The sequence below is a fragment of the Ictidomys tridecemlineatus genome, chromosome 4, assembly GCF_052094955.1.
Source record: "Ictidomys tridecemlineatus isolate mIctTri1 chromosome 4, mIctTri1.hap1, whole genome shotgun sequence".
Lineage (NCBI taxonomy): Eukaryota > Metazoa > Chordata > Mammalia > Rodentia > Sciuridae > Ictidomys > Ictidomys tridecemlineatus.
Window position 1 is genome coordinate 130425532 of NC_135480.1, and position 576716 is coordinate 131002247.

Here is a 576716-nt window from a genome sequence, read left to right on the forward strand (position 1 = left end):
GAAGCTTCCTCACAGGGATCCATACCCTCCTTCCTTTTTACATAAAAAAAAAAAAAACAACCAAAAACTTTCAGTCAAGAGATTGACCAAAGCAAACAGGCAAATGCTCTGGCACCTAGCCCCACCGCTCCATTTTTACCAATTCTCTTCTGCAAGGCATGGTGGTAACCTCAGTGTGCTGCTCTGTGTCGGGCTTTTGCTTTAATGTTAGTGTCTCCCTTCTTTCTGCCAATCTTCTCTCCCTGGTGGAACTGCTGCAAAGGGTTCTGTGGCACAGATGCCTATCCCTGCCCCTCTTTGGTGTGCATGTCACAGCCCTTGTATCGCCAGCAGGGAGCACTTCACAACCCTCCCCAGCATCTGATCTCTCTCTAAGAGAAGATTCCCTCCAGCGGGGTCACCAGGTCAAAGGGTGGAAATGTGTTTCTGGCTCTAGAAATAGGGTCAAACTGGTTTCCCAAGGCCTCACATCAAGTTCTGCGTCTCCAGGAGCATGGGTGGGTGGCATTCTTTCCTGCGTGTCCCCAAGCCTCAGCTCCACTTGGGATGGCACACCTGTTCCTCTTCTGTTGGGGCTGGGCCAGTAGACATGCTCATGGGACCTGCTTCACTCACTCATCTCCGAAGATGCCTTGGTTGGAGAGGATAGGCTGCAGCAAGGAGGCAGAGGTGGGAGCCATGGTGGGAGGAGAGCCACTGGGTCCAACACAGGGGGTAGCCAAGAATCCTCACTAACCTTCTTCTCTGGGTTGCTTAATTTGGACTTGACATCCTTGGCTTTCTGAATTCCTTTTAGTATTTCCACAGTGTCTAGCTCCTTCCCTGTGGTTGCCGTGTCATCCAGACAGATCTCAGAAGCCTACTCTCCAAACTGATGGAGCAACTTGGTCTGGTAGTTAGAGATGATGCTCAGAGGACTTTTCAGCAGGGCCACATGCTCCAGATATGGGAGGCTGCCTATGTTCCTGACCTCTTCCATCTGCTCAATCCTGTTGTCACTGATGTCCAGGTTGACCAGGGAGTACAGCTTGTACAGGCCACTCAGACTCTCCAGGAGGTTGCCTGCCAGGTTCAGGGTCTTGATATTCCCCCAGCTTGGTATGAACGCCTTCCAAGGAGGACAACTTGTTGTAGGACAGGTCAAGGTGCACAAGGTTGTACAGGTGCTGCAGGTTGTCCACGACCAGCAATCCATTGTGACTCAGGTCCAAGAACTTAGTCTTTGGGGTCAGTTTCACAGACTCCTGATCTCAGAGATGCTGTTGGGGTTCAGGTCGAGAGTGGTCAATGCCTGCCTTGTGGAGATGACGGCAGTCACAGGGCCTTCAAGTGTTGTGCCTTCTGGCTCCCACTCATCAAATTCTGAGGCTTCAGGAACGAGGACTTCCTTCACTGAGGTTGCTGAGAAGCGGACACTCATTGTGGCTAAGGTGGGCTTTGAGGCAACCAGTTCTTGGATGTGCTTTGTATCACAGTGACTTATCTCCACCTGGTGAAGAGACTTGAATATGGACAGGTCAAATGGCAGGAGTTGTTCCCAAATGTTGCTGTTCCCAAAAGGTCCTTCTCTGCCAGAAACCTTAAGATATTGAAGGTGACAGGTGAAGTCCAGAATGTGCCAAGGTTAGTCTTGGCATCTCACTGGCACACGTGGGCTTTCCTTGCTGCAGCTGCTCGGTGACTGCATAGAGCTGCAGGGGCCTGATGACAAAGACCTCACCAGACCCCAGGATCCGTTGTCCTTTTTCAAACAGATCTTCAGCAGTGCTGCGGTAATTCCATTTATTTCATAGAAGTTAAAATGTAAGAAGTGGGCCAGCACTCTAGGGGCTATGCCAGGGAAGGTAGCCAGCAGTCTGGAGGTACACCTCCATATCCTTCTCCCTTTTTTTGCACCAAGCTTCTGGAATTTTTCCCAATTATCTTTTTGGGAGGAAGTAGATTTTTATCATTCTTTCTCTCTGCAACAAGCTTTTCATGCAGGTCATGGAAGTCACTGTAGCGGTGCTTGCATGTCCACTCATGGTTGACATCGGTGACTGGTATGATATAAACCAATCTCTGCTCTGACCTTTGTTAAGCAGCACAAGTCCCTCTAGGCCTCCTCCACAGCCCTAGCCTTAGGTCTGGGAAGCATATGGGACAAGCCTGTGGCGTGTAAGTGTCCACTAGCCCAGAACCCACAACAGCGCACCTCTTTGGCCCGCTAGGCGGCCTCTTGCTAGTGCCCAAAGCTACTGCCGCCAGGTTCCGGGCTCCGCCACCACAGCAGCCAATCCGTGCAGACTGGCAGCAGCATGGGGCGGGGTCATCAGGCCACGCCCCCGTCCCGCCCCCCCCACATTACACAGTGGGCCATGCCGCCATCTTGGCTCTATGATTTTCTCTTTTAATGTGGTTTTTAATTTTTAAAGAGAACTCCTGCATGTACGTTCACCAGGGATATTGATCAATAGTTTTATTTCTTTTTCTATTGTATTTTTATCAGATTTGATGTTGGAATAATACTGGTTTCATAGAATGATTTTGGAAGGATTCTTTCTTTTTCTGTTTTGTGAAATAGTTTGAGGAGCACTGTTAGTTCTTCATTAAAAATCTTATAAAATTGAGTAGTGAATCCATCCAGACCTGGGCTCTTCTTTATTGGAAGGCATTTCATTACTGCTTCAATTTTATTACTTGTTTTTGGTCTATTTAGTGTTTTATTTTTAAGATTCTCTTGATTCAATTTTGGAAGGTTGTATGTGTCCAGAAATTTGTCCATTTATTCTAGATTTTCCAAATTATTGTCAAGTAGTTTTTCAAAATATTCTCTAATAATCATTTGAACTTAAAAGGTGTCTGTTGTAATGTCTAATATTTTTAACCTTTAATTCTATTTATTTGGATCTTCTCTCTCTCTTTTTTTGGTTTATCTAAAGGTTTGGCAATTTCATTATCTTTTTCTTTGACATAACACTCTTTGTTATAAAATTCCTTCTTACTACAGCCTTCGCTGTATCTCACAACTTTTGGTATATTTTCATTTGACTTAAAAAAATCTTTTAATTTCCCATCTGTTTTCTTCAATGACTATGTACTCAATAGTGTGTTATTCAATCTCCATGTGTTTATATAATTTAATGTAGTTTCTCTTGTGGTTGATTTCCGGTTTCATTGCATTACAATCAGAGAAAGTAAAGCAATTATTTTATTTAAAAATTTGAAACTAATAAGTGGTTTATTTTGGAAAATGTTCCATTTGCTGATAAAAATAATGCATATTCTATAGCTGTTGAATGGAATATTCTGTAAATGCCTGTTCAGTCTATTGTTTATGTAATTTAACTCTGATTTTTTATTGTTGTTGTTGCTGGGTGATCTATTGGTGAGAGTAGGGTGCCAAAGTCACCTACTATTATTGGTGTTTATAACTTTATATCTAATAGTGTTTCTTTTTTAAAATTGAGTGCTCTGACATTTGGTGTATGTATATTTATGATAATTATATTTTGATGCATTCCCATCTTAAAATATAGAAATATTTCTAGTTTCCTCTAACTGATCTTATTTATCCTAAAGTCTATTTTGATGAATATAAATAGTCTTGCTTGCATTTAGATTTCATTTGCTGGAATATATGGTAAGTTTCTTGTATGTAACATATTGTCAGAACTTGCTTTCTATATCATTCAGCCAGTCTATATCTTTTAATCAGAAAATTAAGAATATTTACATTCAGAGTTATTATGGAAAAGTAGATCAATATTTCCATTATTTTATTGTTTTTCTTTTGGATGTTTTAAATATTCTATGTTCATTTCTTCCTCTCTTATTCATCTTAAAAGTTTGGTTGTTTTCTGTATTGACAATGCTTGATTCAGATTTCTCATTTGCATGTCTACCCTTCACATGAGTTTAATCTTTCACATGATCTTATGATTGTATTTATAGTATTTTCTATTCTGGGTGTAAGTTCCTCTTAAGCATCAATGGTAAGGATCTAGTGGTCATAAATTCCCCTAGTTTACGCTTATCTTGGAAGGTCTTTAATTTTTGTTAGATTCTGAATGATAACCTTGCTATGTGTAGTAATCATGGTAGTTATTTTTTCTTTAAGATGTGAAATGCATCATTCCATACACTCCTGACCTTTAGAGTTTCTTTTGAGAAGTCTTTTGTCACTCTAATGTAGTTTCTTTTTAAAGTGACTTAGTGCTTCTTTCTTGAATATTTTAATATTCTTTCTTTGTCCTGTATTGAACAGTTTACTGTGTTGTGGAAAGGCCCTTTTCTGGATGTCCATGTCTTTCCCCAGATTTGGGAAAAATCTCTGCTATCATTTAATTGACTAGGTTTTCAATACATTCAGCCTGCAGCTCTTCTCCCTTGGGTTTGCCCATTATGTCTGCATTTGATCTTTTAAGGGTGTCACAGATACTTTACAAGTACTTTTCATGTTTTCTTATTTTTTCATAGCTATCTGGATGTATTGTTCCATTATCCTTGTTTCTAAGTTCTGCTATTTTTTTCTTCCACTTTATCTAGTCTGTTGATGGGAATTTCAACAGAGGTTTTTTTTTTTAATTTTTGTCTTACTGAGATTTTTATTTCAAGATTTATGGCTCTTTTCATATTATCTTTTTACTAAATTTGTGACTCATATCCTGCATTGACCTCTTTAATTCATTGAACTGTTTATCTGTTCTTTTGGAATTCATTGAGCATTTTAAAAACCATTCTTTTGAATTCTTTATCCAGCATTTCACACACTTCAATATGTTTGGAATCTATTATCATAGAATTAGGAACTTTAAGAAGTGTCATATTGCTTTGTGTTTTTACATTTCCTGTGTTTCTATGTTGAGATTTGTGCATCTGTTGGAATGGATATCTCTCCAACTTTTATAAGTGAGGGCCTTCTTAGTGGGTGGCCTTTTCCTGATGCTGAGCCTTGGGGTGTTTGTTGTGTGGTACTGATTTTTATTCCAATTGAACTTCTCAGTGTAAGCTATCTGTGGCTTCTTTGGCTATGATTATGTGCGTTTTGACACAATGTATACTGTATCAGCTTGAGGGACTCACTTTCTCTATAGGTTTTGCAAGAGTGAAATCCCTCTGGTAATTCAGGCAGATGCAGCATAGAGAGCAGAGTATGTGGGGTATGCCCTCCTACATTGAGAGTGGAAATCCCTATGAAGTGGTATGGGTTTCTATGGGAACTGTTGATATTGACTCTGTTACTTGAAAACAGTAACAGAGCCGGTATGATGCTGGCTCATAGTGAGGGGCCTGGAACTTTTTCTCTCTGTTTAAGCACTATTGAAATTCCTAGTATTTCATGTGGAGAGATGGAGACTAGGATTAGAGATTCTTCTCTGCGGCACTTACATGCAGTCTTGTCAGCAATCTAACAGGATATACGATCGACCACAGCTGAGGACCCTCATAGGAGCAATGTTTACAGCAGTTGTGTTATTTTCCTCTGTTATTAGTGTGGGGTGACTATTTATGAGCAGGATGTCAGATGCTCCCAGCTGTGCATACTTGGAGACAGGTCATTGGCAGGGGCTTTTATTCTCCCTATTGTCTCCCTATTGATATATCCATCAAGGTTTGAGAGCAGGATTAGGTCATGGCTGGAGCTAGGAACAATTCCTCTCAGCTGGGCTGGGAGTGTATCTCAGTGGCAGAGCACCCATCGATGTGTACAAAGTCCTGGACTTAATCCTGGAGAGAGAAAAGGGTGAGAGTGGATGAAACAATAGCAGCAACAATAACAGAAAAGGGTGGGTATAGAATAAAATGAAAAGATAAAAAATTAATATTGAAACTTGAGAAAGAAAAAAAGCTAGAGATGAATTTTAAAAATAAAGGGAAAAGAAAGCAAAAAACGAAAAGAAAGAGGAAAAAAAAGCCATAAAACTTCCTTCTGTCAGGGTTAGGGAGGAGATGAGTGTAGATGACTGCACTCTATGCCAATCAAAATCTTCTCTTGTGTCTTTTTATGTGTCCAGTGGACAAATTGGAGTTATTCATCCCCCACTTTTCCCCCACTTCTTTCCATTGTTATTTCCATTGTTGTTCTCACCATGTGACTAGCAGGAATGATGTGTGTCTGATACCAATTCCTCTGGACTGCTTTGCATGCTGAAAGGAGGGAGTGAATATTGCAGAACTTACAAGGTAAAGATTTTCTCCATAGCTTTTTGGGCTACACACTTCAAGGGCAGGGCAAATGCTGGTGTTTTAGCATGTTAATGGGCTAACAAGGAATGTGGAGCTCACTAAGCAAAGATTCTCTCTAGAGCTTTCTGTGCTGCACACCTTGATTTCAGGGCAAATATTTGTGTGGTTCCATGTCCCCAGTTACCCCAGTGGGTGTCAAGATCTGATGGAGATGCAAAGATCTGTGTTGGGAAGAATGGTGGTGGGTCCCATGTAATCTACCACCCAAAATTCACATGTGAATTTTCACTCCCCTTCAGACGTCACTCTGTTAAGAAATTTCTTAAACCACCAATATTAAAGGGAAGAGTCTTCTCTCTCCACAGTATTAGATTCCAGCTTCCCACTGCATGGCAGCACACAAGGGGATGAATAATTCTACTTATCAGGGAATAGGTGAAAGAGGGGGAGTTCCAATGAGGTCCCCTAAAGCAGAATTTGCACACTGGAAAGAAGGAGTGCAGGTTTGTGTCAGTTTGTGAGTTTGTGCCAGAGTTGCTTCTTCAGGCTGAACTGTCTCATAAGGGTGATACCCAATGAGCTGGTGAAATGTAATTGCCACTGGATCCAGGGTCCCAGAGATAGAGGAATTCAGGGACCTCTGATCCACAGACCAGTAAGCTCAGACAATAAGACCCTTCTCAAAATGGCTTATGGTTATAGCTCCATGAGAATATGCTGGGAAATACAAATAATTTCTCTAGAATCAACTCCCTATGCTGTTTTGAGATCTTTGATCTGTTTAGATGTTATGTCTGGAAGGTACTGATTTCTGCACTAATGGAGCTCACTGGAACTCTCCTTCTTTCATCTGTTCCCTGACAAGGGGAATTACCAATCCCCTTGTGTGCTGCCATACAATCAGTGCTGGAGTGCTCTGTTGCTCCCACTACTCTATTTACCAAAATCTGTGCATTTCTCCAGGTCTCTTTCTCCTGTGGAATCCCAGCACTCCTCTGTTGCCACCCACCTGAAAAGTATCTACACATATATTTTTTGGTTCTGTCTATTGGAGAAACATACAAATAATGGGTACTTTTAGTTTACCATCTTGAATTCTTATCTTAATTGCCCAATCATTTTAATTTTGACTTTTCAGTATAATACAGTGGACTATTTTATGGATAATTATTGAGCTATATGCAAAAGTTCTATGATGTTATTATTATTGTTATTATTATTTCTGTTGGCATTGGATTATAGGTTCCTTGGCTGTATTCTTAGAATTGTTATCATGTCTTTGGCTGGGAACACCAACATACTTAAGCTGTTCCCACATATATTAAGTCCTGTATCTTCATAATATGTTCTTATGATATTCACTTAATTAGAAAATTGATATGGAAATACCCAAAGCTCTGAAGATGTTTATAATAATGGACTCTATAGGGAATGTGAAAGATAAATGAAAATTAAATTAGAAATTTGATACATTTGATGTAAAGTCATAATCTTCAATCTGTCAACAGATATTGATATATAGGACAGTTTGCAATGTACCTTATGAGGATTATAAAAGATATGTATGACATGGATATGGTATCAAGAACCTTGTAATTTATTTTGGAAAATATATTTAGTATTATAAAAGATTACATTATTATAAAGCAGACAATGATAAATGGGAAAGGAGAGACTGACTACTGGAACTGATTCATTAACAACAGATAAGAAAAGAGTTGTTTTTTGGTCAAGGAAATGCAAACATGATTTAGAAATAATAATACGGAAGAACTTACAAATGAACCAAAAGACATTTAAATCAACCTAAGATCCACTCACCACAGTCAATTGATTTTAATCAATTTGTTTCATTTTTATGTTAATAGTATATCATAAGCATATACACATATACTCAGATGACTTCTTGCTATATAGATTGTGATTGAGCTCATTTACAATAACATATCTCAGCAGTTGGTTAAAGAATAGACTTTTGACATTGAAGCACTTTATATTGAAAAGTAAATGAGATACCTTTCTCATTGATTTTTATCATTCCTTATAGATGCACTTGTGGTCTATTTCCCAAAATGTCCTTTCTTCTAGTAAAGCATTAGTGATGAGCATGACATGTAACCTCCTTATTCTTGCATTTATTTGTTAATTTGCTCAATAAATCTTTATTTAGTACCTACTATATTCCAGGAACTGTGCTAGGCATTGGGAATAAAGTTCAGACTAGTATTTTCCCACAAGAGCTTATTTTGGTTCTAAGCTGAGCCACTGAGACAGGTAGCAAACAAATAACTGTAATTGTGTTAGGTCTATGAAGAGGTTTGCAGAGTAACTTGCAAGTGTAGTAAAGAGGTGCCTTCAGGCTACTTTGGAGTTCAGAATATTTATAGATGATTCAACCTTTGTCACTTTCTCCTAGCTTCTTACTGCTTTACTAGTTTTAAGAAAAGAGTATTCAAATCATTATTTTAATTTTGACTTTATACTACACTGTACTCTGCCTCCTTAGTCCAGTTAAATCGAGACTGGAAAGATAAAGAGGAGCTTGGTGAGCATTTGTAGGCATGGGGTGAGAAGACAATTCCAAACAGAATGAACCATCATGGAAGGAGATCCAACATGGTGCACTGGGTGAACAGAAAGTCACTCCTCGGCTTGGTTGAACTTTAAAATCAGAACTACATTTAGTTTATTCATTAAGTGCTCATCACAATTGTGCAATCATTTAGTTTCTTAAAAATAAAACTTGCAGGTTAAAGAAAGCTGTGCCATCTTTCTATTCACTTTGGAAAGGAGAGTAATAGATATTAAAGTTAAATAGATGTCTCTATTTTTCAGATATCACTCTCCATCCCTGTAAATACTGTGGGGGGGGCATATCATAGCATATCATCATCAAACTTCTGTGCCTATTAAAAATAGTTTTTCTGTTTTGTTGTATATTAGTCTACATTTTACTGAAAATTGCCCAATTTGGAGGATCAAATAAAGCTGGCCTAAGAATGTGTGCTGAAACCAAACAAATTCAGGCAAAGCTTCTTCATGTCCTTCTGCACATATGTGCAGGATTCAAGAACAGAGTGAGTAAAAATAAGAACACTTTTAAGGACTCTATTCTCCTTCTTCCTCCACCAACCTCCATCCTATTGTAGAAGCACAGAGAGAGGAGAAATTGTGGATTGAGAGTGAGTACCAATATAGCATATTTAAGTGCTTTTCCCCCTTAAGAATCAGGGGATCTAAGAGCTGAGGAAGAGAGAGTGTATAGGTGTGTAACCTTCCACTTATTCTTTCTCTAAAACCCCTTTGTGGTGTCTCCTCCTCCCACCTGCATTCTGATTTCATATTTAATGTATGACAATGTAGAAAGAAGAGGAAAACTGTCAGTTCAGGATAAAAATAAACTAGTTCATAGCTGCCTACTTTCATTTCTTGGGGAAAATCTAGCATCTGTTATTAGATCAAGGGCCTAAAAGGAAGAAGATATATATCAAAGAGCTGAGGACACTATAAAGGGTGGTATTCATGGGTAAAACGGGGTCGTGTGATTATAAGGCCCATGGATATCAGTAAAAACAGAAACTCATGGTGAATCTTTAATGATTGAAATGTTAAAATTTCCTATATCACCTCACTGGAGACACAAAACAACCTAGGGTGATTTAATCTTAGTCAACAATAAATTGTATTTATTCAGGCAAACTTCTTAAATTTTAATCTACTATTAATATAATCAAAAAGAATGTAAGGCAGTTCACTCATAATGTCTGGGAAATGCTTGATCTCTGAATTAACGATACTTCTGGAATTCAGTTAACACTGTCTAATAAGATAAACCCTGTACATAATTAAAAATTTTGTAACTACATTAAAAATAAAATACACAAATAAAATCAATTTTAAGGGAACATTTTATTTTATTCAATATGCCTCAGATAGTTACCATTTTGATACATAATCAATATGAAAAATTATTGAAACTTTCAAATTTTTATATTATCTTCAAAATATGATTTATATTTTATACTTATAACACATCCCAAAATAAATGCTAAATTTTCATTAAGAATACTTCATCTATATTAGCTCTATAGAGAATTTGTGTTAAAAAATAGATTCACGGGCTGAGGATGTGGCTCAAGCGGTAACATGCCTACCTGGCATGCGTGCAGCCCGGGTTCAATCCTCAACACCACATACAAAGATGTTGTGTCCGATGAAAACTAAGAAATAAATATTTTAAAATTCTCTCTCTCTCTCTCTCTCTCTCTCTCTCTCTCTCTCTCTCTCTCTCTCTCTCTCTTCAAAAAAAAAATAGATTCATAAAAAGAAAGTGAAAAGATCAGAAACTAAAGGAAAAGGAAGAATGAATAGGCAGAGCTGAGAATTTGGAAGGCAATGAAACTACTCCATATATAGAAATATGATATTATTGTTGAATTTGCTTAAATTTGGCCTAAGTCTGGCTCTGTGATTGGATGATAAAGATTGGTCCAATGTGACATCCATTTGTAGTGAAATGCACCTTGGCTTGATGTGTAAATGACTTATAACCTAACTCATGAGTATATGCTAGAACAAAGAAATAGAGTCTCAGACAATCATAGTAGCTAAACCTTCAGTCACCAACTACCAAAACATGACTACATAAGACAGTTGTAAACTGTGGTCAATTACATTGTTTCTGTGTGACCTCCTTTTCTCTGACTTTAAATATAACCTGCACATTTGGTAGAGTGAGGCATTCTGAACCAACTCCTTAGGCAGATTGCTGCCTAGTTTGTGAATATTTTACTTGCTTAAATAAACTTTCTTCAGTTAATCCATCTCAATCATTTTTTTTTCATTTAAATAAGGAATGTGTCCTTATACATTTGTCAAAACCCAGGGAATGCACATAGCCTAGCTGGACCCTATAAAACACTGTGAACTTTGGGTAATAATGAGGAGTCAATGTTAGTTAATTGATTATAACAAAAGTATCATTCTACTGGAGGGGGTGTTGATAGTTGGGGGAGACTGGGCAAATATTGGGGCAGGGAATGAACTCTGTACTTAATTCAACTTTGCTTTGAAACTAAATCTGCTCTAAAAAACTAAATCAATTAAAAAAATAAACTATGAATTGTCCAATGAATTTTCTCCTCAAACTTCCATTCTAACTTCTAAATAGAAACTTCTTATATGGTTTATGTAATGCAGTTTATGGTTTAAAATTTGTGTAATATCTTATGAATTTTGAAAGATCTTTATTTCCTTTTAGTGTCTTTGATTCCTCAACATCAGAGCCATGTTTCATAGCCTGTGTTCATAAATCGTGCTTAATTTGTATTTAATTGTTTATCAGTCTCTCTACCTAGAATCTGGGGAGAGATTAAGTCTTCCATGAATTTGTTTGTTAACTAGGTAAAAACAAATTCACAAAAGCAAGTTATTTCAAACATACCTATGTTTTATAATAATAAAACCAAACCTGAGTTTTTAGATTCAAATGAATTAAAATTAAATATAATTAAAATTCAGCTTCTACATCACATTAGCCAAAATCAAATGCTTAACAGCCATATATAACTAGTGGCTACCATATTGTACAGTATAATTTGAAATATTATAATAATTGAAAAGCAGTAAAATGTATCCCAATTCCAAGATCTTTTTAAATTTTTCCCAATTCCAACATATTATAAGGCATTCTCCTTTTCTTCTCTCAGTCTATGAGTTTAGAAATTATATGTATAATGAGGATTTACAGATTTTTTTAACCTGTCAATTCATATGAACACTAAATTACCGTCACCTCTCATGCTTCTGAATTTGCATTGACTCATTTCCTGGGACTCCCACCTTCCTGTCAAATTGGGCCATGGTGAAATCAGCAAAGACTCATTAGTATTTGAGATTACACCATCACTTCATGCAGCATTGTAGAACAAATTTGCTTTTGTGATTATAAAGGCATGCACTTTGAAATGAATCATTAAATTATTCCTTAACAAAAAGGCTCTAAGGAACATATGGTATTCATATTCCTGAGTAAAATTCTATGCCTGTAACAAAAAATGATATTTCTCCCCTATCTGATTTCATCTCTTCTAGGAAACGGGCAGAATAAAAGTAGGAATGGATTTTCCTTAGTAATCCTTAGAGAATTAACATTGGTGATTACAAGTTATACTTGCAGAAGTAGGTAAGAAAATATACATTTAAACAAAGAAATTGCACTATAAAGTAAGTGAATTATTATACATTTGCTTCAGGGAACAACAGACCTCACTACAGAAAAAAAATTGGATGCCGGGATCAATAGCACATACATTCTGAAACCAAGTGCTAGGTGATGGTTACTTTCTGCCTCCTCTTCTGTTGCAAATTCTAATGCCATGACATCTCCTATCAGGATTCTGCAGAATTGGGCTGGACAGAACAGTAGATGTCAGGCCATCCAGTTCATTTCAGAAAGCACTGATTAGAAAAGGAAGACATTGATTTGTGTGCAGTACAAAAAGCACATAGTCATAGCTCTTGACTTCAAAGAGCATTGCTGTTCCAAAAGTTGAGTGCCCTAATGAAGATAGGACATTACCAGTGTACTTTTACATTAATATCTTCAAATTCTAGACTCTAGGGGAAACATGTTTTTTCGCCTTTCTTTCTTATAATGAGAAATGGAAACTAAAATGCTACCTGATGTTCTAGCACATTAGCTTCCCCTCTCATGTCCTAAAATTCTGAGCAGAATTGGATTAGAAAAGCCCAGTCAGCATCCTTTATCTCTTGAGTTTAAATTAAAATCTTTTCCAGGGACTCCAAGGGAACTACATTGTCTTGACCCTATCTCTCCAACTACATTTCTTTCTTGCTATCCATCTCTCCAGATACACTATTCTCTTGCTCTTTTCCAAATACATGGAAGGCCTCATGACCTTTGAATTTTCTGTTCTCTCTGCCTGAGATGTTCTTTTCATGTAACTAACTCTTTTTCATCAGTTATTTTTGTTCAGATCTGACATCTCTTCAAGAACAATTTAATCTAACCATCTTGTCTAAACCAGGCTTCTGCATCCCTAGTTTCTCTCTAGCCTCTTTCCTTTATTTTCTTATTAATGTCTATTTGTCTCTTTCTGTATTAATTGATTAATAATTAATTGTTTCTCTTACTGGTGTCTAATATCCATAATAAAATCCTTTGTCTTATTTAGACTATTGTCCCTGAAAAATTAGTAAACATCTCATTTGAGGGGTTTGTCTTAGTCTATTCATGCTGCTATAACAAAATACCTTAGACTGTATGAATTAGAAACAAAAAGAATGTATTTCTCACAGTTCTGGAGAATGGGAAGTCCAAGGTCAAGACACTAGTAGATACATCAAGTGAGATTCTTTATTTCAGAGATGATGCCTTCTTGATTTATTTTCTCATGGTTGAAGGGACTTGCTCATTCTATGTGCCTCTTTTGTGAGCATGAATCTTTCCTCTACCTTCATGACCTAATCATCTTCCAAGTATCATCTCCACCTTCTAATACCATCATCTTGGTGATTAGGTTTTAACTTATGAATTGGAGAAGAATACAAGCTTTCATACCATAGACGTGCTCAATAAATATTTGTTGAGTTAATTGATGTTTTCCTTGTCCATAAATTCACTGCATTGGTGTAAGATGATATATTTTATCATAGTTTTTACACTCATGAGATTTTTACCAATAATTTACAAGATGGTATTTCTAAAAATTAATGACATTTGTTAAGTGTCACACAATATAAGTATTGTTATTTTTCTTACTACATTTAGCAGGACCTCCAGAGGGCTATTGGACTCTCCTCGTTTCAGAAAAACCTAGCATGTGCTTTATGTACCAAAAAGTCAGCTGCTCACTCTCTACTTTTCAGCCAGAAAATGGAGATTTTGGAGAAAGCATGCTGTGAAGGTATCCCACCTCCATAGAAGCCCAGCAATGGCTCCACTGAAGAGAGAATAGGAAATTAGGATGCTTTATCATAGTGACTCATCCTCAAGGATGCTATCCATGGTCTTTTGTGTGTCTTTTATAAGATGAAAATACTATGAAATTCCCATACTTCTGTTTCAATAACTTCCTGCCTGAAAGATTTCTTTATATTTAGCCACTAGATTTTGTCAGCTTGGGCATTATTCAGCTTCTGAAAGGTATAAGTAAGAAAATTGAAAATGAAGGGCAGCCAGATACTACTTTTTAGATAATGACAGTAATGATGTGGTAAATTGGTATATTCTTCAAGGAAATATTCAGGGAGATTCATTTCCAACAAGCCACCTTGTATTAAATGGGTTATACTTAAAATAATCATGCAGCTCAGGTGGATGTGATTATCTGAAAACTAATAGCTATACGAAAACACAAAAATACAATGCCTACCTCTGAATCCCTCTGAATCTACCTCTGAATCCCAACAATTTTCACATGATGTACAGGGAAGAAAATAAGGGAGTAAGTTATTAGCTTACAGTGCACATTAATTGCAAAGTCACTAAAACCTTTCCATTCACTTAAACTGATGGTGGTACATAACCACGTGCTAATAAACAGAGGAGAAACAGCTTGCTGTGTACAGTCGCTCCTTAGTAAGGTTAACAAACTACATTAACCATTCACTCATCTGTAACTCGTAATTAATCACTCCTTGAAAATTACATTGTATAATAAATGAGGACAGACATGATTCATTAAAACTTCTAATTAATTCTATTTAATACTATTTCATAGTTCATTGATAAGTGCTGAGAGAAGGATTACACTGTAGGATATTTGATGCATTGCTGCTGAAGAAGTAAATAGGGGGAACATTATCTAAAATGAAACATGAATACTTGCAAATGAAAATGTCAGATGTTTATCACTGTAGCGCCTGCTTCTGTTCTCAAGGGTTTTTCTGCATTACCAGTGGAAAACTCCATTTTCAGGACTGTATCAATTGGTTGTAAAAGCTCTTCTGGGTTCAAACTTGATGCTCAGTATCTGAGCCTGAAAAATAGCTAAGTCTATTTGGTTTTCCTAATAAATGTTGATGACTGTTTTGCTAGCTAATGGCAAGACTATTGTTAGACAGGTTTGGAGAAAAATCCATTTGTATAGAAAGACAAATATTTAACAAGAATTATGGTTTTGGAGTAACTTAGTTGCATTGTGTGTGTTTATGTGTGCATGTACACAAGTGTGTGTGTGTGTGTTAAATTAGACATTAAAATGGTAAGTATATTAGTGTCAAGAAAAGTCCTGTTATTTTTCAGACATGAAGAGTCAAACCATTAAGTGCACAGTTTATAATCTGGCCTGAGAAGGCAGTCATAATTTATACTAAGTGAAAAATGTATGATTTAAACTTAATTATGGAAAGTTCATTATTAACTTTTCCTTCTTATTTTGCCAACCACAAAGTATACAAAACATGTTTTAGCAACCACTGGTGGTTCCATAATATAGATGGTGAGAACTTTGAATGGAAGAAGGTGGTCACACACAAAAAAATTTGTATCCTAAATTTATAAAGAATTCTTACAATTTAATAATAAGAAGGCAACCAATCCAATCATAGATTTGAAGAGACACTTCAAAAAAGGAAAGGTAGAAATGGCTAGCAAATGCATGAAAAGATGCTCCAGATCATTAATCATTGAGGAAATGATAATTATAAAACCATAATAAATTACCAATCCTTATCTTTTTAATTTGTTAAAGTTAAAAAGACTACCAATGCTAAGTGGTGACAAGGATGTGGCATGCTTATATGTCACTCACAGGAGAGTAAAAGGGTAAACCACCTTGGAAAGTACTTAATAGTGTTTTAAAATGATAAGAATGCATCTGCCATTCATTCCAGCCATTCTACTCCTGCATATTTACAGAAGAGTAATAAAACACTTGTCAGGACAACTAATGACATATCAGCATTCGGATAACCTTATTAACCAGGGCTCAAATCTATAAAGAAGTTAAATGCCCATTAACAATCTAACGGATATACCAAGTATGATAGTTACACTACCTAACCAAAACTAACAGCTCAATGTGGTGGAAAAAGAGCCAGACACAGAAGACTTAAGAGTATATTAAAAAAATAGAAAAAGCAAACTCATGCAAAGTGATGAAGAGCAGACCAAGCATTACCAGGGTGTGAACAAAGGGAAGTGTAGATTACAAAGGAGCCTAGGGTATCTTCTGGAGGCAACAGAAATGCTCTGTATGGTAAATGCTGAAACTCATCAAAGTTTGTACTTTAAGTGGATGCAACTTATTGTCAGCAGTTTAGTCTTTAATAAAGTTTATTTTTGAAAGGAGTTATAAATCTGATTGGTCTATCTCCCAATCAAAATAATAAAATTCATAGTAAATGATTACTTTGAACTTTGAATTACAGCTACATAAATAGCAGGTGAGATGACGAAAGGTCAGGGAGGAAGCAAGTTCTGAGGAGCACCAAACTATTTTCTGGTCCTGAACAAATGGACATCTAGTCACCATGTTTCATTCTTCAGGGAAGGTGATTCTGAAATTACTTCTCAAAGTTAATTACTTTTGAAATGGCTACAGTAAATTGTGCTCCTAAACATTACCCTCCCCTGGTATTTACAGAGGAACTCAACAATAGAGTCTTACCTTGTAGTTTAGGCTTGTATTGCCTTCTGCCTGATAAAAACAAAACAAAACAAAGACTGCAATTTTCAGACTTTGACATCCCTGTACATGTTTTGATGTGGGAAGAAGAGGGGGTTGGACTAGCTACTGATTTTTAAACTGTTTCTGGAAGCATGAGGATTCTTGGGAATGTGTAAAATCTCACCAAGGACTGTTAGAAGGGATGAGGGGAGGGCATGGAGTGGCCATTCAAGGTACTTACTGGGTCTCCAGTTTTTATTTGAAAGGTATCTATTGCTAGAAAAACATTTCTTTAAATGTCGTAATTCAGACTTTGGTATTCTTTCTAACCCATAATTATACAATTCTGTAAAAGTGGAAGTTCCCCCAAACACCAATTCTCATTAGCACCTTTGTCCATATGTTGGTATCATGCTGGAAAGTGTACTGTTTAACTAATTTTATTCTTAATAATATCATTAAATTTAATTAACATTTTCCTAGAAGAGAAGCAGATAGTTCTTCAGTAGAACATTTTTAAAGCATGATTTTTGCCATTCTCAAAGTCAAAACTGGTGCTCATGAAAGCCTGGTATAAATGTGTAGCAAATAAGAAAGACAGTAAATCTTATATAATGCTAAATTATTAACTTGACCTATTTTTCTCTTCTTATAGAACTGACCTTTAGTGGACTGGATTATCCATTCGTTTTCAATTAAGTTTCCATATGGTAAATTGAAGCTGACCCTGCTACAATTAGAAAACTACACGGAATGAAAGAAGTCATAAATATTGTGACAGAGATTGTATTTTTATACATTACATACTTAAATTTTTTCCAATCTTAAATTCTTTTCCAATCTTAAATTTTTTCCAATGGGCTAAAAAAGAAGAAAAATGTGGTAATTATAATACACTGAATAAAATAGGCAATCAATTAATTACCTAAATAATAATAAACTTTCCTACCATCAGAGGTTCTATTTGTTCCAGTGACTTGGATAATTGATGAAATTTCTCTGTGTAGGCTTCAAAGATACTTTATTTAATGTTAAATATTTTAACAAAATTTGTTATTGAGAGGTAACACTGTAGAAAAAGATATTAGCCTCAAAGGAAGTAAATCTGGTTTTTCAACTGGATTCTACATTTAATAACTTGGGAAACTCATTTAACCTTACTGGACCTCATTTTTCTCATTTTAACATGGGAATGATAATACTTCTATTCCTGGGAAGTGGTCAGGAGAAAAGAACATGATGTATGTGGTAGCCTTTATAACTGATGTGTTGATATTAAGTCTCACACATGTGATAAAATAATTCTCACATATGGCTTCTTAGATTTCTAGTCACTTGGAGTGTTTGGAAAGTATGTCATCAAAATCAAGTGTGGACACTGAGGTATTCTTTAAGAATTATGCCTTGAACACACAATAGAAGTATGATGTTATCTATTCAGCCTCAGCCTCTTCCCCATCCCTGGACCTCAGCAGGACCAGCCCCAATCTATGCAACTCTCAACACATCATCTCTTCCATTAGTAAAATAGGGAAACACTTCAAAAGGAAAAAGCCTTCCCCAAAATATCACTTTCTTTTTTTAAAAAAAAAATCATTCTTTTTAGTTATGCATGACAGTAGAATGTATTTTGACATATTTATGCAAACATGAAGTATGCCTTATTCTAATTAGGATCCCAGTCTTGTGGAGGTACCTGATGTGGAGATTCACTGTGGTGTATTCATATATGTACATAGGAAACTTGTGTTAGATTCATTCCACTGTCTTTTTTATTTTTATCCCCCAAAATATCACTTTTAACAGCTAGTCATATAATTCTTTCCCATGGCTTTGTGCAAATGCAATGTATGTTATTACAAACACAAACTCAACAGGCAGTGAGATGCATTGGTTCAGGTGTCCTGAGGTGATAGAGGTCAGCTAAGTAGGCCTTGCTAGTACAAGCCAGTAACCAAAGGACTCCTTGTCTGTAACAAACTCTTGCTTCTCTGTGAGAAATGTGTGTATTTACACAGTCATACAAAAGCAAAACAAACAAACAAAGAAACTCTTCAGGTTTCACAAAACCACAACAGAAGAATTAGGAGACCATTAAATGCATTTTGAGCAGTGGACAGCTTTCTCTAAAAAAAATAAAGAAAAATATTTGTCTGAGTATTTCACTTCCTGAATTTTCACAAGCAGAGTTTTTCAAATAGCTCAGTTTGAAAGTTTGGGAGGATTCTGAGTCTAACTTTTCTGGGCTTTCAAGCATTTCCTTGAACTAAACAACTGTGATTATTTTTTTTTCTTTTCAGAACAACAGAATATAGCTGGACCACTCAATAGTTTATTGCTTCTCAATTCCAAATTCCTGCTTTGTTGCCTGCTTTGTAATAATGGAGATTTACCCTTTAAGCATTTCTCCTCTGCATTGGGCATGATGTCAGTAGACAGCAGTGGAGGGAAGTGAAAGAGAAAGGAACTCTTCCTCTTCTGGGCTTCATTTGTGTTTTTTCTTATTCTTGCTCTAAGAATGACAATAGCATGTTTGATGAGGACAATCAGTAGTGCTCTTCTCAACTGTGTGCGTAAGGCATGCAGGCCCTAGGTGAGCTGGAAACTCTGGTTTAGTAATCTCCTTACTGAGACCTTCCAAGGTAGACTCTATTCTCCAGACTTTGGGCCACCCAGCCAACAAGTAGGCTCCTTATGCTGCAACATCAGCCATTCCTCAGCCATGCCAGTGTACTACATTTCATGGCTCTCAAGGCACAGATACTGTGTACCCAGGTCTTGTACCATCAGGGAAAAGAGAGCTCTGACACCCTAATTCCATTTATATACTACCTACCAGTTTTTTTTTTTATCTGCACCCTGGAGGAGCAATTCTTACTTGAGTCAGCTGGGGCCAAAAACTCGACTTAATTTTTTCATCATCCAGTTCACTGCAATGTAAGTGCTCTCTAATAAGATCTGAATCCAAGACTTAGAGAAGCACCCTCACCTTCCAAGTTTATTCTTCCTTTGGGTAGTCTCTTTCAGCCTAGGATATTATTTAGTTTTCTTTAGACCTTTATAGTTATTCCCCTGTTATATATGATAATTCTTTTTATTAATTAACTAATTTATTTATTTGTTCTAATTTGTTGTACATGACAGCAGAATGCGTTTCAATTCATAGTACACACATGGAGCACAATTTTTTTATTTCTCTGGTTGAAACACAATGTAGAATCACACCATTTGTGTCTTCATACATGTCCCTAGATAATTCTTTATACTAAACTTTCCCAATTCAAATTGCTGTGTGATTTCTGTTTGGCCACCCTGATTGATATAGAATTGGCATGGAGATGGAAAATATACTAAGGATAAAGACTTGTGAAGATGTGATTCTGGGATTGTTTTGTTTGGTATAAGCACAGAGCTGAGCTCTTTATAATAGAAAATGGGATGCCAGGAGTCCATGGCATGTAGGGACATCTTCATTAATCAAGATTATCACCAGTGGTAGATAGTGATGACATGTGCACTGTAGCAAGTGCCTTGGGAGCCCATTTGACAATTAATGACAACTGCAAGGATAGGACACGGGTTGGATATTTTTGAGAGTCCTTGAATATATGCATAAAAGAGAAATCTTGGGTCTGTTAACAGTCAGCTCAAATCAGTGTAAGAACCAAACAACTTCCATGCTAGCCCTAAAAATTCTCTAGTTTCTTATTGCTTCAGAGCTAAATCAAACATGAAATTTAGTTATTCATATTGCTGAATTATAACAAAAGTTGATACTTTTTATGTTTCTCATCTAAATATTAGAATATTTATTGGGAAATAATAATATTCTGAATCTTGGAATGTGGATATGTGGTGGGGATCAGGAAAAAAAAAACTTGTTAATTTTGGCTGCCCAAGTCATTCTGAGCTTCACTTACCAATGAAAATAACCTGCTTTCCAGTCTCCTAAGAAACTCACCTTCCTCTGCATGAAAAGCTTGTGATAAGGCAGCTGTGGTGGTGCCCACCTATAAAAACAGCTACTTTGGAGGCTGACGCAGGGGAATGGCAAGTTCCAATCTTGCCTCAGCAACTTTGTGAGGCCCTATCCTCAAAATCAAAAATAAATAAGTAAATAAATAAAGTGTCACGGATGTAGTACAGTGGTAAAGCACCCCTGGGTGCAGTCCCCAGTACCAGGGTAAATAAAATCTGTGATAACCTCACTGGGGAAAAATGAGTTTTCTTCCTCAAGACATTCCAGAAGCACCTTTTATTGCTAGGATTAAATATCACTGGATTATGGGAGACAAGCATACACCACATTCCAGGAGGAGATATGTATATACTAATGGACACCAGCAGCATTAGAAAAGGTGTGGGAACATATTCCAAGGATTTCAGATCAAAGAGGATAGATTACAACACTAGATTGAGCTGAATTCATTAATGGGGTGCATTTGCCAGGGACAGTGGGTTTGATGTGTTAGCTTGTGCAGCTGTGGGCTCTATCAACTTCACAGAAACTTGGATTCAGTGGTGATCTATAGTTAATGATAATGAGTTTCCACAGCATTGCTGATATGATGTGAAAAAGAGATTCCAGATTTTGGAGAGAATCCAGTGTCCTGGATTGATCTCATGCAACTTGTACACCTACTGGCTTTAGATTGTTCCATGAGTTTATAAATCATGCCCTTCACCTAAACATTAAAAAAAATATGTTAGTGGGAGAAGACCTCTATCCTTTAATTGTTTTTTTTTTAATTTTTTAAATTTATTTTTATTTCTTACATACATGACAATAGTGTAATGCTTTTGTGGCTGCTCTTTTATAAGTGAGGCATTACTGTGGATGTGGGCTCCTCAATCTTAGTGATGCTGAGAGGAACCTTCAGGGATAGAGAGCAAGTAGCAGAATGTAACACCACAGACAAGGTAGCATATCTACCCTAGGAATAGCACAACTATACCAGTCATAAGCATTTCCTGGCTTGCAAAGATATTTGGCTATAATTGATAACAGTGTTTCTAGAAACAAAACTATAGAACCATCTTATTAGAGTATTGCTAGATCCATAAAACAGAAAAACTCTTGCTTTGGTAGGTCAGGGCTACTAGAGTTGCCCAAATGGATAATCAAAATGGGTACAGATCATGCTCCAAATTTGTGCTCCATAATAATTTCCACTAATAGCATTGTCTTTATTTCAGAAGAGGCTTTATCAACCAGGGGAATACAATAACTTCCCTGAATAAAGCGGCAATGGTGGTGGGAATGGAAGCATTGTACATGGATCATAAACATGGACTTACTTCCCCAAGGTTGGCCTACTACAAATTAGGCTAAGTATCTGATGTGCCAAAAACAGTGGCCAACATCAATCCATAGAAATTGCACCATCCCCTAGAGACACAAGTCAGCCAGCTCTTGGCATGTTGATGATTATAGCAGACCTCTTCCATCATAGAAGAAACAAAGACTGGTCCTCAGTGGAGTGCCTTCTCTTTCTATAATGATGTTGTGCAGACTATTTTCCACTGACTCAAAAAAATACTTTCCCTACAGTCATGACATTCTGCATAACAGAATGTTATGCATAACATAGCTCATGAAATAATTTGTGTGCAAAGGAAGGGTAAATTCATTTATCACACACCCCATCACTTGAAAGTGTCTCTCTTAATTAAAAAGATGAAATGCTTGTCAAATTATCAAATTTAATGGAGACTCAGTGTGGTACCCATTGGGAGAAACATCCTGAAAGAATATGAATTACTAAATCCAGTGCATACTTTGTATGAGGTACCATTATATGATGCTGTTTTCCCCACAGCCAAAATCAATACATTCAGGAATTAAAGTATGGAAGGAGATGATCAAATCTCACTATTAATCCTAATAATCTACTAACAGAATCTTTGCTTCTTGTCCTGGCAACTTTGAACTCCGATGGTTCAGAGGTCTTAGTTCCTAAGGGGAAAGGCTTATCTCAAAAAATACAAAATGATTCCACTAAATAGGTAGAAGGAAGCTGATGTCACTCAACCAACAGGTTAAAAATATTTTTTTAAAAGGATTACACTAGTGGTTGGAAAGATTAGTCTTGATTTGATCATGATTAATAAGGGGAAATTGGTTTGCTACTGGGCTGTGTCAAACCCAGTGAATTCTTTGATATGTATCAGTTTTCTATGCTCAATAGTGAATGATAGTGCAAAAAATATAAAAGCCAAAAAAAGATGGCTTGGATATCTTAGGAATGAAATTCTGTATCAATGAGAAACTTTAACCAACTAAGGCTCTGACTCAGGGTGAAAGAATTGGAAGCTAGTTGGTGGAAGGAGGAAGCAATAGATATCAATCATGGTTTGTGGCCAATTACAGGAATAAAGACTGTAGTAGCCTTGAGTAGTTTATCTTTGATTTGTTATTGAATGTATTTATTTGAATATGATGAACCATTTTTTCTCTTCTCATTTTGTTTTATATAAAAGCTACTGGATATTAATTTTGAAACTCCATCTTTAGATAAAGAATATTCCGTGAGACTAAAACTGAAGTTGAATAATAGTGATTACCTGTTATGATCTGATGGATCAAAGAGAATACAATTTTTAATTTTTACTGAGTTGGGTTTGAAAGGTAGAGACACATCTAAAATTTGCTGTGAAAGAACAGGTTCAAATACTAATTTTTAGCAGTATGGTTCTTCATAAGAATGTCATATCAAATTGGCAAACAAAGAATACCTTCCAAACTACATTTCCAAATTTTTATTAATTTATAAAGTTTAATGTTGCTGCTCACAATGATCCAGTTACATATTTTATCAGTTGTCTCTGATTTATATGTGTGAGTTAATTTTATGTCATATTGGAAGGGAAGGTAGGAGTTGAACTCTGTGCAGGACACTATCCTAGAACTATGTGATTAAGCATGTCAAATATCTCTATAAAAATATACACCAGAAGATGTATGTGTCAGTTTATAGGAAATCTCCATAATAGATTTTGTTATACAATTATACAAGAAGCTCATTGTTCCAACCCTCAGTATCCCTCTAGGTTTAGAGCTATATTTGATCATGGATCTACTTGTGGAAATTCTTTCACTTGTCATTACCAACAGAATGTTGATCTGATCCTGAGTTTGTGTTGCCAGGAAACTTTCTTTAAGGAATCTGCAGACTTTCTTGAGCTTACAAACTCAAATTGTATAACCATATTTTTGGCTTTGTAATACATATTAGTATATTTGGTAGAATTTGGAGAGAGACTTCCTGGTAACAAGGTTTGGAAAAAGGTGGTTAGTCCCTATTCTCCATCTACCTCAAATGAACAAATATAATCATTTTTTCCATAAGTACTTGAAAATTGTGAATAATCATATTGGCCAAATTCAGTTCATGTCACATTGAGTCTAGGACACGAATGGAGACCCCTGTTAGCTATATGTTAATCTCAGTTGCTAATTAGAAAATTTTTAAGCTCCTCCAGAGGTGAGAACCAGTATGTTAATGGGCACAGAGATAAGTATATGAGCCTTTTTTCCTCTGAGAAAAATAATTAACAATCTTTAATTGTTGACCTAAGAACAATTGACATAGGGTGATATTCAAGTTAGTAAAATATTTAAATAGATGTGGAATATAATTTACTGCTAAATGATGCTGTATTGTTTGCTGCTTTTCTTAACTTTGGCTTCTGACTCTTAATCAAGTTTTATACCTAGAATCTTTTCAGCTTTGGAAAATTTATAAAACCAACTAACAAACCTTAGAACCCCTGCCTGTATCTGCTTCCTGCTAAATAGGTATAGCAGTTTCAAAGTCCATACTGGTATGTATTCTGCTGGTGCTGTGAATTTCTGATTGCTTCCTCAAGACAAAACTTTGTGATTAAGCTGCAGAGTCTGGTTGAATCATAGCTCTGGCTCGCCAAAATAGGTTGATGCCCTAGTTTGTATTCTGTTGGTACAAAGAATACTTGAGACTGGATAATTTATAAAGAAAAGAGGATTATTTAGCTTACAGTTCTGGAGGCTGGGGATTTCAAGATTGAGTGACCACATCTGGCAAAGGCCTCATGCTGCACCATAAGATGGTGGAAAAAGCAGAAAGGCAAGTGGGCATACACAAAAGAGAAGCATATGTGCAAAAGAAAGAGAGAGACAGAGACAGAAAGAGAGGGATGGTGCCTGGCTTGCTTTTTAACAACCAACTCTAGCAGTAAAGAATCCACCCCCGGGGGAATGATAACCCACTCTTATAAGAAAAGCATTAGTTCCTTTTAATAACTTCATCACCTCTTAAAGGCCCTAACACCTCTCACCTCTGCCTCAATGAGGACTTAAGCCTCAACATGTGTTTTGGTGGGGATGAACTACATTCAAGCTATAGCAGCTGATTAGGTGCCTCGTGACCCTAGAGAAAGTTACTTAACCTCTCAACCTTTCGATTTCATCATCAGTAAAATGGGGATAATAACAGAAGTTACTTCATAGAGCTGTTGGGCATAATAAATGAAATACCTTAAGTATAAATTAAAGAGATTAACTGTTCAGCAACATTCTTTATGCTATCTTATTAGTTTCTAGCAGATGTGTTAACACTGGTCACTCGTTATATCCCACCTCCATTATTCCCAGTGCAGTTCTAAACTCTGGAGGTAAACTGAAGAAAAAGGAAAATCTTTGTGAAGTTCCATAAAACTGTGAAAGTAATAGGATGTATTACACGTATTTGCTCCACCCAACTCATCCCGCCCCTTCCTCATTGCAGAGCACCCGGTGGCACAGTTAGGATGGTTCAGACCCAAATATTGCTATTCTTCAGTCAACCTATGCCCAAGCCAACCAGCAACTGGCTCTGGTCAGGTAGGTTGGTCTAGGGATGGTCCAATGAACAGGAAGCTCATTGAGTGTGGGAAGCAATGCTTCCCCTCCCACCTCTAAATTAGAAATAGGAGCAGTGATTCCACTGATGGAGGCCTCCATCTTGCAATTGAGAAGGAAGCCAGCTTTCGTGCTCAGCTGGCAGAAGAAGGAAAAGCAGCAAGAATTACAGAAAAGTGGAGTCATGTCCTGATCTTACCTGAAACTCACTCCCTCCGCGTTTTGCATTTTCTAACAGTATGCTGGGATCAAATTCCTCTCTCTAAGGGTCCCAGTGCTACTCTAGCCCCCACAGACACCACTCAGTGAAGACTGTTCCTTATGTGAAGATCAAATGGGTTTTCTTCCTTTTTTAAAAACTGCACATATTGTTAAAATCATGCTGGATTTCAGATTCATATTCATCAGATTCATAGTTTTCTTCTACAGCATTTTTCTCCCCTGTAGTTTCTGATTGCTTTGCTTTTTTCTAAGAAGATGAAGTATATACAAAATGAACAAGAAATGTTATGTATATACCTTTCTCATCCTATCCCTACTAACATTTCTTGTTCATTTTCTAGTTTCCTAAAATCCTTTTCTTCTTAAAGATATTTTAGTTAGTGCTAACTGACTTACTGGTCAACTTTGCCAAATATTTAAAATATTGAATAACCAATTCAGGGAACTTTGTTCCTTTTATGAAAACTTAATGTTTGTTCTTTTCTTGCCTGCATGCTGCCCTTGACTTCACTATTATCATTTTATGAAGGAATGAATAAGTGGGCTTTACTATTAACACTGTTTAGTGGCTTTCTTTTTGTGTGAACCTTTGTCCTACTCTTGCCCTTGCTTTGGCAAAGTTGCCCTGACAGAGTACTTCAGACCAAGGCAGTAGAGGAGAAGAACCCAAGTCAGGAAAACACCCCCAGTGGATTGCGTTTAGGAGAAATCTTAGACAGTCATGAATAGGCTTAGTAACGGAGCACAATAAAATCTTCATAAAACATCCCAATTTTTCAGCAAATTCACACTTTGATGACTCTTTTATCCTGTTGCTGCTTTCATTTGGACTGATTGTTCTCAGCCCACCTTCTTGGGTTCCCCCCTCCCCAGCTTGTGAGTTATCTCATTTGTTTCTTTTAGTGTTCAGATTCATTTTTGTGGAGTTCAACAATTCTAATTATCCTCTTAAAAAGGGGTTCCAGAGAAGTAATATTTTAAGATGCTGTGTTCCTGAAAAGAACTTTATTTTGCCCTCATGAAAAATTTTAAAAACTGAGGAGGCTTAGAATTACACATTCTTAATCGTCTTTCCCACCAGAGTTGGAAGTCCACAATTACTACCTTTTAGTTTATGTCGGTTCTTCTCAAAATGATACCAATCTGACTCACATGTCTTCTATCTGTTATTCAACAGATATCTCTGTTTTGGCCCCATTCGTGCTCAGGGGTGGCTGTTATGGGTTTACAGAAAAGAAAGGAGACCTACACACATGTCAACTGACATTTTGAAACATTAGCTTCTCCTGACTTTCCTTAATTAAGTCAGATCCTTTGGTTTACATAGTGCAAATAGTATATAAATGTCTACATTAAACAATAGATTATGTGACATTGAGAGAAAATTAGGAGGCTTTGGATCAATCCAGTTGGATCAATTTTAAATTAGATCATCTTGAGAGAAAAACTGAAGTAGAAAGAAACTGAGAAATGGAAGAAGAGTCAAGTTTTCATCAGGAAAGGCACTGAGGAGAAACGAGTTGAAGTCAAGCCAAGCCATGCAGTAATCTTGTGGTGTTTCTTTTTTGATCAATATTTATATAAGTCCTGGCTGAATGATAATTGCATCGGCCCATGAGGAAAAGATAAATAGAAATTGGGAGGAAGTGGATTTTGACTATAAGTTATTTCTTATTTCATAAATTGCTCCATCCAGATAATTTGCTTGATCTGAGCTCCTACCAGATTGAATGCAAATAAGTTGTTAACAGAAAAGAACAAGGAAACAAAAGTCCTGAGTTTACAAAAAAGCACCTGTTCTGTCTGCAATAATTTGTGAATGAACTCTTCTTCTCAGTCACTCCAGACCTAGTGTCTCTGCAGTTTTTTAAAAATTCTCTACTTTAAAATAAAAAGAGGGCATGGTATTCCCTGATGTAACATTATATCCTGAGTTCTAGAAATACTTCCCTTCTGTTTTCCAGTAAAAGCCCATTTACATTGATTAATTAAAAGGGAGACATTTTCTTTTGGCAATGGAAACACTGGATTGCCCCTTATTTAGTGCCTTATTAATAAGAAATACTGGGCATGAGATGCACATTAACAGAACAACATTTCAGCACTGGAGCAAGGCTTCTGCCCTCATGTCTTGAGTTGCCAACCTTCTAAGTGTCTGTATCCTCTTCTGTGATGCAGGGAGACTTCTGAGATTCTGGTTGGTGGGGGCAGTAGCAATGAAAAGACTTTTTGTTATAGTTAATTTATTAAAATACTGATAAAATTATTTGAAATAAAGAAAATAAAACAGTGAGACTCTATTTCTGGCTGTGGTAGGAAAAAAACCTCAACCAGAAAGTTTCATAAAAAACAAAATAAAGCAAGATGATGTGTTGGTCAGCTTTCTGTCACTAGGAAAATGCCTGAGATAAATCAACCTATGGAAATGGAAAGGTTTATTTTTGCCCACACATTTGTAGCACATTATGGCATCAGGACATGTAGAATAAAACTGCTCACCTCATGACCAGATGGAGAGACAGAGAGAGAGAGAGAGAGAGAGAGAGAGAGAGAGAGAGAGAGAGAGAGAGAGGGGCTGGGGTCCTACTATTTCCTTCAAGAACACCCACCCAAAGACCTGAAGACCTCTTACTGGGCCCTACTGCTTACAGTTTCCACCACCTCTCAATACCATCAAGCTGGGGGTGAAGTTTTAACATGAGTCTTTGGGAGACATTTAAGTTCCAAAGTAAAGGAGAAAAAAAATGTAACATGAAAAAGATTTTTTACTATATAAGAAGAACAAACTCAACAACCAACCCGTAGTTCCCCAAGTAGGAAGATGGCTGAAGACTCTTCTCAAAGAAATCAAAGAATTTGCAATTATCTTTCATAAAGAACAAGGCACGCCAAAGAAACCACCATATAGGGGCCATAGCCATAATAACTGTACTAGAATCTAGTTGGAAACAGTAAAGCAGAGTGTGGACACAACACTAAAAGAGAATATTTATGAACTCAGATGCCAATAATAGCAGCTTGTTTTTGGAGTTGGCTCTTCTTCTGAACTCTGGGGCACCTCAATTGTTTATGGCATAAGGAACACATTTTTTGTTTTGTTTTGTTTTGTTTTTGCTTGTTCTGACCAGAGTCATGTGCAAAGTACAGACATAAATATTCATCACATACATAGCTGTGCCTCCAAAGTGTCAATTTTATCTGCTTTCTTCCCAATATTTCTGTGAAAAGAGCAACATAATTATATTAGATAATTTTTCTCATCATGCTAAGAAGAAACATTGATTTAATACTTGATACTATTAAATATCATCCATGTTACCACAGTTTTACCTTTAAAACTAATTAAATAGTTCAAATATTCTATGTAAACAATCCATATGAACCATAGTTTACTTACACAAGAAATAATTATTTTGTTGTCAAAAATTATTTTTAGGAAGAACTAACAACAATTATTTTAACAATATATTCTTTCAAGCTCTATTGAGGTATACTTGACAAAGAAAAATATGTTTTTTGCTGTACACTGTGATATTTTGATAGATGTATATAATCTAAAATGATTATCACAATCAAGCCAATTCATATATCCATAAATTCAGATAGCTTTAATTTTTTTTTATGTTGAGACATTTAAGGTCTACTCCCTTAAAACACTTCAAATATCTGATATAGCATTATTAACTGTAGTCTCCTTGCTATACATTATCTGAAATTTATTTCTCCTCCATAACTGCAACATGTACTCATTGACCAACATCTCCTCACCACTCCCACTTCCAACCCTTAGAAACAACTGCAACATGATGATTCTTTCAAATGACATGTTAAAAAACAGTGCGTTCAACTGTATATAAATCATGATCTCAAATAGATGAAAAAAATCAAAATGGATGGAAAACAGTGGGCTTTAAATTTTTAAAAATGTTTCAAATTTCCTCTGGTGAGGACAATACTTTTCTAGTTTGAAAAAAAAGATCAATCTATCATTCTTGGACTCTAACATAAATAAAACTCATTTCATTTTCTCATATTTCCATAAGAATATTTAGGTTTTATTCATTAACTCCACTTTATCATGTGTTCTTAGGTCTTGAAAAGCAGACAACTCAGTAGATAAAGATCACTAATGCTAAGTGGCAGTTTTGAGTTCATAATTGTTAGTCAGTTTTATTCCATCCCAAGGACACAGAATGCATCCTGAATTCTGAAATATATTCCAAACTAAAGGGGAAAGCATAAATGTGTGAGGGTCCACATAAATCTTGTCAGCACTCTCATCCCTATACATGGTGAAGAGTTTTATAAGTGCAAGCACAGATATTTCCATTGTTAGAACTGACACTATGTAGAACCACTGTGAGAAATAACTTGAAGTTTCACTTTGATCCTCCACATGAAATATAATAAATTTAACAGCACAAAGATGACATTTAGTACTGATACTGTGAAAAAAAATTATCTGATGGGGTCATGGAACTGCTGAAAGGAGAAATCAGATTTTTTATTTTGATTCTTTTTATAAAAACAGAGTAAGTAAAAATAAATCTTCAAGAAATTTAGGGGCAAGTCTTTTGTGAGTATTTTTGTGTTTTATAATCAACCAAAAAAATGCCATCTCCACATGTTTGTGGGAAACTTGGCATGATCAAAAGATGCCTCAGTGATACTCTATGTCCCAGGCCCATAGATAGAATTGTATGATTCGGGCCAGAAAGTCATGGTAGCAAGGAATAATATGATCATGGTAATCTGGAATTTCATTGCCTCATTCCCACCTAGATGAATACAGATCATATTATTTCTATTAATGTCTCTCAATTCGAGAAATCAGTGATGGGTGCCACCATCATGTCACTTGTTTTTATAAATAACAATCCTAGAACATTTTAAATCAAGATTGTGGCTTTTTAGTTGATGACATGAAGTAGAATTGAAGGCTCCAAACATTCTTGACTTTTCTGCCTAAACCATGATGCTAGTCTCCTACTTTAACCATTGTCAATAGAAAGATATAAAATGGAAATGGCAATATGAACTTTATAGGACTGCTATTAGATTTGGGAATAAGGTATCTCAAAGTTGTTAGAGGTCGTACTTTCAGAATTAAAAAAAAAAAAAAAACAAGTCCTATGTTTCAATTCCTTGTTATCAGGGAAAGTCAAAGCCTGACTCATGACTCCTATGAATTCCATGGGGTTCTACAATCCAATGACAGTTTTAAGTCAGGGGTTCAGTTTCTTTTGAATCTTACTAATTTCTCATGTCCAGTGTCTGTCCTCTACAATTGCTCAATCATTGTGATTTGAAGAATCTGAGGTATTCTGCACATGTATATGTGGGAAAATTTCCTACAAGAGTGGCAAGATGAGGGGCTTTATATATCTATATGGCTTGGTAAATTGTCCAGTTTTATGTGATCCAGCCTCCCACCATACTGTTCTGAGTCCCTCAAGCTGGAATTCTCTGGCAATACACTTAACCTTAGTTTGTTGTCTTTCCTTCCATTGAATTGAAGTCCTATTAGAAACTTAACTGAGGATTCATTAATGCCTCTAAACTAGTCTTACTTTTTCAGCCCTAAGGAAAGACTGACATGTCAATCTTCCCATGTCCCTTTTCTACTAGTCTCTGAGAGATGAAAGAAAAAAGCGCATGATTCACCTTCCCACAATTTGAATTAAGCCACCCATTTGAGAAGGCGGAAATGGTAAAAGTAAATACAGGTCATAAATAGTAATTTGTTGTTATGTAACACCAATAAACTCCATGGAGGCCCATGTTGGACTCTATGACCTGTGGGAAGTACTCAGTAATGTTGTTTTTAATGATTAGTTTTCTTTATCACATTCCATAACCACCCTTCTTCTGTGGTTGGCATTTAATATTGCCACCAACTTTCTCTTTTCAAATTTTATTCAAACAAAATCACCTCCTGCTACAGGGGACTTTCTAATATATGACAAGTTACAATCAATAACAAGTAAGTATTATAGCAAAAGTGAACTCCTCTGGAGTCCAGTCCCCATATTTCAGAGATTAGAAAACATGAAGTTCAGGAAACTCAAACATACAAAAAGTTACTGGTGGATTGAAAAGACTGAGCTCAGCCCATTACCTTTAAGTCTGCTGACAAACTACTAATGAAACATAGAAGGGATTTTGAATGAAGATCCATGAATTGTGTGATTTATTTTTTATTAATAATATTCTCCTTCGTCAAAAGCCTGTCTCCTGTTATCTAATCTATCTTCTATTTAAAAATTAATCAGGTTATTCGGACTTAGTAAAATCCACAAAAATTTCCCATTTTGCTAGGATTGTGTTACTTTTACATATAAATTAATTATTTAGGATGGCTTTGAAATTTGGTGCATACGAGATTCTAGTCAACTTCATTTATTTATGAGAAGAAAAAATGATGAGGAAAATACTGAGACTAAAAAAAATAATTGTGTATAGCTCATGTAAGACAGTTAAATGAGAGGAGAGGGCAGTGGATTTGTGATTCAGCAGGGCACAGACTTCAAGAAGGTGTCTGTGTAAGGCATCTGTCTTCACTGTAAGCAAGTGTTAGCATGCTGAAAAAACTCTGCTTGAGATTTCTCCATCCTGGATGTATGTGTGCAAACATTCTCAGCCATTTCTGCACATTAGAAGCCCCTGGGGCTGACTCTGCTTCTTGTTTCTCTGGTTGTTTTCTGCCAAATGGTGTTCCCACGCCTAGTTGCCTGACCACACAGCTCAATCAGTTTATCTTCCATTCCTTGACTATTTCAAGGAGAAGCTCATGGGAGCCAATTATTGCTACTTCTTCCTCCCTGATAGAGTTGTTAGACCTATGAGCTGTGGGCAGCCACTACAGGATTCTTGAGGAATATTTGAATTCAAAGAATAGAATTCAGCTTCCTATCCAGGGATAAGGTAAGAGGACATTACCTGCTGCCCCAAAAGGCTTGAACTTCCTATTAAAGTGTCAAAGCCTCTAGTATTAGTAGAGTGAGATATTGCATTCCAGAGTTTTGCTTTAGTAGTTTTCATCTAAATCATCATTTGTCTTACTCATTTACTCTATGGCTAATTACTTTTTAAATAATTTGAATGAGTCTTTCTTTTATCTTTGAAATTATGTTGTTACTTCTTACCTTTTTCCTTTTTGTATAATATTTTAAAAATGAACATATCACTGCTCACTAGTTTCTGTCTGAAAGATCAGATTGTGTTTATAAAATCCAACTGTCACTTGCAATCAACAAAGCCCCCACCTTTACCTAAAGATTACTTGGAGCTTACTATTTAGGAGTTCTTACATTTTTAGTCCATATTTGGTCCAAGATTTATGGATATGAGGAATTGACCATATTTAAAGCATCATAGCACAGCATGAGATCCTCCTATGTACTGCAGTATCTTAGATATTGACTCACTCTATCATTTTTAGTTTGGTTAGCCTCAGTTTAAGTTAAATAATTGGTTAAGTGAGCTTTGTAAAATGTCCTGGAACTTAGAATTAACTCCCAGGGGTTATAAGTGATAACTAACTGTGATCCAGGAGAACAAAGAAGAAATAGTCCATTCGAGGATGTGAAACTTTTGCTGCTGATTTTAATGCTTTTTCAGTAAGGCCCCGCCAGTTAACCACCTAATTAAGCAAAATGACTTGTCTGATAAATTCAACTCTTAATGACAACCAGATGCCCACCAAAGTCACTTGGGACTTTATGAGTAATGGTTATTAAAAATTGTTTTTAAATATTTTATATTAGGAGTTTTTGCTCATTGAGAAAACTGAGATTACATTTTAAGATAAAAGGAGCAAATACAAAAATGATTTTTGATCATTTTAATCATATGGGCATGCAAAAATAGCAAAGTCAAAAAATTTCCAAGCACCACATGGGATATGACTGCTTAGATATGACATTTCAGTCTATTCATGCTGAACCCATATCTCCATGCAATAAGGTATTAAAACAACGTGGTATGGCTACTCTAATGAACCTGTAACTTATCTGATGTGAAGTTTCCAAGTAGATGCAATGGGGTAATAATTTCTACTTTGTAAGTAGATGTTTTTAATAAAGGGAAATACTATAAGTTCTGTATTTACAATTCCACGGTAAATAATGTGGGATTATAAAGAGATTTTGCATGTGGCAAGAATAACATGTGGTTATATAGATTGTTTTGCATTATATTTATCCTGAATGCCCATCCATAAGCTGTTACGATTTTGAGCAAACTTAGAAAAAAATATCCTTGTATTCAAATGTACTGGCTATGTACAGTTTGTTCTTACTTGATATGGGAAAGAGTAGGTAAAGACTACTATTAGCTGAACAAGACATCTTCTGACATGACAAGCTCCATGTGCATAGGCTCACTGGGTTGGGGGAATATATGCTTTTCCTTAGAAATGATTCCTCTCTTTCTTTCAAGCTAGTGCAGTACAGGCTATTGTACCCACCACTCCTTTTTTTTCTCTCTGTATTTCTTTCAAACCAGGCAGGGTCTATCAAAGGAATCTATTTTTTTTTCTTTCCAGATTTCCAGAGTGCTGAAGTTTCCTAATATGTTATTATGCCAGAAAGTAAACAGACAATTCTTGTTGGTTTTTCTGGAAAAAAAAAACTTTGGCTAACCTAGATGAAGCAAATTCCTTAGTAAAATATAATTTATGGAAGTAAAAAGGACAGTGCTGATGCATCCTTTTCCCCAGCTCTGGGCATTCAACTCCCCTCTTCCTCAGGCTTTACTGAAAGACTGACTTCTATGACTTTTACAGTGGGCACTGGAGCCAACCTCTATATTCAGAGACCAAGGGGGTCTAGGAGTTTCTTAACTCCCCTTTCCCAGAGCAATGGATGTGTTTTGGGGGGATAAAAGCTCCAGCTTCCTTGATTTGAGTCCTGAGCTCTTAGGCATTTTGTTTTCTGAAATCATACCCTTGCTTAGCTTCTCTCTGATCCCTATCCAGTTTCCCATGGAGTCTCAGGAAGCCATCCATCAAAAATTTACATGAGGAGATCCAAGATGGTGGGCTAGAGGGAGGCTGCATTCTGTGTCACTCTGTGACCCGGGATTCAAGTAGTGTGAATAGTGTTTCTCTGCCAGTTGTTAGAGGTCCCCCACAGCTGCTCCTGTGCAGGAATCCCTGACACAGTGTCTGCGCAGGTCCCCAGGCCTCAGAACTCACATAGGACCTCTGGCCACCCACCCACACAAGACTTTCAGACGCCACTCCCAAGAGATCCCCCATCTATCAATGTGGGTCTTCCCCTGGCCACCTCCATCTTGGGACATTGCAACTACTGCCATAGTCCCCTACATGTGGTAGCTTGGACCTGCAAACACAGGATAGGGTCTGGAGAAAGCCACCAGCCACAACACTGCACACCACAGAGCTGCATCTCTGAACACACACACACCACCACCACCTGGCCGCACCCCATCTTTGAAAGCAGCTGCCTCCATCTTGAGACACGTTTGTCCTCATCTTTAGTTGGGATAACTCCCAGCTTGGGACACTGGCTGGGGTCTAGAAGCAATATCAGGGTACCTATAGTTCCAAACTCCCCTCTCTCCCTCACAGCAACTAAACTGTCACAGTGCTTGAAGCTATGCAGCTGGTCTGTAGCTCACAAAGCCTGATGCTGAACTGCCCAATACAAAATATTATTAATATTATTCTCCCCCATAAAGAAGAGGTATTGGAACCCTTCAGAGGCACTATAAGCCTATAGAGTAAAAACTATAACACCTTAGATATGCAGTGCTAGAAGGGAAGACACACAAACAACATTAAAAATAAAACAAGGAAAGAAAGTGCCCCAAACAAACCCAGATGCTATATTATTAGACTCGATAGCCAAAACGGCAGAAGAAATGACAGAGAAGGAGTTCAGGATGTACATAATTAAAATGTTCTGTGAATTAAAGGATGATATAAGAGAGCAAATACAGGCATCAAAAGATTATTTTGACAAAGAGCTACATAAACAAATAAAGGAAGCAAAGATTACTTCAATAAGGAGATAGAGTTTCTGGTTAAAAAACAAACAGAAATTCTTAAAATGAAGGGAACAATAAATCAAATTAAAAACTCAATTCTAGATAGGGCAGAGGCATGGGAAGGAAAGGGAGGGGGCAGAGGATTAGCAAGATGGTGGAATGTGATAACATCATTATCCAAAGTACATGTATGAAGACACGAATTGCTGCCAACATACTTTATATACAAACAGAGGTATGAAAATTGTTCTATGTGTATAATAAGAATTGTGATGCATTCCACTGTCATGTATTTAAAAAATAAAACCAATAAAAAAGTATTATTAAAAAGAAGCTCAATAGAAATCTCCACCAACAGATTAGATCACTTGGAAGACAGAACCTCAGAGAATGAAGACAAAATATATAATAAAGTTGACCACTCAGCGAAGATGGTAAGAAATCATGAGCAGATCATTCAAGAATTGTGGGATAATATAAAAAGACAAAATTTAAGAATTATTGGAATAAGGGAAGGCAGAGAATTATAGACCAAAAGGAATTAACAATCAATTATTTCAATAAAACAATATCTGAAAAAATTTCAACCATGAAGAATGAATTGGCTAATAAAATACCAGAGACTTAGAGGACACCAAATGTACAAAATTACAACAGATTTGCACCAAGTCACATTTTAATGGGAAAATGCCCAGCATACAGAATAAGAAAAGAATTTTAAAAGCCACAAGAGAAAGGAATCAGATTATATATAGGGGGAGACCAAGTAGGATCTCTACAAATTTTTCAACCCAGACCCTGAAAGCTAGGAGATCCTGGAACAACATATACAGACTGAAGATGTAAAAACTTACCACTTGGGAAAAAAACATACCATTCACATGGACTGTGGAAATAAGCAGGGGTTTCCATCTTCATATCAAATAGAGTAGACTTCAAGACAAAGTTAATCAAAAGGGATAAAGAAGGATATTACATATTGCTTAAGGGAACCATTCATCAACAAGACATAACAGTTATAGATATATATGCCCCAAAGAATGGGGCGTCAAACTCTTTTCAAGTTCAAGAGTCAAATAGACCACAACACAATAATTTTGGGTGTCTTTAACATGCCTCTTTTACCACTGGATAGATCTTCAAAACAAAAACTGAACAAAGAAACTATGGAACTGAATAATACAATCAATAACTTAGATTTAACAAACATATATAGAATATTTCATCCATGGATGAGTGAATACACTTTATTCTCAGTAGCACATGGATGCTTCTCTAAAACAGACCATATATTATGCCACAAAGCAACTTTTAGCAAATACAAAAAGGTAGAGATACTACATTGCATTCTATCATAATGGAATGAAATTAGAAATCAATGATAAAATAAAAAATAGAAGCTACTCCAACACCTGGAGATTAAATAATATGCTATTGATTGAATAATGGGTTGCAAAAGACATCAAAGAGGAGATTAAAAAATTCTTAGATGTAAATGAGAACACTGATACGACATATCAAAATCTGTGGGACACTATGAAGGCAGCCTTAAGAGGAAAGTTCATTACATGCAGTTCATCCTTTAAAAAAGAAAAATTCAACAAATAAATGTCCTAACATTATATCTCAAAGCCCTATAAAAAAGAAGAACAAATCAACACCAAAAGCAATAGAAGGCAGGAAATAATTAAAATCAGAGCTGAAATCAATGAAATTGAAACAAAAGAAACAATTGAAAAAAATTGACAAAACAAAAATTCTCTATAAAATTCTGGTAAATTGAATGATCAAGTGGGGTTCAAAATACCAATGACAATCCTCACAGAAATAGAAAAATCAATCATGAAATTCATCCTGAAAACTACGAGACCCAGAATAGACAAAGCAATCTTTAGCAAGAAGAGTGAAGCAGGTGGCATCACTATACCAGAATTTGAACTATACTACAGAGAAATAGTGACCAAAAATGGCATAGTATTGTCACCCAAATAGACTGGTAGACCAATGGTACAGAATAGAGGACACAGAGACTAACCCACATAAATACAGTTATCTCATACTAGACAAAGGCACCAAAAACATATATTGGAGAAAAGATAGCCTCTTCAACAAATGGTGCTGGGAAAACTGGAAATCCATATGCAGCAAAATGAAATTATGCCCCTGTTTCTCATCATGCACAAAACTCAACTTGAAGTGGATCAAAGACCCAGGAATTGGGCCAGAGACCCTGTCCTAATAGAAGAATAAGTAGGACCAAATCTTCATCATGTGCATTATTCCCCAGCTTCCTTAATAAGACTCCTTTAGCGCAACAATCAAAACCAAGAATCAATAAATGGGATGAATTCAAACTACAAAGCTTATTCTCAGCAAAAGCAGCAATCAGTGAGGTGAAAAGAAAGCCTACCAAATCAGAGCAAATTTTTACCATATGCACATCAGACAGAGCTCTAATCTCTAGGATATATTGAGAACTTAAAAGCTTAACACCAAAAAAACAAACAAACAAATAGCCCTATCAATAAATGGGCCAAAGAAACGGACAGACAATTCTCAGAAGAGGATATACAATCAATCAACAAATATATGAAAAAATGTTCTACATTTCTAGCAATTAGAGAAATGCAAATCAAAACTACTCTAAGATTTCATCTCACTCCAGTCAGAATGGCAGCTATTATGAAGACAAAAAATAATAAGTGTTAGCAAGGATGTGGGGAAAAAGGTACACTCATACATTGCTGATGGGACTGCAAATTGGTGTAGCCAATATGGAAAGCAGTATGGAGATTCCTTGGAAATCTGGGAATGGAACCACCATTTGATGTAGCTATCCCTCTCCTCAGGTCTATACCCAAAGGACTTAAAAATAGTATACTACTGTGACACAGCCACATCAATGTTTATAGCAGCACAATTCGAAATAGCTAAATTGTGGAACCAACTTAGATTTCTTTCCATAGATGAATGGATAAAGAAACTCTGTTGTACATTAAAGTCATGGCATTTGCAGGTAAATGAATGGAGTTGGAGAATATCATGTTTAGTGAAGTAAGCCAATCCCATAAAACCAAAGGCTGAATGTTTTCTCTGATATGTGGATGCTGATCCATAATTGGGGTGGGGCAGAACATGGTACAAAAAATTTCAGATAAAGCAAAGTGGAAGAAGGGGAAGGGCGAGGGCATGGGGATAGGAAAGAGCATGGATATCATTCCCCTGAGTACATGTAGACAACACAAATGGTGTGACTCTATTTTGTATACAGATACATAAAAATTGTGCTTCATATGTGTACTATTAACTGACATGCATTCTGCTGTCATGTATAACAAATTAGAATAAATAAATAATTTTTTAAAAACTTACATGCATCCTAATCCTTATCTCAGTCTGTTTCTGGGAGAGTGTTCCCAAACGGGCTAGGGCAAGGAGGTTTAGAGAAGGAAAGATGGGGAAGCAGAATGCTTTCTCTTCAGTTCTACTAAGTGACCAAGGTGGAAGAAAGGGTCATAATCCTCAAAGTTCAGAAACTTGCTCTTACTAGATAAGAATATATTGATTGTGCATCTTTAAATAAAATAATGCTTTGCGCTTTTATACACTATTTAGAGATTCAAGGGCTGCAAACTACAGATGATGATAAGACTCCAGGGTTAAGTTAGAACTAGAACAAAAGTCTCATGACTCTTTGGCCAGTAGTTTCCACCAGCTTGGAGTCAAACAAAATACTTTAAATCTCAACTCAGCTACTTAGTTTGGTAACAGTGATGCACTGGTAAATGTCTAACAACTGGTCTTTGCAGGAAGGGGAACACACTGACTGTAGCACCTGCCTTTGTCGGTGTTATCAATTCTTTTATGGTGATCTATTTGAAGCTGCCAGGATGACATCATCGAATACACAGTTGAAAGTGATGTACAGAGTTAACTGGCTGGTGATAATCAGCTCTAGCTCATCCTTGTCTGTAATCTCTTTCTAAACGTCTTCCCGCCCCCTTTCCTTATCTATTTTTTACATTGACATAGTTATACTTAGTAGTGTTTCATGGGAAATGCTAATGTTATGATATATAATTGAATAAAACTTGTTTTGATTGTCATCATCAATGCCAAGAAAAGTTAAAAATGGAAAAGGGTATAAAGTAGGTGTTTATAGTTTACCATTGATAACCATATTTTCTATATTGTGAAGTATAATTTTAGCTACAGTTACCTGAAAAAAAATCTTTGAGGAAAATACCTATAAAATGAGAGAGTGACCATCAACAATAGCAACACTTTCCCTTATTTCCACTCAATTGATAGAACTAAGGTATTTCCTAAACTGACCATTTGTTTGAGGAATCCAACCTATCTTAATCCTACATGTCTCTAAAATACCTAACCTAACAACTATCAATGCCACTTTGTATAGCTGGCATTAACCTAGATACATGAAGCAGCATTATTATTTCTGAGATCAATGGGAGCAAGTATCAGGCTGTCACTATTAATGGGGTCTCCATTGAAGCCAACTCAAATTGTATTATAGCAACTGAGAATACCTTCTTTAACCCATTAAGTAATGCGTGGGACCTTGTTTCATTATTGTCATGTGATAGAAATACCAAAAGTCATCCAACAAATTTTAGGGCACTGTTGCAAAACTTGTTGTGTTAATAGAAGCCATTACATGAACATCATAGCAGTGATTAGAAAGCTATTAGCATTCATAATGTGCATCTGAGTGTACCTTGGAACTTTGCTTGCATTTTGTAAGTATATATTCTAGAGAATAGAATAAAACACTAGGCCTTTAACAACTGGGCACACCTGGATAGGAATTCTACTCATTTTCTCTTCCTCAGAAGCTGAATCTGAGTCCTTGAACATGAGTTGTGTGTGCGATGTTACCTCTTTCTCTAGTGCTTTCAAGACTGGCTTTATCCATATCCTATGAACTTCTGTTCATCTCAATTGGCTGCGTATAAACTTTGGTTAAACTTTACCCTGAAGGTAGGAAGTAAGAAGGGAGCCTTAGCAGAGTTGAGACGCTGACACAAGGAATCTTGGAGTGATGTTTGCCCACAGAGAGATCTTATTCATCAAAATATTTGCCAGAAGGAAAGAAACTGACATCCAATTGCCCAAATTGTGTTCACTGACATTTATCTTTGGGTGCAATCATTGTTTCCTGCTAGCAACACTTTATCTGCGCTTGGACACAATTGCAACAGGAGTTCAAATAAAAAAAAAAAAAAGGTAGCCCAGGTAAAAAGGAGATGTGTAGCCATGCAGTGATTTGATAGGAGCCAACAGGATTTAGGGGAAGTAACATCAATCAATCTCTCTCTTTAGGGGGAAAAACCTGTAGAAATCCTAGATGGCAACAGGCATCTGTTATTGTGAAACAGGCCTTTTGATTGGTTGCTCCAAAATACTTCTCAAAGGAAAACAGTTATTTTATCAACCTTTACTAAGGGTTGGAGGGAAGTGTTATACGAGGAAAAGAAAAAAAAGAGCTAGGTGTTACTCTCTCAGCCTGCATTCTCCTTCAGTGAGTTCCACATTCTTACACAGGGATAGCTGCTGTCAGTTTCCTTGGGGGTAGATGTTAAAAACAAAACTAAGCTAAAAAGCCTCCCCCCGCTTGCTCTCTCTCCTCTCCCCTTGCCCTCTCCCTTTGGGGACTGAAACCCTCTCCTTCTGTTTCCCACAGCGTGCAGTGGGGCAGCCAAGCCGCCCCCGGCATCCTCCAGTGAGCAGAGCAGCAGGCCTGGCTCTGTCATGCCCCATCTCTCTCAGCCTCTAAGAGGCCTGCGGAGAAACGGCCCAGCTGGCAGGAGCACGCGGGCTGCTGGCTGCCCCTCAGCAGAGAGGCTTCTCACAAATTGGCCAGAGGCTGCCTTCTGAGCAGAGAGGGAAGAGGGCCAACACCTTCAGCTCATATTTGACTCTCCCTGCCCAGGCAAGGTCAAGAAAGCAAGAAGTGCTTTTCCCTGAGCAGCTCTAATTTTTAGTGAAGCCATGTGCCTTGGATTTGCAGGTCAAGAAACTGTGAGTTTAACACTCTAATCTACTACATGTGGCTCTCTAATCCTGTAACCAACATATACCCAGCACTGAGCATCTCCCGGCACAGTGCTGGGTGTGGAGATGAACATGGAAAATCTGGCCTTGTACCTAGAAGACCTCATGGACCAGAGTGGAAGAAAATTTTCTTGCAGACAGTGTGGTAATGAGAGTGCAGCAGAAAGAGTGTGGGGTGGGGAGCACTGAGGAAAGCCTGTGAGTGACATGGGTAAAGGATGACAAGGGGTTAGACTGGCCATGTGTGTGGAGTTCCCGGCCTGCACGCTCCCTGCAGAGAAAGCTCTCTTCTTCCTTTCCAGCCTGCTGTGGTGAACACGCATCCCTTGACAGGGTCCTGTAGTTCAGCAATGTTGCTGTGACTCTCTCCATGCCTGGCTCCATTCCTGGCCAGCACTTCAACCTGTTCTCTGTGTTTCTGTCATTCCCAGGTGGGGCATCTCCAGGCCAGAGTCCCTAGAAACTCTAGCCTACTCTAATATCCTCCAGCTAGCAACCTCAGCTGTATATAGAAGAGCCAGTGTTTCCCAAAGTCCTGGCAAAACCCCCAAGCTCTACTCAGACCTGGGGAGCTAAGTGTCATTTCTAAAATAACCCTAAGACAAAGGAATATGCTCGTTGGCTGTGTCTGGATCATTCTCACCTCAGTATAGGCATTGGGATAGTTTCCTGCTGCTATTGACAAAATTTTAAGGCCTAGATTGTTGGCAAACAAAAGCAAAGCTGTACACTATTTGTGTAAAGCTCTGGTCTTCTGTTTCTCTGTCCATTACACTAGGTAAACACTCTCCAAGGGAGTCTGAACAGCAAAACAGAACAGGGCTGAAAGCAGATGGAAAGAAGGAAGAGCAGGGTGGTCAACTTACTGATAAAGAACACTGCGTGGAACTTAGCCAGCAGCACAAACTTTTTAATGGGTCACCCAGTAGGCAGTTATCCAACATCTTCAATATTTGAGATGCCTCCAACTTCTTCAAAATCTTCTTTTTAATTGAATCCAGGGGTTAAGACTCACTTATTTGGAGCACTTCATATATGCTGTGCATAGTTCTGGATGTTTGAAGGAGGGAAGCTGCAGACTCCCATGGAGTTTATATTCTAAGGGAAGATACAGCTAGAGACGTGAATACTGATATAGACATAGATACAGATAGACAGATATTACACTAGATGTGGGAGAAGGGGAAGGAAGAGGGACCAAAGAAAAGTACTAACTTTAGCCTTAATTTACCTTTTTGGAAAAAAACTAAACATACATAGTGAAACAGATGGAGATAATGATGCCCTAGTACTGAACAGAAGCATATTAAAGTACTCTAGATGTGCATACCCAGAAGAAAAAATCATTTATTAGAAGACGGGAAATTGAGTTGAGAATATTAAAAAAGGTTTCATGTATTGTTCTCCAGCTATGTAGCTGAAAGACATCCAAGTATTACAAGGAGAAAGGAAGGAACTCTAGCCAGTTTTCCCAAAATTATATGACATAAGAGTCAACTTGAGTATTTTTGTTTGTTTGTTTTACAGTGCTGGGGATCAAACCCAGGGCCTCATACACATCAGGCAAAACATTCTACCACTGAGCCATATCTCCAGTCCATTTTAAGTGTTTCTAGCATGAGATTCATAGGCCTAAAGCAGACCTGCTGGTTCATATTTTTCACAGGATAAACTAGGTCATCTTTATTTTAACCAACAGGCTGACTACTCCTTACCACCTGAAAAGTGTGGGACCCTTGTCTAGAGCTCAGCAATGCAGGATGTCCTCAGCCCTTACTGGTCCTTAGTGCTGCTTCTTTCAGACTATTGTGGGAGACCTTCCTTTTTTTTTTTTGGTTTACAGAATGTGAGAATTGAAGGGCATAAGAGATGACTACTGGATTTAGTGGAAAGTACAGAGAATAAAGTCCCCCAAGCTAATAGATCATGTGAACGTTGATAGTGTCTCTCTGGCAAAGAGAGAGATAGGGCTGCAGAGATTGCAGACCAAAACATCCAGAGTGTGTGCTTCTAATTCAATTAAGCCTCTGTTTTCCATCCAGCCTGCTTCCCAAGTGCTCCACTAGCATATGCTGCTGCACTAACAATGCCTTGTGGATGCACAAACCTCCCCAAGGTGGGAGAGGACAGCTGCTTAACAGTCACTGTGCACAGCAGGGCAGAAGGTGAAGAACAAGCCCTGGGTATGGTTTGGGAGGCACTAGGTAGACCGCTGGGAAGATTCCTGACAAGACAGAAACCAGAACGGAAATTCTACTAAGGCCATTAGTGTACTGCACATCCATAATCTGTCAGGAAATGTCTTGGGTGTCTGCAACTATGAATAGCTAAGATCTTGGGGCTTCCTAACTAAGCTTATGGGAATTAAGAGCATCATTGCTTGCTTCTGTGGGTGAGTTCCTGCTTTAAACTCTTTCTCCTGATCTCTGCATAGTTCATGAGATTCAAGGCAGCCAGAAAACACTGCTAGTGATAAAGCCGTACAATGGAAATAGAATTTAATAATTGGTTTAATAATTGGTTCCCAGAAATATTTCTGGTTTCAGCTAGACATGCTGCAGTATTGCACTTCTCTCTTCCTTTGAAGGTGGGTGTTTCCATGATTTTCTTTGGTCAACAGATGTTTTAAAAGCTGGTACATGACGGGTCACTTTCTCTTTCCATCCAACACACTGAAAGACAAATGGAGGCAGAGGACGGGTGCTCTTTCAAACTGATTCTGGAGCAAGGCTGCTGGAGAACAGTGCCTCTCTCTGACTCATAACAGAAATGCAAGGTGAATGAGAAATTAACCTTATGTTTTACACCATTGAGATTTTGAGGTTGCTTGTTACTGTAGCACAACCCAGTCTATGATGACTAATGCATTCAACAAAATCAATGCATTTTCCCCATCCAGATATAGCAATCATATTAGCACGTATCATTAGGCTGCTTTTTCAGGCAGATAGGGGAAAAAACTGTTATTATGATGACAAAAAGCAAGGCAAACCTTTATTTGCTTTCACCATGAAATTGTAGCCTTTCTTTAAACAAACACATCTCTTTTTTTTAATATTTTGTTTATTTTTTTTAAAGAGAGAGAGAGAGAGAATTTTTTTAGTATTTATTTTTTAGTTTTCAGTGGACACAACATCTTTGTTTGTATGCGGTGCTGAAGATCGAACCAGGGCCGCACGCATGCCAGGCAAGCGCAGTACCCTTTAGCCACATCCCCAGCCTCCCAAAAAACACATTTCTAACAATGATAATATGATGCTTTCATTAGTTTCTCCAACATAATTCTTATTCCTTTTTGCTGGTTTCTTGCGTCAATTTACCAATATTCCCTGCCTAAATTGTTACAATGGCTTCCTAGTTGAACTTTCTGCCTCTGGTGTTTTCTTTTTACACACAGTTACCAGGGTGTTTTATTATTAATTCTTATCTCAAACTTGAACAGACAACTTTCCCACTTCAAACCCAATCATAGCTCCCCATTGCCTATAACATTAAATACATAGGATACACGGAAGTGTTAAGGTACATTTTAATTTTTTTCTTATAAATTATTTAATTTACCTTCTTAGCAAACACGTGTGCATGCCTCTTCACGCACACCACAGAAATGCAGGAGGAAAAAAACCTGAATTTCCTATTAGCACATTATTTGAGTCTTTACTCAAATGACTCATGACTGTCTATCAAGTTCGCAAAAAATACTTCAGGGCTAGAATCACCCGCAAGCCAGGGCCAGTCTCTAAGGAACCCCACTGTGTTCTGTTCCTCCATTCAATTTAGAGCAATTTAAAATTCCATCAATTTTAATGTTATGCATGTCCTTACAATAAACCACTATACCTTGAGCTTTAGAAAGCCTGTCTTGCACCTGATGGAGTCTCACTAGCACACCTATTTACTCTTACTTACTGTTTAAGATACTGAAAGCTAGGGCATTTTATAAAACTCAAAATCTTGTTATGGATGCAGACTGATTAATCCAACTCTATTAAGCAAATAGATTTTGTGTTATGCTCTAGGATGTGTATATAAATTTCCAAGTGGTTTGTACTTTAAAAATTCCCTGATTTTTTTCCAAAATAAAGTTATTATGTTTTTTTCTTTTTTTATTTGTTCTAATTAGTTATACATGACAGTAGAATGCACTTTGATGCATCATACATAGATAGAGTGTAATTTCTCATTCTTCTGGTTGTACACGATGTGGAATCCCACTGGTCATATATATGCACACAGGGTAATAATGTCTGATTCATTCTACTATCCTTCCTACCCTCAGACCCCCTCCCCTCCCTTCACTCCCTTCTACCTAATCTAAAAAATGTAACACATATTATGAAAAGTTTGGAAATTATATAACAGTGGGAGAAAGAAAAATAATAAATAATCCAATCTTAATATCAAAAAGAAAGTCTTTGTTACCATCCTGGATGTGGGGTATTTCCTTCTAGTCTTTTTGTGTCTTTGCTTGCACAGGAATGCCATTCCATAATGTTCCTCACTTCCCAGACCATAGACAAACTCCTCACATAAGCTATATCCTGAAAAGCTAGCAACCTAACTAGGATGAAATGTGTGTAGCAGACACTCCCATCCTTGATTCCCTTTGATCAGCCAGGGTTAAGGCAGGGAATCAAAGCCTCCATCAGGGGGAAAGGGGATTTATTATAGGAATTAGACATTATAAAATTGTGGGGGCTCTGTTGGGGATGTGAAGGTCTGAAATGGAAGCAGAAGAAAAAAGAGGAAGGGTTACTAATATATCCAATGCACACTGACAAGCTCCAGAAGCCAGGGCTTGCATAGATATTCAAGGAGCCCAGCACATCCCAGCAGCATAGTGAAACAGGAAAAGTGGGAGGTCTGGAAACGTGCAGGGAAAGCTGTCTCTCTGCCTGGCTACTACTGCCTCTGCAGGTGCGCAGCCTACAACAGGAGGTGAGCCTGGAGCAGGCCTGGAGACTTGTCAGTGGAAGTTCGTGATGCTGAGTCCATGTTTAACTTCTGTTTCTGCTGATGTGATCACTCTGATTATTAGGCCAGTGGGCAAGGGCAGGGTGGCTCAGAAAAGAGGTCGACCAGTATCTACCATTACTGAGGTCATCATGACCACCTGATCATCAAGTTCCTCTTCTTTGAGATTTCTCTTTTGTGGGATACAAACATCTTTTTGTATTTTGCCTATTGTGAAAGGTCTATCTGCAAGCTTCTCTCCAGACTTTCCTGTCACCAACTTATATGTGATATTCCTCTGAATCCCTGGCCACCCAATGAATCATCACTCACTGTCCATGAATCAGTACAGTTCTACACCTTCGTATCTGTCCTTCCAGGCAATGTGAATAACCAAGTGCACTGCTTGAAAGTTCTGCCTGTGGTCAGCCCTTCCCTCACCACTGTCCTTCAGGCATCCCTGACTGAAGGTAGAGTGTAACAGGCATCTACTTTTAGATGCTACCAGCTCCTCATGCAGAACCATCACCACTTTATTGTTCTCATTGTCCAGGGGAGGCTGTCTCCCATTCCCATGCCATCACATAACATAAAAGATTCTTGAGAATCCATCTGTAGAGTGAAACTCAGCAGTCGCACTTTGCTGGGATACACAAGGAAGAAGTAACAGGGAAAGAGCTTTGCTTAAAATAGTCTCCCCAAGTCCCAAAGTCCTCCCTCTTAAGGAGCTATGACGGCTCTGATGGATCCCCAGAAGAGAAGCTGGAGTGGGAGGGATGGTATCTGTTAAACTTTCCTTTAGGTTGGCAGGAAAAGACTAAAAAGAAAACACAGCTCAGAAGCCAAGGTTAGAAGGACTGTTAAAGGTCATTGAACGTTCAATAAAATGAAAAGAACGTTAGCCCAAGGAGAAGCAGCCCACATTTGCCCCAGGTCTCTCATTTACCAGGTCACAGAGGTACTTGTGCCCAACCTGACTTAATCTTTTGTCCAAAAATGCCAATGAGGGAGGCCAACTCCTTGAATATCCTTTTTGGGGAGATACAGTAACAGAGTCAGAGAAGCTGGGCTCAAAGTATGTGTGGCAATCACATGCAATTTCTTTCCTCTCTTTCAACCTCCACTGAGTCCAGTCAAAAGGACTGGGGAACATCTTGGTTTGAAGGAAATTCAATAAAAAGTACACCTTTCTAATGATGTGATTCAGTCTCTGCCAAAACCTCAGGTTTAGGTCAGATGTCAACTCTTCTTGGAAGCCTCCCCGTGTGCCCAAGTCAGAATGTGTTGTTCCTCTTTCTGAGTCTCCCCAAAGTCTGTAGCTAAACTTTCTTTCAAGCTATTTTGGACTGCAGTTAATACCTTCAATGTCTGCATTCTCCTTCCACTAGGTCCTTTGTTCTCATCTGGGATATCAAAACGCCAGGATGTAGCAATGAGCAGTGAAGTGTGTTGTAATTTGTAACTAATAGTAGGTAAAATAACAACATACAGATGATTCAGGGTGACATCTATGATGTGTTTCCAACTCTTTAATGCCACTTTCACTCAGTGGTATTCAATAGCGATTTCTTAAGCACAGGAGACACAGGCTTAGAAAGAGCAAATGCACCAGAAATTGTTATATAACTCCGACTTTGCTCTTGAGATTGTGTTGCACATATTAATGCCATCCATTAAGTGTCAAGGTAACAAATATTGAGAACTTCTGTGTTAGAATGAGAGCTCCTTGAGAGGAAGTTCTCTGATTCACCAGTCTGTTAACAGTGTTGTCTGAAACGGTAATATGCACTTAGTAATGGAATACATTGAAACTGAAGAAAAATTTAAGAAAAACAAAGTTAACAAAACATGTCCACATATGGGAAGGTCAAATAAAGAAAATGTGATCTCTTGGTAGGACGAAAATCAGTTGTTTACATAGCACTTTATAACAAGTAATCACAAAATCTTGTAATAATAAGTACAAGATAGGTTTAGCTGGGGTCAGCTAGGCAGCTGGGATGGGGACACAACTGGTGATCAGCTGCTCTGTTGGACTTGGTTGGGACAGCTAGGGAGGCTTTGAGTTGTTCCGTGTTTCTCATCTCCTAGTGAGCTCTTGTGGGCACATTCTCATGGTCAGAGCAAGGGTATAAGGCAGGTCAGGTGATAACATATATGGACTTTGCTCAAAATCAGCCTGCCATCTCTTCTGCACTTTCTATTGGGCAAGCAAGCCATCCAGCCAGCTAACATTCAAGAGATGGCGAAGATTTTCAACAAGGAACTGCATACTGCTGTGGGAAAGGGTTGCTGTCGGAACTAGGAGGAGCAGGAGCCACCACTGTAACTCATCATAGAGTATAAGAAGCTCTGACCACACAGGAGAATTGGAGCACAGGATGGAGGATTCTTTGTTTAGCACAGCTACGTTGGCTTTAAAAATTCTTCCAGCACAATATCTAGGGTCAGAATATTTTTCCATTGGGATGTCCACAGGGATACAAGCACTCTGCACAGATTAGATCACATAGCAGCACGAGGGCAGCCATTCTTCTTCATTGGACTTTATATCTGCAAGGTCTTAACAAGTAAACATTATGATAAGAAAAGGACATGGTTCCTGGAGCCTGTCCCTTTTCCAAGCATGGGCCAGTGCACATGAATACCCCTGCCTCTGGCAAAGGACTGCAACCAGAGCTTTGTCGCCATTTCTGGTTCATTGTTCCTCTTAAGGGCTCCTGGGGAGAGTCAGAGAAATAAATCAGGACATATAGGATAGTCCCTCCAGCAGCTCTTGGGTAGCAAATATGTATAACGGTGGAAATGCTCCTGATTGCTTTCCATTTATTTCTGCAGCTACCAGTTTTCCCTATTGCTTGTTGTAAAGTTTAAAACAACATCAATTTTTAAGGACTTGAAAGTGCTTTTCTATTTAAAATCAAACAAGACAAGCATCATTTTCATTCTGGGACTGTGCTTTGCTTCTTGAAGTGTGCTGAATATATAGACACCCACTGAAAAATAATAATAATAAAAAAGCTAAGTGATGGAAATGAGTAATTGCTTGGCAGCGAGTCTGCAGGGAGAGGGCTGATGTCGTGCGGCACATATTTCATGAATAATGAGAGGAGTCTCAGAGCTGTGCAATCACTGCCTATTGGGTCAGAAATTTCACATTAGTGGATTCATCGGAGCAGATCAGTGTCATAAAGACACTCTCTCCTGGGGCAAACACACCTTTCCCTTCACTGAACTGTCGTCTCTTAGTTGTATGGTAGATACAGCAAAGACCTTCTGAGAGACAAGGGACAGACCTGGATTAAGAGTACTTATACTTATATCACATCATTCTATCTGCTCATGGCAACAGAAAGAAACAGTTTTTAGCAGAGATAAGCTAGTAAGTCTATGGCTAACAAAGAGCCCAATGAAGCATTAGATAAATATAATCAGTGAACATGTAATTCTATGAAATTTCACTGCAAAATAATTAGAACTCAGAGAATTTAAAAATGGTGACAGGAACTTCAGGTTTTTTGTCTTAGAAATTATATATTTTTTAACCAAATGTTCCTGTTCTCTTTCTGGGTCTTATTGTAGGATTTTACATCCTGTCATATTGTGAAGGTACTAACTATCATATCATGACTTGAGTTGGCCTATGAACTATGAGCAGAAGTGAAGTGGTCTTTTGGGAGTGATAAGAGCCAGTGTGCAATCTGACATCGTTTCCAGCAATGCACTGGAGTGCCAGTCCACATGGGGGCCATTCCATCAGCCTGGGTTCTGGAAAGTACCCAGCACTGACCCCTAGGTAACCCTAACAGGCATGCAACTGGACCAGGAAATAAATGTTCAAGCTCATAAGACTGTCAGTTGTTTGCTGCTGCAAAATATCCTGCCTAATTAACTAAGTACCTTCTTGCTTATTTATTTATTTTATTTATTTATTTTTGCTTAGACCACCCTAGGTATCATATGGTAGTTTAGAGAATGGTATTTTATGATTAGTTAGAATTAAGTTTGAAGGATTCTTTGAAATGACTATAGGTTCATATAAAATAGAAACCAGAACAATTTGGTGAAAATTAAGATCATGCATTCAAGATCTTTAGTGTAGTACTTGCATAAGTTTTCTAATCATCATTAACTAACATTATTAGCTAAGCCAGATGCAGCTGTACTAAACAAGGAGGTAAAAACGCCCCTCAGAAATAATTGATAGCCCTTAACTTAAAGCATATTTTTCCATAAAACCTCCCAAACTCTTGATTTTTTCTCTCTTTCTCTTGGTTTTCATGGAGCCATAGAATACTAGGCTAAGACGCAAATATTTACAGTATCATCCAAATGCTTGAGAAACTGGTCCAGGAGTGGAGGGATTTGTCCAGAGACACCTGCTTAGGAAGAGGAAGCAGGAGAGCAAAGGAAACCACATAATTTTATCATCCAAAAGAACACTTTTGAAAATGAATGAAGAACGTTGTTCATTCCAGAACAACAGGTGGAAAGTAAGATTTTTCTCTGGCAGAACAGAACATATGGTCACTCTAATTAGGACCTACTTTCCCTGTGGCTGTGCCCCATGTCACTTTCCTTTGCATCAAACATCTTCACATTCTTGATGTAAGAAACTCTTTGCCATTTACGCTTATGACATAGCTTTGTCACTAGGGAAGAAAAGAACCAAGAGCATTGCTTTCTTTTTTGAAATTCTTTATAAATCATCTTCACTTTTATTCTTTTCCCTCCCTGCTTTCTTTGACTTAGGTTCTTTGCTTATCACTTTCAAGTTTAACTATTTACCTTGAGCAACTGCCTTGCTCAACATAGTTATGGTTACTCACTATACCGATGAAAAAAGAATGTTGCAACAGCACGGGTAAACTCAGAGGCAAGATTTACCAAAAAGAGAACACAGCTACTTTCAGATAACAGGACACATAAAGAAGATTGCATAGCACTAGAAGGGACAGAAATGATAGTGGATACTCTCAAGAGATAGAGTCATCCATACTCAGATAGGTTCTTAAGGGGACCTGGCTCTCCTCTTATCTATATTCAGAAAAGAAATTATAATTTTTTTGAACATAGCAGAAATTAACTCATGAGAAATAGAAAAGACCCAGAAAACATATTCCGGTATTCTCTCCAAGTTGCAACCCAAGTATGAAAATAGAACACAGAGGACACAAAGGCCAGGTGAGCAGAAATTACATGCTAGAGATCCTTCTTCATTGCTGAACAAGGTATCCCTCCAGGTCCCTCATGCACAAATGGGCTGGGTGCTGTGACTATTTAATTGCTTTTGAAATTAGAAATGCCCATGTATTGTGGAGCCTAAAAAGAATAGGCTAGCTTAAAAAAAAGGTCATATTTCCTATCAAAACTATAAGAAATTATATTAAGTGACAAAAAATATGATGTCTTTTGAGTCCTGGAAAGTGACACTATGGTCTAACTGCATCCCTGAGGCACCTGGCTTTGATTGAATGTGCCTGTCTCATTCTTTCCATCTGTTGAATGATGATGCAAAATTAACACGAGAAGGCTGAACTTAAGGAGACTTTGAACTTTTCATTTCAATGTTGCTTTCTTTTTGTGGAGTCTGGAGATATGATAATTAGTACTTTCACAAATCCCTATAGTCTGCCCTCCTCTTCCCTCCACAGTCTCAGGCTCACCACCCTCCAGCCACATGGCCCTTCCTCATATTCCTCATATAGATCAAATCTGATCATGTTTCCAGGGCATTTGTAATTGTTTCTTGCTCTGCCTGGGATGTTCTTTCTGTGAACCTTGTCAGGATTGGCTTTTCTTTACCATTTATGACCAGAGACTTCCCTGAACATGGTATCTATGTAGGTCATGAATATATTTCCAGAAGACTTCCTGAAAGGCAACAGGTTCTCAGTAAATATTTATTGAAAATATGAATGAATGAATGAATGAATGAGTTTCATGTTGATTCTGGAATCAAATGACTGAAGAGATTGTGCTTTAAGGCTTTCTGAGAGCTGTTGGGAATCTTCTTTCTCCAGCAAGCTATATTCCTTGTAACTAAGGGTGCAATACTAAATAGAGTAGCACCAAAAGTATTCAAAATACTTAGGAAAAAGAATAATCTGGATGGTGGAATTTGGACTATCCAGACTTTCTATTGCATCCTACTTGGGTCTACTGTACTTGGTCTGTCTCCAACACGGGTGTCTCCTTCCTTCCATTGCTCACTTCTCTACCTGTTCTCAGCCCTACAATTATCAAATGTCTCCTTTCCCTTTCTGCCTTAAACCTACTGCTTTTGAAAAGGCACTTGATCTCCAATTCACTTAACAGAATTCTTTAAAACAGTGTTTTATAAAACTTGATTGACTCTCAAAAAAATTATAGTCATTGCAGCTTTTTAGCCAGACGTTTTTCCAAAATTATCCCTTAGAAGTGTGACATCATATTTTCCTGCTACCTATTGACCAAAGTAGTAAAGTTTAACTGGGGTTGAACACATGGAATGGTTAGGTTTTCAGGATGTGCACATTTCACGTCATTTATGCTGAGCTCTAAATTGATTTTGAACTTAGGGAGAGATGTTGTGTGTCTCTGAGTTTCAAGAATGACAATCTTTGTCTTCCATACCATTACCTACTGCAGGTGCCTAGGAGGGGAAAGCCTCGGCTCAATGGGGTTGCCCTATTACCATGCTTAAAGTCATGGAGCCCAGGCGAGGATAGGTCCATGACATCAGGTAGTCTGGAGTTTTTATTTTATAGGTGATGGAACTAGAGAGGTGTAGAAGTAACTTAGTAAAGAATGTGCAATGATTTAATGGATAACATATATTTTTATTCCTACAATCAGTTATTTTCCTATTGTAATATTCAAATTCTTTCTCTTTTGTAGCTTTCTCTCTTGTTTTCTCTCCTTCCTCCTCTTCCCTCTCCTACTGACCTCAGCTACTCTATATGCTCCTAAAGTGAATGCACCATGTCTTTCATTCTTTGTTTTCAATTTATTCCACACACACATGGAAAGGCACCAGAGATGGAGAAGTGCTGATAGTCAGATGGTGCGTCAGATCTCCCCATCTTGTCCCTCCAGATTTAATTCCCTCCTTTCTCTCCCTTGCTCTGTTCCAGAAGGAGCTTATCTACATAGGGCCATCAGTAGACCTCTTGCCATTTAGTTCAACCAAAGAGAAGTCTTGGCAGGAGATTGGAGGGCAAGAGGAGAATGCAGTGGGGATGCTTGCTCTGTGTTCCCTCCCTACCAGGTTACCATGGTTGGGCATCACTTCCGTGAAAGACTTCTGTTCGGCAGCACATCTTCCCTTGAGGCCTAGAGGGGATAAGAGAGGCATGCTGTTATCTATCCTGGAGGCATGTCACCATCCCTTATTGGCTTTCTAAGCCATAGCAGCACCTATGGAAATATCCCTTTATTTACCTCTTTTTGAATTGCCACATTTGGAGATGCTGTCTGTTACTTGCCTTGTCCCTGGTCAAAATGCAGACAGGAAGGTGCAAGCAGCCATTTATCTCCAGCATAAAGGGAGCATTGTGTGGTGCAGGCTATCTGCCTGGACCTTTCTATGTATATTCTTTTAGATCCTTACAATAACCATCTGAATTGGGTATGATTGAGCCCATTTTCCAGGTTGGGAAACTGTCTCAGACAGGTCATATAGCATTGTTAGGATCACACAGTGGTGCTTAGCCATTGTCCTGATTTCCCCATAGGACCCCACCTGACCCCAAACTGTTACATGATGATTGCATCTGCAGTGCAAATCTCATCACAGATGGAGAGAAAATAGAAATAGGAGCAAGAATAAGTACTCAAGGAGTGAGAGAATTGTAGGGAGACTGGCCTATCTGTTCCTCTGGAACCCATCAGCATTGCAAAGAAACAAGACCTCTCTCACCAAGATGATGGTGGACGAATAACTGCTGGGGGCCACACTGGGTGCCAAACTAGTTGGCAGTCTTTAAAGAGGAGCTTCCAGCTGCTTCTTGGCTCCTCAACCTGCTGGTAACTGCTGAAAGAAGCAAATCTTCCTTCATGCTCGCTCTTCCCACCCCCTCCCGATGCCCCCACAGTCTGGAACAGAAGCATTATCTCCCTGGCTCCCATTTAATCCTGGCAATCAGCACCTTCATGCTTCCTCCTCCCTGCCAGTGTAGAGCGCAGTGCAGCCTGAAATTCCCGGCTCTGATGGAGAGCTCTGAATTATTCATCAGCCCGATAATGGCAGGTGATGAGATCTTTCCCCGATATGTCCCTGTCAGTAGGTGTTTATTAATCTGTTTCACCAGCCACCCTGCTCTGACTGTGGGGCCAGAAGAACCCCACCCGCCCGCCTGACATGTATCGGCAGAGACAGCACTTTAAAGACTCCCTTTTGCCTGGGAGGTCATCTGAAGGTTATTAGGAACAAATTATTTCTTCATTTCCGCTGACTGAGTAGATAGCCTTAATGATCTGTCACCTAGCAATAGCCTGCCTGTTCAAACATAAAGAATGGCAGGCTGATGGGCTTATAACTAGAATCAGTTCATTTTAGCTATTCTCTTGTCAAGCATGTTTCCAAGATACATATAATATTTACATATTCATGAGCCTCTGCCGACACTGATGCCGTGAGGGGGCCTGTCTGATAACGTGATACAAGTTTGTACCGTGTCCTCAGGCACTTAAAGTCTATTAAGTGAATAAAGTCTACCCAGGGCCTCTTTTCTGGAGGTGTTCTCTATTTTAAACACAGCGAGTGCTCTCCCAATTTTATGCACTCAACTCCCTCTCCTTCCTTTTCCATTCCCCCTATATCCACTAGAATCCCTTCACCTCACCTCTTAAGGAGAGAAAGCTCTGGTTTGGAGAAAACTAAGGGGCCAGCATGGGTTTCCCACCCCCTAGCAGAGTAAACCCATCCAGGAGATGTTTGCTTTACATTCCTTTAGGCTTCATGTAGGTAACTCAAATTACATTGTGTAAAGCAAAGTGAAGTTACAGCTGGATTTGCAAATTTTGGACTTTGACAGCATTTTAGAGTCTCCTTGGGCTACTTGTAGCTAATTACTATTTCATGCCTTTGATTTTGCCATGGCCTATGGTCTTGTCTCAATCTATCTAGTTGAGGATGGTGCCCCGGGCATAAATCTTGCTATAAAACTAAATCACCTGGGGAAGACCTGAAATTTGTCATTTGGAGAGAGATTCTTATTACCCTATCTCCAATCTCCTGTTTCTTACTCCACCCCAAAATATTCTTCCTACTCCTACTGTGATTTGGAGAAAAAGAAATGTAATTAGTTCAGACATCTCTCCATGCTAATTTATTTTTGTAGCCCATGGGCTGTGCCATGAAACCTCAGAGGCCTAGGAATACAGCCTATAAGAGGTCTGAGTCTAGTTTGGGTTTGCCCCATTTCTTCCAGGGCCCAGTTGCCATCCTTCTGGGTAGTTAGGTGCTACAGAGAGCAAATTGCTTTTTTTTTTTAAATTTTTTTGAGTTGTAGATAAACATAATGCCTTTATTTTATTTTTCATTTTTATGTGGTACTGAGGATCAAACCCAGTGCCTCACACATGCTAGGCAAGCACTCTATCACTGAGCAACAATCCCAGCCTGCAAATTGCTTTTTAAAATAGCATCAAGGTATCCTCAAGTATAAGAACCTTAAGTACTTATTCATGGAGAATGACAAGTATGCGAAAAATAACATTCCATTGGGGAGTTACTTGGGGAGGGTTTGGCAAGCACCTACTTCCTTCAAGTCAGTATTCCTGCAAGTGAAATTTTTTCTGTTTATGAAGTCATTATGACAATTAATGAGGTAGTAACTTGGTGAGTATGTTGGGAATCCATTGAGAAGATGACATTAAGGTACACTCAAACTATGATTGCTTGGCAGACAAATAATAACTTCGTCAAAGCTAAGTATGTGCCATTTATTTGAAAACGTGTCAGAGCACTTGATTCTTTCAGGGATTTATGGCTATTCAGAATGGACATGGACTTCAATTATCAGGACTGAAAACCCAAAAATTATAACAACTGAAAGCCCAAAAAAAATCAGAAAGGGGTTTCTTTGACTGGGGAGTGGGATACTAAGAACACCATACTCTTGGTCTCCCCTTCTGCTACCATTGAAGAAAACTCTACTTTCAAAAAGAAAAGTTTGAAAATCTAAGCCTTTTTCTAACATTTGCACCAAGTGGTAATTTAAATGAAAGTTTCTATGTTTAAGTTACATAAAATAAAAGTAAAATTAAAATTCAGTTCCCCAGTCACAACAGTCACTTCATTTCATGTCTTCATAGTCACTGTGGCTAATTGCTTCCATGGTAGACCATGCAATTATGGACCACGTCCATTACTGCAGAGTTCTATTGGACAGCAACTAATCCAGGTATTCTCGAACTTTATTGTGTGTACCTAAAAATAACTCAAGGAATTTCTTAAAATTTACATTTCTGAGATTCCCCTTCAGAAATTGTGATGCAGGTGTAAGAGGAGTTAGTTACGGAAATCTTAATATTTTAAAAGTTTCCCAATAATTTTAATGGAATGGTTTGTGAGAATATCTGGCTTTATTAATACAATTTAAACTTTGTTCCTCAGATCAACAGCATTAAGGACAAACTGGGAGCTTGTTTGAAAAGGAAATTCAAGAATTGGGGATGGCATTCAGCAATCCATCAAGGAAACTTCCAGGCAATTCTATGTATGCTGCATTTGAAAACCACTAGTCTAGACAGAAAAGAAATAGAACTGTAGCCCCCCTGCAAATTACCAAAATTTAGATATAAATATTTGTAGTCTAAAATGACAATATTGAAATTAACTTATACATACATCGAATTTGCTTACATAAAATTCATTCATTTATCTCATCCATCCTCCTATCCATCATCCTTCCACATTTTCAGGGTACCAAGGATTGTAATAAGAATTGGGAATATAATATATTTTATAAATAACTAGAAGAGCTTGAAGTCTCCAAACACAAAGAAATGATAAAGAGATGAGAATGTTAATTACCCTGATTTTATCAGTACATATTGTATCCATGTATTGAAATATCACACTGTATCATACAAATATGTACAATTATTACCCGTTAAAAATTGCTTAAATGTTTAAGGAAAGGGAAATGTTAATACCCTGATTTGATTTTTACAAGTTGTATACATGAATAAAATTATGACACCATATCCCTTAAGTTTGCATAATTAATTATAAAAAATGAACTAATGTTACGACCCCCTTGCCCGCAAGGAAGACGCGACTCAGGAATCTTCTTTCAGCAGTTTATTCAGGCCCTTGATATTCTTCTAATAATTCTTCTAATCCCCGGAATAATCATTGGATGCTCCTCCCAGCCTTAATAAAGCACCACGAACCCCAATGCGAAGCTGCCACGTGGACCCTTCTCACAGGGTGCTAGAGAAGGACACGCCAACTTTCTCTGATAAGGAGTTGACAATACGCCAACTCTCTCTGATATGGAGTTGTCCTTCACAGACCACAGCGGAGCCAGCGCCATCATGTAATGGCGACCACAGTCCACAGGAACGGCTCACCACAAACTAAGAACAAAGTACTGAATAAATTTGTTATAATTTCTGCTTTTAAGAAGTGTGCAACTAACTGGTTGCTAACTCAATTTTTCTTAGTTTTCCTTCAGGTTTTTTTTTTAAGTGGGATGGAATAAAAATAAGACTATTTGCTCTAAACCAGAGGTCTGATGGTTTTCTAGCCCCCCCCTCCTCCCAGTCATATTAATACCACACAGCAGTTGGTAGTTCACCCAGGTTTGTATAGATATTCAGGGGAGATAAAACAATAGAATCCAGTTTTCCATACTCCAAGCAAACACCAGCAATATTTGTGTAAAACAATGGATAAACGAACTTTCACTTATTCATAAAGGAGTGTTCCAACTACTCATTTTAGTGAATTTATATATTGCATATCTTTAGCAGCAATTTACATAAAGCAAAGTCTTATTACAGCACTCAGAAACAAGATATTTATTAATTTCTCTTTCATATTCCATTTTTTCCTTAAAGTATTTTAGTATATTTTATATTATTTTAAACTTTTACATCGTGGAAAACTTCAAACACAAACCCAGAAGGCTGTAGCTGCCGTGAGCTACAGCGCCCAGTCAGCTACATGGTCTCCAGGATCAACAAAGGATGCTCTGCAGTAGGTTTAGGGGATAGGGGTGCAAGAGGGCACTTTGCCACTTAGTTTTGCTTTGGATGTAGTCAGTGTTGTTGTTGGATTTTGTTTGCGTGCTTTTATTTGCTTTTCTATCCTAATTCCTTGATTTCACAATGAGAATATTTGTTGAGTTTCACAAATACTGTCATCTTCCTTGTTCTGTGTATTTTAAGTTCAATGCCATGTTATGAAAGAAAAAATATTATTGTAATAGAATTCCTACTTGTGGCTCCACCCTCCAAAGGCGTTACTCTAAAGGATAAGGAGAACTAAGTTTTTCCTGGTGACAGTAGGGGTGCTTAACACAGAGTCACAGCCAAAGGCCCTTTGTCTTTTGTAAGTGACTGGAGATTTCATGCGGCTTTGAAATATAGCAGAAATGAGTGTGCTCAACATTGTGTAGCAAAAAAATCCATTTTTAAAAATTTAATATTCCAAAGAGAAGAGAAAATTAAGGGAGATAGCACAAAATCCTTTTCTTTTCAAATAAGCAATTCGCAATGGTTGAAAGGCAGGATAAGAGAAAAAGTTTAGGATAAGGAGGACTGGCTAATATCTATCTTTGAGAAAAAAAAAACAGTTATAATAAGGTTTTGTGCGAACTTTTCCTTTCAGTATCCATTTTTGAAGACCAGATATAATTTAAAAATCCAAACTTGAAAATAGATTATAATATTATAGCAAATAATACAGAGCCTGCTGAAATGTAACTACTAAAGTTGTTGCTAGAGAGCATTTTCATTTTTAGTATTAACTCAGATATTTTCATTTTTACAGTACAAAACTATAAAATGTTTATAATAACAGTAACCATTTAGATTATTTATTTACAACTTACTACCTTCTACATCAATAGTTATTTATTTATTTTTGTTTTTAGTGCATTGTAGCTATGCATAATATTGGAGTATATTGTGTCATTCATAAATGCATATAACATAGTTTTCTCCATTTTTACACATATTTATTGGTGCATTATAGCTGTACATAATGATGGAATTTGTTGTTACATATTCATACATCCACACAATATAACAATATAATCTGGCCAGTATCACTCCCCAGCATTCTGCCCCCCTCCGATTTCCTAAATCAATACCTTTTTATTTTATATTGAGATATAATTCACAAGCCATAAAATTCATCATTATAACTGTACAATTCTGTGGTATTTATATTTATATTGACAAAGTTATGCAATTATCATGACAAATTCCAGAATATTTTTATTACCCCAACCCTGGGGGGAAAAAATATATGAAAAGCTAATCCCTGTTAGCAATCAGTTCCCAGTCCTCCTCCTTCCCCTCCTCTGACAACCACTAACTTAATTTTTTATCTCTATGAATTTGTCTGTTCTTGAAATTTCCTATAAATGCCCACACTTACGTCCTACACATGCAGAACCAGTTTTTGTCAAGGACTTGTTTCAATATACTCTGGGATCTCTACATGCATATGTGTTTTATTGCTTTGACTTTGAACCTTTGAATCAATACTACTTACTAGCTAATATCTGGCTCTCTTTTCTCATTCTGCCTGCCTCCTCCCTTACCTCCTTCATTATAGACACATGAACCCCCTTGACTCACCTCACCGAGTCAAAAGCCTTGAATATTTCAGAAGCCTTGCCAAATAGGTCATCAATTAGTCAGATATGGGGTGCCTCAGTGTCCTCATATTTAAGATAGAAAACTTTTGAGCTTTCTGAAGGACTATGAGCCTATATCTACAGATATTAAATAAGAAAAGGAAGTAAGGCAATTACTTAATGCAAGAAATAAACTCAATATTTTTGCCATAATTAACTAGATGTTTTCAAGAAATAACTATTTTTCCTGAAATAATCAGATGATCGCTGAAGTCCTCCGCTTACATTGAGTCTATAGAATTAGCCTTAATTAAAAAAAATCACACAGTAAGACAAATCAGTTGATATAAATCCATATGGCAATAATGAGTTTTTGGAAGATTCATTTAATGAATTTATATTAGATTTGAATTTTTTCCCATTGGATTCTGTTATTTCCAAGGTCTTTGTGATAGAAATAATATTTTTAAATATCCTTATATGTGACTCAAAATATATTCTCTGTCTCCATTTTGTTGGCATATCTTTCACAGAAATGGTAAAGGTTATTTTTAGGAAGAGAAGAGAGTGGGCAAAAAAGTAATGGAAGATTTCTTGGAGAAAGAGCTGTATATTTAAAGTTCTGGAGTCGAGAAAAAGAGTATATAGTTTTTATGAGTGTCAACCATTGCAAGGTAGTAAGGTGACATGTTCTGGAGAGGGAAACTGTGGCACAATGTCAATTACCTTCTGGATTTTGTCAAGAAATTTGTATTCTATCATTTTGTCTGAGGCAATGAAGAACCACTGAGAGTCGTAAGCATGAGAGAGCCAAGTCATACTAGTGATTTAGATGTACCACAGCATGAAGAGAATGCATTGCAGAGCAGCAAGACCAGGGCTGGGGATATGAGGGACAGAGATGGAGACAGAAGGCCAGAGGAGACTGGAAGATTATAAATTTATGATTGATTTCTAGACATCTTACGAATGTCTATAAAAGATTTTCTCTCAGTCCTTCTAATCCAGGATAAGGAACACCATGTGGGGCAGAGGTAGGGGTGGCATGGTGACAAATTCCATATTAATGTCTTATTTCTATGCATGACCTTACCTGGATATTTAAAACACATATTTTCTTACTGAAAACCTCAGAAACTGCAAAGTAAAAACAAAGCAAAAAAGTATGCAAACTTTCTGTAAATCAGCATTCCCCAAACTTATTTGTCCTCAGAAATAGGTACTATATTAGCCTACTGAGCAACTAGCACAAAATAGACTGCAGTTTGAGAAATTTGTGCTCTGAACCTTTAAAGAGTAAAAGAAAACCACTACCGAGATACTGATACAAGGTGCCTCTCGCTGGTGGCATTGATGAAGTTCTACCACTCTCCAGAGCCCTTTCATTACTAAACCCCTCACCATGGTTTCCTCTGTCTGTCCCAAACAACATAAGAATATGGCTCACTTTTGCCTTCTTAAATATGGTGTCCTTTCTGCTACTTAATCATTTTGCAGTTCTGTACCAACTTCATTCTGGTTCTTGAAATAAGTAAATGACCCTTGAAGCACAATTCTAGTGTTATTCCCCATAGTAAGAGAGATAGAGCTCTGGAATTCTTCCAGAATTACTTCCCCTGAGTGGAGCAGAGATCACACTTTTGAACCCAGTAATCAAAAGGTAGGATTCTGTCCTCTGGGTGCTGCAAAGCCTCTTCTGCTATGGGAAAATGGAAGCCCTCTGCCTTACCTGGATTATGGTCCTGAGGGATGATTTCTGGTAGACTGACAAATTCTATGACTACAGCTAATATAATTTACATGGTCCCAAATCAAGGCAGGTGTATTATGTATTCTTTTTTTTCCACTCTGGATTTATGAAAGGGAAGGGTTATTTTGCCTTGTCCAACTATCTTAAATCATTCAAAGGCAGCATTAGACTTTTAACAGAAAAATGCAAATGTAACTGGGACACTTACGATGACCTAAATGCATGCTGATTACCATTTTCTGTTATTTATTGCCCTTAAATAAAGAAAATAAAATAAATGTCAGCAGTAAGAAAAATGAAAGTAGGTCAGGCTACGGAACCATTAGATCAAAAGCATTTAGAACCAAACATACCTTTCCCAAGTGGGAAGTGAGAAATCAATATGTAAATGAAAACCATTTGAAGAGTAGTGGTAGTTTCTCTATTAGCCCTGCCAATTATCAGGGTGGCATTAAATTATTTTGGTGACCACATCTGTAGCTAGAACAAAATAGAAAGGCTGGTGGTGTTCCTGAAAGAGATGAGTAACTCCAAAACAGAATAATTCCCGTTGGGCGGAACTCACATTCTTTATAAAAATAAGGGAAAATGGACCACAAAGAGTTTCCCCTGATGGGATGATGAGGGAAGATCTGATTTTCCACTCTGTGCTTGCGTGTGTGTGTGTGTGTGTGTGTGTGTGTGTGTGTGTGTGTGTGCATGTGTGTGTGCACGTGCTCATGCAAGTGTGCTTGGGTGTAAAGTTCTGATGATTCTGTTGATTATCATCAAAGGTCCAATGCTAAGAATATCATACAATGTAAAACACTAATTACATAACCGAATATGATGGGCTCCATTGAAAACATGCTGGTAGAGCTCACCTCTATTAAATATTATTACACTGTTCATTGTTTAAATATTGCATTGTATGGAGTTAGTCAATACATCCACCCTTACATTACGAAGTTTAACAATCAACATTATTTATACAGTTGTGAAGGAGAGAAGCACCGAAAGAGCAGACAAAGAAATTCGTAACATGCATATATATATATATAATTTCTCATTTTTCTGAGTATACATATTGCAAAATCATATTGGTCATGTAGTCACATATATACAGACAGTAACAATGTCTATTTCATTCTACTATCTTTCCTATTCCCATATCCCCACCTATCCCATCATTTCCCTCTAAGGTAACTCTGTTCTTACCTAGTGCCTCTTCCTTATTGTGAATTAGCATCCATATATTAGAGAAAACATTCGGGCTTTGGTTTTGTGGGATTGCCTTATTTTGCTTAGCATGATATTCTCCAACTTCAACCATTTACTGTCAAATACCATAATTTCACTTTTCTTTAAAGCTGAGTAATATTCCATTGAGTATATATACCACATTTTCTTTATTTATTCATCTATTGAGGGACACCTAGATTGGTTCCACAGTATAGCTATTGTGAATTGAGCTGCTATAAATATTGATGTGGCTGCATCACTATAATATGGTGATTTTAAGTCTTTTGGCTATAAAACCAAGGAGTGGGATAGCTGGGTCAAATGGTGGTTCCATTTTCAGTTTTCTAAGGCACCTCCATGTTTCTTTCCATAGTGTTTCCACCAATTTGCAGTCCCACCAGTGATGTATGAGTGTACCTTTTTCACCATATCCTCACCAATATTTATTGTTGCCTGTATGTTTGATGATTGCCATTTTGAAAAGAGTGAAATAAAATCTTTGAGTAGTTTTGCTTTACATTTCTCAAATTGCTGGAGATTTTGGATACATTTTCATATACAATTGATCAATGGTATTTCTATGTGAAGTGTCTGTTCCATTCATTCTAATTCTAATAAAAAAAAGATCACTGGTTGACAACAGTCTTTCATTAACAGCAACTTTACCAATAGAGATTCATCAATTGTAACAATTTATCCCACACTCTTAAGAGGGAAAACTAGGAGGAGGAAGAGGATATTTGGGAACTTTCTGCTCTAAAACTAGTATCTATATTAATTATTTATTTTTTTTTTGAAAACACCAATGGGATATAATGTCTCATTTTTCTGAGTGTACATATTGCAGAATCATATTGGTCATGTCTTATTCATATTTGTCTTGAAGTGGTGGCCCAAGATTGGGACCATGTCTCAAATCTACCACCTTCATATCAAGAGAGAGGATAATGAGAAATGGCTTTATTTAAGGCTGAATCATATTGGTCACTTTTCTAGCAGAGAAATCTGGTGTGCAGTCTTCTCCGTGAAATTTAGTGATCTTCAGCAAACTGGTTTCCTTCAATTCTCTACCCTCTCCCACCTCATGCCAGATGGACAGTTATTAATTTCTGATGCAGATAAGTGACAAAATGCATCTAAGATGAAGATACTAATGACCCTATGAATAGAAATGAAAAGTTAAAATGTTAGTCAAACAATGTTCTTTGTCAACTAGTCTGTGCCTGTAAAACCTATGATCAAGGACAGACAGTTGAGGTGTATGGGGAAGCCTTCTGCCAAGGGCTGCTATTTTACACTTGGAGGAACCTCCATTTCCTCTCTGTCTAGGAGGGAAGAAAGCTTTCTTCCTTGGCTTCCTTCTGCCCTGAGTCATGAAATAATGTCCTGGTGATTCTGGAAACTTTTCCTTTGTCTTTGAAGTGACCAGAATTCTAATATTCTGTCCATAACAAAACCAAAAGAAATTTTTCCTTACCAAAATATTTGCCATTTATAACCTATGGTATGATTAAGGAATGCACAGTTGGAAAACTGAGTCAGAGTTCACTGACCATCCCATTCCGATCATCAAACCTTTTCCTAAGAAAGAACTTACGTATAGCATAACCATAGTCCAAAGGATCTGTGCTCTCCCTAACTTCCACAATCTCCAAGAAATTCCCTCCTTCAGCCTTAAATAAAGCCATTTCTCATTTTCCCTTCCTCTTGATATTAAGGTGGTAGGGCTAAAACACGGAGGTAGAAGTCAAATGGTCTCAATCTTGGGACACCACTTCAAGACAAAACATTAAGTCAATTTTATTTGATTTTAACCTGTCTTGCATAAAAATAAATTGAATTTAGCAGCTCAAGTTACACAAGAGTCAGAAATTCATATATTGATAGACTAGCTTTTAAGTTTGTTTTTTCCTAAGGAATGTTTACAGTCTTTTGTATGGGCATCCTCTGACATGAATAGAAAAGAGAAGCTGGGCTACAGATTTTCAAGAGATGTACTATGTCATAAGTGTGGGCATACATGAACCCTGATTAATATTTACTGGCCTTTAAAGAGCTTGTGTTGTAGTCAATATGATCAAAACACCTATATAGAGCAGCATTGCCCTTGTGCCCTGATCCTCAGGTTTTCTATACGATTAAACACAAAACTAGGTGAGGAGTTTTGAGATTTCCATTTGGGGTTTCCTGATAGGAATTAAGAATTATGTTTAAGTTCCTTCTTGCCATGTAAATGCAAACACTCCATGTCCCAACATCATATAATGGCAAACACGTATATGGGAATACTGGGTCAATCTCTTGGAGAAAGATTGACAGCAGTTCCAAAACCAATAAAACAAGAAATGCAATGAAGCCAGTCCCCTTTCTGCTCCATGGTGACCAGTGAAACTAAGAACTCTTGAAATCAATGACCCTTGGGCCATGGAATATTGATTTGCATTTATAAATTTGAGATGTGATAAATTTGAGTATTTACATTTCATGGGGTTTGTTTGTTTGTTTGTTTTACCAAACTTCCAGTAGGCCCTCCGTACTGCTGCTGTTTACACTACATCTTTTTTCTTCATTAGTTCATTTGGTTACATTTCCCTTGCAACCAGTCAAGGAACTTTCTTTCTCAGCCCATTTTGCAGCCAGAATCACTTCCTGAAGTGTTTGTGTGAATTCCAACTAAACAAAAGTACAAAGCTAGACTTGCTTTTGGAGTTGCAGAATATTAAAGAAATGGAAACTGGGCTCAGTTTACATTGTTGCCAACTCTATATAAGAAATCCGAGTGCTCCCCAGTTGAAGTCTTGGTTGACTTAATTTGATGTATTATTTAAAAATCAAAAAAGAAGCAAAAGAAGGAAAATATTCTATGTAAGCTGTATTGTGAAAGAAGATAGGAAAAAAGTCATTCTGAAATTCTCATTGCAGTAATGATGCTTTGAAAGCATTTTTCAGAATGTCAGCTATGTGAGCATCACTTTTATTCCTGTCAATATGAAATAAAGTTGAAATAATGATACTTGGTCAAACTTTACAATTACTTCCCAGTAAATAGGACTATGGCATTGTTGCTTGGCAAAATTCCTAATGGAAATCAATTTTTTGTCTTTTGTTATATTCCCGTTAAGTCTTCCAAAAGAAGAGTGATGATGGTTTACATCTTGCTTACGGTTCAAGCTTTCCTTCATTCTAAGCTTGGCGTTATTTTGTTCAATCTGAGGCTCCCTAAGCCAATAGGAAAGTGGCATTCGATATCATAGTGAGAGTTTTCTGAACTTCCTCCCTTATAGTAATAAATTTAGAAACACTGAGCTGTCTTTTTCCTCACTGCTTAAAATTATTTTGGTTATTCTAGCATCCTTTTTCCCTGGGCATATATCCACTGCACAGTGTTTCTTATACAGCATTGAGGAAATTGACTTGTCCATCTAAGGTGCTACTTTAATAAGATCATGCTTTGTTTATGAAAAATTAATTTTGATTCCAAATTTGACAGAATCTGTTCTCTTTTTTCCTGGTGTTTGCAAATCTGCATGAAACTTTACTGATGCCTTTGAAATTTGATGAACTAAGAACCAAGTAGCTCTTTTGAGGCCTAGAAAACTGTGAGAAAGTGGTATTGCAAGACCTCCCAGGGGGGAAAAGATGAAGGAAGGAAGAGGAAAGAAAACAGAAATCCTGCTGGCCCAGGACTCCCAGCTCTGTGCCAGAATTTTTTCTTAGGCAACAAAGATCCTCTGTGAGCCTGTGAGCTCGTATCTCAAGTCGCTTAGCCCTACACGTTTTCTGATTATCTTTGTCTGATTAAACAAGCCTCAAAGACACAATGAATAATTTATGATAAATCAATGTCCACATGGCATAAAAGCACATTTTAAAAGGATTGTTTTATGTCGAATTCCCAAATGAATGTTAAACTTGACCCTTTTTGTGAATGATTTTATTATCGTTGTTTTAGATTTTATAAATTTCAATTTTAAAAATAGTTAAGAATAAGAAGTAAATATTGTATAGCTCTTTTACAGGCTGTAAAGCTATCTTTATATATTCTCCCACTGAATCTTCACAACAGGGTTGGTCATCAGTATTATAAGTGATACTATCCCTGCAGATGAGTAAATGGAGATGTATAATCTTATGTGATTCTACCAAATTGATACATCTGCCTTAAGCACCACTATCAGGTCCTAACTAAATATTTGATAATTTGATGATGAGCTCTTTTGTTATATAGATTTTTACTTTAAAGAGAACTTTCCCAGGCTGTGGGACAGACCCACAGAAGTAACAGGAAATATTCACATAGGTGTCAAAAGCCAAAACTGGAGTCACAGAAACCTGCTGGTATGTGGTAGTTTTAAGACTCACTTATTACACACCATAATGGATCATGGCGGGGATCCATTATATAACATGCATTGAAACTGTGACTCCCAAATCCTGAAAACTGAAAATACATTCTCTATTTTGCTTCCAGTACTTTGATAGGATCTGTCTGAGTCTTCCTCACTACCTGCCTCTCTCCCTGCTGGGTAGACTATACCCAGATACAGAAATCCCTAAGTCCTAAACACCAGGAGAGTTCCATTAAGACAAAACAAAACAGAAACATAACACCTGCATTATATCATCCCTCTTCCTATATCCCAACAATTTCAAACGATGATGAGTGAAGTTAGTGTCGTACCTCTTCTTTCTTCCCACATTCTTAGAAAGACACTGTAGGAAGTACAGACAACAGAGATGCTCAGGTGTCCACAGCCTCCTCTGAGAGTGTGGAAATATAAGGCCAGTGAATGTGCAACATGAACTTCTGAATACATCATCTTTCATGTCTTGTTTTACTTTTCTCAAAACCTGAAGCCTTTTTTTTTTGCAGTTAAAAGCACGTTCTCCTTGTTTTTTTATTTTGCAAATTACCAAAAGTTCACATACATATTAAGCAACAGAAGTAACCCTAACATTTCATGGGCGCCTACTTTGAACAAAGTACTTGTGAGGTGTGAAGTGATACATGTTGGGCCACTTCAGCCACTTTAGGAATGTTCTTCCCCACAGGGACCTCTATCCCTACAGCTACCCCATATGCTGTAGACTGGCTAGAGGAAGAGAGATGGTTGGTCTTATAACCAATAGGATCATTTAAAATATATCTAATCATTTTGGCCTAATCATAATTTATTTGGTCATTATTAAACGGTAATAGCAATACCTAACTTATAGGAATTTTTTTAAGGAAAAGCAACGAAATATATAAAAGAAACAAATAATGCCATTGACAAAGTACACTTATTGGGAAGTTTGCTGCCATGGTTAAATATGTTATTGCACTGATAATCTTGAAGAAGTTGGAGTAAAGAAGTGGTAGGAGTAAGATCAATACATATATTCCCATTGAGAGCCTGGAACTGGGGAAGTATAGGCATTTCTTCCTGAGCACACTGGCTTCTACTAAGGACTTTGTGATGAAAGGAAATTTTGGAACTTGCTTTTATATGGCCCTGGTGTTTTCTAATGAACTACTTGATCTAATACATTGGGACTTAACTCAGTGTCTGCTTCCAGAATCCTTAACAAGTTCTTTGAAGTACATCATTTCAGAGAAACTGAGGATTGTCAGAAGGTCTTGGCAGCATGCATTAGCTCTTCAATGCCTAATTCTTGCATATTTTACATCTTTCAAATCAAGATACCTGGGAGAGGCCCTGGAAGGGATTAAAGCAATCTGAATCTAAAGAAAGGACTTCAATGCAATACTCAAATTCAGCAACTACTTAAATCCTTCTGTATTAGTTAGCTTTTTGCCACCACGACCAAAATACCTGACCAGAACAACTTAGAGTTGAAAAAGTCTATTTTGGCTCATGGTTTCAGAGATTCTGTCTATAGCTGGCAGGTTTCGTCACTCTGGGCCTGAGTGAGGCAGAACAGCAGGGTGGATTTTAGCTGTTCAACTCATTACCTCTGGGAAACAGAGAGAAAGAGGAAGGGGCCACAGGGAAGATGGAACTTTGCAGGGCCTGCCTCTAGTTACTTACCTCCTCCAACTATGCCCCACACGCTCACAGTTACCACTAGTAAGTCCATTCAAACTAGAATGGACTGATTATATTATGGCTCTCATCATCCAATTGTTTTACTTCTGAACATTCCTGCATCAACACAGAAGCTTTTGGGGAACATCTCATATCCAAACCGAAACATTCTGCTTCCGGCCCCTTCTCCTCTTTGTCTCTCTCTGCCTCCTGGCATTAATGAGCTGAGCAGATATACTCCACCATGATGTTCTGCTTCACCTCAGGCCCACAGTGATGGAACCCACCATCCATGGATTAAACCTTTGAAACCATGAGCCAAAATAAACTTTTCCAACTCTGAGTTGTTCTGGTCAGTTATTTTGGTAACAGCAATGAAAAGCTGACTGACACATCTCCCAAGCAGAAAGGAAAGCTATATCATAATGGATGACAATACCTTTTGTAGTAGAGACAGAGATAAGTCTATTTTCCATGGAAGGAACAGAAATATTGATTCCAAGAAAGAGAATCTGGAAAGTAGCCGTAGAATAGGTGCTTTTGATGATTAGGTTCTGAAAGTTGACCAGGAGACTAATAAATAAATGGAAGAGGAAACAGAGTACCTGAGGGAAAATGAACACATGAATAAAGGCACATAATGGGCAAGAGACAAAAGAACCTAACCCTAAACCTAACCCTAACCCTAACCCTAACTTCCTGTCCCAACTAATCAGGAAATGTTACCAGGAATTGCCCTTTTTTCAGATATTGTATGGATTTATTTAATTTTCATCTGTTTTTGTTCTTTTTTCTCTTAAACTATGATCATGTGATAATGATGATATTTAGGTATGGGTGAAAGGAACCAGTTTGGGTTATTCTACTGAAAAGGAAGTGTGAAGACCCATAAGTTGAAATGTATTTGTCTATCAATGTGGAAACTGTATTCATCCTTTCCCTGAAGAAAGTCTGAAGTCAGAAGTGTCATCATTGTCATGATGCTGCTATATGCCTATCCTCTAAGAAATTTAAAGAACTTTCTCAACTCCTAGTGACTGCTTCGCAGACAGAGCATCTGTTAGGCACAGTTAGGCACATCACTGAGAGCCCTTAATACATGTGGAAGACCACAAAAGTTTTATTTTTTATTAACCTTTACTTTTTTTAGGAACAGAAATGCATTTATTAATGTTTCATTCATGACAAGTTAAATATATTTTATTTCAACAGCTACTTTTGCAAGACTGTCTTCCTTTTCCTTGTTTTTAGCTAAATAGCCTGTCAAATATAATCCTTGTAACAGTGAGATACTAAATACTAAACAACCTATTTAGCAGGCTTCCTCATGTCCTCACAGAAACTCTGTAACACCATCCGCCAGTGGTGAAGCATAGACTCCTTTATCAAAATAGTCAAGGAAGGAGAAAGGGAAGAGGCCGTGATGTTTAGACTAAGTCCTTGGGAAAGTGCTGAAAGCCCTCGTTTCTGCTGGCACCGTCTTCTAGATCACAGGATTATGGATCACAGCCATTGTTCTTCCTCTCATGAGTAAAGGGTAAGGTGTGTAGATGACTGTCCTCACTGGCCACAGGTTTGTGTCTGACTATTCTCTGGCAGATGGTATGGGAGGGAACAGAAAAACCTGTAAGGAAATGAAGCTTATCTTTGAAGCCAGGCATTGTCCTTGTCTATGATTAAGCTTTACTCTTTAGAACACTTTTAGGTTCACAGAAAAACTGAGACAGTAAGTATTTTCTATAATACTCCCCTCTCCCGTGCATGCCCAGCCTCCCTGATTGTGAGTATTCCCCAGCTGAGTGATGTATTTGTTACAATTAAGGAACCTAACTTGACACATCCTTATCCTCCAAGGTCCGTAGATTATACTTGGTTCACTCTCGATGTTGTACATTCCAAGGTTTTGTACAAATGTATAACACGTGTCCACCAGTATACCATATAGAGTAGTTTCTTATAAAATCAGCACAAAAATAAACTTTTATAGGTTAAAGAGTAAACACATAGACTGATCCTTCAGATCTTCAAAGTATGAAACAAGACAATGACATTCCAGTGGCAACTAGCATGGACCACCAGGAGTGGATCAGAGAACCTTGCAGAGCTTGCATGGGAGACGAGAAGCAATGCTGAGTGAGGAAGGAGACATTCCCTAATGCTTTGCTTCTCTTAGGGTCATGTAAGTAGAAAATTACAGGAAATGAACCACAAGGAAAGAAAGAAAGAAAAGAAAGAAAGAAAGAAAGAAAGAAAGAAAGAAAGAAAGAAAGAAAGAAAGAAAGAAGAAAGAAAGAAAGAAAGAAAGAAAGAAAGAAAGAAAGAAAGAAAGAAAGAAAGAAAGAAAGAAAATTAGAGCCCTGTAAATCCATTAATTTTTTCCTGAAATAGGAAAAAGAAGTTAATGTAATCAAAGTTATATTGAGGGCTGGAGATGTAGCTCAGTGGTAGAATACTTGCCTGGTATTTGCAAGGTCCCAGGCTCCATCTCCAACAAACATACACATTCATGTGCACATGCATACACACAGTTATACTGTCAAAAAAAAAGTTTAAGATTGATATTATATATGGGAAAAGGGGCCCCAAAGGCAAAGATACCTAGAGCTCACAAGTCATAATGTGGTCTTCTTGCTTTGCTCACCCCAGCAAAAGTTCTCTGCTTTCCTGGTAATTCTTATCATTTCATTAAGATATTAATCTTATGACTCACTTGGGAATGCACTTTGACCTCCAATTCTCTATGTGAACTTGGGCAAGTTGTTAAGCTATCCAGATGTCTGTTTGCTCATCAGGAAATAAGTATTAACAGGGTTATCTCCTCCTGCTGGTAGTCCCCTCTTAAAATTAACCTGACCACCCATGTTCACTGTCCTAGGGAAGGAAACACACAGCAGGAAATAAAAGAAAAATATAGACAATTTATTGTTTTGTATTCCAAAACTCTAGGCTCTCAGAAGAATAGAAATATTCATGAATACTGAAAACGAATTAACAGAACAAGTGACAAGAATAAAGAAATCACATCCAAGTCCTATCTTTCCCCACCACTAACTGCTGGGAAACACTGATCTGTTCTCCGCTGTGGTATTGGCCTTCCCTTAATGTCATATAATCAGAATCATATAATTTGTACCTGAAGACATTGGCTGTTGTCACTCAGCTTAAGGCCTTTGTGTATATCATAGACTGTTCACTTGTTAAACTTTACACTTAAGTCATTTCATCTTTTGACTCTTAAGAGTGAAGTTGTTACAAGAGAGAGCCAGGGGAAAAAAGAGGGGAGAGAAAGTTACATCCAATTAGAGGAAAAATCAGTAGAGTAGACAAAGGGGATTAGCAGGAGGAAGGAGGACCTAGAAAAGGGAAGAACAGTGGGATCAATGCTGCTAGGGTGGGTCCCAGCATGGGGTGTGTCTACTGGACTCTAATTAAAAAAAAAAGTAAACTGTAAATGAATTGAAGAGGGATCTGTGGAGCAGGGGTCTAGGGGCAGAGGGATATGAGAATGAAGTGCTTGAGACTGAATCAGAACCAGTTGGATTTATGTGCTTTTGTGATAATGTCAAGGTGTATCCTGGTGTCCTATCATAACTAAAAAGAATAATAAATGAAAAAATAATGATAATGAATGAAGCTGTTATAAATATTCATTTATAAGTTTTTGTGTGAATATATATTTTCATATCTATAAATACTCAGGAGTGAGATCTCTGGGTCATATAATAGGTATTATTAAATTTTATGAGAACACGCCATGCTGTTTTCTTTTTTTATTGTTTGTTCACAACATTACAAAGCTCTTGACATATCATATTTCATACATTAGATTGTAGTGGGTTATGAACTCCCAATTTTACCCCAAATGCAGATTGCAGAATCACGTCGGTTACACATCCACAATTTGCCATGCTGTTTTACACAGTGGTTGTATCACTTTGTGAGGCCAAGAGTAATGCTTGTGTGTTCCAATTGTCCACATTCTCACTTGCACTTGGCTTTATTGGTGTTCTTCATTTTGATCATTCTGATAGATTTGTGGGAGTACATCATTATGTTTTAAGTAAGGTTCAATTTCCCAAATAGCTAATGATGCTGAACATTTTTTTCATGTGCTTATTTGCCATCAATATAATCTTAGTGGTGTCTGTTCAAGTTTTATGCATATTTTTTCAATTGGATGCCTTTTAATATTGTTGAGTTTTGAGAACTTTTTATATATTAGAGATATAAGTCCTTTGTCAAAAAATACATTGAAAATAATTCAGCACATCTGAAGTTTGTCTCTATTCCTATAATAGTGCTTTTCACAGAGCAGAATTATTAAAGATTTCTACAGGTCCAAATTATTAAATTTTTGTTTTATAGTTCATACTTTGGGTACAGTCTAGGTACTCTTTGCTTATCACCAGATCATGAACATTTTTTCCTATGGTTTCTCATAGAAATGTTTTAATTGACTCTTTAAATTTTCATCTATTATTATTATTCAGGTGTTGTAAGTTGCAAGGTTTAGATCAAGGATTTTTTTTCCATATGGATGTCTAATTGTTGCAATACTCTTGAAAAATCTATAATTGCTCTACTGAAATATTTTTCTACCTGTCAAAATTCAAATGCCCATATTTTAGTGAGTGTATTTTGGGTTCCTTCATTCTGTTTTGATGATTGTGTTTATATCTTGAATAATAATACAGTGATTACTGTAGTTTCATAGAAATTTATAAATTGGGAAAATGTGATTATTGTAACTTTAAAAAATTGTTTAACTATTCAACTTCCTTTGCCTTTATATATAAATTTGAAAACAGGTTTGTCTGTATTTTTAAAAATTTCTGTTGAGATTTTTGACTAGAATCATGTTCCTCAACTTTATAGGTTATTATGGATAGAATGAAGATATTTACTATATTGAACTTTCCAATGAATGAATAAATGAAGATTTTTTTACTTATTTATATCTTGATTTCTTTCATTAACAGTTTATGATTTTCAGCAGGTGGATCCTTCAAATTTTTTGACTTTTTTATACCTTTATATTTTATTTTTTGGAGCTATTCTAAATGTCTATTTATATTTTTTTTGATTTATAATTAGATATTGTTAGTATAGAGAAATGTGAAGCCTTTTTGTGTTTTAATTGACTATGTATCCTATGACTTTACTAAACTCACATTTTAGTCTACATTTTTTTTTTGCAGATTCTTTGAGATTTTCTACATAATTACATCTTCTACAAATAGGGTCATTTTTAATTTTTACTCTTTTACATATACACCTTTATATATTTGTATTAATTTTTGCAATGGCAAGGCCTTCCAATATGTGTTAAATGCTGGTAGTATAACTGAAAATCTTTACCTTATTCCTGATCTTGGGGGAAACAAATCTTTCACCATTAAGTGTGACTTGGTGCTGAGATTTTTATAGATGAATTTTATCAGGTTGTAGAAATCCCCTTCTTTTCCAAGTTCACTGAACATTTTTATATGGAAATGAATGCTGAATTTTGTTGAATATTTTTCTTCATCTATGGATAGAATCATGTAGATTTTCTCCTTTAGAATATTAATTTGATTGGTGTAATCACTCTGGAAAGCAGTATGGAGAGCCATTAGAAAACTTAGAATGGAACCACCATTTGACGCAGTTATTCCACTCCTTGGTCTATACCCAAGGGACTTAAAACCAGCATACTATAGTCACATCAATGTTTTAGCAGCTCAATTCACAAAACCTAACCTATGAAACCAAACTGGGTGCCTTTCAATAGATGAATGGATAAAGAAATGTGGTGTATATACACAATGAAATATTACTCAGGAATAAAGAAGAATAAAATTATGGATTTGCCAGTAAATGGATGGAACTAGAGACTATCATGCTAATGAAATAAGCCAATCCCCCCAAAACAAAGGTTGAATGTTCTCTCTGATGTGTGGCTCTAACACAAAATAAGAGGGGCAAGGATAGAAGTTCATTGGATTAGATAAAGGGAAGGGAGGGGAGATGGGAATAGGAAACACAGTAGAATGAATCTGACATAACTTTTCTATGTTCATATATGAATATATGACCATTGTAGCCCCACATTATGTTCGACCATAAGAATGATATCCTAATTAGAATAAGTTATACTCCATGTATGTATAATATATCAAAATACACTCTACTTCTTGTATATCTAAAAAGAACAAATTTTTTTAAAAGAATACTAATTTGATGAATTACCTTCAGTAATTTTCAAATATTAACCAACCTTGCATTCCTGAGATAAACCCTACTTGGTCCATGATAATTATATTATTTCCATGTATTCTTACATTCAGTTTTAAAATATTTTGTTGAAGATTTTTTTCCATCTGTGTTCATGAGGGATATTGGTCTATAGAATCATTTTCTTGCAGTACTTTTTCTAATTTCAGTATAAGGATAATCCTGACCAAGAAAGATATTTGGCATTTTCTATTCTCTTTTTTTCTGAAAGGTATATTTAGAATTAATATTTATTCCTCTTAAATTTTAAGTGGGATTCTCTATTAAAATAATCTTTGCAAATAGATGTTTTAAAGATCTTTATGAATTCAAATTCTTTACTAAAGACTCTTCAGTTTCTCATTTTCATCATCATAAAATTCTACATCTATTTGTCAATTTAGACATTTTTGTCAAATTAGTTCATTTCATCTAAGTCATAAAATTGTATGTGCAGTGTTGTTTTTAGTATTCCATTCTTATAAAGTCAACATGGTCTACTTGATATCTCCTTTACTGGTAGTTACTGGTAGTTTGTGTCTTTTCTCTCTTTTTTTTTCTTTGACTATACATATTTATGATTTCAATTCTTTGAGATGTGTTAATGTTGGCTTAGTCATTGGTCTATTTTTGTGAATATTCCACATGCACTTTGGAAAGAATGTGTATTCTGTTCTTGTTTGATGGCACTATGTAAGTGTCACTTTACAATTATAAAACAATCACAATAGCAAATTACAATATCAATAACAATTGCATCTAGTTAGTTGATAATATTATTATATCATTACTGATTTTTGGAAACTAGTTCTATCTGCTACTAAAACAGGGATGTTGACAGCTACAACTATAATTATGGATCTGTCTGTTCCTCTTTTTAGTTCTGTCAGTTTTGCTTCCTGTATTTGGGTTTGTATTTGTTTTTGCTAGAACTGACACAGCAAAGTAACACAGATTGGGTGGCCTAAATAACAGAAATTTATTTTCTCATAGCTATGGAGGCTTAAAGTCTGAGATAAAGGTATCCACAGGGGTGTGTCTTTCAAGGCCTCTCTTCTTGTTACAGATGGGGGTCTTCTATCTCCACAGGGTCTTCCATCTGGATGTGACTGTATCTTAAACTCTTCTTCTAAGAACTCTAATCATATTGAGTTAGATCTCATTCCAATGACTCATTTGATCTTATTTCTTTAAAGACCTATTAGGACATTAGGTCTTCAACAAACAAATTTATTGCAATTTAACCAATAACACTCCTCCTTCCTCTGCATGTGAGAAGGGGGACATGTGAGAAGGGGGAAGGACAATGTGAGAATTGTCTTCAAGTCTTAACCCACTCTAGTATAAACTCCAAATTCAAAATCTCATTTAAATACCATCTGATTCTGATATGAGTGAGCTTCAAAATATTATTCATTCTAAGCCAAAATTTCTCTCTAGTTGTGAATCTATGAAACCATAAGACAACAATTTGTCTATTTCTAAACTATAGTGGTAGGTCGGTTCTGTGATATATACTGCTATTCCAAAAGCAAGAGAGAGAAAAGGCTGAAAGAGTCTTGGGTCCCAGGCAAGGCTGAAACCTAGCAGGACAAAGCTGATTCAGTTTTAATGCTCTAGAAGAATCCTTTTTTCCTCAATATTCTATCCTTTGGGGTCAAGTGGGTGGTGACCCTCTGTGGTAAGTCTATGGGGGCAGTTCCCCCTGCTTTCTGACTGATTATTATTATAAAAGTCCATTTACCACTTTGAGTTCTCTAATTCTTGAGTAATGTTTACTGAGTACTCTTACCTGATGGGTCCTATTATTATTTATTAATTCTATGGAAGGAGATTCAAACTATTCTAAACTAGTTTTTCTGAAAGAACTTGGGGGAAAATCACTTTGAAAACCAAAATCTGTCATTGTAGAGTCATGTAGCCAGACAAAAGTATTTTTAACAGCTATATGATTCTAATTGCAATATAATAAGGAACACTAATTTAGAGAGCTCAATTTGATAAGTCTGATCTATTTATACCTGTGGAATTAACACTACAGTCAAGATAGTGAATATATCCAACACCTTGCAAAGTTTCCTCATTCCTCCTGATAATCCTTTGTCCCCACCTCACCACTCCCAGGCAATTGCTAATCTGCTTTCTTTACTGCCAAAAAATTTGCATTTTCTAGATTTTTATATCAATGAAGTCTTGTAGTGTATATTCTTTTTGATCTGGTTCTGAGATTCAGCATAGCTGTTTGGGGACTCAGCCATGTGGTGGTATGTATCAATAAATAGTTCATTATTTTTTTATTACCAAAGGCCATTCCTATATATGGTTATACAATTTATCCATTTACCTCTTGATGAACACATGAGTTTGTATTAGTTATCATTATGTAGCCAAATACTCCAAAATATGGAAGCCATAAAACATTTACTATCTCACAGTCCCTGTGGGTCAGGAGAGCTTCTCACTCAGGGTTTCTCAGTGGGCTGCAATGAAGGTGTCATCCAGGGGTACCATTATCTTAGTGCTCAAATTGGGCAGGATCTGCTTCCAAGGTCATTTATGTGGCAAGCCATATCACCATTCCTCAGGTTCTCTAGTAAGATAGGCAGGACCAGGCTGTGGTAGCAGATAAATTCTGAGAACTCAGTGATACAACATAATGGTTAAATTTTAGTGTCCACTGAGGTCAGATGCAGGTTGCAAAGCTCTTATAAATCTTTAGTTACACCACCTGAAACACAAGGCCTCCATGATCCCTACCACAGAGGGGGAGAGAAGCCTGGATGGTCAGACAAGGTGTTTTCTCAGGCCAAATTCAGTGGTGCTCCATACCACTTCTACCTCCATTCCATAGCTGGACTCCAGTCCTCTCACACCAGATGCCCACCTGCATCCCAGAGCTGCACCCCAGGCCCCTCACATCTTGTCTACTTCCATTGCATTTTCTGAACCTGGTCTGATAGCTCCAACCTGATTGTGAGGGGAAGCAGGCCTTGTCACATTATTAGGCTCCTGGACTCCACAGGGGCCAAAGCTTTGCATTCCTTATTTAGTGTTGAATCTTAAGTTCATATTCAGTTCCAGCACATACTAGGTGCTCAATAAATATTTGTATTATGTTTTATATACATCATTTCAACACCTTTATGAGGCAATTCTTATTAGTCCCATTTTCACATCAGAATGTGAAAATGAGGCTCATAGCACTTGTATAATTGTCCTAAACCCACACAATGAAATGAAATTCTGATTTTGTACTCCCATGTTCATTAAACTTTATGTAATACCAGAGTTCATTTCTCAGTGGCTTTGAAACTCTTTATTATGGTCTGGATCTATAATGTTCAAAGTCTCATATCCAGAGGCTTATGTGTTGAAGGTTTGGTTCCCAATTTAGCAATGTTTGGAAGTGGGTTTTGGGGAAGTGATTCAATTATGAGGACTCTGATCTCATCAATAAATTAATCCATTGATGGATTAATAAATGGACTGTTGGGAGGTGCTGGAACCTAGTTAAAGAGTGTGGGTCATTGGGGGTATACCCTGAGGACTCTATCTTCTCCCTGACCCCTTCTTCTTTCTGTCTGCTTCCTGGCTAACATGAGCTGAGCAGCTTTCTTCCACCAAACTCTTCTTCCCGCCTCTCCTCAGACTCAAAGCAATAGAGTTGACAGATTGTGGACAGAAACCTCTGAAAACAAAAGCCAAAATTAATCTTTCCACCTTGAATTTTTCAGGTATTTTATCACTGCAATGAAAAAGTAGTTAACACACTCTTAAAAATCCCTGTGTTGAATGCATCCTAACGTGGTATCGCCTGGCTGCACGCAGGTGGCAGACTGCACTCTCATGTCACTAAACCTCTGCTCATTTCTGGGAGCTCTTCAAACCCTCCTTTTAGCTCTTGCCATAGAAGACAGAGAGTGATTATGAATCTGCCAATATCTCCCATGATCTTTTATTCTCCCAGGTTGCTGGGAGATGTTGTCAGCTGAAATCCTAATTCTGCTGCCTCTGTGCCACCCCACTTAGGCTTGTGAGCTCCTTCATACCATTTTCCTGAAGGAATCTCCCAACTCTTCACTGAGCAAACAGCCCCCCCACTCCACAGGCTGCACCATTGAACTCATCCCAGGGTCACAATCTTTCTTCTCCCAATGATTAAAGGACTCCTTTATTCTCTGGACTGTCACTGGTCTTTGTTCTTTTTCTTTGTGTTGCAGTGGCCCCTTCCAGGAAGCAGTGAGTGCTGGATCTGCTTCATTATCCCTCATAAGCTGACATGAAGCCCCTCCTTTCAGTTCCACTCCTGCGGAGACTGATCCTGTTTCTTCCCAAAGTCAACCTTCCTCTGTCCCACATTTAAACACACTTGCACTCCTAATCCCATCCACCCACCCACACAGCTCATCCTGCCTTGGAGCTAAGTCTGGTATTTCACTTTATGCTCTCTCTTCAGGAATATTTTTTATGCTGAGTCACATGGGTATCAAGGTGACAGATTCCTGAAGATCTAGAACAGTGTTGCCTATATCAGTCATTAAATTCTCCTTTTCTCTTCCCTTTCCTCTTCCTTGTGCTCTTTTTCCTCTTCTCTGCATCTCCACCCCATGACCTCTTTCATCTGGACCATTAAGCAATTTTTTTTTGTTGATATACTCTGTTGATGATGGCTATCATTATTTAATATTTATAAAGCCTTCTATTTTATATCACTTGCAGTCTTCTTCTTCTTCTTCTTTTTTTTTTTCAGTCCCAAAACCTGGGTCAGTGAACCTCCCTTGCTATAATGTAATATGCAAAAGGGGGATAATGTCTCCATCCAGAGTCATTCCTGGGGTCAGGTTCACCTCTGAGACAGGGAATCCTGACAGCCTCCTTTTTCCTTACTGGAGGCTAGTTGAACATTGCACAGGAATTGCCTCTCTTTCTTCATTGGGAAATTTGTAATCATTCAGTGAGATGTTATCACTGTAATAACAGCAATGACACAGGACAGAGATTATCAGGAGCAAACGGAAATGCATAGGATGGGTGGTGAATGTAGTAAGACTTCATCATTTGGAGCCAACCTCCTTGGAGTCCTCAGAGAAAAGGGTTAATGGGAAAACCTTGACAGTCAAGGACAAGTTAGGATGGCAGCCAGAGAAATAAATACCGACTTACAGTCCCTCACTGCACAACTGAGCACTACTTTATCAAAAGCTGGATGTGTGGTTCATGTTTCATTACCTGGGTCAGGAAGAGTATAAATTTGGAAGCCATATATTACAATTTTTTCCTGTCTTGCACGTTAACTGTACACCTCTGGCTTGAGTTGCAGCCTTGAAAATCTATGCACTCTTTTCTACTTCGATGGAGCATCAAAAGCATGCTGGCCCAAGAGCTGGATCAACACAATTACCAGAGGAGCCAGGCTTTGTTATACTACTCTGCTCAGACTTTCCTGAGTTTGTAAGGGAGAGAAATTTTGCATATACTTCTTCCTTCTCTCTAACTCAGTCTGTGTCCTAAGATCCTTCCTGTCCTGATTTATACTTGATGAATCGCTCTATAGCTGAAATCACCTTGGGTTTTCACTTTGTTAACTATAAATCATGTAATTCAGGCATTTTCAAATTTGCTGACAGATTCACCATCAAACAGAATGGTCCACCTTTTAAAAGCATTCTAGGACAAGGAATTTTTAAATGATTATTTGAAAAGTAATTATTCCCAAGACTTATTAATGTTTTCATCTTAATATATCACCTTCTATGTTTGCCCCAAAGCTCCCTATAATGGACTGAATTGTGTCCCTCAAATTCATATGTTAAAACCCTCACCCCTCACCAGCAACTCAGAGTGTGGCTGTGTTTGGAGAAAGAGTCTTGAAGAGGTGCTTAAATTAAAAGGAGGCCATTAGGGCAGATCCTCTCATCTGATCTGACTGGTGTCCTTGTAAGAAGAGACACCAGAGATGCATAAGTGCAGAATAAAGGACTTGTGAGGACACAAGAAGAAAGGCCACAGAGAGAGGGTGCAGGAGAAACCAAACTTGCAGACCCCTTGAATGCAGAGTTTTGCTACCAGAATGGTGAGAAAATGAATTTCTGCTGTTTGAACCATCTGCTCTGTGGTACTTTGTTATGGCAAAGTGTATTAGCAAATTAACACACAACCCAGTGACCAGGGTTTAATTAAAACTATTTAAGTAAAATTCATCAGATCTAAAATTTTGATATAGGAATGATTTATCAGCTAAAAATACTCTAAATTAGCTTTCAGAATAGTGTTAGTTATTCCCAATGAATCAATATTTTGTATTTTATGAATACTTTTTATACATTTAATGGATAAATAATTTAGAACCTACCATGAACTTTTTGTGGTGGTAGGTACCAAGAGTGATTTAAATATATGATAAAATCTATGACACATTTAGATGAATAAATTGAAAGACAAACATAATAAAGTAAAGCGAAATTAAGAGGGGTGATTAGGAACCCCTGGCTGAGTCAATTTACAATGTGATATTTGTAGTAGCAAAAGTGAAAGTGACAAGCGGGGGATGGAAGCAGACTAAATAGCAAGAGGAGCATTTGGGCAGGCAGTTAAAGATTCAGAATATCAGTTACCAAATGTAAGAGCAGTTGGGTGAGGAGTTCATCGGGAACAATTAGGAAAGGTCTTGAATTCTAGGTTTGGAAATATGAGTTAAACTGTGTGATTACATCCACACTCTAAGTGAAGTGGAAGCAAAAAGATTTATGCTAAAATCTGGTGAGGTAAATGAGAGCTCTTCCTTGAGAGTAGACTGCTGCTTTTATTCTTGGTCCTACCATAACTTAGAACTTTGTGGCCATGATTAGTGTTGCTGAACCTCTCTGGGTCTTAATTTCCTGCTTTGAAAACACAAAAAATAAAAATTAAAAAAAAAACAACAAAGAAATAATAATCTTTTCCTACCTCATAGGTTAGTGTTTATAAAACCCTTGTAAAAACCAAGAACCAAGTATTATGTTTGTGTAATACATCTTATAAATGTTTGGCTTTACTTGATGCCTGCCCAAAGTAAGCACTCGACAAATGTAACTTTAATGATAGTAAAAATGACTTAAAATTACATTTCAGTAAGACTCATATTGCAAACATTATTTTAAATATAAGGACCTTCTATTTAGTAAATAATAAACTCTCTGAATTATTCTAGATATGCTGCTCTTTTAATTTTTATTTTTCTTGATCTTAAATACATTTTTTAAATTAATTTGAAAACCTACAGCTGTGTTTCACTAAATAAAGAGGCTAGACAAATGCAAAAGTGAAAAATAGTGATTGTGTCTATACAATGCTAAATATTCAAATGAAAACGCATTTCAGGGCATGAGAGATCCCAAATTGGGCATAATCTCACTATCGAATAAGGAGATATTTGAAAAGCAGTCAGTATAAACCAATTTTCAAAAATTGTTTTTGTTGATTTTCTTTTAATTTGGATGTTCTGTTCCATAAATACAGAGCTAAGGAGTTGAATGAGGAGAATCTGGAATGGTCAGCAAGTGGATTGAGTCTTTCATAATCTCATAAAAGCCATTGTTCTCAGATTCAAATAAAATTTCAGCTCAGGGTGTATGTCACTTATCAAAAGAACATTTTATCACTTCCTGAGCTTGGCTTTGCTGCTTATTTTTTCCCTAGCCCATTCATTTGGCAGTCTGGTGAGGGGGCCATCCTTTTCCCTCATCTGAAGTCCAATGGCAACCCAGAGCCTGAGAGGTCACAGTGTCCAGGCTCAGTGCTTTATCTCCTGGGAGAAATTTTGGAATGAGCACATCTTCTCATGACTGAAGTTATTATTTATTAAGGAAGAGATGCATTGATGGATTCAGCAGCAGTGGACCAAGTTGAGCTCTGCCGCAGGATGCTGAAGACCTTGTCAGATGTGGGCAGCCAGCAGACAGCTGTTAGGCAACCCTTGACCTGAGAGCTCTGCCATGGTAATTAGTGTTGTAAATGAGTCGAGCTCATGGTGGCATATGCTCAAGTCTAACATAACACCCTCATCACTACCTTTGCATTCTGATGTTTAGGGACTGCTGTTAGTGTGCTAACTGCATTCTTAAAGGGTTAACAAAGCAATAACAAAGAAGCTAGCAACTGCCCACTGCCCCCTCTCTCCTTTCCCACCCTAGATGATTTCCCAAACCCATTTAAAATAGAGATGAATTCAGGTGGGTCTTCTATACCACAGCCTGATCTTTGGCTGTATAAGATTACTTTTCAACAATATAAGATGCATAAGTGCCTTTTCATCGTATGAAGAAAGCATGCCCACTGGCAAATGAATCATATTATAAAAATTGATTGTATCCCAAAAGGGAAAAATGTTATTGAAGATCCAATGGCCTGGGATGATACACCATTGATCATTGTAAGAAATACTTCCAGAAACTGTTTTTAATCTTTCCGCCAGAGCATTAGCAATTATTCTTTAGCCCATGGTGAGTAATGACTTGAGTTTCCCAGCTTCTCAATCGATAAAACATTTACCCTACCGCTACAAATGTGCTCTTCGCTTAGACAAGCAGAATTTTTCTTCCAATTACTCTTTTTTTTAGTGTGACCTCATAAAATATTTTTAAACATATTTCAAGGCTTAAAAAAAAAGAAAGGAGCAATACTCTTCCACGTGCTTATTTTTCTTTTCTTTTTTTGTTTTTTTTTTCTTTTTTAAGAAAATAAGTCTTGAAGGTTTCATTGTTATTTGGATAGCTGAGATTGCTTTTTATCCTCTTTTTCAATCTTAAGACATGGTGTGAGTTCCACCAACTGCTGCATTTTGGGTTTGGGCAACAATAAAATACCCTTCTTCCCCCTTCTCTTGAAAGAAGGTTGTATCCAAATTCCTTTGAAAATCAACAACAACAAACAATACTTCTGAGGAGGCTGGACTCCTCCTCTACTTTCTTTGCATGGCTCATAAAACTAAAGCACTGGCTAATGGAGAACAACCATAAAACACACTGTTATCAGGCTAACAAATAGCTGTGCAGAAAATTATTAGAGATAAGGACAAATGTCCAGAAGTACACTTTGATGACCGAAAAGTTAATGTTCTAGCAAGTTCTCCTTTCTAAAAGATTTGTGCTGTGTTTCCATTTTAAATTACTACCTCAACTCAAGCGAAAGTGCCCACTACTATTTCTCATCGCAGTTGCTTTCTGTCTAGAACAAAGTCTATTTGGGCACCTTATTCTCACACCAAGGAATTTGCAACTCTAAGATTACTTTGTGCTAGAGTTCTGCATGAAGGTTTGGTTTGTAAACACAAGTCTTTTCTGTATTATTAGATTTGAAAAATTGAATCCAGCATCAACAACATGCATTCTTAGTTCTTTCTCAACCAATGGTGACTTCTTAACGTGAACTGAGTGAACATGGTGGAAAGAGTGTGGATTTTCACCTGTTGGCACAAGTTCATGATGCTGCTGGTGTGGGTGAGAATTCAGAGTGCTGTAGGTTTAACAAGTCCAGCAGAGAAGGAAGACCCAAGATGTTCTCCACCTTTACAGTGGAGAAGGAAGTACTGGGATCTGCGTACAATAATTGTGGAATATAAAGCAGGGAAGGAATTCAAGACTTTTAAGCTGCTATTCCAGTCATCCAGTTTTAATCATAACAAAGAAGTTGAATTTTATACACACGGCATAACCAGCGAGGATAAACAATTATCAAAATATGCATTACCTAAGTTATCCACATTAAGTCTACGGTAGAATTATCACATCAAGCTAATGATGACAGTTTCTTGAGCTAAAGAGTCAGGAATAATTGTATTTGAAAAATGCCCAGTGCAAATATATATTTCACAAGTTTCCTCACATGTATTTGATCAAACCTGGCAGTGGAGTCACTGAGTTTGAATTATTTTATGGTGACTCTTTTGTCTTTGTGCCATTCATTCATTTGTTCAGCAAACATTATTTGAGTGCCTACAAAGTGCTAAGTGCTTTCCTCCACCTCTGCCCGCATGGAACTCACTGTCAGAATGACAGCATGTAAAGACTTTTTTTCTTATTGTACCAGGAGCCCCAGAAATAGAAGTGACCTTGTGCTTTCTTTGCCCCATGAGTATTCCTGTCAGAGAGAAATGGTTCCAGGAGATGTTTTTCCAAACTGTATGGTTTCCCTAACTCCTAACTGCCACTACAGCCCTGTTTCTCACCCTATTATGTTCCTTTCTCTTCATTGTTTATACCAAAAGAAATTGTTTCCACAAAGGGCAGGTAAAGAATGAAAGTACATTGTCAGCTAATCAGGTTTTTTTTTTCCAATAGGAAAAAGCATCCCTTGATCTTAACCCTTAGACACAAGAATAGCACTGAAGATCAAACAGATTGTCACCCTTGCAGCATTATGCGCTCCATAAAGCACCACACAGACATAAGAGATTATCATATCATTATAAACATTTTGGAGAAAATGAATGCCAAGGTTGGTGATGTTCTTCCCCCAAAGGCTTGCTTACTATTGTATAGACCCAACCTTCATTCGTTACACCAAGTCAGCACCTCGTGCTATGATTTTTCTTGCATCCCCCTAGGAATGCCATATTTTTAAACTACTATTATACCTTGTCATGTCGCTGCAAACCCCTGCCTGCTTCCCTTTCTCTACCTGGAAGGTTAATCAAACGTAAGCATTTCTTCATTCTGCAGCAGGCATCCTGGGGCACACAATTTGGGATTAGTGACTGACCCTGCTGTTCATTCTGACAGCACATACTCCAGATTGCATTTTCTTTCTAATAAGCAGAGCTGGTAGGAGAAAAGGCAAGAGTCATTAGCTAAAAGTTAGCTGAGGATTGAAACAGCACACTTTCCTTCCCAGAAGCTCTTCTGAAGGAAGACCTTTTGTCCTCAGCAACCATGTAACAGTATCTCTAAGGATTTTGTGATAATTTGTCTTAACCTTTAGCAAAATGAAATCTTATATAATGCTTTGGTCACATTTATTTTCTTGGTCACTTACCTGTTATCTTATTTCTGTCATTGTTTAAAAAGAATGAGCTTATGACAGTAAAAAGGCTTATATAACAATAAGCTTTTTATAAGGAGTACCATGACGTGCCCAAGACAGGAAGGATTAAACACAGCCAGGCATATGGTTGTCAGGGATGTGAATTTGACTCTTTCACACCTTGTTGGGCTACAGGTGCACCTAAGAAGTATTCCCAAGAGAGCTCCTTTCTCTTTTATTTATTCTACCCCATCCTTCTTATCCCTGTGCCAGATCAGCATTTGTATTCCCTCTTTTCATCTTGGATTCCAGGTTGCTTGATCTTTTTGTGGTAATTACACTGTGTGTGGGCCCAGCATTGAGTGGCTGGAGTGGTTTCTTGCTACTGAAGTGGTTTCACACCATGGCCATTAGGATGTGTGTGTGTGTGTGTGTGTGTGTGTGTGTGTGTGTGTGTACACATGCCTATATATATATATATATATATTATATAAGATGTTTCATCCCTCGATGATTAATTTTACTACAATATATTGGGGTAGGCAAATTTTTCTATGCAAGTATGAGCTAAAGAAAATATTTCTATAAAACAAAAGAAAGAAAAGAAAAAAAAACCAATGTAATCATGATTCCTACACCTAGAGGTGTAGACAAATTCTGATCTCAGGAGCAGACAGCTGGGACAGGGCAGGGAAGGCTGCCATGCATGGTTGTGAAGTCTGTGCCCTGAGCAACTTCAGGGCATTCTCTGGAGTTGTACAGTTCACTACCTGCACAGATATGTATGGTATCCTTGGGGAATAGGCCTATATCCTTGTCAGGTGGGAAAAGAAGCTGACAAATGTAAACTTTTGACTACCTTCTCTCTATGTTTCATGGTCTTTCCCTCAGATAGCTTCATCTAACATCTTTTCATTGTAGTGTAAAGATGAGCTTATTATCTTATTACAGTAGAGAAATAATTGGAAAATTGTTATTTAAAAAGTGTGCTTTGAGGTACTGTAGTAGACAGAATACCCAAAGAGATCCACATCCTAATCCTTGCGAGTATGTTACCTTACATGGAAAATATGTTACGGATCTTGAAATGGGGAGATTTGCCTGGATGGTCATAATTTAATCACATGAGTCCTTAAAACTAGAGAGCTTTTTCCGGCTGTGGTCAGAGAGAGAGGTGACCACAGAAGTGTCAGGAAGTTGCTATACTGCTGGCTTGGAAGACAGGAGATGACCCTGAGCCAAGAAGTGCAGGCACTTTCTAGGAGCTGAAGAGGACAAGGAAAATTCCCCCCTATAATTTCCTGAAAAGAATACAGCCCTCTGAGGCCTTGGATGCATCCCAGTGAGACTTGTGGCAGACCTTTAGCAGTAGCAATAGGAGCTAGTGTAGATAGCTAGCTGCCCCTTCCCACTCATTCCGTCCTTCCCAGGCATCTCCTGATCTTCTATGTGTTTCTGCCAAGGATTAAATTAGTTTATGTCTGGAACAATCCAGAGAATAGGTTAGAGCAAGGGTCAGTAACTGTAAGACTCAGATAGTAAACCCTGCCTGTGGTAACAGAAAAGCAGCCACAGACAGTACATAAATGAATGAGTGTGGCTGTGTCCCACTAAAACTTTATTTACCAACACAGGAGATTTATTCATGCACAGTGGTTTGCTGACTCTCTATTTAATAGCCTTTCTCCTCAAAATGTCATCCCCAAACCAGTAGCAGCCTTTGAGAGTTGGTTAGAGAGGCAAAATCATGCAAAGCGAAATAAGTCGGGCTCAGAAAGTCAAGGATTGAATGTTTTCTTTCACCTGTGGAAGCTAAAGAGAAAAAAAAGAAGAACAAAAAAGGGAATGTCTCAAAAATAGAAGGCGGATCAGTAGAGTAGAAGTAGGGGACAGGGAAGGGAAGGAGAAAGGGGAAAAACTGGGGGATAAAGTTGGCCAAATTATAGTAAGTGCATGTATGAATATACCACAAAGCGTTCCAATTTTATATACAACTATAATGCATTAATTAAAAATAAATAAATGGAAAGATGATCAATAGAGTAGAGAAAGAGGATCAGGGGTGAGGAGGGAGAAAGAAGGGGGTAGTACTTGGAATTGAAATGGTAAAAAAATTGTTGTATGCATTTATGAATATGTCAAAATGAACCCCACTGCTAAGCATAACTACAATGCACTAAGATTATTTAAAGATTAAAAAATAATGTAAAATTTTCAGACCCTAGTTCAGACTTGCTAGGTCTACATATTAACATGATCCTAGGTGGTTATCATGCATATTCAAGCTTGAGAAGCTTTGCTTTAGAAGGTTTAGCATTCTAGGGATGAGGCAGAATTATTAGAACAAATATGATAGACATCCCATTTCTCACTGAAGAGTATCACTAGAGTAGAAAGAAAGGAGGATACAATACCTTCCAGAAAAAAAAGGATATAAACTTTTGTTCAGCACATACTACCTGTAAGCATTTTCAAATATATTATTCTGTTGAATCCTCATAGAGACTCTTGTCATTTTTCTTATTTTTAATAGGTGTAAAAACTGAAGCTTTTTCAGGCTCTCTGAAAAGTGAGAGAGCAAAGATCCATAACTCAGTTGTTCAGACTCTAAAATACAATGTATTTTTTATCCTATCTCAACAAACTTAAGTGTCTGTTCTCTAAACACAATTTGATACCTTCAATAAAAGTAAATTTGGGTTTTAATGTTTCCTGAAACATGTGAGTTCTAGCCAAAAAATGATCACTGGCACTTAGAATCCAGTGGTGTACTTCATCTGTATTTATAAAAATATTTTGAGGGTCACTCTTACCATTAGTGGAAAGATTCCTGGATGACATTCTGGTGAATAGACTTGACCATTTAATTAGTACCAGCAATGGAGGAACTCTTCTAGGCTACGATTTTAAGGTTAACAATAATAGTCATCACTTTTGATTTATAAAACATTTCTGTAGCTGAAGTTCTGGGCACAGTTATCACATAGATATGCAGTTAATTAACCTCAGCCATCTCATTTTCAGCTCTATATCTTCTTTTGATGAGGCATGTGGACTTAGCACAGGGCCCTGAAGGATAATTTTCCAGGAAGGTTTTATTTTTTGGGGGGGGATTATGCACCTCCTATGGAAATGCTAGAAACAATATGAACTTCAGATCTCAAATCTATAAACCTAGGGGTTACTGGTCCCTTTAAGGTATAGGCAGGCACAATAAGTAGAAGGTGCTCTCAGATGTGCTCAGTATAGAAAAACTAATTCATGCTCACACAGAGAATGAAAGGTAGGCTTGAGGTGTATGAAGAGAAACCGGATTCTCACATAAAAAGACTCTTCTTTCTATGCAATGTTGAAAGTTGAGAAATCCTCAAAAGCAATTTCTACTTCCAGCAAATAGGACTCAGTTTCTAATTCTCAGTTAAATAACTCATTCCTGAGCCATGAGGCAGGGATTTATCTACTTACTGTCATTGATGGGTCATTGAACCTTTAGCAACTCGAGAACTTTCAGAACCTAGCCGCCACCTCAAGCTCTCTCCTCTTGACCATGTCCTTTCTGGGAACCTCCTACTTTGTCCAGGAAAGCTCAACTTTTCTCTTTGGGCAGAGTGTTGCTTTTGTTAAAGAGCAAGCTCACTGAGGACCAAGATGTTGGAACTAAAACTCTGGGCTCTAGATGGCAGTCTAGCCCTGCTAAATTTGACTATTTCCAGTCCTGGGTGAATTGAGAAAGGCACAGCCAAAAATCAGACCTGACTCAGGAAAATCAAAGGATGAGGCATAATGAGATTCAGATATTAATAATTGGTGGATGGCAAGTAAAAGGTTGGGTTTCAGTGCCAGCTTGAAAACAATATGTGTCTAAGAACATGCTAAAAATGCTGCTTGGCAGTCCTTTTAGTTTGTGTAAAATTCATGAGTGATGAATGTGGACAGCTCTACCGTAGAAGGAACAGTTTGTCGGAAGTGCTGGTTTGTACCAGCAAGGCAAGAATATGGCTAACACGGAATATTTAAACCCTCTCTATATATCATCTATTTATATATAAATCATTTAGTCAAAAAAATCCAAACAGGACAGTGAGTTTGATAAAGCACAACTCTTGAAATTCACAATTTCTTGAAAAGTTTCAGCAGTGTAGAAAGGCCACTGGCTTATATCAATGGACAAACCTTTTGATTGGCCCATCCTTCGAGTAGTTGTAGTGACACCTGATTTCGGTGTTGAGTCTGAGCTGGGCTTAGCTGAGGATCATGGAATTTTGATCTGGAAGAGACCTGAGAGATCATTCTTACTGTACAGGTAACAAAGCCAACATCCAGATGCAACCCAAAGCCTAGGACCTCAAACTGACTTCCAAGTGACTCCAAGTAGGGATATGAAGTAGAGACAGAGCCTGGTCTGTGTGATGTTAACTGTTAGGTGAAAAAAAAAAAAAAAGAAACAAAAAACAAAAAACAACCCTTATTAAGTGCAAATAGCAATGAGATAACCAAACCTGTTTTCATTCATTCTGTTCATTAAAAATGGGCTTTTAAGGTTTTAAAACTACAGATGTTAGGCTATTTTAAGATATGTTCTGAGCATTTGAAGGCTTTGCTAGATGTGTTAGTAAGAACTCTGACAGGACCTGTGTGGGGATGTGAAAATAATGAGACCAGAGGGCTCAGATAACTTTATTTTCGGTGCTGAAACAACTCTCTCCATAAGATGGCAATAATAAGGTCATCCCTACCTACTTTTTAATTTTTTTAAGATAGTGGGGATTGAAACTGGTAGAAATTGTTGTGAAGCTTGAATTATAGGAGAGGAACAAATATACTTTATAGAGAGCCCCACAGAGTATAGTTATTGACATTCAAAATAAGGAACTCTGAATAACAAAGCAAAGTTTAGTAGAAAAATGTATTTAATCATTAAATATTTGACTAAGTAAAAGAAGGTCAGCTATTATATTACTCCATTTAATGGAATCCAGAAGAGGTAAATCCACTGAGACAGTAATCCCCTGGGGGAAGCAGAGTGATGGAGAGTGGCTACTTTAATGGTATGGAGTTTCCTTTGGGGGTGAAAAAATATTGGGGAGGTAAATTGAACATAGTGGTTGTTCAACACTGTGAATGTTCATCATTCACTTTAAGGTGATTAATTTTATGTTATGAGAATTTCTTTTAGTTGCTTCTCTTGTTCGATTATCTCCATAAAACTAAGCCCAGCAGATCCTGTCCACACCATGCCATTGGGTTGTGTCCAAGGATAACATGTTCAGAGAACCCTGCAGATTCTTAGACAAATGCCCTCTGGCCTCTGGGGTCCTCTGAGCCTCCTAATTAGCTGCTATGAGAGCCATTCAAGACCCAAGATTTGGGGGAGGAAAGCCCATTAGTTCTCTTCAGTCAAGTCTTGACAATTTAGCACTGCCAGAAATTGGGCTTTTGCTTGGACTGGTTACAGACGCTGAGTTTTTTTCCCCCATAGTTGGCAAATGTTGACTTTTGTGTGTTTAACTTTCCTCAGTGGACCTCTTCTCTCAGCTTCAAAGAGAATTGCTGTTTCATGGTATCAATTTTCTCACTGTAGGACATTGCCTTCTGATCTTTGCAAGGGCCCTACTTCATTCCAAACATATAGGGTATTTTCAAAGACTGTCAAGTCATCTGTTAAAGAATTTCTTGCCTTCATTTACAGATGTTAAGAAGTGAGTATTAGTTAAGTCATCAACATATTTCTATTTGTACATGTATAATGAGATGTTCCATACACAATTTGAAGTGCAAAAATGTAAAATAATTGACTACTTGATATTTTTCAAGAATTTTTTTGTCAGCTGGGAAAAATGTGGCTAAATACAAACAAAGTGAAATTTTTAAAATACCCCAAATTTAGATTATGTTGGATATATCATAGGATCACGGAATTTCAGTGCTGCAACAGATTTTCTGTTATCTGATCAAAAAACTGTGACACATGTGTAAATCCTAAGATCCTATTGGATTGTTTGATGGGTAGTATGTAAACATTAGAAATATTTTTCCATAACTGAGTTAAATTTCATCATCCTGCAACTTTTATCTCTCAGCCTTAGGTGTATCACTGGGAAGTGTTCAGGATGTCAAATTTGTCTTCCACACAACAGATTTTAAATCATAAGCAGTTAAACATGTTACCTTTCCTTTAAAGCTAAAGGCATGCAGTTTTTTCTACTGATTTTTGTGTATAAAACTAAAAATTCTATTGTTATCTTATAATTATTCTATGTTTACTGGTGTCCCTGTGGAATTTGGTACCCAGAACTGAACATAATAGGCCAGGTATATCTAGGCATACAAAGAAAAGATGAAGATCACCACTGTATTTCTAGACCATACATATACATTTATGAATGCAACAAGTTAGCATTCAGTGTTTAATGTTATTGTATATTAGGTTTTGTATCTGTTAGGGGAAAATTTCAATTATAGAATGTGACTGGCAAAGTTGAAGCATGGGATATTTAGACATATTTTAACATAACCATCCACAACTTAGCAAAAGGAAGAAGAGAATTTACATCACTTATGCCCCTACACTGCACCTGCCAATATAGTTGACATTTTATACATTTTCCTCTGTATAAGATTTACTTACACTTCAAACTTGAGCTCAAAGAACACCACCTCTGTGAAGCGTTCCCTGATTGTCTCTTTCTATGTTCTCATAAGACCTCACGAAGACCTCTTTTATGGAACTGATCACTGTAGGTGTAATTATTGTTTGCATTTCTACTTTCCCCACTAGGCTGCAAGCTCCTTTATACCACCTGGTATATAACTATGCTCTCAGGTGTGTTGAATGAATAGGTGAAATTTTCCTTTCATGATTACATCTCAAGTGGCTATAAGTTATATATTATCATGTAGCCTTCCCTTAGCAACAATTGCAACTTGAAAATGTGTGGTTTAACTCATATTTACTGCTTTCATTAAAGCTATGCATTATGGTTTGAATATGGGATGTCCCCCAAAGTCTCCAATGTAGCAATGCACAGAGGTGGATCTTTTATGAACTGTTTGCATCATGAAGGCTCTAACCATATCAGTGGATTAATCCATTTTGTGGATTCATAACTTGAACATGATATGTTCAACTGGGAAGTGGTGGAAACTGAAGGTAGGTGAGGCCTGCTTTGAGAAAGTAGGTGACTGAGGGGTGTGGCCCTGGGGACTATATCTTGACCCTGGCCCTTTCCTCTCTCTCTGCTTCCTGGCTGCCATGAGGTGAACAGCTTTCTCCCACCATGCCCTCTGTCATGAAGCCCTGCCTCATGACATAGCCCGCAGCATAGGCCTGCAGCAGTGAAATTGGCCAACCATGGACTAAAACCTTTGAAACCATGAACCCAAATAAACCTTTCCTCTTTCATGTGGTTTATGTGAGGTATTTCAGTCATGGCAATGAAAACCTAACACACTTTGTAACATTTTGTGTAAGAATTCAAAAATAATTTGTCCAGAAAAAGGTATTTGTTTCTTTAAAAGGTAACAATAATTTATGTTTTCAGTTACTTCAAATGTAGACTTAGAATTTATGATATATATATATATATATATATTTCCCTTTAGCATATACTTATTCATAGAAAAGAAAAGGATTTTTCAAGTTCCTGTTTTAGCATAGAATCTGTTACACAGAAATAAAAACAGTTATCAAATCAGCACATTTAATTTTGCAAAATGATCGATTCCCATCTGGTATTCACCATTACAATACTTACTGGTGGAAAATATCTAGGTGATTGTAATCACAAATCTCAAAAAATGTTCAAAACAAAAATATCAATCAATAAACATTAATTCACAGTGTTCTATTAAGTGAACTTTCTCATAATCGATAAGCAGGCTGGGTTTTTAGACACAAAACAGACTTGGCTATTTGGGACACACAGATTGTACCTAAGGTGGTTTGTAAATATGTACAGACCTCTGTTGTAAAATCTGAGTTCCAAGGTTATACGATTTAGTCATAACATAGATAATTAATATCTGAGAAGAAATGGTATTCAGGAAAATAATGTGTATAAAATGATCACTCTTGCTGTCCTTGTAGCTAGACTACTTTAGTTCAGGGGGAAGTCAGAGGCGTACAGGACTCATAAGACTGCACTGTTCTGAGCTTCCTGTTTTAATGTCTGATTTTGGAATCACCAGATTCAAGTCTTTAGAATCGAGTCTATCAATTGGGTCCATCAATCTTTCCTCACAGATGTTTCTATGCCAGGAGCCAGTTGCCCTCTGCCTGATGAAATGTATCAGTTACAGTTTTGTGTTCCTTTTATAATTCTTTCTCTCCAAGGAAAAAGATTCTAAGATAGCATTATCTGGGCAAACTTATAGACACCATTGAATCAGGGTTTTTATCATATCACTAATTTAATCTGTTTATATGTTATACCCTATTCACTTCCAAAATTGATCTGAGATCACTAATGCCTGTTTAAAAAAACCTTATTTTACATAAGGAAAAAAGGTTTAAAAAAATCTGCAAACTATAATATCTTCAATTCAGTTTTTATTGCATTTCATTCTGAAAGCAGACCTGCACATCTAAATTTAAATCTTTTTAGAAAACGTGAGGATTTTCTAATGTGGGTGGCAGATTTGTTCACTGTGATGCCTAGCTATCAGAAAGCTCAAGGAATTCAAACCTGCTCAAGCGAACTTCCAACTTTAAAAATGTATAAATAATTAAAGATTAATACATCATCTGCTTTTTCCCTACCTTCCCCCAAGTCTTTCTTTGGCTTCACCACCTTTCTCAGCAAAATTATGGTTTGAGAAAATAAATACATACAGACTAGATATTATTTTCTGGGAAAAAAAGGTAGCTGATCTTGAAATGGTTTATGTCATAGTCCGTTGAGAAGGGGACCTCTTGGCTTGTGAAAAGAGCCACGGAAAGGTACACTTTCCACTGGGAAACCTGGGACACTAAATCCAATGAAAATATTGAACCCATAGACAAAAATAACAAACAAGTCATGTTGGCCCCACAGCTACTACATTCCTGTTGCTGCTTCATCTTGAACTAGTCCTGCGTGGCCATTGTAGCCCAGTGCATCTGCTTAGTATCAACAGAAAACAAATAGAAGACCATTCTCTTCTGGTTCCAAAAGATAAAGTCAGCTAATCCAGAAATGGAAAGCTCAGGAGTGCTTCTTTTGTGGGGAGAAACCTTGAAGGAGGTTCTTGTTCCAAGAGCAGTTGGGACCAAGCTTTGAAGCTGGAACATCACTCAACTCCCACCCATTTTCCCCTTGCATTTATTTTGGTAAAGCTTCCCTGAAGTGTGTGATGCTCGGGTTTCACTGTGAAGCAAAAATTGCTTCCGTTTGTTTGGTGAGATTCTTCCTGACCCATGGGTTTTCACTGCCCTTCAAAAGAAAGGGGCTGTGTGGCATGTTTTGTTTGTTTACTAGCATGGACAATACTTATGTCTGATCAGAACCCCACTCTGTTTGAATAGTGAGACTACTGTTGAATAAACCTGACCATAGGTGGCAAAATGCACAGGTGTACCTTTGCAGGACCCCTAAAGGCACTAGAGGGGCCTCCCAGTCCAGTTGAGGCAGCAGGCCTTTCAGAACAGTCCTGGGAAACTTCAGTTACATATATAACAGTGGTAAAACTAGTGCAGCCTGCTGTTTTCTCCCAATTCCCACTGCAGAGAAATTGCATAGACATCTGAGTATATGGGGAGTAGGATTCCCAGTTCTTCATGTTTGTACCGTCAACAGAGCATCTTCATCTTCTGGCGGGTTGCAGTGAGTCACTGGTCTTCCAGAATAAGCTTCCCTTCCTGCCTGCAGGGAAAGCCCATTTGCTGGCTATGTGGATATGCCTAAGCATGGCATAATCCCTTCCACTCCCTTTTCCCTGGATCACCTTAAACTCAAGCCTTATTTTAAAATAGGAAACCAAAGGAAATAACAATCATAACAATAATGATCATTAATATAGGAATGGACTGTCTTACACCTATGGCTTGCAGGCTGGAGAGGAAGCAGAATGATTATACTAAGCAAAACAGCAGGGTAGAGGGAAAACCCGAAGTAGCTCTTGTTTTACAATGAATTTTAGAACTGGGAAATTTCTCATGGAAATATTGGGTAAAATGTAATTCTGTTCTCTAGGGTGGTAAGCAGAAGCCCAAGGTCTGAAAAGTGCAAGGCGAATCTACCTTTTAGGTTCTTATTCTGTCCAGGTAAGTCCTTCTTATGTGGATGGTATGTTAATACCATACCCACACATCAGGATTGGGGAAGAAAAATAGGATGAATTAAGCACCTCAGTATGATGGTATGTTAGTATAATACCCTGAAATCAGGTATGGTAAGCTAAGAGTGAGAGAAAAATAGCCTGAATCAAGACACATCAGTACGGAGACCCTCTTCATTGCTATCTCTATTTTTATGCATTGTAAGTCTAAAAACACAGTAGGAAATACCATACATTTTTCATGTACTCTAGAGATTGTTGATGCCAAGATCCTACCTGAAGCTAAATAGACAAACATTCTAATTTCCCCCTCCTTTTTTTTTAGTTTAAATATACTAGTTATTTCAGAAGGCATCAAGAAGGAGACAGGTATATTTGCATTGTGCCTGGGAATCCTTTGCCAAGTGCACCATCTTTCTGTTGACATAAGAGCCAGCTTTGTCTCACAGGTCCTCATGGAAAAACAGTGCCAAACTTGGAGGAGGCATTTTATAATTCCTAACCATTTCATTATGGCATTAAGGTGCATTAATTGCTTCATAGTCGTGTGGATATAGAATTGTATTCATTGACTTAAGTTAACAACTTCCTTTCTGCTAAAGCTAGTTAGGAAAAAGCACTTCAAATGGGTTTCTAATGATCTCATAAACACTGTGTTTCTTCTGATTGCTAAGTAGCTTCCTTTCCTTTCTTCTCTTTTTAATTCTCAGCTTCCAGTTCCTCTTCATTATGGTTATGAACAGCTGAACTTAAGATCTGAAGTGTTGTTTTCCCAGTCTTCTCAGAAGCACAATGACTTTATCAGTGATTATGGACAGAAGGATGAATTGTCACTGAAGTAGAAGGAGCCAGATATGAAATCCAACTCAAGTTGAAGCATTTCTTTTTGAACCAATGACAGAACTTACCCTCTGTGTCTGTCTGTCTGTCTGTCTGTCTCTCTCTCTCTCTCTCTCTCTCTCTCTCTCTCTCTCTCTCCTTCCTTCCTGCCTCTCTTTCTCTTCTTCCTTCCTTTCTTTCCTGGGGATCAAACTCAGGGCCAGGTAAGTCTTTCTCACTGAGCTATACCCTCAACCCAACGGGAAACTTTCTTAATCAACTTGTGGATGATCACATGTTCCATAAGAAATGGGGAAAACAAAATGACTTGAAAATTCAAGTTCCACACTTAATATATATTGTATACCAGAAGAAAACTAATCTGGAAGAAAGAAGACATTTATTTCAAAGCCAATAAGTCTGTTTTTTTAAATCCCTGAATGCCAAATATGATCGACTACATCCATGGTCAGTTGGGTTGAAATCTTCTGTGGAAGACCCTTCCTGTAGCTTGGGGTGGATGCACAACTGAAATGGCAGGTGAACCCGCAGCCATGCACTCACATGCCCCCACATATGGCTATTTCTAAGCTACCACTAAACCCTGAAAGAAATAAATGCCATCAACAACCAAGTGCTGCAGATGCCTCTCCGATTCTCTGTTCTGAATCAGTTCAGACAGAGAAGAGGCCCTGTGTTGAAAAACTGCTCACCAAATTTAACAGAATATTCAAAGTGGAAAAACCATGGCCAATCACTTTAGGACTCTTAGTTCTTGCCCTTTTTTACTGATAAAACTAAAATTGCTATAGGTGATTAAAGTATGGTATCCATTTTATTAAAGGCTTTTTCCATGAATCTTGGTAAGAGATTATTTTTCTAAAAACACACATCTTCCGCCAACTTTCTATGATATTTACACAAAATCTACTGAGGATTAAATGTTTTCTAAGAACATTTCCTGTCAGAGTTTTAGACAATCCCTTCCAACAGCTGTGGACAGAACCCCAGCTTCTCCTGTCATGAATGTCCTCCAATGTTTGGAGCCTAAGGAGCAAATAAACATTTACTCCAAGAAACACAGTCCCAGACAGAATACGGACTTTGCTGTACTTTACCTTGTCATAACAATTTAATGGAAATTAATTTGGTAGTCTCTTAACCACTAGCTGTTCTGGAAAATATAAGCATATTTGTAATATAACTGGCACTTCCTAAGACATCTCACACACACACACACATACACACAGACACACACGTAAAATACCATTGAATGCTAATAGAACAGGGGGAAGATAAGTTTAAATTTAAAATTATGTACTTCATGTTTTTTTTTCTCCCTGAATGTTTGTTTTACCTTTTAGGTCACCAGTTTCCATAAATTCCCTGTGTCTTAGCAGCATAGAGGATATTTTTAAACATAGCTCTTATGCTGGAGTGTACATTAAATATTTGTTCAGCTGATTAAAACAGTTCTACATTTATTTAATGTTTAAACAGTAAACAGTTTATTGAAAACTGAAATGTCTTTTTATACATACACGTACACTCACACAGACCTCTCAGAAGAGGGGCTTCTGATATGAGGGTTTCTCAACTTATGCTGCTAAGTGTAAACAGTCCTAGGATCAACACCATTTTCAGACGGGGTTGTCTTCCAGGGAGGGCTGGGCTTCTGTCAGGGGCTGGTCCAGGTCTAGGGTGGGCGGCCAGATTCAATAGGCAAGGGCAGCAGCAACAGGAGGCGGTGAGTGGCTTAAAACCAGAATAAGAGTTTCATGCTGACAGAAACATTTATCTTAGAGGCGAAAAAAACATGGTGTGAGATTTTTAAAGACAGCTCCCACATGGGCTCAGTAGAGGTGTTCTCTGCCCTTTACCCTGGTTTGTTAAAACAGAAGGTATTTTGAACTCAGATAAACTGGGAAAGGTTGAGATTACTTTGAAGAATGACAAACAAATTGGAAGATAAACTTCACAGCAGTGCCTTTGCTTTGTCATCTGTGGAGCCTGAGTGAACCAGAAATGAAATAGTCACTGTGTTTATGTTACCTCCTGCAGTCCCCCAATCACAAGGAGATCCTATGTACCCTCCCATTAATTCTCACCATATCTCTGCATGAGGAGGCATGTGTATACATTCACAACAGCCTGATATTGAGCATGGTGTTATGGGATGTGCTGGTTAAATAAGACCATCTGCTATTATCAGATATAAATGACCAATATGGAGGGTCCCAATGTAGTCTCTTAAAGTTATTAAAATGATCAATGATATTGAACATAATCAAATCTTCTCTGGTTACTTATCAAGTATTTTAATTTCAGATTCTGCATTCTCAATACAATTGTAATATAGGATTGTAACTTCACAGTTAAATGAGATTTTCCTTGATACAAGACACATTTTTAATGTAAAAAAAAAAGCAAGTTGTAGAAGACTATGTTAAATGACACTTTCATTAAAAGGAAAACACACACATCTGTGTTCTTTCCTGCCTGTAGAAATGTGGGACATATTTGAGAAGATAAACAAGAAACTATTGATGATGGCTAACATGGAAAGTGAACACGTGGCAGAAAGAGGCTTTGACTTTTATGCTATCATCTGTGCTGTTTGACTTGCAGCATACAACTTTTAACATGCATAAAAATCTAACTTATACCATTATAAAAAGTACATAATTAGATGTGTTCAAAATAATATTAATAAGAATTTACATCATAAACTGAGTCAACACCTTTCTTTATAAACAAGATAAGTTTCAAACAAGGCAATTTTTCTTGAGTCCAAAGTGACATTATACAGGTGATTAATCTGTGGACATAGATTGTCAAGACAGATGGTGTGTAAGGACTCTAAATATAGATTTTTGCTTATCTGATATTCTCCTCACATTTTTATTCAAAGATGATTATAGTTTGGGTTCCTTGTTTGGGAACTCAAGATGACATTTTAGGAAGATGGGTGGTTTTCCAGACCCTGACCCTTAAGCCCTGCTTATAATTCTCTTCTCGTATTTCATCGTATTTCCTCGTATTTCCTCTCCAAGCTTAGGAGTGCCTCTAGTATTAAACATACCCTAATTTGAATTTGAACTTTTCTTTCCTTTTTCAAGATCTGATTCTTATGATAATAAAGTACAGGAAGGACACCAGGGGGAAAAGAGTGTCCATCCGTGACTATTGTTCTTTTTTAGTGGGTAATTATAGCATATCTAGCCAACACTGAATGACTATTGAAGACCTCGGTGCATAGTTGAGCAAATACATCAGTGCATGTGTGAGTTTTTGCAGGACCTTTGGGCCTTCCCACAGCTCTGGGTCTTCCTCCACTTCCCACATTCCAACAAGCTCCTGTTGTGACAGTCCACTCCACAACCGTTTGCTCCTGGTACTCCTTTGCTTTTCAGGCAAATTTCTCAAGATGGCGCCAATCCAGATACTTTCCCCAGTGTCCATTAAACCTGAGAAAATTCAGGCCCCCTCTCCAAGTCTGATAATGGAGAGGCAGACTACTCCCCTGTTTCTCCTTTTCTTCACCTCCCATCTTTCAATTCGTATATACCTAACTCAGAAAAATAAAAAGCAGATCAAAAAATGTACGACCAAAGCTGAATTATATGTAAGGATCTCCCCCTGTCAGCAGTGATCCTCTCTGACTTTAAGGAAGTGGGAAAAAACTTAATATAAGAACTATGTACTCATAAAGCTGGTGTCACTATTGATTCTCATAACTTTCTGTTTTTGTCCCTGCCCCAACCCTCTGCTTAAATTTATGAAATTCATGGTTAGGAGAATAGGAGCTTTGTTCAAGAATGTGGTTAGAGCATCCATCATTTTTCAACTGACTCTTGGTAAGACCTGGTACATGAGTGGCCCCACTTGTTGGTGGCCCTTTTTCAAAGATAAAGTTGCTAGTGTTTTTTTGTTGTCATCTTTGGACCCCAGGATAATTGAAGAGTGCCATTCAACATGCTTTTACATTCATCCTCTATGTGACATTTCTTTAGGATCAAGAGAGTGGACAGGATTTAAATGTCCGAACAACTGGCATTGTTATCTGATGGCGATGGGAAGAGTTATGCCTTTGGTGCACAGCATTGCTCACATCCATGGAAATTTGCAAATTGAAACATTTGAATGAGAGGACCTTGTACACTTCATTCAATGGACTGTTTTTCTGCCAACCCCTGTCAGTGTTCCAAAGGTTGGAGATGGGTGAGGGGAGATAAAGCTAAGTTGTTTTGTCCTTGGAAAGCTTGATATTGAGTCACTTATTTTCCAATGCTATACTGTCCTACAAACCAAAGCAATAAACTTGAGGGTTATCTGAGTAAAGGGGCTCTCTGAATACATAGATGTAGATAAATGGGAACTTTAATAGAAGAAGGAGCTTTTGGTGTTTGGAAAAGCTATTAAAAAAAAACCCTCCAATTTCTAAATATGTTTGGTAGAACCTAAACTTCACAGGAGTAACTCAGGTATCACTATAAAATAGCAAGTAGGGGAGAGATAGATAGATAGATAGAGAGAGAGAGAGAGAGAGAGAGAGAGAGAGAGAGAGAGAGAGATATGAAAGCGTCCCCATACTTATTTAAATAGAATAGCTCTGTTTTTATTTATTTTACATGACCAATTTCTATCTACAATTCCATTTTATGAAAGGGTTAAAAATGTGAAAATTAGATGTATGGCAAATGGTGTGTGTACATGCAGCTGGGTTAGTTGGATGCTGAGCTTGTCACCACCCCCTTTGTCTCTTTCTCTCTTTCTGTTTCCTGGCCACAATAAGGTGAGCAGCTTTGCTCCTCCACCTCCTTCTCATGGGGCTCTGCCTCACCACAGAGCCAGAAATGATAGATCCAACTGACCATGGATCCAACCTCTGAAACCATAAGCCAAAATCAACCTTTCCTCTTTTAAGTTGTTTTTCTCCAGTGTTTTGTTAAAGTGATGAAAAGATTCTGAACAAAGAAAGGTTTAGTACAACTGATGAAAAAAAGTAATATTGAAAGAAGTTTCACCAGCTGTTCATGATGTGAGTTTGTGAATGCATGTTTGTGTGGATGCCAACCTGAGTCCAGGTGGTGACTCAGTCTCTAACCTTCCCAAGGCAACAGATGTTGATGTAAAAATGAGAAACAAAATCAGTGGTTCTAACCTTCTACTCTTCTTACTTTTCTCTTATGTATAATTCCTCACCAACGTAAATCCCTGAAGTGGCTTTGCTCCTGGATGACATCTTTCAGAATAGATATTTCACCTTTCAAAACTCCTTGAGTGTGTCCAACACAAGGGCTTACTCCCTCTTCTGCAGTGGCAGACTGCTCCCTACCTCCACCCTGTCTGTCCCTTATAAAGGTGGCTACATCATAAAAACAGGAAATGTTTTCAGGCTATCACCCAAATGAGCTGATTAAAGTAATTTCAATGCTGCCAAATGTTCACAAAGTCTTGACAGTGTTTAGGAGAGACCTTGCTGAATCCCTCAAGTAATGATGTTGAAAACCACAGGATGCTGTGGGCTTTGCCACAGGGAGCCTTCTGACACTTTTAAGCAGATGGCAATGTATACATTTCTCTTATGTATAATACTTCTCTAAATTAAAATGATTTTTCAAAAACAATTCTCTTAGAGATAGAATGAGACAAAAACAAAAACAAAAACCTTACCCATACCCACCAGTAGACAGCCTCATTTATGCAAGCCATGGGAAAATTAGAAGTCACGGTACTATAGTATATTTTTTTTACAAGCCTCTTGAATGTTAAGTGCTGAGAAAAATTAAGTTTTCACATTCCACTGAGGTGAGACTTCTCTGAAACCCAGGTAATGAGGAAGGCAGACCTTTAACACCATTCTACACAAGAATGATGAAATGACCGTCACCTAATTTGATTTGTAAATAATAATTTGTTAAATTGCATGCACTTTTTGTTCATGCTCGGAGTTTAAAATAACAAGAAATCTTTACCCATGAATTTAGCTTCAACAATCTATCCAAAGGCTCAAAATAGAGACTGCTGACTGGGTACCCAAGAGCTGACTGACAACTAGTTCTTACAATGGCTAATTCTGTCAACCAACAGATGTTTCATACAAAATATTGATATTTTAAACACTGTTGTTCCCCTGAGTGAACCATATTGACTAGTAGTTTGGTATTCACAGATCCAGTATAGATTTTTATATTGAGATTCAGTCTCATTTTTAGTTTTTTTTTTTTTTGAGTGTTCACAGATCAACAGAGACATACATGCCACTGTCCTCTGGAATGTCCTCAACGCAAAGGTTTAATCATCATAGTGCTTGAGTCTCCTTGGTTGCATTTTTGAAGTATGATATCTATTTCTCATTGGCCCCATCAGGGCAACCTGAAGAGACCATGCACTTTTCAAGAACATGAATCGTTAGCTTAAATCTCTTCTATTTATCTGCTTAACAAATGCATTTAGTGTAAGGCACTGTCCCAGGACCTCTAGGAAAGGCAAAGGAGCAGGATAGCTATTTCTTAGGCTAGATGAAGTTAGAGTCTAATATGAGAGGAGGTTATGTGGATTTAGAGCTAGGCATAGCATCCAAGAAGGATGAGGAAAGTGCTCTGGCAGAATACCAACAGTCAGGATTTATTTCATATTGTCTATAGACCCGATACTTGGCTAAATGCATTATAAATATTATCTTATTTGATTGTGTTAACAAAACTATAAGATTGATATTGTAATCCTCATGTTCTAGAGGAAGAAATAGAGAGTTAGAGAAATTTAATAATTTTCTAACTATTAAATTAGCTATACTTGTTAGAGATCCAGCTAGTCATTAGTCCAGATCTTTATATTTTAAAGGCCTCTGCTCATAACCACCATACTTTACTCTTTTCCAGTGTACTCTTTTCCTATAAAGATAGCTATTATGCTATGAGTGTTCAGTGGAGAGAGTAAATACTTCAGACTTGATAAAAAATGGGAGATTAAGAAGTGGCATTTGGCCTGGTTTCTGCAGGATTGGTGAAAGGAGGGAGAAGAGAGATTGGAGAAAGGGATGAGAAATCTAGAAAGAGAGCAAAAACATAGAGCCATGGATTAAAGGTCTTGCTTGGGAAAACTGGAGAAGAGTATCTTTGAAGAAATGTTTCCCATATCTTATAATTCATCTGACTGTAGCATTCTGAACTCTTAGCCAATCATGCAAAACCTCTCAGTTGCTCAGTCACACCAGCAACTTATATGCATGTACATACATGCTCATTTGTGTTGGTCCACATGCATGTGTGTGAAAGAATCTATTCCTCCTTGGATACTTAAAATGTTTGCCTGATGAAGAACTACAGGAGGAAGGGCTGGCCTCTTCTACCACATGGTCCAAAACACCACACCATCAGTTCATAAACAACAGGATCATAACTTCCCAGAAAGTGAATTTAGGCCCACTGAAGAAAGAATTGAAATGAAAAACCCAAACAAGAAGATTGAACATTAACTTCTCATTGGAATCACACACATCAACTGTATTTTTTACTTTTTTGACTGTGGCATAATTATATAACATTAGCATAGATCAGTACCATATTTTCCTTGGCATAAACTTCCATTAGAATGAGAAATACTATTTCATACCAGAATTTGAATATAAAAATATTATTTTCATATTTATAAATGAGTAAGAGAATGGACACTTGGCAGACCTTCCATTCTGTATGTCTTCAAACTGCAGAGTAAACTTGCCTTGATTAAAAAAAATAAAGGAAAAAGAAAATTTAAAAGCAGACTTTAAAAGAGAGATCACTATTTAGAGATTATCAGTTCTGACCCACTGGCTTTTCCCTGCCTTACATGGCTTTGGTATTTTCTCCAATTGCTACACAGATTAGAATCAGAGGTGGTGTAATTCTGTTTCCCTAAAAGGTAAAAATCCAAATGATGAGAATGAAATAGAACCAATGAACATGGTCTCCTACCTCTCCTACGTTGGGAATACTTCAGAGCACAAATAACTTCTTGCAAGGAATTACAATTTTAAAATGCACTTATAATTTTTTAAAAGTGAACAACTTAGGTTCCTCGTCTTAGTCTAAACACCGCTACTAGTACCTCTGAGAAATCACAAGTTTGTGATCTTTCTCCCTGTGCCAGAAGACTCCACAAACATAATTGTTCTCTGCTTTTTATTCCTGACACATGCAAATGAGAAATCATTTTGAACCTGAGATTTGCACACTATGCCATCTGTTTAATTTAACCTAACAGGTTAGAAAAGTCATTTTCCTTCATATGTTAGAAGAAGAAAAAAGAGAAGGAGAAGATGGCAAAACAAAAGATGTGAGTGTAAGGCAGAGTGCATGGGTAGGACCATCCATTGTCCTCATATGCAAGGTCAGACCACTATGAATGCAGAAAGAGCTCTCCACCAAAGGTGCAAATGAAGCACTTGATTCTGAGAGTTCGAAAGCTGGAGTAACTGGATATTCTGCAGAATGAGTTTTTCCAAGAGAATAAATTATAAGTGCCATCAAATCACTCCACTAAAATACAGGTTCCACCAGAGTTGAGTCATAGCAGTGGGAAGTTGGATGTCAGCTTTGGAATTCCACAGTAGGAGGAATTTGTAATGATGCAGCCTCTAACTTCCATGACTTTTGCTGGGGTGATGTCGTTTTGTGGGAGCTAAGGAAGACTTGTGTTTCAGACTATGTCTGAGAGGTCTGTAGCAGCAGCGCTTTCTTTCCAAAGGAAGGGAAGAGAAGATCCATTCCTTATGTCTAAAGGAAAGAAAGGATTTGGGGATAAAATCTCCCAGCAGCATTGTGGCTGCTATAAGGCCCATGGAAGGTTTTCCAAGAATAGGGAGTCACAGGGTCTTGGAGCTTTCAGATGTTTAAGCAAAGGCAATGGGTTTGTTTTATTTTACTGGTTTTTGCTCCTTCCCAAACTTAATTCTGAGTTGCATGGTTCTCAATCTTTCCACTACACATTGAATTTAAGGCAATGTGGTTGATCCAGCACCTTTGCATTTCCATCAGAAATACTTGAATTTCCTACAGAAGTACAGACTGTCTCGACTCTAAGCTTCATTGAGTCATTTGTGTTTCAAAGAGGAAACGATGTCTTTAAGAAGACATCTCCTACTTTATTTTTCTAACTAAATCTTGTTCAGTGGTTGATTATCAGGGAATAAAATCATCATAATTATGCATGAGGCACAAGACCTCACTAGAATACCAAAAAAAAAAAAAAAAAAAGGAAAGGAACATGGGAAAAAAGATGCTAAAATAAACATCAACCAAGTTGTAATCTAAAATCAAAGTGAGAAGCTGGGTGGTGACTTTGTAGTAGAACACCAGCCTAGTATGTGCAAGGCCCTGGGTCTGATCCCCAGCACCACAAAAATAAAAGTAATAATAATTAATTAACTACATTAAAGTTAGCACAAGTGAATGCGAGCAAAAAGTCGACTGAGAAAATACCTGACTTCTTCCCCTCAAAAGGTCCGATTTTAACATGTACAAAAGTAAAAGTCTAAGGGTGGATGAATTCCAGCAATGTTTGAGAACCTTGTGAGATTTCCATAGTTCCCCCTGTAGTTTGAAACTCAAAATAGGCACTCATAATGAAAACATGCAAAGACTCTTAACTATAACACTGCTAGCAGGCATTGCTATAACAGCAAGACAATTGAGCGGTAATGGGTGAGTAGGAAGAAAATTAAGTAGTTTGCTGAGATACAAAAAAAAAAAAAAAAAGCTAAGCCAGAACATATTTGGCCTCATGTTCAACTTCAAACGCAAAGTCAGTTCATTAGTGTAATTTAACCTTTTCATAAGCCTTTCAATGATAAATTCCATTAATACATTGGAAATGCCAGCTGTTAAGAATAGCCTATGACTATGAGAGGTATTGAAAAAGGTGGGCTGGGCTATGATCTCCTCCTGCCTCGGTAAAAATATGAGTGGATGGCAGGTTTTTACCTTTTCTGTCTACAGTAAATGTCCTCATTCCACTCAGCCCCAAGCCTTAGGGCAAGCCAGGGTTTGCAACCATTTACTGTAATAATAGCAAGACAATTTAGCAGTAATGGATAAGTAGGGAGCAAATTAAGCCGTTTGCTGAGATACAGAAATGAAGCCAGAAAATATTTGGCCTCATGTTAGGCTTCAAATTCATAGTCAATTCATTAGTGTAATTTAGTCCTTGCATAAGCCTTTGAGTGATAAATTCTACTAATACATTTGAAATGCCAGCTGTAAGAATAACTCACTGAGTATTGAGTAAAATTAAAAGATGGGCAAGAATAAATCCTTCATTTTCATCTCATATGGGAAGATTTATGAAAGCCTTTGAGAAGAAGCATCTGTCTGCTAGCTGTAAATTGAGAGTATTAGGGGAAAACATTGGAATATTTTGGTTACATTAGCAAGAGGAATGTATTAAGTCCAATGCTTTTGAGATCTATCCTTTTGTGGTTTGAAGATTATTTTTGATGAAGAACATGTGAACTTTTTGAATACATATCTTGCTTGGGAACAAAGGCCGCAGCACAAATAATATTAAATGGTTGGTGTTTGGGGGAGTGGTTTCTAAGAAACACAATCATGTGTGGGATGTTTGTAACTTTTTCTTTCCATATGGATATTGTTTTCTCTATGCTTATGTGTATTCTCTTTCAAGCCCATAGAGACTACAAAGATTTGGAACAGGGATGGAGAATACAACCAACCAGTATTTCATGTCCTTAGCAAAAAAAAAAAAAAAAAAAAAAAAAAAGCATATTGAGCCCATTTTACTAGTTGATTTTTCTCTTTTTGGTGTCTTCAAATTGGATAAATTCATAACAAAATAAACAATTCACTAGGAAAAATGGAACAAAGAAGTGCATTTGCTTAAATACTTATTATTACAATGTGCTTTATGTAAATTATCTCAGTTCCTCTTAAAAATTTGTAATCCAGACAGAGTGGCATGTACCTCTAATCCCAACTATTCAAGAGGCTAAGGCAGGAGGTTTGTGAGTGAGGCTAGACTGGGTAATACAGCAAGACTCCATCCCCAAAAAAGAAAAAAAAATTGTGATACATGTTGTATTCTCAACTTATATAAAAGAAATTGCAATTTCAAAGCAATAGTAACCTCTGAAGGACAATAGCTAGTCAGGAAAAAAATTGAGATATTAACCTGGGTATGCCTGAGTGCAAGGAGGGAGACTCCTGCAGAGGATGTTGGCCAGGAAGAGCCTGGTATGTCCAAAACTGATGGGTGCCAAAAGGCTCTGGCAGCATGCTGTGTCTGGAGCAGCCAACCCACCACAGTCCTCTGACCCCTTTCTCCTTGTCAGTTTGTTGATTTTGGCCTCAGCTGTGTTCTTAAACTCTTCCTGCTTTGAATTGTCATCTCTGGAGAAATACCTTTGGACTGACTTTTGTCTATCATCAAGTTTGATTTAGGTTTGAAAAAAAAATGTAGATATACTCACTGCCCAGTCCAATCTCTGGGCCAGATAACTGAGTCAATACTTGGAGCCCATATTATACAGGGTAAAGGGCTATACCACTTCTATCCTTGTTCCTGCCCACTGGGGTTGCCAGTCTTAGTGAATAAAAACATAAAACATTCAGTTAAATTCTAATTTCAGATAAACAGCAAACTTTTGGGGGATGGGGGTAAAAGCTTATCTGGTGCAGTGCCTTGGCTGTAATTATACTGAAATAATATTCACTGTTTACTTAAAATTCAAATTTAATGGGCTTTCTTATATCTGCTCTGATAACCCTGAATTCCATGAAGCAGGAGTGTAGGTTTACAATACAGAATTAACCTTACCTAAAAGAACCCTTGACACTTTGTCTTCTTCTCCTAGAAGAGGATCTCTAGGAAAAACAGTTTTTTCTTTTTCTTTGTATTTAATCTGGGACCCTGAGCCACATGGAGAGTCTAACATTATGATATTTGAAGAGGGACTTGGGCCACCAGTCATTTTCTCAATCTCCAGAGGGGATAGAAACTAAAGATACCAGCTTGGCCTCTGAGGGACTCAGTCAACTATGGATGTTACTGATTCCTGATGCAATTCTGGACACCAATGTTTGGGGAAGGTTTCCTAAAAGAAAATACTCCACATAGACTGTCACACACCTTTTCCAAGAGGAGTTGTCAGTGACACCACAGAAAGAGGACAAATGCAACGTCCTCTTTTGGAACACTCCTGGACCCTGCAGTATGCATCTCCTTCCTTGACTCCTTTTAATCTCTATCCTTTCCTATAACACATCAAAATTGTATTAATAGTGAGTTACATATGAGTCCTTCTATAGAATTATCAAAGTTGAGGGTGGTCACAGGAACCCTTGAACTGGCAGTTGGTGTTAAAAGTAAAGGTGGTATTCTTACCAGGCACAGTGGAGCAGGCCTGAAATCCCAGCAGATCAGGAGGCTGAGGCAGGAGGATCACGAGTTCAAAGCCAGCCTTAGCAACTTAGTAAAACCCTTTCTCTAAATAAAATACCAAAAAGGGTGGGAAAAATGGCTCAGTGGTTAAGGATCCCTGAGTTCAACCCCTGGTGCACACACGCATACACACACACACACACACACACACACACACACACACACACACAAAGCCAATATTCTGAACTATACTTTTTCTTGCTTTTAGGGTAGAGGAGCTGCCTTTTCTGAGTTTAGAATTTGGAACATATTCCGTGTGTTGGAGTTCTCAAATCCCCTGCCCAAATGTTGCTGTGCATGCTTTCTGAGCCTGTGCAAGCATCTTCCCCAGATTTATTGAAGAGAACCAGGCCACTGATTTGGCACCTAGGGAAGAGGGGTGGTTGTGGTGACTATGGGGGCCAGTGATGTAGTTTGTGTGCGTAGATCTGTAGAATTCTTTCACAAGCCTGAAGAGTAGGGCAAGTGTGATGGGGGCTTCCATTTGTACTTTATGCTCTAGGCCTAATAAAAGAGGGTGAGAGTAGCTTCATCCTCTCTTTCCTTGCATTCTTAGGTAATTTGGGGTTGGTCCACCCTTTCCACTTTTCTCTGACTTGGCAAAACAATAACTAGAGACTTTCCCCCACTACCTTACTTAGATAGGTACATGTATCTCAAAATACATTCTTATTAAGCAAAAAACCAATCTTAGTCTCATCAATCTTAGTCTCATTTTCAGCTTCTGACTTGGGGATGTCAACTGACCTATATGGAATGTTCTGGATTCTAAGAAGCATGTTATCATAAAATTCACCTCTGGCATAGAAGTTTCTTTGGGGAAGGAGGGAGAGAATATTTCTTATGAAAGTTTACACATTTATAAACTAAAAGGTGCATTTTGTTTTCAGAAACTTTAAAATATGATAAACATTGTTAAGACTAAAGAAATGTGATGTGGGCTGAGGATGTGGCTCAAGCGGTAGCGCGCTCTCTTGGCATGCGTGCAGCCCAGGTTCGATCCTCAGCACCACATACAAACAAAGATGTTATGTCCACCGAAAACTAAAAAAAAATAAATAAATATTAAAAAAATTCTCTCTTTCTCTCTCTCCCCCTCTCGCTCTCTTTTTTTTTAAAAAAAAAGAAAAAAAGAAATGTGATGTATTTAGTATCATCACACCTCTCTGTTGCTAGAGCATTTAATCACATCTCCTCTCCTTTGGTCTCCTTAGATCCTCATTAAAACTCTTGCTACAGTATCAAGGTGCACTCATCTCCCTAACCTCTTCCACCTTCTTTCTCTCTTCCCTGCACTCCAATTACTGAAATTGGTCTGTGACCTGAGGACTCCACCCCAGTGCAGCCTGATCCTCACTTCTCCCCATCGGCAGGCCTTTATTTGGCAGAGAGAGGAGTTGTTAGCAGGGCCTACCATGTGTCTGGGATGAGGTTTGGTTTGGGGCAGGAGAAATGAAAGGAAGAAGTGGCTGCTACACAGAGAACGGCTGTGAGGCCTTGTTTCAGATAACCTCCAGGATGAAGAGCGGCAGTCTAAAGATAAGAAAGGATGGGTGAGCAAGTCACTTTACCTTCTGGGCCTTAGTTACCTCCTCTGTAGAGGGGTATTAATGATTTCTACATTATGGGGTTGCTTGACTATTAAGTGAAAAAAAATTTTAAAAAATATATATCTATACATACATACATACTTATACAGATAGATAGTATATATGTGTGTATGTGTTTGTGTGTGTGTGTGTAAGACTTTGCCTGGTATCTGGTGCTCATTAATTTCACATGTTATATTAAGTTTGAGCCTAGTTCAGTTCCTAACAGAGAAGGCAGTCTATGGCAGCTCTAATTATGATTATTGTCAACTCTTCCTCCAAGGTAGCTCTAAGGAAGAGTCCTTCCCAAGTCATTTGGAGGACAGGGAAAAATGCAAAGAGGAATGAGTCAGAAATAATGCAGATAGAGTATTTTAGTATAAACAGAGTCTAGGTATCTTTCTAAGGAAAGGAGAGAAAGTTCTGGATGCTTCTGGCTCTTTTTCTCACACAGGTAGAGATGAAGTCCAGAGAACATCCAATGCCTAGCTCTACATATAAACCCATGGTTAGAAAAGACAGGAAACTGACAAGTCTTCCTGCTTCTGTTCCACCTGCCCTGCCTTCCCTTGGGGAAGTAACCTAAGTGATCTGAAGCCATAGAAGGGATGTGTTTCATCTTCAGAGAACAGAAGAGAGGGAGAAGCTGGTGCTACCTGTGACCTGAGAGGAAAGGGAATGATGTGAAAGCAAGGATATTGGGAAGGAAGTGAAAGGGAAGTAGGCAGGGCTACTCCCAGGAAGTAAGAAAAGAGGTATCCAGGAAGCCATGCAGACTGAGTGTGATGGTTTAAATATGAGGTGTCCACCAAAAGGAGCAAACACAAAAAGTTTTAGAGGTGAAATAATTGGGTTCTGAGAGCCTTAACCTAACCCGTATGTTAATCCACTGATAGGGGTTAACTGGACGGTAACTGTGAGCAGATAGGGTATGGCTGGAGGAGGTGGGTCACTGGGGTATGTCTTTGGGGTTTATATTTTGCCCTTGTTGAGCAGAGCTCTCTTTCCGCTTCCTAGTGCCATGTTCCCAGTTGCTTTCCTCTGCCATGCCCTTCTGCATGATGTTCTCCCCTTCAGCCCAGTGAAAAATCTGACTGAAACACCTGGAGATTCTCAGGAGAGTGGCCTAAAAGCTTCTGTAATTCTCAAGAAAAAGTGTCATCAAACAAAGAAAATCAGAGGAAAGGTTATGGGGGAATGTTCTTCTGCCATCATGACCATTGCAAAGAGAATCTAGACAAGTCACAAGTCGCCAGTGATGGGCTGCACTGGCTGGATTCTATAACTTTCCACGAAGGAATCCTGGGAATGTAACCACAATTTATAATAGTATTTCTGTGGGAAAACTGATGTCTGACTCTCCCATTTTCTCATTTCCCCACTGGCCAAGAAATGAATTTCTAAAATGCAAACCATGCCCAGAAAGGTGATGGCTATGGCTGTCCTCCTGAGTAGAGAAAGATGTGTTTCTTTGTTTTGCTCCAGACAAAAGCAATTGAGGCCTTGGAAGCAGATCAAAGAGGGCTCCACATGAATGCTGTATGGAGCAGGCAGTTGACCCTGGAACATGCAGTGTCCCGGAGAATGTTCCCACATTAAGTTGGATGGAACTCAAAGCACATTTGCTCCAACTTTTCACCTTAGTGGCTCCCTTATTTAGTTCTCTCTATATACTTTTGTTTTATAAGTCTCCCTTCTTCTTTGCACCCCCTTACCACTGCTTCCAGGGGGAAAGAAACTACATCCAATGTAAAGCCATTTGGATTTTTTTCAATCCTGAACTCTTATAGCAAATTGGAATCTACACGGTCAGGTCTAATTCTTTATTTTTATTCCTCTATAAAATATAGATTAATGTTTCACAAATTTAAATAATATGTCTTGAAAAATATTGTCAGAGTTTTAAGGCCAAAGTCTGTCCTATGATTCTGTCCTTCACAGAGCACTGCTCAGTGGAGATTCAAGATCGTCCCTGCAGAGGTGTGGTTTGCTCACATGTTCACAGACAGTGATGACTGCTGCCTGATTAATCTTTAACTGCTATCACTACCACCATCACATCATATAACCCTGTGTCACCACCCAGAATCACCACTGCCACTGGAGATTTTGTATTGCAATTCTGAGTTTATAAGTGTTTCCACATACAAATTTTATTTTATATGCACAACTACATTATCAGGGAGGTATTATTTATTATTCCATTTTATAGATGATGATAAAAAAAGATGACTCTCCTGTGTGACAGATCTGCAAGTCAGAATTGTTTTAGGTCCTCCCTGAAGGCACATGTTCATGTTTGTGTGAGCATGAAACAATGAGACTGTTTTCAAACACTTTGAAGTGTTGTTCTGATTATATAACAAACCTCCTAAAATTTTAGTGATATAAAAGACAACCATTTTCTTATGCTCCCGATTCTGTTTATTAGGATTTAGGGACAGGAACAATGGGACTGGCTTGTTTCTGCGCCATGATACCTGGAGCTTATCTGGGTGAATCACATTCCTGCAACCACATAGCTGGGGCCTTGGTCCTTTTCCACATGTCATCTGCTGGGGCTGAAAGTCTGAGATAGTTCTTTCATTAGTATGTACCTGGCACATAGGCAAGAATGGCTGGAATAGCTAGAAGTGCTCACTGTCACTCTTTCCCAATATGTCCATCTTGGGCTTTTTCAGAGCATCGAGTTTTTAGAGTTGCCAAACGTATTACATGGTGGCTGGCTTCCTCCAAAACAGGGGGCCCCAGCCACAAAGATGGAGTTGCATAAATTCCCATGACCTAGAAGTCACACAATCACTTCCATCACGTTCTATTGGCTATATTTGGCCAGAGCAGAGCAGTGTGGATGTGTACTATATAGGAGACATCTATGGAGATCAATTATCACAGTAGTTTTAATTGATTATTATCACAAATACGCAATTCCCTTGCTCCTGCTCAAAACATTCCTTGAAAGAAGGAAGAATGTCAACAACAATTACAACAATAAAATAGATCTCTTTTGCAATTGCTACAGTCAGAATTAATTATCTATAGTTTAAACCTGCAATTGCCCCTTTTCATCACAAGGAGGTATGCTGTGTTAGTAGCTTTTCATTACTATGATCAAAATACCTGACAAGAACAATTTAGAGGAGGAAAAGTTTATTTTGAGCTCACAGTTTCAGAGGTTCAGGCCATGATCAGCAGATTCTATCACTCTGGGCTTGAAGTGAGGAAGAATATCATAGCGGAAATGTGTGGCAAAGAAAAGTTGTTCAGGTCACAGACGCCAGGAAGGAATCAGAGAGAGAGGGCGGGGAGAGAGAGAGAGAGAGAGAGAGAGAGAGAGAGAGAGAGAGAGAGAGAGAGAGAGAGAGATTGATTTTGAAAAGCCAGGTGCAAGACATATTCCCCTAAGGCAGACCCCCAGTGACCTACTTCTGTCAGCCATGCCCTCCTTGCCTGTAGTTTCCACTTTGTAGTCCATTCAAGTTTTAATCCATCGAAAGTGTTAATGCACTGATGAAGTTACAGCCCTCATGGTCTAGTGATTTCTCCTCTGAACAGTCCTACATTGCCTAACACCTCACATTGGGGATCACCTCACATTCATCCACAACATATGCTTAAATTAATAAGGCAAAAGTATATTTCAATTGGCCTTGAAGATCACAGAAATTGCAGAATAAACAAATTAATGTAGAAAAAAGCAGTGATAGCTTTCATGTTACTTGATTTTATTAAGAAAAATAAGAGAATAAATAATTTGAGGGGATTTTTGAAAGTTCTTATTTTTATTTTTATTTTCTGCAGTCTGGTTTGCTTTTTTTCTTCTCCCCATATTAAATTGAGTATTTAAAAAGTTGACTTGGAGTCCTAGAAAAAATAATGATCTCAATTTGCTATATGGATATTTATTGAGCAGCTGCTGGATGTCAAGCACAGAGATAGACATTGGATGTATCAGAGGGCAAGTCAGATATGGTCTCAGCCCTCATAGAGCTTATTGTGTAGTGAAGGGAACAAAATGTGCAAAGAAAATAAAACGTCTCTATTTTTATAAGACTATAACAGAAAGAATCTGTAGCAAGTTAAGTTGGTATCAAATAATGTAAAATACATGTCATGGAAAGCCTCTTTACTTTAAGTCTAAACATTTGGAGAATTGTGATAAAGCATACATAATATAAAATTAGCCATTTTAACTTTGCGATTCAGTGGCATTGAATGCATTTGGAATGTTTGCAACAATCATCACTTCCAGGACTTTCTCATCATCCCAAACAGAACTCTATTTCCATAAAACAATAATTCTCATTTCTCTCTTCTTTGAGCCTCTGGTAATCTCTATTCTACTTTCTATGAATTTGCCTCTTCTAGGTATTTCATGTAAGAATGTGCAATATTCGTCATTTTATATCTGGCTTAATTAGTATTCTAGATTGATTAATTTTATAGAATGTTATCAGAATTCCATTATTTTTGTAACTGAATAATATTGTGAGTATGTGTGTGTGTATGTGTGTGTGTGTGTGTGTGTGTGTGTGTGTGTGTGTTCATACACATTGCATGATGATTTGAGTGTATCCTCCAAAACCCATGTGATGGAAACTTAATTTCCATTGCAACAATTTTGGGAGAAGTTTAGGTCATGAAGGCTCTGCTCACATGAACAGATTAGTGCTGTTTTATTAAAAAAATAATTTTTTAGGAGTGTATTCACCCTGTTCTGTTTTTAGGCCATGTGAGACATGCTATTTCTCCTCTCCTGAGGTGTACAATGCAGCAGCACCATTTTGAAACCAGAGATTGAAACTGCCAGTACTTGGTCTTGGAGTTTATCATACTTGGAATTTTTTGAGTTTCTTGAATTTGTAGGCTTCATATCTTTTAGCCAATTTAGGAATTTTGGGTCATTTTTTCTTCAAATAGTCTTTGTTTCTTGTTCTCTGTCTTGTAAATTAAAATACTCCTATAATGTATCAGGATTGGTCCATTTGATGGCATCTTTCGAGTTCCTTCATTATTTTTCTTTCCATTCCTCAGACTTGATAATGTCCAATTTTCTATCTCCAACTTAGGTAATTATTAATTCTGCCTGTTCACATTTTATGTTGAATCTCTCTAAAGAACTTTTTCACTTCTTACATTTTTCATATCCAGAATTTCTATTTGATTCCTTTTCAAAATCTCTTGATTTTGTCATTTTGTTCACACTTGTTTCTGTGATTTCATTAGATGTTTGCTCATGTTATAAGCATATTTAAGATGGTTGTTATAAAGTCTTTAGCTAGTAAGTGTGGCCTTTTGTTTCCCTCATGGATGGTTTTTGTCAATTTATTCTGTTTTTGGAATAAGCCACTTGCTCTTGTTTTTTCCCAAACTATTTTTGAAAAAAATTATTCCATGTTATGTAGGATCACTCATGTCTCTGTGGTCAGCTAATATTTTGACAGAGATTTGAGTACCAGAAACTCTTCCTATCTCTACAGATTGGATCGGTGCTTAGAAACCTCTTCAGCACTTAGCTAGGCTTCTTATGAGTCAGCAATAATCTTAAAGTAAATGTTTAAGGTCTTCTTAGTTTTTTTTTTTTTTTTTGAGCATGCATCTTTCCTGAATGTGTGTGGCTTTTAAAATTCCTCCATACTCATGAATGCTTTTCAATGTCTTAATTTTCCAAAGAGTGTCACTTCAGTTTTTCTGGACTTAGATGTCCTGTTGTTTGTCTCCACTTGTATTCTCTTGCCTGGACATGTGCAGGTCGATAGTCACTTTTCAGCTTTTAAAAGCAATGCTCACTTTTCCTGCCTAAGGTCCAGCTGAATAAAACAGTGATGATTACCTTGAACCTGTATTTTGAATATTTCTCAGAAAAGCTACAATAATTTAAATTTTGCTCTGCTCCTTCCAGTTTAAAGGTAGGGGACTGAGAAGGAGTACACTGCCTAAAGACCAAAACCTACCATGCCAAGGAGGAAATGGGACAAGGACATGTAAAAACGCCATGAAATTTTCTACCATTTTGAAGATGTCTTTCTTTCTTTTTTAATTAGATATTGACTTGGTAGCTGTAAACTTTGACTATTTTCCAGAGCTCTGATGAAGTTGGTTCAAACAGTCTCTACTTGGGTTTTTCTCAATGTTCTTTTGGTAATGAGAACACAGAGCTTCCTAGGCACCACTTCATAGACATCACTTGAACAAATCACAGCTCTACTTTTGATGAAGCTATTCTTGCCCACTGCAACTAGACCAGGTACATTCTTAACTACAAAGGTGAATTCCAAAAGTTCAGCCTCAAAACTCACTCCAAAATGAATTCTATAATATCAATAATATGTAATATGTTGGAATAATAATTCCTCTGATTTACTAACACTTTATTTTGTTAAAAAAGTAGACATATTTGGGGAGCTAGATATGTTTAAACATTACACAATGCATACACATGTGGAAATATCACATGGCACCCTTTAATATGTACAATTTTGTGTTATGTATCAGTTTTAAAAATTAAATATATAAAATAAATTGATAAAACAAATGTAAGCCACCGTAGCTTACTGGCATTATCATTATCAACATAGTTTGTAATTAACTTGCTATTAATTACCTCATAATTATACCACACACACCCATATTAACCTGGAAGCTAATTTTAAATACATACAATTAATTTCAAAATAAATGAATTTCAGATGTTTTTCTTCCATTATTATTTGAGACTCTTCAGTTATATTTCTCTAAATAAATGAAGATGACCTTATTCCATCCTTATTATACTCTGTCTGGATACAGCCATATTCTTCCCAACTTTTCTGAAGTAATAAAAATAAATGTTCCTGTAATCCACTCTCCTTAAAATTGTCTTTGAAAGATCTTTACCAGAATTTTATGTATGTGGACTTAAAAAAAAAACTATGGAATTTGATCAAGAAGTTTTCCCTCACTTTGCATTTAATAAAGTATCTTTCTTTCAAGCTATTGTTCAAAGACAAAAAGAAATGGTAAGAAGTGTCAGAGGTCTGGGAAGTGTCCCCCTTTATCTTCTTAGGAAGCCAATTTTCACTGAAGAAGAGAAGGCAAAGATCTAAAGCTATTTATGTTCACAGGGGCACCCCACCAGGCCAGGTGAGACAAAAGCATAGTGAAGGGTAGATTTCTGCAGATTGACTGTGAGGTCAAAAAAGAAGATCAAAATTTTGGCTAGAAGAATACTGTCTCTACTTCCGCACTGTGTAGAATTATGTAGAAATTGATTTCAATACAGAATTCTCTGACATCTTCCCCTATTTTTAAAAATGCTGCAAAGTCTAATGCTTGGGGAAGCAGAGTAGGAAAAATACATAATTGTCCTAAATTTCTTTCCCTCACTGGGGCCCTCGAGGTGCTGGTTAATAAATGGTTCTTCACTTGTGTACCAGCTGGAATTGCTCAGGGCATTTCCAAAGAGTCCACCCACCTCACATTAGTCAGCAGCTTCCTATGAGAGAAACCTTTACTTTACCTCACTGAGGGATTATTCAGCCTTATAAAACACACCATATTCCCCTTCCCAGTAGGACATTTAATTAGCCCCCATTGATTCACCAGGCAAAGCAACCAATAAGAAGGTTTTTGGCTTTTCATTGTGGCCCTAGGTTATCCACCCACTTCTTGGTATTTTGAATTTTTTTCGTTCAAGCTCTACTCTATGTTTCCACAGTAGAGAGAACAGAAATAAATAAATTCTGCAGGCAACCCAGCAGCACTGTTCAACCAACTGTGAGGTATAAGCTGAACTACCTGCTGGAGAGGCGGGAGAACTAAGGGCGGATCTTTGGCAGAGCAGGGGGTGCAGAGAGCTATGTTGGCATCATTGCTCTGGACTGCTTCAGGGAGGCTTCCAGGGCAGCCCTCCTGTTAACCTGAGGTGGCAGCACCTTCCCGCATGCTACCTAGAGGGTGGTTTTCCTGTTCAGAAGACTCTATTTTCTATGATTTATAGTCTAAACTAAATTCCAAAGCTAAATTAGGGAAATAATGTGTGCCCATGAGTACACATTGATCTTTGATTTCATTTTATCTGGGCTGTTGGCAATTATCAGACTGATACCTCAATTTTATCATTGAAGGGAAAAAAATGCATCTCTAAGTCTTCAGTAGTAAAACACAATGTATGACCCAGTTTCTGTAACAAGGTTGAGACACTGGCTGGACCAAACCCTGAAAAGCCTTTTCTCTCCCTCACTGTCAGTGTTTGTTTCCAAATTCATAAACAATAGGAATTTATGAACTCTCCACATCTCTGCTAGTAGATTTCTTAAATGATCTCACTTTATATTTGTAATTACTGTGTGTAGTAGATGTGACTAGTCCTTTTCCTAGTCATTTAGTACATAGCAGGATTTCAATAAACACTTGGTAAAAGAGAAAAGCTAAATGGATGAACAATTGCATTTACAAATAGGTAAAACTAAGTGACTTCTTCATAATCAGAACTGGATTATGTAAACTGAACATTTTATATATTGAGTTAAAAAAAATAGTGGTAAGGAGGGGCAATTACATGACAATGACCTAAGCCAGTCTGCTTACACTCCTGGGGATCAATCCTTACTGAGTGGAGAACACAGGACTGTACAGTATCCAGATAGTGAGGCTGCCCCCACAATGTGAAACCCCTGTCTGCAGCTTCCTTTTCCTTATGCATGAGAGGGTGAAGTTGCTTGTATAAACCTTCAAGTCAACAATCCTCAAACCATCTAGAGTGTAGTAAGTATCAGACCTAGGTATGTCTTTCTCCCAGAAAATACTAAAGCCCTTGAGCTGAAACTACTTTAGATATTGCCACTCTTGGAAAAAGATGAGAGAAAAATTGCTGGACTCCCATCCAGGACCCTCCAGTGGGTGAGTTCTCCTTTGGTACTACTTATGGGAAGTGATTGTTCCTTAGAAGGCAGCTGTCTGTCAACCATTATCTATTTAGATATTCCTACATACCCCTGAAAGCAGGAATGTTCCAGGAGCAGGAAAACCCTCCAAGGACTCCAGCTTGCTCCTCCTTCTCGTTTGGCATTCATCTCTGGACAACTGTCCTGCCAGGGAGATCCTAAGGACAAGCTTCTTCCTTTCTACCTTACTTAAGACACACATGAACTGATTTGCACCCACTGAACAAAAGACACCATTTTAAAAGAGACCTTGATCAGAGGCATGTGTTATATTTTTTCTCCAGTCTAGTTTTCCAACCTTTAACCTATGTAAAAGAGAGTAAACCAGCATTCAACTCACAGAGCTCGGTGTCTTAAACATACATTTATTTCAATAACATTTTAGTGCCACCTATTGACAGGGCATTGTGTGCTTGCTATGTCCTGGGACATTATGTTAAAAAGAACTTCACAGTCTCTGCCTTCAAGAGATGCATAGTCTGCAAGGATACTTGACAAGAGTCAAGAAAATCCAAGTGTATTAGGTGTTGCAAAGAGGGGCAGGTTGTTAGGAACATAACTATATCCTAGTACTTCAAGATATTTAATTCTTTGAGAGAATTAGGGCCCTAAGATTTTGTCAATCCAGACCTTTATTTTTCTTTCCAGATGCCTAATGAAGACATGAAGAGGACTCTAAGACAAATGGTTGTACTTTCTAATACCATATGGTCAGCAAGATCTGTCAGTCTTTAGCTACACTAGTATTAGAATGGGTCTCATAACTTTCTGAAACTTGTCCATATGAAAATTAGATCCAGGAGTGAAAACATAAAAAGACAAAACTCGGAGTGACCTGATGGTACCAGCTAGATACTACATGACACTTTTATAAGTTAATGATAGAACAATAATGGGAAGCCATGAACATCAGACCAACTTATGTTGTTTGTATTATCTACAAGTCTCTAATTTTTATTACAAAGTTAAAATCTGGCATATAAATTATATAATACCTATTTGATTTCAATTTCTCCCTGCTTTGTTCTCCAAAATGCATGCCAATAAAACAACTGGACCAAAACAACATATAGCAGAAAGAATGGTAGCTTTGAATTTGGACAAATTCTAGCTTCACCCCTTAGTAGCTGTGTACCTTTGAGCCTTTGAAGTGGAGAATAAAATTACTCAGCACATCAAAGGTCCCAAATCTATTGTATGGGAAGCACCTCCCACCATTAAGCTATTGGACCTACCCTAGGAGCACATGAGAGCTGGTCTGTACCAAGCTGTCCATCTGCATGAATGAGGTAGAGCAGAAAGCATAACCTCACTGGAGGCCACAGCTGCCAAGCCACTCATGATACCCAACTTTTAATGCAGATAAATGCCATGACAGATCAGTTATTAAATATATAAAGTATACTATGCTGTATGAATCTTTGTTTCCCATAGCTCTCTCTTGGATTAAGCTGATTTTTGAGACAGGTTTGGAAAATTAAAGGCCGAGAAAGGGTAAACATAGAAGACTAGCATATGGCATTATAAATGGGTGATATGTGATCTAGAGTGTGGATTAAATCAGAGAATACAGTGTATAGAAATCAGAGTTCACCTTCCTTCCTCCCTCCCTCCCTCTCTCCCTTTCTTCCTTCCTTCCTTCCTCAGACAGTGGCTGCATACTGTGCTCCAGGGAGAGTACTGAGTGATGGGGGATATAAATGAATAAAAATATTTTCCCTGACCCTTAGGAGCTCTAAAATTTTCTTAGATTTATGTCAACCCTGAAAATAGTGGTATTTTCTTGGAGTTCTTGGCCTAAATGTGAGATTCTTAAAGTGCATAGAAAAATTGAGCAAATGATTAGAGAGAGATTCCTGTGTATAAATATGTTCCAGGTTTCATAGGAATTACCCAGCCTTCTTCTTCTTGTGAGTTCTTAACCATAGAACCATAGTCTGCTCCCCTGTCTCCTTAGTTTTCCATCTACAAGGTAATTGAAAATAGTTGTTCCCTATACAGGTGATAGTAGCCATCACCATTATTGCTTATTCCTTGCTATGGCCCAAATGTTTCTAAATATGTCCCATGGACACTGTAGGAAAGCTTTCTTCATGTTACTTAGGCAAATAAAATTCCAAATGACATTCATTATACAAAACCAAAGAAACAGGATAAAATGCATTTATTGGGTAAGTAAGAATTGAATTCCCATAGTAACTGAGGTAGTTCTGTGAGCTATACATCTAAACACAGTGCTTTTAGGAAAATCTTTCTCTTCCCTTCATATTAGTCCTGGTGGGTTTCACAGAGAAGGCAAAATTTCCTGACTTTATTTTAACTTCACCTTATAATTACTCATACCAGTTACTTATGTCACCAGCTTGGTTTCTTTCATTTGTTTTTGTGCTGGGTGTTGACAGGATAACAGCTAACACTGTCATTAGATGGTCAGTCGCATGAAAAGAAGTAAGACAAACTGGGTCCTTTCTCATTGCAGCCAAGATATTGAAAGTCAAGAGGGAAAGACACTTGAACTTGACCTGCATAAGACTCTGTTTTCTTTTCTGTAAAATGAGATGAGCAGTCCAACTGGTTAGCAAGTGCTCTTCAATAGAACTTTCCTCAATGATAAAGAGTGTTCTCTATTTGTGCTGCTCAATATGTAGCCAGTAGCCCTACGTGGCATTTGACCAGCTAGTATGAATAAGAAATTAAATTTTTAATTTTACCTGATTTAAATTATTTTTAATTTTAATGTAAATAACCACATGTGGCTAGTGGTTACCATTCCAAACTGCATCTGAAGCAATCTCTACAGTCCTACACAACTCCCAAATTCTAGGATTTTAGAACTAGCCTATACATAAGGATTGTTAACTCTGGTTTTCTCTATATCAAAATCCTTAGAGCATCAAAACCCATTTTGTGATCTCAAACACTAAAGTTTCCATTCAGCTTCTTATTCAGCTGAAAGATGAGTAAAGATATGTATAAACAGAAAAGCTCCCGGGGGAATGAACAACATCTCAACAGGACTCTTGTCAGGAGCGTTCCAGCAGACTTCCAGAATATATTACCCTTGTGAACTATTCTCCTGCTAGGGATGCTGAACAGTCTAAAATACTGATGGGAGGCCCTTCCTCCCTGTCTTTTTTGAAGCAGGCCATTTCTTCTGGATCACAAGATACACATATCTACAATGGGATTGTCTACGCCAAAAAGAGATCATGAAGATTTAGGAATTACTAGTTAATAGAACAAATAAAGGAAGCCCAGCCATGCATGGCAAGACCCCCCCCCAAAAATAACCAGAGAACATTAAAGAGACAGGTGGAAATTGCCATATTACAGATTAGATCTATGTAGGCGAACACTTAGTCTAGTTTGCTGTCTGGCAAGTATCAATTTGGAAGGTTAGTTCTCTATGCTGAGGGGTTGAGACTTTTTACCAACATTATCATCTCTAGAACTGCTGAGTTCAGTTCAGCTAGAAAGACCAAAGTAGCAAAATTATATGTTGATCCCTGTTTTCATTCTGTCCTAAGTAGCAGACCAGCTTTCTCTAACTCTGCTCCAGTCTCATTACCCATCCTAGGAGGCCACCTTGCTCAAGGTATGGTGCATCACCCTGAAGAAACTATCTACAACACAAACTGAGTTAAGTCTACAAATTGTCAGTTTTTCTTCTTTATATCTTTGTCCTTAAATGACTCAGAAAGCTGGGACAGCACAGCTAAGCAGAAAGAATGAAGGCTTTGGATTGACTCTGTTGAATCACCGCCTGAAGACCCCCACTGATGACAATTTGTCCTCCTCTGAGTTCTGAGAAATGCAGAGAATCATGGGAAACAACACAGCCCATTGTGGTGTGCTTGCTTTATTCAATACCAGAGATGCCAGGTGTAAGAGAAGCTTCTGAAGTGGTATCAGGCTGAACAAGTGTTGACTCCCAGCTAGAAACTCCTCTGGGGTTTGCACTTTAGGGAGTCAGTCAAGATTAACTTGGAAGGGGGAGGTTCTCTGTATGTGGACACCCAATCATCTTTCTAAAATTCATTGTATTGTTCCTCTCTCCTTGTGTGGTGGCACCCAAATGCTTTTCTTTCTTTCTTTCCACAAATATTTACAGAGCACCTTCTTCCTGTCAGAAACTATTCCAGGAACTGTTTGGGCTGTGAATCAAACAAATCTCTATGGGAATTTTATTTTGATGCAGAAGGTGAGAGTGTGGGAGAGAAAGAGGCAACAAACAAGTAAATAAATGTTTAATATGTTGGGCAGTAGAAAGTGCCAGAGAGAAATTCAGCAAAGTGAGGGTGGAAAGGAATGAAGGGTTGTTATTTTTATAAGGTAGCCAGGGTAAAATTCTTTCTGATAAGAAGACACCAGATGGAAGTAAAGGAATGAAACATTTTATTAGATGAGGAGAAAGTATTTGGAGCAGAGGAAATCCTTAGTATAAAGGAAGCAGAAAGGTGCTTGGTGAGTATGAAAAACTGCCACCACAAGATGATGTCACCAGAGAGATGTGAGCAAGGAAGGGGGAAGGGGGAAGAAGAAGAAACTGGAGAAGAATGTGCTTGTGTGCTTGCATGCATGTGTGTCAGTGTGTGTGCGTGTGTGTGTGTTCAGGGTGAGTATATATAGTCTTACAGGCCATTGCAAAGAATTTGACTTTTACTCTTTGAGAGACGGGAAGCTACTGAGAGAATCTAGACTTGGAATTGGCATGACCTAATTTAAGATTCACTCTGCAGCTATGGGGGACAGAGCCAGAATCAGACTAGAGTAGATGAGCAGGGCAGATGGGCAGCAAAGCATCGTCACAGTCTGGATCTTTTAGAAAGAGGACCTAAAACAGATGCTGTAGCACTCACCTATAATCCCAGCAAATCAGAAGGCTGAGATAGGAGGCATGCAAGCTGGAGGCCAAAGTGGGCAACTTGGGGAGACTCTGACTTAAAAACTTATGAAAAGGGTTGTGGATGTAGCTCAGTGGTAGAGTGTCCCTGGGTTCAATCTTCATTACTGGGGAAAATGTAAATATGAATATATAAATAAAGGCAGACCTAACAGGATTTATTGGTGAATTGGTTGTGAAGTGTGAGAGAAGATTCAAGGTCTGACCTAGAATTATCCTGGAAGTAATTTCTAACTGCCCCAACCTTGTACATCTTAAATGAAGCAATGACTAGAGGTGGCTGGGAAGAAGGTACCAAGACAGACACCTGAGCCTTTTGACCTCTATTTTAGACAGAAAGGAAGGGAGCATCCATCAAGTAAGCCTTTCTGATCCAGCTAGCCACACAGATTTGGGAGTGAAAAAGACTTTGGTAAAAGGTGGGCTGTCAACCACTTATAGTCTTCCTTGAGATGTTTACTCATCCCTGGTCTCCAAGTCTTTATCTTATTAGGATTGTTGAAAGAATTAAATGAGATAAACAAAGCACCAATCAGAGGGTTGGCATTTACTAGGCAGTCAGTATGCCATACCTATAAAAGCTAATTTTTATTATTTCATATTACAAAAGTAAACAACTAATAAAATCTGAGCAATGAATGCTTTTGTTTTTATATTGGTATCTGTTTATGTTCATAAGAGGCTTAGTTTCACTCTCCTCTCTCTGAGTCTCTGGGGACTGGGAGTTGGAGGAGGTGGAGTGGGGAGTGGTACCCACCAGAACAAGCGATAACTCTCAGATAACACCATTTGTTCTTTTCCTTCACGTTGGTGCAGCTGCAGCCTGGGAGTTCACATCAGAGTCTATCATAAAGCGGCTTTATTAAAAATAATAATAATAAAAAAAGGATCCAGGTTAATTCCAGTTATTGACCCTGTGGGCAGCACTTATATGGGCAAAAGGGGATTCTTTCCAATGCTGGTATTGATTTCCATGTATAACTCCCTCCTCACTGAGTCTTCTCTTCATTGCAGCCAGCATAAAAGTAATCATTCTCTTTATGATCACTCCTTCAAGTCAGCCCCCAAGCCACTTGTAAAAGAAAGAAAAACAGCCAGGAAGGAGAGCCCTACAGCATAGTGAGGTATCTTCTAGTGTAAGCAGTGCTCTGAGTTAGCTCCAGACCCCAAACCTAAGTGCCCTGAAAACACATGAGATGTGGCAAGAGCAGAAGTGAGCAGAATTCTGAAAAGTCCATTGAAGGTGTGTTATGGGGAATGGATTGTTGTGTAACTAAAGGAGGCTTGAAATGGAATCAATGGAAGGCTGTCTGTCTCACACACACAGAATCACACACGTACATATCAGATTGATCCATCTTTTCCTTTCTTTGACTCTATCTCATACCACACAGGGCCTTGCGCTCATGTGTGCTATGATTCAGGCTCTGTCCCCTCAATAGCTGCAGAGTGAATCTTAAATTAGGTCATGCCAATTCCAAGTCTAGACTCTCTCAGCAGCTTCCAGTCTCTCGAACTCCTCAAACTCACTCCTCCACTCCTTCTTATATAAATTCTGCTGTGCCCTGGGTTTGATTCTCAGCATCACTTTATGTCCAAATTCATCTCAAAACCTTATCCCCTCAGCTAGCACCTACTACTAGTGAAAACCATGAGTGTGAGGATGTTCATTCCACTTCCACAGCCAGATATACCCTGTGGGAACATCCAGGCCCCTGAAGGTGACTCATTGCCATAAGGAATTTGTGGTTCTGGGATGGTCAAGAATTATCTAGAACTATGTATGCTATAATACAGTAGTCATACTACAGGGCCCATGGAACACTTGAAATGTGGCTAGAATTAAGATGTGTTGTAAGTGAAAAGTACACATTGGAACTTGAAGACTTATTACCAAGAGAAAGAACATAAAATAACAATTTGCATGTTGATTGTATTTTTAAATAATAACATGTTGGATATACAGTTGTTCTTTAGTATTCATGGGTTTATATCTGTGGATTCTACCAACAGTGGATCAAAAATATTCAGGGAAACAATTGGCCTCTGGACTGAACATGTATAGACCTTTCTCTTGTTATTCTCTAAACAATGCAGTATAACATCTATTTACACAGCATTACATTGTATTAGGTACTATGAAAATAATCTAGATCATGAAAATCAAAAGAATATTAGTAGAATAGAGGAAAGGAACTTGGAAAAGGGAGGAGAGGGTGACAAGGGGAAATACAGGAAAATGATATTGGCCAAATTCTATTGTTATATCATGTGCATGTGTGGATATGTAACAACAAATCCCACCATCATGTACAATTATAATGCACCAATAAAAATGGAAAATATTTTTTAAAAATAAAAGTATTCTAGAGATCATTTAAAGTATATGAGATGATGTGCTCAGGTTATAGGCAATCACTGCACCATTTTATAAGACTTAAGCATCAGGGATTTGGGTATTCGCAGGTGGTTCCTGGAAACTGCCCTCCATGGATACCAAGCATAACTGTATAATTAAACTTCGTGTGTGTGTGTGTGTGTGTGTGTGTGTGTGTGTGTGTTAACATAGTTACAGGAAATTTAACTCACATTATGTTTCTATTGGACAGAGCTGTACTAGATCAGTGGTTCTCAAAATGTGGTGCCAGAACCAGTAGCATCAACATCTTTGAAGGAGATGGGAAAGTGTTAGAAATGCGAATTCTCTCAGGTCCCACCCCAGACATAGTAAATCAGCAGCTGTGAGTCCAGCAATCAGTGTGTGAACAATCCCTCCAGGTGATTGTGATGAGAATCACTAGCCTGGAAGAGAAAGGAGGCATTTTCCTTTTCCCTTGGCACCACACCCCTTATACCTGCAGGGAAGGGCCAAGGGCCAGACCCTCTGAAGACTCAGAGGCCCTGCTGCACCCCACACCAAGGGCAGAGCTGCCCTTGGCCCTTCCCTTAGTGCTTGCCTGGAGCTGTTCTCCTGCCTACTAGGAGATGTATTTATTCAATGGGTTCAGTCATCTTGCTAAATAAAATCACTTGCTTAGGCTGGCAAATATTGACTCAAGCTGTTACGCTTTTATGTATTTCAGCAACTCCCAATGTTGGAGGGCTCAGCAAGCAAACAAGAACAGGTACAGGAAGTTATTGTGGTGTTTGGGGCCCTTGTTTGTTTTTGTGCTGCTGATGCCTGTTGCTTAATGTGTAAGGCTGGTTACTAATGACCTTGTAAAAGAGCCCTCTGAAGTTGATAAGGCCAAAGGCTTTAATAGAATTCAAATGCATGTTACATTTCCACTTGAGGAGTTTATTTTAATTGTGTTTTGAAATATACTGTACCCTAAAGGCCTCTCTTTACCCAGCAATGTACATCCTCAAAATAAAACCCTACAAAGAATGGAATGCATAATGGGGTGCCTAGTAATGGGCAGTTTGAATTTAATTTGAAGGAGGGCTATTGCTATCCTTCTGCATAAATTTAAATAGGTCTCTGCAGCTGGGAGGGAGGAATTAAGGGCTGCCTCATGAAAGGCCTTATGGAGCTGTGCATTCACCATTCATGGTTTCAAACAATAGGAAAGTGGTGGAAATTCTTCATAAGCTTTTGCATTTTCTTTAGCTTCTTGGCACAATCCTAATGATGGGGAAAATAATTTTTTAAAAAATTTCTGATTCTAAATGGAGTGTTGGAGACCATGTTCAGAAGTATGATAAGAAAGCTTTGGTATGCACAGGGTTGGACAATGGATGGGACAGGCATGGCAGAAGAATCTGTAGCAGCTGGAGAATTTGAGGAAAGACAAGATGTGCAGGGAGAGGAAAGCCAGGATCCTCAAACTTACTCCTTTACTCCTTCTTTTATAAATCCTGCTCTGCTCATTCTTTCATATCATTTTCTCTTTTCTTCCTTATCTTTTTTCATTCTTGATGATTTCTTCTTCCTTTCTACCCCTTCCTTCATCCTTTTTTAATTTTTTTTTTTTTTGCCTTGTGGAACAATGTGAAGACAGAGAAGCACTTAAAGGAAAAATGGAGGGAATCAGCCTCCTAAATAAATCATGCTCACATGTCCACCCCTCCCTCACACACTTATACTTGCAAACACATCTTTCCATAACACATATAGTCCCACAAAGGTACATAAACATATGTATGTGTATGTCAAATGTGTGAGAAAATTCTTCAGATGTCAATCTATGGAAAAATATAAATGAACATTTTTCCAAAATGACACTGACATTGAAAAAGATTTGGTGTTTGGGGTTTCCTGTTTAAAGTGATCATGTGGGACTAACCAAATCAGGGAATGCTGGGCACTGGGTAGGCATTACATAAATATCCCCGCATTGCTGTTTCTGAGGTGAGAACCAGTCATTTGAAGACATTGTTGAACCATACATTTTACTTGTTCTCTGTCAACACCTTAATGATGTGGTCAAAGCATCAAAATCATAATTAAGCTGGTACTTATTTTCATTAAGCCATTCTTTCAACTGTAGATAACTTACACAAAATCTAATCCTTAGTGAACTAATGTTGAAAGCTCCGAGTGTCCATTTATCGCTTTCTTTTTCTCTGAGTCTGTCTTCCTTGACATTTCAAATGAAACCTAGTGATGAAACAAAGTCAGTTCAGTTCACTGACCAGCTAATCTGTTGCTTGGGGATGACCCATGATTTCGTTACTGAGAGTCCATTCTTGTACCAAAGCTTCAGATAAAGACTTGGTTCCAAGCCACTGCCCTATTGATTTTCCTCTGACTTTAGATATCAGTCTGTGCTTTCTCACGGCATAATTTTGGAGGGTCCTGAGAATCTAGGACCCAGATAAATTAAACTCTGTGATTCTGAGCTGAGCATTTTGGGCTTTATTCAGTTCCTCTCTGGGGTAGAATCACACTTTTTTTTAGTGTGACAATTCTTTAATGCCAGATCCTTTTTCTGACAATTCTTTAACCCCAGATCCTTCATAAAACAACAAGTACGATGGTGAGACTCTTAAACAGATTTTGATGCAGGCATTTTGCCTTATGAGTGATAGTTATAGATAAGAAATAATATTTGCTAAAATTGATTCAGTCATAAAGGTAAGATCCAGTTTAGATCCAGTTTCTTCAAAGTGTCATCTTGGCTGTAAACCCATCAGTCCATTCTAATTTGAATGGACTAACTGGATGGTAAGTATATGCAAGGGGCTAAAGGAAGTGAGTCACTGGTTGTGTGCCCTGAAACAGTTCACTTCCCCCTTTCCCTCTTTGCTTCCTGGTTACCATGAATGGAGCAATACTCCTCCACTGCATCTTTGCACCATGATATTCTGCCTCACCTTGAGTTTAGAGGAATAGAGTCAACACACAGTGGCCTGAACCTCTGAAACCATGATCCCAAAACATTTTCCTCCTCTAAAACAAAATCAAAAATAACTGCCATCCTAAAGTTTGCTAAATGTGTACATTCATAGGCCCTGACCTGTGTTATTAAGAATCTCCAAGAAGGAGTCAACAAATTGTGGGCTCAGCTCTAGGAATAGATATGGAAACTAATATTTTGTTTCTGTTATCTTTTCTTTCCCCCTGGAGTTAGTTTTTTTTTCTCTCTCTAAGTAGATGGACTTTATTTTGTGTCATTTGAGTATAAAATCATATATTTTCATTGTAAAAATGTTCAGATTAAAAGTCTAAATAATAAATTAAAACCCATCAGTCATCTCACTACTCAAAGATAATCAGTGATCAATGCCAAAATATATATATACATTGTGTATTAAAATAAACAAAATCATTCTGTGAACATCGCTGCTGCCTTCATAGAGCTACAAGATTAATGTCATGAGGGAAGCTGAAGATGGTATGTGTCCTACTCCCTCACTTATATTTAAAAACTGGGTAATAAGATACATGACAAAGGTCCAGACAATGACCCCAGGTAAATGAACCTAAAGACATCCCTATCAGTCTCTCCATCATATTGTGAATGAAGCTTCACATTAGCTATGTAAAATGCTAGTGGCTTAGGACAAAACTCTATATAGTTTAAAATTTCAATAAAGCCTAAATAGTATGGGCAACTAATAAGGCTCATAGCTTTCTCTTGGAAAAGAAAAGAAATGGGTAGTGGAGGATAGTGTATGAGACTCACTAAAATTATTTTTCCATCTTCAATTAGTCTACATGATAACAATCATCTATTAGTCAGTTAGTACTATGAAATATATAATAGAAAGGCAACTTTTTCATCCTTCCATTTGATGTTTTCACATATATTTTCTGAGCATTTATTCTGAGCCAGGCACTACTCCTATAGGACTAGTGTCTTGGTGTTATGGCTTAGAACTTTAATGTCCCCCACAAAACCCATGTGTTGGAAGCATGATCCCTGATTCAGCAAGGCTCAGAGGTGGGGCTTTACCACAGTGATTTGATTGTGAGGGTTGTAATCTCATAAGTGAATTAATCCATTTGACAGGTTCATTTTGTGAATGGACCACAGGGTGATATCTGTGGCTAGAGGAAATAGGTCACGGAGCATGCCCTTGTCTCTTCTTTTTCTCTCTCTCTTCCCCTCCCTGCCTCCTTCCTGGCAGCCATGAGCCGAGAAGCTTTCTTTGGCCACACCCTTCCACCATGATGTTCTGCCTTACCTCAGGCCTAGAGTAATGAAGTCAGCTGACCATGGACTAAACCTCTGAAACTTTTCTGCCTAGAAGTTATTTTTGTTAGGTATAATGGTCACAGTGATGAAAAGCTGATTAACACACTTGGTAAGATGTAAAATGTACACATTTAGGTGTATCAGTTGACTAAACTTTTACCTTCCTCAAAAATAATCTTAACTTGAGGGGTTCTATGAGGAGTTAGGTTTTTGAAGCTAAGAAATTATGTGCATCCTCCTTCAAATTTAACTGCATACACTGCATATCATCAAATGAACATAATGAGAATATTCCATCTCTGGAGTTGCTCAATATTTGGAGATTAGCTTTTAATGAAATATCTTGTTCTCATTGTCCAAATAATCAATGACCTTTCCAATGGTAATCATGTATAAATGCAGGGAAGGAAATCAGTATATTTTTTGAAGGAGAAAAAGGGGTTGGGGGAGAGAGGGAGAGAAAGGCAAGCAGCAAATAAAAAAACAGGAGGGTAGGAAACATTCAACAAAGGGAATTATAAGAATGAAGATCAGTACATGTGTCTTCTAGGAAATCACTTGGTGCTCCTCATAGTAAGAGCATCTAATGCCAGGAAGTGACTTTCAGGGAACGAGTTTCCCAGAAATACAACAATCACACAAAAACTTAAAAAGAAAATTTTAAAAGCAGATATTTTCCAGATTATCAGACTCTGTGCCCTCATTTTATTGATGAGTAAAGGGAGGCTCAGAGATGTTACATGCTTCCTCACAAACTGGAACCTGGGTATTCTATTTTACTCTTTCTACCATTATTTTGCCTACACAGCTTCAGAACGCATGTTCACACTGCTCCTCTTTAGTCAGGACTAAAATTATCTTATAACTATGTTCTACCATTACTATAAACATCCAATCATTATATGGTAGTGATAGTCATGATATCCCCTTTTGGTTAGGGTATTTAGTGAAAAATAAATAACATACTCTCCATACATATGGTACATTCATTAAATTGAGGCTTGAGAATACAGTAAAATTTGTGGGTGATGTAAAGGGTGGGTATAAGGGGATGTGGGGCTGGGGAAGGTGGGAACATTCTGGAAAGGACAGCTACAGAAGTGCCTTTGACAGAAACTATGGTCATGTGAGCTTAAAGCAAAAATTGATTGTTAATTTTTTTTAAAAAAATTCATAACTCTTGCCTTTCTTCCTTACAATAGAACCTAAGTTTGGGAATCTAACTTTTTTTCTCAGTTCATAATGTATTGTTAGGTCAAGGCAAGGAAAATGGTTTATAAATATGATATTCCACTAGGAAATGTCTAGACGGCTGTTTTTGCTCTTTTCCTCCTCTCCTTTCCAATCATGCAGGCCCTGAATGTGAGAAAGACTTAAGGTCTTCAAACAATAGGCCAAATAAATGTCTTTCACATTCTGGAAGGGGGAAAAATGGGTCTCAAGGGCTCAGTAAACCGACTTTAAGTTGTCCTGGAATAGCCACAGTTTTTTTCATCCTCTGGACTCCTCACCATCCTTGCAGAGTTATTTCCTTGGCCTTGAAAACATGCTCTGTGACATTGTGGGACTCTTATGTTTTATGGTGAATTACTGTATCCAATGCAAACCTCCTCCAGAGCTCAGGGAGATCTCAGCAGCAAGGAATATGGAATTGTTCAAATCAGGACTAGATGGGGACTTTGAAGATAGAGTAAACTGTATTTTCTTGTTGACAAAATACTCTGAAGCTTTTGTTGTACATTTCCATAAAAGACTTCCCAGGCACAAATCAATATGGCAGCACCAACTCCACAAGAATAAGAAACGATAAGTATAGTTTTCAGCACCCCATAACCACTCATTACATTTATTTCCCAGTTTTCTTTGTTATTCCTTTCCTGTTCAAATCCGAGCCAGCACATTTTTGGCTTCCCAGCTGAAGCAGGAGGCACTGCCAATCAGCAGGAAATATAATACAGATAAGATTCATATAAACTCTTTTGAACTGGTAAAATAGCTGGATGGGAAATGGATGTTAAATTGTTTACATTTGGCACAAGAAGAAAACGTTCCATTTTTAAATTCAAAGCCTCTGCACCTTTGTAAATGAAAACAAATCACATGGGTCATGTAGTGTTCCACTCTGTAAAAGCCATCAGGAGATGGATAAAAGCTTTTGTAAATCACTAACTTTATCTGGGACTTGCTCAAAAGAGTCAGTCCCCAGATTAAAATGATGTGGCCCTTGTCCCAAGTCTTTAGAAAAACTGCACATCAACAATTGGCTTCCAGAATACTCTGAGGAGTACTCTACAAACAGTGGCAAGTGGCTTGCAGGGGGTTGAGAAAACTTTAAGGAAAAATGCCTATGAATTCTTGGTATTCAACTTAGATCTTTCAAAAACCTTATGAAGGTGAGAGAGCATGAAGGATTAAAAGTTATGGTCTGAAGACAGCATTGTGAAAGAGCTTTCATCTTGGCAAACATTGGTGCAGCAAGCTAAGTTCAAGTGATAAAATTGGTTTGTGAAAATAAAAAGTGATTTTTAAAAATGGTCTGTGAATTCCATGAAATAACCAAGTAGCTTATCCCATAGAATGATAAATTCCCACATTGTCTGAATGTTCACCTATCTTGGCTAGTTGCTCTTATTTCATGAAACATAGTGTAAACTCTAAATGATGTGAAAATTGCTCAGAATGTGTTTAAAGTAAAATTAATTATCCAGCTGAATTAGAAACAGCTGGCTGGATAGTAAGCCCTCTGCCATAGGTGGGATATAGAGCCTGGCATACCTTATCACAGTGGCCCCTCATGAAATCAATCTAAGTTATTGTGTCATGATCAAATATATCATAGAGTCAACCACATGTACCAATGAAAGGGGACAGCAATATCATGATGGTTGTAATTATATACCGGTCTGCATTGCACATGGAGAAACCATCTGGTTTTGATTATTAGAACTATGTAGGCTTCAGAATGAGGCAGATAGGAGGATTCTGTACAACTCTGCATCCTTTTGGATGTGACCCTTAGAAACTCTTCTGGGAGGGGTTTCTTCCTTTCATTCATTCCATAGGGAAAATTCTGACCTGCCATCAGGAATGTAAAATGAAATCAATTGAAGATAGCTCTCTTCATGCACGTTGACATCTCATTTATATCCAAGCAATTTCATGATTTGTGAATCAGGAGATTATTTTTCTTAAAACTCTGGCACAGGTCCAGGTTCCTGAGATTTCAAAATGGTGGAGCTAACACAGGCAGGGGAGAGGAATAAGAACACTGAAGAGCTTCCTTTGTAGACATTCTCCTTTTAGGCTGGATCTGAGTTCTCATTTTCGGAAGATGATTCATTGGAAATATGGTGCCCAGTTCCCCAGTCTCTACTTGGTTTTGTAGTTACTCCAAAATGGAAGTTTCAGACCAGACACTTGTTTCTGCCTGCCACCTGTTGACTTTCTTTTAGCCAGCACCCCACAGATTTCAAGCAAGTATTGAACAGAAGCAAAGTCAAGGACTCAGGACATAGCTTACTCTCTGGCATTCTGAGTGTTGCTAAAAAGACATTTTGGAATCAGTAAACTTAACATGGAAATTCCTTTTTTTTTCTATGCCTGTGAATGCATAGAAAGTGAGAATCATTTTCTTTCAAGTGTTATTTGTCACCTTCAGGTTTTCTAATACTACCAAAGAGTAGTGCTATCTGTTGCTGTCATAAGGAAAAAAATAATCAAGCCAAGCATTGCATTAAAAGAACAATAATATGAATGCCTAAATTAGACAGCACCAATAGGACATCATTTTAAATATTCACAGAAGTTATAATATACTCCTAAACTAGCACTTTTGTTCAATACTTGAACAAATTTTATACCTGAATTGAGTACAACCTCTTATTAGTGCCAGTGATTTGTATGCACAGCACATGAACAAAAGTAATAAACAAAGTGAACTTCTGCTATTGAAATTTGACACAAAGGAATCACCCGATATGTTGGGGAGATGTAGGTGCTCTGAACGGCTTATTTTTGCACTGATGAACAAATGAAACCATACTTCCATCAAGGCTTGGAAGAAATAAAGCAATAAAAACAAGAATCATGGAAATAAGGATTTGGGGCTCAGCAAATATCAGCCTGCAAAATGTTGATAATGTGGTTGGGTAAATGGATAAAGTAGATCCCACCCAGAATTTGCAGAAGGCTCACTCAGGAAGAATAGCAACACGTAAACACTTGGGATTTTAATTAAATTATTAAAAACAAAACCCAAGTGTCAGTTTGAAAATTCATTAACAATAATGCATTTGGGATCCCCAGTGTTGATGTAATCAAACCCAATATTGGGAAATGGTGACTCATGGAGGGTTCAAACAATATGCAGTAAACTCTTTTCTTACCCAGTTATTTTATTGAAAGAGAGGCTGTTTTCCAGTGATAGACATTTAGAACATTTGGTGATGGAATGAACAGAAAATTATTGTAGCATAATGTACTAATGATACTTGGCATTGAGTTTAATAAAGGTGACTGGGTAACAGGTGTTTTTCTGATGAGGTGATGGCTTCCACAAATCAGACAAAATGTGCTGAGGTTGGCTTTGTAGGCTTTTCCTGGTAATTTGAGTTTATAGCCAGAATTAGAGCACTAGCCCTTTATAAGTTTGATCTGATTTGAATCTTGCTGTATGATGTTGCTTCTGAAGTTTGTTATCAGAGTCTTTTCTTCTTTAAAGTTCATCCCTCCAGGATAGCCATTGACTGTCTTAGTTTAGAATCCATCAGAAGCAGACCCTGAGGCAAGGATATGAATACAAGTAGAGAATTTGAAAGGCAGTCTCAGGTTAGACAGATTTGGTAAAGAAAAATGTAAAAGTTCAGATATACTTTCAGATAAACTAAAAATAAATTAGTGTAAGTTACAGTCTATATGATAAATCAGACATGTAATAATAATTAATAATTATAATAATTAGTTATTTATGTAAAATTAAAATTTACTTGGGCTTTCTGCATCTTAACTGACAATCCCAATTCTAGGAAGCTAAGAGAATGGGAGTGAGGCAGACAAGGGAAGGAGACCAGTGCAGGGTGAATTAATGAACAAGTTACTGCTGTAACAACTGTAGCTTCTGGGAACTTTGGAAAACTGAACAGAATATTTGTCCTATCTTGGGTCAAAGAAAGTTGGGAACATGTACCCACTCTCTCCTTCCACCATTTGTTAAGTGCTGAGCCTGAGGGTGTGAGCCTTCCCATCCATTCTATTTGCCCCACGTAAGGTAGAGCAGGAGCAGAGAGCACATTCCTGCAGTCACAAAAAACTCCAGGCAGTTTCAGTGCTTATTGGTACTTGCCTATCAGTAGATGTGGGCAAAACCCTAACAATTCCTTGTTTAAAGACTCTGAATAAGTTATGTTACTCCATTTTGTCTAAAGTCTCAATTCTTCACACTTCTTGCTAGAGGCTCTCTTTTTAGGATGGTGAGTCACTGATATCTTCACTAGTAGAATCTGCTCATTTTCCTAGTTTAGGGAATAGATTTGAGATTGGTATTTACTTGGTTCCCTAGACTATCATTTCTTCAGTATCTTTTTACAAATTTGCATTTCATGCCTCTCTCAGTTCATTAGCAAGCCTAGCACATGGTTCAGAGTTCCACCCTGCCTCACATACTAAATTCCTCCCGGGCAACACCTGTGTGGATATCTCCCCTGATACCCAGAACCTCTTCTTCACTCCAGCCATCTGTCCTCTTAGACACAGCCCACATTGTCATCATCAGGAACTGTTCCCCTACCAACAGTAAATTTGCATGCAGCACTCCCCAATTTTACTGTTTCTGGCCTCCTGATTAGTCACTCTAAAGACTTATTCTTTGCCCCTGCTATTAGCCACACCCAGGCTTCACTGCTTTTTCTACCCAAGAGTGACAACATGGTTTACATTGTCAAACTGACTCTTGCAATTTTTCTAACCCTCAATTCTAATGCCTCAACCTCAGCCATTCATCTTTACATCTCCTCTGGGTCTTTGCTTAGGCAATTAAGTCCTTCCAAACAGCATCAGAACTCTTGAAAATCATGACTCTAAAAATTTGTGATCTTTACTCTTAACATCTTAATCCTCAGTACCTCTTGCAATCATATATTTCCTGAATGTGCTCTCCCTGGCCCCAGACCCTATATTTCCAACAACTATGTCAATTTCTTTTTTACTTTCCTCTAATTTCCCTCACTCAATCCTCCCTATCTGTCCTCTCCCTCCTCAACTCTACATCCTCACTCTTAGGACATAATTTTACCCTTCACCTCCTGTTTCACAAAGAAATAGGAGCCATTGGGATGAAAATTTTCAGACTGTTGCCACTTAAATCTCAAATTTTTCACACTCACACAAATGGAAGCAGGATTTCTACTTCTTTTAATAATTAATCCCTTGATAAATGGCATAAAATCCATTAACATCCATCTTTCCTCAATTACACCTTTTTACTTTTCTGAAACCTCTTCTTGTTTACTAGCCTATATCCATCAACTTTTTGGGGGGGTGGAGGAGTATTCTTTGACCAGTATTTCTCAAATACAGTTTCTGATTCTACTAACCAAATGCAATGGCCTTTATCTGTAGTCACCAATGAAATCTTAGGTAGTACATAAAGTATGTACTTTTCAGTGTTGTCATACTTGAATTCTCTGAGACATTTGAATGGCTGACCACCTCCTACTTCTTGAACTATTCACTTCCCTTGACTGTCTTGAGCCTCTTCAGCTGTACTTTCTCAATAATCCGGGGATTCCTAAATCTGTACTTTCCCTTTAATTCTCAATCCTAGATACTTTCTCAATTTGTATTTTCCTTTCCTAGATATCTTCCATGGTTTTAATTCTTACCTATCAAAGTACTCTTCCAAGATTGTAATTATTTAATAGATTGATAACTTTTAGTTCTTCTCTGAAAGAATTTTTCATTTGTCCATATCTCAAGGACAATCCCAAATTAATATACCCCAAATAGATTAATCATCTGTCCTCTATCCCTGTCTTTCCTCCTACATTATTGGCACAATGAAAAATCACTACCTTCCACCTAACTGCCCTATCCAAATATCTGGGTCCCATCTTTAACTAATCTTTCTTCCTCCTTCTCCTTCCCCATCTTATTGTTTTTGTTAGCCAGATTTTTGGTGATGTGACAAATATCTGTTGAAACCAACTTAGAGGAGGAAAAAAATAATTTTTCTTATATAGTTTTAGCAGGTCACCTGGCTCTGAGGCAGAAACATCATGGTGACAAGACATGGCAGAGGAAAGCTGCTCAGCTCATGGCAGCTGAGAAGCAGAAAGAGACTCAGAGAAAGAGACTGGAGACGAGAAATATCCCTCTAAGGCTTTCCCCCAGAGACCTACTTCTTCCAACTAGGCCCCATCTCCTATAATTTCCATCACTTCCCTCTAATGTCACAGAATTATTAATACACCAATGGATAGATCCTCTGATGAAGTCAGCAGCACCTTCATGATCCAATGACTCCTCCAAAGTTCTGCCTCTGCACATTGCTGCATTCATGCCTTAAACACATGAGTCTTTGGGGGTCATTCCAACCCCAAACCAAAACATCATTAAATATTATTATCTCCTATCAATTTAGATCATGACTATCACTTAAAGTTTGCATAGTTTGTCAACACAATTGCTTTAGTTATAGTCCAACCTTATCACTAAAATGCTTCCCTTCCTGTGGTCTTGATTCCCTGTAACAGTGGTCCACATTATGCTTTGAATGTAGCCCTTGATGCTCTGCCACTGCAACTTATTTTTGAAATGGATATGTTTCTTTCTCTTCCTCTATCTCTGCTTCTCCCTAACATATCCCCCCTAACATTGGGGAAAACTGGACCTTTCTTCCCCATTTTAGGCAGATTTATCTGTTCTTGAGCACACACCCACCCTAAGAACAAAGTAATCCAGACTTTGGGGATGGCACCAGAAGATCTCAGAAATGACTGTCTCCCAAATTAACAAGTAAATTACAACTCCAACAGAGAACACATGGAATGTAGCCTTTGAATCCCCTCTTTAGAAGGCTCCTGTTCCTGCTGATGGGCAGAATCATAGCCTCTGGGACAGGCGTCCCCTGTGTTTCTTCCACACAGGCCAACCATTTCCTCTTGTTGGTTCCCCTGCTTGCATCAATCTCTGTTCATCACCCCTTCCAGTTGCTTTGTTCATTTTCTTTGTTCATAGCAAAGCAATAAACCTTCCTTTTCCTTTTTCTCAAAATCGTGTCTTCATTATTAGATTGGCATTGGGGACAAGGACTGAGCTTTCAGACACTCTTAATTGATTGTCAACTAAATTCTCTTTATTTAACTACTTGAAATAAAGAATATGGCTCCAATTTTTGTGGCTGACTTCTGATAGATTCTAAACCCCACAACCCCCCCCCCCCTTTTCATCCATGTCTGGGCAGGCTGATAAAACTAAGGGTGCTTCCTCGTTTGGTGTTGGTGGGAATTTATACAGAATGCTTAATGGCCCCATCTCATGGCTACAAAAAAAAAACATAAGCCAGTCTTCATTCTCTACTCTGACAAGCCATTTTCACTGACCACTTTATGAGTTAGGGATCCCATGGCCCCCATACCCTTATATAAACTTCCAGCCTTGCGCTAAGTTTACTGTAACAAGAAAGTCACCTACCACCTCTAGCCATAAAACCTAGGACAAAAGAACTGAAAGGTCTAGTTGGTTCATAGTTGTCTCCATCAGAACTCAGTAAGTATTCTAAAAGTGTCTGTTGAATAAGTGAGTAAAAATGAACTAAAATTAATTAGCTTTGTATAAGATTCCTGTGCTCCTTAAAGACAGACATTTTTGTTTTCAAGCATTAGATTTCAGTAAGGTTCATTGAGTCTCAGAGATCATGAATACCATAGGTAATCTTTTTAAAGTGACAGTGAAATGAATGTTTAATTCATTGAGTTTAGTCAATAAAATGGCCAATTAACAAAAACCGGCCCTGTTCATTTGATAAATTTGAAGGGTAAATTCTGTCTAAATGAAGAGATCCTATGGCATTATATAAACTCCATCTGTGATAATGCTTAGGGGGAATTTTCCAGCATCAAAAAGATTAAGAATTCTCAGTGAAGAAGAAATAATACTGTTAAAATAAGCATCCATATTCTAGCAGTCCTTTCTTGCTGGATTTCTTCTATCAGTCTTACAAAACCTGGAGATTGTTATTAATTATGATTTGGGTACATTATTATTTCTTAATGTACATTAATTTCAAAATGCAATATTTATTTCTGTACATCACCTTCTTCTTTCTATGTAAGAAAGTTCAACAAAAATCCCAACTCCTACTTTTAACTTTCAGTGAAAGGCAAAAAATGACTTTTCTTTCTTCTTTGAAAATATGAGTATTATTTCAGTTCTTAAACAGTAAAAGAAATCAGCATATTTTAGTGATTTTATTTCTCATTGAATAAATTAATTCATAATTTCTCACAGAAATTTCTGTCTTAAAAGATCAGTTAAACCTCAATGCAGAAGTTTGTTTTGTTAGTTATCCTATGATTTCATTAGCAGCTATAAATCTCATAGTTGATTTTTTTCTTGAAATAGCCTAAAATGGTTACATTCATCCAAAAATTGCAAAGATCAAAAGAATTTTTATAACAGCAAAACATCTCAGTACCTAAGTTCAAGTATAGACTCAAAATACATCTAATTATCTACAAGACGATTTTAGCATTTGCCTCAGTGGATCTTGTGTATGATCAAAATTTCATATATACTCTTCCCTCTGTGAAATCCCAAAGCACTGCCATTATAACAACCTCTCACTTATTAATGCTAATGGGGATGTTAGATCACCAGAGATAAAAATAATTTGACAATATTTGATGAATATTACTCAAACACACTTTTATTCTCATTCGTTCATGGGACTACATACTCCTCTCTTGCTCTTCCTGCATCTCACCTTCTCTGACCTCTCACCTTCAATCCACCTATAATAAGTAGGACTGCAATCCTGGGGTAAGCTCATTGGTGAGATAGTAATACATTGTATATTAGTATTACTGACTCAGTGAATCAAATCATGGTGGGAAAATCATCTAGAGTCACAATGAACAGGCAAAGCCCAGATAATGAAGAGCTAAAAGAAAGAGCTTTAAAATTTTTTTACCCCTGTAAAAATGCCTCCAAATATTGAAGGGCTTAAAAACTTTCCAAAATATTCTTATATAATAAAGATTTTTAAAAATATGAAGGGGATCTAACACTTGGGATAAGTAATTCAGCACTGTTTTTAGCTCTGAGCTTCCTGGAAACTAAAGAAAAAAGGAAAAACCAATGTGTCATTATGATTCCCATTATTTGAATTTTTAAAAAATGCCAGGTGTTTTGGGAATATGTGTTTATGGCAATAAATTCTGAAAGGAAACATGTCAATAAGAATTATAGATTCTTACAAAAGGGACATCAATGACAGTAGAAAATGCCTTCTCAAAGCAATAAGCATGAAAAAATATTCTTGAATTGGTTATATTTAAAACTTTTTTTTTAATTGGAAGATTAAGTCATGTGCAGAATCAGAATTAAAATGAAGACTTTGTACTTAGTTCCCGTCTACTGTATGGTGGTCCAAAACAATACCAACAGAGATTTTAATGGAGGTATTGGGGTGCTATCTATCACTTCAACATACTGCTTTAGTCCATAAAATTCCTGGAGATAGAGCTATCTTTATGAGCCATCACACAGTTTTAGTAGGACATTTGAGGTTGGACTAAGTCCATGTTTGGCTGCTTATATTAAATTGTCATTTCAAAATTGGGTGTATTTCAACAAGGCTGGCATGAAACACACTCATCCTTGCTATCACCAAGCCAATGGACCCAGACCTGTCTCTGCATTTACAGTGTCACACTCACCCCATCGTTCACCCATAGTTAATGGCACTAAACTGCATCCGTGGAAAAATGAGGACCTGAGGTATTCAGCCACTATATTCAATATTCAGAAATTCTATAAACTAAATGCATCTTTATTCAAGGCAATTTTCCCCACAGAATACTTTTGTTTATTTTGACCTTTTACATTTTCATGTTGGTTATATAGTTTAGGCTGGAATAGGGTAGAAGTTTCAGGATGCCATGAGAAAGGCAAAGATAGAAACAGAAAATATTAAAAACCTCAAGAGAGAAACTTTGTGCCACATCTCTCCTGAAATTTCAAAGGCTGACATGAGCCAGACTTAACTCATTTGACTGGTAGAGCTGTAAACTGCTTTGTTTTGCAGATACTTGGTGGTTGCTGATGACTAGCCTGCCATTAGCCTCTAACCCTCCAACTCCTTGCAAGAAGGTCTCCTTTTTAATCTATATGATACTTCCAGTTCTGTTGGCAACTGACAACCTCAATAGTTGCATATCTAATTATGAGCCAGTGTAGCTGAAGCCAAAGTCTACCATAGCCATTCATGCTCTTGTTAGTATAGAATGAGTGGGCATCCTCAAAATGAAGTAATAGAAACAATTTTGTTTAAATAACAATTAGTTGATGTGACTAGCAATAATAAGCAAAGATGCCTCTCTCATCCACTTTCAATTTTCAGTTCATATGTGATGGCAAATATCTGTATTTCCAGCTAGTGTGCGTCTTTATGGGGCTAGTAAAAAATTTTCTTTCAAGGACCTTCTGTCAGTTCCACATGAAACTGGACAAAATGCAAACTCACCATTCTTCCTGGAACCCAGCTCCACCTTATTTGCTGTTCTCCTTTTTTATTCTCCAAAGAACTAAATCATTGTCTTCAGACCTGGATGAATTCCCTCTCCATCCTACTTCTTCTACTTCGGCTAAGATAGTTCCTTATTAACATAGCAAGGAACATCTAAGCTACTTTCCAGTTGGGGCAAAGTTTTCTTCAACATCCAATAGTACCAGAGAAGTACACCTAGTATCACCAACAACTTTATGTTCTGCTTCCACTGTGTTTCCCCAACCCAACCATATAATTAAGAGTAAAAACAGTACTAACTACTAAAATAGCTTCTGTACAAAAATTCCTGTAGTTTTTTTTTTTCTGTGATTACTTCTGTATATTTTTAAACATTAAATTTCCACTTGTTTCTTCCTTGTCTTCCTTTCTTTCAAGCTTCTCCAGATTTTCAGATACCATAAGAAAACATTTCATCTGCCTTTGGGATGTTCCCATTGGCAGTATCAATGTTGCTTAATGCTGGGCCTCCACAATTATCTATGAACTCACAACTGCATTCTAGACTTCTCTGCTCACAGAATCTTTTTGTTTGATGCTGCTTAGTCAGCAGGTCTGGGTTATAATCTCAGAGTCCATTCCAAATTTTCTGACTTTGGCCATTCCTTGGGGCATGCTATATATCCTTTCCTCATGTCTGAGCCCACCTGATCTCTGCCTGCTTGCTGCAGCCTTCTGTTACCTTGCTCTGGTCTGCAGTGCCCAGGCTCTTTTCCATTCTGGATTATTTTCCTGGACACTAGCTCATTTCTGACTGAGCTCTTGGGCCTTTCCAGAACTCTCTAGTCCTGGCCCATGCCTCTTCCTCTCAATGTCCCCTTGATCCTTCAGTTTTCTACTCTGGTTCCCATCTGACAATCACCACTGCCTGACACCTCCTGACAACCTTACCTGAAACCTAGTCATTATACTTGATATTATTCCTAATGCTCTTGGCTTCTCTTAATATTATTAGAGATCATTGTTCTTATCTGAGACTGTTGTTGTAATTACATTAGTGTTATCCAGGCCTTTGTCAGTCCTGACAATTTTCAATACATCAGGGACATAATTACCAGATTAATCTTTCGGAAAATACTACTTTAATTATAAGAATCCACAACTCAAGTACATGTCTACATTCCTTTCTGTTGACAAAATAAATTCCAAACTCAAAACATAGCATTTTTAGAAATTGGCCTGAATTTATTTTTCCAACCAATATTTACCTGTACTATTTACCTTACTTAGCTGGTCAATATATCATCCCCAAAATATAGTTCATGCATCTATACTACTCAACTTTCTCATTTTACTCACCTTTTAAAAAATACTTCATGCCACAAATAGGATGGTTTGGGGTAAACTACATAACCCCTTAAGAGTGCTAGAGCAGTGTAAGAGGAAGTTTTATGAGACAAGATGATCCCTGGAATTCTTTCCAGCATCAAAGTCTGATTCAGAGTATTCTATCCTTATCTATATCCTACAAGTCTTCAAGTTGTCCCTGAGGCCAACTGTATCTGCTTCCACCTATAGTAAGCACCTTTTCCTCTGACAGTATTTTTTGCTCATTCTCTCTATTGTACATTTGGCCTATAAACAGATGACCTCTTATATTCTGGTTCAACTTGACATGTGTCTATATTTTCTCTCTAATTTCTGAATCATGGGACCTAGGTATTCCATCATCACCTTATAGTTGTGAGTGCCCAATCATTATCCATTGACAGATGTTGAGTGAATCAAATCATTAGTGAAAGTTGCTGGAAAAATAGATTGGAAATATAGGTATCGCAAGGGGACTCGTTAAATGTACTCTCACTGGTCTAATTGCATTTAATTAAGTCCCTTGGGGAATAATTGCCCCTTAGGCCATGTCATCCAAGGTCAATGTGACTCATTTTAATCAGAACTTCTCCTAGGGGTTATGGAGCAATTATACAGCATTTTGGACTTGCATCTATGATTTGGTTGAGGCATCATTTTAATTTCGTGTCTGAAATATCAGGATTTTAAAGTATAAGAAGAAGACTTTAAATTAGGCTAAAGAATAGTCATTAAGATCTGCTTACACAATCGTTCCAGATTTCCTCACAGTTTCTGTCCCTTTGCTATGGGCTTTCTTCTCAGAAGCCTTGGACTCAGGTCAGATGGCATGACCTTGGGAAAACTAGGGGTGAGAGGTAGCTAAAGGTTAAAATCATGTAGTTTTTAATAGGCATGTTTTGTCTAAGAATATAAAGCAAAATGAAATATCTGGTGGTACCTTTGAGTCATTGCAATGATATTGGTTTCTAAACATATTAACCAAGAAGCTCATAAGTGTAACAGATTGGTAGTTATCTAGGTTTTACTTTTCGGGCATTTTTAAAAATTATTATAATCATGGATAGGTCTTGAATCCACAGGCATCTGCTTTTCGATGCCAAGTATATGTATTTCATAATCAAATAAAATGATTGCAGAAATTGTGGTGCTACCCATCCATTTTGTCCCTCAAGTTTTGGGGAAATGATTAGGTCTGTTTAAAGATTTCTCACAGGTATGTATTATTCACTCAGAAAAAAAAAAAAAAATATATATATATATATATATATATGGAGAGAGAGAGACAGAGAGAGAGAGAGAGAGAGAGAGAGAGAGAGAGAGAGAGAGAGACAGAGAGAGAGAGAAGAGAGAGAGAAGTGAATTCTATTATTCCTTTCTAATTATTTCAAAGAAGTACTACATGGACCCACTCAATTATTTAAAAAAATAAAAACTGAATAATTTTGGAAACCAGAAATATTATTAATTTTTATTTTAGACCAGATGGGGAAGAGGGTGTTTGAATGGTGACACATAGTTTGGGAAAATAGATATTTAGGAAAAGGAAGGAAGAGTCATGGGACCCAGGACAGCATCTGGGCCTTGATCCCAGTCCTGCTCTTAATGTGGTCTGTGACCTTGAGCTCATCATTTGATGTCTGGTACCTTAATTTCCCCAATGGTAAAATGGTAATAATAACTATTCTTTTTGCTTTTATTAGGTTCTCAGAATGGTTATTTGAGATAATTTTTAAAAGACAAAATAATTAAATTACTATACATGTTTGACTTATTAACATTCATTCTTGAAGGTAGCATTGAGAACTGTTCTTTGAGCCATTTGAAAATAGGCTTATCCCAATCTCATTTTCATCTACTCAGGATCAAAATGTCATCATTTGACATATAAAGATAATGATAACTAGCAGCTGTGAGGGCAGTATTGAGTCACTGGCTGGTGATTCCATAATTTGTACTGTCAAATATATATTAAGGTTCCAACATATGCTGAATACTTATTAAAAAGATGTAATATATGAAATTCACTTGCTTTCCTCAAGGACTATACGTTTTTATTGAAGATAAAAAGTTTGATCATTCAGCTTCATTGATGGTGCCTTCACACTGTTCATGGAATAGGGATAATTCAATTCATTACCAAAAAGTGTTATTTTCTATGTGCAATTACTATCTATACACAGAATGAAAATAAACAACAAAATAACAATGAAGAATAAGTTGAGTTTTCAGGTTTGGAATAAAATCTGAAAAAAAAAAAAAAAAAAACAGGACATAGCAGTAAACCAGAAGTAACTTTAGGGTCCAAATCAAGCTAAGGACAGCTTTAAAGAGCATCTATTGGTTTTGAATAGTAATGATCTGTAGTTCAGTCTAGAGAAAGCTGAGTTAATAACTCTGTCGATGTTTGTCTGGGTGATTCTGGCAAGTCAGATTTGTTGGTCAGGTTAAGGGAAATGAAGTATCCCTTTTGTAAATGTAGGGACTTGGAGTAGAGGGTTTTCAAGAGTCATTCTGGGATCTTCTATGCTTTGTGATAGGCACTGTGGAATTAATATGTTAAATAAAACCATATCCATAAATATGACCTTCCAGCCATTGCTCATCATTCCTCCTTCCTTTCTGAATTGCCCCCAGCAACATATCTCTTTATTTATACCATATACTCCCTTAAAATCACCTAATTGAATCTTCACATGTGAAGAATTATGTGCCACAATGAGATACTCAGCATATACTAACATTTAATATTGTTCCTTTTAAAAAATGTTTTCCCTATTTCTTCAGGATTTCTGAATGGGCAATGATTAGCATATAAGAAAAAGTTGCCATTCCTATAGAAGATACACTTCTCATCATTTCAGAGAAGAGCCCCTTTGCATTGAAAGAATAAAGAGGGAAGAGATGGGGAAGAAATGGTCCTCAGTAATACACACAAATTGTTTGCCATCTTGTCTTCCCCTATGTACCATGTAACCATGGGCAAATTATACAGTCTCTCAGAAACATTTTTACTCCACTTGTCAAACTGAAATCCCCTTCTTATCTCATTTGAATAACACTTCCAGGCAGGGGGCAATTGATGGAGAAATAGGAATAGGGATAACAAAAGTAAATGTGTATTTGAATTTATCAGTTTAGCCGTCTTCAAAACCATAGAGATCTGATTACCTTAGAGCTGATATTTGCATGTGTCATGATTGAGGGCAGAAAAGATTACCAAAGGCTTTTTAATCAATCTTGGAACTGACAAGAAGATGCAGGATGCCAAATACCACCCCACAGGATCACACAAGGAGCTATAACTCTTTTTCTTCTCCCTCCTCCCTCTGTACCAGCTGCTGTCCTGGACAGACCTGGGCTTTTGGAGCTGGAACACTTCCTGGTCCTTTCCTGGGTAGATTCAGGCATGGGCCTGAAATTGGGAAACTCTGTAGGATTTATATAAGAAAAGAATGCAATAGTATATATCTAAAATTAGATAGGAAAATAAATGTTTTAGAATAGGAAAAAAATAATAAATTACAAATTTCAGAGCAAAAAATACTATCCACCTCACAAAATCCAAAAAAACACTTTTAAATGAAATACCCAGCAAATGTCTATATATACATTTTTCTCTTACATGTTTTTCTTTATGAATGTTTTCATTATTAACTGGACAATGATTTTGTAAGAACTTTTCAAAAAAAGAAAATAATTCATTTTCTCTTATCATGAGTAGTCATGCTAAATCATGTTTTCTATTATTGATAGTTGAGCAAAAATTCATTCAAATTCACTAGTTATTGATAATTACTTATAAAATAAAAGAACTGTGGTCAATTTGGGAAAGAATTCTTCAAATTTCTTTCATACAAAACCAGAAAAGTTTCAGGACATTTCAAATTTTCTACTGTGTGACTGATCTTAGTCATTAAATTGACATCACTTATTTAGCAGTTAATTATCAGTGTGCTTATAGCAATGGCATATGATTAGTTTTCATTATCTTCTTTGTTATTATTTCACATCAAATCAACAAGTATGATGGATTATAAAAATGGTCATAACTTTTTCCTTTTTATTCATCCATCTGTTTTCATAGCATCTCCCTCTGCCTTAGGTAACTGAACCTAACTACAGCACTTACTTTGATGGACTATATTACCAAATATAATCTAAGCTAAGGCCAGAATCCCTCTGATGGTTTTGGTTATTGTTTTTCATTTCTTCCTCGTCAATTTGAGGCTAGCTGTTATTAGAAACACTGAAACTATCATCCTAAGAATAAGCCCTGACCTGTCTTCTGAATAATGAGAGACTGTGGCCCATTCACTCTGTCATTTCTGTTGACTGTTCACCTGCCACCAAACCTATAAGGGATGGTGTGCCATATAACCAGTCTTTAGGTAATCCCGCCCACCCAGCTGACTGCAGACACATGAGTGAGATCAGCCAAGACCAGACTAGCAGAAGAACAGCCCAACTGAGCCCATCCTAAAATCACCAACATGATGAATGCTGAGTTCAATAAATTGTTTTAAAATAGGGGTTGGCAAGAATTCAGTATATTAGACTTTCTGGGCCATCTGTGGTCTCTGTTGTTGTTCACTGTCTTCTTCTTCCTTCTCTTCTTTTTTCTTCTTTCTTCTTCTTCAACACATATTTAAAAATGTAAAATTGTTCTTAGTTTGCAGGATGTACAAAAATAGGCTGTAGGCCAGATTTGGCCTATAGAGTATAATGTAAGCCATTAGGTTTGGGGAATTATAACACAGCAAGCAAGAGCTCATTTATACAGCAACAAATTTAAATATTTTCCCAAATGTACTCATATAATCCATTTATCTTCATTGTTAGATACAAACTAATCTCAGGATTTGATAATTTCTTCTATTCAAAATGTGTCTCTTCAACTTAATAAATTACTTCTTTTGATATGTCAAATTCCCTTCTTAAGATCAGAATAATTTCTATTGATTTCATTCCTCATCCTTATCCCTTATATGACATAACCTATTATTTTTATATTAACATTTTCTCAAATCATTTGATGATAAAATTGAAAGTGAAAAAGAAGATACTCTTCATATATGTCCAAATCAGAGAATCCGTAATTTCTCATTTGTTTTAATTGAATATTCCAAACTATCTTTCCAAATAGCAGTTATAATAATGTCTTTGAGCTTTTGTGATTTTTTGAATAATTTTACACCTTATTTTTTCAAAATCTTTAAGAAATATAACTTAGAGGTTTTATTTTTAAAAATTATATGCATACATATTTTAAGCTTTGAAAATTTTTACACAACTGTTAAGTGGGAAAATATCCCATAAACTATTGAGTGGAAAAATATTCCATAGACCAACTCCTTTCTATCTGCAATTTAAACTTTGTTTCTTCTCCATGGGATATGTCAATTATGGTAAAACATGTACTTTCATTTTTTATAAGTGACTAGATGCAGTGAATGGCAAGACTATTCCCAAAAGCCATTTCCAAACTTGTAAAATATCAATAAGTTAAGTGTTCATGGATCTGTCTACATCACACAAAAATACATCCCAACAAAGCAAACAAATGTCTTTCAAATTTAAGTTCCATTTAGACATAATCCAAAAATGCTCATGTCCACTCCAATATCACCTAAAAAAAGGAAGTGTGAGGGAGAGAAAATCACAATGGTGTCACATACACAGTATATATATTTCAGTGTTAGTATCTTCACTGTAAATCTACCTTTGTTAACTTTCAGAACATTTTAATCACATGAAAGGAAGCAAGCACAGGCTTAAGTGGGTGAGACACTTATTGCCCAATTCCATTAAGAGATAGATTTTTATCTTTAAAAATGGCAGACTTCTACTTGAATTCTCAAGCAGCAAATGTATTTTTCAGAATTTGTCTAGCCTATTTATGCACCACAGTCTCCATGTCAGACATTTTCAAGTACAGCTAAATATTTCCATGAGATTTTCCCCCACTTCTCATATGATATAAGCTACATTTTTAGCTTCAAAGTATCAACTTTTTAAATTAGCATTTTAACACATCCTTGGAGCCACCCATCAATTCTATTTGGTATCTGTTTGTAACATTGGTCACAGATGACACAAATGGTTATGTTTTTGTAAAATTATTCCCACAATTTAAAGACTATTATTTACCAAAAACTTGTTATTGGTCAACAATGTGAAAATGTTTTCCCTTGGCCAGGTTAATTTAAAACAGTGTTGTGGTTTGGAGAAAAAAAAAATATTTCCATGAGATTTTCCTTATCTCTGTTTCCCATCTGGCTTGCTGTTATAAACATTTAATCTAGTGTTTGCTGCCAATGTTTCCCAGAAAGCCTTATAATTGCTTGGAATTTGTATGAACAGTTCCAGTCTGGTGCACAATTAGGGATGCACTATAAAATTTTCATTGCTTGATTTAGTTGAAATTATAAGATGGATAGGGAACAATAACACCCATGGTTGTAGACCATAAAAATGACTACTAGAAATTTGCAAATAATAATAATAGCAATAGATTAAAATTTGATATGTAGTTATAAGCCATTACACGAAGAAATCTTACATCCAAATGTAGACATAGAATATTTAATGAGACTTTATATGTGGAAAAAAATAACTTGATGTTTAAAATTTACAGAGTTCAAGAGTTTGGGGGAAAAGTAGGCTTGTGGCCCTGTGCTTTCGCAAGTAAATTGGCTTTAGTTTAAATCTTTATTGACTCCTGTAAGAAGCAATCTTTTTCTCTGGTTCTCTATACTCAAGGAAACAGAGAGGCAACTAAATAGTGACAAAAGGCAATTAGTATCAATGTCCTGCCAAGATTTGGCTGATTGATCCAATTGGCATTCTTAATTTCTGAAATAAGCTAATTGTGCAAAATCTTTCTAAAAGACTTCTTGTTGTGCAGTGGACTATAATTTCCATGGTTTCTATAGTTCTTGAGGCTCCCAAATTGCTGTACCATTGGGCATGCCATCAGAGTATATCCATTAATTTAAGAGAATGGTAGTTGTTCTGTGCCAGTTAGTGTCTGTAAGTGTTTGTGTTGCCAACATCTAATTGAAAAGTATACAGTCCCACGCTTGTACTTCAAATGTTTCAGCTCTGTGGGTATATAAAATTAAAAGAATAACACCGCTGGGCTCTTGGCCTAAAAATGAACTTGAGTGGAAAAGCCAGGTGAAATGTAGATAATACAAATGAAGGTAAACTGGGATTTCTGAAATGCTTTTGCTATGGAAGGCCTGCTGTGAGAGGATCCATGTGTGGAGTGAGAAAAATGCATTAGCTCTTAAGAGCCTACTAGGGTTGAAAAGTCAATGGCACAACAAGCCAATGTCAGATCCAGAATGGGATCCATCTGTTTATTCTATCTAGCTTATCTATCTATCTAACTATCTATGTATCTACCTACCTACCTATCTATCTATTATCATCTATCCATTCATCTATCATGTCCATCTGCCAATCCACCAATCTCATTATTTCTGATCTACCTAATGCATGGTGATATTCAGCTGCTCCACTGACCCACCTGCAGGTGAGAGGATGCAGAAGAAATTCACTGACCTGTCAATCCCCAGATTGAATTCCCAGAGTAAGATGACTCTGAATTTGTAATGGAACCTGGAGGAATATTGTAGTCAGATTTTAGCTCAAGAGGTTATTCTAATTCTAAACTTTCAATGTCCTCAAATTGAGGATGCAAAAAATGTTTCCAAAATTCCATACAAAGTAAATACTGCTACCTCATGTCAGACCCTGCTGACCCATCACCTATATTTCTATTGCACAATTCTCTCCAAGGGCATTTGCATATCCCAAAACTGGCATACACACATTGGGTAGTTTTATACTAACTATTGGAATAAAAGCAGTACATCCTATAAAAATACTGCCTTAATTATATTGATTAGAATCAGAATGACATGATTTTCTCTTTGTTTAATTTTAAGCAATAAGGAAAGACACATTGTGAGAAGAGTTACACAGTCCTGATTCTGCTACTCAATACTTACTCAATATCAAACTAATTCATGTCAATAATTTACAATTTTGTGAACCTCAGCCTTCATCAGAAAGTTGGGCCTAATAGTTCTACCCTACCATATAGATTTTCTTAACAAACTAATAATAATTACTTTCATCTCTCCAGATTAATTGTATGGAGAAGTGTATGGATAACAGCTCGATTTCCTTCTTTTTATTTTAATTTTAACCCCATGCTTTGGTGTTAGGAAATTCTGTCAGTGTATTAACTGTAAAACAGGAGTTAGACTATTTTTATTCTCATAGACAAAATAATAGTAATAATGATTACATTCAAGATTTGTTAGAATTATTAAACAAGATTTTTTATGTATACATATTGTGTTTACATATGTGCGTGCTTAAAAATAATAAAATTATTATTGTTGATTATTTATCATATGAGTAATAGTGTAAACACACAAATCAGCAATGTATTTTAAAAAGAATATACATTTTTGTTTCAAGGAATAAAATATCTGCCATCTTTTTGATAAAATAGTAAAATTTGCCATATATTATCCAGAGAACTTGTTGGGACTGTCAACGTTTTAGACACATCTAAAAATAGCTTTAAAACTTGGAAAAAGTATTACTGACATTGCAAATGACTGGATCAGAAATCTCAGGCTAATTTCTAATCTTCTTTTCACCCTTGAAAATGTCTACTCACTGAAGTGGCATGTTTTGCCACAGTCAGAGACATGGGCCTGACCTATGTGAGTAACCGCACAATTTCAGGTTTTCTTTCCCTTTCCTTCACTTCCTGTAGATTCACTGGACTGCCAGTGAGGAAGAAAATTGAAGTATGAGAAACCACAAAAATGTCTTAAATCCCTTTATATGAAGCTCTTGAGATTTACTTGGCGATGAAGATAACCACAGAATAAGGATAACATTATGAAGGTTTTCAAGCCCAAACTTGTCCACAGTGTATTGTGAGTGTATTTTAATGTTCCCTCTTGTTTCCTTTTGAATGAAAAGAAGCTATAACCTAGTCAGTGGGCATCAGAAAGCCCCCAAATTTCCTTGCATTATAATAAACTTCTTCAGGAAGCATTGCCGAGTTGTAGAAATCTGTATTGCAAAGTGGTATCTATGACTTTAAATGTGAGCTGAATGCAGTGTTAGACTAATCAGTCATTAATTCTACCCCTTCGAAAATGTAGAAGAGTCTAAAGTAACAGCACAGTACCTGTCTCCAAAAGAAAAAAACCTACTTATACAATTGCCACATAGAAGATTCCCATTATCACTTTTGAATTCACTGCCCTGAGGAATAGCATATATAAATCCCTGAAAGGATTTTGGAGTGACACCTCCAAGATATCCTGGGAGGAACTCTTTCTGGGTCTCTTCCAGCTTGCACTTGATCTCAATTACCAATTTCCGACCGTGAGCAAATAACCTCCCTGTAACTCAACTTTTCAATTGTATAACAGGACCTATAATATTTGTAACCTAACTCCACAAACAGGATGCTGTAAAAATGATTACAGCAATGTTTTCAGGATGCTGGGGGGTCTGGGGTTAACATGCTGAAACGTGGCACAAAGTTAAGTCTTGATCAGTCTTGCATATAGGTGAGTGTGGGTTCTAGTTTTTCATAGGCAGCATCTGAACTTCAATCTACTCCAGCTTTGAAAGTCTGTATTTACTATAATACACAATTCAGTTTTGCTGTGTATTCATAGCCTATCCTATCTTTAGTGATGTAGACTATTCTTGCACCCCTGTATCTCTCCCATGTATTGTCCCTTGCTCTTAAAATGCCCCAAACCTTTCATTCTTTACTTTTTAGTACTGTTTGATTATATTTATCCTTGGTTAGTAAAGGAAAAAAAAACAAGATAAAAATATTTCTAAGTATATGCAGCTTTAATGCCACTTAAAAATGTAAACTCAAAAGGGAAAATGAAGGATATCAATGGGATTTAACAATATTTAAAGGTCAATGCTATTTAAGCCACATTGCATTAATTTGATCCTTAGAAGAAATTTGATGACAATCACTAGATCAAGTTAGGAAGTTATTTAATGCTAATGCCTGTTTATAGGCTTTCAGGATAAAGGAATATTCATTGGTTTCCTGTTTTAGTAACATCCTGAGACAGACCTACTTGAAATCTCCTCTTTAATCAAAAGTAATCATGGTACCTCTCTTTCTTTAGCTCACATCTTTGCTTCCGTCTTGCATGCTCATGTCCCAACACAAGCACACAGACATCCCCATGGAAATAGTTATTAGCCAGGGACAGGTTATTAAAATTGAACAGATAATGTCAAGATGTAGCTGCCAAGAAGTATCATCATTTACAGAGCATTTCTTATTGGATTTCTCAGTGTCCCTAAAATTCACAGGCTACTCATTCCCTAAGTGAGAAATTAAAGAGTGTCGAGATAAAAACATTTGTAAATCAGTTAACACTTGTATCTCAGAGGTCCAGGTTATGAGAGAAGATACAGATCAGTCTTGATGAAGGGAGGTGGAGGGATATGTGTATAGAATAGGATGTTAGTAGGTAGAATATCAGAGGTGTATATATATATATATATATATATATATATATATATAGTAAAAAGAGCTCCTGGGCAATAATTAATAACAAGATAGCACTATGTATGCAGAATTGATGATGTAAGTTCAAAGACAACTGGAGAATCCTATCATTTGTTGTAACAGGGCTCAATATTATGTAGCATGTAAAAGCTGAGGAAAGACAAATATACCATGGCAAAGAGATGACTCACAAGGATTCTAATAACTTAATTCAAATATCTTTAGGGATTTCTATCACTGGGATGCTTAAGACTAGATGACAGTTGATTTGACTGCCATAGAAGAGACTAAAGCACCACAGATGTTGAGTTGGACCAAACACATGGAGCAAGTTTTTTTGGACTATAATTCTATGGCTTTGTAAACTTTTTGAAGACTGGTTATCTTATGAATACTTACATTGGAAGGTGAATTGGAAATCACATTTATCAAGAGTTTTGTATTCTATATTTGACTTTAAATGTCTGCATAATTTTTAAGAAGCCAAGGATGAGTGATAGAAAGCAATTGAAATTTTGAAACAAATTTTAGGATTCACACATGGTTAAGAATAGCTTATGTCCCACCAGCCATTGTTAAAGCCTCATAATATGAAGGCATCAAGTAGAGTCTACAGATTAGTACTATCTTAGTGCTGGTGCTACATTGCCTCTAACACAAGGCTGCTCTGAATGTTTCCTAACAAAGTTCAAAACAAAAGATTTGAAAGAATGCAACTGATCCTAAATTGACTTTACACCAGAACAAAATCCAACATGATATGAAGGAACAGAACCAAACCCAGCAAACAGCAATAACAACAACAACAACAACAACAACAACAAAACAATATCTATCATTCAATTAAAAATAAAGCTTTTGCAAAGGAAGAAAATTGATTCAAAACCAGAAGAAAAAAATTAAAACAATAGAAGCAGATCTCAAAGAGTCAGAGATGACAGAATTAGGAGAAAAAGACATTGAAATGGCCTTATAAATATATTTAATGGATTTAAGGAAATCAATGCATAAAATAAGCATCATATAAAAAGAAATGGAAAATATTTTCAAAGACTGAAATAAAAATATTAGAGATGGAATACTAGAAATGTGAAAATGCAAACAAACAAAAACACTAAATGGGATTAAAATCAGATTAGCCACTGTAAAAGATAAAGTTGGTGATCTTAAAGATATAAAAATATAATGATTCACAGAAAGAAAAAAGGAAAATAAAAGATCGGAGTATTGATGACTTGAGAGTATATAAAATAGCTTTACATTTGTATAATAATGTTCCAGAAGAGGGAGATGAAGAAAAAAATACTAGAAGGAAGAAATTTGGCAAAAACATTTTCCAAGTTTAATAAAAACTATAATACTAACCCCAATGACTTGAATAATTTGCTACCCTCCTCTCAACACATGCACCAAAGTTGAGTCCATCTTAATCCTGATTGTGACCTTACTTGCAAACAGAAAATTTGTAATGTAATTAATTAAGATGAGATCACTCTGGATTAGGATATCTAATTCAATGATCTGTGTTTTTATGAAGATAGAAAAATTTGAATACATATTTAGGTATGAAGGCCATATGAAAACAGAGAGAGAAATTGGAGTGACTCAAGGCAACCACCTGAACCTAGACGAGGCGAGGGACACTTCCCTAGGCCTTTCAGGGGGGGAGTTGGTCATGCTGACACCCTGAGTTTAGATTTCTTTGCCCTGTCACTGTGAGATAATAAATTTATATTGTTTTATACCACCCAAATTTTGACAATTTGTTACAGTATCTCTAGGAAAATAATAACTCACAAACCCAAGAAACTCAATTAACCCCAAGAAAAAGTAAACAATGAAAAATCATGCTGAGAGCTATCCTAACTACTTCAAAAATGAAAGTATTATGAAAAAGGCACACAGGATTCAACCTAGAAGACTTCAAAAAAGTCAGAGCTTTAATGATTTTAACAAAATAACAAATAATGTAGTATTAGATTATAAGCCAAAGTATAATGTAAGTAGTCATTCTATACCAATATAAATAAATGATTTAATAAACAGAAAAATTTCCAGTAATTTATGTACATCCTACTCCCTACAAGTATTTAATTATCTCTAAATGTTGCCTATGCTTAGTGACTTGCTTCTAAAGAGTTTTGAAAGCTGTATGTGTGGTGTAGGTGTAGGAGATAATTTTATAGTAGAGAAACCAAGCAACCACTATTTTAACCAGGTTATGAATATTAACATCATTAGTAATAGGGCATTTCCATGGCACATACCCTTGATATGATATGATAACAATGGCATATCTCCTCTGTTATCTTCCTCCCCAAAAAACATCAACCCAATCTAATAAAGACATTATACAAGTCCAAATTGAGGGAAATTCTACAGAAGATTCTGACTAAGGTAATTAGAAAAGTTTGTGAAAATGTTACATTAAAAATAAGCTAAGTAGACATGATTACTATATGTAAACTGGTTTTATGAACAGATAGTGGAATATAGAAAGGATCCTAGGGGGAAAAAAACATTAAATCTGAAAAAATATATACAATTTAGTTAATGATGATCAATCAGTATGGGTTCTTTAGTTGTGACAAATGTATCATAGTAAGGTAAAATGTTAACAATAAAGAGAAACTGGTTACAGGATAAATCAGAAGTCTTTGTACTATCTTTTTAACTTTTCTATAAGTAAAAAAAAACATTTTAAAGGATTTAAAAACTATCTATAAGAAAGGAACACACATATAGAGGTAAAAAAATAAGAATGACAGCAGACTCTCATTGGAAACTATGCAAACTAGATGATAGTGTGGTATCTTTAAGCACTCAGAAAGAACACTCAATATGGAATTCTTTACCCAGTGAAAATATATTCAAAATTCAGAGCAAATTCTTGAAGCTATTTTTCATTGAGTAAGAAATTCTAGATTGTTTTTAAAACAAATGGAATATTTGTTTGTTTAATACAAATAAATATGAGAGAATTAATCATTATAATACTTGCACTGCAAATATTTCCTCAGGCAGTAGAAAATGACATCCCATAGAAATTTGGATATACACGAAAGAATGAAGAATGCTGAAAGTGGTAAATATGTAGGTAAATGCAAGAGGTTTTTTTAAAAATATGTTTAAAAGATGATTACTGTTTAAAGCAATAATAATAATAATGGATTGTGGGATATAAAATATATATGCAAATATATAAAAGCATAATCATCACAAGTGATAAGTGGGGGCTAAAAGTTTACTGTGCGTTTCTGACACATGTAAAATGGTTTGGTAGGCTATGATAAGTAAAATAATAGTATTTTGAATACTTAAATAAAGCAAATAAAAACAATAATAACAATAAAACTCAAAGAAATATAATTAATTCAGCCAACAGAAGAGATCAAATGAAACAATTACATATTTTAACTAATATAAGTCAGAAAAAGATATAAACAGGAATAAAGAATATCTGAGAATAAAAGAAGACAAATAGAAAGATGGTAGATTTATACCAAATCATCTCAATAATTTAACTTAATAGTTTAAGACTTCAATTAGAAAATAAAGATGGTCAAATAGGATAAAATGACTTAAGAATATATTGTTTATTGATTACTTCAAATATAAAAACATAGATTCAAAGTAAATGAACAAAGATATCTCATGTAGATGCTTCAAAGGAAAGATGGAATGGCTATCTTAATATCAGATTGGATATATCATATTAAGATAAGCACATGATAATGAAAGGACAAATTATTACCAGTCCTAAAAGTTCTCAATGAACATAAAGCTGAAAATTTAAGAGATCTAGGCAAACCCACAATTAGAGTTGAAGACTTCAATACTCTTCTTAGAGACCTAAATGATTCCAAATTAACCTGACCTAATCAACATTTATGGAGTTCCATTAACAATAAAATACACATGAAATATTTTTCAAAAATAGATCACATTATAACCCACAAAATATATTTCAATAAACTGAAGTAAACTGAAATTACCTAATGCATCTTATCTACTTATAGTGAACTTAAAGTTAGAAATAAATAATTGAAGAAATATGAAAAACTACATATGGAAATTAAATACATAGCTCATGAAATTGTAGAGGTTTTTTTGAACTGAATGAAAATGAAAATACAATATGCCAAAATTTTGCAGTTAAACGTTTTTTTTTTTTTGGTACCAGGGATTGAACCCAGAGGTGCTTAACCACAGAGAAACACCCCCATCCCTTTTTATTTTATATTTTGAGGCAGGGTTTCACTAAGTTGCTTAGGACTTTGCTTAGCTGCTGAGGCTGGCTTTGAACTCACATTCCTCCTGCCTCGGTATTCCAGGTAAAGCAGTTTTAAAGAAAGGGATACTTGTAGCATTAAATATTCATGTTAGGAAAAACTTGAAAGTTCTCAAATAAATGATATAACCTTTTGTCTCTAGAAACAAGAGAAATATAAGCATATAAAACCCAAAATAAGCAAAAAGTAAAACCCAAAATAATGAAGGATAGAAATTGATTAAGTTGAAAAATACTTAGTAGATCTATCTCCTAAAGGTCCACCTAGAAGGACGACTTCTTACACCATTGTCTTTCAGGGGCAGCTTGAGCACTGCAGCTTTCCAATCTGCCACCTGAAAACCAAGTTTGACCATTTTCCTCCTCTGTCCACTAAGTATGAAAGTCCATCTCTAAGGCAGTCATAGATATTAACTGAAAAGAGAGGTAGTCTTAACATTAAGTTGTATATTACATGGGACTATGGACCACCTGCTCAGCTGGTTACTTTTGCCCTCCACCCTGATTTTGCCTGGTCCCAGATATACGAAAATGCTGCTAAATATGCCTTGTGCAGTTAATTTATGGGTCTGATAAAATCCAGCTCATGATGAGCAGTTTTAGCCACATTTTCATTTGCTGCCCCATGATTAGATTTTCCTTTACTACCAGAGTCCTATTTCACATTAAGAGCTGGGTTTTGTTTTGTTGGGGTTTTTTTTTTTGAGTTTTGAATTTTGTATAATTCTCTGCTGCATATGGCATGGCCTTGTTCCAGAACCCTAGCTGTCTGTGTTATGATTTTCCCACTGAGATTTGTCATAAACTCTGCACAGTTTCTTTTTCCACCATAAATATTTCTAGTTCCATAGGATTTGCCAGGTCCTATGACCTAAGAGGCAAGGCTGCTTGCACCACAGCTTGGACCTGCTGCAAATCCCTTTCTTGCTCTAGGCCCTACTCAGAACTGGCAGCATTTCATGTTACATGGTATATGAATCAAAACATATTGCTAAATGTAAAATACTCTGTAGCCAGAACCAGAGAAGGCCTGTGGGGCTTGTGTTTTCTTATTAGTAGTAGGAAATGTAAGATACCATAATTTATTCTTTATAACAAAAGGAGAATACCACAATCCCTTGTATAACTGGAAATCTCCCAAAACTTCATGGATGTGGTAGGTCCTTATATATTTATATGGAATATCTTCCACCCTGTGGTGTTCATGAATATTGGTTTCTTACTGAGATTCTGGTGCCTGGAGCCTGGGAGAAGAAGTGGAGGTAATGTTTCAAAGGCCAGAGTATTAGGCCTTAATACAGAGGAGCGGGCCACTTCTGCAGGACCCGAAAGGGTATTGGGGTTTTTAAGTTTTTAATTTTTTTTTTATTTTTAAAAATAGCTTTATTGAAGTCTAATTTATATAATATGAAATTCACCAGTTGTAATAAAAGAGAGAGTTTAATGACAGAGTAAGTGCTAAGACCTCTGACAAGCAAGGTACAGACATAAATATGACACAGTGCTTATCATTAATAATGAAAATAAGATTAATAGGAATCAACAATCACTGAAGAGTTAGTATAATCTTAGGCTGCATTAATAAATCTTTTTCTACTTTAAGCTGGTCAAATAACTTCTAGAGTATTATGAGATTTTTAAGGTTTTAAGTGCATTGACACAAATGTCCCATTCAAACTTTCAGGGCCCCACTCTTTCTTTACTAAGGTCTTGATTTTTGTACAGAACTCTTGCTGAGTTTCAAAATTCAGCTTTCTTTGGTTGTTTGCTACCTCTATAATTAAATAATAGAACTAGTGTTTATCTTTTATACCTTCCAGATTCAGTCCCTTTTCCCCCTACATATTTACTGGTGCATTATAGTTGTACATATTGATGAGACTAGTTGTTACATATTCATACATGCACACAATATAACAATATAATTTGACTAACATCACTCCCCCTTTCTCACTACCTTCCACCCTTAGTACCTTTCCTCTACTGATCTCTCTCTGATTTTTAGGAGATCCACCCCCACCTTTGTTTTCCTTTTTCCTCTCTAGCTTCCACATATGAGAGAGAACATATGACACCTGACCATCTGAGTGACTTATTTCGCTAAACCTAATGGTCTCTAGTTCCATCCATTTCCCTGTAAACGCCATAATTTTATTTCTTTACAGCTGAATAAAACTCCACTGTGTATCCATACCACATTTCCTTATTAATTCATCTGTTGATGGACACCTAGGCTTTCCTTGTTTGGCTATTTTGAATTGTACTTCTATAAAGATGGGTATGCATTTATCAGTGCAGTGAGATGACTTTAATTCTTTAGGATAAATACTGAGAAGGTATAACTGGGCCACATGGTGGTTCCATGTCTAGCCTTTTGAGGAGCCTCCATACTGATTTCCATAGTGGTTGTACTAATTTACAGTCCCATCAACAGGGTAAAAGTGTTCCTTTTACACATCCTCTCCAGCATTTATTATTATTTGTATTCTTGATAGCTGCTATTCTGACTGGCGTAAGATGAAATCTTAGTGTAGTTTTGACTTGCATTTTCTTAATTGCTAATGATGTTGAATATTTTTTTCATGTATTTGTTGGCCACAGAAGAGTCTTTTTAAATGTACCCCTGTAGGCCCTTTGACTTACCACACTTTTGCCTTAAATTGGTCATTAATCACCTCAGTCTTTCTCTGCTGTACAAATTACACTCAGCAACAGTGGTTCAATCTCATTGCCCTTTTAATTACTATTTTCCCTAAAGCTCTCAAATGGCTGAAATATTGAGTTCATCAGTGTATTTTCTTATACTTGATCCCATCTTGGTTCACCACCAAGGACAGCTTTGATATTTGCTCCACTACTTCATGCTGGGGCTCTCAGGACTCTACCTCTGACAAGCCATGGACAGAAGGTGAAGCCAAAGTGTCAGAGTCACAAAAGAGATCTCAGTGATTACAATGGGTGTTCTAAACTTGGGACAGCAATTCATAGACTTACCAAAATGAGGCAAGGGGGAGGCCTTTGTGCCACTACAAAGACAGATCGTTGAAAATGGGCTATTTCCAAAATTGAAGCATAATACTGGTTAAGATGGCTCTTTTCCACAGAAAGCAAATTGAGCTCTGACAGGGAGACCGGAAGCTGTTAAATTTACTGCCTAAGTCTTGAAGGAGAGATCTGGGCCAGCCACTAAGGTCCCATCAGAGGATCCAAAGACCCTGAAATGCCTGAAGCACATAACCATATTGGTAAAATACCTTAATTCTGGGGGAAAAAATCTCCAACAAAACAAAACAACTAAACTTAAACCCATTAGATTAATGTGAGGCATTTACGACAAGCATCTTGGCAGGGAGGTAAGAGTTAAATTGTCCAGTTAATTGAGATATGGAGTATAGGTCAAAATCAGGATTAACAGGGGTTCCTTGCTTACTTGATGGCATTACACTGATGAACCCAAAGGTGTTTCTTCTCTTCAGTCAACTGTTTGAATTTCCACCTTCTGAATTTGAGTTTCTTCTGGTGAAATATGGGACCCTTAGCATAATATATCCAATTTCAGCATAATATATCCTATTTTACAGAATTTATTCTGCCTGTGTTTTGTTTGCTTGTTTTTGCCCTTGAATCCCTGAAGTAGTTGTGCAGTTACTTTTGGAAAGTTCCAAAAGGATTTCATAAATAAATCTAGTCCATCATGTTCTGTTCACTTTATTTTGTAGTTTTTTGTGGTAAAGTCTATGGCTAAACTCTACAAATGCTTTTGAAAACTAGTTAATTCTCTTATCACTGCCTCTGAGGCCTTTAATTTTGTTGCTCATTCTGCTGCTTCTACTGGGTACCAGAGATGCATAAATCAGAGAGGGCAATCTGGTTCTTGGAGGTCTTCCCATTTCTAACCAATATTCTCTGCAGAAGTAAATCAAGATATTCCCCCATTCTGTGTCCCCTCTTGTCACAAGTGAAAGTTAAATTACTTTTTCTTTCACATCTTTTGCTTTTGCATATTATTTCTCTTTCTCTTTCTGCCCATGCTTTTCTTGATCAATGAGAAACTATTAATGGTAAATCAGAAAGGAATAAATTCTGTTATCAATTCTGTATCTTGTCTCATCCTTTCCTACCTCTGTGAGGCAAACAAAATAATAGCCTGTATTATAGTTTGTATCCTAAATGTCTCCCCAAAGACCCATGTGTTAAAGGCTTAGTCCCCAGGGTGTTGCTATTCTGAGATGATTGAACCTTTAAAAGGCTAGTGGGAGATGTTAGGTCATTGAGGATATGCCCTCAAAGTCTCCCTCAACCCCCACCCCTGTGTGTGTTTTGCTTCCTGGCCAGTTTTATTCCATCAAGCACTCCTGTCATGGTGTGCTACACTACCCAGGGCTTTTCAAGGCCATAGGGCCAGCTGATAATGGAAAGAACTTCCAAGGTCATGAACAAAAAATAAACATTTTTCTTTATAAGATGATTATCTCAAGTATTTTGTCCTAGAAACGGAAAGTTGACTAACAGCCTCCAGAGATATCCAAGTCCTAAACACTTATGCCATTGAATACTCTATACTACATGGTTAAGGGGATTTAAGATTGCTAAGCAGCTGATCTTAAAATAGATTATTGAGAATTATCTAAATGTGGAAGGTGAAGGTAAGAAAGTCATAGAGAAGGAGAGGTCAAGATGATTAACAGAGATCGGAGTGAAATAAGTGCTAATTTTGAACATGAAAAGTGCCATGAGACATGGAATGAAGGTGAACTCTAGAAACATGAGGCAATCATATGAATTCTCTCCTAAAACTTACAGAAATATAGTCCTGCTAATATCTTGATTTTACCCTCGCATGGCCCACTTCAGACTTCTGACCTCCAGAACTACAAGATACTGGTGTTGTTTCAGGCCATCAAGTGTGATGTAATTTGTTACGGCAACAATAACGCATTCTGACTTGTTCCATTTCAACAAATTCCTTAGGCAAGTTGACTCATTACTTGTGCAAAAGGATTTGGTGCCACCACACACTAGCACACTAACACATCCAGACATGCTGAGACCCCACCAATCTCTACAGGAAGTAAGTTCCCATTTTTTCACATTTCTGTTTCTTTTCCAATCCATCTCTATTACCATAAGATAAAGGGATAGAGGCAGGGCCTGGAAGAATCATTTGTCAAAGTACTCTATGTACAACTCTGATGTGAAACAAATTTTTGGACGTAAAGTTTGGGGAGTTGAAGAAACTGCACAATTTTGTGGAATTTTGGAATGCTATATGTGGTAATAAGAACTAAATAGACAGGGTGAATTGAATACATATACTACAGAAATTCCTTCCTTATAGACTTTTCTATCCTGTGAATCTATGATAGGTTTTTTGCATTGTTTTAGCCAAGACCCGGTGAATCCTCTAAACCAAATATTGTAGTTGGCTCCTACATCACTAGGTGAAGGCAAATTTTCTGTAATTCAAGAAAATGGTTGTGAAAATGAGGAATGACTAGACACCAAGTAATTAAGAGAAAGAAACCATATTTTGGATATAATAGAAAAGTAAATCCACACTTTTTTAAAAAATATAAACAGGACCTTAAAATAGAAGAAATCCATTTGGAAAACAGCTTTTATATTTGCTAATTTCTTCATTAGTAAATTGCTTGGGATATTCAACTGAACCAACAGAACTGCTTACATGAAGAAAAAATAAACAAAATCAAAACATTTTGAATTTTAAAAATTGCCCTTTTATATTAGTAAAATTTGTTGATTAGATCTGTTTATATAAGCCTATTGTATGTATACATTTTTGCTAAACAAATCATCACAAATATTTTATTAAGGCCTCTTTGTAAACAGCACAGGTTTTAATGTAGTTTCTACTTTGTTCCAACCTAGATTTCTAAACTTCTGTTATTAAAATACTACCTTCATACATTTTGTCATATCTGTATATTATTATAGTATTACTGATACTTTATTTAAGGAAGCTACCTTTATTTACTTAAATTTATGTTGAAGGGAAAGCATATATCACTGCCAGAAATTTTTTTAAAAAAATTAAAATGTTACTTTCTGGCAGTAGAAAATAATGACTAATAAAAATTGTAACAAAATATTTTTTCGTTTTGCCTGTTAGAGTTTTGAATATGATGAGAGTTCCCTTTTTATTAAAGTGAGAAATTAGCAGGTGTTATGGAATTACTAAAGACATACAACTCAAACTAAAGCTCACGCTATAGGTTTTTTTCCTTCCTGAAGTTAATCAGGATTGAAATAAAGTTAAAAAGGAAATAATACTATGACTATGTGACCTGGTATACTTCATTATGTTGTCTAGAAACTAAATAAAACATTATCAGGAATTTTGGAAATACCATTTAAAACCATTTAAAATTTATTTTCTGAATTGATTCCTACCATTGCTGTCTATCAGAACTATGATCTTTAGACATTCACTCTACTTTAGAGAAAATAGTCTTTTTAAGCACCTACCTTTTACTACATTGGAAGGTTCATATCTTCCTATTTAATTTCCAGATCCATGTGTATCATCTGATACAAGGCAATCTGACTTCACTTCTTTGTCTTCTGACAAAACTCCTAGAATAAATTCAAGACATGATAAACGGTCTTTCTGTTGGTTTTTGCCATCTTTATTTTATCCACTTCTGTTCTGGTCTTCTTAAGTAACTCTGGCTTGCCCATACTATCTGGAAGGTATCTACTCAGATATTATTAGTAGCCTGAAATTCACTAGGAATTTGTTCAAATTTCCATGTGGGTGGCCCAGGTAACGGAATCACATCACTTGAGAACTTGTTAGAAAAGCAGATTTTCAGTTTCCATCTCAGTCCTACTAAATCAGAATCTACATTTTGACAAAACCCTCAGGTGATTCTTATGCATGCTGAAGTTTGAGAAGTACTGGCGAGAAGCCTCACTCTCTCTATTCCTGTTTATCCCAGACCTTCAACTACCTACTTCATCTCTTACTCAATAGTCCTCAATTCTGTCTGCACACTAGAATCACCTGTTAAGTCTTATTTATTTTTTCATTGTAATTGCTAGCCATCATTCCCAGAGGCTTTTTATCTTTATTTTTTAATTAGTTGGGAGTAAAGACCAAATATCAGGTTTAATTGCCTCAGGTTATTCCAATATGAGGTCAGTATTGAAAATCACTGAAACAGTTTCAATGGATTATTGGACTCCTGGTATGTAGCCTCTGGCTCCACAAAACCATTCTATTGGTGGGCTGTGTCCTACCTAATAAAACGCATTAGACCCAGTTGAGCCTCACTTATGTTCTGTATCTAGGGCAAGTAATGGATCAATTTCCCCCCTAAGCAATCTATGGAAAGAAATTCACATGGTTAATGCATCAGCAGCAGCAACCTTAATTTGTTCACCACTATCATTAAATCCAACTATATCATTTTAAATACATAACTCTCTGCGTAATAGATTTAAATTTTATTTAGAGTAAATAGGCCATTTTCTTTTTAAAAAAATAATTTGGGATAAATTGATATAGCTTTTATAAAAACTATAACACAATCAAAAAGAGAATTTTACCATCAAGAATTTTAGACATAAACATAATGCATTCAGACAATGCTAAAGGTTGAAAACCGTGTTTGGCAGCAAACAAAAAAGTTCATTCTCAAAAATTTTCCCTCATATAAATTCATGTCAGTAATTCCTAATATCCCATCTACATATTTGTCCCCACTAGAAAGCCTGGATTTAACTATGCTCTCATTTGATTTTAGTCTTCATTGGAACCATTAAAAACATGTGACTCAAAAGGTAGTTAGCTCATTACCAAGTATCACTAGAACCAAGTGTCTGCTTCTGTATCCTTCTACTCCACCTCCAGAGTCAGTCAGTTATGCTTCCAACCAAATCCCAACCAAAACCCTTGGCCTGGTGGTTTTCATTCATTCCTGCTTAGTCCTTTTCCTGGCTTCCTGATCCTTTGTTCCAAGGATTCCCAGCGTGGGTCCCTACGATAATAGGAATGACTGGTACCTGTGGGATGCTGCTGAGAAGACACCAAATGTCCAAATACCCCATATTCTCCTCATAAGAATTCTCTCCTGATTTTACTGATGAGGAACTTGAGTGCATCGAGAGTTTTATATAACTTTTTTCTACATTAGTCACTTTGGGGCAGATTAAGCTGGTTATAATAATCCCAAATTCAGTAGTAAAGAACTTGGGATAAATATTAGCCACAGGTCTGTGTTTTGGCTGTGGTTTCCCTTACAAGTCCTCTTTATCCTAAGATTCAGGCTGAAGGAGCCTGACTCATTTAAAATATCCCTTCTCGCTGCAGAGAGAAAAGAACAATGAAAACAATTGTGCAGTAAATATTAAATTCTCTTTTGGGATGAGATTTTTATTATGCCTGCTCACATTCTTCTGTCCAAGCAAGTCACATGACCAAACCTGACATCAATGAGTGTGGCTGGAACTCCTTCCATGGAAGAGTTCTGAAGGGATGACCCAGAAGAGAAGCTAGTAATTAAACAAATAATATAATCACAATTGTCCAATGTCTCACAGTCAAAGAGAGGCAGTCCTGGGATTTGAATTCAGTTCTGTTTGACTCTTATCCACTGTACAACAATGCTTCCATCTTTCTTTTTCTTCTGTGCTGATTTTAAGTGTTTAGTCCTTTGTTTAATGCCATAGTTCTTGCTTCTTTACCCTGATTTTGCTGTTCACCCTGGATCTAACCTCTGGTTCGAGTGAATAATGTTCCTGACAAATACATCTTCAATTTAGCTGAACTGAAGGTCCCTACCCTCTGATCAGCTTGATTCTCTTGCTGCCCAAGACTTGGATAAGGTTGAATCTATTTATCCAGCTTTGACTCTGTAGTTCAAATAAAAGTACTCCCATTCTCAATATGATAGAGACAGTTTCCTTACTGCTCTAAGGAAATTCACAAGGACCAAATTTTAGCAGCATGGCCTTAAGTCGTAAAGAACTATATTTAAACTTGGACAAGAAATTTTTTAGGATGCTTCCCTGCCAGAAACAAATCCTTTCTTCTGGTGGTTAAACATGCTCCACAGGAAGTCTTGTTGATTGCTGGTCTCAGGGAAGTGAGTTAGTGAGGCTCTGTCAACATACTCAGATCATTTCAGAGTGGGTTAGTGCCTCCAAAATCTACCCATTCATGTTGTCTTTCACCACTCATAAAGAGAGGCCACAAATTTAAAACTTCCATTTCATTGCCAATGTGAGATAGCAGCAGAATCTTTCATGTTTTATTTACAAACAGAAAATGTATTTTGCTGTGACAAAATCTAGTTTCTATCATATATCACCAAACATTTAATTAACATAAATGTGGGCTACATTCTTTCCTAGAGGGCACCAATTTGCACCCTTTTTTATATCAGTATTTGAGAAAATAACTTTCTAACTTAAAAGTTGAGTTCACTTTTATAAAAAAAAAAGTCAGTAGAAAAGAAAATAAATCCATAGGCTAAAACTGTCTTTGTTAACAGAGTACTGCATACTACTCACCACACTTGCAGAGTATGACCAAACTCTATTGCCATTAAGGAACTGTGTTTACTTCCTCTGAAATGCATATCCAATTAATCTCTGAGCTGCCATCTCTATAGTTAGAAACACATTACACCTTATGTCTATTAGAGACACATGGAATTACATAAATCAAAGTATAATTTATAGAGTTTCAAACTCAAAAGAGTCCTTTTTTCCAGAAAAACAGTTATTTCCATGAAAGCCTACCTCTCAGTAAGTCCTTGTTCATATATTTGTGTTGAATATTTCAGAAATTATCATCTTGATATTTTTTTTCATAGAATGGTATACATGAAATCATGATGAGGCATAAAAATTATATTTAATGTGTTTCAATCTTTTTTCCCTCTTGAATATTAAAAAAAATGTGTATTAGAAACCTCAACACCAGAAGAAAATTTCTTTAGAATGCAGGAATCCAAATTAGGTGTTCTCTGTATGTATCTTTTATGAATTTTCATTATATAGTTTTTGTGAAAATAAAATAGAGGAAGGGAAAATTAAGAAATGTGATTCTCACTAAAGAATGATTCCTTTTCTTCAATTTACTCCAAATTTAAGGATATAGTAATTTATTCATACCCAATACTTTAACAAAACCAGTGCCTACTTAGACTTGGCAATTTTGGCTTTGTTACTGCGGTAGCTTTATAATTTTCCATAGAAATAGCAATCATTGCAGTAGTTTTGGTTAAATGATGACCCATAGGCCTGCTGTTGAATGGAATGACAAATGTTCTCTGGAAAAATTCAAGTAGACACTGTTAACATGGAAACTTTCTTGAATGCAAGTATGCTCCAAATGGCATTATGTGTTACTAATAGTAATGATCTATGATTCAAATATAATAGTCTGCTTCCTATAAGGGAAGCAACTAGGCCCATTGACTAAAAATGATAGGGAGAAGTTTAAAAGTTTTTATTTTTTTAAATAGGAGTTTGAGGAGGTTCAAATTTCAAAATTTTCTCTTGACTACCTGTAGAAAGTACAGTGAGTGTGCATAGGCTAATAGGTACATATACCTGTGCCAGAAGAAACAGCTTGGAAGAACATCTAAAGGAATCAAATTATCAGGATCATAAATAACAAGAAATGCTGGCAAGGAGCAGAGAAAAATTTAGGTAAGTATATAAATTTATAGAATATATAGGTAGGAATATAAATTAGTATAACCACAGTATGACATTTCCTCCAAACACTAAAAATAGAGCTATTATATGATCCAACTCTTTGGAATTTATCAGAAAGAATTAAAGTCAGCATAGGTTAGCAACACCTGCATATTCCTGTTTATTGTAACACAATTTATAATAACCAAGTTATGAAATCAGTCTAGGTGTCCATTGACAGATGAATGAATAAAGAAAAATGTGTTGTAAAGACATAATGGAGATTCATTCAGGCATAAATAAAAACAAAAATATGTCATTTGCAGAAAAATGGATAGAAGAGGGAAAAAACATGTTAAGTAAAATAATACAGATTCAGAAAGACAGGTATTACGTGTTTTCTTTTGTGTGTGTAAGCTAAAGAAAGGGAAAAAAGAGGAGTACTGGTGTCAAAAGTGTAAAAGGGAAACAGAGAAAATGATGTCAGGAGAGCAGGGAGGAAGGGAAAGGGGAGTGATGGGAAAGGAATTTGATCAAGCTATGTTGTTGGCATGTATGAATATATACACCATTCTGTATAATTAATATGCACAAACTAACAAAAGGTCAAGGAATTGTGTCTTCCTCCTTTTCAGTCTCCACCATTCATTATATTTTCTGTATGAACAAGAATTTGTTTTCTTGCAGAATCATTTGGGGTAAAATTGGGAGTTTATATCCCACTTCAATCTAATGTATGAAATATGATATGTCAAGAGCTTTGTAATGTTGTGAACAACCAATAAAAAAAATGAAAAATTAAAAAAAAGAATTTGTTTTCTTTAAACAAAAGAAAAGTGATTTTAAAGAAAAAGTAAATTATTTAGACATTCAGATAAGTAAAACATTACAAATCTTGTTTTCAATTTCTATCATCTAGTTTCTAAAACAGTTGTATCTGTAAAGAGTAAGATTGTGCTTTGACCATATCTCATCTTCATTTCAGTTTTCATCCTCACACACAAGACACCAGCAAGGCAGAGCTCAGAGGCTCAATGCATGATGAAGCTGCAGCCTATTTCCCACAATAGAACTTAAAAATATATGTTAGCTTTTGTAATTAATAGATTGAAAAAAAACGTATTATATGTTTTGCTTGGAATGCAGTATAATTATTCTAATATCTAAGTATTGGGTTGTTCTAGAGACTTTTAAAATTTATTTTCAATGACAATAAAACTGGTACATATTATTGTCTACATTAATGTTTGATTTACCAACACATTTTAAATGACTAAATCAAGCTAATTGTTTTAGAGATTTCTAATCTTAGCAATTCCTCAAATGATGATGGTTATAACTTAAAAGTTCAAAGCAGGGATGGGGTTGTGGCTCAGTAGAACAGCGCTTGCCTTGCACGTGTGAGGCACTGGGTTTGATCCACAGCACCACATAAAAATAAATAAACAAAATAAAGGTATTTTAAAAATTCCCTTAAAAATAGTTCAAAGGAATCTAGTGAAAAGGTCTAAACATGTGCTACTCATATCCAAGCAAACTATTTGCCTATGAAATTTGGGGAATTTTACAAATATAAAAATAATGTATTTGGATTGCTACTATATATACACACCATAGAATAAGCATTTACTTTTAGTTGGATGTAAACATATATATTTTAATTTCCCCATAATCACCATTGGAAATTTATATAATGATATTTTATCAAAAATTTTTCTTTTTTAAAGTGAATTTAACACATTTGAGGAAAGAAGCACCTGAGTTTTCAGTCTGGCTTTGTCATTAACTAGCTGTGTGATTAGCTTGTTGATTTCAGGTGAACTTACCTCTATGCCTCAATTTTCTTTCTGACCTATAGTGGAAGAGATGACCTTAAGATTTAAGCCTCCTTACAGTTTCTTCTCACTCTAATTTGGGTTTTGCCACTCTAAGACCTGTGTGGGTATAGTTGGGGCTTGAATAGAGGTCCAAATTTTATATTGAAATAGAATGTGTTTAATTTGCCAATGAAGAAGGATTAGGAGATTTTCCCTTAGTGTCCTTGAAGAGTTTTTCTCACAGACATCATCAGTAAGTTTTAAAGAAATGCCAGTAGAAAGATTGATTGTAGCCAAAAGCCTTTCTTTCTTAACATTGGTAAGGGCTTACTGCCTCCTGAGAATAGCAGCCTGGATGTATGGTGGCATCCAGCAGAGGATAGTAAAGGACAGGGTGGCAAAACTCTGCAATTTCATATTGGCATAACTCTTGGACTTTACAAACTGTGCCTCCCTATTAGATTCTGTTTTATCCCAGTAACTGTATGGCTGAGATAGGGAAAGGACACATTTAAGAACATGGCCTTGATAGGTGGTCCCATGTTCAAATTCCAGTGCTCTCCCTCTTGGTTGAGTTGACTTTGTACAGTCCATTTCTTTAATGAATATATGTGGGATCCTCCCTGAGAATACATAGGGCAGGTAATAAATAAATAATTATAGGCTGTAATGAGTGTGCTCAGGAAAATAAAATAGGATAATAAAATGGAAAGTAGTAAAGCCAGGCTGATGGGATTGGGTTTTAGAAAAATAACTATTCTAAAGAGATGACATTTGAATTAAGACTTGGATGAGAAGAAGCAGCCAGACATGTAAAGATCTGCTGGAAGAGTGCTCCCTGCAGAAGGAACAGCATATGGAAATGCCCTGTGGGAAAAGGATTTCTAGGTCTAGTAAAATTAATTCAGTCAATGTCCCTGAATGCCGTAAAAAAACGTGGAAGATGTATGATGGAGTCAAGGAGGTAATTAGGGGCCAGATTGTGAGGGGTTTATAGGACATGGGGTTTTTAGACTAGATTATTTTTTCTAGATGCACTTAAATCAGTGAGTACTCTTTTTTCACAAAGGACTTGATATTATATGTTTGATTACCTTAAAATATAGCCCTTAATAGTCCAACAAGAATGTACCAAAGAACAATGAGAATAGAAGCAAGGATTAGTTCTCTATCCTTGACTTTCTTATTTGTAAAATGGGAATCATAATAGATACATTACCTAAATGAGAAAAGGTAAATGAGCAAATACACAGTTCTGGTAAGTAGTGAGCATTCAGTGTTAGGAGTTGTCATGGTCCCCATTTACGCACAGTAAACTGGGTACATGAGAGAGTAGCATGGTCAAATTAGACAGCTCAGATCTACAGCTGGCCATAGCTTGATTCTAAGTTGTAGAAATCCAAAAGTATTGTAAGTCTTCATTCATATAATCAGAAAAAGATAGCTTGAGTTTGCAGCTCAATTCAACAAATGCTTCTGAGCCATATAATGAATGTGCCAGGTATGGTGCTATGACATTAACTTATCAAGGCCTCCTTTAAGAAGCTCAAAGTCTAGGAGAAGTGCTATATATGAATACAAATAATTTTGAATGAAAACTAAATGCACAGAAATAGACATATGCCACCCACAGAGATTTCAAATAGGAAAGGAAATCTGAGCTGGGATGAAATAAATGTTCATCAGACAGATAGAAGGCAGCAATAACAGCACAGGAGAAGTCATAGGATGAGAAATAGCCTGTCATATGTGACCAACTCTGGGTGTTTTGAAAATATTGATGAAAACAGTATGTATGGAAGAAAGAAGAGGTGAGGGTTGAATTGGGTCAGTGGTAAATAATACCATTACCAATACGAATGGTAACAGGGTTAAATGTAGAAACTACCACTCCTTTTGGTTGAAAGTGAGTAGGATATCTGGACTGCCAAGGAAGGATGGGGCAATAGTGATATTAATTAAACAGGAATACACAGAAGTTAAACATACTTAGACTGCCTCATTTGAGCCTGTTAACACCTCCATGATTATCAGAACACAAGGTGCACATGTGTTGGAACTAATGCGTAGCTGGGTCAAGGGCCTTGCCCAAGGTCACTCAGATGGCAAATACAAGAACCAGGAGGACAGCCTGGTTGCTGTCCTAGATTGGTTACCCCAAGGCCAAACTCCATCTGTCAACTACATTATTTATCTGTGTAACAGTGAAGGCAGTTGAGCAAGAACTAGAGGTGGAGCATAGCAGAAGAGTTGGATGACACAGGCATGGAGGGCATGGAAGGACAATTAAAGAGAAGGCAGAGCAGAGCAATTAGCATCTGTCTGGATGGTGCCTGATATAGCTTAATACTGGCGAACTTAGAAGAGAATAACACTGTGGAGGACAAGTTGTAACCCATAGACTTAAGAGTAAGAAAAGGAGAGAGGACTGGTGGAAAATAAATAAGAAAAAAAAAAGAAGAGGGAGAGGCATAGGAGAGGCAAGGAGATAAAGGCAGGAGGAAAACAGCAATAAGGTGTGGACTTCTGTAGGTGAAACTAAAGCTAGTGTAAGCAGACAAGTGTACCAGAGGAAAGTGGCCCTGTGGTGGAAAAACAGAAATGTAAAATTGAATAGATGTATTCAAAGGGTTTATGATAATTTAAGGCAGTCACAAAAGTGGAACTGATATTGTTTGTGGTACAAGAAATTGGAGGAAATTTTCCTCTCCATTGTTTAAATAACACTGTCTTTTTTTTTTTTGTTTGACATGAAAACATGACCATGTTTTCTGAGCCCTAACTAAAGACATGTAACATCCTAAAGGAATTTTCTGCCACTTCCAAGTGGAAAAGATAATCTAAAAATGTAGTATATTGATCTTTCTAAGATATTTCCATGACAATATGACTATAGCAATAGAGAATATTTGAAACTGGGATATCTGAGATATTCCACAATATGTAATAATAACAATTAGTCTTTTGGAGTTCCAAGCATTGTTCTAAAAGCTCAAGTCATTTAATCCTCTCTGCAACTGTATGAAGTAAATTCCTGTATTAACCGCACTTCACAGATAAGGAATCTGTGGCCCAGTGATGTTGAGTCATTTTGCAAGGTCGTTCGAGAACAAATGGCAGAGTTGCCTTGAGTTCTGTTGTTTTCAACTACTATATGAAATCCCCAGAGGGTTTGGTTACATTTCTTTTAGTTCTTTTTGATGTTAGGGTTATCTCAAAGGACTTTGGAACAGAAAGGTTATGAGTTTTACAGATTCCATCAATTCATTTTTACTATTTAAAATATTTCTGTATTAGGAACCAGATAATTTAAGCAATGAGTTTTGAGATCTTCATAGGAAACTGACAAGAATGGTTCTCACTCCCTCTATCAAAATGAGAAATATCTTGCCAAACAAAGGTGAAAACTCCCAAGCCAAACACTAAAGTAGGTAGTATTTCTTTCTATGTTGCTTTATGAAATATTGGCAGTCAGACATATTTCTCAACCCTAGGAGACATAAATCTTTCTGAGGGAAACTAAATTTCTTTGGTTTGGCTGCCAAACTATGACTTCAGCCTTGAATCTCATCTCAGAAAACTGTAAACACCCTTTTCCTCCCTTGTGTTTAATTTTAAGCATATCTTCCCTTCCTGAAGACCATCATTCTTCCTTTTGAGGGGCTGCCTCTTGCCCTATCTTATCCTGTATGCCAACCTGTGTGTGATGACCTGCTCAGAGGTGGGCTGCCTGGACCAGTTTGAGCCTTCTGCATTCTCACCTTGTGCTCACATCCCATGTCCTTCTTTCCTCTACATTTTTTTTTTTACAAATAGTTCTTGGCTTGCAATTCACATTCCATTGAGGGTTGATGATTTGGCTCTGGGATTTTTCCATGGACCTTCTGCTGTCTCCCTTATCACAGTGACCTTGGCTTGGATCTTTGTGCCTACAAGATAAAAGAAGTCAAAAGTTTCATTTAAAAATGGCCTTAGCTCACTTTTCTAGTAACTGAAGACTAAACCACAAAGTGAACCCATGAGCAATTAGGTCAATATAAATATGCAAATATATCCAAATCCATTTGTACTTCAGGTTGAAGGGAATGAAAGTGCCTGAGAATGGGGAAGAGATGGTATTGAGTCTCCAGAAATGCAGATCTGCACCATATCTCCTGAACTTTTACACAAAAGAGATGATGGAGTGTAGAGCAATGAGCAATGGACTGGGAGACCACAGATCAGGTACTAGTTCAAGTTCTGACCCAAGAACCACCTGTGAGGCAGTAGAAAGAAATCATATCATCATCAACTTAAGGTATCTATATTTTTATACTTAAAATTCTGGACTAGGTAAATTCTAAATCTGGATACTTTTGGAACCTTGGAATCACTTGGATGGCTTTGGAGTTTCAAAAGAAAAATAGAAATTAGAACTTCAGTGAAGCGCACTTATTAGAATTCTCAGGAGAATTCTCAGGAGTAGAACTACAAATATGATTTGATATTCTCTAGAGCCTAGTTTTGTACTAGCAGACCCTTTGACTTGTTAAAGTACCCACAGCCTAGACTAACATTTGGAGATATTTTGACTTGTTAAAGTACTATGTCCTTCAAGCTCCATCAGTATTTCCCAGGCACGAGAACCTGTAGAATAGGAACAACTACAGCTATACATTGGGATAATGCTTTATAAGTGGCTAGTGTTAAACTGGGCAGCAGAGAAAGATGGAAGAGCTGGACTTGTTGCTTTGGACTAATTTATGAGCTGCATAGATGTTCAGGGGTTCTAGTACAATAAATAACTAGAACAATCCTATATGATTTTTCTGTCCTAATGTACTGAAATTACAATCACTTTCAGAGCTCCTCCTAAAAGTAGGCACATTATATAACTGTGATCTGACTTGTACTCTTATACCTGAAGGTACTTTTCACATCCCTGCCACAAAGATCATGTTGTTGGCTCTAGAAAGCTTACTGGTATGTGAAAGTACCCAGGGAGGAATCACCCAAAGTTGGTTTATAAGAACAAAGTGGGAACAAGCCTTTCAGGACTTGGGTATTTCTAGGTCTTAATTCATCCTTGTGTCAAATATCCTTTATTTGACAAAAATATTACAATTATATTTGGGGTTAATATCTCTTTGATTCTTGTGTAATTGCCCCAATTTTATTACTGGTCCCCTTTCTTCATTCATTCCTGTGTCTATTCTCTTTGCCAGTTAATTCTGCCATCATTCTCACAAAAAGCTGAGTGCTCTTGCTCACCATTGGAGCTTGGTCTCATGAATTGCTTTGCCAATGGAGTATTAGTAGATGCCATGCAAATGAAAGCTTCAAATCTGCCCCCATGTATTTTTTTCTTCTCCAATGCCATCCATTTACCTGCAAATGCCATGATTTTATTCTCTTTTATTGATGAGTAAAATTCCATTGTGTATATATGCCACCTTTTTTATCCATTCATCCACTGAAGGGCATCTTGGTTGGCTCCACAGTTTAGCTATTGTGAATTGTGCTGCTAACAATACCTTTATTTTATCTACTTATTTTTATGAGGTGCTGAGGATTGATCCCAGGACCTTGCACATGCTAGGTGAGCATCTACCACTGAGCCACAACCCCAGCCCCTAGCATTTTAACTTTGCAATTTAATCAGACGTGTCTAAGGAACACATTTATGAAGATTAATGCCATACATGTCAAATATAGTTAACTTATTAACTAGAGAATCTAGGTATTATACAAGTATATTAAACAGCATTTTGCTTTGGGAAGATTCTTTCTCATGGAGTTGCTGCCCTTCCACTTGGGACCCAAAATGAATGTATATGGAACATACCTTTCCCACATGACCCACATCTTTAAACATAGCCACACCACTGGGCCCAGTCTGTATCAGCTGATTCCAAGCCTATTTACAAATAGGAAACACATGTGTATAATTTTAAGGCACTGAATTTTGGTGTGGTTTGCTATACTGTAATAGCTGAATGATTCAGTATGTCAGTCAAGGTTTTCTGCCTTCCCCAAGCCAATGGGTGGCCTATGACCCAATCTAGGCCAATGAAATCTCTTTTCCAGAATCAAATGCGGGTGAAGAGTTACAGCTGCCCCATCCCCTTCAGTGAACAATTCCACAGCCAACTCTCCATCATAGTTTCTGATATATACATCACTTTCACTTCCCTGTCACCACCAAGCTTGTTGGGGGTTTTCATATCCTTCTCATGGGGGTTTCTTGTATCACTTCCATGTTATCCTATGTGTTTATATCCCAATTAATTCTTTTTTATTTAAGTTAGGGTCTTTTCTACTGCTTACCAACAAAAAATTCTTAAACTGCTACTAAGGGACTCAAAGGAAAAATGAAAATTTGCCAAAAGCAAACTTGACCTAATTCTCATCATGGGGAGAGAGTTGTTGCCTATATTTTTTCTAGTCCTTTTCTCATGTTAAACCTGCATTTTTCATAAAAGAGAAGAGAGAGTTCTCTCTTTGATTTTGTCTTCTAAATTGTTATTAATGAGTAAATCTACCTACATAAAAATATTCTGAATCTTTACATAGAATTTCAGAAAAAAATACTCAGTGTCCTGAATTTACAAATATTATTGGAAAAATGCCTTTTCCTTAATAACTCTATAGCTCAAGAGTTAGACAAAACAAATCATGGTGGCTGCCAGAGACAAGGACATTCTCAAATGTCACTGAAATTATGCTCTAAATATGCTAATATTATAACATAATCATTTATTTGATTTATATTTCCCCCTTCTTGAAACAGCCTAATGTTAAATAAGTAATGCAGGTTTCATTATGCTGAGTGAAATAAGCCAGTCACAGAAGGATGAGTACCACTCAGTTCTACATACGTGAGATATGTAAAATAATCAATATCATAAATACAAAGAGTAGAGTGGTGGTTGCCAGGAACTAAGGGAAAAAGGAAATGAGGAATTGCTGCTCAATGGGTATAAAGTTTCAGTTATGCAAGATGTATATATTCCAGAGACCTGCTGTGAAACACTATGCCTGTAGTTAACCACACAGATGGACTCCAACTTACAACAGTTTGACTTAAGTATTTTTCAACTTTAATATGGTACAAAAGCATTCAGTTGGAATTTTGAATTTGGATTTTTTCCCAGGTTGGTGATATGTGATAGAATATTCTCATGATGTTGGACAACAACAGCAAGCCATATGCAATTGGAAGGGGGAGCAGCTGATATTCTTCAGTGTACTATGCAAATAATATGTGATGGTCTATCAACTAGGTCTATCAAATGCATTTACAACTTGCCATGAGTTTAATTAGGATCTGACCCAATTTTAAATTGAGGAGCATCTGTGCTGGATTGTGCACTTAAGAATTTAAGAGACTAAATCTTACTCTATGTGTTGTTATCATAAATAAATAAATAAATAGATAGATAGATAGATAGATAACACCAATAAGGCTGACAGTAATTTGAATCTTTCTGTACATTTTAATTTTACTTATGAGTGGCTCATATACTAAGAGTGAACACTGATAATTCAGAGAAATTTCAAGGTGTCATCTTGAAATAAAACAACTTTTTATTTATTTAGAATGCCAAATATATGCCATTAAAAATGCTGGAATATAGACTCTGACAGATGTTGAACACTCTTTTTCATCAGAACTATGAATCTTTGTTTCCATGACTCTTGAAAAAAAGGTTGCTTGAGTTCTTTGAAATGAATAAACAAAAGAAAATAAATCCATCACAATTACAAAATGACTCAAAGGAAACAAGTTTCTAGAAGGGAAAAAATAAAAGCAGCAGCCAGACCTCAAGCCACTCCCATAAATTGTGGTACAGCTGTTACCACCTCCAGTGGGGATGTTTTGCCAAACCAAAGACCAAAATATTCCTGGAATGATGTGCTCACCTCCTCATCCAGACATTTCTGTAGATCCTATGCATTCCAAATGTGAGGAAAATTGGTTCCTCTTCCAGGACAAAGTTGGTGGAGAAAGGAACATTTTTAGGGCATGTGTATGATGGCAGTTGTAGTATTCCCTTCCAGAAGACTCTCCGGGATTGTGTTGACAGCTTATCTTCAGAACACGAGAGAGTGTCCAGGAAACACAAACACAGTGCACTAAGAAGTCATCACTCCACTGAGAAAGTGGAAAATGTGGTCAAGAAATGGAGGAATTTTATTCACACACCCTAAATGTTGCTTTTATTCCACAGGCTCCATAAAAATAGTTTAAATTACTTTCTCAAATAATCACTAGAACACTTTTTTTTGCTTTTTGTAAACAAACTGTTCATTTATGCTCTGAGTTCTACAATTTGAATCAGAATTCTTTGATGAATATTCTTATCATCTTGTGATGCCTTCTCTGAGAGAACTTTTAAAGTCAGTTACAAACAACTATAAAGGCCTGGATAGATTCTGTATTAATTTTTCAACAATGTAAATTCAGTTTAAGTTACCTCATTAAACAAATATTTATTAAGCCTAACATCTATTGTGTGCCAGGAAATGTTCTAGACAATGGGCACTCACAGATGAATAAAGTATTATAGACGCTTCAAGAATCATATTGCCTAGTGAATAAGAATTCCAGAGTTTAAACTTAACAAATGAATTTTTTTCATTCTACAATGGACATAAAGAGAAGACTCTCAAATCATATGCCCAACTGCTTTCCTGGAAATATGTACAATATTGTCTTGAGATTCATACTGATTTGGGTTTGCATCTGAATCTACCACTTACAAACTGAGTGACTTGGCATGTTCTATCATTTCTTTTTTTTTTTTTTTTGATTTTTTGGTGGGGAGGTGTAGGAGCGATTAAACCAAGAGGTGCTTTCCCACTGAATTATATTCCCAGCCCTTTCTATTTATTTATTTATTTATTTATTTACTTACTTACTTACTTATTTAGTTGGGGATTAAACTCAGCACTCTACCAATTGAGCTATATTCCCCAGACCCATGTTACATTATTTTTGTGCACTTCTCTGTACTTATAAATGGTGGCAAAATTGTATCTGCTCCACAGATTGTTGTGAGAAGTAATTGATGTCATACATAGAGCATCATACGTGTAGCACAAAGTAAACTTCAAACATGCATTAGCTGTGTTATACCGCATCCATGCATGGTGATTAATTTCCTGTCACTACCTTAAGGATCTTGTAATGGAATGTGAGAGACATCCCTCTCTGTAGGTAGCGCCACTTACAGATTCAATGGTTTTCTCCTTTAAGGAATGCATCCAGTGTTCCTCCCCGATCCATCATGATTTTCAATCTAGATTGGAGGTACTCATTTTCTTTCTTGTGGAAACTTATGAAAAACAGTATAAGACATATGATTGAAATGACCCTATAATCAGTTGAGATTAGACAGAGGAGGCCTTTATAAAATAATAGGTCCTGAATTTTCTCTTTAGTTAAAAGAATTTATCCATATATTTGTTTAATAGTGTAGCTTCTCATGCATACTATACATGTTTAATACATACAACTCAATAAACTTTACTTATGTGCATACCTTTTAGCCACTACCCAGATCAAATTTACCAATACACAAAAACCTCTCCCATGGACCCATACACTCTTTATTTTTAAATGTAACCAGTCTTTTGACTTCTGTCACTATATTCATTAGTTTTACCTATTTTAGGACTTCACAGAAGTAGAATTGAATATAACAAACACTTGCCTTCTCTGTGATTTAACATTGAATGAGATAGGATAGTTAATGGGTTAAAGTTAACATTTTATTTTTCAAATGTAAAGACTGCTCCATGAAAATAATTTATAGAAACATTTCCAACATTCCATCTAAACCTTTGTCCCAGAGTGGCAGGAAAATGGCAGTGGGGGCAGACCTAAATGGAGGTTACAGAGAAGTTCAAACTATAGGGCTAAAAGGGCACAGCCAATTACAAAGTCACAGGCTGAGCCAATAGCTTTGATACTTTCCCAATATCTGTTTAACATATATTTTAACCAATAGTTTGGTTCTTTTTCAATACCCATTTAAAATAGATTTTTGACTAATAGCTTTGGTACTTTTCCAATACCTGGTAACTATATTAACCCCTATACTATCACACCTAGATGGTAACTTGAATCAGTTCTCCTCTAACCTTGGAAGAATTCCATCACTTTTCTTCTCACCTAAATAAATCCTACTCCTTTCATTCTTGCCTTCCATTATTGTCTGTGGATTTCATTCTTCAGATTTGCAAGCCAAGAACTCAGAAAGAAATTGACAATGAGCTGCTAGCGCCACCATTAAGAGATGCAACAGGCCATGTAATAGTAGTGGAGAAGACTCCAGCTTTGCTGGCTGCGATCCTCAGAGTGCACACCACTAGGCATCCCCTGCTGTGATTAGCTGCTAACCTAAACAGGGCTTTTTCAGCTGTAGAGACCAACAGCTTACACAGACCTCACAGCAGCAGCAGAAATCAAGAATCAAGTTCCATGTCAAACTCTAGTTAAACATCATGTCTGTGATGTTAATCCCTGTTGCACGTAGTAGTAATTTTTTTGTTTTTCATTATTACTAGTATTCCATTGTACAAATCTAGCACATTGCATCCATTTTATTATTTTGAATTTTTGGATTGTTTCTCACGTTTTACTGTTGGATAATGTAACTAGGAACATTGTTGCATATGTCTTCTGCTGTATATATGTGTGCTTTTCCATTGTTACATAGGAGAAATTGCCAGGCCAGAGGGTCATATGTGTACAACCACTTCTAAATAGATTTCCTAAGTGATTAAGGTCACTTAAACTCATAAGCACTTTCTGTTGTCCTGCATTTTCATATATATTTGGTTTTGCCTTTGTTGTGGTTGTTGAATTGTAGTCACTAAATTAGGCATTTAGTGATATCTCATTGTAGTTTTGATTTGCATTGTCCAGGTCACTAGTGATGCTGAGCATACTTTCATGCACTTATCACCATTTGGTGAATAGACTCTTGTCTTTTTTAAATTAAGTTTTTTGTTTTTCTTTCATTAATTTGAAGGACACCCTATTGTAGGCTATATGATTGTCAACATATTCTATAACTTGTGCTTTCACTGCTGGCAATACCTATAATAGAAGTTATTATATGAAATGAAGAATTTATCAATCTTGTCTATTTTAGTTAGTGTTTTCTGTATCTCATATTTTTTGGCATTTCCCAAATTCATAAAGATATTCGCATATTATCTTTTGAGTCTTTATTATTTTATGCTTTAAATTTTTGTCTGATCCACTGGGAAACATTTTTGTGCACAGCATAAATTGTGAGGTAAAAGTTCTTTCAAAAAATCTATGTGGATATTCAATTGATCCAGCACTATTTACTAAAAAAGAAGATTCTCTCTTTTGCATGGTTTGCATTACAATGATGAGTCAGGTGACTGGACATGTGGTTTTTCTCTCTGATTTCTCTCATATGTTCTACTGATTAATGTTGTATCATAACACCAATATATAACATTTTAATTATTTAAATTTATAATAAGCCTTGACATTTAGGAACATAACTACTCCCATTTTGTTCTCATTCTTCAAAAATTGTTTGAAAATCATTATCAATTTCAACAACTTCTTTTATTGATATTGTTTTTATACCAATAATAATTTATTGAGTCTGTAGAATTAATATTCTTCCATTTTGAGTCTTCTAACTTGTGAATGTGGTATAGGTAATATATGAGTCCTATTTCTCATTGGGAAGTTTTCTAACTTTTAAACCTCTTATATAGCTTTCCTTATAGATTTTTTCTAAATAATTTATATTAATAACTTTTTGTTATTAGAATATTGAAAATTTTTTCCTTTTTAAATTTTTTATTTGTTCTTTTTAGTTATACACATTAGTAGAATGTATTTTGATGTATTATACATATGTGAATTATAACTTTCCATTCTTGTGGTTGTACATGAGGTGGAGTTACATTGGTCATGTATTCATATATAAACATAAGAAAGTTATATCCAATTCATTTTATTGTCTTTCTTATTCCCATCCCTGCTCCTTTAATTCCCCTTTGTCTAATCTAATGAACTTCTATTCTTCAATTCCTATCTGAACTTCATGTGTATTAGTGTCCACATATCACAGAGAACATTCAGCCCTTGATATTTTGGGATTTGCTTACTTAGCGTAGCATGATATTCTCCAGTTCCATCCATTTACTGGCAAATGCCATAATTTTATTCTTCTTTATGGCTGAGTAATATTCCATTCTGTATATGTACCACATTTTCTTTATCCATTCATTTGTTGAATGATAACTAGTTTGATTTCATATGTTTAGCTATTGTGAATTGAGCTGCTATGAACATTGATGTGGCTACATCACTATAGTATGCTGATTTTAAGTCCTTTGGATATATGCTGATGAGTGGGATAACTGGGTCAAAAATTTTCTGAGGAATCTCCATACTGCTTTCCAGAGTGGTTGTACCAATTTGTAGTCCTACTAGCAATGTATGAGTGTACCATTTCCCCCACATTCTCCTCAACATTTATGGTTACTTGTATTCTTTATAATTGCCATTCTGACTGGAGTGAGATGCAATCTCTGTGTGTTTGAATTTGCATTTCTCTAATTGTTAGAGATGTTGAATACTTTTTCATGTATTTATTTATCAATGATATTTCTTCTTCTGTTCAGTTCCTTTGCCCATTTATTGATTGGATTATGTGTTTTTTTTGGTGTTAAGTTTTTTTATTTCTTTATATATCCTGGAGACTAATGCTGTATCTGAGGTGCAGGTAGCAAATGTTTTCTCTCTTTCTGTAGGCTCTCTCTTCAGGTTTTTTATTGTTTCTGATGCTGTGAAGAAGTTCTTAGTTTGATACAATCCCATTTATTGATTCTTGATTTTACTTCTCTTGCTTTAGGAGTCTTCTTGAGGAAGCTGATTCCTAAGCCAACATGATGGAGATTTGGGCCTACTTTTTCTTCTAGTAGGAACAGGGGTTTTGGTCCAATTCCTAGGTCCTTGATCCACTTTAAATTGAGTTTTGTGCAGGGTGAGAGGTAAAAAATCCATTTTGCTATATATGGATTCCCAGTTTTCCCAGCATTATTTGTTGAAAAGGCTATATTTTCTCCAATATATAGTATATTGAAATTTAATTGATTTTTGTATATTGATCCTGTGCGCAATTACCTTATTAAAAGTATTGTATAATTTACAGCTAGATTCTTTTACTAATTTTATGTATGTACAACCATTTTGTCTACAAGTAATACAATTGTATTACTTTCTACATATTTGCTATTTAAGTATTTTTTTCTTATTCTTATACTGGATAAAACCTTCATTATAATATCAAATATAAGAGATATCCTTTACAACAGAAAAATTCTCATAATGTCCTCTGGTTCTAAGGTTATATTATCCTTTTAAAATAAATGACTCCAGTTCTTAAAAGAAACTTACAAGTCAAAATGCATACATCTTAAATCAAAGATGTAAGCAATATATAAAGAAACTATAAAACAAATAAATATCATTTGAAGTCAAAGAAGTAAAAAAAAGTATTTAAGAGGTATAATCAATTTAATTGAAAACAAAATTCAGTAAAGAAATTAAAGTCTAGGGCTGGGCTTATGGCTCAGTGGTACAGTGCTTGCCTAGCATGTGTGAGGCACTGGGTTCTATTTATTTTACAAATAAATAAAGTTTCATCAACAACAACATTTTTTTAAAAATAAAGTCTAAAGTTTATCCTCAAAAATCTATAAAATTTATAAACCTGTAGAAAGAATGATAGAAAAAAATGGAAATAATTAATGTATTATCAATAGCAGTCCAATAAAAGAAGATATTCTTGCAAAGTATATATTAAAAATGATGAATATATAGAGGCCCAGGATAGGTCCGGGTCCATTGTGCCATGAGCAGATATCTGCCAGAGCTCATGCTCAGCCCAGATCCACCTCCAAGGATCTGTGCAGGAGTCCAGGCACAGGGCAGACCTGGGTCCACCATCCCCCCACACCTGGGAGCCCAAGCCTAACCCACTTCCATCTTGGGTCACTGCAGCCATTGCCATATCCTTCCCCATGTAGTATCCTCTATCTTGTGATAACAGACAGGGTCTAGTAGCAGCTGCACCTAGGAGTAGGCATCCCAAAGACAGTGTAAGGCCCACTCTTTCAGCCCCATCTTTGAAAGACACTGCAACCATCTTGGGGCACCTCCACTGTTCTCTCAAGTTACTTCTACTATTGTCGCTGCCACCTTTAGCTGCAGTAACATCCATCATGGGACACTAGCAGAGTCTAGAAGCCCAACATCAAGGTGAGGTACAAATAATCTGCACAGATACTACAAGATTATAGAGTAGAAATTTTAATATCTCAGATCCACTTTGCAAGAAAGGAAATCACATAGACAACATGAAAAAACAAGGAAGGAAAGTGCCCCCAAACAAACTAGAATACTACAATAACAACCCATGGACAGCGCAGTTGATAAAATGTCAATGAAGCAGTTCAGAATGTTCATAATAGAAATGATCTGTGAATTACAGAAAGACCTAAATGAGAAAATATAGGCAACAATTGATCACTCCAACAAAGAGATAAGGGAGCAAATACACATAGCAAAAGATTACTTCAAGAAAGAGATAGAGTCTGAAAAAAAATCAGAAATCCTTGAAATGAAGAAAACAATAAGCCAAAAACCAAATAAAAAGGATCAATAGAAAATATCACCAACAGACCATATCACTTGGAAGACAGAATGTCAGATAATGAAGACAAAGTACAAAATCTGAAAAATAAAGTTGACCACACAGTGAAGATAGTAAGGAGTCATAACAGAACACCCAAGAATTACAGGATAGCATCAAAAGACCAAATCTAAGAATTATTGGGATATAAGAAGGCACAGAATTTCAAATCAAAGGAATGCATAATCTCTTCAAAGAGATAATATTAGAAAATTTCCCAAGCATGAAAAATGAATTGGAAAACCAAATACAAGAAGTTTACAGGACACCAAATATACAAAATTACAACAGAGCTACACCAAGGCATATTATGATGAAAATGCTCAACATACAGAATAAGGATAGAATCTTAAAGGCTGCAAAAGAGAGGAACCAGATCACATATAGGGAGAAACCAATTCATATCTTAGCAGATTTCAATCCAAACCCTCAAAGTCAGGAGATCCTAAAACAACATATACCAAGATCTAAAAGAAAATGGATGCCAATCACTAATCTTATATCCAGCAAAGTTAAGCTTTAGATTTGATGATGAAATAAAAACTTTCCATGACAAACAAAAGTTAAAAGAATTTACAACTAGAAAGCCTGCACTACAGAACATCCTCAACAAAATATTCCATGAAGAGAAAATAAAAAACAACAAGGAAAACCAGCAGAAGGAGGTATTACACTAAAATAAAAACTAATCAAAGGAGAAACCAAGTCTAGTTAAATACCAAAAATAAACAAAAATGGCTGGGAATACAAATCATATCTCAGTAATAACCCTGAATGTTAATGGCCTAAACTCACCAATCAAAAGACAAAGACTGCAGATTGGATCAAAAAAAAACCAAAAACCAATAATATGCTGCCTCCCAGAAACTCATCTCATAGGAAGACATCCACGACTGAAGGTGAAGGTAGGGAAAATCATACCACTCACATGGACCACAGAAGCAAGCAGGGGTTTCCATCCTCATATCAAATAAAGTAGACTTCAAGCTAAATTTAATCAAAAGGGATAAGAACAACACTACATACTGCTCATGGGAACCATACACCAACAAGATATAACAATTATAAATATATATGCCAGAAACAATGGAGCATCTATGTTCATCAAACTCTTACCAAGTTCAAGAATCAAATAGTCTACAACACAATAATTCTGGGTGACATTAACACACCTCTTTCACCACTGGATAGATCTTTGAAACAAAAGCTAAACAAAGAAATCATAGAACTCAATAACACAATCAACAACTTAGACATAACTGACATAAATAAAATATTTCATCCTTCAAGGAGTAAATGCAGTTTCTTCTCAGCAGCTCATGGGTCCTTCTCTAAAACAGACCATATATTATGCCACAAAGCAACTCTTAGAAAATATAAAAAGTAGAGATACTACCCTTGGATCATAATAAAATTAAATTAGAAATTAATAATAAAATAAAAAATAAAAACTACTCCAACACCTAGAGACTAAACAATATGCTACTGAACAATGGATTGAAAAAGACATCAAGGAAGAGTTAAAAAAATTCTTAGAGGTAAATGAGACCACTGATACAAAATATTGAAATCTCTGGAAAACTATGAAAGCAGTACTAAATGGAAAGTTCATTGCATGTAGTTCATTCCTTAAAAGAAGAAAGAGTCAACAAACAAATGACCTAATATTACATCTCAAAGCCCTAGAAAAAGGAGACCAAATCATCATCAAAAGTAGTAGAAGACAGGAAACAATGAAAATCAGAGCTGAAATCAATGAAATTAAAACAAAAAAAACAATTGAAAAATTTGACAAAACAGAAAGTTGATTCTTTGAAAAATAAATAAAATTGACACACTCTTATCCATGCTGATGAAAAGAAGGAGGGAGAAAACTCAAAATACTAAAATATGTGATGAAAAAGGAAATAACAGACACTACAGAAATACAGAAGATAATTACAAATTGTTTTTGAAAACTTGTACTCACTAATATAGAAAATATCAAAGGCATTGACAAATTTCTGGAGTTTTATGATTCACTCAAATCAAATCAGGACGATATACACAATTTTAAAAGATCAATTTGAAACAATTATATAGAAGATGCCATCAGAAGCCTTCCAACCAAGAAAAGTCCAAGACCAGATAGATACACAGCTGAGTTTTACAAGACCTTTTACGATGAACTAAAATCAATACTTCAAATTATTTCATGAAATAGAAAAAGAGGGAAGACTTCCAAACAGATTCTATGAGGCCAGTATCACCCTGATTCCAATACCAGGCACATCAAAGAAAGAAAGCTTCAGAAAAATATCTCTAATGGGCATATATGCAAAAATTCTCAATAAAATTCTGGAAAATTGAATACAAAAATATATCAACAAGATAGTGCACCACGATCCAGTGGGGTTCATCCCAAAGATGCAAGAATTTGGCTCAACATATGGAAATCAATAAGTGTAATTCATCCTATCAATAGATTAAAGATAAGAATCATATGAACACTTCAATAGCTGCAGAAAAAGCATTCGACAAAATTCAACACCCCCTTATGTTCAAAACACTAGAAAAAACTAGGGATAACAGGAACATATCTCAACATTGTAAAAGCTTTCTATGCTAAACCCCATGCAAACATCATTCTAAATGAAGAAAAATTGAAAGAATTCCCTCTAAAAACTGGAATAATACAAGGATGCCCTCTTTTACCACTTCTGTTTAACATAGTTCTTGAAAAACTGGCCAGAGCAATTAGACAGATGAAAGAAATTAAAGGGATAGAGATAGGAAAATAAGAACTCATATTAGCATTATTTGCCACTGATATGATTCTATACCTAGAAGACCCAAAAAATTCCACCAGAAAATTTCTAGAACTAGTAAGTGAATTCAGCAAAATAACAGGACATAAAATCAACACCCATAAGTCAAAGGCATTTCTGTATGTCAGTAACAAATCCTCTCATAGGGAAATGAGGAAAACAACCCCATTTACAATAGCCTAAAAAAATTGGGAAAGACCTCTACAATTAAAAACTACAGATGGAAAGAGCTACTTTATTCTTGGATAGTCAGAATTAATATTGTCAAAAACACCACATTACCAAAAGCACTATACAGATTTAACAAAATCCCAATCAAAGTCCCAATGACATTCCTCATTGAAATAGAAAAGGCAGTCATGAAATTTATCTGGAAAAATAAGAGACCCAGAGTAGCTAAAGCAATCCTCAGTAAGAAGAGTGAAGCAGGCATCACTATACCATACCTTAAACTATACTATGGAGCAATAGTAACAAAAACAACATGGTATTGACACCAAAACAGACTTATAGACCAATGGTACAGAATAGAGGACACAGAGAAAAACCCACATAACTCTAGTTATCTTATATTAGACAAAGGTGTCAAAAACGTACACTGGAGAAAAGATAGCCTCTCCAACAAATGGTGCTGGGAAAACTGGATATTCATACACAAAAAAATGAAATTAAATCCCCATCTCTCACCATGCACAAAACCTAACTCAAAGTGGATCAAGGACCTAGGAATTAAACCAGAGTCACTATGTTTATTAGAAGAAAAAAAGTAGGCACAAATCATCATGTTGGTTCTGACTTCCTTAATAAGACTCCTACAGTGCAAGAATTAAAATCAAGAATTAATAAATGGGATAGATTCAAACTAAAAAGCTTCTTCTCAGCAAAAGAGGTCAGGTGAATAGAGAGCCTATATTTAGGGAGCAAATTTTTACCACATGCACATCAGATAGAACACTAATCTCTAGAATATATAAAGAACTCAAAAACCTTAACACCAAAAATACAAATAACCCAATCAATAAATGGGCCAAGGCACTGAACAGACACTTCTCAGAAGAGGATATACAACCAATCTACAAATATATGAAAAAATGTTCAACATCTCTAGCAATTAGAGAAATGCAAATCAAAACTACTCTAAGATATCATCTCACTCCAGTCAGAATGACAGCTATTCTGAAGACAAACAACAATAAGTGTTGGAAAGGATGTGAGGGAAAAGCACACTCATACCTTGCTGGTGGGACTGCAAACTCATGCAGCCAATATGAAAACATTATAGAGAATCATTGGAAAACTGGGAATGGAACCACAATTTGACCCAGCCATCCCACTCCTCAGTCTATATATACCCAAAGGACTTAAAAACAGCATACTACAGGGACACAGCCACATCAATGTTTCTAGCAGCACAATTCACAATTGCTAAACTGTGGAACCAACTTGGATGCCCTTCAGTTGATGAATGAATAAGAAAAAAAATGTGGTATATATACACATTGGAATACTATTTAGCATTAAAAAAGACTAATTTTATGGCATTTGCTGGTAGATGGATGGAGTTGGAGACTATAATACTAAGTGAAGTTAGCCAATCCCCAAAAACCAAATGCTCAATGTTTTCTCTGATGTAAGGATATTGATTCATAATGGGGCTGGGGGAAGAGCATGAGAGGATTAGAGGAACTCTAGATAAGGCAAAGGGGAAGGAGGGGAAGTGAGGGGACATAAGGGTAGGAAAGATGGTAGAATGCAATAGACATCATTACCCTAAGTACATGTATGAAGACACGAATGGTGTGACTCTACTTTTTGTACAACCAGAGATATGAAAATTTGTGCTCTATATTTATAATATAAATTCTAATGCATTCTGCCCTCATATATAACAAATTAAAATTAAAAAATAATAATAATAAAAATAATGCATATAGTATTTTAAATGTTATGGCAATAATTTTAAAATTTGTAGGAAATTGAAAAATTCATTTTTAAAATTATTAAAATTAACCAAAGGAATAGAGAATTAATTTACCTTTTATATAATGAATTGCATATAATCATAAAACTTTCTCACAAAATTGTTTTATGCCTAGATAGACCCTCCAGGGGATTTTTCCAAACACTTGAGAACGAATTCACATCCCTAAAAACTCAGCCATCAATTGAATGTTGCCTTTGAAGGAAGGTGTCTTTTTTCCCTATAAAAAAATTTGGAATTTTCTCTTTGTTTTTGGCTTTCAGCAGTTTTATTGTGATGTGTAGGTGTGATGTTCTTTGATTTTGCCCTACTTTGATTCACAGATATTCTGGAATCAGTGGAACTTTCAATAATTTTAGGATAATTCTAGGTTCTGATCTCTTTAAAGACTCTTGTCTCCCTTTCTGCTTCAGTTCTCTTTCTGTATTGCAATTACAGGTAAGTTCAACCTTTCCACTGTGACCCTTTTATCTGTTGTGATTCTTGAAGACTCTCTCTCTCCCTCTCTTTTTCTCACTCTTTTTCCTTCAATCTAACATGTCTTTCCATTCTCTCATTTAATGATAATATTTATATTATTTATAATTTACTGTTAAAGTTATTAACTATAATATTTTTCTTTTTATACTTTCTTAATTCTATTATTTTTTTTCAGTGCTGAGGATTGAACCCAAGGTCCCATGTATGCTAAGCAGGCACTCTATCACAACTGCATCCCTAGCACTCCCACCTCCATTTTTCTTGAATGCATTACTAGCTGTTATTTTAAATTTTGTACTTGTTAGTTCTAACAGCTGGATAATTTATGAATCTTTTTCTATTTTATTTTGATTTTTGTAGATTTGGTTATTTTACTGGCATTCTTAGCAATATTTGAATGAATGCTAAATATACTTATGAAAAATTCTAGTAGTGCGGGGTAATGTTATTTCTTTCAGAGAGGATTTAGTTTTTATCTGTCTGGCATAGAGAATGCAGGTATATCCTCTTGATTCAGTAAAATCTAGTCTATTTCTGATTTGCTATTACTCCTATGGATTATTCTTTCAGGGTGTTCTATTTCAATCCTAAGGTGTTTATTGGGATCTTCAGTAAATCTTAAAGCTGTGATAATCTCTGCTTACCTTCTTAGTAGTTGTTGAATACTTATTTTCTCAGAGTTTCACCCTACTTAAATACTGATTGGTGGTCACAAAATGCATGGAGGGGAAGTGTTTTGTGGAATCTGGGTCTTAATTTTCCATGGTTCTATTTTCTATTTTCTCTAGAAAAAAAAAAACAGCTCCACTTGTTCTAGCTGTTTTAAGTTGTCTCTGATCCCTTTTAAAATAGTATATTGTTCACTTTGTTTTTGTTGATGTTTTTGCATTGTATCCAACTTCCAATTTCTTCTTATAGAACAGTTGGTCTGATACCATCTCTCCAACAAAACTGGAAGCAGAGAGGTCTTTAAAATATTTTCTACATTATTTTACTTAAACAGAATATGAGGAAATCAGAGCAGTTGTAATAAGATCTGTTCTCCTGGTAAAGAAATAGAAACTCAGAAGTATTAATGATTCCACAACATGTAGTATGATGCATTGCTAAGCTGTGTTAGCCCTGGAATTCTTTTCACAAGCTCTTAGTCATGGGCACTTTCTACTGTACTATAAAATTTATGTCATTGGTAGATTTTTAAATGGTTTTCTGGAGTAATTGTGATCATTATTTTTTTCTGAAAAATGATAACAGTCTAAATAGCAAATATAAAGTATGGTACAAAATATAATTATTCTTACTATTATTATTTCTTTCCAAGGACTGGGATAGTTTTGTGTAGTACCTCCAAAAAGAAATAAAATTACTCTCTTAACTCAAGCCATAAGCTATATATCCAGTTTTCTTTTCTTATTATTTATATTAAGTCTGTTCAACTATCCTTGTGCAATATTATACCTCATTGAGAATACTAGCATGTGTTTGGAGACTGTGAAAGGATTTGAGATATTTCTCTTGTACATTATACTAAAACTTATAGAGAAAATATTCCAAATACAATGTTTAGCTCTTTTGTGATGTCAATGAAGAGACTACAAAAAGCTGTTTCAAAGTTCCAAATTCAGAAATGCAGTAAATGGATTATTATTATTCTCTTTTAATGATATCGACATCTAGAAAATCTTTGTTCATGTTCTATTGATTATTTGAATGTAAGTTTCAAAGTTAAGAAATTAATTAATTTATCTGACAAAAAATAGTAAGTGTTGAGAACAGGTCAAAATAAGTATTGTAACATAGATTAGTTTGTGATAAATATCAATTATAATGTATATGAAAAGGACATTTTACATTTGAAATGATAGTTTCAAGCTATTAGAAAATATATTACTGGTCACATCACTTGAATGAACTGTTTCAAATTATTAAAGTTCTTTACTGCTATTATGGATATTATAAAGACATTTTAAAATTTCATTTATCATTTCAAGTATTCATGTAAGCAATCTACATCTTGAAATGAAAAATTAATACTACAGTGATGTCCTTCAATATTTTTTGAGCTTAGGCCAATTGAAAACTCTGACAGATGTGGAATAAGAAACTTCATACAAAACTGACAAGAGTGAAAGCTAGTTCATAATGGCTGTATCAGTTTGCATTTCCATCAACAGAACACAATGGTTCCCTTTTCTCCACAGTCTCACCAACACTTATCTTTTATCTTTAGGAAACTGTTCTTGCCATACATACCTGTGACAAAACAATATCCTATGACCAAACAATACCAAACTACTTCATTCCTGGGTGCATACCTAGAGAGATACATTCACATACATGGATCTCTGGAAACATGTAAAAGAAAGTTCATGGCAGCAATTTTTGCAATAGCTGAAAATAACTAACATCCATCAGGAGCTCAGAATGTTAGGATAAATAGAAAAGTTGTAGTTGTTGATATGATGAAATTTTGTGCAACAGAAAAATGAACTGCCAGGCATGGTGGTACACATCTATAATTCCAGAGGTTTGAAAGTAAGGACAGGAGGATCCCAAGTTCAAAGCCAGCCTCAGCAACTAAACAAGCCTTAAGCAACTTAGCAAAACCCTGTCTCTAGATAAAATATAAGAAACTACTGGAGATGTGTCTCAGTGGGTAAGTGCCTCTGGGTTCAATTACCAGTACCAAAAAAAAAAAAAATAGAAAAAACTAACAGGAGTTATGTGCAATAATATAATTAAATTTTACAAATATGCTATCTTTTAAAATATTTTTAATTATGAATAAAGCTTAAAAACAGTCAATATTTGCCATTGTATTTGGTACTACATATAAAGCAGTGAAAGTGCAAAGAGCATTAAGGAAGAAATATCAACACATATCAAAGATAGTGTCTTACTGTTAGAGTAACTTGATTGAGAAGAAATACCTGGGCAGGGTAATTCTGCGGTGTAGACAAGATTCTATTTCTTCATTCTGAAGATTCATTATATGGTACTTTTATGTGCTATGTACCTTTTTCTGTTTTGGATTTATATTTAATCATTTAAAAAGTCATGAAAATTGCCATTCAAGAGAGAGCATACTTCAATGTGGAAAAGAAGACTCTCATTTTCCAGAGTATGCTAAAAAGATACATGCCATCTAATTATATCCACAAATTTCTGTATTTCCTTCAACACCACAGAATCAAGATTAGGAGGCATATTGCTCATCAACAACCATTCTCTCTTCATAGTAAAGTGTGTACATTGGCAGTCTGTCATGAAGTCTTTGTTGTGTAGTAATGTTTCTCTTGGCTGTGCACAGTACTAGTGCCCTATTAGTAACAGTATCAGAACTCTTTCCAGTCTGCATCAGGCTTCAGAAAAACATCAGTGACAGACTGAAATAAATTTCCTCTAGCATGGATTCTGAATAATTAACAGGAAAAAAATATCATCAACATTTCTCCTTAATGTACAGTCCACATAGTATTCAGGATCTGATTCATACATCAGATACCAGTGATTTTATCAACTGAAAAGCAAAATAATTTCCTTAAGCACACACTACATTTCATTAGTGTTCCATGATGTGCAACTATTGTATCACAAGGAAGTTTTACCAAAACTTAACTATGCTTTCACTTTGAGCTTATTATTTGTTAACTTTGAAAGCTAGTTTTACCAATTACCTAGAAAAAAAACCGACATACCTATATTTGTTTTTGATACAAGGAATATAACTTCTGAAACATACCTCTGTAGTTTTGATATCCCCATTTTCCTCAATAGTAAAATTCAGCAATTTAAAACTGCAAAATGTTTCCATAGGAAAAACTTCATCTTTTAAACCTGAGAAGTGCATAGTACTTGCATGCAAAGCTTTGGTAGCTTGTTGCCACAATATAACGAAGGTTTATAAAAGACAATTTACTATATACTAGCGTCAAAATGATTCCTAGCCTTATGAAATAAAAATTTCCTTTGTTTGTTTTTGGATTTTCTATTTTTACTGTATATCTGGCTGCTTCTGTCTCAGCACCTATATAATTACATCCTGTATTCACTTAAAACTTGGTCACTAAAGATGATTATGGTGGTGATGTATTTCTGTCAATACTTTTATGTTTTCATAAACTACTTTTCTGTGATAGCTTCTTTTTATAAAGTTAGAATTGAACAATAAACCAAAAAGTAATACAGAAAAAGGCAAATATAACAAATGCTAACAGAAACAAGATAATAATGTGAAAATTAATTAATCCAAGGGCACTGCACACAAGTAACTGAATGGAAGCTAAGACCTGATCACCAGAGTTCTCAAAACCCAAGGGATACCTGTATGATGTTAATTACCATAGGGTGACCATAGATCTCAGTGAGAATCATATTTAACACATTCACTCACAAAGGGTTTTAAATTTCTTTTTCTTCAAAAATTTCTAGGATAATGGTGGGAAAATCACTAGAGGACACAAGTGTTTTGTCACAGGTATGTATGGCAAAATGCAAACCAAAATTTCCAAAACCAAAATAGTCAATTTTAGGATCCATGAAAATCCAACTCCTAGAAATTCAATTCGAAGCACTTCCTTTCTCAGATTGCTCTGTGACAAGGTTAAAAAAATAGTATGCCTCTATTTGCTCAAAATAGTTATGAAGGTTAGAGATACTGTTTTCTAAGACTTAAATTTAGGTGTTAGAGATCCACCTTATTTTGTATAGTACCTATATACTCTTAACATGGCCATAAAAAGGAAGCAGGTAAAGAAAAAGAACACTACAAGATTAACAGATGCTCAAGTTCTGGGTTACCTTCTCTACAGTGCAAAGCTTCAAGGGAGTGAATCCTATGTGAAAAGTCAGAACACTTACTTCAAGACAAAATGCACAAGCTGGGAAAGCCTGGCTGTGTGTTGGGCCCTAGACACCAAGAATTGTTACACCCAAATTTTTGAATTTTTTCCTTTTGATCACATAATCTGAAATGTATAAAGATTCTTTGAGTTAATTTATATGTTACTTTAAAATGCAAATGGCCAGAGATGATTAAGAAATCACTCATATTCAGTTTTTAAATTATTATGATCATTCCTTCAGACCTATTTTGATGAAGAGGAGTGAAGGGCTCAGTGTACTTGGTCCACACTTGATACACAGGAAAGGAGGACTTCCCATTTTGGGGGAAAGTTTAAGGAGACCTGAAAATACTAGGTAGGACCTGAAAGATATCTATGGGAAAATGAGAGAAAAATTGAAGATGAGTTTCTGGAGGATTGTGCCAAACCAACTTTGTCTTTTCCAAAATGTTTCTTGGGATAATCCTACCACCAATTCAGACACAAAACCATTTTCCCTTCTATTCTTCAGTCTTTGGTCTTATGTCCTCAGACTCCCATGTAAATGGGAGATAGATTTTCTCGTAACACAAAGACTTTATCTTAATATAACACTTTAAATACATTATGGATTACATTATGGGTTAAAAAGGCTTTGTGAGGACTGGGAATATAGCTCAATGGTAAAAGTAGCAAAAAAAAAAAAGGGAGAAAACAAGGCTTGTGAGAGCATTTTATATCATTTATAACATCCCTTCTACAAGAAAGCACAAACTAAATTCTAAACAATCTGATTATAAGTATACATTTAAAACACAGCCCACCTTTAAATAAAATTGTTTAGAGCCACAGCCGAAAGGGCCCCAGCAAACTTCCAGCTGCCCAGCAAACTTCCAGCTGCCAGTTGATGACTGGCTCACAGCGGCCCCAGCAAACTTCTAGCTGCCAACTGATTGGTTCCTCTGAGGTGATGCTCATTGGGCTGTTTCCCAGCCCTTTCAGACCACGGAGCTGCTCATTGGGGGACTTTTTTTTTTTTTCCATGCAGAAATGAACTTTATTTTTAGAACACACGCCACACCACAGGAGCTCTTCAGGAATTCCCTCAGAGCCTAACTGCCACCACCGGCTTCCCACAAGCCTCTCAACCCCCACCCCACTCCTCCTGCTCTTGAGGCAGATTGGCTGAGTGGTGTGGGCGGAGCCAAAAAAGTCCTCCAATGAGCAGCTCCGTGGTCTGAAAGGGCTGGGAAACAGCCCAATGAGCATCACCACAGAGGAGCCAATCAGCTGGCAGCTAGAAGTTTGCTGGGGCCTCTGTGAGCCAATCATCAGTTGGCAGCTGGAAGTTTGCTGGGGCCCCTTCGGCTGTGGCTCTCAACATAAAATATTCTCTATTTATCCAAGTGACTATCATTTCATTGAAACTCTTCTCTGTTGCCTTATTTTCTGAGAACATCCTGATTGTTTGTGGAAATAGGATAATCATACATTGCTATTAGGATGGGTCATATAATGAGGAAAAAAAAGATTGCCAGATGAATGAACCATTTATTCTTTTCTAATTGAAAACCCCAAATGACCTCATTCCCTAAGGACATCTTTTAGAGAACTATGAACATATTTTGAAACCACATCCCAGACAGGGGAAAAAGTCAACAGTGGAGCTAATAAGGATATGGTTTCAAGATTTCACAAGAAACAATAGAGTCAAATCAATCAGCAAAAACTCTCATTGCAAGGAGAATAGCTCAATTAAGGAGGATGGAACAAGCCAGCCTAGGGGACTTTCTTGCTCATCATTAGCTTACATCAACTTCTTGGCACTCAGCTTTCTTTTTTTCTTAGTTTCAGTCACAAACTTTGGTGTATAACTATTCAGAAGTATCTTCATGTCTCCATGTTGGCATTCTACTTGCCCTAGCTGTGAGAATTAGGCAGGCTGGCACCATAGTTTTGTGGGTATGACTGAGAACAGTTGAAGCTTCGGGGTAATGTCTTGCCTCTGATTTATTACTTCCTGAAGGATATAAGATAGAATGAGACCCTCTGCTCCCAAATTTTCCTGGTAGAAAAAGAATGGGGTGGGGGGCAGCAAAAAAAATGAAATAAAATAAATCCAAAACCAAAAATCGAAACAAAACAGAGAGAAAACATTTTCATTAGTATTTCAGTTTCTTGGAAAAAATGTGTGTGTGTGTGTGTGTGTGTGTGTGTGTGTGTGTGTGTGCGCGCGCGTGCGCGCACACCCACACACATGTGTGCAGGCTTGTGTGTATGTATGTTGCCTAGTCTTCATTATGTATTAGGAATTTTTTGGTTCAATCTAAAGCCCTTGTTAAAAATGTGAATAAAGACACAGATTGATAAAACTGACCTCTCAATTTAGTTCAGCAAATTCCTACTGAATGCACTTATACTCTCTCAGGCAGTTGAACGTGTTAGGAAGGCTCATGGCTGCCAAAAGTTTGAACAATAACCTGGCATAACATCGTGTATCTGCTGGACTAACTGAGATCCAAATGACACAAAGGAAACGAGGGTGAAGTATGGAACTTGCTATACAAAAATAAATTCTGCTGAAGGAAAACAAAAGGGAAACATTAAGACCTTCAGAACAGCCAGTTTTTCTTCGGGGACTGGGTAAAAATCTCAACTTATTAGTCAAAAGATTTTTTTTTCCACTGACAGGAAGGAAATGGCCTGCTGTCCCGTTGTGCAGCATACAATGAACTGAGAGGAAAAAGTAGGAGATTGCTTTGTCATGAAGTACATACACTAGCCAACCTCTATCAAATTAGAAAACCACAAATGAGAAGAATTAACTTATAAGTAAGAGGGTCACCTTTTTATATAAAGCAATGATCTCCTATGCTAAGGTCTAAGTTTGGAAGACTCATTCAAAAGGAAAGCAGAGCCCACCCTGTGGGTACTGTTTTGTTTGACTGATTTAAATGCAGTCATAGAAGTACAATGTCATCACTTTCCTTCTAGACAAACAGGTTCTTTATGCCACTGTTTCAGTCAAGGGAGTCAAATAATACCTTTTTTATTGCAGTATTTTTAGACATTGGATACATCTGGAAAAATATTCAAGCAGATAATTAGATTGCATTAGCAATGTGTCTGTTGTGGTTTTCCTGATCCCAGAGAAGGCAGCCCTTTATGAAGCACTTGGCCGCAGTATCCACGAAATCTACTGTGTAAATTGGCCCACACTAAAGCATGTGGAAAACATTTTTTGGCTGAAACTCGAAACCATTCATGTGGCTTTGAGACTGGGAAGCTCAGGCTGCCAACATCAATAGAACTTTGTACTACAAACCCAAATGGTCATTTAGACATGTGTACTTCTACGCTCACAAATGCACTGAGGTCAAATATTTTTTAATCTTGGGAATTTTTCCTCTTTATACAGCCTCATATTTCATGCAGGAAATGAGACTGAGTACAACAAACACAAATCATTGAGACTGACAGAGCATATTGGGTTCAAAACCCAAGCCTTGACTCTAATTGCTCTCCAAAGGCCCCTGGCTCAAGGTAACTGTTGATTTAGTTCAGCTGTTTTCAATCAGCACTGTAAGGTCCCGCTAAGACAAACTGGTGAGGCCACGTTACATTTGTACCCAGGGATCCCTTGGGTATAAGTATAACACAGTTAGCATTTTAAAAGATTGCGTTTGTCTGCAGGCTGCAGGCGGTAATTACAAGCAGGCAAATCTTTTGTGAAAGATGGTGTGACCTTCCTTCTGGTGAAAGAGTGATGATGGCTTCTAGTGTAGGAAAAATAATGTTTCCATTCAAGGTTCAGTGAGGAAGCCCGCCTCTTTTCAAATGGTCGCCAAACTTGACAGCCAGTTTGTTGTTGTGTTTTGCTGAATATCAAAGGAATTTATTTCTTGTGGGGGCCAATTTCTTGGTATTACTTAGCTGTTGAAGGATTTTTAAAAGCATGCTATTTTGAACTGAAAGAGAGGCAATTGCTAAATAAACTATGTTGAGATGCACTTGACCAGATGTCTTAAGTTTATCCATCCTCAGTTTTTGTTCATAGCCTACAAGTAGTGGCAAAAAGCTGAAAGATCTGAACATGTATATTTCTGCTTGGAATAATGTTCTCCATCTGTTGTTGACTTTGAAGTTGCAGAGTGGACTTTAAATGAATATATTGGATTTTCTGGCTAAAGACTTGAATTTGCATATGGGAATCAAATATAAATGTCTGGTCTAGACTAAAAGACTGAGATTAAGGATAGACTATGTTGCTAACAGTGCCCAGGAGAGCTCAATTCCATATGTACTTATCGGCTTCCTAAGGATAGACAGATTGCTGGGACATCAAAGATTTTTGTTTCAATAAAGTTTCTGGTTACAAATTCACACCTTCATTTTATTTCAAAGACTCTTTCTATGTGTTTTTATCTATCTATCTGTCTATCTATCTATCTATCTATCTATCTATGTATATACATACATACACATACATATGGCATCTTCAGTACCCAAAAGAATTTTAGGCATATAACAGGAGCTAAATATTTGTGAACATTGACAGAACAAATACAATGTATTTATATATTAAATTACAGGTGTCTTGCTTTGGGAAGACTAAATGCATACTTCTATTTTGTACATCAAATCAACTGCTCAAGGAATCTTATTTTTTTCCAAAAGAAGTCACTCAAATATTGACTTGTTAATTAAAATCAATGTAAATATGAAATTAACTTGCATTCAGAGTTTCAGGACTATTCTTTGAAGAAAGGAGCATGTGTGTACATGAGTATACATATGAGTGTGTTTGTTTACGACTAGCATATTGTGTGAATATAGCTGTAACTGTACAAAGGTGGCATTTAGCTATCCTTTCCCTTTCTTGAAGTTCAAAAGCACTTCAGGTGCATGTGAGGACATATATACATCTATATACATCTGTGTGCTTATGGACCTCTATGATGATAAAGTCATATTCCAATAATCATAGTCATTTTAATTCTCTTTGATGGTAATTAAGTTTTCCAGAATTCTGTTACTCAATGAAACAAATACTCCCCGTAGTTAAACTTTGCCTTAGCTGTAAGCAGAAAACTCGGAAAGTTGCATTTAACTCCTTTAACCTTAAAGGTAATACATATCAGAGTCAATTAAATTAATTTATATGAAAACACTTAATAATTATAGTTTCCAAATGTGCATAAACCAGGAAGAATATTGCACTTTGAAAGAAGCTGAAAATATATTTATATCTCTCCTAGGTATGAAATAATAATAACCCTTCATGTATAATGACTTGAACCATTTCAGTGTTAGATTCCGAAGTAAACTGGCTGGAAATCACATAAGTAACTTGGCTCTAAAGGAAAGCTCCTGAAAGGGTTGGTTACTAGGTAAATTGCAGAAGCCATTATCATTTTCTCTAATGCATCCAAATGTCTGAAGGTGATTGTAGAACTCTCACCTACATTGCTTTCAGGAGCAGCAATTATGGAAACCACATCTAACAACATTCTTTCAAGTGTGGAGTCACACAATCTTGTTTTCAGAGGAAAAAAAATTAGGAATAGAGGTTTTCTACCCAAAAACATTAAGTTAATACTCAAGCTGGTATGGATTTAAGTTCTTTTGTTGTTACTAAATGGCTATATAATCTTGAGCACATCATTTACTTCTCTGAAAATCATTGTTAATATTTGATAATTAGGATTATGAGAAACACTTATTACCATAGTTCCCATATTCTATGATACCCATTTTTCCTGTTGAATAGTTCCAAAAGCAGGGCACATCTTTCAATTGACATACTTTATTTTTCCCCTAAAAAATAATTCAATTGATATGTCCTAAAATTGTGGAAGTATGCTCTATTAGTTCTGTTCCTTTCTTTCTTGTCATTCCTCCACCTCAATCCACCACTCCCGAGCTTTCATTTGTGGTTCCAAATAGACAATACAGTCTAATAGTCTGGAGTTTAGTTCCAGCACTTATTACCTTTTGATTTGGAGCAATTGATTTAAACTTTTAAACCCTCAGATTTCTCATAATTAAAATGAGGCTTGTAGTATGAAACTCACAATGTTATCATAAGGATTGTAAAGTGCTGGCATTGTATGTGGCACATAAGAAACATGTAGTACATGTTTGTTAGCAGTTTTTATTACCAGGCCTGGCTTGTGAGGATGACAGATGACAATGTTTGGCAGTGAATTTAGAATACTTGCTTGGTTCCTGGATCATCTCATAAAGATATTTGCCAGTCAGAGCACAAACTTCACGAATTTGCCTCTAATTGAAGTTATTTATAATCACTCACAGCCGATACTTGCATTTTCTAACAGTTCTTTCTCAAAGTTCTCACTGTTGCTTTTATCGTATTCAGAAACGGCTTCCTGGTGGTCTTTGACTCACTTCCTCTATTTCCACTGTCACTATCCCCTTGAGTATGGACCAACCCTCTGCTGGGTATGTTCATCCTTTAGGGGTGTCCTTCTGCTATCACTGCTGTGTGGTTCAGAGGAAAAAAATCACATGCCTCTGCTTAACTTAAACAACCCATGAATGAAGCAAGTTCTTTCCTTTATCCCCCACATTATCTTTAAGACTAGCCAGTATAATTCTCAATGACTTAATTGAATAGCAAGGATGATGGAAGAGAATTATTATGGAAAATCCATAGGGTCACATTCTTTCTAGCCTCAGACTTCTCTCCACCAATTAATATCAGTTGATTCCCCTCATTGACAGTATTTTGAATACCTTGGGTTTCAACAATGGCAGAGCAGAGAGAGGAGCATCTTTCTTAAGGTTAAAAATTTTATTCCAGGCCATTATTCTTGTCACAGGCATGATCTCTTCCTGGTTAGTTGACAGTAGGAATATCCATGATCATAATGAAAAAACTCACCTGCACCAGTTGTAATGTCATCCTACTTTACAGCCTTAGTAGGACACTTACATAGACCAAGGTTGCCGAAGTGTGGCTGGGCACAAATAACGGAGCTGCCGCCTCAAAGCCTTGTAGGTTCAAACAGCAACTCTTTATTCCCAAACTCTCACCGGCACTGTACACACACTTCCCAGGAACACACTCTCTCCACCGGGCTCCCGGAACCCGGAGAGAACTCAACCTGGAACTCTAAAGTAGCTGGCCCCCGAGGCAGCAAGATCCACCCTAATCTCAGCAGGATCCTCCCTAATCCCGGAGCCGCCCTAATCCCAGAGCAGGGTTACCTTTCAACCATTCCCTCTAGCAAAATGCCAAGCGTCATTCCGACTAAACTGTGGCTCTCAACAAAGGTAATTCAATATCAATATATTGTGGATTATTTCATTTTAAATACCAAAGGACATCAACAATCCAATTCAGGATGGAGAAAGTCAAACTCTTTAAACCATCTGCCCCCTACACAGGACATAAAAACCATTTTAGCAGCACCTTCCTTCAGTGATTTCCTGTCTCATCTCCTGGAATTATTTGCTTAACCAAGAACAAAACAAAACAAACTAGAGAGCAAAGAAGTATTTCTGCACACCAGCCAAGCTTTATTACATCTCTTCTATTTTACTTTCATACTCCACCCCTTGTCCCCTCATACCACACCTGTCTGGTGAGGAATGGTATCTGGTTGGCCCTACTTCTGTTTCATTTGCAAACATGGGTCTACTAGGCTGCATTCCTCATGCTATAAGACAGAGAGAAAGTGAGATCACAATCAATATAGTTGCACAAAGACACTTGAGGATTGTTGACAGGCCACTAAACTGTAAACTATCGCTTTATTTTCTTCTTTGTTTCCTGTTTTGGCCACTGAACAATTATTCTGCTTCTTGAGATACAAAATCATGCCTTTTGCCCTCTTGCTTTGTACTCTGTCTTTAGTTTGTGGAACTATTATTAATATTCTCTGTACTCCAAAGTATGTCAGTAAATAATTATGGTTTTTCCTGTTAGTGGAGAGAATGTTTTCTCTACTTTCATGGTTGGTACTTGTCCTTTTATTAAAAATGTGATCTGTTTCATAACTCGGTACTGAAACAGAGTCTTAGAATCTGGAAATCTGAGTTTTAGGTTGCATTAGATAAGAACAGTGGGAACTTGGTCAGTAATTTAAACTTTGCTTCAGTTTCCTTCTCCATAAAATGGGCTGGATTTTCTTTGCTCTGAAAATACTATCTGACAGATACCTGAAGTCTTGTTACCCTTAGGGAAACTTATTATTCTTTAGGAGTTTCACTGCTGACAAGTGGAAACTCATGAACAAAAGAGGGGATTCTAGAAAGCAAGTGTGCTACCCAGGTTAAGAGGAGCTATCAGGTGGCCTTGCTTACTCCTATAGAGGCCACCAAGGAAGAAAGGTGATTCATTCAGAACTCTGTAAATTGCAGTGTCGGAAGTCAAAGGACTGAGATGACTAAAAGATATTTTGCCTCAATAATCTTAGAAAAACAAACTAATAATTTATTGCATGTTTCTTTGCATCTGCTTTGTGCTGCCAGGAGCTTTTAGGCCATTATATTAGTCACTTTTCAGTGACAGTCACAAAATTCAGATAAAATTATTGTATAAGGAGAAAAGATTTATTTTTGTACATAGTTTTACAGGTTTCAGTCTATGGTCATTTGGTCCCATCACTTATTATGGCCCAGTATACCATGGCAAGGAGTACCTGACTGAGAAGATCTGTGAAACTTACGACATTCAGAAAGAAAAAACAAAACACGGGCAGACATAGAGTCCCAGTTGCCCCTTCAAGGGATCCCCCCAAAGACCTAACTTCCTTCAACTATGCCTCACCTCCTAAAGGGACATTCTACTACCTCCCAGGCATGGCACAGCCTGGCAACTAAACCTTCAACATATGGGCCTTAGCATATGGTTCATTCAAGATGCAAATCATAACAGCTTCTACAGGAAACAGGCGTATTAGACCAAAAGTCTCTCCTACCCCAGCTTCTGGAATTCCCTTTTCCTTTTGTGTTCTCCATGTAAACCACTGGTACTCCATCAGGAAAAAATACCTAACACTCCAGAAATCCTAATTCTATGGTTCTGTGTGCATCCTAAGCATTAATAATTTTTAATAATCTCTAGAGGTTATTCCTAACACAGCTGTGCCTGTGAACCACTGCTGTCCTCTCCATTCTTTCTTTTTCTGTATTGTGATACCACTTGTTAGCCATACGCAGTCCCATGTGAAGGTGGAGTTTTACACCTTATCAGGAACTAGAGTGTGGTATAGTTTGAATGTGTCCCCTCCAAAATTCATTAATTTGAAACTTAATGGCCAAGGTTTTAGCATTAAAAGGTGTGGCCTTTGAGATGTCATTAGGCCCCAAGGACTTCATCCTTATGAATGGGATGAAAACCCTTAAGAAAGAGGTTCATGGAGCATCTGGCTAACTTGATCTCCTACTTTTCTGACAACTGAAGACATAGCAGAAAAACCCTCACCAGATGGCAGCACCTTGATCTTGTACATGTCAGCCTCCAAAATTGTGAGAAAGTAAATTTTATTCTTCATAACTTACTCAGTCTGTGGTATTTTATCATAGTAGTACAAACAAAGATTTTAGGAGATATGCAGTAAAGGCTTACAAATGGATGGAATGAGCCAGGGAACAAAGGAAAAGAGGGAATATGTAACAGAAAGAAAAAAGGTAAGGTGAGGGGATGGGCAGAAAGGAGTGATAAATGACAAATTGTTTCTTGCAAATTTTAGACCTATAACTCTTTGACCCTTAAATTTTTTCATGACATAAAACTTGAGTTATATTACCACTTTTAAAAAACTACTGCATTCATTCTGGAACTTCTGCCCAAATGGGCCCAATCTAATTTTTCAGACAGTGCCATGGGGAATAATTTTTCTTCTTCTGAAAGTTTGAAAGGGGGAAGACAATGACCAAATGAGAGAATGAAAGGCTGCCCCACTGGGTGGCTTTTTGATTATTGTAGGACCTCCCATTTCCATGCCCTGACCACAAAACCTTGCTCTTTGAAAAGATACATTGGACTATGTCAGAAAGAAGAACTCAGCAGTAGAATCAGTAGTATATCTCCCCAAACTGTATATTTTAAATTGCTAACTCTATTCTGAGAATGATTTCTATAATGTCAAATGTACCCAGAATAAAGGTATTCCTTTTGACCTGAGATTGGCCAGACATGTTCTCATTAAATTGGATTGCATTTGGTATATGTGTAAATGGCAGGTCTAAGTGTAAAAAGTGCTTTTCATCATGAAAGAATATAATTTATAAACCAGAGTCACTGCTGACTATGAAAATTTGCTCCCCGAAGACTTTCATTGAAGGAGAAAATAATCTTGAAGATCAATGAAATGTTGAACGTTCAAGACAAGCAGCCTTCTCTCTCCCACTGTGCATGATGGAGACAGGATCAGAGTTCTAGGATGCAGGTATTTTAGCAGGGGCTCTGAATCATACACACTGGTGACTAGAGGTGGCCACTTGCTTAGGCTAGCCCAGCAGGGATAGAGAAGAAGGTCACACAAATGGACATTCAGAGTAAAGGCTAAGAGCACAAGTTTGGGATTTTAGGGTCAAACTCTAGGATGAGAATTATTTTTCCACCTCATTGTAGTAAGCGTCCATTAAACGGGAGAGGAGAGATCCAGAGCTGAGCTGGATTGGGCTTTTGTTCTCAATGACAGTAAACCAAATATCATTTTAGGAAATACTCTTCATATCAGAGACAAACACCTGTCATTATTATCAAATTTCTGGTCAATACTGAGAACCATGTAGAAAGTAAATTATATTTTGTAATATTCTGGTTATTACACTAGTAACCAAAATAAACAGTCTACTAAGAAAACTCACTTAGCAAATCATAGCAAGCAATGGCAGATCCTGCCCACAGCTGCAGATTTGTATAGATTATCTGGCCCTGCTAAGAGTCAGAAGCATATCCACATGAATATTGTTTCATAAAATCACAGGTGCTGATTGCTTTACCATGGTAGATTTCACCTTCATTTATAAAACACCTTTTCTATCAATTAGTATGAGACACTAAAAAGAATTTTGGATTAGAAAGGATTGAGTTCTAATCCCAACTCTACCATGGGCAGAAGTGTTGAAAAGTTATTAACTTCAACTTGTGGATGAGGTTCTAGGAAGTGGACACAGAATTTCAATTTAAAGGAGACTCCTTACAGGAAGGTTATAAGAATATTTGCTTTTCAGAGAAAATATCACAAATACAAGAAATTGCAAGGATCATGGATGAACAATCACATTAAGAAAATGACAAGGGGTTGTTAACCTTGTGTGGGCTTAATTTTGAAGTCAGTGAGAGTTCATAATTGTTGGAGAATTTGTGAAGCTGAAAATCCCAAGTTTAAGCTTCATACACTATTTCATAACAGATGGCAAGTTAAGGTTATGTCATAATTGGAAACTATTCACCTTTGAAGGAACTAATATAGTAGAGAATTATTGCCAACATAACCTAGAAACATGATGGTTCATTCTTTTAAGCCCCCCCCCCCGCAACTATTTCTGGTTAACATTTTTAAAACGAGCATACATTTAAATGCAGAATGTCTTCTTCTATTAAATATTCAACTACCATTTGCCACTAATCAAATCTTCATGCTCAAATAATCTTTATTAAGTACAATGTGTGTACTGTGGTATGTTAGGTACTATATAAAGAAAAAAAAAACCCTGGCACAAACGCAGATGCCATATAAATAGGCGAGCATAATAAAATTCTTCAACGAAGAGAAATGTAGCAATGTCAGGCAAAAACCCAAGCTAATAAATGAATAAAAAGTATAATAAAAATGTCTAACAAGTTTCCACTTGTACAGCTTTCTTGCATGACACATATATGTTTTTAGGTTTTATATATAAGGGCACACTTTACCACTTCTCCTTTTAGGATGTTCTCCCTGTTAAAAATTTTTAGCAGCTGCTTTTTACTTTGGACCTTGAAAAGGTTTTGCTTCACTTACATTTTACATAAGCTTTAGTGCTCATATTTTTATGGTGTTGGTTGTATAAATAACTCTGTGGGAAAAAAATGGGCATATGAACTATCTTTAAAAAACAACTATTGACAGATATTTGTACTCTGACCATTTTATAATTTTTGAACTCCTTTAATTAACTTAATTGATGAATCTACTTATGTATTCATGCAGTAATTCATTCATGAATTCTTACATTTTTAAAAAATGATCCCTGCCTTAATTATAGAAGTGCCATTGTAAAAATCACTTGCTCTTTGCTTTCAAAAAACTCGAGGTCTGGGTGTGGGGGAATGGGGTGATGGAGACATATTTTTTAAATTGTGGCACTTTGTGAACTATACCCTACTTGTGATATGGACCGTGGTGCCATTATACTCAAGAGGAAAGCTATCTAAATAATACTGATAAGCCTACTGAACAACATACATAAGCTGTGTATTAATCCACAAATATGTTCTCTCCAGAGCAGGCCCAGAATAGAATTAATAAGTTGAACAAAACCCAGAAGAGTTCTTATGGATAGTTCATATTTTCTCAGAATTGGTTTTTGTTCCATAGTGCCCCAGGTTTTCTTCAGCTAAAGGCCAAACTTCATCAGTCCAACATAGGACCAATATCATCCTAAGGGGATATCTGAAATTGGCTGCTACCAGCATCATCTGGGGAATACTTGTTAAACATGCAAATCTGTAAACTTCCATACTAGAAGCTCCAAGATAGTCAGTCAGGTCTGAAACTGGGAAATCCATATTTTGGCATGAGTCTCAGGTAATTTCAACTTTTAGTTATATTTGGGGGAAACAATAAATTTAGTATTTATAGAAAATTACTTAGCACTAAACAGTGGGTGGGAGAACATATTATCCCTGCTCTAACACAGTCCTTTTATAAAAACTTCCATTTAATTCAGAACCCAAAAGGCCTTTAATTATGGGGAGCTAACATTTAAACAGTATGGAAGAAAGAAAAAGACATTTTATTTTATATTATTTATGTTGTTTCCTACCCAAAATGTCTCTTTTCTCCTAACTTAAGTTTCATTTTTTTTGAATGAGTCTACTATGAGCCTTTAAACTCTTTCATATGGCTAATTAAATGTTGAATGAATAATTTATTTCAGGAAGACACTAAAACCTAACAAGAAATGTGACATTGGACCCTAATGCACTTGCAGGTACTCTGGTGCCTTTCACCTCTCAGCCTCTGATATAATGTGCCAACACTGGGCCAGCCCCATGGCTCTATCATATCTGATACATTAGTGAGCTGCTCTCCCTCATCTTAGATTCTGCCAGTTGATGCCTTATACTTGAGACATACATACTGGAGTTTCTTTTCCTTGCTTGATCAGCCAGAGGCTAATAGGGTGGTTCTCTACTGTATAAATCTTTAATAAAACTAAAGAACTTTTTAGAATCTCTTCAACTTTGTGAACTCACTTACTTAGTAATAGTAACAAGGGCATGCACTGACCTCTAGATCAAATCTATAAAGAGAACTGAGAGCCAGACCTTTGCATCTCAAGCTGTTTCAGAGGCCAACCTGCCATACAGGGGACTTGGCATGAACTGTCTCATCCTCTTCATCTACTGCAAGTGTCACCTTTTGTCTGACCCTCAACCAATGCCTCAGGGAGATTCCACAATATTTCATCATTGCAGTTATTAAGAGTTGTAATAAGAAGTCTGACTCCCTTCTTTCATGTTTGGTTATTGATGGCTTTGACGTCTCCCTGTTGCCCTTACCTGTGCCCTGCTTCTGGACAAGCTGACAGAAAAGCCTGGTACTGCCCCTTTTGGGCACCAAGCGGAGAGGTTGCACATATAGGCAATCTCTCACCTGCCCCCACCCATTCACTCCACTAAAACCCCAAGCCAATCACCTTCCCTGGCTCACTCAAGCCAATTTGGGCCTGCTTGGGAGGCCTGGTCTGGTCTCTCCAGAGACCTCAATGATGTAAACAATAAAACTTTTTATACCCTCTAATTGGGGGCAAGTGGCATTATCACTTGACACCACAACCAAATTTAGGTGAAGGTCCATCTGACTCTGCAGATGACCATAAAAGTATCCAACCAGTCCAGTTTAAAACCTCAATCTCATGGAATTTAAAGTATTGTTTTCCCTATTGCCAACTGTGTTTCAGCCTAAGAACACAAGTGTGTGTGCACAAAGTACATGCGCTTTTCCTTCTCTTCCTCATCTCCATTTTGGGATTAAAATTGCCTGGGGAATGGTTTTATTCTGGGGTCACTTGTTTTCCTCCTTTACAAAGTTTAACTCCACTTGTTTGAAGTCTGGGGAAGGAACAGGAAGCAAAGAACAAAGCCTTGTTTGTGACTTAAGCACACAGTTGCCATTCTTTCCTGGTATTTGTCCCTGATTTTCTGGCCAAACTTTCACCTTGGTGTCTTCTGAGTGATAGGTGTTCAAATGCTGGTGCTAGCATGGGGCATGCCTGTTGGTTTCTTGAAGATTCTCCTTCACTATTCTATTTTCATTCCCTTTAGCTTTTGCCCTAGACAAAAATTCATAGCTTTCTTGCTCTTGGGGTCCCTTGTCTGAGGCACATTCCTCTTGAGGTGGTTATAAGATAGCTCAAGCTGGGCTACTTACTGCAGTGCCATAGGAAGCACATACATCCTTGTCATGCCATGGGAGTGTAGAGTCCTCTACTGCTTTCCCCTATTGGTCAGGTGCAATAATACTCACCGCATATTCCATGTGCTTCCCTATATTTGCCAGTCCTTTCTGTGGAGAAGGGAGGATCATGTGACTAGATTTATCCAGTAGTCTCTGAGTGGAAATTCCATGTGTTTGTGAGACAATAAAAAGAAAGTGCAGGTTTTCCAAATTCTCTTTCCTCTCTCACTCTCTTTTCTTTTACTGATCACACTGGGAGCCACACATTAAGATGACAACGTCACAAGCTGGCTCAACCTGAACTTTGAGCAACTACATGGGACAGGACTTCTCACCAATCACATGAGACATGGAATGTGAACAAAACCTAACTCATTATTTAAGTCATTTAGATTAGGAGGCTACTTTTTATGAAATGTCCTTCTTTGTCCCTTCTGATTAACTTTGGCTTGAAGTCCACTTTATCTGATATGAGGACAGAAACCCCTGCTTCTTTATGAGATCCATGTGAATGACTTGTTTTTCTCCCACCCTTTTACTTTCAGTCTATGGATGTCTATGCCTATGATGTAAGTCTCATTTTTTATGCAATATTTTTAGTTGTATGTGTGCTTTTTAACCTTTATTTATTTCTATGTGGTGTTTAGGATGGGACCCTCACACATGCTAGGCAAGCACTCTACCACTAAACTATAACTGCAGCCCCAAGATGAGTATCTTGGAGACAGTATATTTTTGGGTCTTGTTTTTAATCCAACCTGCCAGTCTGTCTTTTGATTGATGAGTTTAGGCCATTCATAGTCAATGTTATTATTGAGAAATGATTTTTAATTCCTGTCATTTTAATTTATTCCAGGTTTTTAATTTGAATTAGTTTCTCCTTTGATTGACTATTGTTTTAGTGTAGTTCCTCCCTTTGCTGGTTTTCACTTTTATTTTTTTATTTCTTCTTCATAAAATATTTTATTGAGTATGTTTTCTAGAGCAGGCTTTCTAGTTGTGAATTCTATTAACTTTTATCATGGACGGTTTTTATTTCATTGTTAATTCTGAAGCTTAATTTTGTTGGGTATTCTTGGCTATCAACCATTTTCTTGCAGAGAGTAATATATATAATTCCCACACCTCCTAGCTTTGAGAGTCTGTGTTGAGAAATCAGTTGAGATCTGAATGTGACTTGTCTTTTTCTGTGGTAGCTATTAAAATTCTATTATTATTCTGTATGTTAGACATTCTCATAATAATGTGCTTTGGTGTAGTCCATTGTCATTTTGTATATTTGTGGTCCTGCAAGCCTCCTGTATCTAATTTTCCATTTTATTCTTTAGGTTTGGGGAATTTTGTAAAGACATTTCATGGAAAAGATTGCGTATTCCTTTTGTTTGTATCTCCAAGCCTTCATCTATCCCAATAAATCTTTTTTTTGTAATATTTATATTTTAGTTGTAGTTGGACACAATGCCTTTATTGTATTTATTTATTTTTTATGTGGTGCTGAGGATCAAACCCAGGCCTCTCATGTGCTAGTTGAGCACTCTATCACTGAGACATTTTGGTCTTTTCAGCTTATTCCACATTTCTTGTAAGTTCTGTTCATGGTCTCTTAACATCTTTTCTCAGTGGCCATCGTTATTTTCAAGATTATATATTTTGTCTTCATTGCCTGAAACTCATGTTTTCCAAGTGATCTAGTCTATTGGTGATGCTTTTAGGAGGCTACTTTGTTACCACAGCAACACCTACCTTACCATCTATGTATCTAGGTAGATAGATACATAGATAAAATTATTTTACCTATAGAGATTTATAATCTGTGCTTATATAAATATAAAAATATTTAGTCATATATGGTAAAGCTATAATATACATTAATATAATAATATATGTTATAATGTTATATATTATACATAATGTCATGTATTATTAGTATAACATTACCTGTTATAGTAATATGTATTATATTATATATAATCATTTTATTTTATATACACTACCGCCCAAAATTTTATGCCATATATAATGCATTCTGTTTATAACATATAATTAATATGATACATGAATATAATTAATATAATTGTTATTAGTAAAATAAATGGTGAAAAAAGCACTGTTGAGGAAATCAGGGGTATAATTGCTATCAAAAAATAAGCAACTTAGCAATTAGTACAAGACCATTATATCTACTGGGAAACCATCATGGAAGCCCACGCAAAAAGTTCTTTACCCTAAGTTTAATTAGTAAATCATACATATGAGGCTTTTTTAAACTTGAAAAAGAGGTATGCATGTAGAAAACAAAGAAGATAAAATATCACACTCACCACACATATCTGAGAGTCCGAACTCAAAGTGTTCATATTCAAGAGAGCTGCTGAACTGTCACAATGCTGGCACAGTTAACTATGACCTGTTAGAACAGGCCTGGAGGTTTGTGAAAGTCAGACTTTTGTTACAGAAACATGGGCCTGCAGACCAGAAGTAGGAAAAAAAGCAAGACTGCATCCTGGCAGGCGATACCAAACACCAACACTTCATGAGGCAGCAGAAATACAGCAAAACACAGCTCCAGTCTAACACAGTAGTTCTGTAGGTAATGAGGACCCCAAAAACTGCACAAAGTTAGAATCCTATGTAATAATTTGTGTTTGAGAAGACATAAAATTAAAGAGTATATATTATGCAAAAGTACATGAAAATAGGCACTCTCTAAAACAAGACTGACACCAAAGCAATCACTCACTTCTGTCTTCAGAATTCTGACTCCACTCTCCCCCCTGAGTCTGGGGCATATGGCCAAATTTCTCAAGAGCAGGAGTCTAGGGAACATCACCCCTTCCTTCCATTGCCTCATTACTACTAAATTCTGGGGATGTGAATTATCATCCACCAGCAACACTTTTGAAATAGCATTGGTTTCAACATTGCTTTCTTGGCAGAGCTGCCATCAAGAACTGTGAAGGGTCTGAGATTTTACACTATTGGCAAGCTAAGAAAGTATCATGCCAAGGTTTCATGGGTGATGGCAGAAGATACAGGAGTATTGGGTCATAGATGAAGGATACTTTATAACTCATAGCAGTACCAGTAGCGAGAGTATCAGCAGTTTTACAGTGGTTCTATGAACCTCCAAATCCCATAGGGTGATGTGAAAGAGGCCAGATGATATCTATACATGCAGAAGGTTGCTTTACAGAACAGGAACCCTGAGTTAAGGGAACTCGAAACTTTTATAATGAGCAGTAAGCATTCCTGACCTTGGGTCCCAAGAGAGAGACTTTCCCTATCTACTAAGGCTTTTCTTTCCATAAATATCCTTGAAAAGACAGCTTGAAACAAAGGGCAAGGAATGCCTTGCTCATAAGATGTGCCAAAACACAAGAGAATTGTAAAGTGATATATACCAAAAGCTGCTTAGAAAAATAGAGAATCTAAAAAGTCTTTGGAAGCAAAAAATAATAAAAAGGCTTATGAGTTACTGTAGGTAAAGTATCAGCTCAGGTCATGATCAAACCAAATACAATATCTGAGCTGTTTTAAATACTGTCTTACCATAGTGATTAGAATCTAAATGCCCTGGACAGAGAGGTCAAGAAAAAACTTTAATGCCCCCAAGCATGTACCCAGACAATAGAATAAAAATTCTTTTTTATAACTATGTCTGTATCCCAAAGTTCCTAACAGAGTGTTTACCAGCTGTCCAGCAGATATTTATCAATGAATGAATGAACAACTGTTGTCTCATTACTTTACAAGAATATTGCCAGTAACATGATAGCAGTATCTGATTAATCTATCAAGTATGTGAAATACAGCTTAAAAGTGCCACATTTCTGTATAATTCTTTTGGCCTATTTTTTGGAGGTCCTCCAAAAAAAAGCATTTTTTTTAAACTAGTTTACCTCCAAAGAAAGCACTCTTTTTAAACTGGTTATGTCATAGTTAAATTACATATATACATATGTTATATATATATAACACACAAAATTTTTTAAATCATGTGTTTTATTTTCATTAACACAAATATTGTAAGCTCTCTATATGTAAAAGAAGTGAAAGAGAAAGAAGATGGGGAAACTATGCACAGTATTGTATTGCCTGTGTGAGACTGAAAAAAAAAAGAGCAATGGAAGTTATCTACCAGCAGAGAAGCTTTAAGTATACATAGCTCCTCTTTAAAAAATGAAAGAGGTGACAGCCCATAGAAAAGAGACAATTTGCTAACCTACAGTCAGATGGCACCATCAGCTCTATACAGGGCCATAACCATTAGGAGTAGCTGAATACAGAGTAGGGTCTGTACTTGAGCCTTGGAGTAGGCTGACCAAAGAGAGAGAATGAAAACTCAATTCACTTTTTTTCAGAGTTAAACTTTGATATTTTCTCCTCAAATAATTCTCTTAGAATTAGTTAAGAGATGCCAACTTACTGCTCAAATCAGTAAATACCAACTCAGGATTTACTGTTTGTGATTTATCACAGTTTCTCAAGAACCAAATTGTAGGAAAATTGTATAACAACATAACAACTAAATCAAGAACAAATGGAATGTAGCACAGTGGAGCACACCTGTAATCCCAGAGACTTAGGAGACTGAGGCAGGAAGATTGCAAGTCTAAAGACTAGTAACTTAGCAAGATATTCTTTCAAAAATTAAAAAAAAGAGCTGGGGAGGTAGGGATGTAGCTTAATAGAGTACCCCTGAGTTAAACTCCCAGTACAAAAAAAAAAAATTCATGAGATATTTCTTTATTCTGTTGTTTTATCTGCTTTGGGTTAATGATCAGTAGATCTAAAATAATAGTTTAGTGTCTTCTATAATTGTAGTCAGTAAATGTTTCTTCATTTGAACAGTGTCAGTCTAATATTTAAATTGACTAAATTTCATTAAGAGTGGCTTTAGATAGGTAGTTTGGGCAATAAATTTTTACAAAGGACAATAAAGGCATCTCTCTCTCTCTCTCTCTCTCTCTCTCTCTCTCTCTCTCTCTCACACACACACACACACACACACACACACACACACACACACAATCACATGCCCAATTTTCTTTTCTGAAACAAATAATAAAAAATCTATGCATTTTTATCTTTCTTTTTTATAAGTGCTTTAAAATTATCACTTTTATTGTGGTAATATATTCATAACATAAAATTTTCCTCCTTAACTTTTTTTCAGATCTGGGGTAGGCATGTGCTCTACCACTGAGCTATGTCTCCAGCTCCTGCCATCTTAACCATTTTTAAGTGTAAAGTTCAGTGTATTAAATACATTCATAATGTTGTGCAACCATCATCACCATTAATCTCTATACTCTTTTCATCTTGTAAAACTGAAACTCTGTGCTTAGTAAATGAACACTAACGCCCCATTTCCCTAAGCTTCTGACAACTAAACATTCTTTTTTCTGTCTCCATGAATCTTTCTTTTAACAATGCTGAGAATTAACCCAGGGCCTCACACTTGATAAGCAAAAACTCTACTACTGTGATGTGTCCCTGGCAATCTGTCTCTGTGATTCTGATTACTCTATATCATACAAATGAATTAGACTATCTTGTTTTTTGTGACTGGCTTATTTCACTTCACATAATATCTTTGAAGTTTCACCCATATGAATCTTGTAGCATATGTGAATTTTTCCTTTTTAAGGCTCAATAATATTCTATTGTGAGTATATACTGTATTATGCTTATCCATACAACTTTTGGCATTGGGATTTTTTTCATTTTTTAGTTATTGTGAATGATGCTGATATGAATATGGACATACAAACATCTCTTTGATATCCTGCTTTTAATTCTTTTGAGTATACTCAGAAATGGAATTTCTGTATGGTAATTATACATTTTTTTTTTCTTTAAGGAATTGCCACACTGTTTTCCACAGCTTCTGTACCATTTTACATTCCTACCAACAGTGCACAAGGCCTCCAATTTCTCCATAGTCTTTCCAAAACTTGTTATTTTCTCTATTTTTGACAATAGCCCTCCTAATTGGTGTAAGATAGTATTTAACTATAGTTTTGATTTGAATTTTTCTAATGATTATTGATGTTAAACATTTTTATATACTCATTGGACATTTGGGTATCTTCTTTGGAGAAACATATACTCAAGACCTTTGCCCATTTTTTTAATCTAATTATTTTTTAGTTTCGAATTTTAAGAATTCTCTGTATATTTTCAAAATCAATCTTACTGAATACGTAATTTGCAAATATTTTCTCACCATCTGTGGGTTGCCCTTTTATCCTATTGATAATCTTTTTTATTTGCTTCTTTCTTGTTATTACAGGATATCGAACCTAGGGGTGCTTTACCACTGAACTACACCTGTAGTGCTTTTCATTGTTTGAAACAGTCTTGCTAAATTGCTAAGATTGACCTCAAACTTGTGGTCCTCTTGCCTCAGCTTTCCAAAAAGCTAGAAGCTGGGATTACATGCATGTGTCTCTATATCTTTTTACATACAAAATATTTTAATTTTCATGAAACCCAATGCGCCTGTCTTTTCTTTTGTTGCTTGTGCTTTTGATGTCTATCCAAGATATCATTGCGTAATGCCATGAAGTTTGTGCCCTGAGTTCATCTGAGAGTATATAGTTTTGGTTTAAGTTTTTGCTCTACTTTGAGTTGATTTTTGAACATGTTATTAGATTAGAATCCAAAATTTTTATTTATCACATGAATATCCTGTGTTTTTAGCGCTGTTAGTTTGAAAATTGACTTTTTCCTCTTAATAGGCTTGGAACCCTTGTCAAAAATTATTTGACCATTTTTGTGAAGTTTTATTTCTAGGCTTTTTATTCTATTCCATTGGTCTGTGCATGTGTCATTTTGCCAATATCACACTCTTTCCAAAACTTTGTAGTAAGTTTTGAAAAGAAGAAATGTTATTCCTCTAGCTTTGTTGTTTTCCAAGGTCGTTTGGGCTATTCAGAGCCCTGTGATATTCCAAAAGAATTTTAAGATTTGTTTTTCTGTTTCTACCCAAAACAACAATAACAACAACAACAGAACATGACATTGGGATTTTCATAGTAATTGCATTAAATCTGTGAATTGCTTTGGATATATTTGATAACAATGTTGTCGTCCAATTCTTCAACAATAATATTTCCTTTTAATATGTTTTCTTTAATTTCTTTTAACAATGTTTTATAATTTTTATTATGTAAGTCTTTAACTTCATTGATTACTTTCTAAAAATGTTTTATTCTTTATGATGCTATTGTAAATGGAATTATTTTCGTAATTTTGTTTTCTGATTGTTCATTGTTATTTTGTAGAAATACAACTGATTTTTAAATGTGTTGACTTTGTATTTTTCTACTTGGTGAATCAATTATTAGTTTTAACATTTTTTGTGGGGTATATTAGGTTTTTCTACATACAAGATTATGTTACCTATAAACAGAGATAATTTTACTTCTTCCTTTCCAATTTAGACTTCTTTATTTCTTTTTCTTGCCTAATTGCTCTGGCTAGTACTTACAATACCAGCTTGAATAGAAGTGGTAAGAGTAGGCATCCTCATTTTTATCTGGATCTTAGAGAAAAAGCTTTCCAATTTTCACTATTTAGTATTATGTTCACTGTGGGTTTTTCATATTAGTTTTATTATGTTGAGATAGTATGCCTCTATTCATAGTTTGTTAAGTAATTGTCATGAAAGAGTTAAAAATTCTGTTATTGTACTATGTGTATTAAATTGATTAATTTTTGTAAGTTGAACTGCTCTTGTTCCAAGAGTAAATATCACTTATCAGTTAGACATGAAGTATACTCTTGTTAATATGCACTGAATTTGGTTTGTCTCCATTTTGTCAAGGAGTTTTGCATGAATGTTATGGGGGAAATTGGTCTGTAATTTTCTGGTAATATCTTAGTCCAGCATTGGTATCAGGATAATGTTGACCTTATAGAATAAGCCAGGAAGTTTCCTGTCTCTTCAATTTTTTTGGAAAAGTTGGTATAATTAGTGTTAGTTCTTCAAGTTTTTGGTAGAACTCTCCAATTAAACCATCAGGTCCAAGACTTTTCTTTGTTGGAAGTTGTTTGATTGCTAATTAAATCTCCTTAGTAGTTACAAATCTACTTGGGGTTTCTTTTCTTTTCTTCCTTTCCACCTTTTTTATTGGTGCATTATAGTTGTACATAATGATTTGTTGTTACATATTTGTCTATGCAAACAATTTAACGATATAATTGGGCCAATGTCACTTCCCAGAAATTCTATGGTCTACTTATATTTTCTATTTCTTCATGATTTAATCTTGATAAGATTTTTTTAATGTTTTTAGGAATTTCTCCATTTCAGTAGTTTATCCATTTGCTGGAACACAATTGGGCATAAAACTTTCTGTAATTCTTATATTTGGTAGAATCCATAGTAATAACTGATTTGAGTGACTTGATGAGTAATTCTCCTCCTTGTCCTCTTCTTCCTCTTACTCTTTTTTTGTTTTTCTTGTCTAGATTAAGATTTGTCTATTTTATTGTTCTCTTCAAAGAAACAACTTTTGGTTTCATTTTCTCTATTCTCTATTTAATTTATCTCTATTCTAATCTTTAATATTTTATTCATTTTATTAGCTTTAGGTTAATTTATTCTTCTTTTCTAGCACCTTAACTTAGTTGTTGACTTGAGATCATTATTGCTTTTTGATGTGTTTATAGCTATAAACTGATTTTGTTGTGTATCATATGTTTTGGCATGTTATTTTATTTTCATTTTTCATTAATTATTTCCTAATTTATATTTTTATTTCATTTTTGATCCACTGGTAGTGGATTATGTTGTTTAATTTCTACAAATTTATAAAATTTTACAATTTTACATCTGTTCCTGATTTCTAACTTCATCCCATTGTGGTCACAGAGGTGCTTTATATATCTTTTAAAAATCCATTGAAACTTAACATGGCTTAACATGTGGTCTCTCCTGGAAAATATCTCTTGTACACTTGGCCAGAGTGTGAATGCTGTTGGTAGCTACACTGTTATATACATATCTGTTAAATCTGTTTGGTTTGTTTTGTTTAAATTCTCTATTTTTTAATTATCTTCTTATTGTCCCTTCCTTTTTTGAGAGTAGAAAGGGAAGTTTCCCACTTTCATAGTATAACTGTATATTATTCCCTTTAATTCTGTGTTTGCTTCATATATTTCAGAAGTCAGTTATTAAGTGTATAATTAGTTATAAACATTATATCTTTTTATTTATTGAACCTTATATTACTACATAATGACTTTCTATTTCTCTTATATATAACTGATTTTTATATGTGCTATCTGAGTGGTAAAATAAAAGGCTATTTTCTTCATATATTTCAATATTTAAAAAACAAATAATTTTATAAAAATTCAAAGTAGCCTGTAGCACTGGAAAAAGATACTGTGTACTTTGCAACCATACTTTCTTAACAAAAGGTCTATTTATTATTTTGTACAATGAGTTCTTTGTCTTTATTCACATCCTCCTAATTTTATGTATGTTTAGGAGTACCAGCAAGGCTATAGCCTGAATCTAATTTTATGGTTTTCCTATATTCCATTTTCCCAATCATCTTTCTACTACTGGATCCTCAGAGCATATCTAGTCATTAATCCAAAAAAAATATCAAATCTACAAAAACTTTTTTTCTCAATAAAGGAAGAGTTGAATGATGATATACTCTCTTTGTCATAAGCATAGTTACTAAAGACATCAAGTTGATATATTCAGGTATTGCAGGATGGAAAGGTAATTTTTAAAAATTCCTAATTCAAGTTATTTAAAGACCATCATCCCCCAAATATCCTACCTGAGTTACAAATTTCTAAACACATTGTACTTTAAGTCTGAAGGAAACATATTTGAAACTGATGTTTATAATAGTTATAATATAGGTTTATATTAGTTATAATATAGGTTTATGATAGTTTTAATAGTACATTATAGTTTGTTTCCCTAGAATGAAACATAAAAAGAAAATATCACTGGAATCATACCTGTTAGAGATTAGGCTGTTTAGAAACAGATGCGTAAATGGAGTATGGTATGCCAGATATTGATTAGGAATCCATATGTGTGGAAGTGAGAAAAAGAAATCAAGATTGGACAAAGATAAGTCAAACTGAGGTTCAGGCCTCCAAAGCCTTGGGCAAACTCATGGGAAACTCTGAAGTGTGTAGGGATAAGTGTTCTAAGGCAACTTACTGACTGGGACTTTATATCCTTGGTGCACTCAGTCATTAGATTTAAACTGTCCCCATAAGAGTTTATCCTTATGTGATGGATGCAGCTTTCTGCAGTTGAAACAATTTAGACAGGGTTCAAAGGATGCTGACAGCATTCCCAGAAGCTGGGCAATAAGTCCTTCCTTAAATAACAATCTGAGTAGTGCTTCTCCATGTCCACCACAGCATGCCATGCAAAACTATATCTCTTCTACACAGTATTCACAAGTATTCCCATTGGTTACTGACCAATTGGTACTGACCCTGGAAGTCCATCTGGGTTATGGGATGGAGACTTTTATTTGACTCCAATTCTCTAGTGAGTCACATAGGTCAAATGATTGTCATGGATGTGCTAGAGTAAAAAGGTAAATAAAAATGGCAGGGCTTTGTATAATATAGTACCATTTATAAAGTGTCATTCACATACATTAGCACTTTGACTCTAATGACAAATTTAAATTCTTTTATTATCTATTTTGAAAAGTGAGAAACTAGAAGGTCAAGGTCAAGTGATTTACTGTGTTTGAACACAGATAATTAGAAGCTGGGCTGTGATCCTCTGACTCCCAATCCCATCATTATAGAGAAAATGTGTCCTGGCAGAAAAACCATGTTATTTGGATTCAGACAATAGTGGTTCAATCCCAGAATTTCCATATTTTAGCTGAGTGAACTTGGGCAACTTTGCTTGAACTCTGTGAGGCTCAATTCCTTATACATAAAGTAATAATTAACTCTCTGCTCCTTAGAGTCATTATATGTATTAATTTACACTAAGTGCGGAAAGGTGTTTAATCAATTGAAGTTATTTTTAATCCTTCTTGAAATTATATTTCATTTGTTTCTATGAACTGACTGAGTACTAATCATCAGCAATACCACCAGAAAGGGCTCCCTCTTAAAGTTATGAACTGCAATCATTTAGAAACAGGTGATAAAAACATAAATGTGTCTTTTGGTTCTAAATGTAGTTAAGTCACATGGTTAAATTAATATCTACTTTAAGCAATGGTACCACTGATTTTTAAAACTTTCCTAATACTGAAGGAGTCTTCAACAAATTAATCTTTTGGCTATATATTTCTACTTATAGAGGTTTGATTTTCAACTTTGGTAGTGAATGAAATACATATAAGTTAACTTGTTATAAAACAATGTTGAATCCTATGGCACCAACAAGATTCCAAAAAAGAGAATGATTATTAAAGCACAGAGCACCCTGAATACAAGTTTTGCCTTATGGAAGTATACATGATACATTAGAGAAGTAGCTGACTCTGTAGAACTGAAGCCTACCTCTTGATTTAGTAAATATAGGAATTCTAGAGTCAGCTGATTAAAAAGTCATGCAACCTTGAAGAAGTTAGACATTCTATCTTGGCCTCAGTGTCCTTTTTAAAATAAATATTTAGTAGTTGAGATTAGAATTTCTATAATCATATCCAGATTCAAAATTCTGAGGGTCTATAAATTCACTGAAAAATATACCTACAGTTGATGGAACAAGAAAAAAAATAATTTGGGTCAATCAGAAATTAATGAATCCCAGGAAGGCCCAGTTTCCTCTGCAACAACCCCTTCCACACAAAGCCTCTGACATTTGTAAAATTTTTTTGCATGACTACTGAATTATTATGTTTGAACTCACCCTTGGAGTGGCCTTCAGATACCTTCCATCAAACCTTGTCAGTATTTGAAGCAATATTAATACTGAGCCAGGTGAACCTGTTTTGGAACAGATCAAGCCTGTATATTGAACTACTAAGCTGCAAGAAATACCAAGGAGAGGAACATGTTAAATGATACAAAGGGAATCTGGTCAGTAAAATTCAAATAAGAAACTGTGTGAAGATTTCTACACCAATTAAAAAAGGAAAGACAGAAAGAAAGAGATGGAGATGTAACAAAGAAGTTTTTTGATTAAAAGTATTTGAGAGACATATTTATGAACTGCAATTGGAAAAATTTTAATCTTGACTTGAATAAATGAAGTTTTAAAAATAAGCATTTATGGGACAATCATGGAAACCTGAGCTGTGATTGGACATTTAATGATATTTAAAACATATCATTAATTTCTAAGTTGACATAATGTTATATTATGAAAAATAATTATCTTTGGAGATCTCTGCTGAAATATTTATGTATTCCATATGATATCAGAGATTTGTTTCTGTGAAATCTTTTATATCATATTGTTTAATCCATAAATATTTGGAGAAGAAAGGATAAAATATTAGTGAAAAGAAATTAAAACTGGACATTAGTAGATAATTTCTCAAGTTGAGCAATATTATACTTTGTTTTGATGTTTGAAATTTCCATCATTAAATTTAAAACACATGTGTGCATGCACACACACACACACACACACACACACACAGATACTGCTTATGAGTAGAAAGGAATCCTATTGATAAGTGAAGCATGAATTTAGAATTGTCTTTACTTAGAAATCTCTTGCTAACACAATGTGCTGAAGAGTAATTTCTATTAGCCACAAAATTCCCATGAAATTGAGATGACTTCACAACCTTCCATGGAAAACACCTAGAATGCTGCAGGAATCCCATGGCATAAGAACCAAAGTTGAACTTAATTGCAGCAGGAGATTTTGTAAAAACTTCTTTATCTCATAATAATTCTGCTATGAATAAATTTGCACAAATTTCCATTTAACTGTGTGGATCCAGGGTCTTCAGGTAGGGCACAGAAATTGTCAACCCTTTGTAGCATTTGTAACCAGGATAGGATATTTTATATACATTAAAAAGTAGGAAAGCCTTACATTTGAAAACCCTTCTGTTCTGATGAAGCAAGTGTACTGCACAGAGGAGACAAGACACTGTCTTTACAGGGACAGTAAGTAATTCCTGTGGAGGGAGGAGAGAAAGGGAGAAATTACAGCCACAGTTAATTTTATTTTTATTTCATGTCCGTCTTTATACAAGGTCTTCAAATTATCTCATTGATAGCAGTAATCAAAGATAGAGAATGGAAATACATCATGCCAAGGCATGTGCTCACACACACATACACATACACATAATGCAGGAGTGACAGCTGATGGACCGTGATGGTTCTTTCCAGCCCAATTATGATTGATAGCATTCCATTACCTTTATGCTTATTTTAAAATCCCCTTGACACAGATTGATTAAAGGCATGGACCTCTATGAACCTATGAAAAATTTATGGATTTTGAAAGAGCTTTAACATGTACCATTTAAGCACAAATCATTTCCTGGCTGTCACTGTTTTTCCCACAATCTCTCTTATGTTGGTAATATATGTTTAATAATCAAAAACCGATGCTAGGGATTAAAGCATCAAGATGTTACAGAATAAAGCGACAACAACAACAAAAAAGAAATTAGATTTGTATGATTTTAACTATTCTTTAATCTGCTTCTGGGCAACAAAAGTGATTTGTGTCAGCCGTTATTGCATTAAACTTTAATTTTCTTCCACCGGCACAGGATTATATAAAGGAGTATTGGATTGCACTCAGCATGGATTAGCGGAGCACTGTCTCTGCTGCCAAGGAGAAAATGGATTTCCTTCTTTCTTTGATTTATATTTTTATTGCTGTTTTTCCCCTCCTTCTAATTCCCATTACCCTTCTGTTTGCCAGCTCTAAGATACCCTGTAGGAGTAGCAGCAAGGCAGGCAGAATTATTGGCTTATTGCATATATTTATGTTCCAAGGCTTTTCAGTCATCTATGTCAGAGGAATAAAGTAGCCTCCAGCCATGGAGACTGCATGCCAATTTTAAACTATAAAATTAAAAAAATTAAGGTAAAAAGTCACCTTTTGCTTGCTGAAAATCAGTAAAACCAGCTGGATTTGACCTCACATCTAATGTCCCAGCTGTATCTCACAACGATAGAAAAAAACCTCAGTGGGGTAGATACAAAATAAAAATCCCAGAACTACCTTTTGCACACAAGAAGGTATGTATAGCAGGGTCCCTGAGATTCAGAAGGGAGAAGAATCCCTCTGGCTTTACCTTTTGGGTCTTTGGGATACCAGTTATCTCTGGAAACAAGAGCAAATAAACTCCCTCCAGTCAAGGCACACAGGGCCAATAGTTGGCACTGTGTGTAAAGCCTAGAGGGGATGCTAAGGACATGGCTCCAAGACTGTGATGGAGAGAATGATTGAATGAAGCAGAGGACAGCCGACTAACAGTGGCAAGTAAACAAGAACAATGGTGTGCTCTGTTGGTCTGCAAAGAACTCTGGATTTCTGAAGAAGAAAATAAGCCTGCCAGATTTCAGTTTGAATTTTGGTTCTCACAGACTTCTTGAGAACAGTATAATGAATTCCTGAGTTTCAGGAAAGTGGCTATTAGGGAGCCACTCACTCCACAGTAGATGTTACTTAGCGATACTTGCAAGGAATCCAAGTGGACAAATGAGGGTCTGACTCTACTGACAGTGAGTAGCTCCTGTCCTGGGGGACTGGAATTGATTCCCAAAGGAAGTACAGTGGGCTTGCCCATGCTAAAGAATCTTGTCTGTGACTAAGAGAACCATTGAAAAGAGCAGAATAAAGATTAAGAAAGTCATTGGTGGGCCATTCAAACAGAAGATCAAAACCTCATTAATGGAGTAGAGGTTTCCAGAGAATTGAAAGAGCAGGAAACATTGCTCATGAATTCATCCTCTTGTGTCTTTTCATATATTCAAGAATTGGAACTGTACAAGTGCAGTTAAGTGTGAACCATATCCATTCACCTTTCAGTACATCTATTTATGGAATAAATAATGTAGAATGCGTTTCTAGAATGGAGAGACTCTTTTTACTGTCACTCATCCAATATTTCAGTGTATTTTCAAACCATACACAATATTATGCAATAAAAAGGGAAATATTAAGAAGCCTCACTCCAAAGTCATACAATATTTGGGTCAGATGTTCAGTTAATGTTTGTTCTATTCTCCTTCAGCATGACAATACTATATGACATGCTACAAACATGCAGTTAAATACTCTTTTTAAATAGGCTATTTTTATTTTTTATTATAACAGCTTAAAGCAATTCTATGCCACCCCAAATCTCTAACAAATTCCAAGCTATACTGAACAAACTTTTATTTTGAGATACTACTTGGAAAGACTAAGTCTGGTTCCATTGTTCCTGTCTCTTCTAATGAAATTCTGGCAGTAAACTTTTTTTTTTTTTAAATGCAAGTTCTCCTGTATGCAGTCTGCTTTGGAGACTAGCAATTACCCTGAAAACAACTCTAAGGTTTAACAAAAACCTACAATATCTCAAAATAGATCACATGGGGGGAACAACTTTTGAAAAATATAAAAGTTAAAAGAAAAATTTTCTCCATTAAATGTATTCCAGTGAAGTAGGTTCATCATGGCATTTATGTCTTATGCCTTAAGCAGAAATTAAAAATAAAATTTGTCTTCTCTCTTCTAAGTTCGTTTGATATATAGTGCTGACATGTTCCATTTGTTTTCTTAAAAAAACCAAAATCATTCAACAAGACTTTCATAAGTTTAATTACTCTAAGATATAAATGACAAAAAATTTTAAGTATTACTTCAGTATCTCACAATTTTTGTTGTATTAATGAGTTAAAACTTCTTAGGACCTCCTATAGTTTGCCTTTTTTGACTAAGCATCCAGCTACACTTGAATAAATTTATGTACATCAAGATCACATTAAAAGCACTGGGAACTTTATTCCTAAGTTTATAGTAAATTAATCAAATGCATTTCAATATGTAGGAAATGGACATATTGATAGACTGCTCCGCTTTGAACTGCTTGCAGAACTTGCCTGGACTATGCATCCCTTGTATGCATTGTGAACTATCTGTTAATGCAGTGAATTATGGTAGTGCTGGCATATCTTTGCTGATGTGTCACTGGTGATACAATTTTTCCAAAAGAGCCGTCAATTGGCTTGGTGTCGTGGCATTTCTGTATCCTCCTCCCTTCTGCTAGTGATGGTCTAAAATTTGGGGGTCAACAGAGGTGAGGAAAAGAACCTCACCCTCCACACTGGCACCAAGGCCAAATTTTGGGGCCAACAGAGGTGAGGCAGAGAACCTCACCCCCCATTGGTGCATAGGCCTATCCACAAGTATGGCTGTATGCTGGACCGGTATTCAGTGATGGGTATGATCCAATTGCAGTGGTACCAACCTAAGACAGGAGGCTGATGACTAGAGGTCAGGTCATCTGATGACGGGTAAGGACCATATGTTGAATTGGACAACCTAACAGGCACGGTCCCTAAGCCACTTTGCTTGTTGTTTAATTAATCAGAAGGGGGGGGGGGATGCTGAGAACCATAGCCAAGTAGGAATGATGCATGGAATTTTTGGTTGAAAGGTGACCCTGCTCAGGGATTAGGGTAGCTCCAGGTTTAGGGTGGATCCTGCTGGATTAGGGTGGCTCCAGGTTTAGGGTGGATCCTGCTGGGAATAGGGGGTATCCTGCTGCCTCAGGTACTGTGGAGTTCTTCCGGGGTTCTGAGAGGATTGGTATGCAGAGCCAGGTGGAGGGAGTGTATTTTCCCAGAACGCGCGTGTAGAGTGCTGGTGAGAGTTCGGGAATAAAGAGTTGCTGTTGGAATCTATAAGGCTTTTGTGGTGGCTCGGTTATTTTGTGCCCAGCCAGACTGCGGCAACAAACAATTAGCCCATCAACAATTTTCCTCAAAAAAATCCATATCCAATGTTATAAGTCCATAAGAATACAGATTTATCAAGTGTTTTGCTTCAAATGACCTGGGTTGCCATGTGTAGGCTACTTAAAACTGTTTTCCTACCACCCATTGTCTCATTTACAAGCCAACACCATATATTTTAGGTTGTTGTCATGGCTGCGACCAATTATTGCTGCCAATTTTTTAAAAAGATTTTGCTGCAATAATGCTACTTTATAAACATTCCTGGAATTTAGCAGCTTATGATAACAAACACTTTGTATATTTCTTGCTGAATATACAAAACTAAGAGGGTTTATTACTAGTACAGCTGCCCTACAAGAAGTGCCAAAAAGAGTCCTTCAGGTTGAAATGTAAGGGCATTGGATGGTAACTTGAAGCTCCATGAAGAAATGAAAACTCCAGGAAAGAAAAGTTCATAAGTGAATACAACAACAACCATACCAACAAAACAAAACAAAAAACTAATAGTATGGTATTTGTGGTTTGTCACTTTTCTTTCTGTTTTCTATATAACTTAAAAGATAAAGGCATAAAATAGGGCTGGGGTTCTAGCTCAGTGGTAGAGCACTTGCCTTGCATGCGTGAGGCATTGGGTTCGAACCTCATCACCACATAAATATAAATAAATAAATACATTGTGTCCATCTACAACTAAAAAAATTAAAAAGCATAACAGCAATTATAAAGCTCTGTTAAAGGGCATACAGATATAAAGGTATAATTTGTGATAATAACAACATAAATGGTGGGGAAATGCAGCTAATTAAAATTAGCATCCTAAATTTGTAATGATCAATTTTCTGCTGATACCAACTTTACTTCAATCACATCTAAAATCTCTGCTTCTAATTTTAATCCTGATGGTAATTATTAAAAAATAATAACTATATAGAAAAGAAAATGAGGAATCAATATGCTACTTTAGAAAAAATTTCACCCATCACAAAAGAAGGCAGTATTGAAAGAATTGAAGACCAACAAAAAAATGTAACACATAAAAAGACAGAGTGAAAAGGCAGAAGTCTTTCCTCATCAGCAATCACTTTAAATGAAAATGGATTAAACTGACCAGTTAAAAGACAGATGCTAGTAGAATGACTTAAGACAAATGTTCCACCTATATGTTGTTTAGAAGATACCAATATTCATGTTAAAAAAGTTTTAAGGTGAAAGGGTGGAGAAAAAAAATAATGCAAAAAAAACAACCAAAATACAGCTGGGATGTCTATATTAATAACAGATTTTTGGGGGGTGTACTGGGGATTGAACTCAGAGGCACTTAACCATTGAGCCACGTCCCTAGTCCTATTTTTGTATTTTTATTTAGAGACAAGGTCTCGCTGTGTTGCTTAGCACCTCGCTGTTGTTGAGGCTGGCTTTGAACTCATGATCATCTTGCCTCAGCCTCCTGAGCCACTAGGATAATAATAGATTTTAATTTAAAATGTATCATAGAAGATTTAGAAAGTCAACATTTATTAATAAAAGTATCAATACATGAAACAGATAGAAAAGTTATCAAAGTACACACCAAACTGTAGAATAGTAAAATATACAAAGGAAATGTTGTCAAAATTCAAATTCAATGCCTATGAGATTTGGATTCATGTCTACTAATGCATATGAGATTCAGATTCATACCTACTAGAAGAGTTATAGTTTTTTTATTTAAGGAAAATAACAAGTATTGATAAGAATATGGAAAAATTGAACTCTTATTACATTGCTGATAGAAAACAATTGAAGATTCTTCAAGATGTTAAACAGAACTGCCAAACAATCCAGCATTTCTATTTTTAAGTGTGCAAAGAACTGAAAACAAGAACTAAAATATTTGTATGTGAATATTTATTCACATCTAAAACATAAAAGTAACTCAAATATTCATCAATGAATGAGTTAATAAATAAATTATAGTACACATACAATAAAATATTATTCAGTTGTAAAAAGAATGAAATACTGATAGCATCCACAATGTGGCTGAACCTAAAAAAAAAAGCACTATACTAACTAAAAGAGACAAACACAAAAGGTTAAGTATTAAATAATGCCGTTAAAATGAAATAACCAGATTAAGCAATTTAATAGAGATATGAAGCAGATAAAGCAGTAGGGGTTATACATCATCACAGATTAATAGTACAGAATTCTTTCTTGAACTGATGAAAATATTTTGAAACTGGATGAAGCTTGTGATGGCATTAGGAATGTACTAAATGCCACTCATTAAATAATTATTCACTTTAAAATGATTAAATTTGTCATATAATTTCCTGTCAGTTTTTTTCAAATTCTCAAAACCAAAGAGAAACAAAGACATTTGATGTAACCCAAGTGTGTATTCCTAGGTATTTAACAAACAAAATTGGTTAAATATGTGTACACATACACACACACACACACACACACACACACTTACCCTATATATAGTCACAAATATATGAAGCTCTTTTGATTATACTACAAAACTGAAAACAACTCAAATGCCCATCAACAAACTCTTGTATAAAAATACAATGGGAAATTTCTCCACAATGAAAAGTGACAAACTACTAATACACACAGAATGGATGGATCTCAAAATCATATTGTCTTATGAAATAATCTAAATCTAAAGATTATGTAGTGTAAATATATTTAAGTCAAATTGCAGAAAAGGGAAAAACTGCAATGACTGAACTTTCTAAGTTACTGGAGGCTAAGTTGATGGGATAGGATTAAGTAAAAGGAGAATAAGAATTCCCTGGGATAATACACCTAGTCCATATTAATAATGGTAACATGACCATATATGCATTTGTTAAAATCCACTGAAATTGAAATATTTAAAATTAGTTGATTTATTGTATGTAAAGATACCTTAATAAAGTTAAATATTAAAAGGAGGAAAAGGTCTTTGCGTTAAACTTTCTTTGTGATTGGTTTTCTAAAATATCCAACTCAAAGCTTTATTTAGATATGAAATAGGAAAGTTCTTCCAATTATGGTAAAATTGAGGGAAATTTTTTACCCTCTTTACCCAGGTGCTAAAGGGGAATATTAAGACGAATATGCCTCCTGTGCCAACGAAAGATTGAACCAAACAATATATTCAACCATATGTTCTCATCTCAGCCTGACCATCTGCTGGCTGTATGCTTAAATATATCATCTAGTTCACTGATTCCCATTTGAAGGAAAACTATGGGGTAAGAAAAAAACATGTCTTGTAAAATAGTTAGTTAGCTAATAGCTATGTTGAAAGATCCCAGGTACACTCTCTTCTAAGAATAAACCCTGCACCCTGAGGGAAATAAATTCATTCAAGGTATCAATACAGCTCTGAGTTGGGAAGAAAAATGTTTTTATATCTTAGAAAAGGAATGAGAGTTTTGTTTCAAAAACTTGACATAAGACAATCAGGAGGCCAGATCTGTTTGTTTGATATCTCTAGATTGCCCTTGAGGAGAAATTAGAAACAGGTAGAGCTACCTTACCATTTCCACTATTAAGTTTCAATTTCTGTCCCTCTGAGAATTTTTGTCATTGAGGCAAATAGTGTGTGTGTTTGTGTGTGTGTGTGTGTGTGTGTGTGTGTTTATTTTTTTTTTTCTGTCAACTGGGTCAAACTCCATTCTTATACTTCTTGGTACAAGGCATGATTTACCCTGAGCAATTGGAAAAAACAAATTTATCTTATTTTCCTATTTCTCCAAAGACAGAATTAGACATGCTGTTGTTTTTTGTTATTGTTTGTTTGTTTTGTTTTGTTTTGTTTTAAAGCTGGATGGTAAGTGACTATCCATTTGCCAAACGTGTTAGCTTCTTTATTAAATCCCTGAAGTTCATATCCATGAGAGTGTGTTAGTTCTTAACTAAAAATATATCTATAAAGAGACACATTATAATCGACTCTCTTTATTACAAATACATTATTACTAAGGAAAATTTTCAAACATTTATGAAGTTAAGTCTAACACTGTTTTTTGAGTGACTTTCCTAGTTTTAACCGTTCACATTTTATCCCGGCAGCTCCTCAGGATCCTCTCTTCCCCCTGTCATTGGCAAATGGCGCCCTTCAGACGTCGTCCTTTTCCCAATCCAGCACTTAGTACAATGCAGCCACTGTCAGAAAAGCAGCCTGTCAAAGACTAAATCAGAAAGGATGGACCCTGCTGTTTCCTTCACATCAGAGGGAGAATCCCCTGGGGTGACTTTAAGACACAATGTTCACCTGTCATTTCTAGCTCATCTGCAGAATCCACTTGGGGTGCTTTTCACATTGTCAGGTAGTCACATTTCTTTCCTTGGGTCTTTTATTTATGAAAAAAAGAAACACTCCACATAAAGCCAAACCAGGACTCTTTTAAAAGGAAATTCAGCAAGGTACAGTTAGCAAGTGAATAATCTACTTGCACTGCACTGCTTTTTAGCAGGCTTAAAACAAAGCAGTTTATAAGACCAAACTGGCATTACAGTAGACTCACAATCCCTTTTTAAGCCCAGTGTTCAACCTAAAAGGGGAAATTCCAGAAGGGCTGGCTACATTAAGCTGGTTCCAGATATCTGAAATGTTCAAGAAAGAGCATTTTCAGCACCTCCTTCCACATCCTCTCACTACCTGTGAGGTGCATTAGCTTATTATCATCCAGGGAACCTCGGATCTGAGGATGCTTGCTAGGCACAAGGTTTAAGAAGGGTATATCTTAGTCTGAGGAAGAAGATTTAAATTATTTTCCAGAAGTGCACTCAAAACTGCCTAGTGCAACTGAACATAATTCTTTAAGCTCATGATTGCCTAACCTGCTAAGTATTCACTATAGCCCTTGGAGTTCCTTCCAGATGAGCTAAGTGCTTTCTGCATGCAAATTTCATGATTAGAGATAGGCATTTAATGGAACAATTCTGTAGCGCTGCGATGCATAAAAACACAAGGAGAGGGAACTACCTTCTTATAACCACAGACTGTTGAAAGGTTGCCAACTTCTTTAGCAGAGAAAGGGTTGACAGTGAATTTGTCCAAAATGTTACCTACTAGTGGTCACTTGCTGGATTGGAGAAAGAACTCCTTTTTATTTGCTCAAGAGCTCCTCTCTCAGACTACCTGCTCCACTTAGGCCTTTTAATTAGATTTCCTGCTTCTTGGAGCTCTCTGTTTAATCTACTCTGCATACCACTGCAAGATGAACCTTTATAAATGACAATTTCTCATTGAGAGCCTCAAAATTTTTTTCTATAAAATATAGCCCTCCCTTTTTATTTTATTTTTTTCATTCAAGAAATATTTATTGAATTCCTACTATGTGCCAAATACTCTGTAAGTCAATAAATCTCTGCTGTTATGCAAATCAAATATGTAAAAACCCCAAGTGAGAAGAATTTATGGTGAATTCTATAAATATCTAGGAGCCTTCAACATATGAATGGATAAAGAAATTGTGATATATATATATATATATATATATATATATATATATATATATAATGGAATATTACTCAGACACCAAGAAGAATGACTTTACGACATTCATCAGTACATGGATGGATCTGGAGACTACCATGCTAAGTAAAATAGGCCAGTCCCTCAAAAACAAAGTCTAATGTTCTCTATGACATGTGGATGTTAACCCACCACAAGGTGGAGAGGGAATGAATAGTTCAGTGGACTAGACAAAGCAGAATGTAGGAAAAGGACTGGGGGATAGGATTAGGAAAGGCAATTGAATGAATCTGACATAACTTTTCTATGTCATGTATGTATACATTATAGTGAATCTCATCATTATGTACATCCAGAAGACTGGGATCCTATTAGAACAAGACATATTCCATGCTTGTGTAAATATATGAAAATAGATTCTACTGTCATATATAACTAAAAAGGACAAATAATTTAAAAAAAAATAAACAGAGCCATGAAGAACTAGGATGGCACAAGATACAAGTTTAGACCAGAATTGCAAACTTCACCAGGATCACACATTCTCTCATTGCTTGCTTTCAGAACTTCTCCAGCTTCCTAACATGGAAGAGATCCACAGGAACCATGTTGCATGTAATCTGAACTTTAAGGAAAATATTTGCATCTGAGCTCCCTGTTGGTAAAGTTGACCTAGATCATTTCATAAACATGAGCTTCATTCTCCATGTGGCATTCTACTGCTTTTCTAAATTTCTAAATTTAAAAAGTACATGTAGTTTCAAGGTAAAACACCTGCTGTGGGTGCTCATAATACTATTTTAACTGTTTTAATGTCCTGATTGCTACAAGATACAAAGGACCCCAAAATTAGAACAGAGATTTGTTCCTCTATAGAATCATCCATCTTTCCATGGTATGGATGACCAATAAATAAAGGATTAATTAGAATGTTAGGTCTGTTGCTGATCAAATTGAATTATGTTTCATTCAAATCTTCCAGCAAGACTTCAAGACTCCTTTTACATTGGAGCAGCTAAATCTCCAGCAAGCACATTATTTTCTGCTATTTGCCCTGGAGTTCAGGCAAACTCATCCATTGTCTCTATGTAGAACACACAGTGATCACCAATATGATTAATATGCTCCTTTGCTATGGCCAGGGTTGCCTAAAGCCAGTTTTCAACGAGCTCCATAAATGTCTTTTTTTATACCCTCCACTAAACATATGCCCATAAAGTTTAAGTAAGCAATGGGCATTTGAAAGTGTAGACTACATTGGCAAACACATCCCTCCCACTTTTGAAATAATTTTCTAGTGACAAGGCAAAAATCACAATTCTGTCTGACTGTTCATCGCCAGCCTCTGAGTTCAGATTCTCTATACAAGCAGTCGTTATGTGACATATGTACTTCCCTTTAGCACCTGAAAGCAAAGCACAAAGAGGACTTGAAGAATTTTGGAAAAAAAAGAAAAAGAAAGCTGTTGTAATTCTTGTTCTCCACAACTCACTTGAGTAAAAAGACAGACAGCACTTCTAGCTAGCTGTATACATGGTACACAGGAGACAGACACCATTTCTCAAAGGAGTCCAAACACTGTGTGAAGATTGTTCCAGTTTATGAAAAGCTAACCCTCTCTCTCCATGCTGGTAAGATAGGCATAGGATATTATATGAGGGGCTCTCTTATGGAGCACACTTTTGGAAAAAAAAACTAATCTGGAACAAATCACAAATTATCCCTGGAAATCAATACCTAGATGAGCCCTCTGGAAGTGTGGAGCAAGATAAGATGCAAGAGCAATGCTCACTCTGGTGAACAACTCTGTGATCTGCTCTGCAGATTCCAGGTTGAACTTCTGGCAGTGCATTGTCCTGCAAAGACAGTCTATCAGAGTAACAAAATCCAGGCACACACTCATGAAAAGCCAGCGTGAAAGTCCTCCAGTGATTCCAATGATGGAGACTTGTTTTCTACTTAGTAAACTCACAGCACTAGACCAATTTTCTGTGGGGTTTAGAAAAAGAATTGCAAATTTTAAAAAAATTCTGTCCATTGATATTTTGCTTAATGACATTTTCCTTATGGAAAGATTAAATTAAATTAACAAAGGAATCATTTTACCCAAAAAGAAAATATTTATCAATTTTTTTCTTAAAACCATATGCATATACACTTTGTGTTTGTGTGTGTGTGTGTGTGTGTGTGTGTGTGTATGAATATACATGCACTTTGGATATATATATGCATGTGTGGAGGCTTACAGACACATATTTTTATATTTATTTTTTTCATACAGAAAGATTCCTAGCTATCTATGTCTGATCTCCATTCAGCTTGGCTCATTATAAATAAACAATAAACCTGGCAGGTGATGTTGACTACTTTTCACCTGTGATGAGACTAATCTATTTATACTTTAATATAGTCATTTTTATTTTTTAAAACCAAATAAACTAAATTGAATGATCCTCTTCTCTGATCAAGAATATTGGCTGCATAAACAAAAAACAGAAAGACACAGAAAAAATGCAAATGCAATATTCTCAAAATATAAAAAATGACAAGCTATTTAAATAATTGTCTTATATTCAAAGAGTATGGGAACTGTATTTGTTTTGTGTATCTACAGTGTGCTGAATCATATGCTATTACTGTAGTTAAAAAAATGGATTGACTCTTAGCTACCAAGTCCCTGACCCATTTTAGTAGATCCTTCTTCTGCAAAATGGCCCCTTGGCGATTCTGACAATGAAAACTAATATCCAGAGATAAGGGGTTGAAAATTTACCATATGTCAGAACATGTGTACAGCAGAGCCTGCCTTGGATTGAATGCTTTCAACGTGGGTGCGTTTCTTCAGTTTAAATGTGTCATTTCATTTACACCTTAAGCCCTCAGCAAAGCTTTCTGTCCATTGTGTTTTATGAGAGGAGCCCTTCAAATGTAGATGTTTTCTAAAACAAATTACATACCAAGATTCAAATAATTCACCATAAGTGAGATTCAGTGCACTTCTCAATGAATCCCTAGTACTGTTTTCCACACTTAAAATTTTTATAAAGCTAAACAATATATATACATGATTTACATAATCAATTAATACTACATGGTATTTAAAAATAGTTTTTCTTGATGAATCCATTCTATTCCCAATTCTTGGTTTCCAAAGGCAAACATTTCACTATTTTCTCCTGAAATTTACTTTCATATCTCTAGATAACTTTACTGCTTTTTTTCTGTTTCTTTTTTTTCAGTTGTATACATTAACTTCCATTACCTACAGTGAGAGATAAGGATTTTACCTTCCTTACACAGCCACCCATTCTGGTTTGGATATGAGGTTTCCCCCAAAAGCTCCTGTGTTAATGTACATGGTTAAATAATGATCACAATAGCTATAGTATCATTGGTGGATTAATCCATTTGTATTAATAATTTGAATGGGCTACTACATACTAACTTTAGACAGATAGGGTATGGCTGGAGGAAGTGGGTTTCCAAGGTTGTGACTTGAGGATTATATATTTTGTCCCTGGTTCCTCATTCATATTCATTCTCTCTTCTCTCTCTCTCTCTCTCTCTCTCTCTCTCTCTCTCTCTCTCTCTCTCTCTCTCTCTCTCTCTCTCGCTCTCTCCCTCCTTCACCTCAGGCCCAGAGCAATTGAGATGACCAACTAAGGACTGAAACCTCTGAAACCATGAGCCCAAACTTTTTCTCCTCCAGGTTGTTCTTGTTATGTATCTTGGTTCAAGAAACATCCACATACCACCTTTTCATTGTGTACATCACAAATTTTAGTTAAACTAACATCCATAGTTAGTATCTTTCTTGTTTTATCCTTTTATTTTGTCTAGTCAGTAATTATCTAGGACCAAGCATGGTGGCACATACCTATCTCAGTGGCTCAAAAATTATCTTGTTCTTACATTTGGTTTTCCATCTATCTCTCATCAATAGCTCCACAGAGTGTAAAATGTCTTTAAACAGCCTAATAAAGGGATAGTGAAGTTTGTTCCATAAAGAACCAACGAGTAAATACACTCATGTCTCAGTATCCAAGTGAGATTGGTGCTAGGACCCCTAAGGATTCCAAAATATGCAGATGCTCAAGTTCTTTATATAAAAAGGTATAATACTTGCTTATCACCTACACAATCCTATCATATACTGAAATCTTAGTGCAATGAAAATGCTAATAATTTTTGTTATATAATATTATTGGGAATAATTACAAAGAGGAAATCTCCATACATGCTCAGAATAGGTGGATTTTTTTCTTCCAATATTTTTGACTCACAGCTGGTTGAGGCTGCATGTGTGGACAGACAGTCACATAGTGAAGGCCAACTCTAGTTTAGGCTTGAAGGCCAAATGGTCTCTCTTGCAATTACTCAATTCTGCCATTGTAGTAATGTAAGTGAGTGAGCATGGCTATGGTCCAACAAACTTGATTTGTAAAAATACAGAGGGAACTGGATTTGGCTTGAGCCAGTTTGTTGATCTCTAGTCTTACATCAGGTGATCTAGATGGCATTGTTTTCTTAAAAGTATTCCTTCTTTACATTTTGATCCTCTTGCTTCAATCTTGATTTGATTCTATCTAAACCTATGGGCAGCCACATCCTGTCACATCTCAATACTCCTCATACTCTGTCCTAGGTTGATTATTTCCCTTTTTCCCTCTCATATCTTTCTTGTTTTATATCATCTTTTCAATAACTTACCAAGAGTACATGCACTGAAAGCAAATTTTTGAAACTATATAGGTACAACAAAGGACATTATTCTAATCATACACATATCTTTAATACTTTTGTTGGGTATGGAATTTTAAGTTAGATATTATTTTCCTCTCACAATCTTGAATCACTTTATAATTTCTTTGAGTTTCTAATTCTAATTGAGAAATATAATTTTTTCTGATTTTGATTTTTTCTATGTGACTTGTTTATTGTCACTGGTAGCCTTTAGGATTTTTCTCTATGTCTCTAGTGTTTGGAACTTTTCTAGAAAGTTATAATGCCAGTTCTCAGGAGGCAGGTACAAAATACTTCTGTGGACAAAGAATCTTTCCCAGGATCTTACCACAGGGAGTCCAGCCTCATTGATTCTTATGATGCAAACAAGGATTCCAACCAAAAACATCACTAATGTATTGGGGAAATTTTTTTTTAAATTAGAATATTTTTCTTCACTTTATGTTTTTTCTGGACTCCTTTGTTGTATTTATTTGTTTCAGTCTTTCTTCCATTGTAGATCTTTTCCTCAAATGCTTGGTTGTTGTTCACACTTTGAATGATACGCTAAAAGGATGTTTGGAATAAGACAGGCATTAGTTTGATTATTATCTGTACAATTCATTTCCTAGTTGTGTAGACCTAGACAAAAATCTAAACTTCAGTGAGCTGTACATTTCTCATCTACATATTGGGGACACTCATTCTCCTGTGTGTGGCAGTTTTGAATATTTAATGAGAGCATATACTCTAGGGGCCTATCAAAAGTCAGGCTATTAAAATATGTAATGTGCCCTTAAAATTGGCAATGTCTTTTCCTCCTGCTTTTCAGCATATAAAAGGGAAGTTATTTATTGGGAGTCAATACATGTATTGGATAGACATTAGGCATAAGAGTCAGATAAACTGGAAGATGTTCTCAAGCAACTTTATTCTTTCATCAATTTATTCATTAAAATAATTATTGAACACCATCTTTATTTCTTAATAGCTTGGGTAGCTTAGGTAAATTACAAAATGTTTCTCAACTTTAATTTACTCATCTATAAAACTGAAAGAATAATCCTACATAGTAAGGTGGTTGTAAAAATGGAATGAAATTCAGAACTCACAGCGCATTATCCATGCTGAGTATATTACCATAATAGATGATTAGTTTAAGAAATTAATTAGTAAGTAGACACTTAGCATGAGGTTTATAAGTTTGGTTTTCTTGGAGCATGAACTAGAGTAATGATTAAAATATTCAGAAATATACTTTGCTATAAATATGCTAATATAAGAAACAAAGTATACCTTTTCCATACAATCTACTTGCCCAACATTATGTTCCTACTAAAACTAGGACTCTAGGGACTTTCCAAGTTCACATCTTCTAAGATTATAAGAGATTAAAACTGACCAATTATTGAGTCATAGCAACCATGTCAGAAATTAAAGGTGAGGTATTTGCAAAAGCTGTATGCTGGAAAAGGAGTCTTGTAAGCTGAACATGGATAGCAGCTTGTTTAGCAAGGGTATTTTCCAGTTTTCTCATGATTTATCATTGAAAAAATTATTATTTCTGAGATCTCTGAACTATTTTAAGATTTTTTAAATCTCAGGAGGCATCTACTCAGTGACTCTAAGAATGAGACTGAGAGATGGGCATTGAAGTTCTGCCATATGGTGAAACATATGTACAGTTGGTATACATGCCTTGAATGGATAGCAACATAAGATACACTTTATATACAGTGTATCATCACACATAAACCTTTCAAAAGAAGTCCAGAATATGTGTGTATGCATATAATTATAGGAATACATATGCATAAATGTGCATATCTATGCATATGTAGTTCTGAGCTATGTGAGGATACAACCAAAAATTGTTTTCATTGGAGGTTTAAAGAATTTGGAAATGCCTGCCTTAACAACTCTATTAACATAATTTAGGGTTAATTAATTAATTTATTTAAAAATATTTGTTGAATATCTATAATGTGTTTCATTGAATGCAGTATTGAATAGCATCACAGAAATTGCAAAGGAAATGAAATTTTATAACAAGAATAATGTCTCACCATATATAGAATATTTTAGGAAGAAATGATTGAACAATATTTTCCAAATCCTCAGTATAACTCTGCTTTGGCAAATGCTACTCTCCTGGTTAAGGCTTTTTCATGGAAAAGAAGTAGCTCTTTTTGTTTACAAATTTTTATATAACTGAAAAAAAAAGGATTAAAAGACTCCTATTAATTTAATTATTATTTCAAGACAGACCTTTCAAAGCACATTTTATGTGTAATGAAACTTTAAAGAATTAAATAGTGACTGGGTGGTGGCAAACACCTGTAATCCCAGCGGCTCTGGAGGCTGAGGCAGGAGGATCTCGAGATCAAAGCCAGCTTCAGCAATGGTTAGGTGCTAAGTAACTCAGTGAGATCCTGTCTCTCTCTCTAAATAAAATACATAACAGGGCTGGGGATGTGGCTCAGTGGTCGAGTGCCCCTGAATTCAATCCCTGCTACCAAAAAAAGAAAAGAAAAAGAAAAAGAATAATTACACCACACACACACACACACACACACCCTACAATGAATATTAAGAGTAATAAGGGAACACTGCTTTCAAACTGACAGGATCTCAGAGTAGTCCTCAGCATATGTTTTGATTAGCTTTTGAATTACTGTGACCAAAATACCCAGGAAGAAAAAAAAAGAGGAAAAATGCATTTTGGCTCAGGATATCAGAGGTCTCAGTATATTGATGACAGATTCCATTGCTCTGAGCCCAGGGTGAGGCAGAAGAACATCAAGGGGGAAGGGCATGGTGAAGGGAAGCTGCTTCCCTCGTGGCAGCAAGGAAGCTGAGACAAAGGGAAGGGGAAAAGGGCCATAGGAATGAACTTTTCAGGAGAAGACCTGTCTCCTCCAACCATGTCCCACCTGACTACATTTACTACCAGTTTGTCCATTTAAAGTAAGGATGTGCTGATTAGGTAACACCTCTGAATACTCCTGCATTACTATAGGAGATTTTGAAGGACATCTCATATCCAAACCATAACAGTACCGTCAGAACTTACCTAGTCTGTCTTGAAGAAGATAGTCACTTGTGTTCAATCATTTATCTATTTGCTTTCCTTTTATTTATTCTTCCCTTTCTAGCACTTAGTACTTCATTTCCCACTGCTGCCCCCCTCCCACCTATGTCTTTCCTTCTGGTCTTTCTCTTGTTTGAAAATTCTTATGTTTAACTAAAGTAATTAAGTACTTTCTACGTAGCACATATAATAATCTCCATATAAACTCATCCTACAATGCAAACAACACATGCATTAAGTCTTGGGGGATGGTGACAAAAAGAAGATCTTACTATGAAGGCAATACATTCAGAATTTGAAAAAAAAATCACCTAAACCAAATGCTCAGAAATCTATGTCATGATGATCATCATATCTACTGAAAGCATTTCCACTAGCTGCAAACCATTGTGACTGGCAAAATTCTCTGTGGTGAATTCTAATAGTTTCTTTTTGTGATGTGCACTCTTCTTAAATATATGGAAATGCTCATATGTATAACCATAGAAAATGAGAGATCATTTTGGTTGAAAAACAGAAATAGTCAACTAGCAAGACAAAAAGTGGATTATATTACACCTTTCAAATAAATAATTTTAATATGGCAATATTTTTAAAGAAAAAAACTTTTAAGTCATACTAGATTTCAAAAAGTGAAATCAAATCCAATTACATTTCAAGTGATTTCAAGTGCTAGCTTTGCTTTTCATTGTTCCTAAGATGTTTCTGATTAATTTGCTATTGTGATACATGGTGCTGCTAATAATGCACTGGGTGTTTTGCTTTTCCCAATGTGTGTGCACAGTATAAGTACTCAACACACATTAATTCAATCAGCCTTCTATTATTAGGTGGGGTCTCAAGTCTTTCCAGTGCCCTGGTCTTCATCTCTTCAGTCAGAGCTATTGCCAAGGATTAACATCTTCTATGCTGTCGTTTCAGTCCAAGATCAGAGAAGTATTTTTATGCAAGCCAAGTTATTGACCAATATTTCTCTAAATCACTGCCACTGGTAGCTTTGATTTCTATTTGGTATCACTGTTGGTCAAAGGAGTTAATTATTTAACATTTTTCTGGAATAGCATTTGACATCTAGCAGGCTACAACAAGCAGAAACATAACAGCAGAGGTAGAACAATAGCTACATTTATGAAGTACAACTAGGTGGCTGACAGTTCATGATTTAATTTTATTCTTATAATGACATGTGAGAAAGATGGTATTATCTTTATTTTATTATTTAATTAAATAATTTTATTATTTAATTTATTATCTTGATTTTATTTATTAATGAAGATAATAATCCCATGAAACTAAAGAAATTTATCAAAACCATACAAATAGTAAATGGGAAGCTAGGATTTGGATACAGGTTTATATGACTCTGATTCAATGTTGTTAGATGAGGGGATGTGCAGCTTTTCTTACCAGATTATTTTTGCTGACTCCAGTTCTGTGAATTCCTAATTTCCAAAAGAAAAAAAAGCACAGTTCAGAGTACTGGATTCTTATTTTATTCTTTCCTTCCTACTCACCCTGGGAATTTTTTTTTTTTTTTTGCAATACTTTGGCCAATCCTACCACTAAATATTCAGTAAAATTGTATCCTCTTTTCTATTTTTACTTCCAGAATTCTGATGAAATCTTTCATCTCAGCATGACCTTTTCAATACTGTCTTCCCTTGTTTTCTCTTTCAATTCCTCATTTATTTCACCTCAGAGTTCCTCGATTTCAGCTCTACCGGAAGCCCAGGCTAGATGATTCTTTGTAGCAGCATCCTGGACTCTACTCACTGGATTCTACCCACCCTTCACAGTTATGACATTTCAAAGTGCCTCCAGACCTTGCAAATTTCCCTGAGGAGCAGAATTACCACCAGCAGAGAGCCACTGATACATCCAAAACACCACTATAGTTAAGCATCCATAATCTTAGCCATGATAGTGCAAAACCTGACTCAACCTGTTTCAGGCTATTCTCCTAATTCATCTTTCCTATATCATCTCCTCTGTGTACATCCCTTGATCCATCACAATAATGCAAACTGTTGTTACATAAATACATTTGGTGCTCACTCTATTTCTTCTACCTGAGTGTACATTTATATTCGTTTCTCCTCCAGATGTCCCATTCTTCCTTTAAGGGCCACCTTAAAACCTACTTTATTTAAAGCCTTCTCTAATACCACCATTCAGATGTTATGGCTTTCTTTTCCATGTTCCTTCCACTTGGAGTTTGACCCTTATAGTATTGAGTAATGACGATCTTTTGAATTATAGTTATTTGTATCTAGTATAGAAAGAGTCGCCATAAAGCAGATATCATTTATAACTATCAGTTCCTGGTACCTGTTAAGAATATAGTAAGTATTTTTTTAGTTAGGTACTAGTATTAAAAACAAACAAACAAAACACTCCTAATGTCTATCCTGAGAATATACATACTTTGTCAGGGAAATTCCTTTAGTCTGTCCACACAGCAGAGAGCAATGTAGTAAGAAGCTGCCAGTGAAGACAGTGTCCCATTGTAGGAGTTCCTAGATCCCAGGCAAAAATGTTTCCTGTGCCCCCAAGCTGTCTGTGGGATCACCAAGTTTCATTAGAGACAAAAACAGTCAAAATGGCTGGGTCATAATACTAGCAGATGATTGGCAGAAGTCAGGTGAGAATCATGATCAAGCTCTCTAGAGCTCCCCATCACATAAAGAGGTGAAACTGGCCTCTGTGTGAGGAGGCTGGTTGTTGGCCAAGATATTCCTTTTGTACAGACCCTGCTCTATTTCACCAAGCTGAGGGGGTAGACTAATGAGAATACCTCTGGTTTGACATGAATCCCAGTTGATAATGATCTCATAATTCCACTCCCAAATAATAATGGAGCACATAAATTGTCATGCTTTATCTTCTCCATGCCTGTGGTCTAAATATTCAGGATGGGGAGGGACAGAGAGGGACATTAAAATTTTCTTTAAGGGCCTAAATAATTGGGCAGGTGCTAAAGAGGTGTTATATATAGCTGATACATAAAGTATGCACTACAAATCAGATGGGCTCCTGCTGCAGCATAGAATGAAAATGACAACTGGTAAGCATGTGAATCCATTGCTCTTTCCGAGTTTAAATAGAAAAGTGACATTTCACAATGTGCTGCACAAGTCCACCAGATTGGCTGTAAACCAACCCAAAACACTTCTATGCTTCATCCCAGAAGGTCGTCATGAGCAGTAACACACATCTAATATACTTCCCATCAAATGTCTGCCCTGAGTATGATTGTTGACTCAACACACCCTGTGCCAGCATGACAGGGAACTGTAGGGGTGCATGCATTCCAGCTCCTCTCAGGCCTGCATGTTGCAACTGTCTCCATCCTTCATCCAATGTGAACATTGATTACAGGTTTTAGTTGTTATAAGAGCAAAATCTGCTTTACTCATGGCAAGGTGGAAGGGGTACAGCAGATCTAATTCAGAATGCTTGCATTTTAAATTGTATTTTGAATGAATGTAATGCACACCAATAATTGCAGAATAGAATATTGTTTATCTGAGCCAAGCTTCCAAGAAGAGAAAATTGCTTATCTTCATTCTTGTCATATACTTCTCCCTTAGCCCCCCTTCCCAGCTTTCCCCCATGTTCTTTTGTGACAGTTGCATTTCCTTTAAAGCACATTTTCTTATCCATATTGTATGTTACTCAAGCTCTTTTATTTGGGATTTTTCACACATCCTTCACATCTTCTTTGCAGCTCCAGTCAATAAGCGCTAAGACCTAAATGCGCCTTTGCACTTCATGGCTATTCCCTTATCACATGCATTTTCTGTTGCCTCAAGGAAGACCTGTACAATTTTTGTTATTGAAATCTGAATTTTTTTCCCTCCCAAGCAGATGGAGGATGTGTAAATGTGTCTAAAGACAGAATAGCATTAAATCTATTTTTTTCTCTCCTTTACAAAGCTCTGGGAGTTACAGTATTTTTCAGACACCCATTAAAACCAAGAGGAGAGAAAAACAGCAACAATTCCCTAACCCAGAGGAAATAGCAAGAGCACATTACCAATCCTCTTTGCCTTTCAGATCTTTCTTTGACTGGGGGCTTCAATCTCTTTTTGGCAAGATAGTATGACTTCTGAGTTTTCATGAATGGAATGATATTTTTCAATTATATATTGATTGAAAAATGTGAAGGGGTTTTTGTTTGTTTGTTTGTCTGGTTTTATAATTTTATTTATTGATTGATTCATTGATTTGGTTTTGGTGCTAAAGAATAAACCCAAGGTCACTTTACCACTGAGCCACATCTCCTTTTTAATCTTTATTTATTTATTTATTTATTTATTTATTTGTTTATTTATTTATTTATTTATTTATTCCAAGACAGGGCCTCACTAAGCTTCTGAGACTGGCCTGGGAACTTGAAAACTTCCTGCCTCAGCCTCCAGAGTCACTGGGATTATAGGCATGAACCATCACACCCAGCAAAGATTTAAAGCTTTTATTGTTGCTATTTTTCAGGTCCCCTTGCCAAAAGATGTGTGGGAAATAATACTACACAGAGAGCTCCCATTTACCCACCTGCTACACTCATAATCTCCTCATAAATTGACTTGGTGGATACAAAAATGTACTTCCCAGACCAATAAAGCTATCTGGAATAGTTAGGTTCCTCAGCTAGTCCAAAAAGGCTCAACTAATCCTGACCAAGATACTCCTCTTCTTTTGTTTTCTACTCCTAATATGCCAAGCTACTCTATGTGTACAGGATATAACAATTCAATTCACACATAATTCAAAGACATTTTTTGTTATTTTATACTTCCCCAGTTTTGGTCATCTTATTATTGATGTGAACATCCTTCTATCTCTATTCATGTGAGTAACTGTTGTACCTAATGTCTGACTGAGATAATGCCTTGTCTCTCACAGGAATCTCAGATTCCTTGATAACTACCCATCACCCAGATGGGTTACATGGGCTCTCTGGATTCCTAGACATGCATGGTACCATATTGCAGTGCTTATAATGCTGGACTAAAATACTGTATTAGCCTTTTCTTTCTTATTCTAGACTTAAGTTTCTTGAGGGCTTGGTCACAATTGTGTCCAAGAACAAGCAATTTTTAATACATCTCCTTAAATTGCAACTTCACTGGCAGTCACAAAAGTATCCCAGGAGTTCTCCTACAGCACATCATCTCCCCCTCCTCCTGCCTAGCACAATCAGTGAGGCTCTGAGAGCTTCAATTTCACTTCTGCAGGAGTCTGAGTCAATATCAGCAAACAAGCCTTGGAGCTCTCTAGCTAGCTTTGGGAAATCCAATGTTATACCAGATGGTAGGCACAGAGGGAATCTCAAGGGGCATGTAGAGAGAGCAGAGGAACGTGCTCTGGCAGGTACAGTGGTGACTCTAGGTATCCTTAATTGGACACAAGTATCTCTTCAGAAACAATTCAGGCAGCATTTGGCACCATGTGCATGTTATCCACCATAGGTAAATCAGGTTCTGCAGCTGGATTGCTCTGTGACAAATGAAAAAATAATTCCATAGACTTTGCTTTTCTTGAGGAGAATTTACCAACACTTAATGTAATACTTTTCTAATACAACATATGAAATAAAGAGTTCCCAGTTACCATCTATCCCCTTATCACACTAATTTCTTCCTCCTCGGAAATTTCATAGTTGTTAGTGATTTAGGTGCTTGTTAATTATTGATTCTTCAGGATCCCATGGTCCTGTAGCTGCCACTCCCTTCTAGAATACATCTACTACTCCTTTATGAGAGAGAGAGAGAGAGGGGGGGGGAACAGAGAGAGAACAGTCATAGAATCTCAACATTGGGGGGAATCTTTAAGCACATCTAGTTTATCCCTCTCATTATACACCTAAGGAAACTGACATCCAAGAAGCATTATGTCTTGCTCAAGTACTCACAATTAATTAGAAGCAGAGCAGGTATGAAAATGTACATGACCTAATTTCAAGTTTACTATTCCACTGGTACATTATATTGTCTCTTACTTAACAAATTCTATCTTGTCATACTTATATTATGACATGTTTTTATCTTATTGAGGACTAGATAGTCATCTGATTTATGAGTTCAGGTCCTCTGTATGAGTTTAGATCCAGTCAAGAAATAGATGGAACATTAAAATTTGGAGACATATGCTTATTTTATAGACAATTTGCAAGACCATGTTTTCTTTAACCAGAACAAGAATGTGCTGTACTGTCAGACCAGCAATTGTGGGGAGCCCTTACTGAGCCTGATAGGCTAGAGCAGTGAGTACCTACCATGCTCTTATGTAGTACAGTATAAGTGCTAGAAAGCAAAGCGATGATTTAAAAGGGGCTCTTCCAAATCAGACGATGAATAAGTGATGTATCCTATGCACCTCAAGTTTCTAAAGTAAATTTAGAGAATAAATAAATAAATAAAGAGAATTTAGAGATACAGTCAGGGGAAATGACTTTCAGGAAAATACTGGTAATCATTACTCTGTTTACTAAAGAGGGTGGTTCTATGAGTAAAGCAGCTCATCTCAGACCATCTAAAAAGAAGGGAGGCAGGAGAATTACTACTCTAATTAACTAAACTTGCAGAAGCCACAAGGCAAGGAATCCCAGGTGGATGTAATCTGTATGGATTCACCAGCCTGAGCTGAGTGAGACCAAGTGATAGAAGAGTGGATAATGAAAATACCTAAAGAAGAGCTTAGTGCTGTGTCTTGTACACTGTACAGGATCATGGAATTTAAGAGAAATTAATCAGTGCATTTAATGACAAATATATTCCTATCAGAGCTGGGTGTGGGAGTGCATACATGTAATCTCAGCAACATGGGAGACTGAGGCAGGAGGATTGCATATCACAGGCCAGTCTCAGCAATTTAGCAAGTCCCTAATCATCTTAGCAAGACCCTATCTCAAAATAAAAAGGCCTGGGAATATAGCTTAGTGGTAAAGGACCCCTGGGTTAAGTTCCCACTTCTCATTCTCCCTCAGATCTCTCTAACACACACACACACACACACACACACACACACTCACACACAGTCCTAGTCCTATCATTACTTTATCTTTCAGGTGTCATGTCTTGATTTTCCAACTCAATTATATATCCACTAAGGGTTTCCTCACATTGCACTGGGTAATGTTGGGCCCAGAGTAAGCACTGAATAAATATTCAGGGAAAGAAAAATTAACTAGCCTAGATAAACAAAAACGTAAAATCATGTTTTAAGGAAAATATGAGGCAGCCTCTTCACAAACATGCATGAAAGCCAAGGTTGATCAACATTGTTGAAATAGATTCAATATTTCCAGACACTGCCACACACATAACTCTCTTGTTGCTGACCAGCACTCAGTACTTTCCTGTAAGTTATTTCCCCTGAATGGATCTCTAAATTTTCTTCATTTACTTTAGAAACTTGAGGTGCAGAGGAGACATCACTCTTATAACATTCATTATCTGCTTTGGGGGAGACCCTTTAAATCATTGCTCTGCTTACTATACAATTAGCTTCATTATTCTTCAATTCCACTAAGTATTAAATATAAGTAGGACATTTGATGTGGCTACCACATGTGCATACACACATTGGAGTGATTGCTTCCATAAGAACTTCTTCAGAAAACTCCATTTGTGTAGCCAGAAAATACTGAAAGGGCTAAAAACCCTATGAAAAAATTAGGGGACTCTTAAGGGCATATTATTTTTCCCTAAGAGAAATATATAAATATATATATATATATGTGTGTGTGTGTATGTGTGTGTGTGTGTGTGTGTGTGTGATATATGTGATTCAGAACTTACTCTGAGCATAACTTCATGCTTAAAGAGTTTTCTAATTCCCATAAAATATTTCTCCTTCCACTAAATATACAGCTAAGAGTTGGTCACTATGAAAGATAGTCAGGTCAGTTGATAGCTACAAAGATTTCCAGCAACTTGAAGACAGAGAACTCAAGTCTGGTTCATGGCCCACCTTGTGTGATAGTTCTTTTGAAATGCAAAAGTCCCTTTTAGTTGACACAATTTTTCCTTCTTAGCCAACTAGTAAAGAACAGAGATGCTAGGGCATGAGAGCAACATGTGGCTACCTCCTGAGTGGCTACCAGAGGCAAAAGTGAAGGCCCCTCCTTTGACATAACAGGCTTTCCAAGACCTCCTATCCTACTTCTGTGACCTATAAAATGTATATGATTCTCACTGAAGAAAACAGGATTCATCCAAACTTCTCCAAGGACATAACTCAATCTCTAATTCTAAAAGTTGGAAAAACTATCATTAATTATATCTCTGCACACTCAGAAGTGTTTCGTTTCCCACAAATCATATGTCATATCTTAACCTTCTTCTCTCCTCCCTGGGGACACCTTTTCTCACAAGGCTAACCTGAGCTGAGACACAAATGAATAAATATGATTCAATATGTGCAGCTACTAAGGGTATGAAAAGGACCAATGCACACAGGAGAGAAACGGGTTGCTCCTCCATGTAAAGAACAGCTTCTGAGAAGGGAAGAGGTTGACTCAGCTCTGTCTTTTGGCCATGGCCCAATGCATGGCTGTTTGTGTTCAGATTTATCAGGAAAGAGAAACCATTTTAAGTATTTTGAAAACCATGGATTTAATACAGGGAATTAGAAACATAGCCATACTTGGTAAGTTAAGTTCAGGGAGGCCTCTCTCTGTTTTGAGGAAGTCTGGAAGCACCAGGAAAGCAGTGAAGCTGCCATTAAATTTCAGCTGCTTGTGGCACAAAAGTAGAAGATTCTTAGGAGAATGGTATCCCTCTGCCATCTGCTAGTGCCCATGTACTTTCTGGAGCTACTGCCACAGAAAAAAATGCTTTCTCTGCTGTCCTGTATTCCAAAGCTCTTAGAAATGCTTCTCAGTGGGAGAATCTAAACTGACTAAAGAGGGTGGGTTTGCTACTAAGAAACAAGAGACCATATCTGACTCTCTGGCAGAGCAGACGGATACAAAACATATTGGCTAAACTAATGAATGAATAATTAAATGGAAGGATGGAGGGTTGGGTGATGGACATTTTCTCACAGAATAGGGCACTGCTCTCTAGCCACTGATATATTGGAGTCAAATGTCAAGCAAAGATTAGACCCGGAGACTGGTAATATCCTTTTGCATTCTCTAGTCTGTAGGTTTCATGTGTGAATTGATGAGAATCCGCCAGGCATAAAGTCCTCTTTTACTTAATTCAGAGAACTGAATTTCTAATTTTGGAATTTGGGGCATTTTTCTAAATTGTGGTGATAAGTTTTGAGGAGGCAATAAGAGCCCTTCCAGAGGGCTGGGGATGTGGCTCAGGTGGTAATGTGCTCACCTGGCATGCGCAGGGCGCTGGGTTCCATCCTCAGCACCACATAAAAATAAAATAAAATGTTGTGTCCACCAAAAACTGAAAAATAAATACTAAAATATTCTTCCTCTCTCTCTCTCTCTCTTAAAAAATAAAAATAAAAATAAAAGATCCCATCCAGAATCCTTAAATCTTTCCAGGGAGGCTAATCACCTTATTTTCCCTACCAATAATAATGCATGCATGCTAACTTAATAAAGCAGGACACCTGTGTGTGAGCATCTCCCCCCCCATCCCTCTCTCTCTCTCTGAGACATACACGCTTCTCCTTTTATACTTTGTTCAGAGGTTAGTCCAAATTTACAAAGTTCTTTTAGAAACATTCATCTAACATTAGGCATGTTATTACTAACTTTGTTAGATATAATCATCTACCACAGGAAATAAACCTTTATGATTCCACTTTAAGGAAAAAATATAGGGCCTCAGCCGCTGGAGATATGGGTCCCACCCACCAATTAGTTCAATAATATCCTGTGTGACATTATATAATATTTTTTTAGTTGTAAATGGACACAATACCTTTTATTTTATTTACTTATTTTTATGTGGTGCTGAGGATCAATCCCAGGGTCTCCCACATTGCTAGGCGAGCACTCTACTACTGAGCTACCACACCAGCCCTAAGTGTTTTTTGTTTTGTTTTGTTTACCTCTTAGATCATTGTTTTCTTAATTTGAAAATAAAGGTCTTTGAAATGTATAACCTTCATGTTGCTTCAGGGTCTAAGGAATTCTGTGTTTATATTTAATTGTCACCTGTATCAAAATATAACAATTAGTCATGAGTGATATTGTAACTTCACTCGATTGTTGTTTACATTACCTACTAATTCTTTCCTCATTATTCATTTTACCATGTTGGGATTTTGTAGTTGCATTATATCCTAAGGTTGCTAAGCTTGCCTCAAGTCCCTAGACAAAAAGTGCTCTAAGATTCCTTGATAAGAAATAAGAAAATGTACTGCTTCATCCATAATGAGAATTTATGGAAAGATCAAAAATTTCTATCTGCAACCCTCCTCTCTTTGCTGGGCTTGGGAGGCTGACATTGGATATTAATAGAATGCTCTTAAGAGAGTGCTTGGACAGAGATCAGTTGTATATGAATATGGCTTTGCTCAGGGCTTTTCTCCATTGACAAGTTCTCTAAGAGAAATATAAGCACAAAGAAGCTTAAGCAAAGTAACAATTCATCATTTGGGGAGCTTTGACCCCAGACACAAGTGAGTTGGACCATGTATAACGTTGCTTTTACTGAAGTTAAATAGGTCTCAGTAACCTTGTGATGAAGCCTCCTAAGGAGTGCTTCATCTATTTCACCCCTAATGAATAGTATCAAATAGTATCAATCTTACCACTATGTTGAAGAGCTAATCAAAAATTCACCTGCCAGAACCTAAAAAAACTCTATATATATAGAGGGAGGAATAAAAGAGTGAAAGAGTTTGCTTCTAATACTTCATGTCAAGCTAGCCTAGAATATAAATAGGCAGCAGTCCTAGTCCTGGAGGAACAAATAGTGCCTAAGGAAAAAGAGAGAAGGATGGTTGAGACTGCTTCTATCATGGCCTCTGAGAATGAAGCAAGAGGTGTCCTTCCTTTGTGTGCTGAACTTCTAATTACTTTGACAGTTCCAACCCTAGGAAACTGCAGCTGACAGTCAGCTATATAATTTTCAGGGCCAGTGAAAAATGAAAATGTAGGGCCTCAGTCAGAAGTGGGACAATCAATATCTCCTTCCTCAGGCCTGTTGCTCCAACTCATGGCAGACAAGCAACACCTGAGAGCACCCAGATCTTCCGGTACTTGTATTCTTGGATGGAGAGCAGCAGAGGAGGCGATGCTGAGTTGGACCTGGGTAACCAGGGGATGGGGAGTAGCAACTTACAGTCTGTCCCAGGGAGTCAGGAAGGATATGGAAGGTGGGACCATACATGAGGCAAGGCTCCAAGACCTGGGTGTATGCTCCATTGTCCTACCAGACTTCCCTTTCATAACAAAAATGCAAAGATAAAATTATTAAGAATTTCAAGAAAACAATGGTAGACTATTTAAACCCAAGCATGGGAACATTATAAGTGAAGGGATCTATGTGATCACACAGGTCCACAGGTCCCATAGCTATGAAACTGGTCCTATTGCAACCCATCATACTTCCATGACTAGGTTTAGATTTTCCTCCCCTCCTGAAAGGTATAATGTATTTGTTAATGGATGGAGGAATGTATGATTTTGGGAATCCTACTGTTCTTTTAGGCCTACTGTTCTTTTAGGGTCTACCATTATGGGCTATAGAGCTCTAGGCAGGAAAATTCCAGCAGCCTGATATTCTTACCTGCTTCTCCCAGTGTGAGGCTCTGGGCTACTAAGGATTCGCTATAAAGCTCGGCCTTTATTCTTGTTGACAAGTCCCATCTACCACCTTGTTGATGGAGGTAGGTAGGTGGTACCTGCAGCCCAAATAAAGGAACTTTGACTTTAGAGCCAGGTAGCCTTGAGTTCAAATCTGACTCCCATTCCACTGGGCACAAATCACTAAGATCTTTGAAACTCATCTTCCTCATAGGACTAATGTAGGCAATATTACTTCCCCTAGAGCTTATCTGAAAAGGGGCCTAGCAGAGTCAGCAGTGTAATCATCTCAGCTCCATGGTGACAGCAACTTAATCATCAGAGATTCTGTTTACTAGTTTTCCATCTCATTTTCTGCAGCAGATCTCTCCTGTCAAGGCCTGGTCCTATTCAAAATGGCTCTCACAGGCTTTGGCAGCTACACTATCATCTGGCCCCAGCTATGTCCAATATCTCTCCTGACTATGGCTTCTCAAACTTCCTGGGGTGTCTAGTTTCTCTGGAGAGTTCTGGGTAGACATCAAATTCAAAGTTATTTTTGCAGTAGTCTGCATTGACTTTCTCAAATAGGGTAGAGGAGAGTGTGGCTGTGGAGTCGGTAATCAAGACCTCCAGAGACCAAGCTGGAAGCCGGTCTAATTTTATTGCACAGTTACCATGTATATATATACTTGGGCCTTAGTTAAGCAGATTATAGGCAGCCACCAGTGCAATTTCTTACTGTCCTTGCAGCGACCAATTGAGGAGTGGGCCGTGGAGCAAGTGCGGGGACTGCAACGCATGTCCTCATGCCCAGGGCTGTGCCTACAGGGGAAGGGGTCTGCTGCTCACATGTCTAACACGAGGGGAGTGGCCTGCCACTCAGGCGCCCATAACATATGCCCTGAATGCAGTACTCCATGCACTTGTCTCCACAGTAGTCCTCTAGTTAAAGCTAAGCCCTGGAAGAGCCGAAAGAAGGTGGTATAACTCTTCAAGGAACTGGGAGAAGACCCCAGAGTACCTGTCATATGATTGAGCTTCATCTTGATCTCATTGGGCTAGACTTGGGACTTAGTCCCCTGAGTTACATTGTAAAGGAGATTTCCATTCTCTAAGCCTCTTCTCCCAGAGGATGGACATGTTATACCCTTCTGATAGTGAAGGAACTCATGATGGGGATTTGGTAAAAGTCCCAAATCACTCTTTGCATAAATCTCCCAAAGGACTCAGAAACACCTATGCAAATAAGACTCCCATAGCAGGTTCTGTTATCCAGTTCTTTCCCAAGATAGATTTTGCAAACTCAGATTTAATAGTGCCCCTGGGTTATATTCCTGAGTGTATGAATATATCTTTTTTTTTAACTCAACTTTACATTCAGATTTGAAATCCCTGGGAGTTTAGAGGACTCTATTGACAATCAGCTTCCCATACGCTCACTGGCAGGAGTTCAGGGAGTGCTTGATGATCTTGTTGATAAAGGGCAAAAATTATTGCATATCTGAGGGATAGGATAGGCTACCACTTTGCAATCATATGCTTTATGTTGAAAATAGGGTCTACCATTATGGATTTGCCATTTGGCCTTTGGACCTAAACCTTTTACATCAAACTTCTTAAGTTTTACTATGCATAGGGATCACTTAAGGTTCCTGTTAAAATGAAGGATATAACTCAGCAACTCTAAGATGGAGCCTGAGATTCCACTTTTCTAGTAAGCTACCAGGTGATGCTAATGTTGTCAATCTTAGCACCAGAAATTGAATAACAAGAATTTAGTTAATGCCCGTTTTACAGAAGAAAAACTGGAGGCGCTTAGAGGTAACAAAGGCAGGAGGTCTTACTTCTAACTCCTTGTCTCTCATGCTTGCTGAGCTGTAGCATCCTTTAGATGAAGTTTTTGGCTTCTTTCTCTCCTCACTTCTTAACTCGGGATCTGTTTTCTTTGGCTTTCCAAATCCTTCTTTGGAGCTGAGGACTCCTGGCCAAAAGTCGGAATTTTCATGACAGTCCCACTGGAGTTCTACCAGAGTTCAGGGCGAGGTTAAATTTGCTCTGGCTGGGCTGCTGACAATCCTTCTGGGTGCCCAAACTCTCAGACTTGAACATGGAAATGTAATATCTCCCTGAGGAAGTGCTTTTATTGAGTCCATGAATAACAGAGCATGTAACTTGTTGTGTCTGATTCCAGCTCCACTCCCCCCACGTGACATGCCTACAAGACAGTGGTGCTCATGACCTGTGATACCAGAAATGGCAGGAGCTAGAAAACACTTGGAACTTGTGTAAAAGTAAAGAGCTATTTTAAGTGGCATAAATGGCTGTACTGAGCCTGTGCATCTCTTGATATATTATCTAGGGATTTATTATGAGATTACTTGTTTCAGAAAAAAAAATAAATAAAACATAGTCCAAAATCTCCCTCTTTCCCTTTTTGTCCCACATCTATTAGAAAATATGCCTATTTACAAAATGATATTTAGCACTTTCAAAAGAAAGAAAGTATAACAAATTTAAGATCTAATGGGCTCTTATTTGTGATTTGAGAATAAGGCAATCCTTCATTCTATAAAACAGAATGAGTGTTCTGATGAGCTAAGTTTAAATGGTTGGCATTATAGACAGAAAAGACCTGAAAAAAGCAAAAAAACAGTGGACAAAAAGTGGATTTCATTCTAAAGTTACTTTTTTAACAGGGTTAAAACAGAGGGACCTCCTTATTATGCTGCATCAGGATGAATGACTGGAAAATCCTGATTTTCATTCATTTGTTTGTTTAAATTGGCCAGTTGTGAAGTTCAGCTTGATTACATAACACAAGTGACTTCATCCTGATTTGGTGTTTAGGTCTGGGTAGTGTGGGAACTCAATCCATAACAGTGACCTCCTATAATTTTTTTTAACAACACAGAAAATTCAGGAAAGTGTACATCTGCTTGCTTTTAGAGTTTTGTTCTAATGTTTATTACAAGCAAACAATATGCATAATAATAATGCTAATGCGGGTGATATTACCTTACAAGGCCATGTGATTGAAGATATTTACCAAGGATTGTTTTAACAAAACGTCTGTAACATTATTCTTCTGGTTTCTGGAGGACATTTTCATCCATTAATAGCAACAGTTATGAGCTCTGTGTATGGTTTAGATTCTGTGAGGAGTTTATCTTTAGGGATCTCCAGAGAAGAGCACCTTTTCAAAAAGTGCATCCAAAATAGTTTACAAATATACCGTGGATCTAAACAAAATTAGCAATAGATCTACTCCTAATATTCTGTGTAAATAAATGTAGATATAAAAATGTTAATGCTTAATAATTCTACCATTTAACTCAGAGTTTTTAATCCCAATCCATGCTATAGCACAAACTGAGTAAGTAAAATATAGCAAAGACATAGAAAATATTATTTTATAATATTTAAAAATATATCCTCTTTCTTTTTATCACATTCACAGTGTGATGTTTAATTATTATATACCCAAGTGGTTAAGATTATTTGCTTCCTCTTTTTTTTTCTTAGGTTATTTACCAGCTGAGTTTTACCACAGGAGAGAGCTTCCTTTTCTGTGTGGAACAAATCTTTTAAAAAATAAATAAAAGGAAGATGCACCTTTTCACAACCCTCTAACAGGTACTTTGGGGTTCATACATCTTGCCTAGTTTAGAACCTCTGTTTGAGTGGTGGTCTTTTCCCAACAATAATTTCCAATCAATGTACACTTTACTGGAACAGAAAAAAAATTACATTGACTGAACAACCACAAAGAGAATTATATGGTGTTTTTGCTACCTGTGAGTAAATAAATATGCTTTTGGCATTCCTGGATATCTGATCCATTAAGTGAGCCAAAAACAACCATTCATCCTGCTTTTTTTATGGTTTAAATAAATTCTGGAAACCTATTACAGCACTCAAGGGTGAGTGTTTCTGTGGTTTAAGATACAAGAAATATTATCCTGTTGCACGAAGTGCAGCAAATGAGAACTGAAGAGACAGAGGTTCCTCTCCTGTTCCACCACAATAAGTCCCTTGGACTATGTAAGTCCCTTAGCCTTTCTTAACTTCAGCTTTCTCATCTGCAATGAAAGAAATTTCATTTGAAAGAAATCTAACATGGATTGAGCTTCCATTTACTAAGCATGCTCATGTTCTGAGAGCACTTTATTGAACAGAAAAAGTAAAGACCTTGCTCTATTTTGGTCTAGAGTCTAGTCTAGAGAACCCATAGTCTAGATCATCTATGAAACTTTCTGAAGTAAGACCCAATGTTTTATTATCTCCAAAGCCCAAGGTAAGAACTTGTGCCAGAAATTAAGGGGACAAGATTTCTGTTTGTTGTTGTTGTTTTCAGTAAGATTCTTTGTTGTTGTTGCTTTTTGTGTCTTTGTTTTGTGTCATTTTGTTTTGTTTGCCTTGGCAATTGACAGGAATGTCTGCATAAGATCATGAAGCAGGAAGCCAAAGGCAGTAAATGTCTTGTCTTTTTTTTTTTCATTACTGATGACCCATTTCTCACCCAAATATCTACATCCCTGATCCACCAACTCAGTGTTCCTAAGGTACCTGAAACCCTGCTTCTTTTAAAAGAACAATCAATTGATAAACATTGTTATTTAGCCCTTGTAGAATAAGGGGTAATTATTTCCACATGGAACACAGGAGATATAAGAAAATGTTTTCAATGCCATAAGGAGACTTCTTTCATTCATAATGCCTTATTTCTCTTTCACACCAACCAACATAACAAAATAAACTTGACTTATCATTTAAAAATGAAACAGAACATAGAAATAGTTTCAGCACTTCAAATGGATGGGTGCCATCAAGGTTTAGAAAGTGAGCTATGAATTCAACTTCGTCCAGTAATTATTCTTTACATATTTGTTATCCTCAGGGCTTAAATGCAAAGAAGGAATGACTAAAGTCTCTCTCCATGTAAACTCTTTAATTGGTGATAGAAAGATAAAGAAGAAGTCAGACTCTAATCTGACATTTGAAAGTATAACAAAGTGAAACATGCTATGGTAAAGGAAGAAACAAAGTAATTCATCCTGAGAGAGCCAGAAAATGTGTGACAGTTCAATTTACTTTTGAACTGGATACCTGTGTCATGTCCCCAGTAGTTAATAGGAAGAATTATAGTTCATGAAACATGAGTTCAGGACCTGGATTTGAATGACCACCTGAGGCAAAACCCAGTGAGAGCTCAGAGATTAGCATGAGAGTCCCGGGTTCCTTTGCCCATTGCTACCAGGTGGAATAAACTCCTTGAACTCTATGCCTGGATGCCCTCTTACAAGGCACAAACAGAGGCAGCAGAAATCTGAAAAACTGAATTTACCTCAAAGAGACTGAATAAAATAAAGGATGCTATTTAAATCAAAAGAGAAAGTTAAATACATTAGTTGTCAGGTTAAAGTATTCCAGAGTCTCTCTTAACAGGTGAGAAGAGTTTTATGAGAAAGAAAGAATCAATTATAGTACATGAGAAATCCAAGGGCTCAGCAGTAAAACAGGAAGCCAAAGGGAAGTCTATATTTTCCACCTCTGATGACCCATTTCCTATACAAATTCTTATCTACATCCCTAATACACCAACTCAGGAGGTCTCATAAGGTCCCTGAGGCTTTGCTATCCTTAGTATGTGCCAGGCCCTAGGTTTAATGCCCAGCACTGCACAAAAATAAATAAATGAACAAAACAACAACAAAAAAGTAGAATTATGCACATATATGACAGTTTTAAACATGTTAATATTTCCTAACTCATCTTTAAGTCACTAAAATTCCGCATGCCAAAACAGAAATTATGGAAAGTTTCCCATTCATAAAGCTGATGCATTTCCATTATTTTGGTATATTCCATATACTAGTGGCACTACAATCCAACCAGCTCTAAATCAAAATCTGTTATTGGGCTTATTGACTTGATATCTCTTGAATCTTCCTACCTATCATGTTTAGATATTAGATGTCTCCCAAATGTTCATGTGTGAGACGATGCAAGAAAGTTTATAGGTGATATGATTGTGTATCAGAGTTATTAGTCTATTCACTATATAAATCTAATCACTGCATTAACTGGGTGAAAACTCTAGGCTGGTAGGGTATGACTGGAGGAGGTAGATCATTGGGTGTATGCTTTGGGGAGTGTATATTTTGTGGACAGAGCTTAGTCTCTCTCACCTTCCTGGTTTCATGCCCTGAACTGCTTCTGCCATGATATTTTGCCTCACTTTGGGCCTAGAGCAACACTTGGCCATATATGGACTGAGACCTCTGAAATCATGAAACCCAAAATAAACTTTTCCTCTTCTAATTGATTTTGTCAAGTCTTTTGGTCACAGCAGCAAAAAAAGTTGACCAAACACTACCTTATCTTGATTTTCCTAATGCCACCATTCTATCTATCCCCTCTTATTCTCCACGCCCCCTCACACTCACATATATACACACACACATTTCTCTCTCTCTCTCTCTCTCTCTCTCTCTCTCTCTCTCTCTCTCTCTCTGTCTCCTATAGGAGAGGTATCATTGAAAATGTAAATGTGAATGATGTTGGCCAAATGGTATTGTTACATTGTGTGCATGTACAAATATGTAACAAACCAAACCTTTATGTACAACTAAAATTCACCAATGAAACTATGAGAAAAACAGAAAATGCAAATGTGATCAGATCATACCCACTGCAAAATAAAATGCCTTCCCATTTATCTTAGGGTAGCCCTTTGGGGTCTGTTTTATCTTCTTTTTCTACCACAGCTTCCTTGTACTTTCCCCCTAGCTCTGCACACCCACACCTCCTTCAGTCTCCTCTCTGGCTCTGATCTGTCACCTTAAATCCTAGGTCTCATTATGGAGGTTCCTCCCACCAACCCTTTGTACTCTGATAATTCTTACCCTTCCTTGATATCCTAGTTTCCTTAGAGGACCTTCTTGATCTCCAGACCAGGCCAGATCCCCTGCTGTATGCATTCATAATCCTATAGAACTTCCTTTCACAGCAGCTGTCTCAACCCATCCCCCACTGGGATGGGCAGGAGCTACTGACAAAGATTCTCACTAGCCATGTTCTTCTCAATCCTCTTGCCAACTAGGTTTTAACTTTTGTATTTCTGTGCTCCTCTCCAAACTATCACGTTTTAACAAGAATTCTGCTAATTCAATTTAACCAGAATGCCTCCCTCAGTATTTAATTACTCTAGATACCTAATCAGTTTTCTCATCCCCCAGACGAGGTCTGATCACCATGGCCCACTCTCAAGCTAGAATCCTGGTAGGTCTATTGAATCCCCTTTCACCATGATATTTGCTGCTAGTAAATTTCCATCCACTTACCCCTTCCTGCTTCTCGGCTATAAATTCACAGTTTTACTTGTTGTATTTGGAATTGAGCCTAATATTCCTCCCCTGGTACAAAACCCCATTGTAGTGGTTCCTACACCTAGCTCAGTGTTCCTAAATAAAGTTTATAAAGAGTGTCATGAACAAAGTTTTTCTTTAACACTACAACTGACTGTATTCTTGCCCACAGGCAGGCATGCATAAGTGCATCCTGGCCCACACAGGCACTCAAACACAGAACTGAAGAATAGCTTTATTCTCTTCTAGTAGATGGACTTTCCTTGAGGTTATCTAGTTCACAGTTTTAGTACAATATTGGTTTTGGAAAATCCTAGCTAATTACTTTTCTTTTTTTCACCCCCTATTCAATTTGTTTCTTAAAGTGAATAGAGATCATGATAGAAAATAATTTTTAAAAAAAGCCAAGAGTAAACTGTTGTCTCTCTTTCTGTAAAGTCTAGAGGGTAACTTTTAAAAATCTGACTTTTTCTTTGTTAATAACTTTAACAATAAAAGATATAAGTTTGAAAGAAATTTGTGTCTATCTGAAAAATTGTCAAGGAGGCTGATTGAGACTGAAATTATATCTGAAGATTTTCAAATCTCACTCCCCCACACTAAGGTAATGTTTCCCTCCTTCTTGCAGCCCCATTTTAATTGCTTTCTTCTAAAGTTTCAGTAATTTTCTCTTGTATTTCACAGCCCTCGTAATAAACACTGAACTGAATATAATACTTATTCTGATCTTGGTGAATAATGTTCAAGCTATTGTTTCCAGTGCTAAACACTAAGTTTTAAGCTGGTGCAGAAGAACTGCATGGTTGGATGACTCCAGCACCATAGACAATGGTAGCTAGCTGGGACTTATATTTCTGTTTTGACTAGACTGTAATTTGCATTTGTATAAATAAGTCATGGTTCACATTTGTTTTTAAGTTGCTCTACTCTTGCAGGCATATAATCTTTGTAACCCACAGGGACCTAATTTCAAGTGTTGGGAGGCCATAACAAACAACACTATTCCAATTGTACACACCTTATTTACTTCATTTCTGTAAGAAAATGTGTCCAATTCTCCAGCAATGTATCGAGAAGGAAAAGCCTTGGCCTTCTCTTTAAGGTTAGCTATTCAAGCCATAAAAATGACAGGAAATAAAGAAGAAAACTATCCTAGGCTTTAGTATCTTCCACTACTTTAAATCTTGGTAACTCTCCGCCTCCAGTGAACTGCTGCCACTGTAAAGTACATTCCTTGAATGCTTTGGTTTAAGATGGCATAGACAGAGAAGAGGCAGAAGTCTCTGATGAAACTTGTCCCAAGACCATGAGGTCCCTGATTGAATGGTGATGTGTATCTGTGCCCAGAATTCAGCGAAAAGCAAGTTATTCACAAGCTATGGGACTCTACAAATTTCTTAAAATTAATTTCACCATTTCCAATGCCAAGTGATGTGGGATAACGTTCAAAGAACAGTAGTGATAACAGCTTGTAATGGCCATTGATATCCATCCTTCCACAATGAACTGATCTTCCTTAAGTTTCTTTGGTCAGTAAAGTGGAAATGTCAAAGTGTCTTGCTCTACCTATCAAAAGTTTGATGATTATTTGCAAGCTTATGTTGGCTTACTTTAACAAAGCCATTGCTGAAAGAGGACATGTGAAGACTGAGAATTGCTTACTTGAGCAAAACTTCTAAGTTATGCTAATCAGAGATAGTATGGCCTCAAGATAAAAACCTTCTAATGAATGATTTTTATAAACATAGACCACATCAATGTTGAATCAGTCCACACTCAGGCTGCGCACTTTGTGCTGTATTTATTTGTTCTTTTCATCAGAACCTCTTTCATGTTAAATACTTTGTCTTGACTATCAATCAAACCTACCTTACCAGAAAGAAGTAACAATGACAGAGAAAGGGTTTAATAAATCCAGACATAGCATTCCCTTTCAGAAAACAAAAAATGTTAGAGGCATTCAGAGGGGAGAAAAATCATAATTGATAGAAGTCTCTTTCCCTTACTTAAACATCTATTGATGTTCTCTTGTGTACAAAGTGTCATAGTTAACAGTAGGAGTTGCTTGTTCCGAAGGAAGGAAGCATAAAAGGTTCAAGTCACCCTGGTTAAGTGGATGGGCCCTGGCTGCACTGACAAGCCTGTGAAGAAGAACATAGAAAGGAGAGGAAACCCAGAGGTATAAGAGGAAGAGTCAAAGCTGAGGAATTGAAAGCCACCCTGGCTTCTACCCCTACCTAATGGAGTGTGAGAAGAGCGCCACAAAGGAAATGTGAAAGGAAAATTGTCTCTCTAACAACAACCAAGAAATAGTGGAAAGACAGAAAGGAAGCAGGAACTGGGAAATGTGGAGGTAGACTGACATTGTTAAAAGGAAACCTGTTTCCAGATGGTATGAAGAAAATCTTAAATACCATGAAACCTGCCTTCATATATGCATCTCAGACCACATGTTGAATTGGATGGAAGTAAAAATCTGTATCCTTTTTGAACAGTGATTCTTTAAGCTTACTCCAGGTTGGTGGCACAGAACTGAAGAATCCAGAGACACCAGAGCAGAATCTGGACAAGAGGCAGTTCCTCTGGGTTATAGTCATAAGACCATTCTGTGTTTAATTCTCAACTCTTTTTTGAGGAATTCTGTCACTATAAATTTCTAAGAGTAAAAAATAGCCCTGCTGGAAAGGTAGCATATGGAGAAAGAATGTTGATTATGATTTTTTCAAATATGAAAGAGCTTCAGCGGCAACATTTTGGACTCTTGAAAATTTAGTTGATTCTTATAATGTCATGAAAAAGGAAACTGCAACAGATGAAGCAAGTTAAGTTTTAGCCTTGTCTTAAGACTTAAAGATCAAGATATTCTAAAAAGGATTTTAGACTAATTTCAAAAATGTGAGAGAAAGAGAGCGAGAGCGCGAGAGGGAGAGAGAGAGAAACAGAGAGACTGAGAGGTGATCAGAAAAATAAATTTTAAAGTATATTTAGGACCTATGTGTCTTTGAACATGTTGCTGTTATTGTTATTATAAGGTTTTAAGAAGTCTTAGGTGTTGCTGATTATTGCTCTGAAGTTACAAGGGCATTTTCAATTGATCTCACTCTAGGAAGGGATTGCACATGCATTGGTCAGCTTTCTGTGGCTGTGACCAAAATAGCTGACAAAAACACCTTAAAGGAGGAAAAGTTCATTTTGGCTCATGGTTTCAGAGATCTCAGTCCATGGTCAGCAGATTCCATTGTTCAGCGCCTAAGGTGAAGGCAGAACATCATGGTAGCAAAGGAAAACTGCTCAGTTTATGGTAACCAGGAAGCAGAAAGAGAGAGCACAGGAAGCCAGGGGGACAAGATATGATCATCAAGGGCACATCCCCAATGACCTGTTCGGTCCAACCACACCCACACTGCCTAGTTGCCACCCAGTAATTCTTTCCAATTATTTACCTATTGAATGGATTGATCCACTGATAATATAATCAGTTAACCTCCTAATATTCCTGCATTGTCTATTGCATGAACTTATTTGGAGAAACCTAATATCCAAACCATGATAGGCCATCTAGGGAAAGTATAAGAGAATAACCACAACAGTTTCTGACCTGCTTTGGGTCCATCTCAAAAAGGAAAGACATATTAAAGACACAAAATATTTCACTGGAGGAAAATAAGTACACGTGTTACATTTGTTATCTACACTCTCCCATTTTAAGCACAGGATGTAATCATTTATTCTTTTACATGATACCTGCTTTCAAGCAGGTTACATCCTGCTAAGAAACAGCAAGATAAAAGACAAATCCAACACAATATGAGGAAAAAGATGATGAGGAGGAGAAGGACCAGAGTAGAGCTACATATAAGATAACTTGGAGCACAGAGGAGGAATTTTCAACATCACCTTGGAAAGGCAGAAAAGATGACTTCAAAGAACAGAGTCATTTGAGTTGCATTTAGAAAGAAGAGTGGGTGTTTTCCATTTGAGCAGGGTGATGAGAGGGTCATTTCAGGAAAAAGGAGGCCTAGGATGCACAAAAACTTACATTCTTCTTGGGGGTGGAATGAAATGACAAGAGATACAGGTAAAGAGATGGTGCAGCCCAGATTATGAAAATGATGTGTTGAGGCTTTAAGTTCTGTCTTATGGTGATGTGATAGGAAGATAGAGGGAGTTTTAGGAGGAGAAAGATATGTCCAAATATGCAGCTTTGGAATATGTTTTAGCAATAATTTTGTTAAAGTTAATAGTTCTCAATTAGTTGAAAGCCAATCAGCTGAACAGGTATTCTCAGTAGTTTTTTTGTTCTTTTCTTTTCTTTTTTTTTTTAATTTTGCCTTCAATGTGTCTAGTGTTTCAGGATTTTCTTTGAAGTTTCTAAATGCAACTGAGTAACTTTCTGACCTCTAATTCCTGCCCTCTAGAAAATGTCAAGCCCTGTTCTCTTGAGGTAAGTGAATATAAGTTGACATTGTTCTCCAGAGAAACAGAAAATTAAACACTGGAAAAAAATATCTATTTTTCTATTCTTACCTGCTCATAAAGAAGGACACTCCTGAGATTATTTCATTTTTTTCAATTGTATTATTAGGAGTATTCATGGTTTCAGTGCATTAGTTTATAGGATATCTAGCTAAGGTCTCACTGAATGAAAAGGAGGGAAGAAACTTACCTAACAGTTGTCATGAATAACTTGTCTTTATAAAAATCACTGTACTAGCAAGTCTCTGGAATGTGTTTTTGTCACACGAAATTGCCATAACCAGGCAAAGAAGGAGGTTAGTTTAAGAATGTCAGCTATTTTTAAACTAGATTTCCAGGTCACTGAAATTCCCAGGATCAAAAATAGTATTCATAAAACCATGAGAAGTTCCTCAGAGTTGTTCTGTGTTTCTCCAGCATAAGTTATGTCATGAGGCAATAGCTACCCTGCTCAGGATTTTTAAGAGTGGGAAGCAAAGTGATTTGAGGATTACAGAAGAAAGCCACTCTACTCATGAGAAGACAAAATCAAGTGTGACAGCCAGATACAAGTATTCTTAGAAATAGGCTCACATGATTTGTGTAGATGTTATGAAGAGCTGTTAGTGAAGTCTAGTGTTTTTCAATCTCTCTGGGTTAAATGTAAAATCTTCCTCAGCTCTAAGTGAAAGTCTTCCTACATTACATCCAAGTTAATTTGGGAATTGTGCATCATCTTCTCTCAGAGAGATGTAAGATTGTCTTTATCTTTACAGTCTTAATGGTTCTTGAGATTTGGAGTTAGATCCAAAAGTGGCAAAGTGAAAAAAAAAATCATCAGTCTAGGGATCAAAAAACCAATTTCAGCCCTGGTTATGCTACGCACAAGTGGTCTTGTGGGGCCATTGGGTCTCAATTGAACCTTAGGCTTTTGATTTTTAAAATTGGGACATTCCTCCCCACTCCTTTTAGATTACTTCTGCTAGATGATCTGTGTGGATCCAGGACAATGTGAAAGCATCAACCCAATGTTTTAATAGCATTATATAAATATAAGTGTCAGTACTAGTGATGACCAAAGACAGCCCTGTTAAGATAATATCTTTTTAGCAGAGAAATGAGGTTGTGAAGTCAATATTAATGATCTTTGAGGGCCTGGGTGAATGGCAGAAGAGATGAGAAATTGGGAGGTTTGAAATTCCTCTTAAGAACTGAGATTTTTGGCAGAAGACATCTTTCAGGCTTTCCAACTTAATGAAAGTACAACTTTGATGTAGTAATACAAGCTATTTTGTATATTGACCTTGAATTTTAATGATTCACAAAGGATTAAAGATACTTCAGTTAAGAGTCTAGTGTCTTAAGCCCCACATCAGACTGAGCTCTGTTCCTGTCTTTCTGGCCGTCTAGTTGGCCTGGACAACAGAAATCATAACTGTTACTTAATATCTAGGATAGAATATCAGCATGATGACATTAGACTGGGTGACAAAGTCCACATAAGTTGTTTGGGTCAGAAACCACACAGTTTAAGATGCAGTAAATTTGTCATATATGAATTCAAAAGTATTATCCCATGGACAACACAAGTTCTCTCTCCTGACTCCTTCTAGGTACATAATTGTGGAATTACTTCCGACCTTCATATATCCTTCCTTTGTTCCATCAACCAGTTGTCTAAACCTACATATTTTTGCTGTAGATTCTTTCGGTGTTCTTGGCCCAAAAGAGAGAGAGGTACCCAAAGGATCCCAAGGAATAAACAATATTATCAAAGTGAACCAGACAGCATCTGCAAACCTAGTTTCTGTTGGATGATATGAAGTTTCAACAAACCAGTGAGCTAAATTTAGAGACTATGCCCCAATTTTTATTTCTGTTGAGAGTACCTTATTGTCATCCCAGTTTTCACTGCTTACAACTGCTTTCTCAGCACTCTTTTTCCTTTCCTACCTCACAAGAAAATGCTCTTGTGTTTATGTCAACTCCCTACCTGACTCTTGACTTAAAGAAGAGCTCAGACTCTCCACCAACAGAATAAATCCTTTCATTCCTTCTATTGAGCTTCCCCCAAGAGCTGTGGCAGTTTTGCCCACAGAAGTGGTTCTGTCTATAATTCCTGCTAGTCAGTCTTGCTTCAAAGGCCTGGGACAGATCAGCTGAATTGTTCTCTATTCCCACTCCGCAGTGCTTAGCCTCACTCTAGTTTCCTAGTTCCTCCTCTTTGTCTTTGCTTGATCATCAGGTCTCATGCCTCATTTCCTCATGCCTCATATAGGAAAAGTTGGAATAGGATAATGGTAAATATTATGTTTTCTCGGCATTGGAAGAGTTAAAAATTCAAGATAATTTGTTCCCAACTGCAAAAAAAAAAACAAAAAAAAACAACCAGATCCAAACCAATCCTAGTTCTTCCTCATGTTCCTTCTGTTCTGTGAAAGTATGCATGAGATTTCAGTATCCTCTCCTGGGCAGCTGTCCACACTGCTCCTTTAGACTCTGTAGGCAGAACATCTACATTACATGGCCCTGCCCTGTGGCCACCCTGGACTATAATACTAATGTTACATTTATTGTGTGCCCAGGGCACTTCCAACTCAGTACTATCTTCCCTGTTCCTGGTGCTGCACTAAGCTCCCCATATGCTGGAGGCCATTTTCTAAAGAGCACATGGAGATCATGTCTTGAAGTAATCAAAGCCAAGATAGAGGCTCAGGCCACTTCTCTCATGTCCATTGTAGTCTTCCTACTTGTAAAGTAAGCATAACCAATTACACTTTATAGTGTTATGAAGATTTAATAAGATAATGTCTGAAAAGGCATTAAGACAGAGCATGGTGCATAGTAGTAGATCCATCAATAATACGAGTTACTGACTTGGTCATTAGTGGACACAATAGAGAGTAGTATCTATGAGCAGACTCCAGAGACAACTTCAGACTTGAACCCTGGCAATGAAACTAATTAGCTGTGTATTCTTGGACAAGCTAATTGACTTTCTGCATTTCTTTTCTCATGTGAAAACTGGGAATGATGATGACGATAGAACTCATCTCATTAGGCTGGCATGGGGGTCAAGTACTTAAAAAAGAACCTGACATATACATTGTAAGTTGTGTGTATGTGTTAGATTTTATTGATACTGTTATCAGTAGTGGTCTCAGATACTGCTTTAACCAAGAATGTAAACATATGTTGTGCCCTAAATTAGATTTTTCTAATTCTATATTTCTTCATCCTGCTCTCTAACTCTCTGCACTATCATTGCCTTCAATCATCACTAGATAATAATTTAAGATAATAACGCATATTTCCCATTAAAAGTTCAACATCCAAGGACTAGGACTGATATGCTCAACTCATTCCTGTCCTATCTCAACCCCAAACACAGGCCCTTCCCTCCTTGAGCACTGAAAGTCATACAGAGTTAACTAAACATTTCTTCCTCCAGTAGTGACCCCCAGCACTCAGGATGAGAGTCCTTTTATCTCATAGTTTGCTTCTTTTTTTCCTCCCAAAGAGGTGATAGAAGCTCTAGCTCTTTCTATTCAGCTGTTTCTTTTCTACTTAAGAACACAAGGAAATAAAGAGCATGACTTAAGCTCCTCATAAAAGTACTAATGTGAAGTTTTGCAAATTTCCCATTTTTTGACAATATAATTTTATAAAAACAAGGAAAGACAAAAAAGAAAGAAAGAAAGAAAGACACTTGGGCCAGTTGCTGAATGGTGACAGCACTCCGATCTCATTGCTAGCCTTCCTTTTACCAAATTCCTATTTAAAGCTTTGAAGTTCCACAGACAGAACTTTCTGGAACACGTAATATAGATTAAAAGCAAGAAAATTTCATCAATAGAGCATTTTACTTAAAAATCTAAATGCTAAAAGGCTAAAAATTCAACCTAATTAGAATGGCTGAATGCAGAGTCACAATTAAACAGGGAGAGAATTATGGAAAAGTAAATATTTACACACACATTGTACACTTATTAGGATTTACAAAGAAATGCTTCTCATCTGCACAGCTTTCCTTTGTAATGATATTGTTATGAGGCAATAAATGTGGTTATAGTTAATAACAGATGTTAAATGGCATAATTCATCCAGAAACCTCACTAATTACTGCAGAAGTGCGAGACAAATGTACAGCATCAGATGGGAGGAATTTCTTATCTGTTAGTCTGTAAACTGAAAATATGAAAGGTCACTTCTAAGTAAATAATTAAAGTAAAGCTATATTTATTTAAATGAAAAATTTAAACACTTTAAAATTACAACAGGCTTTGTCTTCCAGAGAATTCATGCTTCATTCAGAGAAACAAATTGGCCTGAATGAGTTTGAGTTAACTTGGCCACTCTAGTGGTAATCATTTTCTAAATTAGTTCTGGAAGAATGTTCCATATTTTAAACTGTATTATTTGCTATCTTTAGGATGATGCTTACCATCAAATATTTCATTTCCTTCAGCTCAATCTGTCTTTTCTTACAAGGGCATTGGGACAAGTAAAGGGGAGGGGGGGTAAGATATAATGGCATTTAAAGTAATTTTATTTAATTTAGATCATATAGGGTAAAGTTGGGAAAGTAAAATGCTTAAAATAAATTTTCATAATAAATTTGGGAAGGCTGATTGGAAAAATTAAAATAAACAGACATCTTTTATTATCTTTGCAAAAGCTTACAACCCTAATAATCATTATGAAACTCCCTACTCTCCTAACATAGTTGACTTTCATTTTACTCTGTAATGTTATTCAGTTGTTATTTCGACTTCCACATTGTCTTAATACTGGTAGTTGATTTGTACCATATTTTTCAAAACTTTCCTTCTTGGTTTTAATTTTTATTGGTCTTCAAAACCAAAGAGCTAGCTCTACATCTTGACTTAAGTAAAATAAGGATGGTGAAGCTGAAACAACAACATTACCAAGGTTTTTGGTTATACAAACACACATCTGTGCTATGCATGTGCACATTGATGAACACACACATCAGAGAGAGAGGGAAAGAGAGATGTAGCAAGAAGCAGAGAGAAAAGATAGATATTGAAATAGAAACAAAACTGAGACAACCACTACCTTTAGTTTTCTGTGAAACAGAAAACATCATGCAAAACCTGAATTTATTCAGTGTTCACTTCTCCCTTTTCATGGCGGAGAGCCTGGTGGCCAAATGGAATTTTTGTTGTTTGTGTGTGTATTTCTTTTTCTTTTCTTTTTTAAAATGTTTTTGAGTGAGAAACCTTGAATCATTTTTTTTCTTATTTTCTGGAGAATAATTTGTCTGATACAATAAAAATCTGTATCTATCTATCTATCATAGACACACACATCCATGTAATTATTGAAGTCAAAGTAGAATTTTTTCTTTCATATTATCTTTTGGAAGAATATAAAAAGAAATCTGATTAGAAAGACAGCAGGGATAGTTTATTATAGGGACATAGGCAATGGACTCTACCAGTGCTTCCCAAACCTCCAGCATAGAAGCATCACCTGGGGTATTTCTGAAAGATGGGTTCTAATTCAGGTGGTCTGCAAGTGGGCCTGACATTAAATTTTCAGGTGCTACTGCTTCTGCTGCTGGACCACACTGTGAGTAGCAAGGGTCCTAGAGGATTTTTGGCAATCTCATCTAAATCTGAATCCTTACACAACAGGACTTGTGTCATCAGTTGCAGAGTTCTGAAAAAGAAAGCAAAGCAAAAGTTTCACATTGAACCTTAAATTAGAAAACTAAAGAATACTTAAGGGTAATTCTGATTTATTTCATATCCCATGATGTTCCATAGTGCCACAGAGAATCATTCCAGATGGCTAAAATAGTATGTTTGTAACATTCTCCTTTGAAGACAGCCTGCAACACTGCTTGGTAGTTAATTCAGTATTTAACAACCTCTACCATATTTAGCAAAAGTTCCCTATGCTTTATCATCAACTAATTCTTTATGTCCAAACCCCATTAAAGCAGAAAATTCCTCTAAATGATACTTCTTTCTAAACTCAAAAACTATTCATTAATATGTACTCTCTCACTTTCCATTCTGTACACTAAGCTACCTCAGATGGTTTAGACCTTTCTCAATGGGACATTTTCCAGGCCTTTAATCATTTGGGTAATCTTATCTGAGTGATGTCATTCCCCACAGAGAGTAATTTATTCTATCCTCAGCTGAAAAACATCCATCCTCTTCTTTGCTTTCATTCTTTGAATCCCTAATGGCCCACTTTGTTTCAATAATTTCTATTTCAGAGTTGGGAATATAGTTCAGTGGAGAGCATTTGCCTAGCATGTGTGAGGCCCTAGATTCAATCCTTAGTATCACCTCTTTTATATAAACTTTATGGATCATTGTCATCTTGTTAAGATCTTTTGGTGAGTATCTACCAAATCTCCATGTTGCTCTAGGTAAATGAATTAGATTGTATTACAGAAAGATTATATTACTTTAGTGAAAGATTTTATTTCAATAGGCAAGATTGTGAACATTTACCTGTAGGGAGAGTGTTCAAAACAATATTAAATGTCACGGTCACTGACACTTAAAGATCAAGAAGAAGAAGGTAGGAAGGAGCAAACTTGACCTTGCAATATCATGCATTTTCCATCCCGGAAGAAAGGGTGTATCTTGCAGTATCCACAAATTAGAAGATTAAATTTGATGTCTTGGGCTACCTTGTGCTTTATTTTCTCATTTACAGGAATGAAAATTATATTACCTCAAATTTGTATGAATATTAAATAACAATGCTTTATTAAAGCTTTATCATAGATCTGAAAAATTGTAATTTGTTTCACAGACACTCATGTTTATTCAAAATATGTGTAGGTCTCCTTTGCAAAAAAAAATCCAAATTATGGACTCTATATCTGCAATGATACAATCCATCCAATTATGCTTATATCTAAAGTGTAAACAATGGTTATAATTTTGGTCCTGTGCTGAGTGATAACTTATGTCATTTTTATATAATAATGATATTATTGCTAGGTATTAATAATAAAAAATATAAATGCATGACTATCTATTATCACTTTTAGTTATAATTAATACAAAATATTTCCCTTATAAAGGGGGATAACCTTATTATTAATCAAGTAACATTAGAAGTGATTTAAAATTTATTATTTAAATCATTGTGATATATAATTTAATTCTGAATATGTCATTGTATAAATCAAAACCAATATTTCCTGCCAATACAAACAGGTCTAAAGTTTTAAAACAGTCTTTACCTTGAATTTGGCCTCAGCAAAATTGTTTTTCTTTTAATGAATGCTTTTAAGTTTTACACATATGTAGGTTAAAGGCAAGTAGCTAGTTCCATGTTAGGAAAAACAAGAAGCCCTCCAGTCAATACCTTTCCCTTAAATTCCCACTCTATAGAAATCCTTTAAGTCTTTTGGCTTATTCTTTTGTACTTGTATCTTTAAATCTTTAATCTTTAATAATTAACTTATCATACCTCTCCAGATTTTTCTGTTAGGCTTTATTTACTGATTACCTACTTTTAAGGTCACTTAATTTTCTCTCACAAACTTTACAAATGTGTCCAAATCTTCACCCCCTTCATCTCAATAGAGTAATGTCATATTTTCCATCAGTATCTGGAGTGTATATTATTATGACTATATAAATATTAAGCAGAATTGAATATGTACTATAATTAGTTTTATATTTTTTCACATATTTTTTCCTTTTTTTGGCTTATTTTCTCTGAAGCTAATAATCCTTTTTAAATTTTTATTTACTTAGATTTCTAAACACATTACTACTTTACATCCAAACTCTTCTCCAGCTGAAAAAAATTCTCAATATTTTCTAACTCCTGAGGTATTTGATCTATGTCATTATTCTCTGATATAAGGAGTTTGACTCATAGTGGGGTAGGGATGGGGAGCATGGAAGGAATAGATAAACTCTAGATAGGGCAAAGGGGTGGGAGGGGAAGGAAGGGGGCAAGAGTTTAGCAATGAAGGTGGAATGTGATGGATATCATTATCTAAAGTACATGTATGAAGACATGAATTGGTGTGAACAAACTTTATAGACAAACAGAGATATGAAAATTGTGCTCTATATGTGTAATAAGAATTGTAATGCATTCCACTGTCATGTATTTAAAAAATAAAATCAATTTAAAATAATAATTTCTATACTTTATTGTTTCTATGATTTCTTTTGGAATCCCTGTTATTTAAATACCAAAACTTAAAAAACTAACCTCTAACTTTCTCTATTTCTTAGTTTTTAACTTTCTCCTGTTTTCTAGATTTTTTATTTGGTCTTTCTAGATAATTATTTGAGGTTTTTATTTCTACTTTAAGAATTTTTAATATTGATTCATATATATTTGGTTTTAGAGAATTTCTGATTTCTTTTTTTAAATAAATATATTTTTAATTGATACAGAAAAATAATTGTGCATATTTATGGGGTATTGTGATGTTTCAATCACACACATATCATATAATGTTTATCATTACCTTATCATGAAAACATTAAAATACTTTCTTCTAGCTTTTAAAAATATGCAGTTTATTTTTTTTTGTCTATAGTCACTCTGGCACTCAATCACACACAAGAACTTCTTGATCCTCTCTATAACTTAGTACTTATTGATCAACCTCCTCTCATCCTTGCATTTCTCAAGAAAATACTAGCAAACCAAATCCAATAGAACTACAAAGATTATTCACCATGATATGATTTTGTATATAGAAAACTCCAAAGATTCCACCAAAAGATTTTTAGAATGGACAAAACTGTAAAGTAGCAGTATACAAAGTCTACATACATAAATTTTTTTATACACCAATAATGAAATGGCTGTGGAAGAAATTAGGAGAAGAAACCTGGAGATAAAACCAAGTATGTGAAAGAATTCTACAATGAAAATTACAAAATATGGAAAAAAATTTGAAGAAGAAACAAGAAGATGGGAAGATATCCCATGTTCATGGATTGGAAGATTCAATATTGTTAAAATGTCCATAATACAAAAAAGTGACTTTTAGAGTCAATGCAATCCTCACAAAATACCAATGACATTCTTTACAGAACTATAAAAGAATCCTAAAACTCATATAAAATCAAAAAAGATCTCAACTAACCAAACAATCCTGAGGAGTGAGGGAGGAACAATGATGAAAGCATTAAAATTCCTGATTTTAAAACATACTACAAAACCAAACCATAGTGACAGACACAGAATAGCTGTGGCATAAAAATATACCTGGAGACCAGTAGACTAGAATAGAGGACACAGGAATAAATCCATATATCTTCAGGAAACTGATTCTTGACAAAAATGTGAAAAACATATATCAAAGAAAGAACAGCCACTTCAACAAATGCAAAGAAGATTGGATATTTACACATAGAAGACTGAAACTAGACTCCTATCTCTTACTCTGTACAAAAATTAACTTAAAAATGAATCAGAGACACCTGCACAACTATGTTTATTGTGGAACTATTCACAGCAGAGAATATATAAAACTTAGCCAAGTTCCTGTCAACAGATGAATAGATAAAGAAAAATGTACACAATAGAGTTCATTTAGGCATAAGTGACAATGAAATCCTCTCATTTGTAGAAAATGGATGAAACTGGAGGTCATCATGCTAAGTAAAATAATTCAGGCATAGAGAGACAAGTATTGCATATTTTTCTCAAATGTGGAAAATAAAAACAATGATGACTGTATATTTTGTTTCCTCTGCATTGTTTCAGTTGCCATTTATATCAGATATTTCCCCCAAATGCTTGGTGATTCCTTATAGTCTGCTCCAATTAATGATTAGGGCACCAAGCAGCTGATTGGAGCTACTGGGGTCTGAACTCAAGTAAGATATATTATATGCTTGTATAATTATGTCAAAATGGTTTCTACTGCCATGTATAACTAAAGAAGAACCAATTTTTTAAAAAAGCTGATTGGAAGTTCTGTATTCATTTTCATAGTCTAGGCTTGTTGGCTATTGGTTTTACTATATGGAGCTATATTAAGTCTTTTTAGGAAAAATTCCAAGGCCACATCACATCACTCGCTGGCCACTGGCTGGTGCTCCATGTCTTCCTGCCACTCTGCCAATAGCAACTGAAGAAGAGATCACCACGCTTGCAATTGACAATGGCTCTAGCATGTGCAAAGCTGGCTTTGCTGGCAACGAACAGGTGCCACGAACCCCAGGCTGTGTCTGTCTTCATTGCCCAGAGCCCTTGCCTCCAGGGCATGATGGTAGGCATGGCCTAAAAGGACTCCTACATGGGCAATGAGGCCCAGAGCAAGCATAGCATTCTGATCCTGAAGTACCCCCATGGAGCACGGCATCATCACCAACTGGACCGACTTGGAGAAGATCTGGCACCTCACTTTCTACAACAAACTGCATGTGGCCCTTGAGGAGCACCTTGGTGCTGCTGACCAGGGCTCCCTTGAGCCCAAGGTCACCAGAGAGAAGATTACTCAGATCACGTTTGAGACCTTGAATACCTTGGCTATGTATGTGCCCATCCAGGCCATACTGTATGCCTCTGAGCATAACACTAGTATTGTCATGAACTCTGGTGATGGGGTCACCCAAACAGTGCCCATCTATGAGGGCTATGCCCTCCACCACACCATCCTATGTCTAAACCTGGCTGTCTGGGACCTGACAGATTACCTCATGAATATCTGACACAGCACAGCTGTAGCTTCACCACCATTGCTAAGCAGGAGTTCGTGTGTGACCCAGGTGTAGCTGACAGGATGCAGGAGATCACAGCCCTGGTGCCCAGCACCATGAAGATTAAGATTATCATTTCCCTCTGAGCAAAAATAGTCTGTGTGGATTGGCGGCTCCATCCTGGCCTCACTGTCTACCTTACAGCTGATGTGGATCAGAAAGCAGGAGTACAACTAGTTGGGACCCTCTATCGTCTAACACAAATACTTCTAGGTAAATCAATCAGGTGCCAGGCACCTGCTGCATGAGCTGATTCTACAAGTATAAATTTGCCCTGCCAAGTGTATATTCCTCATGCTAGCCTCATGAAACTGGCATAAGCCTTTGAAAAGAGATTTGTCCTTGAACCTTTATCTGCTGCCAGTACTGGATCATAGAACTTGTTGCTGATTTTGACTTTGGGTTCAAGTTAACTGTACCACTGGTGTATGTTTAATGCCTTGTGCATAGTTTTTATTTAAGTCCTTAGTCCATGTGGCTCAATCACCTAGAACCTAAAGTGAGAGCATGCTTACAAGAGAGAATTCATAGCTTGGAAAATCTGAGACCACAGCAGTGATCTGTGTAGGTATTCCTGTGTTGGCTGACAGTATTCCAGGATTGCTCTGACTGGCAAGAGTTCCTGAACTAGTTGTCACTTCTTGCCATTCTTAGTGATATTTTCCCTCCTGCCTACCATTGGTTAATACTTGTCTTGAGTTGAAAATGGTTTCTATTTATACCTGTAAATATATTCATTATGTAAGGTATTTTTGTACTCAATTATTTCAGAAATGACAACCAATTTTTGGTTTTGTACTGTTATGTGAGAACATTAGGCCCCAGCAACATTTCATGTAGTAAGGAAAAATAAAGTGCTACTATACAAATAAATTAATAAATTCCAAGTCCAGTAACACTTACTTTATCCTCCGGTTTAGTATGAAACCCTACCCCTGATGTTGCCTGCTGTTTTCTAGCCCAGAGAACCTCTTCTACAGAGAACAAATTTCTAGACCACAGCTCATGTGGAAGAAGAAACTGCTGTATCCTAGATATTTTTCCAAATGATCCTCTTGTTTTAAAAATTCTACCTTCACCTCCCACATTCAGTTACCTGGCATCACCATTGCCTGAGAATGTTAGAAATTCTTTGGAGTAAATCAGATTTTTCCCCCTATCTCTATTGACAGTTTAAGATTTCATTTTCCATGTTTGCTATATTGGAACACTTTATCTATCCACATTTACTAGTTAAAATTTTGTTGCTATTTTATTGCTTTGACTCTGTAGGTTTCTGTTTTAAAATATTATTGATCTTTTATTAGAGAATTAGTAAGAAGTACAAATAAACCCACTACCTTTAATTGGCAGTCTCTATAACTAGTTGACTATATAACTTTGTAATGAAATTGGATTTTATTAAACTTCCCTTGTTAAAGTCAAGAAGAATCTAAGTCTTTATTTATTTTTTTAAACTTTCAATTGTGATAGAATATTTTTTTTCTTCTATATGGGGGAAAATCTATGTTAATGTTAATAGCGGCCCTGCTGTCTAATAAAATTTGCATATTTTCCAAGTTTACTGAATTAATAAATACCTTGTGAAATGTTGACCCCTCTTTAACTTTCTTTATAAAACCAATAACAGGGAAACTCAACTATTCCTTTATAGTAGAAGTGATAAGAATTAGTTTGTTTTTGCTAGTAAGAACTCACCTATTACAGAGTATTATTTTCATTATAAACTCAGAACAACTATAGATGTTCAGTAGCAGTTCATCTTCTTAGGGGAGCTTGTGAGACAGATATTATTTGAGAAGAAAATACTTTGACAAATGCTACCACTTTGCTTACTTTGTTTCTCTGAATGGCTTCCTTGGGCCACTGCATTTTTGAAGATGAACATGAGGAGATTCTATTTTCTCCTGAAGTGTCACTGCTTACAACTTCCCAGTGGCATTAAGTCATATTATAGCTTGCTATAGGTCCACAGGTAAACATGCAAAAAGAAAGAAAAGAAAGAAACTGGGTGGATTTTCTGCTGAATTGAAATTTATGAAGCATCTTAAAGCTAGATAACTTCCAAGTTCATGCTAGGTTGGTTTTTGTTGTTTTATTTAGTGCTTATTTTCCTCCTGATCCATACTCTGCACATCTTGTTTACCAACATCTCAAGTGTGGTTTCACATAACCATCAAAATTTACAGTAAATTAGAAAGGTAATGTTTCCAAGAAGATTTAAAATTACTGGTAGTAAAAAATAATGACCACAACCCATATTGGACCCTCTGGAGAAGGTTGAGGTTTGCTTTTCCTGAAATGGTCAATTTTAGATTGCAATTCAGGCTGCTTCTTGAGTGATGAGTGAGTTAAGGAGAAGGACTTAACAAGCCCATATGTTTCAAGTTCTGCAATTTCTTCTTTCTGATATAGATCCCTCATGTTTTCAGCAGAGTTATTTTTATGTTTTCTTTTTCCTAAGCATTATAAAATGCAAAACACTATAATGGTTGTTTGGTCATTTTTATTGTTATTTATAATTAAACACTTGTTATAATAAACCTGCTGTTATGTGAAGGCAATTTGAGATGTCATGACAACTTTAGATATTTAAGGATCTCAGTGTCAAAGACATAAAGTCTCTCAAATCCCCTCTGTTTTCTTTAAGAAATAAACACTCCCTCTACTTCTGATATAGAGTCAAAAGAGGGTCACACACTGCCTTGGGTTAAAAGGTATCAAGTTTTAAGTGGCTGCCAGTTATTTGTTAATTTGTAGTCAGTCCAGAGAAAGAAAGAAAACAAGTTTGGGGTGAGAGCTGTAGTTCAGATTTGCCAGCTTCCCAGATGAATGCTCTTATTTGAATTAAAATATTGGCTGTACCAGTTTGAGTCAAGAGAGACTTCTTTCTCCATAATTCTGTACAGTGTATAAAGAACAAACCTCAAAGCATTTCAGTGGGCACATATTTGGTTGTTGAAGCACTTTATCTTGCAAGGCACATTAAAAGAGAAATAAAATCCTTATTGCATTTAGACAAGGCACCTTCCCATCTGAATACAATATAACCACAAGGAAGAAACTACTTACAGGTGAAACTCAAAAACTTTTACTGTTAGGTGAGCATGGACTTATTTAAGTAGTGTTCCTCCATGATTTATAAAGTGAATTGACTCTTTGACAAACTATAAGACTGAGCACAAAATTAAAGTGAAATACCTCTTTGAATTTGTACCTTCCATTCAATAAGTTAAATTAATAAAAAATAAATCTATCCTTTAGTTTTCCTTATAATAAAACCTATTCATGCTATTTAAAACTTTAATAAAAAAAGAAAATGTACAACTCAATTTTTTCCATACCCCTCTCATAAATATTGTTTTTCTACAATTTTTTTTGTGTAAAATGACACAAGACTAATTGTTCCTAAATATCTGATACAAGATTTGCTTTAGTGAGGATTCAAAATGTATCAAACTTACCCCCTAAACTCATTCTAAAATTAAAAAAAAGTCCAGACATAAATTATGAGCAGAGTTTAGCTTAATTAGATGCACATGTCCAGCTTTGTGCTCTGTCCACATCCTAGGAGTATTTCCAGCTTTGGATTTAAGAACTATTAAAGTTACAAACATGAAATGAAAATTTAGACTTGCTTTAATATTGGAGTGGGATAGGACAGCTCCCCTAGACACAGAAATTTTCTCCAAATGTTTCCAAACTACCAGGTGTTTCTCATATGCCCATTGGGTGGGAAGCAGGAATACAGTGTTGAAATGGTGGCTCCTAGACTTGGTTCCCAATACCTCAGTAAGCATACTGAAAGGAGGAAAAGGTTTGATCCAAACTAGAAGCTGTGCTCAGTTTTTCTGGGATCTATCTCTGGAAACTCACATACAATTTTTTTTTTCTCCTGCCAGTAGATATAATCAGTTGAGACCAGCATCAGAAGAAAACCTCATTCAGGGCCTTTAAACCAATAAGAATGAGAAATAATTATGCACAAATTCTGCCCTCTATCTTTCAGCAATGCTTTATGAGCCCAGTGATGTACAGCATTAACCTTCAAGGGACTCAAGGCAGAGCACATAGGAATGTTGAAAAGGTCAGACCCTCCACCATAATTACTACCAAAAATTCAGAGGATACGTTCAGTGTTAAAATTTCCCAATTATTCACACTTATAAAAACATCTAACAGCATTAAAGAGGAAAATGACTTTCTCTCCCAGTTTTTACTTAATTGGGCAATACTAGCTGTGCTTGTTAGCAAATAGATTATACTCATTGCATCCGTGTTTGCCATGAATTCTAAGTACAACTGTGATAACAAGGGATTTTATTTGTTTTGAGTGTTATAAAAGCCTATACATTTTTTTGAGGGCACACAAACTGAAGCCCAAGAAAAAAGGTTTGGTGACCACCTGGATTTTCTATACAGATATATATGTTCATTCATTGAAGTTTCGTTTTATTAAACTTGTCCTATTTCTCATTTAGAAGACCTCTCATTTTACAAGACTCTCTAATACTAAAGTCTCTCCTTTCTCATAGTCTGGTGCTCTCAAGAAACTGAACTTGTTTCTGCACAGTGCTGTAAAACCATACCCAAGGTTTAATATTAGACTATATTTTTCACATACTCAATACACAAGCAGTGGGGGATGCAGTTTATATAACTAATATTCAAGGAATGGCAGGAAGAAAATCCGTTACGCCTCTGGATCCTTGTGGATCATAGTATAGGTTAAAATATGAGTGACTTAGTCTAAGATTTTATAGTTACCACAACCTGTGAGGCAATTTGGAATTTTCCAATGGTGGGAGGGGCAAGTAGGGAAAATACACATATTTCTATTATAATGTAAAGAACTAGGTAGGTGCAATAGGGCACAGCTGTAATCTCAGAAACTCCAGAGGCTGAGGCAGGAGAATGACAAGTTTGAGTCCAGCCTTAGCAATTTAGTGAGATCCCATCTAAAAATAAAAAAGTTAAAAGGGTCAAGGATGTGACTCAGAGGCAGAGCACCCTGGGTGCAATCTCTAGTACTGAAAAAAAAATTCCAGATGAAGATAATTCCAGACTTATATTCCTATAAGTCTGCCCTGTGAAGTTTTCCAGTTACTAGAATTACTGGAATTGTCCAGTAAGCCATTTATTCAGTAATTCTTCTAAATAACGATTATCAACCCTTTTCTCTGTCCATGGCATTCTACAATGTTATAAGAAATAAATAGGTATCTATCCATATATATAAATGAATATAAAAACACATTTCTTTGTTATGAAAGCAAAACATTATTTACATTCATACATGTATATTAGAAGGCAAATATTATATATTATATAATATATATAATATCTATGGATATATGTGCACACACACACATACAATCCATTGGAAAGGATCATACCCATCATACTCTATCCTACAAAACAAAATAGAACCACCATGACACTGTTATATAAAAAAAGTATAAGGGGACTCTAGGATGTACATTAAAAATTTCCATTTACGGTATTCAAGGGTGCTTCCTAGAGAAGATAAAATTTTGGCTGAATATAAATTTGAAAGGTAGAAGCTGGTATGGAAAGAGTTAATGAGTGAAACCCGGCAATGGAGTACAAATTCACATTCCCCTCAGAGTTCTCCTGTTCTTCCCTTACAGTGATCACCAACTGGACCAGGCACATAAAATGCTGCCATGGCTGTCATCTCTAAAAAACATTACAATTTCTATCTGCAAAGGTAAGAAAGCAGAATTATAGTACTTGCTATTTATAAAATATAAGGGCAATTCTTATCAGATTGGTGCTACAAGAAGAAAAATTTAATATTTGTAATGTTTATATAGAGATTTATCTCTGAGACGCTCCTCTCATATACATTATTTCTTGGTATAATCTAATATTTGCTAGGAATCTTCCTCATGTTCAATACTTTTTAGAACTGTAATAAATAATCCAATTCAATTTAAAAAATAATAATGTTTTCCTCCAAATTCTAATAATCCTGTGATACGATCTGTCCCCAGTTGTGGCTACATGTAGTAATTTCCTTTCTTTTTCAATTTCTTTGTCAAATTCTTTTTTTAGTCCCATTAATTTTTTTATATGTGGTCTTTTGGTTCAAGGGGTCACAGGAGGTTGGTCAGGTTCTTTAGAATGCATAGCTTTGTGATATCTTTTCAATTTATTTATTTAATATTCCAGATATTACTCTTCTAAAACATTACGTACAACTAATGAACATCATTGCAGACTGGGTCACATGTTTCATTTTTACATTTAAATTTAATTGTAATAAATCCTATGTAGGAGTATTTTACCTGGTAGTAGGAAAGATGTGGGGGAGGCAGTGTTGCCCACATGTATTACAGCTTTTTGGGATAGTAAACCTCTTTTCTTAAGTAAACTCCCTTTTTAAGCAGATTAGCCCTTCTTTTGAAGTAAACATTTCATTTCCATGAGCATTTTAATTTATGATTTGGGAGTTGACTTTAGTAGTCATAATAGCTGGATTTTGCTGTTAATCTTTCGTAAGTCTGGAAGGAAATATCTAAATATTTAATAAAGGCTTATGTTTTTCTTATTAATGAATATGCAATACACCATTCCTCAACTTCTCCCTCCCAGGAAACATCCTAATTACCTTTTAAGAAGTTGACCCTATACCACTTTATATATGGTCTGGAGGCGAGGTATTACCAGACAAAACTTCCATGATGGCCCCTTTCTCATGAAAGTTATAGCTAGAGGATGAACATTGACCCAAACATGTACAATCAGATCTAGAACCTTGGGTGTGATGCAAGGACAAAAGAGTAGGTGGTCAGATCACTGGAGCATCAGTAGTGCTGATGATGGTGGTAGTGACAGCATCAATGAAAACAGCAGTGCCAATGACAGCATCTCACTAAAGGCACAAGGAATATGAACTTATCTTTTGTTCTGGTTGGGTAACCCTCCTTGTTTCCTTAGTACTTTAAAAATATGGTTCCCTGGCTTTTGACTAAATCTGTGTTTCTAGTATATATCTTATATCTCCCTTAAAATTTCTTTTTCTTTTTCTTTTTTTTTTTTTGTTGAGGTTCTTTTATTTATTTATTTATTTATTTATTTATTTATTTCATACATGACAATAGTGGAATGCATTACATTCATAATTATCCATTCATAGCATAATTTCTCATAACTATGTATATAAAGTATGTTCATGGCAAATTATGCCATTATACATGAGCTCTCTTATTACAATTCTTAATACACCTTTATACCACAATTTAAAATTTCAAGCTTTTAATTTAAAATATCCCAAAGATAGTTTGGGTGGTTTGCAACCAACAACCTGAATGAATTTAGAGAGTTTCATTATGAAAACAAATTCACATTAAACAGAATTAATACCAAGTTATTGTTGAGTGCTAGAAAAATTAAAATCTATACTTGTTGGAAGTAAAATATAAAGCACAACCTACTTTCAATTATTTCATCTAAAATAAAGCTGTTAAAGTGACTATAAAATATATATTTGTTTTGTATCTGTGTTATTTTTCTTGTTTATGTAATTCTGCTGTAGTAGGTGAAAGAATTCCTCATTTAAAAGGAAATGCACAATGAAATTATTAAGAGTAAAAAGCAACTTAAAGGGTTCATTTTAAAATTATAGATAAATGAGTTAGACAAGAATAAAAGAAGAAGGGAACAGAGCAAAGTGGGGAGGACAGAAAGAAGCAAAGAGCAAATGTAAAATAAAAACATGTAAAAATATAAGGTGAGGGATAAACCAGTATCTGAGACTTCTTTGCATTATTCTTGCAAATTTTCTATAATTTTTATATATTGTCAAAAAAACCTGTGTTTTACAGGTTTATCTAAGCCATTCTCCATTTCTCTCATAATTGAAGAAACATCTCTGAGAAGTTAAGCAAGTTGCCCAATATCACATTACTTCAAAGTGGTAAAGGCTCTCTCCAAGGAGGGTCTGAGAACAATGCAGAGATTGTACAGAAGAGGGTCTAGTTGATGCTCTAGCTAAAGAGATAAAAAGGATTAGGCACAATTCCTCAGAGAAAAGTAGAAAAAGATTTAACTGAGGAAGACGGATTCATTATGGAGAGACAAGGTCTTGGGAATTCTACAAAGAGTGATGGAACAAGAGGAGAATAGACGGAAGAGTCTCAAGGAGAGAACAGCTGAGACAGATCCCAAGGCATACAGTACTTGTAATGTAAACATTTACTTGTTAGGTAAGTTGGCTCAATGGTTGTCCTGTATCATATGTATGTCCTGAATCCTATATAAGCCACAGATGCCTATGTCACAACATTCGTAGACACAAGGTCATAATATAGATTTATAATACTAACTAGTTATTATATTACATTATTATATATTAATATATTATTATATTACTAGTTATTATCTATTTCCTCATAAGTAAAATAAGGATAACAGATCTTTGGGAGTTCTAGTGAAGATTAAGTGGCTAATTATGGTAAAGTACTTAGAATACTGTTAAGCATACACTAAATGTAGAATTATATGTTAGCAATTAACTTTGAGGAAAGAATGTGGATATATGCTGATCTTGTTTCTCCTAAGTTTACCACTTTGATTTAAAATGTACAATTATATATCCTTATGTATGAACAGAAGAGTAAGCAATAAGTACTGGGGATTTTGATAAAACCAAAGAGTTCCAGAAAAGACATGAACTAAAACCCTACTTTCAAGAATTGATCAGTTCTAATGGGCACACACAATGACCAGTGAGTTTGTTGAAAGATGGGTTGACCAAAAACTCAGTAAAAAACTTGAATATGCACAGCTTAATTTCTTATCTCCTGGGATACACTGGCTCCAATTGGCCTTATTAATCGTGGCAATAATGAGTTATTCTGAAATAAATGGACTAATGTGGCTGAGCCTTTGTTTCAATCAGATTCTAGGATTCTGAGTATTCAATGGTGGATAAAAATGCTTCATGGCATTTACATTCTAATTATAGAGGCATATAATCAATAAGTAGTAATGTAATATGGTTATAATAATGTGTTAGTATGTTGTGTAGTAATAAGTTCAATTAGGAATGATATGAGAGGGTTAAAGAAATAAAAAATTTAAAAAGGGTAGTTTTGTAGACAAAGCAGAGATGTTTATCTGCAGATGGGACATTTGAGCTGAAAAAAAGTGAAGGGTAAGCTATGAGAGGTTCTCCTGGAAGAATATTCCAGAAGAAGAAACAGGAAGTGGGCATAACTTTAGTATGTTTGTGGAAGACAAGAAAACCATGTGTCCCCCGGACAATAAGGAAGGCGAATAGGCTTGAGAATAGGTTGGACAGATGGGCAGGGGACAGATTACATAAATCTGCTCTAAGGAGTTCTGCTTTTATTCTTGCTGTAAATAGAAGAAACAGAACCTGATTTCTATTTTCAAAAGATCATTGATCTGGATAATGTGTGACTACTTGACTATGGAGATGCAAGATGGAAAACAGGCCAGGTTAAAGATTATGTCATGGAGGCTTGGACAAGGTGGCTAAGACAGTGTAAAAAGGGATTGGAACAAGGAAATGCTTGGAAGTACCACTAAAGGATTGGATAAGAAACATGAATGAAAGCATGGACTAAAAAAAAATCTTAATATTTTTAGCTTGAACAAATAGTTGAACAATTATCTCCTTTTCTGAGATAATGAGCACTGAAAGAGGAAGAAATATTTCATTATAGAAATCATGACTTCTACTTATGCTTGATTTGATTTACATCCTAAATATCTAGGTAAAACTTGCAAAGAACAGCTATGATATAAAAGTCTGGAATAACAGATCAGTCAAGACTGCTCTAAAGCAGATGGGACTCTTAACTATGCTTTGCACTTCTTTCAATTGTGGAGTCAACTTTTATCAGTTCTAGCAATTTTTTTCATAGCAGTTGATTTTACATGAAGCCAATGAAGCTTAAATTTTAGGGTCCTTTACTTCCTTTAGTTGGATGGGTGATTTCAAGATTCCTGCAAGCTGACCCCAAAATGCTCATGTATACAGTAAATTTTCAAAATAAGATCTTTTAATCACAACTGGTTTCAATGTTTGTTTATCTCCACTACAGTTTTCCTTCCTTTACAGCTCCTTAGGGCTAGGTGGCACTGGAGAAACTGAAGGCATTTGGGGGATCTGTCTTATGGTAAATTGATGCCTAATTTGGATTCAGTAAGATATATTTATATAGTTTGCAATTCTAAGGATATTATTAATAACCATATAGCCTTCTCAGTATAGCCAAATGCCCTATAGCCTGCAAGCCTACTTAGTTGTCATTATGATGTGAAGGTTCATGATCCAACAAAAACCTGTAATGTGACACTATAACCAGAACATTGGTTATAAACTGATGAGAGCCATCAGTTCAAGGAAAATTTGAAATATTTTATATCTGAAGACAATATAAAATACTCTGAAATATTTTATATTGTCTTCAGATCTCACAAATCCAAATCTGCCACTTGACTCTTCATATGTTACCTCATACATAATTATCTCTATTTTCTTATTCTGAGATTTCAATTACAAATTCATTAGGACTTCACATATAATCTTTCATTTGTCTTAAACTCTCTTTCATATTTTCATTTCTTTGACTCAGTGCTTTGGTATATTTTTCTACAGATAAATCTTGCAATTTATATTTTTTTCTCTTTACCTTTGTGTAATCAATTGTTTAGCCAATCCACTGATTTTTTTTAAACTTAATTTGTTAAAAAAAATTTATTTGTGGAAATTCTGCCAGTTTCAACTTTTCTGGTCATCCTTATAGAGTCTTGTTACTTGTTCATTTTTAAAATTGCATTTAATTCAGTTAAATATCTCAAACACAGCTACATTTTATTTTGCATCTGATCATTTCACTATGTGAAGTCCTTCTACGTCTCTATCTGGCATGTTGTTTCTATCGACTACCTCTCATAGTGGCCTTTATTTTGTGTTTGATGATCTTGATTGTGAGTTGACATTTTGTCGATTTTAAAGAATGAGACTCCTGAGGGCTTAACCTGAAGATGTCATCTTCCAAGCAGGGTTTGTTTTTGTTTTCTTCCAAGATCCAAGGATACTGTCCAAAGAGTTCTTTAGCTCTTTCCAAGGATCCTGATTTAACATCAGACTACCAGGTCAGCATTTAGGTTAATCTCTTTGAACTTTCATCTCATTAGGTATTTTCTGTTTGTATATTATTGGAGTTATTGGCCTCTGGAATTTTCATTTAGTTCCTGGAATCCTAAAAATACATCATAACATCTGTTTGGATCCAGGATCTGATTGAATTAAAATAGAAGGGCCTTTCAGGATATGTAGCACAGAATATCCTGCAGGAGTCTTTCAGAATAGTGCTTTCTCTACTATGTTTAAAGTGATTGTTTAATATAAAAAAAATAGTGTATTTCTTGTTATTTGGAGACTATTTAATAAAAACTCATACAAATACATAACCAAAGGCCAATAAAACTAAAAAAGAATTTAGAAGTAATTTGTTCAATGTCTCTAATGCTTTATTTAATCCCTTAACATCTCAATGTAACCTTTTTGACCACAAGTTTATCAATGTATCATTAAGAGTAACTGGTATTACAAAGAATATTCATACTGCAACAACAAATTGGACTTTGTTTTATATTATATTTTAAAAATTATATCAAATGTATCACAATTTAGACATTTTTCTTAGAAATAATTTCATGTAAGTATTCATTCTGGTATCATTTGTTTAGAATGACATTTGCCTTTAGTGGATATGTATAGATTTAAAAATAATTAAGAGTCAGGAGCTCTAGTTCTCTACCCACATATTCTTAAAAGAATGTTATTTAGATCACATGAAATAGTTTTATGAAAAGTTTAATTCTTTAAATAAATTTAATCTGTAAGAAAATACTAAAGATACAGTTGCTGAAATTTGTGAATCATTGACCTCTACTCGCATCTAAGAGTTATAGTCTTCTGAATGAAATACATGCAAAGTGAAGTATTCATAAATCATTTCCACTGATATGTCACTAGGCCATATTAATCCATTATCATGGCATTACAAGTGAGAACTTGTGTCCCTCTGTCTGCATATCTTTACATTTAGCATACATGAAACTCAAAGGCAGTCCTTTCTTTGTATTTCAAAGAAAGTATGAATAGATGGATCATAAGAGATAATCCTTTATACTTGCTCAAGCTTTGTAGCAACGCTACCTTTATTAGAAGTCACTTTGCATCAAAAACTTTTCCAGGACAGTCCAAAAATCAAGCATTGAAAAAGTTAAAAATAAATGCCTTATAACTGAAATGTGTTATATTTTCAAATATCTTGTTAGAAATTTACTTCAAAAATAGAAGAATTTGGCTGCTAAGGACATAAATTTTGTTGTTCCTTTCACCCTTTTAACCAGTGTGATTTTGGATAGCAGATGTCACAGAAAATATTTTTCCACTAAAGAAAATTACAATATTAAAAATTAATTTTTCAGCTGGGAGAAGAGGCATATGACTATAATTCCAGTGGCTTGGGAAGTTGAAGCAGGCCAATCACGAGTTCAAAGCCAGCCTCAGCAAAAGCAAGGCTCTAAGCAACTCAGTGAGACCCTGTCTCTAAATAAAATACAAAACAGAGCTGGGGATGTGGCTCAGTGAATAATGCAGCAAGGTTCAGAGGTGGTGCGTTTAGGCAATGATTGAATCATGGGGGCTCTGATTTCATCCATGAAATAATCCATTGGTAGCTAAATGGATTACTAGAAAGCTGGAATCTAGTTGGAAGTCCCTTACTCTCTGCTGTCTGTCTGCTATGAGTCAACAGCTTTCCTTGGTCATGCCTTTCTTACATGAGGTTTCTGCCTTGGAGCTAGCCAAGCATGGACTAGATCATCTGAAACTGTGAGCCAAAATAAATCTTTCTTCCTCTAAGTTATTCTTGTAAGGTGTTTTGATCACAGAAACAAAAAGTTGACTAACACGCATTACTAACCAGCCCTTTACAGAAAAAAATTTGCTGATACCTAATTTAGTTAATCTGGAAGTGCTGTTTTCATTATATAACTTTTAACACTACAGACTTTTAATAAATACTTAAAAGTAAGAAATATATTTGGAATTTATCGCATTTTTCTCAACTGAGTACAAGGTAAGCATCCCTAATGTGAAAGCCTGAAATTAAAAATTCAAAAGCTTTTGAGCACTGACATGATGCCACACATAGAATACACCATACCTGACCTGTGCGGTGAGACACAGGTCTAAGACTACTGTGTACTAAGAATACTGTATAAAATTATCTTTAGGATATATGCATAAGATGCACTTAAAATGTAAATGAATTTCATGTTTTGATTTGGGTCCCATCCCCCAAGATATTTCATTATATGTATAAACAAATATTCCAAAATCTAAAAAGAATTCTGAAATCCAAACCACTTCTGGTCCCAAGCATTCAGATAATAATCTATATTTGAAATTTTGCATTAGTGGTGTTTAATTTTGTTTCCTGCAGCTTGAATTTATCATCTCAATGGTTCAGATAGCAAGATACAGAACTGCCAGATAAACAAGAGTAAATGTTTAATTATTGTCTTAGTCAGCTTTTTCACTGCTGTGACTAAAAGACCTGACCAAAATAACTATAAAAGATGGAAAGTTTATTTGGGGGCTCAAAAGTTTCAGAAATCTCTTTCCATAAAGAGCGGCTCCATTTCTCAGGGCTTGAGGTAAGACTGAACATCATGGCACAGAATGTGGTGGAGGAAAGTGGCTCACATGATGACCAGAAAGCAGAGAGAGAGCTCTCCACTTTCTAGATACAAATATATACCCCAAAGCCATGCCTCCATGCCACACCTCCTCCAGCCACACCCAACCTGTGTTCAGTTACCACTCAATTAATCTCATCAGGGGATTAACTCACTCATTGGGTTGAGACTGTCATAACCTAATCATTTCTGCTCTAACCCTCCTTGCATTGTTTCACACATGAGCTTCTGTGGGACACCTCATATCCAAACCATAACAGTTATGAAAACTAAAGAAAAAAATATATGAATACATATATTACCAGGGATTGAAACTGGTACCAAAACCACTTAACCACTGAGCCACATCCCCAGTACCACACCCCCTTTTTGAAAATTTTTGAGACAGGGTCTTGCTAGGTTGCTTAGGGCCTCACAAAGTTGCATGAGTTTTGAACTCATGATCCTCCTGTCTCAGCCTCCTGAGCCCCTAGGATTATAGGCATCTGCCAGCACACCCAACAAGAATATATTCTTTACTCAGATACATTTAAGGATAAACATATTTAAGTTTTCAAAAAAAATATATAAAAGACCTTTGAATACCTTTAAATACATGTTTGGATAATCAATAAGATGTCTGAATAAATTCTAGCTACATCAGTAGAAACTGTATTCTATGGTTTAAAATTAGCTAACCAAATAACAAACTATTTTTAATTATAAAGACCAATTTATTTTCTGCAAAATAACTGATCATTTTATAAAGTGACATTCTCTTTTCTTCTTTTAATAAGAGGATATTTCATACTTTGAGATCTATAATTTTCTTTGTATCACAATCTTGGATTTATTATTATCAAGTAAATGTATCCCTCAACCATACTCTTATTCAGAAAATGCAAAACTCCTTTGCTCCCATGGAGACTTAGTTATATTGAGAAAAACTATATTGAGCATTTCTTTATACTGCATTCAGAAATGGGAGGGAAGTTTCTAGAAGGTTAAGGACAATAAGTCCAGTATTTTTCCTTAGTTTTGCAACAATGTACAATTTATCATTTCTTTAAACTTCGTCATTGTTTCTAAAATTTGTGTCTCCTGGCTTCAGATTCCAGTACCAAAAAAAAAATTATATCCCTCCTCTCTTGTATCAACTACTATAAATGTGATGAATAATATTTATTCAATTAAAATAAGTTTAACATAAATTATGTTTGAGAAGTTTTAACACATCTTCATATCCCTTGAACTAATTAGAAATATGCTAGGATGTTACCAGGGTTAAGAGTAATTTTGGTGTTGAAACTACAACACACATCATTCACTCTAATTGCCACTAATTTTAATTATGTTACTTAATAAAGAATGTATTTTCTGTCACTAAGCCCAGAGATGTGCTTTTCTTCATTTGCTATACAGGAATCATAATAATAATTATAATTTAAAATAACAATAAAAACAATAACATCAAAACAGCAAACAAAATTAAAATCAAAAAGAATTTCAAGTTGGTATTTTCACAGTGCTAAATTATTTCCATATCAAATATAACAAGATTCAATTATTAACATAAATAAGATAGTATACCAGGCAATACCTGAGGGTAATTATCTATTATTCTGATAACTATTCTGATAGTTTTCATGATGGTGTAAATATGCACTTAAATAAAAGACAAAAAATTCTTTTCCATTTACTTATTCAAATATAGGCTTCCTAAATTGAATTGATCTTGGTCAAGTCAAGGAAAACTTCAGTAGAAACATTTCAGTGATTTGCTTTGCTTAAATGGGAAAGTCCAAAAGTTATATCAAGAGTATTTCTTGTACAATAGCATCCCTAGAGCCAGGTATGGTGGCATAGACCTATAATTCCAGCTACTCAGAAAGCTGAGGCAGGAGGATTGCAAGTTTAAGCCAGTGTGGGCACTAAAATAAGACACCCATCTCAAAAAATAAATCACTTAGATTTACGTTTTATTCATGCTATTCGGGTCAATACACTATGAAGCCTTTTTGTACTGGTTATGTGAAGGAAATGTTAATTGTTCAAATGATTGATATCACAACTGATTTTTCTTCACTTTTAAAAATTAATTTGTGAAAAGTTTATATTAAAATTTCTCTCTCTCACTGTATATTATACCTTTATAGTTGTCATTTCTTGCTTTACATATTTTGACACCATGTTATCAGAGACATATACATTTAGAATTCTATCTTCTCAGAGTATTAAATTTTTATCACCATTAAGTATCTCTTTTTATCTGTAATAATGCTTCTTGTCTTCAAATATACTTTGTGCCAGTGCAGTCACACATGCCTGTAATTCCAGTGGCTTGAGAGGCTAAAGCAGGAAGACTACAAGTTCAAAGCCAGCTTTAGCAATTTAGCAAGGCCCTAAGTAACGTACCAAGACCCTGTCTCAAAATAAAAAAAAAAAAACTGAAAGGGTGACAATGTGGCTCTGTAGTTAAACATCCCTGTGTTCAATCCCTGGTACAAAATAATAATAATAATAAGAAGAAGAAGAAGAAGAAGAAGAAGAAGAAGAAGAAAAAGAAAAAGAACAACAACAATAACAACATATGTATGTGTGTATATATATATATATATATATATATACTTTGATATTTGTACAGTTACACATTACTTTCTTTGATTATTATTTGCATGGCATATATCTTCCATTTTTAAAACATCATACAATGTTTATATATACATGTATTTAACTCAGTTTCAAGGTTTTGCATTACATTTAATGCAATTAAAGTTATGTTGGATTAATGCTAATATCTTACAATTTGTTCCACTCATTTAATATTCTCTTATATATTCTCTCCTTGCTTCTTTTCTACTGCATTAGTTCATATTCTCATTATTCCATTTTCCCCTTCTACTTGCTAATTAATGATATAATTTTTCACAGTCTTTTTAGTGGTTTCCCTGGAGATGATACAAGCATCTTTGATTTATGGCATTTTAATATAAATATCAATTTTACATCTCACAAGAAATTTTAAGAACTTACAATCTTTCAACTTTGTCACTTTTCCTTTTTCTGTAAAGTTATTTTGTATTTTAATTCTATAATACACTTGGATTCCAAAAGACGTCAGTGTTATTTGGTTTAGATGATATTAATATATACTTGCCCACACACTTTCACATTCTGTTACTCTTCATTGCTTCCTGAAATTCTGTTTGCATTCACGATTATTTTTATTTCTTGAAAATTTATTTTGTGTTGTTATTTTAATTAATGCAAATATAATGGAGATGAGATCTTTCAGTTTTGTTCTCCTAAAAATGTCTTTATAAAATACTATACATTTTAGTTACAGGTATATACAATATATTTATTTTATTTTTGTGTGGTGCTGAGAATTGAATCCAGTGCCTCATGCAACTAGGCAAGTGCTCTACCTCTGAGCCACAACCCCAGCCCTATACTATCCTTTTATTTATTTATTTATTTATTTATTTTTAATATTTATTTTTTTAGTTGTAGTTGGATACAATACATTTATTTTATCTATTTATTATTACGTGGTACTGAGGATCAAACCCAGAGCCTCGCACAAGCTAGTCGAGCACTCTTCTACTGAGCCACAACCCCAGCCTCTATACTCTTATTTTATATAGAGTATTTTCAGTGAGTATAAAGTAATCATTGAATAGGTGAACAGATTTGCAGAAAATTTTTTCAGCACCTTAAAAATAACCATCCCATTACTTCCCAGCTTGCACTCATTCTGTTGAGAAGTCAACCATCAGTCTTATTGCTGCTACTTTGAAGGTTATATTCCCTTTTACCCTCTGGTTGCCTTTGATAACTTTTCCTTTTTTTCTGGCAATTAAAATATTTTTATTGGCTCTTTTTAGTTATACATGTCAGTAGAATTCATTTTGATACAATTGTACAAGCATGGAACATATCTTATTAACTTGGGACTTACGGATATACATGATGGTGGGATTCACTATAGTGTATTCACATAAGTACATAGGAAAATTGTTTCAGAGTAATTCCATTGTCTTTCCTTTTCTTATTCCCTTTCCCTTCCCTTCTTTACCATTTGTCTACTGAATATCTACCCACCCTCCTTATTATGGGTTAGCTTCCACATATCAGTGAAAATATTCCACCTTTTGTTTTTTGGGACTGGTTTATTTCACTTCACATGATAGTCTCAAGGTCCATCCATTTACTTGCAAATGTAATAAAGTCATTTTTTCTGGCTGAATAATATTCTATTGTGTATATGTACACCACAATTTACTTATCCATTCTTGATAGCTTTTAGTTTTCAACAATCTATCTAGGATTTGGATTTATATCACATTTTGAATCTAGGACTTGGATGTTTTCTATCAATTTTAAAAACTTCTCAGCCATTTACCTTCTTTATATATTGCTTCTGCTTTCTTCTTCTTCTCTTCCAGGACTCCAATTAGAACTATATTAGACATATTCATCATAATCTATATGTCTAATCATCATTTCTGCACTTTTGATTCTTTTTTGTTCTTTATGTCTCATCTTGGATATTCTCTAATAACCTATTCCCAGTAACTTATGTTCTTTTTTCTAATTCTTCCCATCTGCTAATTAAGATCATCATTTTGTTCTTGTATTTTTTTTACTGCAGTTTCATTTAATTTTAAAATACATTATATTTCTTAGGTGCATTTTCAATTTTACCATTTTCCAAGATTTTAATCATAACGTATTTTAATGAATATGTTTGAGAACCCAAATAAATGGCTCATTTACATTTTCTCTTGATTTTATTTCTTGTATTTCTTGGTATTTCTGGAAACTGGACATTTTTTTTACTTCTTCACATTTCTTTTATTTTATTTTATTTTTTATTGGTTGTTCACAACATTATAAAGCTCTTGATATATCATATTTCATACATTAGATTCTAGTGGATTATGAACTCCCAATTTTTACCCCAAATGCAGATTGCAGAATCACGTTGGTTACACATCCACATTTTTACATAATGCCATATTAGTGACTGTTGTATTTTGCTACCTTTCCTATCCTCTACTATCCCCCTTCCTCTCCCCTCCCCTCTTCTCTCTCTACCCCATCTACTGTAATTCATTTCTCTCCTTGTTTATTTTCCCATTCCCCTCACAACCTCTTATATGGAATTTTGTATAGCAATGAGAGTCTCCCTTCATTTCCATGCAATTTCCCTTTTCTGTCCCTTTCCCTCCCATCTCATGTCTCTGTTTAATGTTAATCTTTTCTTCCTGCTCTTCCTCCCTGCTCTGTTCTTAGTTGCTCTCATTATATCAAAGAAGACATTTGGTATTTGTTTTTTAGGGATTGGATAGCTTCACTAAGCATAATCTGCTCTAGTGCCATCCATTTCCCTGCAAATTCCATGATTTTGTCATTTTTTAGTGCTGTGTTTTACTCCATGGTATATAAATGCCACATTTTTTTAATCCATTCATCTATTGAAGGGCATATGGGTTGGTTCCACAGTCTAGCTATTGTGAATTGTGCTGCTATGAACATCGATGTGGCAGTATCCCTGCAGTACGCTCTTTTAAGGTCTTCAGGGAATAGTCCGAGAAGGGCAATAGCTGGGTCAAATGGTGGTTCCATTCCCAGCTTTCCCAGGAATCTCCATACTGCTTTCCAAATTGGCCGCACCAATTTGCAGTCCCACCAGCAATGTACAAGAGCACCCTTTTTCCCACATCCTCGCCAGCACTTGTTGTTGTTTGACTTCATAATGGCTGCCAATCTTACTGGAGTGAGATGGTATCTTAGGGTAGTTTTGATTTGCATTTCTCTGACTGCTAGAGATGGTGAGCATTTTTTCATGTACTTGTTGATTGATTGTATGTCCTCCTCTGAGAAGTGTCTGTTCAGGTCTTTGGCCCATTTGTTGATTGGGTTATTTGTTATCTTATTGTCTAATTTTTTGAGTTCTTTGTATACTCTGGATATTAGGGCTCTATCTGAAGTGTGAGGAGTAAAAATTTGTTCCCATGATGTAGGCTCCCTATTTACCTCTCTTATTGTTTCTCTTGCTGAGAAAAACTTTTTAGATTAAGTAAGTCCCATTTGTTGAGTCTTGTTATTAACTCTTGCGCTATGGATGTCCTATTAAGGAATTTGGAGCCCGACCCCACAATATGTAGATTGGAGACAACTTTTTCTTCTATCAGACACAGAGTCTCTGATTTGGTATCAAGCTCCTTGATCCATTTTGAGTTAACTTTTGTGCATGGCGAGAGGCGGGGATTCAGTTTCATTTTGTTGCATATGGATTTCCAGTTTTCCCAACACCATTTGTTGAAGATGCTATCCTTCCTCCATTGCATGCTTTTAGCCCCTTTATCAAATATAAGATAGTTGTAACTTTGTGGATTAGTCTCTTTTTCCTCTATTCTGTACCATTGGTCCACCCGCCTGTTTTGGTACCAGTACGATGCTGTTTTTGTTACTATTGCTGGGTAATATAGTTTGAAATCTGATATCGCTATACTGCCTGATTCACACTTCCTGCTTAGAATTGCTTTTGCGATTCTGGGTCTTTTATTTTTCCATATGAATTTCATGATTGCTTTATCTATTTCTACAAGAAATGCCGTTGGGATTTTGATTGGCATTGCATTAAACCTATAGAGAACTTTTGGTAATATCGCCATTTTGATGATATTAGTTCTGCCTATCCATGAACAGGGTATATTTTTCCATCTTCTAAGATCTTCTTCTACTTCTTTCTTTAGGGTTCTGTAGTTTTCATTGTATAAATCTTTCATGTCTTTTGTTAGGTTGATTCCCAAGTATTTTATTTTTTTTGAGGATATTGTGAATGGAGTGTTTTTCCTCATTTCTGTTTCAGAAGTTTTGTCGCTGATATACAGAAATGCCTTTGATTTATGCGTGTTGGAAACTGGACATTTTGAATTAACAACTGTAGAAACTCTGGATTATATTAACTTACTCCAAAGAACTTTTATTCTATCCCATGTAAAACTACCTTAATCTAGTCAGAAGCCAAGACTGTGTTACATTTTTTAAACCTTGATTTACGTCTCATTCTTAGTGTGTAGTTCTTTAGAATTTCCAACTGAGCCTTTTGGGTGCTGAACCTCACTTTAATTTCCTCAGAACCATATCTGTGAGTGCTAAATATTCCACTCTGCCTTTTAATAGTTTTTTCTTAGATTCTTGATTTCAAACTTCTTCCTATGTACCTTAAATTTCAGAATCATGAAGTGTCTGACTCATTTTTCTATGTCACAATTCTCTTCAGGATTTCAATCCTGCAAATTCTGAGTGTCACTGGCTGGCAGTATTTCTCCATGCATAATTTCTATTGGACAATCCCTCCCTCAATTTCTGGAAATGTCATTCTTTTCACTTGCCCACCAGGCTTAAAGAAGGTAATGGTTTTGTACTTTGTCTGATCTCAAGATGCTTCATGCTTCCTTTGTTGCTGGTTAATTGTGTCCATACCTTAAATACTGTCTTCCTTTAAACATTTTCAGTTCAAATCTTTTCCTTCCAAATATTCTGATTTGTTCATTTTATTAACCAATATAAAGATAAAAAGTGATGTGCTAAGATATTAATTTTTTAATTAATAATCCTTAACAAATTTCGTGCTTAAAATGGATTTTTAAGTGTATTAAAGAGTTTTGCTATCTATCAATCTACTTTGTAGAAGTAAAGGGACTACTTACATGAAATAAATAAAAGGGGAATTTCACAAAGTTTTTCTTTGTTGTGCTAAGCTATAGAGTCTATGAATGACCTTGAGCATGATATCTCACTTCTCTCTACTTCACATTCTTGTGAAACTGCATACAGAGCCCTCCTTATCAGCATCCTTGTTTTGACAGCTTCTCATTGCTAATACCAAAAGACCTGACAAGTATAATTTTAGACATTTAAGAAAAGTTTATTTGTGACTCATGCTTTCTGAGGTCTCAGTTCACAGATGGCCAACTTCATTGCTCTGTGCCCAAGATGAGGCAGAACATCATGACAGATGGATGTGGTGGAGAAAAGCAGCTTAAGATAATACAATGAAGAGGCAGAGAGAAAGAGAACTCCTCTCAGCCAGAACAAAATATAAGCCCCAAAGGAACATTCCCAGTGACCCACCTTCTCCAGCCACCCCCCAACCTGCCCACAGGTACCACCCAGTCAATCCATTCAAGTGGATTAACACACTGGTTAGGTTAAGAGTCTCATAACCCAATCATTTCACCTCTGAATGTTTTTGTATTGTCTCACACATGAGTTTTTAGGAGATATCATATCTAAACTATAATAATCCTCATTGATCTATAGATATTCATATAACATAAACAGAATAAACAATGGGGTGAGTATATTGTTTCACCTTAGGCAGTATTTGCATTTCTTAAAAATGTCATTCAAAAAGTTATATGAATGTCATACTTCAATATTCCCAGATAATAATTGTGATGCCAATCAGAGCTCCCTGCAATTTTTTACCTACTGATGAAGTTGCTTCTGATTTGAAAACATTTATACTGCCTGAGATAAATTTCTGTGTTCTCTCCATCATTCCAGATTGCTTTTTAAATCAAGACATGTGCCCTACTTTATAAAAACTTGCAATCTAGACTGCCAAATAATAACAACACAAATCAGAGTATTATTAAGATTTAAATTATTAGGTATATACTAAACCAAGAAAAGAGGCCAGGGACACTCAACTCTGCATGGAATGGTATTTGAATATACATAAATATGAGTGGAAGTCATTTCTACTTGGTTAGGAAACAGCATGAACATGTATCTTAACTAAAGCCAGTTAGAAATTCCGTTGGCAAAGCTGGGGTTCAAAAAGAACTAATAATCATATTTCTAGTCATTTGACAAGTCCTTTGAGCCCTACTTCGTCTCATTTGATCTAATACTTCATAGGACATTTTTGCTAGAGAAATGAACTGTTACACATAGACTGCCTCAGGTTAGTTCTCTGCTATTAAATCTTTGGAAGAGGAGTGAGCATGAAAGGGATACTAGGATTAGCAGAGTGAAGTCCTGAAGTTCCATTGTTTCTGAGTCCTGCCCTTCTGATACAAGTATGTCTCTATTTCATCAAAGAGAGTTGTTGGTGGAAAGGAAGAGGAAGCATGATGAGATGAAAAAAATGAACTCCATGGTGTTTAAATTATCCCTTTAGGCCTCAAGGTGAAAATGCTATGCCAGAGTTCTTACTTGATACTAAAAATAGAGAAACTTTTTGAGATGTAGGTCCTCTAGGACCCAGAGTCCACATAAACAGTGGTCTTTCCTTGGCTACCTCTGAGGACTTTTAGGAAATACAGAGACTTGCTTAGTACTGGACGTGGAAGTTAAATATTGTAGGACCCAGAAATATCTGAGCAATGGTGACATTAAGGGCTTCTTGAGAAGCAGTGGATCCCTGCCTATGACATGAATTGCTATCTTGTTGCCAGAGCCAATCAGAGTAAACTGAAAAAGAACTATAAGTCCAATGACTTTCCACTTTTCCTGATGAAAAATTCAATCCCAGTGAGGTTGGGGTGGGAGCAGACTTACTCCAAATCATACAATTAATTTTATTAGCTAACATTAATTAGACACTCTTAGAGATTTACATTCCTAACCTCTCTTAATCTTCCTAACAATCTCATATAGTAGGTATTGTTAGAATGATGAAGAAACAGAATACTGGCTCAACTACCGACTTTCCTACTTATAACCATAGGCAACTTGTTTAAGTAATTAAATACAGTACTAAGCATTTTTTTTTGTATTTCCAATCTGTGACTACGTTTCCTCATTTTTATAACAGAGGTGTCAGTAATAGCATTAATGATATTCAAAATAATAAATCAGCAAATCATTTAATATATTTACCTGTATTCATCAGAGACATTTCTAAAGGTAAGACACTTGCTAATTTACCCACCTAGCATTTCTGTCACTCCTTTTTGGATTCCATGAGAGGAGGAAAGAAGAGGAATTTCTCTACAATACTGCCAACAGGGGGAAAGGATGTGAGGGAGAAAAAATTTTCTTCTATATTGGCCAATGCTTTTTCGAATTTTGGGGACCTACAAACCTCCCAGGAAGGAACTTAGGTCATCTTTACAATGATAAAGTGATGGTAATAATATTATCTTAAATGCAAGGCAGGAGTAGGTTTTGGAAGTAGTGAGTTAAATAAGGCAGCTCTATTGGGAGCTCATGAATTTCTACTCACAGTACTGCCTCAGGTACCCCCTTGACCCTTTGGCATCCCTTGGAGGTTCCCAGCTTTCCCCCATGTGCATTTCATGTCCGTCAGCACCACAACATGCATCCCAGTATAAGCCATAGCAAAGAGATTGTGAATAGGTCATATTTTAATTTTTCTCTCCATACTGACAAATGACAGAAGATTCCTTTGGGTGTACATTTGACACCCTCATGAATACAAAATGAATTTATTATGATTAGTGCCTTCACCTAGAATACAACATTAATTCATAATGACTGATAGGCTACTTAAAATAAAGTAGTAACCTTTTCCTAGGGTGGCTAGGTGACCTCACATCCACTTCATTAGTATTATTCCCTGAACTATATTTATGTAAATGAAAAGGTATCATAAGGCTTCTTCATCCCTCATAATCAAGCATAATTCTCTATTTAACTACATCTTTATACAAACTAAAACATAATTTTGCTTTATTCCGATATATTTGACATTGTTTTGTTTTCCTTAAAAAATGAGTATACTTGAAATTGAACAAAATTCTCACAAATTATTGCTAAAATATATAATAATTAAATTTAAATGATATTAATAAGAACTATTTATACCCATTTGTTGTCAGAAAGAATTATTTAATTCCATCGGAAAAATCAATGGTGAGTCTTGCCCACATGATTAAAATGATGTTTTCATTGATGTGTGTATAATATATTTATGAAAAATAAAACCTCAGGTCCTTTAATATGGATCCTTCATCATTCCTTTGGACTAACATGTATTAACAAATAGAATCTCTGTACCTAGGTTCAGGTTGTTGATTGGTGACTAGAAACTGCTCCATATATAAGGGCAAGATTTTAAGTTATTTTTAAATAAACACAGAAAAACAACTGGGAATCTGCATACCATTAGGTTCTCACTGCTTTTCTGCTGGTTATTTTGAATGTGATGCTTCCCACAGAGAGGCTATTTATGTATTCATATTGTTACAAACATGGATCTTTCTTTCTAGAAGGATTTTGACCTAACGAACAAATTGAAGGCTATGCAAAAAGTAAAATAAATAAGTCATAGTATGCTGAAATTAAAAAAAAAAAACATGGTGTACCATATGTCATGTAGACAAAAAGAACTAACCTATCTGAATTGTACTCTGTCTAAAAGCAAAGATCTTTGTATCAAAATTTACATGGATGCTGTCCACTTCTTACTTGAGATGTAAACATTGATTTTATAACTGAGTTGTAGTCTGTAGTATAGACTATGGAAATTCATCAGAGCAAAGGTGTAGATTTTTTCACCCAATCTGGAGAAGGCACATTGTTTCTTAGCAAAGCTTGTGGTCTAGGAGCTGGAAACTTAGACATTCTACACTCTACCTCTGACAGGGTGAAACCTTGAGTGAATCACTTTATATCATCATGTATCAGCTCTTTTCATTTCTGATATAACTTTCATATATATATATATATATATATATATATATATATATATATATATATTAATATACCACACTAAGTCTCACCATTGTGTAAATCCAAGGTAATAATTAAAAAAATAAGTATGTAAATAGCAGAAAGATCAAAAGAGGGGAAGAAGCAGGGAATGAGAAGAGGGAAGGGGAAGGAGAAATATTAAGGTCTGAATTAGAACAAGATACAGTCCTAAGATATTTGAATTCTACTGTCATTTATAACTAAAAAGAATCAATAAATATTTAAAAATAAAATGATAGTACACATATATTTCATTCCTTAGGGTTGGGTTGAGGAGAAAAATCAGATATTGTATATGGGCTTATTTCCAAAACTTCAAAGTATAAAACAAAAACATTATAAAGTGCTTTTAAATTCTTATCATTGTATAATGTAGGAACCTCATATACAGAAGCAATGGTCATTCATTCAAGCAAATATGTATTGAGACATTTCCATGTGCACTGGGAGGGACGCAAAGATAAAATCAGTCATGTCTGGAAGAAGTCAGACACATAAAAAGCTATAGTATATTCAAGATCAACAATGGGAAATGGCAGTGGTGAATGAAATATAGGTAATGGCCTATAACATTTCAAAAGAGAGTTAGAAAGGCTTGTGAAATAAAGATTGTTAAAGCTAGACCTTAAAGTATAACAGGATTTAGACAGGAGGAAGAGATGCAAAGGCTAGTCTTCTAAGTGGAGAAATAGTGAGAATGGATACTAAAATTCAGATTCCCTCAGGATGGGGAAATTTCAGAGTTCTAGTTAGCCTTACATTAGTGTAGGTGATGGATATTTAGGGGAAGTATTCATTAGTAAATATTTATTGAGTGTCTGCTGTGTTCTATACTTTACAACATGATAGAGAGATAGCAGTTAATAAAACAGACCAAACGATAGTCCTTGTGGAATCTGCATTCTAGTAATAATAAATACATGCCATAGAATGTCTCTATCCCAAATCTCTTTCCACAATACCTTTCTTTTCCCTTCTCCTACAGCAGCCAAGGCTAACATACACACATACTTGATTCAGACTACAAATTTTAGAGCAACATTATTAATTTGGCCAAGACGCAGAAGTCTGATTGTATTTGATGAACCATGGCATTTCTCAAAATATGGTAGGGGAAAAAGGGGGAGAGGGGAGGTTCCAAAAAGGGTGAAGAGAAGAAATTTTCCCAGAGTTTTTCTATTGAGGATTGAACCCAGAGGTGCTTAACTACTGAGTCACATCCCCAGCCCTTTTTTATATATTCATTTAGAGAAATATATTCATTTAAAGAAAGGGTCTCACTGAGTTGCTTAGGGCTTCACTAAGTTACTGAATCCAGAATCCTCCGGCCTCAACTTCCAGAGCCACTGGGATTACAGGCATGCACCCTGCAACAAGCTTCCCAGTGGTTTTCAACACTGGACACACATTAGAATCATCTGGGGAGCTTCAAAAAATACTTATGTCTGGACATCAGCTCCAGATCAATTAAATCAACCTCTCTGGAAGTCAGATCCAGATATCATTAATTATTTTTAAAGTTTCTCAGGTAATTCAAATGTATAGGCAGATGAAAAACCATTAACATAATCATTACTCCAAGAGGACTGTCCCCTCCCCTTTTGTTTCACTTTATAGTTTAGACAAATTGATAGATAAATTGCCTTAACCCACATATATTTTGTCATAATTAAGTCAAAAGCTCATAGAACTTTTAAGATTGAAAAGGAATCAGATTGTGGGAGAGGTGAGAGAAAAACCTGGAAATAAGAATCATAAAGAGAATGATTTGGAGGTAGCATAAAACTAAAAGGGGAGAAATTGAAATGTAAACATGATTTCCTGGATGTGAGTCTTGGCTTTGTAGCTGACTGTGATTTTCTCATCTATTTGAACTTTGATTTTCCAATCTGTAAAACTGAAAAATCATTACCTCTCTCCCTCCTATCTAGCAGGGTTCTACTGAGAATCACTGAAGACAGTCTTAGTGAAAGTGTATTATAAACATAAAAACGAATATCAATTTCAGAGATTTTGTCTTAATATTTCAAGCATTATCAGTAAGCAAAAGTTAGTCCTTGTGATACAACATCCCAAGCAGTGCCTTTACTGTACATTCAGGCATGGCAAATAAAAAAACAATTCTATTGATGCTTACTCATCAATAAATTCATCTTTTTCTATGTGAAATATTTTTGTTATACTCTTTGTGATCAAGATTCCTCTACAGAAGCACTACTGAAAATCTTTATTAATAAGGTCAGAAGCCCCTAACCAATTAACTATTAACAATCTAGAACAGACTATGCTAATATAATTTGAAACCAAATATGGTGGAAGAGGAAAGGGAACATGGGAGGAGAAAAGGCCTTAACAATTCATGAAGAAAACAGTAAATCTCACTGACAGAAGATAAACTTCTTGGGCACCAAGGCAATGAAAATGGTGTTGATCTATGTGTCCGCAGATGTGGCTCCAGGGTGTAATCTGTCCAGCTGCTCAATATCAGGACAGCCACATGGGCACCACCTCAGGGAAGATAAATAGGAAACCTCTTAGTCAGGGAGATAAACACAATTGCTGCTACTAGTTCTTAACGTGAAAAACCTGCTGATTGTCACTGTTAGAAGGAGGAAGTGCCACTGAAATGTTCTGAGGCATGGAGAGTAAAAGATCTGGCCACAAATCCAAGGACTGATGGGACGCAGAGAGCAATAAGCTTTGTTTTCACTAATTTTCTCAGGATGGGTAAACATATACCACTGTATTTCATTAAGTAGTGTAAAAAACACATTTAGAATGGATAATACAATCAGGAACTTTATATTATATGGTATGTAAAATATTGTTTTGCATAATATATAGAAGACCCTTTAAGGTCAGGAAAATTCAATAATATGTAAGTTAGCGGAGGTGTTATCTCAGCCAGAGGATCCATATTTCCATTCTATTAGAAACAAAAATCAACAAAATCTTCATGTAAAAGGCTAGTTATAATATTAGTAGGCAGGAAATGGGAGGGAAATAGAACTGTCTTTTGAAGAAATAGTAAAGAAAACTTGTTTTAAAAATAAATTCTTTGGCCTTACTAAAGGTTTAAGTCAAGAGATTCAGTCAAGCTGAAATGAAGAAACAATATGGATATTTCAGGCAAATAACATGACCCTGTTTTAATTACTGAAGCCAATGACATTGCTATTCATGATGTGCATATTATTTTCACAATTACAATATATAGGCACAACCCTAGACTCCATGAGGATGAAAAAGGAGTTTTAGACACTGAATTAACTTTCAAAGAGCTTGCAATGTGCTAAGAGAGGTGACACCACATAAAAAGCAGCAATGCAGAGCAGAAAATAAATGCCCTGAAACAAAAAATATCAGAAACAGCGAAGACAGGGAGAGAGATTCTTTGTAAATGGCTTGATCAGAAAGGCTAAAGCTACTTTTATTTTCCTGTCACTTGTCAGTTATGACTTGATCAAAAGCAATTCTTCTTTATTAAGATTTCCTTGGATATTTCTGAGCGGAATAAATGATTTTGAGTTAATTCTAAAGAAACTTTAGTTTTTGCCTTTAGCTTCAATAGAAACCCAATCCTGACATTAAAGATTAAAGATCTAGAATGGTGTCTAGCCTCTTGGCAGTCCTGGGTAATTTCTAACCTTGTTTGCCTGGAGGAGATATTTATTCCAGGGCTCTAGAGATGAACTGCTCAGTTAATGGGATTATATGCCAAAGTGCTATGCTCAGGTCTCCCCCTGCCCACCCTCTTTGTGTGGTTGGGTGTGCATGCGCACAAACTCATGTATGTTCATGACTTTCATCAAAACATTTCAAGCAAAGACCTACATTCTTAATACCTAGAGAGGAATATCCATCAGTTCAGTCTAGGGAAGGGAAGGAGCTAAATTATAGGTGGGTTTCCCAAGATCCAGTCTGAAATGAGATCAGCACATTAAGCCACAAACAAATCAGGTTTTCTCTCAATAAAAACGAAAATAATTCTTCCTTGCCTTATAATTGAGAAGATTCCTTGATCAAGCTTGAATGTTCAACTTTTGCCTAAAAGAACATATATTTGGAAATGAAGACACTGTCCTCAGATCATATAGTATGTACGTTGTTGAGAAGGTGATATTGTCATCAGATTAAGTGACATTCAGATATACTACTGGTTCTAAATCAAAATGGTGAAAACCTGGTAATCATTTGCCAGTAGATGTTTTAGAGTTCTATAAAGTGGGTGTGGATGCCTAAAGCAAGCACAAATAATTTTTGAATTGGAACAGAATGAATGGGAAGGAAGAAAGCTAAAAACTTTGTTTCATATAATTATACTTCAGTGCATTTTATCACACCCCTGGATTGACTTGTATAAGTCACAAGAAACCAATCAATTTTGGAGAACAAAAACAGAATACCTAAAACCAGCTATTTATATAGTATGTAGATAATCACTGCTTGACTGACAGAATTTTTCATGCTCTGACCAGCTGTTTTGGCATTTCATAGGCACAGCCTGAGTAATTTCATCTACTTTCTATCAGTCTTAAAGTGAAAAAGTGTTTGTGTTTGGTAACATTTTCCAAAGTTAATAACTTTGTAAACAATTAAATGATTGGTCCAAGCTTACCAAAATATAGACATTTCCCAAAGTAAAATGGTTGTTCTGAAAAATAGCAGTTTCCTCATTTTCAAAGGGCACTGCAGAGGCCACAGAACTGGCTGGCCACCTCTTCCTTTGTTTCCAGGTCCCACTTTTCAATATATTACTTAAGTGGGGTATATAAATTTATTTTAAATGTCTTTCCTCCATTTAGGTGCCTAAGAGGAGAAATGAAAATGTATGTTCCAAAGTTATCAAAAATTTCTTGATAGCAATTTTTTATTTAATTAAAAAAAGGAAGAGAAAATCAAATCATGTCACAGGCAGGTGGAAGGACACCGCAGGCAGGACTGTGTTTTCCAATGGCATCCAGCAAGATAATGAGCCCATGTCTATGGAAATTGATTCATTAATATTTCATCGAGGCAGCTTCAGAGCAATTCAAGAACCAGCTCCCAGGAATTCAATCAGTAAATTCAATGAGTTGTTGAGCTTAAAATACCAGGGGGGCAGAAATATACATATCTCTGGCATATGTGCATATTTATACATACTGATGTGACACACATATGCACACGAATACAGGTATATATATTAAAATGAAGCACATGTAAGAGAATGTCATTTCTAGGCTCAAACCCCAGTCTCACCTGCTTTTATTTCACTACACTTTTTAATTTGGAAGAATTTCCAAATTTTTTTTTAAAAATCACTCTGCTTAATATTATTTTCCTTCTGCCCAGTACCAGCCTTGGGAAACAAGTTAACAAAGTAACTTGGCCACAACTAGTTCACTGGTAATTACATATTTATCAATAGAGTTCCTTCGTCAATTAACAGAATATAAAGATGGCTCCCAAAAACCCATGCTGAGAATGGAAAAAGAGGAGATCAAATGTTAATGGAAGAAGGGCTGTTAGTTTGGGGCAGTCAATTTACCATGTAATATACACATTGAGAAGGACCAGTTAGGGAAATAGTTTCAAATTATCATGTCGGCTAAGTAATTGGTCTTTGGGTGTCCCTAAACACCAACCTATAAATAATTTTATTTTCATTTTGGATCAATGTCTTCTAGCCCTTGTCTAACTAACCTGTATTGATGTCTTTTTAATTAAACCATGCGTGATATGCTCGCTTGGCAGTGGGGCATACTGAGTGTGCATGCTAGGAATTCCAGATAAGGTAATTATGCTATTTGTCACTGTCATGATTAATGTGTGACAGCTGTTATGACAGCTGTGCCACTGTTTTGTCACAATACTCTGTTCATCCATAACAAAATTAGCTGTCGTACTCAAAGGTACACACTTGCTGCTATTTCTTTCTGAAGTCAACAATGAGAAAATCGAGAGGGAATATTACATGAACTCTGTGACAAACAAGAAAAACGACATCTTAATTTTTTTTTCTTTAAATGATGATATAACCTGCCTGCATTGGAAATGCAGATAGCTCACCTCTAGCAAACAAGCTGTCACAAGGAGCCAATCCGCCACTAATCTAGCTAACAAGGTCTCAGTATGTGAGGGGTTTGCTTCATAATTTGAATCTGCCTTGTCAGGCAAGCCTTTTAGATGTTACCCAAATTAGCATTGGCTGGAACTGTTTCTGCCTGTCAAGGTGGGAACCTGCAAATGCAAAGTTATAATAGGAAGTGGGAGATTGACTCACCCCTTCCTTTGGGCGTCAGTCAAGTGGAGCAAAAGAGGCAGCTCTTACTCCATCTACCTCAAGACAGCTGTTATCCCTCCCTCCTCTATACCCTTGCATCCTTAACGGGGGTAGATGCTTTCAGGAACTGACTCCAAATAAAGATGTAAATTGTCAGATGAAGGCAGGTATTAATGTTAAACAACATTGTTTCTTACAGAGCCCTAAAACTGGACTATAAAACCATAGAAGACACTGATGTGAAGAGACAGATGGCTACAATAATAGCATCATTATTCTATAGCTTTGGGTGAAGTGGTTACTGCATATGTTCCATAAATTTAAAAGGAAAAAAAAAAGCCAGCATAGATGTCTATTCATAATGAAAAAGAAACATTGTAACATCAGAGACATTGAGTGCCACAGAAAGAAAATATGTCACGTCAGATACACATATCTAAGTGAACATATTTTATCTTTTAAATATTAAAGGGAGAACAGCTGTAGCTGTTATTATTTTGCAACAAATAATTAGTTTGAGATACTTACAATATATTTTCATTTGCTGATAATTTAAGCAGCAAATATAATGAATGTGCACTTTTAATAAGAGTACTGTTTAAGTCAAGCCCATCTGCACTCTCTCCCAGGCCTCCTCTCCAAAAACAATTCCAGAACAGAAAGTTGAATTATTTCAAAGAATTATAAAGATTACAAAGGAACTGTTTCCACCTCCTGCTGACTCAACTACTGTCATCAGTCAATGAAGGATTTAGTTAGAACATTTTCAACAATGACCCAAAATTCCTTTTGATTTGTCCCTGATTTCTCCAAGTAGAGTGAACTCTTTGTAAACTCAGACTAAAGGAAAATGAAAATTCTAGGGCTCTTTTAACAGATTTCAAATTAGGACAGCAGGGCTCTATTCAGTTGTTCTAGTTTGGTTTTCTCCATTTGTGACATATATATATGAGTCCTTGGCTATGCTGGAGATTGAACCCAGGGCCTCATGCATTTTAGGCCAGAGTCTCCCACTCAGCTGCATCCCTGACTCTTCCCTTCACTTTTGATGGGTGTGTCCTTTCTATTTCTGTCAAAGGAAAACAGGAATATTTGTTACCATATAATGTTACCAACCATATAAATGCTTAGCTTTAGTTCACACAGGGAAGCGATGGCTGTTTCTGTCGAATTTTCATACAGTCATGACCATTAAAAAAAAATGTTAACTCTGTTTCAATTTGTCCTGAGGATTACCTGTTTAAAGAGTGCTCCAATTCGAGGTCCATCTCTAATCTTATCCTTCAGTTCAGTGATTTTCTGTCCCCTCATTAACAACATTAGTTGTTATACCTTTAAATACTAATGATTATGCCTTTAAAAAAACTAAGCCCACTTAATGAGATAAAATGTTCAGGGTACTAAGTAGTTCATTAAAAATAGAAGTATAGGTTAAGTTCATGTTCTCATGGGTTCTGGTATATATTGGTTCTCCTTAGCTAAGTGAAACTGTGAAACGTTTGATAGGCTTTGAATTAGGTCTTCTTCCTCCCTGTTGCTAATTATGCATCATCTTTGAGCCACCACACCCCATCTCATCCTGGTGCTTCAGGTTCATTTTCATCCAAATCACCAGGCTGTTCTTACCCTTCCTTTCCTCTGAGTTCCCATTGCATTGACTTAGGATAACAGTTTTCTGTATACTTTTCCTATCGTTGAGGTCCCAGAGAGCAGGAAACCCTTTTTGAATCACTCAGTTCTCCACAGAATCACACAGTAGATCCTGTTTATATTTATGAAGAAGGTCAATTAGTATATAATGGAATGTTAAGAATAATGTTTGCATATTGTCACATTTGTATTTGAGTGATACTTAGGAATTCAGGAACTATTCAATGAGTGTAACGTTTTATAAGTGAACATGAAATATTTAAACAGACAAAAGCTCCCAAGTGATACCAATCAGACCATTTTTTAACCTCAACTGCTATACCCAGGAGGGATGTCAGATAATGGGCACCTGAAATAACTATAGTAAAAAGGATGCTAATTAGAGGGGGTGTTCTAACCAAAGATACAATTTAATTCTTATCTAAAGCCAGGGAGGTCTACAGAATACCTTTCTAAGTGGCTGAAAAGGCATCCATAGGTATTCACAGGTAGTACCAAACAGAATGCAATTTTTGCAGTTTTGTGGGAGGCAATTTTTGCAGAAGGCAATTACACTGGAGGATAATTGCACTTCCAGCGTTCCACAGGTCTGTGAAATTAGCAATTAAGCACAGAAACAGCTAGAGCAATAGAAATATGGTAGTTGGGCTGTGGAGCAATGGCAAGCAGAAACGTAAAACTCTGCAATGAGGAGATAAACTAGTACCAGGAACCTGAAACAGGATGAGATGAGGTGGGAAGGTTCAAACATGATGCATAATTAGCAATAGGGAGAAAGAAGACCCAACTTAAAGTTTGTCAAACTCTATACAGACCCCTCCTTAGTTACTTGAACTTATCTATACTTTATTTTTATTTAACTATTTATTAACCTGAACATTTTGTCTCATTATGTCCTTTAAAGGGATAATTTAACCATTAGTATTTAAAGGCATGACTTAACTAATGTTATTAATGAGGAGATACTGAACTGAATAGATAAATTTCTGGAACCATGATAAGGTGATATATAAAGTGTTGAATAATTCTTTCTTGTATAAACTGGCCTTTGAATTTGTCTCTGAGAATTAATTCAATGTTTTTTTAAAGTGATCCAAGAACCGAAAAGAATTTTTGAGTGGTGTTACTGATAGGAAGATTCAATGATCAGTTAATCTAATTAAACACTTGAAATTTTGCTGACTCTAACAAAACTCCAATAGCACTAATTTATTCTCACCTTCAAAAAATAAAGATATCAACAAATAAATACTCTACATGAAGGATTTTTCAGGAATCTTCATTGAGATTAGAAGGAATCTTGGTAACAATAGAAAATTAGTTAAATTTGCAAGGTTTATTCTAAAGAAATTGGGTATGTAACTCTTCACCTGGCTTGAGATGTGCTATTCCATCCCTCAAATAATAAAATGGTTCTCTAAAGCTACTCTTTAAATATATGCCACACTGACCTTTTTAACACTCCTAATAAATCCTCTAGTTCTGGGGACCTGGTTTCTACTTGATAATGAGTATGCACTCTTCCTACTCTCAGAGCAATAATATGTTGAGTCTACCTACCCAGCAGTTCTCAGAATTTGCTGCACATTGAAATTAGCAAGGGAGCTTTAAAAAAACACTGATGCTAGGCCCTGCTCTCAGATGTTGTCACTTAATTGGTATGGGATAGGGCTCCAGGGCACTGGGATTTCTGAAAGCCCTACAGGGAATTCTGACATATAGCCAAAGTTGAAAACCATTGCTATAGCTGAATGCTTTCTTACCATTCATGGGCATACTACAATGCATCATTTTGTTTAAATGCAGATTTTCATCCAGTGAATCTGAAGTGGGGCCTAAGACTCTGAATTTCCAGCAAACTTCTTGGTGATGCTGAGGCTTCTTGTCTATAGACCACAACTGAGTGGAAAGTATCTGGATAATTCTCATTTCAACAAATCTATATCTACATTATTGGCCATATGGAATTAATGGTGATGAATAAGAAGAAAGAATTTTGTTTATGCTAAAGTCCAACTTTCTTTTCAAATTTTACCCCAATTAAATCTAAGTATACGTAGTTATAGACATGAGTAGGGTAAAAATAGTAAGTAGGGAGAAAATACCTTAAAAATGAAGATATAAAAATGTGCACATATAATCATATAATTATATTTCCCTCATCATAAATGGTTTGCTTTCAAAATTAGTTCTTAATGTCATTTTTAGAAATCAATTCAAAACAGTTTCTTTACCCACATATGCAGGATATTTTGACACATCATTATTTTACTTGATTTCAAGTGTGCCTGTTTTCAGTATCATGTGATAGTTTTGTTGTATTATGGGGCAGAAATTAACCCAATGGTGTGTTGGTATGAATTCTCAGGTCAATTTCATTGAAAGATATTAGTTACTTTAAATAAATACTACTTTGAAAGATGATACATTTCCTTTGGTATTCAGATTCATCTAATTAAAGTCTGTAGGCCTTAAATATAAAGCTCGATCTCAAAATTTCTGTGTGGACTCTTTTGAATGTCAGAATTAAGTAAATTTTGAAGAGATGAAATTGTAGTTTATCTAATTTGTGGTAATTATTCTAAATTTTTTTCTTTGAACTAGAGGAATTAAGGGGCACATGGGGAAATGTGCTCATCTAATCACCACTTCATAGAATAATAAATGAAACATCTTTTTGGGTGTCATGTCATATGCCAATAATCCCAAATACTTGGGAGGCTAAAGCAGGAGGATCATAAATTCAAGACTAGCCTGTGCAATTTAGCAAGACTGCCTCAAATTAAAAAAATAAAAGGGCTGGGGGTGCAGCTTAGTAATAGAGTGCTTGCCTAGCATGTGCAAGGCCCCATGTTCAAACCTCAGTACTACAAAGGAAAAAGAAACTTCTTTCACATCTGTTTACATCTACCCTTTCTTTAGAACAGAATTCAGCAAAATGAGCCTTGTGGTCCAAATCTAGTCCACTGTCTACTTTTGTAGAGTCCACAAACTAAAAATGGCTTTACATTTTTAAATGGTTGGGGGGAAAAAAAACCAAAACAGGAATAATATTTTATGACATGTGCAAGTTTATAAAACTTAAATTCGATGCTCATAAAGATTTATTGGAATGTAGCCAATGCTCATTTGTTTAAGTGTTATTTTAGGCTACTTTTGTACTATAACAGCAATAAAGTATTTGAGACAGACTGTACGGCTCATAAAGTCCAAAATATTTGTTATCTGGCATTTTCCAGAAAAGGTTTGCTGACCCTGGTTTTAGAGACATATTCATTTTCCTTCCCTTCATTTTACTTGTAATAGGAAATGTTCCTTGTTCTGTAAATTATATTGGGTTCCCAAGTTTTAGCACCCCCCCCACACACACAAACACACACCACTTTTATCTAGACTCCTTTGTATTTCACTTTCTCACTCTTGCATTGTGAACAGGAAGTCTGAACAGCATCTGCTCCGTAACCAATTCTCTTTCCTTTTCCTGGCCAGGAGAATGGAGTTCTATAAGAAGAGAACTGAAGCTTGAAAACAGAGAATCACCTTTCCCTCTTGCGTGCTGCCTCTCTGGCACAGCTCCTAGCAGCCAGGGTCTCTAACATATGCTACAACTTTCCTCCAGGCTTTCTATGTGAAGAGGATTCCAAAAAGGAACAGACTTTTCTCTTATTGCAATTTTCTGTCAAGAAGACTTGTGGCCAGAAAATAGGAAAAAATAAAACTTCTAAATCTCATTTCATATGAAAGGGGACTCAAGATAACCTATCAAGTCTACAGAAAGCTTTCTTTAAAAAAATTAAGAATCAACTAGAGTATTAGCCTTGATGAAGAAAAAGAATGTTCTATGTTCCTGTCCCTGAGGAAATGACATTGTAAGAAGAGTACCCTGTGGACATACATAAAGGAGAAAAAGAGAGAAAAAAATAAAAATAAAAGGAATGCCATAAGCTTTTATGTTATTGATAAGTGTTTGTAGCTGGAGCTCTACTGATGACATAAATATGTTAGTGACTCTGAATTTTAGAAACATCACTCATTTCCCTTGCACGGATATTCTGGGACTACCTTGAATAACTAGAGAGAAAGACATAAAAAAATACAAGACTCCGACACCTTGAAGGCAGCATGGTGAAGTGGGGAAAAAGAGGAGGATTGAGGAAACCTGAACTAGTCTTCAGTTACAACTTCTGTTGTCATGGCATGACCTCTAAACTTGCTGAGTCTCAGTTCCCTCAACTATAAAAGGAGGGTAATAATAATGCTTCTTTGACTTGCCTTGGAAGTTGGAATTAAAATTTGATAATATGTGTTAAATGCTCTTTGTTGATTATAGAGAACTAATCCCTTTAAGAGACTGGTTTTATCACCATATATCTTGTGTAATTAGTTCATCTAATTGCTCAGTTAATCAGTTTCCATATAGTGCCCTCCAAAGATGAACTTTTAAATTAAATCTCTATGTTGTAGAAGAAAATTTAATTCCTGGTGCCTATAAAAATACAAGAGTTAAAAAAAATGGTGGAAAGGCAGCAGAATACAACAGACACTAGTATGGCACTATGTAAAACAGTAGATGTGTAACTGATGAGATTCTGCAATCTGTATACCGGGTAAAAATGCAAGTTCATAACCCACTTGAATCAAATATGTGAAATATGTCAAGAACTATGTAATGTTTTGAACAACCAACAATAAAAATTTAAAAAATAAATAAATAAAAATAAAAATAAAAACCTACTGCCTTTCAACCCTACTTCCCTATCCCTAATGTCATCTCAATGTAAATTTCTAACTTTTCCTGTACCAGTGAACAGTGTCATTTTCAAGTATAAAAAGTCTGGCCAATCTTAAAAAAAAAAAAAAAGATGGATCTAATAGTAAAGATGCCCATATTGACCACTTCTGATGACTTCCCCATTCAAGGTGAGATAGGTAGGGACTGACTTGGATGGACTACTCTACAGGGAACTGTGTTCTCAGAACAGAATGACAAATGTCTCCTGGGAAACAACAAAACAAAACAAACTCATTCTATATTTCAAATATTTCCAATTTGAAAGTGGCACCTATAGTTTCATTCAGTTGTTCTCAAATGAACAGAAGTTAGAGAAAAGATGAAGGAAAGTAACAATGTACATTAGGTAGCATAGGCCTATTAAAGACAAAATTACAATAAATGTAGTTGTAGATATAGTTGGCTTTTATTCACAATTCATTAATGGGGGGAGCCTCCATTCTATAAAATAGAATGAATGCTATCACTGTGTAATAGCAAAACAGTGAGTTCTTTAAGGTGGAAATAAGGAAACAATAATAGGAAAAAAACCTGGTTGGTTGATATTTGGGTACCTCAGTTTATTTTTTTGTAAGAGTTAAACCACAGAGGACTTCCTTAAGACACCGAAAACTGGCCTGTTTGGCATTTAGCTATTATCTCTCTCCTGATTTCTCAGAAAGTCAGATAAATAACTTAATTTCAGCATGATTGTCTCCATTTTGGTTTGGTCTGTGGGCCTAGTACAAGAGTTCAGTCCAATACAATGGCCTTCTCTTAATTTATGCAATAAGACTAAAGTAGGCTTCAATTCACCCCAAAGTATTATTCATGATCATGAACTATAGTCATTATTTCCTTTTGCCCCTCCCTACCTACCTCCCCTCCTTACTCCTTCTCTTCCTTTTTCGCTCCCTCCCTTCATCTCTTCCTTTCTTGTGTTTGGATTAAATCCATGGCCTCATGCATGCTAGACAAGCACTCTACCATTGAGTCACTGCCCCAGACCTTGTGTTTTAGTTTTGTTTTTGTTATTTATATCCAGATCACATATCACTATCAGGGAATAATATCTTGAAATAACATCATTTGTATTATAATATTATGCTCTCTATATAGGTAAGTACAGATATCATTACCAATATTTCATGTAATAAAATACCTTTACTGAAGTTAAAGGACATTTTCAAAATTACATGGTGGTAAAATGTAATGAAATTCTGTCATTTGCAACCAGTGGATGAACTACAGGACATTTGTTAAGTGAAATAAAACAGGCCAAGAAAGACATACACGGCATGCCCTCTCTCAACTGTGAAAGCTAAAATAAGTTGATTTTTATAGAGAGTAGAAGAGCAGTCAGTAGAAGTTAGGAAATATAGGCAGAAAGGGTAGATAGTAGTTTCCAAAAAATACTTTTACATAAGAAGAATATGATGTTGTACAACACAGCAGAGTAACTATAGTTCACAAAAATTTGTTACATATTTTATAAAGAACTAGAAGAGAGGAGGAGTGTAAACGATAAATGTATAAGAAGAGAAAAATGTTAATAACTCTGATTTTATCATTACATATTTATACATGTGTCAAAATATTACACTGTATCCCATAAATATGCACAATTGTTATGTCAATAAAATAATAATTACCACTAAGTATACTACCCAACATATTTTTTAAAATTACATAACAAGTTTGTGCAAATCTGATCCTATAATTCTGGAATGGATTACACAGCTTGTAATCTGGTTTGTTTAGTGAAAACACTCATTCATCTAAAGATTCAAAAACCATACACCAAGCATCATGCCCTCTTACATGGAATGGATATGCACCTTCCATCTAGCATACAATACTAAACTTGACCCTCTTCATCAAAGGTGCCCTAGAAAACCTTGGACTAGCAAGCTTGCTCTGCACACTTGGTTCTCTGAGTATCTTCTCCTTATGGCACCTTATCCTTAGGGAAAATTCCCAGAACCCCTGGTATGTAATAAGAGAGGGAAGCTAAATTTACCATGCTCCAAAGAATTATGTTTGTTGTAAATGACTTGTTTTATATTATGGTTGCATATTTTAACATCTAGAAAATATATTTTTACAACTATTACACTAATAGTGTTAAAAAAATAGTAGGTTCTGTAAGAAATGTGTCATGCAAATGATTTAAATGTCCACTAATGGAGAAGCGACAAGAAAAATACAACATTCTCTTAGTACATCACTAGGCAGGTATGAAAGTTTGTTATAACATAAAAAATGCTTGAGTAATAGTAACTCCCTTCACTAGCTTAGAGGCATAAACATAGTCACCTCACATCTTTTTATTATTCTAATGAATCACTTAAAACTCCTCACACCTACATTGGCAGGCAGTCTGGTATCCTATGTTGGCCTAATCACAATGATGTAAGTCAAAGGATTTCAATCATTCTTCTAAACAAGAAAGCCAAGGAGACAGAGGCAGCCCATTGGCTGAGTCCACTGATAGGGTTCAGTGAGGCCCTTGTACTTTCAGATCCTGAGGCCACAGTGGTCAGTGAGACATGGAACCATATGAAGGCTTAGGACAAGGTCTTCCAAAGCCAGAACTATTATAGACTCTTGTTGGAAACTTGCTGAAGCCTTAACTTTCTGTCTTTTACTATGAGTCCTCATCTGTAACTAGGGTCCTCAACCAGGGACACCATGGTTTCTTCCAAATTTCCCCAATGTCAAATCTTAAGGATAAAGGGCGAGGGTCTTAATTTTTTCTCTCTCACAATTCTAAACTTATTATGAAATATTGATGCACAACATTCAAAAAGTTGGAGGAGTAAGGAAGCTTTGCACAAACAAGAATGCTCTGCTCTTCGTTCCAAGGACAGACACATAAACACCAGAATAGGCTTTATTTACATAATAAAACAGGATTTTTTTTCTATAATAAGGAAAATTTGTCCCAAGGTGACTTGTTGGCTCAATCTCTAGAAAAAAAAGAGGTTGCATTTATAAATTTCACTCTACCAATAACCTAATTATACTGATGATTTTTAAAAATTTAAATAACAAGTTAATAAAACTGGATATCCATCTTGAAAAGGAAGAGTGGAATTTGTTAGGAGCCTACGGGGGTCTTCCCCTTTCCTTATAACCTTAGTTCATGAAGAGTTGTCTAGGGGAAAGGAAAGACAAAATGAAAGAGATACATCCCACTGATCCATAATAAAATGTAGCACAAATGCCATTGCAGTATCATGGGTGAGAGGAAATCCATCTGCATAAAGAAGCAGAACCTTGAACTTCCAGACCTTGGCTGTCGTATCAAGGTGAGAAAAGTCAGGCAAATGGTAGTTTCAGGGGCTGTATTCTGAGATGATAGAAAATAGAGTGGGGCTGGAGGAAAACAGAGTGGAGAAACAGAGTGGAAAAAGAGAACCCAGTGTTGACATGGAAATTAAAAAGCCAGTGAGAACCTGAAGGAATGTGGTTGGCAATGAGACATGTCTGCTAAATCATCAGACATGTACCCAGATACATGTGTCATGGCAAAATGCACATTGCATGCATGATGCAATCAACATGTATTTTTTTAAAAAAAAAACAATACCTATATATAAGATAGGAATGAAGTACATCAAAATATTAAGTTATTCACCATTCTCCTTTGTTTTTTATTTTTATTATTATTTTGCAAAATTTTCAAAATAATTACACTTCTTTTAAACTTTTTAATTTTTGAGTAATTGAACTTCTTCCTAAACAAGCTAACAAGTAATATAATGTTCCTTTATTTTTAATGAATATACACTTCTTTTTTGTTATTTTTGAGTGATAGGAAAAAGTTGTGAAGTTTCAATTTGACTGTCTTAGTAGTTTAGTAAACTCATACTTAAGCATTTGTCAAAAAGCACATGAATTTTTTGTATAATAGGAAAAGAAATATTTTTAACAATATTAATTGAAATGTCTACTGTAGTTTGTAACTTTGAGCTAGAAACTAGGTTCTGAAACATACAGCTCCAAACTCTATTGCCCTGTTTGCTACAAGACATCTAAATTGTGGCTCTGTCATCAGGTAGCTGCCAAAATGCAAGGAAGACAAGGTTGTTGAAAGTTGAAATTGAAATATTAATCAAAATTGAATAACACAAGGTAGGTCATAACAATATTGCCAAGTTATTTCCTTTTTTAATATTAATGAATCTGCTACCCTACAGAATTAGAAATGAAGAATTCATATCAAATGGTGAAAATTCCAAGAAAAAAAACAAGACTCCAGTGAGAGGACTGCTAATGATACAATAGATAAAAACTTTGAAGAATCATTTTATGTATGTTATTTAATTGCCACAATGATGTATACATAGTTCCACATGATAAATTAAGAATTTTCTTAAAGTGCATTTATCCTGTGAATGAGAAGCAGCTTGGGTCCACTTATCTTTAAGTTCAGAACTTTTTCTTACTTAAAAAAATGCTGTATATATAAATATAAAAGAATAAAAACATCAGCCTATTAGAGATGCTAAAGAACCCCACATCAGGTGGTTGGGAGTGAAGTAGCAAGGAAAGAGAGAAAAGAAAGCCAGCAAAGAACATATTATCAAGCCATTTATCACTGCGGGCAGTTGGAGCTCAAACTCATCAAGGCACTTTAGAAGAGGGTATAGTGCATACCCAGATTCATCTCAATGGAAGATAACCAAGCTGGGTATCCTTTCTGCCATTGGCTTGGGGCTTATTCCAGGAATATTAACTCTAAAGAAATTGTGGCCTGTTCTCCATACAAGTCAACCTGTAAAAAAATGGTCCTTGGGCTGATACCCCCTTAGCACTCTTTGGCATGTAAACAGAAAAAAGCCAAGGAGATACAGCCACAATACTAATGTCTATTACATCTCTCAGTTCTGGCAGCTTTATGTGGGGAGAGGAGCTAAGAGTGTTGAGCATCTATATAGCATTTACCTCCTAGGATATTACACACAACCTATGATTCTAGTACTATTACTATCCCAGTTTTGACAGATAATAAATCTTAGATACAAAGAGGTTAAGTGAGTTGTGCAAGTTCACTTAGCTAGAATTTGATCTCAAGAACTCTAATTCAAGAGCCCACATCCTTATCTACTTCAGTAAGTCTCCTCTGCTGTAGCCATAGCTGCTCATCCCACATGATCAGCCAGTTTTGAGAGACCTCATAGGTCTCTGGAATAAAGGGTGGTGGTTCCTATTTTATCCAACTCAATGACTCCTCAGGTAGTCACTTTTGGTTTCTGTTTACCTTGTTACTAAGGGAAACATGAAGCACAGCCTTGAAGACCCACAGGAAAGAGTCCTCTCCAACATCTGTCTCTCATTCACTGTTCATACAATCAAGATTTCCTAGAATTTATAATCAGAATTTACATAATTCAGCAGGCATTTTGAGAAACCAAAATTTTCATGGTTCCAATTCTATGAACCTCTAAGCTTGTCTCTCCACAATGCCATAATAGCCTAGGGATGGGATCAGTTTGACCGGGGGGCTGCAAGCAAAGAGGCAATTTAGCTTTTTTTTTTTTTTCAACTGGCTGTGTAATTGCCATGGCCACAGCATTAGGCAGGTGGTAAATTAGCTATTTGGAGAAGTCCTTTCATTCTTTCAGGCCACTGAGGCATTAAAACCTCTCTGAGCATCTACCAAGCAATGTCATAAATGCTTGTGAGACTTTTCTTTGGCACAATTTTAGGTCAACTACTTATTCCAAGTAACCTAATTAGAAGACGTATAGCTTATAGGCTTTTTTAAGATTATGAGCCTGAGTACCCATTTGAGTTTGGTAAACAAAATTTGGAATTGATTCTAATAGGTTTAGACACTAAGCACTCTCTGCCAATTTCTTCCAATTAAACAGAGAATATGAACAGATGAGAAATCAATCAAAATAAAATGAAACACCTTTGATCACCTTGGGTGGGATTTGATAATGGGCCACATTTCTTTGTTGTCTTATCCTGTAGCATTATCAAATTCCTCTTGAGACAACTAGAAAATCAGAATGGGCTCGCACTTTATCAGTAGAATAACAGGGAAGGAAGGATAAAGTTTGATTTAATTCTTCTCTCTGTTGCAAGAACATTACAGACATGTTCAGCTTCCAAATCTCTTAAGTGGTAACCTAACAAGTATATATACACACACATATATACATGCACACACACACAAACACAAGACACACAAACCGGAGGATAGATAGGTATATCTGATGTTTCCTTTCCACCATAATTTGGTTTTGAATTCAGTAAATCTCTTTCTATTGTAACTCTTTTAGAAGCCCCCAAAATTCCTTTCACACTTCCCATGTGGGTACACAGAAGAGGAACACGGGGTCAAGTTTGGAGGCTTCATGCATTTCTTTTTTCATTATGAGAACAACGTGTCTTCAATGCTTAGACAGGGAAGGCTCTCAATATACAGTAGTCTCCCCTGACCTGCAGGGGATGTGTTCTAAGATCCCCAGTGAATGGCTGAAATTGTGGACAGCAATGAGCCATATATATACATGCTATATCTTCTTCTAGATATACATGACTATGATAAAATTCAATTCATGTTAGGCTCAGCAAGAGAGTAACAATAATAATCAATAATAAAATAGAAAAATCATAACAATATAATGTGACAAAAGAAATTTAAAATTTAAGAATTGCTTATTTTTAGAGTTTTACATTTAATATATATTCCATCATGGTTGACTGTGGGTAATTAAAACTGTGGAAAGCAAACCTACAAGTATCAGGTGATTATTGTATACATTTTTTTCCCAAGAATGGGGAAATGCAACAAAAAAGTATGAAAATTGAATTTGACAATTCCAAATTCAATTCAACTACTATAGTTTTCCAGCCATTCTGAGCACAGTAAATGGATTAAGTATCTGTGATAATAACATCTACCCTTGCTGTGAGGAGTGAGTAGTATAGTAAAGTTAGGTCCCCAAACTCATGAGAAATAAGTGTGTGCATTTCTTTTAAGCTCTGCATTCAGTGACATCATTTTGATAGTTTGAATTTGGCCATTGATAAGAATATTCCTCTTAGAAATTAGAAAAGCTATAAACTAAAGATTTTTTTTCTTTTTTTAAGAGTCAGTTTACTAGCTCGTACTGAAAATTAGACAATGAATGCAAAATGTCCATTTCTTTTTTCTTTCCTTTCCTGTCTTAAAGTGTCTGAAAAGGGATGATTAGATGCATAGAATACTTTCATTCATTGTCATTACAATAACAATTTTACCTCATAGTGATTTCTTGTAGATTTTTCCTTGCTGTTGCTTTTGACAGTCATATAAGGCAATTTGTTAATATGACCTTTGATTTTGATATTTAAATACCAAGTAAAATTCTGCTCTAGTAATTTGAAGAATGGTTTTGCTAACTTATCTCCAGTACTTTACATAAACACAGTTAGTAAATAACAGTGCGTGATTGTCTAAGTTCTACTGAAGAGTTGGCAATTTCTGTTCAGCCTGAAGTGGTATCACCAAAAAAAAGTTATCTCTTTAATCAAGTCTTGTTCAGGAAATCACACTGCTTTGCTGTAACAGTTTGGAAAATTGATGTGCCCAAAATAGACATAAAAATGCTACTAAAATTATTTCACAGTGCAATTGAACACTAAACAATAACAAAAAAATGTGATATGGAAGTTAGCACAGATTCCAGATGGAACAAAATGTCACATCAAAAGATGCTGGCTTGGAAGTCACCAAAGGCTGACTTTCTGATGTGCTGGGGCAAGGCAGGAACAATGGGCTTAATGGCATTAGAGGTTCTTTCTCCTGGTGGTTGAGGAGATATTTCTTCATAAAATTCTATAGGATGCCAGATTTTCTCTGGGCATATAAGATTGTGAATGGTGACTTGAATTCTGTGTATAAAAAATTGGAAATATTACACGTTATATTCCTTTTCTCACCTCCAGAAAAATAGGAAAGCTAGCACACAGATGAAATTCCACATCAGAGATGCTGTAGAGCAGTTAGTCATGATAAGTAGCAACACAGCCTTTTCCATTAGGAAGGAAGAAGGGATGGAATAAGGGAAGAATAGTGGAATGATTTTGACCAAATTTTCTTATGTGCATGCATGGATATGGCACAGTGGGTCCTGGAATCTTGTGTATCCACATGACACTAATTTAAAATAAAAAAGTAAATTAAATGAATTGAACAGAGGTCAGTGGAGTGGAGGGAAGGGGGGCATGAGGGGAAGTGCTGGGGTAAACACAAGGTTAAAAAAACACTGACAAAGTTGTTGTAAAAAGACTGGTTAATGTTTTAATTCTTTTATTTGTATGTGATCTTGAACATGGTCTTTGATTTCTCTAAAATCAAACTTTCATCTTTGTAGATGGCAACACTGTATTTTTCATGTGAGGGTCAAACACGGAAAATATGCCTTACAACAGCAAAATATTGTATAGCACATAAAGTATTATTGCTTGGACATTCTTGGTCACATTGTATCAAAAATAAAATATTTCTAATTTTGCATTAACAGGAAGCCAAACAGTACACCTCAGAATTCATTCTGGAATGTTAAGTCATGAAGCAAAGAAGGAGGCAACATTCCTAGAAATTAAAAGCTAGGAATTGGAGTCAGGAAGAATTAAAAGTTATTCCAATCTTCAAGGTCTGCTTTGTTGGGTGAGCATAGATCAATTATTTACCTCTCTAAGCCTCAGTTTCCTCTTCTTTCAAATGAATATTCTGATAAGTCCTAGCTTATTAGGTTTTTCTTTTTAATGAGAGAATACATACAAAAGTGATCAAGATCATAGATAGTCCGAAGTAGAGGTTACATCCTTTCAATATTATTGCTATTGTTATTTGCATTTTGAAATTACCTATACATAAAATGTCCCTGATGTCCAAGACAGGAATCCCAAGAGGAAGTTAAAAGAATTTGACAGGAAGTCACAGATACTAGAGCTTCAAAATTTAAATGAATGGCCTGTGGTAGTTGCTAGGCTTGAACTGTAAAGGCAAAACTAACCATTTTCCTTCAGGCTTTGCCTCTTAAATTGTCTTTCATTTAAACTGTGAGAAATACCAGAAGGGATTTTTGTATTTTTGAAAAGTTCTTTTGAGAAGGGGCTTTAAAACTTGTGCTCAAGATGGAGCCTTAGCAATCAAGCCTAAGCATAGGGGATGGTTTTGCTGACCATAGGTACAGTCCATTGAAAAATGGGGAAAGGAAATTTAAAATTCTTGGCAAAGGTAGATAGGGAAGAAGAAAGGGACAGTACACAGTGTTAATCCAGGAAAGAGGACAAAACAATAAAAACAGTTATCAAAGGTAAAGAAATCATGCATGCCTCTGTGGGCAGGCAAAATCAAAGGATCAAAACTGAGGCCAGGAAAACTGAAGGGCAGCATTTAAAAATAACTGTAACGTTTGGTAAGGATTATGTTAGAAATGATTCATTACTTTGTTTTAAGGCCTGTGGTAGGGAATATTGAAGAATTATGGGCTTAAAACTTCTTTTTGTTAAGAGTAAGGGAAAAAATAGGCTATCTTTTCAGAAAATAAAAATGTGCTTTGCATATGTAACTACATATTGGGCCAATCTCAGAAAGGCTTAGTGTTTTATTTATTGACACAGAATCAAATTTTTCTGTGTCCTCATTCTTCCCAGTTAAACCACTTTAGAAGGAATGTAGGCCAACTAGCACTTTGACATACTACTAGGAGTTAAAATTTTCAATATACATGGAAGCATCCCAAGACCTGAAATAGTGCATGTTAGCATAAGGTCCCCAAATTGGGGGGAGGAATGATGCGGGGGCTAACTACTATTCTTAAAAGCGTAAAACAAAACCAAAAAAAAATCTAAAAAATTTCTGCTATGGCTTAAATATGGTCTGTCCTCATGCTAAGGCTTGGTCCCCAATGTAATGGTGTTGACAGCAGGTGAGGCCTTTTGAAAGAATTAATGTTGTTCTTTTGAGTTTAAATTAGTTTTAGTAGTTTGGTAGAAATGGATTATTTCTGGTAATAATGTTATTACAAATGAGCCTGACACATCCACTAGGTTACCTCTCCTTTACACGGTCTTCTTCCTTTCCATTTTCCACCATGAGCTCCTTACCAGAAGTTAAGCAGATGCTGGTTCCATCATTTTGGACCTCTAGAACTGTGATCTAAATAAATCTTGTTTCTTTATAAGTTATTGACAATCAAATATTTTGTTACGGCAACAAAAAACAGATTAAGAGAATCTTCTAAAAACAAATCAAAAGAAATTCTCAATCTTCTTCCTAATGATAATCATGACTCCTTTCTTCAAGGATCAAAATCCTTAAAACAAAAAGCAAATACTAACAACAGTAACAATGACAACAACAACAACATATCTAACATTAAAAAGTCTGTGAATACTTCCAATACACAGAGGACAAGAAGGAAACCTTTGCAATGTGGGTCTAAAATAACTTTTGTTTTATTTATTATAAAGCACAGTGCTCATTAGCAAAGTGTATCAAGAGCCAGTTGCATTAGAAAAGAGCATAGAGTGAACTGGAGCTAAAATTTGTGATAGAATCATTTTTCTCATGCAATTTTCCAAGATTTTCAGGATTTAGTCAGACCCTCCATGATAAGATTATAGCTTTCTTTGGCATATTTCAATGTTTTTACTCCTGATGTCTCATAAATTCAGGCATGACTTAAAAGGCGAGGGCAGCATACAATATTAGCTATTATGTATCCTTTTAAAATCATAAATATTTTTTTTTTGAACCGGGATTGAACTCGGGGGCACTCAACCCAAGAGCCACATTCCTACACCTTTTTTTTGTATTTCATTTAGAAACAGGGTCTCACTGAATTACTTAGCACACGCCTTTGCTGAGACTGGCTTTGAACTTGTGATCCTCCTGCCTCATCCTCCAAATCCAAAAATATAATTCTTAATTAAACAGAATTCCATTCATTTTCTGGTGAATTGTAACTTTTGTGCCAATTACAACCATTTGAATCATGAATGAATAATGCAGTTTGATCTATAGATTTTTTAATTACCATATTTCTGAATTCTACTTAAGAGGATAAAAGACACCAAGAATAACAGAATATCTGAGCTATGATAGGAATTTAGACTTCATCTTTCTAACTATTTCAAAGTACATTAATATAATACCCAAACAAGTAAAATGACTTATCCAAGTCTATCCTGGAGGAACCATTCCGACAATATACCATGTTAAAATCAAAAGTTCTCTAGTGTCACCTCAGCCAGATCATCCTACAGTTACCATTCTTAGAGCTTCTAGTAAATGATATTCCCTACTCTGAAATATGACTAAGAACTATCCATATGCTAGGGAAATAAACAAAAAAGCATAATAAAATAAAGCAATTTGGATGAAGAGGCTATGTAAGAAGAAAGACTTTAAAAATTATTATTATCTCAGGTATGAGAGATGACAAAGATTCTTTGCTCATTTAAACTTTAGTCAAGCTTCTGAACCTTCTCCTGGGCCCACTATGCACTTTCTCAAGAACTCCAGTATTAGGGAAAGAAAAAATAAAGAAAAGACCTCTCAGAGTCAGTTGATATCTGATCATCCTGGATATTGATTGGGTTTCTCATCCTCCATTATCCCCCTGAGAATATCTTAACACCCTGGCCTGTCCTCAACAAGAATCATTATAGGTTAGTTCAGCCAGAATTCCCCTTTATGGCTCATGTTTCTTCTTAGTAATTTTCTATCCACTCTCCTTATACTGCTATAAACCTCACTTATCTTTCCTACATTCGGAGTTGGGCCAGTCTCTCTGCAGTACTACAGTAACTTGTACTACAATAGTCATTATAGCCATTGAAATGGTCCTGAACAAAGCCTTCTTTTTCTGTTCAAGTATCTCATTGAACAATGCTTTTGCAGAGTATAATGAAAACATGATACAAGAGTAGGGGACCCAATATGGTTAGGGGCAAGAAGAATCCTGGGATGGTGGCAAAGGAGAACCTAAGTACATCAGGTATGGAGGGTACCCTATACAGACTGAAGCAGATCAGAATGTTTTGAGAGTACTGTCCTCCAGAAGTCAAAAGCTTTAGGATAACAGACATGAGTGGGAGTATTAAGAAGAGATTTAGGTAACTGGCAGAATATTCAGGATTAGCTTCTTTAAAATATATAGAAAAATTAGAAGAAAAAAAGAAAATTATTCTATCCAAAGGGGGAAAAGCAGGTTGCATTAGTAAGAAAACATGATCATCATTTACCACATGATTCAAGTCTAAATGGTATACATGATAATAATAATGTAATACTAAATATGGATCTGACCTTAGAACTATAATTTTACCATATTAGGAGGATAGGGAATGGGAGGTATTAGAGATTGGGCAGTAAGGGAGAACCACATGCTGGAAAGTAAGAAATAATGTCTAAATTATAAGTGTTGAAAGAATAAGGTAAAAGAGTGGAAAGTAATTGCTTCTTGGTGAGGGAACTAAAAAAAAAAAAGGAATCTGGGACTGTCATTGGCCTTAATATACCTTGTAGAAATGAATGACCTTCTGAACTATTTGAGAAAAATGAAAATTTTATTTAAATAAGAGAATTAGGTGAGACATTAAGGAGAGGGGATATTACCAACAGATGGTTGTCATGTGCAAAGGCTGTGACATAGTCCAAAGATGGTGTAGCAGGAGACTACAAGCAGAACCACACTGCTAAAATGTCTGGTCTGATTGAAAGGGAGGTCTCTTCATATTTTCTTCTAAGTAACTGCTACTGTATCCAGCAGGTACATGCTGGAAAATAAAGAAGAACCAAGGATGTCGACAGTAAGAATGTGCATAGTGCTTTCCTAGCACACCTTGAGATAAAACTGGTCTGTTCAATTTGGTACAATGCTCTACTATTTTGAATGAGGTGTAAAGTTTACAAATTAGTTATCAGAGATTACACAGATCCCAGGAGAATTTTGCTTTTAACAGCAAACACCTGGGGAAGTAAGCTAGGCAGAGTGAGCCCCACAGATAGAGAAACCCAAGGAACCCAAGTATGTGTAATGCTAGTCTGCTAGGTTGGAAGGAAGCCTGGAAGTCAGGAGCATATTCAGGCTGGAAGAGAAGAATGAGAAGGAAAAAGAGATGCTCTAGAGCCTCAGAAGTTCAGTGTTTTCTTTGATGGTCATTTAGAAGGATTTTCTGGGGCCACAAGGGTATTAAGTTGTTGAAGTTGAGATCAAAAAGGAGATGTGTTTTCTTCCCTTGTTCTGGGTATCCAATTTACCCACATTGTGAAAGATTTTTTTTTTTAAATCAGTCCTTTAGGTAAAAGGAAAAAAAAAATCTAGCTTTATAAAGGAAAAAATTGCAAACAAGTAATCAAAAACTAAAGGATGAAAACTAAATAGTAAGCACTACAAAAAGGAGACCATTATAACCAAGAATTTAAAACATCAAGGAAAAATCATGCACACTTATAATAATAACAGGGGAATTAGAGACAATGGAAAAGGAAGTAGCAGAGACACTAAACAATTACTTGCAGCTGTCTTTACAAATATAAAAGACTAGAGAGTTGTCCCATTTGGGAATCAGATTTCTTCCACTGAAAACATGAGAATTCAGAAGTGGGTAGATAACAGTGGTAATACTGATAAAGGCAGAGTATCTTTCATCTGATAAATCTAGACAAGAAGCATCAGAGGAAAATGGGAAAGAAACAGCTGAGGTTTTTCAGAGATGCATTTTTTTAACTCGTGCAGTTTTCATAAAAAGCAAGGAGTTTAGATAGTGACTATTTTACCAGCATGGAAAGATCCTCACTTTAAGAAAGGTTAACGACAAAATAGGCAATTTACTTTTGGTGAAAGAAGAACATTTTTTTTTGAGAGAGAGAGAGAGAGAATTTTTTCAATATTTATTTTTTAGTTTTCAGCGGATACAACATTTTTATCTTTATGTGGTGCCAAGGATCAAACCCAGCACCCCGTGCGTGCCAAGTTAAGCGCGCTACCGCTTGAGCCACATACCCAGCCCCAAGAACATTTTTTAAAAATGTATACAGAAAGAAAATAGCATATGTAGCATGCCTTTGATGTGGAGGTGATGATCTCCCAAGATCCTTTCTGAAAATGACAAAAATACACAAACTTGCATAATTGCTGCTATCCAAAGATAAAGAGGATATCTCTGGTCCCACCCCACAGTTTTGAAACTTTAATTAATTTAATTTTTCAATAATATCTAGGGGAACATTTTATTAACATTTAAATGCTAAAAGTAAAATTAAGCCATTTTGAGCTATTTTGTCAAAGGTTTATCATCTCTGTAAGGCGTCTCATCAGCTATGATCTTTAGTTTTCTTTAACATAAATAGTAAACAACAAAAAGTTAAATTCAACAAATACCCAGCCTTTCTTTTTCCAGGAAGGTATCTATACACAGCATTTCTTTGGGGTTCCACTACTTGTATTGACTCAGTTTTGGTTTGGATCAGAAGATTTTATTTCTTCTAACCACCTTTAAATGAAAAGAGGAAGACTGGCTTGCTACACAGGAATTTTATGAAATTAACTGTGTAAATTGCATTGATTTTTCTGTTTAAAGATTGGGAAGAAAATGTTTAAACGGAGATGACATCACTTTTTTACTTTTAAGTTTTAGAATTATAGAAACATGACAGTACAACTACTACTCTGTTGAGAACTGGGGTTTAGAATGTATGGAAATAGCCAGTTATACTTTCTTTCCCTTTGACTAGCAAGTGTTAAAGTATTTTATTAATGAAATCATGGTCTTCATTCATTTTCTCTTTTTTATTTGTTTATTTCTCTCTCACATACAACTATACAGACACATTTTCTAATACAGTAATTATTTCAGAAACATTTGAATAGAAATTGTTAAGCTTAAAATTTTAATCTTTGAATAAATTTTTAATTGTTTAAAACACAACTTATTTTATTTTTTAAATGTTTATTCCACTCCTGGTAAACCCAACCTAAGAAAATGATGATAAAATTGTCATGAATAGAAGTATACATAGAATTCAGATGTATAGCCAAATACCTATAGGAAAATAATTTAAGTGTGGCAATTTTCATCAGTGGAGACAAGTAGAATTGCCATTGTGAGGTCAAATAACTGGATAGTTGTTTGAAAATATAAAGACTGAATCTCCTTTATTCTTTATACCAAAACAAATTTCAGCTTTATCTAAGACTTAAATGTGGGGGAAAATATTTAATAGTTTTCAGAAAAGTATAAGAAAAATTACAATAATGTTAAAGAAGCCTTTCTGACCAGAACATATGCTTAAGAACATATTAAAGTAGTAATAAATTTAACAATATAAAAATTTTAAACTTCTAATGGCAAAAATAAACAATAGATGATGGAACACTATAATATATATTAAAAACTTTCAGTTTACACATGTTTACTATAAAGATAACTTTCTCAATTTTTAATGACCTATACAAACCAATAACTTTTGAGCCATTAAGTTATTTTTATAGTTATTGCTATATTTATTTTCATTGGTACATTATAGTTGTACATAATGGTGGGAGTCGTTACATATTCAAATTGCACAAATATAACATCATAATTTGGTCAATATCATTCCTCAGTATTTCCCTTTTTTCTCTCCCTATTCTCTTCCACTGGTTCCTTTCCTCTACTCTAGTAATGTCCCTTTGATTTTCATGAGATTCATCCAGATTTTTCTTTTCCTTTGTCTCTTTATAGCTTCCACATATGAAAGAAAACATATGACCAAAGACTTTTTGAGTTCGACTTATTTCACTTAACATGTTTTCAATTTTCATCCATTTTCCTGCAAATGACATAATTTCATTCTTTGATTGACAGACACATAGACTGGTACCATAGTTTAGCTACTCTAAATTATGCCCTATAAATATATTGCTATAAATGTATTGCTTCTCATTGCTTCTCATTCTTTAGGATAAACACCAAAGAGTGGTATAGCTAGGTCATAGTGGGGTTCCATTCCTACTCTTTTGAAGAGCCTCCATACTGATTTCCATAGTGGTTGTACCAATTTACAATACCACCAACAATGTAAAAGTGTTTCTTTTTCTCCACATTCTCTTCAACATTTACAGTATTTATATTTTAGATAGCTGCCATTGTAACTGGAGTGAGATAAAATCTCGATGCAGTTTTGATTTGCATTTCCCTAATTGCTAATGATGCTGAACATTTTTTCATGCGTTTGTTATCTATTTGTATTTGGGTTTTTTGGTTTTTTTTTTAGAAGTGTCTGCTTAGTTCCTTTTCCCATTTACTAATAGAGCTATTTGTGTTTTTGTGGTCAAGTTCTTTATATATTCTAGTTATTAATCTCTGTCAAAAGAGTAGTTGGTAATGATTCTCTACGGTTCTGTAGGTTCCCTCTTCATGTTCTTAATTGTGTCCCTTGCTGTGCAGAAGCTTTTTAATTTGATGCTGTTCAATTTGTTAATTGTTGACATTATTTCCTGAATTTTAGGAGTTATATTGAGAAATTCATTGCCTGTGCCTATTTGTTAGAGTGTTAACCTTATGTTTTCTTCTAGGAGTTGCATTTTGGTCTAATTCCTAAGTCTTTGATCCATTTTGAGTTGACTTTTGTGCAAAATGAGAGATGAAGCTCTTATCTCATTCTTTTGCATATAAATAACCAGTTTTCCCAGCATGATTTGTTAAAAGTCTTTTCTCCAATGTATGTTTTTGGCACAATTGTCAAAGATCAGTGCCAAGACCTGCATGGATGCACCCTGATGGGGGATTAAGAAAAACACATAAACATTTATAAAGAGAAAGCTGGGACCAGGAGGGACATGGTCTTCTGAAGGAGAAACCAGAGCTAGCAGAGCATGTTTATTATATAGGTTTTATCATCAAAAGGTTATTTGGGGAAAAATTTCTGCAAAGCAGGTAGGCTCGAAATTCATAGCACTTGCCAGATATTGTGGTGATTTTGTTATACTCAGAACTCTGTGTCCAGCAGCTGGTGTCTGAATTCAAGGTCAAGATTATTATTGTTTCACACCTTTGCTTAGAAATTCCTCAGGCAGAACAATACCATATCTCCCAGGCAATCTTGTCCTGCACCTTTGCACAGAATGTTCCAGGGCAAAGCATACCCACAGCTCCAAGGCATTTTCAAGACCATGGTCCAAGTCACTGCTCCCCACAGATCAGATGACTGTATCTGGGTGAGTTTGACTCTGTGCCTTCTACTCTGTACCACTGGTCTATGTGTCTCTTCTTATGCCAGTGCCATACAGTTTTTGTTACTATAGCTCTGTACTATAAAGTCGGGTATTGTGATGCCTCCAGCATTGCTTTTAAAATTATTTTGGCCATTCAGGGTCATTTCTTCTTCCAAATAAATTTTAAGACTTTTTTTGTAGTTTTACAAAAAAAAATGTCATTGGTATTTTGATCAGGATTGCACTAAAACTGGGTATTTCTTTTGGCAGTACAATCATTTTAACAATATTAATTCTGCCTGTCCACGCATATGGGTAATCTTTCAATTTTTTCAGGTTTTCTTCAATTTCTTTTTTCAATATTCTGTGGGTTTTTTTCATTATAAATGCCTTTTATCTCCTTGGATAGATTTATTTCTAGATTTGTCTTTGCTATTGTTAGTGGGATTATTTTCCTGATTTCTTTCTCAGCAGATTATTTCTATATAGAAAAGCTATTAATTTTTGTATATTGATCTTGTAACCTCTTGCTTTGCTGAACTTGTTTATTAGCTCTAGCAGTATTCTGGTGTAGCTTTTTGTATCTTGAAATTATAGGATCATATCATCTTCAAACAGTTGATAATTTGACTTCTTCCTTTCCTTTATTTATCTCTTTTATTTCCTTCTCTCCCGTAATTGCTTTAGCTAGAACTTCTAATACTATACTGAATAGGAATAATGAAAGTGGACATCCTTGTTTTTTTCCAGATTTTAAATGAATGCTTTCAGTTTTTCCCCATTAAATATGATTTTGGCTTTGGGTTTGTCATATGTAGCTTTGATGATGTTGAGGTAGGTTCCTTATATCCCTTTGGTGTTTTTATCATGAATGGTTGTTGAAAATTACCACAGGATTTCTCTGCATCTATTGTGATGACTAGATGATTTCTGCCCTTAATTCTATTTATGTGATGAATTACCTTTATTGATTTGCTTATGATAAGCCACTCTTGTATCCCTGGGTTAAAACCAATTGGTCATGATATACAATCTTCTTAATGTGTTCTTGGATATGATTTGCTAATATTTTATTAAGGATTTTTGCATCTAAGTTCATTAGGGATATTGGTCTATAATTTTCATTCCTAGATGTATTCTTCTCTGGTTTTGGTATGAGTGTGATACTGACTTCATAGAATAAATTTGGAAGTGTTTATTTTCTTTGTACTTCATGGAATAATTTGAGGAGAATTGGCATTAGTTATCCATTAGGACACGTGCTGATGAAACTAGCACTCATTAGTTCTTCTTTAAAATTCTTATAAAATTCAGCTGAGAATCCATCTGGTCCTGGGCTTTTCTTTGTTGGAAAGCTTTTTATAACTGCTTCAATCTCATTGCTAGTTACTGATCTCTTTTGCCCTCTTAATTTAATTTCAGCAGGTCATATATGTCTAGAAATATATTCATTTCTTCTAGATTTTCCAAGTTATTGGAGTAAGTTTTCAAAATAGTTCCTAAAGAGCCATTGGATTTCTGTGATGTCTGTGATAATTTCTTTCATATTTAATTTTATTATTTTGGGTCTTCTATTTTAGCTAAGTGTTTATCTTTTTAAAGAACCAACTCTTTGTTGATCCTTTGCATTGTTTTGTAAATTCTCAATGTCATTGATTTTGGCTCTGACCTTAATTATTTCCTTTTTTTTTTTTTTTTACTGATTTTGGAATTGGTTTGTTCTTATCTTTCAAGGGCCTTGAGATGCATCATGAGAGTTTTTTGTATAATTCGTTGTTTGGGGAGGATCTTTTTAATTTTCTTTTGTAGGCACTCATAGTTGTAAACTTTCTTCTTAAAACTGCCTTCATAGTCTCCCAGAGTTTCTGACTTGTATCACTACTCTTGTTTGATTCTAATAAACTTTCAATTTCTCCCCTGATTTTTTTCTATTATCCATTCGTCATTTGAAAGTATTTTTTTCAATTTCTATGTGTTTATGTTATTTCTGTAGAGTTTTTTTTCAATTTCTCATTTTATTTTAGTATGATCAGATAAATTGCAAGAAATTCTATCAATTTTTAATGTATTTGCTAAGAGTTTCTTTGTGGCCTAAAATATGGTCTATTTTGGAGAAAGTTTCATGAGACATGGAGAAATAAGTGTATTTTGCAGTTGTTGGATAAAATCTTCTATAGAGGTCTATAAAGTCCATTTGATTAATAGTATTTTTAGGTCCAAATAGTCTTTACTGAGTTTATGTCTGGATGACCTATCTATTCATGAGAGGGGTATGTTGAAATCATCCGGTCTTGTTATACTGGGGTCTATCTGAGTCTTAATAATTTGAGTATGGTCTGTTTTATGTAATTAGGTTTGGTAACATTTTGGGCATTTATATTCACTATCACTATATCTTCTTGTTAGATTGTTCACTTTACTACTATGAAGTGAACTTCCTTCTCTCTTTTTTTAATTTTTTATTTTAATTTGTTATATATAATAGCAGAATGCATTGAAATTCATACTACACATAGAGCACAATTTTTCTTATCTTTATACACAAAGTAGAGTCACACCATTTGAGTCTTCATATGTGTACTTAGGGTAATGATGTACATACATCTCATTCCATCATCTTTCCTGCTCCCATTCCTCCATCCTTCACCTCCTTCCCCTTTGCCCTATCTAGAGTTCATCTAAACCTCCCATTCCCCTCCCAACCACATTACAAATGAGCATCAGTAAATCAGATAAAACGTTTGGCATTTGGTTTTTGGGGATTAGGTAAATTCACTTAGCATTATATTCTCTAACTCCATTCATTTACCTGCAAATGCCATGATTTCACTCTCTTTTATGCTAAATAATATTCAATTGTGTATATATATATCACATTTTCTTTATCCATTCATCAACTGAAGGGCATCTAGGATGGTTCCTCCATATTGTGAATTATGCTGCTATAAACATTAATGTGGCTCTGTCCCTGTAGTATGCTGTTTTTAAGTTCTTTGAGTATAGACAGAGAAGCGGAATAGCTGGGTCAAATGGTGGATCCATTCCCAGTTTTCCAAGGCTTCTCCGTAATGCTTACCATATTGGCTTCACCAATTTCCAGTCCCACCAGCAATGTATGAATGTGCCTTTTTCCCCATATCCTCAATAATACTTATTGTTGTTTGTATTCTAAATAGCTGCCAATCTGACTGGAGTGAGATGAAATCATAGAGTAATTTTGATTTGCATTTCTCCAATTGCTAGAGATGTTGAACATTTTTTCATATATTTGTTGATTGGTTGTATATCATCTTCTGAGAAGTGTCTGTTCAGTTCCTTGGCCCATTTATTGATTGGGTTATTTGGTTTTTTAGTGTTAAGATTTTTGAGTTCTTTATATATCTTCGATATTAGTGCTCTACTGATATGCACGTAGTAAAAATGTTTTTCCAAAATTGTAGGTTCTCTGTTCACCTCACTGATTGTTTCTTTTGCTGAGAAGAAGCTTTTGGTTTGAATCCATCCCATTTATTGATTCTTGATTTTAATTCTTGTGCTATAGGAAGCTTATTAAGAAAGTTGGGGCCTTATCCCACATGACGGAGATTAGGGCCTACTTTTTCTTCTAATACGCATAGTGTCTCTGGTTTATTTCTCAGGTCCTTGATTCACTTTGAGTTGAGTTTTTTTGCATGGTGAGAGATAGGGGTTTAATTTTATTTTGTTGCACATGAATTTCCAATTTTCCTAGCACCATTGTTGAAGAAGCTATCTTTTCTCCAATGTACATTTTTGGTGCCTTTGTCTAATATAAGATAATTGTAATTATGTGGGTTAGTCTCTGTGTCCTCTATTCTGTACCATTGGTCTACCAGTCTATTTTGGTGCCAATACCATGCTGGTTTTGTTACTATTGCTCTGTATTGTTTAAGGTCTGGTATAGTGATGCCACCTGCTTCACTCTTCTTGTTAAGAATAGCTTTAGTTATTCTGGGTCTCTCATTTTTCCAGATGAATTTCATGATTGGTTTTTCTATTTCTATGAGGAATGTCATTGGGATTTTGATTGGGTTTGCACTAAATCTGTATAGTGCTTTTGGTAGTATGGTCATTTTGACAATATTAATTCTGCTTACCAAAGAGCAAGATAGATTTTTCCATTTTCTAAGGTCTTCTTTAATTTCTTTCTTTAGTGTTCTATATTTTTTTGTTGTAGAGGTATTTCACCTATTTTGTTAAGTTGATTCCCAAGTATTTCATTTTTTTTTGAGGCTCTTGTAAATGGGGTTGTTCTCCTCATTTCCCTTTCTGATGATTTGTCACTGATATATAGAAATTCCTCTGATTTATGAGTGTTGATTTTATATCCTGCTACTTTGCTGAATTCATTTGCTACTTCTAAAAGTTTTCTGGTGGAATTTTTTAAGTCTTCTAGGTATAGGATCATATCATCGCCAAATAGTGCTAATTTGAGTTCTTCTTTACCTATACATATCCCTTTAATTAATTTCTTCTGTCTAAATGCTCTGGCCAGTGTTTCAAGAACTATGTTAAATAGAAGAGGCAAAAGTGGGCATCCCTGTCTTGTTCCAGTTTTTAGAGGGAATGCTTTCAATATTTCTCTATTTAGAATGATGTTGGCCTGGGGCTTAGCCTAGATAGCTTTTACAGTGTTGAGATATATTCCTGTTATCCCAGGTTTTCTAGGCATGTACCATTATGCCTGGGTGTACATAATTTTGAAAAATAATGTTTATTAGGTAGTATTAAAAGAAATAAAAATAAATAAGTAAAAATTATCTATTTTTATCCCATGTAATGTTTATGAGAATCAAGAAAATTCCTATGATTAGAAAATTTAAATGATAGTCATGGGTAAGAAATTAAAAGTGAAAACCCTATTAAATAAATTTCTGGAAGTGATGGTTGAAGAATAATATGAATGTACTCAATGTCACCTAAAAATAGGTAACATGATAAATTTTATGTATATTTTACCATTTTTTGGTATTTAACTTGACTTGGTTTATCCTTTGATCTACAAATTTCTAGATTCTTCTTTATCCCTTTTGATTAACTTTAGCATGAAGTCTACTTTATTTGATATGAGGATGGAAACTCCTGCTTGCTTCTGCAGTCCATGTGACTGGTATAATTTTTCCCAACCTTTCATCTTTAGTCTGTGGATGTCTTTTTTTTTAAATCCAATATGTCAATCTATGTTTTTTGATTGGTGAGTTTAGGCCATTAACTTTCAGGGTTATTATTGAGATATGATTTGTATTCCCAGCCATTTTGTTTATTTTTAGGTATTAAACTTGACTTGATTTATCCTTTGATTAGTTTTTTCCTTTAGTGTAATACCTCCCTTTGCTGAGTTTCATTGTTTTTTTCAATTCCTCTTCATGGAATACTTTGTCAGGTATGTTCTGTAGTGCAGGATTTCTAGTTATAAATTCTTTTAAACTTTATCATGGAAGGTTTTTATTTTATCATCAAATCTAAAGCTTAATTTTGCTGGATATAAGATTCTTGATTGGCAATAATTTTCTTTCAAAGGTTGGTATATGTTGTTTCAGGATCTCCTGGCTTTGAGGTTCTGGGTTAACAAAAAATCTGCAGAGATATAAATTGGTTCCCCCCCCCCATATATGATCTGATTCCTCTCTTTTGCAACCTTTAAGATTCTATCCTTATTCTGTATGCTAGGCATTTTCATTATAATATGCCTTCATGTAAAATCTGTTGTAATTTTGTATTTGGTGTCCTGTAAACCTCTTGTATTTTATTTCCCAATTCATTCTTCATGTTTGGGAAATATTCTGATATTATCTCATTGAAGAGATTGTGCATTCCTTTGGTTTGAAATTTATGCCTTCTTTAATCCAAATAACTCTTAGATTTGATCTTTTGATTCTATCCCATAATTCTTGGATGCTCTGTTCAAAGTTTCTTACCATCTTCACTGTGTGGTCAACTGTATTTTCCAGATTGTGTACTTTGTCTTCATATCTGACATTCTGTCTTCCAACTGATCTAGTCTCTTGATACTTTCTATTGAGTATTTTATTTGGCTTATTGTTTTCTTCATTTCAAGGATTTCTGATTTTTTTTCAGAATCTCTTTCTCTTTCTTGAAGTAATCTTTTGCTATGTGTATTTGCTTCTTTATTTCTTTTTTGGTGTGATTGATGGAAATGCCTGTATTTGCTCCCTTACCTGTTTATTGGTGACATCAATGATTGCCTATATTTGCTCTCTTATCTCTTTGTTGGAGTGATCAATTTTTCACTGTATTTGCTAATTTAGGTCATTCTTTAATTCACAGATCATTTTAATTATGAACATTCAAAACTCCTTCTCTGACATTTCAACTGCGCTGTCCATGGGTTTTGTTATTGTAATATCCTTGTTTGTTTGGGGGCACTTTCCTTCCTTGTTTTTTCATGTTGTCTATGTAACTTCCTTTCTTGCAGCGTGGATATGAGGTATTACAGTTTCTACCCTACAATCTTGTAGTATCTGTGCAGATTATCTGTACCCCACCTTGATGTTAGGCTTCCAGACCCTGCCAGTGTCCCAAGATGGACGAGACAGTGGCTTTGGGATGCCTGCTCCAAGATGCAGCTGCTTTTAAGCCCTGTCTGTTGTCCCAAGGTAGAGGCTACTATGTGGGGAAGGCAATGGGGATGGCTGCATTGTCTCCATTTTGAAGTGGGTTAGTCCTGGACTCTCAGCTGGGGGTGTGTTGTGGGCAGCCACAGGCTTACACTGGGCCTGGGCTCCTGTGCAGTTAGGCTGAGGGGCCTGAGCTCTGGGGTTCTCCAGGTGGAGGGATGAACCTGGGCCTACCCTGCGCCCTGGCTCCCATGCAGGTCAACAAATTGAATCTCCTTCCTTCTCTCTTCTGATTAATTTTGGCTTGAAGTCTGCTTTATTGTATATAAGAGTAGTCACTCCTGGTTGTTTGTGGGATCCTTTTGTATGGTATAGCAATTTTCATCCTTTCACTTTCAGCCTGTGGCTGTCTTTGCCTGTGAGTCTCTCACAAACAGAATATAGTTGGGTCTTCTTTTTTCAATCCATTCTGCCAGTCACTGTCTTTTAATTGGAGAGTTGAAAACATTTACATTCAATATTGTTGAGAGTTACTTATTAATTCCTATCATTGTGATTTAATTATTATGTTAAATTTGGTCCCATTTCTTATTTGTTTAGCTCATTTTTTTGTTAACTCTTCAAATTGTCCATTTGTAAGCTCTAGAGTTTGTTTATGCTTTCTCCTATATAAAGTATTTCTTTATGTATTTTATGAAGTGTATTGAACCACTAAATTTTGTTTGTTAGTATATCTGTTTTAATGTTTTGTTGTTGAGATAGGTGTCTTGCTACAAGTATGCCTCAAACTTTTGGTTCTCCTGCCTCAGTTTCCCAAGTAGCTAGAATTATAGGCATGAGCACATGGCTCAAACTAGTAATAAAAAAAGAGCTTATTAGAAAAATGAGCACAGATATGTACACAGGCTATATGAAAATGCGTAATAATTGTATGAGAAGCAACTAAAACTTATTCAAAACTCAAAATGTAAATTTGAACAAACATGAGATGCTAGTTTTCCATTAGAATGGCAATGTTAGATAGCTAGTTAGCTAGATGATATATTCCCTTATATAAAGAACATGTATTTTATATATAGAAAGTCATTTATATATACATAAATGCATGTGTACTTCTGGTACTTATATAATAGTATCTGAAAATATATGCAAGTCTTTATTGCCTTTGGAGAGTGAGCCCAATGTGGGAAATAGAGATTTTTTAAATAAATTTTTATTTTTAACCTCCCATAAAAATTGAGTAGAAAATGCAAAATGTATTTTCCTAATACTTTCTGCCACCACCACCACCCCATTTATATGGCCAACCCCACTCTCAACTTCCACCACTAATGTGGAAACCTGTCACAATTGAATCAACAGTGACACATCATTATCACCAAAAGTTCAAGTATACTATTAGGGTTCAATCCTGATGTGCATTCTGTGGGTTCTGACAAAGATATAATTACATGTGTCTACTAGTAGAGTAACATACAGAATAGTTTCACAGCCCTAAAAATCTTCTATGCTTTGCCTGTTCATCTCTCCCCTGAACCTAAACACCACCAACCACTAATCTCTTTACTGTCTTAATAGTTTTGTATCTTCCCAAAGTCATATAGTTGGAGTAATGTAGTACATATCCTTTTCATACTGGCTACTTTCCCTTAGTAATATACATTTAAGTTTCCTTTATAACTTTTCATGACATACTTTCTTATATCCCACATATTATTTATCAATTTACCTACTGAAGGGCATCTTGGTTTCTTCCAAGGTTGGACAATTATGAATAAGTCTACTATAAATCTCTATGTTCAGGTTTTTGTGCAAAGTTTCTTCTTATTATTGTATGCAAACACTGGGGGCACAATGAGGATTATATGATATGAGTGTTTAGTTTTGTAAGAAATTATTAAACCAAATGATCTTCCAAAGCATCCCTATCATTTTGCCTTCCCACCTCCAAAAAAAAAAAAAAAATAGAAGTTTCTAATGTTCCACAACCTTGCCAGCATTTGGTTTGTCAGTGTTTTAGATGTTGGCCTTCCTATTTAATGGGACTTTCACTTTTTATTTCTTACCCATGACTATCATTTAAATTTTCTAATCATAGGAATTTTCTTGATTCTCATAAGTGTTACATGGGATAGAAGAATAGGTCTTTTTACTGATTTATTTATATTTCTTTTAATACTACCTAATAAACATTATTTTTTAAAATTATGTGCACCCAGGCATAATGGTACATGCCTGTAATCCCAGTGACTCAGGAAGCTCAGGCAGGAGAATAGCAAGCTCAAAGCCAGCAACTTAGCAAGGTCCTGAGAAAGTTAGCAATACTCTATTTTTTAAAACACAGTGGGTGGGGAGGTTGCTGGAAATGTGACTCAGTGGTTAAGTGCCCCTGGGTTCAATCCCTGGTATGTATGAATAAATGAATGAATGAATGAATGAATGAATGAATAAATAAATAAATAAATAAATAAATAAATAAATAAATAAATAAATAAAATTATGTTTAGAAATCAGTGAACAGATAAACATTCCAATAAATATATTAGAGGCTATCTTGTCACACATTCATATATTGAAATGGTAAGTATTGATATAGTCATTACCAGCCCTGCATAAGAGCAATTTTTTTAAATATATACAAAGGTGGCTTCATGTCTAGATAGAAAGGGGCTAAAATCATCAAGCAGACAGAAACTTTCACTTCCTTTAGACTGTGATAGAGGCCATTAGGGCTGTATTCAGAATCCTAGGCACTAAGTTTCAAAGCTTAAGTCACCTAGGTATGAAAGTACAATCAAGCTGCAGTCATCTCATCACTCTGGGAACTTTGGCAAAAGGAGTGAAAAGAAGCAGAAAACAGCTTTCCCTTTGGGAGCTTACCACATCACTGGGACCAGTCTATAATGACGAGAACATTTCTGAGTACTTAATGATTTTTTTTTTTTTGCAAAATACCTGTCTTACTAATATTGTAGTACTATATTCAAATGAAAATAAGAAATGGGATGAGATTCTACTAGTATACCTGCAAAGTCTTAGTAGACAAAACTGTTTAATTTTAGTTGACACTGTTTCCCAATCTTTTAATGCATAACCTCTATTAACACTGGACAGAACACACTTGGGGAAATATTGGTCTCTTTTTTTAACATATATTCTCTCATTGATCTTAATAGCATTCTAGGGAAAGTATGGAATTCTTACCATCTTAAATATGAGAAAATCAAGATTTCATATATGTAGGTAATCTTGACCAAGATCATGCTATGCTTAAATGGGGGTTCATTCCTTGGTCTTCCCAACTCCAGATAGCTACAGAAATCCATGAATATCTACTCAGCTCAAAAATTATTTCACACTGGATTCCCTTATTTCACTTTATTTTTTTCATTATTTTTTGAAGAAGGATATTCTATATAAAATCGAAGCAATAACATTGCAGCTGGAACTCAGGATTTGAGGCTCTTAAGGCCATAATTTGCAAACTGTAAGATACTTACATGGACTTATCTATAGCAAAATGGAGTACTGTGATTCTCTCTGGATCAAATTATTCTTACAAATCAACTGGACTTGCTGACCTTGATAAACCTTTGAGGATTTGACCATATCTATGAGATTCATATCAGCTATGTAACTGAAGTAGTCCCTGAGTCATTATTAGACCCAACCCTAACCCTAATGAACTCTCAGTCTCCCATGAAGAGATACCTAATTCCTTAGTAGAAAAACACCAAGAAAAGAAGGAGAGAGGAAAGAACGAGAATCTGACCATTACTCTGAACTTTCTTGCTTGTGTGGGTTTTGTTCAGATAAAACTCTAATTTTTTTTTCTGCATTAATTTCTCTTCCGGTAAAGTGCTTATAGAATATATTTCCAGTTAAAGCTTTTAGGGTGGACCATTGCTCAAGCCCTTTTCAACATTTGAAAATATACTATGGGTAGAAATGCAGATATGGCTCTTGGGGAAAGTAAGATGACTTAATAGGTCTCCCCACAACCCACCTAACTTCTGTGATTGAATTAATATAGAGTATAATGGGTGAAGAGGGATGGAAATGTGGATTGTAACCACAATTTGAGCTGTGTACAGTTACATCATGGCATCAGTTTTTCCACTCAAGCTGGTAAATGACTACCCAGAGATATGTTAGCCCTTTCTGAAGAGATATAAATCAATCCAAACTGTCATCCAATTCTCTCTTGCAATGAATTTAAACCACATCTTCCCTCTTCTTTCAGCCTTTAGTCCTCATTTTATTTCTAGCTCACTGTGGTCTGAGCTTAATTTTGAAGGGATTTGATCCAGTTGCCTGGATGTAGAACTTGAAAAAAAAAGTTTAAATAAGTTCAGAACCTCAAATTATAAGATCTGATTGAATGGGGTTTGCTACAGGATAAAGGAGACAGAGTACATAAGTATGTGCCACCTAACTGGACTATAGGAGAAGTTTAAAAACTATCTCTATCAGCTAACTATTTTAGCATACCAAAATATTATGCACTTTTTAGTGCCCATAAATGGGTGAAAAAAATGGCCTTCTGCTCTTCTCGTCAGGGTGATTCTTCCAGTCTCAGGATCACTTATACATCTGTGGCCAGCTATTTGTTGGGTAGGCACTATTCTGATCTTGGTTGGCCCCTCCCATGCCCAGGGGTAGGCTGGAATAGGATGGCCTCTTCAGGGAAATCTTATTTCTGTTCCTTGTGGTCTCTTATCTTGCTGCAGGTTAGCTTAAGCAGAGGCAGGGTAGAAAAGATAACTAACATAATCAGGGCTCTTGAAGCCTAGACTCAGAATTGACACACAATTCCACATTCCAATGGCCAAAGCAAGTAAAAAGGATGGGCCCCAATTCAAGTAAAGAAACATACTTCACCTCAGAGATGAGCCTCAAAAGTTGTTGATACAAGAAAGAGTCAACAACTGGATTTTTTTTTTGCAGTCAATGATAATCATAATTGGTCTCTTTCCTTTTTTAATTAAAAAAATTTTTTTATGAATCTCAAAGCACTCCAGGCCTACCTGGTGGGACATGACAGTATTCAGGGCAGGTATAGGCTACTAATATCCCTATATTAGCCACCAGTAGAGCTTATAATCAATGATACTTCATCAATAGGAGCTTCATAAAGCAGGTATCTCTCCTTTTCTCTGTCTCCCTTTCTTCTTACCTCCCTACAGTATACCTATATTTCCAGCACATTGAAACACACCTGCTTCAGATGCTCAGAAAATATTTGTGAATGAATAAATAAATGAGTAAATGAAAGCCTTAAGTTAGAGCCTCTGTTAACTGGGTCAGATGTAGAAAGTGACCCAACTCAAGAGACTGGAGAAAGCAATCTCAAGTGCGGTAACTGCAGATAAGGAAATCTAAATGGAGCAGAAGAGAAAAGATGGTGGTGATAGTGTTTTTCAAACTTCTTATGCTATTGGCTTGGCCATAGCACCATAGACCAGAGAATTGAATACAATGTAGAGGTCAAGTTGAGCAGAAAAAAACATAAGATTATGGAACTCATTGTCCTGGAAAACAGTGGATTCTGCATGATTTAGGATGAAGGGGCATGGCCATCCTCCTTGGGGTGGATCTGGGATGGATTTTACTCACTGTTGTGGGGGAACTGGGAGGCCCCCAACAGTATGGAAAGATGTCATAGATGTGAGGGGTTTTGCTATTGGGTAGAGCTTAGGGACAAATTTGTGACAAGACACAAAACTGCAGCCAACAGGGAGAAGGGAAAGCTGAAGTGATAAGACAGAGGCCTTGGGAATCTGAACACAACAAAGAAGGGCCAAGGAGAAGCCAGTAGCTCGTGCCTCAGGGATTCCCAGGCTCCTCCAGGCCACGCACATATTTGACTCACTTGTCTTTTAGCAAGCAGAGATGTGTTTTATCCAGTCAGTAAAATCTGCATTCCTGGGATGACAGGACTCACTTTCTGCAGGGCGCATAACAACTTTCCGACATGTTGTCAGAAGGTGTCAGGTCGAGTTATGGTGATTCTATTTCATGAGGATGTGACACATGGCTCCATTGTTGGCAATTCAGATGTTTCCTGTCAATGCCTGCCACTCAGGAATGGATGTGTAATCAAACCCAAGTCACAGCTGGCTTTTTGCATGAGAGTCACTTCCAAGTTTTACTTTTAATACCTGAGGTTTTGTGTTACTGATATTAAATAAAAAAAACTCTTTGCAATGAATTTTAAATGAGGTAAAAGCTCTCACCAGAGATTTGTTAAAAGCAGATGAACAGCTGTTCTTTTTCCCCCCTTTTTAGTAGAAGGGCTTTAAATTATATATTAACCAAAAAGGTAAACAGAATAAAATGGGCAATTAAATATTAATGGAAGATGTAGTGGAATTGTCCTGTGCTGCACTTAAAACAGCCTGAATGATTGAGCTGTGAATTGCTCTCCCCAAGGTATTGAAATATTCATCAGCGCTATTTAATAAATGTTCATATTCGTAGGCACTCATGTTTACACTACAGCACTTGCAAGAGAGTGCTTACTAAAGAAAACATGCTAATGGAAGGTGAACTTTCCTGTACAGTGAGTCACCTTAAATTATACAGAGTGTGCCGCTGAGGAGACAGGGAAATCTCTCCTCTGACAAATGAGAGCTTGCATACGAGAGGAGTGTCTTTTGTTAAGAGAATGGCTGGGGATGGCACAGAGGCGTTGTGGCTCCAAGACTATTTTGAGGTTTTTAAAAATTTATCCGGTTTGCATTTTAAAAATGTTTAACCTCCCCTGCCTGAGTCGAGTTTCATTCCAGTGTTATTACAGTAAACTGACTACTTTATGGGAAAGGATGCAAGAGATAGCAAAAAGAGAATGCAGTAGGAAGCCCTTAAACAACCAAGGTAAAAGCATGCTGGGTGACAGTGGAGACGGTCTTGAAGATGCTCTCAGTATTTATGGGCAGTGTTCTTTATCACTTCCTCTCTTTGACATTTATTTAGTCATTTTTTCCTCCAAGACCTGCACATACTGTATCACCTTGAACACGGTCCCTGATAGTTCTCATAAGTTAAACAGGTTCAGGGCTGGTCAATAATCTGGAACTGGCTGATCTCGAGGGCAATGAAGGGAAGGGACTGTAACTGTATTTCTGATGAGCAGAATGAATTAAAAGAAATATGCCCTCCAACTCAGATGCCTGCTTACTGACAATTACACATTCAAATTTAGCAGTATGTATGCTGGATCAGTCAATTACAATGACCATTCATCTTACTATTAGTAGTTACAAAAACTTGAAAGAAAAGTTTATTCACTATAAAAAGCATCTATTTCCAAGGTAACAAAAATAAGATATAGAGAGTATTGTAGGTTGACTTTTAGTCTCAGTGTTTACTTCCCTATAATGGTGTCCTACTCTCACACCTATGTCTTGGCTTCACAGTGAGTAGAACATGCTTTGCCTCCCCTTCACTAGGAGTTTAACCATTGACTTGCTTAAACTAATGGAGTATCAGAAGACAAGGCATTAAAAAATTCTTAAATTTGCATGCACAGTTGTGCTAGCTTTCTTGTTCTCCAGTCTTTTGCAATGAGAAGAAAATCCTCCAGCTGCTGACAGTCCAAAGATAACAAGAGACACTGTAGTACTAAGCCCAGCTAGATAATTCCAAATCAGGTGAGCTCTCACTAATCTGCAAAGTCATAAACAAGATGCTAATTTTACATGTCAGAGTTTGTGGTTTGTTGTATAGTATAAATATGGTACTTTCAAAGTCATATTTTGTGGCTTTAGGTATCTCTAGACTGTAAGAAACTACTGACTGTTGTTCGTCTGTTTTGAGAAGAAGGCATTATGTTATTAATAAAACATATTGTGGGCATACAACACTATAATGGATATAAAGTATGCTCCTTCAGGGAAGGACATCACCCTTTAACCAAATTGGAGACTGGTACCTTCCTTGGTTTCTCTGATTTCTTCAACATAATCCCTTCAAAAAGATATCCAAGTCCTACTGACTCAAATATTTGAATAAATCGTTTTCTCTCCATTCATGGAGCTTCTGTCTGCTTCCAAACTCTTTAGTTTTGAAACAGATCATGGGCAGCTTCCTGATTAGATCATTATTCTCTCTAAATCACTTTAATTAAAAAAACCTCAGTGATTGTCTATCATCTGTAAATACTTCAATATGCTCTTCCATAAACTTGAATATCTACCCCCAAAATCTGTATCTATAGCCATTTCTCACTTTCCACACTCTATTACAGAATTTCCAGAACATTTTTACTACCATATCTTTTCTTTCCACACTGCTCCCCACCTGATTCATCTGGCAAATTCCAGTGTAATCAAAGGTCACTCATTCCTCTAGACTACCATAAGACTAAAAAAAAATATTTTCCAATTTTATTATAAACCTTTATTTTCTGAAAAATCTCCTTTTAAACCAGAAATTCTTCAAAATTAGAAGCAAATGAGCCTATTATATAGCAGGTGCTTGGTGAATGATTAAGCCTAAATACTACAGTTGAGTAAGAAAGAACTAATTCTTTCCCAACATTATATGATCCCTGCTTCTATAATACATTAGAACTGGGGAAAATTTTTGTTTTCCCTGGTGTGGCATAGATTAAATAGAAGGGGATACAAGGATATGTTCTAAGGGAATAAAAATGTTCCATGTCTAGATTAAAAAAAAAGAGGAAGAATAATTGGGAGAAGTTTGTGAAAATATAAAAGAAGATTAGGGAAATAGGGATAGATAGAAATAACAAGATCCTTTGGGGATAGTCAAGATATATAAACAGAGTAATAACTTAGAAATTGTTTCTTCTTTTATATTTGTATAAATAATCTGTGAATAGGTTACCATAGTTGTTATGGTTTATAGTGTTCCCTCAAATCTCACTGTGAGACAATGCAAGAAGGTTCAGAGAAAAAATGCTTGGGTTGTAAGAGTCTTAATCCAATCAGTGAATTAATCCCTCCATAGGGATTCATTGAGTGTTTAACTGAAGTGGTAAGGTGTGGTGGGAGGAGATGGGAATTGGAGCATGGCTTTGGGGTATATATTTGTATCTGGTAAGTGGAGCCCCCTCTCTCTCTCTCTGCTTTCTGATCACCATGTGAGCTGCTTCCCTCCACCACACTCTTCTGCCATGATGTTCTGCCTCACTTCAAACCCCAAGGAATGGAGCCAGCCTTTTATGAACTAAGACCTCTGAAACCATGATACCTTGGGTCTGTAAGTCACAGTGGCGAAAAAGCTGACTAAAACAAATAGGAAAATATTCAAATTCACAATATAATTAGATATTTTTGGTTAGGATTTTAAGCTGACAGGGACAAGAAGAAATATATATTTAAGGTTATAAAAATAGCAGATAAATGGTGAAAACAGGGTTGTGGCTCAGTGGTAGAGAGCTGGTCTTACATGTGTGAGGCACTGAGTTCAATCCTCAGCACCACATAAAAATAAATAAATAAAATAAAGGTATTATGTCCAAATACAACTAAAAAGGATTTTTTAAAAAAATCAGGTGAAAACAACAAATATCCATTTAGTAATGTAGGGATAAAGAAATGAGTCTATACAGATGGTGGAATACTATTTGGTCATAAAAAGAAATGAAGTATTGCTACATGCTACAACTTGGATGAACCTTGAAAACATTATGCTAAATGAGGAAAAGAAGTCAGTCACAAAGGACAACAAATCATGAGTGCATTTATATGGAATGTCACAAAAATATATGAAAAGAGAAAGTAGATTAGTGGGTACATAAGGCAGGGTACACGGATATTGCATGGAACTAGCTGAAGGGTACATGGTTCTTTATTAGGATGATATAAATCTTCTATAATTAATTATGGTAATGTTTAGACCACTCTATGAGCATACTAAAATCCACTGGTTGTACAGTTTAATAGGTGGATTTAAATTACATATGAATTTTACCTCAATCAATCTGTTATAAAAATTATCTTTGAATATCTTTGAAAAATAATTCAAACTTTATTTAATAGTCTCTGAGTTCCATTGTATCCTGATAAAAAGCCTTAGATGGCATTATAAAATTGGACCACACATGGGTTCTGAAATAAGATCAAGAAACTGCTGTATCCAAAGTTGTACAAAATACTGAAAGCTAATACAGACATATTAAATGACTTATTGTGCTTTCATTGATAGAATGATAACTCTAATTGCCATACTACTACCACTGTTAAATACTACTGAGAATCTACTATGAGTTGAACTTATAAAAATTTTAGGTACTCTAAATAACAATCAACACCTGTGTCTACCCCTGAAAGCTGACTCTAGATGGAAATGGGAAAACAAACATGAAACAATTAATAAGGTACTATAGTATCATAGATTAACAAAATATTTATTAATTAGACATAAAGGAGATAGCATATGTTATAAAGACTCTTTGAACTATTTATCCATTAAAAAAAAATAAAACGGGTAAAGATTTGCTCCCATTGTCTAGTCACCTCAATGATTGTTCCTTTTGCTGAGAAGATTTTTAGTTTGAATCCATCCCATTTATTGATTCTTGGTTTTAAATCTTGGAGTATGGGAGTCTTATTAAGGAAGTTGCACTAATCTCTAGGATATATAAAGCACTCAAAAACCTTAACACACACACATACACACACACCAAAAAACAAATAAACAAACAAACAAATAACCCAATCTATATAAGGGCCAAGGAACTGAACAGACACTTTTCAGGAAAGGATATACAATCAATCAACAAACATATGGAAAAATGTTGAACATCTCTAGCAATTAGAGAAACGCAAATCAAAACTACTCTTAAGATTTCATCTCCCTCCAGTCAGAACGGCAATTATCAAGAATACAAACAACAATAATTGTTGGTGAGGGTATAGGAGGAAAGGCACACTCATACATTGCTGGTGGGACTGCAAACTGGTGCAACCAATATGGAAAGCAGTATGGAGATTCCTTGGAAAACTTGGAATGGAACCACTATTTGATCTAGCTATCCCACTCTTAGGTTTGTACCCAAAGGACTTAAAAACAGCATACCACAGGGACACAGCTATATCAATGTTTATAGCAGCACAATTCACAATAGCTAAACTTTGGAACCAACCCAGATGCCCTTCAGTAGATGAATGGATAGGGAAACTTTGGTATATATACACAATGGAACATTACTCAGCATGAAAAGAGAATAAAATCATTGCATTTGCAGGTAAAGGGATGGATTTGGAGAATATGGATTTGGAGAATATGATGCTAAGTGAAGAAAGCCAATCCCCAAAAACCAAAGGCCGAATGTTTTCTTTGAATGAGGATGCTGAGTCTTAATGGCGATAGAGAATGAGCATGGTAGGAATGGGGGAACTTCAGATAGAGCAAAGGGGAGGGAGGAAGAGTGAGACACGAAGGGGGTAAAAATGATGGTGGAATGAGTTAGACATCATTACTCTAAGTACATATATGAAGACACGAATGGTGTGAAAATACTTTGTGTAAAATCAGTAACTTGAAAAATTGTGCTCCATATGTGGAATATGACATGAATTTCATCCTACCATTGTCTATAACAAATTAAAATAAATAAATAATAATAAATAAATAAAGTTGACTAAGATTTGTATGAGAGCATTTCTAAAACATTGAATGGATTAGGATGGACTCCAAATCATAATTATGATATTTCTGGTCAGTAACTATTCTCATATTGTCATGTGATTCCCCCAACCCCTGCCTCTTTTTTTCAAGATTCAGTAAGTTATGTAGAGAGAAACTGATTTATCTATGAACATGATGAGATAAGAATTATGAATATTAGTAAGACCACTGGACAGTGGTCTAATGAAGACTTTCACACATAACACAAATGGATGGACTATGACTTAATTAATGAGATTCAAAATGAATTAAAGGAAACCACTACCAAGAGAAAACCCAAGTTATATTTAATAGTAATAGGTTAGTGGAAAAAGTACTAAATTATATATAAGCATTTATTTCTTTAATAGTCTCCTCTAAAATGTCTCTTAGATATACTTTTAAAATCAGAAGTCGTTTTAGTTGCTTAATAAAAATTGTTTTTATTAAAAAAAAGCCAAATTAAATTTAAAATATGGTGCTATTTCTGTTGGAAACTTAAGGAATCCTTGCTTATTAAACCATAAGACTATTGTTTGACTGCTTTCAAATGTTTTTAATTTACTCATTTATGTCATGCATATAACAAAGCCACTGATCAAAATAGATGATTCTCAATTTGCTTTCAGTTGCTGATTTCTTTCTGATACATTTGTATATTGTGTATGGACTGCTTTTAAAGTTCTAAAGATAAATCAGCTGCATGTCAAGTTTGACAACTAATTGAACATCAACTTAGATCTATAGTCAGTGAGGCAAAACTCTAATGACCAGTCATTTCACTGGTTAAGCACCAAAGGCAAGGTGATTATATTCTAAAGATGGCACATTAAACTTTAAAAAGAAGCTGTCTAGGGCCATTGTGAGAGAATTTGAGGTCTTGCTGAAACAAAGTGTAAGGATAAGGCAAAGGACAAGAGAAAAGGTGATAAGGAGAATGAACAAGACCTTGGGCCTTCAGCCCTTTCCTCCACCACGCCATTTCCACTACCTCCAGATGCAGACACTCCTTGTGTCCTTGAGCAAAGTCATTCAACATTTGAAACAGCTAATCTGTCTTTCATATCCACAAGAGGCCTTTGAATCAACCCAGAGATCTAAACAAAAATACCTGCCTCTAATAAAGTGGGTTCTATCACACTGAACCCTACAGAGAAGAAAAATTTATAGTCCCATTTAAGAGAGGAGAGTGACCTTGTTAGCCAAGTGCCATAACGAGAATACACTGAGCAGAAGTATTGGTGTGTAAGCCTGATGCAAGGCATCTAGGAGCAAATTAGCTGTTTTAAACCACGGAACTAATGTGAATCATTGCTAATAGCTGCTTATTTATCACTAGCATAAAAAGATAATTTGGCTAAGCTAATGAAGTAATTCCAGCTTTTAACTGAATGCTCCTTATTAATTGAATGTTACTGGAAAAAATCAGGGAGGTAAACTACACAAAGGAGTACGACTGCTTTCATCCTAGGGTGCTAATGTTTTCTTGATACTGCTGAAATTTTATTCCAGTTGCATAAATTTGAGGATATCAAGCTGTTTAAGAAACACAGAGAGCCAGAAAACCTGAATTTTGTGCTTTTATAGGAATAATGTAAAATGGTTTGGGCAGAATGAGATACCTCTGTGTGGTGGATAGGAGGAGGGCAGGGGGAGTTGAAGAGTGAGCAGGTGGAAAGGTATGTGTGTTTCTTGGTGTTTTCTGTGCAGCTTATTCTTAGTGATAAATCATCCTTAATAATCATGTATAGACATTGGAACCAACCAGACCTGATATTTAATCCTAGCTAATGTTTTCTAGTGGTATGAACTTAAATTTAGTGTTATACTTACCATTTCTAAGCTTTAAGTTCTTTCTTCTCTAATGTGAGATAATGATATATACTTTTAAAGTAAAGTAGTTTATTGAAAAACTTTAATTATCTGAGAAATAACCAATTAACAGTTTAATGGGTTCTTTTCAGTATATTCTTCCATGTCTGCTATGCAGAACCAGTACTTCTTTCTGAGTAGTGACCCTTTTACTGAAATTGAGGCATATTCCACAAGTTTTCAGTGAGTTTTGGTTTTCAGAACAATTTAATTTCTGTATTGGCAGGCACAGTGCTATTAAGAATTAGACTTCAATCCTGTATCTGATTCAAAGTTCTTTTCCTCAGACTGTGACTGGTAGTCTGAAGTTGAGTGGAGACATGGTCAGTTTTTCCTCCTTCCCACCCACCACTATACCTACTACACTTTTTCCTTTTCCTGTGGTTATCACTCAAGAGTTGGCAAAGAATGGGAAAATAGAAAATAAAAGTATCTTCTTGTCTCAGCAAAAGTGTATTCCTATTCTTAGCTCAAATATGTTATTCATGTTTGTTTATGGACAAATTGGGATGGGGTGGCCCTAGTAGGCCCCACTAAAGATGGACTCACTTCCCATCATACTACATCCTCCAGACATGCATTCATCACCTCCACAACATTTGGCAAGACTGTTATATCCAATGTCATATATGTTTCTTGGCCAATACTTTAGCTTCAGTTCTCATGAAAGCATCCAGTCAATCAATTCTTAGTCACTTCCTATTATGTGCTAATATTGTCTAGGCCTTGCGTATGTATATTAGTGATCAACATAGGAAAATTCCTCACCCTCAGATAGTCTGGAGTGCCTGAAGAGTGTAGTAGAGGAACAAAGAAAATAAAATATGATAAATAAATAAAATATATTTATATAGAGAGAAATATATGCTATGGAGAAAAAGTAAAGTAGGTAAGGGAAATGTTACAATTGTAAATATTTTGGTCAGGCTGTGCCTCACTGAAATGAGAAATGACTTGAAGGTGAGGGACTGAGTCATTAAATGTCTAGGGGAACAGTTTCCAGGCAGAGGAAAGAGCCAGAGCAAAGACTTTGAAGAAGGAAGGTACTTTGGGGATCCAAGGAATAAAAAGAAGCCCAGTATGTTTGGAGTAGAACAAATAAGAGACCATTGACATAAAATAGCATCATTGACTAAGGGCTAGAGTATATGTGAACAGGTAGGCACACATGCACTGTTTTTGTTTCCTCAGCCTACCTCTACCCCCAGCCTCTCTCCCTCTTTTTCTCTCTCCTTCTCCCACCCCCACCACTCAGGGAAGGGTTGAGATGGACAGTCCAAGGAGACAGCACTTTTGACTTTAACTGAGTCACATAATGGGTCATAATTTACAAAATCTAATTATGGGCTATAGAACAGTAGTTAGGATTATGGATCCTGGAGTCAGACTGAGTGCAAATCTTGATTCCTCTAATTACTACTCTTAGATTGTGTGAAAGTAATATAACCTTCTTCTTCCTCAATTTCCTTCTAATAGGGACTAAAATAGAATCATATTCTACAATATTGCTGTGAGATGAATGGAACTAATGCCTGAAAGCAAACAAAACAGTATCTATCCCTGGGGATTATAATAGGCAGCAAAGGTTAAGAATTATTGCTTACATCTATGTTGGCTAACTAATTTTTTCCAGTGGCCTCAATTCAAATGTCACTTCTTCAGAGAAACTTCTCTGATGATCATTAGAGGTATTCAAAAATATTCTATTAATATTTCTCTAAGTGCTTGGTATAATAGGATTTTCTCACTTTTTCTGAGGTTAGGCACTCCATGTGACTTACCATGGCAAAAAATGTTTAACCAAGTGACATGTAGAACTTTTACACAGAAGATACATATCATTTCAAGATGAAAATTTGAAGAGCCATAAATTCAGCATATCTCCTTTTTCCTATTAGGAAGACTATGTGGAAATCTGTCTTGAGGTCAAGTCTTGACAGCAACTGAGTGCAACATCAACAGAGTGCAACCTTCCTGAGACCCTACCATCTATAGTGAACATGCAGCCTGAGCAGTAAACATCTTGTGCTGTTAAGTCATCATGTTTTGGGATTGATTGTTGCTATGGAATAATCTAGACTGTCTTGACTGATATACTTTCCTTGACCATATTATATGAAGCAGTTTCCTCATTCCACAATCATTCTTCAGCATATCTTCAAACTTCATTTCCACCATATTATTACATTGTCCTTTTCTAAAATCATGTCATTCATAAAATTTTCTGAGAGTAGGAAGTTTATATCATTTTCATCTGTATCATCAGTATAATAACACTTCCTAGAACTTATTAGAAACTTAATGTATTTCGTGAATTGCTAAACTTTATGGCAATCTATCATTTTATTTAGAGACTTATAATGCATCAACTTTATGCTAAATTCTACTTTATATGGCATGATTCCAGGATATTTATTACAAAAAATAAAAATATAATATTTTTCATGTTAATTCAAAGTCCTTGGATGTAGACACAATTTGATTGTTTCATTGTGAGAACATTTTAATGAACATGAAAAAGTTTATCTGGATTAATGCATATGCATATGATTAAAGATTAATTTAAAGCATATGCATTAATGATGATTTCTATAATAAATGAAGCATAATGAAGAACTAAGACACCTATAACAATAGCCATTTATCTCTTGTTTGTAACTTTTAAATAAAAGACAATGCTATAACTTTTACACTGAGAATTGTTCACACTCATGAATCCATCCAAAAATCTATTGAGAAATAGAAATACATAATCAGACTGATGGAAAACAAAACATAAATCTTTCTTACTTTGATATGTATTATTTAAATATCCAGCCTCCTAATATTTTCTCTTCACTCCTACCCCTATCCCAAAGTTTGGACTTTTGGAGACCCATTGAAAGTGCATGGGTCTGTGGTAAACTTAAACAGACTTAATCAGTCTATGGTAGACTTAATCAGAATGGCAGCCTCAGACCTAGTGAGTCTTGAGAGTGGATACAGACACAAATGTGGGCTCTGTTCCATTTATTGGGTCTTAAGCCCTGGGGATGAGAGCAAGCAGAGATTCCTACACTCTTAAAGCTAGGCACTTCTTAAATAAAGAGAGAAGCCACATGCATCTTTGCATCTCAAAACTAAGTGAAACTGTTCTTCCTCTCTCCCAAAAGCAAGAAGTGTGGGTATATAGGAACAGAAGCCAAAAGGGTTATTACCATTCTCATCCTTCTAGACAGTAGACATGTCTTCCCTCTGTGGAAACATTAAGAATGTAGGAGGTGAGACAGAGAGGGAGATGAGTACTCCTCAATCTACTCTAGAGGCAAATTTGAAAGGTCAAAAGCAATTGCTTATTCCTGAATGCCAAAGTCAAATTGACAACTTTCTTTTAAAAAAGAAAAGAATGGCGGTGGCATAGTTCTGGCTCACTTCCCAAATACTTTTCATAAAAATATACCCAGCAAATGACAACATTTCTCTGTTTCCCACTTCTTTTCATAGCAATAATTAGAATTCATTTATAGACATTCAACCAAAAGCTTATAATTATGATTAGAAGGACTTACCAGTGAAATCACTTCTCTTAACAATAGTACTTTCACTAAAATTTCCGTCAAAAAATTAAAATCTTTTTACAAAATGTAAATTAAAATACTGGCTAAAATAAATCTTTAATGAAACTTTATAATATTCTCTTACATCTTCCCTGGATACTTCCATATAAATGCAAAGGTTTTTCAATGTTAATTCAGGCAGTGAATAAGCTATTTCTCATTGTTGATTCAGGCAAGGAATTTAGCTCTGTAGATCTTAAACTGCTTACACTATAGAGGAGCATCCTTAAAGCTGACTTCTGGTGCTGTGTTTAATACACTAAAGAGGAAATTAAGTTCTTTCAATATTGATGGTTTAGCAACAGAAGTATGCTCCTGAAAAGAGCACCATGCATTGTTTGATGAAAGTACATACGAAAGGTAAGTGTTTACTTAAAAACATTCCATGGGGAACTACCAACATTTCTGGAGTTGAGACACATAGAATTTAAAAGTTCTGAGTGACCTTAGAGACTATCTAGAGGTGACTGTCAACCTGTTAGAGGTAGGGAGCATTCCCATTAAGAAACACTGCATTAAGCAAGAAATGGCATTGAATAGTGTAGTATGCACATGAATGGTATCATTAGAGAAAAGAGGATGTATGAACAACCCCAAATCCCTAATATTGTTAGATTAGGGAACCAGGGTATGATGAAGTTGTATTGCTGCTTGAAGTTACATGGTAAGGTAACCAAGGTCAGAATTAGCTTTATTCTCCAGTGACTGCAGTAGGTGCTCTTTCCATATTAATTTGTATTTAACACAAGCTTCCTATTATTACAAGTTTGATAGTATCTGCTCCATCCAAACTATAGCCATGCATCAGTTAATGAAGGTAATATATTCTGATAAATGCAAATTTTTGTGTGAACATCATAGAGTATACTTACACTAACTTAGACGGCTACACTGTCATTAGGCAATGTAATCTTATGAGACCTCCATCAAAAATGTTGCTACAACATCAGGCACATGCCTATATTAAAATCATATATTTTTATATAGTTGTAATTAAGAATAAATTTTGATGGAAAAATTATGCCAAAGTCTCTTCCAATGTCCTGCGACATACTTGGACTTAAGGAGATAAAAATTCTTCCAGATTGTGCCCATTTCAATATGATGGGAATAGCTCCTATAGCTCCTAATTAAATAATTTCCATGACAGTTCCAGCATCTTGCTCTTTGAGAAAGAGTTTTAATTATATCTGGATTTCTAACAGTATACTACTTCTCATGTGCAAAAGACAGCTGATTCAATACAAAGGCTGAGATTTATAGCAAAACCCTTGCCAAGAAGAAACTTATAGTCTGTAATGGAATCTGACATTTTTAGTTTTCTGATAATAACAATACTATTACCATCATTTTATCATTTCAAAGGTGACCTAAGAATCTTTCTGGGAGGTTTGTAGGTTTCCATAATTTGAAAGAGCATTGGCCAGTACACAAGAAAATGTTTTCTCCCTCACATCCTTTCCCCTTATTTGTAGTATTGTAGAGAAACTCCTCTGTTTTCCTCCTCTCATGGAATCCAAAGGAATGATAGGGATGCTAGGTGGGCAAAATAGCTAAGTGTCTTACATTTAGAAATGTCCCTGCTGAGTACAGTTAATATAGTAAATGATTTGTTGATTTATTATTTTGAATATTGTTATTGCTATTACTGATACCTCTGTTATAAAAATGAGGAAACATAGTCACAAATTGGAAATACAGAGAATTGCTTAGTATAGTATTTAATTACTTAAATAAATTGCCTATCATTATAAGTGGGGAAGTCAGCATTTGAGTCAGTATTCTCTTTCTCCATCACTGTAACAGCAACTACTACATGAGATTATTATGATTTTTATGAAGATTAAGATCATAAGTCATATAATCTTCAATGCATTACTTATTTCCAATAATGCTTTAGTATTCTAACCTGTGACATGGCAACAATAATACCTTCTACTTCATATGCAGCTGTTATAAATGAGATAGTATACAGACCACTTAGTGAAGTTTCTAATATCAAGTAAGTTTTCAATAATTGTTATTGACTTATTTATATTTATTGTTACGTTTATTACCTTTATATTACATAAAGTAGCTTAATAAATTATTGCTTCTTATGATGAGTTTTACTCACCGAAAAAAATGAAGACTAATTATATGTGAGTTTCTTCATATTCATTAACAGTGGAAAAATAATATGAATGTTGTGCATTTGGGGACTACTAGAAAATATAAGATAAAGATGTTCTGAAAGAAAAACATATTTCTTGAAATAAGAAAGCTGGTCATATAGCTACACTTAATGCACCACTTTATTTCTAAGTGGGAAATCAAACTGATAAAAACAATTCTCATGTACTATTAATGCAGGAACAAACAAAGCTAGGAAAATATCTTTTTAAATGATGGTTTCTTCCAAATATTATTAGAAAGCAAACATGTGGTTAGATCATTCTAGCTATAATGAATGAAATTCTGACTTTCCCTTAAGGCTCAGAATATAAATTTAAAGGAACCTATAATCACCCAGCTACATTTTTAAAATATAATTGCATACTTTTTCATTTTCACTCTTATGTGTATGTTAAACTGTATCAGTCTGGATTAACCAGAGGAAGAGAAGAAACAGTGGGGACACTCGCACACATGAAAAAACCACACACACACACACACACACAGAGAGAGAGAGAGAGAGAGAGAGAGAGAGAGAGAGAGAGAGAGAGAAATTTATTATTATAAGAAATTGGGATTATGTGATTGTGAAGGCTGACTCACATGATTTGCCATGTGTAAGACCAAGGCCCAGGAAAATGTGTCATATCTTTCCAATCCAAGTCTGAAGGCCTGAGTATAAGTCCCAGTCTGAAGGCAGGAGAATACAAAATGTCTCAGCTCATGTAGGCAAAAAATGAGCAAATTCTTTCTTCCTCTACCTTTTTGTTATATTCAAGCCCTCAAGGAATTGAATGATGCCCACCTACATTAGGGAGGGTAATATACTTTAATGCACCAATTAAAATGCTTATTCTGTATAGAAATGCCTTCATAGAAGTAGCCAGAAATAATGTCTAACCACATATCTAGGTACTTTTGGCCCAGTCAAGTTGACTTATAAAATTAATAGTCACAATAATTGTTTTCTGCCAAGATATTATTGAACTTTGTACCCTAACTAGGAAATAAAAACCATTTTCTCCAAAAGGAGCATTTAATTATTACCACCATATTACCTACTCCAGTATTAATCAGAGTTCACTAAAATGTTTTAATTCCAAATACAGAGAAAATAGGTCAGATTATTTAGTAAAGTAGTAAGCAAATAAGTTTTTAAAAACAATCTGAAATCTCAAAGTATCAGGGGGCATTGAGCTTATGTTTGGTCTTCTACATACATTGTACACTACTGAGAATTTATAAAAGTAATCATGTTTTTTGCACAGGAAATCCATAGATACTTATGTTAATTTCTGGTCACAATTCATTACAGAGCCATTGCTTATTTATGAGATTTAGAAAATGTGTATATTGTTAAAACAAAAGACTTCTCTATTTCAGAGTTGTCTTAATAAGAGGATCTGTACTCAAAATAGTTTGTCTTAGATATATATTTATTGTGGAGCTGTGTTTATTTTCAGTGGTCTAGTTTAACAATTGACATTTTAAAAGATAACATCACTTCATTAGTACTGATGTTTTTTAAACCATGGCATATTTTACTTTATTCTTTCTTTATATTTGTATAATTCATATAAGAATTTTTTAAAATGCAGATTTGGGAAGATGTAGAATTTGTCATACTTACTTTTATAGGAATTTCTGAGAGTCTAATATGTGTCAGTCCCAATACTTATAGATTCAACCTCCATAATTTCATTCAATCCTCACAAAAAGCCTGACATAAGCATATTTAACTGAGAAGAAAATGAAACTGCTGAGAGATTTGATGAAATGCTCAGGTCAATCTGATTTTAAGAGGCAGTGCCAATGACATGTCTACCACCTTGAAGTTATTCTTCTACATCTCTTAAAGATTGGTCTCATAAAGATTTTCCCTTTCAAATATGATAGAACAGATCCTCTAATAAACCTTCCTGCTGGAAATAACAAAAATTCTGAGGGAAAAACCTGGAAAGAAAAAGAAAGGAAGGAAAAACATTTTACATCACTGAGTTGACAATAATATAGGAAAACTCAAAAGTCAATAATGAAGTAAAGTCAGAATCTGAGAGATAAGAAATCAAACCAGTTTCACCCTAGGGACATGTACCCGGTCGTGGGAACAAAGAGCTTCTGTTTTGATGAATAAGTATTGTTCTGGAAAGAAAAACAAAGCTTAGGATCAGCTCAAAATTGCAGTTCCAAAAGATGCCTCTGCATAAACATGTGTCTGAAAGGGTTATACTAACAAAGTGTCAGTAAACCAGAAAAAAATGAGACACTTAGAAAAGACAAGGAAAACTTCCATTTGTAACCTTGGTATGGAGTGAAAATTTCCTTGTGACCCAGACCTATCTTCGAAAAAAGTCCCAAAGACCTTAAACCAAAATTTGTGTTAAATTTTTTCTGGAATGTGGATAGCTCCAGGCTGCTGAGAAAAGAAAATCCTGTGAATGATCATATCTTCTAGAATATTTTGTATAATTTATGCAGTGTTCCATTGAATAGTTACTCAAAGTAAAAAATCTCAAAACTCAAAGAAAAAACACATAAGAGAAAGCCAGCATAAATGAGAGTCCATAAATTAGAAATATCAGGTTTATAATCTAAAAATAAGTGTGTTTATTTTCTAGGAAATATGCTTCCTTCACAATGAATACCCTTAATTTTTAGATAATGATTGTCCTCAACAGATCCTGGGAAGTAGATAAAAAATTCTCCAATTTGTAGATCAGTTGTCACTATTATAGAAGTAGAAGGAAAAAAAATGCAACATGAAGAAAGAGAGAAACCTATTTCCAGGATCCAAATGTTTGTGTTTTATAACAGAGATAGAAAAGTAGATAATAAACACAGAGTTGAGGAGACACCAGAAGAAAGACAGAGAGCAAAAAAAAGAAGAAGAAAAGAAAGAAGATAGAGTGAAAAGATAAAAAGAAGGAAGCTAAGTAGCACTGTGCAAACAGAAACTCCAGCTAACATAGCCATCATAGCCATCAAAAGACAACAAAACACAGCCATCTCTAGGTTTCTCAAGGATTCCATTGTGCTAAATATAAGTAGAGTCTTCATTGACTATATGAAGGTGGTATCCCCAATGCCACCCATAGGGCACACAGTAACTTGACTGAATTCTCAGACTTTACATATTATTTATTTATTTATTTATTTTAAGAAAGAGTGAGAGAGAGAGAGAGAGTGGGAGAGAGAGAAAATTTTAATACTTATTTTTTTTTTTTTAGTATTTGGTGGACACAACATCTTAGTTTGGATGTGGTGCTGAGGATCGAACCCGGGCCGCACGCATGCTAGGTGAGCGCACTACCACTTGAGCCACATCCCCAGCCCCTTTACATATAATTTAAAGAGATATTTTAATCCCTCTAAATTGTCAATTTCTTCCTTTATACCCTGCCAAGGAAGTTCGGACATGTCAACCTGGGTTTAATGGTCACCATTGTTGCTTGCAAGAGTGAAGGAACCATCCCAACAAATTATGAAAATCAGCCCCATGTATCCTTGCCAGAATGCTGAATTCTAATTTAAAGATGAATAACTCCATGGCAATGAATTCTTACCCTTCAACTTTATATTTTTTCTCCCACTCCCACAAGCATAAAGTCAGATAGTCATAGCTTTTCAAGAAGCACAGATGGTTTGCTCATTTTTGCACAGAATATCTGGCCATATGAAACTGCATCTTAAGAAATCTATCCCAGGGAGAATGGGTCAGTAATTTGTTAGCCCTCTCCTGCCTCTCATTGATTGAAGTTCACTCCATGATGAATTAACTCACTTTCATTTGTAGATTTTACTATTTGCTCCTTGAAACAGCAACTGGGAAGGGAAGTCAGGGTTTCCTGAACAGCCACTGGGAAAGGAAGCCAGCGCATAGTTAGCTCCCCCAAGATCTCTCCCCAACTCTATGACTTTATCTACCTAGAAGAAGATGGTGTGATGACAGTGAGAAGAACAAAGATTATTTGTTAGGTAATTTTCTTATGTAAAAACGTTGCAGTAAAGGCACTGTTAGGCCATTGTCTTTTAGAAGAAGAAAGGGGACATTTTTTAAGGTCCAGAGAGTTCAAGGGAATGTGAGGATTCAAGATTCTTAGGCTCATTTACTTAAATGTCCCCATCATTGGTCATCTTTCCTTATCAGAGTACAGACTTTGACATAGGAGACTTGACAAGATATGTATTTTATTTCCTTTGTAGCTGTCATATTTATAATAGGATCCTAAGTCTACTATTTTGTTTTGTTTGGGGTTGGTTTTGTTTTTTAAACTAGTCTTCTTTGGGGATGCTACAAAAGTCCCCTGACATTCATAGTACAATTTATATAAATTTTTTTCATCTGAATAAATTACTTTCTTGGCAAAGACCCAATGCCATCAAAAGTAGCCACCTCATGCCACAATTTCTTAAGTAATTCCATCTTTATTTATGCTTTTCCATCAAATGTAGCAGACATTACTTTTCCAATTGGTTGCCTTTATCTGCACCTACTCCTAATTCACTATCAAGAAAACTTTAATAATTATAAGTCCATGCATGCCAGAGATGATGTCTACAACCCACTCCAGCAGCAATCAGGGCCCCATTGTCTTCTTTGAAGTGGGTAACTCAGCATCCTGAGAATGTTCTTTCTAGAGTCTCCCTTGATATCATGGTTTCAGGGGAATATTTAGTGTAGATTTCCTAGAAAACAGAGCTTGAGGTGAAGTTTAAATGCTTATCATTTTATTGGGGTTGAAGGCATAATATCAGAAAAGCAAGAGTGAGGGAATGAGACATAGATAGAGGGATTATTGTAAGATGGTACTTTACCCAGTTGGCTAGTCTTGTAAAATTATAATTGGTTTGCTTAATCATGCAGGATGATTGCTATTTGGAACTATTATGTCTCTAACCAACAATTTATCTGGCAGTTACCTTCCATCCTTGATCTAACTTTTCTCATATGTGGATTATATTATTAGCCCTTATAGCAGATACTATGAAGAAAGCCAGAGCTTCAGTAGATCCAGGTGAGTTGAACCTGCACACTAGGGCTACTACAGCTCTAGACATAGAAGAAAACAGAACCTCTGCTACAGTCCCACATTCATTTTGCCAGGAATCAGGGCCATGATTGAGAGCTGGGAGGCAGATGAGACCAAGAATGAGAAGCAGAAAACTGGTCCAGTATAGTATTAAGACATTTATTAACACATATAAAAGGAAATCCAAAATACTACCTGTTCTAGGACTGCCTGACTTATCACTTCAATATGTTCATCAGAATCTCTGATTCATTCTCTCTCTCTCTCTCTCTCTCTCTCTCTCTCTGGACTGTAATAATTTGCTGCCTTTCTTAAGTCCAAGTTTAGTTCTCCACATAGTAAGGTGATGGCCATCATTAGTGACTAGAGGAAAATTATTTTCTATCTGCTCCAAGCATGAGAGAGGAAAACATCAAACTCTGAGAGATAAGAAAATAATACATCCATTAATGGAGTAGTGAAGAATGATTCAGAAAAAATGTATAGATAAAAATTTATAACTCTTGTTTAGACTAATTTCATAAAACTAAAGTGTTACTCCTACATTTTTTAAACTTTGCCTTAAGGAGTCACGAGAAACAAGTGTGTTGTGCAGAAAAACAGTATTCACAGTTTTTCAACCTTGTCATTCTCCAGTGAAGCTGGCAAGTCTATGTGCTTCTAAGCGTCTAGAAGTGCAACATCACAAGCTATTTCATGAATCCCACTCACAGTCTAAAATAATTTTCCAACTTCCTTCTCACAGAAATAACAGCACTTTTATTTGGAAACTCTAAACACCCTGTGTCTTTACAAAGTTAGATATGAAAAATATGATTAACATTAACCTTTGTGGAAAGTGAGTTTAATCTCTCTAATTTGAAATAAATTAGAGAGGAGATATAAGAGTTTCCAAGTGGCATTGATTATCTAGAACTGAATCCTATATGGAATAGATCCCTGTCTGATACACTTAAATTGTCAACCAATTAGCCTCATAGTCTTGGGCAAACCGCTTTACTTTTCCAAGTTTTAGTTTTTCACTATTCAGTGACTGAACAAGATAATCAGGAAAATTTCACTTCTAATAAAACAAAATATTACCTAATTTAATGTTGAAGATATTGACTTGTTCATTAGCATTTTAAACCTGAAAACTCAAAGGTTAATTCTGTTTAGATGCTTTACTGAATTCATCAAGATTCAACACTGATGTCAAGAAAGACAGAAACAGAGAATCTGCTACTAAAAGTAAGATCTGCTGCATTTTATTTGTCTTTTTACACATGAGGAGTAGGGATAAAATAAACTATAATTTCAAATTCCTCCTCCAAGAAAGAAGAAAGATATTTTACTGGTAAAAATAAATTCTGAATGCTTAGAGCCTGCTTTGCGCACTAATAAAAAATCAAATGAAAAAAAAGCAATTTGATTAAATTATGTGTGCCTTTTTCTATGCCAATGGAGCTTAACTAAGCAAACAGAAGCAGTGAAGTAAATCAATGTTGGTTTATTAAAGATCAGAATTCAATATCTCAATGGTTGAAGGGCTTATGCACCAGAGTGCTCACTGTTTAGTTTTTCTTAACAAAGAAAGTAAACATGGCGGTACCAAGCAGAAACTTGTTCATGGAATGACACTGACAAACCAGATTTCTCAAAGAGGAGGAGTCTTGTAGTTCTCAGCAGATTATTTTTTAAGCAGAATATAATTTTTATCTTACTGTTTCATATGTTTCATCCTCTCTTCAAGAATATTTCAACATTATTTTTAAATCATGATTTCTTAAATTTGTATGTTTTTGACTGGTGAAAGCACTTTCAGCTCCCAATTAAGAAATGAAAACTGAAATGCCTTCACCTGTTCTCATATGGCTCACCAAATATTTGGTGAATAAATCAGAGATTAATTTCTCATTCGGATCCATCCTACAATGAAGTCATAAATAATAGCAAATTTGTAACATCACATTAATCTCCATGGTAACAGACTTACTGCGCAAACAGAGGATTATGACTTCACAGGAGAATCAAACACAGGGAGAGAGTGGGTTGTAAGGAAGAAAGCTCATTTTCAAACTCATATAATCTACAGTAATTGCACTGGGAATACAGGCAAACCTAGCAAAGCAAATTGCTTTTCATAGAAATATTTTGCTTTTTTTCAAGTTTGTTCCACAATGAAAATCTTTCTCTAAATTGCATAGTGTATGTGACATAAGGCAATTTTAATACATAGCCAATGTGAGACAAGCAATCTGGGATATAAAGGTTTGAACTGGGACTGTCAGCTTCATGAGAAAAATGCATCCAAAACAACACGATGTGGAGCTGAAGAGAAACAAAATACAGAATTGATATCTAAGTGTTTACTATCCAAGCATCTAACATTTGTAAAGGAATCGGCCTCTTTCATCTTTCCTTTCCCATTTTATATTCTCTCAAACACAATCTATGAAAATTATACTTCCCTTTTTGGATTCACTTCCATTTGGGGGAAGTTGCACTATTCTTACACCTAAATAACATCCATGGGGATTATTCATATGCAAATTCTTTTAATACATTTCTCCACTATTCTTTTCTCCAACTGGTACTTTTTCCTGTAATCTCCTTTTCCTTTTAAAAGAAAAATCCTGCTTTCAGAAAGCCTAGGGCTTTTAGAGAATTCTATACCCAGGCAATAGTGCTCAGTTTTTATTTTTGTTTTTCTTCCTAAGAAATTAACAACTCCCAGGAATTAGGCCTTTTTTGTTGTTGATGTTGTTATTGTTGTTGAGTTGTCTTATGCTTTGCACTATTTCTTTTGATTTGCCTTTCTAATACAGTAGAATATTTTTAGGAAAACAACAAGAAAAACAAACTGTGATACTCAGGAAAAGGAAAGATTAAAATAATAATTTTAACAGTAGCACAAAAGATTGCAAACTCCCCCAAGTTTTCTAACTCTCCTAGCTCTATGTCAAGTTTCATGTTGACAGAGAGCCTGAGTGAGGTGTTTTGAAAAGTGGCCTGTAGTGAGAGAGTCAAAACATTTTTCTGGGCCAGTATTTTCACAGAATGTCCCACTAAATTCCTATCTGCCTATGCACAAGGCCAAAGATGACATATAACATATGATTAAGGATAACTGAGTGTGAAAACTACTTAGGAGTTGTAAAGGAGCAGACCTCATTACCCACAACTAGTTCAATTAAATATTTGAGGCAAGAAAATGATCTGACCAAATCCTCGGAAAATATTATACCAGGTTGAATGACTTGAGCCTTTTACATGTTTGAAGTCAAACAGAACACCAAGTTCTTGGAGCTCATATAATTAGATGGACACTGACTGAAAATGGGGGGTATGTATTTTACTTTTTTCTAACATCTAGTTGATATAACACATTCAGAAGATGTGTATATCATCTGATTGTTCCCCTTCACCTTCTCACCTGCCTATGAGATACCCCAGTGTAGAAGTCCACAATTGACTTGATCAATGTAATGCCAATTTCATAACAATCTTTTGAGCAAGATCAAAGTAAGAACATGGATCTTGTGATGTTTTAATCAACATCAGAACTAGTGAGACTATAATTCTTTCCAAAACCCTTCTTAAGCTATAATTTCAACATCTAGAGAGTCCCTTTTAAAAAATAATAAACTCCCTTGCCTTTCCATTTCCCATAAGTTTTAAAAGGGCTGGTAATGGGCAAACATTGAAAAGATTAGGCTCAAATGTTCTGTCTCTTTCCCTCTCATCCATGTTGACTTTACATGTCCTTACCATTGTAGATAAGAATAATTTCTAGGAAAAATATTTCTAATTAGGATCAGATTTAGACTTAAATAAATAAACAGTAATTATACTTTATGCATACTTTCAAGAAATTTTTAATAACATAGTTAAAATACTTAAACTAAAATATATTTAGTCAACACTTTTAGTCAACACTTTGAATAACAAATTTCACTTAATTAATACAATTATTAATATTAGACTAATAATAGAAAAATAACTATAATTACCTTTTAAACATTAATCTATAATAACTAGACTCTGTTTACTTCTTATATATTATCTCATGTAATGCTTATCAAAATCTTAAAGAGTTGCTACTAAGAATTCCATTTCAAAGTTGGAGAAATTAATGTTCGAATAGATTAATAATCTCAAATTTAGAGAACTAGCAAGTAATGGAATTGGGATTATTAACTTATTTATCTGCTATACTCTTAATTTTCAGTGACACTGGCTCATAGAGGTTCTCTAACATGGTGCCAAATGAGAATTAAATCTGAAAAATATGGTGCTGAAGATGTACCTCAGTAGTAGAGTACTTGCTTAGCATGTGTGAATCACCAGGTTTGATCCCAAGCACCACACACACCGAAATGTCTGAAGACAGCAACTCTGCCAGATAGGCTTTACAAAGATATGAAACTCTGAAGCTAAGATACATAGATATAGATATATGTAGATCATACATATATACAAATACACATGTATCATTTATCATGTGTGATAAATCTCACACACACATTCATGAACACACACAATTTATTCACCAATAAATACTTCCCACCTGAAGGGCAAAGATATGTACTACCTTTTCCTAATCCCTTTGTCTGATTACACAGGGTATTTCTATGACTTCTTTTCTTATTCTGTATTATCCTTATAGCTACTCAGAAAAGATAAACAGAAGAGCCAGATTTAAGAGTCTGCTGCTCTTTAAACTCTCACAATAAAAATACTTGGAAAGCCCTTTAAGTATTTAGATACTCCAATAGCTCCTTAAAAAATAAAAAAGTTTTAAAAAAACAAATCAACATCTCATATTTGAGTACATGCAGCTTTAAGATCCATGCAATGACTCCAAATCTTTCTACCTGCTATAGCAAACTCTTATTTATTTTAAAAATGGTCAATTCCTTTAATAGTTTTTTAAAAATTATTTTGATCATTCAAATACTTCCTCCAGAGGAAATTAAATTGAAGGTAGTGACTTAAATGTTAATATTTCTCATAGCAAGCATATTAATTTGAGGTAGGATACATTTATGACATAATTTGTCATTTTATGTGCTGTATGCACACACTATATTTAATAAAGGCCTCTTGAATAATCAACGCATAAGGTATATTTATGCTCCTTTTATGGAACTCATTTTACAATTTGAAATTATTACTTAGATTTATATTTTAAATATTTTCATTTATAATGTTTTCCTGATGATAATTATGAGTCATTAAATGTGTGACCTTGCCCAGTTATGATGCTACTCTGTGCTAGCTCCCCAGACCATTGGTAATAGAGGATTCATTTTAAGACAATGTTGCTCAGAATTTTTCCTGTTCAAATATTAGATCTGGGTTTCAAAGAGCAATCACTGAGGCTAAGGCTAAACCAGTCAGACCAAGTTCATATCTGTTTTTCCTGTGAACAAAGCCTTTGTTGTTGATAACAACAAAGCTCCTAGGAAGGTAAGCAGGCAATGGAGTATAGGCAAAATGAGTACAGTGGTCCCTCTTTATTTGCAGTTCCACTTACTACAGTTTCAGTAAACCAAAGTCAACTGTGTTAATGAAAATATTAAATTGAAAATTTCAGAAAAGAAAATTATAAGTTTTAAATTGCATGCCATTCTGAGCAGCATGATATAATCTCAGGGATCCTGCTCCAGCTCAACTTGGATGTGAATAATGCCTTTGCTCAGTGTATACATACTATACATATTCTCTTCTGTTAGTCATTTAGGAGTGATTTTTTGTTGTCAGATCAACTGTCAAAATATTGCTTTGTTTGTGTTCAAGTAATCCTTATTTACTGAAAAATTACATCAGACACAGAAGTAGTGACATTTAAAATGTGGATATGTCAAAGAGAAGCAACAAGGTGCTTCCTTTAAAAGATGAATGTTCTCAATAAGGAAAGAAAAAAATAATTTATTGCAGTTAGTAAGATATACAGAAAATAAGATATTTTGAGACTCAGAGATCTCATTTTATAGCTTTTATTAGAGTATAATGTTATAATCATTCTCTTTTATAATTGTTCATTTCTCACTGTGCCTAATTTATAAAATGTACTTTATCATAGGTATGTATGTATAGTAGTACCTAGAGGGTTTGAGGGTTTGATATTATTTGCAACCTTGAGCATCCACTTGAAGTCTTAGAACATATTCCCTGTGGTTAAGCATCAACTACTATACTTCCTACTGGGAAATGTCTGATGAATGTTGAATTAATAAAGTATTTAGTTTTCAGATTGTTAGTGATTATTTTTTTCTTTTCACTAGTATCATATATGGTCTGACAGAGGAAATACTGAAATGAAAAAGGACTTTTTTTTTCCAAAATGTATGAAGGAAAGCAGGTAAATAAAGAAGATGGAAGACCCATTTTAAGAATCCTCTTCTGTGTGGCTTTGTCTGTCTGTGGACTTCATCAAAGCACTAACATCTCTTTTCACCTGCAGTTGCACCACAACAGCATAATAATAATGCTATTATTAATATTCTCTATAAGATACTGAGCTAAGCTTTCAAAACTCTTCCTCATACATATGTACCCAAATCACTGAGACTTGAACAATCCACTATTATTCATTTCTTAGAATGTGATAAACATTGGGTTAGATGCTAATGGTAGGAGAGTGACTGAGAGAGCAAGAGGGAGAACAAGAGAGAGAGAGAGAGAGAGAGAGAGAGAGAGAGAGAGAGAGAGAGAGAGAAAGGGAGGGAGACTAATGGGACTACAAGAGCTCAAATGGCTGCTCCAGGGACTTCTTAGACACACACATATACAATACACCTTAAAATTGTAGTTTTTGCCATTTATAGGGCATGGAATAATACATCTACCTTGACCTCTGCCCCAAGATTACTGTAACTCTGTAAGCACTTGTAACATTTAAATTTAACTCTTCAGTCTCTCCCTATTTCCCATTAAAAGAATGTTATCCAAGGATGCAATAGATCCAGCTAGTACCAATCTTTACCTGCTGCCTGAGGTTTAATCAATAACTGACTATATTCTTCCTCCCTGCTCACTGACAATTGGAGGAGAAATTGTCTCATGGCCTCAGAACAAGTCATAAATAAAGGCCAAGGACCATTCTGAATAGCACACTTCCAGTTCTGCAGATATTACACAACTAAAACAAGTGGTGGTAGTTGCCCGGGTCAGGGACTATAGAACCATTTGTCCCCTCTATAGCAGAGCACTTGCTCTGATTTCCCTTTGGGCCACCTATAGAGCTGACAGCTGAACCTGTATCCCTTGAGCCACAGTAACAGAAGATAGTGCCTGGAAAGAGTCTGATATTCTACCAAACCCATAGGGAGAATCTTCTTTCCATAAAATGGGGAACATTTCCTAACCTGAATAAGTGGGAGGAAATACATGAATTGTTAGACTCAGAATCTAATTCTTTAGAACAGAAAGACAGGGGTTAGGAGAGGAGGCATCGTCTTTAAAACCTTTATATGAGTCACAAATAAATGCAAGGACAAAGGTGTCATTTTTATCCACAAGAATTTATTACCTTGATAGATAGACAAAGCTCACTATGAAATAATAAAAAGATGTTTAAGAGATGTTTAATGAGAAAGAAAGGATATGATAATGTAACTGCTAGATTACAACTCATCACCTGACACCTAGTACCTCAGTCAAGGGAAGGGAACTCTTCCCTCAAGTGAGTAAAGGTAAAGAAAAAGTCACAGCATGGCACACAAAGCTGCATCCTAGAGACAAAAAGCTTAAATAAATAAGTGACCTGGTCTGTACAACAAACCAAGTTTAGAGAATAAATTCACTGCTTCTCTCAGCAAACTCTGAGTGTCCTATAGTCAGGAGTCATTGTAAGAAGGATCCTCTTATCTGAGACTATACTCTTCTAGGGGTCATACAATCCAGCATAATCATATCTCAAGATTCATTGCATTGACTGAGCAGACAGCAGCCACATGAGATAGTCTTGGCTTGGGAAAGTGTCCCTGATACAAACCCACTGAAGGTTTTATGCTGTGGAGAGCACAGGCTATGCAGTAAGTAGAGGTCACTTCTCTTTGGAATCAGCAGTTCATCAAACCTACTGTTTGGGACTTGGAACAACATCAGGTGAGTGTGGTTTTCCACAGGGGCCAGGCTGAAGATGGCAGGATGAAGAGTATCAGATCTGAATCGTTCAGTTCCTGCAATACTCCCGGCAGCACAGAGCTCAGTGGTTCAATTGCCCCTGAACCTGGCAGCCAGGAATCCCTCATAGTTTAGGCATTTGCCATACCCCTATCACATAGACTGAAAACCTACACAGCAAATGTAAGCCTGTAGGAACTTGCATTCACCCAAAACTTGGTTATGAGAAAGTTTCCCCATGACTTCAGAATTTTCATTGATTCCAGGGTCACAGACTAAAACCTAAAGAAAGGATATATCCACCATAACCATGTAATGAGAAATGCCTGGCACAGCTCTAACTCATTTGGCCAGAGAGAAAGGAATTTTAGAAGTTACAGCCATGATCTACTATTCCTCTTCCATACCTGGCAGATTCCAACCTTAGAAGACCCAGAAAGAAGATTGGATTGGAGATTGGCATAGCCCACAATCATTCAACCCAATCTGTGTTTCTAAGTGCCTCAACTAGGAGAAATTTTTGGCTCACTTTTTCTCTGTATACTGTATATTTTATTTTATTATTATTTGCCTTTTTAAATGTGATTTTATTTTCTTTTTCTCCTTTGTTTAATTTATTGATATTTTTATTGTTTTCCTTCTTGTTTACCTTTTATTTTTATTTTTGTTTTCATTTTATTTTATAGCACTTTTGCACACTGGCTTTGCCTCTAAGCTACACTGCCAATTCAGGTGAGTGTAACTAAGCACAGCTTCTAGCCACAACCCAGGTTTTCTTGAACCATGACAGACACTTTTACTTAAATAAAAAGTGGTGCTGTGCACTGTGGCACACACCTGTAATCCCAGTGAATCAGGAGGCTGAGGCAGGAGGATTGCAAGTTTTAGACAGCCTCGGTAACTTAGCAAGGCCCTAAGAAATTTAGTGATACCCTGTCTCAAAAAAAAAGGCTGTAAGTGTCATCAATGGAAAAATGGCACTGAATCCAATCCCCAACAGAAAGGAAAGGAAAAAAATGGAAAGAAAGAAAAGGAAAGGAAAGGAAAGGAAAGGAAAGGAAAGGAAAGGAAAGGAAAGGAAAGGAAAGGAAAGGAAAGGAAAGGAAAGGAAAGGAAGGGAGGAGGGAGGGAGGAAGGGAGGAAGGAAGGAAGGAAGGAAGGAAGGAAGGAAGGAAGGAAGGAAGAGGGAGGGAGGGAGGCAGAAGAAAAGAAAGAGAAGGAGGGAAGGAAGGAAGGAAGGAAGGAAGGAAGGAAGGAAGGAAGGAAGGAAGGAAGGAAGGAAGGAAGGAAGGAAGGAAAAACCAGGGAACATAAGCTGCCAGCTGTTGACTTATCCCCAGGTAGAAGAATTAGAGGAGGCTGTGTCCCATTCCTGGGCAGATATTCCCACAATAGTAGCTGTAGACAGAAAAAATACAGTGATTGCTGAAAACACATCTACACAGGCCCTCGACTTTGACCATAGTCACAGTAGTTTGGATAATTCAGGGCTGATAATACAGAAGATGAGTCCCACAGAGGAATATCAATGATTCCAACCCCTGCCACCTCTCATGGAGCACCTAGATCTGAAACAGTCTCTCATCAGAGGACAAGAGCTTCAGGTCATTCACCTTAACTGGAATGACTAACAACATAATCACTTTCAAGTAACTAAGCTACTATCAACAATGTCAGTGGAAATCCCATAGGGACTTCTGATAGGGACTACCACTCCCACAGTAGGAGTAACCAGAGAGGATGAATCCCACAAAATTTGTTGCCTATATCATATCTGCCTTAAAGACCAAGATGTAGCTACTCTTACAAGACATGCATAGACAGTCTCTCTGACTCTGGTACAGAATGCTATGTACTCAAACTCTAGAACCCCAACCAAAGAAGCTATAGGAAGATTACACTATAAATCCAGTTGGAATAAATTCAGCATTCCACAATAAACCAGTACTCTAAGACATATTAGTAAAAAAAAGCCACAAACCAAGAAAGCCACCTCATAAAAGTAATAGAGATTCTATCTCAACAATTGGCCAATCTCAATACAGAATCACAATAAATATGAAAAAACAAGCCAAAATATCACATCCTGAAGTTTAAATATGCAGTGTAACATATTCCAAAGACATCAAAAGATGTAATGCTAGACAAAAAATTTCAAAAGAATGATTTTTTTTAAAGTTCAATGAAATCCAAGCAAATACAACAAATAAACAATTGACTGAATTAAGGAAGACAATGCATTATATAAATGAATACTTCAAAAAAGATATTTTGCAAAAGAATCAAATAGAAATCTTGGAAATTAAAGGTTCAACAAGGAAGGTAGAAAAAAATTGAATTGAAAGCTTCAAAATAGACTAGATCAAACAGAAGAAAGAATAGCAAAACTTGAGAAGTCTACCAAAATATTACATTCAGACAGCAATAAAGGGAAAGAATGAAGAGAATGTACAAGATCTCTGGCACACAATTAAAAGATCAAATCTCCACATAATTGGCATACTGGGGGGATAACAGCTACATGACAAGGGCATAGAAAACCTACTCAGTAAAATAGTAGTAGAAAATTTCCCAAAACAGACATGAACAATCAGGTAAGCAGGCATTTAGAATCCCAAATAGACATAAACAGAAAAGAATTTCTCTATAATATATTGTAGTTAAATTGCCAAAAAATACAGAAAATTAAAGAATATTAAAATACTCAAGAGAGAAGCACCAAATCATATTTAAAGGCAAACCCATTAGACGAACAGCAAATTTCTTGGAAGACACATCAAAGTGCAGGAGGACATCAAATGATATAGTTCAACCCCTGAAAGAAAATAACTGACAACCAAGATTAATAGTCAAGGTTATCCCTTAGAATCAAAGAATAAATAAAGACCTTCCTAGATAAGCATAAAGTAAGGGAAACCAGGCACACTAGACCAGCATTACAGATGATGTTCAAGGGAAACCTACATCTAGAAGAGAAAGAAAAGGTGAACATGATAGTAAAACACAGGGAAAAAATAAACCCCATCAGAAGAATATACAGGCAAATTAGAAATAGAAAAGAATCAAACATTGATACAGTGTACCATCAAACTTGCAAGGCAGAGGACAAAAAAAACCAAAAAAATGACAAGAGCAAGGATGTACCTTTCAAAAATAAGTCTTGGGTATAAATGGTCTTAAATCTCCAATTAGAAGATGCAGACTGACTAAATTAATTTTATAAAAAGATTCAAGAATATCAATAATATGCTGCTTACAAGAAATTCACATCACCTAAAAAGATATACACAGACTGAAAGTGAAAGGATATCCCAGAAAAATGGCATACAAAAAATAAGCATAAGCAACCATATATATAGCCAAAAAAAGAATTCAAGACAAAATCAGAAGAGACAAAGAAGGTCACAATTTATTGATCAAGAGAATAACTCAACAGAAACATACATGTATGTTTTATAAACATATATGTATAGAATGTAATTTTATTTCATGGATAAAAGATGGTTCAATATACACAAATCAATAAATATAATACAGCTTATAAGTGAAGACAACAATCACATGATCCTCCCAATATATGCAGCAAAACCCACTGATAAAATTCAACATTCTTCATGATAAAATACCTGAATCAATACCTAATATAACAAAAGTTATATATGACAAAGTCAACAACATCAGACTCAATAGAATCAGTCAGACTCATCTAACTTCAGGAACAAGATAAGGGTATCCAGTATCACTACTCTTGTTCAATATATTACTAGAAATTTGAGCCAGAGTAATAAGGTAAGAGAATTAAATAAACAGTATACAGATAAGAAAAAGGCACTGGAAGAGGAGCCTAGCCTTCCACCTGCAAAGTAGCCAGACCACCCCAACTGGAGGAGGAGCTGAGCCTCCCACCTGTGCAGTAGGCAGGCCACGTGGCCCAGAGAGGAGACACAGCTGCCCGCCGGCTTGGTAGACAGACGACCCCAACTGGAGGAGGGGCCCAGCCGCCCGCCTGTGCAGTCACCTGACCAAACTCTGGACAAACATAAGATTTCCCCAACACCCCCCACCTCATCAAACACCTTATGAGAAAAACTGATGGAACTCATCTTGGAAAATTCCACCAACCCTTAAAAATCACCAACCAGTGGGCGTGGCTACCAGTTCAGTTCTGCAGCAGATCAGGCACCTGGTTTACATCTCAGAGAATAAGAGTAGAGAGGCCACAGGTGGAAGCTCAAGTCCTCTCACACTGACTACCACCACACCCTGAACCCAGAGACTCAAGCTACGAATAGAAAACGCCACCAACTGGAAGAAAAGAAAACAGAGTTCTGAGAGACATTTATTTTTCTTTCTTTTTTTCTCTTTTCTCTCTCTTTTCATCCATTCATCCAGTCTCCTCTACCCTTCCCCCTCTGGTCCTGGCAACCTCAACATATGTGAAACCAAGAACTGTGCATAAAAAATGTCTTTAACAACTTAATCACCAGAATAATATAATATAGAAAAATTGCATATGCCCAACCTCCCTCCCCCTTTTTATTTATTTTCTTTTTTCTCTTATTTTCTTTTTCCTGCTTTTTTCTCTTTCTTTCCTTGTTATTTGTTTTTCTCCTTCTTACTCCCTCTATCCCACTTGCAACCCCCTAAATTTTACTATTCATAAGTAGGGTAATCTTATAAATACAGATAGGAAGTTGAATCTATACATTCTGCCATAAATTACCCATCTATTGGTTAGAGCTTTCCAAAGTTACTAAGTTAGATTAACCTCATATCCTCACTCCTTTCCCCCTAAACATAACATCCTACACCTAAAATTCAGTTTTCTTCAAGCTACCAGAAATGGTATGCCTTTCATGAAACTAATGACTATATTTGTAAATGATAACTGAAACCAACATTTGTAGACATAAAGTCTAGTTATAAATGTAGTAATAAGGAAAATGTGTGCTTAGATGATGTACTATTGATATTGAGAACTGTTAACATTGTCTTTCTCCACAAAAGGGAGACTTTGCAACTCTACAAGAGCAATATAAATATATAGGGGAAAAAACAATAACACAACAGTTTCACAAAGCAGAAAGAAATGTGAGCAGTATGAAAAGACAAGGAAAGAAAGGACCACAAGCAATGCAGGTCAACTCAACTTTAGAAGAGGTAATATCTGCAGCAGATGGAATGTCAGATAAAGAATTCAGGATATACATGCTTCAGATGATCTGGAGTCTCAAGGAAGACATTAGACAGCAAAATCAGACAATGAAAGATCACTTCGACAATGAATTACATAAACAAATCCAAGAAGCAAAAGATCAACTATACAGGGAGATAGAGGTTATAAAAAACAAACAAACAGAAATCCTAGAAATGCAGGAAGCAATAAACCAAATTAAAAACTCAAATGAGAGTACTACAAGCAGGGTAGAACACTTAGAAGATAGAACATCAGACAATGAAGTCAAAGTATTTCAAATTGAGAAAAACATAGACAGCTCAGCAAGACTGTTAAAAAACCATGAGCAGAACATCCAAGAAATATGGGATAACATAAAGAGACCAAACTTAAGAGTTATTGGGATACAGGAAGGTATAGAGGTAAAACCAAAGGAATGAGCAATCTGTTCAATGAAATAATACGAGAAAACTTCCCAGACTTGAAGAATGAAACAGAATTCCAAATCTTAGAAGCCTACAGGACACTGAATGTTCAAAACCATGAGATCCACACCAAGACACAGTATAATGAAGATGTCCAACATACAGAATAAGGAGAGAATTTTAAAAGCTACAAGAGAAAGGAAGCAGATTACATTTAGGGGTAAACCAATCAGGATAACAGCTGTTCTTTCAACACAGACTCTGAAAGCTAGAAGATCCTGGAACAACATATTTCAAATGCTGAAAGAAAATGGGTTCCAACCAAGAATCGTGTATCCAGCGAAATTAAACTTCAGGATGGAAGATGAAATTAAAACCTTCCACAATAAACAAAAGTTAAAAAAAATTGCAGCTACAAAACCAGCTCTTCAAAACATCCTTGGCAAAACATTACAATGAAAACCCATGGCAGGAGGTAGTACAGTAAAGGAGAAATATAATCAAAGAGGAAAAACAAATCATGTTTAGTAACATAAATAAACAAATATAGCTGGAAGTACAAACCATATCTCAATAGTAACCCTAAATGTTAATGGCTTAAATTCTCCAATCAAGAGACACAGGCTAGTAGAATGGGTCAAAAAAAAAAAAAGATCCAACAATATGCTGCCTACAGGAGACACATTTGATAGGAAAAGACATACATAGACTAAAGGTGAAAGGTTGGGAAAAATCATATCACTTATATGGACCTCAGAAGCAAGCAGGAGTGTCCATACTCATATCAAATAAAATAGACTTCAAGCCAAAGTTAATCAAAAGGGATAAAGAGGGACACTACATACTGCTCAAGGGAACCATACACCAACAAGACATAACAATCATAAATATATATGCCCCAAACAATGGTGCAGCTATGTTCATCAAACAAACTATTCTTAAGTTCAAGAGTCTAATAGACCACCATATAATAATTATGGGAGACTTCAACACACCTCTCTCACCACTGGACAGATCTTCCAAACAAATGTTGAATAAAGAAACTATAGAACTCAATAACACAATTAATAACCTAGACTTAATTGACATATAGAATATATCATCCAACATCAAGCAGTTACACTTTTTTCTCAACAGCACATGGATCCTTCTCAAAAACATAGTTCTCAAAACACTGGCCAGAGCAATTAGACAGACAAAAGAAATTAAAGGCATAAAAATAGGCAAAGAAGAACTTAAATTATCACTATTTGTGGTTGACATGATTCTATACCTAGCAGACCCAAAAGGTCTACAAAGAAACTACTAGAGCTAATAAATGAATTCAGCAAAGTGGCAGGATATAAAATCAACACACATAAATCAAAGGCATTCCTGTATATCAGTGACAAATCTTCTGAAATGGAAATGAGGACAACCACTCCATTCACAATATCCTTAAAAAAATAAAATAATTTGGAATCAACCTAACAAAAGAGGTGAAAGACTTATACAATAAAAACTACAGAACCCTAAAGAGATAAATAGAAGAAGATCTTAGAAGATGGAAAAATATACCCTGTTCATGGATAGGCAGAACTAACATCATCAAAATGGCGATATTACCAAAAGTTCTTTATAGGTTTAATGCAATACCAATCAAAATCCCAATGGCATTTCTTGAAGAAATAGATAAAGCAATCATGAAATTCATATTGAAAAATAAAAGACCCAGAATACCAAAAGAAATTGTAAGCAGGAAGAGTGAATCAGGCGATATAGCGATACCAGACTTCAAAATATACTATAGAGCAATAGTAACAAAACCAGCATGGTACTGGTACCAAAACAGGCAGGTGTACCAATGGAACAGAATAGAAGACACAGAGACCAATCCACAAAATTACAACTAATTTATATTTGACAAAGGGGCTAAAAGCTTGCAATGGAGGAAAGATAGCATCTTCAACAAATGGTGCTGGGAAAACTAGAAATCCATATGCAACAAAATGAAACTGAATCCCTTTCTCTTGCCATGCACAAAAGTTAACTCAAAATTGATCAAGGAGCTTGATATCAAATCAGAGACTCTGCGTCTGATAGAAGAAAAAGTTGGCTCCAATCTACATATTGTGGGGTCAGGCTCCAAATTCTTCAATAGGACACCCATAGCACAAGAGTTAAATACAAGAATCAACAAATGGAACTTATTCAAACTAAAAAGTTTTTTCTCAGCAAGAGAAACAATAAGAGAGGTAAATAGGGAGCCTACATTCTGTGAACAAATTTTTACTCCTCACACTTCAGATAGAGCCCTAATATCCAGAGTATACAAAGAACTCAAAAAATTAAACATTAAGAAAACAAATAGCCCAATCAATAAATAGGTCAAGGACCTGAACACACACATCTCAGAGGAGGACATACAATCAATCAACAAGTACATGAAAAAATGCTCACCATCTCTAGCAATCAGAAAAATGCAAATCAAAACCACCCTAAGATACCATCTCACTCCAATAAGATTGGCAGCCATTATGAAGTCAAACAACAAGTGCTGGCGAGGATGTGGGGAAAAGGGTACACTTGTTCATTGTTGGTGGGACTGCAAATTGGTGCAGCCAATTTGGAAAGCAGTATGGGGATTCTTTGTAAAGCTGGGAATGGAACCACCATTTGACCCAGCTATTCCCCTTCTCAGACTATTCCCTAAAGACCTTAAAAGAGCATACTATAGGGATACTGCTACATCAATGTTCATAGCAGCATAATTCACAATAGCTAGACTGTGGAACCATCCTAGATGCCCTTCAATAGATGAATGGATAAAAAAAAATGTGGCATTTATACACAATGGAGTATTACTCTGCACTAAAAAATGACAAAATCATGGAATTTGCAGGGAAATGGATGGCATTAGAGCAGATTATGCTAAGTAAAGCTAGCCAATCCCTAAAAAACAAATGCCAAATGTCTTCTTTGATATAAGGAGAACAACTAAGAACAGAGCAGGGAGGAAGAGCATGAGAAGAATATTAACATTAAACAGGGACGAGAGGTGGGAGGAAAAGAGAAAGAGAGGGAAATTGCATGGAAATGGAAGGAGACCCTCATTGTTGTACAAAATTACATATAAGAGGAAGTGAGGGAAAAGGGAAGAAACAAGGGGGAGAAATAAATTACAGTAGATGGGGTAGAGAGAGAAGATTGGAGGGGAGGGGAGAGGGGATAGTAGATGATAGGAAAGACAGCAGAATACAACATACAATAGTATGGCAATATGTAAAACAGTGGATGTGTAACCGATGTGATTCTGCAATCTGTATACGGGATAAAAATGGGAGTTCATAACCCACTTGAATCAAATGTATGAAATATGATATGTCAAGAACTATGTAATATTTTGAACAACTAATTAAAGAAAACAAAAAAAGCAGGTTAAATTATGTCTATGTGGAGATGATATGATTATATACATAGAAAATCCTAAATACTCCACCAAAAGACTTAGAACTAATAAACAAGTTCAGGAAAATAAATAATACAAAATCAACTTAAAAATATCAATAGATTTTTTATACACTAATAATAAATTTACTGAGAAAGAAATCAAGAATGCAATCAAATTTATAATAATCACAAAAAAAGATACCCAGGAATAAATATAACTAATGATGTGAAAAATTGCTACAATAAAATACAAAATACAGAAGAAAGAAATTGAAGAAGATACAAAAAGGTGAAAAGTACTTCCCATGTTCATGAATTCTAAAAATCAATATTATTAAAATGGCCAAAATATTGAAAGCAATTTATAGATTCAATGCAATTCCCATCAAAATACCAACAAGAAATACAGCCCTTGGGACTGGGGTTGTGGCTCAGCGGTAGCATGCTATCCTAGCATGTGTGAGGCACTGGATTCGATTCTCACCACTGCATATAAATAAATAAAAATAAAGGTCCATCAACGACTAAATAATATTTTTAAAAAAGAAAAAGAAATACAGCCCTGGAAAAACAACCCTAAGATTCATGTGGAAGTATGAAACACCACAAATAGCCAAATCAATCCTGAGACAAAAGAGCAGTGAGGGAAACTTCACAATACCTGACTTTAAAATATATTTCAGCAACATGGTGCAAAAAACGGTATGGTATTGGTATAAAAGGAGAAAAGTGGAGCAGAATAGAAGACACAGAAATAAGTCCACACATCTTGGCATACAAAAAAATAAGCATAAGTCCAAACATACACTGGAGAAAGAACAACCTCTTCAACAAATGGTGCTGGAAAAACTGGAAAGCCACATGTATAAGATTGATACTGGGGCACTATCTCACACCCTGCACAAAAGTCAACTCAAAATGGATAAAATACCTTAAGGTAAGCCCTGAAACTTTGAAAGTACTAGAAGAAAACATGGGGAAAACACAATTTCCTCCCTAGTAATTCAATAGCTCAGGAAACAAAAACAAGAATTAACAAAGGGTTTTATATCAAATTTAAAAACTTCTGCATAGCAAAGGAAACAATCAACATAAGCAAGGAATAACCTATAGAATGTGAGAAAAATCTTTGCCAGCTATTCATCTGATAAAGGATTTATATTCAGAATGCTTATAGAACTCAAAAAACTTTAAAAAGTAATCCATTCAATAGATGGACAAGTGATCTAAATACACATTTCCTAAAAGAAGTTATATAAATGGCCAATAAATATATGAATAATGCTCAATATCTTTAGTCATCAGGGAAATGCAACTAAAAGTATAAAACCATAAAACTACATTGAGAGTCTATCTCAGCCCATTTAAAATGGCTATTACTAAACAAATTTTAAAAAATAACAAATGTTGGTGAGGTTATAGAGAAAACGAAACCCTTACACACTGTCGATAGGATTGTAAATTAGTACAACCACTATGAAAAACAGTATGAAAACTGATCTAAAAACTAAAAATAAAACTACCATTTGATCCAAATATACCATTCCTGGATATATCTCTGAAGGAAATGAAGTTATCACATGCATACACGTACCTTCATGTACATGTTTATTGCAACAATATTCACAATAACCAAGATACAATGTCAGCCTAGGCTGTCATCAATAGATGAATGGAAAAATAAAATATGATATATACACACCAAAATTTTTGTCATCTATAGTAAAAATGAATGGAACTAGAAGATATTATGTTAAGCAAAATAATCCAGACACAGAAAAACAACTATTACATGTTTTCTCTCATATGTGGAAACAAACAAAAATTATCTGAGAGTAGAAGAAGGTTTGTTAGGGTCTGAGAAGAAGAAGAGTCCGAGAGTTTGAAAAGATGAGTGTAAGAGAAGGGACAGTGTACATGATCAAAACATTATATATGCATGTACAGAAATTTCAAAGTGAAGCTTGTTAATAGTTATAATAATAAATTTTAAAAACCAGATATATACTGCAGAATCCCAGAGAAATTCAGGAACTCTGATTACATCTGAAGGTTGGGCATCAGATATTTCTGAAAGCAGAGTGGGTGATAGCCTGCCTCAGCATCCATTAGACCTCCATTTTCCAGTCTTCTTTTCTTCTCTGCTAGTGAGAAGACCCTTAATGGACTTTAGGAAACTTTAGTCACAGAAAACATGGGGACTCCAGACACAACTGAGGGTGGGAATGGCAACCTGCACTGAAAAAAGGCTGAAAAAGTACAATCATACATATTGAATGGTGAGAACCTTTCTCACCTCCTCCATCTCCTTTGCAATTGTCTGACTCCAAGAATTCTGACATTTAGAGGAATCTGAAAACTCCTTAATTCTCCCCAAAAGACAATTCTTCTGAAGCAGAAATTATCAGCCTGAGACACAGAGCCTATAGAATCCAGTATTTATTTGTCTCTCAATGAAGCACACAGCGCTTCTTAATAATCAGTCTCATTTTTTAGATAAAGTGGTAAACAAAATAATAGTCCCATAGGAATATCCACATTCTAACCTCTGTAACCTGTGAATGTAATATCTTACACACTCAAAAGGAACTTGGAATATATTATTATTTTAAAGTTCTTGGGGAGATTATCTTCAATTATCTAGATGGACTCAATGTAATCACAAGGATCCTGATATATCTTAACTGAAATATAATGAAAAAAAAAAGGAAAGCAACTTTTAATGGAATATATTCCAATGTAGACATGGCTGCTCATTACATTAACAGATATGATAAAGTAGTGAGTACTGCATCTTAATGAATACTCTACATGAATATAGCCACAATAAATGCAGATTGATACATAATGTAACTCAAATAGCACAAATAATTGTGTTTTAGGGGAATATGACTTTCTAAACAGTGTTCCAAGTCTGTTTTTAAATTTTTTTAAAGAGAGAGAGAGAGAATTTTAATATTTATTTATTTTTTTTAGTTTTTGGCGGACACAACATCTTTGTTTGTATGTGGTGCTGAGGATGGAACCCGAGCCACACACATGCCAGGTGAGTACGCTACCGCTTGAGCCACATCCCCAGCCCAATGTTCCAAGTTTTAATAAAGGCCCAGACAAAAAAAGGGCAATCCTGATAGTTGAATTCCTAAGAATATTCAGCATATAATGCAACAGTGCTAGAAATACTGAGAGTTTTTATATAAAAGGCAGACAGGTTCTAAATTCAGATATTTATGAATTTTTTTACCTATGTGAAAGTACCTTTTACAAGAATTGAGCCACATCCCCACATTGGGCTGGGGATGTGGCTCAAGCAGGACATTGTAAAATCATGTGGGGCAAATACAGACAAAATTTTGTTTGGCCATAAATTATACAATGTCTTGAAACCATGGACTAGACCCACTAAATATCACTTGTGCCCCCAATCTCTGTAGAAACCAAAATATGCTTTTATAAGCTTTCAAAATTCCTCCCAAAAGCCTGTACAATCTCCTCCACAGTGTTCTTACTAATTAACCCATATTTTCTCCATTTTCCCAACCCCTAGCACCACTGCATCGTTGTGAGCACATGTTTTAATTGCTGTGTTCTATTCAAGCCCAGGAAGCAGCTTGTTTCTTTTATGTTCCGTATTATTCATATCCTCCCTCTCTCCTCTCCTCTCCTCTCTTCCCTTCCCCACCCTCCTCTTTCTCTGTCTCTCCAGTAGCATTAAGGAATATCCATAATGGCATTAAGTCCCTTAACCTAAATTACTATCATTTCTTTAAAAATATTCATTATGTTCATTAAGAATGACTACTCCTAAATTGAGAACAAATTATAATAATGAAAAAAATATGTAATACTGATTTCCAAAAAATCATGACAAAGAGCATGAAAGGGGAACAAGGAGTTTAAGAGAGTTAAATCTTCATTTTTCATAATAAATTCTAATATATAATTTCTAAAACTGAATAATCAAGAACCACAAGTAAAACTATGTTGTATAGAAATACGGGAGCTATGTTAATCAGCTTTTCATCCTATGACCACAATATCCAACATAAACAACTAAAATGAGGAGAAATTTATTTTTGCTCATGGTTGCACTCCATGATCAGCTGGCTTCATTACTTGGGCCTGAGGCAAGACAGAACATCATGGTGGAAGTGGGTAGCAGAGGGAAGCTGCTAAGCTCATGGCATCTAGTAAGAACAAAGAAAAAGAGAGGGGCCAAGAACAAGATATAGTCCCCAAGGGCATGCTCCTGATGACCTACTTCCTCCAACAATGCCCCACCAAACCTGCAGTTACCATCCAGTAGTTCATTGAAATTTTTTCCTAAAAGCCCCACCTCCAGACATTGCTGCATTGCGTTGGATACATGAATTTTTGAGGGATATCACAGATCAAAGTCATAACAGAAAATACCAGAAGAAGCCTCTAAAAGAATCAAACATAGTTGCTTCTGGAAGTAGGTATGAGGGAAGAAGAAGTCAAGAGTTACCATTTTTCATTATAAATCTTATAACATCATTAGTCTTTACAAACACACCATTTAACATGATTTTTAATAAAAATTTAATTTTAGTAATCATTAAATTTCTCACCTATTTGAAGGCTAAACAGTCACATTTTACCTTACATAAAATGTTTTTCTTAAACCAAGTCTTATTTTATGTTTAGTTATATGGTTTCAACTTGTGCTACAACTAATTCTGGATGAAATCTTGACACTGTCATGTATATTCTAATATTATTCTTGATGAACCATGTGTGTGATGCCAACTGCATACCCAATCAAACTTCTAAAGTTACCAACTGGCTGCAGAGTTGGTGCCCTGGTTACAAAACACAGGCCAGCTGCAGGAAACATGGAAGGGAAAAAGTTATGCCTTGGCTACTGAGTACAATCCATGCTCAGTGTTAATGATACTATGTCAGTCCATAAATTATAATGGCTAACACTGGAACATTAACACCACCCAAAAACATACTCGTAAGCAAGTATGGCAAAATGAGGTCATGGAGAAGCTTAAAGCTATTTTAAGATATATCTTGAACACTAGTATAGCTCCTTTGACACCACCTGCTCTCATTTGGAAGACTGTATATTTAAGTCCCCCAACAGCAACTGGGCTCAAACCCAGTGCTGACTCTACAGTCCACTTCAATATAAATGCTGTCCTGTTGTTAGGTGTTGACCTTTAGATGCAACATTTAAATCCACCTGCCAACGTTCCCCATCTTCTTAATTGGCACAGTATAAAAGATTTGGCTGAGAGAGCATTCAACAGTGGTCACAGTTGCCTGCATATTATCATAGTAATAAAAGAAAATGATTTATTCCTTTGAAAAAAAAGTTGGATAATACAATCCAAGAAAATAAATCACTCTTGATAAGAGGATCATGGTGGCATCAGAAAAGTAATTTGCACTCTCATGAAGAATTTATTTATTCTTTCCACGTAAATATTCCTAACCCATTGAAACAGGACCAAACTAACTTTTAATTGTTTCACTTATTTTAGCATTTGGGATGAACAAGCTACCTTCACATAGAATACTAAAAAAATGACAACTTGACTACATCAAAATTGCTTACCAACAATTGATTTATTTGTTGTTATTATTTTAATAATAACACATAAGAAGGACAAACCCTTTTTGGTCACTTAGAAAAATGAACAAACAATGTTTTCACAAAACAATTATGTAGAGGACTGAATATTGTTATGTAAGACTTTAAATTTAATAAATTTGAATGAAAAAATAATAATTTCACCATTATTCCTACACTAAAAACCTAAAATTTCAGTCTCAATTTGGCAAGAACTAATCATACCAGGCTCAATTGTATAGTTTTGGTTACTCAGAGGATGGTCCACAGATCTGAAGAATAAGAATCACCTGGGAGCAGCATCAAATGCCTTCCAGAATTATTGCATCAGAATCTACTTTTTATAACATTCCTCAGACGTGCCTATCTTCATTAGAGTTTGATAAGCCCTGGTTTAGGTAAAGAATTTTACTTCATTGTCCTGGGCTTTCTGCATATTCTCTTTATTGCAGTTATGTCTCAAACAAATGGGCAAACACAAATACATCTTTAACAGTTATAATTGCAAGTTTTTGTCTGATTCGAATACTATTTTTCATATCATAAGTTTTTTCTTACTAAATAAATTATGTGTATTCCCTCACTCACAATAATCACAAAATATCCCCTGAGAAAAAGCTGAAATAAATTTTATTTCTTTCAACATTGATTTTCCTTGACTTTATTTTCCTTCTTTATGCTTTCTTACATTGATAAAAGAAAATTCAGTAAGAATAATTATTTTGGATGCTAGGGGGGAAAGTTAGTATTTTTATTACAGTTTTTACAGTTCTAATACATTTTAAAAGTTTATTATACCCCATCTTTTATTTTTATTTATCTTTCACAACAATGTTTATTAATTTTCTGATTGTAAGTCTTCTTTGTTAAAAAGGTCTTTAAACTAGGCTTGGGGCACAGTGAAGGGTGCAAAGATTATGTTCATTATTTACAGTTTCCTGGTCAGAAATGGGAAGCATGTCTCAAAATATGAATGAGAGGTAGGAGGGGGATGTCTGGGACACACATGGTCAATCAACCACCAAGGGGGAGCAAGAGAAAGGAGGGACCTTTTGACTAAAGACTTTATTTAGGTCCAGACAATTACCTAGGTTGATTTGCCAAAACAAAATTGTATTCATTTACATGAAAGACTCCAAGGTTAAACTCAGCAATTCACCAGGCCTAAAACCAAAATAAGGAAGTCAAATGATTCAAAACATAGCAACTTACCTATCTAAAACAAAAAAAGGGAAATGGATGCAGACTGCCTCAAAACATGTAGTTCAAAGGTGACAAGCTTGTAGCATAGCAAAAAGATGAATGCCAAGAGAGCAATAATATGAATGAGAGTATATTATAACATAAGATTATATATGATTATTGTTCAAAAACTAAAAATCTACAAGTACATAAAATATAAACTCAAAACCACCCATATATATCTAAGATCTAGAGTTAACAGCTACAGATGTTTGAGGCATAATATTTTAGTATATTTTTCTATGGGGATACTTTCAGTTTATATTTTATATAATAAAATGTAATTAAAATACTTTTGTAATATGTACTTAATAAATGTATATTATTTTAGTTCATGGATATAACATAACTTATCTAGCAATTAGTAATTTGTTAAGCATTTATTTTAATAATAAATGATGGTTGTTCACCTATATATAACTCTGTGCATCTCTGAATGTTTTCTAAAAAAATTGTAAAAGTAGAGTTAATAACCAAAATATATAAACATTTTAATAAGCTAAGATGGGTTTTCAGGTTGGCATCCAAAATACTTATATCAACCTAAATTCTCATTTGCAGTGAATGATCACATTTTCCATTCTCTATCAATAAGTATTACATATTTTTTAAATTTTCCAACTTCATATATGAAAAATGGCATCTCACTATTGTTTTCACTTGTACCAAAATAGGTTGTTTTAACCCTTTTCTCCTTTTTCTACTATAAAAAGTGTACTGTATTTTTTTAAGATAAATATTTTTAGTTGTAGATGGACATAACATCTTTGTTTTTATCTATTTTTGTTGTGGTGTTGAGGATTGAACCCAGGGCTTCACATATGCAAGGCAAGTGCTCTACCACTGAGCTACAACCCCTGCTCAAAAGTGCACTGTACTTTTAAATATAAATTCTTTTTAAAATATTTTTTATTTTATCCAAACAGTTCCTCGTTTTTGTTTGTTCTTCAAATGCTATGTTTGATCACTTTTAAATCACTTTAATTCCTTCAGTGATTTGTAAACTGTATATAGTTAGTGACTGCTCTTAGTTTATAATATATATATTTTATAGGAATCCATTTTAGATTCATACTAACTCAATTTCAATGAAACAGAAACTTTAATATAGCTGTATTTCCTCCTCTAATTTTATGTTATTATTGTTCTATGTAATATTATTGCAAACTCAACAATATATTATGCTTATAGAATGTCTTTATTGTTCAAAAACTGAAAATCTACAAGTACATAAAATATAAACTCAAGATATGAAATATGAGAAAGTGACCTAGTGTGTATTATTGGAGTTTCTTGTTTACCATTTCTGGTTCTCAATTTACTTCTATGAATTTAATTTACCAGCTCCAATATAGCTTTGCTGACACCACCTTTTTTGTTGGTATTGTCAAATATATTACATTTTCATAGTTACAGACCAATACACAATATTATGCATGTTTTATGAACTTGCTTTTATATCAAGCAAAAAAGTAGAAATATTGAATCATATTGTCTTTTACAATTAATTAACTATCTTTATCAGTGCTTATTATTTTCTTAATGTGGTAAAGCCTCAGGGACTTTTTTCTTATAAGGTAAATCTGCCAGCAACAAATTCTCTGTTTTTATATATCTGAGTGTATCTTTATTTCTGCTTCTTTATTGAAATATAGTTTTGTTGGGTAAAAAAGTATTGGCTGAGATTTTTTTTTTTCAGTATTTTCAATATATCATCCTATTAGTTTCAGGGTTTCATCTTCTTTAAGAGAAGTGAACTGCTTTTCTTTCTGTGATTCCCTTTTACATAATGAATCCCTTTTGCTGATCTTTGTGTTTTTCTCTGTTTATTTTGCAACGTTTTTACTATACTAAATCTAGATGTAGATCTTCTGTATAGATTGTTTTTCATCAAATTGGGGACGTTGTCAGCTATTACTTCTTTAAACACTTTTCCTGAACCATCTCTTTTTCCTTTCTTTCTACCATTGCCACTGTGTATATTATGTTGCACTTCATGGTGTCTCAGTTCTCTGAGGCTCTGCTCATTTTTTTTTCATTCTTTGCTTCTCTCTGTGATTCAAATTATACGCTACCTATCTATTCTCAAGCTTGTTGATTCTTCTACCAGCTTAAATACATGGCTAAGTCCTTGAAGTAAAATTCTTCAGTTATTGCATTTTCTAATTCCAGGATTTCCATTTGGTTCATAACTATGTATATGTATGTGTATGTATGTGCATACATAATTTGTTAATTATAATTTTTAAAAATATATATTATTATATGAAATTATTTTAAATACAAAGTTATATAGATATTTTAAATCTATATTTACATTTAAATCTATATTTATATTTACGTTCTTTATTTTATGAGATACTATAACTTCCTTTAATTTTTAACTAGAGTTTATTTTAGTTTTTAGAACTTATTAATAATAGCTGTCTTAAATTTCTGTCTGCTAATCCCAATATCTAGGCTTTCTTAAATGGCAGTTTCTACTGGCTGCATTTTTCTGCTGAGTATATTTTTCATGCTTTCCTAATTCTTTGGATGTCTCATATTTTGGCTATTTTTAAAAGCTGAACAATTTTGATAATATAGACATTACAGCTACTTTGGATACAGATTATCCCTCTCCTCCAACTTAGCCAAGGCTTTTCTTGATGTCTGTATCTTCCTTTACTATTCATTGAATGTTTAGGCTGAACTAATTCAATAAAGTCTATCTCTCCCAAATAATGCAGCCTCTGATGTTCCTGCTAAAAATATATTCTTTTCTGATTTTAATCTTTTGGTCTAACTTCTTATGAGTCCAAGGGTTTGAACCCTAAATGGTCACCTAGATATTCTCTACAAAGCATGAGCTGGGAATGAGTGAATGGGGACAGTCGTCACTCACCCGTGTAGCTTCTACAACACAGAGCTATGGAGCATGGGATTTGCAATGTTCCTATTCACATAGTCTTCTACAATGTTTACAATGTTGCCTCTAAGTGATCAGAGATCCCCATAAATGCCCTTTGCCAGTGAGGTTTTCACCTTTTACTCTTGGGTCTATATGTGGCTGAGAGATTGCTTTCATGGTTTAGGAAGTGAATGAGTTTTCCCTGTAGGCAAGGACTTTGTGTAAGTCAACTCTTCATCACTATAATAAAATACCTTAAACAGGACACTTATGAAGAGAAGGAAATTTAGCTTTTACTTTTTGAGGTTCAAGGGCATGGCTCCTGCTTCTGTTAGTTCTGATGAGAACTTGTTGGAGAATGGTGCATGGCAATGGTGGATGTGCATGTTGGAGTACACCTTGAGTCAGGAAACAGAGCTAAGTGGGTCCAAATTTAATATTGTATAATAGTGCTCTCTAAAGAACTACCATGGAGTCCTATGAGAACTACTTCCATGAGTTTTTCCACAATGGCCTAAGGACTTACCATTAGAGCACACCTTCCTAAAGTCCTACAACTTCCCAACAGCGCCACCTTACAGACCAAACCTTCAAACACAGTGAACCCTGGGGGAAACTCAAATCATTTTCATATCACCAAAGCTTAGTAGCTTAGTAGTTCTCGTTCTTATTGCTCTTCAGTGTTGACAGTCTTAGGCATGTACCCAGTCTTCATTACTACAAGGTATAAATATAATTTTATCAAGAGTGTCTTTGACTTTCTTTTTCACTGATCTCCTTATTAAGCTTCTTCCAGATCTGCCTTTATTTTTTTCACACCAAGCTGTGATATTTCATTATTAACTATTATTTTCAACAATACCTTGATATATAAATTGTTCCATAGTCTTTGAAGTCTTTAGCAGAGAAAGGGCACTATTAGTCTTATAGGCTTTTTCAGACCCTACCTCTTTTTTGAACAGAAACTTAATTCTAACACAGGATTCGAGAAAGGATGCTGAACTCAGTGGCTGCTGTATCTGAATTCTCACTATGGAGGAGGAATTGTGTGTGAGTATGAGAATAGGGTTTGGGGTGATACGGTGGGGGTGGATCTCTGCAACTTAGTTGTTGCTGCTTCCTAGAATGGACTTTCTGCAGCCCAGAATAAGGGAGCACATAATATTCAAACTTCACCAGCTGCTGAATCTAACCAGAATAGATTTTCTGCCCCAGGATGTTGGTAAAGATGGGATCTGACACTTTGTTATCAAGCCCACCAGAATAGCTCTTTTTGACAGAGCTGTGCAGAATCAGGAGCCTGCGTTCTTCAGCAGCTTCCTCACCCAGATATTCTCTTCCTAGCAGGAGTTGGGAATACGGAAATGGTATAGCTGGTTCCTATTCACATAGTCTTCTACAGCACAGGGCTTTGGAAAATGGCATTTGCCAATGTTTACAAACTGCCATATCCATCAGGAATAATCTACTCAAGGAAGCTGAGAAAATGGGATCTGCCATTCAACTGCTTAGACTGCTGGAATAGTTTTCCTGGAGCACACAATTGTGAAGGGATAGAAACAAACCCTAGATTAAATGCCACATCCTCATGGAAGACTCCTTAGATCCCGTTGAATAAATGTCCCTCATTGTATAGTAGGTAAGCCCTCTGATCCATCTCTAGAGACTCTGAGTAATTGCCTTTGCTAACTTTAATCACCTTAATAGATAGATGTCTCTCTGGGGAAAAGTTATGCCAGGTCCTTGTACTTTGTTTATAGTGAATTTTGGTGAAGAAAATTTCCATCACAGATTCAAATGCACCAGTCTTTTATGATTTAATTTTATATAAAATATATAATTTATATAAAAATATAAAGACTTGTTTTAAGTTTAGAAACTATTTCCATGTCTTTCAGATACATATTAATTTATAATTTTTATATTTAAATGTATAGATGGTCTAAAATTGAAATGTTATTTCACTATATAATATAAGGTATGGCTTGATTTTTTGTTTTCCTTACTAATTAGCCAAAATTTTCAGCATAATTCTTGATGTAATCTCTTTTTATTCAATTATTAATATATATTTGGGTCTACTTCTAGATTTTTATTGTTTCTTAGACTTATCTGTAATATATTCATAAAATAAATATGGGATCAAGTCATCTTCTACTATGCTCAATAATGTTTTACACTGTTTTTATTGTTGTAGATTTATCACTCATTTTAGTATTTGGTCATACAAATATTATTCCCCTTATTCTATCCATATCTATATCTGTATCTGTAGCAGGTTGGATTTGATAACTTCAAAACCATTCCATCAAGCAAACTAAAAATGCAGTGCAATCTTTCAGTACTTAATATATGATGAATTTGGGGGACTCTAACTTCTCTAAATATTGATTTGTTTTATCTGAGAATAGTATAGATAACTGTTTAATTCTTCTTTTGTCTCTCACTGAATGTTTTGTATAAGTTTAGATAGGTTTTTCAAGATTTTGTTTTAAGTTTAAAATCATGTTTTTATTCTGAGTAAAATTTTCCTTTTTTATTTTCTAGACAGTTATTGCTGATTTTTAAGAACTATGTGAATTTATGTGTATGTGTTTTGTGAGAAGTCTCCTTATTATACTCCAATTCTATCATTAATTTTTGGGCCTTTACAGTCTTTTTGTTTTTCTAAACAAACAATCCTACAATTTTAAAATAATTATATTTCTAGTATTCTTACAGATTCTCTTTTCTTACATTATTTCATTCACTAGATATTCTGAGGCAAATTAAACAGCAATAAATATATATTAATATTTGTTCATAAGGGTATCAATACTTTGCCACCCCCAACTCAACATTCCCTAAGTCAGGCTCACACCTAAGGATTTTAGAATGGAAACCAATCTCGTCCTTACATTATTAGGTATCCCAGTGGTCTTTGCGTTTCCCAGCTTTCTAGTGTATCAAAAAACATCTTCCCTAGGAAACTGAATCTGACGGAGTATTAAATTTTAAAGCACCGAAATGACACAACATACCCTCAAACCGTAACCCAATTACCATCAGCAAGGTCTCCAGGTACAGGCAACATGATTTTGTGGTCAGGTGAGGAGTTATTTCAGCTTCGTCAGGTAAGCCAGACAGATTCTGTCCTTTGGGCTGTCTGGAGTAACTCTCAGGCAGCTATTTTCCTCTAGTCCACTGGTATCAGCATTTCCAAGGGTGTATGAGTTCCTGAAATGCTGAGCCTAGGGAAAGTCTCTAAATCCACATTTCCTCCTTTGCTTCATTCCTTTGGACTTTCACATCCCAATGTCCAATATCACAATTTCTTTTGACTATCTTGCTTCAGTCTTTTCCTTTCATTTAAAGTTGTCATAACCTGCATATTTATCATTCAAAATAAGACTATCCTTAACATTTTAGCAATAAAGGGGAGAAACAAACTAATTTTATTGCCATGTCCTGTGAAAAGCTATTTATAAAAATTATATGGTATAATCTTCTCCACAACTCTATAAAGTAGATTCCATTACTTATTTCCATTTTATAGACAAGGAAATTGAAACTTAACGGAGGTAAAATGTGCTCTGAAATATTATTCTACATTCTTTAATTTTAAAAATATTTGCTTGGAGTTTAGAATAGTTTTCTTCATAATAAAAATATATCCTACTATTCCTACCTCACAAAAAGTTTTCTTCATATATCGACAATGAATTCCTCCAAATGCCTTTTTGGCATTAACTGAGATAATCACATAATTTTTCCATTTTCTTGATCTTTTAATATGATGAATTGTTTTAATAAATCCTCTACTTTTAAAATTTTTTTGCCTGTCTGTGAAAAAGGCAATGTTCACAGTATACCAGTATTTTAATGTGTTATATTTGTATTAATATTATTCATTTTGATCATTAAATTTTTATTCTTAAGAAATATAGCTATTTTTGCAATTCAGAAAATGAATTGGGCTTCAGTCTATCTTTTTCTAAGCTTAATAAAATGTTTATAGTATATTGTTTTAATATGGTCTATATTTGAATTTCTATTATTTATTTAGAACTTTTAACTCTTCATTCTTACATGAACTGGCTATATTTGCAATTCATAAAATAAATGTGGGATCAAGTCATCTTCTACTATGCTCAATAATGTTTTAAATAATATGGAAATTGCTTTTTCTCTTGAAGGTTTGGAGAAATTACCCTTCATTTTTTTTTTTTTTTTTTTTTTTGGTACCAGGGATTGAACCCAGCAGCACTTAACCACTGAGCAACATCCCCAACTCATTTTTATTTTTTATTTTGATACAGGGTCTCACTAAGTTCCTTAGGGCCTCGCTGAGTTGATGAAGGTAGCTTTGAACCCTCAATCTGCCTGCCTCTGTCTCCTGAGCCACCAGGATTACAGGCATCACTGCACCTGGAACACTTAAAATATTCTGAACCTGGTATCTTCTTCAGCATCAGTTCTTCAACAATATTCTGAATTTGTTTCATGAATATTTAAATTTCTTCCTTCTTGAATTATTTTTAGAAATTCCTATTTTTGGAGAAAATCATTCATTTTGTTCTTCTGCAGAGTTAGCATGAAAAAACTATCCCTGACCTTCACTTTCAGTATTTTATCTCTTCCATGTCTTATATTAGAATCATTTTTTTCCATCAATTGCCCCATTGTTGCTCTACTCTCTGCCTGGCACTGCTCAGGATACTGGGTGATTACCAATGAACAAAACATATGGTATAGTCCCCTTAGAACGCACAATCTAGTGTGGCAGAATAATGATTAAAAAAATAAGCAAACAAAAAAAGTAGTTTCAAATTGTGATAAGTGCCATGAAGAGAAAAAAATACAGTGATAGAAAATAACTGAGGTAAGGCTACAGGACTCAGCATGGTCCAAAATTATGTAGAGAGGCCTGGGACTATCTTGCCACTGGGTGATATTTAAATCCAGACTTGGATGGCTGAGAAAAACCAGCTCTGAGAAAAAATGAAGGGGGAGAAATTCCAAAACATTACAGTGAAGAACAGAAACTACTGTATTTGAGGTCATGAAAGAAGGAAAATGTGGCTGAAACAGGATTCATGTGGAAGGGGGCTTGAGGTTTTGGAAAGCCAGCATGTAATGAAGCATACATGTCTTCAGGTGACTTCCTGATGGTTTCTGTAAAGAATTAGTTACTGGCAATCCAGACAAAAAGGAAAATTGAAGCTGAGTCTGCAAAGTTCTTTATGTAAAACAGAAAATATTTTAGTCCTTCATATCCAAGGATGGGACAATCATAAGGAACATTTTGTGTATCATGGAAAGAGTTTAGATATTAAAAATTTTTAAAATACCTAATAAATTTTACTTTTTGGCAGTTTTAGACTTGGAAAAATTGAACAGGAAGTACAGAAAGTTTCCATATAACTTTTATTTTCTCCACTCTCATTAATTCTGCCATCTTTCCACCCCACAACACCACTGTCTCATATTACTTCCACCAATAATCACATCTTGCATTACTATACTACACCTGGTATAATTGATGAACCAATATTGATACATTGCAATTAACAATGAAGTCCACAGTTTATGTTAGGGTCCATTCTTTGTGTTGTACACTTCTGTGGGTTTTGACAAATATCTACTTTCATATATCTACCGTGAAGATTCATACAGAATACTTTGTTCTAACATCCCTGTGCTGTACCTATATGCATACTTTCTCACCTCTTTTACCCTCGACCCACCCATTCTCCCAACTCCTGTCAACCACTGATGATTTTATTGTCTCCATAGTTTTACCTTTAACAAAATGTCACATAGGTAGAGTCACAGGATAGATAGTCTTTTCAGACTGGCTTCTTACTTGGTAATAATGATTTGGGATTTCTCCATTTCATTTTGTGGCCTAATGCCTTGTTTATTTTTATCATTAAGACTTCACTGTCCAGATTATGCCACAGTTTGTTTATTCATTCATCTACTGAAATATATCCTGGATGCTTCCACTTTGGGGCAGTTATAAATAAAATTGTAAATGTTAACCTGCCGTTATTGTGTGTAGACTTGATATCATTTTACATTCACTTGCAATCCATTAAAGAGCCTTGAATATGTGCTTATTTTTAAAATGACCATCAATCACTACTTTATAGTGAAAAGATTAGAGGGACACACAATGAAGTGAGAAGGTAACAAGGAAACTGTGGCAGTAATCCAGGACAGGGAGCATTACAGCTTGGACCATGGTCAGGAGAGGGTTTGAGAAAAGAGGATGCATTGAGTTACAGAAAGTGAAAGGGAAAGCAACAGGACTTGTCTATGAGGAAAAAGGAGGGGGAAACAATAAAACTGACGTTTCTGACCTGTAAAATTAAGCCATAACCTTTGCCATTTATTGAGTTGCATAAGAAGAGATTAGGCTCACATATGAAGATGAAGGGCAATTAAAAGTTCAATTTTGCATATGCTAAAGGTGAAATACCATCATAGTCCCAAGAAGAACACTAAAGGGATACACAAATTTCAATGGACAGATATAGGTGGAACTGTAAGGCTGGAATGTGTGAATGTGTGAAGCAGAGATATGTGAATGCTAGTGATAGCTGTGAGAGAAGAGAGCTAAGGATCAACTGTAAGGAACTCCCATATTTGGAGGCCTCACAGAGGGAAAAGTGACCTTCAAAGAAACAAAGCTGTGCCCAGGAAACAAGAAGGAAGTTCAGTGAGTGGAGCATCATAAAAATCAAGTGAAGAATGTTTTGAGAATGTAAAATTCAGACATCAAATACATTTAGTTTCAAATTGTGTGCCTGTGGGCTTTTCTGCCTCTTTGTATTTATTCTGTTGGTTATAGACTATCAACATTTTGAAATGAGAATAACTAATAAAAGTTTCTCTTCATATTAATAGTCTTTTAAATACAATGTTCTCTTTTAAGAGAATCTACTAATTCTCCTAAAGAGTCAGTTCTTAAATTTATTTTCTTTATTTTTTATAGCCTTTAATTCTTAAGTTTATTCTTGGTAATTCCTTCTGCTATTTTGTTTATCTTATCCACATATTAAAGCATTTAATAACCCCTTTTTCTCTATTTGTTTTATAACTAAATAGTTTAAGCAAATACTTTACTTCTGGATTATAATTTGGATCATTTACCAGGAAGCTTCACTTGGCAGATTCTCATTATTTTCTAATGAAACAGTAATTTAATTTTTAATTTATTTCTTAACCATAGTATAATTAAGAGATTATCTTACATGTATATAAATTTCTTCTTTTGTTTGTTTATATTCTTGGTTATTGGGCTAGTTAATATTTACATTGTATTTTGGTCAGGTGATCAACAGTCTTATAAAAGGTATAATTTGAGTGACTTAATTGAGACTTTGTGACATAACTCATGATCAATTTTTCAAAAGCATTTAGGCCAAACCAAAATATTTAATTTGCATAAAATTAGATACATTCTTATTTAATAATAATTTTTGTTCATCCTTTATTTTCTTAATTATACTTTTTTCTATTTCATCTGTCAAGAACTAGAGATAATATGGTAACACTGTGTTGCCATCATAATTATATCATCTCCTTGTATTTCTAATATTTTTTCATTTCATTTTAAGCTACATATTATTTGTCAAATAAAGTTCTTGACATATACAAACTCAATTGCAGTTTTACCATTTTTTCAATGTGAGCTAATAATGTTTAAAGTTTGTTTGCCTTGCACTTATTTATTCAAATAACTTGAAATCTACACTGTTTAATATTAATTTAACATCAACTACTTTGTTATTTTGCATTTTCCTATTAACATCACACAACAATATAATTTTTCTTTCTGATTTTATTTTAGGTTTAATTTTCTTTCTGATTTTATTTTACAATAAATATTTAATGTAAAATATCACCTAATAATATTAAAGTAAATAAACATTACTTATTTCTTAACCATGGTATATTTAAGAGATTGTCTTACACGTATAAGAATATTAAACTGAGTATGAAGCTCAGTTTATTTAATCCCAGTTACTTTCCTGTAGCAAGATTTTACATAGTTATATCTATTTTCTTGAAGAGTAAACAATTCCTTAAGTTTTCTTGACATGTATTACATTTCTAAAATATTTAACGACTTACAAGTTTTTGACTTTTTAAAGTCAAAATTTGTTCTAAGCATTGCAGTTTTATCGTTTTTGAACAATTTTTACCAAACTTGAACATTTTTTTTAATTATCAAGAGCCAATGACTTCCCTATGTGAAATGAGGAAATTAATCCTATTTAACTATTTTCTCACCATTTTATTTTAGTTTGTATAATTAAGCTTCTAAATTTTCACATTGTATACTTTTCTTTTAATAATTAGAATATTCATATTATTTGTTACTCTATTTACAACAAATAATGTTATTTAATATTAAATTTACCTTCTGTTAGGGACTGGGGTGATAGCAGAGTGGTACAGTGCTTCCCTCACATGTGCACAGCCCTGGTTCTATCCCCAGAACCCCCCCCCCACACACACACACACACACAAATTTAAATTGTGGTAGATTATGATGAAGTCTGAGTTCAGGAAAAAAAATTTACCTGGTTTTAAATTTTCTGGTAGTGTTTCTTAAGCTGTGACCCCTCCCCCCATATTTAGGTTTTAATTAATATTTAAGCTATTATATGTCTTTGATTAATTTTTCCCTGGGAAATGCAATTGACTAAACTTTTTTTTAGCCACTGTCTAGCTGATATTCTTTGCTGATTTCCCTCACAATTGACAATTTGATTGATGTCAAATTATTGGATTAAAATGTTATATACACAATTATTTCATGGTCTCCTATCACTAATGCTTTTGTAAAGGAAAAGTCTGAAACATATCTGATTATTCATTTTTTTATTATTTCAGATCAGATGTTTGCAGGATGTTCTTGTAATTAAATTTAATCATTCTTTCAGAATATGACAATAGGTTTCTCTCACTGAATTTATTCCCATTGTTCTGTATTATAGTGAGTTCCTTTATTTTAAGTGTTTTTACTAGTCAGAACCATTTCATTTATTATAGATATCATATCTATATTCTGATATCCTTATCAATAACCATCTATTACATATCTTTGCCTTTTAAACTGGTTCCTTTGTGTTTTAGCTGAGCTTAAAATTTGTTTTTCAAACTTCTCATTTTATTTTCTACAGATATTAATTCTAGTGGTATACTTTATTTTTTTATATTTCTTTTAATTAATATTGCTTATCTTCTAATTTAATTCTCCCTGCCTCTCAGGAAAGTCTTCATCCCAAAATGTCATTCTGTTAACATTTTATTTCGTAATCTGTTCCTTCCAAATTTTATCACAAGTACAAAGCAAGTGTGTACAATTACATTTGTAGACAATATTTTTAAATAGTGTTCACTTCCTTTGCATTCAGGGTGTCTTAGTAGGTTATAAAATATTTCCATAAACAAATGTTTTCTTTAGTTTCCAAAAGGAAATTATATTTCTCTGGTCAGTTTAAATGATATTTGGGTAATAAGAGGTAAATTTTAGAATCAGAAAAATATATCATAAAAAATTAAATAATTGAATATACAAAAAGTATAAAACTAATACAGTTAAATTAGGTTGTATTTCTACATTTTTAATGAGTGATGAGGTATAGAACTGATTTTCAATAAAAAGACTAGATTATGTAAAACTACTAAAAATTTGTTAAATCTAGTAGTCTTTGCTTTCTCAACATTGTGGTCTACTGACATATTATATAAAATCAAAATGTGAAATTCACAACATCATTAGAACATTGAGAAATAACTCTATTCAAATCATTTTACAGATAAATAAAAGTGAAATTTAAATGACCCATTGCTTAATATAATACTATATGCCGGTGTACCCAGAGGTTCAGGAGGCTGAGGCAGGAAGATTACAATTCAAAGCCTGCCTCAGCAACTTAGTGAGATACAGTCTCAAAAATTTAAAAATAAATAAATAGAAAGATCTGGGGATTATGGTTCAGTGGTGAAGCACCACTGAGTTTAATACCTGGGACCAAAAAAAAAAAAAAAAAAAAAGAGAGAGAGAGAGAGAGAGAGACAAAAGAAAAAAAGGTAACACTATATGTCAATACTGAAAGCCAGATTTAAAATCAGAAAGTTTAACAGTTCATGTGGTAAAAAGCAAAAATCAATAATGAAATTTAGTGATTTGAAAATTAAAGCACCATGTGCTATCTGTAAGAGCTGAAAGAAAAATATTGATTCATAACTGTTCCTCTTTTTTTGTACTCTTGTCAAATAATGAGATTGATATTTTTCCTAGCAACATCACGTTCAGCAATGGAAAGTGCTGCACTACATTAGTCAAGAAAATCCTATTGAAAATCACATGTTAATCTTGTGAATTTGTTCAAAATAATAGTGCTTTTGAGCTTCACACATCATGGAAAATCAGACTGTCTCTAAAGTGTGACATGTGCAAGGAAGTCCCTTCAGAGATCACTAATGAACAAAGCAGTATGTAGTAACAGTAATTCTAGCAATAAATGGAGTAATTAGAATGTGCTTGGTAATAGCTGACACATAATTACAGCAATCACATCAAAACTGAGTGAAAATAAAAGAAGGAGAATAGAGGTCTGATCTTCATATTAAAAGGAAATAAAATAATAAGTTAAATTTCATGCAAGAGGAAACTCTTTTTATCCCACGTGCACACAGGCAGTTCATAGTCTCCCAGCCTCAGCTGTTTGTAACTGTTTAACTGCTTGACTGTCCTGCATATGAAACCTTTGCTCCCCAGCTCTGAGGAGACACAAGTCTTGGGGGACAGGGTTAGCTTCTTATTTATTAACAGAATTTTCTTGCTCTAAGGCACACAGTCTGCTGGTGCCAATTTAGGATAAATGACTTCTACAGGTGATCAGCTGTTCCTCATCCCCTTTCAGATCAGAGGAAGAGAGAAGTTAAATGTGAACATGTGGGATCTAAGAGGACTAAGAACTGCTCTGACAGAATTGTTTGATCACAGAAACAGGTTACTAAATTGGTTTGTGACATAAGAAATATTAACTGAATTAAGCTGAATTTCACAAGGGTAGTCATATATTCAAGAATTATCTTAAGAATATTGTAAGCCAAAAGATAATTGTTCTACTACCATGCCTTTCAAAGAAGCTAGGCATTCTCCTGATGGGCACTACAAAAATGATAATTACTTTGAGAGGGGTGGGGGGAGACCCAAGATTCAAGCCTTGCAATAGTGACAAATGACCCCTCTCTTTTAATACTTTACTACTCAAGTTGTGGTCTGAGGATCAGCAGTGTTAGTATCTTCTGGAAACCTGTCCAGAAACATAGAATCTCAGGCCTCACTGAGATCTGTTGAATTAGAATTTTCATTTTAACAAAATCTTCAAGAGATTTGTTGTTGAAGTCTGAGGCATGCTAGCTGAATGGATTCATAAGCCACCAAAAAAGAAGAGATATTAGGAAAAATTATTTAATTCCTTCATTTTTCAATTTGAAAATTCAACAAATTTTCATAGCTAACATAGGACAAGTATCACATGGCCAATTAAATCTAGATCCCACACCTGTGCTCTGCACATAGTCTTCTCTAAGATTTCCAAATACCCAACACAGTTTTGAAAACTTCTCAATTAGCCTGGTTCCTAACCCTTTCCCGTCTAACTTTACATTAGTATTCTAGTGCTAGATACGATGCTTTAAAATCTGTCTCATAAATGAATCCCCTATCAAGGAATAAACCTGTTAACAGGACAGATTTACTGAATGCCAAGGTTATGTATTTAAAAGATCTTCTCTCTTCCAGTCACTACTGATGTAATCAAAGGCACTGAGAAAGATTGCTGGAAATGATTGAACGTGCTTTATTTAGATTGATAACTTTGTGTGTGGACAGGGTGAGAGGATACTGGAGAAGAAGGCAGGACAAGGGCAGGTGGGAGGGGTGAGCTGGAGTCGAGTGGATGGAGCTGCTGGGGCCTGCCTGTCTGACATCACTGGCTTAACATTTGTATTTCAGTCCATCGCCTGACTAATAACACCATGTAGTGAAATAAAGCACCCATTCTGGAGGTAATTGTTATGTGGTGGAATATAAACAAGCCCCATTCTGCAGTATATTTACCACAGTGCATATTTACGAGTTGGGTTTAATTAAAAGTCGGGAACACTAGAGCTATTTTTTAACTAGATGCCTATTATCTAGTGTCAAATGCTTGGTTTTAATCACGCATTTTATATCATCGTGACCTAGATCACTGCCTGTGACATATGAGATAGTGTGTTGTCTTTCCTGAGAAGATGTAGCAGGGCTTGATGGATGCTTTCTCATTCCTAACCTCATTACTACCAGCTTCCCATCCATCTAATAAAATGCTATGATAGAGAGTGGGAAGGTGCTATAAATCATAATATTCCAGCCGCTTCGAGCAGATTCATTAGAAATGCTGACTATATATCTCACAAACAGAAAGTCAACAAAGTAGGTTGCTGTTTCTTCCCAGGATCGAGGCACTCTGTTCCCTGCCTCTCCCTCTCCCAGTGGAACAAAGGTTCCTTTTAAATGGCAAAAAAACACCATTTAGTGAACAACGGGGTTGCCCTCTTTCCTGACATGATTTATCCAATTCAGAGTTGATAGATACTAGTTTCAGTGTTGTTATACACAATCTGATCATTATTCCTCTAATTGGAAGAGCTGTCGACTTCTGCACATTAAAGACAGGACTTTAGTTTAAAAGTTTCCATTTGGGAGTTTTATTCACCATTGTTTTTGCCCTGATAGAAAAAGAAGACTCTTAAGTCTCCTTAAAGTTAAGGTGGAAGGTTGAGGAGTGAGAGCTCCGGGGGGTCCTCCTTGGCTCTGCCATCTCTTTCAATCACTCACATGTTCAGCAAGCATTCCATGGGGACCTCCTGCAAACTAAGCATCCTGCTAGCTGCTGAGTTTGAACAGTAGATAAGATGAAGCCTTCCCTGCATGTTAGGCAAAAATGTCAAGAACAATGAGAACACATAGGAGGAAGACCTCAACCAGGCGCAGTGGCACACTTCTATAATTCCAGCAGCCTGGGGACCATGGCAGGAGGATCAGAGTGCAAAGCTAGTCTCACCAACTTAGCAAGCCCCTAAGCAACTCAGGGAGACCCTGTGTCTAAATAACATGTAAAAAGACCTGGGGATGGGCTCAGTGGTTAAGCACCCCTGGGTTCTGTAAGGTCCTTGCTTAGCATATGGGCTGCCATCTTAAATAACATTTTCCCACCCAAGGGCCTTTCCAGGAATGGCTCACCACTCCCTCATACCAACCCAACCCTTAAACTACCCTCATTAGAAGCTGCCCAGCTGTGATCCCTGAGCCTGGCCCATAAAAGTCCCCAAATCCAAGCCTGTCCTGCCTCTGTCTATGGAGAGATGTGCCTTTATTTGTCAGCTCTGACAAATAAACTCTTTCGTGTATCTCTGCCTGGTCTCCGTCTTTCATTTCTCACTTGCCTGTCTCCCTGTTCCTCACTTTCCTTTCAGATTCAATCACCAGTCCCCCTCCCCCCAAAAGAGGAAGTCCTGATCCAAATCGTGCAGGGTGCTATTGGTCAAAAGAAGGCCTCCTGGAAGATATGAAATCAAGGTAATCAGAGATGAGGGAAAAGAATCTGTGTTTCAGAAAGAGCAGAGCATGGGCATAATTCAAAGTTGTAAAAAGGGTGTGATCCAAGTTTGGCATAGCTGAGACCAAGAGGTACAGAGAGTAGAAAGAGAAAGGAGTTTAGAAGCAATAAAGTCTAGGCCATGAAAGGATCTGTGTGCTTTATAAATAAATTTAAGCTATTCTGAGAGTAATGGGAAACCATTAAACACATTTCAGCAAAACAAGGACATGGTGAGTTTTGCATTTTACAATAATCACTCTCAACAGTGGGAAACACATGGGGGAGGGGAGCTGAGGAAGATTAGGTCAGGGAAACAGCCAGAAGGCAACAGTAGTGAGCTAGGCCTGTGAGAATGGAGAAGAATCTGGAAGTAGTTGAGAACTATTCATGAGGTACAGTGACAGGATTAGTGATTGACTTGAGCTCTCTAATAGAGATGGTCACCAAATTCTTTTTTAAAATGAATCCTTGTTCAGCAGTTCCCATTTGTTCCCACAGCCACTCACAGTAGGCTCTGTGATGATAAGACCTGGGATATAATGTAACTGATGCCCACAAAAGGCTGACATGTCTGGTGTCCAACCTATGTTCTACCACCTGACAAATACTTATGGGCCTCTTCTCTGTTCTAGACTCTCCCATGACTGCCAGGTATCAGACTCACCCTTTCTATTGCAACAGTTCTCAAATTCTGAATGACTACCATGCTGGGCTGGGGCTTATGTGAAAAGCGCAGAATACCAATGCCTATCAAGATAACATATTTTAGTTAGATGAGGCCTGGGATGCAGAAATAAGCCTTAGGTAGAAAATATACTTTGAAATAAAGTTCATAGCTATGGCCTAGAATGAACTTCTATGATTTCTGTACTCTTGCTGTCACAATGTCCACTGCAAGTTACCTCTCTGCCCAAATCACTTCCAGGTTGGACTCTGGTTGAGTTTCTTGCTGTAAAAATGAATATGCTATCAGCATTCCCACCTCCATATCTTCAATCATGTTTTTCTGCCTTTATCCTCTGCTTGCCTAAATTTGGTCCATGTGTGAGGGTTTGGTTTCCAAAGTGTAAAGATCAGGGGACAAATTAAATGATGTTTGAGTTATGTTACAACTTTACTCTTCTAAGATTCATTTTAAGCCCCACCTCTTTCTGAGCCCATCCCTGACTGCTAATTCCAGATTCATGAGACTTCTCCTTTTGAATTTGAATTTCTTCCCCTACTATTTAAGATCCCTGCTTTATAGATCACTAAAGGAAGAATAAAACTGAGATTAGGAACACAGACATTAGAATCAATTAGTCTTGAATCGGGTCCTGGCTTGAACACTTCAAGATATATTATATAGAGAGATAGATAGATAAATAGATAGTTAGATAGATAATATTGGAAAGTTCCCCTCTTACCAAACCTCAGCTTCCTTACCTGCAAAAATGGGGATAATAAAAGTTTCTGCCTTGTAGAATTATCACAAATATTAAATGAGATAATTCACTTAAACAATTAGTTCAATGCTTACCATTTACTAAGACATCCTATAAAAGTTAATTGCCTACCTCCCCCACTCAAGAACATGACACAAGACAGCATCACCCAGCTGATAACAGTGATATTTATGGCACTCAAAAATAAAAATGAGTGTAGCAGAAATGAAGTTTAGTACACAAACTCAGATATCAAGAATTATCACACATCCACATTTTCTTTATGTCATTTCAAGGTGATTATAGCTAAACTGAAGGAAAGTCTGTGTTGGTCATTACTGCCCCTAACAGAAGGAAAGGTCCCAAAGTCCTGTGTAGTGCCAGAGTATCTGGGAATTCTCACACTCTTCCACAGTGGCCTCTCCTGCAATGTCCAGGGAGTCAGTCCACGTGGCTCCTGTGCGTCACATGCAGCTTAGCTGCTTCTCTGCTCTGCATGGAATGTAGGAAACTAGACCCGATTAGGAACTTCTGAACTCATAGTTCCCTGGGCCATGGCTTCTGACATATTTGTCCTCTCTCTAGGACTTTACCAGTAAGGTAGACCACTCCAAAAGGACCCACTATTTTCAATTCCCATATCAACAAAAGGGATTCTCTCCCTAAACTCCCTGCTTTAAAAAACAATTGTCTCCTTTTACTTTCTAATATACCTCATTATGATTTCAATGGGGCACTTAGATAGTGACTTCAATGAGTTTAGGATTCTGCTCTTGGCCCTACCAAAAAAATACTGCGAAGCAGGGGATTATTAAGGGCCTGACTAATGTGAAATGAGGAAATAAAAATAAATGAAAGGATAACAAGCATAAAATAATATTTTAATAAACTATCCTTTCCAGCAATCCAAGAGGAATCCATTTGGCCATTCAAAAGGATCAAATACAAAATCAAGGGATGCTGCAATGTTGATAGCCATTTTCTTTTCTTGATCCTGACAAGACACTGTTCTCTAACATTTTGACATGGAAAGAGTGAGATTTTGGTCACTTAGGATTCACTTTGTCTCCTTTCCAAATTTCAGGGAACTTTAGACTGTTACAGGGAGAGTGCCATGCATGCAGGCAGAGCACCTCCTGCCTCTTGAAAGAACAAAGGCTCAGAGAAACATAAAAATCACTCAGAATTATTCTTAGACATCAAAGGACACTAACCAACAACATGCAGATGACTTAGTGAAAGCAAATCAGGAACATATGGATTAAGATTCTCTTGAAATACACACGGGTTTAGAAACTGGGTGTGGAGTAAATTTCTTAGGACCAAATACATTTTGAATTTTCTAAATGTGTGTGGCTATACCCTTACCACCATTACCACCCCAAACACAAACATTCCCTGCATGACCAGGAGACCTGGACATGTAGGCTCCTAGAGCTCGAATGCCATGGGGGTTCCACAGGTGAGATTAATTCAACAAGTTGTTTTTTCAAAGTTTCCAGAGAAACTTTATTGGTTATTTAAGGTAAACGATACAAAACTTTTGGTTTGGGCTTCTGATTTCCAGAATAAATACATATCTACTTTGTTGACTTCTGTTTTCTTATCTGCAAATAAGGATGTAAATTAACTGATCTCAGTGCTTGAAAATGTCTTTATACTCCAATTTGTTTTACAGTCTACTTACTCCTCCTTGTCTTTCTTTTTCTACTGTGGATATATGCAACTGTTTCTAACAATAAAAATAAGACCTGAGAGTTAAGTTGTAAAATATCCCACATTCAAGCCTGGCCACAGGAAAATTTCAAAGTAGATGAAAATGAGTCTTGGGAATCCACCCACTCACGTTTTCTGCCTCTCATCTCCTGGAACATCACCACCAACTCCTCTGGGCTGATGCTCACCCAGCAACCTACAGCAGCCCATGGTGAATTGTTATATGGTCTATAGTATAATGACCTCCTCCGTAGGTAGAAGCAATGTGGGGCTCTTCAGGAAACTGATTAATAACAATCAAGAAGCCCCAAGAGTGAAGACTAAAAATTAGAGGGAGTGAGGTAAGAGGTAAAATATTTTATTTCATATTTAAATCCTCATTAATAAATTGAAAGAAGTAGTATCCAATTAAATATCTACTGAAGACTTCTTTCCAAAGCCTGCTTTCTCATTCATCATGTCCCTACCACTCTGAACCTGAGTCAACACCTTATAGGAAAGCCTTTATACTCTAGATTAAAAAAAGTAAAGATATCTATGTATTACTAAAACTATTACTCAGTAGCTCTTTCTACTGTGACAGTGTGGGTACAGATATGGCTATTTCATAACCATTAATTTCTATGGTATAAATGAAATAGATAATGATTGGGATCTGTATTTGAAACTGAGGTCTAAATTTTCTCTAAAAGATGTCATCAGTCCTTCACCTAGGACTTAGTTTTGAGTTAAAGACATAAATGAACTCAGACACAGTGTTGACATCAAAATCATGGCTCTTCTAAAATACATGATCTAGTGATTGTTTCCTTACATCTGAGAAAACTGCTTCTAATATTTGGATCTCAATTACTGTGGATAAAATTTCATGGCATAAATATCCCAAAATACTTGAAATAACCTTCCCTGTCACTTTAACCAAGCAGACCATATTAGTTTCTTCTACTTAATGCTCTCATACTACCCTGTACTTCCATATCATAACACTGAAGATGGTAGGATTTGAGATTTTTGTTTTCAGTTTTCAGAACCTAGATAGCACATGCCATAAGTAATAAACATTTGCTGAATATACACATAAGTGAGTAAATAAATCCTATTTCAAAACTTTGTTACCTAAATCAATACTGAATAACTTGTACTGATTCTCCAAATATCCTAATCATTTCTGTCCTCCTGGTTTATAAACAACACAGTTAAACCTCATAGTTGGTCCTTTGTAGTTTCAAAGGACATTATAAAACATTCATTTGTTTCATCCTATCTGATTTGAGAACAGCATTGATTCCATTTGACAGATGACAAGCCTGAGGGAAAACTTTCTATCTCTGGCTTCCCCCAAACCAAATCATTCCCTAAATAATAAGGGTGAAAGGGAGAACTCAGGATATCCAAACTTTGAGTCCATTTGTACTTCCTTGTAAAGAATAGATCTAAGAATGTTTCCTATGGAAACCCAGGACTTTGTAGATGTGCCTTTGTAGGTATATAACAAAATTATATTTCAGGAACAAAACAACAAAAATGCATTTCAGGAATCATTCAAAGTTAAAATCCACATTTCACATGAAGGAACACAGAGCATTGAGATGATTGAAATGGAGTTTATTAAATCCTACTCTGCTGGCATGACAAAGTATAATGAGTTGGAGACACAGGACTGAATAATGAAATTAGTTTTCCTTTATGACAAATATAATCCAGATAAAATTGAAAAATGTACACAAATAATTAATTAGATGTCCCCATTAACATAGTTCTTTTCAGATCAATTTGCAAAAAAAAAAAAAAGACATTTTAGAGTTCTCCTGTTGTTTTTGCATATGTTTATGGAAGAAAACATAAAAGAGATTTATTACTTTAAAAAAATCAGTACACACAGACATGAGAAAAATTAAATATTTAAACCTATTTTTAAATACCATCAATCTGAAAAAAATGTGTGACATAGAAGAGTCAAAGTTTCTATTAAAATATATTCAAATAAATGTTCTGTAGATGAGTGCCAATACTGAAATCATGCAAGGTATTTCAAAACCAAGTTGGACAAATCACACAATTAGTATGCATTCTTTATATTCTCTAGTTTTGGGATTATTTGGAATTAAAGAAGCCAAAAGTAGCTTAATTTACATTTTATACTGAGCTTTTCTGGTTATTGTTGACCAAAATATAAATATTTATTGTATAATTATTTTAAATGAAAATGCATTTGTTTGTTTATAAAATAAGTGTCACTAACTAAATATATCAGAAACATGATTTCTTTACCTATGTGATAGCTTTAATAAGTGGCATGAGATCAGTTTGGCATGTTAGAGTTACAAAGTCATAGTATTCACAACTAGCGATATGTTACCATTAATGAAATAAACTAAACCTTGGAAGCTAGTATTCTAAACAAAATAAATGGGCAGACTTGTTTGCAAATTTAAATTTCTGACAATACCGACATTAAAATATCTCAAGTATATAAATTACAATATTAAAGATTTATTGGTGATATCAGGAAAAATAGAAAAGTACTGTCCTATGAAATAGTGAACATCTATACTGTCTTAAACACATAAACATGAAATCCTCCCCTTATTTGAAAGCTTAGCAATGATGATATGTGAGCAGCTTTATAAGATGACATTGATTTAACTTTAGTGCTAATAGTTTATTTATCATGAATTTATTTTTTAATTTGTGCATTATAATTATAAATGTTATTAACAGTTTCTATTACATCTTTTCAAAGTTTTTGTTTAATTCAATTGAAAATATTTCTGAAATTTCAAAGCTAATCACTTAAACTTGTTGTTACCGATAAGTATTTAAGTTTATGACTTCAATACTGTAGAACCAAATAAAATACATAAGTAAATAAATTTATTGATGTGGCTGATAAACACTTCAATTGCTGTTCATAATAGTAATTTTAAATTTCAGGTATTAATCTAAATAGTCAGGTTGGTCTCTTTTATTTCCTTATAACAAGTTAGTGTCACAAATTGTATATATAAAAGAATTATATATATACACACACACTTTAAAAGACTATTTGTAATTTGCAATTCCATGTAGAGTTTCAGTCTTTGAAAGGTATGTATTGCTAAAAATGATTGAAAACCCCTGATTTAACCCAAACTACTTACAGATGGTGTAAGAAAGTTTGGAAAACTAAGAAACTAAAGTCAGTGAGTTAGTCTTTCTGGACTTCTTGAAGCCCTTACTATGCACAACTAATTATGTATTGCTACAAATTATGCAATTCTTCCACCTTAATTTGGATCCTCTAAAAGAAGACACTCAAAAGAGGATTGATTCAAATGCTAGTGTCATTTCAGAGAGATGCAGAAAACATAGGTAGGGAATGGAAGATGACAAAGAAAAGACAACCAATAGAGTGTGTCATTAAGCCAAAATCTACTGAGAGAAAATGGATCATAGTCCTTAGGGAAACTTTGAGATAACAGGTAGAACCTACATTTCAGTTCTATCCTACCTGAGGAACAGAAACACTTTACATATGCCACCTGCTGTCAGCCATGAGAAGAGTTTGACTCCAGAAAGATGTGAATTCCAGGCACTTCCAACACAGACAGGGGAAGCCAGCTCCAGCTTGTTATTAGGAAAGCCTAAGGAATATGTGAAAGCCCTGAGAGTAGCTGCTACAAGTGTATACTATTTCTCAAATCCATTAGAAGACACAGCTCCTTTATTAGACTGAATAACTTCCATTGGAATTTCACTGTGTTAGAAATGCCAGTCATTTGGTACCCTAGTGAATCCTATAATAGAATCAGTGCTTTCATATATATTATCTAATTTGACTTTCAAAAGTCTATGTAGTATTATTTCCATTAACAGATGAGAAAAACTGAGGTTTAGATAAGTTAATTGTTATTGATAGATACAGAAAACAAACAAGCTTCTGGTCTCAAGACTCAAATTATTAATTACATTAAACTGATAATTTTGGAAAATGTATTTTCAACTAATACATAAAAGTTTATTGCCTAGAGTTTTTTCTTTATATCCATGAAAGTCTTTATAAAGTATTTTTGCTCTACTAAAAGACCCTACCATTGTCACATGTATAGTTCTATGAAAATTCATAGGTTTAAAATATTTTTCAGGCAACTTTGAATTCCATGGTTACTATAGAGACAGTGAAGCTTGCTGTCACTTTTATGTACTATGCTGTCTATAGTATTACTGATAGGTACCTGAGCTAGCCTTATAAATTTATGCTTTTATGTGTCTTCTATATTTTATAGTATGGGATCACAATTTATAATGATATGATATATTTTTATAGAAATTGTCAGCTAGCAAAATCTAAATATATTTTAAAGATTTATAGTTACTATCTATACTGCAGGAAAACAAAAATTCTTCAAAAGCATATAGATCTTCAACTTGGATTTTTTTAAGCTAATATTTATTGAGTGCTTACTATGTGCCCAGTCCTGTTCTAAGTAATTTGTAGGTATTAACTCATCAGTTCTGAACAACCTTTTAGAGTATTTTTATCATCTCCCCTATTTGACAAATGAGGCACAATGAAGTTAGTAATTTACACAGCTTTTAAGCAGAAAGGCCAAGATTTGAACCTGAAAACTCTAGATTGGCTTTACTATACACACATACCACGTTAGTCTCACCACAGAATTGTTCAAGGTATGGATCCATAAAGAATTACCAAAATTTTCATTCTTATTCTGTCAGGATAAGTATTTCCAAAACTTTTAAACAATCATTATCATACAAAAGATCATTTAAACTTGTGATCACATTCTGCAAAATAATTTCCTACAGACCCAAACTATCTTAAGTAAAATTTTAATTTTCTGAGTTCTCCCTAACATTTTATCCTCAAAGCCTTTTTAAAAATTTCATTTACTGAAATAAAATCTATACAGGTATAATTAAAGGCTTCATAAAGAAAAAGGAGGAGTGGAAGAGAGAATGTACATTCCCAGACCAAACTTGAAAGTATTAGTAATTTGAAAGTTATTCTGGATAAACCAAAGCCATTAACATTATTCTGAACAGAGGTATAATCTCTATTTAACAGATGTTTGCCTGAAAGTTTTATATTGATTTGAAATCTGTGAAGTCACTTATTAACTGACATTATTTTTTAAAAATTGTTTTTCCATTGACCTAACCCTGTAAAGTGCTTTCACCTCTTCCTGAGTAATTGGTCAACCAGCTGATAAACTTGAAACCTGGAGGTACAATGCCAAACCTTTGTAAATCAAAGTATCCTTTAAGAATAATAATAACATCTTTCATTAAACAAAGCAGAAAATAAGCAGAATAAAACTGTGATGAGAATCCTAAAGCTTTACAACACTGTACATGAGGGAAAGGGGGCTACTAATGAAGATGTTTAGAGGCAAAATACTTTTCAAGATTATGGAAGAAAAGAAAGATTCCAGACTCCAATGCATTAGAAGTCCATTACTTCTAAACAACATAGAAGCCAAGGTGGTGAGGTTTCCAACTGTGCAGTGACATCACACCAATAAATAACTCCAACATTAGCATAAATGATAGCACTGACATCCTAACAACTAATTACATCCCACCATACAACTGCTTATAGGTCCAAGGAATTACTCTCCCTAATCAAGAACCAAAGAGATATACTGGGGTTTTGTACACTTCTGAGAAGTAGGGATGAAGTGATAATTCAGTACTACCTATGTGCTTTTCACTTTGCTTTTCTTTAAACACACACACACACACACACACACACACACACACACACACACACACCTAGTCAAATAATCATCTAAATATGTGTCTATTACAGTTTTTAATTGTGTGTGTGTACACATGTGTGCCTGAACCATCATGCTTAATGTAGCATTTCAAGATTTAAAAAATGCACTGTATGTGTGCCCTTGAATATCTGTCTTCATATCATGTATTCACAGGTGGATGTTCTTTCACTTTCAAGAGAAGTTTAAATCCTCAAATTAGCATCAGGAGGAACTGAGTAATATTCTAGCAGAAGTTTTTAATAGCCTACCAATGGTTCGTTTAAAGGAAGGCAATTTGTACTCACAAATACAAAGGCAAATGCTTGAAGTCCCACAAGTGTGTTTGAGAAGTCAAACATCTTTTTTCCATATGAATTTCATGATTGCTTTATCTATTTCTACAAGAAATGCCATTGGGATTTTGATTGGCATTGCATTAAACCTGTAGAGAACTTTGGGTAATGTCACCATTTTGATGATGTTAGTTCTGCCTATCCATGATCAGGGTATATTTTTCCATCTTCTAAGATCTTCTTCTACTTCTCTCTTTAGAGTTCTGTAGTTTTCATTGTATAAGTCTTTCACCTCTTTTGCTAGGTTGATTCCCAAGTATTTTATTTATTTGAGGATATTGTGAATGGAGTGGTTGTCTTCATTTCCATTTCAGAAGATTTGTAGCTGATATACAGGAATGCCTTTGATTTATGTGTGTTGATTTTATATCCTGCCACTTTGCTAAATTCATTTATTAGCTTTAGTAGTTTCTTTGTAGACCCTTTTGGGTCTGCTAGGTATAGAATCATGTCATCTGCAAACAGTGATAATTTAAGTTCTTCTTTTCCTATTTTTATGCCTTTAATTTCTTTTGTCTGTCTAATTGCTCTGGCCAGTGTTTCAAGAACTATGTTGAACACAAGTGGTGATAGAGGGCATCCCTGTCTTTTTCCAGATTTTAGAGGGAATGCCTTCAATTTTTCTCCATTCAGAATGATGCTAGCCTGAGGCTTAGCATAGATAGCTTTTACAATATTGAGGTATGTTCCTGTTATCCCTAGTTTTTCTAGAGTTTTGAAAATAAAGGGATGCTGTACTTTGTCGAATGATTTTTCTGCATCTATGGAGATGATCATATGGTTCTTATCTTTAAGTCTATTGATGTGGTGAATATTGAACCAGCCTTGCATCCCAGGGATGAATCCTACTTGATCATGATGCATGATCTTTTTGATATGTTTCTGTATCCGATTTGCCAGAATTTTATTGAGGATTTTTGCATCTATGTTCATTAGAGATATTGGTCTGTAGATTTCTTTCTTTGAAGTGTCATTGTCTGTTTTAGGAATCAGGGTGATGTTGGCCTTGTAGAATGAATTTGGAAGGTCTCCCTCTTTTTCTAATTCCTGAAATAGCTTGAAAAGTATTGGTATTACTTCTTCTTTAAAGGTTTTGTAAAACTCTGCTGTATACCCATCTGGCTTCTGCTATTTCCTCAATTGATATTGATCTGTTTAGGTTGTGTATATCCTCCTGACTCAATCTGGGCAGATCATATGACTTAAGAAATTTATCAATGCCTTCAGTATCTTCTGTTTTTTTGGAGTATAAGAATTCAAAATAATTTCTAATTATCTTCTGTATTTCTGAAGTGTCTGTTGTGATATTGCCTTTTTCATCCCATATGCTAGTAATTTGAATTCTCTCTCTTCTTCTCTTCCTTAGCATGCCTAAGGGTCTGTCGATCTTATTTAATTTTTCAAAGAACAAACTTTCAGTTTTTTCTATTTTTTCAATTGTTTCTTTTGTTTCAATTTCATTGATTTCAGCTCTGATTTTAATTATTTCTTCCCTTCTACTACTTTTGCTGTTGTTTTTCTCTTCTTTTTTCTAGGGTTTTGAGATGAAGTATGAGATCATTTATTTGTTGGTTTTTTCTTTTTTTTAAGGAATGAACTCCAAGCAATGAATTTTCCTCTTAGAACTGCTTTCATTGTGTCCCATAGATTCCGATATGTTGTGTCTGTGTTTTCATTTATCTCTAAGAATTTTTTAATTTCCTTCTTGATGTCTTCTAAAACCCATTGATCATTCAGTAACCTATTGTTCATTCTCCAAGTGATTCATAATTTTTCCTTCCTTCTCTTATCGTTGATTTTCAGTTTCATTCCATTATGATCAGATAAGATGCATGGTATTATCTCTACTCCTTTATATTGTGTAAGAGTTGCCCTGTGACATAATATATGATCTATTTTTGAGAAGGATCCATGTGCTGCTGAGAAAAAAGTGTAACTACTTGATGTTGGGTGGTATAGTCTATATATATGCCAATTAAGTCTAGGTTATTAATTGTGTTATTGAGTTCTATAATTTCCTTATTCAACTTTTGTTTGGAAGATCTGTCCAGTGGTGAGATAGGTGTGTTGAAGTCTCCCATGATTATTGTATGGTGGTCTATTAGAATCTTCTTGAACTTGAGAAGAGTTTGCTTGATGAACATAGCTGCACCATTGTTTAGGGCATATATATTTATGATTGTTATGTCTTGTTGGTGTATGGTTCCATTGAGCAACATGTACTGTCCCTCTTTATCCCTTTTGATTAACTTTGGCTTGAAATCTATTTTATTTGATATAAGTATGGACACTCCTGCTTGTTTCGGAAGTCCATATGAGTGATATGATGTTTCCCAACCTTTCACCTTCAGTCTATGTATGTATTTTCCTATCAAATGTGTCTCCTGTAGGCAGCATATTGTTGGGTCTTGTTTTGTGATCCATTCTACTAGCCTGTGTCTCTTAATTGGTGAGTTTAAGCCATTAACATTTAGGGTTATTATTGAGATATGTGTTGTTCTTCCAGCCATATTTGTTTATTTATGTTACTAAACATGGTTCGTTTTCCTCTTTGATTATTTTCCCACCTTTACTGTCCTACGTCCCACTGTTGGTTTTCATTGTTATTTTCCATTTCCTCTTCCTGTAATGTTTTGCCGAGGATGTTTTGAAGAGATGGTTTTGTAGCTGCAAATTCTTTTAACTTTTGTTTATCGTGGAAGATTTTAATTTCATCTTCCATCCTGAAGCTTAATTTCGCTGGATACACGATTCTTGGTTGGAACCCATTTTCTTTCAGCGTTTGAAATATGTTATTCCAGGACCTTCTAGCTTTCAGAGTCTGTGTTGAAAGATCAGCTGTTATCCTGATTGGTTTACCCCTAAATGTAATCTGCTTCCTTTCTCTTGTAGCTTTTAAAATTCTCTCCTTATTCTGTATGTTGGGCATCTTCATTATAATGTGTCTAGGTGTGGATCTCTTTATCATTTTGCACATTCGGCGTCCTGTAGGCTTCTAGGATTTGGGATTCTGTTTCATTCTTCAAGTCTGGGAAGTTTTCTTGTATTATTTCATTGAATAGATTGCTCATTCCTTTGGTTTGGACCTCTATACCTTCCTGTATCCCAATGACTCTTAAGTTTGGTCTCTTTATGTTATCCCACATTTCTTGGATGTTCTCCTCATTGTTTCTTAACAGTCTTGCTGAGCTGTCTATGTTCTTTTCAAGTTGAAATACTTTATCTTCATTGTCTGATGTTCTATCTTCTAAGTGTTCTACTCTGCTGATAGTATTCTCAATTGAGTTTTTAAGTTGGTTTATTGATTCCTGCATTTCTAGGATTTCTGTTTTGTTTTTTTTTTTAATAACCTCTATCTCCCTGTATAGTTGATCTTTTGATTCTTGGATTTGTTTATGTAATTCATTGTCGAAGTGATCTTTCATTGCCTGATTTTGCTGTCTAATGTCTTCCTTGAGACTCCAGATCATCTGAAGCATGTATATCCTGAATTCTTTATCTGACATTCCATCTGCTGCAGCTATTACCTCTTCTAAAGTTTAGTTGACCTGCATTGCTTGTAGTCCTTTCTTTCCTTGTCTTTTCATACTGCTCGCATTTCTTTCTGCTTTGTGAAACTGTTGTGTTATTGAATTTTTCCCCCTATATATTTATATTATTCTTGTAGAGTTGCAAAGTCTCCCTTTTGTGGACAAAAACAATGTTAACAGTTCTCAACATCAATAGTACATCATCTAAGCACACATTTTTCTTATTACTACATTTATAGCTAGACTATGTCTTCAAATGTTGGTTTTGATTATCGTTTACAAATATAGTCATTAGTTTTATGAAAGGCATACCATTTCTGGTAGCTTGAAGAAAACTGAACTTCAGGTGTAGGATGTTATGTTTATGGGGAAAGGAGTGAGGGTATGGGGTTAATCTTACTTAGTAACTTTAGAGAGCTCTAATCAATAGGTGGGTAATTTATGGAAGAATGTATAGATTCAAATTCCTATCTGTATTTATAAGATTACCCTATATATATGGAACGCTTCATGAATTTGCATGTCATCCTTGTGCAGGGGCCATGCTAATCTTCTCTGTATCATTCCAATTTTAGTATATGTGCAGCCGAAGTTAACACTTTTCTCCCATTCTTTAGGTTATCTCTGTACTCCATTGATGGTTTCATTTTCTGGGCAAAAGCTTTTTAGTTTGATGGAACCCCATTTGTCTATTTTTCATTTTGTTTCTTCTGCTTTGGGGGTCTTGTCCAAAAAATAATTACTCATTCCAATGTCCTAAAGCATTTCCTCTGTTTTCTTCTTGTAGATTCAGATTTTATAAAGTCTTTAATCCATTTTGAATTAATTTTTGTAACTTGTAAGAAATGGTTCAGTTTAATTCTTCTGTATATAAATATCCAACTTTCCCACCACCATTTATTGAAAAGACTGTCCTTTCTCTTACAAGCATTCTTAGCATCTTCACTGAAAATCATTTAGGTGTATTCTAAAATTAACATTTGGAAATACTATTCCATTGTGTTCTGTTCTTTATTGTAGTTATATATACGTTCACTCTATTGTTTCTTTTGTAGGTAATATTTTTGTCTATAGTAAATATTATATTTTTCTTTGTTTTTGTTGCATAAAGTTTTTCTGATATTTACAGATATGAATTTATTTACACAGCCAAAACTGGAGGTTATTAAAATGATGTTGGTATCTTTGATAAGTTCTGGAAAATTCTAATATATACTCCTTGAATATTAGACTCTATTTTTAAAACTCCTTTCAGACATAAATTGGAACTTATTATTCAATCCTAAGTGTTTATAAACCTTTGTTTCATGTTTTCCATTTCATTATTATCTGAAATGTGATCTGCTTCATTCTTCAAGATGATATTACAGTGAATTTTCTCTTCAGTTATATCTAATCTACTGTTCAATCTGTCCACACAGTTTTTTTCAATTTAATGATGTTTTATTGATTTTTCAAGTTTCTAAAGTTCTTTCAATCATTTGCAAATATATTACTTTAATATAGTTCTTTCTTTTCTTATATTTAGAAATATAATATTTTCTAATACTTTTATTCTATAGTCTCTAACTTAGAATGATAATTCCTAACATTCTGGAAGAGGCAGTCTAATATGTGTCATATATGCTGATTCTCAAACATAGTTAAAACCTTGAGTTTGCATCATATTTATTCCAAGTTTTCTATGCATTCTAGTTTGTTAAATGTCCCTTCAATGCAATTCTATGTTTACCTATACCAGACACTCTGGAGTTAATACTAGCTCAAAACTAATTTATGTTTAGTTTTCAACTGGAAATATTCTCTTACCATGCTGGTAGCATAAAATTAGACTCAAAGCACATTTTTAAAAACGTATCCAGGGAAAGATAACTTTTTTGTTTCTCATATCTATTCTTAATCTTCCTCCAGTTCAAGACTGTTGTTCCATTTGTTCATGAATTTACTATGGACTTACTACTTCTTTTTTACTGGTGCATGATGATTTTACCTACTTACTTACTAGATGCACTTTGAATCTTAAAAAGAAGTAATTTTATTTTTCTTATCATATTAAAGAGTTTTTAGTATCAGAATTATTCTATTGGCTGAGGCTGGGGATATAGTTCAGTTGGTACAGTGCTTGCCTCACATGCATAAGACCCTAGGTTCAATCCCTAGCACCACAAAAAAAAAAAAAAAAAAAAAGAACAAACTCTGGAAAATACAGGGAAGAGATATCTGTGGCTATGTTTTTCTGTCTCTGTATAGAATACAGAAATAGACACAGGAAGCACAGTACTCACCACTTCCTCTCCTTCATGAATATATCTGGATTGAGAATGGCAGTGAGGGCAGAGGTAGAACTGTCAAGTAAGAAAGTACATGTTTTTCTACAATCTTACTAGACAGTTCTGCCTCTGACCTCACTGCCATTCTCAATCCAGATATATTCATGAAGTCTGAGAACAAACTCACAGAGTGGTTTATTTGTATATAAGCAGTGGTTAGATGGACCAAAGGGTCTGCCAGATGAATTATCAAAAGTGGGAATACTGCTCCTTTTCCAATAAGAATCTCAAATATAAATGTTTCATCATTTCCAAAGTATAAATAATTACAGTACCTTTCTTGTAGAGTAGTGCTCAAGGGTAATGGAAAAAATATCAAGTATCCAATATATAATAGGGACCAACCAATCACCACTAGAAATAAAAAATCAATCCAAAGTATCCCATTGCTTATAGGTGAACACTATAGTAAAAGCAAAGCACTGCCCATTGTGTATAACATAAAACACTTAATAAATATAAAATATTATTTTTTAAAGGGGGAGAGAGAGAGAGAGAGAGAGAGAGAGAGAGAGAGAGAGAATTTTTCAATATTTATTTTTTAGTTTTTGGCGGACACAACATCTTTGTTTGTATGTGGTGCTGAGGATTGAACCCGGGCCGCACTCATGCCAGGCAAGTGCGCTACCGCTTGAGCCACATTCCCAGCCCATAAAATATTATTATTAGCCAATTTTGAAAGTTTAAATTATATTTGAAGTCACAGAGGTAAGAATTTGAATCTAAAGTTAGATAAAATCAAATAAAAGCAACTTGGAAACAAAGAAAGAAGAAAGAAGACCTGCATGGATGCCTCCAAACAAATGACTAAAGTTCTCAGCTCACTTTTATTACTTGTCAGGTACATAGGACAAGGGAGTTTATGTAGGCCCAGAGAATAAAAGTAAGGTCAGCAATATCCAGGAAGATAATTGACTCACCCAGTGTCAAACAATAATTCAAGTACACAGTCAGAAGAACAAGTTAGGTTTTCTAATTTTTATTCTACCATAACAAAATATCCCTATAACATAATAATTACTTATATTGATATGGATTTTTATTTTGACAGTTTCCAAAACATTTTGACATGCATTATCTCATTTTCAGTGATATCAATGAATAAACAAACAGATGTGCTAGCCTTCAGAGGGAAAATAAAATCAGGAATACAGCTGGATTTCAAATCAACTTTGGGATGATCCAAATTTAAAGAATGTGTTGTTTTAAATGCCACAGTTCAAGAACCAAGCAAGTCCAATATAGACCAATGCAAATATGTCAGATTCAGTGCAGATAGTTGCCATGGTAATCTCCATATGATGGATGGATGGATGGCTAGATTAAATTTTTTTGAGCTTCTGAAAACAAAAAATACAAGCAAAAATTGCTTCAAATCATTTCTCACAAAAGAATCTTTTTCCTAGTGATATGGCACATCAGATAAAACCTATGTATAACTATGGATTCATCAATTAAAACTTGGACTTGGCATATTGTTTTTATGGAATGTAAAATGTAAGTCTGAAAATATAGTGATTAAGAACCTAGAATCTGGAATGTTACATTCCCTTCTACCTGTGAGCCCTTCAGCAAGTTCTATGATTAAACCTCATCACACCTCTATTCCAATTATAAAATGGATATATAACAGAACATATTTCATAAGGTTGCTGTGTAAATTGACTTTGATGTATATTAATGAGCATAGAACACAATACATTCTCAACAGCAGTTATACTATTGTATTCCTCACTCTCTCTTATAGTTCCAGGTAAATTTTAAAAGGATTTTAAAAATTTTTATATTGGTGCTGTAGCAAGGGCCTTTTTGATTGAATGCTATAGTTCTTAATATGATCATGAACAATTGGCATTCATCAATTGGCATTGATTCATAGCTCACTAATGTCAAAGTCTATCTGTGTAACTCTCTACCTATACCTGGATCTGCTTTAACTCCAGACATTCAAGAAAAGGGAGAAAGTGAAAAGAAGAAGAGTTGCTCCAGAAACTTTTTGCCACTTGATTAAGAAAACAAAGACATTCCTAGAAATCCCCAATAGTCTTCCGCTTATGTCTCATTGGCTAGAAAGTTTGTCACTTAGCCAGCCCTAGATACAATGAAGGCTGGGGGACCTAGAATTTAGCCAGGCGTACTGCCATCCTGTTCAAAATTGGGATTCTGTTGGCAAGGAAGAAGGAGGAATGGATAGTGTTTGCCACAGGTGCATAGGGAGCTTACACATCTGATAGAAAGGATTCATTTGGTAGCAATTCCTTGAACACTTTGAGAATAAAATGAACTGTGTAATGCCTAAGCAGTTTTAGCTGCCAATTAAAGTATATATTTTGCCTTATCCTCTTTTCTGAATTTATTCCCTCTGTGCTTAGTACTCTCATTCTTCCTATAATCAAAATTTAAAAATTATTGTATGTAGGTTAATGTGGCCACATTGTCATGGAAGGCAATTATTGCTAGGTTGCTGTGATACCACTGCAGGTCTATGTAGAAGTATCAGGAAGAAAAATATAAAATACTTGCTTATAGCCTCCCGTTGCTTTGCTCCTGAATTCACATACCTACTTTGTCTCTACAATGTACAAAATCAAAAGAGTGCAGGTGCTCAGCCTGACTGAATTGCACCCACTTCCCTCTATTCTACTGCAATTCATATTCAGAAGAGTGGTTACAGCAGATATGATGGAAGGGAACGCTTCCTAATTATGGAGATTTGTCGTTGGTGTTGGAAGTTATTTTTTGTATTATTTACACTATTCTGTCTGGTGGTAATATTTCTGTCTGCCAGTGACAATTACATTGCTCTTGACTGGCGCAGATCAGCAGTTTGTGATAGCTCTGAAAAGCTGGTGTATAGCACATGTCACTGGCAGACATATTAATGTTGGCAAAGAGAAGTGCATGTGATGTAACACGATTAGATGGTGCTAAGATAAAAGACCATTTCAAAGCCCATGAATAACCAAGAAGCAGCAAAGTGACAACTATCAATTATTTATTACCCTTGTCCGTATATTATTAACAGCTTCAGGAAAGCATACGGTCTCCCTTTCCTGCTCTCTCTCTCCCTTGTGTTAAAGCTTAGCTCCTCCGCTTATGGAGATTGCATCCTAAGGGAGACATTGTGCTCTCAGCTATCATTAGACAATCCAGAGAAAAAAGTCAAATGACCTCAAGGCAAACTATATTCAACTTTGTTGGCTATCAGAAAAGAAGCATCGCTTGTTCCCTTCTCTCTACAGGTGATTCCTCTTATCACTTTCTCCTTCAGAGGCTCCTTTTTCACTTCTGGTTCCTCTAGTCTTAGCAAATTACTGATGTAACAGTAGTTCAGAATTTGAAGGGAGAAAGTAATGTTCTATGATTAAATCTTACACATATACCTGGAGTTAGGCTGCATTTTCTAGGGAGCTGGTTAAAAGATTATATATTGATTTCACTGATGAATCTGGGAGAAACTATTTAATATCTTAGCTTATATTAAAATAGAGAAGCTATAAATAGGCATTAGGTTGTCTTCAGCTGCAAGTAGTAGGCAATCTGTCTCAAATGATTTTAAACAATGCACAAAATTATCTCACCTATAAAGACAATCAGATGTTATCAAATATTCAGGGTCCTTCCCCTTTCCTGCACTGTCATCCATGGTATTGTTTCCCATCAAGATTTGATGACTAAATAAGACTCTATTCTATACTTTACTTCTTTCCAGAAAACAAGAGAAGGACCTATTCTCAAACAAGGAACAAAAGAACCTGTCTTTAGGCTGACTCAACTTACATGGGTCACGTGCTAATCACTGATAGTAAATGTGATCACTGAATCAAATCCTGTAAAGCAGTTATAAAAGCTGGATCCAATTTAGAAGAATAAAGACAAAAGGCATATATCAGGGTTTGGAATAGTTCTTAGTTCTGTTTAATATTCTATTAAAAAGCATGTACATTTAAACATAATATTAATAATGAGACACAGATCACAAATGCCACATTTTCATCTTCATTATAGATAACCTAACTCATGTTCTAGTTAGACTACTTCATTTATATAAAGAAGAGTAATAACAACAAAGCCAGGATCTATGCTAAGACCCTTACATGTACTTATTTCTTGTTGATACCTATATGAATCTTATTAGGTAGATATCACTCTCATCCTGCTACAGATAAATATACTCAAGTCAAATATGCTTGGTGATTTGTCTGCCAAACATCATATATGTCTCAACTGATAAAATAAAAACTTTCAATCTAATTTCAAACCCCAGATTCTTAACAATTTTACTTTACATCTTCCTGATCTCAGATATTTCTTTTTTCTCTCTCTTTTTCACAGTCTTTCTTTCTCTCCCTTTCCTTCCTCTTTCCTCCCTTCCTTTCTTCCTTCCTTCCTTCCATCTGGGTCCAAAAGTTAGGTTAGGATTAGGGATCGACAGTCACACTTAGTGAATATGCAACTGTTTCAACAGTTGATTCAGATGATTCTAAATTTATGGGTTGTCTAATGACAAGATCAAGTTTGCTGGTAGTAATAAAGGATGCATATCTTCTTACTTCTCTCTCTCTCTAAGGTATGATTAATGCATGGAAATAATTTTTAAAGTAGCACTAAGCATAGTATAATACCAAACAATGTAGTATAGATTACCATAGCTTTAGTATTTTAAAGAAGGATGTGATCAAAGTGGTCTGATGTAATTAGAAGTTTTCCTTGAATTGACTCATTGAAAAATGGCTAGTATTTTTCTCAGTAAGTAAAGATGGGGTTGGGCATTCTATAAGAAAGAAAGAATTAAAGAAGAAAAAATTTTGCATTGTAAAGATAATTTCCCTAAAACAATGGTAGGAAGTAACATGGGAGAAAATCTAGCTGACTTCAAGTTTGGCAATGACGTTTTAGATACAACACCAAAAATATAATCCATAAAAGAAAAAAATTGTTAAGTTGGACTTCATAAAAAATTTAAAATTCCTGTTCCATAAAAGATACTTTTAGCAGAATGACTTGTATGGCCAATGAGATAGCATGATACAAACAGAACCTTGATAAAAGCTTATGCATGGGCATTTACCTTCTCTTCTTGCTGGGAACTCTCCCACTAACGTGTGGGAAAGCTTGTGCTAGCATCCTGGATGATGAGAAAGCATGCAGAGAGCAGCGTGAGCTGCTCCAGCCATAGCTCCAATGCAACACTGTTCCTAGAACTACCTCTGGTGGTGCAGAGCCAAGCCATGCCAGCTGAACCCAGTCATAATTGCTAACTCAAAGAAATGGTTGTGTTTTTTTTAAATCATCATATTTTGGACTAGATTGGTGTACAAACATAGGTCAAAGATATAATAATCTGTAAGTGCAGAAACCCCAAACATTCATTCTCAAACATATTTGTTTAGCTAATATAAAAAAGTAAGAAATCAATTAATTACATAGTTAACTTGTGAATGTGAGACTGTCTCAACAGTTGGTTCAGATTCTAAATTTATAGATTGTCTAATGACAACTATTCTTATATTTCTCTGAACACTCAGAATTGCTATGAAGAATGCCAAAACACCTCTGAAAGTCTGGGATCCAATTTCTCCAGGCCTCCTGCCACAGTTATGTAGATTCCTAAACTACTGACACTCCTAGGTTAGAAAAGTAGTTAGGTATAATGAAACAAAGATTCACTGAATAATAACTATCAAATCTCTAATTTTCTTGATTTCAAAGATTCCATGATAATGATTAACAGAAAAACTAAAATAACTACTTGTACAGATATTCCCTTGACTGAGGTTCCTACAAACTTCTTTTATTGTTTTCCAAATACCAAATTTAAGTGAAGCTTTATTAAACAACTTAACTAGAATGTTAATTAGTTAATTCATAATTATAAGATTAATATGTATCATGTCTCAATCTTATGAAAGTTCTGGATTCCAACTTTTTTTTATGTCAATCTCAGAACTGTTATGTTCTGAATAAGCTCAGGATTCCCAAGATAGCTTTCTTAAGAGATAATAATGAATTCAATTTCATAACTACTGGCCCTATAATTTTATAAATTATCTTAAGAAAATGTCTAGGAACAGATGCACCCATAAACCATGAAGCATATGGATGAAGTTTTATTAAAATAACATCAGAGGGCAGATTAAATTTTTCTCAATTCATAAACACAAGCAAATGTTCTTACATTTTTCCATAATTGACTGGTGATAGTCCACAACCAGACTAAGTTTACCAGTTAGAATGAATGATCTACTCTTTAATGAATTATAGATTGATAAATATTGAAACCTTCTACATTTGGATTGAATTTTCTGATACTGTGTTTTCATGTTGGTAAGTATAGGTTACACAAAATGTGGTTTTTGGAAGACAGAAAATGTCATCACTGGTGTAATGTCCTTACACCTATAGAAGATTGGTTCATACATAACTCTTCAACATGTGATTAGTCTTTACTAGTGAAAAACACACTGAATACATTGTAAAGTATTCTGGGGAAGGACCGAGGTCTCTAAAACCTCTGGAAAAGAGATAATCAAGGATTTTCCAAGAAACAGAAATTTGAAGATGGTGAAATCTAAAAATGATCTGGGAAGGAGTTGACAGATGAAGGGGTGGAAAAATTAAGAAATTACAGGTGGTATTGTGATCCTAAGGAAGCTGTATAACTGTACCTGGAGACCAAATCTAGTGTCATTTCTGGTATGAAGAATGTGGGACCTGTTATCAGAGAAAGGATTCTCCATTTAAGATGCCAAAACACCACTGAAAGTATGGGATCCAATTTCTCCAGGCCTCCTGCCACAGTTATGTAGATTTCTAAACCACTAACACTCCTAGGTTAGAAGAGTAGTTAGGTATAATGAAACAAAGCAAAATATACTGTTTCAACCAACCATTAAGACATACATCCAGCACTTATATTTACCAATTGTGATGCATCATCGGACAAGATGTAACTTGTATGAGTAATACTGATAATTCTATAAAAGTTTACTGTGAGGATTAAATTAATTTATCTAAGTGCAGGATACCTGGCTTTTAGGAGGCCCTCACCAATCCTCAGTTTATCTCCCCTCCTCCTTTATTTTATACTGATCCTGGCTCAAAGCAGTCACACTCTATGTCTCTAACAAGGTAATTAATCTCCTTATGCCTCTGTTTCCTTTTCTATAAAATGCATTGAATCACTTAGTAAATCTTTAAATTTGCTTTCCTTTATAAATTCATGTTTTGTAAAATGCACCACAATGTTTGTAATAGGTTTCTGATTTACATGAATATTTAATATGCATGGTATAAACATAATCATTATTGTAATTCTATTATACTGTGTTGACTTCTCTGTTAAATTTTAGTAATTTAAAATTACTGAAGTTTGTGAAAACAATACCATGTAAGCAAAGTTAGGTATCAAGTTTTTTGGAAACAAAAAGTTAATGAATGGTAACTTCAGAAAGTAAAACAAAATATTTTAAGCTTTGCAATTTGAGTCTAACATAAGAATCATGAACATCAATATTATCTGAAAATTTGCAGAAATGCAAAATCTCAGACCTACTCAAAACCAACTAGAACTAAATCAGCATCTGCATTTGAACAAGAGTCCTAGGGATTCATATGCCCATTTAAGTCTATCTTAAAGACACTGGGTGAAGTCTACACTCTTTCAATAAAAATGTACCTCAAAATACATTCTGTAGAGAGAAGGAAAGTATTATTCATGAAATAGGTGAAGAAGAATCCAGTCTTGGAAAAGAATCAATCTCTCTCTCTCTCTCTCTCTCTCTCTCTCTCTCTCTCTCTCTCTCTCTCTCTCTCTCTCTCTCCCCTCTTCCTCTCTCTCTTCTCTCTTTCTCCCTTTCTCTATTTCTCTGTATGTATGCTTCTCTGTGTATGTAAATGTTACTGTTTAGATATTATGTGTCCCCCAAAAGATCAAGTGTGAGTCAATACAAGAAAGTTTAGAGTGAAATGTTTTGGTTATAAGAGTCTTAACCCAATCAGTGTGTTAACTGAAATATTTCGGGGAAAAAAATCAGTGTGATAATCCCCTGACTGTAGGCAGATAGGCTATGGCTGGAGTAGGTGGGTCATTGGGGACGCGACTTTGGAATATATATTTTTTTCCCTGATGAGGACCTAACTCTCTCTGCTTCCTGGTGGTCATATCTTAGGCAAATTTCCTCCTCCACAATGTTCTGCCACACTTGGACCCAGAGCAATGAAGCCAGCCATCTATAGATTAAGGCCGCTTAAACCATGAGACCTAAAATAAATTCTGACTCCTTTAAAATTGTTCTTATGTGTCTTCCAGTCACAGCAGCAAAAACTGACTAAAACAAACAAATAGATACACACACACTGAACTCTACAAATTTTATATTTGTGGATGTAAGTTCATCTAAAAAATAAAATGAGGGTTTTTTTAATGTTCATTTTTCTTTAGGGTCCTGTATGTCACATGCTACCATTTTAAGAGGCTTTATATAAGGCAGCTATGATTTTTCTCCTTCAAATACTCCTTTCCCTTACAACCTTCTCATAAAAACAGAAGTCCTCTTCTCCTCCTTTCTTTCAATCATTTCTTGTGATAGAAAAATGAACCCCAGACACCAGCCTCTGTGGGGCCCAAGCACACAGCAAGCTAGGTCCACCCCTTTCCCTGCATGGCAGACACTCACCAGAGCCTAGCCCCTGGTGCAGGACTGCCCCTTCTGACCAGCAGACTATCACAGGAGGTCAACCCCAGTGGCCCATCTTACGAAGGTCCCAGATCCAGGATGCAGTAGCATCCATTAAGGAACACCAGCAGGGTCTGGAAGTCAACATCAAGGTGAGGTACAGACAATCTGCACAAGTACTACAAGAATATAGGGAAGAAACTGTAATATCTCAGATCCACACTGTAAGAAAGGAAGACACATAGACAATATGAAAAAACAAGGGGAAAGTGCCCCAAACAAATAAGGACACTATAATAACAAAACTTATGGACAGAAAAATTGATGAAATGTTAGAGAAAGAGTTCAGAAGTTTCACAATTAAAATGATCTGTGAATTAAAGAATAACCTAAACAAGCAAATAAAAGCAAAAATTGATCACTCCATTCATGAGATAAGAGAGCAAATAGGTAGCAAAAGATTACTTCAAGGAGAGACAGAGACTCTGAAAAAAAACAGTCAGAAATCCTTGAAAAGAAGAATACATTAAATCAAATAAAAAACTCAATAGAAAGCATAACTAACAGACTAGATCATTTGGAAGAAAGAACGTCAGATAATGAAGACAAAGTTTACAATCTGAAAAATAAAGTTGATCACACAGTGAAAAAAGTTAGAAACCATTAAAAGAAAATCCAAGAATTATGAGACAGCATCAAAAGACCAAATCTAAGAGTTATTGGGTAGAGGAAGGCACAAAGTTTCATACCAAAGGAATGCACAATCTCTTCAAAAGATAATATCAGAAAATTTCCCAAGCATGAAGAAAGAATTGAAAAACCAAATACAGGAAGCTTACAGGACACCAAATGTACAAAATTACAACAGATATACACCAAGGCACATTATAATGAAAATGCCTAGCATACAAAATAAGGATTGAATCTTAAAAGCCACAAGAGAGAGGAATCAGATCACATACAGGGAGAGAACAATTCGTATCTCAGCAGATTTTTCAACCTAGACCCTAAAAGCCAGGAGATCATGGAACAACATATACCAAGATCTGAAAGAAAATGGATGCCAACCAATAATCTTATATTCAGCAAAACTAAGTTTTAGATTTGATGATGAAATAAAAACCTTCCATGGTAAAAAAAAAAAAGTTAAAAAGAATGTACAACTAGAAAGCCTGCTCTACAGAACATCCTCAGCAAAGTATACCAAGAAGAGAAAATAAAAAACAATAATGAAAATTAGCAGAGGGGAGGATTACACTTAAGAAAAATCTAACCAGAAGAGAAACCAAGTCACATTAAATAACAAAAATAAACAAAAATGGCTGGGAATACAAATCATGTTTCAATAATAACCCTGAATGTTTTTGGCCTAAACTCACCAATCAAAAGACATAGACTAGAATGTTAGAGCAAAAAAAAAAAGACCCAACAAAATGCTGCCTCCAAGAGACTCATCTCATAAAAATAAGATATTCACAGACTGAAGGTGAAGGGTTGGGAAAAATCATACCATTCACATGGTCTGAGGAAGCAAGCAGGGGTTTCCATCTTCATATCAAATAAAGTAGACTTCAAACTAAAGTCAATCAAAAAGGATAAAGAAGGACACTACATAATGCTCAAGGGAACCATACACCAACAAGACTTAACAATTATAACTATATATGCCCCAAATAACAGAGCATCTATATTCATCAAACAAACCCTTCCCAAGTTCAAGAGTCAAGTAGAAAACAACACAATAATTTTGGGTGACTTTAATACACCTCTTTGATCACTAGATAGATCTTCCAAACAAAAACTGAATGGAGAAACTATGGAACTCAATAACTTAGACTTAATTGACATATATATAATATTCCAAACTTTAACGAGAGAATATACTTTCTTCTCAGTAACACATGGATTCTTCTCTAAAATAGACAATATACTATGCCATAAAGCAACTCTTAGCAAATATAAAGAAGTACAGATACTACCCTGCATTCTATCAGACCATCCTGGAATGAAATTAGAAATCAATGATAAAAGAAGAAATAAAATCCACTCCAATAAATGGAGATTAACTAATATGTTACTGAATGAACAATGGGTTACAAAAAACACCAAGGAGGAGTTTAAAATTTTTTAAAGGTGAATGAGAACACAAATACAACATACCAAAATTTCTGGGACACTGTGAAAGCAGTTCTAAGAGAAAAGTTCATTGCATGGAACTCATTCCCTAAAAGAAGAAAAAGTCAACAAATAAATGACTTTACACTACATCTCAAAGTCCTAGAAAAAGAAGAACAAATCAATACCAAAGGCAGCAGAAGATAGGAAATAAATAAAGTCAGAGCTGAAATTAATGAAATTGAAACAATTGAAAAAATTGACAGAACAAAAAGTTGGTTCTTTGAAAAAATAAATAAAATTGACAGACCTTTAGCCATTCTGACAAAGAGAAAGAAAGAGAAAACTCAAATCACTAACATATGTGATGAAAAAGGAAATATCCCAACAGACACTACAGAAATACAGAAGATAATTATAAATTATTTTGAAAACCTGTACTCCAATAAAATAGAAGATATTGAAGGTGTCAATAAATTTCTAGAACCATATAATTTTCCCAAATTGAATCAAGATGATATACACAATTTAAACAAATCAATTTCAAGTGAAGTAATACCCAAAGCCATCAAAAGTCTACCAACCAAGAAAAGCCCAGGACAGGATGGATACACAGCCGATTCTACAAGACCTTTAAAGAACTATTACAAAAACTCTCTACTTTATTTCAGGAAATAGAAGAAGAGACAGCACCTCCAAACTCATTCTATGGCCAATATCACTCTGATTCCAAAACCAGGCAAAAACACATAAAAAAAACCACATCAGACCAATATCTCTAATGAACATAGATGCAAAAATTCTCAATAAAATTCTGGCAAATTGAATACAAAAACATATGAAAAAGATCGTGTACCACAATCAAGTAGGGTTCATCCCAGGGATGCAAGATTGGTTCAACGTATGGAAATCAATAAACAAAATTCATCACATCAATAGACTTAAAGATAAAAATCATATAATTATCTCAATAGACAAAGAAAAAGCATTTAACAAAATACAGCACCCCTTTATGTTCAAAACACTAGAAAAACTAGGTATAACAGGAACATATCTCAACATCATAAAGGCTATCTATACTAAGCCCCAAACTAACATCATTCTAAATGGAGAAAAATTGAAGGCACTCCCTCTAAAAACCAGAACAAGACAGGGATATTCTCTTTCACCACTTCTATTTAACATTGTTCTTGAAACACTGACCAAAGCAATTAGACAGAAAAAAGAAATTAAAGGGATACACATAGGAAAAGAAGAACTCAATTTGGCACTATTTGCTGATGATATGATTCTATATCTAAAAGACTCTAAAAGTTCCACCAGAAAACTTCTATAACTAGTAAATAAATTCATCAAAGTAGCAGGATATAAAATCTACACCCATAAATCAAGGGCGTTTCTGTATATCAGTGACAAATCCTCAGAAAGGAAAATGAAGAAAACCACACTATTTTCTATAGCCTCAAAAAAAAAAAAACCAAAAAACTTGGGAATCAACTTAACAAAAGAGATAAAAGATCTATAAAATGAAAATTACAGAACCCTAAAGAAAGATACCAAAGAAGACCTTAGAAGATGGAAAGATCTACTTTGCTCTTGGATAGGCAGAATTAATTATCAAAATGACCATAATTCCAAAAGCACTCTACAGATTTAATGCAATTCTGATCAAATTTCCAATGACATTCCTCACAGAAAAAGAAAAAACAATCATGAAATTCATCTGGAAAAATAAGAGACCCAGAATAGTTAAAACAGTCCTTAGCAGGAAGAGTGAAGCAGGTGGCAACCCTATACGAGAACTTAAACTATACTACAGAGCAATAGTAACAAAAACAGCATGGTATTATCACCGAAACAGACTGGTAGACCAATGATACAGAACAGAAAACACAGAGACTAACCCACAAAACTACAATTATCTTATATTAGATAAAGTTGCCAAGAACATGCATTGGAGAAAAGATAGCCTCTTCAACAAATGGTGCTGGGAAAACTGAAATCCACATACAACAAAATGAAATTAAATCCCTAACTCTCACTATGCACAAAACTCAACCCAAAATGGATCAAGGACTTGGGAATATAACCAGAGACCATGCGTCTAATAGAAGAAAAAGTAGGCACTAATCTTCATCATGTGGTATTAGGCCCCGACTTTCTTAAGGAGATTCCTGGGGCACAAGAATTAAAATTAAGAATCAATAAATGGAATGGATTCAAACTAAAAAGTTTTTTCTCAGCAAAAGAAACAATCTGTGAGGTGAATAGAGAGCCTACATCTTGGGAGCAAATCTTTATCCCTCACACATCAGATAGAGCACTAATTTCTAGGGTACAGGAAGAACTCAAAAAGCTAAGCACACACACACACACACACACACACACACACACACACACACACACACACAAATAACCAAATCAATAAATGGACCAAAGACCTGAAGAGATACTTCTCAGAAGATGATGTACAATCAATCAACAAACACATGACAAAATGTTCATCATCACTAGCAATTAGAGAAATGCAAATCAAAACCACTCTAAGATTTCATCTCACTTCAATCAGAGTGGAAGCTATTACACATACAACAAGTGTTGGCAAGGATGTGAGGGAAAAGGTACACTCATACACTGCTGGTGGGACTGCAAATTGGTGAAGCCACTATGGAAAGCAGTATGGAGTTTCCTTGGAAAATTGGGAATGGAACCACCATTTGACCCACTGTCCCTTTCCCTGATCTATACCCAAAAGAGTTAAAAACAGCATACTACAGGAATACATCAATGTTTATAGCATCAATGTTTATAGCAGCACAATTCACATTCAATGTTTATAGCAGCACAATTCACAATAGCTAAATTGTGAAACCAACCTAGATGCCCTTCAATAGATGAATGGATAAAAAATGTGGCATACATACACAATGGAATATTACTCATCAATACAAGAGAATTAAATCATTGCATTTACATGTAAATGGATGGAGTTAGAAAAGATAATGCTAAGTGAAGTTAGCCAATCCCAAAACACCAAATGGTGAATGTTTTCTTTGATATAAGGAGGTTGATTCATAATGGGATAGGAAGAGAGAGCATGGGAGGAATAGACAAACTCTAGATAGGGCAGAGGGGTGGGAGGGAAAGTGAGGGGGCATGCAATAATTAATGATGGTGGAATGTGATTATCGTTATTATCCTAAGTACATGTATGAAGAAATGAATTGGTATGAATATACTATGTATACAACCAGAGATATGAAAAATTGTGCTCTATTATGTAATAAGAATTATAATGCATTCCACTGTTGTATATAAATAAAAAAAAGAAAAGTGAATCCCAACTTGACAAAGTGAGAAAACCATAACAACATTGAGCAAGCTCCATTGTTGTATATAAATTAAAAAAAAGAAAGAAAAGTGAAGCCAAACTTGACAAAGAGGGAAAACTATAACAACATTGAGCAAGCTCCTGAATTCAGCTACACTTAAAGACTACCTTGCATTTTGTGGTTATATACAACTATAGATTTCTCTTTATTATTTAATTCAGTTTTAATTGAGTTTCTATAAATTATAAATTAAAAATATCTTGACAACCAAGCTCATCCATTTTATTTTATTAATGCCTCTATTTACTAACAGGTAGGAGTAAATGGACATTTGAGGAAAAACTCCAACATAAAAGCATGAAAAGTTTTTTAAAACACTAGAGACATCTAAACCTTCTCAAATATTCAGAGTAATAAAAGGAAACGTGTGTATAAAATGACAAATACACACCAGTTAAAAATATAAAAATGAAGATATTGAGAACAAGATAAAGATCTTGTATATTGAAAATATGGTAACCAAAACTTGTTAAGGTTATAAGTCTTAGAAGGCAAAGTTGAGAAAAATCTGTCAGTAAAATCAAGAAAGAGTTTGGAAAAGTGAGGAAAATAACAGTAACTGAAGAATTAACTTGGGAGTTTTACCTTCTCATTAGAAGTAGTTCCAAAAAGACAGAAAAAGAAAAAGAGGTAGCTGAAAACTATTGATGAATATATAAGAAAAATTTCCAGATTTGAAGCCACAGCACTGTAACCCTTAGAGGTCCTCTGAAAGTCCCAAACAATGAATTGGAAAAGTATCAAAGCACATCATTGTGAAACTGCACGTCATTGTGAAACTTCAGAAAACATGGATAAAGAGATCGTAAAAGGTTTTATTTATAAAAAGGAATTGAAGCTAGACTTGAGTAGACTTCTTAGTAACAAAGAAATTTAGACAATGACAACGTACTGCTGTCAAAATTCTAAGGGAAAACTATTTTTGACCTACAATTCTCTACCCAACAATATTACCAATCAACATTTTCAGACATCTAAGGAATGGTAACAAGAATGATTTCAATGTAGTTTTTCCTAGAAAGCTTCTTCAGGGAATACTATAGAAAACTGAAATTATATATAGAACTCAGGGAAGAGAAACTGCAAAACCAGAGGGTGGTAAGAAAATGTCCCAGAATGACAGTGCCCTTCTGACAGAGGAGAAAGTGAAAGATTGAAGAAAATTGGAGAGATATCAAAGGTGGACTTCTAGAAGAAAAAAAAAAGCTAACATATTGTTTGATGCTTTGTAGAAACACTGTTCATGTTATAATTGAACTATTTGGGGGAAAATTAATTGGTAGAAAACTAAATAGGTGAAAAGGAAAATTTTAATTACAGAAAGAAACCTACCCTACAATACAAGAAGCTACACATTGTTACTTGGTTTTGCAATATACAATGTTTCAAAGGTGTGATAGAACTATGATAGATAATGATGATAGAAAAATTGGAGCAAGGAAATTAGAAAAGAAGGCAGAAAAATGATGAAAACAGAACACTATATTATATCAAAAAGTTAATATATCATGCCCAAATGTTAATAATTCAGGAAATAGTGGTATATATCTATTATTTAGAAAAATCTAAGTGAATAAAATGAGAAACAGTTACTGAGATGGTAGGGAGGGATGAAAATATTGGCTTTAAAAATATATGCTTGTTATTTTATTAAGAAACTTTTTTTTTTTCACCAGGAATTGAACCTAGGATGCTTAACCACTGAGCCACATCCTGAGGCCTTTTTATATTTTATTTAGAGACAGGATCTTGCTAAATTGGTGAGGTTAGCTTTGAACTCACGATCCTCCTGCCTCGGCCTACCAAGTAGCTGGGATTACAGCCATGTGCCACTGTACCCAGCTCTAGTAAAAAGACCTTAAAGGTTTTTTTAAAAAAAATATATTTTAAAAGCTAAGCATCCGAGGGAAGAGGAACAGAGAAATTTCTTTTTAAAGCAGAAATGCAGAGGAAAAAAATTATCTGAGATCAGAAATGGGGAGAGAATTATATAGTAGGTAAGGGGTTTCAGCACACTACCAAAACAGAGTCCTGAAAGGTACATCCAATTGGGCAGGGGGAAGCCACCTAGATTCTGTATCAGGGATGGAAACTACTCCTGTGGTAAAAAGCAGAAAGCCACCAGATGTTAAGGAACCTCAGCAGTCTTGAGAAATGAGGATTTCAGAAAGGATTAAAACAAAAAGCAAAATCCTTGATCAAACTTGAACTGAGATTTATTCTTCTAAACCTCCACATAGGATCTGTGGAAGGCAAACTGCCATGGTATAGAAATGAAAGCAACAGTAGAGTTATTTTAATAAGTAGAAGCAGCAGTAAATAGAAATGTGACATGTTTTGAACATAGGTGAAAGCTGAGAATTCAAAAACACTGGACGAGAAGGAAAGAGAATAATGAAGGAATCAAGGAGTTACACTGTTGCTTGAAAAGTGCGCAGATCTACATCACAGGCAATCTTCCAGGTGAGTTAGAATCAAGTCTAAACCAAGTCTCTCAGGGTTGTCCTCTACTGTGGAATGCAAGCAATTCAATTAACACTTTGAGTAAGATTAGGATAAAAATCTATGTAAAAGTATCAATATAAATGTGAGATTAGAATAAAATCTAGGTAATATTATCTATATAAATGCAACACAAATTATTCAATAGATGAGTGTGAAATAGGAAAAAATAAATGAAAAATAGGTAGAAAGAATACATAAAGGAAGGACAAGGAATAAAATATTTTTTTAATTATAGCTTTGTAGCTTTAAATGATAGTACTTGGGTTCATCCCAATAAACTCAGATATGCATAGAAATTGATTTCTGTTCACGAACCTCTTATTCTCTCCCCCTTTTTTTCCATCCTCCCTCCTCTTTCCCATTCTCTTTTCTCTACTTGACTTCTTTTCACTTGTCTATTAATTTATATTTGATTGTTTTTTATATCATCCTATCCTCCTTATCCCCTTTTCCTTTATTTTACTCTAGCTTACATATATATATATATATGAGAAAACATTCCACATTTGAGTTTCTGAGTGGGTTTATTTCACTTAGCACAATACTCTCTGTTTCCACCCATTTATCAGCAAATGCCATAATTTCATTCTTATTTATGGCTGAATAGAACTCCCTTTTATATATATTTTCTCACAATTTCTTAATCCATTCCTCTATTAATGGGCATCTGGGTTGATTCCATAATTTAGCTATTGTGAATTGTCCTACTAGAAAATTGATGTGGCTTTATCACTGTAGTATGCCAATTTTAGATTTGTGAAAATACCATGGAGTAGGATAGCTGAGTCATATAGTGGTTCCATCCCGACCCCCCCCAAAAAAAAATTAAAAGGGTTTGGGGCTGGGGATGTGGCTCAAGCGGTAGCGTGCTCATCTGGCTAAAAAATAAATAATTAATTAAATAACTCTCTCTCTCTCTCTCTCTCTCTCTCTCTCTCTCTCTCTCTCTCTCTCTCTCAAAAAGGGAGGTGGAGATATTGTTCAGTGGTTAAGCATCTCTGGGTTCAATTACTGGTACTAAAAAAAAAAAGTAATCAAAGGGATATAATTAGGAAAAAAAGAAGTCAAACTATCTCTGTTTTCCACTAATATGATCCTATACCTAAAAGACCTAAAATAAAATTTTAATTCAGAACTTCCACATAAATTTCCAGACCTGACACTCCCCAAGGCAATCTCTTTCCAAGGCCTGTTTCTCCCAAATTCCTAGAAAATCTGCAATTAACCCACTAATAAATAATTAAGCAAAGAGAGATATGGCATATTAAGAAACCTATAATTTAGAGGACTTTCCACTGTTATCTATTGATCAGAAAATGAAGACAATGTCAGCCTGAGGATCCTGAGATTTACCAGACTCCTATCAGACATTCTGAGACCACCAAACTGATGTTATTCCTACACACTGCCCCATAACCACCCCCACCAAGTTTTCTTTAAAAGAAGAGCTGAGAATCAAAAAAAAAAAAAAAAAAAAAAAAAAAACATCTCTCACTCTCAAAATGGACCACATTCTCCCTTGAATATATATTTCTGGCTTCACCCCAAAAGTCATCTCTGTCTTAAAATTGCCCACATTTTCCTTTGAATCTGTATCTACAAGTAATCCTCCGTCTATGCCTCTGAGTAGTGCATGCTGAAATCTCTTCTGTCATGTAAGCCAAGGACCCCGCTGCTCCTAAGTCAACTTCTTCCTTTTCTCCTGGGACTCCTCATGCCTTTCTCTAGAGACACTTCTTCTTCCTTGCTAGCACTTAGAAATGGTAAATTTCCATGGCAAAAGTTCCAACATGAAAGAGAAATCCTACTTTATATACAAAGATAAGAAAAATTGTTCTCTATATGTGTAATAAAAATTGTAATGCAAAAAAAAAAAAAAGAAAGGAAGGAAGGAAGGAAGGGAGGGAGGGAGGGAAGAAAGAAATCCTAAAAAGGAATGTTCAGTGAAATGGGAACAGACATGCAATGAAGCAGCTCTCAGCTTTGCTATTAGTCTTCTCTGGGAAGAATATGTCAAGGCCACCATCAGGTTGAATATACCAAGTTTGATCCATTTTGATTTGACTTTGGCATTTGAGATCAACAAGAAAAATACCATTTTACCATATCCAGATCTTAAAAAAAAATCCCCTCAAGATCTTAAATTATTTCCGATGGTACAATAAACAAAGGTTAAGTACTTACATAATGGAAAAAAATAGAAACAAAATAGTAGGAATAAAATTTTAGAGAAAATAGCAAATACATGTCAGAAAAATCTTCAAGTGATTTATAGCAGGGGCTTCTTTTTCCCCTGTGATGAGTTTTATATTGTTTTCAAATTTGGTTTTCTCACTCTAACTTTCATTTCTTTGACTATGTATTTGAATCTTATGATTTTCTGCTATATTGATTCCTTCACTACATTGTACTAGAGTGGTTTAGGATGTGGAGATAACAGTAAATAAATATTTAATATGATAATGTAACTAAATATAACCATCTAAATTCCCACAGTGTAAATAAGTCCTCCTTCTGCATTTTGATAGATATTTTCTTGTAGCTTGAATGAAAATGGTTATCAAAAGTTGTTTTAAACCTGCAAATAATTATCATAAAATAAATGAAAAGGTTCATAAATTGAATTAACTTGAGGTCATTTCTGAAAGAAAAAAACCTAAGCTTTTTTTTGTATTGTTTTTGTTTTCTTTAAATGTATTCAACACTTATCATTGGATATCCACACCCCCCACCAAATCCTTAGTTTCCTTCTAAGATCCTGCCATTTCACACAGCACTGTTAAAATCCCGGGAGTTAGATCTAATCTATTACTTAACATTGTCATTTGGTAGACAAATAAATAATAAAGCAAAATGACAGGCTAAAAGAAACTACATGCCACAGTTTAAATGTATATTTACATTGCATTTACAGTCACATTTTTTATTTTTCCCTTTGGGGAATTTTTGTTTTATTTTAAGGAAGAGAAAAAGGCTGTCATTATCTCAAGGGCTTTATAGGCTGCGATGAATGGCCTATCTTTAGGGAAACTGGCATTTGTTGTCTTGAATTTCTCATGAAATGACAGAGAGTCCTGTCTGGAAATCATCTATTAATGCTATCCTTGTTTATTTGTTCAGCCTGGAGTTTGAAATTCATTTAAAGTCTGAAATCCTAGACTGATGCTTCCTTTAGTTTTACATTTACAAATATAATTCAACTAATATTAATTTTTAAAAAACCTACTAAAATACTAACAAATGGGTCCTATGCTACTTCTTAAGTTGCATAAAACCTAAGATTTTGAAATATCTAATAAATGAAATAAAGGCAAATATCTATGGATGTCCTAATATATCAAATTTATCATTAAGACAATCTATCTTATGATTGTTGGGTAACATGTGATTTGTATAACATTGAATCTGAATGATAACCTCTGCCAGACTTTTTTTCTTTTAAAGAGGCCTCTGCAATACATAAATTCCTACTATAAATATAATAGCTTTTAGGTCAAAGTTTAAGCAGATGTTTGTTTTTAAACAGCTGTATTGGCAGATCACATCTCTAAGTTCCATTTTAATGTGTCATGTACTGTCTTCAGAACCTTGTTTACTGGATATTTGGTGGTTCTGATGATTAGTTGGGAAAACTCATAATTCTCTAAGTTAATTCTCAAAATAAAGCCAGAAGCTAAGGTGCTTCAATAGTTTGTAATGTGACAAACCTTTACAAAAATGTAGATTGAAATTTAAGTAGGTCAAATTAAGCACTGTGTGATTTTCTACCTGCCTTACTGTGCTTTCAATAAGAAAATTCTAGGGGATACAATTACTTGGAAATACTGCATTGGGGAAATTTTGAATCATTCTCTATGCCATACCTTTTGCAAATGATTTCAGAAAAAGCTGTAACTGTCATTAAAAAGTTTCAATAAAAACCCTCAAGCACAATAAATAATCACACAGTGCCCTTATCTTCTCTTCTAATACTCATGAATGTTGTTGCATTAAGTAAGACTGAGAACTGTTTTTTTTTTTGTGCTCTGTGGTATTATTTTTATTTTTCTACTTTTAAGAATTGTAAGCATACATAAAAATAGAAAGATTAGTATAATGAACCTCATAAAACCATCACACAGAATCAATAATTTATTGTACATTTGTCTCAACTAAAAACCCCAAAAAACTTTACTAAAAAATCTCTCCTTTGGGCTGGGGATGTGGCTCAAGTGGTAGCGCGCTCGCCTGGTGCTGAGAACTGTTTTTGTACAGACTAGAATCTACAAAAGGATACTTGCTGGTGGTTTCAAGGTGTTCTAGCTGGTTTGTGGCTCAGTGGTAAAGCACTCTTCCTTCAATCCCCAGTACAAAATATAAAAAATAAATTTATTAAAAATAAATCTATTCCAGCATCTGGTTGTGTCTTTAACGTATGGGGTTGTTGTTGTTGTTGTTGTAATACAATATATGTACCATAAATGTCACTCTTTCAAAGAGTAGAATTTAGTAGGTTTTAGTATAAGGTTGTACAATCATCACTAAGATAGAATTCTACATTATTTTCATATACCAAAAAAAATTCCATATTTTCATAGTCTTCACTTATTTCCACTGCCTCAGAGCTCCTAGAACTACTAATCAACTTTCTGTTTCTATAGATTTGTATATCATGGACATTACATGGAAAAGGAATTATATAATATATTATGATCTTTTGTGTCTGGCTTCTTTCACTTAACAAAGTTTTTTAGTTTTTTCCATGTTATAGTATGCACCGATAATTAATTTCTTTTTGTAGTTCAATAATACTTAGTTATATGAATATACTACTTTTACTTATCCATTCTTAAATTTATAAAAAATGAGAGAAATGTGTGCTTATATGCAATCATGCACAAATTTTTATATAATCCATTTTCAATTAACTTGTATATGTGTGTGTGTGTGTGTGTGTGTATATATATATATATATATATATATATATATATATATATAAAACTACTGGATCATAGATAAATCTATCTAAATTTCTAAATTCTTGAGAAACTGCCAAGCCATTTTCCAAAGCAGCCACATCACTTTACATTCACTACATCCACTGTTTCCATATTCTTGCCTATGATTTTATTGCCCATGTAATTGGTTATAAGCCATCTTACTTGGTATGAAATAGTATTTCATTCTGGTTTTGTTTCCATTTCTTTAATGTTTGTTTTTAAACATAGAAAATAAAAATTAAAATGGGGAAAGGATCTAAATAGACATTTCTTATAAGATGCAAACAAATATCAAAGGTATATGTAAAAATATTAAATGTCATTTATCCACAGGGAAATGCAAATTAAAACCACAATAATATATCACCTCACACTTTTTAAGAGTAAATATTAATATTAAAATGAAAGATAAAAATGTTGCTGAGGGTATAGAGAAAATGGATAAATACGTTAAGTGAAAAAAGCCAGACATAGGACAAATACCACACGATCTCATATATGTAAGAATCTAAATGTCAATGAAGTTCTAAGGAAGTAAGTCTCAAGCTAAGATTTAAAAGATAGAAAGGAGTTAACAACCTGTTGGATAAATTGAGGGAGAAGAAAGTAGGAAAGGATATTTTAGGATAAGAGAATCAGAAACATAGAGAAAAATATTCCTGTCTTTGAATCATTTTGGTTCTTTGATTAAAAAAACAAAATTTTAATATGAGTCCACAAAATGAGAGAATGAAAATAGAGTCTGGCAGAATATCCATTCAATACCACACATTTCATTAATGGCACAAATGTGAGGACTAATAATGGTCCGAGGCAGTCATATAATAATATAAATTCTCATTCAATTCTTTCATGAATAATTATGATAGGACTATTCCAGCTCTACAAAGGACTCCAGTTCATTAGAATTCTGCAGATTAGAAAATTGACAAAGCAACTCTATGCACTTACATAAAGACAAAGAACAAAACTAAAATTAATTAAAATTAACTGAGGACTTTAATAATAAGTATTATCACAGTTATGGTTCTTATCATAATATTAATAATATTATTGGAGTTGTTACCATTATGATGTGTTGCTGTGTGCTAGGCAGTATATAGTATACATACAACTATATGAGATGGACATTGTTTTTAATCTCTATTGTACAGATTATGGTTCAGTGTCCATACGTTAGAATAGAGAGATGGAATTTGAATATAGGTCTCATTCCAGAGCACATGCTTTAATATTAGAATCTCTGAATTACATCTGGATGCTCTTCAGTAAAAAAGTGTTGTTTTATTTTCATTTTTTCCCCTTATTCCAGTTCTCTGACCTCTGGAACAAGAGAACAATTTGTATGTTTATGATAGAAACTTTGCATTCTTAGTCGAATTAATCACTGCACCCATTTCACAATACCTTTCTGATCCAGGACAAAACATCACCTTACAAATCCAAACCAAATTATGTATCCATCTGGTCTAATCTAAATTTTTTCTTTTGCCACTTCTTTTTGTCAATGCGACAGTTACTTTCTTCCAACATGCTCTCAGGTCTACTGCTGTTGATAAATATGACATTATAAATAGCCTGATCTCCTGTTGTGTGGTTTTTATTTCTTTTGACATTTTAATATTCTGGGAAAACCTAAAGTGTCTGGTATAAATAAATATGCAACACTTTCAGAATAGAAGAAAATAATAGGATATGAAGCTTATGGCTCTAGGTTCCATGTTCCATCTCCTCTAGGTGGAAAAGGAAAGGAATAGAAGAAGAAAGGAAAGGAGAAAAGAGAGAAGAATGGAAGAAAAGGAAACCTGGTTTCTTACCTGCATTTATTTCTTCCTTTATTCCTCAAGGGTTTGTTAACTTATTTTAAAATTGTGATAAACATAAATAACATAAGATTTACCATTTATATGGCTCTATATAAATAAAAGCATTTGTTTGTCAGAATTTCTATCTATGCAATTAGTCAAATTTCCAAGTTAGGCTATTTTAGTAACTACTATGAAGAAAAGAAAGAAGGAGAGAAAAACTGGGTTGAGATGAGTATAATTCATATAAGATTTTTTTAAAAAACTTAGAAATTTGGCAAAAGTTCATCTTACACTAAAATCTTACAATAAGAACGTCCAGGGAACATGTGGGGCCTTTTAAATGAATTTTAATTTAATCTCTTTAGATGTTAATGGCTTTTGCAGGCAACACTGTTTTCTAAATGTCAAGGAATATGGGTTTCTGTAAGCACTGGTACTAGGGAAAAAACATATTAAACTTGGCTCCTAAGGTGAGTTTGGATGAGAACAAATGGGAAGTTTAAGGTCACAAATCATGTTTAGATAAACGACACAGCACAGTGACTAATCTAGCCTTAATATGTATTAGAAGGCAATGTCACTGGGTGCATATACTCAGTGATCATGCTTAGCACCTCAATTCTCTTACCATTTATTAATTTTAAAAGGTAATATATGAATGCAGCTCACCTATGCCATTTTTCTTCATTAGGTCACATTATTATTACACATTATTGTTTGTATGATAAATATGCACTTAAATATTTTCATAGAAAAAGCCTCTAAAGGCTGATGCAGCCTAAGTGCACAGTACAAAAGGCTGGAGGTGGTGAGAAGGGTAATGGAGAATGTTGTAGAAAAAAATTATTTCTCAGGTAACAGAAGTGAGAAAATTTAATACATGGAGTATTTTAATAATTTCCCTTCAATCATGACATTCAAGTTTTCCAACAAAAATTTATAAACTAATCTGAATGTAATTATGTGGTTACATTTTTATCTTTAATAGATACAGAAAGAAAAAAAATACCTTCCCTACCTTGAAATAGAATATTTTCATTTAAATTCAATTTAGTTTGAGGGTTTAAAGTGTTAAGAAAAAGTATTTGTTGGAGATACCAGGAACTGGTTTCTTTAAACAAACAAACAAAAAAGGAAACTCCAATAAAAATCATCTGGAGCAGAACAAAAGAACAGAGAGAGAGTCATAAAATGAATTCAGGGAATGGATTGTTATAAAAAGTAAAAGGTCAGAGAAAAAGCAGGTAGGTCAGGAACATCCCAGGCTGGAAAACTTGGTCAATGATTTCTTTAGTAGGGAAATGCTCCAAGCAATTAAACAAAAATAAGTAAATATTAAGCAGATAATGGGCAACTTTAGATAATTAACAATTAGTTTTAAGTTTGAGATCTGTAACCAGAACTTACTCTATCATATTTGCTATTAATCTTAACCTCTCTATGTCTCCGTTTTTCTAATCTATAAATAGAGATAACATTAATGGCAACTGTCTTATAGGATTGTGGTGAGGAGTAAATAGGCATGTGCCTACGATATACTATATTCTATTTACATGTTTGCGATCATTATTATTTTACCCCAAAGATCTGAAAGCCTTGGGAAAAAAAGAAAAATGTAGATGGGGGAGATGAGAAAGAAAACTAAACACAAGTTTTTAGACCAGCTGAGCTTTGTAAGAGTTAAATATGATGAAAGTATTCAATTGAAATACCAAGTTATTCTTGCTTGCTTTCTTAGAAATGACATTGAAGAGTTTAAATTAAATATATATGTGTTATAAGATCTTAATTCAGAAAGCTTGAGTGAACAAACTTTGTGTCATATCTCAGATCATAACAAATGGAAGTATAACAATATTGTTATATTTGATCCTCAGGCAGAGGTAGAGTTAAGTGGCAGGCCTCCCCAAGGTCAGTCTGAATGCAACATGTGAGCTGTTGAGGCTTCTGGAAAAAGTATTTGATTTCATAGCATATTTGCAATATAGACCATTAAAGATGTATTTTATGTGTACATATTAAACCAGATGTGTATATATATATATATATGTGTCCAATTGACTACAGGAAACCTAAAGCAAGCCAAATTTTAGGCAAGTATGATAATATCCCTAAGAGAAAGTTCATGTTGAAGGCAAAAAAACAAAATCACAGTGCTGGGCTGGGATTGTGGCTCGGTGGTAGAGTGCTCGCCTACTATGCATGAGGCACTGGGTTCAATCCTCAGCACCACATAAATGTAAAATACATATATTGTGTCCACCTAAAACTAAAAACTAAATATTGAAAAAAATCACAATGCATTAAAGGGGCTTAATGTTACAAGGGATTACTAAGTCTAAGAGCAATGCTTCAGCTTCCTTAGAAATATCTTCTGCTGTTACTAAGCTCTGGTGGCAATGGGTGGCCAGGGAAAAAGACTGGTATGTTCACCAAATAGAAAAACTACTTTGTGAAAATTTTCTGGTACATCTTTAGGACCAAATATAGCTGTGAGAGAAAGGGTTTTTTTTTTCTTATTATGTTAAAGGACTGTTATGTAGTCGTGATACTCTCAGCAGCATTGTCAAAAGAACTTTCTAAAATGATGGAAATATTCTAGGTACTCTACACAGGTTAATTATCTCATTTAATCTAGACAAATGCCTTGCAAAAATTGTACTTCAGATACTAACAACATCACTCTCTTCATAGGATTGACAGAATTAGCAAATAAAAACATAGGAAGTCTAGTTAAATTTGAATTTCAGATTAACAATGAATAATTTTCATTGTTAATAATATGTTTATGTCCCATGAGTCCTGTATTTATTTGGCAATTCTATCTGTAGCAGGGTTTTTTGCTAAATGAAAAATACTTCAGTGGTCAGGAGTTGTTACTTAGGTCAGCAGGACTAGTGACTAATCAGTTTAAAAGCATACACTTATTATGTTTAAACAATGTTAAATCAGGATTGAAAACAAAGAGGAATTCAAATATTCCATTCATTTATTCATCTACCTATCAATTTCACAAAGTTTTACTGAATGCCAACTACCAAACACCATACTGTGAACTAGGAATAAAAGAGTGAGAAAAGTCCATCTCTATGTCTATTTTAATGGAGCTAATGCTTTAGAAATATCCATAGATATTTGACTTCAGTAGATATCTGGCATCCTATATACACATCCTGGAAATAAGAGAATCATGATTAATATGACCCACATTATTTTTCTTAAAATACTCACTTGCATTTATTTGGAAGCAATGTGTACAGGAGGATATCACTCATTTAATTCCATGTGTTATTTGACCCACATGACTTAATTTAATTTTACCACATAAACAAAGTAATAGAAGTTAATCCCCAAAAGTATGCTGAAGAGAACTCTCTAGGTAAAACTTATTTGTTCTTTGTGGAATAGACTCCTCAAGAACATGCCACAAAGTATATTACATTTTAATAATGTAATAAATAATTTGTTCAAAGTATAATAGTCTTGTCAAAGACAATTTTCAACTAAAATAGCTAACAGAGGATTGCAGGTATTTTCAAACTCTTATGTTTAATTATTGTATATCATGAGTAATCTATACCACTATCATTAACATCATCCCAGTGGCTTTTTAAGCTACTCTGTTGCCCCTGAATGGACCGTTTTATTTTTAGTTAAAAATCAATAGCACACATTTCCTCAGATTTTATATGTCATATTTGAGTCCTCAATTCCCTAATTTCATTCAAAAGTGCAATATTGTTTAATATGCTGTTATAGAACTCTGCTCCCCAGTAGGCCTATTTAGCAACAACTGGGTAAAGACATTATTTTTAAGTATCTTTGCAAACAAATTACAAAATATAGATAAACTTTCTTGTGTTCTCTATTTTAATTAATCTGAAAATTGCTTCAATATGTGACTGATCTTCTTTCCCAGAACTTTAAATAAGAGGAATATACAAACAACCGAATCAACTATAGCAGAATAATCATAACTATCTATATAAGAAAACCCAATGAAGATTTCTAAAGTGTAGTCCTCTAATTTCTGTATGGTATTCTAACGCTCACTGTGTCCATCAGAGTATTTAAGGAGACAAAAATTTGATAAAGAACAAAAGTTACCCCAAAGAACTCTGCTCAGCACACAGCTAGAATACAAATTCTGACAAAAGATTAATAAAGGTCTTTCTATATACCATATGTCAACATATAAACAAAACAAAATGTTAGTCAGTTTCCTGATTGCTGACCATAGTGTCTCTATGTCTTATCCATTTGCATCTCAACAGTCAGATATAGAATCCTATAACCTCTGGCTGACAAAAAAAAAAAAAATCCTATAGTCTCTTTGACAAAAGGCTAATGGAGCTCCTTTGAACTCTCTTCTCTGACTTTTTGTCCTTTCTGTTCCTCTCTGAATTTTCTAATTTTAGCAAGAGCATCCTCAACTGGTTTAGCCAGAATCTCTCAGTCTTGATCACCCTCCATTATCTGGTAGGATTCTTCATCTTCCATGGTTCCTCATTCTCCACCATACCCCAGAGGATTGCATCACCCTCGGCTATTTTTAGCAACAGTTCCCTTAGAGGAGTTTAAGCAGAATTCCTTCTTATCACTAATGTTTCCTCTTAGTAATTTTCTATTCACTGACCTCCACCCTGCTCCTTGGTGATAAGCTAATGTGTACTGTGCACACATCACCCATTACTACTATGCAGTTTCCTAATATTTCATTAAGTCCAAAGTCTTCCCATAGAGCATCTTTAGGGTCTTCAGGTCACTACTGTCATCCAGAAAGCATTCATCTATGTGCCTTCCCATCTTCCCATCAAGGAACTTTGAATTTTAAACCAAGGGTCAAAGATCTAAATCAAAGTTGTCAAGTGCTCCAGGTTGGATTTCAATGGATATAAAAACTATAGGAAAATTTTCAAGAAATAATTTTGTCTTCACAGAGCTTCTAGTGACACATCCACCACCAAGAATCAGAGATAGCTTTCCTGGCATATAGAGGAAAATAACAATTATTTCTTAACCTTAGCTTTTAGAAGTAAAAGCTCCTTTTCAGTTTCCTCTTATCTTCAAATTATATTTTTTCAAATTATAAGGAACCACCTTTAATTTATTTTCTCCTAGGACTGAAACTTAATCTTCTAGAAACAAAAGAGAAAAGATGTTAAACTATCATATGCAAATACACTCTTTAGAGAAGAGACCAGCCATTCTGTTACAACAGCCACATAGAAAAATTCAAAATTTTTATTCTTTGAATCCAAAGCATATGCAAATAAATATTCCTGTGAGGTAAAGGCAATCCATTTCCTTCTCCCCTTCCCGCCACCAAAAAAAATTAAAAAATAAAAATAAATGAGAATGTCCTATGGAACAGGTCACCATGTCATTTTGAATGCTCAGTATAATATGTTGTGAGTATGTTGTTACTCACATACTATGTTAGACAATTTTCTTCTACATGTAATATATACAAGAAGTTGTTCGTTCTATAGTCAACAAAACAGTAGCATTATAAAAGCTATAAAAATCTATTTTTAAAAGTAAATGGTATATTTGGTATTTTTGTTCTAATTTGGGGGATATCTTCTCAGTATGTGTTCTCTTTTTCTTCGTGTGTGTGTGTGTGTGTGTGTGTGTGTTGTTTATTATTAATCTGTCAGTCTTTGTGGGCTTTTTTGTTACAGAAGAGAAGTGGAGAGAATGCTGTCATTTTCAAAAGTCGGCAACTGACACATTAGAAGGGGATTTAATTATTCTGGCATAAAAAGCTAGGAAAGCAAAATAAATACATCTAATACAGATACTCTCAACTACCCTAATTGCTTATGCAGTATAAGGGCTTTTAAATAATAAGTCCTTAAATAATAAATTGATATGGGGAAGAATAATGACACCCAGGTGTGAAACCTTAATCTTAGTGATGGGCTGCATACTCAATAGTAAAATTGCCTCTATTACCACATTCTAGCCTAACACAGGGTTTCAGTTATGGAAACTGGATAGAAATGAAAGATAGAAACAATAGAAACCAGGTATCTAAATAGCTACTTGATATGTAAAAGCAAGTTTCAGTTTATATGAGGCATCCCATTAAGATGTGCCACACAGTCTAAGCTACAAAAGTATGGGTTAGGAAAATTCTCCAATGAAGACTTCAACATTCTTAGTCAAAAATCCTCACATAAGGAAACTCTTTTATTCCCAAATAATACCTCAAGCTACTCCATCATAACTATATTCTGTTGTTTAAAAACACCCTCCTCTCTACTATTCCAGAGACTCTACTCAAAGGATTACTACAGGGTTACTAATAATTTCCGTTTGTATTCCTAATCCAGTTCCCACAAATTCTCCTTTGTATTTATATTTTATTTTTTCATATTCACTCAGTAGTTTACCTAAATGAATAACATGATCTATGATCAATGAAATTTCTGGAGTTCACATTTCTCAACTCTGAAAAAGAATTTTATTTGAAATAAAGGTTCAATCTAGTACCAACAGCTTTTGGATGTATTCTATGGATTCTTATTTTTATTATCAGGATTAAAGAATAGACTGTCTCACCAGTCCACAATTCTGAAACCCAAAGGGCTCAGAAAATTGAGTTTTTTTGTAATTAATTTGGCATTAATAATTAAAAATTTTTAAAAATCTAACTATTCCTACTTTTCACTGAAGAAATATTAATATATTTAATGATGTGATATTGCCCAATCTCTCTGTAGATGTAATAAGACATATGATATGTGTTAACAAATATTCTGCTTGGTCAGGCTCTTCTGAACCTTCTTTTCAATTAGGTCTTTGGGTTTCTGGTCTTTGGGTTTCTGTGCACCTTTTAGCATCTCCCAGTTATAATAAGAATAGTCAGTTTAACTAGAATCCCCCACCCTTAATATCTGATCACTCTATATTAGATGAAATTCTTCATTTTCACCCTTGGTAACTGATCACCTGGCCTGCCTTCAGGAAGAATTTCACCAAGAATATTTAGCCAAAGAGCTCTGCCAAATAACTTTAGTTTCCATTGTTAGTTAGCTTTTTGTTGCTGTGACCAAAAGACCCAACAAGAACAACTTTAGAGGAAGAAAAGTTTATTTGATGCTCACAGTTTCAGAGGTCTCTGTCCATAGATGACCAACTCCATTGCTCTGGGCCAGAGGTGAAGAAGAACTTCAAAGCAGAAGGGAGTAGAAGAAGAAAGCAGCTCAGGACATAGCCCCAGAGAGCAGAGATTCTCCTCATCACAGCCAAAATATAAATCCCAAAGGCAGGACCCCAGTGATCTGCATCCTCCAGCTACATCCTACCTGCCTAGGACTAACACCCAGTTAATCCCTATAAAGAGATTAATACACTGATTAGATTAATATGCTCCCAAACCAGTCATTTCACCTCTAAATTGTCTTGCATTGTCTCACACATAAGCTTTTGATGGACACCTATTATCTAAACCATAACACTCCCCTAACCCCTGAAGCTTCTTCTTAGCAATTTCTATCCATTAACTCACCCCTAGCTCTTGATTATATATCCCCACCTGTCTATGCCATATTTGAAATTGAGCACAGTTCTATACTAACATTTCCTTTCCCTCATTACATAAAATATTGAATAAAATCTATTTTTGTCACATTAGCAACTGGATCTGTTTTCCTTTAACAGTCTACCAAATTACCTTTCTAAAAATTCTTTAAAATTTTCAACTCCAATGTAAAACTGGTCCTAAGGATTTTAGAAAAGGGATTAAATCTTCATTTATTTATGTTTATTTAATTGCAATTTGACTTACCTACTAATACATAAATGACTAAAAACTGGCAACTCATGCATTATGAGCAAGATTGCTAAAATAATTTGCAACCATCTTGTGTGTTACATACCATGTGATTTACATCTCATGGTGGAGTGCCATGGATGAATTATTTAGATCCAGTAGATCACTCTTACGAATTAATATTAACACACATAGCCTGACATTATTCCATCTTTCAAGTGGTATGGTTTATTTTAAAGTATTTTTTATCAAGTCCATTGTTGGGTGTGTCCAACATTTAGTCTCACAAGTAAATAATCCTCACATATATATTATATATATATATACAAACACATGTGTTTGTGTGTGTGTATGTGTGTATGTATATATATATATATATACACTAAACATAACTAAACACAAAAAAATTTTGACTATTACCTAAGACATATGCCTAAAATCATATTTTTCTTATTTTTACTTTAAACTCAAGTAATAGATATTTTACATTGAAAGGATATAACTTCTATAATAAAATAACTAATTCTTTTATTTGAAAGTTTATATTAAAATTTTAAATGTTACTGTATTATTTATGGTCTTTTTATGGTCTACACATAACATAATCAACTAATGGAAGGTTTTTTCATATGCGTCTGATGAAAACTGAACCTTTTATTTTCATTCCTCTTATTTTCACAACATTTGAAGTTACTCTTGAATAACACTTGTACGAATTTCTCCCCACAGAGTGAATAACAGATACCCTCCAGAACAACAAATAGTTAATCTAATAGTTTAAGAAGAGTGCCTTTCCACATCATTCAAATACTTTTTCACTATAATCAACAGCAGGGCGGAGGGAACAAGTACAAAAATAGAGTCTGAGATGTTTACTGTTAATGGCTAAAATAAAGTATTAGCACACTTTTGAATTAAGTACAGATGAAATTTAACAACTGCAGGCATCTTACCTACCCACTTCACTCTAGAGCATAACTCTGGTGAATTATCCACAAGAGGCATGACAATGTTTAATAGTGACATATATGCATATGAGAAGAGTTCCCTTCCTATCCTCAGCTCCAAAAGTAAAACCACAGAGTCTTTCTACATGGATTTACAATAGTCTAGCCAAGGACTGTTAGCTAATGTTCTATACCTAGAGCAACAAAATATTTGAATTTTTCACACAAATATATAAAGCAACTTTTAACATTATGTTTCCTTTTCCAAAGTCTTTGCGTATTATAGTGTAGTATTTAAATTTGTAGTAATTCACCCAGATATTTTGAGTTAAATTTTACATATCTCATGTACACTTAAAATTGAATAAATATCATAATTCTGAGGTTCTTTTTAGACCATGCACTATAAAGAACTAACTTGTATACTGCCAAATGCCAATGTCTCGGCTTGGCACCAGAATCACGAGCCACCACACACCTTTGTAGGTTCAAACAGCAATTCTTTATTCCCGCTCTCACACCGCCTCCACACAGGTCCAGGGGCAATCCCAATCTCCCGCACAATTCAAGTCCTAAATACTTTCTCTCCACAAGAACTCAGTGGGAACTCAGGCAGTAGGCACGTCCTACTCCCAGCAGGAATAATCTTCAACCTCTAATTTCCCTAAAACTCCTATTGTCACGCCCTAAACCTAAGGACGGGGATACTTCCTGCAAGATACACCCTAATCCTGGATCCACCCTGGTGATTGAGCAGGGTCACCTTTCTCAAACACACAAGCAAAGTCGCAGCAAATTTCCAAGGCAAGTCCATTTAACATGGGGTACGCTGGCAAGGATTTCGAAGCGTCATTCCTACTTGGCAATGGCCCTCAGCAGTATACCCCCTAAAAGCATGCGTATAGAACTCTCATCCCTTTTCAACATTGTCTCAGATAGTATAATTACTCATAGAATTTTATATTTGTTCAATCTAATCTTTCAGTGAAATTTTCTACAGTAACTTAACTTTGAGACAAAATGCCACTATATGTATATCTAAAACAAAGTTCTTATCCACAAGAAACTTAAAATCTAGTTAAAGTTATGCTGTAAATGTAGTTATAGATTCAGCCACAGAAGTTAGAGTTCTGTACATATGTAATAACACTTTGAAAAAAAAATGTATGTTACTGAACTGCAACATCAACTTTAAGCATGCTTGCATTATCATACAATATTTGTATTTGGAAAATTCAGGCTGGCTGTTTTCATATTCTATATTAGCCCCTCATTCATTCTTGGATCAATTTTTAACTATCAGTTGCCCTCATAGAATAAAAACCTGTTGGAAGAAAGCGATGGTAGACTCAGAGCAGATCCAAGAAAGAAGAGGTACTGTTTCTGGCTGCTCTGTGGCAGGAATCCAAGAAAGCAGTCAGGTAGGTTCTCCACAAGGTCTCACCTAGATGGAATACAACATTTCAGGGCATGTGACAGTACCCCTATACAGCAGATTTTCACAGAAACCACCAGCATTGCGACCACCCACGTAGAAATCAGAGACTCTGTGTTCCAATAAGGCTCCAGACTCCGGACCCAAAGCCCACAGTTCTAACACACATTCGGCTCTCAAGTGGCGTAGCAGAATCACCAAATCAGTACCTCTGCAGAACTGCAGAACTCCACACTGCACTCCAATCCCACGCAGGTCACTTGACTGCATTCTAGCCACAGCACAAGGACATCTCAGCTCCCCCCACCTCACCAGACACCCCAGCACTGGAAGCAGACTGACTCCATCTTGGAAAATATTTCTCACCATTTTTGGTGGGCATGGCTATCAGTGCAGATTTCCAATTGAACAGGTACCTGGTTTCCAACCGCCCCCAGTAGCTGCAATAATTCGGCCCAGTGACTACGCATCAAAAAAAAAACCGCTCTCAGTTGAATAGGAATGCAGTGCAACCAGGGCACCAGGGATACCAGGGACACAAGTCTTCTCACACTGGTTACCTACACCACCCTGAGGGCAAAGACTCAAGCTTAAAATACAAAACTCCACCTATTGGAAGAGAAGAGAAGCAGGAAAGAAACAGAATTCTAAGAGTATTTTTTTTCCTTCTTATCCTTTTTCTTTCTCCTCTACTCTTCTATCCTCTGGCCCTCAACTCCCCAACATATGTGAAACCAAGAACTTTGCATGAAATAGGACTTTGAGAACTGAGTCACCAGAATGATATAATATAGAGGAATTGCAAAACCCCCCGCTTTTTTTCTCTTTCTTTCTTTTCTTTTTCTTTCTTCTTCTCTTTCTTCTTCTTTCAAACTCCAAATCTTACTATTTTTACATACTATAATTTTCTAAATACATATGTATTTGTTTTTATGCACTCTACTGTCCTCCCATGTATTTGTCTACCATAAATTACCTCCTGTCTATTCTCCTGCTACTAACCCTCTTCATTAGAGCTCTCCTCCAAATTTCCTAAGTTATATTAATTCCATACACTCACATCTTTCCCCTTAGCTTATTGTCCTATGCCCTACCCCTAGTTCACTGTCCACCACAAGAAACTATACAGCTTTATGAAATTACTGATTATATTTTAAATAATAATTGAATCCAACATCTCTGGACATTGAGACTAACTATAAATGTCTTAATAACAATAATTTGTTCATAGGTGACATATTGTTGATATTGGGATCGGGTGACATTGTACTTGCCCACAAAGGAGGGATCTTGGAATCTTACAAGAGCACTACAAATCTTTAGGGCAAAAACAATAACACATCAGTCCCACAGAGATGGAAAGAAAGAAATGAGAGCAACATAAAAAGACAAGGGAAGAAACTACCACAAACAATTCAAGACAACTCCTCATTAGAAGAATTGATAGCTACAGCTGATAAAATTACAGAGAAAGATTTCAGGATATACATTATTAAACTGTTTTGAGATCTCAAAGAAGACATTAGAGAACAAATATACGCAGTGAAAGATCACTTTGACAATGAGCTACATAAACAAATCCAAGAAGCAAAAGATCACCTCAACATAGAGATAGAGGTTATGAAAAAAAAACAGAAATACTTTAAATGAAAGAAATAATAAACCAAATTAAAAACTCAAACGATAGCATCACCAACAGAGTAGACCACTTAGAAGAAAGGACATTCAGACAATGAAGATAAAATATATCATCTTGAAAAAGAACGTTGACAGCACAGCAATAATGATAAGCAACCACGAGCAGAATATCCAAGAAATATGGGGTAGCATAAAAAAAACAAATATAAGACTGATTGCGATAAAAAAGGCATAGAGGTCCAAACAAAAGAATGAGCAATCTGTTCAATGAAATAATATCAGAAAACTTTCCAGACATGAATAATGAAATAGAAATCCAAATCCAAGAAGCCTTCAGGACACCAAATGAGCAAAATCACAACAGATCAAACCAAGACATATTATAATGAAAAATGCCCAACATACAGAATAGGAAGAGAATTTGAAAAGCCACAAGAGAAAGGAATCAGATTACATATAGGGGATAAACCAATTAGGATAATGGCAGATTTTTCAACACAGACCATGAAAGCTAGAAGATCATGGAACAACATTTTTCAAGCTCTGAAAGAAAATGGGGGGCAACCAAGAATCTTGTATCCAGCAAAATTAAGTTTCAGAATTAAAGATAAAATAAAAACTTTCCAAAATAAACAAAAGCTAAAAGAATTTATAGCTAGAAAATGGCACTACAAAACATCCCTGGAAAAATATTTCATGAAGAAGAAACGAAAAACAATAATAAAAACTAGCAGAGGGATATAGTACCCTAAAGGAAAAACTAATCAAAGAGGAAAACCAAGCCAAGTTAAATCACAAAAATAAACAAATATGGCTGGAAATACAAATCAAGTCTCAATAGTAACCCTAAATGTTAATGGCTTAAATTCACCAATCAAAAGACATAGGCTTGCAGATTGGATTAAAAAATCCAATAATATGCTGCCTATAGGAGACTCATTTTATAGGAAAAGACATATACAGTCTGAAGGTGAAAGGTTGGGAAAAATTATACCACTCACATGGACTGCAGAAGCAAGCAGAGCTCTCCATACTCATATCAAATAAAGTACAGTTCAAGGCAAAGTTAATGAAAAGGGATAAAGATGGACATTACATACTGCTCAAGGGAACCATACACCAATAAGACATAACAATCATAAATATATATGCCCCGAACAATGGTGCAACTATGTTCATCAAACAAATTCTTCTCAAGTTCAAGAGTCAAATTGACGACAAAACAATAATCTTGGGTGACTGTAACACACCTCTCTCACCATTAGACATATCTTTCAAACAAAAGTTGAATAAAGAAACTATAGAATTCAATAATATAATCAATAACTTAGACTTAACTGACATATATAGAATATTTCAACCTGCATCAAGAAGATACTCTTTCTTCTCAGCAGCACATGGATCCTTCTCTAAAATAGATCATATACTATGCCACAAAGCAACTATTAGCAAATAAAAAAAGTAGAGATACTACCATGCATTTTATCAGATCATAATGGAATGAAATTGGAAATCAATGACAAAATAAAACATAAAAATTTCTGCATCACATGGAGACTGAACAATATGCTACTGAATGAACAATGGGTAAATGAAGACATCAAGGAGGAGATTAAAAAATTCTTAGAGGTAAATAAAACAAAGACACAATATATCGAAATCTCTGGGACACTATGAGAGCAGTATTAAGAGGAAAATTCATTGCATGAAGTTTATTCCTTAAAAGAAGAAAAAGTCAACAAATAAATGACCTCATACTACATCTCAAAACCCTAGAAAAAGAAGAGCAAATCAGCAAGAAAAGCAGTAGAAGGCAAGAAATAATTAAAATTAGAGCTGAAATCAATTAAATCGAGACAAAAAAAATTGAAAAAATTGACAAAACTAAAAATTGGTTATTTGAAAAAAATAAACAAATTTGACAGACCTTTAGCCATGCTAACAAAGAGAAGGAGAAAGAGAACACAAATTACCAGTATAAGTGATGAAAAAGGTCAGTATCACAACAGACACTACGGAAATACAGAAGATAATTAGAAATTATTTTGAAACCTTATACTCTAATAAAATAGAAGACATTCAAGGCATTGACAAATTTCTTAAATCAGATGATCTACCCAAATTGAGTCAGGAAGATATACGCAACTTAAACAGACCAATATCAAGTGAGGAAATAGAAGAAGCCATCAAAAGATTTCCAACCAAGAAAGGCCCAGGACCAGATGGATACACAGCCAAGTACTACAAGACCTTTAAAGAAGAAATAATACCAATACTCCTCAATTTATTTCAAGAAATAGAAAGAGACGGAGCACTTCCAAACTCATTCGATGAGGCCAATATCACTCTGATTCTAAAACCAGGCAAATACACATCAAAAAAAGAAAACTTCAGGGCAATATCACTAATAAAAATAGATGGAAAAATTCTCAATAAAATTCTGGCAAATCAAATTCAAAAGCATATAAAAAAGATTGTTCACCATGATCAACTGGGATTCATCCCAGGGATGGAAGGTTGGTTCGACATACAAAATCAATAAATGTAATTCATCACATCAATAGACTTAAAAATAAGAATCATATGATCATCTTAATAGATGCAGATAAAGCATTTGACAAAATACAGCTTCCCTTTATGTTCAAAATACTAGAAAAATTAGGGATAACAGGAATATATCTCAACATCATAAAGGCTATATACACTAAGCCTCAGGCCAAAATCATTCTAAATGAAGAAAAATTGAAGGAATTCCCTCTAAAATCTGGAAAAAGACAGGAATGCCCTCTTTCACCGCTTCTATTCAATATTGTTCTTGAAACACTGGCCAGAGCAATTAGACAGATGAAAGACATTAAAAAGATAGGTGTAGGAAAAGAAGAATTTAAATTAGCTCTATTTGCTGATGATATGATTCTTTAAATATAAGATCCAAAAAACTCCACCAGAAAACTTCTAGAACTAGTAAATGAATTCAGTAAAGTAGCAGGATATAAAATCAATACCCATAAGTCAAAGGAATTTCTTTACATCAGTGACAAATCCTCTGAGAAGATAATGAGGAAAACTACTACATTCACAATATCCTCAAAAAAAAAAAGTAAGATACTTGGGAATCAACATAACAAAAGAGATGAAATATCTATACAATGAAAACTACAGAATGCTAAAGAGAGAAATCAAAGAAGACTTTAGAAGATAGAAATATCAACCTTGCTCTTGGATAGGCAGAATTAATATCATAAAAATCACCATACTACCCAAAGCACTATACAGGTTTAATACAATTCCAACCAAAATCTTAATGGCATTCCTCACAGAAAAAGTAAAAGCAGTCATGAAATTCATCTGGAAAAATAAGAGACCCAGAATAGCTAAAGCAATTGTAAGCAGGAAGAGTGAAGCAGATGGTATCACTATACTAGACCTTAAACTATACTACAGAGCAATAGTAACAAAAACAGCATGGTATTGGCACCAAAACAGGAAGGTAGACCAAGGGTACAGAATAGAGGACACAGAGACTAATCCTCAAAACTATAATTATCTTATATCAGACAAAGGTGCTAAGAACATGCACTGGAGAAAAAATAGCCTCTTCAACAAATGGTGCTGGAAAAACTGGAAATACATATGCAACAAAATAAAATTAAACTCCTATCTCTCACCATGGATTAAAGTTAACTCAAAATGAATGAAGGACCTAGGAGTTAAACTGAGACTCTGTGTGTAACAGAAAGAAGTGATTAACATTTAAGACAGCAACTACTTCAAAAAGTTCATATCTTATTTGCATATCTAGATGAATATAGAAAATTTTCAATTCTTAAACAACTGTACATCACTGTTTAAAATTCTCCTCCTTCTCTACTTTCACTGTCTTATACCTACACAAGTATCCAGAGAGACACCTTCTTGAGACTCTGAATTCTATTAACCCATGTATTCTAAATTTCATTTACTATATCCTCGGGGGACCATTCTGACCCCCAGAGAGGTCAGGTTTAACACTGTGCAAGCTCATAGTACTTTGAGCTCTTCTTTTATGGTACATCTCACCATTGTTATCAAATTATTAACCCTGGGATTAGCTAGTTGATGTCTGACTACTCTTTAATTCCACAAGGGTGGGGACCATATCTCCATTTCTTACCCCTGCTTCACTAGTGCCTAGCACAGCACCAATCAGGTAGGAGGTCTCAACAGGTGCTAAGGCACTGAATAAATAAATCATCAAGATAATGTTTAACCAATAATAAATGAATACCCCAACTATAGCATTGTTTCAATAGGAAAAAGAAATTCTAATTTTTTTTAAGTTTTCAAAAACTGATGTATATATTAATTTTTAAGAGTAAATATTTAAAAACTACCTGCATTTTATTATAATGTCAAGAAAACTATACTGTTTGTAGAGCAGTTTTAAAAAAATTATTCTTATACAAAGAAATTCAAACAAAAAAAAAGAATTAAGTAACCTGTATGATGACAGAGCTCTTTAGTGAGAGGGCCAGGACTAGGATACGGTGCTCTAGTGGCAGCCACATTAGGAGAAGAGAATCAGTAGAGGGTCAGGGGATAAGGACATCCTATTAATTCAGCAAGAAATATACAACTTTGTTCCAGAGATAATTCCACTAAAACTTAAATCTTTTTTATTAAAAATTCTTTTTATTTTTAATTTTTTTAGTTGTTAATGGACCATTTATTTTATTTCATTATTTTATTTCATTTTATTATGTTGTGCTGAGAATCAAACCCAGTGCCTCACACATGTTAGGCAAGTGCTCTACCACTGAGCCACAACCCCAGCCCTATAACTTAAATCTTAATGCATATTTATATAGATGACACATAGGTGAATGATAAGTAAAGGCAGTTAAATAATATGGCCCACCCTCTCTATATATAATGATTTAAGAAATACAAGAACAAGAACATATAAAATCAAGACCAGTTATAACTATGTTGCTGTAAACAGTGAACAACTATATATGTACAAGCTGTTTCATTTACCTAACTGCATATCAAAAACCTCAAAAGTTGGTAGCTTAAAACAATAACCATTATAATTTCTGATAATCTTGTGGCATGGTTAAGGATCAGCTGGGAGATTCTTCTGTTGGTCTTGTTTGAAGACTTCCTGCAATTCCATTAAGATGGTAGCTATAGCTAGAACATCCAAATGGCTTCATTTATAAGTATAGTTCCTTGGCTTTACTTGTAAGCTGAATTAACAGAGCAAACATTTAACTATAAAAGTGTTTATCAAGCCTTTGCTTGCATAGTATGTGCTAATGTCAGGTTAGCCCAGAGACTACATGGGATAGGACAATACAAGTCTTGACCACTAAAAAACATGGTTCTTTGAAAGCAACCAAATTAACAATGACACCCAAGAAGGTATTTACCTCAAGATAATGACTGGATCAATTGTTCTAAATGTTACAAGCTCTAATAGTTCACTTTACTTCTGGGACATGTCAAACATTCCTGGTTTCCCTCCTATCTCATTAGCCATTCCTTCTTGGTATTTTTACCAGCTATTTTAACATATTTTAACTATGTTTAACATATCAAAACCTTCTATATTGTTTTACCCATCTCAGCAAATTCATCTACATGTCTCATGCCAAAAACTAAGTAGCTTGTCTCAATTCCTCACTTTCTCTAACAACCCATATACAAAATATTAGAAAATTTTACAGGATTTACCTTTAAAATGATTTTCAAATATCAAACTCTTCCTTTATGACCTGACCAAGCCACCATCATTTGTCACCTAGATTATTATAATAGCTTTATACTTGTGTAAGGTTTTTACCCTTCTCCCCTGAAATCTAGTTGTCTCATAGAAGAAGATGTACTTTAAATAATAGACTGGATCATTCCATGACTATGCTCAAACCTTCCAATGCCACCTACCCACCCTTGGTTGGGTAGCAGGGAAGATTCTGAGGTCTTCACCTTAGCTTTCAAAACCCGACATGGTACCTCTTTTACTTCTTTGACCTCTTCTTTACTACTCTCCTTTTTATCTATTCTACTATAGACAATAGCAATTCCTTTGCTATTCTGAAAGATAGCAAAGCACCTTCCAACTTCAGGGTCTTAGCATTTGCTTTTCCTTCTGTTTCAGCTTTTTTTCCTCAGTTAATAGCATGTCTCATTCACTCTCCTCATTCAAGTCTCTACTTAAGTTTTACTTCATTAGAAAGACTTTTCCTGTCTACCTTATCCAAAACAGCCACATTGCACAAAATCACACAAGCACTAAATCAAGTTCAGTCAAAATCTACCTTTGTAGTGGCCTTCCAACAAATCCATTACTCTCTAGTACCCTTATCCTCATTTATTTTCCATTGTTAAACATATATTTTTTAATTATTTGTCATTTATTTCTTTATTTACTTTTTTTCAGTTGTAATTAGACACAACAATATCTTTATTTTTATGTGCTGCTGAGGATGGAACCCAGTGCCTCACATGTGTGAGGCTGGTGCTCTACCACTGAGCTACAACCCCAGCCTAATCATTATTAATTCATGATTCTACACTACATATCAATTTGTAGATTTATTCAATGTACCATTCTCTATACTACTCCCCAGAATATAAATTACTTAAAGTAGAAAAGTATTATTTATTTATTAATTGCTATAATACCAGTACCTATAAAAGTGTCTTCTTGATAAGTAATTTTTGTGAAGGAATATAAGAATGCACAAGATTCTTTCCGTCAGGTTGTTGGAAAACATACAACTCCAAGAGATTAAGAAAATAGACTTATACTAAAACTCAAAGTTAAAACAAAAACAGAAAATATGCATGCCTACATAATTTGGGCAAAAAATGTCCTTTAATTTATTAGGAATGTAAGAAATACAAAATATAGTATAAAAGAAAGAAAATTGGACTGAGATTTAGAAAAATTGGGTGAACATCTTGGCTGGAATTCAAACATGGTTTATGACCCTGATGTAATAAGGAGTGTCTTAGGAAAATCTATTAATATATAAAACCCGGGGCCATAATACTCCCACAAAATGATTGTTAAAGAAAGCACATGGAATTAATGGATAATAACTATTGTTCTTAAATGAAGTATACCAAGTTCTTTGTGTTCCTTCCAAGAGAAAGGCTACATGTAATGCCTGAAAACACCCCCATCCAGTGGCACCTCATAGCCCTTACAAATCTTGCTTGGTTGTATTATAAGCATCTATAAAAGATTATGGAAAAAATTCCATCAATGTCCTCAGTGAGGCAAAAAGGAGGAGGAGAAAGAAACTGGAGGAAGAAAGAAGGAAAATGGAAAGAAGAGGGAGACAAAGAGAGAAAAAAAAGAAAGAGAAAGAGGAAGCAAGTGGAGGGAATATTGACAATTAATGAAATAGTCCTTCCTTAAACCACCTTACACTGTTATTTGGAGGCCCTGTAGGAAATATAAGAAAAAACATGGTTAGAACCTCTTTCCACCTGACCTATTGCCAAGTGAACTCACTCTGCACTAGTTCTATGGGCTCTGAGACAATCCCACCTTCAGGCAGAGCACAGGAATAACTATACCCAACATTGAAATTGGTGGGTATTAACAAACACTATACTGTGACATTCTACCTCTTACAAATTATTACTATCAAATAATCAAAATGATGATCTTCTTGAAAAAGAGAAAAGAAACATAAATTTGTCAGAATAAAAGTCACATTAGAAAACTTAGTTTTCCCATCTTTGTTTTAAACATAAAGAAGGGCAGGCATGGTGGCCCACACCTATAATCCCAGTGACTCAGGAGGCTGAGACAGGGCAGGAGAATTGTAAGTTGGAGACCAGCCTCAGCAACTTAGTGAGAACATAAGCAACTTAGTGACAGCCTGTCTCAAAATTAAAAAAAAAAAAAAAATTTAGAGAGGATCCAAGATGCCGGGCCAGAGGGAGACAACATTCTCTGTCATTCCATGATCCATGTCTCAACTAGTGGGAATACACTTTCTCTATGAGTGATAGGGGACACACACACACACACACACACACACACACACACCCACACACACACACACACACAGCTGTTCCTGTACAAAATTCATGGTCACTGTACCCATGCAGGGCCCTGGGCCTCAGCGCCAGAGCACAACTCCTGACTCCCAACCATCCGCCCACACAGGACTTGCAGGTACCATAGCGGAACAACTGGCATAAGAACTGGCGCAGAATTCCTGGCCACCCCCACACACAGAATTCCCAAATGCAGCTCCCATGATGGACACCAAGCTGCTACCCACGCACAGAAACTCTGGACGACATTCCCCTATGGACCCCCATCTACCAACATGGGACTCCCCCGGTTGCCCATATCTTGGGACTCGGCAGCTATTGCCATAGTCCCCTATGTGCTGTAGCCTTTCCCTGTACATGGGGACATTGCACAGGCTCTGAATACAACCAATAGCCACAACACTGCATGCAGCAGAGCTCATCTCTGAACACATTACCCAACACCATTGCCTGGACCCCCACCAGCCCAAGACAGCTGCCTCTATGTTGGGTCACCTTCATTAAAATTTTTTTTGGGGTAACTCCCAGTTTGGAACACTCAATGACCAGGTACCCATAGTTTCTAATTCACCCCACTCCCTGGCGGCCGCTACTCCGTCACAGTGACTGCCCAATACAAAAACATATCAAAAAGATAGTGCACTAGGATAAAGTGGATTTCACCCCAGGGATGCAAGAAAGGTTCAACATATGGAAATCAATAAATGTAATTCATCACATCAATAGACTTAAAGATAAGAATCATATGATCATCTCAATAGACACAGAAAGAGCATTTGACAAAATACAGCACCCCTTCATGTTCAAAACACTAGAAAAAGTAAGGATAATAGGAACATATCTCAACATTGTAAAAGCTATTTATGCTAAGCCCCAGGCCAATATCATTCTAAATGGAGAAAAATTGAAAGCATTCCCTCTAAAAACTGGAACAAGACAGGGATATCCTCTTTCACTTCTATTTAACATAGTTCTTGAAACACTGGCCAGAGCAATTAGACAGATGAAAGAAATTAAAGGGATACATAGGAAAAGAAGAACTCAAATTAGCACTATTTGCCAATGATATGATTCTATACCTAGAATACCTAAAAAGTTCCACCAGAAAACTTCTAGAACTAGTAAATGAATTCAGCAAAGTAGCAGGATATAAAATCAACACCTATAAATCAAAGGCATTTCTGTATATCAGTGAAAAATCTTCTAAAAGGGAAATGAGGAAAACTACCCCACTTAAATTAGCCTCAAAAAAAAAATACTTGGGAATCAACTTCACGAAAGAGGTGAAAGAAAGACCTCTACAATGAAAACTACAGAATGTTAAAGAAAGAAATTAAAGAACACTTTAGAAAATGAAAAGATTTGCATTGTTCTTGGATAGGCAGAATTAATATTGTCAAAATGACCATACTACTAAAAGCACTATACAGATTTATTGCAATTCCAATCAAAATCCCAATGACATTCTTTAAAGAAATAGAAAAGCAATCATGAAATTCATCTGAAAAATAACAGACCCAGAACTTCCAAAGCAATCATTAGCAAGAAGACTGAACCAGGAGGCACCATAATATCAGATCTTGAGTAATATTATAGAGCCATAGTAATAAAAACAGCATGGTATTGGCACCTATTATAGACATGTAGACTTATAGTACAGGATACAAAACACAAGAGACAAATCCACATAAATACAGGCATCTCATACCAGACAAAGGTGCCAAAAACATACACTGAAGAAAAGATAGTCTCTTCAACAAATGGCTCTCGGAAAACTGGAAATACACATGTAGCAAAATAAAATTAAACACCTATTTCTCACCCTACATAAAACTCAACTCCAAGTGGGTCAAATGTTTAGGCAGTAGAAAAGAGAAACTGCACTTAATAGAAGAAAAAGTAGGCCCAAATCTCCATCATGTCAGCTTAGGAAATGACTTCCTTAACAAGACTTCTAAAGCACAAGAAGTAAAATCAAGAATTAATAAATGGGATGGATTCAAACTAAAAAATCTTCTTTAGCAAAAGAAACAATCAGTGAGATAAATAGAGAGCCTATATTTGGGGAGCAAATTTTTATCAGATAGAGAGAGCACATCAGATAGAGAGAGCACTAATCTCTAGGATATATAAAGAACTCAAAAAACTTAACACCAAAAAAAGAAAGAAAGAAACCCAAATAACCCAATCAATAAATGGGCAAAGGAACTGAACAGACATTTCACAAAAGAAGAAAAACAATCGATCAACAAATACATAAAAAAGTTCAACATCTCTAGCAATTAGAGAAAAGCAAATCAAAACCACACTGAGATTTCATATCACTCTAGTCAGAATGGTAATTATCACAAACACAAGCAACAATAAATATTGTCAAGAATGTGGGGAAAAATGTACACTCATACATTGCCGGTTGGACTGCAAATTGGTGCAACCACTATAGAAAACAGTATGGACAGTATGGAGATTCCTCAGAAAACTTGGAATGCAACCACCATTTGACCAAGTTATCCTACTCCCAGGTTTATACCCAAAAGGACTTAAAATCAGCCACATCAATGTTTATAGCAGCTCAATTCACAATAGCTAAACTATGGAAGCAACCTAGGCACCCTTCAACAGATAAATGAATAAAGAAACTGTGGTATATATACACAATGTAATATTATTCAGTCTTAAAGAAGAATGAAATTAAAGCATTGGCTGGTAAATTGATGGAAATGGAGAATATTATGCTAAGTCAAATATTATGCTAAGTCAATTCCAAAGAACCAAAGGCCAAATGTTTTCTCTGTTATGTGGATGCTAATTCACAATAAGGGGTGGGGAGAATAGAGGTATTTTAGACTAGACAGAGGGGAGTAAAGGAATGGGAGGAGGTACAGGGGTAGGAATGATAGTAGAAGGAACCAGACATTAATACTCTATGTGTATATATGATTACATGACCTGTATAACTCTATATCATGTACAACCTGATGAATGAGAAGTTATACTCCATTTATGTATGATGTGTCAAAATATATTCCACTGTCTTATATAATGATTATAACAAATAAAATAATTTTAAAAATTAAAATTAAAAAAAAGAGAAAAACCTTAAAGATTCCAGAAAGTTAATGAAACCTACTAGGGAATGAAAATTAGATTGGCCTCAGATTTTTCATCTTTAACTATGCATGTTGCACTAATTTTGTAGTGCTGAAAAAATATCATTAGAATATCATCCTGAAGTGAGATAATAGAAAAGTAATTATATCAGAGTTAAAGTATTAATAAAATTTATCACCTGTATGATATTTTCTTTTTCCTGGAAATTTAACTTCACTCTCACATTCCAAAATAGAGGTTTTTCAAAATTTTTATTTTTTCTTGATTTGAAGGAAGATTTTTATGTCAATCTAATGTTTCTTCCTCTGTATCTTATATTTTATTTCATAAACACAATTCTCTCTTCACTATTCCATGTGCTTACCCATCTATTATCCACCAATAGAGACTTATTGAGTGTCTACTATATGATATGCATTACACTAGTTGCTGAGAGTTCAGATGAACAAGTCATGGTACTGAGTTAGCACCTTTTCAAACCAAGCCTGTTGGTATTATCATGACATTGCTTCTAGAGGACTTACGAGAAATAAATCTGTTTTTGACCTTATGCCTGATGCCTTTCAAACAATAATTTGTTTAAAACTATGTTATAAAATAAAATATAATTCTTTAAAAGACAAATGCACATAATACTTTTAAGATCAGCAAATAGCACTGGTAACTTATTTTATTGTTAAACTAATTATGACTATTTTACAACTATCACTATGACTATCAAATATCATTCTATTGGCTATCAAATTTCTACAGAGTTATAACTACCCAGCAGTGTTCTTTGCTCAGTTTGTGAACCATAAAAATTAATAAATAAATGGAGAGTAATATAATTGTGTTCAATATATTAATCCAAATTTCAGGAATAAAACTACAATTGATCATTAACTTAGAATTCTACCTACGAGATTATTTTATATTTAATTATCTATTTTCCCTTACTGTGCTTACCTGCCATGCTAAGGTCACCTAACAATTGAGAAAAATAACATTGCCTTGTTATATTTTAGGCTTGAATTAAGCCCTTCCAAACTTTGAAATTTTCATAAAAGAAATGAACATTTTGTGAGAACAAATAGAGTAGATTTTAGAAATATATCCAATGTTTTCTTATTACTTACTAACACTGAATTCAGATCCCAAAGTACAGTTTCACAGAAAAATAGAGTGATTTTTATAAAAAAAAAAAAAAGACAAAGCTACAAATTAAGTTATCATGCACAGCAATGGAATGGGACTATCCCGAAGCCTGATAGAATATGGATTGGGATAAGAGAAGTAATTGGTACTGTGAGTCTAAATCCAATGGGATATAGTCAACATTTTGTACTTCTGAGTTTTTACAGTGAATCAAGTTTTTTGTAATGATTTTATTTGTGTTTATTTTTTAAGAACTATAAGAAAAAAGTCTTCAAAAACAATTTGAGTAAAAAGCAGTATTTCTCAACGTTCATTGTTAGAGTTAGGGTCTACTTGCATTAGAATTACTTTCATAATTTGTTAAGAGTATACATTTTACCCTCCTTCCCATCAGAATTACTAGATTCTAATTACTTTAGAATCTCTGAGAGAAAGATCTAGAAACCTGTTTTTTAATAAGAATCTCTGATGAAGTTTTTTTTTTCTTTTTTTTTTTTTTTACAGTAAAGAATCATGATAATAATCAATGTAAGAAAGGAAATTGATGGGCAAGGGTAAGATAAGCAAAACACACACAAAAGAAAAATCCTGAAAGGCCAGCTAAGCATATTCAATTAGGATTTTATAAAATCAGTTAAGAGGGAATTCAAAGCCCATAGGAATAAAAATAAGCAAATAGACCAATGGAGATGATGAGGTAAATGAAAAGTTAAATAGGTCAGGTGAGTAGAAGATAGAATAAATGAAGAACCATGAATGAAGGGGGATTGAAATGTTTGGGATGTTACTGTAAGACACTATATAGTGCCTTGGCAATCAAAATATTTCTGAGATGACAACATCATTGTTTAAAACCCTGACTTTGTCCCCTAACCACTGAAAACCAGCACTACTCAACGAAGTGACCTGAACAAGTAAAACTGTCCTCTTCTCATCTTCATTATGTGGCCTTGCCTTTTTTGGCTCCCTAGATATCAAGATATTAAGGCAAGCATTCTATTGCTCACCCACCCGCTTTGTTATTTTCTGCTGATTCTAGTTATCACCTTTATTTTCCTATGAATACAAAACTTAAATTATTCAGGGGAATAAGTAGCTCATAGTCAAATTAATATAACAACTCAAAAGAACAAGAGAAGAAGAGCAAGAGAAGGCTGTGACAAATAGATATTTTATAAGTCTTTCTACCTTAAAGTTTTACTGAACAATAAAAAGGAAAAAAACCTAATTTTAAAGCTATATAATGCTGGGAAATGGTGTTCCAAAATTTCAAGCAGGAAAGTAAACAAACTTGAGCACTGAAAAATTCCAGGAGTATAGGTGAAATCTCTAAGCATTTAAGATTTATCAAAATACACTGTTATTCCTGATTAGTTTATAAACAATGACCCAAGTGTGCCTTCAATAATGAAATGTAACCCTCATGGCAGACATTACTAATTGATCATAACTTTACACTGAGCCCAGTGGTGCCTCCCAAACCTCAAAAAGATCTTTCAGAAGCTTCAATCCAAACAGATATATAAAAATAACATTTTTTGCAAATCTGTCTAGAACATTTCCACTTGTCCAGGTTTTCCTTCAAGGCAACCCATATTTCTATATAAACTGGATAGTACCTTTGAAATGAGCTCTAGGTCCCATGAATCAGACTCCAATTTTCCCTTCACCACCTGTCAGAATACCACAATTCTACTCCCTTCACAGGTGCTGCTGACTACTATATGTATCAATTGCAAAGCTGACTGCTCTCACTAACCACAGTGATGCTTCTTCCTGCAGAGAGCATTCACTTCTGTGAAATTTAGCAAACGTCTCAGACCTGCTTCATTAATTTAGCCTCTAATATTTTACCTTAGGTCTGCAGATAATGCAACTCAGTCTTTGGGATTTTGTAGTAAAATTATTTTATGGAAAGGAACTTCTTAATTTTTCCTTTGAAAGTGCTTAAATTATGTTTATTTGTAAAATTCCATGAGTTTGACTTGAGTATCTAGAAATTATTACATCATGTGAGTATGTGTATTCCAATAGTCTTTTTCCAAAAGCACATAGAAGTAAAATAATTTGTTTGTACTTTCAATACCACTACAGAAAGGCTCTACATGACCGTTGCAAATTCAGCTTTCATCTGAATTCCAAACAAAATGAGACTCCATCTCCAGGAGAAGCCTATGTGCATCAACCAATCACCAGTGGATATCAGACTCTCACTTCTTCACTCTTACAAAGTGTACTCAATCAGTAATTCTCCAGGGAGTTTCCAGAAGCCTTTGGTCTCTGACAGGAGTAGGTAGCATCATTGTTCTTCTGAAGCTTCAGCATCTTGGACTGTACAGCTACGGTTCCTCCAACTCTCCAGCTTATAGACTGCCACTGTGGACTATCCAACTTCTGATTGTGTAAGCCATTCTAATAAATCCCTTTTTATAATCATAACACTGTTGGTTCTGTTCCTTTAGGGAACCCTGACTAATATATTATCCTTGCATGCTTTGGAAAGATATATATCTTTGAAAATAAGCATATATGCACTTATATTCAAATTGGTAGAAACAATCCATACTCCAGAAAATCACTAGGGAAAAAAAAAGTTCCAAATCTTTATTCCAACCTATCTCACCCTTCATTTTTAAATTTGGGATAAGTGTTATCTATAAGTATTAAAAAAAACTGTTTAAAGTTACATAGTAAATGAAGCTTTGGTTCCTCATTCTTAGGCTAATTCTTTATCTACTAGCCAAAAATCCACCTGTTCTTAGCTAAGAATGATTCATATTTGTTTAGCATTCCAGAAGTATTTTTTTCATTTTTTAATTTAATTCAGAATGAAACTTCCTTTCCTCTTTGAAGTACCTCCATGTCCTAGGTTTTCTAGTCATTCATATTATATTTAATTATGGTTAAACTTGGTTAAAGATCCCATGTTTTATTTTGAAAGCAAATTAATTATTTAATGAACAAAAATAAGTAGCACTTATTGTTTAGAAATTATTGATAATTTATAGATTTATAAGGCAAAAAACTTAAGAGTCCTAAATAACATTATTTTTTTCTGGCATCAGCCTACATGATAGCAAAATACTGATACCAAGAAGTTTTACAAATAGCTCTCAAAGAAAGGATTGATGCTGCATATAGTTTTCTTTGGAACTTCAATACACACAAGCCAACCTCTGTAGCCCTATGTAAATATCACTGTATTTTCCATACTTCTTTTCTCATTCTCTCCTTTAGCTCCTACTGGCAGTCAAAAGTTAGCTTAATGCAGAGTTTATCTTATTTTGTTTCTTTTTGAAAATATACAACCACTATTATAATTTTTAAAGCAACTGTTTAATTTTTAAAGCAATCTCAGCTCAGATATATAGAAATCTATAAAGATCATCATTCCCAACATTTCAATGACAAGAGAGACAGAGGGAAAAAATCCAGCAAATTTGTGTCTTTTCTTGAACCCATTAGAATGCTTTACGTCATAGGGCAACTAACTGGTCCAGAATTGGAGAAAAAGAAGCATAAACAGAAAGAGACAAGGTATGAAACAATAACTTATCTCAGTAAAACATAGTCAAACAACACCAAGAGTTTAGCTAGGAAGCTAGGCAAAGTTTGGGAGGCTGATAAGATACTGTTGAGAGGCTGAAACCTTATATAGAGAAATTTCTTTCCTCCACAAATCCAACTTACCATTCATAGAAATGACTAGAAGAGTTCTTAAAATTCTTCTCTATGGTACTGAAATGAGCAAGGTCACTGGAGGAGGGGCAAGAAATTTTCCTAGACCTTTCCCTTCTTACCTATGGGGATAGGGCAGAAAAAGTTTTCATCTGTGGGGAAAGGATTGGAAACACCATCACACGTAAGACAAAAGTAAAAATCCCATTGCAACTGGGGGAGAGAATATGAGAGCAAGAAATAAACCAGACCCCTGAGGGAGGAGTAGAAATATGGGCAGAATTCAGAAAATCACCAGAGAGGGGCAGAATTACTGGCCACATACCCAAGATACAGGGACACAGTGGCTATCTAAGACTGAGTTATGATAAAAATAGAGAGTTCCTGACCCTTTAGTCCCCACAGCCATGCTAACAAGCATTGGATAATAAATAATCAATAAGAGACTCTGTCTCAGAGTCAAGGCACAAAGGGATAGCATAAGGCTAATGATAGAGCATTTGCTGAAAAAATTAACATACCAAATCAACTCCTACAATAAACACAAGGTATCTCTAGATGAATTTAAAGCTGAGGTACAATTACAAACCTCAAACCCAGCCCAATTCCCAATTATATTAACTCAGATCCTGGCACTAAAGTCCTGACTAAAGGAAATCAATTGCTCATTTCCAAACATAAAAATTATGTACTTGTAAGAAGATATAAATGGTGTGAATATACTTTGTATACAACCAGAGATATGAAAAATGTGCTGTATATGTGTAATATGAATTGTAATGTATGCTGCTGTCATATATAACAAATTAGAATAAAAAATAAAATTACAAAAAAAATTACTTCATCTCTAAAAATTACTTCATCCTGGCCCAGTTATCAACTGTCAACAGAAAGTACAAAACAAGGCAAGAAAAATCACACTGCCATAAAATCACACTTAACCAGAGTCAGATGTAATATAATGTTAAATGTCTGACATGAAATTTAAAGTAACTGTGATTAATATTTTAAAGGCTAATGGGATAGATGGATAACACATAACATCAGATGGATAATTCTAGCACTTTGATGGAAACTATAAGGAAAAATGATGTTTAAATGCTACAAATCAAAGGTAAAATAACAAAAAAAATGCCTTCTAAAAGTTCATAAGCAGAGTGAATACAGGCAAGAGGAGAATCTGTGAACTAAAAAACTGAAACAGAAAGAGAGAAAAAAAAAGAATGAAATATTCAAGAATTGTGAGAAAACATCACACAATTAAAATCTTACAAAGAGAAGAGAAGGAATAGGGCAATGGAAATATTTGAAAAAATAATGACCAATAATTTTTTTAAGATTAACTAATGATAGATGAAACACCACAGATATAAAAAATGCAAGAAAGAAAAAAAAAGACACACATAGGCAAATCATATTCAAATTGCAAAAAGCAAAACAAAAAGAAAATACTTTAGACAGTGAGAGAAAAGACATTGCATTATAAGGAAAAACAATAGATTTCTCTTCAAAAACCATGCAAACTAAAGATAATGGAGTTGCATCTTTAAAATACTCACGATAAAATTTTTAAATCAAGATTTTAAAAAAATTGTCAAACCAAAATAATACTCCACAAAACTGACTTTTGAAAATGAAGAAGAAATAAAAATTTTCACAGGCACACAGAAACTACAGGAATTTATTATAGGAATTTACTTCTAGCCCACCTACCCTTAAAAAATATGTGAAATTAAAAAATTATACAAGACAAAAATTTGTACATGCACAAAGAAATGGAGCACTTGAAATGCAAGTATATTAAATCTCTTGTCTTAATTTTTCTAAAAGATAAATGTCAAGTCTGCAAAAAAAAAATGTAGCACAATAGTACCACAATGAATGGACTGCAGAAATCAAGAATATACTGTGTAAGATACTTACACTATGCATAAAATTGCACAAAAATACTTAAAGATACATGTTTATTACAGATATATATATTTAAACTGTTGAGTAACTGCTAAAAACTTTTAATCATATAAATAATAATTAAATAGAGAAGACAAAATTCAATCATAAAAAATGCTTAGTTAACATATGAGAAGAAGGAAAAGAAAAAAAAGAAACAAAGAACAGATAGAACAAATAAAAACAGCTTTCAATGTGGTAGATTTTAGTCCCATCACATTGATAATCACATTAAATGTGAATAGACTAAACAAACCAATTATAATACATTGTCAGATTATATTTTTAGAAATTAATATTCACCTGTATGCTGTGTAAAAACCCCTAATTTAAACATTTAGGTAAACTAAAAGGATTTTTAAGAGATGCATGATACAAGCACTAACCAAAAGAACACTGAAATAGCCATAATAATATTAGACAAAGTAGAATTCAGAGCAGGAATATAATCTAGGATAAAGGGAGACATTACATAATAATACAGGGGTCAATTCTTCAATACATAACATTTCTATAATGTACACATAACAACAGACCTTCAAAATAAATGAAGCAAAATACAGCAAAACCAAATGATGAAATGAATAAACCCACAACCATAATTGGAGTTTTAACATGCCTTTCATCAATTAATATAAAAAGAAGATAGAAAATTACTAAGGATCTAGATAACCTGAGCAATGTTATCAACCAACTTAATCTTATTGATATTTATATAACATGCCACCAAGCAACAATACAACACAAATTACTTTCAATTATATCTGGAACACTGACAAAAATGTACCATAATCTAAGACATAAAATGAACCTTACCAAACTGAAAACAAATATAAATCATACAAGTATGTTCTTATACCATAATTGAATTAAACTAGAAATAAATAAGAAAGACATTCCCAAATGTTTGGAAATTAAATGACACACATATAAGTAACCACAGAATAAAAGAGAAACTATCAAAGCAACTTTTAAAAATATTTTAATTGAATAAAAATGATTATCATTTTGTATTTATATCGGTTGTACTATTGACATATTGCATTATGCAATATGTCATAAAATTTGTGAGATGTAGTTAAAACAGTACTTAAAGGAAATATCACAACATCAAATTCTTATAATAAAAAATAAAAAAGATCTCAAATTAGAAATCCAAAATTTCACTTTAATGATGAAATAAAGAGTAGAGTGAATGCAAACAATGAAGAAAAAAGGAACTACAGTAAGAGTGGAAATAAATGACATTAAAAAAATCAATCAAATAAAAAAATTACTCAAGCTCATGTAGATAACTGAATAGTTCTCTATATATCTTAAATAAATTATATTCATAGTTAAAATGTATGTTCAGCCCCAGATTTAAGATAGTAGATTCCAGGAAAGCTTAATTCCTAGTTGCTCCATTGTTTGGGATTCAAGCAGTGGGGATACTGCTTCTCAGGAAGGTAGATGAAAGATGGACTTCACTGAAATCAATACTAGACAGAGTGTCTTAGAGATTCTGGAATATGGGTACAGTGAACAAAGAAAGAGTACATTGGAGCCAAGCCAGTTGTGGCAGCAGCAGTGTTAGCAGTGCTGTTTCACCCCAGAGGACAGATACACACTAGATACATTTGGTAAGGAAAACCTGAGATTAGCAAAAGAGCCTGAGCACTGGTAGCTACTGTGAGAACTGGTGTTTGAAAAGTGGGCTATGTTTCTCAGCTTTCCACAGAGAGCTGAGGCAGGCATGATAGCTGCCTAGCTACAGCTGCTCATGCAGAAGCCAGGAGGTCACAGTGAACAATGCCATACTGTCCTAGCAAGCACCTACCAAGAATCCTCGGGCATACCTTGCAGAAAGTGAGTGAAAACAGGCACAAAGAAGATTTTACCTAGGGGGGTTCAACTCAGAAAAGTGAAGGGGAGGATAACTCACTTTTCTTTTGAGTCTGACAGTTTACATAATCAATTGAAGTGGGTGGGAATCTGAATAGGCGGGCATGAATACACTCAGGGACTGGGCCTGGCTCAAGGGCAGCAGAGTGTGTGGAGGATTGGCTTCTCTCCTCTATGAGAATTGTTGGGAAGCTCATCCATATGTAAACTCAATAAAGACTCTTCAGAACTGAAAAATATTATAAATCAAATAGACTTAACAGAAATCTATAGAATATTTCATCCAACAACAGCTAAATACACTCTTTTTTCAGTGGTTCATGGAAACTTCTCTGAAATAGACTATATTTTAGGCTACAAAGCAACTCATGGTGAATACAAAGGAATGATTTAAGTCCTTTCATCTTATGTGATCATAATGGGATGAAGTTAGAAATCAACATCAAAAAGCCTTCCAGAAACTGTATAAACACATAGATATCTACTAACACACCTTCGAATAATGAATGGACAACACAAGAATTCAGCAGAGAAATTTAAAATTATTAATAGTGATACAACATACCAGTACCTGTGGAATGTTATGAAGGCAGTTCTAAGAGGAACATATATAGGTACGAGTGCCTAAATAAGAAAATTAGAAAGATCTCAAATAAACAACCTAATGATGCATCTCAGGACCCTTGAAAAAGATGAACAAACCAATTCCAAAATCAGTAAAAGGAAGTAAATAATTAAGATCAGGGCCAAAATCAATGAAATTGAGAATAACAATAAAGGATCAGTGAAATGAAGAGTTTGTTCTTTGAAAAAGTAAACAATATTAATAAGCCTTTAACCAAACTGGGAGAAAGAAAGAGAGATAGATAAAAAACCCAAATTAATAAAATAAGCAATGAAAAAGGAGAAATCACCACAGACACCACAGAAATACAGAGGAACATTAGGGACTATTTTGAAAACTTATATTCAAATAAATTGGAAAACCTAGAAAAATGTACACATATGGCCTGCCAAAATTGAATCAAGATGACATATAAAAATTACACCAATCAACAACAAGTAACAAGAGAGAAGCAGTAATAAAAAGCCATCCAACAAATAAAAGCCCAAGGCCATATGAATTCTCAACTGAATTCTATCAAACTCTTGAAGAAGAATTAATGACAATACTCCTCAAAATATTCCATGAAATAGAAAAAGATGGAACACTTCCAAGTTCATTCTATGAAGTAGTGTCAAAGTCATACCAAAACCAGAGAAAAACACATGAAGAGAAAAAAATAGACAAATATCCCTGATAAATTAGATGCAAAAAATCCTTAACAAAACATTAGCAAATCATATTCAACAATGGATTAAGAAGATTGTTCACCATGATAAAATTGGTTTTATCCCAAGAATGCAAGGGTGTTTAACATATGCAAATCAAAAAATGTAATTAATCACATACATAGAATTAAGGACAAAAATCACATAGTATCAATAGATGCAAAAAAGCCTTTGACAAAATTCAGCAAACATTCATGATAAAACATTAAAGAAACTAGGGATAGAAAGAACTTACCACATAGCTTAAAGGCTATGTGGCAAACCCAAAGCCAACATCACAGTGAATGGGGGAAAACTGAAAGCATTTCCTTTACAATATGGAACAAGAGACCACTTTCCACCACTCCTGTTCAATATAGTACTAGAAATTATAGCCAGAGCAATTACCCAAATGAAGGAAATAAAAGGGTTAAAAATATAAAAAAAGATTAACTCAAATTATCACTGTTTAAAGACAATATGATCCTATATACTTAGAAGATCCAAAAAAGACTTTTAGAGTTAATAAACAGTACCAGGTTGCAAGAGTAACATACAATAGCTTTCCTATATGCCTACAGTGAATCTGCTAAAAAAGAAATCATGAAAACAATTCCATTTACAGTAGCCTCAACAAAAATAAAACACCTGAGAATAAATTTAACCAAGAAGGTGAAAAAACTCTACAATGAAAACTATAAAACATTGAAGAAAAAAAGTGAAGAAGACACAAGAAAATGGAAAGATCTCTTATGTTCATTAATTGCTAGGAGCCACAGCAAAGTATTATGATGCATGGCACTTTTGGTTGTAAGGTGACGCCAGCTAGCCATTGAGAAGATTTACATTCATATGGAAATTGGACTCCTGCTCTTCACCTTGGCCTGCTACAGTCTGGACTCCTGGAGAGTTCCCATTGGTTGGGGAAGGATAATAGGAGGGAATACCAGGGGAGGTCCTGGGCCCCGGTTCCAGTAGACGCAACCGCATGGGTGGACCGGCTTGCTGGCCAGACGCCTACGGGATATTGGCGGCATTTTCAAAAATAAAGTTTTGTTCCTGCTTGAGTGGCTCCTGATTCTGTGCCCAGCCAAACTGCGGCAATTAATAGGCTGAATTATTTTTAAATAATGCCCATAAAAACTAAATGTTAAAATGCCCATACTACTTAAAGCAATGTACAGATTCAATGCAATCCCCATCAGAGTATATCAATGACATTCTTCACAGAACTAGAAAAAACAGTCCTAAAATACATTTTGAAGAATAAAAGACCCAAAATAGTTAAAGCAATTCTAAGTCTAAAAAGCAATGCTGGAGCCATCACAATACCTTGACTTCAAATTATATTGGAGAACAATAGCACAAAAATTAAATCCTCCATGGTACTTGCATAAAAACATACACAGAGACCAATGAGACAGAATAGAAGACACAGAGACAAACCCACACATCTATATTCATCTGATCCTTTGACAAGGGTGCCAAATCCATACACTCAAGAAAAGATAAACTTTTTAACAAATGGTGCTCAGCAAACTGGTTCCATATGTAAAATAAAACTATGCTCTTATCTCTCACCCATCAAAAAAATATACTCAAAATGAATCAAAGACCTAGGAATTAAACCAGAATGATGCAACTCGTAGGGGAAAAAAAAAAAAAACATAAGATCAGTAACCAGTATATACACACAGGCAACAACTGTGTCAATAAGACCCCAAAAGTCAGGAAATAATGCAAAAATTTAATAAATTAGATGGCCTCAAATTAAAAAGATTCTTTATAACAAATGAAATAATTAGGAATGTGAAGAGAAAACCCACAGAATAGGGGAAAATCTTTGCTAGTTACCCTTCTGATCATAGGTTAATATCTAGACAATAAAAGAATTTTTAAAACTTAACACCAAAAAACCAAATAACCCAATTAATAAATTGGTGATGAATTAAATGGATACATCTCAAAAGAAGAAATACAAATGGCCAACAAATATATAAAAAAAGTTCAACATCATTAGCAATTAGGGAAATGCAAAAAAATACTACACTGAGATTTTATCTCGCACCAGTCAGAATGGCAGTCATCAAAAATACAAAAAATAATAAATGCTGGAAAGAGAAATAATATGTGAGGTGAATAGGGAGACTACATCCTGGGAACAAATTTCTACCCCTAATACATCATATAGAGCTTTAATCTCTAGGGTATACAAAGAACTCAAAAAGCTAAACACCAAAAAAACCAAATAACCCAATCAAGAAATGGGCCAAGGACCTGAACAGACACTTCTCAGAAGATGATATACAATCAATCAACAAATACACAAAAAAATGCTCATCATCTCTAGCAATCAGAGAAATGCAAATTAAAACTACTCTAAGATACCATCTCACGCTAGAAAAAATGACAGCCATTATGAAGTCAAACAACAACAAGTGCTAGCGAGAATGCGGGGGGGGAAAAAGGTATACTCATACATTGCTGGTGGGACTGCAAATTGGTACAGCCAATTTGGAAAGCAGTATGGAGATTCCTTGGAAAGCTGTGAATGGGACCACCATTTGACCCAGCTATTCCTCTTCTTGGTCTATATCCAAAGGACCTAAAAACAGCATACAACAGGGACACAGCCACATCAATGTTTATAGTAGCACAATTCACAATAGCTAAACTGTGGAACCAACCTAGATACCCTTCAATGGATGAATGGATTTTTAAAAAATGTGGCATGTATACACAATGGAATATTACTCAGCACTAAAAAATAACAAGATCATGGCATTTGCAGGGAAATGGATGGCATTAGAGCAGATTATGCTAAGTGAAGTTAGCCAATCCCAGAAAAACAGAAGCCAAATATCTTCTGTGATGACTCTAAATGGGGTAGGGAGGAAGAGCATGGGAAGAAGATTACCTCTAGATAGGGAAAAGAAGAGGGAGGGAAAGGGAGGGAGAAGGGGAACTGCTTGGGAGGTCAAAGGAGACCCTCATCATTACACAAAATACATATAGGAAGATGTGAGAAAAAAAAAGAATAGTGTCACCTTAGATTGGGTAGAGAGAAGTGATGGGAGAGGAGAGGCGGGGAGGGGAAGGGGGGATAGGAAGGGCAGCAGAATAAAATAGATATTATTATTGCTGTATGTATATACGTGATTGCATGACCAATGTGATTCTGCAACCTGTACACTCAGAAAAATGAGAAATTATATCCCCTCTGTTTCAAATGTATGATATGTCAAAGTCATTGTACTGTCATGTGTAACTAATTAAATAAAAAATTTTAAGAAAATAATAATAAATGCTGGAGAAAGTGTAGAGAAAAATGAACACTTTTACACTGTTGATGGGATTATGAATTAGTACAATCTCTATGGAAATTAGTATGGAGATTCTTCAAAAGACAAGACATGGAACCAAGCACCATATGACCCAGCTATACCACTCCTTGGTATTTATCCTAAAGAATTAAAATCATTATACTATAGTACTACATGTATACCCATGTTTATAGAAGCCCAATTAAAAGTAGTCAATCAGTGGGTGAATGGATAAATAAAACGTAGTATACATACACAATGGAGTTTTATTCAGCTGTAAAGAATATGGCACATACCTGTAATCCTAGTAGCTCCAGAGGCTAAGGCAGGATGATCACAAGTTCAAAACCAGCCTTAGCAAAGGCAAGGCACTAAGCAACTCAGTAAGATCCTATCTCTAAATAAAATACAAAATAGAGGCACTAAGCAACTCAGTCAGACCCCATCTCTAAATAAAATACTAAATAGGGCTGGGGACGTGGCTCAGTGGTTGAGTGCCCCTGAATTCAATCCCCGGTACCAAAAGAAAAAAAAATAATGAAATTATGTCATTTGCAGGAAAACAGATGAAATTAGAGACCATTATGTTAAACTAAATAAGCTATACTTAGAAAGTCAAAGTTCATATGATTTTTCTCACATGTAAAAGCTAGAGAGAAAAAAAGGAAAAGAACAGTATGAGATGGGACTCTCATGAAAATCAAAGGGAGATCAGTAGAGGAAAAGGATCAGGGAGTAGGAGGTGGGGAAGGAGGGGCAAGTGCTGGGGAGTGATATTGGCCAAATTATATTGTTATATTGTGTGCATGTTCAAATATGTAACAAGAACTTCCATCATAATGTACAAGAATATAACAATAAAAATATGAAGAGAGGAAAAGTAACTATGTTCTAAATATAGTTCAAAAAAACTATAAGATCAAGTAGCTTCACTAATAAATTTTCTAATTATTTAAGGAAGAAATAATGTTAATTCCACACAACTTATTCCAGAAAATAGAAAACAAAGGAACATATTTGAACTCATTTATGAGGTAAATATTACCCCAATAACAAAGCAAAACCATAAGTGAAAAGAAAGGTACCTATATCTTTCATAAACATGCATATAAATGTCTTCAAAAAATATTACCAAATGCAATAGATAAATAGGATAATGTCTAGGGAATAAAAAGATAAGCCATAGATTAGGGAAAAATTATTTGAAAAAGACACAACTGTTAACCAAAAAAGATATATAGATGGCAGATACACATAAACTCTGTGTGTGTCTGTGTGTGTGTGTGTGTGTGTGTGTGTGTGTGTATGTATGAATATATATTCACCTTCTGTAACTGGAGAATGCAAACTAAAATAACAAGATACCACTACTCATTTGTTAGAACGATAAGAATCCAAAACACTAACACCAAATGCTGGTGAGAATGTAGAATACCAAAAACTTTGTTCAGTACTGGTGGGAAAGTGAAATGGTCCAGACACATTAGAAGACAGTTTGGCAGTTTCTCATAAAGCAAAACACGTTTTTTTCCATATAATCCAACAATCTCATTCCTTGGCATTTATTCAAATAAGCTGCACACAATAGCATGCACAGAGACAATTATAGCTTCTTTGTTCATGAGTGCCAAAACTGGAAATCAACCTAGATATCCTTCAATGGGTGAATGGATAAACTGTGGTACATCCAACAATGAAATATTATTCACTTCTAAAAAGAAATGATATAAAATCCATGAAAATACATGGAGAAACATTAAACGCATATTTCCAAGAGAAAGAAGCTAATCTGAAAAGGCTAGAGTATGTGGTTGTAACTGGAAAAGGCAAAACTACTAACATAAGAATGAGTAATTGCCAGAGATTATAGGGGTAAAAGAGATGAACAGGAGAACACAGAATATTTAGGGCAGTGAAACCATTCTTTTATGATACTTTAGTAGTAGACACATGTCTTTGTACATTTGTCAGAGTATACAGAATACACAAAACAGTGGACACTAAAGTAAGCTATGAGTTTTAAATGATAATGATGTATTAATATAAGTTCATTGATAGAACATATGTAACACTCTGCTGCTGAATTTTGAAGATGGAAGAGGTGGAGTACTGGAGGGAAAGTACATGGGGACTCTGTCATTTTCTGCCCAATTTTGCTTTGGATCTAACACTGCTCTATAAAATAAAATACATATTCCTTTAAAAGGATAACAGATCTCACCATAAGGTGGAATTCACTGCAGGAATGCAAGACACACCTATGGAAATGAGCACACCTATTTCTCAAATTTGGTGTCTAATATCATTCCTCATCAAAAACAACCAGAACTCTTAAGGAAGTGGCTGATTCTAGGACTTGAGTAAATACAAGATAATCCCAGAACATCTCATTGTATCAGAAAATAAGAAAATGCTCAAAAGAAAAATAAAACAATGATTTAGACATGGTAAAATGACAGAGGTATTAGTAGAAAGAGCACTCAGTGTCCAGTTCTGGGAAAATTGGAGGCCCAAACAAAATATAATTATGAATTGTAACCCATTAGAGAAAAAATGGAATCTATGAACATTGCTTAATTAAGGGAGATGGGAGGACTTTTAATTACAATGGGATGTCAAGTGTAACAGTCAAACATGTCAAGTGCAGATGTTGAGTGAGTGATGGAGATGGAAGATCATCCTCTGGTAACTGTCAAACTAAACGTTTCAGCAAGAATGATCAAGGAATACTAAAATTGGGAAATTTTGATAAGCAACTGGATTGTATGGTCTTAAGTTGCTCCCTAAGTCTGCTTGTTTGTTGCAAAAAAAAAAAAAACAATAGTAGCTCTACAGGAGAAAAATTCAATAACTCCTTAATAGATTATTAAAATAAAGACATCATGTATTTGTAGGTGTAATATCCTAAAAAAGGATATAATGACACTTATATAGTACAAATACCATGAGCACAGATTCTAAATCTAATTCTAAAGAAACATCAGAGAAATTCATAAAAAGGAATTTTCTACTTGTAAGTATAGAAGGGAGCAACAAAAGGATGAGGCAATGTTCCAGGTTAAAGGAAACTAAAAAGACAGGACAACTAAATGTAACACCTGACCCTGTATTTGATCTCATCCTGCAGGATAACAAATTGCTAGAAAAGATGACATTATTGGGTTAATTAAAAACTAAAATATAGGTAGTAGATTAAAGTATTGTATCAATGTTCAATTAACTAAAGTTGATAATACAGTGCTTATGTAAGTGAATATCTCTATTCCTAAGGATAATACAGTGAAACATTTAAGGATAAAGGGTCAAAATGAAGGCAATTTGTTCTCAAATGTTTCACAAAAAATATACACATTCATATATAAGGAATACACACACATGGAGAGAAAGACAACAACTGAAAGAAGATAGAGCTTACAGAAGCTCAAAGCATAAATTAATTAAGGTGAAATGCTATCAATAAGAGAATCTAGGCATAGTATATAATATACTATTATTACTACATCTTTTATAAGTGAAATTATTTGCAAGTCAAATTAAAGTTGTTAAAAGCCTGGGATTAAAAAAAACAGATTCCTTCTATCTATTTGCTTGTAGAGGAAAAACTTGAAGTTATGAATACTTATCTGGTTAGGGTGTTTGAATGTTCAAATTCAAAACTGAAGATTAGAGTTGCGATGTAACTGAGACAAGAATATTCCCAGCTTACTTCCTTTCTTACTAGACTCAGCTTCAGACCTTCATAGAGGAATGAAAAAAGAGGCTCTTCCTGTCTGTATTTAATACATGATACCCATCCTATACTATAGTTAGAAACATAGTTTTTATTCACCCAAATCTGATACTAATTCATCTGTTCTGTTTTGATGTTCCAGGGTTACATCTTAACAAAGAAAAATTTCCTTCTCTTGGGTATTTGTTAAAAGATTTGTTCAGCTAGTTAAGGCCTCTAAAGGCAATGCCCCAAAGCCTTCTAAAGCAGTGCCTCTCAATGTCTAGGGCTCTGGTTAAAATGCAGATTCTGTTTCTGTAAATTTGGGAAGGGACTCAAGCATCGGTCTGCTTTTCTAACAAATTCCCTAGTGGTTTCAATAATGTGGTTTATGATTAGGTTGAGCAGTGAAGTTCTAAGGGATTGTTCACAGTCAGAGATGCATAGGCCAGAATTTTCCCTGCTTAGTTTTTTATTTTTAATCTACTTACGGTATCCTTGCTTTTATCAACCTGGAAGTCCTGAGGGTTCCATGAGGGAAGACACTGTATCCCTTTCAACTGTTCTAGTCTGGACTGAGACTCTTATCTCAAAATTTTAGTCACACTGAATCTTTAAAAATACACATGATAAAATGTAGCTATTTGATATTTTTAAAGCTAATGGTTATGTTATAGGAAAAAAGTGAACAACTAACTAGTTGTCTGATGGAAGAAACAATTTATAATCATGCCAAGAGTATCTTATTCTGCTGAAGAAACATGCTGTGGACCTGTTTTATGTGGAAGTCCCAATCTCAAGTCAAATCTCAGTCTGTTTCAAGAAGCGTGCCTTAGGAAATATTTCTCTGTAATATGTACATATCTGTCATGTTAAGTCCACAGTAGCCTCTGCATCAAGCAACAATCATGTCTATTACTTCTAACAGCAACTATTATCTTCTGTGTCTCTTACAACTCTATAAGAAAGACAGCAGCAATTTCTGCCTCAGGACCTACTTCTACATCCATTACACCTGCAGGAGACTAATGTTTTAAGACTTTCAGTTAATTGTCCCTTGAAAAGAGGAAAAGCATAAGTAAGTACAGGAAAACCCATGGAATCCCTGGAATATCAATCATAATGTAAAAGTAATTAATCCCTCAAGATAAGTGACTTAGCAGAAAACAGCCCGGATTTTATTAAAGATTAAAGACCCAAGACCCATTGCATTCCCCAGACGTTTTAAAAAGAAAAATCTGTTGACATCAAACATGTAGCCCACATGGACTAAATTAGGTCACTCTTCGTGTTACAGTTTAAGATTTCATAAAGTACAGCTAGCAGTTAAATCATGTGTTTCAGTTCTGAAGGGCGGTTGATGACTTCCCAATCTTTTCAATATTGTACACTAGTGATATTTACCCAAGCACCACCACAGCACTCCTTCAATCTGGTCTTAATAATCCAACCCCTCGTTTTTGTAGCTCATTCCACATTTTGCTTCCCAATAAACAAATATTTGTGGTGTGTTTGTGGGCTGTTTAACTGCTGGCATCTTTGGCTCAGACAGCATTCCATGAAGAAAGGGGACACATCTGTGGCCCCTGGGTTAAATGCTGCTGGATGGGGGGTTTCATGGAAAGCACCAGGATTTTTGTCTTTTGTGAAAGTTTCAGTGACAGCTGATGAAGATTAAACTGAGACAGCTGTTGAAGGGGACAATTCTTCAAAAGAATCCGAGAGTAAGAATTTTTTTTCTCCACCTACTCCCTTACTTTACTTGAGGGTCCCAAACGCTAAAGCATTAGTGGATTTTCAGATAAGCAGGAAATAGAGAAGACAATGGAAGGGAGAGATTTCCTTTACAAATACGCAAGGTCTCCAGATGCCTCAATCTCTGAACTTCTTAACACTACTTCAAGCACAGACTTAACCACTTTGGGAGCTCATATATACAAGGAATGTTTATTCATCTCAATATCTTCCTGTTTCCAGGATTAGAGGCTGTCAAAAACAAAGACATCAGCAAGTCCATGCTGTCTGTCTTGTTTCACTTAATTCACTTTGTTTGCAGTCATAACAAGCATGTTATTTATTTAGTTGTAAGTACATACCAAAGCAAGGATGCATTCACTTTAATCCTTTAATTTAACAAGATCACATACTTTAGGAAGCCAAAGTCTTTACAGCAAGATTAGAATAAAGAGTTCTGTTTCCTCTTAGATTAAAATAGATATCCTGAATATTTGATTTGTGGTATATCATTATGTTTGATATTTAGGTGCTCTCTTGCTGAGGTCTAAATTAGTATGTTTATTAAATTCCCTCTAAGTGGCATTTTACCCACTGTGTTTACATTTAGAATCATCTTTCATGATAAAGTCTGTCATAAAATGGGAAAACTGATTTACTGCCTACATTTCTTCCAAGTTTGATAGCTAAGACCCATCTGTCAACAGAAATAAAGTGAGTACACACACATACACAAACACACATATATACACACAACTTTGTTTCCTTAAAAGAGCTGTGGCCCTTTTGCCTACTCATTTTCTTAGTTCATTTTTAGCAATGGAGATAATACTAAATTGGTTTGTTTCTTCCAGATTCCTGCTAAAATTTTTCTCTTTAGTGTGCTCTCTGCACTGCAAGGAGGTCAGGTGGGTTTTGTATTCAAGCCCTCTATCCTGATAAGCTTTAGGCAAGGGAAAAAAAAAACCAAAACTTTTGAACAAGGAATTTTTTGGTTTACTTAGCAAACCAAAAATGTAGCATCTAGATTTAAAGAATGGGTTGAGATAAATTTTAAAATAAATTTAAAATAAATAATAAATTTGGCTTGAGAAAGCCCCTCATGAGATATATTAATCTATGAATGAAAATCATGAATGGTTATAACAAAAGGCTACTAAACCAATAAATTTGTTTCTACAAAAACTCTGTAGTGATCAGTTTTTATTCCTACTACCTGCCACCTGCCAGTTTGGCCAAGCTACAAGCAAATACAGAAGATCCCTAATAAAAGGTGTGACATATGAGAGGTAAGGAAAGGCCCAAAGGCACAAAAAGACCTGCCTTCCAGGGTCTGCTGCAAGCATTGTCCTTCCTGTTTTGGGCTTCCCTGTACAGAGAAAAGGAGAGATAACTGGTCCCTAGTTAACGTATGCCCTATCTAGTCTCTCTAACAGTGACTGTCCAACCTCTACTTTATAACACCGCCCACTCCAGATCTGCACAATTCAAACAGTCAACTCATAAAAAATATGCAGCCAAGAGTCAGGCACCTACATTGAGTTACGCATTAACTAATCCAAACACCTGGTAGTTTCTCAAGAATTCTCATTCAGAAGATGTAAGTGTGGTAGGACAAAGAGGAGAGAAATGTGTGAAGAATGGCCAAATATCATTAAGGAGGTTGGGTTTCTGAGAAAAATTGCTTGTACTTAGCAGAAAGAGCATAGAATGCCTGGAGTCAAACAGGCATAGGGTTCTTCTCCTACCTCCTCCTTTGTCATGCAGTGTCTCAAAAACTATACATAGTAATTCATTAAATTCTTCCATCAACTCTAAGACATAAGAACTACTAATATCATTATCTCCATTTTACAGATGGGAAAACTGAGGTACAGAAAATTTAAATAACTTGCCCATAGCCCCACAGCCAGTAAGTAGGAAAGCTAGAATTCAGACCCATGCAAACAGGTTAAAAAGTACATATCCTCACTAAAATTTATGTAACCATGTCTCATAAATTGGTCCTCTGAGTCCCAAGAGTCAATCAGCCAACTGGGGATAAAAATATTTACTTCCAACTTGGGTTATGAGAATTCAATATGAATATGAATGATGAGTATTAAAAGTGTATTTCTTTTTTTAAGGGATGAGTTACCTGCAGAAAAGGGAAGAGGACATAAAAGGGAAAATTCACCACCTTACACTTCACCAGCATGTTCTGGGGGCTTCCCAACAGTGCCCCACCATTCCCAAGCCTCCTAGGCTATGCCCCCACACTGCTCCATCTCTGTCTAGAAACTAATGAACAGCCACTTGAGTAGGACCATGGGGTACTTTCATATCCAGCACAATGGAGAAAAGCAATCAAGCAGAGAATATTAATAATGAGCCAAAACCTCATCTCCTAGAACTGCAACGGAAAACTTGAGTTATTTGTTTCAATGTTTTAATTCTCACTAATGGGCAAAATTCCTTAGTGCTAACTGGGTAAGAATTCAGCCTGTCAAGAATTATTTCCATTTACCAGAAACTGCCTTTTCTGCATTCACTTTATGTTTTCCAAAACAAGACATTGTTTTGATGTTGTCACATCAACAAATACCAAATACGTACTGACTACCCACAATGGTTCTAGAGGAAGGTGTAGTAGGCCCGACAGACATTGAATGTAACTTAGGATTAGAAGAAGCAGGTTCTACTCCTGGATCTCTCTGTTTGAAGTAACCTCTGATTTAACTCTTCCGCATTTCTTAACCATTCTTCTGTAATCCATGATAATCATCCATGTTCCCTTCCAGCTCTAAATCTCTAAAGTCATTGTGCTTGCTATTTGAACAAAGAAAGTAGGGAAAAGGAGAAATCCTTCAAATTTCCATTTTGATACTGAACTGAAACTTAGAACCATTAAAAAACAACCATTAAATTCAGTTTTACCTAGCTTATGTGTACTGGCACCATCAATTAGACATACTTTGAGCTATCACAGAAATCCCAAAAGGCTCAATCTACTTTCTGGTGGTAACATGGTTACTGTTTGGGACTTGTCAAACATTTGTCAATTAAAAAAAAAAAAAGTCATCCAGTCCACAGTCGTAACAAGCCAGGCTTGTTCCCTCTGAATGAAGACCTTCTGCCAGATCTTTTTAAGGCTCATTCTTTCTCATTATTCATGTCTCACTAAATATCACCTCCTTCAATAGTTGTTCCCGGGCCCCTCAATCTATTTGTCATTCTCTATCACATATTATAATGCATTTGTTTTCTTGGATGTCCTTATAAAGTATCACAAACTCCTTGGCTTACACAATGAAAATGTATCGTCTCATATCATCTTAAGAGTTCTGGAGGCTATAGTTCTGAGATGTATGCAGGGAGATGTCAGGGAAATCTCCTTTGCAACAATGAGGGTCCCAGTTCCCCTGGCTTGCATTATTGCCCCTGGCAAGTGCCTGTAACTTTGTTTCTGTTCTCCCATTAGCTGAGGGTGCCCAGCCAAGGCCCAGCAGGTAATGCTCAGGCACAAGTAGTATTTACCTGGTACAGAGGGACTGTCAGTCTAGACCCCAGAAGAGTCCTGTTGTCCCCTGTGTCACCAGATCTGGAGGCTATAGTTCTGAGATCAAGGTATTAATGTGGCTGGTTTGCTCTGAGGGCTGTCCTAGACTTCTCCCTAGCCACTGGTGTGCTGCTGACAATCTTGGCATTCCTTGGCTTCTAGGAGCATCACCCCAATCTCTGCCTTCATCTTCACATGGCATTCTCTCTGTATATATATTTCTGTCTACAAATCTCCCTTTTCATAAAACATCAGTCATATTGGAGTAGGGGTCCATGTCACTGCCATAAGATCCTACCTTAACTTATCCAATTATATCTGCAGTGATCCCATTTTCAATCAATCACATTCTGAGGCACTGGGGATAAGGTCTTCAACATAGGAAGCAGGGGGCATGATTCAACCCATAACAATAACTCTTTTACATTTTCTTCATAGAAAGTATCTCAAATTGATTTTTGGTATTGATTTATTTGTTTATTGACAATATGACAAGATGCACAATTGGAAGTTTCTAGTGAGGCACCAAGATATGATAGATATTAGGTAGCAACATGAAATGTAAGGAAGATTAATTGCAAATTTTTTATAATAAGAGGCTAAGAATAGATTAGATCTGTGCTTCTCAAATCAATGTGTCCATAAATCACCTGGGGATCTTATAAAATGCAAATTTTGATTCAGCAGATCTTTTGGCATATCTGATATGTTCTCAAGCAATATTGATATTGCTAGACTCTGGATCACATTTTGAGTAGCAGGGGATAAGATGATGGATTTATAATAACTAAACAAAAACATATTAGAAATGAAGATAGAGACTATTTGTGAGAAAGATTACCTTACTGAGATCTGACATTAACCCTTCCCCAGAGTCTGTGTAAAGATGACATACCTATTTGAGGAAATGCTGTTTCCCCAACCCATACTTAGTGGAAGAGACCACCTCTCGGAGTTTGCTATGTGACCTTGGATTTTTAGTAAAGAGTGGACTGAATCTGACTCCAAGAGAAATCTAATAGGCTACAATCCAGGCTTCTGGTTGCTCAGATGACTGAACAAAGGAAAGGTATAGTAGAATCAGCCCAAATTCCCAGTTTGTCAACAAAAAAGGGTGTGAGAAATAAGCCACATGCAGGAAAGAAGCCCTCACATAACAGCCTCAGTTGAGTAGAGATTATCTGACCCCATTTCCACTCCTCCATCCCAATGCTCCACAGTTGGAGTTACTAGAAAACAGTTGAAGATAAGGTAAACAATGAAGGAAAAGAAGCCAACCACATGCTTCCTCAGATGGTAGGCTCTTACTTTGGGAAGTCAAGAAGATGTAAGCCAAATTGAGACTGTGCTCTTAACCTCTAATGACTAAAAGATTTTATTACTAGATAGAGACAAGGAAAGTAATAAGACTGTTAGCATTCTCATGCAGAAGTCAGGCAAAGGATGACTTCCACAGTAGACTTAGAGAGTGGGAGACAAAAACTGAGATAATTTTAAGAATATTCTCTTTTAACCCTATAAGTTCATAATGCTGGTGGAAACTACCTTTCTTTAGCAGAAGATAAGTCCCATGAAAGCAAAATTTTTAACTTTCATACTCACTTGTATCCATGGCTGCTGCATTTGGATGTGTAGATTGTACACTGCATGGTGGCACCACATAAGAGGCTAAGAACAGATTAGATCACATCCAAAGGGATGTGATTCAAATGTAGATGTCATATATGTTCATATTTACTATTAAAATTATCCATCCATTTTTCAATAAAATTGGGATGTTATGATAACTTTCAACAGATGTCAGTAAAATATATTGAGAAAGCCAATTCTTATAGAAATACCCCGTGTAGCTAGAGATGGCTTGTTATCTAGGGCCCTTGAAGATTCCCCGGCAAAGGATAGCAATTGAAATTGCTTCCAAATTATAGAAAACTGTTCTGTAAGGAGGATTCCCAGTTAACAAGAGTTACTTTATTAACCTCTCCCCAAAAATTGTGTGAGAAAAATGAAGCTCTGCTCTGATGGAGTTTATACTTACTACAAAGTGCTCGTGATAAACAAATGAATATACCACAAGAACATTTGAGTGATGTGGGAAAAAATTAGGCAGGATAAAGAGTAAAAATTGATGGGCTGGTAGGTATGAATGTTTGATGGAGGATTTGGGAATATCTTTCTGAGGAGGTAGCATGAAGGACTAAGGGAGGAGGTCACCCAAGCACTCATGTGCCAAGTCCCTAAGGAGGAGCATGTTAGATGTATTCATGAAAAGAGAAGCCCAAAGTAGTGGGCAAAGTGAACAAAACCGGTTATAGAAATAACACAATTAGTTCTTTTCAACATGTTAAATTTAAAACAGCATCATTTATCTAGGTAGAGGCGCCTCAGAAGCAGTTGGAGATAGAGAATTATAAGTTAAAAGATATGTCGGTACTAGAGAGAGAGTTTTATGAGACAATGGTTTGCAAAAGTACAACCCCCAATTTAACCTGCTCACCCACCTACACTAGGATAGCTGCAAATTATGTCCAACAGCTACCTCCCAACAGGGATATTCAAAAAAGGGTAAACAATTAGAAAGTACTAATGTACCTAGGGCTGGGATGGCAAGTCCAGTCCTGCCCTAATGTTAACATCACTCAACTTATCTCAAAATGTTCCCTTGTTATACTGTTGGGACATCCAGTACAGGCCTCTGAATTTCTCCTAAATACATTCTATACCAGTAAATTTCATATAATGATATACTACATATGAGAGCTAGAGTGAATTGCAGTCATAATGCCCTCTCAGATCTCATGCTGCACTTTCTGTTTTGGTTATGATATTATTGACTTGTCTCAATCAGCCACACACCTGCACACAATTTCTAGAAACTGCACTCTGCAGAAGCTTTGGTGCAATTCATACAGATCAAGAACTACATTCACAATTGACTCTCCCAGTTGATAAAAGCATGAATCCAAAGAAAACCTCAACAAGCCAAAAAAGAACTGGATTAATATCAATTGAAAGCAACAATGAACGAATCATAAACCACCAAATGGGTATGAATATATGTAAAGGAAATTGAAAGTGAACTGTGATTTCTACTGAGTCTCAAGAGTTAAACCTATAACTTATACCCAAAAAAACCAAGAAGCACGATACTACCTCCAACCCTAGACAAATAGAAAAAGGAATAACACAAATTATGGCATAAAAGAGTAACCCAATCATTATGAGAACAACTAAAGTTATGGTTTATGGGAGGATTTTATACAGAAAATGACACTGGAAAAGTGCAAGGAGATAGACATTGAATGGGTTTCGAGTACTGAGAAATGACTGAAATTGACAATAAAGTGTTTCATGATCTTTTCTCTGGATCTGAATCTCCCATAACTGTACTTACACAACAAATAACCACTAAATGTACACACAAAATTTCTGAACTTGGAGGCAAACAAATTATGCAATTATAAAATTATTTTCATATTACATTTATGGAAGAATCCTTCGAAACCATCAGTTTTAACAGAGAATAAAGATGAAATGTCATATGCCAACTTGGGAAGCTGTGACTTTAAACACTAGGAATGTAAGCATATCAAAAGGAAAAAATTAGATGTGAGTTAATATTTCTTCATTTGTATAACACATAATAATTTCAAATCAATATTTTAATATCCAGTTGCCATAAATTTCTTAGGTGATAGTAGAGAAAAATAGGGAAAAAAATTCCACAGCAATGAAGCAATACTTTAAATGTTAATGTCTATTCCAGAATCTAATGTTACTTTCAGTGTACCTGTGTGTGTGTGTGTGTGTGTGTGTATGTGTGTATGTTTGTGTGTGTGTATGTTTGTGTGTGTGTGTGTGTTTTGGTAGGCAAAGGGTATTCTCACTACCTTCGACATAGTATGTAAAAGCTAAAACCAGATCATTTATATCTAATAAAAAAATGGGAATGCAAATAATTAGTTTGTAATAATCCTAAGTAATAAATCCTAAGTCTCTAAATGAAGGCACAGAAAAACTAAACAGCAATTAAATACAATTTAAAATGAAAGACATATAAGAGCCACTAGGTATGTCTTTGTGGAAGTCCAAGAATGGACATCTATTAACTCCAAGGAGCACCATTCCCAGATTCTACCTGGGAACTCCCTAGAGTTGTTCTGTGAACAACCCAAGTAGCCACAAACGACTACTCTAATAATTTTCTGTCAATAATGATTCAGGTCCAAATATATGCAGGTGCAAACTCTGGTTTAAATAAAAGGCAAAGCTTTGAAATGCCACATACTATTTGGAGACTATACACATGCACCCTCAGACCTCAAAATCCCGAGAGACAGGGATGAAATGATCATATATTCTAAAATAATCTAAATGCATTTCCCCTCTAGCAGGTAGATTTTATTGATGTGGACTCCCTCTAACTGAAAACAAAGAACAAGAAAATGAAACATCAAACTATTAAAGTCAGATCTACATAATTATAATATTAAAATTATTTTTCAAGTAAGAACAAATAAATAATTCTTATTTCTTTTTTCCAAGTTATAGTTATGATCTCTAAACAATGAAAGAAATTGTTAGACTTTCATATTTTCAGATGGACTATTTGCTAAGAAATGAGAAAGAAATAGTTATAAACATTACTTTGAGACATTCCAGTTTTTTTCAAAAGCCAACTATGGTCATTATGTAAGAATGCTGATCATTATATGACTGTGGCTTGAATTTGTAACCTAACCTCAGAGCTTATATAACTATCTCTCAAAGATATAAGTATATATGGAAATATAGACATAGATATATATCCCTGTAACTACTGCCAATAAAAGTATTCAAATCTGCCATAAAATCTCACTTGTTTAAATGTGTTTAAAGTCAGAATAACTGTAAAAATTACTGATAATCTCAAACAAAGCTAGTATATTGTTTGACACTATGTGTTTTCTGACTGATATTTTTGATAATTATATGCTATCCTTTGTGGGTTTTTCTTTGTGTGTGTGTGTGTGTGTGGTGCTAGGGATTGAACCCAGGGTCTTTTGCATGTAAGACAAGTACCCTGCCAACTGAGCTATGTCCCCAGTCCTCATATGCCTTTCCTAAAGCAACCAAAATATGTTTAAAATAATTATCTAGCTCTTAATAAACAAAACCTACTTTATATAATTGAAACACCTGATGAAATCTATTTAAAGAAATTTAATAGTTCAATTTTTAAATTATTGAATCAAAAATATGCAAAAGGAATGATAACAATGTGCAAAAGTAAATATGATGCTATCAAATCTACTAAAAGAACAATGAGTGCTCTTAATTTAAAATAATGATATCACCTTTCTTCCTCAAGAATAACAAGCTTCAGTGAATATGTTTAATAAAGAAATTCAAGAAAACCTCAGGAAAAGGCTGCTTTAGAGCTGTATATCTTCCCAATTCAAATTGTTTTTCTAGTACAAGTTTAACATCAGTGAATGTCATTTATACCAAACAAATATCAGGTCAAAAATGTGAAGGGAGATATTATTATAGAGAACCAAAGAGTCTACATTCATTCTGCCCTTCAAAAACTGTCACAATTCTGTAACTACAGTTTGGTTTTGTGGTACCATTTATAACATAATTTGATTATAAAGAAAAGGCACAATGTAGCCAGAATTTCCACAAAATCTCTCCAGCATTCTGCAGAAAATTAAGTCATTTTCCTGAGTTTAATGAAGCGAAGTTTGAGACTGAGTGAAACAGAATCAGAGCTGTCATATGCCCCAGTGAGTTAAATCTCTGGCCATAAAAGCTCCTCAGTTATATATGCCTGTCTCTTGCCCCCAAACCACTACATCTCTAACACTAATTGTAAAAACAAGAGCTAAATCGAACTCTGAACCAACTAAGGTATTTTTCTGTTGACTGCTTTCTTCCCATGGGTATGGGTCACTTTCTCCTGTTTCTTTGAATATTTTATTGTTTTGAAAATTGGTTCAGCCAATATGGAAAGCAGTATGGAGATTCCTGGGAACACTGGGAATAGAACCACCATTTGACCCAGCTATTACACTCTTGGGTTTATACCCAAAAGATAATACTACAGGAATGCAGCCACATCAATGTTTATAGCAGCACAAATCACAATAGCTAAATTGTGGAATCAACCTTGATGCCCTTCAGTAGATGAATGGATAAAGAAAATGTGATACACACACACACACACACACACACACACACAAATGGAATATTACTTAGCATTAAGAGAGAATAAAATCATGGCATTTGCAGGTAAATGGATGGAGCTGGAGATTATAATGCTAAGTGAAGTTAGCCAATCCCAAAAAACCAAATGCCAAATTTTTTCTCTAATATAGGGAATCTGATTCATAATGGAGATGGGGGAGCATGGGAGGAATAGAGGAACATTAGATAGGGCAAAGGGGAGAGAACGGAAGCCAAGAGGCATGGAGGTAGGAAAGATGGTGTAATGACATGGACATTATTACCATAAGTACATGTATGAAGATGCAAATGGTGTGACTCTACTTTGTATACAACCAGAGACATGAAAAATTGTGCTTTGTGTAATATGAATTGAATCATATTCTGCTGTCATATATAACAAATTAAAATAAATAAAATTATTATTATTCCCACGTGTACAGATTGCAAGATCACACTGATTATACAGCCATGTTTATACATACTGCCATATTAGTGTCTGTTGTATTCTGCTGCATACTCCATTTAAATCAAATGTATGATATATGATATGTCAAGATCAATGTAATGTTTTGAGCAACTAATAAATTTCTAATGTTTTTTTTAAAAAAAAGAAGTTGAAAAAAATAAAATAAATAAAATTTTAAAAAATGGAACATTTTGGATGAAAACGTTGCTGCTGTTGCTGGAGTTTTTGTTTTGGTTTAGAAACTTAACACTGTTTATCTGTGGAATCAGTTTCCTCTGTCATATGTAACACCTGATGTCTCCACTTGATAAATTTTGTCTTTTTTTTTTAAGCTTGAGGCATCCCTGTATTAGCAATGCCTGATAGTAAACCAAGGGTTTATCACAGATTTTACTAAACTCTTTGAATGAAAAATCATTAATACTTATATCATTGGTTCTGCCTTTAGGTTCATTCCAAGTTATACAACTCTAAAAGGACTTTTAGTCTTACCCCAACATTTATTTACTACTGGGTTGTCTTGCTTATACTTTGCATGGGTTTATAATCTTCCGTCAAGTTAGAGATATGTGGTCATATTGGACTCTCTTTGGTCTTCCATATACATACACAATGAAGTTCTCAGGAGGTATAAAGATGTTATCAATCCCCTTTTTAGGAGTCTCACATCTAGGCTCTTTCTGTTGAATTTCTGGTTGGTTCACTGGTCTGCTGTTTACCCCAGCTGTGGTGAGAAGTTACTGACCTTCCTCATATTATTGCTTCTAAAGTCAGTACTTTTACTTAGAATGGCATTGGGTGTGTTTTTAATCTTTCATACAAAATCAGTTGAGTCTCTTCTAGCAACAAAGTATTTGATTTTATAGCCTGACTCACATGGTAGAACTGCTATACCAACCAAACTGGAAAGGATGGGAACAAATCTAGGCAAGAATGTCATAGATCTTCAATATTCTTATCCAAAGTTCAAAAGGTTTTCATGAATAAGTGCTTCTCAATTTTTTTTGTTTTATTTTGTTTTTGTTTTTGTTGTTGTTTTGTTTCTTTTCTTTGGTCAATTTCAAGAGTCATGAATATGTGTTTTTTACATTATTGTCTGGATTTACAGGGGTTTTTTGGTAAATAGGATTTACCTTTCTCCTCTCTCTACAATAAGGGAAGTAGAGTTTCTAGTTGATTTTTCTCTTCTTTATGGTCATATCTTCATGCTTCTTTGCAAAATTAGTAATATTTAGTTAAATGCCAAACATTGTGAATTTTACCTTGTCAGATGCTAGATATTATTGTATCCTTATACATATTTTTGAGCTTTGTTCCAGGACACAGTTGACTGGAAATAATTTCATTTTTAGGGTCTTTTGTGTTTTTTCCTTTTAATTATTTTTTAATTAGAGCTTTATAAATATTCATAAAGGTGGGGTCTTTCTTTTAAGCTTTGGTAAAAGTAGGTAAAAAGTAATATTTAATCAGCAGCTAATTTTGTTTCCAAGTTAAAACTGTTCTGAATATTCTACCTGACAACCTCATATTATCACCATTTCTATTCTAGCTGGTAAGAACAAGAACTATTCCTGGGCCCTATGCATGTCCTGGTAATTATGTTCCTTCTAAATCAGATTTTTCTTCCCATGACTCCAGAAAATTTCCCTATTATCACATACATTCTATCATTATTCAGCTAAATCTTCAAGGAAAAACACTGCAGATCTCTGAAGTTCTTTCTCTATGTACATTTCTCCTCTCTGATCTATAAACTCTAGATATTGTGGTCTTCTCAAACTCCTAGGTCTTACTCTTTAATGCACGGGAACTACAAACTCCACCCGAGCTCTCAATCACATGTCACAGTCTGTGAACTCTCTCCAGGCAAAGTAAGTTAGGGCAATCATGTGGCCCTTCTCATCTGCTTCCATCTCTCCTGGAATTGTCCTTCATAATTTATGTTCAGTTTCTAGAAACTATTATTGCATATATTTTGTCTAATATATTTTCAAGTTGATTCAGGTAGGAGTGCAAGTCTGATGACTATTATTCATGTTTCCCAAAAGTGGAGTCAAGAATGCTTAATTTGATTCAGAAAACACATTTAATTGACTCTGTTGTGTTTGTTTTCCATCATTCCCTATAAATCATCCATGTTCACTGTGTCTCAAAACAGGGTTAACCCAGCTTATTCAAGCAACATGTGTTCTTTGGAATACTTGCCATAGCTAGCCCACTTCACCAAGTGCTAAGGATATAGAAACAAATTAAAACAACAACTACATGGTAAGGGAGCCTACAGCCACAACCACCATGTTGGGTTTCTCAGTGTTGGGTTGTTTGGACTGGCAACCACTCATTTTGCCCTCATCTAACTGTACATAACTTTACTCCACCTACTAATCCTATTGCTTCACATGGTGCATTGAATATGCCTAATTCATTTAGGCAAGATTATATTTTTTGAAGCCTCATCCCCCTTTTCCTTAGAAAATTCAGTTTTTCTCTTCAGATCATCTTTCTTCAATACAGGAAAAATGTTTTCCTTTCTCTGTTATCCAAGCCTATATTTATTTTCCATTTTTCTCATTACATTAATTTTATTTGGGCAAAAGAACAACAATCATGTTTAAGCTTAGGATAGGAAACAACACAGCAGGGTTCCATAAATAGAGTTTAATTGCAGTAATTACTTACATTAATTATATATCAACTGATAATTTTTAAGACATATTTATTGAGCACCATCAGCTTTCAGAGGTACCCATCATTCTCCCACTTTTTCAGATTCTCTATCCTTGTACAGAATAATCAACTATCATTTGACACATGGTATAATAAGTACCTAATGAAATCCCAATTAAAATTGTATTTGAGACGTTTAATTTTAGAGATAAATTAGAAATAATTACATGATTCAAGAATCCACATCAGACAGGAGACACACAACTATATCTTGACTAACTGGAAAGGACAAGCACAGATGAAGCCTTTTAATGTGCTTTCCAAAACCTGTTACAAAACATTATTGTACCTCAGCAGATGGCACCAGGAGATGTCTTTTTATTTTTTTAAAATAGACAGTTCCCTTTCATATGCTGACTTGAGTGATTTTAGTTCTCATTATTACTGTCATCTGTTAGAGACAGAAAAAAAAGGAGGGGGAGGGGGAGCACATTATTTTCCATAAGGCAAGAACATCAGTATGGAGCCAGCCTTTGAGCACACTAAGTTTAATTTACTGAGCTGCAATAAGCAGGAGAATGCACGGCTGTCTCTTAGCTGTTCATTTCAAACAACTTATCTTCATTTGGAGCTGAGACACTTGGTACTTGCTGAGTACCACAATCTCTTGCTCTCTCCTCCCTCTACCTCAACCCCAGCTAACTTTTTCCCCTCTTAAGAGTTAATGAGTTCTGGAACCAATCAAAAGCAGTTGTTAGGAAACACTAGACAGGTAAAAGCTTCCATATCTTCTCTTTCAGAGTTACAAAAGTCATTTCTTTAGCCTAGGATCAAAAGATATTTTATTTTCTCTGATGCAGTTATTGAGCCTCCCAAGTGGAGCAGAAAAGTCCACCCAGCTATGCTCAGAGCTTCCTCTCCAACCAATCCCTGCAACACCTTTGTTCCAAAGACAATGGGTATATTTACCTCACCTGGGGACACTGTTAACCATACATTTCTGATCTATGTAATTTGCTATGAAATAACACAATAGTATCTAAAAGAAAACAGCTGTTACAAAATCCATTCTTTCTGGCAGGAGGGGTTCCTAAGGTAGGATTTTAATTTTATCTCCTGATTGATAATACCCCATTAGCCATATCCAGATTCCTAACTGCAAAGTGACTCATGGGCACTATTTTAAGCTCCCTCCCAGATGGATAGCATTATGCTGGCTTGTCCCTCCAAATGAAAAGTCCACAGTTTGGGCAGTGGAGTATGATAAAGGCATTTAATACCTTTCTGACATAAAGAAATGGGAAATTGTGTTCACAGCTGATTCATGATGTACAAAATGTATAGATAAGGTAAGGAAATAAGTTTAAACAGAAAAGAGAAAATAATAAGTGTTCAGTACTATGAAAATTCATGAACATAAAACCAGTTGTAGCTTTCATTTAATTTAAAAAGCATGGCATATTTTGTTTTCTTCTGGATTTTAAATATGTGTATAAGAGAGACAGAGCCTTCTCTTACTAGTCAGATGCTTTCACTCAGGTCCAGCTAGGTTCATAGGGAAGATGTCATTTGGGAGACTGGGATTAGTAATTATTGAATCAGCTTTACCCAAAGACATGGCAGAAGATAAACAACAATTACTCCACAGGGAGAGAGGGGCATTTGGCCATGGCAACCTGGTACATACATAGTACCTGAAATGGACAAATATAGAGTCTTCATCAAGATTCAGCAGCAGGAATTCAAGAGAAAATGAATTTCATTGAAGTGGCAAGAATAAGGCAAACAAGGGTCTGTGACCAAGTTCTTAAAATTCTCATAAAATGGTGATCAAATCATGTTTTTTGGAATAACTCTGATTATCATCTAAAAGCACCCTTCACAACCCCAGACAAAAAAAAATCACAGAACTATATGCCAGCCTTAAGAGATATATTTAAAACATCTCAATACTTATTTTCTAATGATTTCAAAGTTTAAAAATCAAGGTACACCCTCTATATGGAGATTTTAGAGCCTCTCAGGGAGGAAATGCTAAGAAGGTACTGGTTTCATTTAAGGAAACAAGAGCTCTAAAAAATCACCAGGTCACATACGATACTCAAGTTTCTGCATAGTGTATGCAGTTTCCTTCACCAACAACAAACCGCTCTCAAATAACCTGCCTTCTTACAGTCAATATCCACTCTCTATATTGCTCTTTCTCATACCCCCAAACCAATTTTTTTCCTAAACATAATGGACACACCCAGGTTTGTTTTTCACCTTTCACCTAGATATACCTTCCTCCAGGAAAACTCCTGAGACTCTTGGAATAGGATGAGTCTCCTATGGTTTATTTCCACATCACCTTATACTTCCCCTACCCGATTACTCATCACATTTAAAGTTTAATTGCCAATGGGAATTAATCTTTTAATTAATCTGAGTCTATATTGTGGATAATGAACTGAATTCTACCTAAATATCACTCCTCTACCAAGTCTATATTGAGGGTCTCTTAGAATTTGGAAACCACATGTTAGAACTCATTTATCTGATCTAAATCCCCTAGTTTATTAATGAAGAAATAAGCACAATCTATTGCAATGCATCCAATTTGAGGCAGGCTTAGACTCAAGTTCAGGTGAAAATATTCAACACAAATAATTTCTACTAAATGTTGAGATTACTTTTAACCCATTAAGAATGGGTTTTTTAAAAAGCCTTAAGAAGAGCCATGAGCAGGTGATCACCATTTTGGAGAGGAATAGCTCACAAAAAGTTGTAAAAGTCTTGTTAACAAGGCCTGAATGAGGAAAACCAGTTCATGAATTCTATTACTAATTAGCCATACCTTCTCAGTCTGTATACTTCCCTTACCCATGTCCCTCCTTTAAACAGGAAGTCATTTACAGATAGACCTTGTCCTGTCTAGCCACATTTTCCACTTTTTCTGAACTCCAGCTAGAGAAGAGTGTTTGTGGATGTTGACAGCCAACAGATGTAAGAGTGGGCATTTTTTATCTTTTGGACATCTATAATCTGAACTCCTTTCCCAGTTTTGGAGAATCCTCCATTGTGTGGATCTTGGCCATAGAAAAACCAGATCATTTATCATCTACATTAGAAAGCCATTAAGATTTAAGGAAGGTTTGATTAATAATCTTGTCAGTATAAACTCGGACTATCCCAGATAAACCAAGACTAATAGTTAGCTGAATCTCAGAAAAAGCAATCCCTACCTCCTACAATAGAAATCAGAAAGAGTGAGACAATCCCTTTCCCTGTTCATTGACAGCTAGCCTCTGGGCTCAGTCAAATATAGTCTCCTTGAGAGAATGATATTAAATAAAGAGGCTGTTAAAAGATAAAACTAACAGATGTTAATAGTGTAATAGTGGCATTTTTGAGTGTCCAATGGCTACAGATCCAGTATAAACATCCTAGTTGTGTTTTTGTTTTGTTTTGCTTTGCTTTGCTTTGTTTTTAATATGACCACAAGTAGGTTGTGGTAGCTATTTTCCAAAGATAGTTCTCAATGAAACTGGTCTCCAGGTAGTTACTCCCTTGCATATTTCCTTTCCACAATGAATCTGGGTTGACCTGTTTTAATCAACAGAATATAGATGAAAAGGTGCTGTGTCAATGCTAGGCCTAAGCTTTGAGAAGACCTATACTCTTCTGCTTTGTGGGGAGCTCTGATCTACCATGTGAGAAGTCTGGTCACCTTGCTAGAGAGACCACACAGAGAGGGAGAAAACTATGATAACAGAATCAGAAAGACCTAGTCCACTGTCCCCCAGCAGAATGTTAAGTATGTGAGGGAGCCTTCAAGTATTCAACTCAGATAAGTGTGGCCCAGGAAAAATCACTTGGAACAGAACAGTCTCTATAAGCCCTGTTAACCCATAGAATTAGAAGAGATAATGTTTCCTAACATCTCTAAGAATCAGGATGACTTGTTACATACTGGTAGATAACCAAGACTGTAATTATCATTTGACCAGCCTATCTTGATTATTCCCATTTTATGAATCTGCTTCTCTAATTTTCCTATTATACTTCATTATTATTCATATAAACCTCTTTTCTTTCCTGATTTACTGATTGATGACTTTTCTAAACATGGTTATCTCTGCTTTTTATACTCCAAGGCAAGGTCCCCCAACTTTTCAAACATAAAGGCTCCATTTTTACTTTAAAAAGTATATGTAATACATATACATTTAGTACTGGCAAAGAGCTATTAGGAATTCATAATATCCTTAAGTGAATTTATATGTTCTTCTGATAACCACATATATACATTTGAAAACAAAAAAGTAAATATCCACATGAGTGGCACATTATGTATTAATTACTTAGGAAGTTGAAGTAACTGCTGGGTTACTTGAAGTAACTGCTGGCCTCTTGCCATATTGCCCCACCTGTATCAGTCAGCTTTTCTAGGATGTGACCAAATTCCTGACAAGATCAACTCAGAGAAGGAAGGATTTATTTTGGCTCAATTTCAGAGGTTTCAGTCTATGGCTAGCTAGCTCCTTTGCTTTGAGCATGAGATGACAGGAAGGCATGATAGAGGAAAGCTGCTCAGTTCAAAGAGAGTGAGGGACCAGGGACAATACACAGTTCCCAAATGCATGCCCCCAGTAACCTATTTCCTAGCAATTTCCCATGTGCCTATAATTTCTATCACCTCCCAGTAGTAAATTCAGTTATCAATGGATTAATTAATTGATGAAATCAGAATCCTTATGATTCAATGACTTCCCCCAAGGCCCCACCTTTGGATATTTTTGTACTGGAAACCAAGTCTTCAACATATGAGATTTGGGGAGGACATTCAAGATCCAAACCATAACATCACCCTCAAAGTCCATGTCTCACAAGATAACAGCTACATGTTTCTCCTTTGACATTCCCTTGTGATGAAATGGTAACCAAAATACACTATTTGGGTGGAGGAAAGAAATAAAAGAATCTGGAAAACATTATAGTTCTGGACAGATATCACAGAGTACATGCCGAATAAATACTTAATTTTTTTTTTAATCCAAGAAACCAATCATCTTCAGAGGATACATTTCAGGGGGATGGGGTAGACCATCATTTCAGAGAGAAATGACTCACAGACAGGTATAAAAGTCATGCTAACAAGGCACAATTATAGGTAAAGGTATGCATGAATTCTGACTATTGCTTGTTAACCAGTATATCCCCTCAATCTGGTTGGTTCCCTTGCCCATATCCCTCCTTTAATCAGGAAGGCACCTACAGATAGACATTTTCCTATGTGGCCAGCAAGTAACTGCCATTGGAAGAAAAATGAATTATTCTTGGTTGAAAAGGAAATACCAAAATTTAAAAGATAAACTATTTTTAATTTGCTGGTTTTGTTTTGTAATCCACAAAACCTTTCTGATTAGAAGAATAAAACAATTAGGATAGCAAAAGGAATAGCTTCCTTCTTGATAACACATTCAAGCCACCATTCCTTCTTATTAAAATAGAAAAATGTTACCCTGACAAAGTCTGGAACAATTTCACCTCACTGTATTTTTAATGTGAACCCAGCAGTTACTTCAAATAGGGTCGTTTTTCAGCTGCACAGGTGTCTCTCTAGAGATAGCCCCAGGAATATCTTATACATATTTGTATTTAAAAACAGGCATATAACACTTTAGAGGAAGCTAAGGAGCTCTTCTCTGTGATGGATGGACAGTCCAGAGTTCCACACAAGGGCTGGGAGCTTATAACAGAAACACCCTAAATTGATATGACATCTTTATAGATCATATTTTAACCTTAATGGTAATATAAAATAATACCATTAATGGTAGGTTAGATAAATGGGAAAGTTTCAGATTTGCCTTTCTGGCTTAAAAATGACCATTCTAACTTCTCCCCTGCAGACTATAATGCTCAATATTCAACTTCTCCTTTTGTGATTATTGGCTCTTAGAATTCCTCTGGAAATAAAGCAACTTCTTCCCAAGACTCTAGATTCACTGTCACTATCTCACCATCCCATCAAATGAGTCCCAAACTAATAATTATAGGTATCCCACAGAATACAATAACCTTTTCTTCAATTAAAAAAACTCTCATCTTTTGAACAGATCTGTTTTTCTATCTCAACTGAGGCCCTGGGCCTGGCTAGGAATCATTAGCCACTGAATGGATATAAGAAATTCAAACATATTATGAAAATCTTTGAATAATTCAGTTAACGAGTCAGTCAGCCATAAGAGGCAAATGCCCAAGAAATCAGGCTTCATTAGCTAGCTGCTGGCTTCATGCAGAGCTGCCCTAAGGATTCTGAGTACTAAAAAATATCCCATATGCCCAGTCCTTTCTACCACAGCACACCAGGAGCTTCTCTAAATGTTAAAACATAGGGGAAAACAGGGGCAATGTGGGACATGAATATTTATCAAGTGCTTACACTGATCCAGACTATAGCCAGCCACATGTACGTTGTTTCATCTAGTCCTCTTAATCAATCATGTTAGCTATTACCTTCCCATTTTCCCTTTACAAGTGAGCTTCCTGAAACTCAGAGATACCCAAGGTCATGTAGCTAATAAATGAATAGTAGTGAATTTAAATATGGGTCTGGCCAGCTCTATACTCCATCCACCAGCTCCCTGTGCATACAAGCTCAAGGGTCTCCCTACCCAGCCCATATCATCTTACAGTCAGCAAGTTGAAGGTTGAGAGACTGAAAGAGGATGATATATAGAATAAAGGTAGCAACTTGGTATAAAAAATATACATATGAAGTTCAATCAGGCACTATAAGACTCCTATATTTTGTAGATACGTGTTCTGAGACAAGTCTGTGGGACACTTTTTCCTCTTTGTGTAGCCTACCTATAGTTGGCATTTGGCTACCTCTATCAGTCAAAGGCTCAAACAATTTTCACATTCGTCTTTCAGAATACTGCTATTATTTTGGAAAAAATGCTGAACTTCCAGCATTTGAGCCATTTAATAGAAGAATATATGCCTTCCACATAAATAGAATTACTCAGCATAGATTTCCAATTGTTAAGAATATGTTAATAGATTTCTAATTGTTATGAATGTGCTATTGATTATTAAAGGTTATGTTTACTTTTGTTAGGCTGGGGCTTTTTCCTAGACTCAGATAATATCACAACAATTTGGTCTGGAACAATAAATCTAATGTAGTTGAACAGACATTCTCAGTTTACATTTTCATCAAAGTTGGTCATTGTAATGGAGCTTATTTCCTCATTATCATCTTTAATGCTTCATACCAAGGTCTTTAACTCTGGCTATTAATCGGTAAATATAAACTACACGGGAACAGACTTAGGAACAGATTGTGAGGCATATAATAAAATCATTAAAACCCTCTGTAGTTAGAAATGAAATTTTTGGTGTGTGAATCTGGTGCTTTGGGACCTTTGAATCGGGCTGAGAGGAGACAATTTGTCCTCATTCTGAAGAGATAGGGAGCTTCTTGGCAGTAATGAGGGTTGTTGATGAAGCCTTTCAAGATTCACCGTCAAGTGGAAGGCTGCTCCTTACAGGGGCTTTCTTCCCTGCTGGTGCATGTCAGGAAACTCTTCTGCCTTTAACACATTTTTAGATGGGGAATTGAAGACCTCATTCACAAGATCATGTAAGACTTGCAGAGCAGCTGCTTTCTCTAGCCAAGTCTCAAATGGAAACTGGGGATAGGGACAGAAGTTTGGGCAGGGGAGCAGATTGTGGGGACCAGAGCTCCCACTAGGTGTTTTTAAATAGCAATTTTCTGTCTGCAGCTGAAATAAGAGTAGAAATATAAGGGGTCCTGCAACGACTACCAACAGAGGCTGTGGAACAGCAGGGGAAGAGTTTAATGACATGAGATCTGATTCCATCAGATATGAGGCTCATATCCCTAAAGAAATGAATGAAATGTACTTTTGATTTTTATTATGCTAGAAAGTTTATAAGGAGGTGTATACATTATCTAATATCACAATAATACTGTGTTTCAAACGTGCCAAAGCTGTTTGGCCTAAAACAACATTATCCAATTATGTGTTTTAAGCCTACAGACTAGTGGTTCTGCTGATCTAGCCTAGGTTTGAGTGATCTTGACTCACTCATGTATATACAGTCACAATCAACTTGACCTGGGCTAGGGACTAGCATGTCTAGGATGTCATTATTGGGATGACATGGCTCTCTTTTATAAATCCAGAAGGCTAGACAATTCAAGAGAGCAAGTGGGAAATCTCAAGTGCTTTCCAAACCTCAGGTTGCATCACATTTGCTAAAACATACCAGTAGTTAAAGTAAATCATGTAATCAATCCCACTGAGTGAAAAGGAGCTACAAACTCACAGGACAGAATATGAAGACATTAATTGGACTCAGTCAATCAAAGGGGTCCTTTAAGGACACACTCTAAACAGAATCGTTACCACTGGTTAACTGATGGCTCCCTATGACTATCCTATAGGTAAAAATAAGCCGCAAACCATACAAATTGAACATACAAATCAGCTAAATAAATAGAAACAGCACAATTGGGGTTATTTAATCTTATCTTTATAGATGTGCCCTTATTAGTCTTTTCCAACTACATATCAGGAAATGTAGAGAGCTAGAAGAAAGTGACAAATAAGTAATTTAGTCTGCCAGTGATCTGGACTTCAAAATGCTAAAAATATGCATTTCTGAAGGTTACAATATTCAAAATCACCAACTAAGTCAGGAAAACTGAAGCTAGAGGTTGGCATAGCACAATTTCCCATGGTATTTGTGATTACAAATTAGGCTATTAAATGAATAGCTTAGTATAATGATGTAAAAGTGGCAAAGTTAACGTTCCCCTAAGGACTTCCAGTTCTACAGTTCCTGACTCTTGTGGGTTTAAATTTGTAACCTATCATTACACTCAAGTAGCTTTGCATTTAATTATTTGGGGGGAGAATTAAGAGGGAGGGTGGAGAGAAGAGGAGATTAAATGAGCACATCACTTCTCAAAGCTCACTTTCTTATAGCTGATGTTGCCTGTTTTGTTCCCTATTCACAATTCCACTTCCTATTCTTGAAAGGAAGGAAGCAGGTGAGACCAGCCTCCTGCCCGCTTCTCCAGCTTTCCAGCTGAGGGACAGGTAGAGAATGTCAAGATAGTTCCAGGCTCTGGATTGATATAAAGAGAACATTTCTCCCCTACCCCCAACACCTCCAAATAACTATAACCTGCAGTTGTTCAAGTTTAGCTGTGGACTATTTTATTTTACATCAGGCATATAAGGATCCAGCTGCAAACTGAATATGTCCAACTCCCCAAATTCCCATCTGAAATGGTTGTTTGCATTGCAATTCTAAAATATGATGCAATCTTCACTGGTGGCTTTAAAAGTTGCACGTGTGTGTGTGTGCGCGTGTTTTCTTTTTTTCCCTCTCCTTCGTGGCCAAATGATTAAAGTCAAAGCCTTAATAACACCTTTTTAAGATATCCCTCTACTCCACAATAACAACTTGTCCTAAAGAAACTACAGGTGGAAGCCCACAGAGGAAAATGTGAATGACATTCCCTGATGGATGTTCCCCCCACAACCCAGGATCTCAACTTCTTTTCTGTAATGCCACGACTTGGAATAACACAGAAGAAAAAAAAAATGATTTCTAACTTGAAGTTTCATTTCTATCAGAATATTTGGTATGAAGTGGATGGTTTTCTAGCTTCTGAGGTTAGAGACATGACTAAACATAAACTTTGCTTTAAGGTCTCACCTTCAAATCACAATTTGAGGTCTTTAAAGGATACTGTGGGTATTGTTTAACAGAGGCTCAGGAAGAAATAGAGCATCCAGCGATGAGGGAAATAAAAGATCAGGAGGGTCAACCACCCCTGCTGCATCTGGCTGAAGATGTAGAGTACTTAGGAAAATTCCTTTTTGTATATGGTAGCCAACTAGGTATGTAACATTGGTAAAATGAAATCATGCAAACTGGGACAATGACTGAAGTTTGCAGGAACTAAATGAGTTGATATATACAAAGTTCCTACCATGGTGTCTGTCATATAGTAATCATTCTATAACATTTGACATTGTTTTTTATTGGTATCATTGAAAGAGTTTAGTATTTAGTGCTGCAAGGTGCTACCTTAGTACACTGGAAATAACATCTCATTTAATCCTCACCATTAAGAAGATAAAAATCCTGAAGAGTTTAAAAGATTTGAGCCATAGTCTTCTTTCAGATCCCCCACCTTAAGCATAAACTGGTGTTTAAATGGTTCTATAACCATTCTAAGTCTCTTTTCCCAGTCTATAGCAACTTCCCTCATTAGTTGAAAGTTCAGGGACTAGAAGAGGATAATACACATAATGCAACAGTATGAAACACAAGTTCATAACTGGGTTGTAAGAAAGATGTAAAGTCAGGCATGGGAATTGGAAATTACAGCATTCTGAAACCATTAGCATGGGGTAAATAAACTGCACAATCCAATGGGATTTATAGTTAACTCTATATAACATGATAATACAGTAGGATCAATTGTTAATGATTCTAAGTCACAAAGAGAAAGTCAAATTTTATATTTAACAGGGAAATTGGGCATGGTGGTGTGTGCCTGTTCTCAGCCCTTTGGAAACTGAAGTAGGAGGATTGCTTGAGTCCTGAAGTTTGAAACCAGCCTGGGTAATATAGTGAGCCCTATTTCATTTAAAAAAAAGGAATAGGAGAGAAGCATGAGGTATTTTTTTAAAATTCTTTGAAAAAAGATACAATTTTCTAAAGATTTTGGTAATTAAATAATAAAGTCTATATATATGTTTTAAAAAATTTATTCCTACATAGTAATACATAGCTATCACCAAGTAGCATATTGGAAAATACTTTTAAAAAATCCTCCAGCCCTACTCCTACATTTTTTAGGTAAAAAGAAAGAAAGAGAAACTCAGAAAAGTTAAATGATTTGCCCAATGTCACACAGCTAATTATGTAATTATGAATTATGTCTTGGAAATCTGGTGAAAGGAATGAATGGATACATATTTGGCTGGAGTTAGATGCTGGGGTATGATGGTTTACATAACACAATGAAGAGCCTAAAACTTATTCCCTGAGTTAATTTTCCATAATATACCATATCTATATCTATATATAGCTATATATCTATATCTATATATCTAATTAAAAATTATATATATAAATGAAAGTTATATTTATTACTTACATCTATTGCTATCATTAGCTAATATCTCAAGTCATAGATTACACTGTAGGAGAAATTCCTTATTAAAAATTAAAATATTCTTCTTGATAATGTCTACTTTTTTGGCTATTTGTCACATATATTTAGGTCATAATTGTTTCCGTCCCATAATATGGTAAAGAGCTTGTACCAAGTAAAGGCAAATTCTAGTTCTGCCATTATCTTAGTATTGTTTGTAAGTAACTTGTCCATTTTTCTTGGAGTTTGGTTAAAACTGGACAACACAATCTGTAAGCCAGTTAAGCAGGTTCACAAGGGCCTTGCTGTCTACAGCTCTGTGTTATGGAATTCTCTCTCTTTTCCTTGGTTACTTTAATCCCAGATATGATACATGGACAAAGTGTAGGTAACATTATCACTCCCTATAATGAATGACAATGCATCTTAATTTCTTAATTCCTAAAAGAATGTGTGTGTATGTGTGTGTGTATGTGTGTGTGTGAGTACATATCCCAGCATTTCTCCCTGTAACACATCAGAGCATCTTATGCATTCTCTTTGGAGAACACTGCCATGGATGATGAATGGTACACCACTGAAGTCTTTTTATGACTCAAAGGGTAAAAAGGTCACATATAACAACTACAAAGGACTTTCTGTATTGGAAGCAGGGTGACCAGGTAAGTAGTTCTGTCAAAGCTCAAAGCCAGACAGGATTACACCAAGGATGAACAATATAGTAAAAACAGAAAAAATATGCACTCTAAAAACATTGAGAAAAGGAAGTTGGAAGGCAGTAGAATGGATTTGTGTGTGAGAGAAACAGGAAAAATAAAGTGTGACTCCAAGTTTTCTTCCATAAAGGATCAAGTTATCAAATAGTGACAGCAACACTGGCAAAGGTATCTGTAAGCAGCTGTTAGTGCAGCAAACTTCAAAGCTTTCAAGGCTTTTACATTCCCTTTTTATTCTTTTTAAGAGTTATCCCATTTATTATCTCTGATAATAAAGTAAATGCAAACTCAGAGAAGCTTATTCCTTACATTTACATGAGAGGCAGACCAAAACCCCCTCTATGCACCATCAATCAGAGCAAACTAGCTCTTTCCAAAACCACACTCTACCCGTTAGAGAGATTTAAACCATGAGACACAATCAAATGAACAGATGAGCCTCTCAATCAGTATTGGTATCTTAACTGCCACAAACACAACCAGCCATAGTGATGCATTATACATTTTTCATATTCTATGTGTCTGCCTGGTTTGTCAGAACTCAAATTTCTTTAGCACTTAAACTGCTGTCATCCCAATAATGTTATTCATTGTTAGCAATGATTCCCTATGCTATATCACAAACACAGGACATGATACATACAGTTCCAGGAAGGAATTTGCAGGATAGTATCTACTTCTATCCTGTAAGCAATTACATCCTTTCCTTTTTATTTTCTTTTGTTTGTCTCCCTGTGGCACACAATGGACACAGTTAACATACAGTTGTGCTGAGTTATGACACTCTCGATATCAGTGCCAATACTAAACCTTAAAATCTAGTTTTTGTGATCTCAAAATGAGATAAGAATGAGGATGCCACATCATATCATATTTATATTGTTTTATATTATATTTTCAATAAAGAATGCAATTATATTAATTGCTAAATGGAAAAATTTGACACTTCTCATCTTAAGCATAAAATTACTAAGACGATTGACATACTCCCAAACAGAAGCTGAGGAACAATACTGTTCTACCTCTCCAATCATTTTATAACCATATGACTTTCACTGTCTTAGAAGTGTTTGGAAGCAGTCTTTTATTCTCTCTACCTCTAGCTATGAAGTCAAGTGATACATCTAATTAGTGAGAAAGTACAAATGTGAAATCTATTAGCAAATATGCATATATTGGGCAGAGTTATTGAGTTAAGATTTGCACATGTTCATGACCTCTTATTCCTGTTTTCTGTGTTTGACCTGAGGCCTCAGTAAACCAGCTGGAACAATAGTTCTATTCTATAATTTTCCACACTTGCTGATCTGGAAGTCCAAAACTTGAAGAATGAGGAAGCTCATTTTGGCCTCATGGTACAGTAAAGAATGCTCTAGTTTGGGTTGTTAAAACTATCCTGAAACCCCCTCAGCAAGTTGATAATGAATAATGGCAATTCAATAAAATAAGAGAAAGGAACATAGGGATGAGGTTATGAGGAATATCATGGAAAATATTTGGTCCTCCACAGTGTTTCTCAAACATTAGCAAGCATTAAAATCACCTGGAAAACTACTCAGAATACAGATTCCTGGGCCTTGTCCTGAGTTTCTGATTTAATAGGTCTGAAATGGGGCCCAATAATTTGCTCCACCAAGCTCCCAGGTGTTGCTGATTCTGCTAGCCCTTGAGCCACACTTTGAGTATCACTGGTGGATACAATCCTGTATATCCGGTTAGTGGGAAAAATTGAGTCCCAAGGAAAGTACACCCAGATTTTCCATTCCACCTGACAGAGGTGGCAAGTGAGAAATCTCTTCCTGTGACCAACCAGTGCATGGATGTGTGTGTGTGGGGGGGGAATATATGCAGCTTTCCATTTCCCCAAAGAAGATGGTATCTAGTAGATTGTATCAGTGGCCCCAACTCTTCAGCCCTTACTCCATCTACGTTCTTTTCCATGTCACTTTGCAAATCCTCCTATTCAAAGGGGTAAGTACATCACCCTTTCATTGGTGTTGGGTTTGACCACATAACTTACTTTGGCTGAAGCAATGTTAGTCTGTACATTGTGACCAAAGACTTGAAAACCCCTCGTTCAAATGGCCTTTTCTCTACGCTTTTGCTGTTTTATGCCTCTGCTAGCTTCAGAAAGAGAATGAGAGATTTGGGGAGCAGGATCTAACTGCCCACACTGAACCCAAAATACATCAGCCAGTACCCAATAGACTACCAGACATTGGTGTTCAGCCAAGAACAATGACACCCAGACTTTCCATGACACAAGACTACCTCTTAACTCACTTCCACCCCATTCTTATTCAATAACCCATTAGTACTAATTAATACAGTATCACATCCTGTTCTGATTCCATGGACAAACCAGTAACATGAAAAGAAACAGAGTTTTCAATGTGACAACCAATTTTCCAGAAGCTTCTACCATTTTCAAACTGAAAAAAAAGGAAGAATACACTTTAATGAAAAATTAAAAACTGCTTTCTCTTTACAATGTGTCTGCAAAGGACAGACTCTGATTTTAATGTACTGTCCAACTTTTTTTCTCAATCAACAATATGTCTGGATATTTCAAATCCACCCCCACAGTTATACTGGAGAGCCAAGAAGAAAGTAATACTTCAGGAGAAAACATGGAAAGTCTCAGGCAATTGCCATTTTCTAATGCTCAAAGGCAATCTCAGCCAAGTACTCAGCCGACCTGCCCCCAGAGGGCCGTGAACAGTCCTAACATCCAGTTCGATTTATACTTTGCCAAACAGCTTTGGCACATCAGTGCTGAGAATGAGATCCAAAAGTTTCAGACAATATGCTCTCTAGAGCTCCATCATATCCCACATTTTATTTTAATTATAAATGGACAAGCAATTTATGGCTGCAGTGTTAAATTCAAAGAAGGGGCTGTGCACTTGGAATTCATAATGGGTCAGGCAGCAGCACACCACAACAAACAATAATGCAAACAGGAAATAAAGGGTCAGGGTTGTATGGAGGTTTGGGGATTTTTTTCCCCTATTATATACAGGATTAATAATAAACTCAGTGGGGCCTTCCCATAATGTATGCCCTGTTCAAAATCAGCATGACCTGGTAATAATCTGCCCACCCTCAACTGTGGGAGGAAAAAAGCCATTAACAGTAGATTTCAAAGGAAGAAGTTTAATATAGTAAGTTTCTAAAGTTAAAAAGACAAAAACAATAATAAAAAAGCTTAAGGTATATACCATTTTCCATCTTGGCTAAAGGTCCCCCCTAGTTCACTCTGATGACATCTACCTAAAATTGGGTAGGAGTTAAAAATCAATGGAATCATTAGCACATTCAAGGATACCCAGAGCTCTACTAATTAAAAAGTTATCCACCAATGTGGATCAAAAGAAACACTGGTCTTGGGATCAGTTACTTGAGACACTCACCTTCTCAATTTACTTTACCATATCCTGACCCCAACCCACCCCCCTACCACACACACATAGTGACTGGAATTGAACCCAGGACCTCTCACACACTAGGTAAATACTCTACTAATAAGCAACATCCTTAACCCTACTAACCTTCTCAATGATTCTTAAAAAAAAAAAAAGGAAATAACAGCAATTTTTAGTAGATCATATTTTTAGAGAAGATTTAGATTCACAGTTAAATTAAGGAGAAGTACATCAAGTTCCCATTTATCCCTTTGCCCCATACAAGCCCAACCTTCACCACCATCAATACCCAGCATTAGAGCTATACATTTGTTACAACCTACACCGATACATCATTATCATCCAGAGTTCATAGTTTACATTAAGGGTCACTCTTCCTGTTATACATTCTGTGAATTTTAACAAATATATACTGACATGTATCTACCACTGTGATATCATATAGAAAATTTCACTGCCCCAAGTCTTCTACCTCCTATTCTTCCTCATCTCCTTATAGGCTCAAACAATCACTAATGTCTTTACTGTCTCTATAGTTTGACTTTTCCAGATTGTCATATAGTTGAAATCATTTAGTATACAGCTTTTTAGATTGACTTAACTTTGTAATATGCATTTAAGTTTCCTGTGTGCCTTTTTGTGACTTGATAGCTCATCTCTTTTTAATGTGGAATAATATTGCATTGCCTGAATATACCACAGTTTGTTTATCCATTTAGCTACTGAAGGACACCTACTTGCTTCTGATGTGGGGCAATTATGAATAAAGCTGCCATACACATCTATGTGCAGGTTTTTATTTGGACATAGTTTCAACTCATTTGTATAAACACCAAAGGAGAAAAATTGCTGGATCATATGAATATGTTTAGTTTTGTAAGAGACTGCCAAACTGTCTTCCAAAGTGTGCTACCATTTTGCATTCCCCCCAGCAATGTTTGAGAGTTTTTGCTATTATATATCCTCACCAGCATGTGATACTGTCAGTATTTTAGTCTGGGATTATTTTAATAGGTATATAGTAGTATCTTGTTTTAGTTTGCAATTCTCTAACAAAATATGACATAGAACATCTTTTTATATGCTTTTTTGACATCTTTGTGCCTTTTGGAGCACAAAGGTCTACTGGCCATTTTTAAATTGAGTTAATCATTTTCCTAATGAGTTTTAAGCGTTCTTTGTAAATTATGTAAAACAGTCCTTTATCAGATAAGAATTTTGTAAATATTTTCCCCTGGTGTGTGGTTTGTCTTCTCATTTTCTGATAATTATAGAAACAATAGCCAATTCAGTAGTAGGTCCTTAGAAGTTTAAAAGAAGAAACAAAATCACTTTAGGAAAATCTGTCCCAAACTTAGCACTGTACTCAAATTTCTGAAGTGCTTGCTCCTACACAATATATTCAGCTCTGTGGAGACAGAGACAATGTCTATTTTGCTCTGTCTTTCCAGAGTCACGAATAATATCTGGCTGAAAAGTTAGAACTTACTAAGTAAGAGATGACTGGCACCCACTTGGGTATGGCCTTAGAGACTCCTTGTACTTTACTAGGCCTCAGTTTCCCTATACTGCAGATGAAGATTGTGGACTCTGGATGCTCCTCCAAGGTCCTTGTCATCATTCAGTAAATGAATGAATGAATTTATCCCACATCCCACATATCCCAGACTGCACAAAGGAGGCTTTTTTTTTTTTTTTTGGTACCAGGGATTGAACCATTGAACCTGGGGCACTTAACCACTGAGCAATATCCCCAGCTCTTTTTTATATTTTATATAGAGGCAGGGTCTCACTGAGTTGCTTAGGCCCTCACTAAGTTTTTGAGACTGGCTTTGAACTTGCTATCCTCCTGCCTCAGCCTCCAGAATGGCTGGAATTACAGGTATGCACCACCATATCCAGTTCAAAGGAGACATCTTTAAAGGATATAAACTCTCTTTGGTGCCAGAACTCTCTCTATAAATTATTCTTTCCACATTTTGAAAAGAGACTTCACAATCTGGACCCATACTTTTGCAGTTTCTAACTTAAAAGAGCAAACCTATTCCCACAAACATATGAAGTCAGTGTGTGTGATTTATGTCCTGCATACTTCAGACTTTACTGTCAGCACATATCTGATTCCTGCTCCCTCTGCTTGCATGAACCTGTTCCTACTTTATTAAAGGAGATTTTTTAAAAATGGTCATAGTCTAGAAATACAGTGAGAAATCACAGAAGCTTAGAATTGCAACTAAAGAGAAAGCCAGAGGAAAGGAATGTCCACTTCTGAGATTCCTTTCCAGAGCTGCCAAAAGTTGATTCATGCTGGTGAAGAAAATTTGGGCATCTCTCCCAGCAAGAGCTGACCAGCTAAGGATCTTTACCCGGGATTTAAGTTAATATGCAATATAATCAACCTGGACCATTTTCTAGACCACTGATCACAGTAATTTACAACACACACACACACACACACACACACACACACACACACACACACTTTGCTTCAAGGTCTATAAGATCTCAAATTAGGAAAAATGATCCTCTATAAATATGCTAAGTCAAAGCAAGCAGGTTTGCATGAACTCCCTTTTTATTCTGGCCACAAAAAAAAGAACATGAGCTAATGAGTTTAGGAAAAAAATCATGAAGACTTAAGATGATTTTTTGGATAGATGCTACACAGATATTATATTTGCAATTATTAAGGTCTATGAGGCTTTATAGAAAGGACACAAGGTAAGTCAAACTATATTCAATAGTGTTTTTATCGGTAATTTGTTCAAATAGATTTTTGAGCCTGTTTTAATATTTTTTAAACTGTATAGAAAACAACATTCAAGTTTTAATATGTACATATTAGAGTATAAGACACTGGAGATCATTATAATTTAACTCAGGCTACCAGATTAATCTGTTTTTAGTGTTTTACAGACATCAGAAGAAAGCCTCCTTTACTTGCTTTATATATTATGAACTTTTAAAAAAAGGTATCATTAATTGGAAAAAATTATAGGTCTATACAGATCTTTTAAAAATTCACTCATATAGAAACCCCCCAGGTAAATGCCTAGTGCATCATGACATATTCTGTTCAATCCTATACCAGGACTCACATGTGACCATTTGACTTAAGCCCTTGGTGTAGCTTAGTATTCACTTATTCAAATGTAATTGAACTGGTGATGCATAGCATACTGTAGATAGTTTTGACATTTACTGTAAGTTGGGGGGTAACCTTTCTATTAAAGTTAATAACTGCAAGCAGTAATTATTAGCTATGTTTATGATTCAACTTTAAAACTAAACTTTTTCTATTACTACTCTTTTTTTAAAAAGAAAAAACATTTATTTTTTTAGTTTTAGGTGGACACAATATCTTTATTTTACATTTATGTGGTGCTGAGGATCGAATCCAGTGCCTCATGCATGCTAGGTGAGCACTCTACCACTGAGCCACAACACCAGCCCTATTACTACTCTTTTAAGTTTGGGATCAGTTTATTTGAGAAACATCCTGAGCTGAATGCATGCTGTTAATAACAGAGTGACCATTACAATTATTTATCTGCATGAGTCATGAATTCCATGATATGACAAACCAAACCAGACAGAAATAAATTAGTCGCTGAGTAATCTAAGACTATATCTGTTAGTCACAACCTCAGATTTCAAATTTTGGTGTCAATTAAAACCACCTCATTATTTTCATGGGATTTACTTTTTAATAGTTAATGTTTTAAACCCGACACTTAAAAAATAAATTTGTCTAAAAACAAGTTTCAGTTTAATACTAAATAAATTTTAGTATTCTAAAATGAGATTTTGTTTGTAAAAAAATAATTTTGCTGCTAAATATTAAATCTATGGAAGGGTGGAAAAAGCAGTAAGAAACTTGAACCAAATCTTTATTTGCCATTTACTACCTAGGAAAACATTTTTTCCTGATTTTCTTTCTTATACATTTTTAAATTCATGTATTATAGTTGTATATAATGATAGAATTTGTTGTTATATGTTTGTACATGCACAGAATATAACAATATAATTTGGCCAATATCACTCCACAGCACTTACCCCTCCCTCCCTGTCTTCTACCTCCTGGTCCCTTTTCTTTACTGATCTACTTTTGATTTTCATGAGATTTCCACCTCCATATCTTTCTTTTCCTTTTTTCTCTCTAGCCTCCACACAAGAGAAAAAAATCATACAACCCTTGACCTTCTGAGTTTAGTTTATTTAGCATAACGTATGATCTCTAGTTCTGTTTTCCTGAAAATGACATAACTTTATTCTTCTTTATGGCTGAATAAAACTCATACATACACACACACACACACACACACACACACACTCACATATCATAATATATATATATATATATCCATTACACACACACACACACACATATCATATTTTCTTTATCTATTCATCATTGATGGATACCTAGGCTGGTTCCATACTTTGGTTATTGTGTTTGTGCCACTATATATATTGATATGCATTTATCACTACAGTATGATGACTTTAACTCTTAAGAATAGACACAGACAAGTAATATAACTGGGTTCCATGCCAAGTTTTTTGAGGAGCCTCCATACTGATTTTCAAAGTGGCTATCTTATAATCTCATCAATAATGTAAAAGTGTTACTTTTTCTCCACATGCTCTCCAGCATTTATTATCATTTGTATTCTTGATGACTGCTATTCTCACTGGAGTAAGATGAAATCTCAGGGTAGCTATAATTTGTATTTCCCTAATTGCAAATGATGTTGAACATTTTTTAAATATATTTGTTGGAAATTTGTATTTCTTCTTTGGAGAAGTGTCTGTTTAATTCATTTGCCTATTTATTAGTTTGGGTTATTTGATATTTTAGTGTGAAGTTTTTGAGTTCTTTATTTATTCTAGATATTAATACTCTGTCAGAAGAGAAGCTAGAGAAGGAATTTCATCATTCTGTAGGTCTTCTCTTCACAATCCTATTTCTTACATTAGGGAAATTATTTAACCTTCCTTTCTTTTTTGTAAAACTTCAATATTCAACTACCTTGCAGATACAATAACATTTCCATGTTGAATATCATTGGTAAATATGGAAATCAGTATAAAAGATTGTACATCGTGCCCCTTTCAACAGCACTAGGAAACCTCCTCTTCCTGCCCCCTGGGATCTCTCAAAATATAAAATAATGTCAAACAATAAAGAAAAACTTAGAATAGCCTTGAATTTTCCCCAGCAACATTCAATGCCTACAAAATGCTAATATAAACTATGACCCAAGATAAAGGTAAAAGGTATATGAAAGTATATTAAAAAGACAACCACTGACCAATATGGTACTTCCAGCTTTGTGTGGCTATTTAAATGTTATTTAACAAGTAAAGGTGGCCCATGACTGTAATCCCAGTGGCTCAGGAAGCTAAGGCAGGATAATCACAAGTTCAAAGCCAGCCTCACCAAAAGCAAGGCACTGAGCAACTCAGTGAAACCCTATCTCTCAATAAAATACAAAACAGGGCTAAGGATGTAGCTCAATGGTCAAGTGCCCCTGATTTCAATCCCCAGTACAAAAAAAAAATAAGTAAAATTTAAAACTCAATGCCTTAGTCATACTAGCCACATTTCATTTGCTCAACAGCAACATATGGCTGACAGTTAACTTGTTCTAGACCACACAGATACTGTTACCACAGAAAGTTCCATTGTACAATGCTATATTAAAGTATGAAAGAGCTCAGTTATGCAAAACTCAATAGCTCCTTATCCAGTTAACCAAAAACTGAATGGAAAAGAAAATAACATGAAAATTGTTATATAACAGAATGTAAATATAACTTAATGATATTAAAATAATAATGTAATACATAAATAAAAACAGGTGAAGAAAATGGGAAAATTCATTCTCAAAGGCAGAGTAAAATTTAAAACAGAGCTAAAATGAAAGATTCTAGTCTTTTGTAGTCCGTTGTGCTTTGAGTACAAACTTAAAAGGGACACTTTATGAAGCCCCACATTTTGTTAAAGAGAAATTTACCTGAATTTCAGCAATTGCCTTAGTTTCCTTTTGTCTGCCTTTCTTACTAAAACACAATACCAGTATGTCTAGAATTATGTATAATAAATGTTAATGATAGTTATTTGGGGATGTAAAAATTTATAGTTTTTTTAACATCCTTTTGGTAGTTTTGAGTTTTGACATTGTTATAATAAGCATTTATTTTTGCAAGAACAAATTATTCTTTAAAAATAGATGCTTCAATAAAATCAAAAAGAATGTAGCAAAATATAAAATAAAGTATATTAAGAAATAAGAGTACAAAATTAAAATCACTGCATAATAGGGAAAAATATGTGTGCATCTGGATAAAAATTAGAAGGCAACATTTAAAAAGTGAAAAGTAGTATAATTAAAGTTTTTCCTTAAATTCTTGGTATATTTTTAAAAATACAAGTGTATATGTTTGAATTGCTTTACCAGAAGCAGAGCTTCACTGCAATCAATCATTCATATTCTCAGTGACAGAAGATCAGAACTAATTGTCCAGACTTTCATTACAGGTAGTCACCTAAAGCATTCACATGAGCTTGTTTAGGCTGAAGAAGGGCAATGTTTTTAAGTATGGGTATTAAACAGACAGATCCTGGAGTGTGGTAGCTCCTGGGATAAGTAGTCTTCTGTGGAGGGGAGGCCTTTGCCTCAATGTCTTCCTTGTGCTAGGTGGAAACTACAGCTGGAGCAGATCTAGTTGTAATGAGTGGTGAGAATCTGCCCATACAGCTCTGAGACATTTTGAACCATTTTCTAGATTAATCCAGAGGTTGATATTAACATGGAAAGATAATTATTTTCTCTTTAGAAAATAATGTTTGTATATGTGTTTATATACATACATTAAGTACATATATAGTTTTTACTAGGAGACATTTTAAATAATATTTTGTTCATGCCTTCTCATCTACTTCTTGTAGACTTTATGAGTATGTATTACAAAAGGGACTTTTTCAACACTATTCCTTATTAAAATTTCCACATTCCACACCCCTTTTCTACTGTTTTTCTAAGCCTGGAATAATTTGCTATTATCCTCCCTCTTAATACTTACCAAGCCCACCTCAAATTCAAGGTCCAGGTCAATGTTATTTCATTTGGGAAACCCTCCTTTTGTCCCAGCTAAAAATAGTCTTTCTTTCCTCTAATCTCCCATTCCCCTATCAGACTTTATTTACAGGGTGGTTGTTGCAACACATATCTTCTCTAATGAATTATAAGAAACCTACAGGCAAGATTCAAGTTGAATTCACCTCTCTCTCTCTCTCTCTCTCTCTCTCTCTCTCTCTCTCTCTCTCTCTCTCTCTCTCTCATCCCATCCCAGGCCTAGGAGTGTGACTTGAGATGGAGATACTATATAAATGTAGAAATGAGAGTGTTATAAAATATATAAATGGCCCAGTGCAGTGGTGCATGCCTGTAAGCCCAGCAGCTCCAGAGGCTGAGGCAGGAGTATCTTGAGTTCAATGCCAGCCTCAGCAAAAGCAAGGTGCTAAGCAACTCAGTGAGACCCTGTCTCTAAATAAAATACAAAAATAGGGCTGGGGATGTGGCTCAGTGGTCGAGTGCATCTGGTAACAACAACAACAACAACAACAATAATAATAATAATAATAAATGTACATATATACATATTCATATATATAAATGTAGAAATTAAATTGTTATAGAATATGTTCTGGGGTCTATTAGCCTCGTAAGATATTCCTCAATACATGTGTTCCATGTTCAAGTAAAATTTGATAAGACCTACATAAACTGTTCATAATGCAAAAATTAAACTATTAAGAAGTCTAAGAAATTTATTTTATTCCATTCAACTTTGCATTTGCCACAGAATCCTATTATCTATCTTTTTGATAAGGCTTAAATCCCCAAAAGTTGGTACTCTCTGTAGTATCCCATAAGAGACAGCAGTTGGTGAATAGCTTACTCACACTCAGTAGCCCATCACCAAATAAGCTGCGTCTCAGTTTCCTTGTGTTAAGAGGGTCTACTCATACTTTTTCTACTCTAATTCCTAATCTCCACTTCAGCTCAAGCAGAGAGAAATAAATGCTTTAAAAATACTAAATATTTAAACAATTTACATTTTACTAGAGGAAACTGTATCAAAAGAAGCTCATATTTGACATCATATAGACAAAAAGTGCATAATTTTCCAACCCAAGTGCTAATAGTAGAATATAAATGGGAAATAGGCTTTCTGAAACTCCCTTTAAATAAAATCTTCTATTTATCTCAATTCATTTTAGCCTAAATACTCTCATTTTTTTTCATGCATATGTAGTCTCCCAAGAAATTTTGATCTCTGAGATTTTTTTCAAAGCCTTGGACCTTCATGTTTTTCATTAATATTTTCTAGGATAGTTACAAGTGTAGTATTTGAAATCCTATTAGTGAGGGTGTCAGCAGTGCACTTGGCCTTTATGAAGCATTTAATATTCAGCCTGATGAATGTGATTTTAGGAGCTGAGTCCTCACTCCTTGCTCACACAGTGTCTAAAACTACTCACTGCTATAGCTGTGCTTAGCCCATATATAAGTAGGCAAAAACTCCAACTAAATATCTGCCTTCTCCTATTTCTCTCCCACCTAGATTTAATTCTCTACAGTATATCCCAGTTACAAATGAAAGTTTTAAATTCTAGACATTGAAAGATATTTGGACTCCAACATGCTCTTTTCCAATGCATTTCAACCAAGGAATCCCATTTAATTCCAAGCCAGTGAAATAAAAAGCTACATTGATTAAAACTCTTGAGATTCAGATCAACTTTTAAGGAGGCACTGAATCTTTTTAACATCTGCTTCCTTCCCAGCAAAGGTAATACATCTTTAAATAATTTGTAAGTGTGTTAGAGCTGCCACACAGTTATTGAGAGCTCTCCTTCAGTAAATAGGGGCTGCAAGCTTCATATTTCAGACAGCTGTCTTCCATTAAATATTTTAATATTGAGGGGAATTAACTTTCATATCAATAGCAATGATGAAAAAAAATGATCTTTGTAACCAGGGCAGACGATGTCAGTGCATAGCTTGTCATTTTCTAATTCAGCTGCTTCCATTTGATTTGGAATTAGGACTAGACCTCAGAAGCCAGAGCTGCAGCATCCTCACACAAGAGCTGTTTTAAATTATGTGCAGCAAGTTTTTAAGCACATTAGCAACTAGAACAAGCTGTCCTCATACTAACTGGCCTTGCTTTGTTCTTGATGGTGGAAAATCTCACTTTAACTGCCCTCTAATTTGTTGCAGAATGCTACTGAACCAGCAGCTGCCTTGGCACACGATTAAACACACAAGAAAACATTATTTTTCCACAAAAATTATTAACAGTGCCAAAAGCCACAAAATCCTCCTTTGAAAAAAATCATTTTTTTCTCCTCATTCCCTTTATTTTTCTCTCTCCAATAAAACAACCTTCAATGAATTACACCTCAGTGGGGTCTTTTGAGATCCCCCTCCATGTAAACATAGAGAGAGGATATTTCATTTTGTTCTTGATAAAACACAAAAAGATTTAAAAATGGGGCAAAGGGAAACTTTCAACTGCACGTATAATAAGTATGTCAATGAATGAGGACTCCTGAGGGGTATATACATGGGGAAACCTACTTGCCTTGTACCTCATAGGCTTATTCAAAAACTAGAAGAGGAAATGCATAAAGTAAGCCTCCCTCGGTTCTAATCTTGGTCTGATTACAGCTATTTCTGTGCAGCAGTTAAACATTTTGCCAAGGGGAAGAATTTGCTTGATTGCTGCTTCATAGGGGAATTTATTAATGATGTCTGCAAATAATTGTCGAGAAGACAACTATGCTTGCCTTCACTGTCTTTCTCATTCAGTGGCCATGCCACAGCTTATATAATCACATTTGTTAGAGAATACCAAAAGACCTTTGAGGTCAGTGCATACCCATGTCCTAATTCCTTACTATTTCTAAAGAAAGAGAAGGGAAGAAAGCATCTGTTAACCCTTCTTTCACATTCCATTTTCTGGGAGAATTAAGAGTAGTTTAGGGTTCCAGGTATCCTAGGTTATCTCTTCAGTGAGGCCCCTACCATCTTCTCATTTTCCCCTTTGACAGGGACAGTCTGACACCCAACTAGCAGTAATAAATTCAGGTGACCTCAGTGCCATCTGGAAAGAAGGTCTTCAGGGAGTAGAAAGCAAAAACAACCTGAGAGGGAGTGAGGTTGATTTAGTTCTCAAAAAGCACCTACCCACAAGTTCACTTCCTCTCAGATCCCCAGTTTCTATCGCCCTTTTGGCAAAGGTTGGTCCAGTAATACTCTTGCACAAAGTTTTCTTCCCTTCACTAAGAACCTCTATGAACAGAGTACGTTGTTGTTGTTGGTGGTGGTGGTGAAGAAAAATGTCTATTGCAGTGCTATACTCTTCAAAGTTAAGAAACAGAAAGATAGGAATCCCAAAATCTCTATCAGAACTGGTCATCATGCAAATTTCCTGACCCAGGGTCAAAGCTACTCTCTCACCTTCACCTGGTCCCAGATTAGACTCTCTCTTTAATTGTGCTCTCTTTTTGCATTCTTAATACTCACTTTCCTGATCAGTTATATCATCTCTCAAAAATGGCAGGATGCAATGATTTGAAAAGAAGCATGCATTCAAAGCTGCTTTTATTAAAAATTTCATTAAGGGATTTACAACCCTCTCCTTTGCTTTCTGCTCCAGCTTCTCTCTGAGCTGCAAGTCAGAACAGTCCACCCAGAGGCATTCTCTGAAAATTCATCACACATCATCAGTTATTAAGCATACAACTCTCAAGATTCAGGAAATAAATAGCCAAGAGTTTGGAGCCACACATTTGTCTATTAAATTCACATGGTCAAGCAAAATGTCTAAAATTTAAGACCACATAGTCTGCCAAATGTAAAGGGCATAATTAAACAGAAAACTCACTTATATTTTACACAAGTGCATTGCAATGAAGATACATGTTTTTATTTTTAGTCAACCAGTTAGACCAGATACAAAAATTAAAAACTGGGATTTTTCAATTAGTAAATTACTGTTTCAGTTCAATCCAAGTGGATGTATGTTTCGTCTGAGTTATTTCTAGTACATATATGAAATAGCAGTTCTACATATTTTTGTGTTATCTAAATTTATACTCATGCAAGACAGTGTTTATTAACTGTATTTTCTTGACAAATTTTTACTATGCTATTTGCAGATTTTAAAAATTAGAAATAATGTAAAGTATCTAGTGCTCAAGTAATGAAAGTCTTGAATTCTTATTTTCTTCTTTCCCTGACTATGCATCTTCCCCCATCACATTTTGTGTGATACATCCATCTACCTTAGCAGAGGACCAAATATCAGTCAGGCATTTCTCCCCATCTAGATACCACTGTACCTCATGATTCTAGTACCAGGATATAGAACCATGACTCCCAAAGTGTGTCCCTAATCAGCAAGTTCGGCATCTCCTGAAGACTTCTCAGAAATGCAAATTCTCAAACTTGGTTTGCTGAATCTGAAACTCTGAGAGTGTGGCCCACCAATTTCTATTTTAATAAGTCCTTCAGATGATTCTCTTGCTTAAGAATCACTGCTCTAATTAACATGCCTTTCAGCACATCCCAATGACAGAGTCAGTCACTTTCATACTTTCTCACAACACCACCATGTCTTCGGCTGGCCTCTGCTTTCCTAGAGCTCTTCAAGTGGTATCCTCAAGTGGCAAGTCTTCCAAAAGCTGTACCTCATATTCTAAAAATGTTTCTCTATGAACCATCTTTCCACTTCACCATCAAAATCTTTATTTCCACAATAAGCTTTTCTGACCAGATGGGAGAATGATCTAGCACCCCAAAATCAATGTCTAAGGGTAGAATTGTGATCCCTACAGTAAGCTTCTGGGGAAGGAGAAAATTATATAAAGGACTTCTCAATGCCTTTCAAATCTTTTCACATAAATAATCACTTATTATGGCTATATAGGGGGGTTAAAGAATTGTGAGAGATCCAGATTTACTAACTTTTAATGAGAGAATATTAAACTTAAAATCAGTTTCCTCATTAACAAAAATAAGCCTCAAAATATCTTCCTTGAGAAATATTTTTGAGAATTAGTGATTATTTATCCAAAAAAAGCATCTACTATTGTTCCTAGCACAGAGGATATGCTCAGTGAGTAAAAATTTATTAGTAAAATGGAAAGAAGGTGACTTTGGAGTCAAGGTGACAATAAGCTCCGATTCAAGACCTAGGATGAATCTAAGAAAATTAAACTTCTTCACAGAGCTATGGTTTCCTTCTCCAGAGAGAGATAATAGCTATTTCTATCATACTATCCACTATACAAGGTTGTCTAGATGCTTAGACTAGACAAACATACTAAACCTCTGTCAACTGTGTGACACAAAAATGGTATTTATCTTCCTTTGCCCTGCTTATGAATATGGAATGGAGAGGGAAAGTAACGAAGGATAAAGACCATGTATTTGGAACAAAATCAATCAGCATTTATAAACTGGTTATATTTTATGAGTTGTACATCCTTGAACAAGCTCTTTAATTCTACTGAGCTCCAGCTTCCATTTATTAAAGCTGAACAACTACTACTACTTTTCAAGGCAGCTATAAAATTTAAATGTAGTAATGATTAAGGCAAAGAGATTAACAAATTTATTGGCTTAGAGTAGGCTCTCCACATTAGTGGTTTTTATTATTACTGCTTATTGTTGTTGTTGTTGTTGTTGTTATTGTCAGTGTTGTCATTTCTTGATGGGTATGGTCTATCAAAACATATGTGATAACTAAGTCAACAGTTATAAAACTTCTTCGTTCTTCCTTAGGTTTCCAACTGGCAGAGCAATTTTTGTCATGCTTATAATGTACACACAACATTTACTATCTTTCCTTTAAAACTGGTATAATTTGCAGCAGCCTTCCTAAGAAACTTTCTCTTATCCTTCATGACACACAGAAGAATTAAAAGTCAAAGAACTTAATCCACTTGCTTCTCATTGTACCCACAAGTCCTAGGAAACAGACTGCTACCCTCTTTGACCCTATGACTTTTAGAAATAAACCATTCTAGAAAGGGAGAAAAAGAACTGCATGACCTCTGCTCACAGCCTTACCTCACCACACCTCTCCCTCTCCTATCTCAAGTGCACAAAAAAATTAAATTCAACAATTTTTTTAATACTCGCTATACACCAGGTGCTGTTCTAGGCATTGACTAGAACAGAAAGGTGTTAATTCAAACCTGAATTCTCATATCTGCCAATCATCTTTCCCTACATGCAGGGTATTCCTGGGATTTTTCACCTGACCTGACACTGCCAAGTTTTGCCATTAGCCTCAGGTCATAAATAACCCTCAGGTGATTGGATGACCAGGCCAGTGTGCCATCCATCTGAGATTTGACTTAGTTTTCTTGCCTATGAGGTTCTTATATCCCCAAGAGAGTAAGTGTGATGCCCAGCTTTTCCTTAAGGAATGGTGATTTTTTTTCCTCAGGACCCAAAGTCAGACTTTTCAGAACTCTAATTTTTTGTTACTGAACTCCAATCCCCAACTAGGACATTAAATTCTGTTCCTGTATCCTGATTCAATAGATGTACAGGCATTTCACATCCACTCACTCACCCCAGTCTTGGTTCCCAGACTCCATGTCTCCAGTTACTATGGGAGGTTGAGAAAGATTCAAGAATTAAAGTTTGAAATGAGGACAGTGCCTGAGACTGTTCTTCTCAAACAGAATTCAAGTAATGTGTCTAAAACTCCATATTGTCTTCAGAAAACAGGCAAATAATATAAATCTATAAAGGTATTTATACATAACACAGAAAGAAGAGATGAAGTCTGTAGTTAGAAGAGAAAGGATGCAAATTCTAATTTAAAAATAGAAAACTGGGAAGGCCACCAAAACACAGCCTCTTCAGCTCTTCAAGGATAAGTTGAATGTTTCTCAGGCTTTATAGCTTCTGCACATGGCACAGTATCTGCACTTAGTAGGTACTTGGTTCAATGAATGGATGAAATAAAAAAGAAGAAAGTGAATGAATGCACCAAAGTAGAAGAGCTGAAATAGCCATTTTTTCCTATGTATCTTCACAAACATGGGTGAAGTAAACCTCACTCATTCAAGCTTGCTTTGTTCCCCAAACAATCTCCAAGGCCTTGTAAACATATAATAATCCTCAAAAGTGTTTGCCTAAAGAATTTCATTTATAGCATCATTATACACAGATAGATGGTCATCAAAAAATAGATGATAGGATTATATTGCACCTTCCCTTAAAACAACTCAAGAGTTCTAAATAGTGCATTTTAAAAATTCAGTGTCAACTCATCTGATATAACAATAAACTACATGAAATAAGGAAAAGAGAAAATCTGTTATATTTAGAAACCCACATATTTAGAAAATTAAGAAAAAAATACATAAGCAAGTTAGAATCACAGGCTCCTTCATATTATGAATCAGTTGTTTCAGTTCAAGTGTCTTTAGGCATCAAAATTGCTACCTTAATCTCTGGCAGTGGGGATGGAGGAAGATAATGAGGACCACACCTCCAACTCTCCTACCTCAAGTGCACATTGAGGATAAAACAGGACTGAGTGCTCCAAGCCTACCAAACTCCCTCTTGCACTGCTGCTGTACTGCTCCTTCCTGGTGGGAAGCTAGGAAAGAGGGCATCATTTTGTATTCCACAGACCACACGGATTCATGGTTGAAATGATGACATGTGACTTGAGGGCCTTCTCCCAATTCTTAGACAAGCCATACAGCATAAAATCTGCCAGACTCCAATGTTCTCATGAACCTATCTGAACCTTCAGCTGCACCTCACTCTTACTCTTTTCTGCCATTCTTCTCTGTTCCCTGTTGTTTCCTGATTTTAGGCTCCAACAAAGCAGTGTCATCAGCTCTCAGATCACTGCCTTTCCCATCTAATTTACAACACATTTTCATGTTGATGGTACTGAGCTCCCAGTAACTTGTCAGTGGTCTGATTTCAGGATTGTATTTGGTTCCTGTGGTTGCTCTTTTAAAAAAAAAATCACCACTAACTTGGTGGCCTAAACCACCAGAAATCTATTCTTTCAGAGTTCTAAAGGCCAAAAGAAGTCCAAAGGGACAATATCAAGATGTTGAATCCCTCCAGAGGATTTGTCTAGGGAAGAATTCATTCTTTGCCTCTTCCAGGTTCTGGTGGCTACTGGCACTTCTCAACCAATCTCTGCATCTGCAGTTTTGGCCTCCTCTTTTTCCATTAGTATAATCTCCCTCTGCCTTTGCTCAATGAGAATATTTGTGCTGCATTTTGGGACCATATACATTGTCCAGAATAATCTCCTTATATCAAAATCTTGAACATAATCACATATGCAAAGACTCTTTTTCAAATAATCAACACTTATAACTTCCACAGTGGGAGGTGTATTTTATAGCTCATTTCTACAAGAACCTTCTCATATAATCTGGTTCCATGAGCAGCCCTAACTCCAACTTGAGTACTGTTCCCTAAAGAGAGAGAGAGAGAGAGAGAGAGAGAGAGAGAGAGAGAGAGAGAGAGAGAGAGAGAGAGTTGTTCTATCTGAAAGTCTATAGCTAAATGCTATAATTATTTGGGTGAGAAAGTATATTTACTTAAGACACTTCCCAACTACAAAGGTCTGTCTTGTTTAATACTAATTCTGACTGGGTTTCATAGAGGCTCAAATCAATAGCAGTTTGTACTCTTTTCCTTACTAGAGCCATTCCCCTTTTCTACTCTGGTATTCAAAATGGGGCTGGTGAGAAATTAATTGTCTGATGGTTCATTCCCATATCCAGCATTATTATCCCTCCTGAAATCAGTCTTTGATTCTTAGCAGATCTGATGTGTATGTCTGCCACCTCTTTCCCTTCAAAGATTTAGACAGGGCACTAGTTAGGGCCAGATGGCATATTTTCTCTTAAGAAAGTGAACTCCTTTCAGTTTTTCTAGAAATAAAGATAGAGCAGCTTCTCTGCCTTCCATTCTGAGAAAACCTTCTTGGGGAGACCCATACTGGGCTCATGTTTGTTCAGGTGGCTCAATATTCACCACAAGACATTCTTTCCTAAGCAGCCTCAAAAGACAACCTCCAGCTTCTGTAAAATATGTGGATTGAATTTCTTTGAATGAAAAGACATAGCATATTCAACCCACTTAGAGGAAATCCTAAGCCTTCCACTGTTACCCAAACCAGCCAAAGGATGCCACTCAAGCATAACCAGGAAAGTGGTTTCCTACTTGAATCCAAATATGATTTGGGCTCTTTGAGGGATGGATTTATGTTACCATCAACCACAGCACTTGGGATACATGAAGCTTCTCTTGCTAAGAAACAAAGAATATGTTCTGTACCCTTTATCAGTTCTCATAAGAGTATTCCCATTATTCTTGTGCTTGACTAAGAAAGAAAATAAAAATTATCCATAACTTTGTAAAAATCTGGTGCTTTGGGGAAATGTTCTTTTCTGACCAATATAAAAATCTTAGTCTCTGACTAAAACAGAAAAATTAAAGTGAAATGATTTTCTAATTCTCAGATTTTAAGGAAACAATGAAACCTTCATCTTGTAGGAATTATTAAATTTTTTCAAAATTCAAAAGCAGCCCTATGAAAGCCTAGGACCCTTTACAGATATATTGGGACCATACTTCAAAGAATTTGCTAATGAAAGACTAAAATGCCTAAATCCTATAAATAACAGTTTTATTTACATAGAGAATTTTTTTAATTATCTCTTTTGGGCAGTATTTCCAGGCCAAACTATGTTGGAGATTGAGCCCAACATAGCTATAAATGAGACTGTGTATGGATGAGGTTAGCTGCCTGCTAGAGGTCCATCATCAAAACAAGGCTATCCCCTTCAAAGTGAGGGAACAATTATTCTTTCTTCTGGTTCCACACTTGTTTCTGTATCAAACCATTAAACCAAGTAATCAAAAACCCCCTGAATACTTGTTAGATCATATGAAGCTTCTAGAAAAAACCTCTGATTTTCAGAGTTGATCAGAACACAAAATGTTTTCTTTGCTCTCTTTGACTCTGACAAGATTGGAGCTCTGGCTTATTGGCTGATGGCATTAATTTTGAACACAGCTAAGAGTCTCAAATACTATCTTTATTGTTTTTAAAGCACCACTTCCTTTATATTTCAAAAGTGTGTGCCATATGTGTACATGTATGTATTTTACTTCAGTTATTTTCCCTGAGATACTGTACTACTAGAACTGAATACTTTTTTTACAAATCATACTGTGTTCTTATAATTTCAGCTTCCCCCAACTACAACTCTTTACCTTAAAAAAAAAAAAGTGCTATAGCTTAGATACTGCATCTTCCAGAAGACTTCCTTAATCCTTGTTCCCCATTCACTGACACAGGCTGTCACACAGCCTTTGTGCCAGCAAGGAAGACTCCACATCACTCCACCCCAAACTTACTGCACTGTGTTATAATTGCATTTTAACTTGTTTGGCTTCTCCATTAAAGAGCATCTTATCTCCAGTGCCTAGCAAAGAGTAAATATTTAATAAATGTTGAAATGTTGATTTGGCTAAATTACACTGCATTTTTTCCCATTCATAAGAATTTATGGGCCCTGAAAATTTACAGGATTACTTAACTTCATCAATTGCACAGCTTTGTAGTCCAGTTTGTATAAGAATATCTCTTTCACTAGACTAGACCACAGCCATAAGAAATATGTCATCTCCAGTTATAGACAGAGCTATTCCTATAGCTAAGATGATCTGAATGTTGATTCCTACATACAGTGTTTCTGGCACTTCTGAAACAAACATTTTTCTTTCAGCAATTGAGAGGATTTAGGTCTTCAATGAAGCATGCTGCAGGCTGCCTCAGCTGCACTGTTGAGTCTGTTTGCCTGCCACCAAAGTCTAGTCCCCAGAATAAAGCAGATTAAAAGAAAATTAACCCCCATGATTGCTTCCCAGATTTTCTTGTCCACATGGGATTACACACAGGATGGTCAAGTTCCCTTAAATTTAACCAGTGGTCCTGAACTCCCCAACCTGGGCTGATGAACACAAGTCAAGAATCCAAATCATTTTTCTCCTAAGGGCTAATCTTTTTCAATAAGATGTTCACAGACCTTTGTTATTAATATAGGTTTAAAGAAAAGGAAAAAAAGAAACAGTCACATTCTCAAGGAATTCAAGGTTGCATGATTGAAAAGGGAACTCAAGATTTTCACACTTAAATGTTCATAACTGAAGTTCCTGCCAGGTGTAGAATGTGTGCACATCTCTTATACCAATGAGCATCTTAGATAAAGGAGATCATCTGGCTTTATATTTAATAAAATGATCTTTCAGGGTACTAAAGCTAAGACATGAGAAGCACTCATTGAGCTATTGAAAGCCTACAATGGCCTGATTTTAAATCAAATGAAAATTTCATTTCAGATCAATTGGTAAAAATAGGAATACAGGTCAGAAAAAATTCAAACACAGGAGACGTAATTAATCATAAACCTGAGGTCCAGAAAGAACATTGAGTAAGTCACTTACCTCTGCCTAAAGCCTTCAGTCACTCCACCCCAAACTTACTGCACTGTATTATAACTTCACCTCTAAAAAGTGAATGTATATAACAATGACTCCCAGCAATGAATCAAAGGTTAGGAAATATGCTGAATATTAAAAAACAAACAACAAAAAAACAAGAATCCACATGAGCATCAATGTTGGCTACACAAATATGTCTCACACAAACATGAAATATTTTTAACTGAATTTAAGAAGTAATATTAAAGTATTGCTGATTACCTAGCAGATTTTCTACCTCAGGTGGTTTCTCAATCAACATACACTAAAAGCAACACTACACTCAGTCTAAGAAGCAGGGGGCAATGGTATGTGAATTTTTTAAAGTTAATTTATTATAAATGAATGATATACATACCTGTGAATATTTTAACATTAAAATTAGAAATAACTCTTACAAACATTCATCAATAACCCAATAATTTGCACATTCTACATATTCAGTTTATTCCAGAGCTTCTTCATTCTCAAAGACAGGAAGGACTTTACAAAGTAATCAAGTCCTTCCTGATACAATTTTATCTGAGCCTACTTTATTGTTCTTTCTGAAATGACAGGATGATTACCAAAGCTCTTCATATACCAATGTCTGTTAAGTTACTCTCTATTCCAAACCCCTTCTAAAGGATAAATAACTCCAATCTTTCCCATGGAGTTATAGCTCAACACATACATTTCTGTTCTTTAAAAAAAGCACAATCCAACAGAACTTTCTGCAGTAATAGAAATGCTCTATTTCTATTTTATCAAATAGGGTAGCAATGTGACCATTGAGCATTTAAAATATAGCCTGTGAGACTGTGGGACCAAATTTTTAATCTAAATTTAATTTAATAAATTAAATTTAAAATAAATTTAATTTTAATTAATTTACATTCAAATTTAAATAGAAACATATGGCCAGTGGCTACCATATTGGAAAATGTAGGTCTGGACATTATCTATTTCCTAATCATCTTATTTAATTATAGTATCCCTCAAATGAGAAAACAGCCCAATAAAGACCTAATTGATTCCAAAAGCTGGATTATTTGATTTTATACATAGCACCATAGTGGCAATGAGGTCAATGATATGAATTTAACTTCTATGTGGAGCATATTAGCTTTATGAAGAAAGATAACTAAAATATAAGCATTAACCTAGTATAATATAAAAAGGCCAAAAAGAGTATAGCTCAGGAAAAAAATATTTATCCATGTTCTTGGCTCTTAGAAGTAGTACATCCAAAAGCTTCAGAAGTTCCCCTTATATGCAAAGATCTATTAAGAGTTAAATAAAAGAAATAAGTATTGTCAAGCATAGTAAGGATGACTGTAGTTAAAAATAATTGATTCTCTATTTCAAAATAGTTAGAAGAGAGGATTTTGAATGCTCTCACCACAAGAAATGATAAACTGTCTAAAGCAATAGATGTGCTCATTACCTTGATTTTATCATCACACATTGAAATATCACATTTAACTTATGAATATGTACACTTATTATGTTTTGTTTTGTTTGTTTTGTTTTGTTAGTACTTGCAATTGAACCCAGGGACACTTTGCCACTGAGTCACACCCCCAGCTCTTTTTATTTTTTATTTTGAGAAAGGGTCTTGTTAAGTTGCTTAAGGCCTTGCTAAATTGCTAAGGCTGGCTTTGAACTTGTGATCTCCTGCCTCAGCCTCCTGAGCCAAGGAGTGTTTACACTCAGCCAAGAAGTGCATTATAGTGCTCAGAAATATTTTTAAAGACATGTTTACGCCATTGATTGTACCTCAGATTGTCTTGATTCAGTAACAAACAGTATGTGATATTTGATTCTTAGTTTCTTCATATACTTACACAAAAGCAATGATAATTTATTTTCTTGATATTGAGATTCTGACCACTATGGAGTTTCTGTCACCTAATAAATACTCTTATAATGACACTGGTCATTATAAATCTCATTGTCAACCAGGTACCAAACTACTTAACAACAATCAAATTTAACCCTTTCTAAGACACAGGACCAAATCTGTCCTTTAATACTTAGTAATAGAATTTACTAAGCAATGCTCCAAGTATGGGAAGGTGACTACAAGACAACAAAAGATCCCTGCCCCGATCTAAAATAACTTAAATATTCAACATTTCACACCAATAATCAGGGATATATATGCTCAATATATGCTTATATTTCCTCTTTTTTATTGTACATTAATATAAATTGCTACGTTCCCTCAATTTATATTAATGTATTTTGTGAAATCTCTGGATTGGTGAGCCAAGTTTATAAGATAGAACTCGAACATTTTAGTACTTCTGGTTCTATGAAATTCTATTGGTAAAATCTGTTGTGATATAACGTTTGTAAATGATTTCTAGACCTACCTAATAGCATTACTATTCATTTATATTAAAAAAGTTTCATCTAATAAATAGATATATTTATATTTCTTTCTTGCTTTTCAAAAGAATTGAATAATAATCCTAATTATTATTAAATCTGAATTATCATTGTTACCAAAAACTCAGTCCTTATCACCAAATGCCAATCCAATAAACAGGACAGCATTTTGAGAATAAGGAAAAAGTTGTATTGCTTTACCAGCAAAGGAGGAACACAGGGGACTCCTGTTTCAGAGTCTGTGATTCAACCAACAGGGTTTTTGAAGAGGTGATTCAAAGGCTAAATTCCAGGTGTGATGGGGGTCATAATTCATTGGTTAATTTAGGAGATTTCTTAGATCTTCTGATTCATCTCTAAAACATGAATTACTTCATTCCTGTGGTAAGTATATGCTCAAAGACAGATAAATTGGCCTTAAATGGGAAAGAAAGGTAATCCTGTTTTCACAAGATTAGGAAGGGGGAGGAATTAGGGAGGATTAGGGAGAAAGGAAAAGAAAGAAACATGTCCATTTTAAAAATAAGTTGCAGTGGCAGAACAGCAAGGGCAATTTTCAAAGCCCAAACTGGATCTGTGTTACACTTTTCCACTGTTAATTTCTACATTCCATTTCTATGGAAAAATGGGTAATGACCTCTCCAAACTGCTTCCTGCTGAGAGAGGGTGAAAGTGAAAAGAAGTGACCCAAAATACTTTTTCTCTATCAGGTGAGGCATGAATAGTTAAGGGAAGTCCAGAGGTTCATAGTGGCAGTTGGTGGGTAATTGGACAAGGCCTACATAGGGCAGGGATCATTCTAAATAAAAATAAATAAGATAGCAAAGCATTATTTTTTTAAAACAATTAACACAAAAGCAATTAGTACTTTAGCCAATCTGTGAAAACCATGAAGACAGTAACTCATTAAAGTTTAAGGTGGGATCTCACATGTCATTGATTTGTGAGTGGGGACCATTTAAGGCTTTAGAAACACTAGCAGAGTTGTGAGAAACATATATGCAACATTTAGTTTTTATAATGACACACGTGTTCCCATGAGCTGGAGCAAAGATATCTTATGTCATCAGGTTTCTGAAGGATATGGAAAATAAGTCCAAGGACATTTTTCCCTAAGCTTTTGACTTTACAATCCCAGGCCTCAGCCAGAGCAAAGAAACACAAAGCAAACTCTAATTGACTGGTACCTAACCCCCCCTACACACACACTAATGGATCAACTGACTGCCAATACAATAAGCTCCAGGGACCTCCCTATTCACATTTCTGTCCCACCCTAAATAAAGCCTAGATAACCCAGACCCTTGCTTCAGCCAGTTGCCATTTTCTACCCTGAAAATGAACCATGCCAGGGTTACACCAATTGACTCCTCTGCTAAATATGGAATAAAGAAAAGTCTGCTGATCCAAGGTTTGCTCCCTATCTCCCACCTTTGTTATGTGTGCATTGTTTGTCCTAACAGTTGGTTCCCTGACCAAGAACTGGAGTAAGGTGAAATTAACCTTTCCCTGGGCTCCCCTCCATCCAACACTCCCTTTCCCCTGCAGTTAAACGACCTATGGGACCTGGGAAGTGACCATTGAATGTACAGCTCCCCCAAGGACCTCTGAGGTTGGAGGAACCCCCAATCACAGCTCCTGCAGCTACAGCTGAATCCTTAAACTGACTGCATTTCCTCACCCCATAGATCATAGGCCATCTACATCCTCTGCTGTTCACTTTATGCAGAAAAATTTAGTGTTTAAAATAGGAAAACTCAAAGCAACTGAAGGCATCTGGCTGGGGTAATTTCCTAGTGTTGCACAAAGGCTTTAAATCTAAAATCTTGGTTTTCAGAAATACCAGGTATCAACCACCTGCTAAACATTGGTGGCTTTATGCCACATGGACAGTAAAGGGATTTATACCAAATACTTTGTTAATATTAAAGGAGGATTACTTCTATTCCCCACCACCAACTTTCCCTTCCCTTGCACAACCAACAAACCTCTGGATCAGGGACCTTACCATTTTGCTTCTGCATCTACCACCAGCCTTCTTGCCTTCTCATCCCTTCGAAGAGGTAAAGCCCCATTTGTTGTTCATTTCATCTCTGCCAGACACAGACTTAGCCCTTAGACTAACCAGGACCTTGTCCCTTACCATTGGGATTGAGAGAAAGACAATTATTTACCCAAACTCCAGCACATTGGTGGCATAAAAAAAAGTCCAGCACATTGGTGGCATAAAGAGCGCAAGGGATGCCTTTCAGTCCATTATCACCTTCCAGGTCAAGCCTCCCTCTAAGGATGGGAACTACAGTCAATTCCCAGAGAGACACGTCTTTGGGCTGTCTTTCTGCCCATTTTAAATGCCTCATTTAGTTCAACACTCAATCTGGCCACAATACAAATTAAATAATCTTCAGCAATGGCCCAATCAAGAAATTCTCCAAAATTTAAAAAATAACTTATTGCAGAATGGAAAGTTTGTCTAAGGCTCTCCACCTCCAGTCTTTCTTTTTCCTTTACTCAATTACCAAATATACCACCCTAGACTTTCATACTCCTGCTGGTACTTTTTTCCCCTGTCCAATTTATCAGTGGGTCTACACCTGATACCCATAAACACTTAAACAATTAAAGAAGAGCACCACAGCATCACAAAAGCAATTTCTAGATACTGCTTTCAAGACCTTTAACAATACAAAATACAAGGTAAAATGAGAGAAAGAAAAGCATCAGCTCCTAGCCTCAGCTCAGCTACCTATAGACCCCAAAAATTCACTGCTGCTGATGACCCTACCAGATATTCTGATACATCTCCTGGGCCTCGTTTCTGATGTGGGCGGACTGGACATTGGGCAAAACACCCCTTTCCTCAGTGCAGCCAGTTTCCCAAGTCCCATACATTGAGCTTCTGAAACTAGAGGACCCATATCCTATGCCCCTGTCATCTCAGACAATACATCTTAGGAGCCCCAAATTTTAGGGATGGTGAATGGCCAACCACAGGCAATTATTGCCCTTCTGAAGAGATTTTAAAGGCACAACTGGTAAATGTTTCCCTTAAGTTAAAATAATTATCAAAATGTTAATTATTATCTTCCATTTTGAGTGAGGTCCCAGCCCAGTCATGTAAAATTGAGTCTTATTTTAAGCCCCTACTCTCAATTTATGGAGCAACAACTTAATCTGTTTGTTACTGAGAGGAAAAATACATAACACCCTCATCCACAAAAGTAATGGGGAGATGATGTTTCATAATTTTCTACATCCAAACCAGGCCTGATTATCAACCAAGGTTAAAAAAAAGGGTTAAAAAGCCCTAGGCATCAATTTCCCAAGCCAGACTGTGCTGAAGCTTACATTTGAACAGAAAGACAGACTCAATATGGGGCCTGAAACTAAAGAAAAAGGGTGTCTAACTTTTCCTTTGGCTGCAATACAGAAAGAGATAAAAGAAAGTTATAGGTATGAAAATATATTTTAATATGAAAAATTAGAAGGTAAAAGAAATGTTTCTGGGTGAGAAAGAGTATTTTATCTAGTAAAGTAATATTTTGGGCTAAATTCCAAGATGAAAGAGGACAAAAGTAAGGATGTAAAGTTGTGAATGTCTGAGTATGTTGCAGAAGGTTCAGGGAAAGTAAATCTAAAAAAGTTTGTTTTTGTGATTAAATTGTCTATAATTAGCTGTCAGATAAAGTTACTTGAACTTTAATGTGCTGGCATGAAAGCAAAGTCCAAAACATTGATCTGCACTTATCCAGTTCTGTTGATTTGCTTTTATCTAATTTTCTTGCATTTGTTAGGTTTCATTACTCAGAAACTGAGTCTTAAAGGAATTAGGGTTTGCACTTGTTTTAAAGTCTTAAATGATTACTTTGTAACTGGTTAAACAAACAACTGTTTGTTAATTTAGGTTATAACATAGTTGATATTCTAAATATATGCAACTAGATATGTGTATGCATGTGAGAACTCTCTAAGCCGTGTCTAAGTGTTATGTAAAAGTTTATAAAATGACACTGTCATTTGGAAACCTGTCTTATATCTGTTTGCTTTGACTAAGTCAATTTCTGATGATTAACACCATTTCCTAAATGTATAAGGAATTCAAGGCTATTCTTTGATTTTTTTAACCCATGCAGACCTGTGATTATTGTTAGCATACACTTTGAATTCTAAGTTATACTTTAAAAGTTCAACTTAGTTAAATGTAAAACTTAGAAGAGCATTTTGCTAAGTTGCTGTTCTCCAAACTAAAATTATATGTAGCAAAAATCTCTAATCTGTATAAAAATAACAAAGTTGGTTGGTATTTTTTCACATCATTTGATGTGGATTAAAGTAACCTGTTGTCAATAACATACATATACTATTTTGTGTTACTCTTCACACTAGAATTGGAATTTCAATGTATTTTTTCAAAGGTATTAAGGAGAGACTGATCTGTTTAAAGGTGACATTGTAAAACATGGAAGCATTCTTGCATGGGCTCTCTCTCATCCAGCGAGGAGGTCCAGGGAGCAGGGTAGAGGAGAGTGTGGTGGTGGAGTTGCTAATAAAGACCTCCCAAGACGTAGCAGGAAGCAGGTCTGATTTTATTGTGCAGTTACCATGTATATATACTCAGGCAGTAGCTAAGCAGATTACAGGAAACAACCAATGCAATTTCTGCTAATTGTTCTTGCAGTGACCAATCGAAGAGTGGGCTGTGGAGCAAGCACAGGCACTGCACCACATGGCTTCACACCCAGGACTGTGCCTACAGGTTAAGTGGCCTGCCATTCAAATGCTTAGCATGAGGGGAGTGGCTTACCACTCAGAAGCCTTAACATATGCCATGTATGCAATACTCCATGCATTTGTCCCCACGTCTCTCCCTTCTGTGCTACAAATACTTCAGCCAGCATCACTGTTTTCCATTTGGTGGCTTTTTCATCATTACATAAGCATCTCACAACACAAGAAAAACTTATCACTATTGTAAACAGTAGAGCCAGGGTAATAGCATTATAAGGATTAGTTAATTTGGCTATCAGGTTTTTCCAATGTTCAGTCAATCCCTTGAAGAAAAAAAGAGGTTGTCAAGATAGACATCTTAGTCTCATTGATTTTGAGAATTTCCTTAGTAAGGTTATGCATAGTCATAACATAGTTAGTATCCCAAGCACCCTTAATATACAGAAAAAAAATTGGAGGAGTGTAAGGTTACATTTTAAGATACAGCATATTGGGTTACACAAATACTATGGAATTCAGGTTCACAAATGAGCCTTTTCAACATAAACAGAATATCTAGTTGTTCCTGGTGGAGGTCTAGTTCTTGCTGAATGAATAAAGTAGTGGCTCTGGACAGTTTATTTAAGTAATTTTGAATGGCAAGGCTTCTGCCATGGCAGTAGACACATTGTTTAAAGTCTGAGCAGTCTGGATACTCTGAGTGAGTGAAGCAGCCATAGTAGCTGTGGTAGTGATGGTGGCTGCCAGGGCAATAATTTCCCCAATCATGAGGCTAATTGCATGCCTTGTCCAGTGTAGGATCTCATTCAGAATATTCTTCATCTCCATGTCTCATGGACTCCTCCACTCTCTGGACAGGTTCACTGGAAGCCAGATTGTTGGGGACACTCTGAGAATAAATATATGTCTGCTTTCATAGCAGGGGTTAGACAACTCATGAGCTAGCAGGATGTATTGACTGCACAAGGGATCTCTGTATGAGTGATATTTATGTCATCAGTATCATTGATTATTAGCATGACAAAGGGTGACATAACACAAGCTTGTGTATAGTGGGTATAAGTATAATAAAAGGTAGGATCAAAACTAACAAATGCAATAAAATTAGATAAGAGCAGATCAACAGAATTGGATTCAGTCAGCTATTGCCCATTTGATGGATGGAATGATGGATATCACGCAATATTGGCATGATATCCATCATTCCATACAGATTTCCTGCATGATGGTTGGTAATGGCTTGTCCCATGTAGAAGGTACTGCAGTAGCCCATGTGGTATTGGGGCACATCAATTATATTCCAGGGAGCTGTGCCTGCCCAGGTGCATAGATGTTGTTCTTCCCCAGAGAAATTCCTCTTATCAAGGAGACAAGGTATGGCAGTGACACATTGGAGAGGAGCTTTCCAAAAAGCATGGTTGGATATGTTGGCAGCAAGGGTTTCTTGCATTTTCTATGGGGGGAGTCTATGGCTATAGGTAGCAATAACTATAACTCTAAGGTCAGCTAGAGATAGCCCAATGTATGACATATCATAGTTATCTACAATAGCTTCATTGGCAAGAGTAAAACAGAGGGGTTTCATTATCTATTATGGAGAAACAAATGGGCAGAGTAGGTATGGAAATGCTGGTATCCCAGGGTACTATTTACCTCCTGGATGGATAACTCGGGATCAATAAGGTTGGAATTATTAGAGAAGAGCTTGGATAAAGCCCCTCCACAATTAGCAAAAGCCAGAAGGGGTGGTCTAGTGACCAGGGCCCAATTTAGCTGACAGGAGGCTTCATGTTAGCAGTGAGCAATGCACACAATAGGACCACCATCATAGGCCCAGGGATGGGGCTGCCACCAGGCTTGGTCAACAAGATCTTTAATATCATCCCAAATTACTTTAGTGATGTCTGTTTGCATTGTTGAGTCCTTTGCTTGCAAGGTTTCTCCTCCAGAGTTAGTTCCTTTATCTTCTTGGTTGGTAGTTCTGGGTGTCCAGGGCTTGACTTTCTGGCAATCACCCAGATGGGGTGAGGCTCCTGTTAATATATCTAAACCCTCCACCAGTGGTTAGGAGGAGCCCCAGGCCATCCCATGCATTTGTTATGGGATTCTTCCATTTGACCATAGGTAGATGGGAGGGCCCCATGGGGGTGGGGCTAATGCTTATGGGCTGCTGTTTCTGTAGAAACTTTTGACATTGAAAGAAAATTTAAAAGAAATAAAGTTTTGTCCAAGACATCACTAGGGTACTTGGTGTAGTTTTCCCCTCTGTCTTTAATTCCTTGTGTGTTCTTTCTATGATGTCTTGAGCCTGAGGGTTATAGGAAATCCCAGTTAAGTGCCAATCATTGCAAACTGCTTGAAATGTCTTGCTAGCATATGCTGGCCCATTGTCAGTTTTAACAGACACGGAAACATCTCTAATTCCAAGACATTTAGTAGTTAGGTAATGACCTATTTTGTGGTTTCTCCTGTAGCCATTACACAGCCTGAATAGATATCAATAATTACATGAATATATGTTAAATTTCCAAAAGGAGCATAATGAGCAACACCCATTTGTCATAAGCATTAGATTTTAACTCTTGGGAATTCACTCCAGCAGGTTGTAAAGGGCCAATGGGGAGAAAAGTTGCACATTTTCTGCAGTCTCTGACTAGCTGTCTGCAAGCTTCCTTAGTCCTGCTTTTTATGCAACTGCCACGATTGAGGACAGCAGAGAGGCTTGAGCTGCTGGTGTCCTTATATCCTGGGTGACCAAAATCCAGTTATCCAGTGTGCCACTGCATATTGGCACCATTGCTGCTCTATGTTCCTTATTTAGTCCATCCCAGATCAACTACTTGGCTAAGGCCGCCCTACCTCCTTCATGAGACATCTTCCCTTCTACTATCTTGTTTACTCTGTCAATATACTGTGGCAAGTCTTCAGGGGCTTGCTGCCTTAAGCACTGTATAGAAATTGTACCTCCCTCAGCTGGTAACTTCCTCCAGGCTCTCAGAGCACAGAGCCACACCTGATCGAAATAATTTGGTGGGCCTGTTGCTTGTACTGCAGGGGAACAGTAGACTCCTTCTCCCTGCAAGCACTCAGCTGGGAGGTTAACATTTGATCCCTCTTCTGTTCACATTCATCATAGAAGAATGCCTTCCAATTCAAAAATGTTGGGGGCTCAAGAGTTGCTCTGGCTAGGTATTCCAGTCTTGAGGGCAATTAAGTACAAGACTGAATGATTCAAGCATTTGCTCTGCAAATGGCCTCCAGAGCCCATCCTCTTTTATTGCCTTCTTCAACTCTTTTAAGGTGCCCAATGCATATGGATACCAAGTGGCAGGGTGCTGTGGTGTGGGGGACATGTTGACTGAGAAAGCTTGTATTCCCTTACCTGACATTTCATCTCTTATCTTACATAGATCTTCAAAAGGATCTCTGGCCTCCTAGAATGAGTTTCTGAGAGACCATGGCTTGGGCCTGTCCAGTGGCCTGGTCATTTCTAAACTGTCATAGTCCTTTGCTGGCTTTGGCACTGCTTCATAAGGAGGCAGTTGCCATTGACTCAGGGAAGAATATAATCTTTGTCTGTCAGTAGAAAGTTCACTTGCACCATTTGTGATCATCTCTTTTTGCACCTTGAAGGCTAGCAGTTCCTGCCTCTCTCCCTCCTGCACCTGTTGTGGTTGCTTGCTTTGAAGTAGATTCTCACACCAACTTTCCTGTGCCTTCTGTAGTTGCTTGCTTTAAGGAACATTGTCACCCCTGCTTTTTTCCCCTTGCCTGTTTTTCAGTCTCATCTTCCCTCAGGGCCATCATTATGTAGCAAGGGTCTGTTACAGGGCCCCCTAAACTTTGCTAAATAGCTGCCACAATAGGAAAAAAAATGTAGTGGTAAAGTATACCCCTGACTCACTTCAGCTTGCCAGGCGTTTGCTATTATCTTATCCTATATCCTAGGATCAAACACAGTATTGATTTATGGGTTAGTGTTTATTATTATTACATCCAAGAACTTCTGGGCTTCTCTCTCATTCAGGGTTAAACCTCTAGTATCTAAAGAGACTGTATAGCACTTACAGCCGTGAGTCTTTGGTAGAACTCTGTAAGTTCCCCATTTCCCCTTCCTCACAGCTCTGTGAGGGGCCACACCCTCTCTTAAGAGGCTTACCTCAGGTCCCTGTTCAGGCGCCAGCTGTTTGGGCTCTCTCTTGTCCAGTGAGGAGGTCCACGGAACAGGGTAGAGGAGAGTGTGACTGCAGAGTCACTAATCAAGACTTCCAGAGACCAAACAGGAAGCAGATCTAATTTTATTGCACAGTTACTATGTATATATACTCAGGAAGTAGCTAAGCAGATTACAGGAAACCACCAATGCAATTTCTGCTAACTGTCCTTGCAGCAACCAATCGAGGAGTGGGCTATGGAGCAAGCACAGGGACTGCACAACTTGATCTCACGCCCAGGACTGAACCTACAGGGTAAGTGGCCTGCTGCTCACGTGCCTAACATGAGGGGAGTTGCCTGCCACTCAGATGCCCTTAACATATGCCATTTATGCAGTATTTCATGCACTTGTCCCCACACATTCTGCCACTTTTTCCACAAAAAGAAAGTTAAAAGCTCTCTTAGCCTGTCTTTGGTTCAAGTTTCAGGTGTAATGTTGTGTTATGTTAACTGTGAAGAGCCCCACCTTACCTGAGGTAAGGCACTGCCTCCCACCTTACTCCATGTTAGAATGGCTCCAGAATAAGCCAGACTTCAGCACCTTGTTGTGCTTGAAAGATTAATTTTTGCTACAGAATAACTTTAATCTAAAACAAGGCATATAATGTATAACTGAGCCAAAAATCAAGATAGCTATTACACAAACTGAATATGCTTTACTCTTGTTAACTACATTTTTTATTTTCCTTGTAAAACTCTATAGCTGTTACCTGTTAATGTTTTTGCAAAAGTACTGCCTCAAGAACAAATAACCTAGATTAATTTAAGATAATAAGCCACCACCTACAGAACAGATAGGATAACACAGACCCCAATTTAGAAGGGGTAAATGACTGTAAGGTTATAGACATTAAAGTTAAAACCCAGTTCTCTTACTCTAAGACTGGTGAGACTGGCTTGCTGGATGTTTAAGGCCAAGGCTTAAAGACTCAGGCTAACAAAGGGGCCAAAAATAAAACAGTATTTGGCTCCTGCGCTCCAGTCAGCCTAAACCCAGGGAACTAGAAAACTTCTCTAAAGAGCTTTGCAACTCTGAGCCACATAATCTCTCAATCAGGGAGATTAATGAGACCACTGGGTATCTGAAAGCCAATCAGTGCACCTGCTGGCAATGAGGCAAGTCATTGAAGAAATGAAACATCCCTAATGCTTCCAAGGGAAACCACCTCATCAAGGAAACCCTACCTATCAGATGGCATTAAAAGAGCTAAGAAGCTGCTCTCAAGTTCTCCAAGAGTAACCCCAATGGGAACTCAGCTGACTCTTAACAGCAAATAGGAACAAATGTCAGTTTGACAAACTTGATCTTAAACACCTAGCAAAAAACAGTTATAACAAAAATAAAGCCATACCTGGGCATTTTAGAAGAAAAATGATTATTCTTTTAAGTAGAACTTAAGATGTACACTTGTATCAGTCCCATAGCACTGATACCCCCCTAAATTGTGAGGTTTTTTCCCCCTTGGCAAGGCTCATAACTATTCCTGCCTATATTAGATTGACCTCTGTACCTTAACCTTCCTTACTCCTCAAACTGACAATTTTCCTCACAACCAAAGCCTAACCATTCCAATAATAGCAAACACCAGATGGGAGAACCCCACTACCACCAAATTATTACCTTACGCATAGGGCTAAGAACATCCACTGGGATTGGCACAGGAGCAACAGGATAAGGAACCTCTATTCACTATAAACATCATCAGAACAGGTTTTTGCAGATATCCAACAGATCATCAATTTGGTACTGAATTTACAAAATCAGTTGACTCCCTGGCATCTATTGTCCTGCAGACTCATTCAGGGAAGAATATTATTTCTATGCAAACCAATTGGGAGTAATAAGAGACAAGGTTAAATGGCTCCAGGACCACCTGAAATATAAAAAAATAGATCTGACTCAGGAGCCTTTTGCTGAGTTTCAATATAGTAAATTTAAAAATGTCACCCATCTTAATACTTACTTTCATAAGGAATTCTATCTCACAGCATATGTATTAAATCCCTATGGTTTATTGTCTGTACCTATTCAAGGACAATGCAGTGCCTCACAAAATATGTATTATGTTAAATGTAAGAACTGAATGCTACAAAAATGTGTCAAACTATATGGCAAAGTTCAGAACAAACTGTTATGATCCTCAAAAGGCCACCTGGCTCTTTGTAAAAGTGCTAAATGTTTTATCTGATGGTTAGAAGCTGGCATTGTTATCTTGGCTAGGATGATTGCTTCTGCATCCACATTCAGCAATTTCAAAAGAATTTTACTAAGACCTGGCAAATTCAAGTGTATGTTGATCAGGAAATCTTAAGTGAAATTCAACAAATTTTATTATATTAAAGGAGAAAAAATACAAGATTTATGATGAGCTCAGAGACTTCAATGTCATGAAAATTACCTAATTTTGTGTTACTAGAGTTCCATATAATGATTCTGAGATTCAATGGCAAAATATAAATAATGACCGAATGGGACTTGATCCTTTTATAATGTTCCTTTATATGTGCTACAATCTCAGGTTCTGGCTGTGATTGATGCAAAAGCACCAGCTTTTAACAATGAAGAAATTTGGGGCAATTTGGCTGAAATATTACTACCCTTTAAACCTTTTAAATACTTCACTATACATATAGCTAGGTTACTAGCTATAACTATGCTGTTAAACTTATCTCTCTGTTCTTGTTCTGTATAGTCTATCAAGCAGGATGGAAACGACTAAAACATTGGGAAAATACAATTCCAAGAAACAGTTTCTCAGAGAGGTGACCTGCCCAACCTAAGCTGCCTCCCAGAACACATATCCTCCCGTGCCCATAGCCTGAATTTTTAAAAAGAGGACTCCACTCACAACAATCTCAAAACTTCTCCCACATATACCCCTCTTCAGCCTCAACCACCAGGGTCTCCATGTTCTATTCCAGAACCCTGAAAGGGAGAGGGTCCTTGACTTCTCCCCTTCTTAATAGGAAGCAGCCAGACTTGACTTGAACCCCAGATTCATTCCAATTCATTATATCCCTTTCAGAGTCTAGAATACAGGATATGAAAAATAAGTCCATTTTCCCTAAGCTTTTGTGATTTACAACCCCAGGCCTCAGACAGAGCAAAAAAACACAAATGGAACTCCAACTGACTGACACCTGATCCCCCCGCCCCCTCGCGAAGTGGGTCACCAGACTGCCAATACACTAAACTCCAGGGACCTCCATATTCACATTTCTGTCCCACCCTAAATGAAGCCTAAGTAACCCAGGCCCTTGCCTCAGCCAGCTGCCATTTTTTGCCCTGAAACTGAGCCATGCCAGGGTTCCACCAATTGATTCCCCTGCTAAATATGGAATAAAGAAAAGCCTGCTGATCCAAGGTTTGCTCTTCATCTCCTGCCTTCTTTATGTGTGCATCATTTGTCCTAACAGTTTCTGTAAAGCTAATCATTAGCCTTAATCCTGTTTAGTAGGAGGATCCCTTTTCCCTTTAACTGTCTCATTTAGGACTCTCTTAAAGTTATCACTCATATGAGCCACATTGCATCTTCTAAACCAATCTGAGGAATATTGGGAATAGATAATTACACTAGTGAAAAACAGATTGAGTTTATCAGGTTCAAATTTACTCAGGACAAACTTGTGACTCTAGAGTCCTTTGTGATAGCTCTTAGGCACTTCCACACAAGAAACCTTACTTTATAGCCTCTAGCTTTACTTTTGGTAAGGCTGACATAAGTGTACATCTCAAGTTACATTAAAAGAACCATTATCTTTCATTTTACATGTCTATGTATGATTGCACTTTGGTTATTCTCTCCTGCCAGGTGTTTAAGACCAAGTTGATCAGAATTATCCTTGTTCCTGTCTACTGTTAGAATCAGGTGAGATTCCTCAGGAATCACTCTTGAGGACTTGTGAGAAGGCTCTTGGCTCCTTTAGCCTAACTCCACCAGTTTTGCCATCTGCCAGTGTGTGCTCTAGGACAGATGACTGGGCCAAGGATGGGGAAGAAGAGTAATTCTGTTTTCCTGAGATCAGATAGGGCAGATTAGGGAGGGGGTGTTAGATAGGAAGAGAAGGGGAAAGAACTAGAAGGAAACAGGTCTATTTTAAAAATAAGTTGCAATGACTGAGCAGCAAGAGCTATATTCAAAGCCCTAAGTGAACCATTATTACATTATTAATCCTAATATTATCACATTTAGATATAAATTTTGTAGACTAATAATGAGAAACTGACATGACTCCATTTTTGAGAAACCAGCCTCTACCTCAGAGCAAAGCCTGTCCAAGGAAAGGGGCATGACCCTTGTCCTTGGAAAAACCCACAGAGCACTCCTAGGCACATACCCACCCTGCTGAGTTGTTTATCTACAAATAACAGGAGAGATCTGAGGCACCAGGTTTCCCTGACTCAGTCAGGCTAGGTGAGGACCCATAGCAACCCCCTAGCAACCACCAATCAGCATGAGACAGGGAAAATACCTGGGATGCCAGATGACCTTCACAGTAGTTTATGGTGGTTGATAACATGTTGAGAAACCATGTAGTTCAGCACGTACTCCCCTTGTGGCTTAAACCAATCAGTTCAAAGGAATCTCCCTCTTGTACTAATCCATCACCCTTACCCATCTTGTTCCTGACAGTGAATGTGCTAATTATGTTTTAGAGTTGTTTTATGATTTTCCCGTGGTGTGTGATGATTTGCTAAGAGATGCTATGATGTATGTAAAGTTCCTGCCTTCCCCAAAGAGTGTATAAAACTGCTGCAAACCCTGGGCTCGGGGTCTTTCAGCATCACCAGTTGCTGTGTGCGCGCGGAGAACCAAGCTAGCCTGCAATAAATGCCTCTTTGCTGCTTACATCTATCTTGGTCTCTGGTGGTCTTTGGGGGGTCCTGAACTCGAGCAGAACAATAATAACTAACATCTGTCCCAGTACTTTTTGTTTCAGTACTTTATACAAGATCCCACTTGGTCTTCAAATTCTCCCAAGTGTTTTCATTGTCAATTTGCATACTAAGCTAGAAGGAAGGTGCTTTCCCAAGTAAGCATATGAAGATTATATAAATGGTGTCTAAGGTCTTGAATACTGGTCTATCTGAACCTCCCACAAGAATGCATTTCCAAAGCTCTGGGTATTCTTCCAGCCCAGATGCAAAAACCTGCCCAATGTCCCTAAGAAGTCTCTCATCTGGAAAGTCTTTGCTTCAAACAGAACAATTGGACACCTCCTTACTTCTCCCAGGCACTCAGACCTGGCACTTTCCCTCCCCTGATAAACTACTTAGGTTAATCTAGTTAATTCTGCTTTCACTTAAACAGCAAACACAGAGTACTAAAATTTTTAGATGATCTCAAGATGTACCACTTTTTAAGTCATCAATCAGAAAACTCAGTGGCAAAAGACCACCAAATGCCATTTCCTTTCAAGAGAGGCTGTTGAAGCCAGGCAAGGGATAATAAATATACTCTGGAAGCTGGTGCAGAATGCTGTTCTTACAGATAATGCATAACTAAAAGGGAGTGACTCTCACCACCAATAAGAGAAATACCCCACTTTGGCCCTCTTCTACTTTATCTCAACTTAAGGTTTTTTTCTTTATGAGCAGAAGTGTATTGTGATAAAAATAAGACCTTTGAATCTACCAGAAATAGTTCATCAGTCTTGCCCCCTCTCTTCTAAATCTTACTTTCAGTTTATGGCCCTTTCACCTTAGCTTGATTATCCCTGCCTTTACCTATGCTGTCCTCTCCCATCATGTCTTGAGTTTCCTGGTTATAAGAAACTGTTCATTCTTTGAGCTTTGTCTTAATCCCATCAGAATTAGTTTTTCCCTCCTCTGTCATCTTTTTCTCTCTAACCTCCATTTTTCTCTAGAGAGCAGAGTTTAGGGCTGAGTCACTTCGCTATTGGCCAAGGGTAAAGAACAATGAGAACAATTTTTCACTGAAATCAAAAGGTACCACTGTAACTGAGACAGGAATACAAAAAAAGGGGGGGGATACAAAAGAGAGAGAGAGAGAGAGAGAGAGAGAGAGATGTGCTAAATCTTAAAAAAGAAGTACACCTTAACCACTGGAATGCAGGAAATACCCCTGAATTTTTGAAATGCAAAAGAAGCATTCCTTGAGCAACCTAGCCCATGTCCTTGGCCCACACTCCAGGTGCACATCCTTGTGTGCAAAAATTAACATGATGCAAGAAATAGCAAGTGCAGGGAAAACTGGAGAGAAATTGTATAACCTCCAGGATTCTTCCTCTAGTCTAGTCTCTAGCAACTGTACCTCTATAAATATTAACACCCCAACACAAAGGGGTTGTTGTCTCTTCCTCTGGAGGATGGCCTGCATCCCTCTTGAATGTATATTGCTTTCCTAAATCAATTGCTTTCCTAAATCAGTTCTTTTCTAAGACTTATGCCAAGGATTCAACTTATCCTGAGTTGAGACCCCCCTCTCCAGGCACTCATCAGGTGACAGTAACCACATGTAATTCTAAAATTTGCTGAAAAATAAACATGTAAATCAATCTTACTCATCAAAGCTGATGAAACACTTGAACAGGAAAGGAAAAATTCTGGTTAGTAATAATTATTCATCCACTAAAGAAATGTTGGATAAAAATTTCTTTTAAATATTGTTTTTTCAGGACTTCAAATTGTTTGTTTTTCCAAAATTTCTACCTGGTGTGGTAGCACTGTTTTGGATACAATCCATCCACAATATTGTTATCTGCATATCTGCCTGTGTCATTTTTACATATGCATTCCCCAGAAGTTAGCACAGTGCCTTACACGTGATAGGTGTTCAGTAAAATTATATTAGATTGAATTAACTGGTATTCTTTCTTACACCCAAATGTAGGTCATAGTTTAACAGAAATTTGGAAACAAAAACTGTAAATTTCTTAATTACACCAAACTGTAAAATTACTCTTAACTCCTTCAAGAAAATTGAAAAAGTAAGCAAACTGAGACAGATAAACTAGTTACTTTTATAAGGATAACTTATGTTTGCCTAAGAGATAAGGCTATGTAGGAAAAGGAAGTAGAGAGATGTTATTTAGCAGAGTTGATAAAATGCACACATTTTCTATTCCCCCAAGTTGAATGTTGACTCCCGATCTCTTTATTTACTTTGTAATTTTCTAAACCATTACACACACTCACACTTAATGCCAAATGCAAATAATTTTATTTTTCTGTTTTTGAGACTTTCCATCATACTCCTTACCTCCATTAATACAGAGAAATTGAAGATGAATAGCCAACATAGTAAATTGGTCTTGAATTAAATTTTCCCATTTACTTCTTTTCTCTACCTTTTTAACTCTGTTGTCTATTGACCCTTCCCCACTACCATAAATACACACATATATACACATACAAATATAGCATGCATACAAACACACACATATATAGGCATACCCCAAATAAAACCATGCTAGGAAATAAATCATTTCCATTACCCAGAAAACTTTCCCACTCCTTAGATTTCTTATGACATAGCCAGCCAGACTATTAGACCCAAAGTCCATCCCAGCTCCATGACTTAATAACAGTATGACTTCTGGCATATCATATAACATCCCTGAGACAGTTTTTCTACTGAAAGTGAAAATGATGATGCTTATCTTTCAGGTTTTCTGGGAGAGTTAAGTTGGATGATATAGATAGACATTCCCAAAGCAATTGTAAAAAAAAAAAAAAAAAAAAAAAAGGTGAACACGCACTAAAAGTGCCACTTTCTTATTAATTAAATTTTATTCTGAGGAGTTAGTCCACAGCTGATAAATTTCTAAGAAAAAACACTATAAATATGAAGTTGCTTATGAGAGCTTAAGCCCATGCTAATAGCATTCCCAAAGTCCCTGTTGGCCTGTACTAGGCCTGTGTGAGGCATGAACACCCTGGCCTTCAGCCTTCTACCTCCACCAGCATCCCTATTGAATGTAGCTCTCCAGGCCCAAAGCTTGTAGAATTAAGTGACACCTAGATTTCTTCTCCCACTGACCCCATGCCAAGGCCCTTTTGTGCAATGTACAAGCTGTGTAAAGGATGCTTGACTGTTTTGTTCTCTGAATTACAGCCTTTCCAAACTTTCATCTTCATCTTACCTCCACTGAATTTGTAAGGGTTATTCTTCAAATCATATTTCTTGTTTCTTCTTCCTTTTTTCATATTTTTATTGGTGCATTATAATTGCATATAATGGAGTTATGTGCATATATTCATATATGTATATAACTATAAAACTTGGCCAATATCATTCCTTTCCCTTCTCTCCTCTCTCCCCAAGTCCCTTTCCTCTACTCTACTGATCTCAATTTTCATGAGATCCCCACCAGCACCTTCCTTTTTCCTCTCTAGCCTCCATACGTGAAAGAAAATATACAATCCTTGACTTTCTCAGTTTGGTTTATTTTACTTAATGTAATGTTCTCAAGTTCCATCCATTTTCCTGCAAATAACATAATTCTATGTGGCTGAATAAAACTCCATTGTGTATATATACCACATTTTCTTTATTAATTTGTCAATTAACAGATATCTAAGCTGATTCCATAGTTTGAATATTGTGAATTGTGCTGTTAAACATGGGTATGTATGCATTCACTATACTATGATGATTTTAAATCTTTAGGATAAATACCAAGGAATGGTGTCACTGGGTCATATGGTGGTTTTATTCCTAGACTTTTAAGAAATCTCCATACTGATTTCCATAGTGTTTGTACTAATTTACAGTACCAAGAACAGTGTAAAATGTTACTTTTTCTCCACATCCTCTTCAGCAGTTATTACCATTTGTATTTTTGATGACTGCCATTCTAACTGGCCTGAGATAAAATCTCAGTGTAATTTTGATCTGTACTTCTCTAATTACCAAAGATGGTGAATTTTCATATTCAAATCCTAATTCTAAGAGGGATTATTGAAGCATCTTTTTTTCCCTTTTATCATTAACAAGGATCTTGACAAAAGCAGAGAAAAGCTGGACCTCATTGTAGCACTCTGACAAATGGCACAAAAATTATGCTTTTAGACTCAGCAATTTCCCAGGAAATTTGAGGCAAAAACTCCTGAAGGACTCCAAAAGTCAGAACTGGGTTTGCAGCATAGGATGGGTGGCTCATTGCACCATAGTAAGTAAGTACTAAAAGTGGAAACAATAGCAATGACAAAAGAGAAAGACTTGCATTCTGTCCAGTTTTGCCTTATCATGTACTACAAAGTAGCCATGGGGAACACATTTAGCAGCTCTCAATCACAGTTTCCTCATCTATAAAATGAATTTAATATCTGCCCTATTCCTTGCCCCAAATTTTTTAAAGTTCAAGTTGGTTTGTATTAACTAAACTCTAATATGAGATAATGTTTCAATTCCCTATCAAAATTTATCAAAATCACACTGTAATAAAACAGTTTAACCAATGTAAAAGAAGCAAGCAAAGAAAGAAAACACTATGACTATTATTAAAATATTTAAATGTCAATACCTAGCTCAAGTATCACCTTTTCTTCAGGTCTATCTCTGATCCTTCAACTATGCCAATTTCTTCAGACAAAACATATTTGTCCTAATTGGTGTTGCCTCTGTATATATAGTTATTTCTTTGCTGCACATTGCCTAAATAAATTACAGTATTTTGTTCTTTTGTCTGTCTCACTCCTGCCAGACTGTGAGCTTCTTTAGGACTGGAGCCATATCTGTAAATGAACCCTGACATATCCCAGTGCCTGGCGCATAAATCCTATTGTAGCTGACTTCAAAGGTTAAAAAACTGGAGAACATGCTGACCTGCATTCTTTTTTTCAGTTCGCACACCACTAATGCTACAAGCTTGGAAAAATCCCTGTTATTTTACAAAATAAGGATGTCAGACCATATCAAGTTGCAAACTAGTGCCCTACAGGCCCAGTATATCCCTTAGGTATGGTTTTCTATCTGCCATAGTGTTGACATTCATAGTATTAAAACAAGACTTCCATGAATTATAAATATTTAGATATCAGAAATTTTCACATAAAGTTAGAATGTTCAGCTTTTCTTAAAAATGAGATCTCATGGCACTGGCTATCATTCCCTGTACAACAAAAGATGACACTGGCTGCTGGTTCTTCTGCAAAACAGGCTGAGAACTATGCAGTCCACCATAGTCCTCTTGATCCAACCACTCATTTCCATTATTCACCTTAGTCTTTCCAAGCCTTGGATTAGAATTTCCTAAGTGCATCCTAGTTCTAATAACACCATTCTAGGCGTTTTCTGCCAAAAAAGATACACACACACAATCCCTACCATCAGGAGGAGGGCTCTGAAGTCCCACTGCTACTACCATACTACTCACTACCTCACTTTGGACTTAAGTCCTCTGGCAATTAATGAAAGGAAGAAAGGGATATCAAATACAGGAAAATATAAGAAGGAGGAGGAGGAAAGGGAGGCTTTAGCTATGAATCATTCTACCAGAAGTATTATGATATCATGTGAGGAAAATTAGATAGTTATACAGTGCCAAATTTTCCATACAGCAAAGCAATCATTTTGTCTACGATCCTGGAAACACACATAATAGCTGATGTGAAAAAAACAAAGGTTAATTGTCAGAAATTATTGTGGCTTTGGGTGTCACTCCCACTGGGGTTCTCTCCCTCCTGCTCCCCATGGCCCTCTTGCAAAGAGATGCAACTAGCAATTTGAAGTTTACACACCTTCGCAGATGGGCTGTCCCCATCTGTGGTATATCCATAACCTCCCAAGGCAAAGCTGCCATTACTTACAGTATAATCAGCAGCACAGCGGGTGCAGAGAGAAGGGATGAGCTAGGTACATATTACTAAAAAGCCTGATGAGTCCAACACACTGTTTGTCTCTAACAAGTACTGCCCTAGGAAATTTAAAATAGCATATCTCAATGTGCATGACATACTCTGCTACACCCATGTGGTGTTTGATTGTACAAATCAACACAAACTCAACCTGCATTTTTTTCTACAGCTTCCTTCTTCATACACTGGCTAGATCAGTGAGAACACGGAGCCCAGCACAAATCCTGTCTTCAGAACCTTTACAAAAGTAAAGTAAAAAAATAAAGTATACATTCCCAAATTCCCAGACTTTCCCACTTTCCAAAAGCTTCAAGTTGGTAACTGAAAGGGAAAAATATTATTAAACATGCTGAATATTAGTAATTTTATCCTATGCTATGGTTTCTTGAGATTAGTTTATCAACTAATAAAGAGCAAAAGTCTCTTATTTAAATTTAAATATTTAAATTTATTTTTATTAGAATGCATCTTTGGGGTAGGAGATTATTGGAAGGAAACTCAATAATAAGTTCCCAAAACTGCAAACTGTTCTAGTCTCTCCCAAAATATTCAAAGCAATCTGAGTCCAGTTTTCATCTAGTTTCTCCATTCTCATGAACATGTTCAGAAAGGTGATGGCTCTGTAGAGAGAACATGAGTCACATTTTAAAAAGTCTCAAAGTAAACTAAAAGTGTACATATTATTGACAATTTCTGCAACCATTTTTTTTTCCTACTTGAAGAATAAAAAACTCCAACATCCAGAGTAGGGGAGTATCACAGGTTTGGAATTCAAGAAGCCTGAATTTTAGTCCTGGCTTCACTAGCTAAAATACATGAGCATCAGTAAACACCTTGTCATCTCTGAATTGCCTCAACTACAAAATAAACAGAACCAATAACCTCTAAAGTAGCGCTTCTCAAATTTTTAAGATGCAAATTAATCACATGAAGATTTTGTTAAATGTAGATTTTAAATAAGTAGATCAAGAGTGGGCCTGACATTCTGCATTCCTGTTGAGGTCCCAGGTGATGCTTATTATAACTGTTGGTTTCCTGGACCATGCTCTATGAGCAAGGTGCTGAAGCACTTCTTATCAAACATGGCTGCACAGTGGAATCATGTGAGTAGTTTTAAAAATATATCAAGATCTGAGATTTGTTGCAAGTTGTCCAAATAGAATTTCCTCCACTCATCCCCCTCACACAAAAAGGGACCACAGCAAAGAATATGTAATTATATTCTGACTACAGTGACTAAGAAGTACACTGGAGAGTAGCAGGGCAAGATCTCAATGCAAAAACCCAAGATAGCACCAGAGAGAAAAAAGTGAGAATCCTGCCTCTTTCATGTCAGATAGGTTCAGAGCAGAGAAAATCTCCTTACAGGGAAAGGTAGGTTGGATGCTCCCAATAGTCCTCACCGTTGTCAGAGTCTTTACCATAAAAGAAAACTGAAGCCCTCTTTGGCCCCAAACACAATTTTGATATTTGTCCAGTGATATAAAAATTATAAATAAATATATATAAAATCATTCTATAGATGAGATTACCCTGATGCTAAAATCAGACAAGGATACATCAGAAACAGAAAATAATAAACAAATATCTCTGGCGAATGTAAATAGAAAAATTCTCAACAACTAACTAACAAACTGTATCCAACAGCACATTAAAAAGATTATATACCACAATCAAGGGGAATTCATCCCAAGGTGGCAAGAATGACTCAAATATACAAATCAACAGATGAGATAAATCATATAAACAAAGCAAAAAAACATATAATCAGCTCAACAAATGCATAAAAAGTACCAGATAAAATTCAATGTCCCTTCACAATAAAAACTCTCAACAACATAGGTATAGAAGAAACATTTCTCAGAACAATTAAGGACATATAATGACAAACTCACAGCTATTATCGTACTCAACAGAGAAAAGTTGAAAGCTTTTCCTAAGTTCTGGAATAAGACAAGGATGCTCACTTTCACCACTTTTATTAATCACAGTACTGGAACTCCTAGACAGACCAATTAGTCAAGATGAAGAAATAAATGGTAAAACTACCTTTGAAGATCACATGATCTCATACACAGAAACCTAAAGAATCCACACACACAAAAAAATGGTCAGAACTAATACTAAGTTTCGGTAAAATCACAGGGTACAAGATCAGAAGACAAAAATCAGTAGTGTTTCTATATACCAGATAAAAAAGAAATAAAGAAATCCCATTCACAAAAGGTTTTTTTAAAAATCTAAGAATAAATTTATCCAAAGAAGTGAAAGAACTATAAAATGAAAACTATTTTTAAAAACCTGACAAAAGAAATTGAAAGATATACAAAAATTAGAAAGACATCTATGTTCAGGTGATTGAAAGAGTTCATGTTATTAAAAAATGTTTGGCCAGGGTGGTGGCTTAGTGGTAAAGTGCTTGCCTAGCATATGTGAAAGTCTGGGTTTGATCCCTGGCACCACATCCAATAAAATAAAGGTATTGTGTTGTCCATCTACATCTAAAAAAAAAAAAATGTTTTTTAAAGTCCACACTACCCAAAGAAACATACAGATTCAATATAATCTCTACAAAAATGCCATTACATACCTAACAAAAGTAGAAAAAAAATCCTAAAACTCATATGAAACCACTAAATCTCAAGTACACAAAGCAGAGACTTGCCTCATCAACCTGTGCAGGAGCTTGGGCCCAGGGTGGGCCTGAGTCCATCCCACCACCATTAGACACCCACCAGAGCTCAGGCTCAGCTCAGATCCACCTTGCCTACCTGTGCAGGAGCCAGGGCCCAGGGTAGGCCTGAGTCTGCTGCCCCCACCAACACCTGGGAGCCCAGTTCTAATCCACTTCCATATTAAGACACTAAAGCCATCCCCACAGCCTTCTCCACACAGTAGCATCTACCTTGGGACAACAGACAGGGCCTAGAAGCAGCTGAATTTTGGAGAAAAAAAAAACACCAAAACAAAAACATAGGTTTCTAAAAAGATAATTTTAGAAACCAGTATAAGGCCCACCCTTTCAGCCGCATCTCTGAAAGACATTACATCCATCTTGGGGCACCTCCACTGCTCTCTCAAGTTAACTCCTGCTATTGTCACCACCAACTATAGTTGCAGTAGCATCCATCCTGGGACACTGAAAGGGTCTGGAAGCCCAACACTAAGGTGAGGTAGAGATAATCTGCACAGATACTATAAGATTATAGGGTAGAAACTATAATACCTCAGATATACACTGTAAGAAAGTAAATCACCTAGACAACATGAAAAAAATAAGAGGAGAAAGTGCCCCAAACAAACCATGATACTACAATGACAGAACCCATGAAAAGCAACTAAGGAAATGTCAGAGAAGGAGTTCAGAATGTTCATATTTAAAATGATCTGTGAATTAAAGAATGATCTAAATAAGTAACAAAGGCAAAAATTGATCACTCCTACAAAGAGATAAGAAATACAGGCAACCATTGATGACACCAATAAACAAATAAGGGAGCAAATACAGGCATTCATTGATCACACCAACAAAGCGATAAAGGAGGAAATACAGGTAGCAAAAGATTACTTCAAGAAAGAGAGATTCTGAAAGAAAAGAAAAATCAGAAATCCTTGAAATGAAGGAAACAATAAACCAAATAAAAAACTAAATAGAAATCATCACGAACAGACTAGATCACTTGGAAAACAGAACGTCAGATAATGAAGACAAAGTATGCAATCTGGTAAATAAAGTTGAACACACAGTGAAGATGGCAAGAAACCATGAACAGAATTACAAGAATTATGGGATAGCATCCAAAAACTAAATCTAAAAGTTATTGGGATAGAGGAAGGCACAGAGTTTCAAACCAAAAAAATGCACAATTTCTTCAATGAAATAATATCAGAAAATTTCCCAAACATGAAGAATGAGTTGGAAGATCAAATAAAAGAGGCTTACAGGATACCAAATGTACAAAATTACAACAGATCTACACCAAGGCATATCATAATAAAAATGCTTAGCATACAGAATAAGAATAGTATCTTAAAGGCCACAAGTGAGAGAAATCAGATCACATATAGAGGGAGACCAATTCATATCTCACCAAATTTTTTAACCCTGACCCTCAAAACCAGGAGATCCTGAACAACATAATACCAAGCTCTGAACGAAAATGGATGCCAAACAAGAATCTTATATCCAACAAATCTAAACTTCAGATTTGATGATGAAATAAAAATCTTTCATGATAAAAAAAGTTAAAAGAATTTACAGTGAAAAACCCTGAATTACAGAACATCCTCAGCAAAATACTTAATGAAGAGGATTTGAAAAACAATGAAAATCAGCAAAGGGAGGTATTACACTAAAGGAAAAACTAATCAAAGGAGAAACCAAGTCAAATTAAATGCCAAAACATAAACAAAGATAACCAGGAATACAAATCATGTCTCAATAATAACCCTGAATGTTAATGACCTAAACTCACCAATAAAAAGACACAGACTGGCAGATTCGATTTAAAAAACAGACCCAACAATATGCTGCCTCCAAGAGACTCATCTTATAGAAAAAGACATTCACAGATTGAAGGTGAAAGGTTGAGAAAAATCATACCACTCACGTGGATTGCAGAAGCAAGCATAGGTTTCCATCCTGATATTAAATAAAGTAGACTTCAAGCCAATGTTAATCAAAAGGGATAAAGAAGGATACTTCATACTGTTTAAGAGAACCATTCATCAACAAGACATAACAATAAATATATGTGCTCCAAACAATGGAGTGTCTACATTCATCAAACAAACTCTTCTCAAGTTCAAGAGTCAAACAGACCACAATAAAATAATTCTGGGTGATTTTAACACACCTCTTTCACTACTGGATAGATCTTCCAAATAAAAGTTAAACAAATAACCTATATAAATCAATAACATAATCCATATATATTAGAATTCACTGACATACATAAAATATCTCATCCTTCAACCATCAAATACACTTTATCTTAGTAGCACAGGGTCCTTCTGTAAAATAGACTGTATATTATGTCACAAAGCAATTATTAGCAAATATAAAAAAGTAGAGATACTACCTTGCATTCTATTAAATCATAATGGAATGAAATTAAAAATCAATGATAAAATAAGAAATAAAAGCTACTCCAACAACTGGAGACTAAATAATATGCTACTGAATGAACAATGGGTTGCAAAATAGGAGAATAAAATTCCTTAGAGGTGAATGAGAACACAGATACAACATATCAAAATCTCTAGAAAACTATGAAGGCTTTACTAAGAGGAAAGTTCAATGTATGGAGTTCATTCCTTAAAAGAAGAAAAAGTCAACTAAAAATAACTTAATATTACATCTCAATGCCCTAAAAAAAGAAGAAAAAGCTACATCAAAAGCAGTAGAAGACAGGAAAAAATTAAAATCAGAGCTGAAATAAATAAAACTGAAACAAAAGAAACAATTAAAAAATTGACAAAACAAAAAATTGGTTCTTTGAAAAAATAAATAAAATTAACAAGCCCTTAGCCATGCTTACAAAAAGGAGAGAGAAAACTCAAGTTTACTAAAATATGTGATGAAAAAAGAAACATCACAAAAGACACTATAGAAATACAGCAAATAATTACAAATTATTTTGAAAACTTATACTCCAATAAAATAGAAAATGTCAAAGGCATTGACAAATTTCTAGAGAAAAAAATTATTTGCCCAAATTAAATCAGAATGATATACAATATTTAAACAGATCAATTTCAAGCAATGAAATAGAAGATGCTATCATAAGTATTTCAACCAAGGAAAGCCCAGGACCAGATGGATACATAGCTGACTTCTATAAGACCTTTAAAGAAGAACGAATACCAATATTCTTCAATTTATTCAGAAAATAGAAAAAGAGGGTGCACTTCAAAACTCATTCTATGAGGTAAATATCACCCTGATTCTAAACCCAGGCAAAGACACATCAAAGAAAGAAAACTTCAGGCCAATATCTCTAATTGACAAAAAGATATGAAAAGTCTCAATAAAATTCTGGTAAATCAAATACAAAAACATATTAAAAAGATAGTATACAATGATCAAAATGGGGTTCATCCCAAGGATGCAAGGTAGGTTCAACATGCAAAAATCAAAAAAAAATGTAATTCATCACATCAAGAAACTTAAGATATGAACCATATGATCATCTCAATAGATGCAGAAAAAGCATTCGACAAAATATAGCACCCTTCATGTTCAAAATACTAGAAAAACTAGGGATAACAGCAATGTATCTCAACATCATAAAAGTTATCTATGCTAAGCCCCAGGCCAACGTGGAGAAAAAATGAAAACATTCCCTCTAAAAACTAGAAAAAGAGAGGGACACCCTCTTTCACCACTTCTGTTTGACATAGTTCTTAAAACACTAGCCAGAGCAATTAGACAGATGTAAGCGATTAAAGGGATATAAATAGGAAAAGAAGAACTCAACTTAGCACTATTTGCCAATGATATGATTCTATATCTAGAAGACCCTAAAAGTTCCACCAGAAAACTTCTAGAACCAGTAAATAAATTCAGCAAAGTAGCAAGATATAAAAAGCAATAACTATAAATTAGAGGCATTTCTGTCCATCAGTAACAAATCCTCTGAAAGGGAAACAAGGAAAACCCCCATATTTACAATAGCCTCAAAAAATGGGGAAAGAAAGAAAGAAATATTTGGAATCAACAAAAGAGGTGGAATACCTCTACAATGAAAAATACAGAATGCTAAAGAAAGAAATTAAAGAAGACCTTTGAAGATGGAAAGATCTACCTTGTTCTTGGACAGGCAGAATTAATGTTATCTAAATGATCATACTACCAAAAGCACTATACAAATTTAATGCAATTCCAATCAAAATCCCAATAACATTCTTCATAGAAATAGAAAAGGCAGTCATGAAATCCATCTGGAAAAATAAAGAGACCCAGAATAGCTAAAGCAATCCATAGAAAGAAGAGTGAAACAGGAGGCATCAAAATTCCAGACCTTAAACTATACTACAGAGCAATAGTAACAAAACAGCATGGTATTAGCACCAAAATAGAATTGTAGACCAATGGTACAAAATAGAGGACACAGAGACTAACCCACAAAACTATAATCATCTTATATTAGACAAAGGTGCAAGGAACATGCAATGAAAAAAAAGATAGCCTCTTCAACAAATGATGCTGGGAAAACTGGAACTTCACATGCAACAAAATAAAATTAAACTCTTATATCTCTCACCATGCCCCAAACTTAACTCAAAGTGGATTAAAGACCTAGGAATTAAACCAGAGACATTACATCTATTAGAAGAAAAAGTAAGCCCAAATCTCTGATGTTGGATTAGGCCCCAACTTCCTTAGTAAGACTCCCATAGAGCAAGAATTAATATCAAGTCTCAATAAATGAGATGCATTCAAACTAAAAAGCTTCTTCTCAGCAATAGAAACAACCAGTGAGGTGAACAGAGAGCCTACAATTTGGGAACAAATTTGTACCACACGCACATCAGATAGAGCACTAATCTCTAGGATATAAAAAGTACTCAAAAATCTTAACACCAAAAAAACTAATAACCCAATCAATAAATAGTCACATATATTGCTATCACATATAACAAATTAAAGGAACTGAACAGACACTTCTCAGAAGAGGATATACAATCAATTAACAAATATATGAAAAAAATGTTCATCCTCTCTAGCAATTAGAGAAATGCAAATCAAAACTACTCTAAGATTTCATCACACTCTAGTCAGAATGACAACTATTATGAATACAAACAATATGTGTTGGTGAGGATGTGGGGGAAAAGGCACACTCATACACTGCTGGTGGGACTGCAAACTGGTGCAGCCAATATGTAAAGCAATATGGAGATTCCTTTAAAAATTGGGAATGGAACCACCATTTGACCCAACTATCCCTCTCCTCTAGGACTATAACCAATGGACTTCAAAAAAGCATACTGCAGGAACAGAGCCACATCAATATTTATAGCAGCACAATTCACAATAGCTAAACTATGGAACCAATCTAAATGCCCTTCAGTAGATGAATGGATAAAGAAAATGTGGTATATATACATAGTGGAATATTACTCAGCATTAAGTGAGAATAAAATCATGGAATTTGCAGGTAAATGGATGAAGTTGGAAAACGTGAATTTAGTCAATCCCCAAAAAAACAAATGCCAAATATTTTCTTGATTTAAGGATGCTGATTCATAATGTGGTGAGAGGGGTGTCATGGGAAGATTAGATGAACTCTAGATAGGGCCAAGGGGAGTGAGGGAAAGGGAAACATGGTGGAATGAGATCATTATCCTAAGTACATGTATGAAGACATGAATGTTGTGACTCTGTGTACCACCAGATATATGAAAAATTGTGCTCTATATGTGTAATATGAACTGTAATGCATTCTGCTGTCACATATAATAAATTAAAGTGAAATAAAAAGAAAAACAAATAGACAAAGCAACCCTGAGCAAAAAGAACAAATCTGGAGATTACATACTACTAGATTTCAAAACATATTACAAAGCTACAGTAATAAAAATGTTTGCTACCAGCATAAAAAAAGGGTGGAAGGAACAATGGCATAGAATAGAAAACCCAGAAGTAAGTTTACATATTTACAACTAACTGATTTTTGAAAAAGGCACCAGAAACATATTGTAAAGAAAAAGACAGTCTCTTCATAAATAGTGCTAGGAAAATAGATATCCATATGCAGAAGAATGAAACTAGACCACTATCTCTTACTAATAAGGTACATAAATAAATTCAGAGTGGATCAGAGACATAAACATAAGACCACAAACTATAAAACTACTAGAAGAAAATGTATGGGAGATACTTTGCAACACTGATCTGTAAAACATTTTTTATTCCCAAAGCAGAAGCAAAAATGATCAAATGGGGTTATATCAAACTAAACAGCTTCTATACAACAAAAACAAACAACAACAACAACAAAAACAATCAACAGAATGAATAGACAACCTACAGAATGGGAAAAATACTTAACAACTATTCATTACACAGGAATTAATATAAAATATACAAGAAATTCAAATACTCAATAGGACAAAAAAAAAGACAAATAATCCAATTTAAAAATGGGTACATTACCTGAATAAACATTTCTCAAAATATATCAATGGCCAACAAGTGTATGAAAAAACGCTCAACAACACTAATAGTCAGGAAAACACATATCAAAATAACAGTAAGATATCATCTCAGCACAGTCAGAATGGCTATTATCAAAAAGACAGAAAGTAGCCAGGCATGGTGGTGCACACCTGTAATTCCAGCTGAAGCAGGAGGATTACAAGTTGAAAACCAGCCTCAGCAACTTAGCAAGCCCTAAGCAACTTAGAGAGAACCTGTCTAAATAAATAAATAAAGGCTGAGGATGCTGCACAGTGGTTAAGCAACACTGGGTTCAATCCCTGGTCAAAAAAAAAAGAAAAAAAAGACAGAAAATAACAAACATTGGCAGTGATTCTGATAAAGAGGAACTATCTACACTGGTAGTGAGAATGTAAATTAATACACCCACAAATTTCCCATCACACTCACACACTGCAATGTTTACTGCAGCACTATTCACAATAGCCAAGATATGAAATTAACCTAGGTGTCCATCAATGGATGAAGAAGATATAGCATATAGATATAATAGAATATTATTAAGCCATAAAAAATGAAATTGCCTTATTTGCAGCCACATGAAAGAGCCTGGAGGATATTATGTTAAGTGAAATAAGTCACAGAAAGACAAATACTACAGTTCTCATGTATACATGGAATCTTTAAAAAGTTGATCTTACAGAAGTACAGAGTAGAAAGTAATTAGATACCAAAGACTGGAAAGAGTGATGTCAGAGGATTGGAAAAAGAACAATTAATGGGTGCAGTTTTACAGTTAGATAGAAGAAATAATTTCAAATGTTCCCTAGCAAAGTGGGATAACTATGTTGACAACAATTAAATGTATATTTCAAATTAGCTAGCAAAGAGGATTTGAAAATATCCTTAACACACACAAAAAAAATGGTGTTTGAGGTGACAGATATGCCAATTACTCTTATATGATCATTGCACATTGTATTACTGAAAATAACCTTGTCCTACATAAGTATGAACAACTATTATGTGTTAACTAAAAATTTTAATTTAAAAATTAAAAATATCAATACTCAAGTACCACTATGATTTCGATTTATTAGTTATAAAGTGTTTGAGCATGGGTAGTTTTGAAAACTTTCCAGGTGATTCTAATATAGAGCAAAGTTTGAGAAACTCTGCTCTACTCCTTAAAACTCTTTACTTTTCAATCACCTTACGTTTATAGAGTGAAATTCCTTGAAGCTATTATCTCATGACAACCCAGAGAGATAAGCAGGGCAAATACTATTAACAAAAGAGATATCCAAGCACCCAGAAGTCAGGTGACTTACTTAATAGCATACTGCTAATTGCAGGCCGGTTACACAATGTTCCTGAAACTCAACACATGTTTCTTCCAGACTGCTTTGTACTGGCTTGTACAAACCAATAAAGACAAAGAGGAAAAAAAAAAGATGGCAGCTTTTCTGCCACAAATTACAGGAAGAAAAATATGAATGACAATATAAGAGAAATACATGCAACTAGTAAAACAATTACGTGTATAATTGGTGGAAGAGATACGTGGCTGCTGTGAATGATACTAACAAGCAAAATAAGGTTGCTAAGGTTTTGTTAGCAGGACCAGCCATTAGACATCAAGTGAACACAGGTAGATGGATTAACAAAGTACTAAGAATACAACAAAATGTACTGGGGAAGTGCCATAACTGATCCTGGGCAAGAAACCAGTCAGTCTGTCTTTGATAAAACTAATAATTCATTGGAACTTATTGAGGTAGCCATCCCACTTCTAAACATTTGTAAAACCTACACAGCAACAAAACCAACTTGAGTTTGGTATCAGAACTAAGGTAAATGTGGAAATTAATGAATAAACAAGTAAGTAAAAAAAGGAACCGGAATTGATGTTTTGTTTTGTTTTGTTTTTAAAGAGAGAGTGAGAGAGGAGAGAGAGAGAGAGAGAGAGAATTTTTTTTTTAAAGAGAGAGTGAGAGAGGAGAGAGAGAGAGAGAGAATTTTAATATTTATTTTTTAGTTTTTTGGCGGACACAACACCTTTGTTGGTATGTGGTGCTGAGGATTGAACCCGGGTCGCACACATACCAGGCGAGAGCGCTACCGATTGAGCCACATCCCCAGCCCCCGGAACCAATGTTTTTAATGCTTATTATGGGCCAGCCTTTTGTATGAATTGTCTAGCCTTTGAGTTTTATTATTCCCATTTTACAGTTGAGAAAAGCAAATCATAGAGTGTGTCATTTATACCAATTTACACTTGAATGTCAAAGCTAAATTTAGGCATAGGTGTGTCTATTTCCAAATCTCTCATGTCTTATAATTCCACAATAATTCCTACAAAATAAATATTTTCAGATAAGTAACCATTCTTCCCCCAAATCTTCATCTTGTGTCCTTAGCAGGAACAAAATGCTACTATAATGCCAGTTTGTTGCTCCTGATGTTACACAAGGAAATGAAAAACTATTTAAGAGTAGATAGCTTTTAAAAAAACCCTTCCATTGGCCTTTTGCTTTTGCAAAAGCAAAGCCCAAGTCCTCTCAAACACAGGTTGCAAAATGGCAACCTAAAGGTCAGATCTCGCCTAAAATCGTGTTTCATTTGAAATAAACATTACTAACCCTTATAGTGTTTTTTAGATTTTGAGATTTTAAAATAGATATCACATAGAAATATAGGATCTTTGTTGTCTCTCAAAATATTAGGAAGAAGAGGAAAAAGAAAAAGGAAGGTACACAGGAAGGAATCTCATGAAAATCCAAGGGAGACTGGTAGAGTACAGAAAGAGGATCAAGGGAAGGGAAGAGAGGAGAAAAAGGAGAATAAATAGGGAACGATATTAGCTAAATTATATTGTTATATTGTATGCATGTACAATAGGTAACAGTGAATTCCACCAGTATGTATAATTATAATAAACCAATAAATATATTTTAAAACAAGTAAATTTCAATAACTAAATTTAAAAATCTAGAGGGAAGATTTGAGAATACCTAGCCCATGCTTTCTTGAGTATCAGCTGAAGTTGATTAAACTTATTACATGCTAAAGACATTTGTGGCCCTTCTGTATTTTTTAAAACATAAATGTTGTATTTGCAATGCCAAGAGTAAGTAATAGGGGAAAAGGTAACTAAAGGCAGAAAACAGATATTCAGGACTCATTATTAAAGAAATCAAAAGATCTGTTCCTCATACTTGTTTTCTTTTTTGGAATATTCATATTGGCCAGAGCAATAATTATTGATAAATGAGCTTCAAAGCTTATCTTTTGGCATGACAGATCAGTAATAACATCTGTGTAAATGTAATATCACAACATAAACACTCAAAGCCACAGAGAGGAAAATAATGCTATTTGGTTTGGTTTCATTTAGGGGAGCTTATTATATATTTTTTGAACAAGCCATTCTCTCCATAAAACTCAGCTAGCAAATCTGCCTTGCCTATTATCATTGTGAGGATAATGCAGCAAACAGATGGAGGGTTTCATACAATTTGTTGAACTAAATTTAACAGGTTTGGCTGTGAGTGTTAACTTATTTTTATATTCTATTTGTGCTATGTTTGTAATAGATGCACACACATGAATAAAAACATAAAATCTGTACACAAAGTACAGCTGGTTTGATAATGTTTTCATTAAAGCATCACATACTTCTAATTAGAAGGCTTTATATTTGGGCCACCAAGAAATTTTGGCTGCCGAGCTGCCTGTGTGGCATTCACCCTCATCACTACTGTAGAAACATTTGAGCCCTTCCTGCCACTATGGTACCATGTGTGAAAGGGATTAGAACCCAGTTCATTAAATTAATGATGACATATTAAATAAATGAACATTTGATCAACATGTCACAAAATTTAATAGGTGAACATTTGGCCTAGGCGTCCAAGTAGGAATGTATCTGTGACAGATGAAACCTGGAGTACTATGTCAAAAATATGAGGAAAATTGAGTGCACTTAAATGTTAAATAACAGCAAGAATTCTCAAACTTCGACTCAACTTTACAACACGAACCCTACTGTTAAGGAAGCTTTTATTTTATCAACACAAGAAACCAATTGGAACATAATTGAGAAACTATTTAAGCAATATTCTCCTAAAATTGGTTATTAACACCAGTTGCCCTGTTATCATATTTCCTTTTCACTGAAATGGAGAATGGAAGCCATAAAAGTAATATAGTGATAATAACTATAAGTGAAGAGTGATGGTCATCAGAAAATTATACTGAAAAGAAAATTCTGAATATATAGCAGACATAGGTAAAAAACATTTACATACATATCAAAGAAGAACCATATAAGGAAAAAATGGTAAGTTATAATTTCACATTCAGAATCTTAAATTCTCCAGGGATATGAGATTATAATATGTAAGTAGGTTGCTTAAGAAAAATCCTTTTAAATTTCTTTGAACTAAATGGTCATTTATTTAATCGGGCTATAGTTTCCAGTAAGTTGCAAAGTATTTGGATTCACACCTCTGATATTTGAAAGACCATATATAATTGGGAAACATAGTCCAAGCCCTCCTCTCCCTCAATTAAAGTCCTTGCTCTCCTCAAGGCTTCTCAGTGTGTCCTTCTCTTATACTTGACAGAGCAAAGGGAACTAAAAGAGTCACTGATTTTAATCTAAAGAGTCTTTGCCCCAAGGTACCAGCCTTGGCAAGCTTTTTATTTAACAGATATACAACACCATCTCATTAATCCGGCAGCTTCTCTTAAGCTATTTCTGCTTGAATATTATGGACAGAGTTAAAGTAATAGTATGGATCAGATATGGATCACCTAGACACTGTTCACTAAAGTTAATCAGACATTTAACAGTTTCTAAAGAAAAAACAATACCTGTTACAAAGTAACTAAAGTGATGATTTTTAAATAACTTTAGATGCAGTGATGATACATGGACATGACACAGAAAACATATGGCCTGAAAATCAACAAAGGTAAACATATACTTGACCAAATTTTCACCACTGCTGTAGCAAAAGACTCTAGTCCATTCCATTGAGTTTATATCTAAACCTATACTGTATGAATTTATCCTTCACTCAATCCATAGTCAATATTCTCTCTCTAGGCAGTATAAATCCCCTGAAGCATCATTTTTAAGGTGTTTAAGATGATGTTCATTGTTTCATTTTAATTATTGAAAAGAAACAGAACTTTTAACTATAATCCCAGCAAGTTGGGAGGCTTAGGCAGGAGGATCTCAAGTTTGAAGCCAGTCTGAGCAACTTAATAATACCCTGTCTCAAAATAAACAAGGCTTGGGATATAACTCAGAAGTAAAGTACCCCTGGGCTCAAACCACAGTACTCCAAATAACAATTTTATTTATTTAGAGTTTATATGTGTAGAGGCCAAACTTTTTTATGAAAATTATCAAATTCAATTACCTTAATTAACCTTAAATAATATTTTTGTTTATATTGTCTAAAGTATGTAACAGTACAAGAACATTTTTTACATTCCTTCTAAAAAAATTGCTCCAGCAGCCATTTTTCTTCCAATTATTGTTAGTGCTAAAATTATTTTTAAATCATTGTCCTTATATTTCATTTTTCTTTATATCTCTGGATTCCATCTGTCTCCCTACTTCTTACCATAATTCCTCCCAGAGAATTTTCTTTTTTCTTTTTCAATCCTCTAAATGGCTACAATTTGTCAATTTTCTAAAGTATTCTGTTTTGCCTTCATTCTCTAATTCTACTCTGAGACTTCAAGAAAGCCTTTAGATGTTTATTTCCTAATTTGTGCCTAGCTCTTTTTAAATGGCAGGAACACACACACACACACACACACACACACACGTAGAAGCCTTTAAAAATTTTATTTCTAACTACACATATAATACATCCAAAGAGTTTGTCATCAAGTTCATGTGAAATATAGACTGGATATGTTAAAGAAATTTTTAGAATGAAAACATTTCTTCACAACCTCTCTTGAGACACTTATTTCTAAGTGCCATCTACACAGGTTAGTCAAATTCAAAGTACTTAAAATCTGTATCAGCATTTCTACCAACTCCTATTATTGCTCTAGTTTTCTGTATCCGGCTTGGTAGTCATTTTAATTCACCAGTTAAGTTTCCTATGAGTTGTCTTTAGGCTATCACTCTTGTTCTCCACATCCAATCTCTGGTCTTGCTGATTCAAGCTTCTACACACCCTCTCAGCTCTCCCCAGTGTCTGCCTTCTTTTCCTACACCATTGTATTAGTAGAGAAAGCCATCATGGAGCATTAATTTCATATCCTAACATATCATCCTGTCTATCCACCAGCAGGAAGAACCTTCTAAAACCTACATCTCAACAGAAAACAACCCACACATAGTTCTCTGAGGCTTACAGGGATAAGAGTAAATCCCCTTTTCAACCTGGAGAACCTGTCCCAGTCTGACCACAGCTCTTCTTTCTAGCCTTGCACTAGCCTCCGATCATGTAAACCCTATTTCCAGTTCCAAGTCATGTACACTTCAGGCCTTTTCACAATTCCAAACCCATACATACTGGATTCTTTCATCAAGAATGCCTGGTCAACCAGCAAACCCACACCAGAGCCCAGGCCCTGACCCAAGACCACCCCGACAAATGACAGTCCCAGGATCAGGCCTAGGACCACTCTGCCGGACCTGTGCAGGAGCCTAGGCCAAGGTTAGTCCCAACATGGACCGCCAACTGGAAGGACAATGCCTCAGCCCAGGACTACCACCATGGACTGGCAGACCCACACTGGAACCCAGGCCTAGCCCACCTCCATCTTGGGACACTGCCACCATCATCATATCCCTCCCCATGAAGTAGCCTCCACCTTGAGACTACAGATAGGGCCTGGAGGTAGCTGCATCTCTGAAGAGGTAGCCCACCCTTTCAGCCCCATCTCTGAAATTGGTTGCAGGCATCTTGGGACACCCACCCTGCTATCCTGAATTACCTCTGCTATTTCCACCACCACCTTTAGTGGCAGTTGCATTTACCATGGTTCACTGGCAGGGACTAGAAGCTCAGCACCAAGGTGAGATACAAGTAATCTACAGGGAAACTATGAGATTATAGGGTAGAAACTTTAATACCTCAGATCTACACTTCAAGAAAGGGAGACATATAGAAAACATTTTAAAAAGGGAGAAAAGTGCCCCCCCCCAAAACCAAGATACTATAATAATAAAATCCATGGCCAGCACAGTTGATGAAATGTCAGAGAAGGAGTTCAGAATGTATATAATTAAAATGATCTAAGAATTAAAGACTGATCTAAGTGAGCAAATACAGGCAAAAATTGATCACTCCAATAAAGAGATAAAGGAGGAAATACAGGTAGCAAAAGATGGCTTCAAGAAAGAGACAGAGATTCTGAAAAAAAAAAACTCATAAATCCTTGAAATGAAGGATGCAATAAATCAAATTAAAAACTCAATAGAAAGCATAATCAACAGACTAGATCACTTGCAAAACAGAACATCAGATAACAAATTTAAAAAATATATAATCTTCAAAATAAAGTTGACTACACAGTGAAAATGATAGCAATGCATGAACAGACATTCAATCAAGAATTATGGGATAGCATCAAAAGACCAAATCTAAGAGTTACTGGGATAGAGGAAGGCAAAGAGTTTCAAGCCAAAGGAATGCACAATCTCTTTAATGAGATAATATCAGAAAATTTCCCAAACATAAAGAATGAGTTGGAAAAAATCAAACATAAGAGACTTACAGGACACCAAATGTACAAAATTACAACAGATCCATACCAAGACACATTATAATGAAAATGTTGAGCATAAGGATAGAATCTTAAAGGCTGCAAGAGAGTGGAATAAGACCATATATAGGGGTAGACCAATTCATATCTCAGCAGATTTTTCAACCCAGACCCTCAAAGCCAGAAAATCTTGGAACAACATATACCAAGCTCTGAAAGAAAATGGATGCCAACCAAGAATCTCATATCCAACAAAATTAAGCTTCAGATTTGATGATGAAATAAGAACTTTTCATGATAAACAAAAGTTAAAAGAATTTACAGTGAGAAAGCCTGCACTGCAGAGCATTCTCAGCAAAATATTGCAGGAGGAGGAAATGAAAAACAATAATGAAAATTAGCAAAGAGAGGAACTACACTAAAGAAAAGGCCAATCAAAGTGGAAACCAAGTCAAGTTTAAAACCAAAAATAAACAAAAATGACCAGGAATATAAATCATATTTCAGAAATAACCCTGAATGTAAATGGCCTAAACTCATCAATAAAAGACACAGGTTGACAGATTGGATTTAAAAAAAAAGACCCAACAATATGCTGCCTTCAAGAGACTCATCTCATAGGAAAAGACATCCACAGACTAAAGGTGAAAGAGTGGGAAAAATGTACCACTCACATAGACCTCCAAGCAGGGATTTTCATCCCCATATCAGATAAGGTGGACTTCAAACCAAAGTTAGTGAAAGGGAATAAAGAAGAACATTTCATACTGCTTAAGGGATTCATATATCAACAAGACATAACAATCATAAAGACCTATGCTCCAAACAATGGGACATCTATGTATATCAAACAAACTTTTCACAACTATGAAAAACAAATAGACCAAAACAAAATAATACTGGATTACTTTAAGTAATACCACTGTATAGATTTTCCAAACAAAAACTAAACAAAGAAACTATAGAAACCAATAATATAATTATTAAATTATACTTACCAAACATACATAGGATATTCCATCCAGCAACAAGCAAATATCTTTCTTCTCAACAGCACATGGATCCTTCTCCAAAATATACCACATGTTATGCCACAAAGCAAGTCTTAGCAAATACAAAAAAATAGAGATACTACCATGCATTCTATCTGACCACAATGGAATGAAATTAGAAATCAATGATAAAACAAAAATAGAAGCTACTCCCACACCTGGCAACTAAAAAATATGCTATTGAATGACATCAGAGAGATAAAAAAAATCCTGGAGATAAATGAGAACTCCAATACAACTTATCAAAATCGATGGGTCACTATAAAGGCAGTGTTATGAGGAAAGTTCATTGCATAGAGTTTATTCATTAAAAGAAGAAAAAAAATCAACAAATAATTGACCTGACATTACAGCTCAAAGCCCTAGAAGACAGGAAATAATTAAAATCAGAGCAGAAATCAATGAAATTGAAAAAATTGACAAAGCAAAAAGCTTATTTTTTGAAAAACAAATAAACAAAATTGACAAACCCTTAGCCACTCTATTGAAAACAAAGAGAAAACTTAAAATATTAAAATTTTTGATGAAAAAGGAATTATCATAACAGACACTATTGAAACACAGAAGACAATTAGAAACTATTTTGAAAATTTATAACTCCAGAAAAATAGAAAACCTCAAAGACACCATTCAAATTTCTAGAGGTATATGATCAACCCAAACTGAGTCAAGAGGACATACACAATTTAAACAGATCAATCTCAAGCAAGAAAATAGAAGACACCATCAAAAGTCTACCAACCAAGAAAAGCCTGGGACCAGACTGATTCACAGCTGGGATGTACAAGCACTACAAAGAAGAATTTATAGCAATACTGCTCAAATTATTATATAAAATAGAAAATGAGGGAACCCTTCAAAACTCATTCTATAAAGCTAGTATCAACTGATACCAAAACCAGGCAGAGACTCATCAAGGAAAGAAAATTTAGATGAATATCTCTGATGAACATTGATGCAAAAATTCTCAATAAATTCTGGCAAATTGCTTACAAAAACATATTTTAAAAAATTAGTGCACCACATAATCAAATGGGGTTCATTCCAGGGATGCAAGTTTGGTTCAACATTTGAAAATCAATAAATATAACTCATCACATCAATAGACTTAAAGAATCATATGGTTATATCAATTGATTCAGAGAAAGCATAACAAAATACAGAACCTTCTCATGTTCAAAACACTAGAAAAATTAGAGATAGTAGGAACATACCTCAACATTGTAAAAGCTATCTATGCTAAACACAAGACCAACATAATTCTAAATGGAGAAAAATTGAAAGTATTCCTTCTAAAAACTGGAACAAGATAGGGATGCCCTCTTTTACCACTTCTATTCAACATAGTCCTTGAAACTCTAGCCAGAGAAATTAGGCAGAAGAAAGAAATTAAAGAAATACATATAGGAAAAGAAGAACTCAAATTTGCACTATTTGATGGTGATATGATTCTATACCTGAAAGACCCTAAAAGTTTCACCAGAAAACTTCTAGAACTAGTAAATGAATTCAGCAAAGTAGCAGAATATAAAGTAAACACCCATAAAACTTAATGAAATAAGTGAAAGACCTATATAATGAAAATTACAGAACCCTAAATAAAGAAATCAAAAAAGACCTTAGAAGATAAAAAATCTACCTTGCTCTTGGATAGACAAAATTAATATTATAAAAATCACCATACTTCCAAAAGCACTCTACAGATTTAATGCAATTCTCATCTAAATTCCAATGACATTCCTCATATGAATAGAAAAAGCAATCATGATTCATCTGGAAAAATAAGAGACTCAGAATAGCTAAAGCAATCCTTAGCAGGAAGAGTGAAGCAGGTGGCATTACAATACCAGACCTTAAACTATACTACAGAGAAATAGTAACAAAAACAACATGGTATTGGCACCAAAACAGACTGATAGACCAACGGTACAGAATAGAGGAAACAGAGACTAACCCACAAAACTACAATTATCTTATATTAGATAAAGGTGCCAAAACACACAATGAAGAAAAGATAGCCTTTTCAACAAATTGTGCTAGGAAAACTGGAAATCCATATGCAACAAAATGAACTTAAACCCCTATCTCTCATCATGCAAAAACTTCAACTCAAAATAAATCAAGGACTTATTAATATAATCAGAGACCCTGCATTTAATAGAAGAAAAAGTAGGCCCTAATCTCCATCATATGGAATTAAGCACCAACTTCCTTAATAAGACTCCTATGGTGCAAGAATTAAAATCAAGGATCAATAAATGGGATGGACTCAAACTAAAAAGCTTCTTCTCAGCAAAAGAAACAATCTGTGAGGTAAATAGAGAGCCTACATCTTGGGAGCAAATCTTTACCCCTCACACATCAGAAAGAGTACTTATCTCTAGGGTATATGAAGAACTCAAAAAGCTAAGCACCAAAAAAAAAAACCCAATCAATAAGTGGGCCAAGGAACTGAAGAGACACTTCTTAGAAGATGATGTACAATCAATCAACAAATACATGAAAAAATGTTCATCATCTCTAGCAATGAGAAAAATACAAATCAAAACCACTCTAAGATTTCATCACACTCCAGTCAGAATGGCAGCTATTATGAATAAAAACAACAATATGTGTCAGTGAGGATGTGGGGCAAAAGGTACACTCATACACTGCTGGTGGGACTGCAAACTGGTGCAGCCAATATAGAAAGCAGTATGAGATTTCCTCAAAAATAGGAAAGGGAACCACCATTTGACCCAGCTATCCCTCTCCTCTGTCTATACCCAAAGGACTTAAAAACAACATACTACAGGGACACATCCACATCAATTATAGCAGCACAATACACAATAGGTAAACTGCGGAACCAAACTAGATGTCCTTCAATAAATGAATAGATAAAACAAATGTGTTATGTATACACAATGGAATATTACTAAGCAATACAAGAAAACAAAATTATGACATTTGCAGGTAAATGGATGGAGTTAGAGAAGATAATGCTAAGTGAAGTTAACCAATCTCCAAAAGCAAATGCCAAGTGTTTTCTTTGATATAAGGAGGCTGATTCATAGTGGGACAGGGAGCGGGAGCATGGGAGGAATAGATGAACTCTAGATAGGGCCAAGGGGTTGGAGGGGAAGGGAGGGGGTATGGGGTTATCAATGATGATGGAATGTGATGATCATTGTTATCCAAAGCACAGGTAGGAAGACCAAATTGATGTGAGTACACTGTGTATACAACCAGAGATAAAAATTGTGCTCTATATGTGTAATAAGAATTGTAATGCATTCCACTGTCATATATAAATAAAAAAAATATGGAAAAAACATATGACCTATCATATCAATAGACTTAAAGATAAGAATCATATGGTTATATCAATTGATGCAGAGAAAGCATTTGACAAAATACTGGGCCCTCTCATGTTCAAAATACTAGAAAAACTAGGGATAGTAGTAACATACCTCAACATTGTAAAAGCTATCTATGCTAAACACAAGACCAACATCATTCTAAATGGAGAAAAATTGAAAGTATTCTCTCTAAAAACTGGAATAAGCCCTCTTTTACCACTTCTATTCAACATAGTCCTTGAAACTCTAGCCAGAGCAATTAGACAGAAAAGAAATTAAAAGATTCAAATAGAAAAAGAACTCACACTATCATTATTTGCTGACTTCATGATTCTATACTTAGAGGATCCAAAAAACTCCACCAGACTTCTAGAATTAATGAATTCCTCAAAATAGCAGGATATAAAATCAATACCCATAAATCAAATGCATTTCTATTTCTCTGAAAGAGAAATTAGGAAAACTACCCCATTCGCAATATCCTCAAAAAAAAATAAAATAAAATACTTGGGAATCAACATAAAAGGAGAAAGACCACTGCAATGAAAACTGCAGAACACTAAAGAATGAAATTGAAGAAGACCTTAGAAAATGGAAAGATTTCCCATGCTCTTGGATAGGCAAAATTACTATTGTCAAAATAGTCACACTACCACTCTACAGATTCAATTCGATTACAATTAAAATCCCAATGCCATTCCTTATAGAAATAGAAAAAGCAATCATGAGATTAATTTGGAAAAATAAGAGACCCAGAATGGCCAAAGTGATCCTTAACAAAAAGAGTGAATCGCAAGGCATCACAATACCAGAACTTAATCTATACTACAAAGCTATAATGACGAACATGGTATGGTATTGGCACCAAAGTAGACAGACCAATGGTACATAATAGAAGACACAGAGACAAACTCACATAAATACAATTATCTCATACTAGCAAAGGCACCAAAAACATACAGTGGAGAAAAGATAGCCTCTCCAGCAAATGGTATTGGGAGAACTGGAAATCTATATGCAGCAAAATGACACTAAACCCCTATCCTTACCATGCACAAAACTCAACACAAAGTAGATCAAGGACCTAGGAATTAGACCAAAGACCCTGCACCTAACAGAAGAAAAAGTAGGCCCAAATCTCCATGTCAGATTAGACCCCAACTTCCTTCATAAGACTCCTAAAGAGCAAAAAATAAAATAAAGAATTAATAAATGGGATGGATTCAAACTAAAAAGCTTCTTCTCAATAAAAGAAACAATCAATGAGGTTAACAGGGAGAATATTTTTGCGACACACAATCAAATAAAGCACTAATCTCCAGGATAGATAAAGAACTCAAAATACTTAACACGAAAAAAAAAAAAACAACTCAATCAATAAATGGGCTAAGGAGATGAACAGACACTTCTAAGAAGATGATATACAATCAACAAATATATGAAAAAATGTTCAACATATCTAGTAATTAGAGAAATGCAAATCAAAACTACTCTAAGATTTCATCTCACACCAGTGAGAATGGCAGTTTTCTTACAAATAAGAACAAGTGTTGGCAAGGATGTAGGGGAAAAGGCACACTCATATATTGCTAGTGGGACTGCAAATTGGTGCGGCCAATATGGAAATCAGTACAAAGATTCCTTAGAAAACATGGAAAGGAACCACCATTTGACTCATCTATCCCACTCCTTGGTCTCTACCCAAAGGACTTAAAATCAGCATACTATAGTAACCCAGCCACATCAGTGTTCATAGAAGCTCAATTCACAATAGCTAAACTGGGACCAACCAAGATGCCCTTCAATAGATGAATGGATAAAGAAACTGGGGTATATACACACAATGGAATATTACTCAGCATTAAAAGAGAATAAGATTATGGCATTTGGAGGTAAATGGATGGAATTGAATAATATCATACTAAGTGAAATAAGTCAATCCCAAAAAACCAAAGGCCAAATGTTCTCTCTTATAAGTGAATGCTGATCCATAATGGGGAGGGAGGAGGCATGGGAAAACATGTTTGATTGTGTAAAGTGGAGGGAGAGGAGGTGAGCAGGTATGGGGGCAGGAAAGATAGTAGAATGCAATGGACATTATTACCCTAGGTACATGTATGACTGCACATATGGTGTAATGCTACATTGTGTAAAATCAGAGAAGTGAAAAATTGTGCTGCAATTGTGTACAATGAATCAAAATGCATTCTGTTGTCATATGCAACTAATTAAAAACTAATTAAAATAAATAAATAAATTTATTTTTTAAAAAAGAATGCTCTTCCCTCACTTCTCCTGACAGTTCTAGTAAGAAATTTTCCACTAATCATTTAGATAAAATTAGTTTCTCTTCATTTGTCTTTCAGAGCACTGAGTCAATATCTCTAATTCAGTGTTTTCCACATATAGTTCATATATGTTTTAAGAAATTTACATCTGTC

General features: G+C 35.7%; 1 long non-coding RNA gene, 1 other non-coding gene and 2 pseudogenes across 4 annotated transcripts; 1 reads left to right on the top strand and 3 right to left on the bottom strand.

The window, feature by feature from the left end:
- Window positions 1–611: 611 nt before the first annotated feature.
- Window positions 612–55032, bottom strand: LOC101975064 (nischarin-like; annotated as a pseudogene).
- Window positions 55033–136951: 81919 nt separating this feature from the next.
- Window positions 136952–393211, bottom strand: LOC144376874 (uncharacterized). 3 transcript variants are annotated; one of them, XR_013437246.1, is made up of 4 exons: window positions 393078–393211; window positions 176777–176944; window positions 167017–167124; window positions 136952–137339 (listed from the first exon to the last, which is right to left on the bottom strand). It is a non-coding gene; the product is annotated as an uncharacterized LOC144376874 (long non-coding RNA). The 3 variants fall into 3 exon arrangements; XR_013437245.1 differs by lacking the exon at window positions 393078–393211 and adding an exon at window positions 215224–215329; XR_013437244.1 differs by lacking the exon at window positions 393078–393211 and adding an exon at window positions 214805–215086.
- LOC101975349 (actin, cytoplasmic 2-like) lies at window positions 274998–277104 on the top strand (annotated as a pseudogene).
- A 23775-nt stretch (window positions 393212–416986) lies between the features above and the next one.
- Window positions 416987–417091, bottom strand: LOC120890233 (U6 spliceosomal RNA). Its single transcript, XR_005734474.1, has one exon. It is a non-coding gene; the product is annotated as a U6 spliceosomal RNA (small nuclear RNA).
- Between the last annotated feature and the right edge of the window lie 159625 nt (window positions 417092–576716).